The sequence below is a fragment of the Lepisma saccharinum genome, chromosome 30 (assembly GCF_977018435.1).
Source record: "Lepisma saccharinum chromosome 30, izLepSacc3.1, whole genome shotgun sequence".
Taxonomy (NCBI): domain Eukaryota; kingdom Metazoa; phylum Arthropoda; class Insecta; order Zygentoma; family Lepismatidae; genus Lepisma; species Lepisma saccharinum.
In genome coordinates, this window is record NC_139258.1 from 28126341 (window position 1) to 28625186 (window position 498846).

Here is a 498846-nt window from a genome sequence, read left to right on the forward strand (position 1 = left end):
TTTTTCAGCTCATTAGCCACAAAGATGTCAGACATTCACGTTAAGGAACATAGGCCGTATCAAGACTGGAAATTGTTCTGCACAGACTCTTAGAGTTTAAGATGAACTGGTTTAAATTCGCACAAAATTTCTTGCTTGCTTCACAGTGCCACGGAGCTGATGTGGGGAGTTAGTTTGTCCCATTGCCTACTTCTTCAGATGGGTTTTTGCAATAGTCTGCAAGGTTGTAGGGCCAAGTGCTGAAAACAGTACAAGAATCCCGTCCCTCACTCGTGGGAACGCGTCTGGTCTGTTACAATGTCACGTTGCCTTGCCTGCTTGAACCGGTCCAATACGGTTTCGTCTGAAACGCACATATGCTGCTAATTATAGTAAAATGTGATTTGCTTCCGTAATTATTACCTAATACTTCTGGTACCATTGACTTCTTGCGGATGAATTTTTGCCAAATTTGGTGCAAGTAACGGGCATACAACGCGGAGAAATCTATTTGGTTTGGTAAAGAATTGGTGACTCTCTAGGGAACAGTCGTGTTTACCACGGGGTTTTCACGGCCAACTTTGGTCACTTTGTTCCTAATTGAAGAGAGAAAATCGACAGAACAGCCTCAGTGCTATAAATATTTATATTGATTCTGCAAATATGAATAATTATTATAACATAATGGCGTCTTCTGGAATGCTTTAGTAATCAACGTTATAAATTATTATACTTCGGTCTTTCAATTTCTTTTCAGCAGAGAAAGGGGGTTATAACGTGCATCAACGCCCCCTCCCCCCAAACCCCATGACAACCGAGAACGTTACTGTACAAAAAAAATAGTTAACAATATCTATTGTAGCTTTACCTCCATGTATACTATATACCATATAAACAAGTTGACCGGTTTAACGAAAGTCCGGATTAACTTAAATAACCCAAAAGAACAGTAGAAAGTTCATTAAAACTCCGTTTATAGCAACAAAACATGTTTATTATGGTGTATTTAAAGGGCATAGGCCTAAATACACGATACAGTACAGTCAAATGTAAAGCAATACTGTACATACAATTCAGTACGTACATACGCGATACCCATATTATGATTATGTGCGATTGTTGACTTCTAGTCACATTTAAAACCTTGCATTCTGTTTTTCTTTCCGCCTTTTGCCTGTCTATATGCTGAGGTGGTATGTTGCGGTTCAACATACCCGAAATATCTTCAAAACAATCCCAAAATATAATCAAGTAAATTACTTTCAGTTGTTAATTTTCCTCATCCGCCTCGGAAAATGTCCAATTATATATAACACCATTAAGCCTTGTTTCCATGATATGAAAAACTCAATATTCTGACCAAGGCAGAAATTTATTTTATTTTAAAACATAAACTAAACGTAATGTTTCAACCTTCTAGCAAGGTCTTCTTCAACTTCTCTATACTTGGTACAGAGTCTGAAGAAGACCTTGCTAGAAGGTTGAAACGTTACATTTAGTGTATGTTCTAAAATAAAATAAATTTCTGCCTTGGTCAGCCCATTGAGTTTTTTAAATTACTTTGTTCATTTTATATCGCTATGCACACACACATTAATTTCTATTACCCCCAAAACCAATGCCACGGATTAACTACCGAACCACATTAATTTGATATTAATTTGGTAATTTTATTTCGATTTTCTACCATTTCTGGTTAATCGTGAAGATGAGGATGGGTGATGATATGATGAACTTGATAAAGGGACACCCATGCTTCGAACTTGGGACCGCTGGCGTCGTAGCGCGCTATGCTAATCACTCCGCCACTTGAAATCACCTACCCTGCGAATCGAACCCGGTCTCCCAAGTGGAGGTCACGCGCCATAACGACTGGATCATCGCGGCTAAAATAATAAAAATGAATGTATTCGGAAGAAAGTTTCGAGTTTTCCAGTGAAAATCGGACGACAATGGGGTAACACGAAGTGGTACTAACCAAGCAAGCACGTATAAAAATGTATTTGGGGGAGAATGTCCGAACCAAGTGTCTCAAAATAATAATAATAATGTTTACATTAAATTAATTAAAATATTCATATTAACTAATATTATATTTTTATTAGATGATAAAAGGACGGCATAAGGATAGTGATATAACAGCTCGTATTCATTATGTGGCCTTCGTATAGTTAAGGTCTTCAAAATTTGTAAAAGAAACAACTGCCCTGGCAAGGAAATTAATGTTAAATAGATAAAGAATTTGTCATTTATTGAATATCAAAAAATGATGTTAAATCCAGTTGACGAAAAATAAAGTTCCTGGTGATTTTATGCATAATATTATAAATAGTAATAAATCTTGCATAAATCTTCTTTGCTATTGCATAAATCTTCTTTGGTACTGTCATTCAAAGTCGTTTGATCACAATATAATTCTTGCCTTCCACGTCAGGAAGGCGTATAAAGGGTGTGCAGTTAGGGCCCCACACTTTCTTGATCACGGCTGAAGATGGGCGTGATGTGATCAGCACCACGCACCTGGTCGCCTTTACCTCCCAGAGTTTTTACGACGCTGGTTGGGCGCCGGAGCCGCTTGAACAGGTGGAAAAAATCCCGTTTATCCCCCGCCGGGGATCGAACCCGGGTGTCTCTCATGGTAGTCAGACGCCATAACGACTGAGCTCCCGCGGTATAAGAATAGTGAAAAAATAGCACGTATTGATTATCTAGCTTACCTCGTAGTCAGGGTCGGCAAACTTTGTAAAAAGAAAAAAACAACTGCCCTGGCAAGGAAATTGATGTCAAATAGATAGAGAATGGAATATTTATACAAAAAAGAAGGATGACGAAAAGTAAAGTTTATTATAAGCAGTAATAAACCTTGCATAAATCTTCGTCGGTACTGTCATTCAAAGTCGTATGATTCTTGCCTTCCAATAAGTTCGGCGGAAATAAATTACAGTCGATTAAACATATTTTTTTCTCTATTTAATTTTCTTTCACGATTTCATAATTTAATTTAGTTCTTAGTACTTAGTCTTTCGGGGGAGGGGGGGGGCGGACACTCCTCAATGCGTCCATGTAACCAAGTGACCATTTGTGTTCTGTATTCGATCTCGGTGAACGGCCCCTTTCCATACCAAGCTCGGAAACAAAACTACGCACACACCGGAAACTTGATACACGACGCCGGGGTCAGAATGTGAAACCGCATTTCAAAGACCACCTTCAGGAGCAACGAAACGGGTGCAGTAAGGGCAAAGCCCTCGTCCGTTCCAGCTGGGCCCCTTGCCTTACCGAACTTCTTTCCAGCATTCTTCACGTGCTCCAATCAACTCCAAATTTTCTCCCATTTTCCTTTCTAACATCGTTTCTTCGCAAATTCTTTCACATCCTCCTCCTCACTCTACTTATTTCACCTGCAGTGTTGCCAGAGCATACAGTACTGGCCAATTTGTACCTGTTACTATTTCAAAGATTCTGGATCCAAGTGATAGGTTCTACATATACATTTTACATGGCTTTTTATAAACTGGATACAAACTTGTGTACAACGATTTTTTCCATTCATCACTGCTTTCGTTAACACTAGGTGCCTATCCGATGTGTAGTGATAGCGTCGTCGCCTTGTAATCAAGGGGTCCCAGCTTCGATACCCAGTAGAGGCACATAATGTTTCGGATCACATTCTAACCTGTAGGTCCAGTAGTCCTGATTAGCCATTCTGTGCAAAAAGTGGACTTAAAACGTCAAACTCGTTAACACTCAAATTTGGCATTTTTCAATTTCAGTTTTTTAAGAATTATTTTCCTGTAGTTTACGGTTATTACAAGCATAAGAAAATGGCAATAAGATGGCACGAACATGATTTGGACATTATAAATCTAAACCCAAGAACAGGTTTGCCAACTCATATCATCGAAGAGAAGCATTTGATTAAAAAGAGAAGGGTTTTAAAAAGATTAACGGGAAACACAGAGTTGAATGTCTGGGAAGCCTCGTTCATTGCAGAAGAACACTGGAATAAATTAAATAATGAAAATGGTAACATAGATCCAGTGTGGAGTTTTCTTTTTCACAAATGGAGTAAGCCACCATCTTTAAAATTTAATGTAACAGAAAACATCAAGAGACTTTGTGAAAACAATGATGAATTTGAATTACCTGATGATATTTGGGATTCATAATTTAAAAAATTCTAAAATAAAAATAAAATAGACTGCTTTTTTCACAGTTAAGTTGCTATATTACAACAATGTAACATTGACAACATCCATTATATAACAGATTCTTTTTGTTTAAAAATTACTAACCATTGTTATAACTGTATCTTTAGTCAAAATGAAAATAAATGTCTGATGAAAGGAGCGTGTGTTCTCCTGAAACGTCACAAAGAAAAAACTGTTTTCTTATGCTTGTAATAACCGTAAACTACAGGAAAATAATTCTATCATGCAAGCAATGCGTACATACAAGAAAAACAGTTTTTTAAGTTCTCCCTCTACTTCATCTGCTTACTTACTGCATGTTTATATGTACAGCGTGGCCCAAAAAAAGGTAACCGAACACAAACAACGGTTCTACATTTCGGTCACCTTTTTTGGCCCACCCTGTACAATTTATTTGTATTATTTAGAATGAAAATTTGAGTATGGAAACTGGGTCGGATTCAAAATGTCGCCGACTCTCCCACTATTCTCTCTGACAGGGTGTTTCATTTCATTTACTTTATTTGTTGAGATTGCAACCTATAAAGCTAATGCAGTGGGAAGTACTGTGGGATTTTATGTAAGAGTATAATACGAGTTTGACACGTTGCTTGGTTATTTTACCATCACTGAAATGCAATCAGTAATTTGTGCTCACTCTGTATGTACAGTCATCGGCAATAAAAATGGGGCACCTAGATCCTGAAATGCTCTCTTCCCTGCAAGGAGGTGTTGTGTGTGTTGCCTAACTCTAGGGCGATAAGTAGATTTTAATAGCAATGAAGACTTCTACCACCGCAGAAGGGTTAGGCAACACACATGACGCCTTGCAGGAAAGCGAGTATTTCAGGATATAGGTGTCGCATTTTTTTGCCCGTGACCGTACAATAAAATTTAAGTGTATATGATTTCAGCAACATGCTATTTCTTTACTTTTGCAAGTGTGCCAAACGCAGGCAATTTTTTGGATGTTCAGATCCAAGGTGTTAAACTACATAATTTACTCAATTTGTGAGTGACTTGCGCGAACCAGATTCCTTGGTAACACCTTACGGCTACCATCAGTAATTGCAAACGGCAAAACTCTTGAAACTCCTACTCCGATCCTCATGTAGTATTATGGAGTTAGAGTAGCAGAATGTTTTCCCCCTAGGGAGACAGAAAACAAGAGGAGACAGGTTGGGTTGAGTTGGTGCACAGTAAGGCTAATCAGGACTGGGCCTACAGTTTAAAGTGGGATTCGAACCACTATGTGCATCAAACGGGTATCGAACCTGGGGCCCCTTGATTACAAGGCGACGACGCTACCACTACGCCATCGAGGAGGCCTTAAGAGAATGTGAATTCGTGCACAAATAACATAATGATAATCTTCGGAACACATATTGGCTCGTAACAGTTGTTGTGCCACGCAGTTTAACTTTTCACTAAATATTATTATTTATTGCAAGGTAACAGATAAGCAGAGGAAAGAAATGTCGAATGATGTAGAAAGGTACCTAACACTTCCGTCACTCTTGTCATCAGTGTCGCTTGAGGATTCCACCAATTTGTGCGGCCTGTCATGCCGCTACGGTGTGAAATGTTGCTGTTGATTGGCTCGTTCCCAAGCGACATATACTCATCACAGCGGATATCCGTACACGATATGCAACGCGTCAAGTTGTTGTGCGATTATAATTGCATAACTCTAAGGATAAGAGTCCAGTTTCTATGAATGAAACCCAACTTACTTCTGCTCGTGAGCGTCTCAGGACATATGATCCTGAGATCCGTTCCCGTCTTCAGGATTATAGCCTTCACTGCGGCCTCTCTTCAAATTCCAGTTTTAGCACGTTAATAGAAGAAGCCTTGGTATTAAGTCTGCGCATCACTACCGAAGGTTATGGACATTTACCTGGCGCATCAATAATAATACACAATTCATCACATTGCATCGTGAATGCATGCAACAACAACTTGAAATTAACCCCTGTTAGGAAATTATCCGCCTACTCCTGTTTCTTTGATTACCCTCACTAGCTTCTTAGGTTTCCTTCAGTGTCAAAAGGAGTAATATATCCTCCAAAAACATAATTCGCAGTCAGTTTCACCATATAATCGCATCTCTGGCGTAAATTGACTGGCAACACTGATCGTTCCAATCCGGTTATCTTCTTTCGGCCAAACGAGTTGATCTTGAAATTCCCAACAATTATAGAGGGGATAATTACTGAAGGCAGCGACCTTGACATGAGTCACTATAAAGAAGATTCACATGCAAGGATTTTAAAAAAAAAAACACTGAAAAACCATATTTTTTTCTTGTTCAGCTGATGCAAACATTTTGCTGCATACAACTCACTTTCTGTTGCTTTTTTTCTACTCCCTTTCTTTTCTTAGCTGCTAATTATCTCCCATTATTTTGCTCGTGGAATGTCCGTTGTGGCTCCTGGGCATAGCTCTACTCCTACAGCCGGTGTGTTGGTTTTTTCTACAACAATTAACAAAAAGCAGGCTTCAGAAATACTGGGAGAAACTGCAATGACAGTTCGAGGCCATTTTTTTTCCCCAAGTACAGAAATCAAAATGGGAAACCTATGAAATCTAATATTTTCTGAAATGGCTGGATTGCCTTCGCAATGAAGCTAATGATTACAATGCGTCGACCGAGTCTCTTCAGATCGAACCCAAGTTACCTTCATTGGATTTTATCGAGCAGTGACGGGCTGGGAGTAAAACCAGTTGCGATTTCCATATGGGTTTTGTAAATGCACAAACCGGTGTACATCAGAATATTACGTTTTCATTTTTACTCATTTCTTTACCATTATGAGCAGAAGCTCTCCTCACTATATCTATGTAATATTTTGTGGATAATGTTTTTCCATAGACAATCTCTGTTATGTAAGATCTGCATTATTATGTAGCACAGATTCTACCACTTGAACCAAAATACTCATGGTACGCATCTTGTTCTGTTTTGGTCCATTCGCTAAATATATGTCACAATTATATAAGAAAAGAAGGCCAGAGAATTCATAGGGAGACTTCAGATCGAAGCGACACGCGACACATGTCACGAGCCAATCAAGAGCGGCATTGCAAGCCGCACAAATCTGCATTCCATTGGTGAAATCGCATGTCGCTTGTTTCTTCGATGTGAAATCTCCCTTATACTTCCGACCTAACATTGACAATTTTCACTCTCGCGATGAAAACGAACAAATACAGAAAATTTAATCGAAAGGTTGCACGCTGCCACTTAGTGGATAGATTGAAACTCTGGAAAATTAAAAACCTGAATTTCTCGAAAACTGGGGGTGATGGAAAGAAACTAAAAGCTGTTCCAGAATCAGCTACCAAGGGACTATAATAAAACACACTAAGATCAAGAACATCGACTGGTGCTATCAAAATATGTGCATTGCAACAGTACATAGCCAGAAAGTCCGTCAGTTGAACACGGTAGAACAAAAGTTAGCCGAAACCGGACCCAATGTGATCATAATGCATGCATCCCTACTACACGCTTGTAACAGCTTCACAATAAAAAAAAGTGTAAAAAAGAACTGATATGAAAATTGAAAAATTCACAACAAAATAAACTTCCCAACGAAACCATGTGCGTTCATCGCATGAATTTCTTATGATGTAGATGTGCGAGGTGAGCCTTTAACTAATCGTCCCCACTTTCGTGTTTTCTTCTTAAAGACTTTGGTAATCAGGAAGGGAAAATAAGCAAGGTAGGCGTAAGATGGAATCCTTTCAGGCAGGTGAAGTCCCTTTCATCAGAAGGATGAAAAATGAACAGTGCATCCACAAGAATAGGGTTGTTGTTGGAATCCCTGCACGATTTCTCGTGTTTCAACACCGGATCACAGAGTACGTGGCTGCAATGTGATGCTGCTACCAGAGGGAAATTATCATAATCCACCATTACCAGATACGCCGTGAGCAAAGAGCCATACGTGGTATGCGGTTACCTTCAAGGGGCAGTGCGCGTATTAATATGCATGGGACAAGCACAATGTACGCAACGGGTGTATTGTGAACTTGATGATCGAGTTGACGAACCTATATATGATTCAGGTTGTAATACCTCAAGTTTCGTTACTTTCAATATGTCATAAGATCTAATATTCGAAAATCAGGTAGCGAAACTGAGATTCGAGAAGCAGGTAACGAATCCTGGATTAAATAACAAAGTAAGGAAAACTGGAATCAATAATCAAATAACGGATAATTAGATTCAAGGACGGCGTAAAGAATCCTGGATTCCAGAACCGAGTAACGAATCCTGAATACGAGAACCGAGTAACGAATCCTGGATACGAGAACCGAGTGACTAATTCTGAATTCGAGAACCGAGTAATGAAACCTGGATACGAGAACCGAGTAACGAATCCTGGATACGAGAACCGAGTAACGAATCCTGGATACGAGAACCGAGTAACGAATCCTGGATACGAGATCCGAGTAACGAATCCTGGATACGAGAACCGAGTAACGAATCCTGAATACCAGAACCGAGTGACTAATTCTGGATTCGAGAACCGAGTAACGAAACCTGGATTCGAGAACCGAGTAACGAATCCTGAATACGAGAATCGAGTAACGAATCCTGGATACGAGAACCGAGTAACGAATCCTGGATACGAGAACCGAGTAACGAAACCTGGATTCGAGAACCGAGTAACGAATCATGGATTCGAGAACCGAGTAACGAATCCTGGATTCGAGAACCGAGTAACGAATCCTGGATTCGAGAACCGAGTAACGAATCCTGGATTCGAAAACCGAGTAACGAATCCTGGATACGAGAACCGAGTAAGGAATCCTGGATTCGAGGGCCGAGTAACGAATCCCGCATTCGAGAACAGAGTAGCAAATCCTGGATTTGGGAACAAAGTAACAAGTATCAGGAACTGAGTAACTGCATTCGAATTTCATTTGATTCAAATTCGGCCGTTACTCTATAACAGTTTCACATCGTTCGAGTAGTACACAGGAGAGAGTTAAGCCCAATACACTTGACTAGTTTTCTAACCTTGATGCCTTACTGTCGGTGTTCAGAGTACTCTGCCACGAAAGGCGGAGATAAAATTTAATAACCTCCCAAATAATTAAGAGGTACAGATTATTTATCCCCTAACAATCCTAGGTGAGCGATCATATGCTAAATTTTTTAAGGTAGTTGATTAGGTACACATGTTCAGAATGCTATCTTTTAATAACTGCTAAACGGGTAATTGACTTTTTACACATATTAAAAAATCCGTTGTAATTAGACAAGAAGTTAAATTAACCTGTCGATTCGGGGGAGATGCTTTCATATCGTGGCTGAAAATAATCAATATCTGGACAGGGTAGGATTAGACCCGCAGGCTTAGTAAATAATCCAGCTGTTACCCAAGATGGTCAGGTCACGACATGGCGACCGTGTTATTATTAATTGCATATCATGCACTTGGTTGTCAATCCGAGAACAAAGTCTGTAATGGAGTCCCACTGGGTACTTCCTCCAGATTGATCAGCCTCCCCGCATCGCCTATCTCTTAATGATCGATCAACACCAGCGCTGATTGCATGGGGAGGTCACTGATCGCATTTCGGTAATTAAAATTTGGATTCAAGACGTTCCTTCCAAGGTGAAACAAAGGCAAGTCTTTGCTCTGTACAATGCTGATCATCACATGCTAAAGTAGTGTTATGTTGTGCTGCGACTACAAACGACTGCGTCAATGGTAGCAAATGAACCTGGAAGATCACAACATATCTTGCATGAGAGGGGAAGGGTACGATGCCAGGGAATGCTACCTGTTAGCACTCACGAAAAATTATCATCATTATTAGTAACACCAAGGACGTAGTTAGGCTGATGTGTCTGTAGTGTACAAATTTATTGATTGACTGAGTTTGTGTTTTAAGTCCACTTTATGCATAGTAAGGCTAATCGGGACTGGACCTACAATTTAAAGTGGGATCCGAACCACTAATATGTGCCTCCATCGGGTATCGAACCCGGGATCCCTTGATTACAAGGCGACGACGCTACCACAACGCTATCGGGAAGGCAGTGCACACATTTATGTACTAGTATGTGACATATTAAGTTCTATTAATATACGTATGAACAACAATAGGGTGTTTCAGTGATAAACAAGATATAACATGACCAGTGAAGTGTGAAACTAAGTTAAATCTTTATGAGTTTCGAATTTTTTAAGTCCAATTTATGCGCAGATAGGGTAATCCGAGCTGGACCTACAGTTTAAAGTGAGATCGGAACCACTGTGTATGGAACCCGGGACTCCTCGATTACAAGAAGACGATGTTACCACTATGCTATCGGCGAGGACACGGTCAATCTTTATGGAATAAAAAAATGTACGTTGATTATTTTCTCGATTATTTGCAAGAGGCACATTGTGACGATAATATTGTTAGTCTATAGTTCTACAAGTACAATAGTTGAGAAAAGATGAAACCGATTGTATTCTACAGTATATGCAGTTTCTAAATATATAATTTGGAGGATTTTATAATAATAAAGTAAATATTCCTCTAAGTCACGGAACATTTTTGAGGGCCACGTAGAAATTACGTAAGGACCAGACACGGTCCCATCTTTATCACAACGTTTTCGCCCATGCCCTGAATCAACATTCATTCCCGAACTGCGCTTGAAGCTTGGTGAGAATTTCAGACGGAAAAATACTTTATTTTGCCAAAAAATTAATGATTGTGAGCTGCGTAACACTAGGCACTCCTCTCTCACAGCCATCTATTTGTGAGTGAGTACGCGAAAACTGACCCCAGGTAAGATTTTTGTGATGCATTGGACATCGCAAAGTAAAATAAGCCAAAACAAACAGTTGCATCGGTAATAGCTTTAAAACAGTGAGAGTGCTTTTCTGAAGGCACAACAAAACAGGTGCACAAAATTTGTCACTTGCTTATCACACACTACATTACACCTAGACCATAGTGCAAATTGCTTGCATGAGCGTATGGTGTGCCCTGGTTGTGGACATATTCCACAGGTTACCGCTCGTCTGGGGATGGACACGAGAAGAATCCGAAGGTAAAGGTTGATCTACCGTGTAGACTCTAGGTGCTGGTGGATGAAAATCTTGTGCAACTGTCGGCTTGCAGCACAGCGTTTACTGTACAAGCATAACACCGAGGATAAGAACTGTCTAATTCTAATCGACTCATCATCGTGTGTAGCTCGCATCGGTTCGCTCATCGTCCACAGATAGCAGTATGATGTTATGTTCACCCGTACCTAACAAACAGAGCAGAAGAAAACACGCAACAAACGAAGCCTTAACTTTTTAATAGATTTTTGTCCCCTTCAGGTTTATTTTCGCGTGATTACTCACATGTATGGTTCATTTACGTTGTATCTACCTTTTGGGGTCATCGCTACGATGACGGTAAATAATGAACAGATGATATTGATGACGGGAAAAACACACACGTTAACATTCATATCTAGGCAAGGGCTCGAACCTGGGACGCTCGTCTCTGTCTCATTGTTGGCTGTCTGATTATGAATGTTTCAACAGTTCGGAACCCGATTGATTGACTGACTGAGTTGGTGTTTTAAGTCCATTTTATGCACAGTAAGGCTAATCGGGACTGGACCTACAGTTTAAAGTGGGGTCCGAACCACTGTGTGCCTCCACCGGGTATCGGTCCGATCAATAGTATACTTACTTACTTATTCCGATCCTCGTCTACCGATTAGTGTCGAGGTTTTGCAGAGAGCCCGCCATCTGTCACGATCTTCTGCCAACTTCCTTCCTTCACTCCACGAGATGTTCCTCCTGCTCAGGATATCCTTCATTCCCTCATTCCATGTCCTACGTGGTCTTCAGATACAGTTACAGTTTTCAGTTTCCAATTTCCTACGCGAATTTTCTCATCTTTGGTTTTATTTCTTTCAAAACATCATCCATCAGAATGATAAACAAGTATGGGGATAAAATATCCCCTTGTCTTACTCCTGTTGTTGTTATGAATTCTTCTGATCTGTTATTGCCAGTTCTGACATAGCATCTATTTGTTTTGTAGAAACTTTGTATTGCTTCTACTAATTTTTTGTTTACATTGTTTTTCTTTATGGTTTTCCATAGCTCTTGCCATGGCACCCTATCGAAAGCCTTTTCCAAGTCTATAAAGCATAGGTATAATTCTCTATTGTATTCTATAACTTTCTCTATTATTTGCCTTACTGTAAATATGTGATCTTGGACACCTCTACCTGGTCTGAATCCACTTTGTCTCTCCTCTAATTTATCCTCTATTTCTTGTTTTAGTCTAGTTTTCAAAATTCTTGAATAGACTTTGCCAGGCACACTGAGTAGTGAAATACCTCTGTGATTTCCGCATTCCCTGTTATCTCCTTTCTTATATATTGGTATTAGTATTGATACTTCCCAATCCTTCACTATCTTCTTTTCCTTCCATGCCACATTTATTATTCTGAGCAACAGATCTTCTCCTTCCTTTCCCATATACTTGATCATTTCTGGTGCAATGCCATCATGACCAGCTGCCCGTGTAATTACTTCTTGTTCTACTGGTACATCTAGGATATCTGGTTCTTGAGGCCTTCTCCCCTCCTCCTCCCACTCTTCATTTGGTACGTTTCTTCTTTCATCTTCACTTAATTTTTGGAAGTAGTTTTTCCATCTTTTCATTATTTCTTCAGAATTTGTTAATATTTTCTTATTTTCATCATATATAAATTTTAAAAGGCAATCTTTTTGTTTCCTCGTGTTCTTCAAAACTTTGTAAAAAAGTCAAATGTCAAGTTTATTACAATTTACAAGTTAATGGTTTATTAACCTCCTCGCACCTGAGGAGCAAAGTAATGAGTAATTTTTATGATTTCGCAAATGTAAGGCAATTTCAGTCCCAAGCGACACGGGGATTCCACACCGAAGCGGCAAGCAACAAACGACACGGGTGCCTTTAGTCTAAAGCAAAATATTCACTGTGCATGCATGAACAGCACACCAAGACAACACGATGCACGGTATTGATGAAAGGACCCAGTCGGAGCGACACGTACGGCTTGTATGGCATCAGCCTCAAATCTCCCTAACAGTTATTAAGAAAAATAGTCCTGGGTCATTCCATTCTCACGGGTGGGACACGCGGATTACATTTTTGATATTAAAGTAACTATTCTACTGATAGTTAAGCAACATTTTTCTTACAGTTTCTGTGCAATGGAATATGAAATTTAACACTGTTGAGTAAACATAACTACCCTTAAAATACTTTCCAAGATATGTAGCTATAAGTGAACAATTTTGTGTCACTGGTGGGACAGACGAAACACTGCCTCTTCACTTAAGTTTATTTTAATTTCTGTTAATTGTCAAATGATGAAAAATAAATTATTTAAGACAAAGAGAGAAGGTAATTGACCTTTGTGCATATATTCTAGTGGAGTTGAGGGGGAACTGTAACAGTTAAAGGAGAAATTAATTCTTTTTTGGTGTCACGGGTGGGACACAATAGCAAACGCAACTAAATCAAAAAGTTAAAATAAACGAATAATACATAACTTAATTATGTATAATACTTGAATTTTTATCCAACAGACAATTTTAGATTGTTCACTCACAATACAGTAAAACTTCTTAATAATGGACAGGACTGGGGGAAAATAAATGTCAGTTATTAAGAAGTGTCTGTTATTCAGAAAAAAGTGTAGGATGTTACACAATAGGATAAGCATATTACAATACGTACTTTACAAACATAATGTTTTTATTTTCCTACATTCAAGTAACAAAATACTGTACTATATACGGTGAATTTAAATTTACTAAAGTAACCCTACATAAATTACAAATTTCAAAAACGAAAACACAGTACACGTAGTGTAATCCTTTGTTAAATTACTGCATTCAAAATACTGTCTACTGTCTGCACTTTTAAAAAGAAATACGTTCAGTGTAACATGAAACAATGCGCGCTAAATCGAAAGACTGGCCATTGGTGTGTCGATTTCCAGGAATTGCGACAGTTTTCTTTCAGGCTGTCCGTTATTAAGAAGTTTTATTTGCGTTGGGGAGGTAGTTTTCAGTGTCCGCGCCCGTTATTGAGAAATATTATTTCCACTAAACCCCATGTATTTCTGCCGGGGAATTTTAAAATGTCCGTAATTTAGAGGTGTCCGCTATTCAGAGGTGTCAGTTAGAAGTTTTACTGTATGTGATAAAAGTTACAACATCGCATTTCATTTTAAAAAATTGAGGTTCAGGGGCACTTTCACTGGAATGCCCTCCTGTATGGAATAGAAAACCTTTTGATTCGGTCCCCTGCCCCCAAAGTTAGGTCCCAAATTAAGGGTAGTTCCAAAGTGGGCGTAGATTATTGCAGATCCCGTCATATTTAACCTGATGCTTAAAACAACTCAATGGCTTCACATAAACCAAAGCAATGGCTTCTTCACCCCCCGACAACATGACCTTCCCTCAGCAGGCAATGCTGGTGGGTTTTCTATCTTAAAAGCTGGCAGTTTCACGATCTCTTCAAGAAGCCTTTCATTTGCCAATCAATCGAAAGCGCAGAGAAAACGGTGGAACAAAAACCTTGCCCAGGGGGCGATGACCAATGGGACAAGGTTTCTTGCAGCATCCGCTGCGGTGGCCAGTATTCGCGGTGCCCAAGTCAGTCACGACATCCACGCGGAATTATCTGGTGCGTGCCTCCGACGGATGGTCTCCACGGAATCCAATTCAGAAGTCCTGATGCATTGCTCTCGGTGAAAAGCCTGCCGAAACTTGAAGGTTCGTTACCCTGGACACAAGAGGCTGATTGAAGTCTTTCCTTTCCTGACAGGGACATCAATAACAGACCCATTTGCACGCGGTTGGTGTTTTTTCCGCACGGCAACGCCGCGAAATGCACAAGAAACAATTAAATTGAGGCGGTTCGGAATCTTTTTACAGGATGAGGTCAGTCATACTTGCCACCCTGGAGAGAACCGGAGAGATAGGTACTGCTGCGGCAGACTGTAACTATTACACGTTGCGACGTTATGTCATGGTCACACTCACAAGTAAAGGGTCACTTACGGTGAAATAAGTTGCCCGGTAATGCATATATTTTTGGAAAGTACTCATCTTAACTAAAGTACAGGTGAAGTATTAGGGGCAATGAGTCGGAGGTTAAGGAGATAAGAGGTCTCAAAGTTAACATGGGAGTCTATGGGAAGACCCTCAAATCCGTCGCTAACTGACGCTAAAGCGCCTTGTACACAATCAAATAAATCATGCACAAGTCTTTGAATTGGACGCTTAAAAGGAAATGACGTCAGAGGTAACGTCATTTTTTCTCATTGAATCCAAGGTTCGGTCAAAGAATTTATATTTAGGATTGGTTCTAATTATCACAATCCAAGTCTGACTGTCTATCAATCAGAGCACATGCTATTGAAATCGATTATCGAAAAGCGACGTCTAGGTCACGAATGCTGGTGTAACGACGGCCGCGTGAGTAATGTATCACTTCACATTTTTAAAAGACGATAACTATTCAACCGAGAGGAATAATAATGTTTCGTATTAAATGGCTTTAGGAACAAAATAATTGCGCTGATTAAATACAGAGCATTCCCTGACATTTGCTACGAAACTCGGCGGCAAGCGGCCGGGCGTCAGCGCTTGTCTTTCCCAGTGAACGGGGTCCGCGACAGTCGCACGCTACAGTCTGTTTTTTTCGCTCTCCCTGCTTTCGCTCTCTTTCCCTTTCTGTTGACGTTGCGGACTGACGCCAGTATAATCCTCCCTCGAAAGTTGTGTTGTGTGGTGTCCGTGTGTTGAAGATTGAAGATTGTGGCTTAATATGGCACCACAAAAGTTTACATTACAACAAAGGATTTATCTTGTCGAGTCTTACTTTGGAAATAGGAATTGTGGAGAAGTGCGACGACGTTTTGCAACGAAATTTCCTGGTGTTCCCGTTCCACATAGGACCACTATATTAAACCTCGTAAAAAAGTTTAAAAGTAACAAGGTCAGTTCTGAATAAAAGTGGAAAGAAAAATGGAGAAACCTAAAAAATAAAGTACACAAAGACAATCCGCACACCATCAGTGACTTAAAAGAGAGTATTGTACGAGAAATCGGGAGAATTACAGTAAACGAACTTGCACGTGTAAATTTCCTTCGGAGATGCCAGGAATGTGTTGCAGCAGCGGGACATCATTTTCAACACCTTCTGTAGTCAAGGTTAGTACACAATATGAAAATTGTAATTTTAATAGCCGACTCTAGCGACTGTCGCGGACCCCGTTCACCGGGAAAGACAAGTGCTGACGCCGGGCCGCTTGCCACCGAGTCTCGTAGCGAATGTCAGGGAATGCTTTGTACATTCTTTATAGCGTTTACTGTACACGTATGGAAGAATATTTTAGTTTCTTCAATTGTAAACACCGTGCACTCATCACAGATGGTGTAACTCGATGTGCCTTTTGTACTGTATGTATTATACATTATAATCGCAAAAGCTAACCGAAATGTTCCATGAAATGCCTTCATTTTCGTAAAACTTACGTACCATCAGCTATAAGATTATTTGAAGCATTTACTTATCATTTATGCATGCAAAAATGTTAAAGAAAATGCTTCCGTCTAAAGCGGACTCGAGAAAATACATCAACATCACACTTCTGTTGAGTTTCGTCTTCCTTTAGAAATAAAAAAAAATCCTCTGTTACGGATAATCGCTGGTCTATTTATTGCTATCCATGCCGTACCGTACACACTGCCACGTTTTGGTCAATCAAATATGAACTTGTCCAAGTTTATTTGATCGTGTACAGCAGCAATTTCAGACCATTCAAGATTTCTAGTAGGAACGCTGTTCAACGACTTTCAATTACATTCAATTCAACGACTTGTACATGATTAATTTGATCGTGTACAAGGCGTTTAAAGCACTAGTGTTTCACTGGTGTTTCTAAATAAGAAAGTTGTCTGGTTTTCTCCGACTTCAGACATTGTTAAAATTACTGAAATCATATTCTAAACAAAGTAATATATAAAAATAGTGTTCAAATATTTCAATTAGAAGGAGTTAATGTGCACTATTCTATGTGGCACGAATGGGAGAGGAAAGAAGAGTTCACACGATTCTTGTTGGGAAAAATGATGGTAAGAGATCTGTAGGAAGGCCAAGACGAAGATGGAGAAATAACGTTGAGATGGACCTAAAGGAAATCGGTAATGATGGAAAAGATTGGATTCATCTTGCCCAGGATAAGGACAGATGGAAGGCTTGTGTTGTTACAGCCATAAACCTTCGGGTTTAAGAAGGCTAGAGAGTTAGTTAGTTATCACTATTAGCTTATTATTCATTGTAGCGTCAAAATTCAATGACATGCAATGACTCGCACCAACCTAGGGTCTACACTTAAGAAATTTACTCTGGAGGATACAAAATAGGTGGTATATAAATGGACTTGTAATTGTCATGTCCATTCCAAAGTTCTAATACCGCTTCAATGATTTTATATGCTAATTTGAATATCTATTTTGGCTCAAACATTAAAATTGTAGTTCTCGATAGCACAAGAATAATTAACTCAAGAATATATGACTTCAATTGCCTAATTTTCATTTAGGTATATTTAATACGTGCGACTACTAGACATATATTAAAAAATAAGACTCCTTCTTTTTAATCGCATTTGGAAATGTTCTCCTGAGTCGCTAGTGAAGTCCCAGAGTAGCTTAATGGTTCGCTCTGGCGACTTCGATGAGAGTGGTCATTGACGGCGCCAAAGAAAAATTTATGGAAAAGCAGAAAGGGGGGGGGGGGTATTTTCTGAGTATACAGCTAAACAACATACTGTATTTGTATTTTTAGTTGTCACTTTTCTGCCACTTTTGAATAATCGCGACGATGAGGATGAGTCATAATTAACATGATTTTTAAAACAACAAAACGGGACATTTCCCCTATTTCCCAAAGGAAAAACGGGACGGCAAAATGTACCCATTTTAACATAAAAACGGTTTCGTCATAAAGTTTGAAATAACTTATGAAATATAGAGAGATGCATTAAGCACTGTACTCCAACCAAGAAGTCCTTTAGAATTAGAAGTTCATATTTTGCCGATCAATGGATCTTTTTCACTGCATCTCTTTTCAAATAACATTTGGTAAAAATGTACACACGTGCGATTCAACTTCACCTTATTAATCAACACAGCTTTCAAAGGTTGTACTGAAAGAGTGTTCTTGTCATTTGTCTACAAATAATTAATGTTCGAAAACATTTGTTCAGTGGGGTTCAGGTGAACAGAGAAGAAATTTCAATATTAAGAAAATTGGAATATGACACACTGTTGACGTTGAAATTTGAAATAATTCCTATCAAACAATGCCATAATTCATCATAATAGTAGAGAAAGTGTATTGTTGCAGTAATTCCATTCCGTTAAGTCATTGTCACATAACAAGGGACATTTAGGCGTCCTGTTTTACGTTCCAAAAAAATCGGGACAGACTCAAACACTATCCCGGCTAATACGGGACGGTCACCTTAAGCCCCTATCACACGGAACTGGATTCCTAGTAGGAATGCCCTAGTTGGCGCTGAACTAACTTTCTAGGTAGCAATCATGGCCGCCTGGCTGACTGCTTGACTGGTTTGGAGGAATAGGACATGTTCTAATTGCTACTTGCTTTCCTCGACTGGATTCTGTGGAACAGCCAATCAGAGCAAAGTTTCGCCATGTGAAGATAATCTGTGAGTGTGCAAAGGAGCGCTTTTGTCTGTGGTTTCAGAGTATTACTCCAGCAATGTATAACATATACAGCATAAAAGGCGCGTTGAGTTACACCATCTATGCTGAGTGCACGGTGTTTACATTTGAAACAAATAAAATATTCTTCCATATGTGTACAGTAAATGTTGTAAAGTATGTATTTAAGCAGCGCCATTGTTTTGTACCTAATAACGTTTTATACGAAACGTTATTCCTCTCGGTTGAATAGTTATCGGCTTTTAAAAATGTGAAGTGATACATTGTTTACATCTCACGCGGGCGCCATTACAAATTCCCTCGTATGGGAACAAAAGTCTATCGACAAGTACGCTGATAAGTATCGTGTGAGGCGAAACTAGCAAATTGGTAGCCAGTTCAGCGCCAACTAGGGCATACCTACTGGAAATCCAGTTCCGTGTGATGCGGGCTTTACATTACAATGATTATTATTTTCCTTACTTTCTCACTCCCGTATCTCTTATCTTTCCTCGCATCTTTTATTCCCTTTGCTCTCTCTCATTCTCTACCACTTATTCACATCTTTGCTTCAACCTCTCCTATAAAACGTTTCTTTCTTAGACACGTTCTTTTCTTATGACACGAAAGCAAGACATCAGAACTTCTCAATTTTGACCCCCTCCACCTTTCTTCTGTGGACTCCCATAAGGGTGATCCCCCCCCCACGAAAGAAGGTCGTTAATCCGCCACTGCAGACTGCAAAATACTAATTAGAATACGGCCTTGAGATGGTCGAGCGAGAATTAAACCCGATCCCGCGGCAATTCTTGAGCACATGCAAATTAGCAGATCTTAACTGTGGTCACGCTTCGAATGGCGGACGGGATCGCTTTTGCAACTTTCCATTGTGCGGATAATTTGCGGATCTTGATTTTTTATTAGTGTTTTTCTCCGTCTAAGATCCGCGAACGTGCTTTTTCATTGTCTTACAAGGACAGTTGAGCGCTGTAAAGCGATAATATGCAAAAATTTGAAACGTAAATTTCGGTTACCTGAATACCGGGTACAGAGATGTAATGGCTGGTGTTATTTGAACTTGAATTCAGGCAGGTGTGCATACGCGACAGGAAAGTTTTTTGGAAATATTGCATGAACTACAGTTTCGGATCAAATTGTACGTTTTTAATAAAATCGGAGGGCATGTTTTCACCAGGGTTAATGGTCCAGGAACCCATAAATTCTAATGGGATTATTGGGTTCAGCAACAGGACCGGAACAGTTTTTCTCGCACAATTTAAATTCGGTCCAAGTTGCGTAGTTTCATTTCAATACGGAACTTGGACCGTATTTAAACTGATCCGGAAAAAAGATTCCTGGACCGTATTTAAATTCATCCGGAAAATGGTTCCTGGACCGTATTTAAATTCATCCGGAAAAAAGGTTCCTGGACCGTATTTAAATTCATCCGGAAAAAGGTTCCTGGACCGAATTTAAATTCATCCGGAAAAAAAGGTTCCTGGACCGTATTTAAATTCATCCGGAAAAAAAGGTTCCTGGACCGTATTTAAATTCATCCGGAAAAAAGGTTCCTGGACCGTATTTAAATTCATCCGGAAAAAAGGTTCCTGGACCGTATTTAAATTAATCCGGAAAAAAAGGTTCCTGGACCGTATTTAAATTCATCCGGAAAATTGTTCCTGGACCGTATTTAAATTCAACCGGAAAAAAAGGTTCCTGGACCGTATTTAAATTCATCCGGAAAAAAGGTTCCTGGACCGTATTTAAATTCAACCGGAAAAAAAAGGTTCCTGGACCGTATTTAAATTCATCCGGAAAAAAGGTTCCTGGACCGTATTTAAATTCATCCGGAAAAAAGGTTCCTGGACCGTATTTAAATTCATCCGGAAAAAAAGGTTCCTGGACCGTATTTAAATTCATCCGGAAAAAAAGGTTCCTGGACCGTATTTAAATTCATCCGGAAAAAAAGGTTCCTGGACCGTATTTAAATTCATCCGGAAAAAAAGGTTCCTGGACCGTATTTAAATTCATCCGGAAAATGGTTCCTGGACCAAATTGAAATACTTTACAGATAAAAAGGTTCGGTACGGTATGGAACCCATTTACGGCTCCCGATTATCTCTCCTGGACCGGAATTGGATTTATTTAAAATTCCTGGACCTCTAACAGCCCTGGTTTGTAAACTTACAGGGCTCCCTCATTTATCACAACAGATTCCGTTACTTTTCAAGGGGATTGTAGAAGAAATTTCTAGACCTTTCTCTAAGAGAGCTTTAACACCGAAGCGAAAGCGGGTGTTCACGACAGTCGTAACACGGCCTATAAAGAAGCGTTTACTGCGCATGCGCAAACAGACCGAAGTGACGCGATCCACGGTTTTGAGAAAACAGCCCACTCGAGCGATACACAAGTAGCAAACGACACCTGCAGCTTGTGTCGCCTCGGTCCTGATATTTTCAGATTTAACAGTCCAGTGACGTGCGACAGGATAAGGGTCTAACCGAAGCGACATGGGCCGCTTCAGTCTATAAACAAGCATTCACCAGGCATGCGCGAATGGGTCGAAGGGACACCATGAACGCCATTGAGAAAACGTGCCAGTCTGAACGACACGCAAGCGGCAAGTTGCCACTAATGAAAAACAAACGGAAGTTATTTGATTTGATAACATCTGCACGCCGGGAAAGCACCTGTGCAGGGTGCTGGTACTAAATATTTTGGAACTTGAGACGAGACCAAAACCCTCCCTAATCTCGCCTCAACAACATTCGTACATACACCTGCGTACCCATGGGCGTCGCCAGAAATTTTTGCAGGGGGTGGGGGCAAATAGTAAAAAAATAATAAGTATTATTACCAGCGTTATAAATGTTATCATACAGTAATAAATATTATAAACCAACAAAAATTATTTTATTCGAAATAATTATTATTATTATATAAATGAGGAGACTCGATCCACCAAACGAGTGAATACCAACACAACTATTTTCCATTATTTATTTTGCATATTATGCAGTTAGTATCTTAAATGCATTTTGATATTAACTTAGATGTAGTAGCTGTCCAGGAAGTTAGGTGGCCAGGAGAAGGGAATTGTAAAACTAAAAATTATACTTTTTTCTATGGTGGTACTGAAAATCATAATTTTGGAACAGGCTTTTTCATAAATAATAGAATTATCTCGGCTCTTAAAACAGTAGAATTTATTAATGATAGGATATCATATGCAGTTTTACAGGGTAGGTGGTGTAAAATTATTTTAATAAACATCCATGCACCAACGGAAGATAAAGATGACAATACTAAAGATGATTTTTATGCAGAGTTAGAACAGGTCTTTGATAAATTTTCTCAGTATGATACGAAAATTCTGTTAGGTGACTGTAATGCACAGATTGGCAAAGAAGAGACATTTAAACCCACGATTGGTAAAGAAAGTCTTCATGAATTAAGTAATGATAATGGTATAAGATTGATTACTTTTGCAACCTCAAAGAATTTAATTGTGAAAAGTACCACTTTTAAACATAAAGATATCCATAAATATACCTGGTCTTCTCCAGATGGTAAAACTCATAATCAGATAGATCATATTCTCATTGATAAGAGAAGGCATACTAGTATAATTGACGTACGTACACATAGAGGTGCTGACTGTGCCAGTGACCATTATTTAGTAATTGCTAAATTAAGAGAAAGACTCGCAGTGATAAATCATAAGCAACAAAATCTAAAAGTTATAAAATTTGATACAGGAAAGTTTACTGATGAAAGAATTAAGAAAGATTACCAAATTAAACTGTCAAATAGATTTGATGTTTTGCAGGATTTAAATGATGATGAAAATATAAATGAAACAGACGTAAATAAGAATTGGGAGCACATACGTAATGCAATAGAATCAGCAGCTAATGAAAGTATAGGATACCATAAACCAAGAAAAAGTAAGCCATGGTTTGATAATGAATGTCATAATCTAATAGAAATAAGAAATCAGGCTAGACTTAGGTGTTATTTTCCTGTAGTTTACGGTTATTACAAGCATAAGAAAACAGTTTTTTCTTTGTGACGTTTCAGGAGAACACACGCTCCTTTCATCAGACATTTATTTTCATTTTGACTAAAGATACAGTTATAACAATGGTTAGTAATTTTTAAACAAAAAGAATCCGTTATATAATGGATGTTGTCAATGTTACATTGTTGTAATATAGCAACTTAACTGTGAAAAAAGCAGTCTATTTTATTTTTATTTTAGAATTTTTTAAATTATGAATCCCAAATATCATCAGGTAATTCAAATTCATCATTGTTTTCACAAAGTCTCTTGATGTTTTCTGTTACATTAAATTTTAAAGATGGTGGCTTACTCCATTTGTGAAAAAGAAAACTCCACACTGGATCTATGTTACCATTTTCATTATTTAATTTATTCCAGTGTTCTTCTGCAATGAACGAGGCTTCCCAGACATTTAACTCTGTGTTTCCCGTTAATCTTTTTAAAACCCTTCTCTTTTTAATCAAATGCTTCTCTTCGATGATATGAGTTGACAAACCTGTTCTTGGGTTTAGATTTATAATGTCCAAATCATGTTCGTGCCATCTTATTGCCATTTTCCTTGCTGTTTGTCCCACATAATCTTTTGAACATGAACAACTTATATTATATATTCCTGTGGTTTCCACATCTGGTAGCGAGTTTCTCATTTTGAATTCATTAAATGTACATTCCAAACTTCTTGGTGCTTTAAAAACAATTTTGAAATTAAAACTTTTAAAAATTTTTGCAATTTTATGTGAGAATCCCTTGTGGAATGGAATGCACACAAATTTCTTTTCAACAGATTTTTCATCTTTGTCTGTATTTCTCTTTTCCTTTAGTTTTCTTGCAACTTGTTTTTTGATTTGGTTTATTCTGTTAGTGTGAAAGCTATTTTCTTTTGCTATATTAAAGAGCCTTTCTTCTTCATTTTTGATATCCTCATTATTAGAACATAGTCTTTGTGCTCTCAGGAAAAAATTTAAAAATATGTTATCCATTGTTATACGCGAATGTTCTGATTTGGCATGGATGTATTTTTCCCCCGCTAATTTTTTTCTATGGACTGATGTTTGAATTGTTGAGTCAGTTGTCTTAATTTGCAGATCAAGGAAAGAAATTACATTGTTATTCATGGGTTCGCAAGTGAATTTTATGCGACGATGTGATTCATTTAACGATTTAAATACGTCCATGATGGTGTTCTCATTTTTAGCAATAATTAGCACATCATCTACATATCTGATGTAGAGTTTGATATCCGCACCTATATTTGATGGCAAAATCTATCAGCAAAATAATGGTCTATCAATGGGAAACCCAGTATCCGGAATCATCTCCAGCATTTTCCTTCATTACATAGAATCTCCAATTGTTAATGCGATAGGTGCGGATATCAAACTCTACATCAGATATGTAGATGATGTGCTAATTATTGCTAAAAATGAGAACACCATCATGGACGTATTTAAATCGTTAAATGAATCACATCGTCGCATAAAATTCACTTGCGAACCCATGAATAACAATGTAATTTCTTTCCTTGATCTGCAAATTAAGACAACTGACTCAACAATTCAAACATCAGTCCATAGAAAAAAAAATTAACGGGGGAAAAATACATCCATGCCAAATCAGAACATTCGCGTATAACAATGGATAACATATTTTTAAATTTTTTCCTGAGAGCACAAAGACTACGTTCTAATAATGAGGATATCAAAAATGAAGAAGAAAGGCTCTTTAATATAGCAAAAGAAAATGGCTTTCACACTAACAGAATAAACCAAATCAAAAAACAAGTTGCAAGAAAACTAAAGGAAAAGAGAAATACAGACAAAGATGAAAAATCTGTTGAAAAGAAATTTGTGTGCATTCCATTCCACAAGGGATTCTCACATAAAATTGCAAAAATTTTTAAAAGTTTTAATTTCAAAATTGTTTTTAAAGCACCAAGAAGTTTGGAATGTACATTTAATGAATTCAAAATGAGAAACTCGCTACCAGATGTGGAAACCACAGGAATATATAATATAAGTTGTTCATGTTCAAAAGATTATGTGGGACAAACAGCAAGGAAAATGGCAATAAGATGGCACGAACATGATTTGGACATTATAAATCTAAACCCAAGAACAGGTTTGTCAACTCATATCATCGAAGAGAAGCATTTGATTAAAAAGAGAAGGGTTTTAAAAAGATTAACGGGAAACACAGAGTTAAATGTCTGGGAAGCCTCGTTCATTGCAGAAGAACACTGGAATAAATTAAATAATGAAAATGGTAACATAGATCCAGTGTGGAGTTTTCTTTTTCACAAATGGAGTAAGCCACCATCTTTAAAATTTAATGTAACAGAAAACATCAAGAGACTTTGTGAAAACAATGATGAATTTGAATTACCTGATGATATTTGGGATTCATAATTTAAAAAATTCTAAAATAAAAATAAAATAGACTGCTTTTTTCACAGTTAAGTTGCTATATTACAACAATGTAACATTGACAACATCCATTATATAACGGATTCTTTTTGTTTAAAAATTACTAACCATTGTTATAACTGTATCTTTAGTCAAAATGAAAATAAATGTCTGATGAAAGGAGCGTGTGTTCTCCTGAAACGTCACAAAGAAAAAACTGTTTTCTTATGCTTGTAATAACCGTAAACTACAGGAAAATAATTCTATCATGCAAGCAATGCGTACATACAAGAAAAACTATTAGACTTAGGTGGTTAAATATAACTGATGATACAAATCTAAACAATTATAATAGAATAAAGTGAGAAGTTAACCGTACGTTTAGAAGTAAAAAAAGAGATTACTTGAAAAGCAAAATTAACGAAATTGAAACAAACAGCAAAAATAAAAATATCAGAGATTTATATAAAGGTGTAAATGAGTTTAGAAAAGGGTGGCAACCTAAAGTAAACTTGATAAAAGATAAAGACGGTGATTTTCTATTTGACCCAAGCGATATTCTAAATAGATGGAAGAACTACTTTAATGACCTTTTAAATGTCCATGTAGGAGATAAATCAGAAGTAAATGAAGTACACACAGCAGAACCTTTAGTTCCAGAACCTAACTTGACTGAAGTTAAAGATGCTATTAAAAGGCTAAAGAATAACAAAGCACCTGGCATTGTTTTAATACCAGCTGAGTTAATTAAATATGGTGGAAATTCATTAATATGTCAAATTCATAAATTAATTTGTTTAATATGGAATAACGAAGAAATCCCTCAACAGTGGAAAGAATCTATAATTGTTCCTGTGTTTAAAAAAGGTGATAAAATGAACTGCAATAATTACCGTGGAATTTCTCTACTTTCAACAACATATAAAATATTATCTAACATTCTTTTAACAAGACTAACCCCATATGCTAATGAAATTATAGGTGATTATCAATGTGGATTTAAACGTAACAGATCAACTACAGATCAAATTTTTCACATCAGACAGACACTTGGAAAAAAGTGGGAATATAATCAAAATGTCCATCAGCTATTCATTGATTTTAAAAAAAAGCATATGATTCGGTCAAAAGAGATAAATTATATAATATATTAGTCGAGTTTGGAATACCTAAGAAGCTTGTTAGTATGATAAAAATATGCACCAGTGAAACAGAAAGTAAAATTCGTGTGGGTATTAATGTATCTGACAAATTTACAATTCATGATGGGTTAAAACAAGGAGATGCATTATCTCCATTGCTCTTTAATTTTGCCTTAGAATATGCTGTTAGGAAGGTAAAAGAAACTAAAGAAGGACTAAAATTAAATGGTGTGACTCAGTTGTTAGCATATGCAGATGATGTAGACTTACTGGGGGATGATGTGAATACAATTAAGAATAATGCTAAATTATTTTTCAAAACTGCTAAAGAGATAGGTTTGGAATTTAACAAAGAGAAAACTAAATATATGCTTACAGGCCGAAACCAAGTTTTAGGTAATAATCAAAATCTAATTATTGATAACAACTCGTTTGAACCAGTTTCCAAATTCAAATATTTAAGAGTAATATTAACAAATGAAAATTATATTAAAGAGGAAATAAAAAGTAGGCTTAATTCAGGAAATGCATGTTACTTCTCTCTTCATAAACTTTTGTCTTCTCCTTTAATATCTAAGAAACTAAAAGTTAAAATATACAAAACCGTAATTTTGCCTGTAGTATTATATGGATGTGAAACTTGGTCCCTTACATTGAAAGAGGAACATAAATTGAGAGTATTTGAAAATAAGATCCTTAGGAAAATATTTGGACCTAAAAGGGATGAGGAGACAGGTGAGTGGAGAAGGTTACATAATTTAGAACTACATAATTTGTATTCATGTCCAGATATTATTAGAATAATTAAATCAAGAAGACTTAGGTGGGCAGGCCATGTGGCACGAATGGGAGAGGAAAGAGGAGTTTACAGGATTCTTGTTGGGAAACCTGATGGTAAAAGACCTGTAGGAAGGCCAAGACGAAGATGGAGGGACAACGTTGAGATGGACCTAAGGGAAATCGGTAGGGATGGAAAAGAGTATATAGAACTTGCTCAAGATAGGGACAGATGCAAGGCCTGTGTTGCTGTAGCCATGAACCTTCGGGTATAAGAAGGCTAGGGAGTTAGTTAGTTAGTTATTAACTTTTGCACGTCTCGTTCAAGAAAAGGCTTTAAATGTTAGGGGGGGATTTTTTTTTCATAAAGTTTGTTGTGTGACCTCTCACCTACAACTGTAATTATTAGAATTTTGAAAACTGTGGAACCATTTGTTCTTTGGGTGAAATGGTAGAATATAACTGTGTTCCTGTATTTTTCGCTCAATGTTTTCGATCTTACTTTGATTATTCTGTTCGAATACTAACTAAATGAACTTCACTTCTGTTCTTAACAATAAGAGTAACAAACTTTCGGCTTTCTTGTATCTTTAAATGAACGATGTCAATTTCCAATACAGGTGTAGGAAAATGACGCTCCCTTACGAGGAGGAACGAACCCCTTCAGTATAAATGTCATGACGAAAACCATTTTTCCAAGGTGTGTGGGGCCTCCCCGATGGCGTGCTGGTTACATTGCAGCCTTGTAATCAATGGATTCCGGGTTCGATGCCTGGAGCAGGCCCACAGAGGATCTGATTCCACTTTAAACTCTGGATTCAATCGCGATTAGCTTAGCTGTGCATAAAGCGGGCTTGAAACTCCAACTCCAAATCTCCCATGGATATGGCAATTGTAACATAACTAAAATTATTGTTTTTATTCAATTTTATATCAACGGCCTGGCCGTCCCATAAAAATGTTTGACAACGTCCCATCCGTGACCTCCATTGAAGGTGATACCCTTGCACGACAATATCGAACCCCTTCTCGGATCACTTTGACTAAACTCATTCTGTAGAAAGAACGAAAATAGCAAAGTAAAACAATACCATGCATTGTTTCCAGATAGGCACGTAGAAACATGGGAGAAATGTTTCTCTACTCTTGTTCAACGGAAGGCATGCTCATCTGACGACTACCTCTGTAACAAGGGAACGAAAACGGAAACAAAAAAATGTCTAAAGCCTTCCTTCCTACTTTACACTGTCCGCTGCTAATCCATTCTCACAGTTGATCCAGAGAACAGGATTTCCAGTGACTGGGTTCCTCGGATGTTCAATTCCAAGATAAGCCCATCTTATTTGTAAAGTTACAATTCGCAAGGTCGTTCTAGTGCACAATGGGCTTGTTGTGTTTTTACGCTGCATAAACAAGCACTGGAAGCCGGCGCGATATCACAAAGGAGTCCAATGTATTTTAGCGCCTTGCTAGGATGATGTTCAAACACGTTTTCAGTATTACGAGGGTTGCTGGAAAAGTTTCTCCAAACTACCATCAACAGTGGCGTTAGTGTTCCGCTATTATAAAAATCGAAAGAATATACTTCTTTTATGTACAAATTATCTTGATTGTTTAAGCCTATTCGTTTATTTTTCACAGCAGTTTGAAGTAGTAGTTTCGTGTGAGAAATGAAAATTTCTCGTGAACACATTCGGGCAATGATTTTTTATGATTTCAAATGTAATTTAACACCGAAACAATGCATCGAGCGACTTTATTTGGCTTTTGGGGATCCACCATCCAATAGGACTGTGTACAATTGGTTTTCTGAATTCCAGCGTGGTCGCACATTTCTCAGTGATGAATTTCGTGAAGGTCGTCCATCCACGTCTGTTGTTGCCAGTAATGTTGATGCTGTGCGTAAAAATATTTAGAGATATCGGTATGTGACATACCGTGAGATTCAGGCATCCTTGAACATTGACATGAAAGCAATACATACGATTTTGCATGGTCATCTGAACGTACGGAAACTTTCAAGCCGTTGGATCTCACACAACTTGACCTAAGCTCAAAAACAGGCTCGTGTACATCGCTGTAAAAAATTCTCAAAAAATTCAACCTAGGCAAGTCAAATTTGGTGTACTACATCGTTACAGGGTACGAAACTTGGATCTATTCATACGAACCTGAAACTAAACAGCAATACACTGAGTGTTTCAAAGTGAGCCGAAACCAACAAAAGTTGTTCGATCGAGGTGTGCTGCCAAGCAATTGATTGCTTGTTTCTTCGGTTATACAGGACATGTGGCAACAATGCTTTAGAAGATCGAAGGACTGTAAATGGTGAGTGGTATATAACAATTTGTGTGACAGAGGCCATCAATGAATTGCGTAAAACAAACCCAAATCGTCGCATTATCCTAACGCCAGTTCTACGCCAGTTCCCACTCAGCACACCAAACTGTTGATGTTTTGTCCAGTAAAAATGTCGAATTAATAACTCATTGTCCGTACTCACCTGATTTATCACCTAATGACTTCTTTTTGTTCCCACACACGAAAAATAAGGTGCGTGGTGAGCGATTTGTGTCGCCTGAAGAAGCTGTTGACGCATTCCGAACAGCGGTTTCTGAGGTATCAGCTTCAGAGTGGAAAAAATGCTTTCAAAATTGGTTTGAGCGTATGCAAAAGTGTATCGTTCGTAAGTGTGAATACTTTGAAAAACAATAAAGCCATTCCCAGAATTGCACATGTCTTTTTTCATATTGATTGCAGAAACCTTTTCCAGCAGTCCTCGTATTAGCACTCACAGCTGTAGTTGAGGGTATACGACGGTGTACCGTATCCCCTCTGGTTAACCTTACTCACTAGCAGGGGTGCCCATCCCCCCACCCCCAGGGCTGAGGACGCATCCCCCCAAAAGTTGTTCACCAGAATCTCCCCCAAAAGAAATATTCATCACAACCCACACAAACATAAAAATCAATAACAAATCAATCAAACGAAACTATTCCCCCTATTTTTGTGTGAAGATATATATATATAATTGGTAGCTAAACTATAACATTTTGTCCCCCCCCCAAAAAAAATCTCATGACGCTGTGGGCACCCCTACTCACCAACCTTTACTTTCTACTTTCATTCTATTTATATTTATTTATGTAATTTGGCTTTTACTCCAGTATCAAAAATGCCACCAGTTTAAGTCTCAGAAAAAGATGAAGATGTGATTGTAAAAAAACCTTGCCGCAAACGCCAACGTTTGTACAAAACGTTCACGACAAGCTACAGAAGAATACTTTGTTGCATAATGTAAATAGTGCCGTGTTCAAAGTTTCCAAATGTTTTATTTTTAGTGTTCTTAGAAGTATTTTTAAAGTTATAAACAGCATACAAACTAACAATTCACAAAAGCAATATCAACAAGAAAAGAAAATACAATAACATGTTGTACTGTATCCCTTACGTTCAAATGCAATCATTCAAATATGCGTTTTGTATTATTAAAATATGCCTCATTTTGTCAGTTATGGGAATGCCTTATGCCTTAACGTTTCGTGAACCTTAGTGTATATTCTCTGAAAATCTTGGGACTACACCACCGTTGGCACTATACTCCCTTTACGGGTGTCACTCTGTCGCTAATAAAAGTAATTCGTCGCCCCAGTGGCAGAGCACGATAAATGGTCGAGTTTGGATCTCACCGCCGAAGGTCACGGTTTGAGTCCTGAAGCAAGTATGGGTGTTATGTCTGAGTGTCACTGCATTTCATCTATTTATTATTCACCAAAGTGGAAAAAAGGGATTTGAAATACGCACGCAAATGAGTTTACAACAAATTCAAACTACAGGCCGAAGAACATGGAACAGTGGTTCGGATCCCACTTTAAACTGAAGGTCCAGTCCCGAATAACCTACCTGGGCATAAAGTGGACTTAAAACAAACAATTGGCAACTGTAGGCAAGAAAATTTGAAAACGCACCTAAAGATAAATATTTCTGAAACATAATATTCACAAGAAGTTTTAAAACACACACAATACCCGTATTTTTCTCGACTGACTGCTTTATTTTACGTCCCTTTTCTGCTATTTTTTGCTAATTACGACGATGAGAAGAAAGGTAATGAAATGAATCAGGGGACAAGCACAAAGAAAGACGCAGAACACAAACCCTACAGAGGATTGTATGTTTACGTCCAGGTGTCCAAGCCTCATTGACCTGCATTTTTTGCGTTTCCAGGATGTAAGAAATATCGACATTCGAGTCCCTAGTAAACCACCGCATAAACTTCTTTTCTCTAATAATGCGTGTCCATTTCACACAGAACATAATCCGAAGAGTTGCTTGTAAGTCTCATGGTCTGTCACTAGTACCAGCATAAAGTGTCATTTTCACATTATTGAGCCAGACGGTTACTAAATTGAGTACCCATGTTACAGTTCCAGATAATGCATAATCAACTGAAATGCGAGTAGACTGTGGGAGTATCACATGGGACACCTCGGGTTCGATTCTCACAATGAGAATATCTAAACACTAATCACAATGATGAGGATAAGTGATGACTAGATTACATTAATGAATAGACACTAACAAACAACACCCATGCCCAGGACTCGAACCCAAATCTTTAGCTAGATGATATAAATTCGATCAATTACCGCGCTTGGCAACCAAGGTGTCGAATTGGCTTTATGAGCAACAGAATGGCACGGAGAAAAGAAGTATAGTGCTAAAAATGCTGGAAACTTGTATGAATGTCATCAGCAAGGGATATCATACCAGCTTCCAGTGCTTCTTCATACACTGTAAAAACACAACATGCCCATTGTGAAAGAAAATGACCTTGCTAATTGTAACTTTACAATTGTCTCAAAGTTAAAAACAACAGTAACAAAATAACAAGACTTTGTAAAAATATCCTCCGACCTAATTTTCAAACCTCAAATTTGTAAAATTATTGGCAGCTTTGTTACTTATCTTTCCGTCAGCTCAGGAATTTACACTTCCCTCATCTTGTCGTTGTCAAATGACACTTGTAATCACCAGGTGTGGAAATCAATACTTACTATTTCACCTTAATGTAAGGTATATTTTTGAAAACACACACTTAACAGCAATCAAATAAACTTGAAACTACATATTACAATTATTTCAACATTTTTTCTGCCACTATTAACCCGCTGCTATCGTCATTTGAGCTTGTTGATAAATATCTCAGTTTGTTAAATGTTGCCAGGTCCTGGTACTTCAAGAGTCGTTTATCTGTCCATCTGGCACTAGTTGTCTATGACGTCATAAATATTTGCCAAATTAAAAAGCGAACAAACACATCATTTCAACTGCATAACAAAGAATCACAACGTAATGTCCCAGGTCATTTATATGGCCTTCTTCCACACAACAAAGACAATGAACACAACACTTGTGTGGAGGAAATTTTATTTAACAGTTGAAACAATTTCCAGTTTCCACCTTTTCAACTTTAGTGGAAATTAGTTTGAAATTCTGGAGAGGGCCATCCTCCTAGATCTCTAGTATTTGAACCTAAACTATGGGGTTTTGAATTTCTCCAGGAGGAAGTATTTGGATCCAGATTACTTCTCATATCTGTCGGTGGATCATCGGTCTGCACTGCACACTCTTTTACGCAATTGGTTCGGCGATTTCCTCTCCAGTCGTCTTTATAAGGCGCAGTTCGGTTTCTGTACCAGTTATTTCTTGTTGGTCTTCGATCTCTCCAGTTGGTTGAATTTTCACTATGGAAGACACGGTTAGGATTTTGGAAGTTCTGAACTTCGTTCTTGTCTGGAGAAGGTCTGACAAAACTAGTGTACCTAAGGTTCAGAGAACCCTGGCGCTTATTTTCCCATCTAGGCGGCTCATTCCTGCAACTATCTTGCATTTCGGATGCTTCATATCTGCTTAAGAAGCTTGCTAACTGATCTATATTAGCTGGATTTCTGGTCAAAACCAGTTGCCTTATCCGGTGGGGGTAGTGGACTTATTATCATGTGCAAAACTTCTGACTGGTTTACCTCTTCAGTCAGATTACAGTAACTGGCATAAATCTTCCAATATTCTTCCAGATTTAGGCCAGAACCCTTTCTGTACCGTCGGTTTCTCAGTCTGCATTTCTCTCTGCTTGGCTTCTGAAGATGGTAACACCTTTAGGCGATACTCCATAGGCATCCGCATCAAGTCCATATATGTTATAATGCCTTCAGTTTCTGCTGAACCTGAATTAATTTCACCACTGAATTTTGCAAGCGAATTAACATCAGCCATTCTAGAATAGCAACTGTAACTATCATTATCAACAGGTTCGTACATCTAGTCTAAAAATTTTACATCCCTTCGGTTTAGTTTTCTTTTTTCCACTTTCGAGTATCGGACCCTTTAGCATGTGAGCATTCTTTAGAGGATGTAGAGCTATCTTCAGTTAAATTCGTATTACCATGTAATACTACCTTTTCTTTCTTCCTAATCCCGTTATCTCTACCTTCTATTCCTTTCTTTCATTTTCTCTCTCCTCTTTGTCCTTAGCTCTTTCCTGTTGCCTTTCTTCTTTATCTCTCTCTCTCTTTCTAATTGTCGCTCATCTTTATCTTTTTTCCTTTGTTCTATATCCAAATCCAATGCTCTAAGAGCTGCCATAATCTGCTCTTCCCTTTCTTCTTCCTTCCTTTCATGTTCTGGAAGTTTTCCTAAGACCATTTCCTTCTTTCCTTTCATCTATTTCCTGACTTAGCTTATCTCGCTGATCATTTAATTGTTGGATAATTTCTCCCCACCTTTTATCAAGTTCCTCTTTATCTGCTTTTCAGCCCTTATCTATTATTCTGCTTAAGTCATCCTTGTTGAATTTACAATTTGAAATTAATTCTTCTTTATCGAGCTCCCTACTCTCTTCTACAATATTTATTTTTTGACAAATTTCTGATAATTTACGGTCTTGATCTTCTTTATCTGCCATTTTCTCTTCCCTATCTTTCCTCCTTCCATCCTCAATTATTCTTAGTAAATCTTCCTTATCTTTTTCTTTTTTGCTTGTAATTTCCTATCTCTCTTACTTTCTTCTCTTTGTTAATCTATTTCCCTTTTCCTTTCTCCCCTTTGTTCTTCTATTTCTCTAATCCCTTCTTCTCTTTGCGCTTCCAATAGCCGTAACACATCCATCAAAGTAATCTCCTTTCCTGCAGTGTTTGGTATATCCTTATGATTGCATTTCTTACACTTCAACTCTTCTGCTGAATAAGACTCCTTCAGCTGAAGAAACTCTGCGCACTTCAAATGGAACTCCATTGAGCACTCGTAACACTGCGCAACCCATTCCTCCATTCTGCTAACATCTTGGCAGCACATCAAATGGGCCATCTTATGCTTCTTGCTGTCACTCCTCAACCTCTTCTGCATTCCCAGCAACTTATCTTCTATTCTTTAGTAGTCTACATCGAGGAAACTGTGTTAAGCTTGGGCTACCTTAAGAAGGGCTATTATCACTACACTTTACAACGTAAGCCGAAACCGAATCACATCAACAAAAAATGCACGCGACAGTTTCTGAATTTTCAGTCCTACGAAACCGAATCACATAATCTGAAGCTACACGCAAAGTCTCCGAAGCTTCAGCAGTCAGAAACTAAATCACGTAAGCTGAAACTGCACGCGAATCAAGAATATTTTTCACTAACCTGGTGATCGAAATTAATTTTCTCTCCATGCTACCACTTTGGTCGCCAATAAATTCCTGTTACGTACCTTTCAGTCAGCTCAGGAATTTGCCCTTCGCTCATCTTGTCGTTGTCAAAAGACTCTTGTAATCACCAGGTGTGGAAATCAATACTTACTATTTCACCTTAACAGCAATCAAATAAACTTGAAACTACATATTACAATTATTTCAACATTTTTTCTGCCACTATTAACCCGCTGCTATCGTCATTTGAGATTGTTGATAAATCTCTCAGTTTGTTAAATGTTGCCAGGTCCTGGTACTTCAAGAGTAGTTTATCTGTCCATCTGGCACAAGTTGTCTATGACACCATAAATATTTGCCAAATTAAAAAGCGAACAAACACAACATTTCAACTAAATAACAAAGAATCACAATGTAATGTCCAGGTCATTACAGCTTCTTTATAAAATCATATAACAATTAGTTGGTAATAGTTTTTCTTGTATGTACGCATTGCTTGCATGATAGAATTATTTTCCTGTAGTTTACGGTTATTACAAGCATAAGAAAACAGTTTTTTCTTTGTGACGTTTCAGGAGAACACACGCTCCTTTCATCAGACATTTATTTTCATTTTGACTAAAGATACAGTTATAACAATGGATAGTAATTTTTAAACAAAAAGAATCTGTTATATAATGGATGTTGTCAATGTTACATTGTTGTAATATAGCAACTTAACTGTGAAAAAAGCAGTCTATTTTATTTTTATTTTAGAATTATTTTTTTTTTTTTAATTATGAATCCCAAATATCATCAGGTAATTCAAATTCATCATTGTTTTCACAAAGTCTCTTGATGTTTTCTGTTACATTAAATTTTAAAGATGGTGGCTTACTCCATTTGTGAAAAAGAAAACTCCACACTGGATCTATGTTACCATTTTCACACTAACAGAATAAACCAAATCAAAAAACAAGTTGCAAGAAAACTAAAGGAAAAGAGAAATACAGACAAAGATGAAAAATCTGTTGAAAAGAAATTTGTGTGCATTCCATTCCACAAGGGATTCTCACATAAAATTGCAAAAATTTTTAAAAGTTTTAATTTCAAAATTGTTTTTAAATCACCAAGAAGTTTGGAATGTACATTTAATGAATTCAAAATGAGAAACTCGCTACCAGATGTGGAAACCACAGGAATATATAATATAAGTTGTTCATGTTCAAAAGATTATGTGGGACAAACAGCAAGGAAAATGGCAATAAGATGGCATGAACATGATTTGGACATTATAAATCTAAACCCAAGAACAGGTTTGTCAACTCATATCATCGAAGAGAAGCATTTGATTAAAAAGAGAAGGGTTTTAAAAAGATTAACGGGAAACACAGAGTTGAATGTCTGGGAAGCCTCGTTCATTGCAGAAGAACACTGGAATAAATTAAATAATGAAAATGGTAACATAGATCCAGTGTGGAGTTTTCTTTTTCACAAATGGAGTAAGCCACCATCTTTAAAATTTAATGTAACAGAAAACATCAAGAGACTTTGTGAAAACAATGATGAATTTGAATTACCTGATGATATTTGGGATTCATAATTTAAAAAATTCTAAAATAAAAATAAAATAGACTGCTTTTTTCACAGTTAAGTTGCTATATTACAACAATGTAACATTGACAACATCCATTATATAACAGATTCTTTTTGTTTAAAAATTACTAACCATTGTTATAACTGTATCTTTAGTCAAAATGAAAATAAATGTCTGATGAAAGGAGCGTGTGTTCTCCTGAAACGTCACAAAGAAAAAACTGTTTTCTTATGCTTGTAATAACCGTAAACTACAGGAAAATAATTAGTTGGTAGTCTCCATTAACAGATTAACCATTGCCATCCCTTGTACAGTCACGGACACTGCCGGCTTGTAACGATTCAATTGAAAGTCAATGTATTCGTTACAAGCCGGCAGTGTCCGTGACTGTACATTCCATACTGCATTAAACCCGTAAGGACATGTGTATGGGTGAAATTACCCATCCAATTTTGAAATATATTTTTTGATCGCTTCTGATGAATGTCTGGGACCACCCTTCTCAGTACCTTTCCAGTGAATTTTTTAGTGTCTAGACCTTGAATCGGCTGTTTGTTAGTTAGTTCCACTTGTAGAAACACTGCCTGGGCATATTTTACATAATGCGTGCCTACATGTTTGTTTGGTATTTCAACATACTCTACTTTCTTATTTTTATCAATTGTGTGATTCAATGCAAATGTTCAAAATTAATAAAATTATATTAATTCAATGCTTTAAAACAATTATAATTTGGACTTGGGAAGCAATTTTGGTTGTGAGATTCTTTACCCAACACCGCCCTTATATCCTAGCGGGGATCATGCATCATCCTGCTGGGTTAAAAACCAAGTCAGGTTTCAAGTAAGGAAATCTGAACTAATTCTTATAACGCACTTACTAACAACTATGAGTGACACAAATGCAATAGTCGATCTCTGTGGTGAAGTTGTTAGCATCCTATGATACCAACAGTCCACAGTTTGAATGCCGTCCAGGGCATGGACATTCTTTGTGAGTGTTCCTTCATCAATGTCATCATATCACTCATCCTCATAGTAGCAATTAGCCAAAATTGGCAGAAAAGCGATGCTAAATATCAAAAATACAAATATCAATGCAGCAACTTTTCTTCCTGGACAAATTTTCAAACCAGCCTAGATTTTCCATCAGAATGCTTAGCAAGGTATTGTTCTACAGACGATCCGGTACGATGCCGAGCATTATCATGTAACAAACTATTGGCCAGAATCACAGAGGTCCTTTCTAACACTCTTCATCCTGTTTCTGAGTCGACTAAGCACTTCTTTATAATACCACTGATTGATTTTTTGGTTTTCAGGGACAAATTCATGGTGGATCAGTCCTTGGGAATCAAAAAATGCGATCAGCAGCACCTTTGTCTTCGATTTTGACATCCGTGCTTTTTTCTTTACGGATGAGAACTGTCCTTTCCACTGCACACTCTGTCTTTTTGATAATGCTGCATCACCATAACAGTTGGGCTGAAAAGTTCGTAGGCTGACTCATAGATGGCGTTACTAGAATTAAATCCATGTGATTTTTACTTAGTACTAACCTTCAAAAGATACGTGTATAAATTTCACAACTGCCGGATAATTAGTTGGTGAGATATAGCATTGTGAGTGAAGCAGCTTTTGTTATTGTGAAAAAATGGATAAAAACAGAATTTCATGTGTTATTAAAGCATTGCTTTTTGGCGAAAAAAAAATACTGTTGAAGCCAAGGCTTGGCTTGATAAACATTATTCGGACTCTGCACCAGGAAAATCAACCGTTGAGAAGTGGTTTGCTAAATTTAAACGAGGCGAAATGAGCATCGAAGACGATGCACGCAGTGGACGCCCCAAAGAGGCTGTTACCGACGAAAACATCATAATAATTTTAACTCTTTCGCTGCGGTCGTCGCATTTATGCACAGCATGCCAGGTGCCTTGCTCCACGGAAGTCGCATTATTGCGAGTTCATACTTCCACTCGCTGCGGGTGTCGCATTTCCGCAGTACGTTGCTTTTAGTAGCCTTCAGACATATGTTGATACTATTTGGAACTATTTGAACTTGTAGTTTTGTTTATATCCGTATGATGTCGCTAATTACGCCTCCGTTTAGAATATGAGCATTGAGTGCTCTGACATGTCAGTTTCAAATGCATGTTCGAATGTAAACAACATGGCTTCGTCAAGTCGTCAACACTTGTCTGATAATGATGTTACTCAACTGTTGAATCAGAAGGTGAATTAAATTGTGATGATAATAGCGACAGTTTTTATGAGACTTCAAGTGGTGACAGTGATTGTGTAGTGTCTGATGAAGAATTTGTACCGCCGTCCGTAACATCATAGAGCAGAGTGCAAAGCAGCATTGATCTAGGTGCGGGAAGTTCGACACAGGCAAGTGCTAAGTTACTTGGTGACAGTACAGTAATTAGTACACCATTTTCTTGTTTTATCAAATATTTCCCCCGCTCAGTATTTGAACACACAGCAGAACAAACTGAACTTTTCGCCACCCAGTATCTTGATACTACTTACGAATTTCCACACCGCTCCACCACTCTGCGTCATCACATGTTTTGAGAAATACCATACCATCAGGGACTACAGAATGGTTTGCCAGTGCAAGGAATGACTTTTGTAATTTCTCTATAACATATTTTGCAATGTAATTTTTTTTAAATTATTCTTTCTAAATTTTTTTTTCAAAATTTCAAAATTTTTATAATAAAATAACTTTTATTTTGTCAAAAAAAATATTTTTTACTATGTTAGCCTACGAACTTTTCAGCCCAACTGTTACACTGCCCGTATCATCTGCAATGTTTCGGTAAACGGTTTACCCAATTTGTAACAAAACTTTATGCTGTAACGTTATTCCATCTTGGTGCATGTATTTTGTACGCTGCCTGCACATGACCTGCATCTGACGCACGCTTGTCCCGATACAGACTGCCTGTAACAGGTTGAAACGTGCACTGGCGGGAAGTTTAGATATAGCTCTTTGCAGTGTTGCCAGAATACGGTACCTTTTTATTTGGTTTGGTTCTTTTATTTTTTGACAGTTTGGTTTCTTTATGGGTGGACTTTGTATTATGTAAAACAAAATTAAAGTTAATAAGACATAAAATATGATAAAACTTTATCAGTCATCATGATTCTCATGCAATAATATCAAGTCATAGTTGGACTCAATTTTATGATGAAACTCTATCTTTTAATGAATTCTTCTCTGATGAAGAACTAAGTTTCGTTTGAAAGTTCAGACCAAGAAAATAGGTACATGTTGCAACTTAGTCAACTTATGAATAATTTATAAATCTAAAAGAAAAATGTTTCATTAAAAATTATAGCTTTCTTCTGACTAAATAACATGACACAATGTCTCGCAAAGATAATGTAATCTCAGAACGAAAAAATAAAAAATGATCACACTACCTATCTTTTAAAATATGATTAATAATAAGTGATTGAACAAAATAGTGTAACTTTTAACATACACTAGAGACAATACACATTCAGTTTTGTATTTGTGTTTTGTACTGCATTCAATATGTGTACCAGTAGCACAACCACAGGGGGGCATTGCCCTCCCACCCCCCAACCTTCGATGGAAGTTAATTCTAGGGGGTCAAACGTAGACGGCCAAGGGCACCTGTAGGGGGAGCACAGAGGAGCAATTACCACTTTCGATTTAAAATTTTATGCAAATAAAAATACATTTCGTAAAATTTTCTTGCTCGCTTCGCTCCCAATACCTTCTTTTCTGTCTCGTCAAGTTCAGAACCGTAGGTAGGGGGCAGTGGGAGTCGGCCATGGGCACCAAATGATCTAAATGAAAAAAAAAAGTTGTGAAAAAAGAGAATGCCATGGCATCCAGTGAAATTATTGGCACCCTATTAAATCAATATTGCTTTCAATTGCAAAAGTTAGATCTAAAAATGTTCTTGCTCGCTTCGCTCGCAATCTTGATTCTTTTATGTAATGTATTGTATATATGTATTGAATTAACTTAGAATATGTATACAATTTACTGTTAGCATGTTGCATATGTGTTTCCTTGTTTTATGTCACTCCATGTTGCATATGTGTAAAACATATCTTGTACATGAAAGTTATACATGTTTTATGTACAAAAAGAATTATCTTCAGAATGCATTTATCATTCATTTTCTGCCATTCAAGAATATAGTTTGTGTGCTTGTTTTCCATTATTATCTAATGTGAAATTGACGGTGTTGAAAAAATATTTCAAATCGTTTGTTCCAAACAAATGCTTTAGCACAGAGTTCTAACCCCCTTTTTGCGTAATTTATCAGGATAATAACGTCATTGATACTACTACTACTACCAGTAGTAGAAATAATAATAATAATGAAATTATTAATGTTTCTGTAATTATTATTATTATTATTATTGGTACGTTTATCCTGGTACTTGCCCCCCCCCCCAGACAAAAATTCGTGGTTGCGCCTCTCCACACAACCAAAATTAAATGGTTTAATAATTTATTACAATTCTTGCAGTTCTACTCAACAACTTGAATAGATGTAAATGATGAATATACTGTTGTTTTTACCTATATAAAGATTCGGATTTCTTTGGTAAGATATTTCTGTAAGTTAGAGGTAATGTATTTGTATCTTTGCTTATTTTATTTTGAATTTCTTCCACTTTTGTCTAATCATGAAATTGATAAAGGTAGACACACAGAACTCTTATGGCCAAACTGGGTCTCAAACACGGGAAATTCAGTGGCGAGATCAAACGTTAATCACTTTATGTACGTGCCCACCGAGCCAGCTAAGTTAATATCATTAAGATGTTGTAATCACTATTGGAAAATGGGAACAGAGGTAACAAGCTGAATCATGCATCCTTTTAATCATGCAACACATGATTAAACTCATCCTAAAATGTGATAGATTCAATAAATTTATCACTTTAGGATAAACATTTCTTCCATGCTAGATATACATCAGCCTGTGTGCAAACTCACACAAACAAGATATACGAGCCCTCCAATTTGAGTAGAGAATACCTTTCTGCATATCAAATATTACAATTACTTATATATCACAATATATGGATTCGAAAAATCAATTCACTTCAAAAACTGGGAACAATTAGTCCTACATACAACTTTTCATTATTAAAAATTTATTTTAACTATAGATATCTCATACAAAATTATCAAAGATGTTAAAATTACTTCAGTTTCTGGCTACCTCGTGCAATTTTATTGTAACCATTGCATCATTTTAGCAATAATTTTGTTGTTGTTGTTGTTCAACATATTCAAAAGATTCAAAAAGGTACAAATAATACTTTTCAACTTCAAGAGTTTAAAAGGCAGTTGTTAAATTCTTGGATATGATTGCTTAATACTTGTTTAATGTATGCATGTTACAGACAATGTCCATAAAAAAATAGTATATTTAAATACACTTTCACACAAATATAGAATATTAACATTTCATTTCAATGTATAAATAAAATTACAAATATGTTCCTGTAGCTATTCAGCAATATGTTTATTTCTCTAGAAAAAAATCATATAAAATTACCGAGATCAAAATTCAGAATTTACTCTTTTATTTTATGCTTGCATCTACAGGTCACAAAGTTTATCCTGGTACAGATTTCACCAGTAAGTCGCTTGTCATCTGTTGTTGACAAACATATGTTTTGTGCAGACATGGTGACAAACTATGCTGTTGCAGATTGATTCGAAAGGCAAAAAATATCAATGAGTTTAGATAAATTATTTTTTCCTTTGCCAAATGAAAAAAAAAATACCTGCTGTGTTGGTTGGCTTCCCCTACCCTCTGCTGAAAACGTGACAACCAAGTGTTCAAATTCCCTTTGTAAAGGGAACAGCGAACGCTGGCAGAGACAAAGCACTTGGTTTCTCCAGCACTCCTCTTAGTGGATGAAAGCAAACACATGATGGCTACTAGGGTTTTCAAGCTGATAACGGACCAGCTAGTGGTGTGAACTGTATCACAATAAATCTTATGGCCTATATATAAACACACTAGGATTAAAAAAAAGTAATTTACTCAATGTACGTGAATACAAAGATTAATCAATAGTAAACTGCTTACAACATTTGTCAGAAAAAAATAATTCAAGTTGGAGTTCTTTACATAATAAAAATAAAATAAAATTTCTTGATGGTATTACTAATACTATTTAATTCTTATTTTACATATAACATGCACTGTACATCATCTCTTCTAATTTAAGGTTGTTACAAGCGAGTAAACAGTTATTTGATGTAATGTTTCAGAATACATGTTCCCTTTATTAGATCAATATTATATCCGTTAACACTCATCCTCATCCTTGCGATTAGCCAAAAGTGGCAGAAATGCAAAGTAAAATAAACTAAATCAATCAATCAATCTGTAAGACTGATCAAATGACAAATGTCTCATGAAGCAAGCATTTGTTCTAAAATGTTACATCAAAACAACATGTTACTAGTACTATTCAGCATATGATACATAACAATTATACTTATTTTAAAATGTGGAAATTGAGAGAAAAACATGCAGAGATTCACTACTTAGTTTCACATTTCAGAACCATCTTTATAATTTACAAATCATGCACCTGCTTTCAAGTTTGGTATCATTATGTGCTATTGACTTCAAAATCATTACCAATTTTTTTGTGCCATTTGAGGTGGTACAGTTTTATTTTCTACTGAGATGACCAATTAGGTTTCAAAATAGAAGACTTATCAAAGATGATGTGTATGCAATACTGCATGCAAGAAAATTATTGTATAATTCACAATGTAAAATGTTCAACATGAAAATTTGATGTAGTCAACTACATGCCTTGTAATCGCAAACTGAATCATCTGTCAGAATGATCTGTGGTCAACCACAATTCTTGAGATGTTTAAAAATATTTTATTGCTATTAACATATGTGTATAAGTTTTTTCCAGCTGACAACTTACTAAAAAATTGTGTAAAATATTGTGGCTTTTTGCAGAATACAAGAAAATTGTAAAAGACTTGTAATAATGTGAACGTATGAACAACCATGGCATCATCTTGAAAAAATGTACACACATTTGCTGCATAAAATCAGGAATTTCTGTAAACTTGGGGGACACTCTCCTGGTTCCGTAAGGCTGGTGATTCAGAGGATCTCTGGGATGTACCTTAGTTGTTACTCTTCGGAGCAGATTTTGTTGCAAAGTGGGTATTTTAACACCAGAAGCTGTAAGGTGTTCATAACATCAAAACTTCATACTCTTCCATGTTCACCTCTTTACTTTACGCACAATGTACTTCAGCATGAAATTTGAAATGGAATCCATCCATTTCCTGGTAGTCACTGGTACGGAGTTCCTCTTCAGATCACTCATGTCACCTAAAACAAATTACAACATGTAACCATTTGCCATTCCCAAATTCAAAGGGAATGATCACAAAATGAACATAGCAACATATTCCATGCTTAGTTACTTAACCCTTAAACTACGGCTTGTTCAATAATGTAACCATAGGTATTTCCATTAACTATGGCTTGTTCCTTAATGCCGTAATGAAACAAACAGCTTTTTTCCTAGTATGTGACTTATAGGACATACTGTGATTCGGATAATGGTCGGAGTTGTGCACGAGCCTTGAGGTATGTAATTAGCAATTAGTAAAGTTTAATTTCATTCTTGCTATATTGGGGGGGGGGGCAATTTCCTGAAGAAATAATGTGATTTCTTGTCTTTTTTTCCATTAATTTTGACAGCATTGTTCTTTTCTCAATTCTGGTTTTTAGAAATACACTTCACCAAGGGAAAGCAATAATTGAAAAAATTTTCCCACTGTATTGGAAAATATATCAGGCAATACGCAGGTACCGTTTTATACCTTCATGTCCTGCGTTGCCCGCATGGGGGTCCAATGAATTTCAAATTTAATGAAAAAAAAGCTTTATCTTTCTTCTTCTAACAGATTATGGAAAATTTGTTTATTCTACCGCAGGCTTACAGCACAATGTGTACTAAACAAAATGAGGGACAATTTGTAACGCTAGCATTCTTAGTTCCAGAGATATACAATTTTATTTAAAAGCATGCGGAAGTTTAAATTTCCTGCTGAAAACACATCCATAGTTTGCAGGTTTACCGGCAAGCATACTCCATTGTTTAAGGGTTAACCTAAAATATTCTCAAAACATGTGTAACAAATTTAAAATGAATATCTTCATAACACACTTTTTTACTAATGTGGTTGCTGAAACTAAAAAAAATGGCTACAACTATCATTTCTATTATATCTGAAAGTACATATTACTTACTTAAATAACCTAAAAAATATGGGCTGTTCAAAAAAAAAAGACTTACCATCACAGAAGTGACATATTCCATACAGCATATTTCAATAAAGAGGAACAAGGTTTGTAGAAAGCACTGTTTTGTGATTTCATTTTCATATCTAAAGCAGCATCCATCAATCACACAAATACAAAAAAACTTTGCATTCGTAAGTCATTCATTGCATGTACTAAATTACAAAATGTCATGTGCAGAAGTAGCTTTTCCAAATTTTGCATTAAAAAAATAAAACTGCCAATTTTCGACATGCATTAAAGATTATGCAAATGAGGTTACTCATTCTCCTTGAAAATTCTTTCATTACAAACCTATCTGCACACCATATGCACAAAATTAAAAATCACACCAAAAAAGAATATATGTAATATATAATCTCAGTAACACTTTAATATTATTGTGATTTGTATGCAAAACAGAGTAACAATTTTGCTGTTCTGGCTGTTCTCACATATCACATTTGCTTTGTTTATTGTAATGTTGGAAATCTCTTTTTGAACAGTCCTTACAGAAATATGATTGTATATACATCAAATTAAGATAATATATTTCACAGACCTCGAAAAAATACATTTTTAAAAAATAATACAAAGAACTGACTTCAAAAATAATTTCAATATAACAGACAAGTATAGTAATTTCTAAAATGTTGACAATCACAGTTGATAATTATTAGAGATAAAATACAGATTTTACTCAACTTTCCATTTTTAATTTTTTCCTTTTTTAATGTGATTTATTGGAGGAGGATCTGGTGACGGACCCAAAATGTCAGTTTAGAAAGATCTTATATGCCACCCATAAGTAAAATATGCATTTTTCTCCAATAAGACAACTATGGATTTAAAAAAATATATTTTACATTTTGGTTACACTACTTGGAGACTAGGATTATAAAAATTAAATTTTCAGTTTTATAACTTTGATGATGAGTAGCATACCAACATACCTTGAAATGTGAGAAGACATCTCCAGTAGAAAAAGACATATTATTATTATTATTAGAATGTGAGAGACTCTGGTTCAATCCCCTGTGGGGGAGAACCTGGATTATTTCCACCTGATCAAGCAGCTCCGGCACCCACCCAGCATTGCATAAAGTGGGTACCTGGATCAAACTCTGGTGAAGGAGGCCAGGGGCACGGTTGTGATCATAACACACCCACGTTCAGCTATGATCAAGAAAGTGTGGGGACTAATTCCACATCCCCTATATGCCTTCATAGCATGGTGCAAAAGTACAGGGGAGAACTTTACTTTTATTCTTATTATTAAAATCAGAATGGGCAGTGTTGGAGAACTGAAGACAAAAATCAGAGAAGAAATTGCGAGCATAACTCCTGGATTGCTGGTGCGCACCTTGCAAAACATCTGAAGCCATCTGGCACAATGCATTGCTAATGTGGGTGCACATTTGCAGGACACTATTTCCCACACATAGTGTAGGTAATGTACATGAATCCAAATGTACAAATTATGTGTTGCAATATTAAAATAAAAGTTAAATTTACTATGAAAGTGTGTGTTATTTTAAAAGTAGGTAGTTGAAAATGCTACACCCTATATAATGCAAGAAAATGTACATCGGGGTTCCACTGTATTTCTTATCCAACAGTATGCACCAAGACAGGTTCTCTCACCCTCCAAAGCATTCTCATGGACACTTATTAGGGTAATGATTGTGCATGAACGGATGCGGAATTTAAATTTGAATTTGTGAATTCGAATTTAAAATTTTGGGTGTGTCACCACTTGGGCTATTTTGCACCCGTCACATTATACAGGGTCCAGTCCCTTACCATAACTAAAATAGCATAATTGCAATGTCGTGTTACTAAAATATTGATAGGTAGGTATGAATGGATGCATACATACACAGGATAAAGAAAAAGATGTACCTACACCTTATTTCCCACACCGTGGCCGTGCAGTCTAAGGTGTCAGGCTACGGGATGCATTGCTTCAAGTTTTCTGGGGGAAAGCATAGCAACTTATCTCACGAGATTTCAGCCAGTGTATGGGACCAGCGGCCACCCAGTATTGTGAGGAAATTGGGGAGCTATAGATGTGTAGTGTAAACCTGTCATGGAAAACCTACAACTGGGGGTTCATCATGCTGTCCACACATCACTCCGTTAACAGGTTGGATGATCACCCACCTCTGCTGATGCATGTGGGAGTGAGGGTGGCAGTCAGCAGGCATGCCTTGGCCTTCAAGGGGTGTTACACCACGAGTTGTTATTTATTTCTACAACCTTTAAACTTCCAATGAATACCAGTTTTACATTTTCTAAAATAATTCCACCACCTCCACACTAAGCATTTATGTTTTGTATTCCTGATGAAGTCCAGTAACATTAGTGAAACATTGGAATAATCATTTGACGTGCCAAGGTGAGTGCATGTCTTTCGACAGAACTAATATCTTTATGACAATAAGAGAAGGTTTCCATAATTGAGAGTTCTAAAAAATTACAATTCGCATAACAGGAAGCAGAAAAGAAAACAGCCCTCAAACTGCATTGTTATTTTTAAGCATTTATAGGAAACAACATACTCAACAAACATTTCCATAATTTAGCTTTGTCAATACAATAATAGTTATTATTATGTTAGGATAAAATTAATGTTTTAACAGAACAAAAAAAAAAAATAACCTTCCACTGGAAGTAATCATGTGTACCCCAAAATGCAATAATGAAACCAAAAATTAACGAACTGCAGTAATGAACAATAGAAATTTGGGATGGGACTGATTAATCGGTACTCTATCGGTATCTGCCAATATAGGCATATCGGTGTATCGTTTATCGGTAAAATTCCCGATTATTTTACCGATCCGATATATCAATTATTATCTGATAATTTAGTGCAAAATTCTGCGTTTTGTTGTAATTTCTAATCGATAATATCCATGCCCTACTTTCTGAAAAAGTAAATGACTAAATATGCAACTTCTTTTGCACTGCAGTCACCTTGAAACACACATTTCTTAAAGAGGTCAGTGAACCTTTCAGGTTTTTCAAGGACCATTTCTAATTTTATATCGGATCGGTAGAATATCGGTTATCGGTATCGGTAAATTTTATATCGGTACTTTATCGGTATCGGCCAAAATTTCATATCGGCCCATCCCTATTAGAAATATTAATATTGACTTTACTGATCATTTTTAAAAAAAACTAACAAGTTAGAGACCAGGAAAGAAAAACTGACTTCTACTAACCATTTTTCACTTCTGTGTTCATGTGAAATTTACATTGAATTCTTAGTGCTAATAATTCTCAGTATTAAAGGTAGCACATACAGTTTACACACACAAATACAAACTTAAAAAGCACTGCATCAACAAGACCATTGATACAAAAGTGACAATCAATGAACACAACTTACAAACTTCATTCTCCTCCTACGTTTTGCACTAAACTGAACATGTACAAATATCCACACATAATAACAAAATGACAATTTCTAACACCCTTGTCTTTAAACTCGTAACCCCTTGTTTCGCAGGAAGCAATGCAAGGATAGATCCTGCAGGCCAGGAAAATGCATAATTCCTGCAGATTATTGGTTAGTCACTTAGCTTGCAATTGGTAACATACAGCAACAGAAGAAATCACACATTTTCTGACATCTATACAACAATTTATATACCAAAATAATATAAGAATCCGTACTTAATACACAAATATATTTTATGCAGAAAGGTACCTCCAAATATACATCTCAGTTTGTACGTAAATCAATAATTCTATCCAATGCTTACAACCTAATTTGTTTGGTAAAACGTATGTTACTGAGAACATATAGTTACATATATTCAATATAAGGCATGAATGTCAGATAAATCTGGACCGTGTATATCTTCACATTGCTCTTATCACATGTGAAAAAAAAACAACTTTAAGTCATATACATCAAGCATTATCTGCCTCATCAATACAATGGGACATGTGCAGTGAATATAAACATCTACAGAAAAAGCTACTCCTTCAATACACATGAATCTGTTATGATGATTTTGGTCTATATTGGCCTATGAACATACAGAGCGGTACATATTTAGGGTTACCAGATGTCAGATTTTCCCGGACATGTCCTACATTTTAGTTTTATGTCTGGCATCTGGGAGGAATTTGAAAAATATCATAAATGTCCTACATTTTGAGCATCACATAATATTAATTACGAAAATACGTGTATCATTTGAACAAAGAAATCATGCAAGTTACTCCCAAATTTATTTTGATCCAGTAATTGCCCGAAAGGAAAATAAAAGTTTGTCCTGCTAGAACAAAAATGGAAAAAATGAATGAACAAAGTTTTGGGGCCGCATTCTGATGATGTCACTGTTCAGTGCCTGAGCGGAAATTCTTGCTTTGGGGTTTATACTGATGGAACAAGGTGTTTCCAATTCCTATTCAATGAATTGTTAAGCAGGGGGGAGGACACTAGCCCCCTCCCCAATCCAGATTTACTATTTTTTTAACCTCCTGCCGCCTGTAGAACAGATATATAAAGAGTAGTATTTTTTTTATTTCTCAAATGTAACAATTATATAGGAAAATAGTTCTGGATGCTTTTTTAGGGGATGGTTATCTGTGCATACAGTTGAGACTTAAAATAACATCTCAAATTTTATGAGGTGTAAATTTTCAGATTCTGCCTCCCAAAGTTAGGCTCCAAGTTTGATCCTGCCCCCAAAAAGTTAGCCCCCAAATTCCATTTGCCCCCGCCCCCCCTCAAGTTTGGCCCAAGTTCGATTCTGCCCCCCCCCCCAAAGTTAGGCCCAAAATTATGCCCATGCATCAGCAAAACAGACTCAAGAGAGAGATTTTTTTTAAATAAAAGTATGTAAAAAGTTTGGTACTGGTTCAGTATAGTGTCAAAAGTTTTACTGTTTAGTCTCTCATAAATACATTTTTACTAAACCTGAAAGTTTTATAAAAATTTACTCCTCTGAGAAGTACTAGTTAAAACATGGGTTAAAAAGAGAGGTATTGGCAGTAGCGGCTGCTGTCTATTTGCACAGTCGCACGTGCACACCCAAATAAATATGTAATGCCATTAATTTTTATTATGTTTATTCATTAAATGTCATTTCTTCAAAACATCAAATGTTCCCAGGCCACATCACCTTCCATTTACTTCCTTACTTCAGTGTGTCTTGAGTTTCTCCCTCGTTCACATTCGTAACTGTTGAACCATCTCCTGGTGCTGTTTTCAGCAGCGAGTAGAGAAAACAGTAAGGTTCTTATGGCTTGGATCAGTGGGCTTTCGGACTTACTTCCCACAAAAAATTGGTGGGGGTGACAACACACTATTAACGACCTCCTGAAAATTATTACGAAATCGCTTTGCCTGATATTTGCTGATGATGTAAAAATATTTAGAAAATTTGTTCTGACGAAGACAGCCTTGACTTGCAGGCAGACGTAAATATATTTTACTACAGAGAGCAAAAATAACAGACTTTTATTTAATCTTGATAAATGTCAGGTAATGTCTATAACAAACGCTCAAACAATAAGAAACTTCCAGTATCAGATGGGAGGAAAACAATAACAAGTGTCACTAAATTCATGGATCTTGGTGTCACATATGACGAAAACCTATGTCTTAAAGAGCATATCCATCATGTCGTTAATCAAGCGTATAAGAAATTAGGATTCATAAAAAGATGTGCGGAAGATCTGGAAAGTACATCAATATTAATAACTTTGTATGTCTCCCTAGTACGTTCACTCGTAGAATATGCATCGGTAATATGACAACCCTTGGACAAAAAACATATGAGGGAAACAGAAATGATTCAGTCCAAATTCTTGAGGTACATAAAGTACAAAGAAGACAAAGTGTACCCTAAATTCACTCCGTACACTGAGCTTGTATCGCAGTTTAACATTGAAAAAATTGAAGAAAGGTTTAATCTTAATTTGATGAGCACACTATATAAAATTGTAAACAACAAAATAGACTATGGGTTTATTAGCTGCATTACAATATCGTGTACCTCACATGAGAACCAGACCGAAACGTGGGTTTCATGTACCAAATTCTAGAACAAACTTTGCAAAGATATCTCTGATGTGAAAAATGGGTAAAACTTATAATGAAGTGGTAGCAAATGATCCAAACGTTGATATAAACAGTCTGGCACTTCAATCATTCAGAAGAGCCTTACTGGGTCAGTGGAGAAAGGAGTGAGGGGTTCATCTGAATAGTAATTAGTGAAACAATTTATCTTATGCACAAATATATGTAATGAACAAGTATAATGCACAAATATATGTAATGCACAAAATGTGTTTATAATGTATTTATTTAATGTATGTATGTATATAATGCATCATTGGCATACTACTGCATCATTTCTTTAATAAATAAATAAACACTTCTTCTGAGCGCAAGGCTGAGGTGCACACCCATAGATCCAGACCACCAGCCGCCACTGGGTATTGGTTAGAATTGATTGCAAATTTGAAAATTTTCCATTTAAGAATTCATTATGAAATCGTATTTTCTTAAAGCTGAAAAGTGTTAATTTTAAATTACTTTCTAACATGTTCAAGAAATGTGTATTGTTTATTCCAAATGTTTTGTGTCCTAGGACTTAAAGTCCTACATTTTGGAACATTATGTCCTACATTTCCCTTATGACGATCTGGTAACCCTATACATATTGTATCTACCAATTTGAAATGGCAACTCTCCCAGAATGCACATGTGTGGCATAGCTACATCTATGGAGAGTTGGAAGTCAGGTAATTAGTATACAATGGGGCGTTGGCCAGTGCAGACGCGGCCTTCGAGCAAGCAGGCACCAGGCACTGCGGTGGAACAATGAAGATTGCTATGCACCTGTTCCAGAGACACACAGTATTCTGAGGTGGGTTAGACAGTGGAGAGTCACGGGTGATGTTGAGGTGCACATCATGAAAGCCTTCCTGTATCGCCTGGAACAGTGCATCCAAGCAGAAGGAGAACATTTAAATGACATTATTTTCAAGGTGCACTGATGTCTGTATTGTCCATATTATGTCTATGTGTATATAAAATCACTACGAGCACTATCAGACCCGGCTATGATAATCATTTATCAGAATGAGTATCCCATCCAATTCTTGTGGGAATATTTCAAATAAATCGCTGGCAGTGATATTTTATGTCGATACTCAACATTGAAACCGAATTAAATTCAACCCTCGAAACATTAAGGGAACTGGCTGAGAATGTTGTTTTACCATCCAGCGAAGAGGGGCCCCATGCCACATCTTCACCTCACAGCAGTTGTGTGGTGACACACAGACAGGCCAGACTATTACAATCAGGTACCACCAGCGATAGCATGGTACAAATGATGTTGGGCGTAATGGCTCAAAAGACATTTGTACACCCTCCTCTCCTTGAGAGTATCAATTTCAGGGTACGTCAGGGGAAGATGTGTCCAAATTTGAAGAGAGGTTTGAGTGTGTCACAATACTTAAAGAGTGGAACAAAGAAAGTAAAAGGCTTATGTTCCCAGTTTTATTAAGTGGGATGACATTGCATTGGTACGAAGCGTTCACTCAGTTAGCAAGAAATAGGCACATCAACTATGATAATTTGAAAATGCAGCTAGTTGAAGAGTTCATTGGATCTCTTAATCAGTTCCAAATAGAGAATAGATATAGGTTACATTAGGAAGATGAGCCTGCTTCCTCATCTCTGAGTGGCAAGCAAACTCTTACTTTTAAATTAGACCTCGCAATGAGGATTAACAATTAGTTCAAATTAATTTATTCTGGACTACTAGCAGATCATATTAGAGATATATATAAGAAACAGTACAACTCGGTGCACAAGTTACTAAAAGATTTAATAGAATCTGAAGAGGTAAAATTTCTGATGGACCAAAGATCAGTGCAAGAAATTTAGCATAATGCACAAAATGAAATAAGGATTAGAGCATATTTAAAGCCCCTCGTAGCTTGTGTTTCTAAAATTGACAAGTGAAAGAAAATCAGTATTTTCTCACATTTGGTGTTTATGCCAATATGCCTGATACAAAATAGTATAAAATCAACTTACAAATTGTGCTTATGTCCCTATGTCAGATAAGCGACAATATAAAGTCTCAAGTGCAGACATTTTCTCAAACTTAGATATGTGGAAACTGACAAGTAATAGAATATGAAAAGTCTATAGAAATAATAGAAAATAGCTGAAGAACATCTCCCACTGAATTCAAACTAGTACCATAATATTTGGACAAGTATAATGTAATTAAATTAGTGTGTGTGAATGGCTCCGTAATATTTTTTGCCATGGATAAGTGTCCTTACCCCATCCCTATTCCTGCCAAAACAACAGTGTGTGCCATGGCTGACAGTCGAAAGCGTTGCCACATCTTTTCCCTCCTCTCCCCGGTCAGCAGTCAGCCTACCTTTGAGTATGGTCACCGCATTGCCCAGCAGCATGTATAGGAGGGAGGGATTACGGAATGAAGGTTAGACTGAATCTTTCGCAACCCTCAAAAAATCGCTCAAGGAAACAGGGGAAGAACAGCCACCTCTGTCACCCTCCCCTTGCATTGTTTTAGGAAAGGGGAGTGGCAAGAAGCTTGGAAACTCTAAACCAGCCTTTCTTTGTCTGTGTGTAACACACCAAGTTTTATGTTGTGGTTTTCTCTCCGATGGGAGAAACAGAAGACGTTTAAAAAGGTTGAGAACTATACTGTTGACTGCTGTCTAAAATGTTGCACACACCTGTAACTGCAATTAATTATAGAATTTCTTTCTGTGCATGTGACTTAATGCAATGATCAGATACCCACACACTGAAACCAGTATACCATTGGTAGATCTTCTGTCTGCCAGGACTTCTCATACTAGAAAATACTGATAAATGGTTTGGGTATCAGCTCAGCACTACAAATAATAATAATAATAATAAATCTTACCCTAACTCGCTGGTCCTCCACAGTCCACACTCGGCTCGCAAAGTCATTTGATGCTCCCAAGATCATGGTCCCCATTGAATCGAAATCCACAGACATTACTCCTGCGTTACTTCCCACGAGCATTCCCTTACTTTCGTAAGTGCCTAAGGGAAAATTAAAAGGACATTTATTTTTCCTCTTACCGAAGAAAATTATTTAATGCATTAAAACTTCTTACTTCTAGGAGACCTATAATGCTAGAACATAAAACTTAGGTCTCATGCTAAGATAATTCTTATAATAAATACTACATACATACATTAAGTCTACCACATATTTATACAGTGTGTTCCGTTCAAACCTAATGTGTGTCATGGCATGTATCAAGCACAGACTGCAATTAATTGAAAGTTTTGCCTAAAATTTACACACTGCGCATGCATGCAATTTTTGCAAAATGGTACAACCAAACAGAAGACATGTGTGGTAGAATACGTGAAAACAATGTCTGTTATTGCAGTTCAACACAATTTTCAAGGATAGCTTGGGGTTAATCCACCTGACTCCTTTAAGCATTGGGATACAAAATTCCTGGAGGGAAGTTGTCCTTGACATTACTGACTGACTGACTGACATTACAAACAATTAAAATACAAGGTGCATTAAAAAATAAGAGCCAATTATTTACAAAAAGTGACTGGCAACATTGATCGGTTCTCCCCTGCGCAGTAACATCAACTGGTCCGTTGGCGACCCAACAATAATATCTTCTCTAGTCAGCTGTTAGTTACTTGTGAGTTACAATATGTTAAAATAGCTGCAGTATTATACAATCACACCAGATGAGAAATACTGTCTGTGATTCGATTTCTTAACACCAAAGGTGATAATGCAGCCAAAATTCGCCGAGAATTGTGTGAAGTGTATGGTGCGAGTGTAACGAGTGAAAGAAAAGTACAGTAATGGTGTTGTACATTCACACCCACCAAAGGCAAAAATGTTCAAGCAAACTACATCTGCACAAAAAGTTATGACAGTTGCTTTCTGGAAGAAACAAGGTGTACTTTGGTGAATTTCATGAATACTGAAAAAACATCGTAGGCGTAGTGTGAAACACTATCAGATCAAGACATGCCATACAAAATCAACGACATGCAACGCTGCAGTCAGGAACTGTTTTTATCCATGAAAACACTAAACCATGCACTGTTGCCCTCACTCTAGACAATTCAGAGATTCGGAGGGGAACTTTTTGATCACTCCCCTTACAGTCTGGACCTTGGACGTGGTGACTATCACCTCTTCCTAGACCTCAAAAAGTGAACAATTTGAAGAAACTGAGGTGTTGAAAACGGAAGTGTTGCATTGGCTGAACTCCCTGCCGGTGAACTTCCACGGAGAGAGAGTATGAAAATTCTTATTCGACGGTACCAAAAGTGCTTGGAAAATAATGGTGACTTTAAAAATGAAGTAGATATGTACAATTTTGTAACCACTAATACAGTGTTGCTACAGTTCTTTTCTTATTTCTCTTGTAGTCTATAGTTATTACAAGCACAAAAACAGTTTTTCGTTGTAATAACCATAGACTATAAGAGAAATAATTCTCCAATGCAAGCAATACGTACAAACAAGAAAAACGTATTTTGTTGTTTTATAATAATGAATTGGCCCTTTCATTTGAAATGCGCCTTGTATTTCTTAGTACCTCTGCAGCTTCCAAAAGTGTACAGGTCAAAATAGAACAAAATGTGGCAAAAAAACAAAAGAAAACGGGAATGTTGTCATTAACATACAGTGGAACCTTGATTTTGTGTGTCTCAGGGAACTGGTGTGAAAAAACTTAAAATGCAGATAAAATGTAAAATCTGGAAAAATTTAGAGCATTTTGCTCTATTGGGGCCATGAAGATTGAATGTATAATGCACGAAAATATAAAACGGGGAGACGTAAAATCAGGGTTCCACTGTATTTCGTACGGCATTTTGTAGGTTTGGTGCATATTACTCACAATCCCAGAATATAAAAAGACGTTAAAAACTGTACTTACGTATGCAAGTACGTTGTTCCTATTTTTCTTTCTTTAGAACTACGTTTCGGAGAGTAACTATCCCCTTCTTCAGGTTCGTATGAAAAAAGTAGGTATTTAGCATAGTACCACGTCGAAATGTAATAAAAGGATTGTGGACAAGGTTTGTTGTGGATACATTTAAGATATTATATCCCCACCCCAGACGTATATAAAAAGCTCGTCGTTCACGAAAAACGAAATGTAATAAAAGGATTATGGACAAGGGTTGGTGTGGATACATTTAAGATATTATAGCCCTGCCCCAGACGTATATAAAAAACTCGTTGTTCACTAAAAAGTTTTTAGTGTCTAAAAAGTTTTTAGTGAACGACAAGCTTTTTATATACATCTGGGGCGAGGATATAATATCTTAAATGTATCCACACCAACCCTTGTCCACAATCCTTTTATTACATTTCGATGTGGTACTATGCTAAATACCTAGTTTTTTCATACGAACCTAAAGAAGGGGATAGTTAGTCTCCGAAATGTAGTTCATACGTAACTACAGTTTTTAACGTTAATTTTTTAACGTCTTTTTATATTCTGTATTTCCTACTTTAGATACAAAAGTAAAGTTATGGATATCTCTGTAACAATCTCAGACAGGAACTTTTGTTTATGAATTATATTAAGTTTTGGGCAACTGTTTGTCTAGTTGATAGGGTGTCTGATTGGCCATGCAGGAGACTCAGGGTCCCTGCATGGCATTCCTGGGGTGGGTGATCTAAGATTAGAATGTTTTTGTGATGCAGCTTTGTGCATCACCCAGCCTCTAATAAATTACCTGACAGGTAAAGGTAGCCAGAGCATAGTGCTGATCACATCACCTCCTAAAATGACCACGTTCCCCTATGTGCCATGCCATCAAGCCATGATGCAATGTGCACAGGGCACTTTACCTTATCTTACATAATCCCACATGAACACTTTTCAATTCTTTCCGTTTTGGTTATTTTATGTTGTTTCTCAACCACCAGGCTGCAGGCCAGTAACATCAATTATACCGGACCACAAGCGTTTCTCCTGAAGTTCACCACTTGCAGGCCGAGCTGTTTAGTTTGGGTTCCACTGTGATAACAGGACATGCTTTAGTGAGAGTGACAGTGATGGATCAAACGATCTACCCAAGGTGAATGTTGCTTCTAGTCTCCAAATTTGGAGGCTGACAGATGGACACCACGGTCAATATAGTTTGAGTAGCAATTTTCATTAACAAATATTCTGATTAATTTGAATTTTCTAGTGTCTGAAATGGAACATGCCAATGAATACCAGCACTTACCAAATTAATTTAATCATAATCTAGTCATTGTCGACTAATTGAAACCAAATTTTACATTTGTCAACAAGCGTAGATGTTATTGAATTGCTGTCTATGATTATGGCATAATTTATTTATTAAAATTAAATTTCAAGGATACATATTAATTGCCGTACAAAGTTTTTAAAAAATTAGAAATCTATTTAAGACTAAAATTATTAGGATCGGGACATTGATTTCTAAAAAAATGAATTTACCAGGCTGCAGGCTCACAAAGGTTGAGGACGACTAGTTGATATTTTATGTTATGGGTGAAGGGACAAACTAAATGATATATCCATGACTTAGCCAAGGTTTGAACCTGGCATCTAAGGCTTCCTACCACATTACATTGATTATTCTGACAAAGAGGCTAATATGGCAGCTTTACAACACACAATTGATTGATAGATTTATTTTACTTCTGTTATCTGCCACTTTTGGCTAAACGCAAGGATGAGAATAAATGATAAGACAAGTTGGATCAAGGGACATCACAAACAAGTGTGGATAACACAACACAAGCACCATAGAAAATACTGGCTGTGAATCCAAAGACGAGAGTCTCGTTTGTCTGCAAAATGCAGTGTAGAGTGTACTATGTGGAAGAGAAGTTGACATTTTGATGTTTCGAGAACGAATCACCCCTTACATCCCTTTAGAACACACGAAATAACTAAATAAAATTTTCACCTTTACTAATATCCCAGAGTTTCACTTTCCTATCAGCACCACCTGTGGCCATTAGCCTGCCTACAGGACTCCATTTAACTGCATTAACTTCACCCTCATGAGCATCCTGTAAATAAACATTTCATATTATGTAATAAATTTATAATAAGATTTTATCATAATTACAATTTCTAATAATTAGGACTCAACCAATACTGATAAATCAGTATCAAACACCTGTAATACTTTTGCAAAGTTTGGTCATTCCACAGAGTGCACAAAATGCTATTTGGTATTTTTGTAGAGTTCAAATATCATGAAAATTATGCAAAATATGCAATTTGAGATTTGTATTTTGTAGCTATGTGAAAATTATTTTATTACTGCAACAAAAAATTTTAAATGGAAGATTAATGCAGCTTCCAGACTGAAGTGGCAAGTGACATGTGTCACTGGAAATGAACCCTTAGAGATAAATGCAACCTTTCGTATGAGAGTGATATGACATGCTACACGTATTACTTGGATGCAAGCACAGTCGATGCTTCTTTAAGATCAGAGGAGCCCGTGTCACTTCAGTGAGAAACCCCTATGTCCTGTGTTGCTTTGTAACTTTGGTCTCAAAGCTGTTCAAGATGTTTTATCTTATCCAAATAATATATACTTGTCCCAGGAGTCTGTGGAACAAGAAAATGAATACAAGTCTTGTGCACAAGAGACTCGACAGGCCTTGACCAATGAATGCAAGAGGGGGAGGGGAGTTGCTTCAAAGGGACAACGTGACTGTAGCTACCAGCCATTTGCAGCAGCATGCACTGCTTTGCTTTACCCGCTTGCATTCTCTCCCTCTCTACTGTTATGCATGGCCTTGCTCCACAGACACTTGGGAACAGACTGTAGATATCTCTAGAGGAGTCCATGTAGTTTCCCTGCATGAAGCAAACTGAACCTCTGTAGCGACAGAAAAACAAGAGTTGAGGGGAGCAGCTTACAAGACTTAGAGGGAAGGTTAGTTAATTGTAAAAACTGCAGAAAAAATGCCTATCGCATATATGTATAAATATAACATGTAACTTAGTGAAAAATTCCACTATTTTGATATTACAGTGGAAACTCGATTCTACGTTTTTCAGGGAAGGTGAAAGAACGCAAAATGCGGGAAAATGTAAAATCCGGGAAAATTTTATAGCATTTTGCTGTATTCGGAATGCAAAGATTGAATGCATAATGTAGGAAAATGTATGTGGGTTGTTCAGTAAGTTTTGCCTCCTGGTCTATAACTTTTTCTTTTGAGTGAGGGTAGTTTATGATTTTATATTTAAATAAAAATTTGGATGTTTTCTGTTTGAGCTAGTGTGTCTGACGTTGGAGCAGTAGCTTGAAAGATGTCGGACTACATGGACGTACGGTTCAAGCAGCGTGCTGGGATTGAATTTCTGGCTGCGTAAGATGTTCCACATATTGAAATCCACTGTCGGATGCATACGGTATGTGGGGACCCAAGCATTCACGTTTGCATGGTCAGGAGATGAGTTCAGACTGCACACATGAACAACCCGGCCATGGCCACTTTGAAAGACAAGCACTGCAGTGAATGTCCTGTCTTTGAATTCAATCGACGAGAGATGGTGGCGTGTGTTGACAAACGGTTTCGTGGTAAACACTGCATTAAGCAGAGGGTGATCTTAGATATTCTGTGCATGTCACTTGGAATAGTGAATCACATCATCAGGGATGGCCTTGGGTTAAAAAAAAATTGTTCCAAGTTGGTTCTTCTTCAGCTGACAAACGATAGCCAATCTCATTTTTCTCTGATGGAATGCATAAACTAGTACACCAATGGCGTAAGTGTATCAACGCTGGTGGGGACTACATCAAAAAGTGATGTTACCATTTAACCTTTTCAGTCCCAAGGCCATTTTCACAAGTAAGCCTCTCTGTCCCGAGCCAATTTTGAGCAAAATGCAGAGTTTCAATTAAATGAGTGTAGATCGGAGACTAATTGCCCTAGAGAGATGAGTGATATACCGTTGTACGCGGAATGAACCAGAGATTCAGACTATATGAAATTTATGCAAATTCGGCATATATGTGGTGGGGGAGGGGGCTGGTGGGGGAGGGGGCTAACTCTCAAAATTCCAAAACTTCGTAAAAAAAATTGTTCCCCCACCCCCCCCCCCCAAAAAAAAAGTACATGACAGTGTCGACATGCACATGGAAATGATCGCTGACATATAAGGAACACAAAAATATTTCCATTATCATATGACCAATGTAACTTGAGTTGTACCCCCAAAAGGAATGGCCGGCATGCCACTGATTCAAGCTTCAAAATGCAGCGGTACCTTGAAATGACTTTAGCTCAGAGACTATTTACCCTGGAGATATGAACGATATACCGTTGTATGCAGAATGAATCACAGATTCAGACGATATATAATTTATGCACATTCGGCATATATATGGAGGGGGAAAAGGGGGAAATCCCCGGAAAATAGTTTTTTTTTAAAAAAAATGCACTTGGGCACAAAACGACACCTACGCACAACATTCACGGACGAAAAGCTAGAACGCAGTGAAAAATGAGCACCGATTCTTGCAGCTGCTTCAAATTCTATTTTTAGATAATGCAGGGTAACCCCTGTCGCAACTTGTGGACAATTGTGCTAAAAAAACAAAGGTTTCCTTCAGCGCGCTTCGAAATTCCATTCTCACAACGCAGATTCAACAACCAGTCTTCCCCCTCCCCCACTCCCTGCTTGCACCCTCACGGAAAACTTTCATTTTGACATCAGATACTGATAAACAAGCTTCCTTCGAATGCAGTTCACAGGCGGGAGTGAAAAGCATTGCTTTAGAACAACAAAGCCAGTCTTCCTTTAAATGTCTGATGAAAGGAGCGTGTGTTCTCCTGAAACGTCACAAAGAAAAAACTGTTTTCTTATGCTTGTAATAACCGTAAACTACAGGAAAATAATCAGTCTTCCTTTGTCGGCAAAAATTTGACCTTGAAAAGAAACTCAAAAGAGAAGTCCCTTTTCCCGCCTTTTCACCTCCATTTTCATGAAGAAAAAAAAAAGGTGCAAGAAACATTTCTGTTAAATAGATGTGTTAGGAACAATATATAAAAAAAATCGAAATTCTAGCCAAAACTAGAAAAGTTATAACTTAAAAACTACGACCGTGACACAGCATCTCGATTGAGACGCTTGGGACCGTGAGGCTTACTTTTGGGTATCTCGATCGAGATGCTTGGGACTGAAAAGGTTAAGAGAGAACATTCCAAACTTTCATTTGACTGCAAAATCATCCAACTTCCCTCACTCAATAAAAAGTTATAGCACAGGAGGCAAAACTTATTGAACAACCTACGTAAAAATCAGGGTTCTACTATAATTGTAATGCTAATGGGACACTTTTGAAAAATAACAATTGCTTTGTATCTGGCTAATTGGCATAAACACCAAAAGTAAGAACATATTGATTTTCAAAATTTAACCCAAGCATTGACCATTGTAGATAGACATATCATAGCTGACAGTTTCTAAAATTCACAGATGAAATAACTGTCTAGATACAAAGTATCTTCTCCTAAGGAAATATCTATAAACATCTCTTAGTTACACAGAGATCCCAGTCAATTCATAAAGACAAATATGAGGAGTGTCTGTTAAGTGCTTCTTCTCAACCACCTCACACTTGTCTTTCGTCATGCTTACACCTTCACATGGCAGAACCTTATTGCCATCTAGTGGGTTGCAATTACATTACAATACTACATGCACGACACTTGCAATTTTACATCAACTCAATAGAATATCAGTTGTAAGTAAATTGTATATCAGTACTCATCAGTATCAATAAAAAAATCATATTGGAGACAATCCCAAAGCAGAAGGCATATCTCTAGTTAAACCGTACACTCTATTAGTGTTGGTTTCCTAATTAAGAATATATTAAATACCCATAACAGCAGTACAATGTAAATTTTACTTGGAAAGTGCATGCTTACAAACTTTATGAGGGCCTTTGTAGGTAACACTGTTGTCAAATACATCATGACCCCATCTTTTGCAAGTCTATCGGGTGATAAGGGTTTTGTATCTTTAGCAGCTTCTTCCAGTTCCTTTTGCACTATAGCTTGCTTTCTTCTGCAAAGGAAGAACAAAATAAAATAACTATTCTGTTTTATTACATATGAGCAGCTCAGGAGTAACCCACACTAAGTTCAAAATTGAGTTAACATTGGATTCAGTTGCTGTACAATAGTGAATGTGCAGTTCTTTCAGTAGCAGCTTGTAGCCAGAAACATACAGGGATACCTGGGTAATGCATAAGCCACAATGTAAGGGATGAACTTTCAACTGCATTTTTCTCAGTTTCAAACTTTTATGGGTTATCAAGTTATCCCACACATACATGGTCAATGTCAGATTGTTTTTTCTTGTTTTGTTTTTTTGTAGGGGAAGTGGTCATTGACATAAAAATTGAGCAATAGAAAAATAATAACTAATAATAATGCATTTCATTGCCATCGAGCCAGCTTGCGTGGCAGAGTGGTTAGCAGGCCCACTTGAAAAAAACCATTTAAAAACCCAATGGGTTTCTTCATTAACTTTGATATTTCAATGATTTCTGAAATGAAGGAATGTCATAGAGGTGTATACTAATGAAGATTGCATTTTAGATTCTTAGAATGAAATCACAACTGTCATTATAACTAGAGATTAATTTTGCTATCTAAAATGCACAACACTTGTAATATTGATATGAAGTAGAACGAAATATCAGAGCTCAGTACACCAATACAAACGTTTCATCTTTATTAAGAAATTGCATAGGCATATATTAAGATCTGACTTCAGTTCTGAAGTCAGTTTCTCTGTAACTACTATCATTGAGGTGCTAGCGTGAATTGTTAAATGAAGAAAGCTACGCAAATGAAAATATGTTGCTTTCAGTCGCCATATCAAATATATTCTAATCAATAAAAGTCACTGAACTCAGATCTGAAGTCAGTTTCTTTCAATCTACTATTGAGGAATACTATGTATACTATCTATAATATCACTATTTTATTATGCTTGTGACTGAAGATAATAGTACACACCTGTAACTGATCTCTTGATGCTTCTGACAAAAGTTGTAATGTATCCATTATTGATAAAACATCTGCTAATATCAATTCAAACATACAAACTTGCTATCCACAGAGGTAACCAGGAAAGCATAAGAGAATAAAGGATAAAAATAAACATTACTATGGTTTAGTAGTTTGTTGTAAAGTTCTAGTTCCAATAACGTATTGGCGTACGGATGTGACGACCTAATCGCCCAGTGACTTGTTCACTGCAGTTAGTCAACCAACAGAGTGAAATGGTCAACATTTTGCTCTATTGGGATTTATAGAGCTGTCCTGTCATGGCTCTATGAGCGTCCCATAATCGGCAGAAGTGGGGTATGGTTGGTGGACTACAATGGGATCCTCCCAGCTAGATCCGAGGGATCCGCTGACCAATGACAGGTGCGGCCCTCCATTCATATTGGGGGTTAGGCGTAGAGCTGACAACTCTGCACTGTAAAAAGACATGTCAAGAAACAGCAATATAAGGCCATGGATGTTCCCAAGGTAAAATATTCCGGAGGTAAAATAGTTCCCCATTCGGATCTCCAGGTGGGGACTACTTTGGGAGGTCCCTGGACTAAGGATAAGATCCACTTTAGGAATAAGGATATTAAACTAGGCACCTGGAATGTTCTGAGCCTTTACCGGCCTGGGGCATTTCAGTGCACAGTTAATGAGATAGTAAAGTATAAATTAGATGTAGTACTGTCCAGGAGAAGGGAATTGTAAAACTAAAAATTATACTTTTTTCTATGGTGGTACTGAAAATCATAATTTTGGAACAGGCTTTTTCATAAATAATAGAATTATCTTGGCTCTCAAAACAGAAGAATTTATTAATGATAGGATATCATATGCAGTTTTACAGGGTAGGTGGTGTAAAATTATTTTAATAAACATACATGCTCCAACGGAAGATAAAGATGATAATACTAAAGATGATTTTTATGCAAAGTTAGAACAGGTCTTTGATAAATTTTCTCAGTATGATATGAAAATTCTGTTAGGTGACTCTTCTTTGCACAGATTGGCAAACAAGAGACATTTAAACCCACAAGTGGTAAAGAAAGTCTTCATAATGGTATAAGATTGATTACTTTTGCAACCTCAAAGAATTTAATTGTGAAAAGTACCACTTTTAAACATAAAGATATCCATAAATATACCTGGTCTTCTCCAGATGGTAAAACTCATAATCAGATAGAACATATTCTCATTGATAAGAGAAGGCACACTAGTATAATTGACGTTCGTACACATAGAGGTGCTGACTGTGCCAGTGACCATTATTTAGTAATTGCTAAATTAAGAGAAAGACTCTCAGTGATAAATCATAAGCAACAAAATCTAAAAGTTATAAAATTTAATACAGGAAAATTTGCTGATGAAAGAATTAAGAAAGATTACCAAATTAAACTGTCAAATAGATTTGATGTTTTGCAGGATTTAAATGATGATGAAAATATAAATGAAACAGATTTAAATAAGAATTGGGAGCACATACGTAATGCAATAGAATCAGCAGCTAAAGAAAGTATAGGATACCATAAACCAAGAAAAAGTAAGCCATGGTTTGATAATGAATGTCATAATCTAATAGAAATAAGAAATCAGGCTAGACTTAGGTGGTTAAATAACTCTGATGATACAAATCTAAACAATTATAATAGAATAAAGCGAGAAGTTAACCGCATGTTTGGTGGAAATTCGTTAATATGTCAAATTCATAAATTAATTTGTTTAATATGGAATAAAGAAGAAATACCTCAACAGTGGAAAGTATCCATAATTGTTCCTGTGTTTAAAAAAGGTGATAAAATGAACTGCAATAATTACCGTGGAATTTCTCTACTCTCAACAACATATAAAATATTATCTAACATTATTTTAACAAGACTAACCCCATATGCTAATGAAATTATAGGTGATTATCAATGTGGATTTAAACGTAACAAATCAACTACAGATCACATTTTTCACATCAGACAGACACTTGAAAAAAAGTGGGAAAATAATCAAAATGTCCATCAGCTATTCATTGATTTCAAAAAAAGCATATGATTCGGTCAAAAGAGATAAATTATATAATATATTAGTAGAGTTTGGAATACCTAAGAAGCTTGTTAGTATGATAAAAGTATGCACCAGTGAAACAGAAAGTAAAATTCGTGTGGGTATTAATGTGTGTGACAAATTTACAATTCATGATGGGTTAAAAAAAGGAGATGCATTATTTCCATTGCTCTTTAATTTTGCCTTAGAATATGCTGTTAGGAAGGTAAAAGAAACTAACGAAGGACTAAAATTATGACTCAGTTGTTAGCATATGCAGATGATGTAGACTTATTAGGGGATGATATAAATACAATTAAGAATAATGCTAAAATATTTTTCAAAGCAACTAAAGAGATAGGTTTGGAAGTTAACAAAGAGAAAACTAAATATATGCTTACAGGCAGAAACCAAGTGTTAGGTAATAATCAAAATCTAATTATTGATAACAACTAGTTTGAACCAGTTTCCAAATTCAAATACTTAGGAGTAATATTAACAAATGAAAATTATATTAAAGAGGAAATAAAAAGTAGGCTTAATTCAGGAAATGCATGTTACTTCTCTCTTCATAAACTTTTGTCTTCTCGTTTAATATCTAAGAAACTAAAAGTTAAAATATACAAAACAGTAATATTGCCTGTAGTATTATATGGGTGTGAAACTTGGTCCCTTACATTGAAAGAGGAACACAAATTGAGAGTATTTGAAAATAAGATCCTTAGGAAAATATTTCGACCTAAAAGGGATAAGGAGACAGGTGAGTGGAGAAGGTTACATAATTTAGAACTACATAATTTGTATTCATGTCCAGATATTATTAGAATAATTAAATCAAGAAGACTTAGGTGGGCAGGTCATGTGGCACGAATGGGAGAGGAAAGAGGAGTTCACAGGATTCTTGTTGGGAAACCTGATGGTAAGAGACTTGTAGGAAGGCCAAGACAAAGATGGAGGGACAAGTTGAGATGGACCTAAAGGAAATCGGTAGAGATGGAAAAGAGTATATAGATCTTGCTCAAGATAGGGACAGATGGAAGGCCTGTGTTGCTGCAGCCATGAACCTTCGGGTTTAAGAAGGCTAGAGAGTTAGTTAGTAGTTTGTTGTGGTCTGGTAGTTGTTGTGCCAGGCAGAGAAGTGTAGGTTGAGCGGCAATTACAAATGTGAATTATTACATGTATTCACATTTTATTTATAAAAGCTCGACAAAACCCAATCAAACCTGATTAAACCCACCTCCCTATTTTTTCAAACCCTGGTGATTAGCACATCGGGCTACGATGCCAGGGATCTCAGGTTCAGAATCCTGGCCTGGGCATTCTTTGTGAGTGTTCCTTCATCAATTTCATCATTTCATGTCTCATCCTCATCTTTCCAATTAGCAAAAAGTGGCAGAAAAGCAAAGTAAAATAAATCCATTAATTGTCATTGGGAGACTTTTAGTACCAGATACAGCAGATGGATGAATCCAACACAACAGTTTTTTCCTTCAACTTCTTTTCATATAGTTAATATTACTGAAATGATTGATATTGTTATTAAATTCTGCATGCCTAGTTCAATGAAGAAAATTCGGAAGTTAGTTATAAAAGTTGCACTTGACATCTCTCGCATAAAAATCTCATTTTTGAAATTTTGAAAACTCCCAGAGCCATTATTCTTTGAATAAAGTGGTAGAATATGACAATATGAAGCTTCAACCTGGATAATGAATTGTTACAGTACTATGTTGGAATACTAACTTCATTCACCACCGAAAGTGATGATTGGCACTATGTTACAATACAGTGGTGGAAATTAGTATAAAGGCACTTTAATTTTTTGGAAAAGAAAGTTATTCATTTACATGAATGTTTCTACCGTATTCGTGACGTGTATTGCATACAATTCTTAGGAATAAAATATCACACTAATTGTGTCAGTGTGTAGGTGGCAGCACTGCATAAGAACCAACAACACACTGTCAGGGTAGAAATTACTATAAAGGCAAAACACTGCTGCTGGCGCAGCAGCTGTGCTTTGTGTGCTGTTTCGACTTAGGTAGTGTGCATGCAAAGTGTCTTGTCAGGTGACCAGAAAGCAAGAATTAATGCTTATAAGTAGATGGAATTTCTCAATTGTTAAATCGCTGCTTACAAGGAGCTCCAATCGTCTAATTGCTAATAAATTAGGGCATTCGAGTTGTGTTATTGACAATTTTGTCAAACTAGGGACACAATATGGACACAACGGAAAATATGGTTGTACAAAAAAGCTGTCAAAGTCCACGAAATTATTGATTTTGCAAAAGTAAAAGACAATAACATGTTTTCCTCTCAAATCTTAGCTGATATGCAGTTACATGTCACTGCCAGGTGAGAGCAACAAATTCTGGCAGGAGACCATAACGTTGCATTCAAGAAACGACTCAGAAAACCACCTCTAAGTGATGCCCATAAGAAGACTGGAATTGCACGAAGAACACATGTCTTGGGCCTCAGAACGAAGTAATTTTCGGTGACAGAAAGAAGTTTAATTTGGATGTGCCAGATTGCTTTCAGTGTTACTGGCACGATCTCCGTAAAGAAGACAGAGTTCGGATGAGTAGAAATTTTGGTGGGGCAAGCATTATGATTTCGGCAGTGTTCTGTGCTAAAGGTACGTCAAAAATAGCATGATTGCACACCAGGATGAATTCGGATGCCTACTTGGAGATGCTCAAGGCTAACTTGTTTCGTATGTACGAAGAATTTGGTGACAAATCTACGTTTTCAACAAGATAACACTGCCATTCATATGTTCGCCAAGTCAAGACATTGGTTTCGGGAGAAAGGAATAACAGTTCTGCATTGGCTGGCGAGAAGTCCAGATTTAAACCCCACTTAGAATCTATGGGGGATCCTAGAGAGGTGTGTGCATCCCAATGGACGGCACTTAAAGACAGTGGCCGAGCTGAAAAATGTGATTCGGTCAGAGTGAGCAGCAATCTCAGAGGAAGACAATTCATGCCTAAAAGAATTTTCGAGGTTATTAAGAACAATGATAGTTCCACTAAATACTCGAACTTTGTTTTGCAACGTTTTCTGATTGTTTTTAGTTTATTTTGTAAAAATACAAAGGTGCCTTTATAATGCGATCCGCGCAAGAGACAAAAGACAAAGACATAAAGACAGACGATGGATTCGGGAGTCGAATGGCTTCGTCTACGCGGCTGGTCCAGGGATACGTGCCTCCAGGTTACGTTGCCGAACAATAGGATAGGCTAACCTAACCTACTCACCCACTTTGGGCTTGATTGAACCTATGAAACTACTCTGCTGTGCAACCTGGACGCACCCATCCCCATGCAGCTCTATGCTGTCCTCCAGTGACCATTAACATGGAGGATGTCCCCAGTAGACCAGCATCCATTCCGAGGAATGATTGCTGGTGTATCATAGGGACTTTCAGCCTAGTTATTCCGGAGCGAGAGGTACGCTTCCCGGACTTACCCGCCCAAATATGAATTGATAAATCAAGATGTTGGAAAGACACATTTAATATTCGGGGTACTAATACATTTAACTATATACAAGCACTGCACAAACTTATAAGATTGTTTTTACAATTGGAACCAACAAAATGGGTAATAAAAACACTGTACTTACATATTCTGCATTCACCTTACCACACCTGGGCCTTGTTGCACACTTGTCACTCCAACTATAAATGGGGAGATTTTTTGTGGGTCTGCACTAAAAATATAGCGGTATCTTAAGACATATGGGTATTGTCTTGCAAATGAACGGTTTCAGGGAGCTATATCACAAAGGATGTGCCGATTAATTATGGATGTCTTTGGATACAAAGCATCATGGTTTCCTGGAGGCTCATTGTCCTCACCATGTGCTTTTGAGAATTTCAGAATTTTCATGGATATTGGTTCCATGCACTTTAAGACACTTCCAGTGCTGTAATTCGTTCATATTATACCCTACAGGACTATTCCTAAGCCCTTATTGGATATTTCACACACTGGTGACTCCATTGTCCTCTCTCCACTGGCCTACTCTGGCCCAAAACTTGGAGCGATGTTAACTGTACCAACTGTTAGCAAGAAGTGAGATCAAGATGGCTTCCTCACATGTTAAAAGCTATCACAGACTCATTGTCTGGTAGCCACGCCCATGAGGCCATCTGATTGGTCCACAGCACCTTGGGTTACTTGCCTTCATCAAGTACCTTGAGAAGCCCAATAGATGGCAGTCTAGTCAGGGCTAGTTCCACTGACTCTCACCAGATGGCTCTGGTGCTGTGAGACCGATTGTCTTTTGTCCAAAAACATCGATTTTTTGATGTTTTTGTGGTTTGTTTGCACATATAAGTGTGACTTGGAGTTATTTTCAGGGAAAGCAAGTTAATTTGTGCTTGCACAAATATTATCCTGAAAATATCTGTATTAATAAAAAATTTGCATGAAAAGTAACATGTGCTCTCTGAATTCTCCTATCAACAAAAGGTTGTTTCTTTGATAACCAATGAATTTTGGTCTGGGGCTTATTAATTACTTAATATTTTGATGTTTTATCATACTTTTACTAATTAGGCCTAATTTCTGTTAATCTTAACATATCTGGGAATGTCTATTCCTATTAATTTTACCTGAATTGAATTGGCCTTGTACTTTGGTTGGAGTGGAGTGCTGCCTGTATGTATTGGGGATGTATACCCAACCTTTGGTTGGTTATACATATCCCGGGCCCTCGGGAAAAGAAAAAGGATACGTGAAGCGGATCATTTTTCTTTACCCTATACTACACTATACCCAAATACATACACAAAATATTTATATACACACTGAATTGTTATGACCACGCTGGTCCGAAAAGAACATATACATGAAAGAAAATAAATTTGCAATTATTCTTGCCCGTCACTTGGATCTATGTTTGAGATATTGTTCTGTCCGATATATCGAACGATTTCCTAGACGGTATATACATGGTTAATATAACACACTTAAAAGTTTTCAATAAATGATTTTAGTCATTCATGTTATATCTGCTTATTGCCGCACTGAATACAGTTTTTGTATTCGAACTGCTTAGTAGTTTTTAGGTACGTATCTAATGTCTCTGCCCCTCATTCACTTGAGGGTGCAGTACCTTCAAAAAATGTTCAGCATACACCTTGGTATGTTGTCCACATTTGGTCACCTCACAATTGTTCTTCAATATCTCCTTAGGTGGAGATAGCTGTCGCCTGGCTTTGTGCACTTTGCGTGGCCATCAAATGTTTTTGTTGCTCGCTTGGCGGAACAATGCTTCGACCTGGCTGTCCATTGGGATTGTGTACAATCTGTGGAATGCACTCCTTGTGTGAAGTCTGTATGATTGTCATGGTGGTTCGTTTCTGGATGTCAATGTTCGATTACGAACCCCTGACACACTCCTTGCTTCCCCATGTTACTGGAACGCTGAAAAGATTGTCTCTAGTTCCTGGTATAATATGCTTGGGGGTCTGCTGCTGCCTATGACACCATGCACTTTTGTGTGTTTGCTCCGGGGTTTTGTGGTGACACTGAGGGGGAGTTGGAGTGATGTACTCACTGGCCCCACTTCACACGCAGGCTTTGACCTTACCCTTGTTGGTTTTTGGGTTGTTCCTTATAAACAACCCTATATGTTTGGGGGTGCTCGCATATTTCTATTACTGCTAACCCTGGTTTGGTCGAACCTAACCCATCGGTAGTGCAAATACCCAATGATTGCTAAACAATATTTTGCTTGATTGGTAGTGAGTGATCTAGCATAGATTTGTACTCATAGGGAAATAAATCTCTATATGATGGTTGGACTCACTTTTGTGTCCCACAAAGAAATGGTCTTGGTAGACAATAATGAAATTACCCTCTATACCACGATGAAATTGCCTTGGCATATAATACTGACATAATACTTTTGTATACAACAATGAAAATGACTTTTATACTCAATGATAAAATAATCTTTTGTACATAATAATGAAATACTCCTGTATACAACACTGAAATTGACTTTTGCATACAATGATAAAATAATCCCTCACATGATCTTGACAAAGAAATTTCTACCCTATGTACAAATGGGTGAATGTCACAGACCAGACAGAACCTCATCCACAAAACCTCTGACCTTTAACATATATTAATACTAGTGTTCGAAAAATGTGTAGCTTTTTCTCCTCATCTTGTACCTGTTGTACACTCCTATCCGTGCGTCTTACCCTGGATGCGCTAGAGGGATACCAATACCTCTTATGCGACTAATACTATAGCGCAGGAGCCGTACCGTCGCGTACTTCTCTCCTAGGTCCTACTGATATCGGGTTTAGGAAGAAACGTAGAGCTGACGAGCAGACATCTACAGTTTCCATGGGGAAGTATCACAAGGGTACGAGGGTGGAGCCATTTGTGCGCAGTTACTTGTCTTACCAACAGACTAAGCAAGTCGTAGGGAAACGGCTGCACCCCGTCGGGATTGAGGCTGAGTCCTCGTTAAATTCAGAGGCCCCTTGGCTTGAATTAACTTCTTTGAGGTACTCTCGATGCTAACACTGGATGTAGTAGTCTGAGCTTCTCAATGTAATGACTATACACCTTATAGCTACACCTCCACAACTTCATGTTATTGACATGTTGGTTGGGTAGGCTCTTACCGCTAACACAATGAACAAGATTAAATATGTTATCTGTCACCTGATCACTACAAACTAATGGACCGAAGAAGGTGTGGAACAATTTGTGGGTCTGTCCCTCTAGAGCTTTGCTTTGGAGATGGGATTTAAGAAAAACTAAATCATACACTTTGATCACAGTCCTGTTTTGCTGTGACTCATTTACCTTATTGTTGGCCTTGTTTCGCCTTTCGGCCGTCCGGGATACAGCCATGAACAATTGCTGATCCCATTCGGTTTGTTCACCTGTGGGAATATGGAAGTGTTCCATAACGGGATTCCTGAGTGAATTGTTTGGCCCTAACTGGGGACCATTGTCTACTATGATTCTTTGGGGAAGTGAAAAATGTACAAAACATATATCAATGAGTTTCCTCACTATTAAATTCCATGCTTACTAACCGAGTAGGAATTGTTACACCCTGGCCACCATCACCCCCAGCGAGAGTAGCACAGGCTAGTTTCCCGAGGGTTGCTCATAGGGCAGAATGGCATTCATCTCGCTCTGTTGAGATTCCATTTGTTTACCCATGGGTGTGTGACCTGGTTTGGTGAACCATTTTACCTCATCGAGTGCATTGAGTATGGCATCCATACCTCGTGGGCTGAAGTGAACCAGGTCGGGTCTCATGTTTTGACCGTAACCCATGGTTTCTTCGAACAGCGACATGTTCATTTCTTGGCCCCTGTGCACAAATTTCGACGAGGAATCCAGAACCCTTACATTGCTATTATCATCAAGGGATAATATTTTTGCAATTAGTGAGTCATACATGGCCCAGAACCTGTGTCGGTTCTCATTGGCTAACCTGGGAACTGGTGGAGGAGTCAGAACAATGACCTTCTGAGCACCTTTCCTCTTTAGGGTGTAAATGATATCCTGGAGGTTCCGGAACACCTGGTTGATGTCCTTCCCTCGGAGCATATCATTTGTGGATACCATTAATAACACATTTTTATGTACACACTTTTTCCCTTCTCAAAGCACTGAGCAACTGCGCTGAGGTTTGTCCAGATATGCAAAGTCCGATGTGGTAATTACCATCACTGTCTCTTTGGACAGGATACCCGAATTTTCTTTGCGCAAGGCGTGACAACATGGAGTCGCCCACTGCCTGATACTGATTTATCAGTGGAGTGTGCTTGCATGAATCTGAACATTGTGGGACAGGTTTAGGTTTGGCATCGCCCTTCCCCACGTCAGGACGTTGCCTACCTAGTTTCCCTGGTTGTGCACATTTGGATGCACCTCAGCGAGGTGCTCGGAAGACCCGTGTGAGCTGGCGGAACTCTTACGTTGGGACGTTCCACCCTTTCTCCGGTCTACCTTGGTTCTGTTTGGGTACTCCTTAGGCCGGGAGCCCCTCGCAGATTTGCACATGTGAGCGTCCTCCTTTTTGGATGAACCGCTCGCTTCACCCTGACCACGACTCACATAGGTCCGGTTAATGCGAGTCGTAGTTTTCCCGTAATTGGGTCGTGCTGGCCTTGCAACTTCCCTCTCAGGATATTGTGGCACTTGCACACTCTCATACCGAAGTATGGAGTTGGCCACCTCCTGAAGAGAGACGAAGGGAGCCAGGATTAACTGGTCCTTCAAGCTGCGCGGCAGCTGTTGCACAACGTGGGTGAAAACCTGGTTGTCGGCGATTTCTGGCAACGCAAGCCTAATCATTTTGACTTGTCGCCAGAAATATTTGTGCACTGATCTGTGCTGGGATGGGTTATACCTTTCGTTGAGAGCCTTCGCAAGGGAAGAAGCTCTCCACCCATCCCCTTGGAAATATGAGAGGAACTGCCTTTTGAAATCTGAGTAGGACTTGAACTTCCGTTCGTTCCTCTCGTACCACTGCCCTGCCTCGTCCCGTAGACAGAACGAGATTATTTGGAGGGCATCCGCCAAATCTACCTCCAGGAGAGTGAGATCTCTCTCAAACTCCTGCACAAAATCTGAGGCCAGCCTGTTCCCCTGCCCGTTAAAGGTTGGGAGCTGTTTGAGATCAGCAAACCTAACCCTAGGTTTGCTCTTGTTCCTCCTCCGGTTCTTCCTCTTCCTCTGGCTGCGGACTTCGGCATCCGAGCTTTCGGAGTTGGATTCCGGGGAGTTACCAAGTGGGTGGTACTTGTTAGGGGGAGACACATAGCCACTACTCTGGTCAGAGCTTTCGTGACCCTTAGGTCTTCGTTTGGCTTTGTGCAAGGCATGGTACACAGACACATTCCGTGCAGGTGAGACGGGCATGGTGGCTGACGTAAGTGGAAGGGCGGACTGAGTTATTCGTCTCTCCATCCCTTCCAGGCAAGCAAGAATCCTCATCAGGCTTGCTTCGTCAGACCTTTGTTCTGCTGGCAGCTGCTCCTCACCAACCCTTTGTTGTGAGGAGGTGCGCTGCTCAGTGACTTGGCCCTCGGAAATGCATACATGCGAGCTGCGGCCTTCCGCCTGACAGTTCGGCATTTCCTTCCTCACTTGCTCGAGAACCCTGTTCTCGATTGTGACCATGTGGTCACTGCAAGTGAGCTCTCTGCATATGTTTTCTAGGGCATCTAACCTCCCTAGAATCTGAGCTGTGGTGGTCTGATTGTCACCGCCTTGCACTTCGCCAACGAGTTCCCTCAGTTCCGAAATTTGGCCTGACACATGTGTAAAATCCCTACCTAATTTTAACTCTAGGTCATTACATTGGATCTCTATTTGGCTAATCCTATTGGTGTTGGTCGCTACTTGCTTGGTTAACAATTCTGAGGTCTTCGTGGTGGCATTGTGGATGGAGTCCAGTCTGGCCTGGAATTCCGTCCTTACGGCTTCAAGTTTCCTATTTACTTCGGCCGATGCCTTGGCAAATTCCCTACCCTGAGCATCAAGTTTCTGACCCTGTGCCTCAAGTTTCTGACTAACATTTTCAGAGGCTTTCGCTTGCTCCTGGAGCATTGCTACAATGAGGTCAAGTTGGGGGTTATTCATGGTACTTGCACTACCGCTGGGTGGGAACCCACGACCTGCTGGCCGTTCCAACGACCTTGATCTGGTATTCATATTTGGGGAGTGCCGGTATTGAGTCTCATAATCTTGCGATCCGCGCAAGAGACAAAAGACAAAGACATAAAGACAGACGATGGATTCGGGAGTCGAATGGCTTCGTCTACGCGGCTGGTCCAGGGATACGTGCCTCCAGGTTACGTTGCCGAACAATAGGATAGGCTAACCTAACCTACTCACCCACTTTGGGCTTGATTGAACCTATGAAACTACTCTGCTGTGCAACCTGGACGCACCCATCCCCATGCAGCTCTATGCTGTCCTCCAGTGACCATTAACATGGAGGATGTCCCCAGTAGACCAGCATCCATTCCGAGGAATGATTGCTGGTGTATCATAGGGACTTTCAGCCTAGTTATTCCGGAGCGAGAGGTACGCTTCCCGGACTTACCCGCCCAAATATGAATTGATAAATCAAGATGTTGGAAAGACACATTTAATATTCGGGGTACTAATACATTTAACTATATACAAGCACTGCACAAACTTATAAGATTGTTTTTACAATTGGAACCAACAAAATGGGTAATAAAAACACTGTACTTACATATTCTGCATTCACCTTACCACACCTGGGCCTTGTTGCACACTTGTCACTCCAACTATAAATGGGGAGATTTTTTGTGGGTCTGCACTAAAAATATAGCGGTATCTTAAGACATATGGGTATTGTCTTGCAAATGAACGGTTTCAGGGAGCTATATCACAAAGGATGTGCCGATTAATTATGGATGTCTTTGGATACAAAGCATCATGGTTTCCTGGAGGCTCATTGTCCTCACCATGTGCTTTTGAGAATTTCAGAATTTTCATGGATATTGGTTCCATGCACTTTAAGACACTTCCAGTGCTGTAATTCGTTCATATTATACCCTACAGGACTATTCCTAAGCCCTTATTGGATATTTCACACACTGGTGACTCCATTGTCCTCTCTCCACTGGCCTACTCTGGCCCAAAACTTGGAGCGATGTTAACTGTACCAACTGTTAGCAAGAAGTGAAATCAAGATGGCTTCCTCACATGTTAAAAGCTATCTCAGACTCATTGTCTGGTAGCCACGCCCATGAGGCCATCTGATTGGTCCACAGCACCTTGGGTTACTTGCCTTCATCAAGTACCTTGAGAAGCCCAATAGATGGCAGTCTAGTCAGGGCTAGTTCCACTGACTCTCACCAGATGGCTCTGGTGCTGTGAGACCGATTGTCTTTTGTCCAAAAACATCGATTTTTTGATGTTTTTGTGGTTTGTTTGCACATATAAGTGTGACTTGGAGTTATTTTCAGGGAAAGCAAGTTAATTTGTGCTTGCACAAATATTATCCTGAAAATATCTGTATTAATAAAAAATTTGCATGAAAAGTAACATGTGCTCTCTGAATTCTCCTATCAACAAAAGGTTGTTTCTTTGATAACCAATGAATTTTGGTCTGGGGCTTATTAATTACTTAATATTTTGATGTTTTATCATACTTTTACTAATTAGGCCTAATTTCTGTTAATCTTAACATATCTGGGAATGTCTATTCCTATTAATTTTACCTGAATTGAATTGGCCTTGTACTTTGGTTGGAGTGGAGTGCTGCCTGTATGTATTGGGGATGTATACCCAACCTTTGGTTGGTTATAATAACAATTTTCCACACCTAGGAGAGTGTTTTTCAGTTTTCATGTGGTGTTCCCATGAAGAATTTTAAAAATTGATTTGATATGATTCGTCTGTAAATTGTACCAAATGTCTACCAAAGATAAGGTAGATATATGCATAGGAAACAATAAATAATGTTTTTCCCAGAACACACTAGTGCCTTTATACTAATTTCCCTCACTTGTAGGTTGGAGATCTCCTCCAACTTGCAGTTTTTTCCTTGATATTCGGTGGCCACTGAATAGCACTTTGTGTGGAATTTGATTTGGTAGGAAAGTAGTGCACCAATTATATATATGCCATTCTGAGTGTATTTGTCACGCTAGAGTTTCCGATGCTTGTTTAAAACACGAAGAAAGATAATCATCTTATGTGAAATTATCTTTTTCTTGCAGGTCTGGGTAATCAAAGCCCATTCTGCAACTACTCTCATTCCATGAGAGATATGGTATTTCAAAATTTCTTTTTCCCTTTTGGCTTGTAATTTAATAATTTTAAATGCTATCTGGCCTCCTCAGGACATGTTGATTCCACTTTAACTAATACTTTTTAATTTCGTCCACCATTGCTTCGACCTTCCAGTTATTTCAGATTTCTTCACTTCTAATTATGTCTTCTAAGTTCACTTTACTTAAAGACTGGAAAAATCTTGTTTGTGAACAATTTATTCTAGTTTAAGTACGTTGACGATGACTACAACATTTGCTAAAATATAGAAAGGCAGGTTTTGAAATTATGTTGCAGCATCTAATTTGAATCTCTATTCTAATTTGTTCTCCAAAATTTATTTTCAAAATTCCATTTAATATATTATTAGAGGCACATATTTTTGGTAAATAAGAAAGCAAAATTTCGGTACATAAACAGAGTCGATTTCGGGTTCAAAAGCGGTAAATAAAATAAAATTTCGGTGTTATAGCGGTGAATAATCACATCAAAAGTGCTATATAAAATGACATTTCGGTTTTAAAATTGTGAATATAATCCTAAATTTGATTTAAAAACTGCACTTACTACACAAAATAAACTTACCCCTTCTAATAGCACATTTATGTAGTTACCAGAGTATTAAGTTTATTCCTGTGTAAAGCGGTCCATTTTTGCTTCTCAAATATTTACAGCAGAATTAATCAATTTTCCGTGAATTGCATAACTCACCGGATACTTCAGACTTCAGAAAGTGTCGCGTCCGTATATAAACAGCAAATTTGGTGTTTAAGAGTATATTTCGCATTTTGCAGTTCATTTCGCATTATTTCGTGACAAAACTGGGTAGAAAAATGCACCTCACACCTTTCAGAAACATGAAAAATGAACATAACAGCATGTTATTTCATATTTCATGTTCTCGTCAAAAATGAAATTTGCATGCCTCTATCTATTATATTTTATTAATTTTTTCTGAACATATTTTTGCTGTTCGAACTGTGAAATATGGCTTCGCAAATATATAAAGTCTGTTACCTGTTCAATTATTTTATTGTTTATCTCTATTTTTACTCCAGGAAGTCTTCTACTATTTATTGCCACTGACTTTGTTCTATCCTCTGAAATTTTCATGTTCTAATTTGTAAGAACTCTTTGAAGTTTTAAAACAGACCTTTGTAGATCATGTTCACTTAATGCCATCAATATTTGGTCATCTGCAAATATTACTATTTATCTATATGCTGGTAACCTGTTATGGGAACATTTTTTACAAACTCGAGAAATGAGAAACCGGATGGATATATGTGAAATTATGAATACTTTAAAGCAAAAAACTGATCCACTGATATGGGATAATTCCAATTAGAAACTTATTTTAAAATTTATAAACATTTTGTACTACTTTACAGTGTCAGCTCTGCCCTGCTAGAAACTATTTCAATTCTTTCAGATTCCCTGAGGATGAACCAATTACAGATGCAGAGTTCCTTAACTTTTTCACCAGCAAGGAATTGGTTTGATTTGATTTGAATTTAAAATTTTGGGTGCGTCAGCACTAAGGCTATTTTGCATCCGTCACATTATATGGGGTTCAGCCCCTTATCATTACACATAACAACTCTAACGTTGCATAACTAAAATCATAAAATATTAAAATCTTCTGACTTTCGTTAAAAGCTGAGGCTGTAAAGGAGCACGAATAAGGACAAAACACAGGATAACACAAACAAAATTATACTGGCCATGGAGCCAGTCGCCAGAGGCTCGTTAGTCTGCAGTCCAGGGTGCACTACGTGGAAGTGGAATTGGTAAACATTCATCTAGATATAAGGTAAAACTTTCTCAGAAGAAACTTACTTTACAAAATTTTCATTCTCTTCATTCATCTGATCTGCATGCGTTGCTTTAATCCTAATCAACCGTTCCACCAGCTCTCTATTCTCATCCTGAAAACACAAGAAATACATCACATACATATTGTTCTTAATTACATTAATTATGCAGTGGGCACATTTGAATAAAAAGTACCTTACTTCCCCATCTCAAATTGCTTCACCAAATCTTTGCACTCAGTTTTACTGCTAATATCAACTGAATACCGTATTTACTCATGTATAATGCGCACTTTTTCCCAAAATTTTTGCCCCCCAAAACTGTGGTGTGTATTATGCACAGATTAATTTGGACAGCCAACGTGAAACCATACAGGGTCATTCCATGATTTTGTGACACTTGCAACATATAACCGTATCATGTTATATATCGTTGTAAAGCTTGTATTCTGTAGTTTCTGAAAATGGCAACAGTATTCCATTCAAGATGGCAACACTAATGTTGTATACGATTGAAATAAGCTCATCACAAAATGAAGGAACGTTCTGATCTTTACTTTGGATGAAAGAAATGATAAGGAAAAAGGAAGTAATTAAAATGTATTACAAAATTATTATCACAATTCTTCACTTTGTAATGTAATGTTCTGCCACACCAAGAAAAGCTGCGCAGTTTTAGCGGAATTCACATTGGATGCGTATCAGCGGTATTTGTTGGGTGAGAAATAATAGAAAATAACTTCCTGAGCACAGCAAATCCATGAAGTAATTTTGATCTCGCTTTCTACTATTGCAGAATAAATAAGGTGGTTCAAGAGTGAAAGCTTTGCGATTCTAAACACACTGGAGGGAGAGGGGGGAAGTGGCATGGGTTGGAGACTTACTCTTTACACAAGAGGATATTCTCCTCTTGGTCCACATAGCAACAGGTGACTCATGAAGTCATTCACTTTTGATGGGCATAGTTACAGCTTTACGACCTACAACTAAGAAAGCCATTTCTTGAACCTATCCAGGTACTGCACATTATATGCAATATATAATAGTTTGTCACTTTTCCCTATAAAAAAAAACTGCCCATTATACACGCGTAAATACGGTAATACATATAGATTTATGTATGTTTGACAGCAAGCAACACTAAATTATTGCAACTTTTATACAATGAAATGTATTTTAGCTATATTTGTGCAATGAATGCAAAGAATCTACACTATATGAGATCTGATGAATTAAAAAATGTCATTATCATTATGCAAACATTATTCAAAAAAGTACACAGTTCTACTCACCTAATAAAAAACTCTCACATTTCTCCAAAATATAAAAAAAATATCTTCTCCCTTTATTAGAATAAATACACATTTAAAAAGTGACTCCACTCACAATTATGAAGATAATTATTAATTTCTTATGATTCTTTCTCACCTGTGTTTGCCTTAATTTCATTTCTAATGAAGCAAATGCTAACTGCAGAGCTTGATGTTCATCTTTGAGCATCTGATTAACATTTTCTAGCTCTTTCATCTTCGCTTGGTGAGTTTGAAGTTCTGTGGTAAGCCCAATAATTTTCGAACTTGCTTCTGTAAGTCTGAAAATTTCAACACGATTATTAAATTTGTGCATAATCAAATCTCAAGATAATGTCGGTCTTATATTACTTTTGCAAATGATTCCAACTATGACGTTTAACAGATCCTGTTATGTAATTATTTTACAGAAATGCAGTGTAATTATTCAGCACAACAAAAATAGAAATGCTAAAATAATTCCATTTCTGCATTACAAAAATGATCTCACGAGATTTAACGCTATTAATTCTTTAAAATCAAGTAGTAATAAAGATAATGAGCATTGCAATATATTAAAGCTACAAACCGACATATCTTAGGTTTTACTTAGATAATAATTTAATTTAATAAAATGATAACGTGAGACAACCTATGAAGCAGTTTCTGTTTAATCAAGTTACTTTTATCCTTTTTCTTTCCGCTATTAACTTGCTTACCTTTTTTCTTATATGATTTTATTGGGGAACCCTGAAGAAGGATCTTGGGATGGACCCCAAACATTGGTTACAGAAAGAATCTTATGAGTCAAACATAAGTAAAAACTGTGTGGTTATGCGAACATTTAAGAATTTACTTGAACTCATTAGATATACTTCAATGCAGACTGAAATTAGAGTTTTTGAGACATTCACCTCACTTCAGTGTCTCTATTATAAATAAAGGTAAATTATTAACTTTGCGAAGATTCCTTACTGGCAATTCAAACTGCATCATTCATCGATACCCACTTGCACATTTGAGCTTCACTACCTCAACAGATGAGCATAAAGTTGACAATCATTTTGGAGAGCTTTTGGACATCAGTACATTTAAAAACTGTTATTGAAGGTTTAATACAGCATTACTATTACAATATGATGAATAAGAATTTTCAGAATCCCATGTATTCCTTATGGAAAATTAACTTGAACATCCAGTTATGGCTAGTCAAATGGAAGTTTCGACTTTTCTGCTGACGAAATGCATCTTCAAACTGCCCTCTTCCCATTGATATATTTTTCTATTCCATCGGAAGTTTGATATTCCCAAGAGAACAAATCAAATAATACTCCCATAAGCCCAATGCATTTCTCCTTGCCTCATATTGCCATCCTGGCAGTGTTGCCAAACCTAATGTGCGTAAAAGCTAAATTTCACCTTAAATGGAGTTAAAACTGACTTTCAAGGAGCTAGATTTACGAAGTGCTTCCTAGAGTAATGTTAGTTGTCAAAGGGATGTCTAAATTTATGACAATTTACTCTTAGTTTTCACCATCTAGATCCGGCAGCATCACCCGAAAATAAAGGATTCCTTGATAACAATATTATGACAATTTCATATCAACACAGCGCTATAAAAAAAATAGTTGGGGATATAAGAGAGGGTGGAGTGATGCAGCAAATATAACAATATCTCGTCACGTGCAAAATGTATAATCATGGCAAGTTGGTCTATGTGGGCCGGAACCAGTGATGGCATCATAGTGGGGCACGGGGCAGGTGCCCCAGTTCACAGCCAAACGAGTGCACGAAAGAGCCAGATCTGGCTCCAAGAGAGCTAAGTTGGGCACTGCCACGGGGGCTGGGGGGGAAGCCCAATGGAGACTGTTCCGCATGCCCTTAAGTGTTGTAGTACTCATTGTTCCACATAAGGCACATGGGTCGATTACCTGTAAAAAAAGGTAAAGTGCTCCCCTGTGCATAGCACCATGCCATGATGGCATACAGGGGGTGTGGGGGTAACGCCCCCCCTTTCTTGATCCGGTTGTGAGTGGGGGTGATGTGATCATCATCACGCCCCTGACTGCCTTTACCCCCCAGGGTTTCCCCCACGAGGAATATCTACTACTACTACATGAAATGCAAAGATAAAATTTTCTAATAAATCAACAACCAATATATTGTGAATGTGTCAATGTTTCTGATTATAACACATTAAGCATACTGTAACATCACATGGATAGGTGTTATAGCACTAACTGCTCAAAATGACCACATATGGCCTGCACAAGTGCCCTAAGTCTCTGTGGGCACTCATCAATTGCATTATGCCCTGTATCAAGAGGGAAATATGCCACTGCCTTCACAAGAGAGCACTTGCAAGCCATGTCTTAAAGCACAGACCACAATTTGTAGTCCATAGGTTTGAGGTTTGGACTACCAGATGGCCAATTTGATGGGGAAATGAAGACAGGCACATTCGTCTCAAGCTTTATGAGCTGGTCCAGAATTCTTCTGAAAGCTCTACTCCTGACCATGAAAGGGAGTGTTGATGAGGTCCTTGACCCTTGTCTCCTGGTACACTCTCGCTGCTGTTTTACCCCTTTCTTGTAGAACGGAACTCAGTGGCACCATCATAATTCATTACCCTGTCACACCATAATTTGTTGCTGTTAGTTTTGTATTAGCAACTAGTAAAAATATATTATTTGTTTTATGAAAGAAAATACAGAAATCTACTTACGAATTCATATATATTACACTATATCCCATAATACATAATTAGAACAGTAACAGTGATAATGAAATGCCTTTCTTCTTATCAAAGATTTTTATCATTAACACAACTTAATTGTGAATGTTATAAAAAGATGACAATTGAGGCAGGATACTTCCTGTGTAACTTGTGACAAATCCTGCCATTTTGCAGGTTGAAACCCACCCCAGTAAACAATTTTTGATTGGTGAACGGAATTCGCCAGTGTTTATTTTCTGCATAATGCTCCAGGAGGTGCTTTGTATGAGCAACCTGTACCTCATTTGTACGCTTTCAGTCCTAAGTCACTTTGTAACACATGAGACTTGAAAGAAGTTCAATGCAAGGGCCATTACTGACTGTTTCCACATAGGATTTCTGCGCATATGGAGCACCACTGATTTATTGATTTGGTGTTTTAAGTCCACTTTATGCACAGTAAGGCTAAATCGGAAGTGGACCTACAGTTAAAATTGGGATCCCAACTGCTATTTGCATCCACCGGGTATCGAACCTGGGACCCCTTGATTACAAGGCGACCACTGTGCCATCAGGGAGGTTTGGGCCACCACTGATTTCACCAGTTGCACAGTGATCCTCCCTGGGCCTGCCATTCACTGTCTGTGTCAAAGAAACACAGTATGGTACATGAATAGGGATACTATATTACATGAGTGAAAATCCAGGGAAACTTGTTGGGGAGCAGAAGTAGGGGGGAGGGGGCTGGGCCAGATACAGACAAATTATGGATGGACAGTCCCATCATAATTTTTACACTTCTTAATAAACAGAAATTCACTTTGAAATCTATCATTACACTTGCACTTCATTTTCAGTGCCATAATTAACTAACCTGCTATCTCACAATGTCGAAACTTTACTTGAGGACTGAACCCGAGCATTGAATGCTTACAGTACAATGTAAGAGAATCAACTGAAATTAAGAACTGCAAACAGAAGGAAATAAAAATAGCAGTGTTACTAATTGTGTTTATGTAGTGCATTGAGTGGTGCCATCACGAAGTCAAAGATATTTGCAGCACATTCTTCTAACACAATAACTATTGTATTATTGAGAGGGATTGGCGACTGTTATATTATTTGTAAAAATAATCATTTTAAAATTACATCCACACATTTAAATAGAAAAAATGTTCATGAAAGTATAGTCTTAATTTCTGCCTTTCCAGCAAATTCCAGGACTTTTTCGTGTTCTGAACTTTTACGGAACACCGGGACAAATGATACCATTCCAGGACTGTCCCAGAAAATTCAGGACATATATCAACCCTATACGTTCGAAGCTTCTAGGGGGATCTTCAAAATTTTGGCCAGTACGGAAACTAATTCTATCTCTTCTGTTGCTCAACTAGAAATGACTCACATGCTCATTCAAAAAAAATGTTGACTTTTAACACCAGGAGAGGATCCACCTTCCAAACTTGTGACAGTATTTATGGTGAGATTGGGTATATTACAACATAATAATGTTCAATCGATAACTTACTTAGCTTCCATAACAGCTAGCTTCTTCTCCTTCTCCTGAAGTTGGTGGTTTAAATCTACCAACTGTTGAGCATTTTCTCCCTTTCTACGATGAAGTTCCGTCAACTCTTCCTGCAGATGAAACAGCTTCTGCTCCAATGTCTGCAAAAATTATGTAATTCTTCAATTTCAATACACTGAGAAATTCCAGGAGAACAGTATCACTAGCCCCAGACATTAATATTTAAAACAACAGCATATAAACAGGATTATTCAAGAAATTCAACACACATATAATTTCATTTCAGCCAAAATAATATATGTTAATTATTGCCTGAACATTATCACTTCAAATTGAAGCAATGTTTTTTTGAGGGGACAACACTATTATGGGGAGAAATGTGCTTTTACCCACTATTACAACAGCTCAAACCCATCGCGCGCAGCAGACGAAATGGCTACACTAGCACCCCTAGCAGTAGTCGAGGAAACAACAACAGGAACCGGAAGTCAACCGAAGAGTAAAGCATCGAGTTCCCAAGTGGATGGTGGCTAGGCCACCGAAATTAATAGAACATTTACAAGTAAGTTTCACGGATATATCTTTATTAACTCGCTTACGTCTTATATTATCACATAGTACCTGAAAGACTTCACTTAAGAACAATTAATCACACAAATATATCATCCCGAAATAATTGCATTGTGTATTATTATTTTATTAACTAACTAACTCTCTAAGCCTTCTTAAACCCGAAGGTTCATGGCTGCAGCAACACAGGCCTTCCATCTGTCCCTATCCTGAGCAACATCTACACTGGTCAAAACAATTAGGGGAGCAAGCAAGAAATCCCAAAACCAAAGGTGGTAAGTCAAAAGTAGCAATGTATTTTGATTAGGAGAGTGTGTCCTCAACCAGTACAATACATGTCTATTGAGTCATTAGCACAACAGAGTTCTAGGAGTGATTTCTGCAAGGTACTGAACAAAATCAGGAGAACAGCACGGTGATAAGACAACAGAAATGGACAGATACGCAACAGATCCATACCTCTAATAAGGCGTGTGGTCGCCATGAACTGCTATGACAGCTGCACATCTGTTTTGCATGGAACCAATAAGGTTATCAACGACAGCCTGCGGGATATTCACCCATTCCTCCAGAAGGGCCATTTCCAAATGTTGCAGAGTTGTAGGCGGCGCTGGCCGAGCAGCAATGCGTCTTCCAAGTGTGTCCCACACATGTTCAATGGGATTCAAGTCCGGGGAGGATGCTGGCCATACCATTCGTTCGATACCCTCATCCCGTAGCATGGCGTCAACCAGACGTGCTCGGTGAGGTCGGGCATTATCGTCCACAAAAATGAAACGATTACCAATATCTGCAGCCATTGGGACAACATGAGGCCCCGTACCGTAAGGCTGTCAAAGTACCGTTCCGGATAATATGCAGGGGGGTACGTCAACCAACACTGATCCCTCCCCATACCATTAAGCCACCGCCACCATACCGAGACACTTCGCGCACATGTGCGGGATAATTGCGAGTCCCACGTTCCCTCCAGATGAGAATGCGTCGATTATCTGACTGGAGACTGAAACGCGACTCCTCCGAGAAGAGAACTGAACTCCACTCTCCATGTCCACACTCACGATGTTCCACAGCCCACTGTCTGCGGGCCCTATGGTGTTGGGCATTCAGAGGGACACACACCATTGGTCTTCTTGCATAAAGACCCCTTTCCTGCAGGCAATTTCGTACAGTTTGGCCCGAGACTCTTCGTCCTGTTGTCAAAACAAGGCCGCATTGCAAGTCAGTTGCAGTTTGCTGCCTATTCCTGTGAGCCGACAATGCTAAGTACCGGTCTTCCCTAACTGTTCTTGACCATGGGCGACCTTGCCCAGGCCTCCTTCGCACTGTACCTGTCTGTTGAAATCGTGTCCACAACCTGGAAATGACACTGTGTGACACACCAAGGGCTGCAGCCACCTCACGTTGTGTTTGCCTTGCTTCCATCCTCCCAATGGCTCTCCATACGCTAGATTCCTCTAAATCGTGTTGTTCTGCCATCGCTCATATTCAACACTACACAACTGAATCCCAGCTGCACTTACGGTCTGCCAGCACCAAACAACCGGTGTTCCCAAGTGACCTCGTGATTGCTCCTCATATCACAAATTCTGCCACGTGCCTTATGGTGTCACTAGAGAGCTCTTCATGCTGATGATTCATCACAGATGAATTGTACTGGTTGAGGACACACTCAATTCATCAACATACATTGCTACTTTTGACTTTCCAACTTTGGTTTTGGGATTTCTTGCTTGCTCCCCTAATTGTTTTGACCAGTGTATATACTCTTTTCCATTTCTACCGATTTCCTTTAGGTTCATCTCAACATTATCTCTTCATCTTCATCTTGGTCATCCCACTGGTCTCTTACCATCAGGTTTCCCAACAAGAATCCTGTAAACTATTCTTTCCTCTCCCATTCGTGCCACATGGCCTGCCCACCTAAGTCGTCTTGATTTAATCATTCTAATAATATCTGGACATGAATACAAATTGTGTACTTCTAAATTATGTAACCTTCTCCACTCTCCTGTCTCCTCATCCCTTTCAGGCCCAAATATTTTCCTAAGGATCTTATTTTCAAATACTCTCAATTTATGTACCTATTATTTATTCACAATTGTTACTTTAGTGGGATTAAAAGATAGTAACCTAAGTAACATTTTAGTGATGATGTAATCATTAGTTACTAGTATTAGGGAACATAATCATACAATTTTAAATGTTACCATTGAAAACCCTATAACATTACATGGTGGTACAGCGAAAGTATGAACTACATCAGTCTAAAAACTTGACAACCCCTTGCTCTAGTGGATTACTTCAGAAACCCATAACGAATTGGCAGAGAATAATTCCATATTCAAACTACCGTGGAATTCCTTTTGAAAAAAAATTGAAAACTTACCAGTCTGAAATAAAATAAAACCAGTACTTGATATTTTCATCAATTGACATTGCAACAATAATGAATAGGGTGTGGATTTTTGCCTACTTGCCTTTTTTATTCCTTTGTAGTAAAATAAAGGCTTTAAAGTTTAAAGTTCATTTCATGGTATTTCTAGTCTGAAAACACATTTTTATACCTATAAATGCCTATTTTGAGAGTTGTAAACACCTATTTGGCTTAACTGTGCCTAAACATGCCTATACTGCATTTTTGCCTACTTCGCCTTTTTAATGCACCTTTGGCCATCTCTACATTGAAGAACTGACTGAAATCTGGAATTCGTCAGATTTGATGGTCTCAAGGGATGTTCAATGCCTATTCTAATTATTTTTTTAAATTTTAGGGTGCCTTTCAAATGCCTGTTTTAGTTAGTGCCTTTTCTAATTTTATAGCACCTTTTGATTTTGATTATTTTTGGTGCCTACTTGAGAGGTTTTTAGTGCCTATAAAACCACATCCTAATAATGAAAAATGGAAAAGTTTATGTACATTTAATTTGTCAAATGTTCTTAGATGCAAAATCAGATGCATGGACCCTAATTGAGTGATTGAGTTGGCATTTCAAGTCTACTTTATGCACAGTAAGGCTAATCGGGACTGGGCCTACAGTTTAAAGTGGGATCCGAACCACTATGTGCCTCCACCGTGGGTATTGAACCCAGGACTCCTTGATTACAAGGCGACGATGCTACCACTGTGCCAGCTTGGAGGCTGGCATGGATCATAATAACACATACACACACACACACAAAAGCTTAAACATTTGGAAATGTAACTGCTTTCACTAACCTGCACCAATTCATTAGGTTTTCCATCAGATGAACCGGTCTTGCACTGAAGTTCAACATTTTCATGCTTCAACTTTTCATTCTGTACAGAAAGTTGCAAGTTCTCTGCACGCAATGAATTTGTGCTCTCAAACAATCTATTATCTGAAAAAAAAGACAACAATAATACATTTTGTGAATTTTGATTACTATATGCAAAATATACACGTTCTGTGGTATAACCGTTACATTTTCTTTACATTTGTAAACATTGAAGGATTGTTGTTGGTATCTTTGACGCCTATATTTTCACCAGAAAGTGGAGAATCGTGCATAGTTTATGAACAGGGAACAGATTTACATGTAGTAAAAATGTGTTAAATATGTAAATACATATTTAGTCAATTTAAACCAAAATATGGACTTAAAATTGTAAAAATTTACAGTTTTCATAATATAAGACACTACACGAGCTACATAAAATACAGTATGCTTCAATTGACACTAATGGTAAAACAACACAAAATGTGTTTTCATTTTCGGCTCCCAAAATATTGAATAACAAAGTTTTGTTGTAAGTGTTCGAACATGAATTTCCTTCTGTTGCCTAGGATGGATTTATATTGACTAAAACTGCATTCAATATCACAAGTAATAATAACTTGTGGCTCTACAACCCTTTAAAGGCCTCGTCCTATCTCCCGACTGCCAGTTTCCCTCCCACAATCCTAGAGGTGTGGAGATCTTCAACCGGTAATAGGGTGATGTGGGGTTAGCACATCAAACCCCCAGCTGTTATAGGAGATATCCATGACCTGGTTACACTACTCACTCATAGCTCTCCAATTTCCTCACGATGGTGGGTTGTCACCGGTCCTATACACAGGCCGAAAACCCCAAGACTGAACCCATGCCGTCCCACAGTCGGACCCCAAAGCACAGCACCTTAGACCGCAGGGTCCACGAAGGAGGACCAAGAAGTAATGGGAATGCATTTCAAATTTGTCAGTTATTCGCATGAAATTTACCGAACTCTTTCGATCACACGGGGACATGTAGTTATTGCGCTAATATGGAGTATATGTTGAGAAATGTACTGACATATGGAAATAATATGTAAAATATGAGCCAAAACCTAATATATGTACAAATATGGAAAATAAAAACTGAATATTTCAAGTCTACATGCCATGATACAACAAGATAATACAAAATATAACATCTTTCAGCTCCACACACAAATATGTATTTACATATAAATCCATTCCCTGTTTGTAGAGATTATGTTGTGTATGAAAATTTTCTGTTGTTCTTACATCGCAGAGATACGTTATACTGTATGCATGATCACAACAGTGTAAGTAGTGTGTTACTTGCCACATTTCATCCTGCAACCACCAAATACAAAATGCATATCAGTTGATCAATACAATTTCCTTCAGAATATTGCATTTAGTGGTGTTAATAATTTTAGGTTGTTATGTTGGGAGTGCTAGATGTGGAGACATTAATAACCCACAGCGTGACAGCCCTTGAGAGCCCTGGCTTACCTACCGACTGCTGGTCTCCCTCCCACACTGTTTCTCCGTCACCTGTTATAGCGTGGAGATCTTAGACCAGTATTGGGGTGTCGGGTAGTCAGCCTGACGAACCCCCAGCCATTGTAGGTCTTCTCGACCGGGTTACCGCTCACTCATTCGGAGCTCCCCAATTTCCTCACGATGGTGGGTTGCCACCGGCCCTATACGTAGGCCGAATAAATTCCGACCAGAGCCGGATTCGAACCTACGCCATCCTGCAGCGAACGATCTCAAGACGAGTGAACGCCTTAACCCGCTCGGCTACGGAGGAGGACTATGTGGAGACATTAACATTTGAATATGTTTCTTCATATTTTGAGTATGCACACAACCAGCTTTTAAAATAACAATGAAAGCAGCCCAAGATAGTCAAAGGTTTTACTTACATGAGCCATGCTTAGGATTTAATTTTGGTTTCCGTGGCCTGAAACAAATTTTATGTTACCAGAATGCATCAATTACAAGAAATTCCATGTAATTCTCAGGACATTTTTGTCTTAACCAAAATTCACAAAATGGCATAGTGGAAACAGACAATTGCAATCCTGAATTGGTGGCTAAGAATGTTGAAACATTGTTTCACAATCTCACCACCAGGGGTACACTGAGAGTCTCTTCATGGTAACTAATTGCATGACAAAGCTTCAAATTCACGAATTGTAATGTAGTCACCATAAGTGTCTATGCAAATTCTTGTGTCTAAATCAGTATTTTGATTGTTAGAGTTAGCAGGATCCAAGATGGAAAAGGTGGACAAAATGTATGTTTATGGAGATAATATATAACATTGTGGCATACCGAGTGTAGGGACTTTGAGAGTCATGACATTTTCACGAATTATATAATTTGCTACATTAGTGGGGGATTCTAGAATTATGTGTGTGACATTCCACACACAAAATATAAGGGTCTAGAGAGACTGGATTAAAATATTCATAATGAACTGATTTCATAGAATTATGAAGTACTTTGTGGTGTCTGCAAATGAATGGAAAAAACTTGAGTATGGTGACAGCCTGAATACATGAAAAACATTAATGAAAATGTGTTAAATACGGAGAAACTAGTACTCACTTTTATCCGTGAAGATGTTTTTTCTTCTTTTTCAATTAATTTCAGTGGCCACTGCCACCATCCTCGTTGGAACTTGCTGCACTGTTGCTTGGCATGCGTCTTTTGTTCGTAGTTTTCTGGCTGCCGTTAGGTGCGCTGTGCATCTTGGTGTGTTGTCTGCTATTTCCGGGTGATAACTGCTGCAGTAGGGGAATCCAAGTGGTGCGCTTGCCTGCTATCGATGTTTAGTTCGTGCGGGATGTGCATTATGGCGTGCGTTTCCTTGATTTTGGTGTCTATGAGCGTGTGGGCAGTGTGTTTGACTCGAACCTTTTGAATTTTATGGCTATTGTATTTGATATGTTTAGCAAGACCAGTAGTGGGTTGGGCTTTTTTCGCATCTGCTAGGTGCTGTTGGATTCTTTCATTGACAGATCTGATGGACCTGCCGATGTAATGAGCCTTGCATTCACACTCTGCATCGTATACACCTGGGTTGTCAAGGGTGGGAGAGGAAGTACCGTTTGTGCTTGTTCATTTTATCAGTTATTTTGGAATTGGGTTTGTGCGCTACTTTTGCCAAATGGGAGAAGGGCTTTGGCTATGCGGTTGGAAGTGGTGGGATGGTAGGGGAATGCAAACCATTTATATTGGTCGCTGGGGGTTGATTGTGGCTGGGTTGTTGTGGATGGTTAGGTTTCCGCTTTACTGCACCAAGTGGAAAGTTGTGATTCAGTGTAGCCATGTTTCAGGGCTATTTCAGTGATGGTGGCTATCTCCTCTCGTAGATCCTCTTCTTTGCCACAGTAGGAGAAGGCTCTTCGATAAAAGTTTAGCCACACATTGGCTTTTTGCTTAGGGGGATGGCTAGAGACAGCATGTATGTACTGGTTGCCTGCATCCGGTTTTCTGTAGACGGTGGTTGTGAATTTGTCAAGTGCATGGCTGATGGTGATGTCCAGGAAGTTGATCGCCCGGAAATAGCAGACACACCAAGATGCAGAGTGCACCTAACAGCAGCCAGAGAACTACGAACAAAAGACACACGCAAAGCAACAGTGCAGCAAGTTCCAACAAGGATGGTAGCAGTGGCCACTAAAATTAATCGAAAAAGAAGAAAAAACAGCTTCGCGGATGAAAGTGAGTACTAGTTTCTCCGTATTTATATACTACCGCGTCTCTCTTTTCCCAATTATGAAAATGTGTTGTGTGCATGATGCTTTAAAATGTAGCAAAATTTGACTTCATTGGTCTGTGAAGCACATAAGCTACAGATACATATAATTTTTGTTGGTGAAATATGTAAATTATATGCATTCACAAACATTTAATGCAATTAAAAATATTAAAAATTTTCAGATTAATTCATTTTGTTACACACATGGAGTAGGACCACTTTTCATGGAACATCCAAGTACAAGTATTTAACAGCATAAATCGAAAATTAAAAGAAAACTAATAATCTTCGTGATTTCAGTAGTAGAAAGTAAGAAGCAGAAACAACTGTTTTATGATATTTCATTTTACGTCAGAGGTAGAGGGGGCAGAATGGGAAATCTGACAAACAATAGGTGATCTGGGAAGTGACAGCAAGTGTGTAACAGAACAAATGCTACATGCATGAAAAATTGACCAGGTGTTTATGATTCTTGTTGGCCATATTGAAGTGGTGATTTAAAAATGAAGTTTCCTTTTGGTCAATTAATTTCTTGAGTGTATGTATGTTGGTGCATGTATGAAACTGTTTATTAATTTTGAAAGATCATATTGGGTTGGTGCGAATGAAATGTCCGCTTTGACGTCTGGTGGGAAACTCACCTCAACAACACAACACAGGGATTGACTGAGGTCACATGGCTAACGTCATAAACTCTGTATACGTCCAGCAAACCGGCTGGAGCACCCAGACAGTCAGGAGGCAGTGTATTGCTGAACAGGGTCGTCTGAAAGTGCACCATGGAGAACACACAATTGCGAGTGATTTGTCTTTACGAATTCAAACTGGGACATTCTGCTCAGCAAGCTGCCAAAAACACTAACAGTGCATTTGGGCCAGGAATGATAAATGAACGCACCATTCGCCGCTGGTTTGTCAAATTTCGTTCCTGTGACACAGCATTGCAAAATGAACCCAGTGGCCATCGACCAACATCATGTTCGGATGAGCTCCTCAGGAGCCCCTTGGAAGCGGACCCTCAGAAAAGTGTTCGTGCCATTGCAGACGAGTTAGGCATACACCATACCACTGTCGTTTGGCGGCTCCGTGTGATCAGTAAAGTGAAAAAGTTGGACTCATGGGTACCACATGATTTGACACCGGTCAACAAGACTCGCCATCTGGAGGTGTGCAGTTCTCTGAGTGTAAGGAATAACTGGGATGGTTTCCTGCATCGGATTTTCACTTCAGATGAAAAATGGATCTGCTATGACAATCATAAACGATCAGGACAATGGTTGGATCGTGATCAACGTCCAGGGCGGTTTCTGAAATCACCTCTCCACCCACGGAAGGTGTTGTTGCTGGTATGGTGGGCTATGGTGGGTGTGATCCATCATGTCTTTCTCAGGCAAGGTGAAACCATCAATGCAAATTGTAACAGTGCTGAACTCCATGAAATACACCACAAGCATCCAGCAATGGTCCACAGACAGAGGTGTCCTCGTGTTGCACGACAATACTCGTCCACATGTAGCACAAAGGACGGTGCAGGCTCTCCATGAGTTGCAATATGAAACCCTTCCTCATCCAGCATATTCTCCCGACCTCTCTTCCAATGACTACCATCACTTCCAGCATCTCGACTACTTCCTGACAGGGAAGATCTTCGCTGATGATCGGGCGGTGCAACATGCCGTTGATGAGATCTTTGCGTCGCAGACTCCAGACTTCTTCCGCCATAGAATCCAATTGTTGGCTGAGCGATGACAAAAGTGTGTGGCTGCAGATGGCGACTATTTTGATTAACCAGGTATTGTAGTTTTGATTTTTTTGGCCTTTGGCAATGACGCACCTGGGCCGGACATTTCATTCGCACCAACCCAATACCTTCATACAGTTTTGTTGGTGGTTAGGATGGTGTGATCTTGCCAATCCAACGTGAAATATGAATCAAATTTGGAAGGCAAGTACGGTTTTATGCAGGTGTTATATGCATTAGCCCCGTCTAGTTCGCTGCACTTTTTGACTCTCTTTGCACTGAAGTGTCTAGTTGGTTGCAAGGTGCAACACCGGGTTGTCTAGTTCGTTGATTTGTCACGTGGTGTATGCTAACTAATCAAATGACCGTTTAAAGCAGCAAACAGGCATTTGTTGAATCTTCTCAACTTGAACACCGCTTTCCATCTAGTTGGTTGAACGTAATTACCTTGCACCACCTTGACATTGGATACATCTGCACTGCACAGTGTCAAAAAGTGCAGCCAACTAGACAGGGCTACTTTTATGGTATTCTTTACATCGTGATAATTTGCAATGTGTGTGGCTGCTGTACAATCTCAAAGAATCTTCACAAGAAAACATTTGAAGTTTTGTGTATCATTCAGTGTGTGTGTTTGCACTATGCATATATTCCTATATATTTTTCATTAAATCTCAATACACATGCAAAAAGTGACAATATTACTGTATTCCAAAAAAAGGAGTAGTAGTTTACAATTTTATGCTTCTAGAAGATATATCTGACTCTGGTCACTTTCAAGGTTTGCTTTAAATTAACTTTGAGCTCAGATGGACTACTTGGTACTAGATCTAGCATCTGCCTTGACAGAGAACCGAACCCTGATTACAAAGGCATTGCGTTATTGTAAGCGAGTTCCGTGAGAAACTAAGAGGCTACCTAGTCCGGAATATCTTTTGGATGTTGCCTATTATGGTAAGTAACATTATTTTACAAATTATGGTCATTTTTAAGGAAGTAGGCAAAATGCAGAAGGACTACATTTAGCATATAATGGGCCTGATTTGAAATTCACATGAGTTTAACACGTTAAATGAATTATGGGAGCAAATTTACAATACCATACCCCTCCCCGATTTTTGTAATATTCGGCATACTCACTAATTGAGGCCTCCTAATCACGAATTTGAAGTTAAAATTTGGGGGTCACGTGTAGAAATTGCAAAATGTGATCGCAACCGACAATGCACAATTGCTCATTATTTATCGCAAGATTTTGCGTTTCAAATACTTAAGGAACGAAATATATAGCCTATATTCCTGACATTACTACGACCCCAAATTTTAACTATGCCTAACCTAACCTTACTGTGCATGGTTTGTGGGGCTACGCGTGCATGGTTCGTGGGGCTACCAGTGTATGCTAATTATGTACGAATGCCACCATAATATTAATATTTACCCAACCGAAACTCACTAAAGAATGGCTACCAAAGCAAAAGTTACAAAAAATGGACATAACTTCCTCCCTTCAAAGACACACATGAACAACTGAATGCTCCCTACAAACTTCCTCCACACTCCACCAAAAGACCTGTAGAACATTAACAATCTTTTCATTCTTCTCTTCCGCCATTTTTACACGACCTGTGCTCTCCAAGTATGAAAGCAACAGTGTGGCAACGCTGTAGACAGCGTAACTGATTGAGAACGTCAATTTATCATATCAACAAACATGGTTCCAATGCTTGTATACATACGGAGAATGATTGCGAAAATTGTGAAGCTTATTTTAAAACTTCTACACGTTAATGAACAATTTATACACGTCACCCCCAGATGTAACCTCAGATAATTCATCGGGAATACGTATTTCGTGAGTATAAGAACTACGATAGAAAATACAGAAGGGTCCAGTATTGTAAATTCAGAGCAAATTGAGAATATCAGAAGTCCCAGCGTCGAATAACATGGGTACCTGGGGGAAACCCTGGGGGGTAAAGGCGGTCAGGGGCGTGATGCTGATCACATCACCCCCACTCACGACCGGATCAAGAAAGTGTGGGGCGTTACCCCCACACCCCCTATACGCCTTCATGGCGTGGTGCTAAGCACAGGGGAACACTTTACCTTTACCTTTATCGGTAAATATGCGATATCGCCCGGACGATTTCTTCAAATTTACAGGAGAAAGTACTTACTGAAATGAGTTTCTTTATCATTCTGGACGTTTTTGGAGGTATTTTCTTTCACGGAAAGTAAAAACTTCGTAGTTTAATGCTGCCGAACAAGAAAAAATCACTTTTTACGTAAGAAATTGGCATTGCCTGCCACATTATGCCGTTGTTTCCATTGTGTGCGTGCAGATGGCGAGAGCGTTGAAAGTCACGCGATCTCTGCAGTGTTTCCAAACGTGCTTTCTTTTTACGAAAATTTCTATTTTTAACTATGTTCGCCGCACTTTCTTTTTTCGAGTGCTAATGGAACCTAACCTAACCTTGTGTGAATGGTTTGTGGGGGCTAGCCGTGGATGGTTTTTGGGGCTAACGTGCATGGTTTGTGGAGGTAAACATGAAAAAAAAATCGAAATAGTACGTAATTTTCCGTCACGAAGGTTTGAAACACTGCTTGCGCACTGAAAATCAACAAAACACATTACGAGTGCACGCCATATTGTCTATTACAGAAGCGCAACAAGTAAGACAAATAATCAATCGTAATATGAAAAGTTGACAGTATTTTATGGAAGAAGGCATAACTTCACCTTAAAGAATGTTATGCAAGGCAAAATAGGTAAGTACCAGTGGTAAAATTAAGAAAATAAATGAGTGAAAGGTGCCCGGGCGTTATCGCATATTTACCGAAGTATCTTCAATTGCTTTCAAATTGAGCATACCCACTATTTTTGGCCTCGTAATCACAAATCTGCAGTTAAAATTTGGCGGTCACGTGTAGAAATTGCAAAATAAGTCGGAAAAAGCGGGTCCATGAACGGAGTACACACCCTTGATTTATGAGAAAAACTATTTCTTGCAATGATTAGCATTTCAAAACTATGTTTCCGATCACCCTTAATTTTAACTATGCTTCCGTAACCTAACCAATTTCTAACATGCCTTTAACAGGGACTCTATAGAGAAAGCCGGGTAGGCGGAGCGGAGGCAGGGCCGCGGAAGGGGACAGTAGGTCAATCACCCCAGGGGCGGAGTCCGGAATCGGTGGGAAACTTGGACTCAAAAATTTCAAACGAAAATAATTTGTTTGTTTAAATTTCCCACAGATTCCGGGACGAAAAACGTGAATACACCTTAAAGAATGTTCCGCGAAGCAGATAGATAAGTACAAATGTCAAAAATTGACAAAACGAAGAAGTTATAGGTGTCAGGGGAATATCAGATTTTTACCGTATTTTCTTTCATCGTGAAATCTATTTGACTGGGAAATCATGTATTTTTCAAGAGAAATATCTCACCGATGCACAATTGCCATTGCTTTCCCTACGTGAACCGGATGCTGCATACGTTTGATGACGTAAGCCCCTGTCAGTGTTTCCGACCCCTTTTTTTAACTATGCTTGCCTAACCTAACCAAACCTAACCTTATCAGAATGGTTTGTGTGGCTATCCGTCAGCTACCCGTGCATAATGTACAATTTGCACACGTGACGAACACGATAGTAGGTATTTTTCGGTGAAGAAGGTTAGAAACACTGCATACCCACTACGGTAGTCAAGTTCTGCCCGCCATATCGTGTCTTAAGGAAGCGAAAAAAATAATAACAAAAATTACTCTCTATGTGAAAAATTGTGTTTGTTTTCATGTAAAAAGCATAATGGCACCTTGAACTATGTTCCGCAATACACAGTTGGTAAGTACGAACAATGCGAAACACAAAATATCCGATTTTAATGTGTCTCCGATTTATGAAACTGGTACCTTCATTCACATCCACATCTCCAAAACAGCATAAATGGATTTAGGAATGTTGACAAACGTTTTCGAAGTTGACTCACTCTCTTTACAGCATTTCTTTTTTTTTTATTTTTTATTGTCCTTCAGCAAAGGTTCGTGAAACCAGCGAACGATATTTCTAATTCAGTGATATCATACTTAGTAGTGTTATACTGTCTTAGAGAAGTTGATTTTAAATAGCTTCTGTATTATGCAATAGCGTAATTATTACAACTACCCCATTTAAACTTCTCATCATTGGCAGACGACATAATGTCGTCTATTACAAAAATAATATAATATATAACATACAAAAACGTAGCTGAAGGCAAGTGTTGAAAACTACATCAAACTTGATACCCGATTCTTGTCTTCTACATAATATTCACTGTCTCGGTTTCACTAGTTTTACCATCACCGTGCTCTACATCAAGCAGACCATCTGTTTTGTTTGTTAGTTTATATAGTCAAATGCACCTTGCTCCCACTGACATACTAAGGATATTTGTTTTCTAAGATTTTTTTGTGACACACACTTCGATTAAATGTGCAAACTGTTACTTACGAAATATTATTAGATCCTGAAAGCCATGAGTTTGCGTCCTATTCCTATTTTGTAATTGTGACAGAATGTTTTTCCTCCAGTTCAAATCACCACTGCAATCCCTGAACGCTGCCATGTTGAATTACCACCAATCAATGAAACAGTAGAAACACGTTCCGCGATATTTTGCAAAGTTGGCAGTATCTACTCCATCCAACAGTTGTGCTGCAACTTCTTTATAAATCTCATGTCAGTCAACAGGCAAATTTCATCGCTAACTTTAACTTAGTTCTAAATTGAATTGTGCAATGTATGGTAGAGAAATATATTAGCCACCATTCGATTCTATTTTATTATTGGCTTCACATGAATCTGTGCCTGAACCAATTTACATCAAGGCTCCGATCCTGAAACGTTGATGCCAATCACTCGGGAAGAATGGACATTTCCACTCAATTTTTTTTACAACAATTTTAAAAACTACACCCTGGAAAAATGACCCCTGCAAGTTCTCGCGTTTCTCTGCGTCCAGTTTAAGGCAGAAACGAGACTTCCAAAGTTGGGAGGCTAGCGTTGCGCTGAAAACACGCCGCCGCCATGTTACTACGTCACTCCTTAGGGAGAGCTCGTTTGTCGTCTGCTTTGAGCGTCCAGTTCCGGATGGGTAGCCCACGGTGAGCGAACACGTGCAGCAGTTTTACAAATCTGTACAGATTTAATTAATGGAAGGATGAGCGATAGGAGAAAGGAAACCTATGCTTTGTAATGATCATTCTTCTATGAAATATCTGTGCTGCTCACGTGCAAGATGAATGAAAGGGTTCAGCTGCGTGTGTGTTCTCAGGCCATGCGAAAAATTGGTTTCTGACCAGAAACTCAAAAATATATTTTAAACTTATATTTATCGATATTTACCGTAACCTATGTAGTGCAAAATAGGAATTTTCACATTCTTCACTTTATTTATAAAGCCTATTTAACTTTCTTTTCCATAAAGCAATTTCAGTTTGTGTTCCATTTCTGTTGCGCAAATTATGATCAAACATTGGACGTATTTAAGGGGGATTCAACGGGTCCAACCCCTCTCTTTTTTTGGTTCACTAAAATTACCAGTTTCCTTGTTCTATCCGCTTGTTCATAAAAAATTCCTTCGGACTTATTTCATTCTCTTAAATTTGAGACGTATAGGATGGGATACGGATGTGAAGGAAATTTCGTAATTCCACTCACCAGATGGGACTGCAGACCAATATCTGCAATTTCCTGATAGTTTCGGAATTTCTGCGATAAGAAACTGCATTGAGACTGTCAAATCAGTTATTTTCCCCCCTCGAATCATATTAAAGAAATTTGGTTCTTAAAAACGTAGTAACACAAGATGAACAGAAAAGTATCAATACTTCGTGACTACAAACACACAACTTTGTCGGGTCCAACATCCCCTCCCCCCATGCTCCCCAACAAGCTTCCGGCCAGCAGTGTCCTGGATTTTCACTTAGGAAATAAAGCAACCCTAATCATACCAAAAGTTGATCCATACCTCCCCCCCCCCCTTGAACTATATATACGACCATGTGTATAACAATATCCCATACTGAAATGGTACGATATAATTATTTTGAATTTTGTACTGCGAAAAAAGCCGCCTCATCTCGTTACCCCGAACGCATTAATTGGTTGGTTCCAAACTTCACCACTAAGGATCCTATCGAGACGAGACATGGCAGCCTTAGTCTCGTTCTCGTTGAGAGTTGTAAATGTCTGTCTCGTGTTTATTTGTAAATGTCTCATTGACAGTCTCGTCTCAATTTATAAACATCCGTCTCGGTTTGGGAGGGCAATTCTCGTTCTCGTCTCAAGTCTAGAAAAATGAATTAACAACGTATGCAGAGGCTTATCATTACAAATACAAAGAAAACATTTCTTAATATTTTTTTTATTATTATTATTATTATTTGACTCCTCGTTTCGACGGTACAGCCCTCGAAAACTAAATATTATCCTGCTTATATATGCAAACCAAACTGCAGATTCAGAATTACCAGGAATGAACTGGCGTTGTAATTATTATACACAAAATTCATGATTTATCTGAGGAAGTCGCATGTTCCAGGTTTGACTCTCGACCTGGGCATGACTGTTTCCTTGTGAGTGACATTTCATTGAACTGGAAATTGTTACATGGGAGGATGTTTGCTCGTGACTTTGGGGACAGCTAGGGGGATGCTTCTATTGTTAATGTTAGTGTTGCTCACGAGACGAGGCACGTTCCGTCTCGTCTCATAAAAGGAGATGGGACAAGTGAATGTTTTCGAAATGAGATGAGACAGAAGAAAAAGTTCGTCTCTTATCGTGGCAGGTTGGGTGATACTTAGATTGTGCAGTTGGTGGTAGTGTGTGTGTGTGTGTGTGTGTGTGAGGGGGTGTACTCCTGCACCCCGACTTCGAATACAGCTTGTAGTTATTCATCTTCATTGTAGCGATTAGCCAAAAGTGGGAAGAAATGTGATGTTAGAGATGATAATTAATAAATAAATTATAATAAATTAACCATGCGTTCTCATCGTTGCGGTTAAACAAAGTGAACGGAAAAGCGACGTAAAAGTAGGCTAAATACAAAAATTTGCAATATATATATATTAACTGAAGAAAACTGTCATTTACTGCAGGAAATTGAAAAACTCACCGTACCTTTTTATACCGTATCCCCTCTTATATTGCAGAAATTGGCGTGTAAACAAGTGTGTTCTAAAAGCATTCTCTTAAAATTTGTGAAGAAAATATTATGACGAAAATAACTGTAATTCCAGAAAAGGCATTCCTATAATATTAAGTTCTTGCCAGTCAGAACTAACCTATGTATTCGCAATGAGCAAGGCTGTTCACGTGTTCAGCCATTGACTGTTACAAGGTTTGCTTTGTCACGCTAATGGGAAAACCCTCTACCGAGTGGCTGAATTATAGTAAATACTACTATACTGCTAGGCATAATTCATCTCCAAGAAATGGAGCACAGATTTTTGCACTGGAAGTTGTAAGACACTTATTTTACACAGTAGCAAGTGAATTTTCTGTCGCTTCCGCGGCTCATGCTAAGTTGTCGGGACGAGCAGAAGCCCCGCCTGCACGCATTTCTAAGTGATGACGTCAGAGGACCTCCTGTCTGTGGAGAGGACGTTTTCAAATCCGTGACGTAGTAGATGAATTTCAGCGGTGTTTGAAGGCGTGTTTCTCGAGAACCAGAACAAATATCGCCGAGATATTTTGCACATCTCATGTTTGTGTCATTATCTGTTAAATGAATGGATTTAAAACGTTTTTCATGTCAAAGTGGAAATGTCCATTCCAAATTTACGCAATGTCATGAAATGACGAAGTCAAATATGTCCTGTCCGGAACACTTTTTTTTTTTTTCATTTTTCCCAACTCCAAAATTTCCGCCTCGGACAGTCCCAATAGCAATGATTTCCAGGAATTTTACATTACGTGATGGAATCTTCAACTGAACTGCTGTACCACTTCTCAACTTCAAAGTTTGCGCTACTTAAGCACACATTCAGTTTACTTATTCACACTACGGGGCCTACCAAGTAGCGGAAATAAGTGTGAAATGGAATAGGGTCCTCCGGTGAAAGGGAGGGAATAAAAACAGTGCCAGCTGGAACCCGGAACAACCGCAGGTGAGATTCGTTTTTGAGTTATTTCCTCGTTGGTATCCTGTTTACAGAAATTGAAGTAGGTAATGATTACAAGAAATAAGGGGATATCGTAAAATTAAATGTGATATTTAAATTATACCTGTTGCTGTACGTTTCAGTGAAGATGTAGGTCTGTCTATATGTACTGCAAGTGCAACGAGCATTTTCTACGGTTAGACTGAAGTCAATTCTAATGTAACGTGAGATTAATATCATATCTGGTACGCAAACCACTCATTCGCCTACAAGTATATTAAATGCACTTGAAGTCAATTCTAATGTAACGTGAGATTACTATCATATCTGGTACGCAACACCACTCATTCGCCTGCAAGTATATTAAATGCACTAAAAGTGTAATTTGAAAAAATGAGTAATTGCAAACATCCAAAAATTCAATAGCTATTTTTGTAAAGATGCCTACGTTTTCTGTCCACCATCATGGATCCCATTAAAAGGGAATGAAAGTCGAAAATTTCATATTCCACACAGTCATATATTTGTCCATCACCACCATAAATTTCTCACAAAGGCCCAGTATATGGCCATTTTACCCATGAAATGGCCTTCATGTCCCCTTAAAACAACTATATTCCCCCGCCCCGCAAAATGGAAAATTCTGGATAACCCTCGTGGTATCAGAGTGATTTGTATGAATTATAACGTCTGATAATGTCAAGTGACACTGCAAGAAATACCTTTTTCCTTCACCATGAAATAAAAAATCGGAGCGAATTTACAATATACAGAAAGTCTCCAATTTTGTTAATTTTCGGTATACTAACTAATTTTGACCTCCTAATCACGAATCTGTTGAAAGAAACCGGGGGTCACGTCTGAAAATTTGAAAAAAAGCCGATTGAATTTTTTATATATATAGGTGTATATGCGTAGTTTTACGAACAAAAATGTAATATCCTGTCATTGTGTCCAACCACGCCGTTGTTTTACAAGAAAATGATTTATGATGTTCAATTCTAGTACGATCCCTATTTATTCAATGAATGTAGGGGTGAAATGAGTGCTAATGGAACCTAACCTAACAGGCCTAACCTAACCTCGTGTGAATGGTTCGTGGGGCTACCCGTGGATGGTTTTTGGGGCTAACGTCAATGGTTTGTGGGGCTACCCGTGGATGGTTTTTGGGGCTAACGTCAATGGTTTGTGGGGCTATCCGTGGATGGTTTTTGGTGCTAACGAACAATTTTTCATCAAAATGTACAATTTCCAGACGTGACCCCCGGTTTTTTACAACAGATTAGTGATTAGGAGGCCAAAATTAGTTAGTATACCGAAAATTAACGAAATTTGAGACTTTCTCTATATTGTACATTCTAGCCTAAAAAATCTTGTCATCACTTGTGTGACATTGAAATGGAACAGTGGTGTATCAATTTACAAATTTCTGGTATATCCTTGTCGATGGGGGTATATATAGCTCACATGGGGAAGTTCAACTTTTGGTTCAATTTGGGTTCCTATATTTTATAAGTGAAAATTCCTGACACTACTGACTGGTAGCTTGTTAGGGTGTGGGAGGGGCGTGGACCTGATAAAGTTGTATGAAAGTGTTAAGTATCCCCGAAACGCCTGAAATTCCTTTATTTTCTTCTTTTTCACATGGTACTTACGTATTCTGCTTTCTTAAGGATTCTTGAAGGTGCCATTTCATTTTTTTCATGGAAATAATCTATATTTTCAACGTATGAAGTATGTTTTGTTCGTTTCTTTTTACCTTCAGTAAACTCATTGACGCTAAATGGCGGTCACAGTTTCACTACCGTAGTCGGCATGCAGTATTTCCACCCCACTCCACCAAAAAATACCTACGTAGCCCCCACAAACCATTGATGCATAGCCCCACGAACCATTCATACATAGCCCCACGAACCATTTCCGGTAAGGTTAGGTTAGGTAGGGTCACGTATAGGTTACAATAATTAAAAATTGGTTTTGAAAATAATATGCGTTGCTCCACACACCATTCTCGCATAGCGCCATGAACCATTGACACAAAGCCCCACGAACCATTGACACATAGCCCCACAAACCATTTGCGGAAACATGCCTTCTTCAGTTACAAAAAGACGTGTTTGGAAACACTGACCGGGATTGACTGGGATTACATCATCACACACTGGCTACATCCACCTGGAAGTAAATGGATGCAAGAGCTTTCGTTCATCGGTCACACATTTATATCGAAAAATAGATGATTTACCTGCAACATTGAATGAACAATGCGAGAAAACACTTCCCCGAACTTCCACAATTCTAAAGAAACTGCATTCGGTAAGTAATTTCTCCTGTAAATTTGAAGAAATGCGTTTTTAAAATGGATATTTAAACTTTACCGTTGTATGTATGTACAACATAATTGTCACGTACATCCCACATTGTGTGGGAACTTTATTTGAAAGCTGCGGGCTGAACAGATAGGAACCCAAGCACTGATTCTATAGTAAGCAGGTTACTATATAATGGAAGAGAATCGTAACTGAAATTCAGCACTGCTGGCACCATCGTGAAATCAAAGATGTTTGCAGTACCGTCTGTACCGGGAGTGGTTCAATGTAGAGTTAGATTATTTTGTAAAATGAGCATTTTAAAATTACGTACACGCATTTAAATATAAAAAAAGTTCAGGAAAGTATATTCTTAGTCATTTCTTCTTTCCCACCCATTTCCAGGACATTTGTGCATCCTGAAGAAATTATTCAAAACACCGGGACAAATGATACTATTCCGGGATTGTCCCTGAAAATTCGGGACTTATAGCGTTCCTAGGTATGTCAAAATCCACTCTGCCATCGCATGAAAGGTCACACATTTATTAAATTAAGTCTATCTACGAACTTCTAACATTTCTGCATAAAATGAGCGGAAAATGCTTTTGAAAAAGCTAATCCCAACTTCTCTTTAAAAAAGAATTACAATGTTAGAATTAGTCTTTTACTCCTTGCTACAAAATTGAAAATAACATCATCGGTGTTATTTTAATATTCGTATGTATGTACACTTAACATTGCAGGGTCCATTAGCTGAGGATCTTTCGTTGAATTGCAAGGACATTATTTCAACCTCCTTAATGTTAAACACATCCTCTCGAGTGTTGAAGAAGAAACTGACAGTGTAGCCAAGATCACCAACAATTTGTTCATATTTGAGTACAAGAGCTGGTCACAATTTTCTACTGCCTACAATGCAGACCCTGGACATGTCTTTTCAATTCTGGTAAAATTCTGATCTCCGGGAAATTTATTTCTTCAATTTTACAGGAGAAAGTACTTACGGAACTGAGTTTCTGTAGACTTTTGAAAGGTCGTGGAAGTGTTTTCTCCCTTCGTTCAATTTATTCGGCCAGTAAATCATGTATTTTTCGACATTCATGTGTCTCCGATGCACAAAAGCTCTTGCCTCCATTACCTTCGACTACGTGAACCAGATGTTCTGTGTGTTTGATGATGTAACCCCGGTCAGTGTTTCCAACCATGCCGTTGTTTTGCAAGAAGATGACAATTTTAACTATGTTTGCTTTACCTAACCTAACCTTGCCTTGCCATGCATCGTTTGTGGGGCTATTTATGAATGATTTGTGGGGCTATTCGGATGGTTTGGGCTATCCATAAATGGTGTGTGGGACTACGCGTGCATGGTTCGTGGGGCTATCTGTGCATGGTTCATGGGGTTTTCGAACCTGGAAAAAAATACAAAATCAGTAACCCGAAAGTAGGTATTTTTTGGTGAAGAAGGTTGGAAACACTGCATACCCACTGATAATAGACAACGTTAGTCAAGATTGTGTGTAATGCAAGCGAAAAAGGAAGGAACAATAATTACTCGATATGTGGAAAATTGAATCTATATTCGTGAAAAAAGCAAAATCCCACCTTAAAGAATCCTTAGCAATGCAGAATAGGTAAGTACGAATGTGAAAAATAACAAAATAAACAAATTTGAGACATTTCCGGGAGATCAGAATTTTAAACTGTTGGCCACATTTTTCATTCCGATTTGAAAATGTAAAAAATATCAACAAGGGCATCCAACATTTTGACACACTGTTCCAATGAATGAGAAATAGGCATTTCATATTGGAATAAGTTGTTGCAATTTTTCAATGTGTTGACTTTGTTCAGAGAAACTTGGGTTCATTTCTACTAGAAAATGGTCCAAAAATCGACAAAAGTAAAGTTTCTACTATTAATGTATACAATTTCATAAGTCACCCTACTGAGTATTGATACTTTTCTGTCCATCCTGTGTCAAACAACTTGAGTACATTGTAGAACTTTCCTAGCTGTCTTGCATGACATTTTTTACAACCAAATTACTTTGAGAAGATTGATTGATTTACAGAAATAATTTGCATTATTTTACTTCACTTTTTGTGCCACTTTCGGCTAATTTCCGAACATCGGCATGAGTGATGACATGATGAAATTGATGAATGGACACCCCCAAACACCCATGCCCATTTCCAGGTTTCAAACCCAGGACCCTGCTATTTGAGAAGACTTGAGGGGGAAAAAAATTATAACTGATTTGACAGTCTCAATATCGCAGAAATTCCACAGAAATGTGCAATAGCCAGGGTTAAAATATGTGCTGAACAATGTACAAAAATTGTTTTTGGACGCTTCTCTGAAATTATCTATCTATCTTAACCCCTTAATTGTATCACCCATTACATCAGCACCATCATATTCTTCACCAACAACTATTTTTTTTTTCTAAATCCACACCCACTCAACCCAGAGAGAGTAGAAGTACTAATAGCTGAAGCTAACCCAGATGCAGTTACAATCTCCAATAGGGACAAGTTTCCCATTCCGATTTAGTTTGGAAAATGGTTTATCGACTTTCGGGATTATCAAACAGTTGGGAAATTTCAAATTATCAAAAAATTAGAACCTGAGGAATACTTAAATTATAATGTTCAGGCTATAAGTTCACAAGCAGCTGCTCCAAGCAGAAATTACATGTGGCATTATAGAATTTGTGAAATGTCAGGAGTTTTCTGAGTATTTTCCAGAGAAATTCCGAAACTATCAGGAAATTGCAGACATTTGCTTTGCAGTCCTATCTGGTGTGTAGAATTAATTTTTTTCCCATCCCTACTTCGTTCTATACGCTTCTAATTTACGAGAACAAAATAAGTCTGAAGAATTTTTTACGAACTAGTCTCTGTGCATAGAACAGGTAATCTGGTAATTTTGCTGAACCAAAGGGGGGGGGGGGGTTGGACCTGTTAAACCCTCCCCTTGAATATATCCATGTCCTTGTCATTACTTATGACATATTTTTAGTTATGACCCTGAAGCTTCTGACAATTACATATTGCCTTTAATGAACCCAAGTTCCGATCTAAACATTGTACATGCACACTTTTGTTGTCTTGGATATGACTGCTGCTACTACTACATCATGTGACATGAGGTATGAAGGCATTTTATGTCCGTAAATGCTTTCCTTGTTAGGTAGTTCAAGTTTGAGACTCAGCCTTATAATTAACCCCCTAAATGCTCCAAACAGATGATCACCAGGCATACCTGGTTTCAAACAAAAAACTAACTTGGAACCGTTCATGAAAATTCATGCCTGAAAAAAACCAAAACGACTTCTCACTGGGAAGTGCAGATGCCCACATAAGCTACTTTCCATATCATAAATTCTCTGGCAAATAATACTTAAAGAGGCTGGTTAGTATCTCAAACTTCTGCAATCATTTGTTGTATTCTAAGACATTTCCTAATACTCCTACAAAACTTACAAAAATAATTAAATGGTTCCGATTGTTTTATGATTTTTCCTAGCAGGAACACTAATTATCATCGAATTTGGCAGTCATTGTCATGCAGAATTTGAACCTTCCTTAAAGTAATGAACACTGTTTGAATTTCAAAAAGAAGAGAAAAAAGAAAAGAAAGGTATTTATGTTTAAAAAACAACTTAAAAATTACCTTACGCAAGCATGCGCGATTCCCATGGACAATGTATTTTCCGATGACAAGTGACTGTAAGTATCGTAGACTAGTGGGAATTAATGTAGAAGTAAATCGGAACTTTAGGAGAATGCATTTAGTGACTTTATTTTAATGCTAAGAGAACCAAACCTGGTCTGCCTAACCTAACTACAAAAGCATATACCTACTGATCAAAATCTTAAGTAATTGCCAAAACTGTGCAGTATGTGTTAACAGAAGTAAATCAAAAACAAAACCATGTTAAAATTGCATTTGTATCATGATGAAATCTCAATCCCAATGAATTTCACAGGACTAGAGTACTGCCTGTTGATGATGATAATTACTACTAATACGTACTAATATCTGTAACTTCAGAAACTTGCTTTACACAAAGCTACTTTGAAGATAACACTTTTGGATTTATGTTTACTTTGCAGTTACTTTGTTTTTATATGTGATTTATTCCAAATTTTATTTTTTGTGCTGTAATGCAGTTTGAAAAAAGTGTATCAGAAAGTGAACTGATCTGAAATTTTGGCTCAAGTTCCTTTTGTGTTATTGCAATTTCATCATGCTATGAATGCAATTTTTACATGGTTTGATTTCGATATACGTCTGTTAACACATACTGCGGGGTTTTAGCGATTACTTAAGATTTTGTTCAATATATGCTTTCATGGTTAGGTTTGGTTCTCTTAGCATTAAAATAAGGTCCCTAAATGCATTCTACTAAGGTTCTGATTTACTTCTACATTCATTCCCATGCTTCTACGATATTTACTGTTGCTTGTTGACGAAGAATATATTTTCCATGGGAAGTGCGCATGCTTGCGTAAGGTAATTTTAAAGTTGTTTTTTTCAATATAAATAACTTTTTTCGAGTCCAAACAGCACTCATTACTTTAAGGAAGGTTCAAAATTCGTGTGACAATGATTTCCAAAATTCTACTATAATTAGTCTTTGTGCTAGGACAAATCATGAAACAATCGGAACCGTTACGAAATTTTTGCCAATCCTGATGTAGAATTTACTGATACTGATAAGGTATATTCTACTGATATCATATGAAATTGCAAATGTTCCTTGAAAAACATGAATGGTTTATTCACTCCTTAATTAATGTACGTACATAACTAATTGATTGCCCGACCCTGTGGCCGAGTGGTTAGCACATCGCGCTGCGACGCCAAGGGTCCCGGGTTCGAATCCCGGTCGGGCTTGGTTGTTTGTGAATGTCCATTCATCAATTTCATCACTCATCCCCATCTTCGCAAATTAGCCAAGAGGCACAAAACGCGAAGTAAAATAAACTAAATCAAATCAAATAACTAATTGATTGCACTAGGTTTTACTTTTGAGAAACAAACTGTGTATTTAAATATTAACTTTGCAAAATGATGACATATGTGATAGGTTTGTGTGAAGTGCATGGATATACAGGTCAATATTAGTAGACAGAAATAAAAATCAGACGTTGAACAAAGAACATATTTAATTGAAAACTGGACGTATGCCTGAAACATTCACACATTGCATCATGACACAGAAAGCTAGTAAGAGAATATATCTGTCTATGGTTTTTTCTTCTTCTTACTGTGAAGGCCAAGCCTAGTAGCCATACACATATACCTCGGCTGTATCATCCCTTAGGGTGCCCCAATAATAAAAACTCAGGTGTGTTGCTAGCCGTAGCAGTGTGATGGACAGCAGTTCCTTGTAGATCCTCTTGGTGACGTGTGCCAGCAGTTGGTCCTGGGTATTCAGTTCTCTCTGTGGTAGGTTCTGGTACTGTCCCACCGTGGTTGGTTGAATTTCCATCTCTGAAAAATCGAAGTTGCCATCGTCTTCAACGTTGCATGAGACCTCTTCAACCACATGTGACTCCATCTTCTAGCATGATCTCTTAGAGGATACCGTAAAGAGATGATAATTATGTATAAAAAAGAAAGGAAGGTTAATCATTGAAAATCAGGAAGAGAAAAGTTAGTAATATAAAAGATGTCATTACTCCCAGATGGTTAGCAAGCAGTGCAATCCGGAAATATTCATTTTGAATATTTTGAAATAAACATTTTGAATAGTTAACACTAAGTAGGTTTGCTTGCCTTCATGTACAGGCACAAATCATGAACATGATTAAGAAAAACAGTTACAACTTACATGAATGGTAACTTCTGTAACCTGCTTTTTTGGAACAAATATATTCAAAATTATTCATTTCTACAGCCTGCAAATTCTCGAATTATGTACCATGCTATTAAGAAAATTATAAAATAAATTAAATTTCAGTATTATTCAATACTTTCTTTGTCAAACCTGGATGTCGAGTTTCAACAGACAGTAGGTACACTTAAGGTGCTAGTCATAACTTTCTTTGGACCTAATTTTCTTGAAGAAAATAGGTGATTATTATTTTTATGCTCCATTTTCATACCTGTAATGACACAAAATACATTTCAAGCAGCTGAACCACTGCTCTTAACATTCACAAATGTAACTTTGTGACATAAATCTTTAATTAGAATAAAAAACTTGATCAGAAAAATATATAGTACAAATCTGCTACCGCAGATTGAAGTTTGGCATTGTTTTTTGGAACTATACGTCATAATACCAGATATACACTACTATTGTAAGCATTTAATTCAAATAAACTATTAGTTTGAACATTCTTAATTTATAAGAAGACTGACTTGCATGTAAACTATCAGACATGCAAGTTATTTACCTGTTTTATTAAAGGAAAGTGCTAGAAAGTTGTTCTCCGATGAATGATGAGTTGTCTGCTTGTAAGATGGAATTATTAGGTATTATACAATCAATATAATACTAGTGCATTGTACTGTACTTACCAGAATACTTCCTTCCCTGTGTGAAGCCCTTTGCATTGACCTGCAAGAAAGAAGAAACTTGTAATAAACAGAATAAACTTAAAGATGGCAAAATATCTCGTTCCAATTCAAATACTCACCATAATTCCAGCCAGAGCTTGAAGATAGGTGCAGTGGTAGAAATTAACCTGAAATGAGAGAGCAAACTTTAATAAACAGGATAATGTTAAAGGTGGCAACATGTCTGTCTGAGAATAAGATATTGCAACACTGCCAACCCCCAGATGAACTATCCCGGTGTTCATCTAGAGATCGGCTACTATCTCCCTTCCCACCATCCTTTATAGCAGACCCCGCTCTCAAGGTGAGCACCGGAAATCATCCAGATGTTAACAGGTCACCTGTCTTTTTGACGGACAGACACCCTGAAATAGAAACAACAAAATATTAAACATACTCACCAAAATTCCACCCAGAACTGGAAGATAGGAGCTGTGGTATAAATGAACCTGAAAAGAGAAAACAGACTTTAGTATAGAGAATAAATTGATAGATGCCAACATGTCTGTCTGAGAAGAAGATATTGCAACACTGCCAACCCCAGATGAACTATCCCGGTGTTCATCTAGAGATCGGCTACTATCTCCCTTCCCACCATCCCTTATAGCAGACCCCGCTCTCAAGGTGAGCACCGGAAATCATCCAGATGTTAACAGGTCACCTGTCTTTTTGACGGACAGACACCCTGAAATAGAAACAACAAAATATTAAACATACTCACCAAAATTCCACCCAGAACTGGAAGATAGGAGCTGTGGTATAAATGAACCTGAAAAGAGAAAACAGACTTTAGTATAGAGAATAAATTGATAGATGGCAACATGTCTGTCTGAGAAGAAGATATTGCAACACTGCCAACCCCCAGATGAACTATCCCGGTGTTCATCTAGAGATCGGCTACTATCTCCCTTCCCACCATCCCTTATAGCAGACCCCGCTCTCAAGGTGAGCACCGGAAATCATCCAGATGTTAACAGGTCACCTGTCTTTTTGACGGACAGACACCCTGAAATAGAAACAACAAAATATTAAACATACTCACCAAAATTCCACCCAGAACTGGAAGATAGGAGCTGTGGTATAAATGAACCTGAAAAGAGAAAACAGACTTTAGTATAGAGAATAAATTGATAGATGGCAACATGTCTGTCTGAGAAGAAGATATTGCAACACTGCCAACCCCCAGATGAACTATCCCGGTGTTCATCTAGAGATCGGCTACTCTCCTCCCTCCCACCAACCCTTTTAATAGGCCCCGCTCTCAAGGTGAGCGCCGGAAATCATCCAGATGTTAACAGGTCACCTGTCTTTTTGTCGGACAGACACACTGAAATAAAAACAACAAAATATTAAACATACTCACCAAAATTCCACCCAGAACTGGAAGATAGGAGCTGTATAAATGAACCTGAAAAGAGAGAACAGACTTTAGTAAACAGAAAAATCTTAAAGATGGCAATGTGTCTGTATGAGAGGAAGATATTGCAACACTGCCAACCCCCAGATGAACTATCCCGGTGTTCATCTAGAGATCGGCTACTATCCCCCTTCCCACCAGTCCTTATAGTAATTAGAAATTGCACTTCTCCAATCAGAACAGCCAATTTTATCTGATTGCAATGTGACAAACCCAGCTTGTAACATAACTTATAGAAATAAATTTGTAACTCTACAAATATGTATAGAAAATAGTACTTAAGATTATACAAAAATTGAAATATTGACTGTGTTAGATATTGTCATGTAATATTTCAGTTCTTTTTCAACCTTTTCAAATTGCCTTTTCTAACTTCTGATTATATTCATAAGTTCTGTTCGCTGTAGAATAAAAATTCTGTTTATGTATATTTTATTTATATCTTACTTTTGCCAACTTTAAGCCATGTTGCTCATGATAGATTACATAATATCAATATGTGTTGTACAGATATGTTTATTTATTGTTCCTTGATTTGCATATTGTTATATTGTAGGTTCTATGGGCAATATTTTTGTAGATGATGCAACAGAAGAAGTAACAGAAAACAAAACTGAACAAGATCTTAACGGTATCCACACGTCTGACCTAGAATTTCAGAAATACACTAAAATGCTGGAACCAATCGAAGGTTAGTTCACTATTTTATTTACATATTTCTTTGGTTTTAGGGCTGAGTTTATACTGCTTTGAACGGATATCAATACTTATGTTGATCCTCTTACCATTTCTCAATACTGATATTATTCTTGAAGATTGTAACAATTAAATATTGTTCCATGTATTAATTAATATTAACCCAGGATTAGTCACGACACACCCTTGCTTGTAAGACATATTTCATCCCATTTTGATTTTTCAAAATTTATTTTTTGTACTAAGACTTGAAGCTTTCCTGGCGACGAATGATGAATAGATTCTCTTGGTCGATAGCTCAAGAGAATCTATTCAACTTGTGATGATCTGTTTATTATATCCCTTCTTCTTTATTACATTTTTGTTTTATAATTCAAACAAGTGTTCTCAGGTTACCAGCCAGGTTATATCAGCTTTAGCTTCCCTGATTCCCTAATGATGAGAGCAATGTACGAGGCATATTCGTAAAGTAAGTACCGTTTGCAAATATTGCCGCTGTAGCGATGCAGTCGCGACCGTGTGAGTTCTCGCTGACATCCTTCATCCGGTAGTTAGCCACAGGCACGCGTGGGAGCAGGTCATGCTTTTTCTTCATAGTTTTCTGAAGGTTTGAAATGTTCAAGAAAATCAATCGGCCCGCCGACTGTGAAGTCCGGTCTGTGATTTGTTTTCTCAATGCAAGAATGGTTGAATTCTTGCGTAGAGGACAGACCAACAACAAAGATGCCTGCTGTGACACATTAATCCGGCTGCATCGTGCAATTCAAAACAAAAGACGCGGAATGCTTAGAGAAGGCATTGTGTTGCTTCATGACAATGCTCATCCGCATACTGCCCAACAAACTCAAAATGTCATCATGTCATTCGGCTGGGAACAATTTGTTCATCCGCCAACAGCCCTGACTTGGCACCAAGTGACTACCATCTCTTTCTTCATCTGAAGAAGTTTCTTGCTGGTCAGCATTTCGACGAGGATCATGACGTCAAAGCAGCAGTGCATGCATGGCTTTCGTCACAGGCGGGAACATTCTATGATGATGGGATACAAAAACTAGTCCCACGCTATGACAAATGCTTGAACAATGGTGGAAACTATGTAGAAAAGTAGTTTAAGGTCTGTAGAATGCAATGCAAATAAAAAAGGTAAAACTATTTTACTTTATTTTTTACACCCTTTCGGTACTTACTTACTGCTCGAAATTGAAAGCTAACTCCAATTTAACCTGGCTGGTAAGCCAAGAACACTTGTTCGAATCACGTCGCCATTAAAGCTACAATTCCTATTTTTGTTTTAAAATGTTTATTTGTTTTCAAGCAGCGTAATAAATTGTTGAAGTGAAAAGCTCTAAGCCCCAACAAAAATCTCATAGCTGCTCTGAGGAACTCTGAGACAGTTCCATCTGTGCTCCACAAATCTGATATGATATAAAATCACTTGGACACTTTTGTATTTTCTATTATCACGGCAAAAACATATAGGTACAAAAACTCACTTGAAACAGTGTAGACTTGACTAAATAATGCACAAATCTAAATAAGAAAAAGATGTAAGAATGTCAGGGTAAGCTCTGTGCTCACTCTGACAACACCCATTCCACAGCAATGGTCTCTTTCATACTGCTGTTTACATCATTATCTTTAGAATGTGATCACAATGTAAAAGTCAGCTAGAGAGCACCACAGGCCAATACTTTAAATACTGTTAAAATGGCACTTAATTGAAATTGAAAGTGAGGTTGCTCTCACCAGTGACCGATCGCAGGTTAATGTGTAGGTATTCCACTGCAATTATGTGCATCAATTTACCAGTTTTACTCTAAAACATTCAAGAATTAAATCAGAATATCAAAATGTCATTTAATGAAAAGAATCCATTTTTTCACAGTCGTACAAAGTCTAAGAGGGGGGGATCGAAGATAGGCTGTGTGAAGCCTGATATTCGAAGTTATTTGGCTGCGAGAGGTGTATCGTAAGAGGGTGTATAACTCTGAAAAGCTACGTCTACACTTAACCAAGCAAGGGGGCTAGCCCCGTGAAATAAGAACACTCACGATTAACTTTAAACACTATAATTGACTGGTCTGGCAAGGGTGTGAGAGAATGAAAGACAAGGATAGAGGAACGTTCGTTACCTGTAGATCTGGAAGTGACGATCGACACTCTGGTTCGTTGATGAAACTCTGATGAACTCTCCTGAAATAAAACTCATTTCCGATAGCATACTACTCCTCGCTGTAACTCCTTTTGTAACGTTTGGTAACAACTAATCACGCCATAACTTACTTAGTTCAACAACTTGTATAATTCCGATGCGCTAACTGTGCACGCGATAGATTTCAGATACCGACTGGGGAGAGAAATATTCTCCCGAGCTATTTAAACGAAATTCGAACTTCGGCCGTTGAGAGACCGCGTCTCTCAATAACGGTGCTTTCAGCGTAAGGCTGTGTTTGCAGTATCTTCCTGCAATTCCGGAAGAATTCGTATCAGCGGTTTTTTACATCCGCTGAAGATCGCAGGTGGCATTTGCTTGAAAGAAGCTCTTTCCAGCTTCTTTCATACTCGGGCCCTTTTTATGAAATGATTAGGCTATCGGACTATGGCACCCGGGGTCCCGGATTCGAGTCATGCCTTGGGCATGATACGCAGTATTCACAGAATTTTTCCTAATTTTCAGGATGTTTAGACTGTGAAAGTGTAGTGATAGGCATTTTTCTGGACTCTGAAATAGCGAAACTCCTTAAAAGTATCTGCGAGTATTGATGAATAAATACCAACTTATACCAAATCCACTGATACAGCCAATATTGATACCTCGGCATCGATATCAGCTCAGTCCTACTTTCTCTGTGTTGTATAGTTTAACATTATTCATGTTCATCATCTGTCAAAGTCATCTTCTGTGATAACAATATAGTTGAAATGGAGCATGGCAAAGTCAAGCCAGGGTAGTGAGGTACAACAACTTTGAAAAGCACTGTTTCAGGGCAAAGTTACGATTTGAGAAGAAAATATTAATCACTTCCATGAGCACATCCTTTTTTTTTCTAGGCATGATGGTGCAGCTCCCGGCTGCAAAAATTTGAACCTTTCCAGTGTCTGGTGAATGTTTCCTTATTTTTTTGTTACATTATGACACTTAAATTGTTACCTTGAACCTTTGTAACATGGTGGCGGATGAACTAAATTTGACAACTCTGTGTCCAACTATGGGTCTTCTTTGGATGTTTAGGTGAAAGGATTTTTATAAAATCACATAAGTTAACGGAGCTAGTCTTCATTTCATGCTAAGTTTAGAACATCCACTCTTTATTGAATTTCCTCATTTCTAATTGAGTGCAAAGACATCATTGTTGTGAGTGGATTGCTGCATTAATTTGAAACGTGGTTGTTGAGCTAAAAGAAATCATTGCCTAGGGAGTGGATCTTGTTGAGCTTGGAATGGAAGAGAGAAATAGGTGCAAGTGGAATTTTGCCACCACATGTAAAGTACTGTGGCTAGCATATGAACTTTTTTTAAAATTAAAATCATTCAAGGAAAGCTGGCTTTTTTTACCATAATTAATTTGTTGTAATTATATAAATATATAAAAATGTATGTTATGTACCAGAAACATAAGTAGAGCATTACAATTAACGATAATTAGTTAGGTACAAATTGTTTGCAAAAAAATTTCGAGCAGAAAGTAACTTACGGTTACACTTCAAGCAACACCTTTACCGACCTCCATGGTAAAATGGTTAGCACAGTGCAGTACAATGCCAGATGTCCCGGGTTTGAATCCCAGGCTGGGCATGGGTGTTCTTTTGTGAGTGTCCATTCATTCATTTCATCATCTGATCACTCATCCTCATATTTTTGATTAGCCAAAAGTGGCAGAAAAGATTACGTAAACTGCTTCCGAGTTTAATTTTAGCACATACTATAATGACATGAGACATTATCTATGCATTATCATTATGTTTATTACTATTTTCAGTGAAAACAAAGCATGCATTACCATCTCCTGTGAGAACGCAAGGTGATGGAATGGAAAACATAGATGAAAAGACTGAACCTCAGGTGACTTCACCACCCGTTGCCAAAATTAGTCACACAACCCTCGGAGATACTCTACTCTATAGACCTCAGAAATCAGCGAGCTTCTCTAAACCACCTCCTGTTATCACGGGAAAAATTGTTAATTTAGTGCCAAAAACCGTCAGCCATCCTAGAAAGGATAAGATTGTTCTTGGAAGCCTTAAGGGGAAGGAGCCGAAGTTCGTTCCGTACGAGCCATACAAGGCTGCCGTCAACCCGATCATTCCTCCTGAGAGGAAGAACAAATCAAGGGAGAAAAAGTGTTCCATTAAGTCTGATGTTCCATTGCTTATAGCCTGTGCTGTACCAGTAGAAACTGCTAAGGAGGCAATTGTGTCGAGTAATGGTGGAATGGATGAGACATCTGTTAGTGTGTGTGAGTGGGAGAAGGAGCGTAAGTTGCTGGATGATGAAATCAAGCAACTGAAAGAAGAAAATTCTCAGTTGGAGAGTCAATTGAAATTTCAGGCTCAGGTGAGTAGATATCCATTATATTTACATTAATTTGCAAAGCTGACTTTTATTATATCATTAACACTAAAGGTTTGCATACTTCTTGATTCAGTTCTGTACGAGGATCAGACCAAAAGTAATGACCAACAATTTTTTCTAAATTATCATGTTATATTATTGAAAAACCAAGTATATATATCTTGAATTCATTTTTCAGGTTACGTGCGACTTACTCACTTGATAAACAATAAATAAAATAAAATACTTGTTATTTTTACTTACGTTCAGTGAGTATGTGTTGAGTAATTGACAACGTTTCAGGGACCACTGTCCCCTTCTTCAGGTCGGTTTATCGGCTTCACGGTTGCCCACGAAGCTTCGTCAATAGCAATAGGCAAGGATTAGGTTTACATGGATAGGATAAAATATTGGGATTCCATTACAACTGATCGTACTTTTTTTAAAAAAAAACACTATGTAAAATTTTCCCCTATTAAAATCCCACTGTTACACTTATTAAAAAAGAATCCCTACGGCACTTTTACTGATCACATGTTAACAGTCAATGTCTTCCTTGCATTCGCAAGTGACTGCTTCTAACCACACATTCACACACATTATTAGCATTATACCAACTAGGACGATGTTTACCAACAATGAAGTCAGTGGCGGCTTGTAATCACCAGAGCTAGGAATTTTAGGTGCAAAAATTTGTCAATAAAGGTGCAAAAAAGGTGCTAAAATAGGTGCTAATTTTCAGATGTAAAATTTATTGTGAGCAGTGCATACATATATGATTCAACTTGTCTGGATAAACACAGAGTATTCTCTGGTTTTAAATCGTTTAATATAACTAAGCAAAGAAAATTCTCTGATACATTAGAAAGCGACATGAAGGAAAACACGCTTCTTCTTACTTGCTTAGAATTAGTCATCTAGAAAACTGTTAAAATAGATTACATTCAAAATGTCTATGTTGTTCTGAGTCAGGCTACATCTGCGGTCACTAAGCAGACACTTGTAAGTTGAAAAAGAACGTTCAACGTCAACAGACACAAGTGGTGCGTATTTTGTTTTCAACCGGTAATCCACATCCTTGTTGGTTGCGACTTCTTGAACATCAGGGTTTTTGGCTACACTTTGTTCTAACTTCTCTTTCCCGACCCCTTGCAGCTCTCGTTGCACATTCATCAAAACAGCCCACTGTGCTTCCTTTTCAGGACACTGCTCCTCCAGTTTTGTGATTGCAGTAGTAAGGAAAGAGAAGCCATGTACAATATAGAGTTCATCTTGCAATTCCTGTTTAAGTGCAAGTTTTTTGGCTTTTTCTACAGCTGAGGAATCACTAGGCAAAGCATCTAAAAATTTCGATATTGTATGGAAATGATTGCAAATAAACACTGCAGCTTTTAACCATGTACCCCATCTAGTGAGGATGGGAGAGGGTGGTAGTGGAAGTTTCATAATATCTATGTACTTCTGTATTCTAGAAGGAGCCATTTTCAGTATTTTCTTAATGCTAGAAACAAATTCGTTCACATATGTATATTCATCTTTAAGAGCTTCACAAACTTGATGCAAAGCATGAACAATGCAGGTCACATGTTTTAAGTTAGGATACATATTCTTCAGATTAGAGAATGCAGCTAACATGTAAGATGCTTGGTCTGTAAGAACTAACCACACACTATCATATTTTACGCCCTCCGCCCACAATACAAAACATGCATCATTGAAACTTTGCATTACACTTGCATCATCTGTTTTGCCAAGAAAATAAGTTTTTAAAAGCATGGGTTTCACTTGATGTGCATTGAGAGGTGCTACTAAAATATTCAAAACGTACCTGTTTTGCCTATCTGTGGTTTCATCTAGTATGAAATAGACTGGCCTGATCTGCGAGATTGTAGCTTCATAAAGATGTTGAAGGTAAGATTTCCTTAAGGTGCTCTCATCTGGAACTGACTTCCCAGTATATTTTTGCAAATATGATTTCATGACAGGATTGTTAAGTTTCGAAAGAGGTATTCCACACGCTATAAATGTCCTTGCTGTCTCACTGAAAAATTCACTTGTATTTCTGGAACTCGAAGATGCAAGCGCCTCACCAATAAATTGCTGTCGCTTCCCACCTTTACCATCTCGTAGTTCTTTATTCCTGACGTGCTTCTCACTTTGTAGATGCTGCACAACCCGACTGCGTTGGTGTTTGTCATCAACACCAATAGAAATATCACACACATCACACCTCAGAACAGGATCCATCACTCTCAATGCCGTCACCGCTAAACTGTTTAACAATGTCCTGCAGTTTCACAACATTTACTTTATGTTTTGGCATGGTGAACAAGCAAATCCAATGCATCGATCACAGACTGCAGTTACTTTGCTCGCTGAGATGGGAGAAGGAAACTAAAACAAAACAGCTTTCCTACAACAATTCGTAAACAATACAGCATAGGACAAAATGAGCACAACTTCTAGCAATTGTAACGCATCATTGTTGGCACTGTTTAAAGTCCACGTGCTTACTACATTAACGTCCAATAACTGAAGAAAGCCAATTCATTGTTGTGCAGTAAACAAGAATCGCGTGCCAAGAAGCCGTGCCTCAAATGTGGGTGGGGTTAAAGAGCGCGCGAGTTGTATTTAAAAAAAATGATAAAGATGCAAAAAGGGCAAAAAGGTGCAAAAGGTTCTGAGATTGTGAAAAAGCTGCAAAAGGTTCTGAGATTGTGAAAAAGGTGGAAAAGGTTCTGAGATTGTGAAAAAGGTGCAACCGAAACACCATGAGTAGAGTTCAATACGTGCTTATCTTGGGGATGGGTCACTTTTTTACCTATTTTCATACAAAAAAATTTAAGGTGCAGCACCTAAAATTCCTAGCTCTAGTAATCACACATTTGCGATTATCTCGAAAATGGCTCGTTTGCAGATCCATGTTTACCGAGACTTTTTGCTTCTATTATTGTGTACTTTCACCTGTGTCAGTTTGCGCTATTACTTTTGAGACACCCTGTATATTACTTTATGTTTAAAATACTGTAAATTAATTATAATATTCAGTGATATAGCTTTTTCGTCAAAAATTTGTTCATATATGCCGGCATATATGGTAACTTAAAAATATATATTCTATTAAATTATAAACTTTAAGCAGTGTGGACGTCCCCATTCTTCAAAGGTTCAGACCTACTCTAAACTGTAGGTCCAGATCTGATTATGCTAAGCTAACCTAACTTAACACAAAATTTCATTGACCTCCATGGTGGAGTGCTAAGTGTAACATGCTACAAAGCCAGAGACCCCAGGTTCGAGCCCTGATCAAGTCAAGGATGTATCATAGTATCATAGGGTATGTCCCATCATCCATTTCATTTCCTCATCATTCATCCTCATCATCATGATTAACCAAAGTGGCAGAAAAGCAATGTTAAAAAAATAGAAATATTAACTTTTTTCCCTCTTTTTATTTCTAGGTAAATGGAGAACTCAAAAACTTATTAGTTGCTGCAGTTGGAGAAGACTTAGAAACTCGAGTGCATATTTTGACAGAAGATAAGCTTCAGCTAGCAAGGGCTCTTCTGAATTCAGCCCAGCGTCTGTCAACACATCAGGAGCAGACTGAGTGGCTAGCTGGACAGTGTGAAGTGTGGAGAAGCAAATTCCTTGCAAGCAGGTATAATAAACAGCAAGTTTATAATCCAACCAATATGACTAAATAAATTAGATATGTGACAGTTTTAACAATACTCTGAGCACATTAAACAGTCATCTTTTGATCTTGCCACTTATTTACCCAGTTAACAGTCCTGGCATGTAAAGTGATGCAAAATACCTTGTTTATGCATGTATAATTCCCTTGTGCATATAATGCGCACTGTGGGTTATGATGGGGAAGAGCGACAAACAATTGTGTTGTATATAATGTGCAGCACAATTCAGATTCAAGAAATGGCTTTCTTAGTTGTAGGTCGTAAAGCTGTTGCTAATGCTGATCAAGAGCAAATGACATCATAACTATTCAATGAGTCACCTTGATCTTGTGGACCAAGAGGAGAATATAGTCTTGTCTATACAATGAATCACCAACCCATGCCTCTCCCTCCACTGTGTTTAGCATCCCAAAACTTTCACTTCTTGAACCACATTGTTTATTCACTAGTAGAAGAAAGCAAGATCAAATTACGTTATGGATTTTCAGAGCTCAGGAAGTTATTTTCTATTATTTCTTGCCTGACAAATACTGCTGATACGCATCCCGTGTGACGGGAGGTGGATCTGGCTCAAAATGCCTTCGTCACTTCATTTCTCGTGAAATTCTAGCCTGATTTGATATATCACATCACCCCATTTCCTTTGAATTTTTTGCGTTGAATTCAATATGGCGGTCAATAATATGCCGGACCTGCGCTTGACACACACGGCTAGGGATCTCCCTGTGCCTAACCTATTTCTTTCATGACCAATTATACCCAGGATAACTCCTTTACATTTTGTAGGGGGTGTTAAGGGACATTTAACTCGTCATAGTTCATATAATGGGGCTTTTATCAGTCACATAGTTAAACATAATATTTTTTATATTCTGATCCCATTGCAGTCTCGGAAAGGCCACATGACAAAATTATATTTTTATCCAAAGGTAGGCTAGTTATCTATCACTGGATAGCTTGTTCAATTCCCTGTACAATAAGCTTTATTTGATCTTTCTACGTGAAATAGGGGCGGAGTTACAGCACATTTAGTACAGCTAAGCGGGCTCAAAAGTGTCAATTTATGCAAACTTTGACCTTGAATAATTTAACAATTACAAGACAAACTAGACTAAAAATTTCCATAGTTACTAAGTTCCATGCATAGTTTCAACTCCCCAAATTTCATGAAAATCGGTGATGGTCAAGTTGGGGGCTGTGTTGATTTCACATGGAATGACTCCATGGGAAATGGTCATTTCACTTTCATAGTGTCTTTTTAAAAATTAATAGTACTAAAGAAATCCAACCTGGTAATTTGTATTTCCCTGTTGATATATACGAGGGCAATTTTTTTTTCAACCTTTGATGGTACTGCCAGGAGGCCCATGATGTGTGAGGTAGCGGTGCATCCCGCAGAGTGATTGGCGTTCCCCCTGCTACTACCACCACCACTGCCAAGGCCAACGCTTCAGTTGAAGCTGAGCGATGGGCACGTAGAGATGTCTGCTACAATCGACTCTCCCGCCAAGTGCTAGGTGCGTAGTGTGATACAATTTCTACAGGCAGAGGGGCACAATGCAGCGCAAATTCACCATCGAATGAGCTGTCTTCGGGCATTGTCTTGCTTCATGAGAATGCCCAGCCATATGTTGGTGCATCAACCCAAGACCTTCTTCAACGAATCCACTTGGAAGTGTTTGATCTCCCTCCCTACAATCCAGACCAGGTGCCGAGTGACTTCCCACCTTTTCCCGCTGATGATTAAGTGTTTGGGAGGATGGTGCTTCCCAACTAATGCGGAGCTTCAGCAAGCCTGGCTCAACAGACAGGCGGCACCTTTCTTTGCAGAGTGTATTGGAAAGCTGGTGCATCGGTACGATAAATGTCTAAATCTTCTTGGTGATTATGCTATTCACTGTGGTTATAATTTCATGCCCTATCGGAAGTTGAGAAAAATATCCGTCATACATGTTATACACAGTGGTATAGTGAAAACATGTGTGGTTTCATGTTGGATGTCTGAATTATTCCATTCATAATACATACCACAGTTTTTGGGAGCAAACATTTTGGATACATGAGTAAATATGGTAACACAAAATGCAAAATTCATATCAAACTATTGGCTTATTGATTACATTACTAATATATTTATCTACAAGTAACCTAATTTATTGCAATATTTTGCCATTTTATCATAATTTTTGAGGATATAAATATAATATTTATTTGGCCTAGGTTTGCCAATGTCTAAATATACAGTTCCGTTTTGAAAGACAAAACCCACTGCGGTCACCTGTTTATATACATTAATTAAGAATGTTGATAAACCATTTGCATTGTATATCAGATCAGTAAATTTTATAACAGTACTTTACTGATGTTGGCCCAAAATTTCATATCGGTTCATTCCTACGATTCAAACTGCAGGTTTGATATATCTTATTCCAGAAAATCAAGAATAGGAGATGTGTTTCAGAAGGCAATACAGGTTTGATCTGTCTGATTACCTTGCTCTTATCTTTCAGGCATTTAATAATTTACATAATTTATGGTTGCATAATTAAATAAATAGGTTAATGAATTATTCATAACATTGAACAGAAAGTGTGAGAGATTTCTCTAAAATTGAATACATACAGTGGAACCTTGATTTTACGTTTTTCTGGGGATCGAGCTGGAAAACCTTAAAATGCGGGGAAATGTAAAATCGAGGAAAATTTTATGACACTTTGCTATGTTGGAACCATCAAGATTAGATATTTATAATGTTGGAAAATGTAAAATCTGGGAAAGTAAAATTGGGGTTCCACTGTATATACTTTTTCGTGTTCTGGAGATGTTACAGCTTGTTTTTCAACAAAGGGATATACTGTAATCTTTTGTTAAGATGCTTTTTTGGCTTAAAAATATATTGATTAATGGCTGTTGTCTCTCGCTCTCTCTCCTAGCCTGATGGTAGAAGAACTAGCACGATGGAAAGCAGCTCTCTCACAGAAAGCAACTGATTTACAAGAAACCATGAAGCGCTTACTAGAGGAGCGAGTAAAAGTACGAGAAACACTTCTGCATGCATACAGGTAAATTATCAAATGCTCTAATTATTATTATAATTGTTGTTGTACTACTAGTAATAGTGGTGGTTGTGGTGGTGGTGGTGGTGAACTACAATTGACAAGTTTAAAAGTTATTTCAATACAGTAGTAAAAATTGTCTGTTTTTAAATAGCTAGTGAGGGGAGACTAAGGTCATCATACGAAAATATTAAATTTACATTTGTGCCAACTTGTTTTTTTTTCCCCTCTTTTTTAATGAACCTACACTTCATTGTGTTAAACTTTTGGCTCTTTCTTTATTGTGCTCTTCAGGATGTTTCTGTCAACAGTGTTTAAAGTCTGGGAGATAACAAATAATTCTTTCAATGTTAGTGACAGTGGTTCTTGATTAGCATGCAGTGTTAACTGGACATTATCCGTTGTGTAGTGTTTATTGTATTATTCTAACACTAAATTTCAAGATAACACATCGTCCCTCATCTTCAGGGGAACAATTTATTTTTTATGGTGCTGGGGATCAACCTACAACAGGCTGTGATTTTACTACAAATCCTACACACTAACCAACTATTACACTGCACCCCCCAGAATGGTGTACTAGGGGCATTCAACGATAAGTGGTCCTACGCCATGCAAATATCAAAATGAATTAATATGGAAATTATTATTGTTTTTTAATTGCATTAAGGTTTGTGAATGCATATAATTTACACATTTCACCAACAAAAGTTACTAGCATCTGCAGCCTACATGCTTCACACACAAATGAAGTCAAAATTTGCTACATTTTTAAAGTGTCACACGTAACGCACTTTTCGTTAATGCTTTTCACGCATTCAGGCTATGTCATCATACTCAATATTTTTTTCATTTGTTAGCAGGTGCCTCGAAACACTTCATAATTCTATGAAATCGGTTAATTATGAATATTTTAATCCAATCTCATTTCTAGAACCTTAAATTTTGTGTGTAAAATGTCACACACGTAATGCTGGAATGCCCCACTAATATTTGCTCTGCTTATTCTACTATTTGTATTTTGTGAGGAGAGGGGGCCATATTTGTTTGAATTCTACATTGAGATGACTTGTAGGGTTTTGGGCCATTGCTATGATGGCTGCATTTTTGATTTTTCTTGGATTCCAATTATGTTCTTTGTGTAAAAATGTTATATTGTTGCATTTAATTTTATGTGATTCATTCCATTCATATTCACCTATTTCACCTTTTGCGTGTCTGCTAGTTGTGTTCATGTATCCTCTTCTCTATAGTACATCCTGATTCTCCTATGTAAGCTCACCCACATTCACATCCAAGTGTTTTCTTGCTGTTGAGTTATGTCCTAAGTTGTAATTTGTAACCATATCTTCTTATCTTTTCTGATAACCCAGAGAGGTATGTCTATTTGGCTGTGGATGGCACAGTTGGTGGATATCCGTTGAGTTTCATTGTATCTATGATGTATTTTTGTTCTTGTTTTTGTCTGAGTGTTGCTGGATTGTTTTACCGTAGCATTCTCTTAACCTGCGTCATTGTCACATTATTAACACGTTCACGCCCAGCTCTGAGAGGGACATTTAAACGACCAGTCGAGGCATTTTCTGAATCCAAACTTACCTAAAAATGTGACCACAATCTTAAATTTTCGAGTTTTTCAAATTGGCACCCCAGAGGCTGTTGGGCCCCCTGGAGCCCTCAGTAATTTGCCAGCCCAGATATGCTGTCTCTGGTAGTGCAACGCACCTATCCCCAAAGTCACATGGTGCACCCCTTTTCCTTCGCCAATCAACACGGGGGAGAAAATGCCAGCAGTGAAACGACCTTAGTCGTTTGCGGGCAAATTCAAGCACATACTTTAAAACGACCATGGTTATTTATGGGCGGGAATGTAGTATTAAACTAGACAACAATGTCCAAGCCAATCCTCAAGATTTGAATAAAGCATACCCACAAAATAATTTCCACTTTGAGTATTGTCAGTCCCTTACTGTAAAAATATGTTCAAAATTTTGTTTGCAAAATCTATTTTATTTGTTCCATGCAACTGACATATTCAATGTAGGAACTAGAGAATTAAGGGGAAGGGAAGAATATTTGGATAATGTTGACCAAAAAAGTCACCTGGCAGCAAAATTTTACTGCAGTATCACAGTAGCAGAATAAATGATTATAAATTGTATAATACTGTGGGATTCATTAATCAGCTGATATATTCATGTTAATATATCATTTTGTTGGTAAATTTGGCAATAATTTGATTGATTCTGTATTTCTAAAAATTGCTTCTAATTAAGTGAAAAATCTGTCATTTTGTTATTGTTTATTAATATAACTTCATATTGTAAAGTAAATGTATAAATACGCAGTTTCTTTTCTTATTTGAATCTATTATTGTGGTGTGATTACATGTAATTAAGGAAGTTAATGAAATATTCATGGATTGTTTGCAATTCTTCTAGTGGTTATCAGAAAAAGTAAATTTTATATTTGTATTTTATCAATATCAGGAGAAAATTTCTTATTGGTCCATCCCTGGTTTTGAATTGTTCATCTTATGTATCAATGTGATTTCTTGGTGGGTTACAATCTCAATATAGTCCCTGTGAAAATTATCAGTTTTTAAAAATTCTGTATGGTAATAAGTGAATACGTAAAGTAGATATTCTGAAACCTCTTTGCTATTTTAAACATATTGCTTGATACAAATTCATTCGTTACATATGATAGGCAAAAACTTGCTTTGTTTACAGGAACCTGAAGGTACTCTGTGACAATTTTGATCCTGTATCCGGCCACAGCACAAGGAAATGTGATCTTCCAAGCACTAATATGATAGATTTGGCAGCGGGAAATTTGAAACTCAGCGAATCATTGCAGTTACACTTGTTAGGTTCACAAAACAACATGAAGAAGAAAGAAGTTGACGTCACAGGATTAGACATGCAAACTTGTGCTGAGAAAATGGCAGAACAGGTAAATCATTTCATGAAAGATTACTGAAGAGATCATAAAAGCTTTATTTATACGTCATCTCTTGAAAATGAACACCCCAAGTCAAATGATGCGGAAATTTATGCACATATCTACCTTGAAGATTTTAATTTGGCCTCGTGCCAACCTTCATGGCAGAGTGGTTAGCCCAGCATGCTACGAAGCTGGGTTTGAGTCCCAGGCCTGGCCATGGGTTTTCTTGGTGAGTGTATTTTCACCAATTTCATCACATCATCCTTATCTTCGCAATTAGCCCAAAGTGGCAAAAGTGCAAAGTAAAATAGACCAAATTAATCAATCAACAAAACCATTTAAAATACATTTTCTTTATGCAGTCATGAAACAAAATTTCTATAATTCTCAGTTCCTGAAAATGGCAGAGATTGGCCGATACCACTTCGAACTTCTACTGATGTCAATACTCGTGCTACTACCCTTCGATAACTGATGCTTAAAAATTGGAACATTTTAAAGTTTTTCAGAATGTCTATAATATTAATATACAAGTGTGATAAAAACTATACCAGTTTTTTTTTTAATTATTAAAGGAATAACATACGATATAATCCAAATATTGGAATGGACCAGATTAATGGTGGCCGCGGTGGCTCAGTCGGTAACGCGTCTGACTACCATGCTAAAGGTCCCGGGTTCGATCCCCGGCCGGTTCAAATCCGGGAACTTTTCTAACGGTGGAAGCGGCCCCGGTGCCCACCCAGCGTCGAATAACATGGGTACCTGGGGGAAACCCTGGGGGGTAAAGGCAGTCAGGGGCGTGATGCTGATCACATCACCCCCACTCACGACCGGATCAAGAAAGTGTGGGGCGTTACCCCCACACCCCCTATACGCCTTCATGGCGTGGTGCTATGCACAGGGGAACACTTTACCTTTTTACCTTTTTTACCAGATTAATGGGTATTCTGTGGGTATTGGCCAATATAGGCATGTTGGTTAATTGTTTTATTAGTAAAATTATTCATAATTTTACTGATCTGACATATATCTATAAATAACCTGTAGTTTAGTGTAAAATTCTACTATCTTGTTACTGTTTTTATGAATATAAATGTATAATTCACATGCTCTGGTTTTTGTAGATTAAATGAACCTTAGTTGAAATTTGTCCCAGATATGGGACGAAAAAGTAAGTGCCTTGTCGTAATTTGGTGCAGATATGCACCATGCAGCTTTAGATACAATTATCGAGGGTTTGCCACACTTATATTTGTATATTGAGGTGGGAACACTGTCAGTCCTTTCCGGAACATATTTTGCAATCGTGTTTTCCAAACTTCCCCCTTCCAACATGCCCATGTCACGTGTTGGAGTCCTGAGTTGACAGAGAAGCAATAAATGCTTGGTATTTATGACGCTGTTTTCGTTCAAGCTTAGATGCTGTGACTCACCAGAGAGAAGGCACACGGTCATCTTTGTTCTTGAATTTTTGGAACTTGCATGCAACAGGAGGTCCTGCTAAAGTGGGTGGGGGTGGAAGGGGGGTTAGATTTCTGTCATAACCGTAAACTACAGGAAAATAATTCTATCATGCAAGCAATGCGTACATACAAGAAAAACTAGATTTCTGTCACCTCTATCTATAAATAGAATGCAGATGGAAGCTAGGAAGAAGCATGGACAAAAGAAAGCCGGATGAAAAGGCTTCTCCCTGCACTTTTAGGAGAGGCCTTACCAGAAACTGTCTGAGCAGTGAATGTGGAAGACTGTGTTTTGTATTTTTCTCATTTTGTGCTTCCTGGGCTGTATTGAACTTGTTCGTAAAAAAACAGAGTTGTAGATTTTGGCTCATTATTGAAATTGTATTGCACCCACAAACATGAAACAAGTTTCATTCTTTGGGAAAGGTCCATTCATTGAAAAAAAAGGCAAAAGTTCAGGTTTTCTTACCAAAATAGCAGGGGAGAGGGGGGCAAACTCCACATTTTTATGTTTTTTCATTGACATTCGTGGGATTCGGCCCCCGCCCATGACCCCCCCCCCTTGCGGTTGGGGCTTCCAAATTTTACATGGTTGCATGCGCTGATGTTCTAGCTGCAAAACCAAAGTTATCCAAAGTAGTTTGTTCCCATAGTGTCCGAGTGATAACGATTTTATGAGTAATATGCAAATTGGCTATTTTTTGTAAAAAAGAGAAAAAGAAAAAAAGATTTACATTTTGGCTCATTCAAATTGTATTGCACCCACAAACATGAAACAAGTTTCATTCTGTTGTGAAAGGTCCATTCATTGAAAAAAAGGCAAAAGTTCGGGTTTTCTTACCAAAATATCATGGGAAGAGGGGGTAAACTCAACATTTTTATGTTTTTTTTTCATTGACATTCAGGGGATGCGACCCTTCCCCCCATTCCCTTGCGGTTGGTGCTTCCAAAGTTATCCGAAGTAGATTGGTCCCATAGTGCCAGAGTTATTACGATTTTTCTCCATTAAGTATACAAATTTAAATTTCGTGCTAAAAAGACTCGGCAACATTGGGCTTACTTTTGTCAGACCCGCGCGGCATACTAAAGGTTAAGCAATTTAATTTCCAAAGGCAAAACCTGCTACATATGAGCCGGTCAGAAAGACAGTGGTGTAAGTCAAAAAAAATGAGAAACTGACTTACGCACAGGTTTGTGTTCCTGAGCGGTTCGGCAATTCAGTGTGATAGCAATGGAAGTCATGAATACGTTTACTGGCCGCTAGGAGCAGCGCGAACGTTTCACACGGAACAGAACTGGTGAGTGGGTGAGAATGACATTGGTGTAAGTCAGTGGGTAGCGGATGGTTGTACTTTATGGCCTGTGCATAGTTCCATTCTACTGCTAATTTAGAGCGGAATATCAGCAAGAGAAAGAAGAACACTGATAAACATCAGGTAAACTGGCTGAAAATGCAGTGGATCAGGGTTGGAAAAGAGCGTCCACATAGTCTTAAGTACAAGGAATCACTTCAAGACATTGTGGATTTCTTTACATTAGACATCACCCCAACTGGACGGAAAGGACGCCCTGTGTTGTTGCAAAACATACAGAGGACAATGTTGTACTCGGACAGCCAGCCAATTTCCTTGAAAAAGAAACAGGATATGATGGATCTCTTGCCGTTCAAACCACCCATCCATCATGCATTTTTCAACAATTTAAATACTACGACTGTGGAAGACAACTTGGGTCCCTTACCTTACATCCAAGAAATGCCAAACGAGGGGGAAATGGACGAAGAGTAGTGTTTCATCAGGGACAACTTAACATTGACTTGCATTTGTGTTATATTCCTCCCCTATGTTCTTTACATTGTCAACATGTACTTGACGAAGAAAACATAAATTTCTTTGTTACTATGGAAATGTTGGTTCTTGCTGACTCGTACACACCTTTTCTCATCAATCCTCTGGTTGTTACCCGGTGTTGCAGGCACGTCCGTTGTTCTAAAACGTAACACCTTTCATCATACCCAATCACAGTTTCGGATGACACTGGTGTAAGTCAATGAACGGCTATTTTAAACAACTCATCATGAATTTTGACATCATCCACTGGCATCATATACAATCTGGTACTATTTTCAAGCATTTTTGAGCATTTACACTACTACATCTGCGGCATTGATTTTTTTATCACTGTTTGCACAAAGGCATTATCTCTGCACAATCCCTTGCTGACTTACACCACTGTCATTCTGACCGGCTCATATATTAATTGAGTATGTGAATGAACCATGTATGTTCTTCATGGCACATTAGCAATTTTATATCGAAACAGTAGAATATCATTATCAGTAAATTTCGTATCGACATTTGTAAAACTTTCATATCAGTCCAGCCCTAATTGTCATTTAATTATGAAACCTACTTTTTCCACATGTTGGTGCAAAAACTTGTGTAAATTATGCATTTTGCATGATTTTTTGGATATACAAACTGCAATGCAATGTTTTTGCAGACTTGGGAGATACCTAGACCATAGAAATATATCGGCCACTATTGGTTTAAACCGATTCTTTACAGAACCAAGACCTGACCCTCATTTCTATTCTAGTGCATGTTGTGATTGAGGTGTAAATTGTATCAATTCATCACGTCGATTTCTATCATTACAATGAATCAAGTGACATAATAGTACTAAAGTAATATTTACTTATTCTGTTCTGCAGCTCCTTAAGAACCACAACAATTTGTTGTCTGGCCTTCCTGATATTGCATGCAGTGCTGTAATGGGAGCAGCCGTTGCGGTGGGTGGTCAACTGTTTAGGCATGGAGGAACGCCAGTCTCGTGTTGCGCTCATTGTAGCGGTGAAATGAAACTTGTTTAAGTATTTGTATCCATTTCTTATTCATCGTTGTGCATGGGTTGTGACTGTAAAATAATAACGAATGTGAGTGGAAAAGTAATGTTTACAAAATATAAGTAGACAGTCAAGTTTGAGATGGTAAACGAAACTTAAATCTTTTTCACTTGTTACATAAGTATATATATATTAATTCAGTTTTGTTTGAGAAAAATAAAGTTTATTCTCCCAGCAATTTTGGTGCCTACTGCCACTGTTGAGAAATACTGTTTGTTTTTGGGCTTAGTCTATTGATTTTTGTAGAAATATTTCCAATATTATTATTACTATTTTCATTAATTTATACATTTTATTTGTTCACAAGTTTTCACAGATTAGTAATTTAAAGAAAAGAATGAGAAAGCAATTATTATGTTTTCAGGTTAACATTTTTGTCTTCCAGTGTAAAAAAAATGGTCCAATGTTAATTATGTCTCCATCATAGAAAATTATCTGTGTGCATAATACAAGTGAAAGATGGAAATATCAGTATGTATTTTGAAATTATCATATTCTTCACAGTATGGGATTGATATCCAACAACAGGTGCCTCACGAGTTAACCAGCACATGCTAAGTTGATATTTCACATCAGGTAGTGGTTGCAATAGTTGACTTAAGAAAGCTTGTAAAGTTCATTCTTTTTTTAGAATCCAATTTTATCCTATGTGAATAACAGTATTGGTCAGTGCTCACAAGTCACAACTATTTTCACTAAACTTGTATAGAGTGGACCATACTTGGTTTTATACCTGAACAGTACTGTTAATAAACCTGGAAATTTCATAATGTTAATTTTGACAATTATTTTCCTGTAGTTTACGGTTATTACAAGCATAAGAAAACAGTTTTTTCTTTGTGACGTTTCAGGAGAACACACGCTCCTTTCATCAGACATTTATTTTCATTTTGACTAAAGATACAGTTATAACAATGGTTAGTAATTTTTAAACAAAAAGAATCCGTTATATCTTTAGTCAAAATGAAAATAAATGTCTGATGAAAGGAGCGTGTGTTCTCCTGAAACGTCACAAAGAAAAACTGTTTTCTTATGCTTGTAATAACCGTAAACTACAGGAAAATAATTCTATCATGCAAGCAATGCGTACATACAAGAAAAACTATAATTTTGACAATCATAGTGTTTTTTTCCTTCAGTTTTCTGAATTTGTTTGTGGTCCTTGATCAGTTTCACATAATAAACATTAATTATTGTGATCACGATCAGCTCAAAGACATTGAGAAAAATTAGAAAAACTCATGTTATTCAGAATGATGCAAAACAAAGATTGTCAGTAATATAATTTTATTAACAACATTCTACAACCAATATTATCATCTGAAGACAATTACACTAACTATAATAAATGTCTAAAATACCTTCCAAAATGTAAAATGCACATGCATTATTTTCTCTATTCTCAATGACACATTGTTTTCTTAATAAAAGATGATGATGAATGCATAAAGTTGTTTGGTAGGGGTATATGTACAATGGTGTATGCTGATGGCATAGTGGTAACATTGTTGCCTTGTAATCAAGGCACATATTGGTTTGGATGATGTGCTTCAAGTGGACTTGAAGTAAACAATTAAGTTCATTTTAAAAACCTGGACTCTCTCTCAATACCATAGTATTCAAATGGAAAAAAAAAAATATGCTGGAGTATTGATGTGACATGATTACGAATAGCCTATGTATCCTATAAATAATTTTGAAAATGTATCATTGAAAGATAAACAGTAAGGAAAGGATTTCCATTATTTTGTGCTTATTTAATGCTCTATTGTAATTTCTGAAAGGGATGACAGAAACCTACTTGTCTTCCATCATTTGAAACTTATCCTCATACAGAAGCCAAGTAAATTGTGTTGTAAACAGTTCATTAACTATGTCACTCATTTTAGTTCACTACACACAATGCAGCATGTAATATCATTCACAAAAATATATTTGTTACTCGCCGACAAAATTCCATCTGCATTTGCTACTAGGACTGAACCAGTACTCATACCAATACTAATACTTTTATAGATTCCTACAGATACTAATACTTGAGAATTGTAACACTTATAAATCATTTAGAAAAAGAGTAAAACCTCGTTAATCCAGACTAATGGGGGGAATAAGTTGACCGCTTTAACGAAAGTCCGGATTAACTGAAATAACCTAAAAGAACAGTAGAAAGTGCATTAAAGCTCCGTTTATAGCAACAAAACACGTTTATTGTGGTGTATTTAAAGGGCATTAGACCTAAATACACTATACAGTTCAGTACAAAGTCTGCGGAAAACAGAAGGGCAGTGGTTGACTGCCTTTTGTTTGGGAAGTTCTCTTGTTGACTTCTAGCCACATTTGAAACCTTGTATATATATTTTTTTAAACCACCTGTCCGGATTAAGCGAAGTCCGACGTATCAGGGTTGGGAGGTTTTACTGTATACGCATCAATTTATCAGAGCTTTCCTTCAAAATATTCCACAATTTACAGAATATTAAAATAACTTTTATGTAACAGTTTTTCCTCACAATATTGGTGCCAAATAAATGGAAACTTCGAATTTTCCCGTAATTCCCAGGATAATTAGACTCCACAAAAGTGTCATGGCATTTTTGCAAACCCTGCGAAAGACCAAAAATGCTAGAAAAGTATCAGCCAGTATCAGTAAACAAGATCCAACCGATACTTCCCAATACCAACTGGTACCACCAATACGTCTACATCAGTATTGGCTCAACCCTACTTGCTACACTACACTACTAACCTGAACGTCAAACTAATTCTCTTGTAACCAACCCTTGTGGTGAAGTGGTTAGCACATTGTACCACGATGCAGGGTAACCAGATTGAAATCCCAGCCTGGGAATGAATGTTTGTGAGTGTCCATTCATTAATTTCGACATATAACCACTCATCCCGTCTTCGCAAATTAGCCAAAAGTGGCACAAAAGCGAAGTAAAATAAGGCAAATCAATTAATTCTCTTGTAAGGTTACCTGATGTGATTTCGGCTCCAAAAGGAGGGATCATGGCTCTTTTTAGCCACAGTCACAAACCATCACCACCAGTCAACATTTTCTCCCCCCAAGGGCACATCAAAAATTTATTGTCACCATGGTAACACGCCTTCTCTCAATGAGGGCCAACACCTTTTTCTACTCATCTGCAAATGTTCATTATACTCCTGACCATATGTCAAACAATTCCCTCTTTTTCATGCACTTACACAACTGCGACAATTCAATTTGGCAACAAAAGGATTGTAGTTTGATATACTGTTAAGCTTTGACAAAGTATGTAGATAAACATTTTTATATTTTCCCCTTTCTTTACTCTCGTAATTTTTGGCTCCTAAATTCCTTGTTCCTTGGTAAATTCCATGTTGGAAACAACACTGTTTTCAAAGAAAGATGCAGACTAGCCATAGGTGCAGGGTGTCTAAAAATTCATGCAACCATGATGTACAAGAACCTAACCTTTCTATCTTTTTATACGATAAATTTGAAATATTTTATTTCATTTGGGTACTGATTGAATAGTGTAGCCATATTTCTTCGGGCACACACTGTACTGCCCTCTGACACGATCAATGTTGCAATTTTTTAAAAATCATAATTAACATCATACATCATCTGTAATGCATAAATGTGTAAAAAATTATCGTTCTTTTATTTATTCGATAAATACCTACACAGACCATCGATACACATCAAAATTTTGTGCAAGCGACTCCACAGCTGTCTTTTTCTTCGTACAAAAAACTTTTTTGCAGCTTAATAACTTTTTCTGCGTGCTGAATGTTCATGTATAGCATGACTACCTTGTTTAATATTTAAAAAATACCCACACAGAGTTATTACACACAAGTTTCATGTGTCTATCGCTTTTTGTACAAAAAGTTACATACATTTAAAGTCTCGCTTGGGTGACTTTTTGGACACACTATATAGCCATAAATGAAGCATCTGAAATGATGGCAGGGAGGGGGGAGGACACCTTCTTGATGAAGCATGGTAGATAGGTTGCCAACTCAGAATAAATCAGGTTTCCAACTCCTGAAGGACCATCGTCTTCAGTCTTCACATATAGTCTAGCTAGGCCAGAATGCATGCTCCTGATGTACAGTCACGTACATTTTTGATTGATTCCCAAATAGCCCAATTGTGTATAAGGTGAACTAAAAAAATAGTAATGAAGTGTTCCATAGTCATGTCTTATATTAATTGATTACTGCATGTGTATATTTACATTAGAAGTAAAAACTACCATAAGTAATTTATACTTGTATCATGTGATATAACCTAGTTGCAATTATAAAAGTCTGTAATACATATTTTACCTTAGACGTATCATCTTTGTATGCACATTGATTCAAATGTTTTCTGACACAGTGCAAATGTTGAACTGAAAGTATTCAGACTGGTAGTGTGACGTTTTGGTCAAGGTCTTCAACAGAAAAATAATTTTCATATGTGTATGTATATATTATAAAATATACAGTTTTCTCTTGTTGCAAAGCAAGTGGTAATATGGTATTCTCATGTACATATATTGGTATTATACTTTTAGTGTTTATTATATAATTATAATTTCAGATGCTTTTTTCTTTGTATGCAATTTATTAACTTCTTTGTTAGCTTATGTTTTTTGCATTAGAAGCAATACGGTATTTTTTCCCATATAGTCGTCTTCCAATTTAGCCATTTTCTGTGTATTGTAAATAAACTGGCCTACTGCTTAAGAATAGAGTGTATGTGAGTATGGAATCTTAAAATGTAGATAGTACTATATAATTGAGAAAAGTATGTACCCGTCTTTGGGGTTCTCTGTAAGCATTCTAAATGGCAGTGTAAGTCAAATTTAGGTTGGTACAGCATAACTCATATCACATGTGAACAGTTTCATAGAGGTAATGTTCACTGTTTTGGTACATACCGTATCTTCCTCAGCCTTTCACTACATCATGTGACTTTAGGTTAAAACATGACAAAAGGTAGATTATTAAAATATTTGTTCAACCTCTGCAATGAGCTTTAACTGTGCCAGTTTCATGAGATGTTGGAGATTGGTGAACCTAGCACACATGAAACAAATATGTCCATTTTTACAAACTGCAAAAGCTTAAATGCATCATGTACATGCAAAACCCACACTTGCATACATACAAGTATGTTCATAAGTATATCTTTTACCTTACTTTCAACTTTCCTGGCTTCGTCTTCTATTGGTAAACTTTCATTTAGTATTTTCTAAAAACTGTGGTTCCTGTGCTAATTTTCTAAAATGTTTCAATGCAAGGCAACCACAATCTCGTAGCATGATTCAATTACAGGATATTGAACTTAAATGTGGGACAAAATATACTCTACAACTAATCAGCTATGTTTTTGTGAAAAACAGTGCAAAGAAATACATTGTATAAATTAGTTATTTTCTTGCAACTTTATCATAGCATTAGACCTTGTTTCTTCACTTGTACAGATGAGTAACCTGTTAAGAAGGGGCCGTACATCTAATGGTTTCTAACACCTATGTTAATTCATGTTTCTTACATGAGGATCATGCTCCTGAATACTGTAATGTGAGACTCTATGTAGCTCAGGTAATTTGAAATACTATATCCTGTTTATATTGTTACCTTTCATAAATATATTTTTATATTAAAAATTTCTTTGTACGTTTACTTTTTATCACTACTACACATGCAGGTATTTTGCAAGATTTCCATGGATTTCATAGATAATAGGAATATCCATATGTTTTTGATGCATAAAAAAATATTCACACGTTCCTTCATTGTAGGTAACAACCTTAATGCCTTGCAGAAACTTAATCTTTAGAGTGCAGGGCACCTGTACAGCTCACCGCTCAGGAGATGATCCCCAACGGAAGTGTAGTGACGTAGTGACAGGCGACTCCACTATTAGGGTTAGGGGAGTGCACCCTGTAACCGATGTAGCGATACAAGTCGTTTAGGGTTACCAGACACCCTGTTTTACCTGGACTAATCCTCTTTTCGAGTCCTAAAAATGGTCTGGCCAGATTTTTAGGAAAATTTGGAAATGTTCTCTTTTCTGGGATAAAGACAACTGCTTAACTTCAAAATTAGTAACAAAATATTGTTTAATAATAATTGTTAATATTATTTCAGTCTTCAATTTCGAAGTAAAGAAATACGACACTCTCAGTTGAAAGCACAAAGAAAAAATGTTGGACTTTTGCATCACTTCTGTTGTCGCCGCTCGTTGCGTAAGGTTTTGATTTCAAAGCATTTGTGATATCTACCGTGGCTTATGGTGATCAGCAAGTTTCTAACAATAGGTAAGAATATGCGTGCGATACACTACGGCTTATTTAAGTGTCATGACATCAGAATTCAGAAATAAACAATAGTTTTTAACTGCTGTTCTCTTAGTTGTTACATGTCAGTGGAGAAGTGAAGTTTTATGAATCAGTGATCTGAACCATGCCGAAACGCAAATGTGATTTTAGTAACGATTTACCTTACAAAAACAGTTTCCTGACTTTAGGCCTGGAAGAAACAACTCCAAGGCAGAATGTAAATTTATGTTATTATTTTACAGTAAGAGACCGAGTTTCACAACCGTATAATATTGTGGGCATAGTGAATAAATATTAGAATATTCAGACATATGCATATAATGAGGCATATTATTAGTTTTACAGAAACGGTGTGAAATTATTTTACAGGGGTGGGTGATCTATAAGCTCACCAATACCGTATATTCTTTTCAAAATTCTTTGAAATGCAGTCTAAATAATGCATAGGATAAGCAATACGAAAGTATTCTGGCCACTGAAAGAAAAGCAGCAAACCAAAAAGAAGCAAATCAACTCCCACGCACTTCGAAAAGGATACTAGACTGCAGCGGAAGGCTTTCTGCTACCCCTAAAATCTGCAAATGGACTGCTTCTTCCCTTCACCCCATCTCCCCTCGTTTGGGGATCTTCTCGTGAGCAGTGAGCTATACACATACAAAGAGCCATGGTGGTTTAGTCAGTAGAGGCATCTGACTGCCATTCAGGAGACCTGGGTTCAATTCCTAGGGTGGGTGATCTAAGGTTGGACTTTTTTTTCTGGCTTTATCCTCGCATAAAGTGGCTCTGAGCTGACCCAGCCTCAAATGGATACCTGGGAGCAATCCAGGGGGGTAAAGGCAGCCAGAGCATGGGGCTGATCACATCACCTCCAAAATCGCTAAGAACAAGAATATGTAGGGCCCTACTCCCTTAATCCCTATAGTCCGTCCCAGCTAACTGTGGAGCAGGCAAACGAAAGCAAGTCTCTGCGTAAGTAGTGACGTGGGACGGCTCCACGTGAGAAGAACTGAATGCATGGAGTGGGGGAAAGCGACTGAAGTTACCAGCCTGCACATCAGCATCTACTGCTTCGCTCTGGCCAACAGATTCCCCTAGCTTCACTGACGCTATGCGCAGCCTTGCTCCACAGTTAGCTGGGACAGGGTATAAATGTGCATTCATGGCACAGTGCAATATGCATGGGGAACTGTACGTTACACATGCAAGAATAGTTCTTATGAATTTGTTACACAATTTATATTAATATGCAATTGTGCTGTTAATAGAACAGTTCACAAATTATTTTTCTTCTTATTCAAAGAAGGCATACAATAATAGAAAAAAAGAAGAGTATTACAAAATAATATCAAGGTAAGAAATGTTTATATTTAAGACTCAAAAGAATATTAAATGTTATTTTTAATCTAGTGATAAGTGCTTTCCTTTGATAACAAAAATTAAAATTTACAAATTCTGCAGGGTATTAGGTACACAATGCCAAAATTTAATTTTTGGTAAAGAAATTATTGAATCTAAGTATGACTTGCATGCAGATAATACTTTCATTCTTCAGAAACAAATTTTTTTGGTTGGGCCTATGCACGCAAGCGCACAGAGACATGCAGGGAATGTTTGGAAACATTTAGAATGTGGAAGAAAGGTCTTGAGTTCAAATTCAGAGTACAGTAAGAATGCTTATGAGTTTCCTCATTACTACCATGAGTTCATTAGCAATTTTTATTGTCGCATCGCAATTCAAGTTCAAAGAACAGAAAAATGACATGAAATGGCAAGAATGTAAAATAGTATAGCAAGAAAACGGATAAAGAGGTTTTGTGTAATTTGCCCCTTGTACATTTTTCACTACTTTGTTACAGTACACCAACCCTCCCCACTCTCACCACATATATAATGGGTTTTTCACTCGGGGTGGACCCCTGTATTTCGGTTATAAACTCTGACACTAATAAAGATATTGCAACAAAATTTGGAGTGGACTTATCTCTGTTCATGCGAAGTTGGGTGGCATCATAAGAAGTGCTGGAAATGGCCACCATTGGCGTTCAGGCAGCAAAACATCTCGTGAGCTGGAGTAGCAACGGCGCCGATGGAATTATCCATTTGTTATTTCCAGCAGGATGGAGCAACATCGCACGCAAGCATGACCGAAATCCAATCTTTTTTTCGCCAACACAACATAATTTCCAGGGGACTTTAGCCACCGTGCTCGCCGGATCTTATGCTGCCCGATTATTTTTTTTGGGTGGGGGACATTTGAAGTCTCAGGTTTACACCAACAAACCGCAAATCATAGAGGCCTTGAAAGCAAACAACAGTGTAGCCATCCCAGCAGTGACACCTGACATACTGAGACGGACTTTCCACAACATGAACACCACCTGGACGCCAATGGTGGCCATTTCCAACACTTGTTATGTCACCCGACTTCGCATGAATGGAGGTAAGTCCACTCCAAATTCCGTTGCAATATATTTATTAGTGTCTGAGGTATGACCGAAATACAGAGTTCCGCCCCGAGTGAAACACCCTGTACATATCTCAGATTGTTAGGCTTATCAAAATGTATTGATCAGCTCTCTTACTTGTGGGCAAGAGATTAGTGTATTTAGAGATAATAGTACTAAAATGAAAAATATATTTTTTTTTTTTTACGTTACATTCATTACTGGAGAAAAGTGAACTGATGGCAGTAACTCATCTGCACAGAAAATACTTTACCATTACATAAATAATAATGCTTGAAGCCATATGCTATTACACATAATATAATGCATAAAATTTGTGGTGTAAATCATGGAATCATGGAAGAATTACCCCCCCCCCCCCATTCCCTGAGTTTCTTGGGCATAATGAAAGGGAATTGCGGGAAACGAGTCTATCACTCTAGGCAACAGACTGGGGTACCCAAAACAATGAGCTTTCAACCATTGCAATGGTTGGAGTGTTTCAGACCAGTGTCCAGGGGAGTAAAGGCAGAAATCTTCCCTTCCCTTTCCACGGTAGCCTCTACCTGAAACTGGTTTGGTCCTTGAAAAACCAGCTGGAGTAGTTCCTTCAGTCTGCCTAGCGATCGGGGTGAGAAGCACGTTAAAAAAAGTTATGCATATGAACTGTGGCTTCGAAAAGACAATAAATATTGAGATTTGAAAATAATTAGATGCGTGAGATCATTGATCTATCACTGCTAGACTAGATACTCCTCAGCGCAACTCGCTGATCGTAATTAAAATTATATGGTTATATTATTTTTAGGTTGCCATTCATTTTTCAGGGGGACGATTCAACCCCTCCTTGTCAACTCTTCCAGACATTCTTGTCAAGGGCGTATCCAGGCGGATTGTCCATGAGGTCTGGACCCCCCCTTTTTTTTTAATACTATGGTAGATTCAGCATACTTCCCGAGACACTTTATGTAGCAGGTATAGAACAATTCTCTTTGTTTGCACGGTTTGTGGATTCTGAACATAACATCCACTAAAAGTTTTCAAGCTTCAAACTTGGTAGTGATATGTCAGCTGAAAATCTGACTTTAGTGCTTCCTCCCAAGTCGCAGTTCCAACAGCCAACCTCCCCCACTCATCTGGGAGTTTATTTATGTTTGGTTGGCGACTGTTCTTTCAAAAAATTTAATTTTTAACAGCCAAAAACGACCGCTGATTTTTCTTCAACATTCGAGATACGAATGGAATAAAGTGTTGCATAAATAGTTGCTACACAAAGAATATAAGAACCTAATATTTAAAAAAAAAATAAAATGCATTTACACTAATTACTGAATTTTTGTTCGATTGTACTCGCACACATTCACACGTACATATTTGTAGGACATGTTATTACCCAATTAATTAGTGCATTAACATATTATAATAAAAAAGAGAACTGTTGTTCTGGCACAGGGGCAAGGTAACAAGTTCAACCAAATACGAGGCATATTCGTAAAGTAAGCACCGTTTGCAAATATTGCCAATGTAGCGCTGCAGTCGCGCCCATGAGTTCTCACTGACATCCTTCATCCATTAGTAAGCCACAGGCAGTTGTGGGAGCAGGTCTTACTTTTTCTTCATAGGTTTATGAAGGTTTGAAATGTTCAAGAAAATCAATCAGCCCGCCGACTGAAGTCTGGTCTGTGATTCGTTTTCTCAATGTAAGAAACGTGAAACCGGTAGACATCCACCCTAAACTGTGACAGGTCTTTATTTTTTATGTTTAAAGAAGGTCGTGAGAGAATTCAAGATGAGCCAAGGAGCAGTCGGCAATCTGTTGTGACCGAGGATTTGGTGCGTGCGGTCCACACGGAAATTCGTGAAAACAGACGCTTCACAAAATCGTCGCTTTCCATGGATTTTCCACAAATTTCAAGAAAACAGTACTCTATGAAATTGTGACATCGTCTGGAATCGAAAATTGTGGTCAGCGTTTCGAAGAGGATGATGACGTCGAAGCTGGAGTGCATGGATGGCTTTCATCACAGGCAGGAACATTCTATGAGGATGGGATACAAAAACTAGTTCCAAGCTATGACAAATGCTTGAAAAATGGTGGAAACTACATAGAAAAGTAGTTTAAGGTCTGTAGAGTGCAATGCAAATAAAAAAAGGTACAAAACTACTTTACTTTATTTCTTACACCCTTTCGGTACTTACTTTCCGAATACACCTCTTATTTCAAACTGGTTCTGAAAAGTGTCAACATACATTTAATTCTGAAATTGCCATTCCAAGTATAACAAAACACACATTAAAACAAGATAACCATCCTCCTACCATTATAGAGGGGGGGCATTGACCTGGTGGGGATGTGCACCCCTGGCTGGACGCCCTTCAAATTTTATTTATTTATTATATATTACCCTGGTTGTTGTGTCTGATGGTGTGTGTGTGTATGCAGTGATAAATGCATTATGTGAAGAAAAAAATAAATTCAGTGACAGGGCTGTTGCTGGTATTACATTATTTCCATGGCATACTATCTCTTTAGAATCATCTCTGACAGTAAAATTGTCATTGGAAAGTATGAAGCTCATGGGCGTCCGGAAGGGGGGGCAGGGGGGGGCCGTGGCCCCCCCCTGGAAAATGAAAGTCAACCAAAAAATATGTATTTCACACATATAATTTCATTTTAGCCACAATAATTTGTGTTAATTATTGCATGAACACCATAAATTCATATTTAAGCAATGTTTTTTAGGGAACAACACTATTTTGGGGGAAATTTTGCCTTCGTTTGCCCCCCCTGGAAAAAAATACCTTCCTTGCCCCTCCCTGGAAAAAATCCTGCGGACGTCCATGATGAAGCTGTTCATGGAATTGCATACATTCAGGTCAGAAAATTCCAATTTTCAATGGCTTGCAGCAGCAAAACAAATATTCAATAAGCAACAGCTACTAAGAAAAGTTGTTCGTCTTGATGTGCTCTACACACTTTGAATTGGTTGATGTTGTACGGTAACACCTTATCATATGTATTCATGTTGAAGACATTTCAAATTGCAGTAAAATAAATTCCGATTGACAAGATATCTTAAACTGAATACGTGAGAGAAAGGAGGAACAGATTCCACAGACTGTAATTTTTGGGAAATCAACAAAATAGTTATGGGGCTCAAAATAGTTTATTAATTAAAAGCTTTCTATTGTGAAATTATAATACAAAGCTCTGCCAATAATTCTAAAGCAATACTTTTTGTAAATTGTTCATATGTGAATAGACACAGTTATAAAAACATCGTGTACGTAGCAAGCAATAAGTGCAGTTTTTAAATATTACAGCACAGTTATTAGTTGATATAACATTACTATGAATGCAAGATAAGTGTTCTGACCAAAAAAATGTTTACATTAACAATTCTTGATAATAAATTTTAAGTAACACAACATTTTCTTCAAGTAGGGGTGAACCTGCAAAATGAACATTACTTTGAACAGTGTTCTCTGTACAGCACTGCTAGTCACTATCAGAATATTCTTCATATCGTCGTTGCCTTGTAATCAAGAAGTCCCGTGTTTGATTCCCGGTGGAGGCACATAGTGGTTTGGATTCCACTTTAAACAGTAGGTCCAGTCCCGATTAGACTTACTGTGCATAAAGTGGACTTCAAACACCAACTCAATCAATCAAATTTCACCATCATTTTGGAGGATCTTGTTAAGTTAATTTTTCTCACATATTGATTTTTTTCGGACATTTTTGTTGAACGAACCAGTTCTTCTATTCCACTGTGTTAGGGTTCTGTAATCTACAGTGTTGGAAGTGAAACTTCCTAGCTGCGAATTTCCTTGTTCAAGTTTGGGATCAACTTGAAGACAATGCAGTAGGTGGAGGAGGATGCTTATACAAATTATCTTAGTTGTGGGGATGCTTTTCTTAGCTGAGGGAATTGCATCCCTCCACCCCCACACACACTTCGAGCACTGATGTTCTATTAATAAAACGGTTCTTGTTTCATGTAAAAGTCTTTATCTTTAAGAAATATATGTTCAGTAGTCCATCAAAAAGAAATGGCATCGTTGAAATTATGAATAATAATATTGAGGTCTACTAACACCAAAATTAAACACCGTGTCCATGTGGCAACAACCTTTTTTGGAGCCCAGTCCTTACAATCGGCATTTTATTGAGTGATAAATTTTCAGTGAATAGAGTCCCATTGCCACTTTATTATCTATCTCTCAAAATTGGAGTCCGCTGCTATTTCTTCGTAGCAGATTGCAATTGACTTTGTGATGTTAGGTCAACACCGACAATCTAGAGGTCAAGTTCACGTCCCATAACTTAAGTGATAAGTTTGCTTGAAAATATTATAAAAATTAGTATCATAAGGCAAACATGAGCGACTCTTACGTTGAATCTTGGCCAGGTGCAGCCAGATGATGGCCTTGGGAGTCGAAGGTGCATCCACCTCAAAGTCTAAAGGAGAAGTGTATACTGTCCTTTAAACAATTCACCCAAACAGTATGTTTTTAATCGAATTGTCTAAATTGTTGTTTTAAGACCACTTTATGCACAGATAGGCTAATCGGGACTGCACCTACAGTTTAAAGTGGAATCCGAACCACTATGTGCTTCCACCGGCTTTTGAAGCTGGTACCCCTCGGTTACAAGTCAACGATGTTACAACTACGCCAACGGGGGAGCCCAGTATTTTTTTTTAATATCTGTATATTATATCTAACCTTTTTCTTTCCCAAGCAAAACTACAAAGAAGGACCACGAACAAAATATTTGGCTGTGTGAAGCTTCTGCCCTACAAAAGAGAGTCCTGGTTCTGCCACTGAGTTGAAATAAGAGAACATATTTCTAATTTCTTCATCCAGTTATTCTCAGAGATTCAGACCATCCTGATTTAGTTTCGAGAAGCTACTACACTGATATATAAGTCGATTAAAAATTAAAAGACAGGGTATTTTTTCTTGTACGGCTGGGGGGTGGGGGAGGGTTAGCTGACTATTGTAGTGTGTTGCATAGGCATACACAGGCACACTGATTAGGGGGGGGGAGCCTTGATGAAAGTTCAGTCGGAAAAGAAAAACTTCATTTTATCTCAGTTTTAGTTTCATTGCATTGATGGGGGGTGGTATGCACATATATAATGCAGCAATATAGAGGTACCATAACGAATGAATAAATTGTCACTGAAATTTGCCGCTCTCCTTTTCCTCCAAACAATTGTGTTCATGCATTTGAGACAAAACTGTTTAGCAGAAAGAGTCTGAAGTACGCGTACTTAGTAGTCATAACTGGGCTAGGATTTTCAAATAGGATTAGCATTTTTTTTATTTTTTTTTTTTTGGTAAGGGTGATGTGTTCCCTAAATATATAGAAATTCATATTGTGAAGAAAATAATTAAATTAAGGTGTTTTATAAGGGCATATTTGGCCATTTCTGCATGATAAGAGCATATTTTGATTGATTTTTGGTCATATTCAGCTTATTTCCGCTTTTCAAGAAATATACAGTCATTTTCGAAGTGGATTCGTTCTTACTCCCATTTTCACTCCAGGTTTTTTTTGTTCTTTTTGGACTGAAGCAAAATCTTTTTTATTTTTATTCAGGGACGTCGTTAGAGGGGGCGGGGGGACTGGCCCCGGCAAACGTCCACGTGGCCCATGGAAACTGTTCTGTATTTGCTGGAAATTTTACATTGATGACAAATATTGCAAAATAATTCTTCAGTAAATTTTGCTTGCAGTTTGAAACACTTCTTCAATTTTCAGTAGCACGAATCCCAAGCAAGGCATTTCTTTGTTATTTCCCTATTTCTTGCTTGTTGAACACAAACAGATGTATTGGCAGAGGATGCAGTTAATGGTTTTATTGTTCCGCCCCGGTCAGGGAAGTTGGAGAGCTATTGAAAATACACTTTTCCTCCCTGCTGCACACCAGATCCAGAATTCCCCCCAAACCCGCACTTTCTCTCCATCTGGCCCTGCACTGGTACCATGGGCCGAAAGGACGACACAAACAGGAAGATTCAGCTGCAGGTGGGTAGAACTTTCTGGGTTTATTATTTTATGGTTCAGAAAAGATATCTCCCATGCGTTTCAAATTCCAAGAACAGAATTATATTGCTTGTCCATTTTTCGGCGCGAGAATGAATGACAGCGGTTCTTCTCACATGCACTCGACCCTCCTGCTAATGACCTGCCCTGCAAAGGAGGGAAATGCCACTTTCTGAAAATTCGGAGAAACATCGAAGCGTTCGGTTCATCTGTTGATTTGGTGGGCTGTCAGATAGTTTGAAGCTTTGTTTGAAGTAGGTTTTGTGGTCCAAGCGGTGGTTAACTTCTGTAAAAGCGAGAAGATAGAATCACGAACTGTTTGTGATCTCGTTTTCGTACATCGCGAGTGAAATGTCGAATGTGAAGCTGCCAGATTGTCTTCCTCTGGAAACAATGGATCAGGATCGACTGATCGACCAAATGTCCAATATACTGATGTTCTAAAAGAGAGTCTGGCTACCACACAAGATCCTGGGTTCGACTCCCAAGGTGGTTGATCTCATGTATAATGAAGAATAAACCACGTTTCAATTAAGGAAGAAAACTAGGTATGTAGCATTTTTTTACAGCCGTCTGCATGCTCTATAAGTATTATGTTTCAAAATTTGTATACCTTTCTGACTTTCTGTGATTTTTCTTCATTTAGCCTCCACCTGCAAATGCGGAATCTGTTGCTGCTTCGGTGGCAAGGTTGACTAGACATCCAATTATAATTAATCCCTAGTCATACAGCGAATAATAGTTGTACAATATAATCATTATTTATGGAGAAGCAAATTACTTATCAAGCACTTTCCGTTTCTACTTGTTGTGCAGTAGTTAACAATGTGCACTACGATGCCAGCGGTTCTGGGTTCGAATCCCGGACTGGGCTTCCGTGTTGTTTGTGATTTTCCTCTCATCAATTTCACATCACTCATTGTCATCTTCATCTTCACGATTAGCCAAAAAGGGTCAGAAAAGCGATGTAAAATAACCAAATCAATCATTTAGATATTCGTATAGTACGACGCTTTTGTACCTCTTGGGTTAAATGCGACGATGAGGATGAATGATGAGCCGAAGGAATGGCGATGGGACAGACATGATACAACCATACCTGTCCAAGGTCCGAACCTTGGACCTCTGGTTTCGTAGCGTGTTATACTCAGTGGAATTATTAGTAAGAAAAACTTTAAAAGTAGGGTGAAAAGAAGCAAAATTGTATGATGCATAAAAAGCCATGTTTAGGTTTTCTAAAGCCTTACAATTATCGAGTTCGTGTTTTAAGTCCACTTTATACACAGTAAGGCTAATCGGGAATGGACCTACAGTTTAAAATGGGATCCGAACCACTATGTGCCTCCACCGGATATCGAACCCGGGATCCCATGATTACAAGGCGGCGACGATACAACTGCGTCATCGAGGAGGCCCATAAAAACTTACAATTAGTCAGTAAAATGAATATTGAAGGACAAGGCCTGCGAAGAGTTCTTTCATTCGTTTGGGCGTGGTCATCACTTCGAGTCCCATCTAGTTTTGAGAGCAGAATTTGCTCCCATATCGCTTTCAAGTATTTCCCAAATTGTCCTCACGATATTCGGACAGCACAGAAATTTTGGAACTAATACAAGCAACCACGTATCCAGTTAAGGGGCTCGTAGCCTCAGTCCTTTCCAGAAATCCTACAAATATCTGATTTTAATAATGTTTAGTAGTAATTAAATTTACTTCATTAACAGGATTAAATGTCTTGTATATGGTAAGTTGCAATATACCGAGAAATTCATCTTCAGCGCATTTACCTCTCCCCAACATCTTCGCCTTTAGATGGCGGCTGCCGATAAGGGATAAGCCCCTTCCGAAACAATTCTGGTTACCGGCCTGACCACCAGCGATCGAACCTTAAACCATTCGATTGATCGATAGATTGAACTGGTGTTTTACGTCCACTTTATGCACAGAAAGGCTAATCGGGACTTGACCTACAGTTTAAAGTGGTATCCGAACTACTATGTGCCTCCATCGGAAATCGAACCCGGGAACCCTTGCTGAACCTGTCGAACCAAAGACGAGAGCGTAATCATTTGAGCGTGTGGAACTTTTTTTTATCCAGTGCCATCATATAATTCAGTTTTTCACACACAAATAAGATTAATTTCAAGAAATTAGACGTCCGCATAAAATTTCTTATCGTCATTATTCTCCAAGTGAACAATCAGATGCCATAGAAGACTCGGGCCCGCCCTATAGAATAGTGCTTAACGCAGTCGCCTTGAACTAAGAGATACTGGATTCGATTCCAGTACAAACTGTATACATGAGATGCCTAGCTTGAACTCATTAAGCACACATTTCATATTTGCACTGTTGTCAATACTTGTAAACCTGGTTCCAGCACTTTATATCTAAAAGGGTTTTATCTTCTCAATTTTCTTCGGGCAAATTTACAAATCTAAAGATTAATAACATTGTTCTAGGTGTATCAGCCATTAAGTTAATGAGTTCATTTTGCATTTAGTTTCCAGAATAATGGCTGTGGATTTCGCGATTCTATATCCGTAGACTGTTGGGGGCTACAGAAGAAAATGATGTTCCTTTCCAATTTATTGATTGATTGAGTTGATGTTTTTAAGTCCACTTTATGCACAGTAAGGCTAATCGGGACTGGTCCACTATGAGCATCCACCGGGTATCGAACCTGGAACCCCTTGATTACAAGGCGACGATGCTACCATGCACCATCGGGGAGGCCCTTGTTCCTTTCCAAGGCTATATTTTACACACACACACACACATACATACATACATACATACATACATACATACATACATATATATATATATATATATATACAGAGGCGAAGATATAGTACAAGCAATGCAAGCACTGCTTGCATAATTCGAATATCATTTAATGTACTTAATGTTCTAACCGTATTTAGTTTCCATCGCACTCGATTTCGCGAAAAAATGCGGCCGCAAACTCCCCCAGCAGCTCTGTAGCAAGCACCAGCCTCAATGCTTGCAGCCGTTCTGCGGGAAAATAAGGCCTCCGAAGGAGTCACATGGCGAAGCGTGAAATTGTGGTGGAACCCGTCCACAAAGCTTCTACAAAAAGCTGTGCTTTCCGAGCTTGCGTGATTCCCGAAAATAGCCGAGTTCAACCGAAAGCAGAAGGATTCATCTATGGGTACGTTGCCAGCAAACACTAGTAACGAATATTTGTCTTCATGAACACGTAAACAAGATCGCAAATATAATAATAATTGTTAGTCATAAAATAACTAAAAGAAGTTATTATCACTGTTCTAAATTCCATATATATCATATTATATTACAAATTATTTTAGATTTCGCGAAATGTAAAACGCGTAAAAAAAGTTGACATTGGGAGTTGGGGCAGTGGAATTTCTGCACCCCCGTGAAGAGTTTTCTCAGGGAGGGAGGGAAGATTGGACGGACCTTGGTCCTGCACCCTGCTTCCTGGTCGGTCCAGCTCAAATTACGCCAGAAGTGTTCACCGCTACCAGTGTTTGCAACTGCCAAATTATTTACGCAGTAATTCAAGTGAGCTCTTTTACAAATTTTACAATCAATAAATTGACTGCTTTTGAATAAAACTTGGGGTGAAAATAAAGCTATCTGAGAAAGAACTATATACTGATATTTGTACATGGCATAGAAGTAAATCGTATACATTCTGCATATTATGAGCACAAGAATATGTTTTAATGATTGATTGATTGATTTGTTGTTTCAAGTCCACTTTATGCACAGTAAGGCTAATCGGGACTGGACCTACAGTTTAAAATGGGATCTGAAACACTTGTGCCTCCACCGGGTATCGAACCCGGAACCCCTTGATTACAAGGCGACGACACTACCACTGCGCCATCGGGGAGGCCCGAATATGTTTTAAGTTCTATTATTATGACGCAAGTGGTGTTCCCAGGGTCTTTTTACGGTCCCCATTTTGTCATCTTTTCCTTCCTTTGACGTTTTTTCTTAGATATACTGGGCCAAAAGGGGGTTATGTCTACCATCCACCCCCCCCCCCCTTCGCCCCGGGCACGCCATTGAATGACACTTTATTACTTAAATATTAATGTACATACTCGTTCTGCTGAAATGATTCTGATTCCTCCGTGTAATTTTTATCTCCAAACTGATATATCTTTCCTTTGTGACGGATAAAATTAAGGAAATAGGTTGGTATCACTTTCTGTTGTTTCAGAGAATTTCAAAGTGTTTTGTGTGGATGCTTGCATTTGCAGTTGTGGAAAGCGCGTGGGATAGTGTGAGTGTTTGTTGCTTCGTGTTTTGTGCTGTGAATTTATCGGAATGAACGCGTATTTAGGAACGGTTGATGTGAAGTGCGGGTGTATTATTGAGCAATTGAAAATTGCTTCGTTTAGCTCGAGAGAGATAAGTGTTAAAATGAAAATCGTGGAAGGGGGTCGACCAACACCAAAAGTTTGAAATTTATTGTGGTGAGTACATCGTCTATGTATGTGTTTCTTTGCTTTGAAATGAATTTTTTATTGTTTGTGTTTAACTTTTTATTTAGTGTTTAAGTTACTCCAATGCGGTTTTAAGGGTGCCCAAAAATACTAAATTACATCATGCAGCGTAAAATAAACAAATGATTCCCATTTTTTTTATCTAAATCGGTTTGGTCACCGTTTGACCATATTAAATAATAATGAACAAATAAAGGTACTAATAAGTAAGTAAGAAATTCCGTCTCCCTTTAGTCGTATGCGGAAAGTTCGCATATGCAAAACGTTTAATATCATATGAATAACGTTACCTGGATTTTTTTTAAAAAGTAAATGTGACGTTTGCGGATCATATGGTTTATTTTTAGTACAGTCACTTTATTACGATATTTTGACAAATCCAGCGACTGGGTAAATGAGGCTATAAACCTTGAATCTTTCCCCTCGGCATGTCGTTGTACTACATGTTTTGTTGTACTGAAACATTGCTTGCCTCCTTCGTAAGACTACGCTTCGCTACTGTATATATATATATATATATATATATATATATATATATATATATAATGTATGTATACACTATAATCCTATATGGTGTATAAATAGTTTGTTAATTTATAATAGTTATGATAGAAAAAATCTTACGTTTTGGCCCCCCCAAACTAATCAACCTAGCTACGTCCATATTTTTATTTGAAAATTTAGAGAAAGTATTCATTGTGAACTGCAACTCAGGGCCCATAAAGTGAACTAAAAGTAGTAGTGAAAATATTTCAGCATATGTTAGATATTGATGTTTGAAACAGTTGTTATAAGGGCATATTTTTCAAATTATAGAGCATATTTTGTAAAATTTTAGGTCATAAGAGCATATTTTATTTGGCATATTTTTGTGAGTTTTAGGTCATAAAAATCCTAGCCCTAGTTATAACTTTTCTCTCTAGTAATTTACAATACATTACAGGAAACAATAAAATTGCGAGCAAAGCGAGGAAGAACATTTTTAGATCCAATTTTTTGCAAGCGAAAACAAAATTGATTTAATATGGAACAAAAAATGTAATGGGGCGCCATGGCATTCTCTTTTGGATTTTATTTTCATTTAGATTGTTCGGCGCCCAGAGCCAACAAAATTGTACGTCGTAATGTATTTTAATTTGTACAAAATTTGATGTCGATGAGAGCAATTGCCCCTCTGTGTCCCCCTTCAGGTGCTCTTGGCCGTCTGGAAGAAATAATGCAAGAAAGGCGTGAAAACTAATACCATCTTGAGTATCCTCTTGTCCTGGTACTCTTAGATTCCACTAGTCTTGCTTTCTTTTACCGCAATGTTTGCCCCCCTTGACCCCTAGAATTGATTTCCTTCCAAGGTTGGGGAAGGGCAGTGCCCAATTGTCCTCCTGTGGTTGCACCACTGCACCCCCTCCCGCTGCAGTTACTTTGAACTTTAATCGGTTGAAAATACTTGATTTTCTTTTAGAGTATAATATCGTTTAATGACGGGGATAAGATTCCTATACACTAAATTTCTAGGTGAAAGTATAATAATGTAGGGACATGGACGTCTGGAAAGGGGAGGGGCAAGGATGGCCACACCTCACCCTTAGAAATCGATTTGATTTGATTTAGTTTATTTTACTTCGCGTTTTGTGCCTCTTGGCTAATTTGCGAAGATGGGGATGAGTGATGAAATGATGAAATTTATGAATGGACATTCACAAACAACCAAGCCCGACCGGGATTCGAACCCGGGACCCTTAGAAATCGAATGTCAACATATAATATAATTTGATTTCATAGCAATATACGTTAATGCTATAATTTCAAATTCAGGTGGTGTTTTTTGAGGGGGCAACACTTTTACCTGGGTAATATACCCCACGCAAAAATACCATGCTTGCCCCTTCGTGGAAAAAATCTGCGGACGTCCATGATTATAGGGCGGGCAATTGCCCCCCCCCCCTCCTTGCGCACGCCTATGGTGCGTTCCACTCTGGCATCATCTCGATATTTTTTTGCTAAGGGGGTCACAGTATTTACTTGCAGGGGGCACCAGAGAACTGCGCTACACCATTGCAAATGACAGGTGCAGTCTGCAAGTCTGCTCCACATTCAGGATTACGTGTAGGAGGGCAGCGCTCAAGAACTGGTTTTTCTCCCTGTTGCCAAGTTTGTGGTGTTTTTACCTTCGGAGCCAGTAGAGAGCGCTTTGCACACGATTTTGACTCATTCGAGTGGCGAAATGTGGCAACGTCATCCACGAAGTTCCGTTCTTTCACGACAACATTGACTGAAATACCTGAGCGAGCATGAACCTCACACCTGTAGGGAAACAGCAGAAGAGGTATCAACAAGTGAATATCACGCGCTGTACTGCCTACCTCAAGCGTGTGTGCAGTTGATGTACGACCCAAGGCAACAGAAAAGGGTCTTCGGCTCGAGACGAGTTACTTTTGAGGTACAAATTTTTGTTTCTTCTTGTTGATATTTGTGCAGTGGATCCATCTTTAGTTCTATTCTATTTAGATATTATGAGGTGATGGTATTATATCTTTAATTGAGTTGTGCGTGAAGCATTTTATAAATATTTGATTTAACAGTAAACTTTGTTGCTGTTATTGTAATGATACAATGGCTTCTAATAGATAGGTTTAACACTTTAAATATATCTAAAAGCCCGAACGCTGGTTACAATAAAGTAGGCTTAAGAAATTCCCTTTTCCTCCCACATATTTTATGTTGCCGTGTGCAAAGGCGCCAACTTAAATTAATTTGGGGGGGGAGGGGACAAGATTGGCATAAACATATTTTATACAGGGTGACTGGTAATTAGATGTATTCCCTGAAAGGGGTTAAAGTAGAGACAATTTGCAATAAATTTGACCGTATGATACCCCGTCCGAAAATTAGTAGTTTTCGATATAATTGAATTTCTATTGTTTTTTTTAAAAAATGACAATTTTCCACATAAAAAGATGAATTGAGAAAAAACTGCTCATTGTATGGAACTTTTTTCAGCGTTTTCTGATAGCTAACAAATAAGTGGTTCGTTGAAAAAAAGTTTCTTCCAAATAACAATCACATGTAAGTAACGGGTGGGTCTAAACTTACAAGTGATGATAAAAAAAATGCACTCTTAGTTTACTTGGCAACGTATTAATAACAAAAACGGTGTGACACGAAGCGTACAAATTACTTTAATTACTTCCTTGTGTCATCTGCTATCCAACAAGGTGCAAATGTTGCTAACATTCACATTTGTGTACAAGAAATAATACTTCATTCATCTTCATGTGAATGAAATCAATGAACAATACAATTAAAGAACATTACATGTCTTGCTCAAAGTGGGCACCTCCGTTACGAATGCAGGCACGCAGGTTTTTACGGACATTTGGTCTCTTAACTCGTGATGTGATGGTGTCCTTGATGTGTTGACCAGCTGTTAAGATCCTCTCCCTGAGCTCTTCTTGCGAGTTTACCCGTGTCTTGTCATGTGGCTCCAAATGTAAAAGTCGCAAGGAATACATGTAATTACCAGTCACCCTGTATATGTAAATATATATAAAAAATCTGCCCTTCTAAATTCCATACCAGCTAACTGTAGACCAAGCGAACGAGAAGAAGTCTCTGCGCAAGTAGTGACGCGAGACGGCTCCACCAATGAACAGTGAGAGAAACGGGATTGTGTAATGGGCGACGGGAGTTTCCCGATTTCCTCGAGGAAATCTGTCAGCGTTGCAAACTTTTGAAAAGGATAATACCAAACGCACATGGAGAACGGACCGTATTTTTGTCTCCAGGTCCGTACGATTGGTTGAAGAATTTCTTAGGGATAAAACTACAAGAGCAAATTTTGACAAGCCGTGCATTTAGCGTCCATACATGTACGGTCAGGACCGTACGGTTGGCAACGCTGCGCTTTCACTACTCGATTTTCCTCCTCCTCCTCTGCCGCTATGCGCGGCCCTGCTCTACCGTTAGCTGGCACAGGGTATAGGTGAACTTTGGGGGTCAGAATGAACCCTGCCACGCTGCAGTTGGCACATATGGCCGTGACGTGAGTCATGGTGACCGAGTACTCTTCCAAGTTCGTGCACTGGTGTGCGCATTGTCATTTTACGTAGTTTATGACTGTCCATGGGCGTCCGCATTATTTTACCAGAAGTAGGGGGCAAGAAAGGAAGGCATCCATCCCCCCCACCCTCTAATCACTGATTTGTGTTCCTGCAATGATCTGTACCAATCTTGCTTGTAAATATCAGTCACGTTACTTCGACTGAAATGAAATTATATGTGGTGAAATATGTAATTTAAGGGTGACATCCAATTTCCACGGGGAATGGCCCCCCTTGCCCCCCTTTGGACGCACTTGCGAGTATCCCTTCAACAATTTCATCTAGTGGTGTGAGGAACAGAATTTTATTGGTCGGGACGGGAATTTTTTTTTAAATCCCGACATTCGGGACGGGAAATGTTCGAAATTTCCCGAAGCTCTGAAAATCTCGAATTCTACACGTCATTTTCCCTTTAAATGATTGTTTTTGCATTTCTGCAATGAAAGCTAACAATTTCCGATAACTTCCAGAAATTTACAATGCAGAAAACGTCGGAAATTAACGAGTTTAAAATGGCCATTCGGTATTTCCCGACTGCTCGGGATCTCGAAAAGTCAGGAAGTCATCTCGAAGTCGGGAAATTTTTTTCCCGATCCCGGTCCCAACTTTTCTGGGTCCCGCACACCCCTAATTTCATCCAATCATCATCTTCCTCATCGTTGTGATGATTTGAAAGTGGCAGAAAGGCGACTTAAAGGAAAATACAATCGGTATTTTAAATGTATTTTAAAGTGTTAAATCTAATGGAGTCAATTAATTTGTCATAAAAATAACAAAAGGGCATATTTGTTAGGGAGAATTCACACTGAAACGTCAAGCGACATGCGACACATGCCGCTTGAGAACGAACCAATCGACAGTAACTTCTCGCACCGTAGCGGCATGGCAGGCCACAGAAGTCTGCGTTCGATTGGTGGAATTCTCAAGCAACACGTGTCGCCTGTCGGTTCGGTGTGAATCCTCCCTTAAAAGTCTGCCTTTCTTTAAGAAAAAAAAACACCATTTTGTACAATTATAATTTTAATAGTTTTCTAATTTTCTTTACAAATATTCGACTTCTGAAGCACAGTTATCACTTTCCCACTTTCAAATTTTAATACTTAGGCCTAGACAGTGGCGGCAAGGGGTCACTTGCCACAAAATTTTCGCCACTTTGCCCCCGCAGTATGCTAAACCTTATATACAAAGGGAAATATACTGTCTTTGCCCCCCGATTTTGAAACCAAATCGCCGCCACTGGGCCTAGAAGTATTCATGAATAAAAACAATATATATATATATATATATATATATATATATATTATGGAACACTTATTCTCGAAGTGAGGAATCTTTTTTTTTCCTATGTTGTGAAGAAATTGTAAAACGTAAAGCCTGGGCACCATTATATGGCAAGGTGAATAGCTGCAGAAGAATTGATAAGACATACATAAGACGCCGTACATACAAAACCGTTAGTGTTCTTGTGCGATGTACACCCAACGGCAAAATAATCAGTAGGCGAATTGTCCATCACCATTTTCATTCGGTCTGAATTGCACAACATGATGATAATGAATTGAAATAATGACGTCAATAAGCAGAGGGCAATGCCTGTTTCGCACCAACATAATTTCATTCCTTAAAACAACACAGGATGTAGAATAAAAAGTAATGAAAATAACTGGACAGTTTGCCTACTATTATCTTTGCCGTTGACTGTACATTTGAAATTAATTTTGCACATGGGCGTAGCTTGAGGCCTAGCTTGGGGGAGGGGGGTCAGAATGTAGAGTCGAAAAGTTTTCCATCTCATAAAAATAACATCCAGGAATATTTGCTAAATCACAAATATCACTCTTTATTACTTTACTTCTCGAGTCTCAGGAGATTAACAAATGTATTCTTAATTTGTAAATTTTAACAGACCTGAAGAGTTTAGGAGGGAAGCGCCCCAACCAAGTTAAGCCTGTGATTTTTCAAGTATCAAGAAACAAGAATTAATGAAAATCACTTTCAAGTGTTTTTTTTTAATCGAAATTGTATAAATTATCTATTAATATGTGGAAAAAAAATGTCCCCCAATTCTCAGCACCACACTCCGGCCGACTTTACTCCCCAGGGGTGTCCTTAGGTACCCATTGATTTGAGGCTGGGTGAGCCCAAGAACCGCTTTATGAGGGGAAAAGGACGGAAAGATTCCAACCTTGGATCACCACTCAAGGAATCGAACCTGGGTCTCCCGCGTGGCAGACACCCTACCGATTACCGACTAGTGGACCGCGGCTCTTGAATTGGTGCAGTGCAAATCAGGGTGCGAAATCCCGGGGGAACGGGGGGAATTCCCTCCTCCAAACTTTTCCGGGGGGAGAGTTTTTTTTAACAACGAACATAAACAATTAGTTTGGGTTTCGAATATACTTAACTGGAATAATATCGATAACATACAAAAAGAACGGACAACAAAGAGCCTCATATTTTAAGACACTGAATCCAGCAATCCCCAGAACACAGAAATTAGACCGACTTATTTCTTCTTCATTTCTCATCGCCTTTCGTTAGCAACAACTAAGTATATAAATATATTAGTAAAACACGTAATAGCACTTATATGTGAATTGTATACAGGAAACTATTATCTTCTTATTATGTCTATAATTTTTGTCCCTCCTCTCTTACGCAAATCATTGTTCATAGCATCAGTATACATCAAAATCTTCAATTTGCAATTACATTTTGAATGAAAGACAGTCGATATAATATATTGTGTATTTTATAATATAATTTGATTATTTAATAAACACATATTTAATGACATTATATATATATATATATATATATATATATATAGTGTATGTGTGTGTGTCTGTCTGTCTGCTCCTTCCCCCCACCAATCTGCAGTGATTTCGCACCCTGGCAAATGCATGATGTGGCTGTGTCGCCGCATAAATATCCCCGATTGTTCACATCTGGATTGTCTCACTGTTATTACCAACAAAACATTTTACAATAATTAAGCTTATTGTCGTTTGATTTCAGAAATTCAAACGTACCGCGGGAAGGCGGACTGATGACTGAGTTATTCTTGTCGGCCTAGCCTTTGTCTATACATTAGCCGCTTTCAACGAACCAAGAACTTTCTTTAATTAATGCTCTTTGTTCACACACAAAAAAATAATCATTGAACATTGTTGCAGCCGAGATACAAAACAACTTTTTTGCTCTTTAAAATCATAGTTGCCCGTATATATTATTTTCAAGAATTCGTGTTTATTTTCAAGGCATTCACTCTTAAAGACGCGTGTTTGGAATGCTGTGCTTTTCTCCATGCTGCATGGGAATAATAATTCAAATTATATTATTATTATTATTATTATTAATAATAATAATATTATTATTTACTTTACCTTTTATTATTATTATTAGTAGTAGTAGTACTGTCGCAGGTCCTTGGCAGTGATAAATTGGTCATTTTTATTTTATCCACAGCATTTTTCATAATATTTTAAAAGCTCAAGGGGGGGGTTAATTCCGTAAAACCCCCCTGCGAACGCCACTGCATCCACCTGCTCATGTTCCGTCGTCTCCTCGCGGGCTGCGGAGCTCCATGCAGGTTCTTCGCTCTGAATCCCGGCTTTCAGTCCGGAGGCGGTCATTGTCCTGTGCACTGTCGTCCATGCCTGACCGACATAACTTCTCCAGCCGCAGGGAAAATTATTCAGTCATCCCAAGGGTCACTCCAAGGTCCTTGTCAGGAGCCTCGTCCCCAGAAGAGTTTCAGGTAAACGGTTCCCCAAGAAGTTCCCTTGAATCCCTTCCTCGTTCGTCTGGCTGGGAGTGCCGTCGCCCTTTCTGGCGAAGCGACTCTTTGCAGCGTTGCCAACCTACCGATAAGAAAAAGTGCTGCTTAAACTCTTTAATTGATTGATTGAATTGCTTTATTTTACTTCGCTTTTTGTGCCACTTTTGGCTAATTTGCGAAGATGGGGATGAGTGATGATTTGTTGAAATTAATGAATGGACACTCACAAACCTCCATACCCAGGCTGGGATTCGAACCCAGGGCCCCTGGCGTCGAAGCGGGATGTGATAACCACTCCGCCACGGGGGCCGCTTAAACTCTTTAACACTGCAGTGGTCGCGCGGATCACAATAGAGATCCACTCGTATATTTTCGCGTGCTAATGCAGTTTGGCAACACTTGATCTTGGTTTCCAGTGTACCTACCTGAAACTATGTTCGTACAGCCGTAATTAGAAATGTATCTATTGTTCACTTGTTATTAGAGCTCATATTTCATTGGAGCACAATAGTGATCCGTGCGAAGGACTGTTTTCGGATACGTAGTATTTCTACATAAGTGCGCGTTTCTAATATATGTTATAAATTTAAGTAGGGGATGTGTCCAGACCACCAAAAACTTATTTGTGATACTGATATTTTTAGGAAAGAAAATAATAAAAGTAAATTTCTGAGATATGTATTTTATTTGGATTCATCACATCCAAATGCAATGCAATAGATTTAGAATTTCCTCCCTCCTGTAATGCGTTGAGTGAAATAACATATTTTTTTGTTAAGTGAACCAAAACACTTAAAGGACAGTCTCGCTATAAAGCCAGATAAATGGGTAGCTATAAACGATAATATTCTATGACGAGTTTTTCCATGCCACCACTACAGTGTTAAATTACGCTAAATGCGACTAAATTGTGCTAGGTTCTATTACAATTATAGCTATAATTATTATTAATTTATTATTATTATTTTCGGATGACTGTAGTGTTAAGTTCCATTTATGCATGTAATTTTGAGTGTTTGGAAAGTAACTAGTACAAGTAACAGTTACCTTTTTCAGGAGATGTAACAGTAACAGAGTTACTTTTTCCAATATAAGTACCGTTTCAAGTTGCTTTACGACAGACGTGTCAAACTAGCGGCACACAGAATCCCTTACTGTGGCCCACCTTGTACAGTCACGGACACTTCTGGATTGTAACACTCCCATTGACTTTCGATGGTATAGTTACAACACAGAAGTGTCCGTGACTGTGCCTACAGTCACCTGCAATAAAAATGGGACACCTGGAACCTGAAATACTGCTGCTTCCCTCCAAGGCGTTATGTGTGTTGCCTAGTTCTATGGCGGTGGCAGAACTTGTCATTGAAAATTTGCTAACACTGTTAAGAGTTGTTTCCATGTTAATAAAACATTACAATGCTGACCAAGGCAAAATTTATTGTGTTAAAAATATACACTAAAACGTAACGTTTCCACCCTTTAACAGGGTCTTCTTCAGACGAAGAATTTATTTTTATCAATTTATTGTGAATCTTCGTGTGAAGAAGATCCTGTTAGAGGGTGGAAACGTTACGTTTAGTGTATATTTTTAACACAATAAATTTTCCCTTTGTCAGCATTGTAATGTTTTATGAAAATTTGCTATTAAAATTTACTCATCGCCGTAGAGTTAGGCAACTCACGTAACGCCTTGCAGGGATCTAGGTCAGTGTTGTCACAATTTCCCTCTGCAAGGGGCAAAATTTCCCTTTTTCAACTATTTTTTCCCTTCAACTAAGAAATTATGTTTAATTATAATAATAATTAATAGCTAGTATTTTAATTGGTCCATATTCGTATTAACAAATAAATGTTAAACAATCCTGAAATCTTACGTAATCAGCCCAGGTCCATAAAGGCTTAAACTCAATGGAGTGGAAATAAGATGTGACAGAAAAAAAAAAAAAAAAAAAAGGTGAATGTGGAGGTTTTATTCAGTCCGATGTCTTCAAATTTCCATGAAATTTTCGCATTTTTAATCGAAATTCCCTTTTCCGTTTTGGCTTAAAATTTGGTTAGAATTTCCCTTTAGAAAGGGAAATTTCCCTTCATGTGGCAACACTGATCTAGGTGTCTCATTTTTATTCCCGGTCACTGTACATTTCATGTATTCAGGACTATACACATCCCGCTTTTCCTTTTGTCATGAAACAAGCCTCGACTCATCCGAACTTCACACAGATTGACCTATCTCCCACAAACAGGTATATTCTTGCATTCCACTAAGGAATAAGCTGATTGACAGGTTAGTCCTGAAGTGTAAAAATATCTTGGTGACTGGGGAAGCGAAGCATGCATATTTCTCTCGCCAATGCATTTGATTGTGAAAGATTTGCCTAGAGGAAAGTGAGCTTCTGGTCAGGCCCGTAGCCGGAATTTTATTGCGGAGGCCGAGGGGGTTCATCTATCATGAGTAACCTCAATCCAAAGGTGAAAAAGTGGAGGGGGATAGAAGCCCTGAAAATGAATTTCTCAGTATATTAAACTTATCATATAAGATGTTTAATTCTGCTAAGGAGGTAATATTAATTACCACGTTATTTAAATCAAGATATTTGTAGGATTTCGGGGGGGCCTCAGCCCCCTTAGCCTTCCGCACCGGCTACGTGCCTGTTTTTGGTTAAGTTTCAGACAACCATTTCGGTGTCTAAGCTTTGTGGAAAACATTATAAAAGAGGAATGTAGAATTTTTCAAGTGAAATGGGAGATTGGCTATCTTTGTTGTGAAGTGAATAATTAGTAAAATGTGTTGAAATTTTGTGCCCTGATAAAGTTAATTCATTCAGAAACATTTCTTTGTCACGAGGAACTCTTGCTGACTTTCTTGGTGGAGTGGTTAGCACAGTGCACTATGACGCAAGGTGTTCTGGGTTCAAATCCCACTCTGCGTATTGGCATTCTTTGCGAATGTCCCTTCATCAATTTCATCATATCATCACTGATTCTCATCATTGTGATTAGCCAAAAGTCGCAAAAAAGCGACACTAAATACGAAAAAAATCAAAAATAGTTGAAGATGACTTCTAGCAGGCGATATTAAAGAACAATATACAGGCAAAAATTGTTGCATTAATATATATATATATATATATATATATATATATATATATATATATATATACTTGTTTTGGTAATAGAAAATTAAGCATAGTTTGTATTTGTATTTTGCATTACAGTTGTGCCATGTAAGCCATTTTCTGTGTTAACTGTTTGTTTCATGAAAATTGTCATTTTTCACAGCCATAAGTCCATGTTCAATTACATATTTTGATTAAAATAACTACTAGCATATCTAACAATTGCTTTAGTGTCTCTTCTTATATAAAGTAGCATGCTTTTTATTCTATCTAGGTTGTTCAATCCTGAGGTGAACTGAAAAGCAGAAAGTTTTGTGTCCACTGAAAGAAAACATGGGAAGTTACGAAAGCAGGCCAAAGTAAATATTATAATATTAATTATATATTATAATTATTATTTGCTGACGAACAGCAACATTTGTTCTCAAATTGCTATGGCATATTGTGAAATCTGAACAAAACTAATCCGTGTTAGAATTGAAGTAAATATGAAATGAGGGCGGAAGTCAGAAATTTCTTTTATATATTTGATACCTTTTAAAGAAACAGCTTGCTTAATGAAAATTGCCATTTTTCACAATTGTAAGTTCATATTTTGATTCAAATAAGTAAATATATATTTACATATATAACACTTCTTAGGTGATGATCAGGGAGTGTAGTTGATAATTATGTTCAAGAAACCTTTACAAACAAAGTTGGGTTGGGTACTCAAAAAAGTCATTCCTGTCAGTTACTGTTGCTTTGCTTGACAATCTGTTTACACAAGATCACATCTATTCTCTGCACTGCATTTTCCTCTGCAAGTTTAAAACCACATTAGAGCATGTTTTCAATCTGAGAAATAAAGCAACAACCGTTACAATTACTCATCGGTAATGTATTACTTAAGTGCTTTACTTGCCTACTCTGTTTATAAGAATAATAACGAGTTGGGCTTTCAGTTGTTTAATAGTTCCCTGGTAATGCCTCCAGTTGTTAATTCTGTTCATAATTTATAATTTCAGTATTACACCTGTCCTTGCCATAGACTGTGAAATGATTGGCATTTCTGATGGAACAGTGTTCAATTCGGAAACAGACGGTCTTGCAAGAGTTTCAATTGTCAATCAGGAAGGAGCATGTATATATAATGAATATATTAAGCCCACTCGTGCTGTGATTGATTACAGAGAATGGATAACTGGAATTACGAAAGAACATCTCCAAAATGGTAAGAAATATTTTCTTATTTTTCTCTCAAATATTAATTCTATTACACATAATATTAATGTTCTTTTAGTTCACATGTATTTAGGCCTATGTAAAATTCTCTGAGCAATACTACCATGTGCGAAAACTAGGTGATTTATATTAAACGTTTGGCTGTTACGATTTTTGCTAAGGTAAAAAAGGGGGTCTTTCCTAGCTTGCTTTTAGCTTTTATGTGATACCATCCCGCAATCTGTATGCGTTTCACAATCTTTGGAGGTAACTTGAATGTAAACTATCAAAAAAACAATGTATATGGCTTTCAATCCTGGAAATAAACCCAATTTTGATAATATAAACTTACAAATAGGTGATAATCAAATCAATTATGAAAATCCAGTTAAATTTTTAGGTTTAGTTATTGATGACAAATTAAGATGGACATATCATATTGACCATGTATGTGGAAAAGTAGGGAAAACTTACATCTCCTAAAACTCCTAACACAATATCATGTGTCTGAAATAAACACAAATCTATACTATGGACTTGTATATCCATACCTAGAATATTGCATAATACCATGGGGAGGAGCTGCGCAGGAATACACTCAAAGATTGCTTACTCTACAGAAAAGAGCAATATGGTATATGTTAACAATACCAATTAGAAACTCATGTAGAGAATTATTTAGAGAAAATAAAATTATGACCATATATTCCCTATATATTTACAAAGTAATTGAATATGTACTAAAACACAGTAAATTAAATAAGAATTTGACCGTCCATCAGCACAACACACGTCAAAAAGAGAACTTCTACATGCAAGCACACAGACTTGTTCTATCAGACAAATCACCTCATGTTGCAGGAATAAAATACCATAACAAACTTCCCACACACATCAAACAAATTACAGAAACTCACAAGAAACTGAAAGCAATTAAACAGCATTTAACAGATATACCTCTACAGGGGCGCCAACTTGTCAAAATTATTGGGGGGGCTCTGATCACTGAAATAAATGAATGAATGACTCACTCCCTCCCTTTTTTAAAAAATAAAAATTACGTCTTAGTATAGCAGTTTTTAAGCAGCTATTATATTCCATTATTATATTATTATATTGCAAATGAAATGTAACATGAAAAACGTTTAGAAAATATTTCTAAGTCTCTTTATGTCTTTTGTATCTGTTCATTTGTTTTTTTAGATAACCATTAACATTTTTATTGAGAAGTATGTATTTACATTAAGAGACCAACCTAATAGTTTTATGCCGGCCTCGGTAGCCGAGCGTGTTGGGTGTGTTTAAATGTCCTCAACTTTAGTGTTGACGTACCCATAAAATAACGAATATTTACAATATTTAACAGTTTTATTTAATTATTTACATAAATGTTAACACAAATCGCAGGAAAATAGTTTCTCTCTTTTGTTCTTTCTACAATATTTTATTTTTTAAATTTAATTTTGCAATAATAAAAAAAATAGCATGTACACTAAGATATAAAGTGACATACACAACAAAAACATATGAACATGATTTAAAAATAAAGCAAGAGTTGCTCTACGCAGTGGGTTATTTTTTTATGAACTCATTAACGAGCGGTCTCAGGTCCAAATTATCAAACACAGTTTGATGTATTGGAGTACCGCTAAGCTGCTTAGTCTCTTCTGCCTCATTGTAGATCTTAAATATGTCTTTAGGTGGTGAATAGCATTTAATGACCTTTCGGCTGTGGTTGTCGTCATTGGCATAGTGCGGAGGACCATTATGAATGTGGCAACTTCAGGCAGAAGCTCCTGGAGGGTGCTGTCTTCCAAAAGAAACTTCCTTATGTCACGCATGGCAGTTAGAAGCACTCTTCTGTTTGGCGATATCACCAAGCATGGACATGTGTAAGGAGAGTCTATCGACATCCAAATCTTGGCGAAAGAATTCTCGCGTTTGCTGAAAGTTTGTTGTGCAACTGTTCACAGTTGAGATGCATTCTTTCTCTACAGCTGCTATTTTTTGTAGTCCTGTAGATTCATGTTCTTGTTTAACACATTCGGGTCTGGCCTCATAATACAGCATTGTTACCTCTGGTCTGCAGTTTTTGGTTGTTTTTCAAAAAATCATAGAAACAATATTTTTAATTTGTTTTTATTTACCACGTATTTCTTAAATCTACAAAACTTCCTCTTTTCAATGAACAAAAATTTGTTAAATTTTGTTTTCATTTTCACACGTTTTTTAATATTTTTTTCAGCAATGTTTTGTGAAGGAGAAAAAAGTACAACATTGTAACAAATGTTTATATAGAGATATTTTACGTTCGTAATCTGGAAATTTCAATAATTAACTACATAAACTATCAATACATCTTTTGAATCTTGCATAATAATACTTCTTATGTGCACATAACAAAAAATAATTACAAATTACAAGTAATTATCTTTTGTATGTAAAAGTGGCTGCAGGACAGGACCAGACGATGTATCAGTTGGTTCTGCGTCATCTGTAAAAAATAAACAAATAAATAAATAAACTAAATAAATTAAATAAATTTTCATTTCACATACACTATACAAAATAATAAATGGAAAAACTAAAAATACATCAGTGCATGTAGGAGAATCAAGCAAGAGGCAAGATGAATAGACCCCAAAAAATTACCTCTTCTCACTTCATTCATAAAATACTAGAGTTTGCAACACTGTTTATATTGTCGACAATAATTATTACGAATATAACCTACCTTCCAAATCTTTAAATTCATCTGCATCTTCAAAATCGTAGCTAACTTCAAACTCTGGGGCGGAATCCTCTATGCAGTCTGGATCTAATGACGCCATTCTAAACAATGCACAGTACATCAATCCGACAACAGTCACAGGTGCAAGATAAAAATAGCACATGAGTCACCTTGCGGTTGGAATTTCAACAGAGGGACTTGAATGAACACGCGCATGAGACGAAGTACGTGCATAGCCCGTCGTTCAATCGGCAAAGCGATTTCATACCACAGGATGGGCTATGCCCGTCGTTCGTCCACATTGACTTTAAGTGCACTGCGGACTATGCCCGTAGTGAGACCCCAATGTGTTAACACATGATTTTGCTGTGTCACACACGTCAGTGTATATTGATTTATAATACTATTTTGAAGTGTAGAACTTGTGATGTTTGGCAGCATCAGGATTTTCAAGTCTCTTAGGGACGTGACGTTGCCGGGGCAATTCTGGCTCATCAACGAGGCTCGGTTTGCCCTCTGTGCATTTCAGCCAGAACTGCTCAAAACACATTCGCTTTTCTTGAAAGATGTCAGTCAAGTATTTTAGTTTTGATTCCACTTCTGTAGCACCAATGCGTGGAGACTGAATATTGCAGTTTACCTCTTCTATTGGACCTATCACATGGCAGTAGAGGGAGAGAAAGAAAAATGTCTTGAAGTGAAGCATTGCCTCCAGGTATCCAGCACATTTTGATGCTGCGTCAGTAGAATCTTCTTCAGAAAATTTAGAAGGTTTTCATAGTTCTTTAAGATCTGTTGCACTCAACGTCCACTGACGAGGACAAAGTAGTCGTAGTCCACTGTGGCCAGCCTTCTCATTCACATCAATAATATTCCTAAATATTTGCATTCTTTTAGGAAATTCCCAAACAGTCTTTAACAAGTTGTTGGCTAAATTCATTATGTCCCTGATTAATATATGTATAATAGTAAATAATAATTATATACTTAGTATATAGTAATAAGTCATGTGTTTTGCTGTATCCAGTCATAGCCCCCCCCCCCCCAAAGTTGATGGTCTAGAACATTTCTAATGTGCGTTTAAAGTTAAGTTCATGTGGCACAATTCAGAGTAAACTTTACAAGAAAAAAAAATTAAAACATTAGATCCTCTTAAGCAAAATTATTCGGGGGGCTCTTCCCCCACATCATTAACATTGGGGGGGCTCGAGCCACGGAGTCGGCGCCTATGCCTCTATATAATCTCAATGAATTTCAATAGTTAAACTGGATTAGTAAATTGAAGCATTTAAATCTTTTGATGTCTCCTATATTTGGATTTTCTCTTTTACAAGTTTAGTATGTGACACTTATAACTGTTTATGTTTAACCCATATAATTTATTTGTATTTTTGTGTTTGCATTTTGTTCTTTTCATTGTAATCCTATTCCATTTGTAATATTTAGTATTGTATGACGTTTTCCACACCCATGGATATGGGTCTACGGAAATAAAGAATTTATTATTATTATTATTATAAGTTACCGAAGTGACACAGCCAGAAATCGCATTCACCAAAAAATGCTCTTTAATGAAAATTCTAGAAAAGCATTCGCTGCACATGCACGACCAACAGACCAAGGCAACACGGTGAACACTATTGAGAAAACGGTCCAGTGCACGTGACATGCAAGCGACAAGTTACACCTGCAGCTTGCCTTTTCCATTCTCTACAAAAGGTTTACTTTATTCCTAAAGTTCTCTTTCGAAGTGACATGTATTGCTTGTGGCTTGCCACTTCTTGCTTGTCACTTCGATCTGAATGTCCTAACTGGGTGATACGCTACACCTGTTGCCTTCAGTTACTTAAATGAATGAATGAATGAATAATATTAATAATAAAGGTCGCCCAACGCAGTTAGAAGTAGCATTTGCTTTATTAGAAATAAGTGTAACTGGTTACTATTTAAAATTAGTAACGATAATTCAATTACTTTTTCAAGTACATAACAATTAACTCATCGAAGGACCTTTTCTTCAGCTAAATCTTTGCAATATCTTAAACCAAATGTTCGCCTGAAGTAATGAGTAACTTCATGATTATTAAAACTGCAGCAAAAAATATCTTTAATCAACAAAATCGTCACTAGCTCAACACAAAATGTGCTTATTTTAGAACATATGAAAGACAAAAGCATGTATAGTAATAGTAGACCTAAAGCCTGACATTTTCTTGCTTCTTGGTTTTTCAAAATAAATATATAAAACAGTAATCTTTACTTTCAAGTTTACTTTATTTGAATTGCTCTTTACTTTAATGTTTAAAAATATATGAAGTTTTTTTTTTATAATTTCATGAACATCTATGTTTATATGTAGTTGGTCATCAGCAGGAAAAGAAACAAATAGCCTGCTCGCAAATCATGCACAAAATAATTAAAGTTACTTTTGGGTTACAGTAACTGTAACACATTTACTTTTAAAAATAACTTCCAAGCTCCGACATTGTTCACCTCCAACATATAACAGTGCTCTTCTTTATATTCTTACCCATGTATGTTTGTATTTTGATACATTTCCCTGTTCTTCAATTTTTGCAGGAAGATCTTTTGAAGAAGTTCGAAATGAGGTACGTGATATATTAAACAATGCAATACTTGTAGGACACGATATGGAAAAGGACCTCAGGGCCTTAAATCTTCATCATCCTGAAGATAAGAAGAGGGATACATCTAGGTACTTGTGTATTTATATTCTTTGTACGTGTTTTTACCACTAATTTAATGCATTGATAGCAGGCGCAGTTGGCCCCCTATAGCGCACAGGATCAGTGAACCCCCAGTAATATACGATAATCACCTTGGGAATGAACAATAAACAATGTCTTTACATTTTCACATTATTTTGCTAAAAATTCTATACAATAAGTCATGTATTTGTGTCCGTAATACGGCGAACTCTTTTGCTGAGAAGAAGAAACCGCGACTCGGCCGCCCTGATACAGACCCTCAGTTGAACCCCCACAGGACAGCTCTTGCCATTGTGAAAGCTTCGTGCGATAGCAGAAGCTTGAGTAGGGTATAGGACAAAATACATGGAACAGGATATTGCAGAACCTATGTCTCCACCCAACGGTCATGCGCAGTTCGTTCTCTCGCAGAAGCCGTGGGACAAGGCTCTGTTCTCGCTGCTTCCTCCCTTCCAGTGTTGCTGTGTGCGGTTCAAGTTTGAAGCGCACACATTACATATTCAATCTTCTCTTGTATCATTTTTGCACCGAACTTCTTGGAATAAATGCAAGATTGTGGCAGAGATGGATGAGTGGAAACAAATAAAAGCTGGAATTAGATGCAATTAATTAAAATAAAGGATACTACCAAAATAGCTCGTGCATGCATTCAGAGGTTTTTCCTTAAAGGTGGAAACACTTCAGGTTCAAGAAAGAGAAAGAATTGCGCGAAGACGTGACTTGCTATCGCTCGGTGTCAATCATCTCAAGTTTGTTAGTTTTTGAAGTGCTTGGATACTTGTTGGAAAGTATTAAGTGATGCTGCGAATGAGTGAAGCGAGGGATGGACTTTACCTAGGTTATGTCATTTGATGCAGTGTAGGCGTTGCTGTCCATGCAGGTAAGAAATGACCGATAGAAATGCACATAATTAACGTAAACAAACTTCCTTGTCCACTGAAAAAAAGTGTGTGCTGGTCGACCAGACCCAAATTTGAACAAACCTGTCGTGTATCAATGAAAGGGTCTCAGGTTCGATTTCTAGTATGCGCATGCCATTAGTTGCCATTTCCATTTAATAAATGTAGGACCAGTTCTGATTAGTCGGCATGGACATCTGGAAGGCAAAGGGTCTGTTCTCGCTGCTTCCTCCCTTCCAGTGTTGCTGTGTGCGGTTCAAGTTTCCCCCCATGAAAATTGAATGCAAACCAAAAATTATATATTACACACATATAATTTAATTTCAGTCACAGTAAGTTTTGGTAATTATTATAAAAGCGTTGCAGTAACTTCAGACTGAAGGAGTGTTTTTTGCTCCTCCTGGGGAAAAAAATATATTACTTGCCCCTACTTGAGGACGTCCATGATATTCCAACAAAACTCAACTTTTTTCATAAAGGCACAATATATTGTAGTTTCAGACCTAAATTTATTCGCACATCCCTAATACAAAACCTTATACTCCCAGATAAAAAGAATTCTGGACAAATCTTTTAAGCCCTCCCCCATCCTTTTGTTAGGCGAAGGAAGTATATTTTGCGGAAACTGAATATATGTCACATCACTTCAGTGAACCCCCGGGTAAATAATGCACGAGCAGCGCCTGATTGATAGTGAAATCAGGGAATTAATTTGTAAGTGGTGGTGGGGCAACCTAACAGATGTGTAGAAACTTGTTTGATCAAAATACTTATATTAGGACTGTAGTTGATGGAATACACCGTATACCCTCTGGTTAACCTTACTCGTTAGCATATACCTTCTATTTTTGTTTTGTTTATATTTCTTTATCTAATATTGCCACCACTACAGTGAACTTATTACGGTCAAATACTTATGATTTCACATGGTTGGAAACATAATATTGAGAAGGTTCACCAGTTGATCAGTTTCAGCCTCAGAAATATGTGAAGATATGGCTAAAAATATTCTCAAATTATAGTAATGCAAGAGTTTGTGCAAAACATTCTAATGACAAGTGTGGTGACATATCAAAATTGGCACTTTAGAGTTTTTTCAAGTAAACAGATAGAAACAGCTCCAGAAAAAGACTACTGCTCGAAGTATTTTCCAAAGTTTTTCATTTTTAGTTTGATTAATTTTCTTTATTTTACTTCGCTTTTTGTGCAACATTTGGCTAAGATGCAAAGATGGGGATGATGTGATGAATTGACACTCTCAAACATCCATGCCCAGGCCAGGATTTGAACCCGGGACCCCTGGCGTTGTGCCAACCACTCTGCCATGGGGGCCAGCTTTCATTTTGAGTATTGTTAGCAGTATTATGAAAGTTTCGTTGAAAATTTTTCCTTAAATGGAAGTTAGGCTGTATATTTAAGACACTATTTGATAAGAAGACATGATGTACACTGTTGTATTAATGTAAAGGTTGTGTTTGTCCTTTTTTTCTGAGACTATGCTTCTAACTAGGTCCCTTACATTTAAAAAATGTAGATTTTTCTTTTTAGTATACGAGGTAAGATCACCTTATCTACAACTCATACCTTAAAGTTAAAAAAAGGGGGTGCAAGGAGCCCCTTGAGAAAAGTTAAAAGTGCAAGTTGTAAAAAGGGACCTACACAAGACAAATACAGCATTAAACAAAATGTAAGGATAGTTTAAAAACTTCCTCAGAGACAGTGGAAAAGTCCCGCTCTTCTCAACAAGCTAAGCTCATTTGATAATACACTGTCATCATCTTCCAACATGGTGGTGAACAGTTGGGAAGTTTAAAAGACTGTCTGAGTAAAGTAAAAACGGCATATTCTGTAAGAAAATGCAGAACACTTAAAATGACATTACAAACATGGCACATTGGAGGATCCAGTCCTTGCAGCAAATGACTATGTGTGAGATGGCTGTGTCCAATTCGAAGTAGAGTTAAAATTACCTATTCTCGATGGGAGGGATGGAACGACGACCAGTGGTGTGCTTGATAGTGTGAAGCATGTCCCCGACTGGCAGAAGGTGGATTATAACATGGCCATCTGCTTCGGCAGGCTTGGCAACAGCATTTGTTGCTTCATTCTCCTTTATGCCCACATGACTAGGGACCCAATATGTCCCACCGAAGTGAATTTCAGTTTTGGCAGATAAGAAAACAAACCATCAAAGAATGCTCTGCACAATGGGATGCCTGGTCGTCAGTGATTCCAGACTTTTGAGCACACTGTTAGTATCTGTGCATACAAGAACTCTTTGAAAAGCATGAATGTCAGCAAACCCCAGGACCTTTAGGACCAGTAGTGCCCATCCCCCCCAAGGCCCATGATGCGCCCCCCCCAAAAAGGTACAATATCCCCCCCCCCATTTATGCCGAATTAATTACTCAAATTATTTTTGTCAGACAAAATTTGCTGAAAAATATAATACCAGAGGTGCAACCACGATTTTTTTTCTGGGGGAGGCAAGTATCAATATAAACGTACCAATAATAATAATAATAATAATGACATTATTATTAATATTATTACTAGTGGTAGTAGTTATTATCTTCATAAATTACACAAGAAGGGGGTAGAAGTCAGTGCTAAAGCATTTGTTTGGAACAAACGACTTGAAATATTTTTTCAACACCCTCAATTTCACAATTAGCTAATAATGGAAATCAAGCACACGAACTGTATTTTTGAATGGCAGAAAATGAATGATAAATGCATTCTGAAGATACATGTGTAACTTTCATGTACAACGTATGTTTTACACATATGCAACATAAAATAGGAAAATATACATGCAAGAAGCTAACACTAAATTGTGTACGTATTCAAAGCTTATTCAATACAAATATACATAATACAACACATATTATTTAAATAGATCACATAGCAGAAGACAAGCAGATTGCGAGCGAGTGAGCAAGAAAATTTTTAGATCCAATTTTTGCAATTGAAAACAATATTGATTTAATAGGGCACAAATAATTTCACTGGATGCCATGGCATTCTCTCTTTTACAACTTTTTTTTCTAGATCATTCGGTGCCCATGGCCGTCTCCCACCACCCATAGCTACATCTCTGAACTTGACGAAAAAGAGAAAAGCAGATAATGCGAGCGAAGCAAGCAAGAAAATTTTACAAAATGTATTTTTATTTGCATAAAATTTGAAATCGAAGAGGGTAATTGCTCCTCTGTGCCCCCTGCAGATGCCTTTGGCCATCAATGTTTGCCCTCCCTTGCCCCCCTAGAATTGACTTCCATCAAAGGTTGGAAGGACAATGACCCCCTGTCCCTCCCCACCCCCCCCTCATGGTTGCGTCTCTATATAATATTATATAATACAGACATATTTAAGCAATATATGTTTACTTTTGATACTTTAGGATCACTGCCATTGTTAGTCAACTTTATTCTGCACAGTGTGTCTGCTCGACTAACCTTGTATTAATGCGAATACCACGCCCACCCTCCATCCAAACCGATTCTAAAGGCATAAGAGGTGGTGTTTCATTTCAACCCTATCGCCGCGATCGCCCACAGGTAGGTAGAAAAAACTATACATAATGACCAAAATTAAAAATCAATAACAAGTCAATCAAACGATACAATCCCTCCCATTTTTGTGTGAAGATATATAGAATTGGTATAAAATTTTGTCCCCGCCCAAAAAAAAATCCCATGACACAGCCGCATCATGAAACCCCCCCTGTGGGCACCCCTGTTTAGGACTACATAATGTTTTACCATGTATATTGAACACACAGAATGTAAAGCATAGTTGTAACTTTCAGAGTCCAGAGTGCATTCAACTGATTTGATAGATTTGGACCCATTCATATTTTGTCTTTGAGTGTTGCTTAGACTTTTAATCAACATTTTATTTGATCACTAAATTACAAATTAAAACATTTGATCTAAATCGCAAAGTACAGGTAGTTTATTCATATTGTGCCAAGCCAATTAATGTAAATTATATCTAGTACTATGAATCTTGTGTATGACTGTAGCATATGTTAGCATGAATTATGTTAATTTTCTCTATAATATTTGTGTGTTTAGATACAAACGATTCTTGTATGATAATGGACAGAAAAGAAGATTGAGAGATCTTGCAAGCGAAGAACTGGGAATGACAATTCAAGAAGAAAAACATGATTCTGTAAGTAGTAATGCTTTTATAGTGCTTGCATTGTTGCTGTAATATTTATAGATACATTGTGGTGGAGCTCCTGGGAAATACTTAGGTCAAGTACACTGTCTCCTCCATAGCAAGGAAAGGTACAATGCATACACACACTTCTGTCTAGTAAAAACTTAGTTTCATTTATTGAATTTGGGATTCTCTTGTGAAAATTATATATTCTTTGGATGAAATTTTGAACAATGAAAGCATGAACTTTACACCTGTCTTCTTCATTTCACATACAAATTTCAGATCAAACTCATTTTCTTGTTTCAGTTATTCTGCTATAATTAACTGAAATTATTAATCATTTAATCGACTATCATAGACAGAAACTTTTTGCTATCTTTCTAGTCATGCGAACAGTCTCAATCTCTATGGAGTGGAAGGGTGGTTTGATCAATCCTACCCCTTTCTCTATGAGCGTTTGAGTAAGTGTATAAACTCTATTTTATGGTTCAGTTGAAACTACTATGTCTACATTTCTAGTAGTTACCATGAAATTTGCTATATTCTACCGTTAAACATTTTAAAATTTAAATTTGTATATTTTATCATGCATAATGATAAATAGTGATTATAAGTTACAGTTGAGTCCACTTAAAACAGAAAAAATAAAATTACATTTATTAGAGAATCTGTGTAACGGGCGATAGTAGCTACTTTATAAATGCTCAAAGGCTGTAGGATGGGAAATTGATGATCTTTAAACTGTCATTTCTCCAGTATTACATTACTTGGATAAAGTAACAGTAACAGTAAGTCGTTTCTTTTGGAAGAAAGCTAAAGGAACTTGTAACAGAGTACTTTTTTAGTAATCCATAATTACGATGATCATACCAGATAAGACTGCATTTCCTGACTTCCCAACTACCTAGGTAAGTGATGATAACGAAAAACCTTACGTTTTACTGATTTTTTACTGTTGTGTGCTGCAAACAGAAGTAAAAAGACTAATGATATAAGTTCTATCTCTTCTCTTATTCAAACTCATTTTGTTGCTTTTGTAAGGGGTGAACCTATATGAAGTCACACAAATATCAACCTCTTCCTCAAAACTGTGAGTGATATTGGTTTCATTGAAGAAGAAGGGCGGCATGTCGACGCTCTCCCAGCAGAAGTGCAAGTGCACAAGAAGTGGTGAATAAAAAATCCCGGCGATGTGAACAAGTTTTCCAGTAATAATATTAAGGACAGTGGAGAAGAGGTAAAATTGGACGGTGACTCTGCTGAGGAAATCTGTAAGGATTCTGTAAGCAAGGAACCATCAGTTGGAAGATCAAGTGCAGTAAATGTGAACATCTCCAGTGAAGTGCTCCTACCCAAGGGAAGCACATGTTCACCAAAAGAAAGCAAAAGTGAATGCAAAGATAATGAAAAAGAAATTGTGGAAAGAAGTCCTTCAAAAACTTCAGGTAAAGAACATTCAGAAGAAGGCATAATCAACGCCCACTCCGAGCAAGACATCTCATGTACACACGTGGCTTCACAGGTATGTGATCAAACTATTGATAACAATATCCGTATCTCAAATCGGAAAAAGTGCATCCCAAACAAACTGAAAGATGATTTTTTTATGGTAAAAACAAGTGACTCATCCAAGCAAGAATCTGCAATAATCAGGTAAAAGGCTAACGTAAATAAAAACAAGAAAGGAAAAGACCATAATACAAATACAATAACAAATCTAAATATTCTTCACTTAAATATACAAGGGCTCGAAGGGAAAGAAATTGATTTAGAGATGATAATTCAAGATTCAAATCAGGCAGACATAATATGTATCACCAAGCATTGCCTCCAAAGTGATAAATGCAAACATATAAACTTGCCAGGGTACAATCTAGTAAAGAGCTACTCCAGAGAAAAATACAAACGTGGTGGTACATGTATTTTTACCAAGTCAAACATAAAGGTAAATCAATTACAAATTAATATTAAAAATGTAGAAAAAGATTTTGAATTTTCAACAGCAACGATAAAAGAAATGCAACTAATCATAATATGTATATATAGAACACCGGATGGTGATTTTGAAGTATTTCCAAACAATCTCAATTCCCTGCTTAAACACATATTTTCTTTAAAATCCAAAATAGTGGTCTGTGGTGACATAAACGTTGATTTCTTAAAAGACTCCACCCAGAAAACAAGACTAAAACATCTAATATGTAGCTATGGCTTGACACCTCATGTTGACTTTCCTACAAGAACTACCAAAACCACACAGTCCATGATAGACCAAATTATGTCAAATTATAACCTAAATAAAACAGCATGTAAAAGAATTGACATTTACTTCTCAGACCATGATGCTCAGCTACTCACAATAGACACAAGCTGCAATAAAAATACAAAATATACCAACACTGCAGAAATGCGTGATTATAACCCAAACAATGCACTATGTTTGAAACGTAAATTATCAAACGAGAAATGGACAGAAATCCATGAAGCCAACAGCACAAATGAAAAATATAACAACTTTATTAATATTATTAAATCTCTATATGAAGAATCCTTTCCTGAAACACGTAGAAAACTTAAAAATAAAGAAAACAAAAGCTGGATTACAAATGGAATTACTATCTCAAGCAAAAAAATGAAATCACTTCACAGAGAAAGCAAAACCAATAACACTCCCACCTTCTGGAACAACTATGCAACATACAAAAACATTTACAGAAAAGTTCTAAAATTTGCAAAAAAACAGCAGTATGACAAAGAGATAAACACACAACAAATAAAACAAAAACAATGTGGAATATAATAAAGAAAGAAACCAACTCTGCACCAAAGAACCACCAAAACATAAGCCTAAAGCTAAGACAAAATAACATTCACAACCCCCAAAAAATCTCAAATGTTTTTAATAATCACTTCATAGAAAGTGTTAGAAACTTATACCCACAAAACCTCACCCTCGAAAACAAATCATCATCACTGACAATCAACCAGAACCCAAAAACATTTTTTATGGAACCAACAGATGATTCAGAAATTAATCAAATTATCGGGAAACTAAAAAACAAAAAGACAGCAGGACTTGATGAAATAACAAACCACATTATAAAAGCATGCCATTTGCAAAGTGTGGAACCCCTTGTACATATTATAAACCACTCCTTTTCAAGTAGAATTTTTCCAGAAGAACTAAAAACAGCCAAAATAATACCAATCTAAAAAAAAAGGTGAAAAAAATGATGTAAAAAATTACAGGCCAATTGCACTACTGTCAGTGTTCTCTAAAATAATCGAGCATGCAGTTGAGAAACGACTAAGGAATTTTTGTAACACATGCCAAATTATAACACCAACCCAACATGGTTTTCTAAGAGACAAAAGTACAACTACAGCGCTTCATGAATTCACAGAAAATATACTTCTCCACATGGAAAGGAAACTACGAAACACAACAATTTTCTGTGACTTAAGTAAAGCTTTTGATACCATAGACCATGATATACTCTTTAAAAAACTAGAAAGATATGGGATTAGAGGAATTCCTCTTAGTTCCTTTAAATCTTACATGACAAACAGAAAGCAAATTGTAGAAATATCATATGAAGATAACTATGGCAACATTACCAGGCACATTTCGAATACCAATACAAATAATCTTGGTGTGCCCCAAGGAAGTGTACTAGATCCCCAGTTGTTTCTGCTATATATAAATGATCTCCCATCTGCTGTGCCTGCATCAACTACACTACTCTACGCAGATGACACCTCCCTAAGTATTGTAGATTGTAAAATGAACTCTCTTCAGCAAAATTCAAACAAAATTAAATGGATGGTGCAAGGAAAACAGACTAATACTAAATCCAACAAAAACTAGCAACATGGCTTTCCACATGACACAACAGAAAAACAAAGATTGCCCGACACTCGAAATAGACTCAAAAATCAGACAGTCAAAATGAAAATAAATGTTTGATGAAAGGAGCGTGTGTTCTCCTGAAACGTCACAAAGAAAAAACTGTTTTCTTATGCTTGTAATAACCATAAACTACAGGGAAATAATATATCCAGGACTGTATTTTGCACACTGGTGTCTGGACTAAGAGCGTCAGTACAGCTCGCCGCTCACGAGAAGATCCCCAAATGAGAGGAGAGGACGTGTGGAGGGACAGGGGAAGACCGGTCTATTTGCAGATTTTAGGGGTAGCAGGAAGTCTTCCATCGTTGTCGTTGTGGAAGGGCTTGTACGTGGGTGTTTAATTGCGATTTTGGGGGAATTTTTCATGGTTTTCATGGTGTTTTAAGAGATATGGCAAGAGTAAGGAGGAAAAGTGCTACTGTGCATAGTGAAGTGCGTGAGATTGTCAACAAAGTTATTGATTTCTGCGATCGTGAACCTGAAGAGCAACATGTGCTGCTAATTACACAGAGCACCAAGCGTGCATCTGCAGCAACAGGTTTGTCGGAGCCGACAATCAAGAGTACAACCCACTTGAACGGAATGTCGGTCACCTATGAGAAAACTCGTTCCCTCTGAAATGATTTGGAAAAGGCCACCTCACCGTAATGTGACTCTCGATGATTTTGACATGAATGTAATCAGGAATTCAATTCATTTTGAATTATGAATTTGTTTATTTCTCATTGGTTGCTGTTTTGTTTTTCAGTGTACAGAATAATTTTGTATTGCCTATACTGCACATTATTTAGCCGTGTTGTGTCGGAAACGTTTGAATAAAAGAAATGATCAATAATGTCGATATGAAACAATCAGCCAAACATAGAAGTAATGTTTACCATTGTTGACATTTGTAGCTTTGCACATTGTAAGTGCAAATAAATGTTATCTGCTTTCGCAATTCTTTTTTTTTTCTTTGCCATTTTCTTCGAACGCCAGTACTGTAACAGCCAATTCCGTCGTTAAAAATAACATAAACATTGTAGTTAGTACAATCAGCAGGCTCTTTATTTAAAAAGAAAAAAAGTAATCAGTGTACCCATGGAATCAACACCAGATTGACGATGATCATACTTTGACCGCTAATGTAGATAATCCCTGAGTGTGTGCGGACAGTGATTTGAGCATTGCTTGAGCGTAGATGTGAATCAGGCCTTACAGCGAGACCACTGTGCTTGTTTCTGACCCAGGGTGCACTCCCCCAACCCTAATAGTGGAGTCGCCTGCCGCTACGTCACTTGACTTCTGGCAGGGATCTTCTCCTGAGCGGTGAGCTGTACAATCCTCTGTGGGACTTGTATTTCTATTGTCCTTTTATCAACTTTTCACCACTCATCCTCATCTTTGTAATTAGTCAAAGGTGGTAGAAAAGTGAAGTAACATAAAGCAAAGGAATCAATCAATCAATTTTGCTTTTCTAGGTTGAAGATGCAGCAGCTGCTATGATGTTATATCTGAAGTATAAATCAGAATGGGAAGCAAACTTGTGGCATTAGAATAATGCAATTATTCAGAAATGTCAACATGAGCAGATGAAGAAAGAAGAGCAAGAATGTGTAAAATTAAAAAAATTAAAATAAACCACTTAACTGAAAATAGTTAATACTTATTTACAGTTTCCAAATTAAAGAAAATGTTGAAAAATGGTTTCTGAACCTTTTGTAGTTGCACTTCATTGCATTAACAATGCATGTGTAATATTTTGATTATGTGAAAAAATTAATTCTTCTCATTAATTTTATCTAATGTTACATTAAGGGGAATTCCATAGTCACAGTCATAACAGTTTGAAATTTCGATCTTGTGTATCTACAAACACATAATGTAAGATCTGATTTTACTTTACATAATCATAATCTTTATTCATCCTTTAACCAATTTTTTCATGGGTATGGATTTCGTCCAGATACATGAAAATATAAGGTGTGGTATACAAGCAATTACATAAGTATAAGAACAAAAGATTTTTACATGTTGCACATATGTGATAAAAAAAAATTAAAGAAATGTACATTAAATTCACAACATTAAAAACAATGATAAGCATTTATACCTGTATAATATATATACTGTACATATAAAGTACATGCATTACTTCTTTTTTTTAAAAAAATAGAAGTTACATTGTTCCTTGGTATTATTACATTTCTTTGTCCAGTTGATATTTTACCCAGTCTAATTTATAATTCATTAGTGTCATACAGAGCTCTGTCTGTAAGGTATTTTTTGATTAGATGCAATTCTTTCTTTAAGGGAGTGATATTTTTTAGCCAAGGGGGAAGGTTGTTGTGGAATTTTATACCTGCAGAATGTGGTGATCTGTCTGTCAGAGTTAATCTGTTAGTCTGGATATGGAAGTTTTGTCTTTGTCTTGTATTATGTCCATGAATTTCTTCATTTCTTAATTCTGTCTTGTCATTAAGTACATAGATAATAGATTTATAAACATAGAGTGGGTATACAGTTATAATTTTGTTCTCACGAAAGGCAATTCTGCATGTGGATCTGGATGGAATTTTGCATATAGTCTAACAGACCTTTTCTGGAGTGTGAACCCTCTTTTTGTATGTCCATGAGCTGCCCCTCCCCAAGCTGTAATACAGTATTCTAAGTGAGGATAAATAAGACCATAATACAGGTTCATATGGATTTCATTAATATTATATTGTGAAAGGATTTTCAATAGCTAAAGATTTTTTGTGAGTTTATCAGAGATATAGTCAATATGACATGCCCAATTTAATTTATCATCGATGATCAATCCTAGGAATTTTACATGGTTAGCATACTCTATTTCATTTTCATCTAAGTAAACCATCAAGTTATCAAAGTTCTTCTTGTTGCCAGGGTTCAAAATCATGAAATTTGTTTTTTGATGGTTTACATTTAGGCTATTAGTGTTCAAGTACTGGGTTATTTGATTGAGATGTAAGTCTGAATTTCTAATTGTTCTTTTGTTTTTGCCCTACATATTATGTTAGTGTCATCTGCATAGGTGATAGTTTGAGTCATGTTGTTCATCAGAATGTCATTGCCGTAGAGGATGAATAATAATGGACTAAATATAGATCCTTGAGGGACACCTATCTTGGACGATTTGTAGCTGGAGTAGAAGGTCTTGATAGATGAATTATCTACATGCTCAATTTGAGTGCATTGTATCCGATCAGAGAGAAATGATTTAATTAAGTTATATGTGCCACCTCAGATACCTAAACTATACAGTTTATACAAAAGTGTGTTGTGGTTGAAAGAGTCAAATGCTTTGGACAGATGTAGAAATACCGTGCTTGGAATTTCATTGTCCTCCAAGGCTTCGGTAATTATGTTCATAAACTGTACAATTGCAGAATTCGTCGATTTGTCTTTTTGAAAACCATGCTGATATTCATTTATAATATTAAATTTGGAGCAAAAATCATGGATTTTATTGGAGATTATTTTTTCGAGAATTTTGGAGAAGGGTGAAGTAATTGCTATTGATCTGTAATTTAAGGGGTCTGTTTTAGGCCCCTATTTGTATATTGGTTTCATGACGCTCTTTTTTAAGATCTTTGGGAATATACCATTTCTTAAAGATGTATTTATAGCAAATTGTAGAGGCAGGAGTAGACAGTGTGTACATTTTTTTATTAGATGGTTAGACCAACCATCAATATCACATGATTTCTTGTTAGTAGTTATGTGTATCTTGTAGTGTTATATTTTGGAGATTTAGAATGACAATGGATAATGTCCAATTAACATTGCATGCTAGAAATTATTCCTTGTATCAGTTTTGAGCAACCTGCTTTGTTTTGTGAAGGCCTGTTAGTACTACTGGTGTAGTTGTGACGTCATCGCCATGTAATCATATGTCCTGGGTTCGATAGCCTAGGTGGAGGCACATGGTAGTTTGGGTTCTAGTTATAGACAGGTTCAGTCCCGATTAGCCTATCTGTGCGTAAATTGTACTCTAAACAAAACTTCTCCCACATACATTCAAGCAAGTCGGATTACAGGTGAAGAATTCAAATTATTTATTCTTTCTCATCATTCTTTTTTTGCAAAATGTTTTAGATTACTCGATCAATCTGTTCTTATGGAGATTATTTGATTTGATTTTGTTACTTAGTATCGCTTTTTTGCCACTTTTTTTATTGGCTAATCACAATGATGAGGATAAGGGATATGATAAATAAATGAAGGGACACTCAACAAGGAACATCTATGTCCAGTTTGGGATTCGAACCTGGTACACTCGACATTGTAGTGTGCTGTGCTACCACTGAGGCCGACAATAGGGAATATTGTATTTAGTATCAGATTAAAAAATATGAATCCTTGAGTTTGGACTCTGATTAAAAATTAACAAATAGACCTACATAAAAACAAGCTACATCAAAATTTAGCTTATTCAATTCTGCATTATGCTATGGTAACCACCCTTTTTTTGAGTATGCCTTCGATTTTTTTATCATTGTGAGAACAAAAATGAATACAGTTTTTTTTTGGCTGTTTTCCAAACGACCGTTCTCTTTGAAATTTAAATAGAGTGCAGGTAGAAAGGCTTTAAATACAATTCTTAATTTTCAGATTTTTTAAATCGATCAAATAAACGTTCTTATCAATATCGTGAAACAGATACGATATTAGTCTTGTTTTAAAGCTCTTTGGAGCTGTTTTTAAAACCCATTGGAATTTACCATTTCACACTGCAAAATCGATTGTATGCATATTTTTATTCAACGGAGTAAGGATGTGTTGAACGTGGCAAATTTCATTATTGGACCAAATTTTTTTTTATTTATAGATCTTCAAAAAGAGCGACACAAGAAATCTGGCATTTTTTGTTCACACGATGATAAGAAAATCAAAGGCATACTCGAAAAAAAATGGGTTACCATAGCTTAACGCAGAATTGAATACGCTAAATTTTGATGTAACTCGTTTTTATGTAAATCCACTGGTTATAGCTTTAATTAGAGACGAAAGTAAGGTATCCATAATTTTTAATTTGATATTAGTAAGGACCTTGATGTGACTGGTTGGTTTTCTAAATGATGTGTGTTAATTTTTTGTTTATAGCATTGATGTGAAATAATAAATAGAAGTTGATGTTCCATGAATGGATCTGTCTTTGAAAATCTTTTTAAAATACAGATGGACATTGAGCTGTTTATCTTATCTCATCTTGAAAACCGCTATTATATTCTGAATTCTTAACTACCTAGGTATAATCTGCAGATAATCTGGACAGGATGTACAGCTCAAAGTGGACAAAGTTTCTCAAGTGCACTGTATGCACAGATATGCTAATTGGAACTTGACCTACAGCTTAAAGTGGGATCTGAACTATCGTGCAATGGGCCTCCACATGCTATTGAATTCGAAAACCCTTGTTCCATCTGTTTAGAATTTATTACAGAGCATTCAAGTTGATCTTTGTTCACTCTGTTGTCTAGACATCTCTAATAGAATATAGACTTATGTAGCCATGAAACTGTCTCAAATTTCTAGTGGAAACAAACCAAACAAACATTCACTTTGATGCTCCTGGAATTTTTAAGAAGATGCAATTTTTACTAATTTGGAATATCATAGTGTTTTTTTTTCTAACAGGAGCGATTTAAAAAAAAAGTCTACCGATTGATTGATTTGGTTCATTTTACTTCGCTTTTCTGCCACTTTTTTTGGCTAATCGTGATGATGAGGATGAGTGATATGATATGATGAAATTGATGAAGGAAAGTACATTTTGTAGCCTTTGTCACATGAGCCCCTGGCGGTTATCTTATTCTTATATTTTCTGCTACTTTTGGTAATCATGATAATAAGGATAAATGATGATTAAACTTAACTGATGAAGAGGCACTCAAAAAGTAACATACATATCCATTCCAGGACTCGAACCAATAAGCTTTCAAATGTGTTCGGCTACCAAGTCTGGAAGTTTACTCTATCCTTCCACACTTGCTGATTTTTGCTACTTATTCTCTTTCCAAACAGAGACTAATGAGAACATATACATACTTGTTAAGCTTCTTTATGTACTCTAGCTACAAATCTTACCACTGTATGTACACCACATGGACACAGGATCACAAACTTACACCAATGAGTGTATTATATAATTTATTTTTGAATTATTTGTTTTTGTAATGGCTGCAGAATAATTTATACAGTTATGGAAAAGACTTTTCGTATTAGAATGCATACAAACAGCCTACGTTCATATTTTGTGTTGAAAACATAATATAAAGACCAGTATTTCTGGTAAACCAACTTTTTTCATGTGCTGCTACCTCTGTTTTGGGTGCAAGGCCCCACGTTATGAGTGCCACTCAATCCTACTCTCTTTCGTGTTTAGTCTACTACTTAGGAGCACAGTTTCTGTATACCACGGCTAATCTCGAGGGTCAACTACTGGCAATATTAACGAATCGTTTTATCTGTGTAACATTCTAGGATATAATGAGGATATAAATACGCGGATTCAATTTTTCGGTTGATCTGTACAAAGAATCGGTTAATGAGATTTCAGAGGTAAGTGTGACAATTCATACAGTCGATTGGTGATCAGATCAGTCAGCGTCATCTGGTTGCTTTATAAGATATATATTGATTCGAAAATGATGACTTTGACGACAGCAGAACTTCCGGGGCCTCAGTTTAGTGCTAGTTTGGTTCGAGGGCCGAAGAGATCAAGGCCTCTCTCTCTCTCTCTCTCTAAAGTGAATATTTCAGCAGTACCGGAATTGGAGTGGTTTATTAAAACAGAAATAAGCTGCATAGATCAACTGAAAATCAAAGTTTTGAGTAATGATTTAGTTTTGCCAGAACTAAATTTCATATATGCAGTCAGAGAATTTCATGGTATAAAAAAATACTTTTGTTTAAGCCTACTGGGTTCGAAACGCATTCAAACACTTAACTACCATAAAGAGACAGCAGAAAATTTTATGAATGTCCAGAAGAGAAAGCAAGAAGATGTTTCATATGTAGACATTTTAGGCGGAAATTGCAGGCTCTACCAGGACCCAAATCAGGGCTCTACCAACTGAGCCACCTAGCCATCCTTGACTTCAACCGATTATTCGTTAAAATGTCTACATAGTACATGTCCTGTGTATATCAAATTTCAAATTATAAGGTTTTGCCTGTATAGTGAACAAGCACAGAAAATATAGGAGAGAGAAGAAAACTGAGGAGCATTCCCACCGGTTGAGATTTTTTCTTCTTCTGTGGTCAACAAGAGCTACTACTTCGAGGTGACAATGACAGTGGCCTAATAAGGGAGATTTCACACCGTGTTGCCTGAAGATTAGGTTTGTGCGGCCTTTTGTGTCGCTACGGTGTGAAACGTTGCTGTTGATGGGCCCATTCCAATCGACATGTATCGCGTGTCCCTTCAGTCTGAAGACTGAAACCTTCCTAAGTCTTGAAAATCCAAGTCACAAGGATGGAAAATTAGGGCCTTGTTAAGTTTAGGCATGAAGGCAGGCAGACGACAGCACCCTAAAGGATCATATCCAAACCTGCAGGAAGAACGCATCTTACTTCAATCTCTAATCTGGAATGATAAAAACTTCTGGTGAGTTGATTTTAAAAAAATGTGTCCGAGATAAAGAGAGGCGTGTCCAGGATTTTTGGAAGGTAGAGGGGTTACGCATACTATTTTTGGTGGTCAGTCCTGATTTTGCCATTTTTTTCCTGTCTTTGACGCTCCTCTTTTTCTTTTTTTTTTTTTAAAAAGGAATACTAGGTCAAATGGAGTGATGACCTCACCAACCCTCCCTTGGGCAGGTCACTGGAGATAAATGAGTAAGCATTTGATCATACTGGGAGGCGAAACATTAGATGTGTTGGGAATGGAAGGATTTTCACTGTGTATTAATTGTTTCGTGATCCACCTGTATTCGAGAAGACTTCCTTTGTTTCGTGGCGATATATGACAAGACAGCGGAAGCTGTGACAGGCATTTTTGAACACTTGTGAATGCCAAGGCCTGAATCTGAATAATTTGGTGGGTTTCGGCTTTTATAAGAGCTGCAAACATGGAAGGACAAAACACGTTAGTGGTGTTCAGGCTCGAATCAGAGAGAAATATTCGAGAGCTGTCTGCGTCCAGTTCGCAGCCGACAATTTGAATGGAATTTGAGTGGATTGTCCATCCCGTCAGTGACGTGCAGTGACGTCGACACTTGGGGTAGCAGTCAGTGGCGTCCTCAAGGGGGGGAGGTTGGTGTGGGTCACACCCCTCCCCCCCTTTAGGGCCTAGTATTCCTAAAAAAAGAATGTCAATAACAGGAAAAGATTGCAAAATGATGAATGATTATTAAAGAAAAGTACACGTAACTGCCACCCACATTCGAAAATAAAAAAAACGATTTGATTTGACTACTAAGCCAGAGATCCTGGGTTCGAATATCGGCTTGGCCATGGGTATTCTTTGTGTGTGTCCTTTCATCAATTTTATCGTACCATCTTCGTGATTAGCCAAAAGTGGTGGAAAGGCAGGTGCGGCGCGTGCCTTTTCAGTCAGGCAGGGCACATTTTTCTTTTGAGTGGGGAGGGGGGTAGTTTACCTCTATATTCCTCTTTAAGGTTTTTGAGGGGAGTTCCTTGATATGGAGTAAGTAAATTGTTTGAACAATTTGGAATAAAATTAACATTCTGATCAAGATATCTCTGCAAAGAGCATTAAATACTCACTACGTAGAAATACGAAAAATCAGCAACACATGGAATAAATTACATGAATAAAAAAAACTCGAATACTGACATCGGAACTCTATACGCTTGCAGTAACTAAACTTTGGGTAGATACTGGAATGATTAGGAAAATGTTGCACTGCAGTTTCTCTTCCATTGTCAATGAATTGAAAGGCGTAGATATTAAAGTTTCTACATGATTCAATGTCATATTCACCAAGTATCCACTAATATCAACAGTGACGTGCACTGAGGAGTAGCTAGTCTAGCAGAGATAGATCAATCAATCTCAAATCTCTAATTATTTTCAAATCACAATATTTATTGTTTTGTTAAAGCTACAGCTCATATGCAACACTGTTTTTCACGCGCTTCTTATCCCTCGGTGCGTTCAGCGGCTAAGCTCGCTCTTTCTCCGCCTCACAGTTCCCGGTAGAAACGGGTTTTCGAAGGGAAAGGGAAGATTTCTGCTTCTACCTCCCTTGCCCCCTCGCGCCAGCTCCAATGGTTGAAAGCCTGTGCTTTCAGGTCCTCCAGTCTATCTCCTATAGGACAGATAGGGAATTGGTTTCCCTTCGCTTCCTTTGTAAATCGTCTAAAGAACTAAGGGGAAATTTTTCTGCAGTACTTCTGTTCTCTATATTTACACTACTTTTTACACGTTGTACAATATGTATGCATAATATAGGATGTAGGCTACTTTTATTATTTATGCAATTGGAACGTCTTATGTGCAGACAAAAATGTTATGTTTTTTTAAAAAATATGGAATATATAATGATTAAATAACAAATATTCGCTCACGCTCTTTCTTGCTCTCGTTTTAGTAGTGTGTTATTTAAATATACTAATCTCTTGGCCTCCAATAAAAAAAATGGATAAGCTAAGCAATCATAAATATGGATGTATTTATTTGGGCAAGTGAACGCGCGTTCTAATTTTGTTGTTGGTTTGGTTTATTTTACTTCGCTTTTCTGCCACATTTGGTTATCGCAAAAATGAGGATGAGTGATGATATGATGAAACTGATGAAGGGACCTCACAAAGAACAATTCAGGCCGGGATTCGTGACGAGCGTGCATTCTTGTTCTTATGTGTTGTACTCTGCCTGCAGTAAATAATGAAAAAAATAGAAATGAAAAATGTATCCCAGAACTCAAAAAGCCAAATGAATATCATTGAAGAAAGTAGAAAAAAGGTTTGTTTAAAGGTGTGTTTTGTTACCCATCGCTCTTTCTAGCTGTATAGATTTAATCGCAATAAGTATCTAAGAACTTGGAAAGTCGTAAGGGACAATCATAAACAGAGAATTCTAGGCTCCTGATTTCATAGTGCTCTGCAGATGCACTGGGAGGAAATTATTTGTATTTTCTTCTCTCTTCCATCGCTTTGCCTAATTTCTGCCATGACGATGAACGTTGATTAAATTAAACGGGTGAAGATTGGTTGCAAAGAAACACTCATGAAAAGGCCAGGGCTCGAGCCCGGATCCTTCAGTAACAAGATCGTGAAATGGGGAAATTAGGGAAATCAAGCAATGCAAAATTTTAATCATACATATATATAAAGATGGTATTTCAAAAATTCAATTGTTTGTTGTCGGCCGACCTCCGTGGGGGAGTGCAAGTGGTCCCGGATCTGTACCTGATGGAGGTATATTGTTGACTTGTAGGTAAAAATTAGAAGGTGTACTTGAAACGAAACATTACGGAGACAGGATGTTCTCGTCGGTTTGGAATGCAGACCTTACAAATTCCGTTACTTGCCTCGTCCGTGGAAAGGTACCAGCCTGACAGACGGATATGAATCGACAGGTATTGGAATTTGTATAGCAAAGCAACCGAACCGATCTGAGAAGATCGGAAGGGAATTTCGGGATCAGTATTGGATTTGGTTTTGGTGTGTGTACATCGAGGAAGACAGCGCAGGTATGTACCTGGAGGACGGAGGCGCCTCTCCGAACATAGAATGGTCTGAGCCTTGTTACTAAACCTCTCGCTAGTACCTTTTCTTACTTACACCCCGGTAATAAAATAATGAAATAAGGGAAGGAGGAAGCATGGTAGAGGTACGGGCCTTTTTTTTGTAACTTTTAGTTGTAGGTGCGAGTTCCTTATAGGAAATATGTGCTTCAAAACGCGGGTTAGGAATGCTAAGGAAAAATGAACACGAATTCGACTTATCTTTAACGAGGATTCAACAGCTGGCGGAACAAACGGTTCCGATTTCACCGTCTCGTCCAGTCACCAGAGCAAGGTCGCGATACATACAGCAATTTTCCACTAACACTGCACATTCCACGGACTGTGTTGCCATTATTCCTTCCACCGTTGTCAACAATACTGAAGTCATGGCATTAAACATACCAAATTTTATTCAACCGGAAAAGTTTTCAGGGGCAAAACCCTTAGAAGTTGATCAATTTTTCACAACTTTTGAAAATATGGCGGATGCATTAACTTGGACCCCTGCAAAAAGAAAAGATTTCTTGCCTTTATTTTTCACTGGAATCGCTTTAGATTTAATAACGGGAATAAAATCTCAACCAGATTATGCAAATAAGGAGTATCAAACGCTCAAAACAGAAATTACCAACACTTTTAGGGACATTGGTCAACCTCTCCTGGTTGAAGATTTCTTAAAGGAACAAGTCCAACAAATTCAGGAAACCCCGCAAGCTTACATCTTGCATAAGCATGCCTTGATTCAGAAATATCTCCCCCAAGCATCCGTGGATCAGGTAATTTATTACATTGTGAGGGGACTACATACCCAGTACCTTCAGGTAGCTTCCGACAAGAATTTTAATTCGGTGAATGAACTTCTACGGTTCATCAACAACTTGCAAAGAAAACAAACCCTTTTGGAAGAGCAAGCGTACAGAGAAGCTAGGGAATTAGCGGCGCTTAAATACACTCAAGGTCTAGTTGCATCAACAAATCAGATAGGATTGCAAAACATAGTAACCCAACCTCCCATAAAAGAACCTCAAACTAGCTCAAATAATCAACAGGAAATAAACAGTCAACTGCAAACAGAAAAAAACTTTGTAACACAAGATCAATTAAAAGATTTGGAAATTAAAATGAATGAACTCCAAATTAATCATTTTCAGAATAGTGCACAAACGTTCAGAAATAGATCACAGCCTACTAGAACTAATAATAGATTTCCTGCACGCCAAAGATATAACGGTAGGAATAGTTCACATTCCCAAAGAAGTAACAATTATTATAGATCAAATAATTCAAACAATGGTTACCAACGTGGGAACAGTGGACGTTCAAATTACCGTAGAGGAGGTTATAGGCCATTCCAGAGACAACACCCTCAACAAGCTAAGAGATGGCAACCCTGTCAAAACTGTTGCCCTCAACGTGAACAAAATACAGCCCAGCAATATAATCAACAAGTATATTACAATCAGACAGGTTCATCGGAACAACAATCACCTAATGCCTCTTTAAACTATTGAAACCCTATGAACGTGGGAACGGTCGTCAGGGGAAAAGTTCACATAATTAAACAGAATAATCTTAGTTTTCTAGAAGCAACAGTAAATAGGAAACCTTGTAAAGTACTTGTAGACATAGGTGCAAATTGTAGTATAATAAATGACAACTTGGTTCCAACAAATGCAAAAAGAATAAACATAAATTCAACCATAGCAGGAATAAGTGGAAATTCCATAACTGTCAGACAAATTGCCTTCATACGATTCCAAATCGGTGGGAAATTTTACTGTCATCCGTTCAGAATAGCTAATACAAAATTCCAGTATGCAATTTTGGGCATAGATTTTTTAAATCTACATAAAGCAAACATATCGTTAGGAGATAAAACGATCTCATTGCAGAGATTAGGGTATTCACCAAAATGGCAATTTTCCAGTGACGAAAACAAAGTACACACCATTCCTGATCAAATATTTCAAATGTTAGATTTAAATCAAAGTTCAACATTTGTAGCACAACATAAAATAACATTAAAACCGAAATCCTCAACTTATGTAAAAGTACGGCTAGAAAACATCCAGATTGGGACTAAATATAACACATTTGAACCGAATAAAGAATTGTTGGACTCATTAGATATTCTAGCACCTTATGCATTGATTAATGAAGAAGAACCCCACATTTTGCTAACAAACACAAAAAATCATCCTTTAGTAATACAGAAAAACACTCCAATTGGTTCAGCAGGAAGTAACCAAATAATTTCTGAAATTTATGACACGAACGTCAATGCGAATGCAAATAGTGGTCATAAAGTACATCATTCATTCGAGCAAGGTGACGAAAATTTAGACCAGGAAACTTTAAAACGACTCACTAAACATAGGAAATTTTATGACGTTAAACAAATTGATATAAATCCCGAACTAACAGAGGACCAAAAGCTCAAAATTCAAAATTTAATTTACAATTATGCGGATATCATGTATTGGAATCCTGAGTGCTTTTCTAAAACAAACACAATGGAAGCACACATAGATGTTGCTGAATGTGTTCCTCCATTTGCTAGGCAAATTCCCATACCCATAAATTTAAGGGAAAAAATGAAATAACAAGACTTCAAGAACAACAGATCATTGAACCTTGTGAAAACTCACCATTTCGTCATCGCATATTCTTAGTTAAGAAACCAAATGGAACCTACAGACTAGTTTCAGACTTTTCAGAAATTAATAAAGTAATATACAATGTTTCATATCCCACTCCAGATTGCAATGACATTTTAGCACGTCTTGCGGGCAAATTTTTTTACACTACATTGGACATGGCTCAAGCTTATTTTCAAATTCCAATATCAGAAGAATCACGTCCAGTTACGAGCTTCGCAATTCCAGGTTGTGGTTCATTCCGTTATAAATGCTTACCTATGGGCATGAAGACATCCAGTAGTTTTATGAATAGACTAATGGACATAGTATTTAGTGGTCTTCCGGACAATCAAGTAGCCACCTATTTAGATGATTTGTGCATAGCTACTTCCACTTTTGAAGAGAATTTCTCCCTAATTCAACAAATATTTGATAGGATTAGGAAAGCAAACATGACGGTTGGAATAAAGAAATGTAAGTTCGCATTTTCAGAAACCATCGTTTTGGGACATATTCTTTCTGCGAAAGGGATGAAAATTTCCGACAAAATCATTAATTCAATCAAGAATTTTCCAACACCTAATAAGAAACACGTGAAGAGCTTCTTAGCACTTTGTTCTTACATTAGAAAATATGTGTCCGGATTCTCATTTTTAGCGGATAACATATATAAACTTTTGAAAAAGAACGTTCCGTTCACGTGGACAGAGCAGCACCAGAAAGAGTTCGATGAACTAAAGGATAAAATTCTCAGTTCTCCCGTTCTCAAACCGTATTCTCAAAACAAGAAGACCTACCTCATCACCGATGCGTCTACAGTTGGCCTCGCAGCCAGCATTTGGAAAGATTCGGAAGACGGAAGCTCACGCCACCCAGTTGCCTTCGCGAGCCGCAGATTAACCGACACAGAGAAGAAGAAATCGATATTTGAACTAGAATTTCTCGCAGTGGTCTATGGAGTAAAAGCGTTTAGATATTATTTGCTAAACAGCCATTTTACTTTAATAACTGATAATCACTCCATATCATATTTACGACAAGCATCAAATTTGACAGGTCCATTGGCACGAAGAGCTCTGGAACTACAACAGTTTTCCTTCGATGTGAAACATGTCAAGTCATCAGAAAATGCCCTTGTAGACACTTTAAGCCGCAATCCAGCAGAGGAGGCTCCTGCCGACAGTGAAGACAACCCTGAACTAATTTTCCACCTAGAGGACGAAAACTTCAGCATTCGACAACATCAAGAAGAAGATCCATTATTCCGCCCTATCATTAAAGTCATCAACAACGATCCGATGCAAGATCCAGGAGTAGTACGAGCAGCACAGTATTACGTCATCAAAGACAACAAACTGTACAGACGTCATCGATACAACAAGACAGAGGAACTTCTCTTGTGCATTCCACACAAATTAAAAGATGAAATTTTCGAGAAGATTCATTGCAGTGAATACAATGCAGCTCACGCTTCACCATCTTCCACGTATGAAAATTTCAGGAAAAGATTTTACTTCCCAGGATTAAAACGATGGGTGTACATGAAATCAAAAAGTTGCCTCGAATGCCAGATGTCGAAGAGAGATTTTGGACCAAAGAAGCTCACCCTTCAGACGTTCGAACCGATCGCCACCCCAGCCAGGAAGTGGGTCATCGACACGTGCGGTCCACTGCAGGCCACAGCCAACCACGGACATCGCTACGTTCTCATCTGCGTAGATCAAGCGACCAGGTACATGGTAACGACATCTATACCTTCAGTTGACGCCGAAACTATTGCCAATGCATTAATGGAACAGATCATTTTGCGATTTGGTGTGCCAGACAACATCACGCTTGATCGTGCACCAGCGCACACTTCAAAAATCATGGAACAATTGAGTCAAATATTGAACGTCAGACTCAGATTCGCAAACACAGATTTCCACGAAACAGTTGGACTCGCCGAAAGACATATTCAGAAATTAAAGCAAAGGCTGAGACCGTATGTAATGAAAAAATGTGCACAGTGGTATCTGTATCTCTCGGCCATAACGTTTGCGATAAATTCAGAAGTACACACAGGAACAAGATATTCTCCACATTACCTTATGTACGGTTACGAACCAAAGAATGCGATGGATTCATTGCTAGGAATAGATCCAAATTCATTGCAGCACTCGAACAAGGAACGCCTACAATATAGTGGTTCGGATCCCACATTAAACTATAGGTCTAGTCTCGATTAGCCTTTCTGTGTATAAAATGGACTTAAAACGTAAAATCAACCAACCGTGGGGGAGTGGTTACCACAACGTGCTACAACACCAGGAGTTCCGGGTTCGAACCCCTACCTGGACATGGGTGTTCTTTGTGTTTGTCCCTTCATTAATTTTGTCGTATCATCTTCGCCATTAACCAAATGTGTCAAAAAAGCTAATCAAATCAAATCATTCATTGATTGATTTTTTGATTTGGTTTATTTTACTTTGCTCTCCGCCATATTTGGCTAATCGCGAAGACGATACGATAAAATTGATGAAGGGACACACAAAGATCACCCATTGCCAAGCCGAGATTCAAACCCGGCATCTCTGGCTCAGTAGTCAAATCAAATGGTTTTTGATTTTCGAAAGTGTGTGGAAGTTATGTGTACAATTTTTTGTAGTCATTCCTAACTTTGCAATTTTTCCTGTATTTGACGTTCTTCTTTTAGTTATACTGGGCTCAAAAAGGGGGGGGGGATTATGATCCTTTGGGCACGCCACTCACTGCTACCCCAAGTGTCGACATCACCGCACGTCACTGAATATCAATGACTTAGTAGGAAGATAATGCAGCGTTAAGTTCAGTTACAACACTTTACATCGGCCATGTACCCCCAAAAAGTTCGTTTATACTTACGAAGATATTCTGCATGTCAAGTTGCTGGAACACAGACAAAATTACGCAAATAAATAAACACGTACAGTAACTATAAAATTGCGAAAAACTAATTATTTCATAAGCGACCAATACGCACAGACGGAACGCAACACAAACTCACACACTCACTCAAATCCAAATCCGTATTACAATTGGAAGAAAGGAGGATCTTTTTTAAAATACGAGGGACTAGTTTGTGCAATAAAAAGTGTTGTCAACTTTTCAGGTCGCTGGAACAAGCGCGAAGAAAAGCATTCGAGGGATTTTTTTCTATCTTATTGCTGCAGGCTGGAAGAACGAATGAACTGCCTGCCAAGCGTTGGAAACACTGAACGGTGAACGAGGCAAACATGAATGGACAGGGCACCTCGTTCACTGCCCAGAGACGGCTACGAATTTTGCGCTTTTCCATTGTGTGGGGACCGTCCCTTGCCTATGCTGTAAATGTTTGGATCAGTCAGTGATGTCACGTCTCCGGGCAGAGCCGAGTTTGGACTCTCTCCAACAGGTCGGAGAAATATATTAACCTCGCACAGGGTGCATACTCTGTAAGTCTGGTTGCAGCAACGTAGGGGTTGAGGGGAAAAAACAAAAAAAATATTTACGCATATATACCGATCGTCTCTTCAGATGAACGTTTTATGTTAAAATTGTTGTGGGGCAGTGCCCTAGTTGCCCTTTATGTAGCATCGCCACTGCGGAAAGGCGAAGTAAAATAAACCAAATCGAGCAATCAATCGTCGGGATCCCAGGTTACGATTTCGGCCTGGCCATAGGTGTTCTCTATGAGTGTCCCTTCATCAATTTCATCATATCATCACTCATCCTCATTTTCGCGATAACCAAATGTGGCAGAAAAGCGAAGTAAAATAATCAAACCAACAACAATATGAACGTGCATTCTCTTGCCCAAATAAATACATCCGTATTTGACTGTTAGAGACCAAGAGTAGTATATTTAAATAAAACACTACTAAAACAAGAGTGAGAGAGAGCCCGAGCACATATTTGTAATTTAATCATTATATATTCCATATTTGTAAAAAAAAAAAAGAAAAGAAAAAGAAAGAAAGAAAGCATAACATTATTGTCTGCACATAACACGTTCCCATTTCATAAATAATAAAACTACATCCCATATTATACATACATATTGTACAACGTGCAAAAGGTTGTGTACAGAGAACATAAGTAGTACTGCAGAAAATTTTACCCTGAGTTCTGTAGAGGATTTACAAAAAAAATCTATGAGAAACCAATCACCTCTGTCCTGTAGGAGACTGGGGGACCTGAAAGCCTGGGCTTTCAACCATTGCAGCGGGGGGCGAGGGAACAAGGGAGGTAGAGGTAGAAATCTACCTTTTTCCTTCGGCCGGCCGTTTCTACCTGCAAACTGGTCAGGCGGAGAAAGAGCGAGCTAGGGTATCCAGCCAGCTTTACCCGCGTATCGCACCGATGGACGAGAAGCGCGGCGAAAAGAAAGTGTTGCATATGAACTGTGGCTTTAACAAGACAATAAATATTGTGATTTGAATATAATTCGAGATGCGAGATTGATTGATCTATCTCTGCTAGACTAGCTACTCCTCAGTGCACATCACTGCATCCCGTGCATGTGTAACAGCTTCGTAAAACCACTCAAAGACACCATAGATGTTTTTATGCCTGATGAGAAGAAATGGACAAACACACATACTGAGATAGTTCCGGCACACAATGTTAATGCATGGAAACAGAGGAGTCGAGTGGTAAAAAATGTTCCGATTTCACGTTCTGATTCTGTGGCCGAGTGGTTAGCACATCGCGCTGCGACGCCAAGAGTCCCGGGTTCGAATCCCGGTCGGGCTTGGTTGTTTGTGAATGTCCATTCATCAATTTCATCATTTCATCACTCATCCCCATCTTCGCAAATTAGCCAAGAGGCACAAAACGCGAAGTAAAATAAACTAAATCAAATCAAAATCAAATCAAATCACGTTCTGATTAAAATGAGAGCCTTACAGTGGCGACGATTTAAGGGATAGTTGCTCCCCATTTTTTTATTTTCTTGCCTCAACATTATGGCCTCTTAATGTTAAGCCTTGTCTACCAAGAGAAAGTAAACTTTCCTTGCAACGCCCTCCACACCCCCCACCCCTCGTTTAGGAACCCAATTGCCACCACTGGTCTTGAACATACAATTGTGAGGTTCTTACTATACCCCTTAAAAAAATGGTGTTGAGCCCCCCCCCCCCCGAAAGGAATTCCTGGATACGTGCCTGTACGTGTCACATGTACAAAAAGAATAATGTTCGTCATGCATATTCTGTCTTTCAAAAATATCGTTTGTGTGCTTGTTTTCCATTATTAGCTAATATGAAACTGAACGTGTTGGAAAAATATTTCAAATCATTTGTTCATACACAAATGCTTTAGCACCAGCTTCTACACCTTTTTGCATGATTTACGACGATAATAATGTATTTTAATGCTACTACCACTACCACCACTATATTATTATTATTATTAGCACGTTTGTCCTGGTACTTGACCTCCATCTCCAGATAAAAACTTGTGGTTTCGCCTCTGCTCACAAAGAACACTCATGGTCAGGCTCGCACCTGGACCCCTGGATTCGTAGTGTCTCACGTAATCATCCTACAATGGAGGTCGGCTAGTGAAAGATGTAGGACAGCTTACTGGCTCAAACTAATATCAAACACGATGCAAATTTGATAGTGTTTCACATTTATTATTTCGGTTAAAAAGCGATAAAATTTGTAGTTTGATACGGGTTACATTAAGCATCTTATGGAGCGTATATATCAATTTCAAATCTTATAAATCATTTATCTATGCAAACACATCAAATATGATAAGCAACATATGTGTGTGTTATGATATCCATTTTATAAATGAGAAGTTAAATTTTAACCCTGACTGTTTGCGTGATATCGTTTCCATAACATGTTATATATATATATATATATATTGTTCTCAGAATTTTAAATGTCAGTATTTATAAATAAGATTTGCAACTGCGAAGCTATCAATGAGATTCGTACATTAAGGACAGCAGATACCATATTTCGATTGCTTGTAACATCGAAAGAAGGGCCTCCCCCATGGCGCAGTGGTAGCGTCGTCGCCTTGTAATCAAGGGGTCCCGGGTTCGATACCCGATGGAGGCACAAGTGGTTCGGATCCCACTTTAAACTGTAGGTCCAGTCCCGATTAGCCTTACTGTGCATAAAGTGGACTTAAAACAACAACTCAAACTCAAACCAAACATCGAAAGAAGAATTAGACGAACAAATAGGGACTGAGAAAAGTTGTTATCCTTGATGTCCTGTCTGGCACAATCTAATTCTTTGACAAATAATTATGTCAACTCTTCTGTTATGGAGTGGATTCTCCTAATTTTATTCACATATCTTAAGCCATTCTGTGACTGGCAGAAATCAGTATCAGCATGAAAAAAAACCTGATATTTCGGTTTGTACGCTTCTGCTCAAAACATGGTGGCGATAAGCGGCCCAGAGACCTCGTGCCGCGGAAATGGGGTAAGGCGAAGGAGGCCCCTTATATCGTTCGGTTTCGTACCATAGTCATTAAGGAAGGAGGAAGCCATTTTGGAGGAGGGGCAAGTGCCCCTCTGTACCCTGCTATATCTGCCAATGTAACACAATATATTAAAAATTTGCCCCCTCCAGGATTGACTTCGCCCCCCCTACTAAAAATTCCTGTCTACGAGCCTGGCTGACAGGCGCGTGGCAGCAGACTCGGCCACTCAATTTTTTTTACAACAATTTTAAAAACTACACCCTGCAAGTTCTCGCGTTTCTCTGCGTCCAGTTTAAGGCAGAAACGAGACTTCCAAAGTTGCGAGGCTAGCGTTGCGCTGAAAACACGCCGCCGCCATGTCGCCATGTTACTACGTCACTCCTTAGGGAGAGCTCGTTTATCGTCTGCTTCGAGCGTCCGGGTAGCCCACGGTGAGCGAAAACGTGCAGCACTTTTACTAATCTGTACCGATTTAAATAATGGAAGAAGGAGCGATAGGAGAAAGGAAAGCTATGCTTTCTAATGATCATTCTTCTATGAAATATCCCTGTTGCTCACGTGCAAAATAAATGAAAGGGTTCAGCTGCGTGTGTGTTCTCAGGCCATGCGAAAAATATTGCTTATAAAATTGGTTGCTGACCAGACACTCAAAAATATTTTTTAAACTTATATTTATGGATATTTACCGTAACCTATGTAGTGCAAAATATGAATTTTCACATTCTTCACTTTATTTATAAAGCCTATTTAACTTTCTTTTCCATAATGCAATTTCAGTTTGTGTTCCATTTCTGTTGCCCAAATTATGATCAAATATTTTTGTGCAGATAAGAGAAAATACACTGAGAAGATTACATTAGTTGCACAGTATATATCTATACTTATATTCCTTTTCCGGAATGTCTGGAGTAGCGACACGCAGAGGGGAAAGCTTGTGGGCGGGGCCAGACTAGGTGGGGAAGGGGGCAGAATGCAGAATTCCCCTAGTAGGCTTATGAGCTGTCATGTTTCCTACAGAACTACTGAACCAGTCGAGTCGCCCCCTCCGTGCGTTCATTGGACGAGGCACACAGCTGCAACATGCGCCCAGGACGCGTTCGCGTTCTCTTACTCCAGACATTCCGGAAAAGGAATATAGTTTATGTATAATTATTACAAGGAAATAATGTGTATAACCATGGGTGTATATAAGGGGCATTCAACGGGTCCGACCTCCCTCTTTTTTTGGTTCACTAAAATTACCAGTTTCCTTGTTCTATCCGCTTGTTCATAAAAAAATTCCTTCGGACTTATTTCATTCTCTTAAATTAGAGACGTATAGGACGGGATACGGATGGGAAGGAAATTTCGTAATTCCACACACCAGATGGGACTGCAGACCAATATCTGCAATTTCCTGATAGTTTCGGAATTTCTGCGATAAGAAACTGCATTGAGACTGTCAAATCAGTTATTTCTTCCCTCTCGAATCATATTTTAAAAAATTGGTTCTTAAAAACGTAGTGACACAAGATGAACAGAAAAGTATCAATACTAATAAGTAGTGCGACTACATACACACAACTTTGTTGGGTCCAGCACCCCTCCCGCCCCCCCCCTGCTCCCCAACAAGCTTCCGGCCAGCAGTGTCCTGGATTTTCACTTACGAAATAAAGCAACCCTAATCATACCAAAAGTTGATCCATCCCTCCCCCCCGTGAACTATATATACGCCCATGCGTATAACAATATCCCATACTGAAATGGTACGATATAATAATTTTGTACTGCGAAAAAAGCCGCCTCATCTCGTTACCCCGAACGCATTAATTGGTTGGTTCACAACTTCACCACTAAGGATGCTATTGAGACGAGACATGGCAGCCTTGGTCTCGTTCTCGTTGAGAGTTGTAAATGTCTGTCTCGTGTTTATTTGTAAATGTCTCATTGACAGTCTCGTCTCAATTTATAAACATCCGTCTCGGTTTTGGAGTGCAATTCTCGTTCTCGTCTCAAGTCTAGAAAAATATAGAATTAACAACGTATGCAAAGCCTTATCATTATAAATACAAAAAAAAAACTTTCTTAATATTTTTTTTTGTCTCCTCGTTTCGACGGTACAGCTCTCGAAAACTAAATATTATCCTGCTTATATATGCAAACCAAACTGCAGATTCAGAATAACCAGGAATGAACTGGCGTTGAAATTATTATACACAAAATTCATGATTTGATTGATTGAGTGATTTAGTTTATTTTACTTCGCGTTTTGTGCCTCTTGGCTAATTTGCGAAGATGGGGATGAGTGATGAAATTGATGAATGGACATTCACAAACAACCAAGCCCGACCGGGATTCGAACCCGGGACCCTTGTCGTCACAGCGCAAAAAATTCATGATTTATCTGAGGATGTTCCAAGTTTGACTCGACCTGGGCATGACTGTTTCCTTGTGAGTGACATTTCATTGAACTGGAAATTGTTACATGGGAGGATGTGTGCTCGAGACTTTGGGGACATTTAGGGGGATGCTGCTATTGTTAATGTTAGTGTTGTTCACAAGACGAGGCATGTTCCGTCTCGTCTCATAAAAGGAGATGGGATAAGTGAATGATTTCGAAATGAGATGGGACAAGAAAAATTTCCTATCTTATCGTGGCAGGTTGGGTGATACTTAGATTGTGCAGTTGGTGGTAGTGTGTGTGTGTGGGGGGGGGGGTGTACTCCTGCACTTCGACTTCGAATACTGCTTGTAGTTATGCATTTTCATTGTAGCGATTAGCCAAAAGTGGGAAGAAATGTGATGTTAGAGATGATACATAATAAATTAACCATGCGTTCTCATCGTTGCGGTTAAACAAAGTGAACGGAAAAGCGACGTAAAAGTAGGCTAAATACAAAAATTTGCAATATATATTAACTGAAGAAAATTGTCATTTACTGCAGGAAATTTAAAAACTTACCGTACCTTTTTATACCATATCACCTCTTATATTGCAGAAATTGGCATGTAAACCAGTGTGTTCTAAAAGTATTATCTTAAAATTTGTGAAGAAAATATTATGACGAAAATAATTGTAATTCCAGAAAAGGCATTCCTATAACATTAAGTTCTTGCCAGTCAGAACTAACCTATGTATTCGCAATGAACAAGGCTGTTCACGTGTTCAGTCATTGACTGTTACAAGGTTTGCTTTGTCACCCTAATGGGAAAACCCTCTACCTAGGGTGACCAGATGCATACATTAAAAAAGGAGGACAGACATGGTGAAAAAGGAGGACAAATCACAAAAAAAGAGGACACCACAAAAAATGCAAAGATATTTGTCATTAATCTTAATTTAATCACTATAAAAATCTTACCTACAGTTTGCTTACACATACTTATCAGATGATCTGATTTTTTCCAACAACTTTGGAGTTTTTAAAAGATAATCGTAGAAGTCAATACAAGAATATTCTTTGAAATTGTATCGAATCATGATAAGCCCCTTTACAGAATCTACACTCAACCTGTTCCTTTCATCTGTCCATCGTGTCGATATTAGTGAGAAAATTCTCTCCACATTTGCATTACGTCCGGGTATCGAAAAGAAATATTCTGCCATCTTTAGAAGTTCAGAATGGCAGTCGGAAGACTTGCTTGACTGGAAATACGTGGTCCATTTCTCGTTACAGCTCATATTTTGTAATTCAGGATTACCACTAACAAACTGCTTCAAGTTACAAAATTGGTCAAAACATTTAACATCGTCAACGTGAATTGCTTTGGACCCTAAGTATTTCATACATTCTTCAACATCACTGTTCTTCAGATTTGTTAAATTCATCCACTTAAAACACTGAAACTCATCAAAACTTTGTGACCACTTTTGTATGTATTCAACACAAGACTCATACAGCAACGTAGCATCCTTCATGAATTGTTCTACCTCTTTAACAAACCCATCTTTTTCAGCACTTTCAATAATTTCTCTTACCTTTAAACAAAGAAAGCTACCTTCTAATCTATTCGTCAACACCTGACAAACATAACTAAGAATGTCTGTAATCTCAAGCACAGAATTTTGCTCTTTTTCCAATTCTTGGATTTTAGAATGGAATATGCCCATTAGGGTGCCAAGGAAATGCATGGTAAAAAATAAATATATATTTTTTGTGAGTCTTACCCCCTAAATTTTTTCCTTTTGACCTAAAAATAAGATAAATGCCTTTTTCTTCAAAATTTTTTAATATTTACAGGTCCCTCAAAAGCATTGAACTTTATAATTATTACCAGAAAAAGTGCTGTAAATGAAATTTGACGAAAAGAGGGAACTGCTTGCGATTTTTTAAATATAGTTCAAAAGTTTCTATATGATACAGTTCAATAATTAAAATATCCAATTTTATGTTTTTAATAAATTATCAAAGTTTCTCTTCTCTGAAATGGCAGCACAGTGCTTTCAAAATGGCTACCGTCCACAATCACGTTTTTGTTTTAGGTTTTATTTCCAATGATTTGATAATTTTAGAAGATAAAGCACCAAGACATTTTAGAAGATAAACATTTTAAAAGATAAAGAGTATGAAGACTTTTTTGAAGATGAGGACATTTTAGAAGATAAAGAGTATAAAGACTTTTTAGAAGATAAGGACATTTTAGAAGGTAAAGACAATAGAAATGAACAAATCTTACACAATTTTTTGTTTTATTTAAACAATATTTGTAAAGGATATTGATAAAGTTACCTTTGTTTTATGTTCGATCATAACTAATTAACTACGCAATATGTATATTTGGATAAGTTACTTTTGAAATGAATTATGAAAGAAAACTAACCCTAAAAAAATATCACTTATTTAGTGAATGAGAGAATATTTAAAATTTTTGAACACGTTTTGAATTTATAATCAGGATCTATATTTTTAACATATTTATACGCTGTTACAAATTATAAATGCAATAATTAGGTGCGTTTTTGCTTTCAGGTAGATAGCTGCCATGACTTCACAAATTGGAAAAGACCGTGGAATTTGGTTGATTGGTGGCACTATAGATTTAATTACAGGATGCAAATTGCCATCAAATAGACAAATTTTAGCAAGATTCTTTCATTCTCGCACAAATGAAAAGCAGACCATTCAAGAAAGTGCTAGGAGGACAACGATGGAGCTTCTAGAATTGTGGGAAAAGGCGAGAATACCTACTCGTCAAGAATACAATATCATTGTGAAAATTAAAAATTTATATGGACAATGGCAAACATTACAGAAAAATGCCAGTCGAAAAAGTGATACACAGAAACATAAAGAAGAAGCATTTACAGAAGCTTTGGATGATTTGTTTGATGTTGCCCATGCTGATGCCATGAGTCTCATAAAGATCAAGGAAGACAAAATGTTCTTGGAAGCACAGCGAGAAAAAGGAAGGAGGGGAAGTATGGGGCCGGTTGACATAAAGTTAGCCAGACAGGAAGAACGGCGTCATAAGCAAGAATCTTTACAAGATTTAAGAAAGCGCAAAGAAGAGCAGAGAAAGAAGGAGTTGGTGACAACTGATGTTGAAGTGCTTAGTGGCAGCAGTGAGACTGAAAACGATAGTTCATCAGATGATATGGTACCAGTTTTTAGTGCTTCAGCTGAAGATGTCTCACATTCTAAAAAGCAACGCGTGACTAATTTCTTTACTCCAGAGCTGGGCGCTGCTCTGGATCGTACAAAGGTAAGCGACAGAAATGCTACCTATATTTTGGCTGCTGCTGCAAAATCTCTTAGGTCACAATCCTGCTGAACTAACTTTAAATAAAGAATCCTGTAGACAGTTTCGAAGACGAAACAGAGAGAACATTGCTACTCAAATCAAAAAGACTTTCTCACCAGACACACTATTGACTGTTCACTGGGATACCAAGCTATTACCCTCTTTGGAAATTCCTCAGTGTGGGGGTTCTGCTAAATCTGTAGACAGAATTGCAGTGCTTGTCTCTGGATGTGGTTTAATGAAATTGCTAGCTGTCCCATCATTACAAAATGGTACTGGTGAAGCGCAGGCATTCGCAGTGTATAACGCACTAAGAGATTGGAACTTGACTGATTCTGTTTGTAGTATGTCATTCGATACTACTGCAAGTAATACAGGGAGCAAAAGTGGCGCATGTGTATTGCTTGAGCAGAAGATGAATAAAAAATTGTTATCTTTGGCATGCAGACATCATATTCATGAACTTATCATTGCAAGAGTATTTGAAACATTATTTGAGACCGGTGGAGGTCCGCAAATAAAACTGTTTCAGAGATTTTCATCGGTGTGGAACATTATCAATGTAGAGGCCTATGAAAGCAGTATTAGTGATATAGAGCTAACTGTAAAATTGAATCCGATTAAAGATGACATTTTGACTTTTTTGAAAAACCAGTTGCACATACATCAACCCAGAGACGATTACAAAGAATTGTTGAATTTAGCAATTCTTTTCCTAGGCGACCTATCTAGTGCTGCTAATATTAATGCGCCAGGTGCCTACCATCGTGCAAGATGGATGGCAAAACTCATTTATTGTTTTAAGATCTACCTGTTTCGCTCACAATTTCACCTTACAACCCGTGAACTTTCCCAACTTCGGCAGTTTAATCTGTTCGTTGTGTCCATATATTTGAAGGTGTGGTTTACTTGTCCTTGTGCAGCTTCTGCTCCACAACAAGATCTGGAACTGTTGCAAAAATTAGTTGAATACCGGATTACAAATAAAGCTGTAGCTAATGCAGCACTGAAAAGTTTCCTGCATCAACTTTGGTATTTAAGCGAACACCTAGTAGGTTTGGCATTCTTTGATGATAATGTGTCAGTGGAGAACAAAATTCTGATGGTCAGTGCTCTTTCACGAGATGAAAAAAACGAACCTGCTAAGAGAATCAACCTTGACATTGACAATTGTGACATTTCTTCAAAGCGATTATCTGATTTCGTTACTGTTAACACAATACATATTTTTGTTGCACTTGATATATCGCAGGACTTTCTTCGAGAGCATCCATCCAAGTGGACATCACTTAATAGCTATTTGGTTGCTCAAGTCAGAGTTAAATCACTTAAGGTGGTGAATGACGCTGCAGAGCGTGGAATTTCACTAATTCAGGAATTCAATCCTATACTAACAAATCAGGAGGAACAGAAACAATTTCTACTGCAGGTTGTGGAAAAGCACCGGCGTGAATTTCCCGAACCTAAGAAGTCGAAACTCGTAGAAAGTGTAACTGCAACAAGTTCCATTGAACATTGAGTTGATGGCTACAAAAAGTTTTGTAATTCACTTACTGACTCTTTACAGTACTTTTTGCTTCAGAAATACTACATTTATGGCTATTAATAACTAGTTTTCACACGTTTTTGTCATGTAAATAAATTTCCCTAAAATTAGTTAATGTAATAAATTTCAAATGCTTTGAGGAAGTGGTAAATATAATTTTTATGTCCTAATATTTTTGGTAGATAATTACTATGCCAAAAGGAACATTTTTGAGGGGTAAGACTTTAAAATTTTTAAACTTCGTTTTTCCTTGGCACCCTAATGCCCATAATTGAATGTAAATGCAACAAATAAGCTTTACTTAACCTGTTTTCAAATAACTGAATTAAAATTTTAGGTGGCTTAGGTTGTGACAAGAAATACGATTTTAATGCCGTGAACATTTCCAGCACTCTTTCATTGGCAGGGAAAAGTGACAACCACCTTGTTTTGGAATGGGACAGCAATTGCTTGTAATTAATATCGACAAACTCGCAGAAAGACTTTAGCTCCTCTGTTCTAACAGTATAAATTGAAAAATAATTGTCCATTTTCAAGATTATACACTCTATGTCTATTGATAAATTATCAGCTCCGTGCTGTACAGCATTGTGTAAAATATGAGCTGGACAACCCACACCTAATAGATTCTCCTTTAGTGATTTCTTTAGGTTGCTGTAAATATTCTTCCCTTCTCTTCGATTGACTCCTCCAAAATTAGTATTTGTATTGTCCCCTGCAAAAGCTACACACTTATCTGACAAACCTAGATTTTCTAATGTTTCCTTAACGTAACTTGTTATGGTTTCAGCTTTCTCGTTTGGAGTTGTCTTTAGTTCAATTACTTTTGTTTTGATGCCACCCACTTTGTAATTGTAGTACTGTATTAGAATAGGAAACATTTTCATACGCCCACGGTTACTTCCATCAGTTGATACTCCAAAACAAGAAATTCCCTTCAAACACTGAATAGTTACATCTAAGGAATGTGGAGCAATAACATTATTTATAATACACTGAGTTTTTGTTCTTCCTGTCGATACTTTCTTTGCAATATCTGAATCACTGTATATAACTTGATTTAATTTTGGTGTACAATCCATAGATCTGTAGCTAAAATGGTGCCTAACTGTATGAAATGCTAGACCTCCCTCGGCTGCAAGTACACGATGAGCTAGCTGAAGTAGACTCTTGTTGAAGAAATATCTTTTCCAGTGGAGTTGATGAACTGGAACACTGAAGGCTTTTCTTGTGTTTATGGGATGCAATATGATGTTCCAAATCTTGACTACCTGTAACAAAATATTTTAATATTAGGGCTCGGAAGTTGTTGACCTAAAAAATGTAAAAAAAAAAAGACCACCCCTTGACAATGAAAGCTTGAATTTTCACAAATTACAAGAGTAGTTGAATAATTTGATAAAATCAGTTTCATGGTTTAAACTATGAAAGCAAAGGAAAAAAAGCAGTTAAGTGCTAATGTAATTTTCTATAATTTTACTTCAAGGTTATTTTAAATACTCCACAAGTCATTCACCTCCATTCAGAATGGGCCTTGCATGACAGTAGTCAGTCAGAACCTGAAAATACAGTTTTGCTTCGTGAGCAATTGTGCTGATCACGGACCACTTAATTTCGGTTATTTTTCAATTTGTACGCGTGACCGCCAAATTTTAACTGCAGATTCGTGATTAGGAGAGCAAAAGTAGTGAGTATGTCGAATTTGAAACAAATTGGAGAAACTCCCGGTATTGTAAAATCGCTTCACAATCATGGCCTAAAAATAATAGTGCCCTCTTGAATTGACCATATTTATGATTAATGGCATACTTGCTAATAAGATGACCATGTGTGGTAATTTGGTTCTAGTTAGATATAGCGAAAACACATTTAACTCGTTTATTTTCAAATTAATTTCATTTGTACTTACCTCATATGCATAGTGAAACATTTTTCAACTTGGGATTACTTTTTTTTCAAATCTTGATTCACGCTGTCTATCGTCAGCTGATATGCAGTGTTACCAAACTTATGAACCGATAATTGCCGCACAAACTATTCACAAAGGTTTTTTAAGCGAAAATTGATCCACAAACCATTCACGGAAGGTTAGGTTAGGCAAACATAGAAAATTGAATTGAAAAAAAAAAAACCTTGCACGTTATCTTGTAAAACTACTGCGTGGTTGCTACACTGACAGGGGGTTACATAATCAAAGGCACAGAACATTTGATTCACGTATTCCACGGTAATGGTGGCACAAGCTATCGTGCAACGGAGATACATGAATGTCGAAAATTACATTATTTACCGGCCAAATAAATTGCAGGAATGGAAAAAACACTATTCCCAGCTTCCAAAAGTGCCCAGAAACTCAATTCCATAAGTACTTTCCTGTCTTTTCTCCTGTAAATTTCAAGAAATGTATTTTCGCTATATCTAACTGTTACCGGTAATTTATGTAAGGTATGCCAGCAAATGCATTTAAAATTCTTGAAACAACTGGGAGAAAAAAATTATACTAAAAATGCAACAAAAACAGGAATAATACTGCAAAAATGGACTAAAAACCAAAAGGGCAGAAAATGCAAAATAAAAACAATATTTTCTGGTTCTGACTGATGTGAAACAGACTAGTTTCATGTTTAGTATTCTCTTCAACGCCCAGAAAAAAGATGATTTGTCAATACCCTGACCCTATTTATGTAGGGTGACCAGATCCTTACCAGCAAAAAACAGTACACACACATACCATGACAAACTTTCTTCAAAAAAGGAAAGTCATAAAGGACAAAAGTTTTAAAAATAATTATTATTTTATTTGATGAATCCCCAAAGTATATGAGTGGCATAAAACAAAAATGAAAACTAAATGTATTTAAAATTTGACATATTAAACAAACTACAGTTACACTTTAAGTCTTTAAAACAATTCCAATAACTTCAAATTAACAAATATTTCATAATCAAATGTACCAATATTTAAGTATCATCCTTAATGGTTCTGTACTTTTGCTTCGAGTGAATAGCATGTAATAACTTTGTATTTTCCATAACCATATCATGGAATTCACTACAGGTACAACTGAAATTATATTTAGTTATTATTAGGTGTTTCAGAGTTTCAGTTTTCAATTGAGATTTCTCAGCAGTCCATATGTTATTCATTAATGAGAAAACTCTCTCAGTGGGTGCATTTGTGGCTGGAAGGCACGAACTGAACTCTACAATATCAAATATCTGATAAAAGGAAATACATTTTTCCTGAGAATATTTGAATATCTCAACCCATCTTAAATCTACTCTCGTTTGAGCAGTGTTCCATGCTTTCAATTTTTCAAGAGTAGCATATGCTCTTACATTTCAAATTTCATCAAAGAGATAAGAATCATTAAGTTGCTTTCCTGACCATTTGTTGAAAAATTGTACGCTATTTTGCACCCTGTCCCATTCGATCATCGAATCCAGTTTTACCCAATCCAACACAGTCATTTCAGAAAAGGGAGAGGACCACTGTTTAATGTATTCAATACAAGTTGAATTCCTCCAGACTTTTCAGTTTCGACTGCACTATAAGAGGCAAAAAAAAAGGCAGTTATATCTGCCAACTAATTTTTGTTTAAGTTCTGCAATCAATGCAGAACCTTCCATTATAGAAACATATTGACCCTCTAGAAAGTGAACAAAGTCATTAAAAAGTGCTGCATTGGAATGGGTAAAGTAAAGCCATATTTCAGATAGGGGGTCCTCAAAGAACATTTTAATGATTGTGGGACACTTGTCCTGTGATGGAAGGTATGATTTCAATGCTAGATAGAGTTTAAGTATGCGCTCTACGGCTGGCAACAAAGAGAGCCACCTAGTTTTGCTATAAGAAGCTTTGAGAACTCTATCTCCACGAAGTCACAAAATTCACGTAAAGCATGTTCACGTATTGTATATATGTAAAAATATGAGTATATTTTGTGCACCACACTTTCTATGCAAATCGGTAAACAGTCCATCGTAGTTTGTACACAATTATTCACTATATGTGCAGAACAACCTACACCTACAATTGGTTTGTTTAAGCATTCCTGAACAATACTGTAAACATTTTTTTACCTTTAGTTGCTGCTCCTCCAAAGTTGCAGTTGGTGTTGTCAGCACATAATCAAACAACTTTAGTTTCAATGTTGTATTCATTTAATGTCTTCAGGATATACGAGGACACAATATCGGACGTTTCACCACACTGATCTTGAAAATCCAGAACTTTAACGTGCACTCCGCTCAAAGGAAGGAAGTAGCGCACCAACAATGGAAACAATTTCGTAGCTTTATGGTTCGACGAATCTGCGTAAACTGTAATGTAATTTACCTGATCCAACTCTTTCTGAAACTCTGCAATTGCATAGGGGTTTATCACATTTGTCACGATCGCTTCACATTTTGTTCTTGCACAAGCATATTGTGGTTCGAAGCACTTCTTAACAAGTTTCGAACTACAGTCTGTAGAACGAAACGATTGATTATGTTGCACTGTATGAAATGCAAAACACGCTTCTGCTGCTGCCAATTTTTGTTCTGCAGGCCTAAAATTCTTGTTTCGAAAAAATGTAGAAAGAGTAGCACTAGATGCAGCAGCAGCGTCGGCAGATTTGTGTTTTGCCGTTTGCAGATGTCGTGTTATTTCAGACCTTTCACTGTTTGCAATTGAAAACTCACCTGAACATTTTTCACAGTGACTCCGACCACAACAGAAAAGTATGTACTGCATAAACTGTTGACATGGAAAAAACGAAAGAAAATATAAATAGAAAATAAATATTTGGACTTCGGAAACCGAAGTAGAAATAAGGACATTTCGCAGGACATATGTGAAAGAAAGGACATATCTTAATTTTATACATGGCTTCGCATTCTGCAGGACAGCCCATAAAAAAAAAGGACTGTACTGCGAAAATCAGTACGGATGGTCACCCTATATTTATGATAGCTACTTAATGAAGTACTATGTAATGAATAGTGTTATGATTAATAATAATTGCAATTTCGTTCCATAACTATTTTTTTAGCATTAAAAGTGGCATTCGATCGATTTCGATCCTTTTTGCAATATGAAATGTGTCTCAGTGTATGAAAACAACAAACAACAGATATAGGCTATTTCATCCTAAAGTACTTCCACCATTTATTCTTAAAATTTGGCTGTATGCACACACTATAGAAAAAAACCCAAAAAAAAAAACCTTGCAAATGATTTATCACACCTAACACTCCAAACCCAACAATCTACAATTATAAACACTACTAAATCTCAAACAATCTAAAATTGTAAACACTACTAAATCTAGCCCTTGTAACGATAATTTTAAATTTTGGTTTCGTTTTCAGTACGTCGTGTTTAATTTGCTTTATTTGATAATCCATTTTGGTAAAAATTTACTATCCTTCGGACACCTCTAATTTTTTCGTTTAGTCAATTTTTGACATTCCTACTTACGTATCTGCTTCGCGGAACATTCCTGAAGGTGTATTAACGTTGTTTTGATGAAATTAATTGCAATTTTTCACATTACCAGAACGTCTTTCTGGTAGGTGTTTTCCCTTGCCTGAGACACAATATCGCGAGTACACCTTCCTACATAATTGCGCGTCCGGCTTCTCTTTTGCCAAATTTTTGACATTCAAACTTACGTATCTGCTTCGCGGAACATTCCTGAACGTGTATTGACGTTGGTTTGATGAAAGTAAGAGCAATTTTTCACCTTACGACTACTTCTTCCTCCTACCTTTCCGTTTGCCTCACACACAACATGGCGCGCACACCTTCGTAAATAATAACGCTTAGGAATGACGCATCGGCCTTGTTTTTTCTCGATTTTCAATTGTTATGCAGTGTTTCAACCTTCGGAACCCAAGAAAAGCCCGTCGACAAACTTAATCAGATCTATTTCTTTCTAACTTTATTTTTCGCGTTCTGACACCAAATTTTAACTATGTATCCCAACCTAATCAACTAACTTATCCACGCACCAATGGTTCGTGGGGCTACCTTTTTCACTATTGAAACCTTTGCGTGGCCTACTAACCTATCCATGCGCCAATGGTTCGTGGGGCTAGCGCCAATGGTTCGTGGGGCTATCTTTTTCACTATTGAAACCTTTGCGTGGCCTACTAACCTATCCACGCGCCAATGGTTCGTGGGGCTAGCGCCAATGGTTCGTGGGGCTAGCACCAATGGTTCGTGGGGCTAGCGCCAATGGTTCGTGGGGCTATCTTTTTAACTATTGAAACCTTTGCGTGGCCTACTAACCTATCCACGCGCCAATGGTTTGTGGGGCTAGCGCCAATGGTTCGTGGGGCTATCTTTTTCACTATTGAAACCTTTGCGTGGCCTACTAACCTATCCACGCGCCAATGGTTCGTGGGGCTATCTTTTTAACTATTGAAACCTTTGCGTGGCCTACTAACCTATCCATGCGCCAATGGTTTGTGGGGCTATCTTTTTAACTATTGAAACCTTTGCGTGGCCTACTAACCTATCCATGCGCCAATGGTTTGTGGGGCTAGCGCCAATGGTTCGTGGGGCTATCTTTTTAACTATTGAAACCTTTGTGTGGCCCTACTAACCTATCCACGCGCCAATGGTTCGTGGGGCTAGCGCCAATGGTTTGTCCACACCCGGCACAAACTTTACAACACACCTACCACACGTCATTCTCCAAACCCTCGATCCACAGTTCTAACTCTCGTCGCAAACGCAGGGAGTTAGAAACACTGGATACCAACAAAACACAATCACAACACGTCATGATAGTCACAACGGTGTATGAAGGTGATGGTGTATGAAGGTGTACGAACTTCATGGTATACGCAGATGTACGCACCAAACGCTATCTCCGTCGGAATTTTCAATGAACAACATGAATTTCAGCTATGAAGCATTGCAACATCACACAAAACACCTTCCCGATGTTCGACAATGCTACAGGAACTTATTATGGTAAGTAGTCTCTTCTGTACAAATAAATAAATGTGTCCGAAGGATAGTAAACTAGTACCCTACGTATTTATCTACTTGAATTATTATTACATGTACCTACCTTTGTTTGCTACTGAGACGTAAGTTCCAGCAGTGCATATCTTACATTCAGCTTCATATTTGTTTATTCCTTCCTTAAAAGCAGGATATTTTCTTCCGAGATCGTTAGTGAATTTACACTTTCGCTTCGGCATTTCATGAAAAGAAAATTCTCACCACATTTTTCTGTATCGCTCGTATGACCCACGTGTATCACAGATAAAACTTGCGGCGAATGAAAAACTGCACTCGTAAACAAGGTTCATGCACAGACTAAATGCACACATGCTATATGCGCACAGATTCGAAATAGGCTATATACGTTTCCGCTTGCATGTGGGACGCATCCAGTATCTACGCGTTCAGTGGGCAAAGCAACGAGGAGTTGGAATCTGATGACTGATTCGTATAAAGTGTTCGTGGTTCGGATCGCAGATGATCAGTGAGCATTGCTCGAATACTTAACACGCCAAGTGAGGTTTTTGGACGTAAAATAACAAGTGGTGATCGTTATGCGTGGAACAATTTCATGAGCAGTATATTGACAATGGTCCAAAAAGGAGGACTTTTCCGATTTTTCAGAAATCCGCCCGGACGCCGGACAGACACCGAAAAAGGAGGACATGTCCGGATAAAAGAGGACGTCTGGTCACCCTACCTCTACCGAGTGGCTGAATTATAGTAAATACTACTATACTGCTAGGGCATAATTCATCTCCAAGAAATGCAGCACAGATTTTTGCACTGGAAGTTGTAAGATATTTGTTTTACACGGTAACACAGGCCCGTAGCTAGAGGGGGGGCAGGGGGGGCAACTGCCCCCCCTGAGAGCATGTTTTGCCCCCCCCTGTGAAAAATACAGAACACATTCCTACCTGGAATTCTCACTAATCTCTACAATTATATCCTGTATTACTCTAGCAACACGAAGGTGTGTCGGATTCCGTATAATGTCGTATCAGGATTGGGGGGGGGATTCCCTTCCAGATTCAGATTTCGGAAAATGATTTCGCAATTTTCAGTATCTAGAACAGTTGTGACACTTTGAGTAGTCTCGTATTAAAAGTGTATAATGTATTTGGATGTTGTTTTTTTTCTCGAATGTGTTGCTAGAAGTTTGAACTGCATAATTTCATAATTTTTTGTTTCCCAAGTCTATCTTTTGGTAATAGCGTGAGAGAGGGAGTGGATATTTGATTTTTGTTACTTAGCATTGCTTTTCTGCCACATCCAGCTAATCGTGGAGATGAGTGATGACGTGAAATTGATGAAGAGACACTCACAAACAGTGCTGCAACCACAAGGGGGCAGGGGCATTGTCGTCCCCCCCCCCAATCTTGGAGGGAAGTTCAATCTAGGGGGCAAACATTGAAGTAAAGAAACATGACTAGCAGAATCTAAGAATAACAGGACAAATGGATACTCAAGATGGAATAAGTTTTCAAGTGTTTCTTGCATTTTTCTTCCAAACGGCTAAGGGCATTTACAGGGGGCACAGAGTGGCAATTGCCCCCCCCCCCCGATTTCAAATTTTATACAAATAAAAGTACATTTCGTAAAATTTTCTTGCTCGCTTCGCTCCCAAGCATGATATCTACTATTCTTATAGTCCGTAGTGCAGAGCCGCAGCTAGGGGTCAGCGGGAGTCAACCTTGGGCCAAAACGATCTAAATGAGAAAAAAAAAAGTTAAAGAGATTCCCATGGCGCCCAGTGAAATTATTTGCGCCCAATTAAATCAATATTGTTTTCACTTTGCAAATATTTGGATCTAAAGATTTTCCTGCTTGCTTGGATCCCAAAATGATTATTTTCTGTAATACATTGTAAATTACCTGAGAGAGAAGTAAGGCCAGATATATACTTCAGATTGTTGTCGCACATTTGAGAGACAATTTGGCGGATGAATTGATCATGTAATGTATTTAAATAATATATATATATATATATATATATATATATATATATTAAAGAAACTTTGAATACGTACACAATTTAGAGTTAACATGTTGCATAAGTATTTTCTTATTTTATGTCGCTCCATGTTGCATATGTGTAAAAAATATGTTGTACATGAAAGTTATACGTGTCATATGTGCAAAAAGAATAATGTTCGTCATGCATATTCTGTCTTTCAAAAATACAGTTTGTGTGCTTGTTTTCCATTATTAGTTAATATTTCAAATTATTTGTTCAAACACAAATGCTTTAGCATCGACTTGTACCCCCTTTTGCATGATTTACGACAATAATAACGTCCTTTTAATGTTACTATTGTTACTACCACTACCACCACTATATTACTATTATTATAATTGGCATGTTTGTCCTGGTACTTGACCCCTCTCCATATAAAGATTTGTGGTTTCGCCTCTGCTCACAAAGAACATTCATGCCCAGGCTCTAACCTGGAACCCCTGGCTTCGTAGTGTGTTATAAACCATCCCACCATGGAGGTCGGCTAGTGGAAGATGTAGGACAGCTTACTGGCTCAAATTATTATCAAACACGATGAAAATGTGATAGTGTTTCATATTTATTATTTCAGTTAGAAAGCGATAAAATTTGTAGTGTGTGTGAGACGGGTTACACTAAGCATCTTATGAAATATAAATGTGAATTTCAAATCTCATGAATCATTTCTCTATGCAAACGCATTAAATATGATAAGCAACATAGGTGTGTGTCATGATATCCATTTTATAAAGGGAAAGTTAAGTTTTAACCCTGACTGTTTGCATGATATCGTTTCCATAGCATGTTATATATACTGCTCTCAAGAATTTTAAACGGCATTAAAAATAAATTACATTTGCAACTGCGAAGCTTACAATGGGATTACATACATTAAGGTCATAAGATGCCATATTTCGATTGCTTGTAACATCGAAAGAAGAATTAGACGAGTAAATAGTCATTGATAAAAGTTGCCTTCCTTGATGACCTGTACACACTGAAAATTTTCGATGTTATCAGGCGGCACCCTATGAATATAGGTTCAAGAAAATGACAAGTATAAAAAAGCTGCAGTGAAATAAATACGATTGAAAATCTCTCAAATTATTTTATTTATTTTCGTATATTTATAATATTACATTGAGTCTGTAGCAGACGTTGTCTGTTAAAGTACCTCAGGCACAACCTAATTTTTTGACAAATAATTATGTCAACTCTTCTGCTATGGAGTGGATTCTCCTAATTTTGTTCATATATATTAAGCCATTCTGTGACTGGCAGAAATCAGTATCAGCATAAAAAACCCTGATATTTTGGGTTTGTACGCTTCTGCTCAAAAAGTGGTGGCGATAAGTGGCCCAGAGACCTCGCTTTTTCGGAAATGGGGGAAGGCGAAGGAGGCCCCTTAGATTATTTGGTTTCGTACCATAGTCATTAAGGAAGGTATTTTTTTATAACGTAAAGAGGATACAACATTTCCCTCTATAAAACTTGATATGAAATATGAATGATGACACTGTAATCCAAGAAGTCATTGATCAATCAAAGGATTCTTATTTGTTTGTCGGGTGTCAAACACATGTATTTCAATGACACGATATTTTGCAAAATGGTTAACGTAACAAGTAGGCAAACATTGTCTGTAGTGATGCAAGTCTCTCCCCTTTGAAGCAAATAGGAGCCATGTTTTAGCAATTAGGCCTACAAAAAATTATACAAATTTTTACACAATTCATCGAAGTGTAGATAACATGTAACCATTATTATTTAATTAATTCGATTTTTCTTGCATAACACAACATAATGGTGGTGTTGGATTCTCGTTAGATTCCTTTGTGTGTAAAAATATTGCATACTGGAAATTAGAGTACATTATGAAGCACAATTTATAAAGGACTTCCTTAATCAGTTCTGCAGAGAAGCCCAAAGTTACATATTAATCGTCTATTAACATTATTGACATGTAAATATAAAGTAGATAAAATCCCAATTAGCCTATATATGTTAAACTTCATCTTTGTATTCTTTGTTAGTCCGAAAGGTCATTATCGAAATATTGGTATTTGATGTTGCTTGAACTTTTTTTGTTCGTTGGATTTTCAAGATATCATCCCTTTCCTGTTACCATAGAATAGTTAGAACCTAACCTAACCTAACCTAACTAGTCTATGCTGTTACTTATCACTTTTGGAGGAGGGGGGCAAGCGACCCTCTGTACCCTGCTATATCTGCCAATGCAACACAATATATTAGAAATTTGCCCCCTCTAGGATTGACTTTGCCCCCCCTAGTAAGAAATCCTGGCTACGGGCCTGCGGTAACAAGTGAATTTTCTGTCGCTTCCGCGGCTCATGCTAAGTAGATGGGACGAGGAGAAGCCCCGCCTGCACGCATTTCTAAGTGATGACGTCAGAGGACCTCCTGTCTGTGGAGAGGACGTTTTCAAATCCGTGACGTAGTAGGTGAATTTCAGCGGTGCTTCAAGGCGTGTTTCTCGAGAACCGAAACAAATATCGCCGAGATATTTTGCACATCTCATGTTTGTGTCATTATCTGTAAAATGAATGGATTTAAAACGTTTTTCACGTCAAAGTGGAAATGTCCATTCCCGACGAAGCCGAGAAATTTTTGGGACGGGAAATGTTCGAAATTTCCCGAAGCTCTGAAAATCTAGAATTCTACACGTCATTTTCAACTTAAGTGATTATTTGGTAAGAATTAACAAATTTTTAAAATGACCATTCGGTATTTCCCGAAGTCGTGATCGGGACGGGAATTTTTTTTTCCCGATCCCGGTCCCGACTTTTCGGGATCCCGCACACCCTTATCTCTAACACATACTGGGGAGACGGGTCAATCAGGATCCTCCATTCTCACCCCGAAGGAGCAGCCAGAATATGATATTTTTGTTTTCACACGGCAATTTTATGATATCTTTACTTTTAAAAACCAGCCATTTATTTAAGTACTCATTGGTTTCGTAGCTTGCAACCCTGATGATTTCTGTTTCCGGCGTACTTAAGCTTCCAGTGTCCTAACATCATCGTCTGCTGTTTCTGTCAAAAATCGAAAAATTTTACTTCTACTGCGAAAAATATACTTGAAAGGTGTGTCCTTTTCTTTCTTTATGTTGTGTAATTTTCTTGGTAATAAGTTATTAATCCTTTAAGATTTCTCTCCTTGTTGTATCTGCATTTCAGCTCTACTCCTGTATTTACAGTCAATGCTTCAACTGGTATAAGTAAACATTATAAATGAATGATATAAATTATCGTATGCATAGAGAAATAAAGAAAAACCTTTCTTTTTCAGGAAAAAATATTAAGGTGAATTATTTCCAAACATATTGCTAAATTTTATCGAAAAGTTTATTAAAAATACGTGACTAGTATTTATGAAAGCGAACGAATTCCTATCTAAGTCTGTTCTCTAAAAACAACTCGTAAATGGGCATATAAGTCAAACAGAGATTATACAAATTCCGAAAACATTAGAGTTGATTTGCCCCCCCCCCCCCCATGTTCATCTTGTTATAGGACGATAGTCACGAATATTTTCTGTTTTTCATATTCCCGAAAATGCATAGCATTCTCAGGATGTCAGAAAGGCCTATGTTCCATTTATGTAATTGGGATATCATTTTAAACATGAATTTATGCATGAATCAACTCTTTACATATATGTGCACATATTCAACGAACGGGCTCAAGTTCCGAATTAATTCTGGTACACATGCATTTCTTACATAATTCGATTTCGGGGCCGTTGACCCATTGTACCCCCTCGAGAATTATGTTCAATTTTTTTTATATCGACATATTTCGATGTTTTATGTAATATGAAATTGGTTTCTGCCTGCGGAAATCACAAATAAGATGTTTGATCCCAAAATATGGCCTTCCTAAGTAAAAACCTTTCATTTTGTATTACTTTTTCTGCTTTTTATTAGTAAAAGAACATTTGTATGTACATTCAAATAGCGAAAGACCACGTCGAAAATAAAGAGCGAATTTACAATACCGGACCCCTCCCCGATTTTTGTAATATTTCGCATACTCACTAATTGAGGCCCCCTTATCACGAATTTGAAGTTAAAATTTGTGGGTCACGTGTAGAAATTGCAAAATAGTGAAATTGAGTGGTCCGCGATGATTATTTACCGGAAAATGTTGTGTTTCCAATACTTAAAGAACGAAATATACATTCCTGATATTATTATGACCCCAAATTTTAACTATGCTTGCCTTGCCTAACCTAACCTTACTGTGAATGGTTCATGTGGCTATCTGTCAATGGTGTGTGTGTGCTACCCGTGCATGGTTTTACAACCCCAAATTTTAACTGTTTGCCTAACCTAACCATACCGAGAATGGTCAGTGGGGCTATCCGTGAATAGTTTTGCGCTAATTTTGAAAACAAACCAATAAAAAAAAATATTTTCGTAGCACTGTAATGGCAAACGTTCATCATCGAAGATGCCATTTTCGTATCCTGCAATTTTACGATCCATGCACTGTTGCCAAACTTACCTGTAATCAAATCAGTCCACATTCCACATGTTCTTCTACATCATGATTGTCACTGTCGTCTTCTTTGTCATTTTCGATGCATTTCCATGCCCTCCAAGTATGAAATCAACAGTGTGTCAACGCTGTAGACAGCATAACTAATTGTGAACGTCAATTGTTCATATCAACAAATATGGCTCCCATACTTGTATACGGAGAATCATTGTGAGAATTGAAAAGCTTATTTTACAACTTCTACACGTTAATGAACAATTTCTTCACCTCACCCCAACATGTTAACCTGAGATAAATAATCGCGACTAATTATTTCGTATAGCTTGAAATAAACTCTTTTATCACCATAAACCAACTGGCACAGTACCTGACTTCACACGGATTAATAATAAACAACAATAGAACAAAATGTATGATATTCAATACAATCCGAAACATGCATTTTGAGTCACAAACACTATGCATAGACAATGTGCTCATAGAAACTGTATCTTCAGTAAAGTTTTTGGGAATAACACTAGATCAAAAATTAACGTGGGAAGAACAAATTAACATCTGCAGTAAACTATCATTGAATCTATACCTGCTAAAACAAATGGCTCAATATAATTTAACAGAAATTAACAAATGCATATATTATGGTCTAATTTACCCCTATGTTGAATATGGCATACTAGTGTGGGGTGGATCATCTTATAATAATACTGTCAGAATACTGAGACTTCAAAAGAGAACACTTAGAAAAATGTACAAACTAGGCTATAGGGAATCTTGCAAAGAGTTATTCAGGGAGAAACAAGTAATGACAATATACACCCTATACATCTATAAGGTTATAACATTTGTTCTAAATACTAGAAACATGACTAAAAATAACCAAATACACAACCACAATACAAGAAGGAAAGATAACTATTACAGAACCAACACAGACTAAATATCTGAAAACAATCACCAATGAATGCTGGAAAAATATTCTACAAACTGCTGCCTAATAACATAAAACTGATATCTCCAAAAAATAAGCAAAAACAAACAATAAAAGAAAAATATTTGGCATAGAGAGCTCTCTACAGTCTCACAGAATTCATGGAACAAGAAACATGCTCAATGTGTATACACTTGACAAGCAAACCTCATGATAGTTGAACTAAACAGCCATATATATATATATATATATATAAAAATCAAATAAGGTAAAAGGAAACACTCACCGGACAGTAGGAAAATTCAAAATTTTCGCTAATTTATAGCATCATCGGTGTGAGAAGAAACAGAAGACGGAACCGGAAGTTGGGGTCCTGCAGAGTTGCCAGGTCCCCATTGAAGAAGAAGCGGTGCGTAGAACGAAAAAAACACTGTTTCGTCACCAGGCTCGTCGTAAACTGTGAGTGTGTAGGATGAGTTGGGGGGGAGGGTGGGTTAGGGTTGGGCATTACTGGGTAGCCTTGTTCAGGCCAGGTGGAGTGGTTGCACTCATGGCCGATATATAGGCCCTCTCCCATCTTTTGCGAACAGAGGTGTTGGCTGGTTGGGGTAGGAGGTGGATGATCGCTACCCGGAAGCAGTCGTTGAAACTGATGTTGTGGTGGTTGGTGTGGACGGCGACAGTGAAGTCCAGGTTGTGGGTGGAGGAGCGGTGGTTATTGATGTGGAGGATGAGGGCTGTTGATGTTTCCCCCAGGTAAAAATCACCACAGATGTTGCAGGTGAGGATGTAGATAAGGTTTGAGGCATGGCAGGTCCCTTTGGGATGGAGGGTAAATTTGCCAGTGGCCGTGTGCACCTGGAGGGTGTGAGAAGTGATGAGGATGGGACAGGTCTTGCACCTGGGTCGGTTGCATTTATGGGCAGGGGGGTGTTGGATGTGTGGTGAAGGAGTGTTGTGGACCAGGATGTTTTGGAGGTTAGGGGGGCGTTTGAAAACCACCCTGGGTTTGTCGGGAAATATGTTTTTGGTTTCGGGATCACTGTGGAGGATTGGGAGAAGAGAGTGCAGTGTGTGCCTGATTTTGTTGAGGTGGGGATGATATTGGGTGATGAGTGCAGGTGGGTTGGTGGCAGCAGGTTTCTTGGTGGTACTGGTATGTGAGGCAGCTCGTGATATTTGCTTGGTGACCAGGATGGAGGGATATCCACGGTTAACCAGGGCCTGGTGTAGGCGGAGGTTATAATTCTGGCGGGAGGTGGGTGAAGTGTTCAGGCGCTGTCCCCTGAGGGCCAGAGAGAATGGAATTGCTTTTTTGGTGTGGAACGGGTGGGAGCTGGAGAAGTGTAGGTATTGCATGTGGTTGGTGGGTTTTATGTGGATGGAGGTAGTCAGGTGTCCTCCCTCGATGTGCACGTCCACATCCAGGAAGGTGATCTGGTTGGGGGAGTGTGTCCAGGTGAATTTTAGGGAACGGAAGTGGTTAAGTTGGTCCAGGAAGGCTGACAAGGATGGTTCTCCATGTGTCCAGAGCATGAAGATGTCGTCGATGAAGCGGAGCCAGAGGAGGGGTTGGAGGGGTTGGGTAGCCAAAAACTCTTGCTCAAGTTGGCCCATGAAGAGGTTTGCATAGGATGGGGCCATTCTGGTACCCATGGCTGTACCTCGGATCTGTAGGAAATTTTGGTTTTCGAAGGTGAAGTTGTTACAAGTGAGGACAAGGTGGGCTAGGTGGGTCAGGAAGTTGGTGCTGGGGTTGTGAGGTTTGGGTCTGCTATTGAGATAGAATTCTATGGAGCGGAGGCCATGGGAGTGAGGTATGTTGGTGTAGAGGGAAGTGGCATCAATGGTGGCAAGGATGGTATTTGGGGGCAATGGCGGGAGGGTGCTGATTTTCTGGAGGAAGTGGTTGGTGTCACGGAGGTAGGAGGGCAGAGCTTTCACAAGAGGCTGGAGATGGGAGTCAACAAAGGCTGAGATTCGTTCTGTAGGTGAGTTATAGCTGGACACAATGGGTCTGCCAGGGTTGCCAGGTTTGTTGCCTTGTCCTCACTTGTAACAACTTCACCTTCGAAAACCAAATTTCCTACAGATCCGAGGTACAGCCATGGGTACCAGAATGGCCCCATCCTATGCAAACCTCTTCATGGGCCAACTTGAGCAAGAGTTTTTGGCTACCCAACCCCTCCAACCCCTCCTCTGGCTCCGCTTCATCGACGACATCTTCATGCTCTGGACACATGGAGAACCATCCTTGTCAGCCTTCCTGGACCAACTTAACCACTTCCGTTCCCTAAAATTCACCTGGACACACTCCCCCAACCAGATCACCTTCCTGGATGTGGACGTGCACATCGAGGGAGGACACCTGACTACCTCCATCCACATAAAACCCACCAACCACATGCAATACCTACACTTCTCCAGCTCCCACCCGTTCCACACCAAAAAAGCAATTCCATTCTCTCTGGCCCTCAGGGGACAGCGCCTGAACACTTCACCCACCTCCCGCCAGAATTATAACCTCCGCCTACACCAGGCCCTGGTTAACCGTGGATATCCCTCCATCCTGGTCACCAAGCAAATATCACGAGCTGCCTCATACCAGTACCACCAAGAAACCTGCTGCCACCAACCCACCTGCACTCATCACCCAATATCATCCCCACCTCAACAAAATCAGGCACACACTGCACTCTCTTCTCCCAATCCTCCACAGTGATCCCGAAACCAAAAACATATTTCCCGACAAACCCAGGGTGGTTTTCAAACGCCCCCCTAACCTCCAAAACATCCTGGTCCACAACACTCCTTCACCACACATCCAACACCCCCCTGCCCATAAATGCAACCGACCCAGGTGCAAGACCTGTCCCATCCTCATCACTTCTCACACCCTCCAGGTGCACACGGCCACTGGCAAATTTACCCTCCATCCCAAAGGGACCTGCCATGCCTCAAACCTTATCTACATCCTCACCTGCAACATCTGTGGTGATTTTTACCTGGGGGAAACATCAACGGCCCTCAACCTCCGCATCAATAACCACCGCTCCTCCACCCACAACCTTGACTTCACTGTCGCCGTCCACACCAACCACCACAACATCAGTTTCAACGACTGCTTCCGGGTAGCGATCATCCACCTCCTACCCCAACCAGCCAACACCTCTGTTCGCAAAAGATGGGAGAGGGCCTATATATCGGCCATGAGTGCAACCACTCCACCTGGCCTGAACAAGGCCACCCAGTAATGCCCAACCCTCACCCACCCTCCCGCCCTCCCTCCCAACTCATCCTACACACTCACAGTTTACGACGAGCCTGGTGACGAAACAGTGTTTTTTTCGTTCTACGCACCGCTTCTTCTTCAATGGGGACCTGGCAACTCTCCAGGACCCCAACTTCCGGTTCCGTCTTCTGTTTCTTCTCACACCGATGATGCTATAAATTAGCGAAAATTTTGAATTTTCCTACTGTCCGGTGAGTGTTTCCTTTTACCTTATTTGATTTTTACTTAGCCCTTTTGGCCCTCCTTGCTTTTATCCATTATATATATATATATATATATATATATAAAAATAAGAAACCTTATTCTTATTTTGATACTATGCTAATGTGTTTTTTTTTTTTATTATTATTTTTTTTTTTGTACTGTGATGAAGTGTATTTTTCAATTTTTACTTTGGTGTAGTGATGTAATGTACTATAGCCTGACAAGTGAAGTCCTGATATGTGCAAATTGCTGCGGAGCACTTCCTATTACATCATCCTCCCTACCACTCTTCTACGTACTAGTCTGGCCTTGAGAGTACAAGTGGTGCCAACTCAGCAAAATTAAGCTAAAACAAATATGACAAACGATTTTTACTGTGTAGATTGACGATGCCGGCTCATCAGTTTATCAGTGGTTCATTTGATTTAATCCAGTCTTTGATCATAAACTGTAGTATTGCGCACGCGCGTTAAGGTTTATAATGAAGAGAAACTACTGGGTGGATGACTTCATTTTCTGAATGCGACATCGAGCAGTGGCCTGGTTTTTTTTAAAGCCGAGTGGGGTGGGGGTTCTTTTGTTTATCGTACAACAATCGCTACGAGAAGGCAATCTGGTAACATGCTTGCCTGTGTTCTTTTTTAAAGCATTGAAATGTTCTTGCTCTTTACTCTTGGCTGCATATTTTTGAAATGCAAAAATAAGATGATGGTGGGTCCAACGAAATCCACAATCTGCTCTGGAAAGCCCCTTAGAGGACAGGCCAGATAAATTGTATACAATGTTGCAACATATTTGCGAAATCAGGAGTTACATAAACTTAAGTATAATGTTGTCAAGTCCACAAGCGCAGCCATGGGAATATCTAAATGGATGGTTTCTCAAGTTTTAAAATAATTGATTGGATTGATTTGTTCTTTTAAGAAAGTGGGATCCGAACCACTATGTGCCTCCACCAGGAATCAAACCCGGGACCACTTGATTACAAGGCGAGGATGCTACCACAGCGCCACCGGGGAGGCCAAGTTTTAAAAGAAGGAAAAGAGTTGTTGGCAAAAGGTGAGCTGAATTTCTGTACTCCGACATGTAGAAAACAGCCCAGGAAAAAGTGAATACAAATTTCGTTGAAAATCCTCAGACCATTCCGCTCCCTACAGGTTGCAACACTGCGAACCAATGTCGCTGCGAAGAATGGAGTGGAGAAATGGTGTGAGATACTTAACAGCTATTTGCAGTGTCTTGTTTTTAAACTTGTCAAGTTATACACAATGTTTGCACACCGAAGATGAGTTTAGTTTAACGGATTAGCCTCATCTGGTTTATAAAAACATCTAATACTCTCGTGATTAGTCCTGTGGCAATACTCACAGGGTGGTCTATCCGCATAGTCGTGATTAGCCGTATTTCTGTACTGTCCTCGTGAATTAGATCTTTGGTTTCCCCGAGATTGACCTCTATTGTTTCAACGATATTGTCCTCATTTATTAGCCCTGTAGGTATTTCATCTTTATATCTTTATATTTACTGAGTTATTAGAGGTACGTGCAAATTCTAGAATATTTGTGCAAAAGTCAAATACAGAGCTGGGAATTTGTCTCTCTTTCGTAGAGAGAGATAAACTCTGTACTTGATTCGTAATCTCTTCTACTGGATTAAGTTTCTCTGTCACTGTTTGTGGCTCCACGCTGTGGGGATTCAAGGAACTAACTGGGTGACAATGTATGTTATTCGCTTGAGGTGGTGCGTGTGAACACTGATTACATTGTGGAACGGGAAGGTGTGGACTTTGAGTGACTTGAGGAATGTGCTGGACTTGTATTTGTGGGGTGGGAGAATAGGTATTGCTGTGCATCGGGAATGAGTAGCTAGGAACGGAGGAAAGAGGGTTCACTGACTGAGTGTATCTTGCTTGCGCTAGCACATTCTCTATTTCTCTCTGTTCTTCAACTAAACGAGACTGAATTAATGCTTCTTGCCGTTCAAAGTTCTGTAAATGGGAAATCAAATCTTCTGGTTTCAAAAATGTGTTGTTAGTTAAGCATCGAATAAATTTTGAACGCAATCCAGTTATGATATATGATATAATCTGTTCTTCGGAGGCCCCAGGGAAGTACTGTAATACTAGAGATTTCTTGGCTATTACATAGGCATGAATGGGCTCAGTCAGTAGCTGTTTTCTTGCTAATACTATCTGTACTGGCTGACTGGGCAAATAAGCTCCCTTCAATAAAGTACTGAGTTCGTCCTTGATCTGAACGTATGTCAAGTCATTAAAGGTTGGTCTGGTCTTAATGTCCTGAAAGTGGGTCAAGGCTATGTCTGTCAGAAAGAGGGGTAACATTTCTTTCTTTGTAGGGTCATTCCAGTTACTCGGGATTGCAATCGCCTCAAATTTATAGAAAAATTGCTCGATCTCTTGAGGATTTTGCCCACTAAAGGGGTGAGGATACAACGCTTGAGGTATACTGGCCATTGCTGTGGCTGAATCGGAAGGTCTGTTACTGGGAGTACTGGTTATGGGTGCTTTACGTATTCTTTTGGGTGTTGCAATTTCTTGTAAAAATTGGGGATATTCTATTTGTGCTGCTCGTGAACGAGATACACGGGGTGAGAATACAGAGGGGACTTGAGGGTTGGGCTCATTAGAAGTGGATGTTAATTCTAGTATTCGGTCTAGTTCTTCATGCAGTTCTAATTGTGATCTATTCATACGTTATTCTTATGTGAGAAAAAAACAAGTGGGGGGAAGGGGTAAGTTCGCTGCAAGTATGCATTTACGTCAGGATAAAAAAGAAAAAAACACTGTCATTAAACAAATTCAAATAGTTTTTTGTGGCATTATGTAATTGAACTTCACGATTGGAACGTAATGAAAATGTTCAACTGATAAGGTTAATTAACACAAAAAAAAATCTGGGGACTGGAAAAAACTCTAAAATTTAGGAATGTTTTGCACGGGAGTGTACAAAATGGTTTGAAAAAGACAAAGCATCTCCATTACGAATTGTTAGTTGAGGGATTATTCTTGACTAAAACAGATACAAAGTTGTGTAGGGAGACTGTTAGTTGGGGAAGGATTAGAATTTATAGGTAATTTGTACTGGAGTGTAGAAAATTACGAGAGAGCCAAAAACATCTCCACCTTGAAGTGTGAGATGTGGGAATAGAATGTAACGTAAAATACTTAATATCTCAACAGCGGTGTGGCGGGAGGGTCTAAAAGCCAAAGGAAAATATTAATGACAGTTTCTTGCATCATTAGTATGCAGTGTTCCGCAACTCCACCATGAAATGTGACTCAGTTGAATCTTGGGAATCGAGAGTCACCGGGATGTAGCAAATTATAAAGCGAGAGGTTTATGGTTCATAACTAATTCAAAAGGGACCCCCTCCCCCCCCCCTTTAATGAAGGAAAAGATGAATTATAGATGAGTGAGAATGCTCTCTCCACACTATCATACCTGCCCGAAGTTCTTGTAGAGTCTTGTCCTAAACGAAGATGTATGTTGTGTCCATATCGTGTCAGTGTCCGAACTTCGACTCTGACCAACTTGTCCTCCGTTATCCCACGCTGAGTGTATCGAAGTAGATTCAGAGTAAAACTGTAAGCGAATGAGAGCGATGTCCTTCCGGACTTCGCATTTATACTCATGCCGGACTAGAGGTTGTTACTCCTCCAGTCCTCTATCGGCGAGGCTACTTCCGTAACCTCCCGTATGACTTCAGTATTGAAGCAATATGAAATGCAGCGCATTCCTGGGATAACTCGGAGGCAATCGATGAAGGACGCAGGTTAATGAACAGTGGAAGAGAGCATTAAACGAGCCTCTTCTTGAACTTCACTCATTATACTTCATCAATATATATCTACCCTACCTACCTAATTGTTACCAATAATATTAATGGAATCCAATAAGGTGGAAATAGAACTAAGTCGAATGACATTATTATGATTAGGTTTAGAATGAAAATTAAATTGAAAGTGAGACTTGAATTAAAAATGAAAATTAAAGTGGTAAATGCAACAAGAATTATAATGATTTTGATTTTATTTATTTAACCCAAATAGTGACGTGGTGGCTCAGTCGGTAACGCGTCTGACTACCATGCTAAAGGTCCCGGATTCGATCCCCGGCCGGTTCAAATCCGGGAATTTTTCTAACGATGGAAGCGACCCCGGTGCCCACCCAGCGTCGAATAACATGGGTACCTGGGGGAAACCCTGGGGGGGTAAAGGCAGTCAGGGGCGTGATGCTGATCACATCACCCCCACTCACGACCGGATCAAGAAAGTGTGGGGCGTTACCCCCACACCCCCTATACGCCTTCATGGCGTGGTGCTATGCACAGGGGAGCACTTTACCTTTTTATTTAACCCAAATTCGTAGATTTCATTTATTCTAGTTTTGTGTTTTTATTTAAAAATTTCATAACCTGATCTGATTCAGTCCTCCCGGGGAACCACTGGTATCCAGTGGTATGCTAGTCTGTCAGGGTGTACTGTCAGTTCGATATTTCTTCATTTACAATTTCTGATTTTCAAGAGTTAAGCAATAAACTGACTACTTTGGAAGTGAGAATATTGTAGGTATTATAGTTATTAATTATGCCTGTTTTATATATTAAGTCCCAGGAGACCCGAATCATGACATATTTGTTGTATTATTGGTTAGTATCCAATTTCTCCATTGCAGTAGTTGTTTTTTCTTCTATTTCTCTCCTGGAGTTGTTTGCTGTTACGATTATTAGGTCATCCGCATAGGCTGTTGCTTTATGGATTTCATGTAACGTACCTAAAATGTTTAGGCAAGACTTGATGTTGACGTTCCATAAATGTGGACCCAGGACTGAACCCTGAGGGCATCCTTTCGTTAATATTTTGAAAATTTCTAGGTCCGGCAAGTTTATGGTTGCCTTTCTATTTTCAAAATACTTTTCCAGAATTCTGTATAAAGTGCCCAGACAATCCAGCTCTCTGAGAGTGGCAAAGAGGTGGGGCTACCACAAGTTGTCAAATGCTCCCGAAACATCTTCTCTGGTGGCTACTATGTATTTATCGGTGCTATTTTTTTATTGACTCTAATAGACTATGCATCGCGTCTTCGGTGGATCTCCCCTTTGTAAAGCCATACTGATTTCCGGTTCTGTTTTTAAGGGCTAAGAATTAAAGTAACCTTTTGGTAATCATTTTTCTAGGATTTTGCCCAAGACATATATTAGGCAAATTGGGCAGTACGATTTTATTAATGTCTCGTCACGGTGGATTTCTTTTTGTATAATTATGACAGTTGATTCCTTCCAGATGTTGGGAAAAGTTTTTTTTTGCAAGGCAGAGGTTAGAAAGGGAAGTTTGGAATTTTACTATTTTTTGCATAGCTAGTTGTAATATTTCAGCGGGAATATTGTTGGGTCCTGGCGATTTCTTCTTTTTAAGTAATTTTATCTGTATTGCAACTTTCTCCTCTGTAAAAGGTAAAATGGGCATAGTATTGTATTCTTTCTGGTTTTTATCCCTGGTGTTTTTATGGAATTCGTTATCTGTTTCCTCCATGTCGTCCGGAAGGAGTTCCTGTAACAGGAGTTTGGCCGTTTCTTGTAAGTTCTTCGTGTGTCTTCCATCTTCTCTTTTAAGCGTAGAGAAGCTTTTCCCTAGCTTTATTTTTCCTGCCGCTATCCTTAAATTCAGACTCTTTATTTTCTAATAGTTTTCTCCCTAACAGGTTCGTTAAAATCACCGTCTGTGACTCGGAAAATGGCTCGTTTTCTTTCTTGGGCCATGAGAACACTGTTCACAAAAATACTACGAAAGAAACAAGAACAAACTCTTCACCAATGTACACAACTCGAACCATGTGGTATTACGGACCGGGGCGATTCCAATGTTACCCATACTACCCACTCTCACAGACCTCGTATCCTCAAAAAAAAAAAAACTACTGTGCCGATCGGTACTCAATAAGCCATTGATACGGTTTCGCTCGTTCAGAGGTAAACTTAGTGGTGGAAAGGTACTGGGAATTTCAGGGTGGAGAGCACAACAGTGTTGCCACACGGGCCCAGTGGAATTTTCAGTGGGTCTGTCAGACCAATGGTTCGGGTTAAGGGTTAAGTGCCTAGTAACCAAAGTAGCAGAATGAAAGGCCAGAACTAGAACACAAAAATGTTAAATCAACTGACCTACTCCTGCTCTTTTTTTTTAGTACCATACAAGAAAGGAAGATGTACTTAATTCTGTGTTAATTGCACGTGGTCTCTAGTTTCGGTTGTGTGGTGTTACAGGGTTTCTACTCACCGAGAATTCCAGGAATTATGCATGAATTATTGGCTTCAGGAATTATGCATGAATTTTCCTCCGTAGACGTCCAAAAATGCAACTTTTATTAATCCAAATATGTACCATTGAATTTATACATATTTATAAATGCCCTGAGGCAATTTTTACACAGTTTAGATATTATTTGTATCAAGGAAGGAAATGAGAGCTGCATGTGAAATAAAACAGAATTCAATCCGTTTACCTTGTTAGTGCCCTTTACAGACCAATCTATTGGACGGACGGAATATTATTGCATGATTATAGGTAAATTTGAGTTTTGAAATTCTTGTAGAATTAACCATTTGTCGTAGATTAGCATGTCCCGCTGCATTTTGGACTTGTGTTTCTACGTAGATGTATTTCAAGCCTGAATTTTGTAAATGGCAAATGTAAACTCTGCAGCATAAATTAAATATTTAATTGAATTGAATGAGAATTTTTTCATAGAATTGGAATCACACAGATCCTTTATATTGTTAATATATTTATGTGTGTTGGGGGTGAGGCAGCAATACGTAAGGTCAAAATAGAGAAAACATCTGCCTGTACCCTTGAATTTGTGGAAAGTTCGCCTTGAAAAGCAGAAATTATACTTGAATTTTATCATGGACCTAGAGTGTCCACCCTTTGTTAACATCACCGTTTATCAATGACTGTTTTGTCAACACACTCCCTCTGTCTAGCTGAGTTCCTGACCTTCACCTTTTACACCACGATTTTGTTTTCAGTGTTAATCAGATCTTTGCGCCACTAGAAAGGTCATCTCCTGGTCTCTGAATTTGTGTGTGACTAACAGCATACCTAGTTTTTACTGAAAACCCGTTCTGCTGTTCCATGTGTGACTAACGAAGAGTGCTTTTTTTTGTTCATTTGTGTGTTTGTGATTTCTATGAAACTGTAGTATTTGTGCAATAATTAAACAATTTGTGTAATAAGATGGACATAATGCAAGAAGAGCAGATAAGGCATAGCTATGCCTTGACATTTCGAGGGAAAGTGACTTAATAGATGGATAGTTTGATTCAGATGGCCTTTGAAACCTATCTGCATGACATTTGTAAGAGTGCCATGAAAAATGATAAAGATTTTCAATCACCAGTTATTTTATTTGCTAAAGAAACTTATTTTTCCAATTGCCTCTCCGTCATCTCATTGTAATCAACAGGTCCTGGGTTTGATGCCTGGTGGAGGCACATAGTGGATTTACTCACTTTATAGGGTGTAGGTCCAGTCCCGATTAACCTATCTGTGCATAATGTGTGCATAAAATAAAAATTCAAAAGACTCATTTTTCCAATGTTATTTGTCGAACAAGATTTAAATTCTCATTATGTCAAACATTACTTATTTTGTCCTGTGTATTTATTTTATTAACTCAAATGTACATTCATAGTTTTGTAGAATATCAGTTGTTTGAGGGTTTTGCGTTTTAGACCTTTAATTGAACATATTTTAAGAACCTGGTCTCTGACACCTTCAATGTAATTTTTCTCACGTGGCCCAAGGAGGATTAATACAGTCTAAATTTATAAAAAATAATGTATCACTTTTGCATTCCCACATACCTTGAAAGATGAAATATTTTGTTACAGTAACCTACATCACACTCCTATGTTTGGCATAGTGGTTGGTGCTGTGAAATCAGGAATTCTGATTTTGGAATCATGAATAAAGCATTCTTTGTGGTTGTTCTCTCATGCATTTCATGTATGTGATAATGGTAGATTGATTGATTGATTTGTTTTATTTTACTTTGCTTTTTGTGCCACTTTTGGCTAATTTGCGAAGATGGAGATGAGTGTTGACATGATGGAATTGATGAATGGACAATCACAAACATCCATGCCGAGGCTATAATTCAAACCCAGGGCCCCTGTTGTCATAGCACAATGTGCTAACCACTCCACCATGGGGGCCAGCATGATAATGGTAGACTCTGAAACTCCATGGTGTAACAGTCCTATGAGGAGCCCAGGCATACCAAGTGGCTTTCATTGGGTGATGATGCATTAAGTCCCATCATCACTGTAGTCTGGCTTTTGTGACCAGAGTCTATGATTACTTTCCGGTAGCTTTCCAGATGATAGGTGAACACCAAAATTTTGGAACTCCCATCAAGTATTGAACCTGGGACCCCTCACACTAAAGGTGAGAGTGCTAACAGTTCAGCTACACAGGAATCAAGTGAGTGCCTTCTTTATTTTCCTGCACTAAAGAATGAACTTCAGGAAACCCACTTTTCGCCTCCAGTTGTGGGAGTTTCAAGGGAGGGAAAGAGGTGTTACTGCAGGCCTGATTTTTGTCCAGTCACACATCAAACCTTTTGCTGTCAACATGGACCCTTCACTCGCATTTCAGGGAGAGGCAGGGAATCGGAGACTCATTCGCTTGCTACATGGCAGCAAACATTAGGCTTTGCTGTGCTTGACCTTGTTGAGGGTGCCACCTGTTTTGAAAGTAACTCGAGAAGAAAAATCTGGCAATGCTGACTATCATGAGAATTTCCCTTCACCATGGCAACTAGACCAAGCTGATTGGTTCAGCGGTTTATATGACCCTCCCTGGCTTTCAACAAAAAAAAACAGAAATAGAATTTTGAATTTTATTCTTTTGTGAACAGGCTTTAGTTGTAAATTTCATCACACACTTGGTTAATCAGGTCAGGTTTAGTCTTGTTAGCAATTATAATTACACTCCTACATGTGTACGTAACTGTGTTAGGCCAGTTTTACACCCATTTCTGGTCTTGTAAACACTTATCTTATCCTTATGCAAGTTGTGAAATTCGTTCTACAATCAGAACTTGGATCTTTGTCACAAAATTGAATTAAACAGAGAATTATTATCTAGATTTAGTGACAGATATTGACTTTTCATAATGTTTACTACCAATACTGATCACCAATGTTAATGCTACTAAAGATATTTAACGACAAAATGCTCCATGTTGTTTATTGATCTTCTTAATTAACCAGGCACGTGTAACGCATTTGATTTAGAAAAGGAAATTGTGCAGACATTAACAAATGAAGGTAAATGAATTTACACATTTATGATCATTAAAAAATAACAAAATGCAGAGTTTTGCCCTAAATTACAGACTATTTATTGATTTATGAAATTTGTAATTGAATTTATGATCTTTAGCTTCTTGGTTGTTTTCCTCTACTAACATACTAAAATAGCAGTTGGCACCTTGTGAAATGGTTATTTTAAATATCAACCTGCAATCAGTATTTCTGTTGTAACCAGATTAATGGTAATTACTATTTATTTTAACAATAGTTAGGTAGATGTATCCAGAAATGCAAGGTTTCATCAATAATTTTCAGTGTAACTTTTGATCTTAAGAAGCTTCTCGCACAATGCGCAGCAGTCATTCTTCTGATGCTTTAACAAAAAGTATAGAGAGAGCATGATAGTTCCAAGCATTAAACCCCATCTCAGAATCATCATTGGGTGATCTAGTTGATGGTGGAAGGGGAAACTGGAGAAACATTGGGATGAATCATCTACGCTTGCCACATTCATTGCCAGGTTTCCTTGAAAATGTCTCAACGATGGGCCAGTGTTAGCAGAACAGCAGTCATGTAGAGAGTTTGCTCCTTGCGAACCTCCAGCTTCTGCCAGCAAACTTTCTCCTCGATGATGACTCCAAAAGAGAGTGAAAACTCTAAACTAATTATTTTCCTGTAGTTTACGGTTATTACAAGCATAAGAAAACAGTTTTTTCTTTGTGACGTTTCAGGAGAACACACGCTCCTTTCATCAGACATTTATTTTCATTTTGACTAAAGATACAGTTATAACAATGGTTAGTAATTTTTAAACAAAAAGAATCCGTTATATAATGGATGTTGTCAATGTTACATTGTTGTAATATAGCAACTTAACTGTGAAAAAAGCAGTCTATTTTATTTTTATTTTAGAATTTTTTAAATTATGAATCCCAAATATCATCAGGTAATTCAAATTCATCATTGTTTTCACAAAGTCTCTTGATGTTTTCTGTTACATTAAATTTTAAAGGTGGTGGCTTACTCCATTTGTGAAAAAGAAAACTCCACACTGGATCTATGTTACCATTTTCATTATTTAATTTATTCCAGTGTTCTTCTGCAATGAACGAGGCTTCCCAGACATTCAACTCTGTGTTTCCCGTTAATCTTTTTAAAACCCTTCTCTTTTTAATCAAATGCTTCTCTTCGATGATATGAGTTGACAAACCTGTTCTTGGGTTTAGATTTATAATGTCCAAATCATGTTCGTGCCATGTTCTCCTGAAACGTCACAAAGAAAAAACTGTTTTCTTATGCTTGTAATAACCGTAAACTACAGGAAAATAATTCTATCATGCAAGCAATGCGTACATACAAGAAAAACTATTACTCTAAACTAATTGTATCATGCTCTTTCTGTATTTTGTTAACTGAGGAGAATGATAAATTCGTATCTCAATATATGTTATTATATGTTCCTTCAGGGTTCCTTGATGTGGCTATTGTTTTTTGTATGTGTTAATGAATATAAAGTCTACTATTTTCAGTCCCTGCTTTACTAATATTTCATCATGAACTAAGCACTGAATGGGCTGGCATGAATTTGTAACTCCATGTGTTAATGTGTTGTGTGTTTTCCAATAGATGTCACTACCAGTCCCCTTCATGTTAGGTGTTCAGCGCTATAACAACAGAGCGTATTTAAGGTGAGTATAATGCGATATTTCCAAAAAAAAAAAAAAAAAAATCTTCAAAATCATAAATAACTTTCATAATTCTTTCCACAAATCCTCGTGGCCATGTAACAACAATCTTATTTTCATTTTCATGATTTTGCCTTGTAATTTGAAATTGTATCTGAATTTTTTGTGCCTGCACTTTGCACAGATTGAAACTAGGGCAATAGAGCTTTTGGCAGGAGAGGGGCTGCATTAATTTACTACTTTGCAAAAAAGTTTTGTAGATTCTTTTCTTAAAGATTTCTTAATGAAATTTCCATTAGATATTAAACTTGGTTACTTTTGTTTAAAGTTTTTTCAAAATATTTTTAATGGTATTAATAATAGAAAATATGTGCAATATGACTGTTGTACACTTTAGACAGTACTGTTCGGTTTCATAAAAAAAATTCAGGCGAATTACACAAATTTTCCTAATAACTTTCAGTTCAGATTTGAAAATTATATTATAATCTCAAGTTGAAGTTCTGTCGTAGCTAACATTAAAAAATAACACAGTTGTTATGTGGTCCGAGAAGTAACATAATATCCCTCTTCCACAATAGATACTTCCATTCATCTTCTTTACTTTTGCACAAAATGAGAAAGAAATAAGGTGGGAATCACACCTCATGTGATTGCGATGAAGTAATAAATTGTATTTTGGTTAATATTTCTTGCAATGATCAATAAAGGTAGAGTGCTCTTTCTTATGGTTGCGAAAATTGAGTAAATGTTATCACCAGACTCATGGAAATTCTTTCCCAAAATGGTCATGTTGAACCGGCTCACCTTGCTTGTATAAAAAAAAAAAAGTAAAGTGTTCCCCTGTGCATAGCACCATGCCATGAAGGCGTATAGGGGGTGTGGGAGTAACGCCCCACACTTTCTTGATCCGGTCGTGAGTGGGGTGATGTGATCAGCATCACGCCCCTGACCGCCTTTACCCCCCAGGGTTTCCCCCAGGTACCCATGTTATTCGACGCTGGGTGGGCGCCGGGGCCGCTTCCACCTTGTATGTCAATTTGATTTTTTAGTTTTAAGTTCACCAGAAGAAAGGCGGTTTCTATGTTAAAAAACAGTGGTATGTGCACTACTAATACTAAGAAATTATTTGCCCAATGAAGAAATGATAAAATAAATTGTGACTGGAAAGCTATAAAAATATTAATTTTGAGAAAATAATATTCTTTACGAACGTAACCACCTCTACATAATGTAATATAGAACTATCACAAGCACATCAAAACTTTTGTAGCCCCATTAATTTGTGATTAATACCATTATTTTCTTGCTCAAATCTCAGTTGTGAAAAATTCAAATTATTCCTGAAGCAAAGAAAATTTTGCAATGGATATAAGGAGTGTCATGTTATTACTATAATTAAAATTAAAATTCTATTAGAAATCACTGACACTGAGTGAAACCCCTCTTCTGAAATAGAAAGTTCCCATTGTAATCCATTCTTCAGGAAATGATTTTTTTGATTTTTGGGATCTTAAACAGTTGTGAGATTGTGAATAGCTATGTATTAAATGTTCTTAATTCTAAAGTTCTGCATTTTATGTATCAGAATTTTTTTGTAGATTGCAGGTTTAATTTCAAAACTGCAAGAACAATGATCAGGGAGAAACAATGTAGAAAATCTCATCTTAAGAAATTTCGCAACTTAGTTGGGAAATGGCATCCTGATATAAAAATGTTTGTTCCACATACACCTGGTCATAAGTAGACCTCGGATATTTAGGTTCTAAAAAGTGTGCTTTTGGGTTCCTAAAATAGGCTCTAAAAATACGAAAATAGGTTCTAAAAATCCAAAAATTTGGCTCGAAAGACCTTAAATCAGGCTCGAAAAATCCCGAAATAGATTGCAAAAAGACTTAATTTGGTTAAAAATTCCTGAAAAATACTGATTAGATACAATCGTTAAAAACAAAATTTCACAAGAACCGTAATAACCAAATATTAATTTTCTAAATAAATTTTCATTTCTTTATATAATTTTCAAAATTATCTACAAATTATATAATACTGCACTTGTGCTGTTATAGAAAGTTTCTTTTTAGTATGAAAAATGAATTACGTATGTATAATTTGCTGCACAATATCAGGGTGGCTACTCACTTAGAATTCCTTGAATTCCGGGAAGTATTCATGAATTATTTGCTCTGGAAATTATTCATAAATTTTGGCAAGACATGAAAAAAGGTACAACCGGATGTTTTCTCTAGTCACATTTATTCTCCATAGACATGAAAAATTGCAACTTTTATTAATCCATATCCCATTATACATGGCCTGAAGAAAGTTTATATCAGTTTAGCTTTTATTTTATTTTATTTTTTAGGAAGAAAAAGAAAGCTACATGGAAAATAAAACAAAATTTTCTCAATCCATTAACTTTGTTAGTGACTTTTGCAGAACAATCTAACTGACAGACGGAAGATTATTACAAAATAATATATCTTGAAGTTGATCAGGTAAATTTTTTGGTACATTGGAATCATACAAACTCTTTACATTGTTAATATTTTTGTGTGTGGAAGGGAGGGTGAGAGTCGGTAATATGTAAGGTTGGAATAGAGAAAACATCTGCTTGTATCCTTGAAATTTTGGAAAGTTCGCCTTGAAACCAGGAATTATACTTGAATTTTTTCATGGTCCTATTGACCATCATGAATCCTTTTGCGTTCTCCACACTCAAACTCCACCTCTTGTAAGTGAGGATCATTTCATGTGCTGAAAATTATCTTTCAACAAAAACATAGTCACTAGTGCGATTGTAATCAAGGGGTTCCAGGTTCGATACCCTGTGGAGGCACATAGTGGTTTGGATCCCACTTTAAACTGTAGGTCCAGTCCCGATTAGCTTTACTGTGCATAAAGTGGACTTAAAACACCAAATAAAACAATCAATTAAAGTAAATTTGAATGCTGAAACATTACTTCGCAAGGCGTGAATGCCAAAAATGACCAAACTGACACTAGAGTGAGCAAGGCTGCACAGATCAGAAGTTTGCACTTGGGACTGTGCAGGCAGTAGAGACAATTGGGTGCCAAAAGTTAGAATTGGGAGGATGGGGGACAAGAAGTTTACTTTATCTTAGTAGGCAAGGCTTAGCATTAAAAGTCCATAGTGCGGGAGTAAAAAGGAGGGGGGAACTGTCCCCTTTCGCCACCACTATGTGCAGGTAACAGTGCGTCAGATATTTTGTTTTGTTTAGAGCTTTTGTATACATCATATACTTAGAGGGAGGGAAATCGTCAGGAAACATGTTTCAAACATGCCAGTCATGGAATTATTTTGCCACAAAACCTAGTAAATATCTATGTGAGATATAAAAATCCTGTAAAACCTTAAAAAAATATAAAAACCTAAAAAAAAGGTTTATTTTAGGCACAGAAACATAAAATAGGTTTTAACAAGCAAAATAGGTTATTTTAGGCACTATAAAACTTCGTCAGTTGTTTCATTCTTTAATGAAACTCTGATATAACTTGTTATTTCTTATTTACCTGCAAAGAAAAAATAGGTTAAAAAAATAAAATCCGAAGTCTAGTGATAAGTCACAATATTATATATTATTAGCTGTGCTGCACTGTATGTCTGTACCTACACCACAATCTATATTAATGATAATAATAACTAGGACTAAGCCATTACACCTACTGATGATACCCGTACCAATTCCTACTGGTACCGATCGTCCAATGTTGTTCAGAATATTCATTAATATTCTAAGTATTCTAAGTATTCCATTGCAATTACCCAAGTAACCAAAAGTGGTTGGGCCAGCCATACTGAAAATGATTGGCCCACGGTTGGCCCAACATAAAAACATACCGTTGGGCAATGGTAATTTTGACTGTGGTTCCGTTTGCCTAACACGTGGTTTTTACGTTGGGCCAATGTATGGTTTTATGTTGGCCCAACGTATGGTTTAACTCTGGCCCAACATACTGAAAACTAAAGAATGGATAGGTTTGTGTTCTGATATGTACATAATTTATTGTGAGGTCAAATATAAACAATAGTACAATTTATTTATGAAAATTAAAAAAATAACACAGCACTTTCTCAGTTACATGGTGTCATTGTTTTCAAGGCACCATACCTTCAAGTCATAGCACAAAACCTTCTATAGTTTACTTAGTTTTCCACCTTTCATGGAATTTATTCTGCACATAACATTGCTTAACCACCTTCACAATAATACCTGTAAGAATGTTCTTGTTCTGCTACATCAAAAGAGACAAACAATAATCAAGTTCCAACACATCTTTCATCCATGGCAGCTAACAAAGGACTGGTGAGTGACTGCAAGTTAAAAATAGCTTCTACTTTCATTAAAAATATATTATATTTCCAGTATGTGTTGTGACTGAAATATTCGAAAAGAAACACTGTTACATGTCACTTATTTTACACTCTAGAATTTTCAGCATTCTCCTGAAAGTTGTCTTAGCATTAAAAAGTTGTTTATAAAACTGATTTCGACTCACTTTTCCATGGCTGGGCAAACGTTAGCAACCACCATTGACCCAACATAAAACCCATGTCAATTTGGCAACCAACATAAAGGCAATCTTTCCCACATGAAAACTGACATTGGCCCAACGGTTGTGGTTACTTGGGTGTAAGTATCAATTTATATCAGTGTTTTCTTCAAAATATTCAAAATATTAAAATAGCTGTCATTTAATCACCACATCCATTTTTCATACAGTACTGGTGCAAAATAAATGAAAACTTTGAATTTTGAATAATTTACTGGATATTTACAGTCTGTGGTCTGTGGAGCAGCATTTTTGTGCACTTTACAAAATCGCCTTACACTGGGAAAATATCAGCCAGAATAGAGGAATAAATTCCAAGCAATACTTTCCAATACAACTGGTGTTGATAATAATGAAAGAGAACAAAGATTTTGACCTAAATGCCTATTTTGTTTCTGCAAACAGATTTGTAAGTTTTCAGTACAGAAGTTTGTTTCAGGGTACAACTGGTAGCATGGTGTGAATTTTGTTTATTAAGGCTGAGCTGATATTGATGCAGATGTATCGATATCTGCCAATACCAGTGATAGGAACAAAATAGGTATTTAGGTCAAAATCTTTGTTCTACTTATCACTCATTATTTATCATTGTTCTACACATTGCTACATTTGTTATGAGGGGAAAATTATATTGGTTTGAAATTTTAAGATGGTTAGAATCACATGGTGCAAAATGCAGTTCCCACTTTATTTCTGCTGTGTGAATGTTTGCAGATGTTTTCTGTGGCCGCAGTATGTTATTTAATTGTACTGTGTATGTTTATATTTTCATAATGTTTATCAGTTGGTTAACATGCGCCTCTGTGTAATAGTTGTTCGCTTTGCTTAATGTGTATTGCAAAAGAGATATTGCTGATCTAACCTTTTCAGGAAGTTATTAGTTCTGTTTTAAAGGAAAACAAATTAAGCACTACCAAATTCCAAACACAATCTCTTATTTTTACTTTATGAAAGATTGATTGCCAGCAATAAACAAAAAGCTTTAGTGTTTTATGAAAATTTTTAATATATTAAAATAATATATAGTTTTTGCTTGGAATTTTGTAGTGGTTAATTTCAGTTTTAAAAAAACTGAAGTTTTTGGTTATGCATTAACAAAAACAGCAATTGGTTACAGTTCTATATAACAATACAAATCCATCCTTGACTCAATTTAATTATTGAATTGTGTTATATATATATAGTTGCAAATATTGCAAGAAATGTTTGCTATATATTTACAGTATAACCAGTGGCGAAGCCTCATAAGAGGGCCTACCCTAATATATTTGGCCATTACGGATTATTTTATTACTTATAATTTCATTAAACGACGCCTTCCACAAATTTCTATCAGTGCCAGAGGCTCTATCGTCACATGTCAAGCCACTTCTCAGAGGGCCTCAGCTGGTCCCATAACATTCTATGTGATTCATGCGGGAAAGTATAATTTCAGGGGCACGTTCGCCCGAAATGGACACGGTGAGTCCGGCCTCACGCAGTGATGCCAACCCTAGCATAATTGTGCTAAATGTAGTACAATTTGAACTTTGTTGGCACCTAGCACCCTGTGTTTGGGATAATGGTAAAATATAGCATCATCTATAAACATGCGCCCCTGGGAGACAGATAAATTGAATTCAGAGGAATATATTTTGAAAAAATAAATTTAGAAAAATTCGCAGATCTTATTTGTTTCAAACAAAAGGTAGCATGCCAATCCAGCCACATCTGGTCCACCTTCTTCTTTTCATTTTTTCTTTATCTTTCCTTACTTGGCTCACGAGGAACATTGTTCAACAACGCATGTTCACATCACAACTGCCCCCAAAATAGATGCATAAAATTAACTTAAGACCTAAGTCATGTGAGCACAATTTAGTTGCATTTAGCAAAATTGAAGAGTTTAATCAGCACACTTTTCCTGATTGGGAGGTTGGCAACGCTGGACACACGGTACAAACTGGGCTTCACATCAGTTTCTTGTCCAGCGCTGGGTGTCCAACAAGGGGAACGGGAAGGTGAGGGTAGAATGGCAAAGACAACTTGTTCCGAGGGCGAAAAAATGTTTCTATCCCATTGTTCTGTGTTTTTGTTGGTTTCTCGATTTACTCCTGTTGCGTTGTTGTTTTTTGTTATATTTTATCTTGTTTTTTTCTTTTCGTTAATTTATTTTTTTATTCTTTGATTAATTTTTTACTTTGCTTTTTGTGCCACTTTGTGCAAGAAATATCCATGCCCAGGCCGAGATTCGAACCCAGGACCCCTGGTATCGTAGCACGATGTGCTAACCACTCTGCCATTGGGGTCGGATTTCATTGTTGTGAGCGTGAAGTGAGCAAGGGGAATAATGACTTGTATTACTTTGGAATGCTACATAAACAAGCATAATAGCCTATTACCGGGCATAGGAAGAAAGATGGGGCATCGGAACATTGAGGACTCCCACTTGAATGACATCTAAAGCATCAATTTACAATAAAATCAAGAAATACGATTTACGAGTTAGCACAAATCAAGAGTTACTATTCAGGTACATTGATAAATGCAAGAATATGTTGTTACATTTTCAAAAATAACTTTAAAGGTTATATTTTTTATATTTTAGAAAAGTCGCACCCATAACAACATGAACTCACACGTGGCCTTCCCAATGGTGCAGTGGTAGCATCATCGCCTTGTAATTAAGGGGTCCTGGGTTCCATACCCGGTGGAGACACATGGCACAGTGGTTCGAATCCCACTTTAAACTGTAGGTCCAGTCCCGATTAGCCTTACTGTGCATAAAGTGGACTTAAAACACCAACTCAAACCAAATGAACTCACGCCTGTACCTACCCTTCCAGCAACTCCACGCTTTGCCACTGAGTATAACATGCATTATGCACATATGGTCCAACAGCTTAAATTCAATTCTGTGTGACTTTCTATGTCATGCAGGGTGTTTTAAAAGTCCTGCAGGATTCTATAAACTTATAACTTTTAAAGAAACAGGTTTATTGCAACGAAATATTGTGTTACACAGATGAAACTTAAAATTAATGTTTGATGTAGTTTGTTCATCGCCAGATCTCCAGCTGGGCACTATTCACATCCAAGACACAAGGAATGTCTGTAACATGTTCAGGTAGCTGGCGTCATTCACCATGTCCTCCTTAAAGAAGAATGGACCAGTGAGGTGGTCCCTGGAAATTATGCACTACCTGGAAACTATGACCTTGGGGCTATCCTGCTTGTGTGTCTCAAACTCCTATGGATTCTCAACCCCCCCAAATTCGGCAATTGTGTCAATTCACTTTTCTCGAAACAAGAAATGTGACTCCATCCGAGAAAAGAATGCGAGACTGAAGGGCATCACCATTTAATCGGGTTAACATTACTTCACAAAATTCCTTCCTCATGTCACAGTCCTCTTCTATCAGATGTGCACAAATCTCAACTTGTAGGGTCTGGCATGATATACTGTGTAATGCAGACCTCGCCACTCCAAGGATCTTTGTTTAAGAGATTTCATTGGACTTCGTTGAATGCTCTCCTGCACTGCATCCAACAACATAGTCACTCGTTCTTGGCCTCCCACTAAGTGGCAAATCTGCTACGCTTCCTGTAGCCTTAAACTTTTTGTACCATCTGTAGATACTTGTCTCTGCTGGTGGTGTATTCCACATGTTGTTTGGAACCTTCTCCATACCAAAACACAAGATTTTAACTCGGCAAGCCATAACACACACTGAGCTTTTTCCTGCATTGATGCCATCTTGGAATCACATGATCACCTGCCACACGTCATTCAGCAGTGTGAGCAGAACAAAAATTTTAAATTTTCCTCTGAGTAAGAAAACAATATTTCGTTGTAATAAACCTATTACTTTAAAGTTATAGCGTTTTAGAATCCTGCTGAACTTTTAAAACATGCTGTATATCCAATGTCAGTTTGCAAATACATTGTCTCTTTCTCAGGCATCTGTGCAAAATAATTAGTTTTGCTGTAACTTTCTGAACAATTAACCATAAGTTGCGCTGAAAATAACCTGAGATTTGCAAGAAACGTGAGATATTTCATAGCTTCAAATTACAGAAATATTTTATTGGCTGTATAAGTGTGTATTACACTTGGGTGTTATTGGACAATCATAAATATTTTATTTTGAGATGTTAGTTGTATAAGTGAGGTGGCTTTTAAATTTCAGCCATTTGAAGACCTAAATAATTTGCATAAGAAGTAAAGTATTAAAAATGTATTTGATTAGCATGAACTAAAATTTATTTCAGAATTACGTTAATTAAAATTTCTATCAGAATTGATATTATGGAAGATTAGTTACTCAATGAACAACACTAATACTAATATTTTCAGACCATTGCTGCATTTGAAATATGCTCAAACAGTGAATAATAAAAATAAAATTAATTTCCGAATAATTTAATGAACTACTGAAGCTCTCATAAAGCTGCACCAAACGTTTTACAGCTTAGATTTATTGAGAGAATTAAGTTTCAACCAATTGAGTGTGAAATTTCATCTTGGGTTTATTAAAGTTGTTTGTTATGTCAACACATGCTCATTGTACACTTCGCAACATCTTATTTGACCGCCCCGAAAGAATTCTAAGTCCCGAAATCGTAAACTTAGCAACATTGCACTTCGGCTCCAGGTGAGAGTAGCCAACTTTGAGTAGGTCCTTCCACTAGACGAAAGCGCTGCGGTGAGAGGTTTTCAATTTAACACTTTCCGTGAACTTAGAAACTATAAACCGCTATTATAATACACAATCAAACAGAAATAATAAATTGGAAAAAGAACCTTGAGGGATATTTACGATTCTGCGTGCTCGACTTGAAATTTGGGGGGTTTGAAACACTGAATAGAGTTTTTCTCCACCTGGAGGAAATTGCCATCAAGTTTGTCCAGAAAGAAGCAAATTTGTGAGTAGTTTATGCAACATTTTATTTACAATACCTTGCATAATATCGAACAGTTCTCAAAAACATATATTTTACACGACTTGTCGAGAAAATGTGCTTGAAACACAGGAAGGTGGGAGTCTTCATAAACGTCAACATGTTCTTAAGGGTGCAACGTCATTCAGTTAAAGTAGAGTAGTTGGTTAGGCGCTGCTATCCTTATTTTTCGTCAAGCGTGAAAGGTCGCGGGTTCAAATCCCACCCTCTCCTCTTTCTTTTTTTTTCTTTTTTTTTTTTTGTTTGCTGAACAGAATATTTAAAAAATGAATCTGATGCATACTTGAGGGACGTCCCTTCTGCGCATATTTTCCCTTAGAAGTTGGAGATTTCCAGGATTTAAAGTTAAAACTTTTCTTTTTAGTTATTGTTCATATGTTGTGTTAACACACACATCATGATTAATTCACAAATCACATATATGTATTCAGGATGCAAAATGTAATGTTATTTAAGTTATGTATTGTTTGTTCTTCACTGACACCTAAAATATTGATTATTTGATTTCGATATACTAAAAAAAGATATACAGTTATGTTGAATAGTGATCTAGTGCATTACTGTAACGAAGGGGAGTGTTTAATGAGTTCAAATTGCTAAGATTGGTAATTTTATGTCCGTTCCTTCATAATGACTGTTGTCAATCCCCTCACCACCATCTTACCATGCGTCTAAAACGAATAGTAAATCGCTAATTAACATAAGTAAATTGTTATTGCGACGAAGGCCGATTCGATAAGAAACTACTAATAAGTATTTATATAGTGAGTGACAAACAAAAAAAAATCAAAACCTCATAATGATCGTTAATTCCTAACTGCTTTGTATCTAAAATGTTTGTCTTCTTTGAACAGAAAGTACGAGTATCAGATATAACAAACTTTCCGCACTAACTTTGCAATATTTTGAAACCACCATTACAGGTTTAGCTCTATGTAACTTGATTTTGCGCATTCCACGTGGCATGTGACTTCCTCCTACCATCAAAATAACTTCCTCCAACTATTTCCTTTCCTCTCGTGAAATACAGAGACCAATGTTAACTTCTTAGCACGGTGGATAAACTTTACATCCAACGATAAACTCCTGAAAAAATCCTGCCTAGGTGGAGAATCGAACCTACGACCTCCCTCGTGAAAATCAAGCACGCTACCTCTTCTACAGATAGCTCATGTTAAAATTTGCTACCAGTTTGAAGAAACCAATTCACACATAATGTCATATCTATAATTTCCTCATGGCAATTTTCATGAGGAAACGAATTCAGATAAAATCGAGAAACGCTGTAAGGGAAAAATCATGAACATGTCTATCTGCGTTTTGTCATATTTTGTAAATTGTGTAAAAAATCCGTGTTTTGAACAAGCAATCATTTAGTTACGAAGTATTTTGTTGTTTGTGTAAAGTAGGAACAGGAGAGCGAAAAGGAGTCATTTGAACCAGACCCCGTTTGACAAGAAACTTCAGCTTTTTTCCAAAGACTGTATGAAAAGAGAGAGGAAAGGGATATTCAACGTGTGAAATTAAAACAATGGAAACCTTGAAAGATAATACTAACGAACTTCAAACTATGAAAAACATATTTTCGTGGTGGAAAACTCCAAGTCATTTTCGAAATATGAACTTGATTTTTTTCTGTATTATAAAGTGGAGGTATGGAACGATACGATCCCTCAGCAAGAAAATTTTAAGTAAGCTACTTCCAACTTTCTCAATGGTCATAATTACTAATTAGGATCCGGAAGTTGATGAAAAATCAACTTTTTTTCTGACCCTTAAAAACAATGCTAAACCTGATATCATGTCCGCTTCCCTTCAGTTAGAGCCGGAAAACACATTCTATTTTACATGTTTTTTTTTCATTTTTCGGCCTTTTTTGGCTTTTAGTTTATTTGTCAGTATTTTTAAAAGTTTTTGTTGCATTTTTACTTATTTTTGAGGTTTATTTTTCTCCTCCCCTGTTGTTTCGTGCATTTTAAATGCATTTACTAGTAAAACCTACACATTTAGATTTCTTGACGTGGTCCTTTTAGCAAATTCACCATGAATCGAAAATACGGTCAATGGAAAGCATAATATTATTCTTAACTGAAATGTTTGCAATAGATTAAAATACTTTGTGTGACGATCTACTTTGAGGTTCTTTTTCTGGACACTATTATCGCTTTAATCTGTAGTTTTAAAGTAAAATTAGTCACAATATTAAATGCAATTACACTCTGGTGTACGCGAAGCAGAACTGTATTTTCGGATGCTAGCCGACTACAGTATCATAGAAGGCCCACTCTGAAAGGAGCTGAATTGATTGATTTGGTGTTTTAAGTCAACTTTATGCATAGTAAGGCTAATCGGTACTGGACCTACAGTTTAAAGTGGGATCCGAACCGAGTGCATAAAATAACGTGAACCGTGTGGTGTAGGGGTATCGTTTGCTTATGGAATGGAAGGTCATGGGTTCAAACCTACTTCCTTGCAAAAATCTTTTTCGGGAAGTAAACGGCTTTGGACGAGAGTGCTTATCTACGTTTCTTGGATATTTCCGTTGATATTTATGTGATTTATGTCCAGCATTTCCGGATGCAGAAAGTTGACATGTAAGTTCTTAATATGTGTTAACTTATAACAGCTGAATGAAAGGAAAAGTGTTTCCTAAAATCCTGCCAATCACTGAAAGATTAAAAACATTAGTAGAAGCATTACTTGAGGCATGCACAGTGGCGACGATTATGGAGTGTGGAGGGGCAGATGACCCCGCACTATGCTTAACATTATCTACCAAGGGAAAGAAACTGTCCTTGCCCTCCCCCCACCTTGCCCCATCAGTTTTGAAACCCAATCGCCGCCACTGAGCATGCATCGCATAAATATTTACAGTAATATCATATAATATTATATTACGTTATTAGAACACTTCGTACTCGGCAAATAAAAAGGAAAAAATAATAAGGAAAGGGTGGGATTTGAACCTACGATGTTTCGATCTTGACGAAAACAGTAAAAAAACGAAGGTGCTATTATCTAACCAACTACTCCAGGAGATTGATAACAGAAAGCTCAGTAAAGCACGTTAATCTCAGTTGAAGCAACATTGTGCCGGAGTTTTGAACCATTTTTCGCCAAGAACCAAGGAAAAGACACACTTTGCAGAATCGTTTGGTGTTGTGCAAGGTATCTTTACTAAACATTTCGCATAAAATCATCATAAATTTGCCTTCTTGCATTCAAATGTGACCGCAATTCTTTCCAGGTGGATGAGAACCTGTTCAGTGTTTCACAATGCACATAAATTTCCCTATTTATAAATTTAGAACGAAGAATCTTGAAATATTTTCAACATTCGTATTTCTACTTAACATTTTTTTGTCTACTCATATATTTTATTACTGCTTTAGGGTATCTCTACTTTATGAAATGTGAGAGAATGAAAAAAAATCATAAGAGCGTTTTCATTCAGGAAGAAGAAATGTCGAAAAGTTGGCTACTCTTAGTTGGCTCTGAAGCACTATGCTGCCAAATTTACGAATTCCGGACTTTGAAATTTTTCAGGGTGGTAAAATAAGATGTTGTGAAGTGTACCAGATTTGATCAGCTTATATTGTGTACCATTTTATTTCCTAGTTTATCTTCAGGTCTTCGTTCATCTTTTCACTACCGTGATAAAGCTGCCACACTTTTATTGCTTGTCTTCTTTCAGTTTATTGAATCTTCTCATGAAGAACCATTTACCTCTACAAAAGATTTTTTGCTCCTGTACTGTAGAGTTATTCAGAGTTGCACTTTTTAGATTTGAGAGCACTTGCACTAAAAATAGGAAAGCATTCAACATTGCCCGAATTTCAGGCTTACAGAAAAAATAAGCTGCTGGACATTGAATAAAGAACTGCCATATTTCTGTTGAGTTCTTAAACAAATATGTTTTCCATTTTCTTGTCATAAGCTTTATTATTGTTTACCAGTACCTTTTACATTGTGTATTTTGGACCCCACATCCAAAGAAATCACTACTATACAAAGTGAAACACGAAAGTTATTTTTTCGAAGTAAACTTTGAGAGAAGTTATCATATCTGTTGATGTGAAGGCAAAGTTGCTCAGTTGCTAGATAAATATGTTGCAATCCTTAGTTTGCATTTTTGTGAAATAATAATTCTTTCTCGTCATCAGTACTTCCTAGTGTCATAAAAGCAAAATAATTTATAGTTACAAATTCGATCAGTACATAATATTACAAGGGTTGGTCGGAAAAAAAAAATACCAGTAGGTACTTATTAGACAAATACAAACTGACTCATGTGAAAGGATATTTCACACATAGAACTTGGGGTTCTGTTGTCGGAGCCAAGCTCTAACTTTGTGCTGCGCAACATCATCCTCGTGAAACTGGCATCCTCTAAGATGCTTCTTCAAAAGAGCAAAGAGATGGTAATCGCTTGGAGCAAGGTCCGGTGTTTATGGTGGATGTTGGAGCACATGCCATTCAAAACGCACCAGGACGTCACGTGTGTTGTGAGCCATGTGTTTAGTCGTGTTGTCATGAAGCAGAATGACTCCTCTGGTGAAAATTTCACAAAGTCTGCCAATTCACAATGGATTTCCGCCGGTGACACTGGCTTCACACAGAGAAACCGAATCATAGATCACCCCTTATCACGTGTCCAGCTCTCCAAGTGAGTCACAATCTTAAAGTGCCTCTGCACGTTCAACGACAGCACACACACACCCTGTTTCAGGATTGCCAACCATGATAATGAACACTCACTGGTGTATGCCTGCAGTAGGGGATTTGTAAAGAGAGAGAGAGAACATGTTAATAAACCTTGTATTCTTACTTTACGATCATCCCTCGTGAAATAAATCACTTGAGTTGTGATAAACTGGTGTACTTGTTTTGCCAAATTACATTGGCATTCCAAATATTCCCTTCACTTCTTGTTTATCTATGATACATTGCATTCTCTTCTGAATCTTCTCGTTTCTTGTTTGTAATATATTGTGGAAGTGACATACAATTTTGATAAACAATTCTTCATCACCTAAACCTGCCGTGACTCTTCATTTTGTTTCATTTGGAGGAAAAACTATAAATCTTTTGCACACATGTGTGTGAAAAATATGTATGGTGTAAAAGTAGGACCTTCATTGTCTCCATTGTTCTACAGAAGTATTGAAATATTATGTTTAATTCGTACCTAATTTACAAATTTTTAAACTTTCCACTGAAATTGGATGTGGTTTTAAAATTGAATACACATTTTAAAAGAAATTCTAATGTATTAAATAATTTGCACATTGCCAGCATTGAAAATCTTGAAATTTCAGCTTCCTGTTGTATATTATGTTTTTGGTATATCTTATTCTTGTGTCGATAATTTTGAAGTATTTCTTTCTTCAGTAATTGGATTGTAGTATTTTCTCGAATGCATTATGTTAACTTTGCATTATATTTGTTTAATACAAACAGGCGAGAGAGAGAAACAAATACACAAAACTCCATGGTGCAGTAGCCCTCTGGGCCTGCCAAGTGGCTTTTCAATAGGAGTCCCGTTTTCACTGTTTTCTGGCTTTCAAGACTGGAATCCACTACTTCTTTTCAGGTAGCTCCCTAAGTGTCCGCAAGATGCTGGATCAACACCAAACTTTTGGCAACTCCCACCGGGAATCAAACCCAGGTCCACTCTCACCACAGGGGAGAGTGCTAACTATTTGGCTACATGGGAGCACATAAGTCTGTAGCATAGTGCTTAGCACAATTTGCTATGATGCCAGCAGTCCTGGGTTTCTTCCTTCTTATTTTCTGCATCAAATATTTAACCGTCCTTTAGGTGTGTGGAGTACCAGTGTCCCCCATCGATGTTCATTGCGAGATTGCAACACTGTGAACTATAGAAGGAAACCTACGGAAGATGCCCGCCTCCACCCTCATACATTTGAGGGTGAACTATACTGCACATGGGTTCTTTTGTGTAGCTGAACGTTCTTCCTTTATCTTTTTTCTGAGTTCAGCTGTGATGTTCTGTTGCACATCTAAGCCACATAATATTATAACGTTAATGTCAGTCACATGCTTGGGGGACTAAATATGTAACAAGAAAAATATCGAAGGGTAGAAGCATAGTTCCAGACAAATGTAAAGAAACTCTAACCATGTCTTCTTCACAATCTGGAAGATGCATGTGGCTACTACATGCCTCTTTGATGTTTTCAAAGCACATGTGCATGGTCTCTTTAAGTTTGTCCAGAACTTTTAAGTACAGTATTCGAGAAAATACATTTTACTAATCTGTAGATTCTACTTTCCCTTTGCATCACTGTGCATGTGTAACTGTTCATTATTTTATTTCTTGTTTCTTCCTCCTCAACAGTTTTAAGTGTATAAATGTGGAACAAGAAAAAATATGTATTTATAATTGTGCTCACTGTAGTTCTGCTGATGCATGATGTATTAATGTTTGATACCTAATGTTTATGCAGTTGCCAGTCTATTCATGTTAGTTCATGGTATTATGTTTACCACTTTCAATCTAATGCACCTTGTGCACTATTAAAAGTTCCACTTATAGAAAAATATAAAACATCTTTAAACTTTGTTTATTCTCATTTAGTGGTTCATTCTTCTCGTTTGATAATTTTGCAATTTCTAGGATAGATTCTATCTGAACTATTTCATGCACTCTTATATGTATATCTGAAGGAGTAATTTCTCCCCTCACTATATCTTTTTCTGCCATTTTTATGTTTATTGTGCTTGTTCTATTCTTGATAAATAAAACTTTGCTGTAACTTGCACTTTAAATTATAAAAGTTAAAATAATAGTTTTCAACTTTCTGAAACCCAGGTACTGAAGGGAATATGGAATAACGTACATGGAATAATAAGTTGTTGTGTTATCTGCAGTTGTTGGACACGATGTAGAGGCCGGAGTTTGTGCTGATGTGGGTAATGTTGTGCATTTTGTTGTGATTTGTATTTTTTTGGTGTCATAAGAGAGTTAATGTGAAGTGTGGATTTTCATGTGAAGGAGTGATATACTGCAGCCAGACTCCTTTACTTCATACAGATTAAACAAAATCTTGCTGAGGGAGCTTTCAGACTGAAGTGACTTTTGTAACTTGGGAACGAATGTTCAGAAATAAACACAACCAAAATTACCGGAATGACATGACAAGCTACACATGCCACTTGTCACTTCGGTGTGAAACCCACATGCCACTTGTTGCTTTCATCTGAAAGTTCCCTAAATTCAAAGCTGGAATTTATTGAGAAATGTTTTTGTAGGAGAGAATGGGATAAACATGAAAATTCATAAATATGGATTTTAAAAGAATAACATTTTCAATTAATTTAATAGAATAAAACATTAACTTAGGTATAAAACATTAACTTAGGTTTTCTAGTACTTGTGAGTCTGTTTGTAATAATGTGTTTATATTTTATGAAAGGTATTTTTTCTTAATATAAGTGACAGATTCCAATATTACTAACAGGAGATTCATAGCATTCTTTGGATATCTAAACATAACATTTAATATAAATATTATTTAAATATTTATTATACATAATTAGCATAAAGTATGTTTATTACTTTATCTATTCCATTTGTTATCAATTCAGAAAAAGATCCTCAAATGCCACCATGAAGAAGATTTAACTATGTCATTGATTATAATTTTTATTTGATGTCATGCATATTTTCGCATTTCACTAATGAAACAAAATCAAAGTTTTTGGATGCATCAGCACATATGACCTTTTGGACCTTTAAATGTATGCGAGGAAAATTCCTTTTATCTAAATGCCATGTGAGAGTAAAATGAGTTTGTTTCTGCATATCATATCAAAACACATTGTGTGTGTGCGCCCGCGCATGCGCCCCACACACACACACACACAAACACTTAAATGGTAAAACAATTCATATCAAACTGGAAAATTAAAAATGTAACCTTTTACATAATTGTCTTTTGATAATACAGGCAGATAAAAAGTTGCCAGAAAAACATATCTATCTCCAGCATAGGGTCTTACAAAATACCTTAGTGAAAAATTGAATAAGCTCTTTAAAAAATGCATTAAATATAAAACAATCACTATTTGCCTCAGTTTTAAAATAGATACAGGTATGCATTGAAATCAATGGAGATCAAAGTAATAAATATTAATTTGTATTTTTGTGTTTGTAACTATACTCTCTCATGTTTAAAGTATGTCCACATATTGATAATTATCTTTTAAATTTTATCTTTACATATTTAACATTGAAAACTTCCTGCCCTCCAAAAATTGTTCGACTTTATTTGGTACAGTGGATCTGTAGCTAGCACATGATTGATTCATCATATTTCTGCATGTATAGTTGCTGTCAAAACTTTGCACATTGCTTCCTCATATTAAAGACAACTTAGCCCAATACGCAAATTATTGGTGTTTAATGAATTGCAATTGAAGCACATAACTACCATCAGTTTTAAATGTTTTAATTATGTGATTTGATTTAATTATTAAGTTAACAACTTGCATGTAATTGAGTTCACTGAACACGTTTATATATGCACCGCTTCGTCTCGTGTTTCATATTTCCATATTATGACATTTCTGTAATTCACACAGACTTCTGTCCATAAAGTAATGTTCATTTACTGTAGGCTCAAATTGCATAACTTTATATACATATGTATAAAAAAGAACATTTTCTAACTCATACTCCAACGATGACACGCATGTTTAAATTTGAATTGAATCATGATTTTTATTATGAGAAATTATTGAAAATATAATAGTTTTCAGCTAATTAATAGTTTTTCTGACTCTTTAAGGGCTATTTTCAACATGAATGAAACTACTAGCAGTATGCTAAGTGTTGACAGGTTTGTTGTCGATATCACATAGGATCTGTTCAACTTACGTGTACATTTTGATTTTGTCTTGTTTAAGTAATATATATCAAGTGTAATTTTAATTCTCTTTCCATTTAGCAATGTGAACACTGTAGTCACCATGATGTTGGGACGAAAGCAAAGCCTGAAAGGTGAACCAGTTTTGGCTGACTATGGACCGGAAGAGTCATTAAACGAGAGTGCTGACATAGAGTGGGTTAATAAGGTATGCGTCTACTCATTGCAAGTTAAAATTATGGGAAAATGCTTAAGATAGTAATTTTTATGTGCTAAAAAGTAATTAATTTTTAAAAATTGAAAACATTTTTTTTGACCCTACCTGAAAAAATTCCTGCAAACATACATGACATGTGATATACGAGGGCCATTTTTCTTGTAAACAGTGTTGGTATACGCTTGTCAGTTGTCACTGGGACAAAAGACGATCAGGTCTTGTTTAGTCTTGTACTACGTATTGTGTGTAGGTGTTTGGTGCTGAAGAGTACTGTTGTGTGGTAGTTAGAAGACGTTAAAGTGAAGTGTGTGTATAATACTGCCCTGAACAATGTTCACGCGTGAAGAACAACGAATATTCATCAAATTTCAGGTTGCATGTAGAAGGAATGCACAACATATTCATAAGGGCTTACGTATGGCATGTGTTACAGTGAATGCAGACTATTACATCAGTTACCTTCATGATCATTTGTGCCCTGCTCTTAGGCACAAAAGACCACATCTCCTGCAATCAGGAGCCATCATTCTCCACGATAACGCAATATGTCATACAGCACAAGTGGTGCAGAACGTACTACAACAATGGGGTTACTCTCCTGATTGATTTGTTTCCCAAGATGAAGGAATCGCTGAGGGGGAAACTCTTTCCAGACGTCCCGAGCATCATTTCGACCACAGAGCGGTCTTTGCGCTCACTGGCACGAACGGGAGATATCAATGGCATCCAATGACTGACAGATGTTTGGAAACGTGTTCATGCAGCAGCAGGAGATTACATTGAAGGATTGTAAATGATTCCAGGTATGTATCTTCTTTCATGTCTCTTTCTCATGCATGTTGCCACTACAAGAAAAATGGCCCTCGTATTTTTAATTTAAATTAAAAAGAGAGGTACAACTTATTACATAAAATGAATTATATTAAATTAAATTATAATTAGCCCCTCTGTTTTCTTTCTTGCAGCTATGGGTTCGACGCTTCATGAGGTTTTGTGCTTTGTTGAGCTTAGTATCTGTCAGTCTCAACACTCCAAAAACATTTGAGAAGTATCCGAGCTTACAATATGTCACATTTTGCTGTGACCTAGTCATCACTTTTCTTTTTACTGCAGAGATGATAGCAAAGATGCATATTCGTGGTATCCTGAAGGCAAGCATTAGTTGTGCTTTGTAGTTTTGTTTTTAGCTCTTAAGAAAGTCAAATTACAGTGTAATTGCTATTTGTTTTACTGTGTGAGCAAAAGTGCTAGGTTTGAATTCTAGCCTGCTCATGTGAGTATCCCTTCATCAGTTTTATCTCATCATTCACATCACTTGCATTTAGTCAAAAGTGTCAGAAAAATGATGGGGGGGAAAAAAGTGTACCATGAATGTGGTCAATTTACAAAGATTTATTTTTTTGTAATTTTTATGTTTCAAGGACCAGTGGTTGCATCCTTTTAATCTGCTTGTCTTAGCAATATTAATAAAACTGTTACTGAAAGTTGTTTAATATTAATTTAAACTGTTACAGGGAATATGGGAACTCATAAATGATAACCAGGATTTATGCTTCCAAGATTAATTGCCAATGACTTATGTATGGTAATAATTACAATCAGCTATTTCTCCCCAGTTAACTTATAGTTACTACTACAAACGACCTAATAAACTTTTCATTTGTGGTACTCCATCCTTCTTCCAGTCCACTTTTCTTTTTATCATACCATGAATGTTAGAAAATCATAAACTTTGGCCAGAATATTACCAAGTTTATAAAGGGTTAATGATGTGACAAAGCAGGTAATTTACTGTACTCTGTGGTAACATTTGAAAAAATTCTGAGTGAGAACACTGTCATGGTAAGGATTAATAAAGTGATACAAAGGTCAATGGCTCATTGTATTTCATTTTAAATTTTACTAAATGTGTTTTGTAGGGCTGAGTCAATACCACGGTTGGAATTTAATCACTCCAATACCAGCTGATGCTTTCCCAGAGTCAGAATGTCTTGTTGTGAAGTCTGCAAAAATATCACGTGACTCTTTCACTGAGTGAAATATTTTAGAAATTATGCAAACTGCTTAATTTATTTTTTTATTATTTTAGCAACAGGATTGTGGAGAGAAGTGGAGTTGGTGATTAAATGATTATCTCCAACTCTGGTAGATTTTTATGTTATGGTTTGCCAACCTCTGTAGCAGAGTGGTTAGCACAGCACTGGGTTTGTTTCCCAGTCTGGGCATGGGTGTTCTTTGTGAGTGTCCTTCATCAATTTCACCATATCATCACTCATCCTGATCTTTGTGATTAGCCAAAAGTGGCAGAAAATCAACGTGCATGAAATAAATCAATCAATCAAATTATGATATAGTTCCAAAAGAAAACTTATACAGTAAAAGCTGCATATCCCGGAACCTCTATAAGAAGGAAACCTGTAAATACGGAAAGAAAAGGCCCCAGAATGGACTGATTTTATACCTGAAAATGACCTGCTTAGGGCGGAAACCTCCTTAACGCGGAAACGGAACACCATTTAAAGACCAACGAGATGTTTTTATTCTCAGTAAGACAAACATTTCTTCCTTTATTTTTTTCGCTCGCAAGAAAACAATGCAATACTGTAAGTGGAACACGCCTCTGTTGCCACTCGCTTATCGGTAACATTGTCGATATGACAGAATGTGCTGCAATAGTCATAGCTGTTACGATTCCGTTTCTTTCTTTCATCTCTTGCCCTCTTTCTCCACCTTTCTTTGTCTATTTCTCCTCTGTTCTTTCATCATCTTTCTATTTTTCTTGTTATCTCTCTTTGTTTCTTTCTTTTTTCTTCACTTTTATCTCAGTCTTTCTTCACCTCTGTTATTCCATCTTTCAATCTTTCTCTTTCCCTCTATGCACATCATGCTACGACGCCAGGGGTCCCGGGTTCGAAAAGATACACAAGTACGTACTGTACGTTCTTACAATACTGTAAAAAGTGTACCAACATGTTGTGTAGTTACATAATTGTAATCTCTGCTATGCTTATTGCAACTGTATCGCATTTTTATTCATGTACGTACATGCATTAGTACTCTACATTATAAGTAATGCACAATGTAAATCTGTCTTTCCATTATTTCCTGCAGCGCTCTATACTGTATTTAAAGTCAACCCTGTATAAGAAGGAAAACTGTTAAGACGGAAAATTTTGCTTGGAACCATCATGTACCAGGATAGACAGGTTTTACTGTATCTTAAAATACTTCGAATTATTACAATTTTCAAGTATCTCTATTGATAACCTCTGCATTTAATTACCTGTATCAGGAATTAAGAGTTTGTCGTTCTGTGGGAAGAAAATGTAAGAAATGTCAGGCAGATCCAAGTGGTTACAGTGCATTGCTAACAAGCTGGCAGAGCTATTTACCACAAAATATACACATGCAGATTTATTTCAAGTTGAATAGGTAAGTGTCTCGGCAGTGGCCCCAGTATGAAGTCAAAGTGGTATTATTTCATCTCTAGTGTTTTGCAAAAATGCCTGTTCTTGGTATGAAGTTTTTCATGCTTGTCAAGTTTTCCGTTGCATGTTACTCTTTCCAATAACTATTGATTAATTAATGAGCTGTAATTTTCTTATAACTGTTTTGATTTTAGAGTTCTACATTATACTTTTTGTGTGATAAGATGCAATCTGTTTTTACAGGGAGAAGTGCCGTATCTGAAAGATCACTGGTGCCAGTTTGATGCCAGCATGGTGTTTTTCCTGTGGGTCTCTGTTATCCTTCAGATGTTTGAAATGTTGAAGATGGTCGAAGAGTCATCCCCTTTGCCCATCATGAGAGCTCCGAGACCTTTAATAATGATTCGCTTTATTCGAGTTTTCCTCAAATTTTCCATGCCAAAATCTCGAATTAATCAAATTTTCAAGTAAGTGTGATTTCAGTCAATTAGAAATGAGAGAATATACAGGGTGTTCATAAAGTACCGGTACCATTACAAAAAAACAGCTCGGAAATTACATGCAATGGAACAATGCTGTTGATTGCAAAATTAGCTACAACTCTCCACGTTTATATGCCATACACCTCAATGTGCGCCCCTCTAGATGCTCTCAGAACATCAAGGCGATAATTCACTTCTGCCCATACACACCCCAGCATATCACCAGTAACAGTTAGGATATACTCCGTTATTCTTCTTCGAAGAGTAGCAACATCTGGAACAGGAGTACGGTAAACACAATCTTTGACATACCCCCAGAAAAAGAAATCCAAGGGTGTGATATCAGGACAGCATGGTGGCCAGGGAATAGGTCCATCATGGCCTATCCACCTGCCAGGGAAATGCGTATCCAGAAGACCTCGAACATCCTTTGACCAATGAGGTTGTTGAAAAATTATGGTTGGCTGGAATTCCTCCAACTGAGGAAGAAGGTACTGTTCAAGCATGTTGTAGTAATGTTTTTTGAAATGGTACCTTGACTTAATGAACACCCTGTACTAGGGTCAGTCAAATCTAAATCGGAATTTTGCTCTAACTTTTTATTACATGAAAATATTGCAAAAATACAAATGGGTCATTTTTCTGTATATGTTGTACTACAATCAACACACTTTTGCCACCGGATTGATTTTTTAATACTAGTGTCATTGAATGTCAGTGGTTGGTGCTGAAGCCAATTACATTCATTGCTCTTGAAATGTTGACCTCCCAATGCCCCCTTAAGTGGTCCAATCAAATGATAATTACAGGATGAGAGATCAGGAGTATAGGGAGGATGATTCCATGCAGTCCAGTGCATTTGGACTGTTTTTTTCTTGAGTTAAAGCTGCGGTATTAGGTCTTGCATTATCTTGCAGAAAAATGACACTAGGGATGGGGATGCTCCGTCTTTTGCACTTGTAGGCTGCCTTAACTTTGTCCAAAGGCATACAATAATAATCAGCATTCACTGTCATTCACAGATATGCGTCAATATTGTTTAATCAGCTTAAATGTGGTCTGCACGCATACACTTGGGTTTCAATGACGTTTCAGTACCAAACCGTTCTTCTAATCTTCGAAAAATTTCTTGTCTCTGGCCTTGTTGTTTCTTACGGCACTTTTGCAAACCCAAATTTCTAATTAGGAAGAACTCCTTGGATCAGAAAATTTCATATTATTTATGCATAAAAATGAAAATGTTGTTTACCATTTCCATGGAAACAAATCAAATTTCTTGACCTGTAAGATTTTTACAATAACTTATTGTTTAACATTTTCTTAGTAACAATTCACAGGATAATTTCAGTTAAAAAAAGTAACTTCTTGCACCATGTGCTGGAACAATCATGGTGAAATCTGACTTGCCATGTAGCCAGAAAATTAAAAGGTACAGCAGTTCCCAGCTTTCAAAGCTTTCTCAGAGTCATCATCAGGAAGGAGAACATGCAGATTGAGAGAGGAAGGAAGCATCTGCTTGATATTTGACTGATTCTACTGCTAGGTGTTCACAATCGCCCAGCGTGTGCTGCCATCCAGTGGTCTATCCACACCAGAAATTCTTGTGCTGCCAGTTAATCTGTCCCATCTCTTGAGTACAACTGTTAATATATGATTGAGTAAACATCGGTTTTCCCCCAATAGCATAGTGTCACCTTGTATGTCTGTCTTTTGTGTTTTGGATCTCAACCAGCGTTATTTGTAACAGTTGAAATAGAAGTAGAAACATAATGTAAATACAGACTCATCCTAAAAATTCAAGGTAGTTAGCGTTGCAGATGATCTAATAGAGCTTGCTTGCTTGTAGTCCCAGAAAATGTAGACTTCAGAAACAAGCAGTGATGGAATTTTGTAAATGTACTACTCAAATGATCTCATGAATGTGCGAATTACTCACAATAGCAATATAACACGTCTTTGAAAAATATTCAAAAAACACAAAAAATGGTACTTACGTTTTATGAGTATGTTATTTGCAAAACGACGTTTCAAGAATCTACTGTTCTCTTCTTCAGGTCCAAAACTTCGACTACAAAATTATCATCAAATGATCGTTTCTTATGATCATAAGTGCATTCATAATATTAATAAGTGTACATATTTTGTGCTTTATTCTTGGTGATTCATTTTTACCTTTTCCTTTTTTCAGGCGTTCCAGTCAACAAATATACAATGTTACATTATTTTTCTTATTCTTCATGTCATTATATGGCTTGCTTGGCGTTCAGTTTTTCGGGGAACTTAAAAATCATTGTGTTTTGAATGAGACAGGTCCTGCAGAGTAAGTGTTTACTGTTTTTTATTTGGTGTATCTATTGGATACATTACAGATCCCTTCTTTCTGTTGATGAGGACGTTGTATTGTATTTCAGTTTGATTATAATTATTTGACACAGCTTTTCCACCTTTTTGGGTGTAAGGGGTGGCCCTTCCATGTAGTACACCCAATTGTCAACCTCACTTCCATGTAGTACACCCAAATGTCAACCTCACTTCCACATAGGACACCCTGGACTGCATTTTGCAGACTAACGAGGCTCTGGCATCCGGACCTACGGCCAGTATAATCTTCTGTAGGGCTGTGTGTGTTTTGTCCTTATATGTGCTGAGTGCCCCTTTACAGCCTCAGCTTTTAACCCAGGTAAGAATATTTTAGTCCTCAGACACACATCTATTTTAGTTATGGTAAGAGGCTGAGGCTCGTATAATGTGACGCATGCAAAATGGCCTTAGTGCTGACTACGGATGAACGTTATCGGAAATTATCATCACGAGACGATGCAAATTATATTTTTTCCGTATAATGATATTGGTGATATATCTTCTTCATGATATATATCGTCAAATATTGTGATGATATATCCGACACAATATACCTATATCACAGAATATCATGACAATATATCGCCGACACAATATATATTGCCAATTATCGTGACAATATATCGCAAACACAATATATATTGCTAAATATCATGATGATATATCGCCAACACGATATATATGGCACATGTAACTTTGGTGTGAAATCTACCATAGGCTACCAGAGGGTAAGAGACCACTGGTGTTGACTGGTGCAAGTGTATAGTTGAGCTGCCAGTTTTAAAATGACAAATGGCATTTTGAAACTTCCTCAATTAACATTGCAGCCTTGCGGATGTTTTGTCAATAATAGCTGCTGTAAACAAGGTAAAGTGCTCCCCTGTGCTTAGCACCACACCATGAAGGCGTATAGGGGGTGTGGGGGTAACGCCCCACACTTTCTTGATCCGGTCGTGAGTGGGGTAGATGTGATCAGCATCACGCCCCTGACTGCCTTTAACCCCCCCCCCCAGGGTTTCCCCCAGATATCCATGTCATTCGATGCTGGGTGGGTGCCGGGGCCGCTTCCAACGTTTGAAAAGTTCCTGGATTTGAACCGGAAGGGGATTCAACTCGGGACCTTTAGCATGGCAGTCAGACACGTTACCGACTGAGCCACCATGGCCACTTAATAATAGCTGCTGTATACAATCTATTCTATAATGATAGACAGATTTCTGATGTTTTCACATGACTTGCTCTCATGGTTTGATAGCTTACAAACAGTATTCACATAGGCGCATTCGAATTTTGCAAGTATGTGTTTTTGATACCAAGAAAATAGTACTCACTTTTTACGTGAAACTGTTTTATTTGTAGTTGTATTAATTTCAGTGGTCAATGCCACCATCCTCATTGGAACTTGTTGCGCTGTTGCTTGGCATGCTTCTATTGTTCTTAGTTTCCTGGCACCGTTAAGTGTGCTGTTGTCAACCGTCTGTCTGTGTCCGTGTCGTCTGCTATTCCCCAGCGTTAACTATTGTAGTAGATCCAAGTGTGGTGTGCCTGTCTGCTTTCGATGTTTAGCTCATGCAGGAAGTGCATTATGGTTTGCATTTCCTTGATTTTGGTGTCTATGAGAGACTGCGCTGTGTACTTGACATGTACCTTTTGGATTTTATGGCTATTGTATTTGATGTGCTTAGCAAGACCAGTAGCGGGTTGAGCTTTTTTGCATTAGATAGGTAGTGTGGGATTCTTTCATTGATGGATCTGATGGACCCATTACTGGTCTTGCTAAGTACATCAAATACAATAGCCATAAAATCCAGAAGATACGTGTCAAGCACACAGCGCACTCTCTCATAGACACCAAAATCAAGGAAACTCAAACCATACTGCACTTCCTGCATGAGCTAAACATCGAAAGCGGACAGGCACACCACACTTGGATTCCCCTACTACAATAGTTAACGCCGGGGAATAGCAGACAACACGGACGCAGATGGACAGTTGACAACAGGGAACTAAGAACAATAGAAGCATGCCAAGCAACAGTGCAACAAGTTCCAACGAGGATGGTGGCAGTGGCCACTAAAATTAATAGAACTACAAATAAAACAGTTTCACGGAAAAAGCGAGTACTATTTTCTTGGTATTTATCTACTACCACGTCTCATTTATTATACAGTATGTGTTTTGATTTAAAACATACATTGAGAAAAGTACAAGTATTTATTTGGATTATAACACCATTAAGCCTTGTTTCCATGATAATCAAAAACTCAATATGCTGATGAAGGCAGAATTTATTTTATTATAAAACATCAAACTAAACATTACGTTTCAACCTTGTATTTGGTACAGAGTCTGAAGAAGACCTTGCTAGAAGGTTGAAACGTAATGTTTAGTTTTATGTTTTATAATAAAATAAATTCTGCCTTGGTCAGCATATTGAGTTTTTGTTTATTTGGATGTGTTTTTCACTTTACCAGTCATGACTTCTATTGCTTGTATTCGTTATTCCTGACTAATGAGTTGTAAATTTTGTTTCAGCCGTATAACAATTAATAATCTTGCTATCCCTGATACATTTTGCTCAATCGAGTCTGATTCGGGTTACCAGTGTCCCCCTAGAATGAGATGCCTAAAACTTGATTTGCCGAGATACAACATGGGATTCAATGGTTTTGATGAATTTGGTAAGTGTCAGTTCATGACGAAATATATGAACTTTTGAAAAGTAAAATCTCCTGGGATAGGAGGTGCATATTTGCCTTAGTTTCATTCAGTCTTTTATGAGGAAATTAGAAACTGAACAATGGTACAACTAGAGATTGGCATTGTACAGTGGGGAGTAAATTGCTGTTACGGACTTTTTGAAAATCATACTGAATTTCCTTAAACGTATGCCCTACTGTGAAAAACAACCTTGCAAGGTTAATATGTACCGGGCATGCCTGTCAAACAGGAATATAAATTATCTAGATTTTTAGAGTGTTCTCTAGTGTTTCCATAATGATGCAATTTTCTCGTGACTGTACAATGCTTGCTTGTAGTTTCAGCCTTGTAATGTGTACTCGGTAATCTCTACACTAGTGCCAAATCTGTTCCCTTGAAAAATATGTAAACTGCATACTTCCCCGTGTTTCAAACATGCATCACTAGAACCACTGCTTTCAAACCAAAGATACAGTCACGGACACTTCTGAGTTGTAACAACTCTATTGATTTTCAATAGGATCATTACAACCCAGAATTGTCCATGACTGTTCAAATATGGTGGTCAATCAGTACTATTGTACATCTGTGAACTTTTTCTTACGAATAATCTGGGTTACAATACAGTGATTTATATTGTTAAGGGTATCAGGGACGTCGGAACCGAGGGGGCGTGGACTTGCCCCCCTACTCATCATCAAGGAGGGGTGGGCAAAATAGTATCCCCCCCCCCCCGGTCGCAGGCTAAAAATGAGACTATATTTTTCCAACTTGTGTTTCGTTTTGTTAAAATTGGAATAAATATTTTTGCACTAGTTAAATGAACGTGGACTCAAGTTTCGATACCAGTAAGAAGTACGTGACAGAAAGATCCATGTGCAGATAAGAATCGCAGCCACATCTCCGCAAATAGTTGGAATTATCCCCTTAGAAATTTGCCGCTTCGATTTTACGGACAGATGGGGTCGATGTGAAACAATAAACCCCACATACTTCGATGGGAAGGGGGCAGAGAGGAGCCTCATTTTGGGCCTCCCCCATGGCGCAGTGGTAGCGTCATTGCCTTGTAATCGAGGGGTCCCGGGTTCGATACCCGGTGGAGGCACAAGTGGTTCGGATCCCACTTTAAACTGTAGGTCCAGTCCCGATTAGCCTTACTGTGCATAAAGTGGACTTAAAACAGCAACTCAAACCAAGGAGCCTCATTTTAAATCTCTTCTTTCCATCTGCAACTATCTTCCATGGATGCAAGGGCTCCGAACCAGGGAGGCAGGTGGATCTTGAGCCTTCTAGATAAAAAGGTGAAGGTGGGAAGAAATTCGAGATGAATGCGAGACGACGTGGTGGTCTAGTGGGTAGGGCATGCAACTGCCACGCAGGGACTCGGGTTTGATTTCTGTGGTGGGTGATCTAAGGTCGAAATATTTCCGGCCTTATCCCCGCAAAAAGTGGCTCCTGGGCTCACCCAGCCTAAAATGAATGGGTACCTGGGGGCAACCCTGGGGGTAAATGCAGCCAGAGCATGCTGCTGATCACATCACCTTCAAAATATCCGAGATCGAAAAAGTGTGGGGCCCTACCCCCACATCCCTTAATGTGCCTACATGGCACTGTGCTATTAGCACGGGTTAAAAAACAAAATCACATGTGAACATAAGAATGAATGGCGTTACCTCTCTCTGAGGTCTAAAATTAAGCCATCAGCCCTGAACAAGACATTTAAAACAAACAGTAAACTTTTAATAAATCTAAATGGCCAAGAAATGAAAATTCCTCCCTTGGTTGTTTCGCCTCTTCACACAAGTGCTATCAGTATTGCTTGATGTTAAGAAGCCACAGAGGACGGGCAAGATTGTCTTTTCGCTCCCTCTCTCCCCAGTCACACCCTAAAAAATGAGACTACATGTATTTCAACTTATCTTGGTTGTGAAGAATATTTGGAAAAATAGTTTTGCACTAGATTTGTGAACGTGCACTCAAGAAGCAGTTAGGTCTCTGCAAATCAAGTATCCCCCTAGGAATTCGCTGCTTCTGTTACCAGTTTTGCTTTGAAGCCTGCCAGGTTTTGTACCTACAAGTGCACTTGCATATAACAATGCACCGGGGAGGGGCACAGAGGACAGCTTAACTTTAAATCTTCTGGTGCACTTTCCGAACACGAGCTTTCCTTAGAGACCCCTTGCTGTCAAAAAGTTCATCGGCCATGAGAAAAGGTGCACCTTGTAAGTTCTTGGAAATTCAAGCCTAGGCTAATATCCCCTTCCCTTTCCAAATTTAGACTTGGTCAGAGTAGAATAACTGCAGAAGGCATGTTTCGGCATTTACTCTGCAAATTGTAGTGATGAGTTTGAATTTCCTTCCACACCAAGTGATATAACTGTGCATATATAGTTTATATACATTTAAATCATTTGCAGAAAGTAGACCGACTGCAAGATCGCGCATCAGTGCACTGCAATTAGTCGCCTGATATAGAATCAAGAGATTGGTAAGTTTTACTTCTCTCATTACGTTTTCTTTACTAATTTATATTTTCTGTGTGAAAGGACATAAAAAGACGAGACTAGAGACACAAGTATCGTTCCGATACACCATCAGTTCTCTGTCCTTTCGGGCTTTAACGCTGCAAACTTTGGAATGTATGAACCACCTCCTCTCGGGGGAAGGGAGGAACTTTTATTTCTTGGTCATTTAGATTTATTAAAAGTTTACCGTTTTATTTTTAACGTCATGTTTAGGTGGCTTAGTTTTAGACCTCAGAGAGAGGTAACACCATTCATTCTTATGTACACGGGGGATTTATTTTTATGTTGGGAGGTTAGTTTTAGGTGGCAAGATCGAGGCATGATCGATATCTTAGACTTCTCGGGGTTGGAAGGTAGTTGGGTGGGGAGGATCGCCTTCAGTCTTAAGTTCTTCTCTCAAATCTGAAACATCTAAGACGGTGCCGGGCCATTGATCTGAAAAGACATGTAAAGCCCAGACTGATTTAATTCAAACGCAATACCAAGTACCTAGCTGCTACGATAATTACAGATCAAAATAACTAATTTTAAAGAAGTAGCGTGGCGACTTGCCCATATTTGACACCTTGGCCCTCTCCAAACATACATTATAGTTGAAAGCCTTCGTTGCAAAACTTAGCCTAAAAATACTCTAAAATTAGTGATAGTTTCATTTCTTAATCTTAATCTCTGAATAGCAGTCTTGGATTTGAAAATATCTGAAAATATCAGTTAAAGGTGAAAGAATCGTTTTGTTACGCTATTTTAGAATCGGAAATATTTTATATGTTCAAATATGAAAAATATAGCACTTGCCAATAATAAAAGATACCATATTGCTCCAATCTCATTGACTGCCTTCGCGATCAGCCAAAAATGGTAGAAAAGTGAAGTAAAATCTATAATTAAATTATTTCCTTTTAACTCCTTCATTCATGTAATTCTTCTTTAGTATGCGACGTTTTTGTTAAAATTATACTAAAATTTATAAAATGATGAAATGGTAAATGAGAAGACGGCCACGGGCAACTTTCTTTTTAACACATCGATCAGAAAGCTTCAGAAACATGGATTTCCTTAAGTAGTGCATTTTTAGTTATGTTACTAATCATTAAAGGAATTCCTCAATACCATCATGTTTAACTGCATGCGAAGATCGAGTACCAGGCAGGGGTGGAAATTTGCTGTAATTATCGTAAGACCTAAAATTCCAGTTTTCAAGTATAAAGTTCCGTTTAATGGAATTATAAGTAATAAAATATTCCGTAATAGAGGTCTCTGGGCCTTTTATTATCTCTTATGAGGCTTCAGCACTGTGGATATTCATATATTCAATAAGTATATTTATTTTTATATATATATATGGGGATGAGATTGTAAGAAAACTGGTTGATAGATTTGAAAACCTGTCCCCCCCTCACTCCAAAATAAGTTCCGACATCCCTGAAGGGTATGTAACTATTGTTAGTAATATTATATGATACTGGATTTCTGCTCTGTATCAGTATGGTTATTAATGGGGGTAAATGTTACATCGATATTTTTTTGGTATCTAAAAATTTCATGTAAATTCTCCATTATATTAAAATGTGCTTTATTTATTTCAATATATATATATATTCATACACTGTTCATAGAGTCCAGAACATTACAATTGTGCTTATAGTCTTTTATTTATAAAATATGCTGTTTAAATAAACTATGTGTTCAGATAAGTGGAGTGAATGTATGTATTTTAATGGAGTGTTACACTACTCAAGTAGTAAATTTTATGAGAAATTATATTTCATGATCACAGTAATATGGTGGACATACCTGTACAGTCCTGAGGTTCATTTAAAATTCCAACCAGTTATTCATCATCCAAATACAACCAGCTTGATGGCCGGGTAAGTGGTCACCTTTAAGTCTTGCCACTAAAGTTCTCAGGTTCGAGTCCCTGCTTGGCAATGTCTCTTCATCAGTTTCATACAATAATCACTTAACCTCATCATTTAGCCAAAACTGGCAGAAAAGTGACATAATATAACACAAAAACAACCATCCAAATACCCAAGTAAAATGGACTATTCCTTTCAAAACATATACCAGGGCATTTAGAATGATTTTAGTGTGTTTTGCAGCTCACCAAAATTAATTATAAATATTATTTAAATATTAAGTAAGAGTTTCCAACACAAGGATTTGGTTTTGAAACTAATTTCTTGTGTTTTTTCTTTCAGCTACCAGTGTGTTTACTGTCTACCAAGCAGCATCCCAAGAAGGATGGGTGTTCATTATGTACCGAGCCATTGATAGTCTTCCTGGGTGGAGGGCTGCTTTCTATTTCAGTACTATGATATTTTTCCTAGCCTGGCTAGTCAAGAATGTTTTCATTGCTGTTATTACAGAAACGTTTAATGAAATTAGGGTGCAGTTCTACCAGATGTGGGGTGTACGTGGACATATAACGAGCCGTTCGACATCACAGGTATGTAAAAACTAATGGCATTCTAGCATCTACTCTTTTCCTTTTGTTTAATAGAAAAGAGTTTCATTTTTGACTTTCAATTAAATATTTCATAAATGTTCACAAATACTGCATAAAGAACCTAAACATTTACATGTTTACTTTATATTTGTACTTTTGTTTTGTTGTTTAACATTGCTCTCTGCCATGGGCATTGGGAGGGGGGTCGAACAGGTTGGTGGACCCCCCCCCCCATGGAAATTGACTTTTTTCATTTAAAGATACAAGAAAGCCGAAAGTTTGTTACTCTTATTGTTAAGAACAGAAATAAAGTTCATTATGTTTGTATTCGAACAGAATAATGAAAGTAAAAATGCATTGGATCGAAAACATTGAGTGAAAAATACAGGAGTAAGGTTATATTGCACCATTTCATCCAAAGAACAAATGGTTCCACAGTTTTCAAAATTCTAATAATTACAGTTGTAGGTGAAAGGTCACACAACAAACTTTATGAAAAAGAAAATTCCCCTAACATTTAAAGCCTTTCTTGAACGAGACGTGCAGTTAATATCAAAATTCACTTCAAATACTAACTGCATAAAATGCAATAGAAATAATGGAAAATAGTTGTGCTGGTATTCACTCATTTAGTTTATTGAGTCTCTCCATTTACATAATAATAATAATTATTATTCCGAATAAAATTTATTTTCGTTAGTTTATAATATGTATTTGTATTATTATATAATAACATTTATAACCGTGGTAATAATACTTATTATTTTTATACTATTGAACTTTTATCATTTGCCTGACCCCCCCTGCAAAAATTTCTGGCGACGCCCATGCTCTGTCACTTTTGGCTAATCATGACAATGAGTTTGAGTAATTCTCTGATAATGCTAGTGACAATGTTCTATATTAGCAAGCAATATTAATTGTAAATATCCATTGTCCATTGTATAGTTTAAAGTACTAGACAATAGATATTGTCCAATTAATATTGCATGCTGATTAGGATGAGTGATGATAAATGAAATTGATGAAGAGGGCACTCGCAAAGAATACCCATGCTCAGGTCAGGAATTAAACCTGGAAACTTAGTTGGGTAGATTGAAAGTCAACCACTTAATATGTTTGATCACCAAGCCAGCATATTTACTTCATAAAACCACCATGTATAAAATATGTATTTATATTCATGCCAGTAATCACAAAATGGCAGGATTGTGCAGGAGGTTATGGACTATGATCTGGAAACAAATATTGGTAATTTTACCAATAAATGAATACACTAATACACCTACAGTATATTGGCAAATAAGGTACCACTTAATCATTCCCATTCCTGTTACATATAAAAGACAGTGTAAGTAAAACTCGAAGAAAGAAAGAAAAACAGGAGAGGAAAAAGACAAAGAAAAATCAAACCATCTGGTACCCTGCCCATGGACGTCCGCAGGATTTTTTCCAGGGAGGGGCAAGCAAGGTAATTTTTTCCAGGAGGGCAAAGGAGGCATATTTTCCCCATAATAGTGATTCACCCTCAAAAAACGCTGCTTTAGTCTGAAATTATCATGTTCCTTCAACACCCTTATAATAATTAACATAAATTACTGTGACTGAAATGAAATAATGTATGAAATATATACTTTTTAAGTGGACCTTCATTTTCCAGGGGGGTGCAGCCCCCCTTGCCCCTCCTTCCGGATGTCTATGACCCTGCCTAACATCAGATTTAACATCCCTGATAAAATTACTACTACTAAATATGTGCCAGAAATACCATTAAAAGTTAATGTAATAATCACTTTTATTATTTATTTATACTTCTTTGTATTTCAGATATTGACTGGCAATGATTCAGGCTGGAAGTTAGTGACTGTAGATGAAAACAAGCATGGAGGTCTGGCTCCAAAGTTTTGCCATCAGATACTTCGGTCAGCATCGTTTAGGCTTTTAGTAATGGCTGTTATTCTTGCTAATGGGGTAGTTACAGCTACAATGCATTTTAAGCATGATGGTAGACCACGAGAAGTGTTTTCTGAAAAATATTATTATATTGAGGTATGTAACAAATGCACTACATTTAAAGTGATTTGTTATTTTTTCTTAATCTTTTGATTGTGTGGAAGAACTATCACCTATCAAAGCTTTTTGGGGGTTTCACTAGTTGTTTGTAACAGTAAAAATAAGTTTTTAGATATGAAGATAAGCCTTAAGATAATGCATTCTGGGACGCTCCATGTGATGGGAAGGCCAATTTGAACAATAACTTGGAGACTTGGATTGGTTGTAGTAAAAATTACAATAGGAGGAAACGTCAGTTCATAGGGCACAAGGAGTTACGAAACAGCTGGTAATGCTAGTAGTTTTGAAAGATGACAATATGTGGTAGTACATCGATAAGTATGCTAGATTAGGGTTAGCACTGGCCTGAAATCATAGAAAATCAGGGAAATCAACCTGTGACTAGAAGTCTTGGAAAGTCAGGAAATTTGATAATACACCCTAAAACCAGGCCCGTAGCTAGAGTTGATCTCCAGGGGGCTCACAGGTCAAGGGGCTTTGTAAACCAATTCCATTTTTAAAAACTTAACAGTATTAAATGGAGGTAAATTATGTGTGGGGGGAGGGGTCATTACGTTACATAAAATTTATAAATATCACACAAATGCTACATTTTTCTACATCTCTTAAAATATCTCTTCAAGTGTTAATTTACTGGTACTGAAATCATCCCTTACACACTCCATACTGCTTTAGATGATACAGATATATATATCACACAGTACATTCCACCCCCGGCTGAAGCAATTAACTCCCCTTCCCAAAACTTGGGAGCTTTTGACCTTTGATGCAGATGTGAAAGAAATTTGCATGATGACAGTCACAGATCTCTGTATAAAATGGAGGCCACAACAGGGGCAACGAAAGTACAGATAAAGAAGCTCCCACATGAAAGAACTTGCAAAGTCTAGATAATCTTCTAAATACTTGCAGCTACTTAGACTTCAGCTCATAAACAAGATGAGCGAATGTAATAGCTGCTGTTCATGTTCTGTGGATATATCCTTAAAGTTGTGAGCTGTCTAAATTTCACTCTTCACTGCAAACAAATTATACAAAATAGTTTTACCTAATGTCAAGGGGGCCGATGACAGTGCCAGGGGGCGCTGATGACAGTTCCAGGGGTGCTTTAGGCCCTCTGGCCCCTGCCTGGCTAAAACCTGTCAGGGAAAATCAAGTGTCAGGATTTAGCAATGAAAATAATGTCCATTTTTATCTTAAGCCTGTTTGATAAAGATATTCAACATAAAATATTTTATAGATTTTTTTTGTTCATTTATTGTAAACAGTGTTGTGTTAACTTGATTCTCCTGAATAGCATGTGCAGTTGAACCCTTAAAACTTATTTATTAGTCTGTTAAAGTGCCACAGGATGATTTAGAAGTTAATTTTAAAATTACCTGGATAATTGGTAAATTTTAAAGAATTTGTATTGCCAAAATAATAAGTTGACCAATGACAAGCTACTTGGCATATCTTGATCTTCAACAGACTTCAGCTAATTTAGATTGGTGAGAATTATATTGAGAAATAAGGGGATATATATTTCACTAAAAAAAACTATACTTTTTTTCTTTGGAGTGACTAAAACTATTACTCAGTGTGTCGACATAATTTCACATGTGTCTTTTTCAAGAGTTACATGAGTTTGAGTTTCATTTTGTTAAGTCCACTTTAGCTGGCCCCCGTGGTGGAGTGGTAAGCACATCGTGCTACGACACCAGGGGTCCTGGGTTTGAATCCCAGCCTGGACATGGATGTTTGTGAGTGTCCATTCATCAATTTCATCATATCATCACTCATCCTGATATTTGCAAATTAGCCAAAAGTGGCACAAAAAGTGAAGTAAAATAAAGCAAATCAATCAATCATGAAGACCACTTTATGCACAGATAGGCTAATTGGGACTGGACCTATGTTTAAAACAGGATACAAACCACTAATTGCTTCCTGCAGGTATCAAACCCTGACTACCTGATTTCTAGGCCATCAAGGAGAATTCAAGAGTTACATAAGCAATGAAGTGCAAATAATCATCAACAAAGGCATAACAATGAAATAATAACAGTTACATTTTCAAGTTGCCAGTTAACCATAAATGTCCAGATGCTTTTTACATTGTTGCTTTTGAATTTACTTCACATTTCAATTACTGACAACTAGAATCACCTATTCTACCTTCCATTTTATTTTAGGGATGGAAGTGATGTATATTAAGCTTTTTTAACTATTTTTCTTTTAATGTATATATCATTTTTTTCAACTATTCCTCAAAGTGGCGATACATCAAGCCTCAACAATGTTTCTTTTTCAGTCGCCTTTGAATTTTTAAAACTTTTATGTTTTTGATTGTGTGTCCTTCATCTAGTACTGTGACTACAGACATTCTGCAAACATTTTAGGGTATGTATCAATTGTAGCAAATTTTTATAGTTATATTTGACATTTTTACTGACTTCCCTTTGCATATAGAAATATATTCTAATTGAATGATGCAGTTGAAATTTGTACAGAAATTATTTTCAAACTTAGTGAGTAGAGTATAGTATATTGTCTGCATGTAGTCTGAGAAGATTTTTAAAGACTAATTGGAATTTATTTAATTGCAATAACAGTCTTTCTCTGCAATTTCTTTTCAGATTGGTTTTACTATATTTTTGGATATGGAAGCCTTATTTAAGATTTGGTGTTTGGGTTTTAGAGGATATTTCAAACACTCCATTCATAAATTTGAGCTTTTGCTTGCAGTTGGAACTACATTACATATTCTTCCACAGCTGTATCTGTCTGGATTTACATATTTTCAGGTTAGTTTTATGGTGTTTTTATATGCATGCATGTATGTATGTGCATTAAGAAAGATAAAGGTAAACCTTCCTCTCCCATATTATTGAGCGGGCCTCCCCCATGGCGCAGTGGTAGCGTCATTGCCTTGTAATCAAGGGGTCCCGGGTTCGATAACCGGTGGAGGCACAAGTGGTTCGGATCCCACTTTAAACTGTAGGTCCAGTCCCGATTAGCCTTACTGTGCATAAAGTGGACTTAAAAACACCAATTCAACATTCAACACCATATTATTGAGTGAGCTCCAGAGCTATCTTGTGTAGGGATATGGTCTGAGAAATTCCCACCTAAGATCGTTCACCCCTACATTGAGCCAGTGTCTCCTGGATGCCCTTCCGACTGGACCGCCATGACTACACCTTGCACTTAGGTGTTGTGAGTTTTCAGACATGTTTGATAGCATGAAGTACACATGTTCTGTAGAATGGGATGTTAAGGAAGGTGTACACATGCTTAAAAGCATAAACAAACTATCTCAACAACAATTTGGGCCTCCCCGATGGCATATAGGTAACGTGTCGCCTTGTAATCAAGGGGTTCCAGGTTCAACACCCAGTTGAGGCACATTGCACATTGGTTCGAATCCCACTTTAAACTGTAGGTCATCCTGATTAGTCTATCTGTGCATAAAGTGGACTTAAAACAACAACTCAAATCAACGACAATTTATGTGGAAATCCTTATTTATCATGGTATAACACAGTCAAACTTAAAAACCCATCTCCCTCAGCCATAAATTTCAACAAACAAGACCTTACCAATACTGTAAGACCACGACGACATTTTCGGCAGACACAGTGAGTATCGCCAGTGGAACCTCAACCGCGTCCCCTTCTCCATCTCTCGACCAGCCTTGGTGATGATTCCGAGATGGAATCGAAAGCTTGGACAAACTCTTAAAGTGTCTTTTATCATGATGTCTGTGTGTTTTGTGTTATTTTTAACAAGTTTATAATATGTTGTTGAAAGTTTATGATTATTAAATTTACGTTTGTTTTAGGTGTTACGGATTGTACGGCTCATAAAAGCTTCACCAATGTTAGAAGATTTTGTTTATAAAATATTTGGTCCAGGAAAGAAGCTGGGGAGCCTTATCATTTTCACCATGTGCTTGTTGATTATATCCTCCAGTATTTCCATGCAATTATTCTGCTTTATGGAAAACTTTACGAAGTTTGAAAGTTTCCCAGAGGTTAGTATTAACTTGGTTTAATAATTGTGTTTTACGGTAGTTGATTTCAATAGATTAGTAGTGCTTTACTCTCTGTTACTTTTTTGTTCAGATTTTGTCACTATTAATTGTCGATAACACTTAGCCATGTTTTTTTGACTAGTGCCTGAACCAAGTTTACATTCTCTTATCCTCAAGTAACTAAATACAGGGGAATCTCTACTTTAGATTTTTCAGGACCAAGGTGAGAAACTTGCAACATAAAATGCAGGAGAACTTCATAACATTTTGCTCTGTTGGGATTGAATGTATTATTTTAGAACATGTAAAATCTGAGAACTTATACTCTGGATGATGAAGACAATGATGATGTAATTGTTGTAGTGGTATTAAACATTTTGTATGATTACAGTATTAACACATTAATAATTACAGTAGTTACATGTTGCTGCATGTGTCATGATAAATAAAAAAGAAGATTACATGTTGCTGCATGTGTCATGATGAATAAAACAAGATAAACACACCTATAGTGGTAAAATAGTAAATTGAATCGGATATGTTAACATATCAAAAGTACAACCATTAATCTGAACATAATGACAATACTTTGAACATTTTCATTCAAATTTTAAAGCCGTTCACGACTTTGATGTCCTGTGTCTACATTTAACACACAGCTTCATATTTAATATACATTTTTGACCTTCCCGATGGCGTAGTGGTAACGTCGTTGCCTTGTAATCAAGGAGTCCCGGGTTCGATACCTGGTGGAGGCACATGGCACAGTGGTTCGGATCCCACTTTAAACTGTAGGTCCAGTCCCGATTAGCCTTTCTGTGCATAAAGTGGACTGAAAACAACAATTCAATTAATATAAATTTTTAATAAATCTACATTTTAACTGTATTTATAACTACTTTCAGTCTTGCAGTTTCTTCAGTTCCCTATTCCACATGTTTTATTCAGTATTAAAAAAGGGCTAGTTTTGGGTAAGTTTCATCTTAAGAAACTTTCTTATTTGAAAAGACACCTTCACAAAATTTTTATATAGTGTTAAGCGTCAAGAGGTCTCACTGTGGTGCAAATTTTATTTTTCTCTGACCGGGGGAAACCCTTGGGGATAAAGGTGGTCAGGGGCGTGATGCTGATCACATCACCCCCACTCATGACCGAATCAAGAAAGTGTGGGGCATTACCCCCACACCCCCTATACTTTACCTTTTTTTACCTTTACCCACCTGGGTTACAGACCATTAAACTTTTTTTTTTTTAATTTTCAACTTAGTGGAGCTTACATAATATGGTTAAGGTGTGTTATCCCCTTCATGGTATTTTGTGCCTCAAAAGTGAGAAATTATGAAAACCATTTCCATCAGATTCATTGTACTTCGTTTTAAATCTGAGGGGACATTTGTATTATCTGATAAATTGTTGTACATTAATAATAATATATCAGACACTTATCAAGATATATTGGCAGTGTCTAATTATGTACATGAATTTGTATTGTTCTCTTCTATTCCAATGTGTTTCTATGTTCTGTGATGTTGATTTGCATTTATTTTTTGTACATGCAGGCATTCATGTCTATGTTCCAAATTCTGACACAGGAGGCATGGGTGGAGGTCATGGATGAAACAATGCACAGAACTCCAGAAGCAATTGCACCAATTGTTGCAGTGTATTTTATCTTGTATCATCTCTTTGTTACACTTGTAAGTACTTCTAACAGACTATGCATGGATTTTCGATTTTATGTTTTTCGGGTGACCAAGACAAGATACTTTTTTTTATCATTTTTAGAACCATAATGATTTTGTGTATAATGTGGGAAAATATAATATCTGGTAACTTAAAATCAGGGGTTTCATTGCATGCAAGATTTGAAGTTCTTTTAATTTTGCACCAGTTTTGTGTGACAAACTGGGTTTTGTAATTACAATAATTACATAAGATTTATTTTAATATCCTGATGTAATTCTTGAATTCCTAAAACAAAACACTTGGATAATTGATGTTTATATTTGGAGTGAGATACTTACGGACTAATAGTATTCAATGTTTATTGAACTTTAAATTTTAGAATTTTTCAAACTGGAGGATTGGTGGAAATCAGCAATAATATTGGCATTGGTGTTAGTTCATAGTGGTATTGGCTCAGCCTGAAATGAGTCAACAAAAGTAATTTTTCACAAAAAAAAATGAATTAATTAATATATATTTGTCCTCCTCCGTGCCGTGCGGTCGAAGGTGCTGTGCTTTGGGGTGTTCTAGTCCACCTGGGTTCAGTCTGGTTTTTTGGCCTGTGTATAGGATCGGTGGCAACCCACCATCGTGAGGAAATTGGGGAGCTACGAGTGAGTAGCGTAATCCGGTCTCTGAAATCTCCTATAACGGCTGAGGGTTCGATGTGCTGACCCCACGTCACCCCATAACCAGTTGAAGATCTCCACACCTCTAAGTAGGATTGTGGGAGGAGATAGGCCGAGGCCCTTACGGGCTGTAGAGCCACTCGGGAGATAGGCCGAGGCACTTACGGGCTGTAGAGCCACGGGTTATTAAGAAGATTGATTGATTAAGTCCACTTTATGCACAGTAAGGTTAATCGGGACTGGACCTACAGTTTAAAGTGGAATCCGAACCACTATGTGCCTCGGTTATTAAAAAGAGAATACAACCATGTTGTGCTATGAATTTAAATTTCTCAGCCTTCTACTTGTGAATTTTTATTTTCTTGGACCATTTCATTACTATTTAGTTTCATTCAAGACTTAATCAGTGGTTGTTTTGATGGGTGCCATGTACTCACTGTACTGAATCCCTTCACTGCTGTTTTCAGGCTATCTAGACCAGAGTCCAGTATGATTTATTTTCAAGTAGCTCCCCACTTGTCCTCATAATATTGGGTCTGCATCAAAATTGGAAACCTTGTGTCCTGGTGGGAATCTCCTGGTTAATCTGCTTAAAAGTGTTGTTTTTGAGTGATTCTGATGACCCAGTTACTGACCGGGAACTAGATAATAACTTACTACAAGAATCAAGCATTGTGAATTCCATATCTGACGAGGAATTTTCAAAATCTGACATGACCAATGTTCAGTGTACACAATGAATTATTTCTTAGTTACGACAACAAGTTTATTTATCCATAAATGAAATATCCATGTAAATAAAATACAGTGTTTATTACATATTTTTCACCTAACACATATCACCCTTGAATATAAATCTTATCACTAGGATATATCTTTTGATTAGAATTAGTAATTACATACAGCCCAAGTTAACTTGTGATAAAAATGAAACGTTTTTTGACTTCTATTCTGTATATTTTGACCGATTTATGAAGAGATACTTGGAATGTACGATGGTGAGTCAAATGAAATCCTTAAAAGTGCTGTAAAAATATATGTATCAGTGGAAGTGAAACAAATGGTTATCATTTTTCTACATAATCCACTCCACGTTGAGTGCAAGTTTCCCATCGTTTACAAAGTGCTTCTATGCTCCAGAAAGAGAAAGTATTTTGGTTTTCTGCATAACCACGTATGCACCATCTCATCATCAGAACGGAACTTCTGTCCTCTTAGGGCCTCTTTAAGTGGTCCAAACAAGTGGTAACCACTTGGGGCAAAATCTGGGGAGTAAGGAGGATGTAGCAGGCACTCAAAATGCAAGTCCTTAAGTGTCGCAACAGTCATTCGAGCAGTATGTGGCTTATCATTGTCATGCTGCAAAATGACACCTGACGACAGCAGTCCACGTCGCTTTGACCTTATTGCAGGTTTCAGATGGTTCTTCATGAGATCACAATATGAAGCACTAGTTACTGTGTGTCCCCTAGGCATGTAGTGCTCCAGAATAACGCCGTGTTGGTCCCAGAAAATGGTCAGCATGACCTTACCGGCAGATGCTTGGCCTGGGCAAGGAGCATCTGCAACAGATGTCACACCACTTCTGAATTTCCTACTCCACTCATATACCTGTTGCTGTGACACACAAGCTTCAGCATACTGCATCTTCATTCTACGATGAATATCCAGAGGATTAATACCCTCACTCATCAAAAATCTGATCATAGAATGCTGTTCTTCCTTGGTACATGTTGTTAGTGTAGTGGCCATCTTGAAACTGCTCCTTCAACGACAACTGGTCACCAACACTCTTCTACCACCTATTGGAGAGAAAGTAAAGTACGAGCAACAGCACCACCAAATCTCATCACAAAAGCATAAATATTAAACATTTTATGACACTTTTAAGGTTTTCATTTGACATTAATCTAGATTAAAGTAATTAAAATCGATAATGAAAAAATATGAATTTTTCTCCAGGAAAACTTAATTTAATTTAGTTCTTAGCTGTTAATGAGCTTGATATGGGTTGTTATATATATGGGGTTTCAATGTTCCACAGTGGGAATAGAGGTGTCTACCTTACAGGATATGTTTTTGTTTGGTATATTCTAGATCAAAATAGGAACGTTCATTTTTTCATTAGCAGACAAACTATGTTGCAGTGAAGATCAAAATATTATATAAAGTTTCTTTTCAAGACTTGTGCTAGTCCAGTTAACCAGGTGTCTGGCTGCCATATAGGATAGCTGGAGGTAAGTTATTTCAGATGGGAATGCCCAATGTCCCTTTAGGCAGACAATGTCCCTTTAGTTCTAAAGTGGCTCTGATGCTCACTCAATGTTTACATTGGAGTAAAGGCAGCCACAGCATGGTGCTGATCCCATCATCTGCATTATGACTGAGATTGGCAATGTGCAGTGCATTACCTCCACATCCCCATGTGCTTTCATGGCATCGAACAGGGAATAACTTGAACTTTCTTACCTTTACGAAGTTTCTTTTTAGCAAGTGTTTCAATAATTCCAAAACAATGCTAAATTTCTCTTGACAGGCCATTCAGTTACACAGGTACCCTCTTTTCTTTTACATCCTAATCAGTTTCACCCACTTACTTTTCCTGTGGTTAAGGACACATCATTGTCATCAAACACAGTAATTGCAAAGTGGAATTTCCTAATAATAGGTCATATTTATGCAATTACTAAATTTGATGTTACTTTTGCTCATATTACTGAAAATGTTTTTCTCTAAGAAAAAATTCCAATATGCTGACCAAGGCAGAAATTAATTTTATTATAAAACATAAACTAAACGTAATGTTTCAACCTTCTAGCAAGGTCTTCTTCAGACTCTGCACCAAGTACAAATGTAACAAGGTACAAAACAGGATGATATATATACATAAAAAGTACTCCCCTCCAGACTATTAGACAGACTGAAAGACAGGTTGAAACAACATAGGGATGAAATGTTTTACTTAAGAGACTTAAGAGAGAGAGAGAGAAACAGGACATGACATAGAGTGGGATGAGGCTAAGCAGATTGGAAGGGAGAAGAGAATTCTAGTAAGAAAATTGAAGGAGTCCAAGGAAATAGAGAAGAAAGGTGAAGAAGACACAATGAACTGGAATGGGGGACTGAAGATAAGCAAAGAATGGAAGAAGGTGTTAGAAAGAGTGGAAAGGACAAGAGATAAAGATGAGAGAAGAAGGAAGAAGAATGAAGGAAAAAGAGCATGAGCTAAAGAGTCCAACCACATTCCAGATGGAAGAAAATGTTTAGCCTTTCAGGTGAAAGTATGGTTGACAAGGGAAAGCCACCTGCTAGAATGTTCCAGAACAACTTTCTAATAGTCTGGAGGGGAGTAATTTTTGTGTATATATATCGTCCTGTTGTGTACCTTGTTACATTTGTACTTGGTGCAGAGTCTTAAGAAGACCTTGCTAGAAGGTTGAAACGTTACGTTTAGTTTATGTTTTATAATAAAATTAATTTCTGCCTTGGTCAGCAAATTGGGATTTTTTCATATCATGGAAACAAGGCTTAATGGTGTTATTTTCTCTAAGGCAGTGGTTCTCAACCTTCGTGAGCCTGCCACCCAGTAAATTTGTTTTTTAAAAGTTTATGCCCCAATTCCAACAATTTTACTCGTAAATTGCTTTCTAGTTTTTTTAACTTTATACGTTAATTAATATGCATGCTTGAAATTCAATATTAATAAATAAATTATAGCATAATCATAGAGAGTATTTGAATTAGTTGACAGCCACTGGGTCTAATGGAATCTTTTAGTTTTCTCTGGCCAATATGATTCAAGTAATTTGGTAAGTGCTGATTTTCCATTTGCCTGTTCCATTTCAGACACCGAAAAATTCCAATTAATCAGAATATTTTCACTTCAATATATCTGTTAATGTGGATTGGTGCGCAAACTAAATTGACCGCAATGCCCATCCATCAACCTCCAAATTTGGATACATAAGCAAATATCCCCCAATTAGATTGATTGCTAACTGCCACTGTCACGAAACATTTTCTGTTATCGCAGTGGAAACCCTATCAAAAGGCCATCGTTCCAGGTGGTTGCCAGATCAGGCAAGTCACAAACCTGAGGAGAACCTATTGCAACCTGCTACAATCAACGCCAGTGTCCGGTACCTGGTTGAGAAACATTTCTCTAAAGTATCCAAAGATACTTAGCTCAGATACCACAATTGAAGTTTCATTAAATATGTATTATCTTTTGCAATAGCCTGTGGATTATAATTCTTCTTCCAATTTTACTTGCAGATAGTGCTGAGTTTGTTTGTAGCTGTGATCTTAGACAACTTGGAATTAGATGAAGATATAAAGAAACTGAAGCAGCTAAAGTTCCGTGAACAAAGCGCTGAAATAAAAGAAACTCTACCTTTTCGCCTTCGTATATTTGAAAAATTTCCTGACAGTCCACAGATGGCATCCTTGCATAAAGTACCGTCAGATTATAATTTACCAAAAGTAAGTACAAAATTTTGTGTTTACATGAAAACTTATATATTACAAGCTGTTTTCACCAGGTTTTAGTATGTTGTATAGGTGTCTATATTTGTACTAGGGTCATTCAAGGTTGACCAAGACTTTTATTTCTAGGAAAATATTGGAAAGTCCTACAAGCACCAAAGTAGGCCAGTTTTTCAAAGTATTCCCCTTGAGAATCCAGGCACAGACAATATTCCTGGTCTTTTCTTGCAAATGGTATTACATATGGCACCCTTCATGAAGGTTTTTATTTCCTAAAAAAAATCCACATGAATCATACATTACATGTCTAAGTCGGATGAACGATCCATGCAGTTCATTCGTCACCACCAACTATCGTTCTTTGCCAAACTGTTGACATCATTCATACACTTTCACCTGTACATCTTTTGTTCTCCATATATGCTTGCAATCTTCTCAAAATGTTATTTTACTCCGCTGTCTCACAGATACAGGCACGCTACTGTGCATGCACCAACTACATCAGGACGAACATGCATGACTCACGAAGGATGCAAGAACATTCTTTGGAAGTTTCATTGCTCCCCAGCTATTCACCACTTCTTTGTGCACAAATGTCACAGTCAATGTTGAATGACCTTTGTACATGCATGTGTCCGATTATGTCAGTGATGTTATATTACTTCCTATCATTCTAATTATAAACTTATTGCAGTATTCATAATGGAGTGTAAAAAAACATATATGAAGGATTAAAAAACTGTTAATTTCACAGGATCACTGACTCCATTGCCATAGGCTACTTGAATGCAGGTGGTATTGTGTCCTTGTAGAATTCAGAATTGTGTACCAGTGGTTCTATAGCCAACTAGCTGATTACCCAGCGTTGCCAAGGTATTTATTTATCCCAATCTTCTATTAGACAGGAAAATAATGAATTCTAACTATAGTGCAAAATGAACTTGGAGTTGAACGGCATTCGGAGTGTCACTATTCATCTTAGCGACCTCGTATACTATGGATTCCACACTAATATCGGTCGTTTTACATGTCACGCCCTTTCCACCCCCACCCCTAGGGGTGCCAGGGGTGTCTTGGAGTTGAACGGCATTGGGAGTGTCAATATTCATCTTAGCGACCACGTAAACTATGGATTCCACACTAATATCAGTCATTTTCGCAACACAAAGTCATATCAGCCTGAATGTTAGACAACCCAAGAAACAGTATTGTTGTGCGGGATTGCATAGAGTCACGGATGTCTGTTTGTGCAGAATTTAATATCTGTCATTTTGGATTATTTTTACATGTCACCCCTTCCCACCCCACCCCTAGGGTTGCCAGGGGTGTCTTACCCCAAAAATATTATTTCCAGATTGCAAAATATACATGTACCAAGTTTGGTTGAAATTGCTCTAGGTGTTTGAGAGTTATGCCAGAACAAATATGTATACACACCCACACACATACATCCATTTTTATATATATAGACACAAGTGGTTTGGATTCCACTTTAAACTGTAGGTCCAGTCCCGATTAGCCTTACTGTGCATAAAGTGGACTTAAAACACCAACTCAACAACATTATATATATATAGATTGTGAACTCTATAAGGATTTGATACTACCAGCATTTGAGAATAATTCGCCATATAGATAACGGAACTTAAAACATTCAACATGAGCAACAAGAGTCTCTCCTTTAAATATCATTGCAGCATGCTTTTAAATTCTAAGAAAAACAAATTGGACAAGATCACTTCTGTCTATACAGTTTATATATGTAGTTTTATCTCTATGTGTTTGTAAGATATACTTCTTCCATATGCTTATGCAGATGCATGATGGAAAAATTCCTACTTAGATCACCCACTTGCAGAATCAAGCTTTAGCCGCCTTGATTCTTAGTAAGAAGAATGTATAAAGGATTGGACTGACATAATTTTTGTCGATACTAATAAAGTACCAACACAATGTTAATTGATATCGGTAACTGACATTCTATCGATCCAATATTAAATTGCTTGTGTTCGAACGTGCATGATTCATTAAGGGAATGTTCACATTAAAGTGATAAGCAACAAGTTGGAAACAAACCTACAGAAATAAATGCAATCGTTCGTACAGAAGTGATCTGACAAACTGTATGTATCACTTGCCGCTTGTGTGTCACTCAGACTGGCCTCTTTCCTCAATAGTGTGCACCATGTCATCTTGGTCTATTGGTTGTGTCTGCACAGTAAATGCATTTTACAGACTGACGTTCCTACTGTGGTGCATTTAGTTTGTGGTTGTATTGCATTTAGTTTGTGGTTGTGTTAATGGTCCTTCACCTCCGAAATTAATGTATCCAACCTGGTGATGAAACAGAAACTACATATTCATATGGATTAAATGTTTATATTCATAAAATAATAACCACCAATTAATCATTGGTGTTTCTGTAAATCAAGAAGTTAATTAGTGGGCGAATCAGTTGCTCAAGTGAAAACCCAGAGTCACGTAAATTTCCAATGTGTGCTGGTGATATTTAAACGAAAGGTCCTGGTTAGGTTTAGGTGACAAACTTTACCTCTTCCAAGTTTCCACGTAGATCCTCAGTCAACGTTGTCTGGATCTATCAATAAGCAAAAACCCAGTAGGCAGGACAAGGAGTTTGAAACATGTGAGAGGAAAGCCGATATGTCTCCTCTTACTGTCCAAAGTTTGTCCTTTACATAACTAGAGACTGTTAATCTGTTGCCATGGCAGTCCATTAATAATCGAAGTTTGTTGATTCATTGCTCCAGCTATAATTCGGAAATTTGGAGTTTCAGCTTTCTATAATTTGTAAGTAAGAATCCCATCTAGTTCTTCATAAAATATTATTTTCTTTGGTTTTTCAATTGCTGACCATAATGGAAAAGAAAGAAATTAATTTCGCTAATGGTTCCGATTGTTTTATGATTTCTCCTAGCACAAAGACTATTATCGTAGAATTTTGGAAATCATTGTCACACGAAATGTGAACCTTCCTTAAAGTAATGAGCACTGTTTGGACTCGGAAAAAGGTTATTTATGTTGAAAAAACAACTTGGAAATTACCTTACACACTCCTCATGGACAAGATATTCTCAGTCAACAACCGACAGTAAATATTGTAGAAGCGTGGGAATGAATGTAGAAGTAAATCTGAACGTTAGTAGAATGCATTTAGGAACTTTATTTTAATGCTAAGGGAACCAAACCTAACCTGCCTAACCTAACCACGAAAGCATATATTGAACAAAACCTTAAGTAATCGCTAAAACTCCACAGTATGTGTTAACAGACGTACATCAAAATTGAACCACTTAAAATTTGCATTTGTAGCATGATGAAATCACAATAAAACAAAAGGAACTTGGGCCTTAATTTCATTGTTTTAGTCTCAAAAATCATCATCAGTGGAAAGCAGCCATCGGTATCTGTCTAACATATGACAGGGAAGTGTAACAATTCCATAGGTGGGCCTTTTTTACATAGGATAGGAAAGTGACCTCTGTAGAGGGAGCACCTGTCAATGTAAAGTTAAGATTCATGTAGGTCACATGTTTACAATTTGAATATTATATTTACTTATATATAACTTCAGTGTACATTTTAGAGCATGGAAACACACTTCTGTAAGTAGTAAAATATTTTAATCTGCATTTCAGGTTAGAGAAAGCTTTATGCGCCATTTTGTTTATGAGCAAACTGAAGAAGATGAGACTGAGGGAGTGAAAAAGATTAATGAAGTATTTGATAGCAAAATTGTATACAAGAAGAAAAGACCTGTCAAAACTCTGAACCCAACTCCAAAATTAAGGAACATGAGTATAGATTTGAGAAAAGCTACAATTAGTTACATCATTAAGTGAGTAACTGAAAATTATTTTGATTTTTCATGTGAAATGTTTATTGTTTTCAGGAATAATAATCCTCTTTTCAGCAATGGCAATATGTCCGGTACTCCATTGAACCACTACTGGTGCTTGAATTGTTCAGAGTAAATTTAAGCATTAGAATACAATACAATTAGAGTAGCCTGACAAAGCTACCAGACAGGCACTGAAATCAATCACAAACAAAAACTGCACGGAAGAATGAACCGTAAGTTGATTAGAATGAATTAAAATAGAAGTTTAACATTGTAAGTATGTTATGTCAAAATAAACATAAAGCCTAAAAACTATTAGTTTAGCTGGGAAAAATTTGTGTAGTTTAATTCTGTAACTAGAAAAATATTGTTATGATCTTGTAGACTTGCATAACATTTAGGCATTTGAAGAAATTTGTATAATACTAAAAGGTTATATGGGAATTTTTATATTCTCTGATATTGTCATAATCAGTGCTCGAAAAATCTTCTTCAGAGCTAGGCGCTAGCTCTGAATATCGTCTCCAGGAAACAACCTACTAGCAATTGTTCATACTACGGTGTTTCAAAAGTCGCGCAACCCAAACTTTGGAAATGTATATCTTGAAAACCGTAAGAGATATTTACACCGGTTTCCCTGCATTATAAAGCCATTTGAGATATTTCACAAATGCTAAAAAAATATCAGTTTAGCCACACAGAAAATTAGATAAATAAATAACTGGCAAAAGACAGTGTTAAAATTTTTCCAGAAATGCATTTTTGAGTGAGAAAAATATGTAAGAAATTATCAAAGGGTCATAATTGGATGTCTGATGCCATGTCAATCTGTCATTTGTGACCAATATTGATCATGTGCAGCATTTGATAGATTTTTGACTGGCGATTTATGGGTTGTGTGGTGACATTTTTGGGACATATCCTCCATAAATGGCAACACTAGCAGGTCAAAATTTTGTCAACAGACGCATGCAACATGTGCTTAAATATTGGCCATACTACATGACACGGGTTAGGTGGTAGAACAGCCTCAGGCTGAACCTCGCCCACGGAAATAAAGGATGAAGAATCTTCAAAATTTTGTACATAATACAGCAAACGATCACAGATACCAGGCTGAAAATTTTAGTCGCCATGGCGACCTGGTAACCTTGATTTTTCGAGTCCTGGTCATAATCACAGTTGAAAGATCGTAAGGTATTTACCTGCATGTAATTCACTAATGGAAGTCTGTCTGTTAACGATAATTTTCTTGTTGTACATAAATTAAAAATTAAATATATCATGGATGTGCAAGATTCAAACCACGAGTATAAAAATCGAGATATTTATGACTGTGGGTTCAGTCTAATTAAGTTACTTTCTTAGTTTTCAAAACACATCATATTTTCCATCTCAGTTTTATGGGCTTAAGGTGGTTCCTGAACAGGGTCAAGTCTAGTAGGTACCTAAAGAAGAAGTATTCCCTCCATCTCTCCACCTGCTAGAGTTCCGAATGATATGCATGTGGTTCTACTAAAGGTACATACATCTATGAATAAGTGCCATTTAGCTAACAGGTGCTTGGATTAAGGTAGTTTCTTAGTGGGACCAGGTCCATATAAGTACCCACACAACTGTACTTGGTTGAACTTCATGTACTAGTTGTCCCAACAGGCTCAATTATTGTGAATATTTTGCTTTCCGCATATTTTGTACTCCAGTTACGTCGTAACCAAATACTAAAGAAAATAACCTGTTGGAAATGGGCTTCTGTGTTTGAGTTTTCTCCAGCCCTGCCTTGAAAAGGCATCACTGCAGGCCATCCATAGTCATCATTCTCCCGGAAGCAGGAGCCACAGATATGTAACCAATTATGTAACAAGGAGCGTAACAAGATATTATTAACTGTTCGTATCAGATTTAACAATGTCTCTCTTTTTCCTAAGTGATTCAAATAATCAACGGCTTCTTCTTGGAGACTCAGCAATGATACCTGTACCAGGGAAAAGCACCATTAAGCCACAAGGAACCATCAGCAGTGCTAAACAATTAAGGCTGGATCAGAAGAAGTGAGTTTCAGTTCTCTACTACAGAGATCAAACCTTATAGAGTATTAGCTATGCATGGTTTAAACACCATACGAAGTATGGTTTCATTACAATTTGTATGATTTGTGAATAAGTTGTGTTTAAGTGCACTATTTTGTTATTAGTTTTATGAAAGTATAGGCATAATTCATGCACCTCAGTTTTATAAAGTGAGCTTCCACACAGTTGAATGGTTTGCAATCTTGCCTTTGGTGCAAGTTGTCCAGAGTTCAGTCTCTGGTGAAAACTTCAAAAATGTTGATGTTAACGTTACTGGCTATGGGCATAAAATTTGCCAGTAACTGATAGTGTACTACTTCAATATGAAATGACTCTCTTGCTGATATTTGTCGTGCTTTATTGTGTGATTATGTTTCGTGTAAAATATTGCAACATGTTTAAATTTAATTGCAGGTCAATTCGAAGAAGTGTAAGAAGCGGCTCAATTAAACTGAAACAAACATATGAACATCTGATGGAAAATGGAGATATTGGTGCTATGAACAGGGTCAGTTCGTCTCGCAGGCCTCAAGATCTTGATATAAAATTGCTGCAGGCAAAAAGGCAACAGGCTGAAATGAGGAGGTTGGTAATATAATTTCTCAGAAAATAACATTATATTTATGTAGTATGATTGCTACATACAGATCAAAATAATGAAGTTAGGGCATAGTTTATACCTGGTGCCAACATAATTTATGATAAATAACTCATATGTAGCATTTTTGAAAACCAGTTCTGCTTTACATTTAACCACATACGGAAATGTCTGACGTTTTTGTAGTCAGTCTACATTAATTTACAGCATAATGAGAACATTTATAACACTTTTTTTTGTTGATAAGTGTACATGCACACCTTACGCGAAGGAAATGGTGTATAAATTGTGAACTTGGATTATTTTCTTCTCCACAGAAACCAGCGGGAAGAGGATCTGAGAGAAAATCACCCTTTCTTTGACACACCTTTGTTTTCTGTTCCAAGGGAGAGCAGCTTCAGAAAGTTATGCCAACTGATAGTATATGCACGGTATGATGCCAGATTAAAAGATCCACTGACTGGAAAAGAGAGGAAAGTCCAGTATAAAAGACTGCAGTAAGTTATGCAAAATATATGTTTTGTACTGTCCTATTGTTCACAGTGTATGCAATGACATATTTACATGACAGTCTCAACACTATTAAAATTGATTAATAGGTCAGCTCAGTTGTTACCAAACTTTTTCATTTCAAGGCACCCTTATTGTTTCAAGATTTTTCCATGGCATCCACGTCAGAATGTAGGCCTATCTAACACTTGAAATGCTCGGTTAGTGTGGTTAGGTAGCTTGCCTTAAGTTAGAAAATAAACCCATATTTCAAATTCAGAAATATTTTATATGTAAAAGTACTAAAACCGTGTGTAGATTAAAAAGTATGTGTCATTTCAGTGAAAATATTTGAACATTTTGCGGTGCCAGCCATAGTGCTCCAGGGTGCCATGGTGCACACTTTAGAAACCACTAGGTTACCTGTTAATTAGTATTTAGTGATTTAATGAAAAGGGTGCGATTCTTTCTAGATGATATATTTAATAACCTAAAGCCTTTGTCTCCCAGAATTTAACCCTTCGCTCACCCTAGGATACAGTGGCGTCTCGTCCCTTGGGGCTTCCGGGGCTTAGCCCCTAAAGAAAAACGGACGTATTCACGTAATTATCAATCACCATAATTCATAACTATCACACAGTCCTTTAAAAGGAGATTTTTACCCACGTAAATTCATCGTCTGTTGCAATGGATACGACAACGCTCCTAGCGGCATTGATGTCAATTATCGCTTTCCGGGGCACGTCGCAAAGGAAGGCGTGGCCTACACCCACCTACGCTACAGTGAAGGTCACATGCTAGCAGAGAGAGGAGGGGAGAGTGCAATGGATTTGAGTGCTGATTCGGGGCTAGCTCCGTTGCGTCACGTTCGATCTTGCGTGTTGTTCTGTAGTGTTTTGGTGGCTTTCATTCGCTATGTTTGAGTGAGTTTGGCAGGGTTGATGTTCGAACAAAAATTGATGAAGGACATAGGCTGTCAATTACAAGACACAATGAATTTGTCCGGAAAAATAGGCATATATTAAATAGAATTATCAATTGCTTAAAATTCTGTGGTCGACATGAACTTGCTCTACGAGGACATAATGAAAGAGAACAATCTTTAAACAGAGGCATCTTCCCAGATTTATTATCCCTTCATAGAAGAGGGAAAACTAAAGAGGGAAGTTCGTGTTCTTTATTGTAGTGAAGAGTTGAAAAACAAACTCTATCAGTAGATTGCATTCATTTTTTATTTAAAATTATTTAGAGGATACCTTTTCAGAAACAGTAAAAATGACAAACATAGTTTTAATAACTCCAGTGGCAACAGCTGAATCTGAACGATGTTTCAGCACATTGAAGTGTATTGAAACCTGCTTAAGAAATGCAATGGGGCAAGACAGACCAAATGTCTTGGCACTTGCTTACAATAGAGATAGAATACATTTCAAACATAGAGGGCTTCAACGAAAAAGTAATAACAAAATTTGCTGCGCAGAAGAACAGGAGTCAGCGTTCATAGAAAGGTACGTTTCACAACAATACCTGTTTCTTAAGTCCAGTTTTGTAGTTTAGAAGAAGATAAATACCCATTTTTTTGTAATTCATGTAATTTGTCATTACATTTTAAATTCTTTCAAAAAAGTAAGTCCAGTTTTGTAGTCTAGAAGAAAAAAATACCTATTTTTTGTAATTCATGTGAATTGTCATTACTATATTTTAAATTCTTTAAAAAATAAGCCCCGGCCAGATTTGAGGCCACGAGATGCCACTGCTAGGATATAATTGCAAGTTTTCAGGCCCAGATAATGATTCACTTACTAATTTTGTGTAGCTGTCATTTTGTAATGTGTCTGTCCAGATGATACCATTGTGGCATTGTTCACAGTCTGTGCAGACATGTCATTTTCATGACAGTGCATGTTTTGGGAGCACCACACACTTGTATAGCAACCATGTAACCATTTTCTGCGAACATATTTTATTTCCATGCTCACTGAATTTGTGTTTTGATTCTTTGGTAATTATTTTATTTGATTCCATTCAATTATTACTGCTACTATTTCTGTCTAAATGAACTTGAAATCTGATACTTGTCACGAATAAAGAACAACAGATCCGAACATGGCTTTCTGAACTAGGTGATGAGAAATGAGAAGACCTGGGTAGAATCTTTGATTCTCAGGGACAAGAGATAATGTTGTTGAGGAGTCATTGAAAAGTGATCGTGGCAGCAATGCGGATCAATCTCATTATGAGTGTGAACATAAAGTACTTGTCCTTTCTCCTCAATATATTGTGCAGGAAAATCTGCGAAGTATAATATACATCCCTCTTGTTCGATCCCAGGCCGGTTCAAGTCCGGGAACTTTTCAACGTTGGAAGCAGCCCGGCACCCACCCAGCATCGAATGACATGACTACCTGGGGGAAACCCTGGTGGGTAAAGGTGGTCAGGGGCGTGATGCTGATCACATCACCCCCACTCACGACCGGATCAAGAAAGTGTGAGGCATTACCCCCACACCCCCTATACACCTTCATGGCATGGTGCTAAGCACAGGGGAGCACTTTACTTTTCTTCACTTTTTTACTTGTCAACAAGTTATTATGGAGTGTATTACTAATGTTAAGCAATTAGTTAACATCAAATGTAAATTCAAAACAATGATTAAAAAAAATTGTTTTACTTGATAATTTTTGTCTCATATTAGGTAATTAGTAATATTGCATTACAAGAATATCATTTTGTTACTATATAATAAATAAGATAACTTTTAACTTATAAATTATATGCAATTAATACTTATAAACTATCTTTAATGTGATGAATGTAAAAAGATATTAAAAAAACATGAAATTCAAATGTGAGTGACACACTCACACGTATACCAACCTCATTACTCTGGAACATGTGTACCAATGAAGGGTTAATCTTTTCAGATTGTCCACTCAACCACAGACATTGCAGAAGTAATAACGTTTACAAATTTCTTCTTGTTATTTTATTATTAATAGTTTTGTGTATTGTTTCAATCATTACATTCTTTATCTTGAATTTGCTGACAGCAAAAGTTTATGTAATTAGATTTAATTCAGTACAGTATGCAGTGTGCTTAATTATTTTTTTTTTCATTTAAAATATATCTTTGTGTGTCATTAATACTTTGTAATTCTCCTATCTTTTAGCAATTTCTTAGGTCTTGCGACTTACTTAGACTGGGTAATGATCTTTGTGACAACCCTGTCTTGTATATCCATGATGTTCGAAACTCCATTCTACAGAGTGATGGAAACCACAGCCCTACAAATAGCTGAATACGGTTTTGTTGTATTTATGAGTCTTGAGCTTGCTCTTAAAATATTGGCAGATGGTCTGTTTTTCACTCCAAAGGCATACATCAAGGATGTTGCTGCCGTTTTGGATGTTTTTATATACGTGGTAAGTTTTATTCTTTTGTTTGTTCAAAGGTTTTTTATATGTCGTATTTAGTTTCTTTTTCAAGCTTTTTATTACATTGAGAAATGCCCAGATCCACCAAATTTAGTTCGTTGATTGCTTGAGATGAGAATAATGCACCTAAGATGACCACCGTAGCTACTTCTGTTCCACTACAGGGTGTAACATGTATTGAATCTGGCTTTTGCCAGCTATACTGTTTGCCATGTTAGGTGCCATTTTGTACTAACTCTCTGGTTCATTGTCTTTGCTCATAGATCTTACATCTGTCCCTATCCTGGACAACATCAATCCACTCTTGACCGTTCTTACCAGGTATTGGTATTGTCATTTCATCCTCGTCTTGGCCTTCCTACAGGTCTCTTACCATTAGGTTCCGAAAACTCTTGAGTTGATCCGGTTTGATTCCTGGAGTGGCTGATCTATGGTCACAATTCTCCGACCTTCTGCCTGCATAAACAACCAGCTCTGAGGTTCACTAAACCTATAATAAATAATGGTTTACCTAGGAGTAAAGGTAGCTGGAGCATGGTGTTGATTCCATCATTGCATGGCTAAGATCGTGAATGTATAAGACCCTACCTCCACATTCCGTCGTCGCCTTGTAATCAAGGGGTCCCGGGTTCGATACCCGGTGGAGGCACATAGTGGTTCAGATTCCACTTTAAACTCTAGGTCAAGTCCCGATTAGCCTTACTGTGCACAAAGTGGACTTAAAACATCAACTCAAGCCAAACCAAAAACGTACCGCCACATCCCTCTAGGTACCCTCATAGGATGGTGCAATGAGCGTAGAGAACTTTCCCTTTTCCAGGTCAGTCAGAATGATGTCACGTGTCTCTCTTTTTTTCTTTCATCTTTCCATCCTTTATTTCTTCCTTTCTTGTCTCCTGCAGTGATCAAGTAGGAGGCATGGGGTAGTGAGTTCTTGGGTGTCCCATCGATTAGCAATGTTTCTTTATTCTTCATTAGTGTAGTTTTAACCATTTTTTGGTCAGTATAATTCAAACTCAGTATCAGCACAATAGGTAGTAGCTATGGTGCTATATTGGAAAGGAAATTTCAATTTACATATGCTGATGAATTGTGTTTATATTCAAACAATAATAAATACCTTTATAATTATTATATTGATAAAAATAAAAGAAAACTAGAAACAACAAAAAGTACAAGAGCATTTATAACATATCAATGCTACACATAAGAAGAAAATATATCTTTGTTATCTCCTTCCAGGATAAAGCAAGTCCTTGTATCCACAATTCTGAGCTTCAGTTTTCAAGATTCATCATCTGATCAAACCACATCCAAACGTAGAACATATAACTGTCACTCTATGCAACCTTCCTCCAAGCACTTATTTGAGGAAGTGTAACATTTACAAGCCTGCCCGTTAAGGAAGATGAAAACAGATACTTATTCACTGCTTCCAATTCAACATGGCATCCATTATACATATCAGTGTCATTGCACAACTTTCGAATCTTTATCAGATTATATCATGATCAAAGTTCATTCAAGTCATAAAAGGCTTCTATATAACTTAAGCATCCAAGTTATTATCACATTGCCAAGTTTAATGCTTTAAAAGCAACAATTATTGTACAAATATATCCCCATTCCATAATGCCAAATTTGTACTTATCTTTGTTCCATCTTGAGCCTCTACCAAGTCCTAGACAACTAGTATCAGAGCAACTAGTTCAAGCCAGATCTTTTAGTATGTGCAATCTTCAATTGTTTTTGTTTTATATTTTTGTCCATAAGTGCTTAACAACTTGAATGTTTGTGTTGTAAATGTACATATTTGCTCTGTTACAGCTATTTTACTATGTATATTACAATATACTTATCTAATGATTACAATAACCATTTTTTGAATGTTGATACAAAATACCAAGTATGACATCATATTATACATTGAACAATTTTAAAGAGTTGACCTTTGTATATAAACCTTGAAGCCAATGCAAATGTACACAATTTCAATAAATTTAATTATAAATTTGAATGTATCATATCTTTCTTGTCTGAAAGAACACATATGATTGAAGATATTTGTTTTTCATATTGCCAGTCAAAAATAACTGTTATGACTAAATTATTATAAATATTGCACAAATGTGGAACTTTGAACTTAGCCTAACCTTTTTCACATGTTGTTATGACAATGTATTATTTATATTGTCATACTGGCGCTCAACAAGGGACGAACCCACAACAACAGATCTGAGCACTACTGAGACTTTTAACATATAATAATTAATTTAATGCCTCTATATTTACAAACTGTTTTCATGTTTAGCATTATAATCAACTGAGTATAACTGAATATTTGTTTTCCAACAATAGAACAAGAACATGTTCATCATGAACCAATACAGTGCAACTACACATAGTGAGTTTTTAGTACATAATAATGTTGAAAAACAAACAAAAAAAATCAAGTTGTACATACCAACAATTATCTAATGAAGTTCCATATGAACCATTTTTACATAAAACAATGTAGCTACATAACATTTTTGTTTATTATGAACCAATGAAGCACCATTAAGAACTTCATTCTTAATCTGAGAGCATAATTTCTATATTAATCTTTATTTAGCCAAAAATATATTAATTATAATTTTCTATATGTAGAGTAAGTTACCTATGATCCAACTAAGTTTCCCATTGGGTATTCATCCATTTGTCTAGTAACATCAGCTAACAAGACAAGAATCTAAGTCCCTGCATCAAAAGCAAACATCCTCAGATTTACAGAGTGTCAAAACTAAGATTTCTTACATCACAAATCAATTCATGCAAGAAATGTATAAGTTATGATGTGCGCACAAAAATTATAAATCTCAAATAACTGTTGTTCCTGAACTCACAGCGTCACGGCACGAATTTTCTATTCTGCCCTTTGTGAACACATTTTGGAGCCATAATGCATTCTAGCATTTTAAAGGAACCTACTACTTGACTTAAGTTTAGATCAAAACGTCTTTGCTTCTTGTCAAGTTTATTTCTATTTGAGCCTACAATTCAACTCTTGGAATCTCAGAGCTCTATAAAATGTTTTTACGCCACAGCTAAATCTTAGCATTAAAATCTATTATGGACATGCTATCACATTATATTATACATTTTTTGCACCCAAAATACACATAACAAAGAATATTTGTTATATTGAATTTTTCCACCGTTAATCTCAACTAAGGATCAAGATATATGAATGAGGACCAATGTCAGATTACGAAGATCAACTTAAGGCAAACTCTACAGATGAATACTTCATACCTGAACTAATGTTTCAGGCTCAAGGAAAGAAGCACGAAAAATGAGAAAATTTTTACATTGACATCTGATTAAAGAAAAATTGTGCATAAAGTACTGTGACTAACTGTACCACCCTTAAGCAACAGTGTAAGAGAAGAACTCAACCAACCAACCCTCATGGGTATGGTTGTGAAACAAAGCAGTATCTTTTGTCCTTCAAACCAACAAAATAAACAACATGTTATCAGTTAAGATATCATTATCATGTTTTGTAATGATGAAGAAAATATTACATTATACATTTATGAAGTATGAACATAAATATTGGATATATAATCTCAGATGTATAACACTGTCAAACATCTACATGTGCGTATTAAAAAGAATTTACAACCATGAATCAATTTTTGATTATCAGAATTGCTTTGAGTTTGCAATTGAGAAAATACTATCTGAAATTGTCAAATAATTAATCAATCTGTGTCTACTCTTAATATAGATCACACTTATAGAGAATGACATCACACTGACACTACCTTGTGAAAGCTCATTATTATAATATCTTCAAGTGCAAAGATATTATATGATCATGTCAAAGTCCTTTAATATGCTGTCAAAATAAATCACAAATTAACGTTGTTATTCATTTAGAATAAAACAACTAAAATATACCTCATACCAACAAAATTTCATCCTAGTCTGTGTAAATATTTTATCAATCCGAGCAAGTGCATTGATAAAATAACATATCTCTGAGGCTTAATTGACTAAAACCTTTTTAACGTAGTCATGTGTGATTTCAGAAGTCATCAAAAATACATCTAACATAGTTTTAATCCAAAACATGGTAAGAATGGTTATCTCAAAAGATACTTGATACTTACGATCATTATAAATATAAGACACGTGGCTCAGAGTAATCACTTATTTAATTAAGTACATTTATATTATAACATAAATGGAACATTACATTCCCTGAAAAAACTAGTATAACTGGTCTTAATATGTATCTTTCCTTCATAAATTTATACCCCTAAGATGTGGAAGTAGTCGACCTTCAATCATCATATATAGCAGCATCATCGTGTGACTTAGCTTGATAAGTGTATTTGAAATCATAAATACCTAACCTATCAACACTACACGATTACTGTTGGAAGAATCCAAACTTGATAAAGCACCAGAGATAAATATGCATCATAAAAAGAAATATATATATTCATATAATAAATATTTCTACATTAAGTGTCACAATAGGACTTACTATGGCCTGTACGTGAACACTTCACAATGCTTTCATGCAACTGTGGCATGGAATTATGAGTGACGAGCTTGGATCATCTAGTGGATGTCTCTGCTACATGTCAACTTCATAAAATATACGAGGAAACAATTCATCTTCAGGAATTATTGACTTAACAATTCCCTAATAGCAAATAAAATAATTCTCGTATATAAGCATTTTAAATGCACTTACATTCTTGGTACACTACCACTACTTAACTAACATCTTGGGTAACATCTTTCACCAGCTATTCAAGTTTGTTACATAGATGAACTATTATTAAAGTGTTTTAAAATTTGCTTTTGTTGTGCATAATAATGCCAAGTTTCCCACAAACATCCGGAGTTATATTTAAGTATAATAAACTTAAATATAGTGATCATGCAACTAAATTGTGCATAAAATAAATCACAAACTTTTACTTCAAAATATTATATTGTATTTTTGTCCATCAAAATGAACAGTAGTACTGTGGTCAAATATACCTCCCTAGACCAACAGTCTAGAAGATACTCCCAACCAACCACCCTTGTAAGTTGATGTGTTAAGCAGTTACTACCTCTATATAAGATATAGCAGCTAAAGAAACGTCAAATTGTTCTTGTTTATTTTGAACAAGAAATTTCTGCACCAGATCAGCATGTGAGCTATTGATATTCTGCAAATGTTGCAACCAGAATTTCCTCTTACCAAGTGAACACCTCCATAACTTTACGTGTTCAATGGCCACATTTTCAATAAAATCACCATTCATGCAAAACAAAATTGAAATACGAGAATCCCCAAAATTTTTTATACATAAGTAAGGACCCTCAAACAGAAAACAATATTTTCTTATAGGATTATCATCCATGTCTCTCTGTCTACATTTGACAAAAACAAGATCACCAGGTGAGATTGATATTTTATTCACTTCCTTTTTGTTCAATTTATCTAACCTTTTTGTTCTAGCAGTGTGGCTCTTAATTTGAGACATGATTAGTTTTTTGTTCCATGGTATGATATCACCTTGAGAACAAAATGCATCACCCAAATTAAAATTTGGCTCTTTGTTTAGTCTCAACTCTATAGGAGCAAATCCTGTATGTGAGGAAATAGCATTATTTAGCCAATGCAAAGCCAAGCTAACATGCTGTGGCCATCGTGAGTGGTTGTCTATGCACAACACCCTCATGACACGATTAAGTTCAGCATGATAACGCTCCACCATATTGGATGAAGGGTGATATGGAGGAGTAAACACAAGTTTAATACCATACTCCTTCATCTTTGTATTAAATATGTGTGAACGAAATTGCGGTCCATTATCAGAAATTATTTTTTCCGGTATGCCGAGATGCACAAAATAAATTTCACATAATTTTTTCAATACAGAAACAGCATTGCTGTTAGGTATAGGATAAGCAATCAAGTATCTGGAAGCTGCGTCCAAAATAGTGAAAAGGAAACGTTCACGTTTAGGACCCATGGTAAAAGGACCTTGTAAATCAATAAATAAAATCTTACCAGGTTCATCAGTTAAGTGTATTTTGGCTAAATGTTTAGCGGGGTGCCTGTTTGGTTTTGTACGAACACAAATATCACAATCTGTGACATATTGTTGTACGTCTTTTCTCATGCCTTTCCATTGAAAGTGACGAAATATTTGAGAAAGAGTACGACTTGCACCAAAATGGCCTGCTAAGTCATGAAATTTGTGCAAGACCAAACCAACTAGAGAAACAGGAATACAAATCCTAAGTTTTTGTGTGTTGTGAAAATCCTTGACACACAATATATTATCCCTAAGTACGTACTGCTTACTCCAAGTCCTACCTCTTGGATTAACAGTATCAATTGAGGGATGTACTAAATATTCTCTTATTTCCATTAATTCTGCATCATTCTCTTGTGCTTTAATTAAACTCTTAATGTCTGTGATTGGTTTTAAAACATCTTTAAACTCCAATGAGTTAATTTGATACATCAGATCATCCTGCAAAGGAAAAGTTCTGCTAAGAAGATCTGCGAAAATATTCTCGGATCCCTTGCAGTACTGTATATCAAAGGAATACTGCTGTAATTGCACAAACCATCGGGTTAAGCGTGCATTCCAAGTATGTGCAGTTTCTAGCCAGGTAAGTGCTTTGTGGTCTGTCACCACAACGAAATGTCTACCTTTAAGCAGTGAACTAAATTTATCTATTGTATATAATATGGCTAAAACTTCCATTTCTGTGGATGTGTATGACTTCTCATAGTTTCGAAGTAACCTGCTTACAAAACCAAGAGGTTTGAAATCACCATCAATTACCTGAAAGCAATATCCAGCCACACCTATCATCGAGGCATCAGTTTGTACATAAAATGTGTGTGTAAAATTAGGGAAGGCTAAAAGCACATGCTCACTAATTTTATCTTTCAGAGTGTGAAAGGCTATTGAAGCTTTCTCAGTCCACTGCCATTTAGTTTTGGTTTTTAGCAAGTCATACATTGGCTGTGCAATAATTGCATAATTTTTTATATATTTACTGATCCAATTAAAGCAACCTAGAATTTTCTGTAGTTGCTTCAAAGAATTAGGAATAGGTAAAGCCATAATTGATTGCACATACTTAGGATCCTTCTTATATCCTAAAGAAGTGATAATGTGTCCTAAAAATTTAATTTCGGACCTACAAAATTCACATTTTTCCAGTTTTAATGTCATGCCCGCTTGCTTTAACTTCTGCAGTACTGTATTAACATGTTGTAGATGTGATGCAAAATCTTTAGATTTAATAATGACATCATCTACATAAACTACCACAAATTCTCTGCAGTCAGCCAACACACGATTAAGTGCATCAACAAAAACAGCTGTTCCATTAACGGAACCAAAAACTACTCTTTTGAAGTGGTAAAGTACACCTTCAAACATAAAGGCAGTAAATTTTCTGCTTTCATGATGCAAATTTATTTGCCAAAAAGCATTCAAAAGGTCTACTGATGTAAAATATTTGCAATCCTGAAATTCTACCAACAATTCCTGTATTTTAATAGGGTGCACCTGAATTAATTTTACATGGCGATTGATTCCTTTTAGATCCACGCATAATCGGATACCTCCACCAGGTTTTGGAACAACCAAAAGTGGAGAAAGATATTCGGAATCTGAAAGCTCAATGACATCCCATTCAAGCATGGTTTTTATTTGCTCTCGAACTTTATCCCTATAAGCATATGGTATGGGATAGTTTCTTCCTACTATGGGTTCATTGGTATCTAATACCATTTTGTGTACATAATTTTTGCACAAACCTGGTCTATTAGAAAATATGTCTTCAAATTCTACTAAAAGCTGAGTAAACATAAATTTCTGTTCATTTGTCAGAGAATCTGCCTTATTCACATATTCACTGAATTTGTTCTTAGTATGGATTGGCTGTATTTCTAAGTTTTGACTTAAGTCTACTTGAGCACAATCAAAATAACACAACTCTTCATGATCACTCACTATTGGAATGAATCGTGCAAAAATTGGATTTTGTGTAGAACCACAAATCAAAGTTTTATTCATAAAATCTAAAGATGCCCTCATAGCATATAATATATCTAAACCTAAAATTACACTGACCTGTAGATTTTGCACAACTATAAACTGTACATAAATTTGTAAACTTTCGATGTTTATGTGTAATTTCACCATACCTAAAATTTTAGATTTCTTGTTCCCGGCAAAATCGACCAATTTTATGTTCGTGGCAGGTAAAAGTTTAGGTTTAGTAGCCTTTATATTTATATCTTTCCACACTTGAAGTGAAAGTAAACTGATTTCAGCTCCACTATCACAAAGGGCTATGTATGTTTTATCACAAATTTTAACACTAATTTTTGCTGTGTTGTGCTTTTTAATTAAAGCATTTTGAGGTATCGGAATTTCCTTTCCTTGGTCACAATTGTTATATTGAAATTCTTGTTCCCAATCACCAATATTCACTTCACAAATGGCAGGATTTATATTAAGACCTTCGATACCCACCTTAGAACAAAGGTCAACATCTAGTTTTTTCTCCAAAAAGAATCACTATTGTCAGTAGGACAATATTCTATAATATCTGGATTTAAATCCTTACTTGCACTTATATTGCTGATATTATGCACTGTAGCTTGTACACTTAAATCAGGAGATGTCCTATCAACTTGGGTTTGTTGCAAGCTACACACACCCATACTAGACAAAAACTGTCTAACTTTATCCATGCCAGCTTTATTCCAATGTACCATATCTATATTATTTCTGGATGGATGACCAAAATATTTCTGATATAAGGATTCGTCAATGTGACCACTTTCCAAGAAAAACAAAGGTGAAACATTATATACTTTTACATTATAATCATTATGTAAGGACATTAGATATAAATTAAAACTGTTCCAGGTCTGCCAAATAGGTTCATTAGAAGATGCCATGTATCTTGGGAGAGGTGGTAAGCATAATATTGAAATTTTAAAACACTTGTTTTTTAATAGACTCATTAGTCGTGTAAAGGATGACTTCATTTGCTCAATGGACCTTTTCCGCATCAAGTCATTAGTGCCAATCATTAATAATACCTTATCTGAAATTCCAGATGCATTTTCAATGCGTTGTCTCAGGTCATCTATGGTTTGTCCTGAGACACACAAGCCAATGCATCTAGCACCAGAGGAATTTTTCTCCCATCTATATCCTAATATGTTTTGAGCAAACCTAACTAACATACTGTCTCCCAACAATTGTACATCATCTAATCTAGGAATATTAACACTAGACTTATTATTGTTGTTTTTATTAACCTTATATTGGCTTGACTTATTATTATCAGCATATCTGGATGGAGGATTTCGTACCTGATTTATGCCCATGGTACCTCCTACATCATGAGCAATCAACAGTTTTCCTGTTGTACTGTGTTATGCATCCTTGTATCAGATGATTGTTTATCACGCTGCTGTTGAACTCGATTACCAACATCAGAAGATGATTGTTTGTTATTATTTTTATTAAAAGTCCTAGAATTTCTATAGGATTTACTAGAATACCTATCCTTATTTCTATTTTGATCATTAGCACATGAAACATTTGCTACTCTAGCCTTATTCTTTGGATTATAATTATTTCTGTTCATGTCATTGAACCGTGCAGGATTATTTCTTAAAGATTGAAAATTTTCAATTACTTGCAACGTTTGGTGCAATGTACATACATTATTAATCACCATGTGTTCACTAATCCTGTGTGGTAATAATGAGGCTAATTGTGCTATCAAATGAGGTTCTTCAGCATGAGGCTGAGTAGACTTCAAAATTTTGTAGTTCTTATTCGCATATTGTAACAGGCTTACATTACTCTCTTTTGTAAAAGGAGAATTCAAAGTTTGAGTCAACTTTACTGATTTCCAGCGGTCATTCTGATAATGTGCCAAAAAAGCCTTTTTAAATTCAGAATAAGTGGTAAACTGATTCTTTACTTCTAAGTACCAAGTTCTAGCACAATCAGTTAGAAGTTTTGGTATGTACTTCAAGAATTGACTTTCTTTGATGTCATAAATATCTAGGTTTTCCTCTACTTTTTCTAAGAATTCCGATGGTGCAAACTCTAAAGATATCCCATCAAAATGAGGGAAATGCCTCAAGTCCTGTGGTTTAATGAGAACTTTAATTTGACTCTTATTACAATTAGTCAATGGAACATCTACTGAATGACTAACATTATTCATATGACCAGCATCATGTTGTGCATATGAAATTTTGTCATCAACATTATTATTAGCAACTGATTTGTTCTTCCTCAATTTTCGACGCTTAGATGCTAATCTTGTATTTCGGTATGGACCACTAAGCATACTTACTCTATCATGATCTGAATCTGTACTATTATACATCTCAGATTCAGTATTCACTCCTATATTATGTCTAACAAGACTACTTTTTAGTGATCCATGACAAACTTCATCTTTATTCCCAACTGTATGTTGTCTCCGATTTACAGTGTGAGAACTCATTCGAGGTGTAAAGTCACTCTGTGCTTTAGCTGTATTTTTAACTGCTATTATATCATGAGTTGATAATGGTGTTAATGCATTATTAACTACACTCATGATATTGGTTTCTATTTGTAGAAGTGCATTCTTAACACCTAATTCCAAAGAAGAGTTGATATTGTCTTTATTATTTACATCATGCAACTTATGCCTTGTACTAATATCCACTGACTTATCACTATCAACATCACTCCTAATTGCATCATTCTCTGGAACGCGAGTGATAATAATATGCCTTGCACTGCTAGACATAACTTCTTTATCAACCTCATCATGTTGTATGCCAATAGATTTGACATCAACCTGTGGTTCAGTTGAATTAGCATACTTGGTTTCACTTCGTAACTTAATTAGATCATTACTTAATGTACCAAGTGATACACTACACTGAGCACAAACCTCAAGACATTGATCCAGTTGAGAAGTAAACTGTTTGGATAGATTACTAACTGTATCGTCTAATTTTTTATCCATATCCGCAGCAAGATAAACTAGCTCATCATTCATCCTTTGATCCAGTAATTTAACTTTCTTTTCTAACTTTTCTGTTCTATCTAAGCATTCCTTACGGAACTGTGAAATATCTACCTTAATTTCTCTAAGTTCCTTACTTTGAGCTTTACTGGCTTCAATGCTTTCTTTCATCTGACTCTGCACAGCAGAGATACCGTCTTTCATTTCTGCCTGCTGCGATTTGAGCATCATCACAATGTCAGCCAATGTGATCTCCTTCTCCATAATGTTAGGTATTGAAACTAATATGAGAAACAAGAATATTCACAACTCAATAACTTATTCTTTCCTATCCAATAATTGTACCATTTGAGTCCTCATAATCTAAGTTTAACCATTTTTTGGTCAGTATAATTCAAACTCAGTATCAGCACAATAGGTAGTAGCTATGGTGCTATATTGGAAAGGAAATTTCAATTTACATATGCTGATGAATTGTGTTTATATTCAAACAATAATAAATACCTTTATAATTATTATATTGATAAAAATAAAAGAAAACTAGAAACAACAAAAAGTACAAGAGCATTTATAACATATCAATGCTACACATAAGAAGAAAATATATCTTTGTTATCTCCTTCCAGGATAAAGCAAGTCCTTGTATCCACAATTCTGAGCTTCAGTTTTCAAGATTCATCATCTGATCAAACCACATCCAAACGTAGAACATATAACTGTCACTCTATGCAACCTTCCTCCAAGCACTTATTTGAGGAAGTGTAACATTTACAAGCCTGCCCGTTAAGGAAGATGAAAACAGATACTTATTCACTGCTTCCAATTCAACATGGCATCCATTATACATATCAGTGTCATTGCACAACTTTCGAATCTTTATCAGATTATATCATGATCAAAGTTCATTCAAGTCATAAAAGGCTTCTATATAACTTAAGCATCCAAGTTATTATCACATTGCCAAGTTTAATGCTTTAAAAGCAACAATTATTGTACAAATATATCCCCATTCCATAATGCCAAATTTGTACTTATCTTTGTTCCATCTTGAGCCTCTACCAAGTCCTAGACAACTAGTATCAGAGCAACTAGTTCAAGCCAGATCTTTTAGTATGTGCAATCTTCAATTGTTTTTGTTTTATATTTTTGTCCATAAGTGCTTAACAACTTGAATGTTTGTGTTGTAAATGTACATATTTGCTCTGTTACAGCTATTTTACTATGTATATTACAATATACTTATCTAATGATTACAATAACCATTTTTTGAATGTTGATACAAAATACCAAGTATGACATCATATTATACATTGAACAATTTTAAAGAGTTGACCTTTGTATATAAACCTTGAAGCCAATGCAAATGTACACAATTTCAATAAATTTAATTATAAATTTGAATGTATCATATCTTTCTTGTCTGAAAGAACACATATGATTGAAGATATTTGTTTTTCATATTGCCAGTCAAAAATAACTGTTATGACTAAATTATTATAAATATTGCACAAATGTGGAACTTTGAACTTAGCCTAACCTTTTTCACATGTTGTTATGACAATGTATTATTTATATTGTCATATAGTGTTGAGTAGAATAGATTGAATATGCCATAGTTTGCATGGTAACAGTCACATTTCAAACAGAATAGTTTTGTCATAAACTTGCATCTGTAGCATTGTCTTATTGAATGTCCAGTTTCTGTCAACACTATTGTACTAATTTATTTTACATTGTATTGTTGCTGCATAATTAGAATTGGAGAAAAATAATGACACACGATTTGCCTTTAAACTTCAAGCAATTCTTAAAAATGCAATTTAACTTTTCATGTTGCAGATTTAGTATTTATTCATTTTTTTTCTGCCTTAATTTCAGGTGAGTTTAGTGTTCCTGTGCTGGATGCCTAAGAATGTTACCCCAAATTCAGGAGCACAGCTTCTTATGATTTTACGTTGTGTGAGACCTCTTAGGATATTTACTTTGGTGCCTCATATGAGGAAAGTGGTTTATGAATTGTGTCGAGGCTTTAAGGAAATATTACTGGTAAGTGGGAACTTGATCTCATGGATTATCATTTTTGCAATTGAGCTACAAGTCGGATCAATTCCAATTCTCTGTAGTAGGATTAGGCATGGACTAGTATGAACTTGTAGCTAATATTAAAAAAAAAATTATATGAAATTTACCAATACAGATAATCTATATACTTGTGATTCTATATTAATTAGTAAACTTGCCATGAAGGACCTGAATAGTTCATTCACCTCCATAAACTTGTTATGGGAGTCTGATGGATGTGGTAAACGCAGTTTACGTAATACCTACATGAAGTTTTGTGTTTCAGTGTTGCATTTACATAGTTTTTTCCGATTAATTTCGAAGGCTCACTGCCTTCATTCACTAAGGTTACGGCATCTGGACAGTTTTCCCTTGGTGAATTAAGGCAGTGAGCCTTCGAAATTAATCGGAAATATATATCCAATTGTGCAATGTAACTAATTGTTATTGGAGGTTTTTCTCCCTGAGCTAGTGAATGTAACTTCCGAAGGGTATCTCTCTTGGGATTTGTACAAAGTGGGTCACATGGCTTTGTGGCCAAGCATGTTAACTTGTTGACTTTCAATCTTGCCACTGTTTTCGCTAAATTAGTTGGAACCCCTAATTTATGTAATGTATAAAGTAACTTGTTCAGAAATAGAGATTTTTGTTTATAATTCGCTCTTGTACTCTTCATTCCAGGTATCCATATTATTGATAGTTCTAATGTTTGTATTTGCAAGTTATGGAGTTCAGTTATTTGGAGGCAAACTTGCAAGATGCAATGACGCAATGATTGAAAATAGAGATGATTGTATAGGGGTATTCATGAGAAAAGTGTTTGTTACTAAAATGAAACTTGACCCTGGACAGAATGAGACCTATCCATTCATGCTTGTTCCTCGAGTCTGGTAATTATTTTATTTATTACTAATAGCATGTAAACAATTGTGCAAATAGATATAAACAATTTTACATTTACTTGTTGGGCTGAGCTGATACCGATGCCAGTACTGTTATAGATTCCCACCAATACCAGTTCTTGAACAATGTGGCAGTTAAAAATTGTATTCAGAATATTTCTGCTATTATATAAGTACTCCATTTCAATTATATAACATCAGTTGACCTGAGTTTTGCTTTAAGATAGTCAAAGATTTACACAAGAGGTGATCAGAATATAAATAGCTATCCTATGATTTTGAAATTCACTTTTGCCACATGAGATCAAAAGGTAATGAATTTTGCATTATTTTCCGCTGGAATCAGTGACTGATATTGAACTGATATTTTCTGATATCAGCTGATACTGATACATCAATATCAGCTTAGTCCTGTTGTAATTTTAATTACTAATATACGTATTTAATGTGTAGTATAATAATGAACGTTAACCTCACTCAACATCTGATAATATTCATGTGTGTCAATTTACTGCTAGTTATATATTATTATTATACATGTGGCATATTCGAACCTAAGACCCTGACTTCATTACTTACTATATCCTACATGCTCTGCAACAGAGGTGACCAAATTGGTGTGTAAATTTTCCTATGAATCAGCACAAATAGGTGCTTTGACTTTCAGACACCTATAACAGAATCCACATAGTTTTTATTAATTTGTTTCCCTATTATTTTTTTTAATTAAAACTTCTATGTATCAAAAATTTTATTTACTGTATGTGTATTATCTTGTATTCTTTGTATTATGTTTGAGTATAATAGTCTCACAACACTTGTTGAGCAATGTCCACTGTTTTTGGAAAATCTGAGATTTCATGTGGTTATAATTTTGTGACTACCATGAGCTGTCATCTTAACTTCAAAATAAAATATGATGCTGTCATCCACTTTCGAGCTTGTATCTTCAGGGAAAAATAGAAGAAGAAAGAAAAAGATCTTCAATGAATGACTGCTTTGTAATCTAAAACTAATTCATTGCAGATGCAAAACTTCTTGATATGGGCCAGCATGAAATTGCTGATGCTAATAACCGATATTCTACTGATGCAATGTAAATTTAAGTTACAGTTTGAATGTTTCTTTTGATCTATGTCCAAAAGTGACTTTGTTGAAGTAAATGAGGTGGAATTTGCATTCTGAAATTTGAGTTATCAATGTTGTAATAATGGGCAAAATATCTTTCCACACAGTAGCAGCAATGTTTTGGTGGTGACCATATGTATTTACTTATTTTTCATTCATGGAGAATACCTCATTGTTTTAAAAATGCATACCATTTATGCATGGTGAAGTGTGTGACATGTGTGTTAGGGTGGCAGACATGCAAACAATAAACTTTAAATGAAGAAGTCGAAATCATCAAAATTTAGAGATATTTTGCAAAATTGCATGTGCATTAGAAATGAACTTGCATTATATATATACATTAGGGTGGTCAATTTCTTATGGGTAAAAAAAAGTTTTAGCACATACTTTCCACAAGCTTGTTTTTGTTCCTTTATCAAAAAGAAGCGTGTATGCCAAAAAGTAGCCCATCCGAAGGATATTTAGAGGTCACTAGGATTTGTTAGTAAAATAAACTAAGAAATCACCAAGTGGGGGACCAGATGTGAATTTTTTTCAACATTTCCAGAAACAATGGTCAGGTTTTGACAAAATGAATTTTACTACAAGATGTGACAACTTGTTTAATACTGAGAACCTCCTTAAACTTCATCATGAAATGCATAACTACTACACCGATGCTATGAAAATGCAACAGCCTAGAGACTACCCCGAACTGCTAAGCCTGTGTCAGATATTTCTCAGAAAGCCAGATACAACTGAAGTTAAGTTTCGTGTGCCAGGTGCATTTCATCAAGCTCCTTGGATGGTGAAGGCAATCTATTGCCTTAAAATTTACAAGTTCCAGGAACAGTTCATTCATACCACAGCAGAGAAAAACGGTGTCACAGAAGTATGCCTATTTGTAAGTCTCGTCTATGGTCGTTACTGGAACGAAGCTCCTATAGCTGCAAGAGCCCCCTTGAATGACGCCAATCTCCTTGAACAGATTAAAGATTACCCTAATCATAAGATTGGAAGTGCTGCATCAGCAGCATTTCGGCACCACCTCTAGTATTTTTCTGAACATATAGTTGCACTTTCTTTTTTTGATTTGCGACTTAGTGATGAGTGTAAAATGGAAATAGTGAAAAATCTGCAGGGACCATCGAAAGTAAAAGCTTTGCACAGACTTGACGGAAAAACTTTCAATCATCAGCATCCACTCCAGTCTTTTATTACAGAGCGCTCAACTGTTCTTTTCAATTTGTTACTCAATGATGGACGGGAAAAGGTGGCATCATTTTTTTAAAGGATCCTACAGAGTGGCCTACAGATGCAGTTTATATTGAAATGCAAGAACAAGTTAGTCAACTAAAGGTTGTTAACGATTGTGCAGAGCGTTGAATTGCTCTCATTCAAAAATTCAACTCTAGTGTTCAAAGGATGAGAAACAAAAACAATAGCTCCTCCAGCTGATTGATCTACGTAGAAAACAAATTCCTGTTGCTTGGAAATATAATGTGATGACAATGACTTTGGAGATTAAAACCCACTGAACAATGCAGAATATACACAATTTCAGTTTCATTGATTTAGTTTATTTTACTTCACGTTTTGTGCATCTTGGCTAATTTGTGAAGATGGGGATAAGTGATGAAATTGATGAATAGATATTCACAAACAACCAAGCCCGAGCAGGATTCGAACCAGGGACCCTTGACATCGCAGCACGATGTGCTAATCACTTGGCCACAGGGTCCTGCTCAGTTCATAGATTTTGATTTGTTTTCCTCTCTTTCATACATTAACACCAAGAACAGCTTTTTTCTTACTTTTCATCTTGCTCCTAAAAGTGATCAATCCTAGTGACCCCTATATATTCTTCAATTTGATAGAAATTTTACAGAGGGGTAACTCAAACGGGCAAACCTTGTGAAGAACCAAAATTCCAAACCTAAAAAAAAGGACCACCCTAATATACATACAACTAAAATAAAAGAAACAATTCCAATATATATAAAAAGTAAAAGAGGAGAGAGAGGAAACACTCACCGGACACAGAAAAAAATTCAAATTTACATACCATCACGAAAATTTGAATTTTTTTCTGTGTCCGGTGAGTGTTTCCTCTCTCCTCTTTCATTTTTTATTTAGCCCTTGTGGCCCTCCTTCCTTATATATATATATATATATATATATATATATATAAATCAAATAAGGTAAAAGGAAACACTCACCGGACAGTAGGAAAATTCAAAATTTTCGCTAATTTATAGCATCATCGGTGTGAGAAGAAACAGAAGACGGAACCGGAATGATGCTACGAAGTTAGCGAAAATTTTGAATTTTTCTACTGTCCGGTGAGTGTTTCCTTTTACCTTATTTGATTTTTATATATTTATTTGTTAAACTTAGAAGAAATTCAAAGTACTTAAATACATAAAACATTTTGATTCACAAATAGAGTTTTTGTAGCATTGTAAGTTTATTTCCGAATAGTGGACACCTCTGAATAATGGATATTTTTTAAGTTCACCCTTAGTGTCCGTTATAGAGAAGTTCTACTGTATTGCAAAAGGTAGTAATTTCGGGAGTGTCATGTTCATCCAGGTAGATCCACTCAGCTATATATTTATGCAAAGTTCTTCCCCCAGGGCAAATCCTCGCCGTTTCAACTTTGATAACATTGGTGATGCCATGCTGGCATTATTTGAAGTACTTTCATTTAAAGGGTGGTTAGATGTTCGTGATGTGTTGATAAAGAGAACAGGACCAGTAAGTTACAAAGCATGTTGTGGATGTCATGTATTCATGTTACTTTGTTGTTTTATAGTGGGCAGAGTGCAAAGCATGCCATTGTGTCTGTGCTTTGAATGGCGTTCTTACCTCTTGATGCCATTTTGTGTCTTTCTATTTTTATTTATGCTGTGTTTTTAGATGCAGGAACTTTCTGAAGATATTTACAAGTATTTCTCACTTATATTGCAAAGATTTATAAAAATTGGAAAGAAGAACTCAGAGATGTTAATGTAATTTGGCGTAGTTTATTAATTGGGATATAATTTTCACTAAGTGAATACATATGTAACCTTTAATACAATATGTTTGTATAGTGCATGTAACAAACATTATATGTAAACAAAATCCACATAATGGACATGGAAAATCTCATTGGGAATGAAATGCCATTGACATAGGCAAAGACTGAAGTCAGTAGTAGTGAAAACAAGTTATACATTTATACGGAAGTTCTGGTTTTGTACATATCTTCACTTGATCCATTCGTACCTTACTAGGTATTGATGTATGTTCTACACTCTTCCTGGACTTGTGCAGACGTGAATCATTTACTTTAAGGAAATGACTTGCTGATTGGAGAATATCTTTGCAAGTGATACTAGGTGTACCTTTGGCTACCCTTATGTACCTTTTCTGAGTTTTACAAAGAAACTCGCTTTCGTGCTTACATTTCCAGAGATCTCACACTCAGTGCTATGATGTTAAAAGAGGATTCTCTTGTAGAATGAAGTAGCAAAAGGTGACTATTGTATACTTTAGCACATGACAACTGCAACTTGATGTCATTGAAGGGTCCAAATTTCAGAGTGATTCACATTCTGTATTCCAGTGGAATTTCTTTTGTAATAGTTGAAACAGGATCTACCAATGAAAACATAGTGTTAGTAAGTCAGAAAGTAAGTCCGGAAATATTAACTGTATTTAAAAGATTTAAGATACATTAATTTCCCTTTTATTGAAACAATTAATGAACAGATTCATTAGGACATATAAACAATTCACGAGTTCAAAACATTTTATCCTCTCATTTACAATTCAAACTGTGGATTCAAAACCTTAGGATATGGAGTCAGGATTTGATGTGATTTTAAATATAGTGTCAAAAGTATGTAAAGGTTGAAAAGTGAGTATCTCAAGACTCATGGCATAACAGAAATGGGTCTCCATTAACCAAGGTGTAATTCAATTATATGAATTTAGAAGGAAATGCATGTGCCTTAGCTAATTAAATGTAATCAATTGAAAACCCAAATCATTCACACTCCAAGAACTCACCATTCATATGTTGAAGATAAATACCGTGCGTCCATTTCGATCTGCAGCCGAGAGATCGGGAGAAGCGTGGCGGGCGGCGCTGGCGGAGATGCCGACATTTGCGGCCTGTAATGCTCGCTTATTTTTACGGACATATCCAGACATTTATATAAATATTGCAAAACGAGCACTAACCTGTGTTATAAGAGTATGGTTTTAATTTTAGTAGCTTAGTGGCTGTATGTGCTGATGATTTTGACACTCCCATCTCCTGTGAAACACGGCGTAGAGGTTTGTTTGGATAACTTTCTAACGCTGCCCCAATTTCATCGAGTTCATCGAGGAAGCTCACGAAAACCATTGACTTTTAATGGTTTCGTCGGCAGCGTAATCTTGATACAGTGTTGCACATTCGAAACCTCCAAACGATCCCCATCGACACAAAACTCTTTCAAGGATATAAACTTAAGCAGGACGTTGCTGGTCAAAACTATGATTAAAATGTTTTATTATCTGTGACTCTTATCGTCACTTCTAAAGCGTATTTTTTTGTGTATATAATTGCAGAACTTGGATGAATTACAGATGATGAATTATAACCCAGGTTAGTGCTCGTTTTGCAATATTTATATAAATGTCTGGATATGTCCGTAAAAATAAGCGAGCATTACAGGCCGCAAATGTCGGCATCTCCGCCAGCGCCGCCCGCCACGCTTCTCCCGATCTCTCGGCTGCAGATCGAAATGGACGCACGGTATATGTAGCATAACTATGTTTCAGCATGTTTGCTCCCTCAAGACTACGCATGTTATTTCCCTCCATTAGGCCCCAACCGTGTCAGCCAATCAAATTGAGGCACGGTGTCATTCAGTATTACCAGAACAATATGTAGCAGAAATCTTAAATTACAATTGTAGTATATGATTTATTGTTCTTTGTGTGATTGAAAGTTGCTTCAATGCATTGAAAATTTACCTACTGCTTGTGTAGTATTTGTATAATATTTAAGTTTCCAAAATGTGAAGGTGCATTTTCATATCATCTGTGTTGTAATCTGTGATATGTTGTAAATATATTTAGCTTCCATGTATAACCTGGCTTCAGAGGAAGTTGTATTTTTTTGTAGTTTTACTAATGTATCATTTTAGTGCTTGTTTTTGTAGATATTCTGGACGAAAATATGTCACTTTGGAACAGTGGTCCCTTCAGTGAATAATACACTAAACATTAGTGATAAGAAATTGTAAGGTACTGATAGGGAAGTGATACAAAATTAACCAATAACAATTAACTGATATTCTACCAATCTGGAAATGTTCCATCTGACTGCATTGGGTTTTCAATGAATTCCTTAACCACTGTTCTTTGTTTTTTATGTACCAGTGTTTCAGAGACTTGTTGCCTGTCTATCTTCAGGGCAGTGTATGTGGTCCCTGAACACAAGCTTTACCGCATCACCGCTCGTTGCAATACACTACCCTGAAGACCAATACAGACTGAGTCTATGAAACATTTGTATGTACAAAACCAATTACAGTGGTTCAATTCCCAAGCAATTCATCATGAACCAACAAGCACTGTTCAGTTACAAACCATAACATGTTTGCCTGTTTCGACATTTACTTCACAAAATCAGGGTATACGAATCATATCTATGTATTCATAAAAATCATGACACAAGGGCATAATTTTGCACTAAGGCATAGGCTGTTTATAGAAGTATCAGATCACTACAATTAACAACAATATTAGGGATACACAAGTATGTTTATATCAGCCATTACTGGTAGAGTACCATTTAACCTATCCTAATAGTATTAAAAATATAAACTATAATGTGTTATAGATTCTTTGTTTGTGATTTTCTTTGTACGCACTTAATTAGAAGGCTGTATTTATAATTTTCTCTATTTATCTTTTCAAGGTTCATGCTATTTATATCCACATATACATATTCTTAGGGTGCATGATTGGGCTGACTTTATTTGTTGGAGTGGTGATTGCAAATTACTCGGAAAACAGGGGCACTGCATTGTTGACAGTGGATCAGCGAAGGTGGTAAGTTAAGGGTCAATAAGAAATAAATGTAATGAGAGATTGTGTATTCAGTGAGCAAATGTTTGTTTTATGTCCATGTTATGCTGATATAGGCTAAGTACAACTGGATCTACAGTTTAAAGTTAGATCTAAACCACTATGCAATGTGTCTCCATCAGGAATCAAACCCACGTCTCCTTGAGGTGAACTTTTAGCAGGTTCATAAATTCGCCTGTCAGTAGAAGTTGTGCCCAGAATTTTGTGTAATTTTGTCGAACTGACCAAAGTTAAAAACAGGCAATATGTTTTATGTAGTTCTAAGTAGTGCAGATGTGTGGGATTTTTTTTTAAAGAATTGTCACTATTGTATGAGGATAATGTTTTTATTTTCATCCAAAACTCTTTTGTGGGGAGATAATAAATCAATCAGTTCGTTTTTGGTGGGGATTCTTGAATTCACTAATTAAGAAAAACATCATATTCAGAAACCATAAAGTTTCTGACCAAGGCAGTGTATTAAGATTAAAAACACTGTACATGTAATGTTTCTACCCTCCATCAGTGTCTTCCTTAGATAAAGAGCTAAACTAAAAATCATATTCAGATGTTAAAGTGCCTTTTGATTACGATTGAGGTTGGGGATAGGTTGGGGAGATGCTTGTATGTACCAACATGGAGACAATGCAGTAGGTGGGGGATGCCTATGCAAATTATGTTAGCTAGAGGATGCTTTATGAATTTCTCAACTGAGTGAAAGCATCACCCATATTCTTTCTCACTTCGGCACTGTACACCGTGCATACAGATATTCACAGTATTACACAAAAATCTGTAGTTGATTTCGTTTGTTTTTTATTTTATTTTTTTCAGTCTGCACAAAGTTCAGATAGCTAATTGGAACTCGACCTTCAGTTTAAAGTGGGTCAGAACCACTGTGCAGGTGCCTCCATTGGAGATTATGTCCAGAACTCCTTGATTGCAAAGCAACACTAGAATGCCATCTGGAGCCCAATCCATAGTATAACATAAATACGAAATACTAAATTTCAGGCTGTTATTAGCTATATTGGATCTGATATGCCTAAATTGTCTAATACAGCTAGATTACCAATTAATTTGTCAAACCTGTACATTCTACAGGGTGTCTGCCAGTCAAGAAAGTCATCAAAGTCAAGAAAAAGTAAAGAAATCAACGGGTAGGTCAAGAAAGTCAAGAAATTATAAACATATTACAATGGTGCATTTTACTCACTATCAACTCAAATAAAAATATATAAATGACTTACGTGAGTGAATAGGAATGTTTCAGAACAACGTTTCGGAAGTCTGTACTACTTCCTTCATCAGGTAACAGAATAAAAAACTTTAGGTGCCAAACATGGTACCGCGTTGTCAAATCGTAAGTTGAGGATTCAGGTTGAGGATTAAAAAGGTAAAAAAAAACTTACGGTGACAGCATAAAAACTCTGATGGAAATCTTCGTTGCTTAAAAATTCCCTATGTTAAAAACAACAACTAAAACAAATAAAAATCGAAGACCTATTACAGTTTTTTACCCTTCTGAAATGTTCTGAAACATTCCTACTCACATAAGTTATTTATATATTTTTACAAGAAATTATACTTGTGGTGAAGAATTTTTGCTATCGCAATGATTGATTGAATGATTTAGTGTATTTACTCGCTTTTCTTCCACTTTTGGCTATTCGCAAAGATGAGGAGGATTGGGACGACGCAACACTAGTCCCACAGAGGATTGTGCTGGCTATGAGCTCAGATGCCAGAGCCTCGCTAATCTCAAACTGCAAAATGATGAAAATTTCAGCAGTGGACCCAGTGATAGCTGCTTTGCTTTATTATTTTCCAAGTCCACACCTATCATATACAAGCTTTCCCTGACAGTTATTTATGAATATTGGAAAATCTAAAATTGTATTGAGTTATGGCTAAGATTTGTTCAGCTTTGTTTCTTAAGAATTACATTCTTGTATGTGTGAAGTTTTGTGAAAATATTAAGTAAGGTCGCTATTCCCCACCCAGGATGGAGTCTGAAGCATTAATTCATACATGCATTACTAATACTGTAGCTACAGCAAGGCTAATTCTCTTGGTAAAGTACAGCTTTAGTTTTCATCTTAACCAGCCTTTTGGTAGAGGTTCTTCATTAAATAGAAAATATGTTCTTAGTAGTTAATTTCCAACTTTATCTAAGTAGGGGTCGATTAAATAAAGGCTAAGGAAAACAAAGAAAAAGTCAAGAATTTTGGATTTTCTGTTTTGGTAGACACCCTGTTTTACGAAATTGATATGTTTCTAAATAGCTCGTAAGTTTATGTAACATGTAGAAATTGCATATTTATGATATTTCTATCATTGATGTTCTGTTACAAAGGGCTGAGCCAATACCACTTTCTTACTGATTTTCTTACCAATTTCCAGTGATACATATACTTGAAAATTGTAGCAATTCAATGTAGTTCAGCCTCTCGGATGGCGCAGTGGTAGCGTTGTCGCCTTGTAATCAAGGGATCCTGGGTTTGATTCCCAGTAGAGGCACATAGTGGTTCAGATCCCACTTTAAACTGTAGGTCCAGTCCCGATTAGCCTTACTGTGCATAAAGTGGACTTAAAACACCAAATCAATCCAAAATCAATGTAGTTCAGAATATTTATAAATTTTGATATGTAAAATTTATATTGGAACTTTATCATAGCAATTTACCAAGTTTTGCTTCAAAATATAATACTTGCACATGAGCTAACCATTGAATCACAAAATCAATTTCTTCCCACAATGTTGTAAAATTGATGAAAATTGTGCATAATCTCCAGGATATTTAGACTGAAAAGTATCAACTGGTATAAGTAATTTGGTTCCAACCGATCTTACTGGTATCATTCAATACCTACACATCAGTATGGTGTGAGCTCAGCCCTATTACAAAGGAAAATCATAATAGCGATGAGTATTATATTCTGTGTTGGGTGAAAATGTAGATTGACCAAGACTCAAACCATGGTCTATGGAATGCTAGTGTTGTACTGCTGAACGAGCAACATAAATAAAACAGTCGAGTGCAAACTGTGGTGCAGCAAGTTTAGGTAGAAGGTGTGTAAATGTAAGAGACTTGCTTGTTGTAATCAAAATAAGGCAATAACAAAAAACAAAAAAAAACATAAGTCTTATAGTTGTGTTAATGTCTGTCAATTTATGTTCTTGTTGATTTTTGTATGTCGCTGATCTCTAGCTACATTTCTTTATTGCAGGTGTGATTTGAAAAAGAGATTAAAAATAGCACAGCCTTTACATTTGCCACCTCGTCCAGATGGGAGGAAATTTAGGGCTTTTATTTATGATATTACACAGAATATCTACTTCAAGAGGTTTATAGCATGCATGGTGCTTATAAATAGCAGTTTGCTGTGTGTTTCAGTAAGTACTGATACTACTTTTTGCTAGATAACTTGCACCAAAGATAGAAATATTAAGAAGAAGGTTCAAAATTAGATCACAAAGTTTTTTAAGTATAAATTAAGAATTGTTACAAAATTTACCAATACTGATAACAAGTATTCTGTTGATCCAATATTTAAGTGACAAGTGTTGTGCTAAAAGTTGATACTAATATTTCATTGAGTTTGCAGGAATTGAGGGAAGGGGAACAAAATTTGTCTCCCCCCCCCCCTAACTCAGTGTCTAAAAGTTTGTGTTTAGTCCACTTAATGGTCAGATAGGCTAATCAGGACAGAACTTAAAGTGCGATCAGAACTACTCTGCAAAGGTTCCTCCACTGGGATCAAACCCAGGACACCTTGATGATAAAGTGTTAGTGCTAGCCACTACAATATCAGGAAACCCATATCCAGCTTTTAAATTATTAAAATTAAATGTAATGTTCCTCATGCATATAGCATCATACCATGAAGGCACATTTAGGGGATGTGGCTGTAGGGCTCCACACATTCTTGATCTTGCCCATTTTGGAGGTGATGTGATCAGCACCACACACTGGCTGCCTTTAACCCCCAGGGGTGCTCCCAGGTACCCACTGATTTGAGGTTGGGTGAGCCCTGGAGCCACTTTATGCCACCCCAAAAAATTTAACCTGGGTCTCCCACATGGCAGTCAGACACCCTACTGCCTTGACCACCATGCCTCCCTCTTAAATTATTATCTGCACTAAATATTTGAGAAATACAAATTTTATGTATTGTTGATTTATTTAACCCAATCAGTTTTCTTGAAATTTGCTGTCAGGAGAGTTTTTGTTATTTTAAATAAATACATGCAATGTTCTTCTCTCAATCATAATAATAATAATTCACTATTAATCATAATATGTAATTGACTAGCATTTTCTGCTATCATGCTGGATACTTGTATAGTCACAGACCCTTCTGGATTATGACAAATTGAAAGTAAATTGGTTTGTTACAAACCAGAAGTGTCCATGACTGTACAATGTATTGAGTGATTGGTGAGATATATTGCTTTCTTCATTATTTGTATTATAAATTCTGCTTCAAATTAATAATTGAAATTCATTATTTATTTATAGTGGCGAAAAGAAGAGACCCACACACCCCCTTTGGCTACTGTCAGCACAATTCTGACACTTGTTTTTGTAGTGGAAGTAGTAATGAAGAATATAGCATTTACACCAAGAGGATATTGGCAATCAAGGCGAAATAGATACGATCTTCTTGTCACTGTTTTTGGAGTTGTGTGGATTGTCATAAATTCAACTGTCACGGTATGTATTGTCTCATCCTCACTAACCTTTCACAATACAAACCTAGATGTGAAAATATACATTGGTGTGATAATTACAAACTGTTCTCACTCATTTAAATTAGTAAACACATCATACAAAATTCAAACACTAGTGTCGAAACTTGTTTGTTGGGTTGTATAGAGAAAGTCTTCAAGTTTACAACCTCCACTTTCCGTTTGTCTTCGTGATGTCAGCATCACGTGAGCACCCTTGACGTAAGTCGAGCAGTATGGCTGCTAGCCAGGTGGAGAAGGCTTTTTCCGTGACTGAATTTGCAAAAACAAATTCTGTTGCTATTGTACAGTGTCGTTTTAGAACACTGTTTGGTAAACAACCACCAACAAGGCAGTCAATCTACGATTGGAGCAAGAAAGACATTTAAGGAAACTAGTTGTCTGTGCAAGGGGAAAAGTCCTGGGAGAGGAGAACCGGACTATCGCATTGATATCTGTCGTGTTACAAAAGGGTCACACATAGAACACTTGTAACGTACCAGTGTAAATTTCAGGACATTCTCTACAAACCTACTAAGTATATCAGCCCTATTATTAAAACCCTTCTTTCTGTAAAACTTTGAAAGTGTATATTTCTTTTAGGGTAACCCTGTATAATAATTCCATGTGTCTTTTGTGAAAAATTACTTTATTTCACCTTTTAATTGTGATAACACACATCACCATTACTGCTGTTACTTGACATTCAGTCAATGAGACTGTTTAAAATTTATTGAGTGTCAACCATCAACCCTCTGCGAATGATGTCCATGAGTCCCAGAAATTGATAGGCTAATAAAGTAATTTGTCACAAAAGGCACACAGAATTATTATATATTTATGTTAGCACTTGAAGTGGGGATTGTTAGGTAGGAGAGTGTTTGCTCAAATCATGGGGGAGGGGGATGCTTTGTATAAATTTTCCTGGCTGCATCCCCTTCATTTAAAGTTCTGATTTGTGTAAGAAGAAAATAAATTTTAAATTTCTTCCATACGTAGTGATTCCAAATTTGTGCAGCACTAACTTTGATCATTAATAACTTAGATTTTTTCTTTATTAAAAAATTTAAATATTCTACATTGCTGGAGGTCGGCGTAAATAATGAGGACAGAAAGAGAAAGAGGTGTGCATACGAAAAGTAATGATGTGTGTAAAATGGAAAGGTACTAGTTTAAGATCATGTAATCTAGGTTGGAAACACTTGACAGTTCAGAAATGTGTTTGCTGGTGTGAGCAATATGTTTATATTATTATCAAAAGTGTTCTCTCTTCAAGCACAGCTATATGATACCTCTTGTGTTTATCATGTACCATAATTTTTCTTGTATGTGGTGGTGGTGATGATTTATAAGCATTCCTTCAACTTTTACAAAACTTTGGAATTCTCACATTGTACATGTACAATAAGAATACATCTATAAAACTACAGGCATAATATAAAACAAATACATGCTCAATGTTATTCACTTGAGACAAATTGGCTAAAAATTTGGTTTCTATATTTAGTGTTCGCTTCATCTGTTATGATACTAAAGTGTAAATCACCAACCAATAAACAAACGGTCTCACCGATTCGATGTATCACTCCACGTCAGTTGATTCATGACCGCAATCATCTGCTGTTACACTGATAGTTCGCCGCACCTATTCATTTTATATAAGAGCCTCTGAATGTGAGAACCCGCTCTCAAAACAGACGAATATGCAGCCGCATACATTGTTACTCCCCCGGTCATTCTCTCTTTCATAACCCTTAAAACTGCAGACACTGACACACCACTGCACTGGGATACTAACTTAACCACTTCATTTACTGGTTTCTCAGGATACCACTGACAGAACGTTACATAAATATTGAGTAGAATCTGTTTCTCACCCCTTTTCAAAGGCTGTCCTTACTGGTGTTTTGAAAACGAACACGGAGACTTTCCCACACGCATAGAACTCGGCATGTTATTTTTCTAAGGATAAGTCAGGCAATATTACTAAGTTGCACTACTTCCTTGCTGTTCACATGATTATTTTTAGAAAATAACCAATGTTATAAAATATCATTATGTACACAAATCTCTAAGCTCATTGAAAGTTACAATGCATATTACTACAAAATATTTACACTTATCTTGCCTTGCCATGTTACCAAGTTATTTTACGAAGTGCACTATATTTGGCGGAACAAAAATCGTTATTAGAATGCTTGTCAAAGTTTCCAACCGCAATAAATTTACGAACTTTTTGTCTTGTTTTGATCATCATCAATATATTTATTGGACTTACAGCAATGCATATGGCTGTTTATGCCCATTATATATTTTATTTACATAAAATCTACAAACAAATTTCAAATGCACTCCTATCTGTATCATCCTTAGAAATATACATTACCATGTTATATCATTTTATCTAAAAAAAATGCAAGTAAAATATATTCAATTCGCATGCAAGAAAAAAAGCCAAATTTATGGGGAATGATTACTGGTGCAAAGAGTTAACCATAAAGGTGAAGCAATAAGTAAAAAAAAAGAGAGCATTGGGTTTAAAGTGAGATGTCATTTGCGGCAGCGTATCCCATACTACAAATTGGCCATTGTTTACCTTACGTAATGAATCCTGTAACAACGCTGGATTTTCGTATGGATTATTTTACTTCTGTGAGTTTGCAATGCTTTCTGCATGCAGGTGGTTTTGTTTACAGAAGGTCTCAGGGTTTGTGATTTGAACCTTATGTACACATATATTGCTTTCATTGTAGAATTATTTATCTTATAGTTCATGACTATTACAAGCATAAAAACACCATTTTAGTTGTAATGTTTTGGGAGAACACACGCTCCCGTCATCTGATGAAAAATAATCGTGTACCATGTCAGCATATGATAGAAAATTAAATGTTTCAAGTATTTTCTCCTTTAACATAATTTACAATTTCACCCGTTTCTTTCATACCTGTAGTTGTGTATATTTGTACATGCTAACATCACAATTGCATTCAGATAATTCTTGATTTCTCTTGTATTATTTCAGAGTGACTTGTCATATTGCATCGGATTTATGGTGGTTATATTACGATTTTTCACAATAACTGGCAAGCATGCAACTTTGAAAATGCTGATGCTCACAGTGGGAGTGTCAGTTTACAAGAGTTTCTTCATTATATTTGGGATGTTTCTGCTTGTATTTTTCTATGCCCTGGCAGGAACTTTGTTATTTGGTACAGTTAAATATGGAGAGGCTATTGGAAGGTTAGTGTAACTCTTGTTTTAAAGTTGTATGTTTTGAATTATTTTCACATAGAAATTTACTACAATCAACAATCAGTAATTGTGATTGTTGTGAGTGAATAGCAACTTATATGGAGTGTTCAATTGACAGCTTGTTTTAGGTAATTTGATGTAACATTTACAAAAATTAAGAGGGTCAAAAACTTTACCATATGCTCAAAGAAAAACATTTATTGTATCTTCTAATAATACACAGTACTAGAACTCTTTGTAAACTCTTGTCCAGTGTTTCATAAATATCAGGTTTGTATCTTCAGGGACAAGAAGAATTCACATGGCAGATAATGAGAACTTTTCAGAAGTGTTTTGATGCTTATGTTATTGGAAAATACAATCTATAAAATTCAAAATGTTGGTAGAGAGATTTTTAAACTTGGTCCAAAATCATTATAGTATTTCTGATATAATAGTATAAACAAGTAATTAAAGATGGGACTATTAATTGGTTTGGTCTGTCTGTGTGTTTTTACATTTTCTGATAATTTTACGGAGCTAATATTTCTTCTTCACATCAGTGGATGCTGAAGGAAAAGCTAAACAAATTTCTATTAGGAAACTAAGGCAAAATCTCTATTTTTGTGGAGTCTCATTAATATTTTCTATAAAACATTTTTTCTTCTTCACAGGAGAGCCAATTTCGAATCCCCAGTCACTGGAGTAGCCATGCTCTTCCGCATTGTTACTGGGGAGGATTGGAACAAAATAATGCATGATTGCATGGTCCAGCCTCCATTCTGTACTCCAGCAGACAATTACTGGGAAACTGATTGTGGAAATTTTACAGCATCCTTAATTTATTTTTGTTCATTCTATGTTATCATCACGTACATTGTACTTAACCTGCTTGTAGGTGAGTGAGTAATTTTGTTGCTTGTTTTTAAGTAAGTAGTTATTGAAAGAAAATTAGTGATTTTAAGTAGTTATTGAAACAGTGAGGGCTGTTTCAAGTTAATATTTATTGAGACTAGGTGAGTGTTAATCACAAGTACTGAAAAATTCTGAAACATGTATGTCCTTGTATGTTTCTGATTTACATTGCTTTGCTGACACATTTTACTAATTGCAGCATCGAGGATAAAAATATTATTACTTGAAATTAGAGCTGAGCTGGTATTGATGGCAATGTATCAGTCGATACCAGTGGTATTGATGTAGGAAAGCATCGGTATGGATGGATGCATGCATGGATGGATGGGTAGATGCATGCATCTATGGATGGATGCATGTATGTATGTATAGATGCATGTATGTATGGATGGATGGATGGATGGATGCATGTATGTATGTATAGATGGATGCATGAATGGGTGAATTCATGGATGAATGGATTCATGCATGTATACATGTACGTGTTGGATGCATGAATAGATGGGTAGATGTATGGATGGAGGGATGAATGCTTGGATGGTGGATGGATGCATGGATTGGTGGATGCATGTATGCGTGCACGTATGTATGTATGAATGGATGGATGCATGCATGCATTAATGGATGTGTGCATGTATGTATGCAAGTATGGATGGATGTGTGCATGTATGTATGCAAGTATGGATGGATGTATGTATGTACAACCTTGGTGACAATGAAGTTCGACCAGAAAGGAATACGTGATTAAATGCACAGAGGCATAGGCGGTGGAATGGGTAACCCACAGAAGTGACGCATGTGTGTAAGAGGAGGCGTGTGAGCAGGCAAGAATCGTGATCCAAGCATGTTGCACCCAAGGTCACGTAAAGAACGAAAACGGGGAACTATATGCGTGACATTGAACTTCGACCAGGCACCAGACCCATACGGAAAATTCCAGATAGTGGCGCATTCGACGGAAGCAGGACGTCACGGACACGATAAGGGAGTCCGCCGTATATATGCGTGTGCTGTGCACCCAGGAACCGCAGTGCATCATCACCATGGCCAGGGGCAAACCTATTGACAACACCGTGAGGAGAAGAGTGGTGGAGTTTCAACGGGATGGACTCAGTGAACGGGAAATAGGGCGCCAACTGAACTTACCCAAGTCAACCATCCACTGCATCATCAAACACCACCAAAATATGGGTACTACAGAGCCAGGTAAGGCCCCCGGTCGAAAACGCCTGCTGAGCGTGCGTGACCTACGGATATTTAGGCGCTATATCCAGACCAACAATCATGTTTCTGTGGACGAATTACGACTGTGGACTCGAGAACGCTTTCACATTGAAGTGTCAACCAGAACCATTCGCCGTTACCTACTGCGATGTGGTTACCGAGTGTACAAGGCGAAACGTAAACCCTTCCTTTCCATGTTGAACGAAGGCAATCGACTACGGTGGGCATGAATGTACCGGGGATGGGCATTTCGGCAGTGGAACAGGGTTTTGTGGACGGACGAATCCATTTTCAATGTTGTGTACGGGAAAATACAGAAAACAGTCATTTGTCGGAAGGAGGAACAGAATGAAGCAAAATGTTATGCACGTTGGGTACAGAAACCTGTGTCAGTGATGGTATGGGGATGCATGACAGCATCTGGGGTTGGCCCACTACACGTCTGTGAGGGCATTGTGAATGCACACGCCTATACACGCATACTAGAGCGGCATCTTCCCACAGTGCGAAGGCACCTGTTCCACAGGCGGCGTCTCATCTTTCAACACGACAATGCCAGGCCTCATACAGCGCGGCTGACAAGAGAATGGTTGACTCGCCATCACGTGCGAACTCTGCCATGGCCACCATCGAGTCCCGACCTCTCGCCCATTGAGAATGTGTGGCGTGTTCTTAAGCGACTTGTGCAACAGAAGGGACCCACGACAGTGGCTGCTCTTATCGCCTGCCTGCAGGAGGAATGGCACCGCATCGATGTTGAATACCTTGAACGACTCGTCCGCAGCATGCCCCGACGCATTGCCACAGTTATTCGCCGACGGGGCGGCATCACACCATGGTAAACAGGATCCCCTCTAACAGTGGTCGAACTTCAATGTCACGTGTAGATGGACGAAAATGTTTTATTTTGTGTGGACACCATACATTGCTGCGTTGCAGCGGAAATTTATGTTTTCCTTTGTTCCATGTAGCATGCTGAATAAAATATGTTCAGCATATGCATGTTTTCTCCTTCTTTCACAACGCACTCCTATATTTGTGACTGGTCGAACTTCATTGTCACTAAGGTTGTATGTATGTAAGTATGGATGGATGTATGTGTAAGTGTGGATGGATGTGTTCATGTATGTATGTAAGGATGGATGGATGTGTGCATGTATTTATGTAAGTATGGATGGATGTGTTCATGTATGTATGTAAGTATGGATGGATGTGTTCATGTATGTGTGTAAGGATGGATGGATGTGTGCATGTATGTATGTAAGTATGATGGATGTGTTCATGTATGTATGTAAGTATGGATGGATGTGTTCATGTATGTGTGTAAGTATGGATGGATGTGTGCATGTATGTATGTAAGTATGATGGATGTGTTCATGTATGTATGTAAGTATGGATGGATGTGTTCATGTATGTATGTAAGTATGGATGGATGTGTTCATGTATGTATGTAAGTATGGATGGATGTGTTCATGTATGTGTGTAAGTATGGATGGATGTGTTCATGTATGTAAGTATGGTTGGATGTGTGCATGTATGTATGTATGGATGGATGGATCTATAGTTGGAAGGATGGATGCATGCATGCCAGCCAACCATGATTGTGTCAGGTCTAAGTGCAGAAAGAGCTTAGGACTCAAATCATCTTTGCTGTTCCACAACTTTGGCCAAGGGCAGGCCACACAAGTTTGACCTCACATTGCAGACCATTAAGCTACATCCCTTGCTGACTCTACCAATCCCTCATTTCGATATCGAGTCAAACATCAATAATGTTACGTATATTTTTTCATTCCAGCCATCATCATGGAAAACTTTTCATTGTTCTATTCTAATGAAGAAGATGCCTTACTTTCTTATGCTGACATCAGAAATTTTCAGAATACATGGAATGTAGTTGATAGCAATCAACGTGGCGTGATACCTATAAAGAGGGTAGGTGCTTTTGGTTATAAATGCAAGTTTATTTGTATTTTTGTTATTTAGTATTGCTTTCCAGCTAATCTTTTGCAAAGATTTGTTGATCTTGATTATGTGGATGAGTGATGATTAGATGAAATTGATTAAGCGACGCTGACAAAAGATTCTATTTGAACCTGGGAAATTTGGTGGTGAGATCAAAAGTTGACTGCTTTAATTGATGGGCCACCTGAGCAGATTAATGGTGATAAATGAGTTGATAGCAATGAACTCATGTGAATATTTATGCTCACTTTGCACCTGGTCTTTACACAAAATACATTTTTGCTTAAACAAAAAGAGATGTGAAAATAGTGACTCGACCATTAATCAAACCTGACCCTTTGGTATTCTGTGCCAATGCTATGTCATTGAGCTGTGAAGCCAACATCTTGCCTCCTCAAAATTTCCACAACTTTGGACTCTGTGAGCCTTTTTTTAATGTTTTGTTTATAAACGGATTGCTGCCTTGAGTCAAGCCTATCGAGCAGTTAACTCATATTCTCACCTCTGCAGTTACCAGATTCAAATAAGTTCATCTAATCATCATTCAATTTCTTTCTTTTCGTTTGGGTTATTTTACATCACTTCTTCAACTATTGAGTTACAGTTAGTAACCTAAATTTTTTGCATCTGATAATGCCAAAAAACGTTTGTCAGAAAGTGATGACAAGTGGATAAAAGGATATGTAAAGACATTTTTGTCTAGTAAGTCATTAAATAATGTGAATTTTATGCAATTTTGCATTTCTCTCACGAATTTCATCACTTTTTACAAGTATATGACAATAAATACCATGAAAATTAGTACATGCTGCCTGTTTTAGGGCTTTCTAGATTGTAGTGTTGTACTGCTTCTCTTCTGGTAGTTTTCAAATTATCCTCAAAATACAGGGTGATCACTGAAATTCTGGAACTTACAAGGGATCAAACTGGACATGGCTTACACCAAAGTTGAGAATGCTAATCATGTGGGTGCATGGGCATTATAATGTGGTTGAAAAGTTGATGCAAACGTTTTAAGTCATGTAACTGTCCTTTTTGTATCATTTTGATGTTTCGTGTTGCTTTTTTATTATTATTATTGGATCAAATAATGTGAAAAGTGACAAAAATAAAACTAATTTTGAAAAAAAATTAATGTGAAAAATTCAGGTCGCTAGTTTTAAGCTAAGAGGCATAACTCTGTCGCATTCCTGCCACAATAGCAGACAATGTGAGTTCATACATCCATGCCTTAACCAGGTTTGAATCTGCAACCTCTGGCTTTGCAGTATGCTCTACAGACCACTTCACCACAGTACTCATTGTCATTATTGCGATTAGCCAAAAAATGTCAAAATGCGACCCTAATAAGATAATAGTGAGAGGTCATGTCATAAACTACTTTTCCAGGGACATTTATGCAAAATTCCTACCTGTGAGTACTCACTCCAGGAATCGTGAACCCTGGTCTCTCACATAACAATGAGATTCCTTAGTGACTGGACTAATTCAGTTGTTAGCACACAAGAAAATGTATTATTGTATGATTACTTTCAGGAAAATTGTATAACTTTTGTTATTTGCATTCTAGGTGAACTTCATCCTTCGGTTACTGAAAGGCAGGTTGGAAGTTGATCCTCAAAAAGACAGACTACTTTTTAAGCATATGTGCTATGAGCTGGAGAGGCTTCACAATGGAGAGGATGTTACTTTCCATGATGTATTAAAGTAAGTATACTTTGGTATTCCTTTTTCTTAATGCACAACTTTAGTACATAGATTTTTTTGTCCATTCGCTAAAAGTTACTACAGTACAAAACTACAAGGTATGTAGAAATGTAAATAAGAAATGCAGGATTGACTAGTACTTGAACCTGGGACTCGGGATACCATACCAACTGAGCTACTTGGTATTTTGTATCAGTGTTTGTATTTTTATGTTACCATTCTCCACACGAAAAGGCCGGACCCTGTGGCCGAGTGGTTACCACATCGTGCTGCGACGCCAAGGGTCCCGGGTTCGAATCCCGCTGGGGCTTGGTTGTTTGTGAATGTCCATTCATCAATTTCATCATTTCATCACTCATTCCCATCTTCGCAAATTAGCCAAGATACACAAAATGCGAAGTAAAATAAACTAAATCAATCAATCAATCCACACCAAAGGAAATTGTATCCTTGACTTTTGGAAAACGTGAGTTGAAAATCCCAGAATCCTCCATGAATTTAATTTTCTGAGTTAGAGTACTCATTTAGTAAACCTAAACATTTTTCTTTTTTCCTGGTGTGTCTAAAATGTTTGAAAATTCGGTCTTGTTCTGGACTCTTTGCCTGGCCCACTTATTAAATTTGTAGCTGCATTGCAAGGTGGCTGAGCCACAGACATGGATGTTTCTTTGAGTGTGTGTCCATTTGTCAGTTTCATTTAGCCATCATTAATGGTAATAGTTCATAGTGATCCCGTTCCAAAACTTTGAGGTTATGGGACACGCTTGGGTTCGAGTTTCCTGGGGGGAAGCTAATAACTTTTCTCTTGAGATTTCAGCCTGTGTATGGGACTGGTGGCCACCCACCATCGTGAGGAAATTGAGGAGCTACGAATGAGTAGCGTAACTCTGGCATGGAAACCTACAACAATGACTGGGGGTTTGTAGTGCTGACCACACATCACCCCATAACTGGTTGGATGATATCCCACCTCAGATGAGTGAGGAAAATTAGGTGGGAGTGAGGCCAGCAGTCAATAGGTAGGCCTGGCCCCTCAATGGGCTATTGCGCCACAGGTTCATGGGCATCCGGAAGGGGGGGGGGGGGCTGTGGCCCCCCCCTGAAAAATGAAAGTCAATCAAAAATTATGTATTTCACACATATAATTTCATTTTAGCAACAATAATGTGTGTTAATTATTACATGATCACCATAAATTCAAATTTAAGCAATGTTTTTTTAGGGAACAGCACTATTTTTGGAGAAAATGTGCCTTGTTTGCCCCCCTGGAAAAAAATACCTTCCTTGCCCCTCCCTGGAAAAAATCCTGTGGACGTCCATGCACAGGTTATTAATTATTATTATATAAACCAATGTAAAATTTACATAATAAAAGATTATATTCTGAACTACTTTGAATTGTTAAAATTTTCAAGTGTGGTTATAGGTATCAGTGTGCTTTGGCAGGGATATCGGTTTTGGTTCAGCGCTAGTATGAAAACTTTTGATTAAAAGGATATTCAAAACTTTAAGATAATTTGTTCTTATTCACCACATGCTCCTTTCAGAGATGATTTATGTGCTCAATTTCTAATTCCTTTGTCTTTCCACTCAGCATGTTGTCATACAGGTCAGTCGACATTCGGAAAGCCTTGCAGTTAGAAGAACTCTTGGCACGTGAGGAATTTGAATACATCATTGAAGAGGAGGTAGCAAAGCAGACCATACGGACATGGCTGGAAGGCTGTCTCCGGAGAATTAGAGCTGTAAGTATTCCATGTGAATGTGTTGAAGGGGACAGAGAGATATGCAAAAGAGGAAGATTTACATATAAATTGGTTCTTGTACTAATTGGTACCATCAGGGTTGCTGTGCGTCTGGGAAACCTGAAAAACAGGGAAATGTCAGGGAATTTTGCAGATCGTCTGGAATTTACGTGCATTTTGGTGTCTGAACGAGAAAAAGGGGCAAATGAACAAGCGGTTCATTTTTACTTCTGGATTCAGTTCTTGTGATTCCACTCCCACAATAGATTCAGTTCAGAAACTTGTTCCTTTCATTCTTATGATTCTCAATCTTGTGCAAAATTATTGTTCCTTCAAATTTCAGTAATAAATTTTCACTTTTATACTAGATTTTAGAAATAATATCAAAGTAAAACTTGTAGTCCAGATATCTGATTGATAACTAAAGTACATTGACAATTTGATCATAAATATCAGAAAGATTAGTGAAGAAGAGGTTATCATCTATTATTTTACAGATCTTAGGCTTGTTGGCATTTCCTATAGAATTTCTATGTGCAACAAAATTTTCTCCAGATGCTATAAATGTAAACAAAAAGCAGCATTTTGTACTGCACTATAAATCCGCTAGAAAGTTAAACATTTTGTATGGATTATGAAGATTATGTTGTTTATAAGCTTTTTCTGTTCTTTTTAGATCCTGGAGATGTCTTATGGGGAAGTAATATATTTCTCTTACCTTAACCTGAAGGCTATACGCAACTGATTATAGCCCCTGATACATTTTATGTAATTTTACGTTATTCTCCGAATTTTTATTTTCGTGCATATAAAATAAAATTTACTTCAGAAAAAGTTGTGAAAATTAATATTCATAATAATTAATGAATCTATATATTTAATTGAAAAACAGGTTCAAAAGCAAAAATCATGATGATTAACATGTCTGGAAAATTTTCATTTTTGGACTGGAAAACCTGGAAATGTCAGGGAATTTCATAATCAAAAAATCGTAGCAACCCTGGCTATGCGCACCAATTTTTAATTTTGTTTTTATTTTGCGTAATGAAATCCCAGGAAAAATCAGAGAAATTGACTTGTGATCAAAAGTTTGGGACAAAATCAGAGAATTATTAGTGCACAATCTTAGTTGAACATAATTTTACTACTATGTACTTTATCACTAGATTTTTGGAAGAACACCTCTTCTCTTCAGGTGAACAAATATGTTTTTATAAGCTTGAACCTATGATGCATCTGCGATTTACCAAAAACTCAGTGCACTAACCAACTTTGCATTGGTACAATATTGGTTATCAGTAGGAATGTTGAATTTTTTCCTGTGCGTGAACACTCAAAATGTTAAAAAAAAAATGTGAACTATTTATTTATTTATTTATTGAAGTAGCTTATCACTTGTCAGGAGTTTGTGTATGTTATTCTCATTTAACACTAAGTTCTTTCACCACTGATCTTAGGTCAGTTTTAAGTTATCATAAATTTGTTGAAAGTTTACTATTGGTCTATCCTAAATTAAATGTACATCTGCATGGTTGACTTACCAATTTGTAATAAAACCAATGTAGGGACTAACTATAATTTTTTTACACTAATTCCAGTGTATACTATTTTTCAGAAACAGCAGAATAGTTTGCTAGCTGGCTTGAGAGCAACCAATGAAGCTGCAATGCAAGATTCCCAAGATGACAAAGCAAAGGATGTGATAGCTGATCGCGATATGGAGGAAATAAAGGTAAGATGGAATCTATATAATTACATATTACAATTAACTGTGTTCTAATTGTATCTAATGTCCCTGAATTATTGAAAGAGAATCTGCCAGTGGCTGTGATGTGATCAGCACCCCACTCCAACCACCTTGGTTTCCTATTAATTGTGGGCTGCCCAGAGCCTCTCACAAAAATTCCCACCTGAGATCCCCAAACCCAAGAATTGAACCTGAGTCTCCCATGTGGCAGACAAATTGTCTCTGTGTTCAGTGATTGCTTTGGAGCTGATTGGACACCTAGAGGAAGTAGAAAATAACTTTTTTCTAGTTTGGAAACAAAAGGTGTCTTTAATAATAAAAAGTACTGTATGAATTATTTTATTACATAATTTATGCAAATCAAAGAACTTGTCACATAACCAAATGATTTAAGACCACTCTAAATTAGTTACGATTGTAACAAGCATAGAAACATTATTTTTTCTTGTGACGTTTCAGGAGAACACACACTCCCTTCATCAGACATTTATTTTTAGTTTGATTAAAGATACAGTTCTAATAATGGTTATGAATGTCTGATGAAGGGAGCGTGTGTTCTCCTGAAATGTTTACCGTAGACCTCAAGAGAAATAATCCTACAATGCAAGCAATGCGTACATACAAGAAAAATCACTCTATAATTGTTTGTATTCAAATAAAATTATGCGAAGCATTATATATAGTACTCATTGTAAATATAATGTGAGATAAGAATACATGAAAACTGTTCGTTACTAGTAGTTGAAATAGTATGTACAACAACAATAATTTTTGCCAAAAGTCTAAATACAGTAGAGCAACGATTATCTGAAACAATTCGGGACTGGGGGTGTTTAGATAATTGATTTTTTCGGATAATCGATCATTCTTCACTGGATGGTCCTTTTTCAGCACGGTCGTCGTCGCTAGGTTCTTCCTCTTTAGTCGCCATTGCAAACGGTATAACAACTACAGCATGATCTGTCACAAGTGAAGGCTCAGACGCCACTGACGATGTGAGGTTGGTCACGTCCGTTGGTTGGCAGAGAGGGGGAAAGCGCTGCAGCGTCACAGCACTAGCAGCCGCTAGCGGAACTACATTTGAATTTGCTGACCGAACACTTTCGGATAATCGATGCTCTACTGTAAAACAGTTAATTCCATTGTAAATACCATTTTACTGATATCTGTTTTTCTTGTGTATTGTCTTACCACAGAGCATGCATAAAATCTCATGAACTTTTTTCTTCAAAATTGACCTATCCACACTTTTGTTCTAGAGAATGCGAGACTTCATTGCAGAACATGATTACATAGAGGTTTGTGGGATATTGTGGATGCATTTGTGGCAGTGTGAAGATATTCGCTCATTGTTCCCCAAGTATTTATTTTAATACTGCTATTGATTTGGCTCTTATGACTTTATCAGGTGTCAGCATTGGTGAGGTCAGCTCTTTTCTGTTGGTAGATTTTCTTTTCTGTTGGTAGATTTGTGGCATTGACAGTCAGATGTTTCTCCTCCACCTTCCTCTCATGCACCCATCCACCAAGTCTGCTTCTTTAGATATAACATATGTGCAAATCTTTTGAACGAGACCAGGTTAAAAATATGGATACAAGTACAGTCAACTCTCGATTCAACGACCTTTCACAGTTCCCGGGAAAAGGGTCATTATTTCGAAGGGGTCGTTATTGGAATTTGCACCAATTTTCGAAGAATCTTGACACCAGTCAGACTGGTGCCAGCAAAAGTCGGGAGATAATCGGGCAGAATGAATGTTGGATTTTATACGGGTTTACTGGAGCATTGTCTGTTACAAGATTAACTGGTAAGATTAGATCTCTCGGGAGAAACAACACAACCTCTCTAGGTACCAGACAAAAAAAATAAAGGCAGGGCTGTAATTTTCATTCTGGTTCGGCTGTGTAAAATACATCATAAAAAAAAAGTCACTTTTCTTTGCTTCAACCAACTTCATTCACCCTCCTTCCCCATTCACATTCAAGGGAGCAGTCCAAACTCCTTCCTTGACTTGCATTGTAATCCAGCGTGAAAAAGAAAATGCGCAACTTGCGATCTATTTTCACCCAAAGCGTATTGTAGGACAGGTCATTAAACAACCTGGCAGTTGATAATCATTCGGGTTTGGCCCGATTAGCCCATCAGCATAAAATGAACTGAAAACAAGCTTTATGAAACTGCGCATTTTCACATATCAAAATGGTAGATCGTTATTAATCGACGATTTAATGTTGGATTTAGGAGTATTCTTGATGTTAAACACCCACCCCTCCAAACGTTTTCCCCTTGAATAATGTCTTTTTAATCAGTCTCAGCCACCATTCCTACATTGAACACACTTTTTTTTTCCTCCACATGAATGGTTCTGAAGAAAGGTAAATTAAATTTACAGTTGTGCTTATCAGAAGGCGCAGAACATGAAGTTATTTTAACTCTTGTTTTGCTTTCTGGAGATCGAATTTCGTTATCGTCAAATCAAAACAGCTTTGCGAGATTCAAAACAATAACTTTTTTCTTCGCCTGGATGAGTCATCGCTGTTATCTGCAAGCAAGAGCTTAGCAGAAGCTAGACAAAACACTGGCGCCAGCTGCATCGTAAAAACAAAGAGACCGGCTGGAAGTTCGAGCAACAGGTGGCCGAAGAGAAAAGTCCCAGCATTTTAAAGATAATGCAACTGTCGAAGACGGAACTTTTAACAGCAGTGTAAAGAAGAAAGAAATGACCCTTGCTTTACGTTTTACCACGCAACAGACAATATTACGGGCAATATTTCCTATGCAGACAACAGCATTAAAAAAAATATATAATAAATAAATTTAAAAAAACAACTGAATTCTGCAATTATCAACATTGCCGTGCACACCAGTGGCGGAGAATGAGCTGGGGAAAGGGGGGGGTCCCTTTTTGTTTTACTTGTTCTATGGTTTTTGTTCGTTTTCAAGAATATATCCAGAACTGGTTGCCCCATTTTAGACGTCAAAGGAAAGGAAGAGGGATGGGTCCTTTTCCACCCTCGCCTGTAATCAGCCCGCATCAGCAAGAAAATCGTGGCTGAAACAATCTGCACCCCCCCTCCCCTACGTTTCCTGACAGGAAAAGAGGGAGAAGTCAGTAAGCCAACGGAACACTTTTTTAGCAGATAATACGACATCGACACAATTAGGAAAACATATAAAGTGGGAAATGGGAGTTATGATGCACATAAGATCGAAGTAAACTTTTGTGGAAACCTGGATGACAACGCATTAAGCGGGTTGACGATCTTTAGTTCACCTATGTGGTTTTGATTATCTCTAACAGTTTCGCTTTTTTATGAAGTGTTGCAGGGAACAAAGAACACATTTTGAATGAAAGCGGTTACCGGAAGTTGTCGGAAGTTGTCGGCTACAAGGCCGAGAGTTGCTCACTCACGGGAACCTGCTGAACTGGACAGATGGGCCAGACTTACAGGTGCCACACATCTGTATTTTCGAACATTCCTGCGATCTTATCTCTCAAGGTGGTGTATTTATTGATGAAAGAGCTTGACCTGCCATACACATTGGCAAAGATTGCAAGTCCAGCAGTCATTTCGGGCTGCTCCCACCCTTCCCGGCGAGTTTTCAGCAGCTCTTAGGACAAGGAAACAAAAGGTCGATTTAAAATAACATCCAAGCACATTCGATCTTCTCTTCTCGCATATCCAAGAGAAAGCATGGCAAAACAAGCCTGGCGCGTTTGGTAGCGGCCGTCGGGTGCGGGGTAACATTGGTGCACTTGAGGGAGGGGAGGGCAGAGGTCAAGTGCTATTCGATATCACTCAAGCATGGTGTGGTGGTGCCTATTTTTAGTTCAGACCCAATTGTGAGCGGTAGAGCGCTCGTGAAGGAAATGAGTTGGGAAAAAAACAACGCATTTTTCGGCCGATTTCCTTCAATTTTTCAACTTTTTTTTTTCAAACTTTTCTATCTTTTTCTAAATTTTTCACGGTTCCCGGGAAAAGGGTCGTTACTTCGAGAGGGTCGTTATACCCGGGGTCGTAGAATCGAGAGTTGACTGTATTATGGATCTGTGTTCAAAACTGAATCCTGGATACAACATCCAAATCTAAATCATGATTCCAATATCCAAATCTTGAATTGCATATCTGATATCAGATCTTGAATCGTGGATCTAGCATCTAAATCCTAAAATCTAGATCCAATATCTAAATCTTGAATCGTATATCCAAATCCCAAATTGCAGATTTGATATCCAAATCTTCAGTTGTGGATCTAAGGGAAATTTCACACGAAAGTGACAAGTGTGTCGCTTGAGGATTTCACCAATCAAATGCAGGCTTGTGTGACCTGTCATGCTGCTACGGTGTGAAACATTGCTGTTGATTGGCCTGTTCCCAAGCAACATGTGTCACTTGTCGCTTCAGTGTGAAATCTTCCTAACAATTAAATCTTTAAATCTAGATCCAATATCTAAATCCTGTATTGTTGATCTGAAATCCAAGTCTTCAATCCTGAATTTATCCTAATGCCAACTCTTGTATCCAGTATCTGATTCTGGATTATCCATATCCATTCGGATCTGATTTCTAAATCTTCATATATCTATCTGCCTATCCCCAGTGTGTATTCACATAAGGACCTCCTTGATGGCATAGTGGTAATGTCGTTTCCTTGTAATCAAGGAGTCCCGGGTTCGATTCCTGATGGAGGCACATTGCGCAGGGTTCAGATCCCACTCTAAACTGTAGGTCCAGTCTCGATTAGTCTTTCTATGCATAAAGTGGACTTAGGACTTATGACAACAATTCAAAAATGTAATCACATAAGGCGTATGCAGGTGGCATTGTGCATCATGAACCCATCACTTCTGTTTGTTGTATATCTGTTGCCATATAATGAAATGTGAATTTAATTCTTGAGATTTAACTATTACAGGAACCAGATGGACCACGACTTCGTAAGAAGCCTATTACCATTCCACATTCGGACAGTGGTGAAAGTGCTCCTGGACGAAAATTTCTGGCTCCGACTTTGTCTGATCCTGCTGCTAGGGTAGATAAAGAAAGGCCAGGAGCCAAGAAGAGAAACAGCAGAACTCAAGGTCAGCATTTTCCCCCTATGTCTATATTTAGCTAAAATTGACAGTAGGAATAATTACACCTGCTTGTAATTGAAGATCTTAGAAAGAGTAAGCTATTTTTGAGAACTTAGTCTTTAGGCTAACTTAAGATGGAATGTGGTAGTATAAGTTGCTTTATAGTTTTAACAAAGTTTCTACTCTTGCATGTTTTATTAGTAAAATACTTCATATTATGCATAAAATTTGATATTAGCTGCCATAATAGAATAAACAATTTGAAATATATCACATCTGATATGTAACATCTATGATGTGTATTATATTAACCTTGTAAAACCTCATTGTAAGAAAATCAAACAAACAAACCTTTTGCTTCTTTTAGGTATAACCTTGTTTCTTAATTTTAAAAGCTAATAAAACTTAAGTACCAATACAGTAGATATATAAAATTTAATGATAACTGATATTGTACTAACCTGACATAAAATGATAAATATTTCTCGAAGAACATGAACCTCCTTCATTGGTAACAAAGTGATTGCATCGGGCTTTGCCTTTCAAGAAAAACTGTGTATTCAGAAATTTGTTTACAAAACTATGACAATGACATATGAATTATATTATTATATTCATTAGAATAGAGATGCACTGATATGAAATTTTAGCTGATACCAATAAAATACTGATATGAAATTTACTGATACTGATAACCTTCTATCTATTTGATATAGAATTCAAAGTGTTCATTGAAGAATGTGAATGGTTCATTGACCTCCTTAATATATGTACATTACAAGAAGACTGCCATCATAAGCTGAATATTTAGATATTTACTTTTTAAAAAGTAGGGAATGGAGATTATATGTTTATATCCATAAAAATGATAATAAAATGCCAAAATATTACACCAAATTTAAAATAAAACATTTATAGATACATTGGATTGGTAAAATCATCAGTATTGATAATTTTTCCGATACAGCTATATTCTTAACAAGAAGTAACAAAGAGGCATAATTTTGCACCAAATTACTGTTTATATATATAGATGTAGTGATTTTACTAATTAACTGATACCTGGATATGCCTATATCAGCTATTACTTATTTTTTTGATTGAATTTGACTATTTCTGATTAATTTATCCAATCCTTATTGATATTGATGTATTGGAACCATTCAGTGAAGTTACTCTAAAGAAAGGACTGTAATATCAAAATTCTAAACATTGTTTTTGGGAGTGTAATTTTATGCTGATTTTTATTTTAGCAATAGAGTAATGTGTTATTTTATTATCTGTGTCTAATAGGTGCAAAGAACAACTTACCTCATGTCACGGAAGGTGCAGAGCCAAGTCCATTTCTGAGAGACATTACAGTTAAAGCTGTTATGCCAAAAGTATCAAACGTCCTGCTGGAAGTGAAGGACTGGTGGCACGAACAGCTTGGCTATGATAGTGGCTCCAGTGAGGATGATTGATTGAGTTTCGAAAGTTCCACATGCGTGTGACAGTATAATTAACATAAGCTGGTCTTAGGCTGATATCACACCAAACTGACAAGTGACATGTGTTGTATGTTGCTTGAAGATGAAGTAATCAAGTGCAGGCTTATGCAGTGTATCGCACCACCATGATGTGAAAGGTTGCAATTCTTTGGTTTGTTCTCACGCAAGATTTGGTGTGAAATTGGCCTTATAGATGAAAGTGAGTATACAGTAATTTATTTATATTATTAGAAATAATCTATAACTTGATTTTCCTACCACTATGTTAGTAGTTGGAAATATGATGATAGTATAGTTTCATATTTGTTATTGATTGTTATGAATAATTTATGCCTGACACATAATGAACGTAAAGTAAATTAAATGTGACTGAAAACAAAATAAAGGAAAATATATATATATGTTAGTGTAAAAGTAATATTGTCAGTACTTTTTCACATATTTTAAGGCCAATATTTAAACAGAATTAATTATAAAAAGGTCCCACACCATGGCCGTTCAGTCTAAGGTGCAAGCTTTAGGCTCTGGCTATGGGACGTGCACAGGTTCCAGTCTTCTGGGGTTCATCGTGCTGACCACACATCACCCCATAACTGGTTGAATGGAGTGAGGCCGGCAGTCGGTAGGTAGGCACTGGCCCTCACATGGTGTTATACCGTGGGTTATTTTTAGGGCTGAGCCGATGCCGATGTATCGGTATCCAAAAGTATCGGTTGGAATTAATCTACCAATACCAGCAGATACTTTTCCAGCATATTGGTCTTTCACGGGGTCCTAAAAATGCTGCGCGACACTTTCACGGACTCTAATTATCTTGGAAATCATGCCAAATTAAACTTTCTTTTTATTTTACACAAATTATGAAAGAAAAAGTGCATTTTTGTTACATAACATCCATTTTTAGTATTCTGATGAAATTCTTGAACATTCTAAAGCAAATTTATTGGTAAATTCATGTATATAGTTGGAGAAGATTTTTTATGCATCAATTTTGATCAATATTTTGAACAAAGTTTAATTATTGCAATTTTGAAGTATCGGTGGGAATCGATGAGAGTATCGGTTCAAAGTGGTATCGGCTCAGCCCTAGTTATTTTTTATAATTATAACAAGAGTAAGGAATAACATGAATAATGTGTCCAAAGTGATTGACAATCTTACTTTTTACAATAAAAATATTGGCATGAGCTGTATTTGATACTTCATGTTTTCCATGCATTAGGCTAAAAAGGATAAGTGTATGGAATAGAATAATGTGAATGTGCCATCCTTGTTCCTTGAGTGATTTTTGTTATTTTTGTTTGTTGAAACTATTTCAGACCACATTGAATATTTACTAATTTCCTTCTATGAAGTAATAGATTTTTTGATGCTTTTAATTTTTATCAACATATACATACCATATTTTCATTAACGTTTTCCCAGTTTTGACACTAAAAATGCAAAAGTTTGATAAGACTTGTTTTGAGGTCACTTTATGCTGATAGACTAATCTGAACTACAGATACAGTTTAAAGTTGGACTCGAACCATTCTACATGCTACATGTGAATTGACAGAGTATGTGGATATCATACCCATTCAGATGTCTCATTTAATAGCTTCATTGAACCTGATAGGCAGCAACTATAATTAGTCACCCTGCTCCTTTCAAGGTAATTAATCTGCCACAGATTTTCACTACATGTCTTCCTTTTTTCTCTCGTGCAGTTGTTTCTTACCTGCATTTGAGTTCGAACCCTTCCCCTCTTGTGATTCCTGCCTTTTATATATTTTTATTTATGGGCCACTGAAAAGTATAAAATCGGGTTGCCACTGAATATGCTTTATCTTCATATTGAAAATATTTTTTAAAAAATGTGTATAATAATTACTATGATAAACAGTGCATGCCCAAGGGGGAAGGGAGTTGGTGCAGATCCTCCCCCCCCCCCTTTTGGCCCAATATTTCTGAAGAGAATGTCAAAGGCAGGAAAAGATGGCATAATGGCTTGCTATTTAAAAAAGTATACATAATGACCCCTCCTTTTTTCCGAAAATCCTGATTACGCCGCTGTTGAAGGAGAGCTGTCTTCATTTTCCTAGTTTATATTCCTGTCTGTAAAATTCAGGAAACTGAAGTGAAGTCAAGCTAAGAAATTTGCCATTCATTTGCATTTGTGTTTGCTGAATCCTGTAATGTGTTCTAATTTATGTGCGTTAGCTACTGAACTGTCAAGGAAAATATATATTTGTGAATTAATAAGGAAGTAACATACAACTAAACAGTGTGCATTTAAAAATATGTTGCCAGAATAAGCATTTGTAACATAGAGTTTATAGTAAATGAGAAAGTATTTTTCTAACCATTAAAATTTTGTTTTGTTGTTTAATGTTGTTACTGAATAGTGACCTTTTTCAAAATGAAAGAAAAACAATCTTGTAATAATAAAAGTTATAATGAAATTTCCCATGCTTTTACTTTTGTATACACGCAAGTTTGTAATTTGTAATAAACTGCACTATCCCCAATGCATGCACGGTGTTATTTTGAATTGGGAATTTGGCCTCTGGTGGAAGGGATTGAATGTCAATCCCATGTCATAGGTCTCAAATTTTTTTATTAAACAACTTAACTTGTTGAAACATTATTTGGATTTGCCCACAGTTTTGAAGTGGACGTAAAAAAAAACTGTTGAATGGTTTCATCAAGTCTCGACTCTGTAACACAGTTATTTTCAAAACAGAACAAAACACAAAAATCTTCTGTTATCACATGGGAACCCCCCTCTCTCTGTATATATATTAGGGATGGGACCGATTAATCGGTATTCTATCGGTATAGGCCAATATAAGCATATCGGTTTATCGGTAAAATTACCGATTATTTTACCGATCCGACATATCTATAAATATCTGATAGTTTAGTGCAAAATTCTGCCATTTTTGTTGTAATTTTTATGGATAATCTTCATGCCCTACTTTTTTAAAAAATAAATGTCTAAATATGCAATTTCTCTTGCACTGCAGTCACTTTGAAACACACATTTTTTAAGGAGGTCAATGAACCTTTCAGGTACTTCTAGGACCATTTCTAATTTTATATCAGATCGGTAGAATATCGGTTATCGGTAAATTTTATATCTGTACTTTATCGGTATCGACCAAAATTTCATATCATCCCATCCCTAATATATATATATACAGGGAGGTTATTTCAGTCGTTCACCGCCAGAGTGACGGCCGTTCCGCGGACTCTTCATGCAACAGGTCCCGGCAAATTGCGTTCAGGAAGTCCGTAACAGAAACCGCTTGTTTTGTAATGTTTCCACTTTTCACAATTACAGTTACAATTACAATTGAAATAAGCACGTACCTTGTCGCACGGATGCAGGAAAAGGTGTCCTCCCAAATACAAATATTTCCGGCACCTTATTTCTGACATCTAATCTTAGATTAGACATCGTTACTTTATCGTCAGTTGTCAGAAAGGGAAGACAGCATCCCGGCGCATAAAGCAAACCGAAAGCGTAAAATGATATTTAAAAGTAATAATAATGATGATCACTAACCTCCTGTGTTATAAGAGATGTTGAAAATGACTTCCTTCAACAGCAATACAACACGTTTCTTAGGTTCAAGAGATCCTGTCTATCGTAATCCCTGACCACTTTCTGCAAGAATTCGTTTTCACGTAATTATCGTACATAAAAACTCTATGTTCAAGACTATATTTGTTTAACGACATAAGTAATGAATGAATAACAATTAACACACAATAAAGCACTGGCCATGAGTAGCACATTACAATAACACAGTATAAGCAACACGCGTACTGTTGAACGCAAACAGAATTGAACATGAACGAACACTGACGTCTGGTAGCCGACAGTGTTGCTAACCATTTTTCGGCAATGTCCCTACAGACGTAGTCAAAATGTCCCTACAACTGACCAAATGTCCCTACGCCAAGTAAAGTGACTAAAAAAAAACACCTCATGAGCATGCAAACAGAAGATAAAATATACACATTTACTTACCAAATCTTTCTGCTCGGTGCTTCCACAATTAATGAAGGAGCGAATTTACAATACAGGACCTCTCCCCGATTTTTTGTAATATTTCGCATACTCACTAATTGAGGCCTCCTAATCACGAATTTGAAGTTAAAATTTGGGGGGTCACGTGTAGAAATTGCAAAATAAGTGACATTGAGTGGTCCGCGATCGGCACGATTGCTTATTATTTACCGGAAGATTTTGTGTTTCCAATACTTAAAAAACGAAATATACATTCCTGATATTACTACGACCCCAAATTTTAACTATGTTTGCCTATCCTAACCTAACCTAACCGTACCTGAATGGTTCGTGGGGCTATCCGTCAATGGTTTGTTGGGCTACCCGTGCATGTTTTTTTCGAGCCCAAATTTTAACTATGTTTGCCTAACCTAACTTAACCTAAACTTACCGAGAATGGTCAGTGGGGCTATTCCTGAATGGTTTTGCGGTAATTGTGATTACGAACCGATAAAAAATATTATTTTCGTAGCACTTTAACGGCAAACGTTCATCATCGAAGACGCCATTTTCGTATCCTGCAATTTTATGATTGATGTACTGTTGCCAAATTTACCTGTAATCAAATCAGTTCTTCTACATCGTGATTGTCGCTGTCACATGTAAGCACGTTCTTTGGGCAATATACTGAAATCCATAAGTTTATTAATTAGCCCACAGCCATCCTCCTGCACACTCCACCTAACAATCTGTACAACATTAACAACTTTTTTACTGTTCTCTTCCGCCATTCTTACACGATCCATGCTCTCCAAGTATGAAATCAACAGTGTGGCAACGCTGTAGACAGCGTAACTAATTTTAATTTGTTCATATCAACAAATATGGCTACCATACTTGTATACGGAGAATCATTGCGAGAATTGAAAAGCTTATTTTACAACTTCTACACGTTAATGAACATTTTTTCCCCCTCACCCCAACATGTTAACTTGAGATAAATAATCACGAATAATTATTTCGTGAGTATAAGACGTAGCATAGAAATTACAGAAGGGTCCGGTATTGTAAATTCTTGCCTTAATGAATAATAGGGGTGTGCTGGACAGAATTTTTTGGGTCGGGACGGGATCGGGACGGTAATTTTTTTAAATCCCGACATTCGGGACTGAAAAATTTGCAATTTCCCGACCAAGTCGGAAAATTTTCTGGACGGGAAATGTTCGAAATTTCCCGAAGCACTGGAAATCTCGAATTTTACAAGTCATTTTCACTTTAAGTGATTGTTTTTGCATTTCTAGAATAAAAACTTACAACTTTCGATAAGTTCCAGAAACTTACAAGGCAGAAAACGTCGAGAATTAACGACTTTTTAAAGTAAAGAATCCAGCACACCCCTAATGAATAACGTTGAGTCGTTTACTGTTGATTATGTTATTTGAAGTCATACATGCTGCTGCTGTGAAGAGATAGATGTTGGTTGGTGATGCTGTATTTCCTGCATTCTTTAACAATTTTGGTCCCATTTTATTTCCCTTTTTTGTTTTTGTATCACTTAACATTGAAAATATTCTTTCCGTTTCCGCGTTAGAATGCGGCAATGTTAGCACTATTTTCGCGAGAGTGGAAATGTTTTCAAAAAGGAACTTGCCTTGAAAGTTTTTGGTAACCGATAACATGTTCCAAAATTCTGATGGAGATCTGTTAGTTAGTTCTTTTTTCTCCTCCTCACTAAAGTATCCAGATAAACTAATTCATAAAATGTAATTTACCAAGATTGAAAAAAGTACCTACGTTTTCCCTCATTTGGCAAAATCTGTCCCTACGTTCCTACGCGGGCGAAATTTAGTGAAAAGTCCCTATGCGTAGGGACATGTCCCTACGGTTGGCATCACTGCCGACACGTGCAGTATGAAGCGCCCTCTCGCGGCTGACAACTCACCCAACCCCCGATAAGCTGCAGGCGCTGTCGCGACAACTGAGAATAAAGTAGCGATGACTAATCTAAGATTAGATGTCAGATAGAAATAAGGTGCCAGAAATATTTGTATTTGGGAGGACACCTTTTCCTGCATCCGTGCGACAAGGTACGTGCTTATTTCAATTGTAATTGTAACTGTAATTGTGAAAAGTGGAAACATTACAAAACAAGCAGTTTCTGTTACGGACTTCCTGAACGCAATTTGCCGGGACCTGTTGCATGAAGAGTCCGCGGAACGGCCGTCACTCTGGCGGTGAACGACTGAAATAACCTCCCTGTATATGTGTGTGTGTGTATGTATGTATTTATATACACAATTTATTTTATGTAAATAAAGTTTGTAGGCTGTGAGTGCAGCCACTCACACCCCGCCTGCTTCCACTCTTCATCTTACTTGAGACTTGGCTCCCACTCGGAAGACATGAAAATCACAAGGGGCAAGGTCTGGTGAATTTGGTGGGGACACTCAAAGCAGATTTTGGATTGTTATAACTTTTGAATGGGCAATATGGAGTTGAGCATGGTCTTGTCTGGACTTGAATACAGGTACTCAAGTACTCTGCAAGATGTGAGTGGTTCTGAGCATATATTTACACAGAGGTTGTTTCTCCTCTGGGTATGTAGTGTTCCAAAATGACTTCTGAGTCATCCCAAAAGAGCGTCAGCATAAGCTTTCTTGTGGATGGTTGTGTACAGAATATTTTCGGTTTTGGCAAGGAGCTATTGTGCCATTCCTTGCTTGCTTTCAGTTGGTGGTAGTGGACCAAGGTTTCATCTCCAGTGACAATTTCTGCTAGGGAGCTATCACATTCAGCTGCGGAGAGCTGCACAAGTTCCTCGCAAGCATCAACATGTCGATCTTCCAAGTCTGCAGTCAGCTGGTGTGGCACCCACTTCATGAAACTGCAGAACACCATGGACAATATAGCATGATAATCATTGACTCATTTGACATGTCCAATACCGCAGATATAAATGTGATTTATGGATGAAATTAATTTTATCAATACAGGCAGATACATGATCCACTGTTAAATGCTGATTTTCCTTCTTTACGACTTCAGCCCCTGCAATGGCCTTTGGCATCACTACTTGATGTGCCTGCCTGACCTGGTCAAGGTGTGTGTGTCGCAGAAATAACAGTGTTTAGAAACTTCCTAGTCCATTCGTACACTTGGTGCAGTGACAGTCGTACACTTTCATTCTTTGTTATATTTTGATGATTTTGATCCCGTCACTACTCAAAAATGTATAACTGAACACTGTTCCTCCTTGGTGCATCTTCCAATCAAAACCTCCATCTTTACACTACTGCCATGCCACCATGTCACATTCCATTATCATACTGTCACCTGTCAGCCACTCTTCAAACCGTATCACTGTTACCAAGTTACAGGACAATTCCAAGCATTGTTTGGAATTTTTTGTGCACTTTTAAGGTTTTATTTTGACTCTCGCTTGTACCACCCCTCATATTATCCTCTTGCTTGAAGATAACTCTGCTCAAAGGTCTTAATCCAAAGTATTTCAAAGTTGTTCTTGAAGGTTCACATAACCACTTTTTGTACATGCAAAATAATCTAACAGTTATTTTTTTGTGTTTTTTGTATATAACAGTTGGGCTGAAAAGTTCGTAGGCTAACATAGTAAAAAATATTTTTTTGACAAAATTCGATTTTATTATTCAATATAGTTGCCTTCGAGGGTGATACAACGATTATAGCGGTCATACAATTTTTCGATGCCATTTTTATAGTACGATTTCTCTTTAGCCTCAAAATAGGCCTCAGTTTCGGCGATTACCTCTTCATCAGTGCTAAATTTCTTTCCAGCGAGCATTCTTTTAAGGTCTGCAAACAGGAAAAAGTCACTGGGGGCCAGATCTGGAGAATATGGTGGATGGGGAAGCAATTTTATTACGGTTGAATATCGCTAAACATTGCTCCGAATCATCAAAACGTTGTTGCTTTTGATCGATTGTGAGCACGCGCGGCACCCATTTTGCACACAGCTTTCGCATGTTCAAATATTCATGCACAATATGTCCAACACGTTCCGTTGATATTTTTAAAGTCTCTGCTATCTCGATCAACTTCACTTTACGATCATTTAAAATTATTTTGTGGACTTTTTTGATGTTTTCGTCGGTAACAGCCTCTTTGGGGCGTCCACTGCATGCATCGTCTTCGATGCTCATTTCGCCTCGTTTAAATTTAGCAAACCACTTCTCAACGGTTGATTTTCCTGGTGCAGAGTCCGAATAATGTTTATCAAGCCAAGCCTTGGCTTCAACAGTATTTTTTTTCGCCAAAAAGCAATGCTTTATTAACACACAAAATTCTTTTTTTATCCATTTTTTCACAATAACAAAAGCTGCTTCACTCACAATGCTATATCTCACGAACTAATTATCCGGCAGCTGTGCATGTATCTTTTGAAGGTTAGTACTAAGTAAAAATCACATGGATTTAATTCTAGTAACGCCATCTATGAGTCAGCCTACGAACTTTTCAGCCCAACTGTTATACCTTAGTGTAGCTTGTGAAAGTTCTGGGAAACCAGAACAAAACGTCGCAGATAAAATCAATAAAAACCATTAAAAATAACTGTTAGATTATTTTGCAAGTATTTCAAAGAAAAGAGATTCCATTGTTACATCCATAGGAGAAAACAGAGAAAGCAGCAAAGTTAAGAATGTGACAAACTAACACAGGTTAATTAAGACCACTAAAATGGAATGAGTCTCGGTTGATCTACATGTTCAGTCAAGTTTCTATGCACAATTCTTACCTGACATGTTCTGTCCGCAGTCATAACTAGACTAACTCAAAATATGTATCAACGACCGCAAAAGGGTCAAATTTGTTGCAAATTCCCATTCACGGTCTATTTATTATTGTACAAGAAATTGTACTTGCCGAACACTAAATGATACGATTAAGTAATGATTGAAATACGTATATTTAACAAATATCCATTTTATTAAACAATTCGACAACATTGTTTTACTCATTTTTATGAATGTATTTAGCCAAAAATGGCAAAAATGTTCTGTAAAATACAGGGTGGTACATGAAAAAGCACCACCGCCTCCACTCCGACAGTTGTTATTTGCATGCACATTCAAATAAGTCCCAAGAAATCAACAAGAAAATTGGCACAGCAGGTTTGTATTAGCAGACCAACATGGTAATGCATACTGAAATAACTGCATGTGGAGGCTTACCATGTAACAGCTGTGCAGCAATGGAAATAAAGGTAAACATTTGGCTTACTGTCAGTGGTTTCTAACAGCAATTGCAGCCAGACTTTTGAGACCTTTGTTCTTTATGAGGTATGAAGCATGGTTCCATTTGTCATGACACACTGATTTGCAAAACACACTTAACAATGCGAGACATTTTTCTGTGGAGTCATTTAAAGAGTTGTGTGTATGAGACAAATCCGTGGACTCAAATAATGAACTAATGTTGAACATTAATGTTATGTAGAGAATCAATTCCATGACTTTACAGTGTGTGCACAACATGCCGAGACGGGCAGACATATACTGATGAACAAGGGGAGATCAATTTCAGCATCATCTGTGAAGGTGAGTGCCAAACATGATCATTTTCCTCTTCAGAATGTAATGGGAGTTGTCTCGGTGGAGGCAGGCTACTTTTTTGTGTCACGCTGTGTATATTTATTTATTTATTTCCAGTTTCAGATACAGCACTTTTAAGGCCATTTTACACTGAAAACTCTAACGAATAACAAGAACAAGACAAGGTGGTTTAAGGTAAAAACTAGAAAGGTTAAATATAAACATAAAGCATAAACAAGGAAACAAAGATTTACATATTCATTTTTAGGGAAGATCGGAAAATACTTTCAGGGGCAAAAATGTCTGTTTGTGGGTAGTTTATTGTAGAACTGGGGTAGCCTGTGGAATAGAGCGTGCTGTATAAGGAAAACCCTAGCGGTGGAGGTGTGGAACAATTCAGTGTTTCGGGTCGATCGAGAGGAAACTCTGAAGTTGAATTCTGGAAGCAGAAATTCAGATCTTAATTTTCCATTGATGATTTTATAGAAAAATTTCATATCGGTCATATCACGTCGGGTCTGCAGTAACTGGATGTTCAAAGTAGTCAGGATGTCAGATTTCTGAAGATGCCGCAGAGAAGGAATTCTATGACGAACAATGGCGGTAAAGAAGCTGAGGACGGAATCCATACTGGAAAGATTTGTATTGGAAGCCATGGCCCAGACTGGAGAGCAGTATTCAAGAATCGGAGAAATGAATGATTTGAAAAACAGGCTAAGAGAAGTTGGAGTATCAATTTCAGTGAATCTGTAGAGGAGGCCTAAGAGGCGCATTGCACTTTTATTTGTAGCTGCGATGTGTTCCTTAAAGTTCAGTTTTTCATCTATGATAACACCTAGATCTTTTTGAGTCGCAATTGTTGTAATATAATTGTTTTCAAGAACAAAATGAGAATGTATTTTGTTCTTTTTTAAAGAGACTGTGAGGGAGGAACATTTCTGCAGGTTAAGTTGTAGATTCCACTGCTTACACCATGTGACAAGTTCGGAAAGAACATTCTGGGGAATCACAGCATCTTGCGTGGTTGAGATTTCTTTGAAAAGTTTACAGTCGTCAGCAAACATGAGTATATTGACAGGAAATGAGGAAAGTCTTTGAGGGAGATCGTCCATGTATAGGATGAACAAGAGAGGGCCCAAGACGCTCCCTTGTGGCACCCCAGACAAGACAGGAAGAAAATCAGAAGAGATGCCTGAAAGAGTGACACGCTGTGTATGTGAGTGTAGATAATCCTGGATTAAGGAGAGAAATATGCCATGTATGTTAAATCTAGTTCATAATTTGTGAATAAGAAGAGCATGGTTTATTTTGTCAAAGGCTTTTGAAATATCCAAGTATATCACATCTAGCTGGGAATTTTTGGAAATAGCTCTAGTGGCATGTCAAAGGAGAACTGAAAGATTAGTCAAGCAAGAGCTACCAGGAAGAAAACTGTGTTGGACAGTACTGATATGCGGAGATGTAAATCTGAATAATCTCTCCTTAATGATTTTTTCACAGATTATAGACATAGAGGTGACAGGAGTGATATTGGTCTGTATGATGTAGCACTATTTTTATCTCCAGATTTGTGAATGGGTACAACGTTGGCTTTCTTGAACATCCGAGGAAACACGCCTTCAGAGAAGCACCTATTTAGCAAGAGAGAGGATGAGCCAAGAAGTCAGCAGTGTTACGGAGGAAAATTGTGGGAATTTCATCTGGTCCTAAAGAGCGGTGTATGGGTAACGAGGCAAGGAGAGATTTAACTTCTTGAGAAGAGGTTTTGATAGTGGATAAAGAGTGTGAACAGATCGACTGCATGTCGGGGAGCGAGTTGGTTGTAGCATGCGAGGTGAAGTTTTCGTGAAAGAAACTGTTAAATAAGTGCACTCTTTTATTTCCACAGGCTGTTTCCTATTTGTACTTGATTTCCATGGGGATGCGTGATTTTTGCTTTCTTGAATTTAGCAATGTAAAGAATTGGATTGGTAAGGCACTGTGCTGTTACGTTGTCTACGTAGTCCTTGTATTTCTTCCTAAGTAAATACTTGGAGTGACGTCTGATGCTACAGGTTTGTTGTGTATGCACATTGGGGCTATGTTTCCACAGATTCCAGGCTTCCTTTTTGTTTTTTAACACCAGGAGTACTTCATTGTCAAACCACGCTGGATATTTTGTAGATTTCGGTTTCCTGGTCGGCAAAAAGTCGTTAATCACGGCATGAAGTACGTCCACAAACATCTCCACTGATTTGTTGACGTCATCATCCTGCACCAGACACCAAGGGTAGAAATGAAGAGCTCGTCGAATGTCCTCCCAGGGTGCATTCCGCCACAGGCGATAAGGCTGCTCTTGCGGTTGAGACTTTCTCTTCTCCACGGGGGGTAGGTACACAAGGACATCTAGCGAGTCGTGGTCCGATGGTAATGTTTTTTCCGGGGTTATTTCTGGATCAGGCAGTGTTGCCAGGACATAGTCTAAGTTGCTATCACCGCGTGTCTTATGCATGTTGAATTGCTTCAGACCAATACCATTCACGAATGTGTCCATGAACCATTGGTCAGTCGGGCAGTTTGCAGTACCAGACGTGGGAGTGTTCCAATCGATTGAAAGGTTCAAGTCGCCAAAAAGCATTACGTCACCACACATTAAGGTTGCCAAGACTGAATCCCTGCAGGCTTCCAGAATTTGCATGGGAGAGTTTCTGTTCGGTCGATAATACGAGCCAATTAAAATTTTCCTACCTTTTTCCATGTTAAGTTCAACCCACACGATTTCACAATCACGGTTCAGATCATTTCGAATTTTGCTTTTCCACTTCAGATTTGCGCACACCATGACACACCCTCCCCTTCCAACAGACCGATCCTTTCGGAAAATATTGAAGTGACTCGCAAAAGGCAGTTCATTGTCTGGAACAGTATCGTTCAGCCAGGTCTTCGTAAAAACCAAGCAATCATAGTTCAACAGCTCCGTCAGATGAATAGTGCAGTCTGTGAGTGTATTTTTTATGCTTTGAGCATTTTGGTAGTAAACTGAGAGGGAGGTAGCGTTCTGTTGGATGGACCCGGGATTCAGATGGACGTCACCACACAGGAGCGCGAGGCACAGGAAGTGACAGTAGCTGGCGAGGGTTGTTGACTTACCTCGAGGGTGCAGGTCCCGTTGTACCGGCAGCCGAGGCATGGCTGCAGAGAGCTCGGGAACGATTTGAATGGCTGGAACAAAGTAACTTCTGTAACCAAGTATCCAGTTGGTGATTACAGGATCCCTAGCCCACAATGACGAGGCAGGGTGTAACTTCACAGTCTCATGACGTTGTTTTTCTTGTATGTACGCATTGCCTGCATGATAGAATTATTTTCCTGTAGTTTACGGTTATTGCAAGCATAAGAAAACAGTTTTTTCTTTGTGACGTTTCAGGAGAACACACGCTCCTTTCATCAGACATTTATTTTCATTTTGACTAAAGATACAGTTATAACAATGGTTAGTAATTTTTAAACAAAAAGAATCTGTTATATAATGGATGTTGTCAATGTTACATTGTTGTAATATAGCAACTTAACTGTGAAAAAAGCAGTCTATTTTTTTTTTTTTTTTAAATTATGAATCCCAAATATCATCAGGTAATTCAAATTCATCATTGTTTTCACAAAGTCTCTTGATGTTTTCTGTTACATTAAATTTTAAAGATGGTGGCTTACTCCATTTGTGAAAAAGAAAACTCCACACTGGATCTATGTTACCATTTTCATTATTTAATTTATTCCAGTGTTCTTCTGCAATGAACGAGGCTTCCCAGACATTCAACTCTGTGTTTCCCGTTAATCTTTTTAAAACCCTTCTCTTTTTAATCAAATGCTTCTCTTCGATGATATGTGTTGACAAACCTGTTCTTGGGTTTAGATTTATAATGTCCAAATCGTGTTCGTGCCATCTTATTGCCATTTTCCTTGCTGTTTGTCCCACATAATTTTTTGAACATGAACAACTTATATTATATATTCCTGTGCTTTCCACATCTGGTAGAGAGTTTCTCATTTTGAATTCATTAAATGTACATTCCAAACTTCTTGGTGATTTAAAAACAATTTTGAAATTAAAACTTCTAAAAATTTTTGCAATTTTATGTGAGAATCCCTTGTGGAATGGAATGCACACAAATTTCTTTTCAACAGATTTTTCATCTTTGTTGCAAGTTGCAAGTTGCAAGAAAACTAAAAAATTGTTTAAAAATTACTAACCATTGTTATAACTGTATCTTTAGTCAAAATGAAAATAAATGTCTGATGAAAGGAGCGTGTGTTCTCCTGAAACGTCACAAAGAAAAAACTGTTTTCTTATGCTTGCAATAACCGTAAACTACAGGAAAATAATTCTCATGACGTTGAAATACACAAATTTGCACAAAACACTACAAGAACACAGGCTAAACTTGAGGAGCGAAGAAACGTACTCCTTCTACCATCCGCCATCTTGATCATATTAGGGATGGGACGATATGAAATTTTGGCAGATACCAATAAAGTACCGATATAAAATTTACCGATAACCGATATTCTACCGATCCGATATAAAATTAGAAATGGTCCTGGAAGAACCTGAAAGGTTCATTGACCCCCTTAAAAAATGTGCGTTTCAAAGTGACTGCAGTGCAAGAGAAATTGCATATTTAGACATTTACTTTTTAAAAAAGTAGGACATGGGAGATTATCCATAAAAATTACAACAAAAATGGCAGAATTTTGCACTAAACTATCAGATATTTAGCGATATATCGGATCGGTAAAATAACCGGTAATTTTAACGATATGCCTATATCGGCCGATACCGATAAGTACCGTAATCGGTCCCACCCCTAGTATATATATTTTTCATGAACATAAAAAACAACATATTTTTGTAACAAATTCATTGACCAACTGCTAAGGTTTTTAATACATTACAAATTCTATTAATGGTATTATCTATGTTTTTTATAAGTGAAAAACAAGGTTTATATCTTTCATACTCTCTCCAACTGACTGGGATACAGCTTGCCGTTCACTTTTACTTGTCTCCCTGCACACCAAAATACCTTATTTGTAAGTTGTTAATTTCAACAATTTTGGCTGATATACCAACCTACTTATGTAGCAGAATTACATCAAAATGCTGAACACAGCACAACACTTACGACACACATAGAGTAAATAACCTGATTTGTGCATTGCTTAATGGGAAACGTTCTCCACTCTACCTCTCCCCTCCATGCATGAGTAAGGTGTACAGGAAATGTGACAGCACAGGTTATTTTTGTTGGTGATCCCACTTTAAATTTCAGTTTTGACGACTAGATTTGATGCATCACAAGCCATGTGGCACCCGAGTGTCACATTCCAGTTTCAAACACTAATCGGGACTTTTTGCACAAGAATCTGGCATGTAAGCAAAGCATTTTACATTAAATTGAATAAAACTTCCCAAGTTTTTTATGAACACAAATATATTTTTCTAAGCAGAAAATGTTTGTTATAAAAATGCATAACAATGATCGATTAAACACTAATTTGGTGGTACAAAAATTGTTACAAAAAACCAAAGCAAGTAATTTGCAAGTGCAGGTCGAGAAAAGAAGAAACATATTTTACCATATTTTGCAAATTATGTCAAACATTCAACCATTGTATCTAGGTTTCCCTGGTGCATAATAAAAATTCATGGTGTTCTAGCTGAATAAGGAACATGAATGTAATCTTGACTAGAGTTTCAATGATTTGTGCTGGTCTACGCCAGACTTCCTTTGGTAACTTTTGTTCTAGACTAATATGCAATGGTACAGTTAGACAAAGCACAATCACTTAAACAAATTTTTCACAAAAAAAAGTAATGTTGCTCTTAACATTCATTCCTTTGAATCAGCTGAAATGCATTGGTTTTACACTTCAAGGTTATTTCCTGCACACAAATTTGTTGCATCGTCTATTCACCTTTGGTATGCTGTTAACATGCAATTAAAAATAATATAAAACAATGTATATTTCTAAAAAATACAAAAAAACTAAATTAATGCATTGCTTTTAGCAGGTCAGAAAAAAGTATTACTTGAAATAAATAAAGTCATGGAAGTACCTGGCTCCTCAGAACCATTTACATTTATATTGCCTTTATTGCAATAGATTCTTATGTGGTCTTTTTTATATTTACATATCTACAAAATTAACATATTCCTCCATTTCAATTTTTCAAATGAGATTTTTCGATATAGTCCTGAACATATTTACATATATACCATGTGAACCCTTGTTACTTAGTCATTTACCCTTGTCGAAATTAAGGGGCACTGGAATTCTGGCCTGTGCCAGCAGTCATTTTCAAAAAACTGCTATTATAATGTAATTCTTTTTAAATAAATTACATGTTTAGAATTCCTTCTACAGCATCTAAGTAAAATTCGGTATAATTTTCTTTCATTCTTGTTTATTGTGATAATTTCAACACACCACATGCCTTTTTCTATCAAATACTTAAACGACAACAAAAGCAAACCACACGAATGTTACATTAGATGTTCTAGAAGGTCTAAGAAGATGAGGTTTTTGAAAAGGGGTGCAATTTTCGAAAATGACTTTTCTGGTGTAGGTAAAGGGTCCAGTGTAGCTTAAATACCATGCTTCATCAATATTTGCATTGTTTGTTTTATGATTGCTTAAGTAATAACTGAATAAAGGTAAAAATTCCAAACATATTGTAAACCCACTTTTTGTAACTAAATCTAAATTCTTAAAAGTCTCTTACATCCTTCTCTTGCCCCCAAAATTTTCACTAGCACATTTTCGCCACATGATGGAAAACAATAGTTTGAGCTACAAGAAAAATTTATATTTGTAGTAAAAAGTTTTGGGAAGAAAAACACATTTGTAGCTTATCGAGCATAAATTCTCACTGATAGAATAAATTTTTTTAAAAAAATTATGCATACTAACTTGGAAGGAGGCCAGTTTCAATATCCCAAAATGAATATTTCAGTAAATCTCACTTTAAACTGTAAGCCCATCCAGTCGTAATTACCTATCACGTAAGTGGATTTTAAAGCGGGGAGGGGGGGGGGGGGTAAAAGTTCTGAATTATAAACCATACATTACAATGTTGTGTCACTGATGAATCAATTAATAAAGAACACTAATACTAAACTTAGTTTCAAAATTAATGTGGCTTCATGTAGATGTTAGTGGGTAATATGATAATTTGATAAACACAATGCACAGAATTTAGCTGCAGTTATTTTAAGGGAACTGATTTTGAAATATAGATAGAATTCAATTTGTTTACATGAAATCAAGTAATTTGCTATTCCTCATATACTTTTAAACCTATATATTAGGGATGTGCCGATATGAAATTTTGGCCGATACCAATATAAAATTTACCGATACCGATAACTGATATAAAATTAGAAATTGTCCTTGAAGAACCTGAAAGGTTCATTGACGACCTTAATAAATGTGTCTTTCGAGGTGACTGCAGTGCAAAAGAAGTTGAATATTTAGACATTTACTTTTTAGAAAGTAGGGTATGGAGATTATCCACAAAAATTATAACAAAATGGCAGAATTTTGCATTAAATTATGAGATATTTATCAATATATCGGATTGGTAAAATAATCGGTAACTTTACCGATATGTCTATATTGGCCGATAACGATAGAGTACCGATTAATCGGTCCCATCCCTACTATATATTGTTCGTATACTGGGAAACGAATTTAGAATATGTTTCCCTTCTAAATTCACAATGATTAATGTATTAATTCTTATGTCATTAGAATAGCTGCCCTCAACATATTTGCTATGAAAAATCTGCTGCATGAATCTGAATATTGCCTTTTCATCACTCTAATAATTAGAATTAAATCAGCAATAAACATGCTATTACAAAATGTATACACATAAATATTCTGGCATATAAGTCTGTCAAAATGACCAAATACAACAAGGAAGTGATTGATTAAGACAAACTATACATAATATCTTCGATTCAAAGTATATACATGGTTAAAATTCACTTGCACAAATGTGATAAAACATACAATGGAACCTCCATTTTACAATTGTCTTTCTCACAATAAGACCGTTTTACTCAGGTGTTCGAAAAAACTTAAAATGCAAATTATGTAGTGGTCATTATGAAGAAAAATTCTGGGAAGCAAAGAAGAAAACAGTACAAGTGAGAAAAAATTTACAAAATACATTCAAAACATTACAAAATAAAATGTGTCACAGGTCGATAAATTCTTACAATACAAAGGGAACACATGGTTAATATGTATTTGACATGCAATGCTGCTTCTTCAGATGCATATGCACCTAACAAGCACAGAACATAAAGCATAAAGTATCTTATTAAACTGGTTGGTGCTTCATGTAGATCAATTTCTACCCACACATTCATACACAGTATATCTACATATCATCATTATAGAATATGTTAATACTCTCTTATAAAATAATGACTTGTAAGAAATCTGTACTATAAAGATAAATATATTTATATATATGTATATATATCATAAACTGGACACACACACATGCTACCTGTACACTTGTTATGATTGAGCGTTTCGTATGAACTCGTCATGTATTTTAAGAGGAGTAACTTAGCTGATGTTTTACAAAAGAATACAATTCTCACGGGAATCCACTTTGCCTACCACTACAAGATGCTAATCGAATACCAGTACATTTCATTTATCTATGTATATAACTACATATTTTTACGACAAATCATACAAAAGTTAATAATAAAAAGTGGATCGAGTATTTGGTTGCAAATGTTGAAGAAAATAAATTATTGTACCACGTTTTTAACAGTAGGAAAAGTTTTTTTTGATTGGATACAAAAGCAAATTTCAATACTTGTGAGGTAGCCTTTCATTATTTTTTTCCCAATTTGGCTATTTTTTCATGCACTGTACAACCCTTGTCAGTAAAAAAGACTACAAAGGGAAGAAACACTTAGTACATATCAATCTCCTTCACAAACCTGATGAAATGTCACGTGAGGTGAATGAGAGAGATTGCATCTTTCTCAAAGTGGCAACTGCGTGTGACAAGTAACACCCATGAAAGATATATTGTCATGGCTTTTTCCTTTCAGTTAGTTCATGCACTCTACATTAAAGCACACTTCCTCTGGCGTCGTTTTTGGGGTTCTGGCCGAAGTACTGCTCGCACTGCTTCATCAAATACCTACATAGAGAAGAAAAAAGGAGAAATAGCTAAGGATTACAGAAAGAAGTTTATAGATTTTGAACCACTAAGATTAATTAAATATGCTGTTGGAATTTGCACTGTGACCGTGTAGTCTAAGGTGTCAGACTTTGGGTTCCAGGAGACACATGGGATCGAGTCTCCTGGGTTGCATGTAAAAACTTTTCTCCTGAGAATTCGGCCTGTGTAGACTGATGGCTACCACCATCATGAGGAAATTTGACAGCTACGAACAAGTAGCGTATTCCGGTCACGGAAACCTGCAACAACAACTGTGGGTTTGTCGTGCGAACCACACGTTGCCCCGTAACTGGTCAGATGATCTCCCACCTCGGCAGTTAGAAGTGAGGCTGGCGGTCAATAGATAGGCTCTCATGGGCTGTTGCACTGTGGGTTATTATTGTTATTATATTGTATGATCTAACAGTGAGTTGTGTACACATGAAAAAAATCAGTCTGCTCCAAGAACATGCTCTGCCATGCCATTTATTTGGTATTTGCAGGTATCTGTAAGCCAACTGGCATCATTATTAGCTCAGTTGTGGGTATTTAAAATCAATTTTTAAAATTATAAAAATCACATATTAAAAAAATATATGATAACAGCACAACACAATACTGTATTGAGCACCGTCAAAATAAATTAACACACACTCCTGTCTAGAGAAAGTGGCACTCTCACAACAGATAAAAAAAAAAGAAAGATATGTGGAATTCCATCTGCAGGGGAGGAACTGCTCATGCAAGTTTCCAGACCTTCATGAAACTAGGGCGGAACCAATACCACTGGTATCTGTATTGGTTGGAATATATTTACAGATACTATTCCAATATTTTGGTTTTTCATGGGTTTACAAAAGCACCACAATATTTTTGCAGAGTAATTATCAAAGTTCTTATTCATTTTGCACCAATTTTGCATGAAATCTGGATTTTGTGATTACATGTATTTTAATATTCTGATATAATTCTTAAATAATTTGAAGCAAAACTTTTGGTAAATTGATGTTAGATTGATTTAGTTTCACTTTCGGTACATCGGGAAGATGAGGATGAATGGTGATGAAATGAGACAGACGAAAGGATGATCACACACATGTATGGGCAACACAACACATGTCCTATAGAGGAATATACTGGCAGCAAGTCCAGGTGTAGAGTCTCACTAGACTGCAAAATGCAGTCCAGTGAAAGGGAGGTCGACATTTGGGTGTCTATAGAAAGGGGTATTCCTTACACCCCTGGTAAATTGATACATACAATCGGAGTGGAACTTGCATACTAAGTATGTATGAGGGGCATCCCAAAAGTAAGTTTACAAGGCCTATTTGTCAATAATCATATTTTATTTGGACGATGAACCAATGCACATGGTATGGTACATGCAACACTTTATTTTTCAACATTGTCACATTAACGATTAAGGCAATTGTTTAATCGTGGGACGAGTTTGTCGATGCCACATTCGTAAAATATGGTGTCCTGCCTGTCCAGCCAGCGTTGCACCGATTTCTTGAAGGAAGGAGCAACGATGAATGCAGCTGTATACGGTGTAACATTGGAGCTGCCATTCGACGTAAACGTCCTGGACTCCTGTCACAAAGTATGCTACTCCTGCACACTGCCAATGCCACTCAAGAACTGTTGTGACATTTTCAGTGGTTGTGTGTGCAACATCCACCATACAGCCCTGATCTAGTGCCCAGTGATTATCATCTCTTCCCGGCCTTGAAAGAACATCTTGGAGGACACAGATTCCAAAGTGACAAAGATGTGAAAACAGTAGTGCAACGCTGCCTGAACAGGCATGACACCACATTTTACGAACGTGGCATCGACAAACTCATCCCACAATTAAACAAATGCCTAATAGTAATGGTGACTATGTTGAAAAATAAAGTGTTGCACATACCACATCGTCCAAATAAAATATGATTATTGACAAATAGGTCTTGTAAACTTACTTTTGGGATGCCCCTTGTATATATAATATTAAAATATTAATCAACATTTTAAACAACTTTTCATTATTACAATTTTCAAGGAAAGGTATCTGTGGGAATCGGCAGGACACACAGGTTTAAAGTAGTATCGGCTTAGCAATACATAAAACTGTCGCATGTAGACCCAAATCCTGATGAATATTCGATGGAATTACACCTTAATAATTATTCCCACACTTGTATAGTACCTGCAATAGGGAAGAAAGGAAAATAGAGCCACAAGTATAGCAATAAAGAACTATGGTTATGTGGACATTTATGGAAATAGAAAATATTATGCAAACAATGTTGTACACCTTCATAATCTCAGTTGCTCGCCTACCTGTTTTAAACCTCGTTGTGTAAGAGCAGAACATTCCATATATTTTACAGCACGGATTTTATTGGCTAGCTTCTGCCCCTGTTCTCGTTTTATTGGTGAAAGACCCTGTTCTGCTAGTAATCCCAATGTCTCCTTATCATCTCTAAGATCTATTTTCGTCCCTGAAATTAGAGGAAACGAAAATTATCAAATATTAATTTATTATGTATCAATACATACAAGATACAGTCATCAATTTGTACAAAAAGCCTCACTGAGAGACTATGCATGAAGAAGCATCCAAAATTTCCCCATGAATTGGAAATACTATTCTTTCCACAAAATGTAGGCAGAAGTTAAATTTTTGAATACCAAGTCTATGTTAATCTAAAATTTAATTCTAATTCCTTCCTGGGTTCAACACCATTTAAAAAATTGAAATGTTGAATATGAAAATTATAAATCAATTCTGCATACAATCCAGACTGAAACGTATGTTGCTGATGGAATGTATAGGTCTGTTGTTTTAGGTATATTCTTCTCAGAACTTGTTGATCAAGGCCTACATTGTTCTTATAAATAATACATGCATTTATTCCGGCAACATTTAGCAATCCAAAAAAAAAAAAAAAGTCAATGGGCAGCTTTTACTTTTCCTAGATACAGAATATGTACCACACAATTTGTCAACCACGTCAATGCCACCTTTGTTATGATTGTAGTCAGTTATGATGACAGGTTTCTGCTCTGGACCGGTTTCCTTATCTATTTCGTTATCGTGATGCATTGTTGAACCCAATAGTATGACCTTTCCCGGCTTAGGCATATAGGAAACAATTGTCATGTCATTTGTAAATGCAAATAAACTTGTGTGTCTTTTTCTCTCTTTAGTGTTGGTCAGTTCTAAAGGCAATTCTCGTTTATTTCAACGTAAAGTCCCAGTGCAAGTTAAGTTGTAATTATTTTTTAGATCCTTCATCAAAGGAATGCTCATGAACCAGTTATCTAGAAATATGTTTCTTCCAGTACCTGTCACAGGAGTAATTAGTCTTTTGACAACATCCGCTGCGGAATTAGATACTTGATATGGCCCATTAGGCTGCTGGCCGGCATACACCTCCATATTGCAGGTGTAGAAACAACGAGTGTCTGCTAATCCAAATATCTTGATTCCGTATTTAGCGGGTTTACTTTTGATGTATTGCCTGAAGGGGCATTTTCCACGGAAAGGTTCATTTTTTCGTCCACAGTCATGTACTCTGAAGGCGAAAACCAATTTTTGAAATTACTAATTATAATTTCAAATATATCCCTTATTGGGGCTTATCAACAGATTTCCTAGCCGCTTTCGTATTTATATTATCGAATCTAAGGGACCTTAATAAAAAGTGAAATCGATTTATTCCCATTACTATAGGAAAAAATTCTATGCCTTCTCCATAACTCTTTACAGTTTAGATGATTAGCTCTCATGGCACCAACGAAATACAGAAGTCCAAACAAAGCACTAATTTCTTCCCTGTTTGTTCGATTAGCATCTCGATCTCAAGCATAGTTGTGTTTATATACAAATTTGTGCAAGTTACAATGCTATCTATTATGATTTCGTCTATCATACACAACCACGCATCAAGTGGGGTTTTGGCTTCTTTAGCAGCGACTTTTACAGTAGGAAGATGTGTCCTTACAATATTATGAGCTCTTGTCCTTGTGTTATGTGGTGGTGGTTGTTTCTTCCATACGGTAGTTTTATCTTTCCCTATATAAGTGTTGAGTCTGTGAGCCAATGGTAGTTCGCTGTCACTGTTACTTTCTTCACTTTTACCACTGTCACAGTCTTGTTCAGTTTCTGTATCATGTTCACTTTCGTGTAAACTGTCTTGTTCTGCATCACTATCTTTGCCGACAATTGATTCATTATCACTTCCACACTCATCCAACATGGACAGAATCCTCGCTTCTTCGCTACCTAAATTATCCATTTTTGGAGTTTTTTTTCAATATGCAACTTAAAACACCACCTAAACTACAGTTCGTAAAAAAAATAACAATTAGCTAAAACAAATAACAAAAACTAAAAAAGTAGCGTTTTGGAAATGTGTAACGTAAGCACACACGTGGGGTGTAAAACACCCCTGGCCGAGTTTGATGATGTTCACCGAGTGACAGCGGCACGCAAACTGGTTGACCTTGAGTCAATGACTAGAAGGGGAAACAACGGAAAGGTACCCGGAAGGTCGCCAACAGAAACAAAACACTTTTAAACGTAGTAAAGAAGAGAGACTGTCTGGGGTGGATTCCACCCCGGCGCGTGTGCATCAGAGTTAAGAAATAAATAATCAGTTACTTGGTGGACAAGAGCATTAAGTGAAGTTCAATAACCAAAATACAAAATGCAAATACAGAAATACATAACCAGCTTAAAAAAAACATGTTGAAACAGAACCTGCAATTAGATATCTGGAACTCACCTACTAATATCATTGGTGCATCTGGACAATGGTGTTTAATTTCAGGATACCACTTAGATGTAACATTTTCAAAAGATGAAGGACTGATCACACTGAAGCAAATTAGGAAGACGTCAGTCTGAAATAACAAAATTTGTGTTTAATTGTGTGTGTCACGATACTCTCACACTGATTTTAACATGTGAACATATTCTACAGTGCAATTAAAAAAAATGTAACGTTGTTTTTAAACATTATGGATTCGAAACAGGTTGGTTGAAGCAAGGATTAAAAAAGTAAATGGACTGTCTAAATCACAGATTTATCACATAAAAAAGAAAAACATGGATGATAACATACAAATAACGACGTCCTTCTTTCTAAATATCACATTGGCTTACAACTAATTTTGATTAATAATTTCAATTCATTTCCATACTCTTCTTATGCATTACGCAAAAGAATATCTACATTTACACTTAAAATTGTACAATGAGCAAACAATAATTTCCATATTACCAGAATATTCTTAATAAAAAGTTTCAGGGGTGGAAATAGACTGATTAAATTACAGATAATTGATAAACTAGCACAATCAATCTAAAACTGGAATTTTTATTTTCAGAAATTATTAGTTGGTATCCAATATCCCCAATCACAACATGCCTTCTTATTGAACACAAAACTAATGTTTTTATGGAGACAGGATATGTTTTATACTAAAAATAAAAAAAATTAAGCAAGGGTAGCTTTGTAATATAATATTTACTATTTCAAAACTTACAGAAAGCCAACGCTCAAAAACACTTTCATGACTTGGCAACTTTCTCAGTACTGTCACAACAGTTCTCAGTAGGTTGGGTAAACAATAAAAACTGTCATTTTTCACTGAATTACAAAAATATATCATCTTACTGTATTCCCAAATTCAAACTGTAGTCATGAGCTACTGACCATTTTTCACCTCTGAAGTTTGAATTCATTACTGTGGACATAACAGATATATACGTATATATAAAGTACTGACCTGTGGATAGGATAGTGGGCGTAATCTATCATAATCTTCTTGTCCTGCTGTATCCCACAACCCTAAACTAACTGGAATTCCATCAACCACCATTGGTGCCGAGTAATTGTCAAAACTGAAACAACATGATCATTAATAGACTATTAAAATGGAACTAAGTTAAATATCACCAATGAAATAAACATGGACAAAGTTGGATCAACAATCATTTTCACCATGTATATGAAAATAGTACATAGGGTGTTTTTAAAAAAATTGGCATTTTTGTTTCCTGTGGAAATTTTCCCTCATTTAAGTCATTTGTTTATAAAACTACACTGACTTGTGGAATGGATTGCAACATGGTTATGGTATTTCATAAAAGTAGTTATTATGCGGTCCCTGTTAAGTCACCTGAAAAGCAAGGTGATTGCAAGTCTGCCACAGATCACCAAAGAGCTCAAAAATAACATCCATGGAAATCAGCACCATTTGTAGAGAGATTCTGGAACATATTATGATTGATATTCTCAGGATGTTTAAATATGTACGTCCTCAAGGTGTTTGGTGACATGTTGGACATAATATTGAAAACATAAGGTGAATAGTAAAACATTCAATAAGTTGAATGAATAGCAATGTGTAGGGTTTGCAACTATTGCATCTGCAACATATCTAATTAAAACAGGTTCCTATTTTGTTGCATTTAAAAATGTATTTTTATTTAAACACCCTTTATAGAGAATACTGATACTCATATATTACATCAATATTGAACTTATCCAAATTATTGTAAACAGACCTGTTAAATTGCATGCAGATTATTTGGCTTGAATTTACTTCAGAATTAAAACTGGATGAATATGAGACACTTATCCATGGTTGAAGATTCAATTTCTTATAACATGACTTTCTCTAAATCACATAAACTGTACTAATGCACGTGATAAGCAACATATGGGGGTTCATAGCATAGTGGTAATCCTTTCACCATGATATCAAGGTAGCCAGGTTCGATCTCCAGTGGAGGCACATACTGGTTCAGATTACAATTTAAACTGTAGGTCCAGTCTCGATTAACTTATCTCTTTGCACCCACAAAAAAAATGCATACACCAGCACATACAATCATTGAAAATATGACTTACACAGTTGGAACATATTCTCCTGGGAAACTGTCAGTTGTGTAGGATATCAACATACAAGTCTTCCCTACTGTTCCATCTCCAACAACAACACATTTTATAGGTCTCCCTGAAGACATACTGGGTCTATATCACAAAAGGGGGACACCTGAAAATATAAATTTTGTCAACATTCAAAAACAGACAACCCAACTACTACCACAAAATTGGGTAATGGAAACAAATTGCTGCAAAATAATCTTACACTTTACATTTTCTTAGTGTAAAACCTCTACTCCCTTGTCCAAATTAATTTTAAAGCATTGTGTAACAAAATGGAACAATAGACCCTGTACAAAAAATATATAAAGCGTTTTCTTTTTCTCTCTTTAACCCATTAGTGCCCAGTGCCCACATTTGTTGGCGCCTGTTGGCAGTTATTGATCATGCCCACAAACTATGTAAATAAAAATTGATCATGAAATTGTTGGTATTATCAGTTACGAGTTGGCAACAGTGATCTGCAGTAGTGTTATCAAATTGAAGGTTGCATTCGTTTTGGCGCGAGCTATTGTTGAAGTACGTTGTAGTTGATAAGTCTACGAGCATGGCGAGTTCCAGAAGGTAAGTTATTTTCTCATTGTTTTTAAACAGGTCTACCTATTATTTGTTAGGGTCATTTTAAACTACTATGATCTATGTTTATTATTATAAAGTAAAAGGTTCTTTGAACTTCATAGCATAGTAGCAGTAAGGGTTTAATTTTTACTGCCCACTTTTGTTGGCACTGGGCACAAGAGGGTGGGTGAACTTCTACAGCAGTTTTCGTAGCAATTTTTTTTTTAACATTGAGCCGTAGACCTATATTTCACATGAATTGTAGTTTACACAAAAAACATTGGTTGCAAAAGGAACATAGAATATTTACAACTTCGCATTTATAAATTATATACCAAAACGATTGAAGTTTATGAGTTTTCTTCATTGCGGAAACGGATTTCCTTTGTATATGTTTTGTTATATAGCCGTCGGATTTTTTCTAAATGGAAGGGCATAAAAGGTAGGCTTGGAAATACTGTCATTTAATGCCTCCTTGCCGTTCGCTCTTTTCAAGTTGAATGAAATTTTGTTTATATCTAATGGTATCAGATAAATACAAGCATTTATTTTTCTTTCCAGGGTAAATGTTGAAGAAATCGCAGCTCTTCTTGAAGATTTGATTTGATTTAGTTTATTTTACTTCGCGTTTTGTGCCTCTTGGCTAATTTGCGAAAATGGGGATGAGTGATGAACTGATGAAATTGATGAATGGACATTCACAAACAACCAAGCCCGACCGGGATTCGAACCTGGGACCCTCTCTTCTTGAAGAGGACGACGTACTTCATGCGGATGTGTATATTCAACCACCTGAAAATGCATTGGCCAGCGATGACGATAGCGTTTCTGAAGAAGATTTTGATATCACACATTTATCTGGTAATCAGCTTCGAGGTGGAACCATACTGGGGGGGCTCAACAGGTAATACTATTCCTGAACTTGGAGTAGGTGGTTCTGTTGTTACGAAACTGGTCAACAAAATGCCACCTGATACTACATATTGCCTGTACATGGACAATTTCTTTACGTCCCTCAGATTGTTTGACTCCTTACTTCAAAAAGGGCATAATGCAGTTGGTACAATCGAGTAAATCGAGTTGAAAAGGCGCCTCTCATTAATTCCAAAGTGTTCAAGAAGGAAATCCGTGGTTCGTATAACCAGGTCACGGGCACAAAATCTGCAATAACTTTGGTGCAATACAATGACAACAACGTTGTAACTGTAGCATCGACGAGCTGTGGTGTGCATCCATTGGGGATAAGTAAAATATGGTGTCGAGCAGAAAAGAAGCATATTTTTATAGATCAGCCAGCTTGCATTGCGAGGTACAACACTTACATGGGTGGAATAGACCAAATGGATCAGAACATATCTACTTACCGCATCACAATTCGAAACCGAAAATGGTATTGGCAACTCATTGCTTATTTTTTAAATGTTACAATGAATAATGCTTGGCAGCTGTAGAGATTAACACCCATTGGGCACCAGCAGGGTCTAGATCTTCTCGCATTCACCCGCTTTGTGGTTCAGAATTATTTGTCTAGGTACACACAAGAGCGTCCAAGGCAGTCACGAGTATCCACAACTGGGAAGATACGATTTGACGATAATATTCGACTAGATGGTGCTCTTCACATCTTAGAAACCAACAAAACGCAAATACGATGTGGAGAGTGCAAGAAGAATACTTGGAAAAAGTGCAGAAAGTGCAACGTGGGATGTCACATTAAATGTTTCGAACGGTTTCACAGTCAAAAATAAACTTTTGAAAAATAGAAGAGATACTTTTCTAAATCCAGAAATTTGCATTATAAATTTATTTGAAGCTCATTTAGACGAAATATTTTGGGAGTAATTTACTAAGAAAAAAAATCTACCATTATATATACAAGGAGATATTATGTAAATTCTAGTATACTTCAGTGCATAAAATGTTGAACAGAGCAACTGTACTTTCATAAATTTAGAACCTTTGCATTATAAATTACTTTAAAGCTCTTGTAGAAGAGTGAATTATTATAATTGCTCTATCATAATAAATATCAGGAGATCCATTAGTGCCCAGTGCCCCCATTTGTGGGCAAGTAAACACCCCACCCATTAGTGCCCAGTGCCCACATTTGTGGGCCCCCCTCCACTCTTTAAAAAGTAATGATATCATATCGAAACTAAAGTTAAGCATAATATCTGACCCTCAATAGCCTTATATTCAAGTATAAAACAGATATCTGAAAAAAATATATTCTGGGCACTAATGGGTTAAGAAACTTCTGAGCAAAGTTACCGGACTTGGCAAACGTATATTTTGATCGACTAGGTCAGGTTGGTATTCTATGGAAAAAAATATTCCTAAAAACTTCTATTTGGTTGGAGTACATATTAACAAAATGGTGCAGTATGTATTAACACAAACTACAAAATGCACATAGATACGAGAAACCGCGAGCTTTGCTGTTCATAAATTAAATAAATGTTTTCTCAGCATACATCATGGTAAATGGGTGGATCGTTGACACACTCACACAAAAGTGTATAACATATATGACCTTCACATGCTGGATTGAAATATATAGAACGCGAAGTTAATTGTTTCAAAATACATTAAATACAGAAGCAATTTGCACTTTTGTGGATTACGAGAGCTTTTTAAAAGAATTATCAATATCTTCATTGACTACTTAACACATAGAGACCACAGCTTACTTCAAATAACACCCAATGATTTCATGAATTAATTGCGCATGCAAACGTCAAGAAAAATACCAACCTCAGCTCGAATACTAATATTTAATAACTATCAACCCAAAATTTAATGTGGTACAATTATATCTATAAATATATAGAACACCGTCATTCAGTCATGGCATCAGAAAGTAGCGACTCGACGACGACGACTCGTCTCGACTAGGATTTGTCAATTGGAAAAATTCTTCAAGTTCTTCTTTTCGGAAATCAATTTCTCCCTGGTGGGTGGGGAAATAAAAAATAATTCAAATGAAAATAAAATAAAATGAACCTACTTTGAAACAAATCAGTATGTTTGTTAATCTTGTCACTTGGAAAATTAAAATTGGATATAAATGATGAAAGATGGAAGGGGGGATTCGCCGATCTATGATGCTGGCAATATTGTTAAGATTTCTATATACCCATATATACCATACAATTCTGGTTGAACTTGGTTTCTATCCCCTGTCTGAGGCGCCATTTCTGCCTAACCTACTCCTACTCGCATATTTATTTTCCGTGTGAAAAATTATTTCTCCCTATTTTAGGCTCACAGGTAATTTATGCAAGTCAGATTTAGTTTTCAAAGTACTACTTTTACCACATGGTGTAACGAAGGATTGGACTTGATAAAAACATAGGATCTAGTTTTCATACCCTTTTCAGATATGTTCTGCAGAAATGCCCAGTCGATAGTCTCTGGACCAACGTTCGTTGTCGTTTCCTGCTTTTTGAGGTGCGTTAAATATAATCGTGTAATAATTTAATTTAGGGTGTATTTGTTTTCCTAAATAGAGTGTATATTCCAATGGTTGTGTAAATAAAACTGAACAAATGTATGAAATGCATGATATTAAGTGATGAAAATGTGATAAATAAACTATAGTAGTCAAGAATTTTTTTGTGTTCTCCAAAAGTTTATCAAGATGGTGAGTAGCGTTCGATTGCATACATTTGTATTATCATTTATCACAGAAGACATTTCACGTAGTTCATAAATTATATACGTATTAAAACTAAAAGAGCAAGCGAGGATTCTTGTTTTGTCATAGGCACGTGGTAGCTTCTTCATTGATCTAAGTTACACTTGCTTCACACAAATCTCGAATTTATAAGATTCGGTACCAGTTTCATAGATCGGAGACGCATTAAAATCGGATATTTTGTGTTTCGCTTGATTCGTACTTACCAATTGTGTATTGCGGAACATACTTCAAGGTACCATTATGCTTTTTACATGAAAACATACGCAATTTTTCACATTCTGAGTTTTTTTTTTCTTCGCTTCCGGAACACACAATATGGCTGGCACATCTTGACTCACGTTGTGGTATGCAGTGTTTCAACCTTCACCGAAAAATACCTACTATCATGTTCGTCACCGGTGGAAATTATACATTATGCACGGGTAGCTGACAGATAGCTCCACGAACCATTTCTGATAAGATTAGGTTTAATTACGTTAGGCAAGCATAGTAAAAAAAAGGGGGGGTTTGAAACACTGACAGGGACTTGCGTCATCAAAGGTACGCAGCATCCAGTTGTCGTAGGGCAAGCAAATGAAAGCAATGGCAATTGTGCGTTGGTCAAATATATTCCACGATGAAAGAAAATAACTCGACGAATGTTGTAAACCTTTGAGAAACTCATTTCCGTAAGTAGTTTCTTGTGTAAAATTGAAGAAATGTGTCTCCGATCTATGAAACTGGTACATAAGATTGTACTAAACGTTAATGTAATGTAGAATCTTTACATGCAAGATCGTCACAATCATATTTCTACAATAAAACAGCACACATTTATTCAATGTTCATTCCTACAAGTTTCTTTGGATCTCTGTAGGTGTGTGCGGGACAGAATTCTTTTGGTCGGGACAGGAAATATTCGAAATTTCCTGAAGCTCTGAAAATCTCGAATGCTACACGTCATTTTCAACTTAAGTGATTGTTTTTGCATTTCTGGAATAAAAACAAACAATTTCCGATAAGTTCCAGACACTTACAATGCAGAAAACGTCGAGAATGAACAACTTTTTAAAATGACCATTGGGTATTTCCCGACTGCTCGGGATCCGGAAAAGTCTGGAAGTCATTTCCCAAACTCTGGATCAGGACGAGAATTTTTTTTCCCAGTCCCGACTTTTCGGGATCCTGCACACCCCTAGATCTCTGTATCAAAGGTCGCAAACGTTTCTTGTCAATTTGAACAAACACAAACAGATCTTGACACCACCTCAGGGCCTCCCGGGTGGTGAAAGGGTCCGTAGACAGGCACATCCAGCTTCTAACGCGTCATGAAAATAGGTTGATAAGAGCCTAAAACTGACAGCCTAACATAAGAACGTGGGGATGTAATGGGGGACCTTCTGGTAGAGCACCCAAAAGTAAACATTACTTCCTCGTACTACATCCCAGGAACTGCTTCTTGCAGATCGACGAGGCTCTGGTGCCTGGATAATCCATTGTCGGGTTGTCTTGTTCTGTGTTTGTGTCCTTGGTGCTTAGTGCCCCTTTACAGCATCAGCTTTTAGTAGATAAAGGTATATTTGTCCTGTGACACTATAGTTTTAGTTCTTTTTGGTAACAGTCTCATATGGGCACAACACATTTCTTCAATTTTACAGAAGAATCTACTTACGGAAATGAGTTTCTGTGGCATCTTCAAAGTTCATGAAGGTATTTTCTTTGGTACTAGTTTACTATCCTTCGGACACACATTTATTTTTACAGAAGAAACTACTTACGGTAATAAGTTCCTGTAGCATTGTCAAACATCGGGAAGGTGTTTTGTGTGATGTGGGAATGTTTCAGAGCTGAAATTGATGTTCGTTGAAAATTAATTCTTCGAAGGAGATAGCATTTGGCGCGTACATCTTCGTACACCATCACGTTCGTACACCTTCGTACACCATCACCTTCGTACACCGTCGTGACTATCATGACGCGTCGTGATTGTGTTTTGTTGGTATGTAGTGTTTTGAACTGTCTGCGTTTGCGACGAGAGTTAGAACGGTGAAACGAGAGTTAGAAGAATGACGTGTGCTGGATGCGTGATAAAGTTTGAACCGGGTGTGGAGGATCCCGTGGAGTTTCTGATTGAACACGGGGTTTCGTACATAGCCCCATTAACCATTTCCGGTAAGGTTAGGTTAGGTAGGGCCACGCATAGGTTACAATAGTTAAAAATTGGTTTCGATTACTATCCTTCGGACAGATTTCGTGCATAGCCCCACGAACCATTTCCGGTAAGGTTAGGTTAGGTAGGGCCACGCATAGGTTACAATAGTTGAAAATTGGTTTCGATTACTATCCTTCGGACAGATTTCGTACATAGCCCCACGAACCATTGACGCTAACCCCACGAACCATTGGCGCTAGCCCCACGAACCATTGGCGCTAGCCCCACGAACCATTGGCGCTTGCCCCACGAACCATTGACGCTAGCCCCACGAACCATTGGCGCTAGCCCCACGAACCATTGGTGCTAGCACCACGAACCATTGGCGCTAGCCCCACGAACCATTGATGCTAGCCCCACGAACCATTGACGCTAGCTCCACGAACCATTGGCGCTAGTCCCACGAACCATTGGCGCGTGGTTAGGTTAGTTCAGTTAGGTTAGGAAACATAGTTAAAATTTGGTGTTGTGGTAGTATCAGGAATATATATATATTTGGTTGTGAAACAAAAAAATTCGCGAAAATCGACAGTTTCCATTCCGAAAACTAATGCCTTATTTTAGCTTATTTTGCAATTTCTAGATGTTTCCCACTTATTCCAGGAGGGATAGCCCCAAAACCGATTCAAAGAACGCGAAAAAAAAATGAAAAAGAAATAGATGTGATGAACTTGGTTCACGGGCATTTCTTGGGTTCGAAAGGTTGAAACACTGCATAACAATTGAAAATCGAGGAAAGACAAGCCCGACAGGTTATTATGTAGGAAGGTGTGCGCACCATATTGTGTGTGAGGCAAGCGGAGAGGCTAGGAGAAAGAAGTACTGGTAAAGTGAAAAATTGCTTTTACTTTCATCAAAACAACGTCAATACACCTTCAGGAATGTTCCGCGAAGGAGATACGTAAGTACGAATGTCAAAAATTTGACAAAAGACAAGCACGACGCGCGATTATGTAGGAAGGTGTACTCGCGATATTGTGTCTCAGGGAAGCGAAATGGCCTACCAGAAAGACGTACTGGTAATGTGAAAAATTGCTCTTACTTTCATCAAAACAACGTTGATACACCTTCAGGAATGTTCCACGAAGCAGATACGTAAGTACGAATGTCAAAAATTGACGAAACGAAAAAATTAGAAGTGTCCGAAGGATAGTAAATTTTTACCATTATTTTTGTGAAAAAAGCATAATTCCACCTTGAAGAATCTTTCGCAATGCATAATACGTAAGTACGAATGTTAGAAATAAATGAGTGAGACGTGTTGTGCCTGTATGGAACTGGTACCTTCCCTTTTAAGTAATGAATTGTTTTCAAAATTGTGTGAGAATGTTTTTAACAGATCTGTTTTTGGTACCATTAACCTTCTGTACCCCCCTAGAGAAAGTGAAATATTTTGCATGGTATATGAAGATTTTGTTGTTTATGAATGTTTCTGTTGATTTTAGCTCACGGAAATGTGTTATTGTGAAGTTTAGTATGTCTGTTACCTTAGCGTGTAATTTTACCGTGAAGAAGAACAACCCGAAGGCTTGGTGCAAGTTAATCTGGCACCCACAACGACATTCGACAATAGCAACTACACTATGTTGCCAAAAGTAAACATTACTTCCTCGTACTACATCCCAGGAACTGCTTCTTGCAGATCGACGAGGCTCTGGTGCCTGGATAATCCATTGTCGGGTTGTCTTGTTCTGTGTTTGTGTCCTTGGTGCTTAGTGCCCCTTTACAGCATCAGCTTTTAGTAGATAAAGGTATATTTGTCCTGTGACACTATAGTTTTAGTTCTTTTTGGTAACAGTCTCATATGGGCACAACACATTTCTTCAATTTTACAGAAGAATCTACTTACGGAAATGAGTTTCTGTGGCATCTTCAAAGTTCATGAAGGTATTTTCTTTGGTACTAGTTTACTATCCTTCGGACACACATTTATTTTTACAGAAGAAACTACTTACGGTAATAAGTTCCTGTAGCATTGTCAAACATCGGGAAGGTGTTTTGTGTGATGTGGGAATGTTTCAGAGCTGAAATTGATGTTCGTTGAAAATTAATTCTTCGAAGGAGATAGCATTTGGCGCGTACATCTTCGTACACCATCACGTTCGTACACCTTCGTACACCATCACCTTCGTACACCGTCGTGACTATCATGACGCGTCGTGATTGTGTTTTGTTGGTATGTAGTGTTTTGAACTGTCTGCGTTTGCGACGAGAGTTAGAACGGTGAAACGAGAGTTAGAAGAATGACGTGTGCTGGATGCGTGATAAAGTTTGTACCGGGTGTGGAGGATCCCGTGGAGTTTCTGATTGAACACGGGGTTTCGTACATAGCCCCATTAACCATTTCCGGTAAGGTTAGGTTAGGTAGGGCCACGCATAGGTTACAATAGTTAAAAATTGGTTTCGATTACTATCCTTCGGACAGATTTCGTGCATAGCCCCACGAACCATTTCCGGTAAGGTTAGGTTAGGTAGGGCCACGCATAGGTTACAATAGTTGAAAATTGGTTTCGATTACTATCCTTCGGACAGATTTCGTACATAGCCCCACGAACCATTGACGCTAACCCCACGAACCATTGGCGCTAGCCCCACGAACCATTGGCGCTAGCCCCACGAACCATTGACGCTAGCCCCACGAACCATTGGCGCTAGCCCCACGAACCATTGGCGCTAGCACCACGAACCATTGGCGCTAGCCCCACGAACCATTGATGCTAGCCCCACGAACCATTGACGCTAGCTCCACGAACCATTGGCGCTAGTCCCACGAACCATTGGCGCGTGGTTAGGTTAGTTCAGTTAGGTTAGGAAACATAGTTAAAATTTGGTGTTGTGGTAGTATCAGGAATATATATATATTTGGTTGTGAAACAAAAAAATTCGCGAAAATCGACAGTTTCCATTCCGAAAACTAATGCCTTATTTTAGCTTATTTTGCAATTTCTAGATGTTTCCCACTTATTCCAGGAGGGATAGCCCCAAAACCGATTCAAAGAACGCGAAAAAAAAAATGAAAAAGAAATAGATGTGATGAACTTGGTTCACGGGCATTTCTTGGGTTCGAAAGGTTGAAACACTGCATAACAATTGAAAATCGAGGAAAGACAAGCCCGACAGGTTATTATGTAGGAAGGTGTGCGCACCATATTGTGTGTGAGGCAAGCGGAGAGGCTAGGAGAAAGAAGTACTGGTAAAGTGAAAAATTGCTTTTACTTTCATCAAAACAACGTCAATACACCTTCAGGAATGTTCCGCGAAGGAGATACGTAAGTACGAATGTCAAAAATTTGACAAAAGACAAGCACGACGCGCGATTATGTAGGAAGGTGTACTCGCGATATTGTGTCTCAGGGAAGCGAAATGGCCTACCAGAAAGACGTACTGGTAATGTGAAAAATTGCTCTTACTTTCATCAAAACAACGTTGATACACCTTCAGGAATGTTCCACGAAGCAGATACGTAAGTACGAATGTCAAAAATTGACGAAACGAAAAAATTAGAAGTGTCCGAAGGATAGTAAATTTTTACCATTATTTTTGTGAAAAAAGCATAATTCCACCTTGAAGAATCTTTCGCAATGCATAATACGTAAGTACGAATGTTAGAAATAAATGAGTGAGACGTGTTGTGCCTGTATGGAACTGGTACCTTCCCTTTTAAGTAATGAATTGTTTTCAAAATTGTGTGAGAATGTTTTTAACAGATCTGTTTTTGGTACCATTAACCTTCTGTACCCCCCTAGAGAAAGTGAAATATTTTGCATGGTATATGAAGATTTTGTTGTTTATGAATGTTTCTGTTGATTTTAGCTCACGGAAATGTGTTATTGTGAAGTTTAGTATGTCTGTTACCTTAGCGTGTAATTTTACCGTGAAGAAGAACAACCCGAAGGCTCGGTGCAAGTTAATCTGGCACCCACAACGACATTCGACAATAGCAACTACACTATGTTGCCATTCGTCACCGGACACCCCTCAAAAAGTGCTCGAGATCGTCTGTTCATGTCATACAACCTATAAAATGCGTTGCCGGTTGAGAATACACTCATACCAGGTACAGCAGTCAATATGGACAGAGGACTCGAAGTGAGTGAGGCAGAAAGAGGGATGATCATTGGAGCCCACAGGTTTGGGCATTCAACCCGTGAGATTTCCAACAAATTTCAGATACTCCAGTCGACAGTGAGTGATGTTATCATGAAGTGGAAGCGAGAGGGGGGGTCATGACATGCCGACTCACACACAGTAAACCGAAAAATATTAACAGATCGTGACCGTCGATGCTTGAAACGTGTGGTGAAGTCAAACCGGAAGGCGTCGTTACAGATGGTGGCACAGGAGTTTTGATCGGCTTCCAGTAGTGCTGCAAGTGATCGTAGTGTCCACCGGGAGATCATCGCACTTGGTTTTCTTGGTCGTGCAGCAGTTCACAAGCTGCATATCACAGCCTGCAATTCAACCCGTCGGTTACAGTGGTGCAAGGAACGCCACCATTGGACTCTCGAACAATGGAAATCCATCCTGTGGAGTGATGAATCGCGCTACCAGATGTGGCGGTCCAATGGACGTGTGTGGGTGGCGTACTCTGTTTACAGGACTGTATGGTACCCACAGTGAAATTCGGCGTAGGTGGCATCATGGTGTGGTCCTGCTTTTCATGTTATGGTCTTGGTCCTCTTGTTTTATTCGGGGAAACATGAATGCTTACTATGCAATATGCATAGATGTGTCCTGTTATTGATTCATTTATTACCAGATGTGCATTTATGAACTGGATTCCGGGTACGATTGAGCTGGAGTACCACTTTCCTGTTCTTTTAATCTTCCGTCCCAATATCCAGCACATATGACTATGATTTTGGTGTCTTCACATGAAATGTTATGACCATCATTGATGCTGTGTTCTACTAATGTTGACTTTTCTGGCTGGAACAGTCCGATGTAGCTTTGGTGTCCATTTCATCACTTTTCTATGGTGTGTCCTGTTTGTCCAGTATAAGTCGTCCCATGTTTACATGGATTATCATATCTGGAGTAGAGTAGAGCCTTGGTCTTGAGTGGGGGTCTGTCACCATGCCTGGCGAGAATTCTGCTCAATTGGCCAACCTCCGTGGCAGAGTGAAATGATGCTAGGGGTCCTGGGTTCGAATCCCAACCTGGGCATGGGTGTTCATTGTGAGTGTCACTTCATCGATTTGGTCACTCATTTTTATCTTCATTATTAACGAAAAGCGGCAGAAAAGTGAAGTATAGTAAACCAAATCAATCCTGCTCAATTTACTGGATGTATGTTTAATAAATGATACAACAGCTGTAACGAACAGAGGAACCGAGAATCAGTTTTTTGCAACGTGCCACCACTCGTAACTCCAGGATATGGAGTCACGAATTTGACAAAACACTGCTTCTTGTCCGGCTAGACAGTTGGAAGCATCAGTTCTCACCCAGGGATCGGGATTCGGAAGATCCTCAAACTTCCAGGGAGGTAATCACCGAATTCCAACATGTGACAGCAAATAAAAATTCAAGTACTTCATAATTAAAATGTCCAAAAATCTTTAATCACGAATCGCACGTGGACATGCTGATTCGCACAAGTTAAAAGTATAATTTGTTGGATCCTGCTCACTCGTAGGCAGTGATAAGCAACTTATTTATCACGACAGAATTCGCGCACCACCTTCACCGTTAATAGCAAGACCTCAACTGTTTAACCTCTGGCACGTGGCACAGGTTCTTTCTTACAATGCTACCAATTCATATCATATAAAAACTACACAGAAGAACAAATAATTTATATATCAGATTAAGACTAGTTAGCGATAGTAAGCTTAGGTTGTGGTTGGCAACAATTGAGAATGCCAACGTGGAACTTTTGACGTCCCCATATACACGAAGCGTCATTCTTCACTCCTAAAATAAATTGCCAATAGAAGAGCGGTATATTATTGAAAGCAGAATTGTTATGCTTTCATGTTACAATATTAAACTTTGTAGAAATAACGAAACAATTTTATAAAGTAATTCACATTTGCCCTTGCACATAAAATGATTAAATAAAGATTTAGTTTACAGATTTATAACGAAGACGAAATTACTTTGATCTTGTCTATGGTTGTGAAATAACGGTATTAGGAAGAAATGTATTTAATATGTGCTTAAACAACAACATTTGCGTGAAAGATAGATATAATCCTAGCCATCTTGGATTTGACAAATAATGAAAACGTTGCATAGGATAATTATTAGCCTATAAAATCTAATGTATGTTGCAAAAATACGTGAATAATATAACAACATAATATAAAACACAACTATGTACATGAATTATGAAAACAAACAAGTACAAATAATTTAATGCAAGTTATTGCCTTGAAAGTATACGAATAAGATATATTCCAATATACGAGAGCAATTCGGCTAACATGGCGGTCATTACATTTTATAAGGACCTTGTTTCCATGTGTAACTGGTGTGGGTTTATAGATAATCATCCTTCTTCTGACTGTTTATGATGTAATCTTTGTATGTTAGAGAATGTTTATTATTGGGAGTAATTTATTTGTAATTGCTTTCTTTCAGATGCAGTTTATGCTGCTTTTTAGTCGTCAAGGCAAACTACGCCTTCAGAAATGGTATGTTGCTCACCCAGACAAGCTGAAAAAGAAAATAACAAGAGAGCTAATAACAACTATATTAGCAAGGAAACCTAAAATGTCTAGTTTTCTGGAATGGAAAGATGTTAAAGTGGTTTATAAGAGGTTAGTATAAATATATTGTTGATTTGCCATTATTGAATTCAGTATATTGTCAAATAGGTGGCCGCGGTGGCTCAGTCGGTAACGCGTCTGACTACCATGCTCAAGGTCCCGGGTTCGATCCCCGGCCGGTTCAAATCCGGGAACTTTTCTAACGGTGGAAGCGGCCCCGGCGCCTACCCAGCGTCGAATAACATGGGTACCTGGGGGAAACCCTGGGGGGTAAAGACGGTCAGGGGCGTGATGCTGATCACATCATCCCCACTCACGACCGGATCAAGAAAGTGTGGGGCGTTACCCCCACACCCCCTATACGCCTTCATGGCGTGGTGCTATGCACAGGGGAACACTTTACCTTTACCTTTAGTATATTGTCAAATAGCCAGTGTAGAGTCTTGAGTCAGCAGTATCTAATGTGTGTTCAAATGCTCATGCTCACAAGTGCATGCTTTTGTTATTAACAATTGTTGCTTATAGAATGAGTAGGAATGCTGCTTAACCTTTAAAGAAATGGAAAAAGCTTTGGGTAACAGTAGTATAAGCTGGAGACACATTAAACTCGTTTATTTTCAAATAAAAATCATTGCTACTTACCTCATATGCATACCGGAACATTTTTCAAGCTGGGGATCACTTTCTTTTCCATGAAAAAAGCGTTATTTTTAACATTATAATCATTTATTGGTCGTTGCTAATTCGGCGGGCAAATCTTGACTCACGTTGTCTGTCGTCAGCTGATGTGCAGTGTTTCCAAACTTATAAACTTATAAACCGATAAATGCCGCACTAACTATTCACAAAAGGTTTTTAAGCGAAAATTGAGACTAGACTCTACTTGACGTCCTTATCTGCATGGTGATTGCTTCTTTACGTTCGCGATCGTGGTGCGGCACCCGGCATCTCTTCGGGTAAGTACCTTTTTCTTTTTACACTTTCTGTTCACGATAGCCCCACTATCCATTCACGGGGTCGAGGTATGCCTATGAGGTTAGGTTCCATTAGCACTAATTTCACCCCTAAATATGTGCTTCATCATCTAAAAAAGTTCCTCAGTACGTTCAATTACGCATATCCGGACAACATCGGTTTTTCTCGATTCACTCCTTCAGGAAATTTTTCCTCGCTTTGGGATTTACGTTGTTGAATTCCTTATAAAATAAGCTTTCCAACGATATATGACACGTATTCCTTAGGAAAAGGACGTAAACTAGAGTCTTAACTTAAATTGGAAAATAAAAACGCTCACACGTCATCTTGTAAAACTACCGCGTGGTTGCTACACTGACAGGGGGGTTACATGATCGAACGCACAGTACATTTGATTCACGTAGTCGACGGTAATGGCGGCACGAGCTATTGTACAACGGAGATGCATGAATGACGAAAAATACCTTACTTACAGGCCAAATAAGTTGCACGATTCGAAAAAACAATTTCCCCGGCTTCAGAAAGTCCTCAAGAATGCAATTCCGTAAGTACTTTCTCGTCTTTTCTCCTGTAAATTTTAAGAAATCCGTCTCCGGCTTATACTATCGTTACCAAGCTTTGACCTTCTTCACCTTCAGTAAAAATCAGACAGAATAATATTTTTTATAATTGTTAGTTTGCAAGTAAATTAATATATGAAGCACCTAGAACTCAACAATTTTTTTTTGGCCTTACAGCTTTACAGGTGGCTGTTTATGCCCAGCATACAAAGCACCTAGAATAAAAAGCTTCACTATCTGCCATATCCATAACCACAATTTTTCACTATTTTCATTTCCACTATTGTTTGGTAGGAATGATAATTATCATTACAGTTGATATAATATGCTCATTATTTAGTTAATAAACCTACTTGTAAACATGGAGACATTTTTTTTATCCTTTCTTATATTACACCCAACTCCTTATTTTTTGGATCAGAATCCTCCATATCCAAGTTTATATTTTCCTGCAGTTTGCTTGTTTGTAAATCAAAACTCATGAAATACTGCAATTAGAAGAATTAAAACTGCTGTGAATTAAAAGTCAAATTAATGTTTCTTACGTATTTGATACTTTATGAACATTATTTTATTACCGTTAAATAATTTAGATAATTTAAATTTATTCTTCAATAGTTGCTGAGTCTTTATGCATTTTATTTCAGATATGCCAGTTTGTATTTTTGTTGTGCAATTGAACAAGATGATAATGAACTTTTGACATTGGAGATCATCCATCGCTATGTAGAGCTTTTGGATAAATACTTTGGAAGTGTAAGTAATTACTATATTAAACTTAAGCTAACGAGCCAAATATCTTAAATGCTTTGATTAGTTAGTTTCAAGAAAAAAATATTTTTATGTAGAGAGCGAATACAAACTTAATCTGTTCAAATCAAAGATGGGGAAATTTATAATGGCTCTAAAGCAAGCAGTGATGGAATTAACTCTAGATTAAAATTCCATTGAAAAAGAACAAGAATATTGACTATTTACAGCAGATAAATCTGTTGTCTAAAAATGTGTACAAGTAGTTTATACGCTGTGTTTCAAAATTACTCCCTCTGTCCCATAATTATTGCCCGGTACATCTTTGTTTGCTGTCTAATAATAATTGCCCGATATTCAAACTTTGACATTGGTGTATACAGAAGAAGAACATGAAACAAGGGAATGAGTCGTACAACTTTACTACTCAAGGATCAGTACAAATTGTGCTTTCCATCTGCCTCTTCGTCTGTCATTCCTGTACTACCATTTTGGCATACCGGACAATAATTATGGGACAGAGGGAGTATTTGAACGATTTCAACTTGTTATATTTGATTCATAAATGGTGAAAATAATATGCAATTTCACACACATGTAATGTAGCCGTCCAAGTTTTAAGTGTCAATGGTTATCACGAAGTTTACTCTCAAATGCTCAATGTAAGCACCCTTCGTTGCACTGCACACGTCAATATGGTAATTGTTAGCTGCATGCCCAATCCATTGATGTGATGTGACAATCTGCTTTTAAGGAACCCCCATACATTATTATTGTTTTAAATTGCATTAAAGTTTGTGAATACATATTATTTGTATATTTCACCAACAAAAATTATTAGCATTTCTAGCCTATATGCTTCACACATGTAACATTTTTTGCTAATGCTTTTCATGCATTCAGGGTATGTCATCATGCTGAAACTTCCTTTATTTGTTAGCAGACACCACAAAGTACTTCATAATTCTTTGTTAGCAGACACCACAAAGTACTTCATAATTCTTTGTTAGCAGACACCACAAAGTACTTCATAATTCTATGAAATGAGTTCATTATGAATATTTTAATCCAATCACTTGTATAGAACCTTACATTTCATGTGTGAAAGCCATACATCTAATATAGGCATGTATGGAATGATTTGAATGATAAAAACACGTTCCATGAGTAATACAACGTAATCACCGATCAAACATGCCATGAAATACACTTGAACATATTCTTAAGTTGTTTTATTTTTCTTGTGGAATGGTCAGGCTGACCAGTTATAAAATTGCTGCTGTAACTGGCAAAACATTCTTGAACATGTTGATTACGTGGCTTATGCCACAGCTGACACAGCAGTGCAGACATTATTTATCATCACGTTGGAGCCCAATACCACTTACACCCTAATGTATGGGGTTCCTTAACAGGAGATTGTCACATCAAATCCATGGTTTGATTTTTGATTTGATTTATTTTATTTTACTTCGCGTCTTGTGCCTCTTACCTAATTTGCGAAGATGGGGGTGAAATAATGAAATTGATGAATGGACATTCACAAACAACCATGCCCGAGCGGGATTCGAACCCGGGACCCTTGGCATCGCAGTGCGATGTGCTAACCACTCAGCCACAGGGTCCGGCACATCACATCAATGGATTGGGCATGCAGCTAACAATTACCATATTGACGTGTGCAGTGCAACGAAGAGTGCTCACATTGAGCATTTGAGAGTTAACTTCGTGATAACCATTGACACTTAAAACTTGGACGGTTACATTACATGTGTGTGAAATTGCATATTATTTTCACCATTTATGAATCAAATGTAACAAGTTGAAATCGTTCAAATCATTTTTAAACACAGTGTATAAACTACTTGTACACATTTTTATACAATAGATTTATCTGCTGTAAACAGTCAATATTCTTGTTGATGTTGAAGTCTTCATATTATTTTATTTTATAATATTTGGACTACAAATAACATGGAAATACCTAAAATTTATCACTTTTAATGGTAAGCAAATTGAAAAATGTATGAGGGGAAGTCATTAAATAACAGGAATATTATTCTAAACTTCATGGAGATTTATATTTATGCACAATGAAAATTTGAGTTTCGGCACTCAAAAAGGTTTATTAGCAATACGCTCTAAAGGTGTCGTGACAATTGAGCAGTATGCACCTGCACAGTAGCTCGTACAGCATGCCCGCTCCACTGTTGACTTGCACCGTAGAAGAGCTAGGAAGTGTTATTCTTTTTTGTGGTCTGAGGGTGAAATCTTCTGAAATCCATAGGTTTGCACACGGGTGGGCAAGAGGGGCAGTAGTTCCCTCTAATACTCTTGCTTCCTAGAGGAATCTTGTCACCGTTATTAAACAATATTATGCTCTTTACATAATTAAGTATTTTCAGCCCGACGAAAGTACCAAGCAACTATATAAGATTCACTATTTCTTATGTAATTGAACTATACAACTTCGTTCTCTAGCAAATTTCTTGATATACCGTATAATTGAATCAGAATTTTTGGTTGTCCGAATCATATATATTATTAAGATATTTGTGTGTGGATGTTGAGAGGCGATAATACGTAAGGTTGAAATACAGAAAACATCTGCTTGAATTTTTGGAAAGTTCGCCTTGAAAACCGGGAATTACACCCTGGTCCATGCGATATCAACTAGATGATATATCATCACAATATTTTGGCAATATATATCGTCATGATCAGAGTTAGGATTTTTAGGGGAAAATTGCATTGGGAAAAAGGAAGGGAAAAGGTGCTAAAATAAGACCCAAAAAGGGGCAAAAAAGGTGCTGATAATTATACTACTTATTAAAACTTTCCCTCCTATTTTATTAGTCTAAGCTATTCACTCGAAGCTGTGTACACATCACAGACATAGGTTGTGTTACAGTTATTCACCAGAGTCGGGGAAAAACACAAAGCTGTTGTACCTTACAACATTAAGCATTTCTAAATTTTTAAAAGTTAGTTTGTTTCTTTTCGGAGATAAAATATCTTTATATAAGCTGAAGCTTCTCTCTACACCCACAGTAACAAGTGGGGCAAACTTAGTATTCACTTGGAATGGCAACTCTGTGGAAGTGGCAAATTCCACAACATCCAGATTCTTGTCAAGACTAGCCTCAAGTTTGTCTCTGGCAAAACCATCTAACTGCCCCCTCACCGTAGTAAAGATATCCCATTGTTTTTCCTTTTCGATGCCTTGTTCTTCTAAGCTTTTGATGGCTGTAAACAGGTACTTGTAGGAATGTACACAAAATAGTTATTTCTGCAAATCATCTATCTCGTCTGGGAGGAGAAGTTGCTGTGCTTTGGAAATTGCACCGCGTTGGTTGAATCCAGGGAAAGCACAAACTCCTTAATTTTTTCAAAATTTCACAGAAATGCAGCACATTCAATCCATGATCCCCAGCGAGTAATAATGGGGAAATGTGTCAGGAGCAGGCAGGTAGTTTCTCTGTAGGCAAGAATGTAACTTGGGGCCTTAAGGAGTATTTTCTTCAGATCAGATATGAACTCATTTACAATGTTATATTCGTTCCTAATAGATTCAGAAACCCTATGAAGGGCATGAGCCAAACAGGTTACATGCTCTAACTTAGGGAACAACGTCTTTAATTGGTTAAATGCCGAAAGCATGTAGGGAGCCTGGTCAGTAACTACAACAACAACTTTTTCAAACTGAATTCCACCTGGCCACAGTTTTTGACAGAAATCCATACTGTACTGGCCTTGGTTTTCTGCAACTCATACATGTTTAGTAACATGGGCTTAACTTCCTGACCTGTCAGAGGAAAAACCAAAATGTTCAAAACATATCGTTGCATTGAGTCTGTCATCTCATCCAGAATGACACCTATATTGCAATCTGACACTTTTACCTTAATTTTACGAACTGTTTCTTCATACACAGGTTCAATATAGTTTTTATTAATGAACTCTCATCGGGCACTGACAACCGTGTGTACTTTTCAAGGAACCCCTTGAAGGCCGGACGGTTCACCTTGTTGAGTGGAATCCCCGCCTGTGTAAAAGATGCACACAAGTCAACATTAAATTCCTTTAAATTTTGGTTCTTGGAAGAACACTGCTCAAATGCATTGCGTAAGAGAGGCTGCCGAGATTTACTTCCTTGCAGATTCTTGTTCTTTTGATGCTTAGAGCTGGAAATATGTTGCTGGATGCTATCTCTCTGGTGTTTTTCATCTAATGTGATTCCCATATCACAAACCGTGCATCGAATAACAGTTCCATCACTTTCTATGAACTCATGCTTAAATTGTTGAGCCAGACTGAGAAATCGGGTTCTGGGCACTTTCAGCATTTTAAAGTACATGTACTAACAGGATCTAACAGAGTGAAAAAGCAGGTAAGGAACTTACACCCACAAACAATATCTGTCCACTGCGCACACATGAAACGTGAAACCCACCACTTCAGAAACACATTGTTGCTTCATTGCTTCCAAGACCAAACTGCGTTTCCTTCTATCTTAAAAAAAAATAACGGCGATCTGGTGCATATCAGTAGCGGTCTTTCCATTGTCGATTTCAAATAGGCAACAATCAAGCACAGTTTAAATACATTCAATTTCAGTGAACAATGTGAAAACATCTTAAAGAGAAAAGTGTCGCAAAAAGAGAAAACAAAAATTCAATGATTTGCCGAGGAAATATATTTAACAACACCAGTAAAAGGACACAAAAAGGATGAGGCGACAGGTGAGTGTAGAAGGTTACATAATTTAGAACTACATAATTTGTACTCATGTCCAGATATTATTAGAATAATTAAATCAAGAAGACTTAGGTGGGCAGGACATGTGGCACGAATGGGAGAGGAAAGACGAGTTTACAGGATTCTTGTTGGGAAACCAGATGGTAAGAGACCTGTAGGAAGGCCAAGACGAAGATGGAGGGACAACGTTGAGATGGACCTAAAGGAAATCGGTAGGGATGGAAAAGAGTATATAGAACTTGCTCAAGATAGGAACAGATGGAAGGCCTGTGTTGCTGCAGCCATGAACCTTCGGGTTTAAGAAGGCTAGAGAGTTAGTTAGTTAGTTAGTAAAAGGACACAAAAAGGAGAGGAAAAACGATTAAGAACACGAAAAAGGGGGAAAATAGATAAATGTCACAGAAAAGGGAGGGAAGGGGAAAGGTTATCAAAAAAGGGGGAAAAAAGGTGCTGAAAAATTAGCTCCATTCTCACATTCAGGCAACATTTCACACACTGAGTCCTTCCAGAGAAGTCTCACTTTCACTACGAAAAAAAGGTGTGCACCTAAAAATCCTAACTCTAGTCATGATATTTGGTGAGATATGTGATCATGATATTTTAGTGATATATATTATGTCAGCGACATAGCATCACAATATTTGGCGATATGTATTGTGTAGACAATACCTCACCAATATAACAATATATCACAATATCAAATGTCTGATATCGTCCATCCCAAGTACCGGTTTGTTTTTGTCACCATTAATACATAATTGTTACACTTATTTCGTTATTGTTTATTATCAATTGCCCCTTGCTTTTGAAATGCACATCATATTTTGTTTTTTATTCAGCAGAGAAAAACTTTCATAGACATGCATGTGTAATGTACACTTCTATTTCAGGTTTGTGAACTGGATATAATATTTAACTTTGAAAAGGCATACTTTATACTCGATGAGCTTCTTCTGGGTGGAGAGATTCAAGAGACCAGTAAAAAGAACGTCCTTAAAGCCATAGCAGCTCAGGATTTGTTACAAGAGGTTAGTTACGGTGAAAACAGCCTTGAACTCTGATATTTGAACTTTTGTAGTTACTTATGCTTGCTAGTGTTTTTAGCAGGTGCGCTGTTGTTATTTTTAAGCTGCATTTGCTTTTTCTTCTTGCATTTGTTGAATGAATTGCACGTAGCTCCTTTTTATTATTTTTTTTAAGTATGATGACAGAGATCTGAAATTTTGTTGGCGTTTCATTCCGATAAAGTGTTCGTTTATGCTAGATACTCTGAAGAACATATCATTCCTGAGAAAGTGGGGGATAAAGCACAGAAGAAATTACAGCACATAACGAATACTGCAAAAGGAGAATTTGTGTTTTTGTGGCCTTGCATTAACTTCATCAGGAAGGGAACAGTAACGTTGGAGTAGCGATGTTATCAAACTGATTTCTGCTGTATAAACATTGGTCAATATTGGGTTGATAAAAAATTCAATATTGAAACTGATTCTGATATTCAATTTGTATACTTTCTAAAGTTCCGTTATCGAGAATATGTCTTCATAATTTTGTAAATTTGATTATTAGAGTTATTATTTATTTATTAGTAGAGGCATATATTTTTCGTAAATGACAAAGTAAAATTTTGGTACAAAACCTGAGTCAATTTCGAGTTCAAAAGCAGTAAATGAAACAAAATGTTACAGCGGTGAAAAAGCTGTATATAAAATGACATTTTAGTTTTAAAAATGTGAATATAATCCAAAATTTGATTTAAAAACTGCACTTACTAAACAAAATAAGCATATCCCTTCCAATAGCACATTTATGTAACTACCAGAGTATTAAGTTTATTCCTGTATAAAGGGGCCCATTCTTGCTTCTCAAATATTTACAGCAGAATTAATCATTTTTCCATGAATTGCATAACTTACAGGATCATTCTGATATCAGAAAGTATCACGTCAACAAATAAACTCAAAATTTTGTGTTTAATAGTCTATTTCACATTTTGCAGTTCATTTCGCATGATTTCGTGACAAACAGGGTAGGTAAATGCACCTTACAGTTTTCAGAAACATGAAAAATTAGCATTACAATGTGTTATTTCACACTTCGTTTTTTCGTCAAAAACTAAATATGCATGCCTCTAATTATTACATTACAACTGTGATTTTATGGTCCTGGATTTTACAATTTCTACATTATTATTTCTTGGTCCCAATAGAGCATACTTTTACAAAAAATTCCCCATATTTTACGTTTTCCCACATTTTAAGTTTTTTCACCTTGGTTTACTGAAAAATGTAAAATTAAGGTTCAAGTCAATTTTAATTTTTTTGTACTAAAAATTAAGATAATGCCAAAGACGATTCTTAACTTGCTTACACTGCATAGAACCATAATATTCAGTTCTTTTTTAAAAATAAAACCCATTTCCATCATCTTGTTATAAACTTTGATTAGAGACTGAAATGAACCATTCATATTCTTCAAGGAATTTCAAGAAACTTTTGTTTATATTTCATTGATAGAATATTGTGAACTTTTATAGCTGTGCTTTATGAATATCAACAGAAATTTTATATTGGGTCATCCCTACTACATACCTATACATTTTTTTTACCTACTTTTGATGGAATTAAATTGTGAATTAATTTATTTTTCCACTTCTGTTCTTATTATTACACATTAACTGGTTGATTCACAATTCGCCACCATAGACTCGTAGTCTATGACCATACCTGAGAATATTCTTCATCTAATTATAATTAACCTTTCATCCTCATGATTGAAATTGGCCGAATTTGTAGAAAGTCTGGCAAATAAATATAATTTGGCTCTCAGAACATTCTGACCAACCAACACTTTTTTCTTTCACGCTTTAGTTCCATGTTCTCATCTAGTTTCAATTACAACACATAAAACTGAGAATTACTCTTAACTTCAGAGTACAATTTCTTGGTTGGGGCACAAAACTTTTGTGTTTCTGATCCTGCTTAAAGTGTTTCGAACTGTGTAACTGTTAGCATTGTTGCGAGTAGCTTCAGATTTGACCACCCGTGGAAACTTCCAGATGTTGATGTTGGTCCAGCATCATGTGTACAGTTAGAGATATCTTGAAAGAAATGGTAGTGGATTTTGATCCAGACAGCCAGATAACAAGAGCACTGGGATTTGATGCACTGACAAAGCATCATCCAATAAAAAGCTTTTACCATCTTAGTGCCCTTGTGTCACGAGAAGTCCAGTCTTAGTATCAAATTGAAACTTTTATTTTTCAGAGAATTGTTCTTTTTTCCCAATTCCATTATTAATTTCAGGTGATTATGCCTCGATTTTATCAAATAAATCTTGTTCTGATTGTAATTCATTTTATCTTCAGAAGTGTCCATGTGTGTTTTATCAAGTCCTCATGTACATATCTAACCTCAAATCTGTTAACATTTTGCACTTTTACAACTTTCATTATGTGCTAGCATTATTTTTGTGCTTTATCCTCCCTTTTTTTGTCATAGGTAAGATTACTTTTCATACCATTTCCCATTGAGATTGCAGTAAATTGCATGGTTGGATTTTTTCTATGTTAATGTTGAAAGTATGTGTCTAGTCTGAAGAGTTTTTTTTTTTTTTTTAACTAACTAGGTTGCAAATATTAGACATACGAGCTATATAGCACAATGCATGATAATGGGAATATTTGGGCATTCAGACATGTTCGATAGCACATAGGAAAATATGTGTAACAATTTTTAAATGGTTTGTGTATTTACAGAATTTGTTTCGGTGTTGCTATTAATGCTTGTATGGGCTTCACAGTCAGCTTTCGTTTTTGTGCATAAATATATATGATATTTAATAGTATGTGGGGTATGTCTGTTTAATGTTATATTGAATCGTGCATCATTATATTGAATTGTGTTTATATAAGTATGTGTATGTGAAAAATAATTGCAAATTTTTTACGCACTTTTGCACTGTAATTTGTCACTCACAGTCATTGTCGAAACAATTATTGTATTCTAATAGGCATGCATGTTTATTGTACAAAACGTACATAGTATTTATACATATATTTTTAAAATGTATGCTCTGTGTCCCTTTTATGGATTCGAGGTGAGTCAACTTACACTTCGACGGAGTTCTTAAAATGTTGCAATGATTTGAATGTGATGGATTCACACTAACTATTTGTTGTTGTTAGCATGTTGTGTTTGAAATGTGCCAAATTGTTTGGTACATAGTTTTCCTTAACATATCAGTATTATAGCTTGTTTGTAATGAATTTTAAGTCATGGGAATAAACTGTTTTGTTGATCTCAAAAATTTGAATAATGTGTACCTGTTCCTTAATTGTCTCTTAAATCATGGGGGATTAAATCTTCCAATTTTGGCTATTGTAAATTTTTTTTATCTAAATCCAAAGTATCTATGATTGATATATGTATTTTACTTCATTTTTCTGCCACCTTTGGCTAATCGCGATGATGAGAGTGAGCGATGATGTGAAATTGATGAAGGGACACTCACAAAGAACACCCATGCTTAGACTGGGACTTGAACCCAGGACCCCTGGCATCATAATGGACTGTGCTAACCACGAAGCCGGCAAGAATGATGTAAACATCAGAATTATTAAGAAGAAAACTAGTCATTGAATTGAATGAAAGACATGTCTATGGCCTGAAATATTGTATAGTCAAGTCATGACCCCAATGCTGAAGGTTTCGAGTTGAAGTCCTGGCCAGAACATAAGTGTTTAGTTGTGTTTGTTCTTTCAGCGACTTAACCCTTTTGTCTTTGCTGTGATTTACCAAAGACATTAAATAACTACATACAAACAAGCAAAGAATTTTAGACTCCTCTCATAGCATGGTGGTTATGTTAATATTATCTCTAGGTTAAGAAATTAAGATAAAATCACAACATGTACCTTATTTTGTCCTCCAAATTTTCAGATTGACCTGAATACTTCTTAAGGTATGGACAAAAAGAATGAGTCACGGAAAGGTTAAAATAGTTTAAAATGTAGGAGAATTTGATGTAATGATCATGTCACTGAAGCAACCAGCCATTTCTTTTAGCTGCATGTAGAGCCAAGATATCTGCGCTTGTAAAAATACAGGATTTCTAGTTATTTAATCAGATACAAATATAAGCAGAATTCAGTACCTTAGATTTATTACAGTTGGGATCAGAGGCACCAACTTAAAATAAATTTTGGGGGGGAGCAACGTTGGCATAAACAATATTTTATCTTTTCCTCTGCGTGAAATTTGAGGGCACAGAAAGTGCCTTGCCCCTTCCCCTAATTAGTAGCATGTAATTTAGCGTAATATTATGTATTTCTGTTTGTAAATTCATATGCTCTATGCTCACTTTGTATAAGTATGTAGTTTGTTTATTCATAGCTAAACCCATAGCAATCACCAGGGCCTCTCCAGTGGTGTAGTAGTTACGTCATCGTCTTGTAATCAAGGGGTCTTGGGTTTGATACCCGGTGGAGGCACTTAGTGATTTGGATCACACATTAAACTGTAGGTCCAGTCCCGATTAGCCTATCTGTGTATAAAGTGGACTTAAAACAACAAATCAATCAATCAACCATAGCAGTCACCATGTTTGATGCATTATTTACAGAGGTAAAATAAATACTGAATGTTTTTCAAGAAACATTTGCAACTTTCTATCAGTACTTTATCAATATCAGTAAGAATTTCATATTAGTCCATCTCTAGTCCTTGGTTTGATTTTTTATTTTAATCCAAGAAACCTCTCTTTGCCCTTAAAGTGCACCTAAAGCAAATGGTTTACTTTGGGAAGGTGATGTGAAATAAATCTAGGATAACAAAAACTATACCTTTAAACATATTCATTAATATGAGAAATTTATACTCTGGAACCCTGATTTTGTGTTCCTGCATTATACATTCAATCAACATGGTCCCAATAGAACAAAATGTTTTAAAATTTTCGTTGGTTTACATTTAAGTTTTTCAGCTTGGTCCCTGAAAAACATAAAACTGAGATTTTGGTATTTTTCCATGTTTTCTCGTCATACATTGCATGTACAGTAGAGAAGTTTTCACCTGTTTTGAACTTGGAATCACAGAATACATATAAACAAAATGATACCTATTATACAATCCACTTAGGCTGATAGTTGCATGTAGTCAGTTTTAACTGCATTTCTGTGTCAACTAATGTGTTTGGTCAGGCACAAAATTGGTTTGGATTGGTACATTCTCAAGTGTCATGTTTCAGTTCACTGTGAAAGTCCCTCAGATTCAATACATGTGGATTTCTGACTGGATCATCCTTTATATAATCTAAACTCCAAGGAAAATTTTCACACTCGGTCACTATGTGGCTAAAATGCTTTACTTCACTTGGTAACTAAAATAACAATGTGAAGCCTGGCATGAGTGTGAGGAGATCCTTATGAGTGAAAAGTGGGTGTGTTAAGTAAAGACACAGAACAATCATTGGTTGATGAAAAGACTTGCTTTGAGGTAGACACAACCTCAAAGAGAATATTCTCGAGCTATGCAACCACACTCTCTACACTGCAGTGCAGCAAATTGGCTGGAACCTCTATCTCTCTTCTGATATTTCCCTTGAGTTCAACTCATGATGGAACTCTCGTGCTTTACGCCATTTCATTTAGCTAACCCCACAGGAAGTGGTCCGGTGATGTGGATGGCCAATTGATATCACCAAATCTGGAAATGAGGCACCCAGGGATATGTTGTAAAAACATTCTCGGCACTAATCCTGTATGGATAGTGGCACCATATTGTTGCATCCACATTTGTGTCAGACTGAGCTGCCTCATTTCTGGAATGAAGGTGATTAACATGTCATTGCAGCACTCAGCCTTTCTGCTGGAATGACGGAGCTTGCACTATTGAAGAACACTTCCACAACATAAGCAATTTCAACACAATTCATTGGAGCAATTAAATGAAAAATTAATTAATTTTAACTCCAAGCTCAGACTTCCAAATGCACTGTATTTGAAAAATATGAGAATATTCCTACATGCTGAAATTAAAAAATGAAATGTATCCCATCAATATTGCTCACCCTGTACGTCCTAAATCTTGTTTTCTCTGAATATCGACAATGGTTCTTTATTAAAATGCAATGTTAAATACAGAGAAACTAGTACTCACTTTTATCCGCAAAGCTGTTTTTTCTTTTTCAATTGATTTCAGTGGCCACTGCCACCATCCTCGTTGGAACTTGCTGTACTGTTGTTTGGCGTGCATCTTTTGTTTGTAGTTCTCTGGCTGCCGCTAGGTGCGCTGTTGTTAACTGTGCATCTGGGTCTGTGTCGTCAGCTATTTCCGGGCGATAACTGTTGTAGTAGGGGAATCCAAGTGTGACATGCTTGCCCGCTATCGCCCGGAAATAGCAGACCCCACAGACCCAGAAGCAAAGTTAACAACAGCACACCTAGTGGCAGCCAGAGAACTACAAACAAAAGACGCACGCCAAACAATACTACAGCAAGTTCCAACGAGGATGGTGGCAGTGGCCACTGAAATTGATAGAATGAAGAAAAAACAGCTTCGCGGATAAAAGTGAGTACTAGTTTCTCCATATTTATATACTATCACGTGTGTCTTTTCCCAATTATGAATGCAGTGTTAATTGAATATTATCCATTGCCTAGTTTTTACCATTACTTATTCAAACACTATGCTTGAGTAGAACACCACTTCTGTAAACAACTACACACTGTGTGTAAATTGTAGTGGCATGTGGATCATCCTCTTGGAATGCATGAGTAATAATTGGAAGGTTCAGTAATTTACATTAAAGTTCTTTGAAGAGACCGATGGTGCTTGCATACTAGTACAGAATATCTACAGTGTAGCTTTTAAGTTGTTTTTGTAACGTGCCTGTAGATTATGGCTTGCTTACAGAGGATGATATGTACCTTAAATGTTAAAAACCGCCACTTCTTTAGGGAAATTTGCTTTGTTTATTATAAAAGGTGAATATGCTTTCGCTTTATGGTTCACTGATGATATTTTTGTGTGCTAGAATAAAATTAGCATGCAAAACATAATTACATTTTCACTTTAAATTAAAATTATGTATCATGTATGACTATGTTTGTCAATATTTATGTATTATTTTCCTGTAGTTTACGGTTATTACAAGCATAAGAAAACAGTTTTTCATTGTGACGTTTCAGGAGAACACACGCTCCCTTCATCAGACATTTATTTTTTTAACAAAAATAATAATAAATAAAAATAAAACAGACTGCTTTTTTCACAGTTAGGTTGCTATATTACAAAAATGTAACATTGACAACATCCATTATATAACGGATTCTATTTGTTTTAAAAAATGCTAACCATTGTTATAACTGTATCTTTAGTCAAAATGAAAATAAATGTCTGATGGAGGGAGCATGTGTTCTCCTGAAACGTAACAACGAAAAACTGTTTTCTTATGCTTGTAATAACCGTAAACTACAGCAAAATAATTCCACAATGCAAGCATGCGTACATACAAGAAAAACTAATATTTATGTATTCATCATCTGCATTATCCTGGTACAGCCTTGATTATCTGTTGCTTTCAAAGTTGACCATTCCTAATTGTTATTATTCACCCTTTGTGTATTAACTTACTTTGTTATATTTTTGTTTATTACAATTATTGTTTATGTATAAGTTGTTTCTTTGGACTTTGTAATTAGATATGGTGGATCTATGCACTCTACTTTTCTGGTGCTGTGTGGATGGAAATATATATACATTATTCCCAGTGTAATTTAAAAAAAATGGAAGTATGTGTGTTGTACTTGCATTAGGAAGTTTCCTTTTTCTGACTTACAATCAGAAAAGACAGGTGAAGTGAGTTTTAGTTTTAAGTCCACTTTATGCACAGGAAGGCCAATTGGGACTGGGCCAACAGTCTAAAGTGGGATCTGGACCCCTTGGGCTCCCACTAAGTATCCAACCCTGGAGCCCTTGATTACAAGGGGATGACGTTACTGCTACACCATCGGGGATGCCAACAGGTGAAGTGATGGGAAGCAGTATTTACTTGCAAATTATTTCTGCATTGGTGTACACAATCTACATTCCAGAATGAATGGGTGCATGGAGCATGATGTGTAGTTAATGTGAAATCCATCTGGCACACTACATACAGTTTTGTGTAACTTTTGTCTAATGATAGTAATGATGATGATTAGATGAAATTTTTGAAAGGATGCTTACGAAGAACACTCACGTCATGTCGAGGACAGGGCTTGAATGCGGGAACTTTGCTGGTGAGATTGAAAGTCAACTACTGAGCCGGCCAGTTGTTTTCTGGTATTGAATTTTGAACATTCGAAGACATGGTAAAAAAATTTATGGAATATAGTTTTGAGCCAACAATATGTACGTATTTCATCTTCAAAATCATAACTGTTGCATCATTGTGTTGCATTAGTTCCCAGTTGTTCATAAACAATGATGGATAAACTTAAAATATGAGAAAATGTAAAACCTGGGAACATTTTTTAACACATCTTTTACTGTACTTGAAAGTACACTAAAAAAACGATAATGTTTCATTAACATTTTCTTCCTATTGTTGAAACCTATAAATGAAAACTAGATGAACAAGTTAGTCTGTGAGGAGTGTCAGTCTTGAGTGGAAGAGTAGCCAAAATCGTATGAATATTTTATTGGGAATTCAAGCTAAGTGAAGTGGATTTGAGGTATGAGAAGGGGAGAGGAAAAAACAATTAATTTTTTAAGAGTGGCGATGAAATAAATCATCATGGTTATCAAGGTAGTTATGAGAAGAGTCATTGAGTCTGGGGTTGATCTTCAATGACAAAACCAAATTCTGGACAACGTTAATGCTCAAAATGGGCTTTAAGGAAACCTGAATTTCTTTTTCATCCACCCTACAGTACAGTCTTTGTATCTTCTGCTAGACAGTATGTGATTTGTGTCCAGTGAAGGGGATTTCATTAGAGCTGAATAGTCATGGACACTTCTGGATTTTAAAGATACAATTAACTTAATAGAATTGTTACAACCCAGAAGTGTACGTGACTGTACATCCTTTCAGGAATTACTATGAATTAAAATGAACACTGAGGGGGGGAGGGGGACAATTTGATGGAAGGAGAAATTGTTGATCGCACTGTATTATATATTCTGATGTCTTGTTTCCAAAATAATAAATGTGTCCAGTTTAGAAATTTTAACAGGAAATTTGAGCATTAAAAGTGCAGAGGTAAATTTTTGCCACGCGGTACACATTTGGAGATTAAAGTTGCATGTACTGGTTGCATGAGAATTATTGTAGCAGTGCTCTTAACATGAAAGTGGACCACTAAGTATTTAATTCCTGTGCTGAAAGATAAGACTGGAAATATTTTAATGCAAGAAGTAGTCGGCAGGTAAGTAATTTCTTCAGATTGTTTAAAATTATTAAGTGAATTTGATCAAGTGATGCGAGAAGTGCTTGTGCATGAATGTTGCTAATGCTCTCCTGGGATTATATCAGCATGTACCTGTGATTTCAAACCTTGGCTCCAAGTAAAGTGTTTCAAATTGTCAAAACGTTATTGATGTGCAAAACCTTGCAAACTGAAGTTTTGTACATGCAGGTAAGGAATTGCTACATAAAAATTTCCTTTTTTGTGTTTTCTAGTTATTAATTTTACATGAATTTCTTCTTCTTGTGTAAGATATAAGGAGGCTATCACACCGAAAAACCAAGCAATATGGATACATCCAGTCTATAAAAAACTATTTACTGTGTATGCATGACGAGCAGACCAAGGGGACAAGTGGCTTTCTATATCAGTTCAGTATGAAATGTATTTATTTCTGAATGTTAGTTTCCATATGTTACTTGTCACTTTGCTTCCTTAAAGCAGGAAATATGTTTAAACTCTATGCTATGCTACCGTAGCTAAGTGGTTCCTAAACTGTACTCCTTAGGTTTCTTAATGTTCCAAAATAAAAATAACATTTTTTTTTTTTTTGAAGAGATGTGAAAAATAAAAATTGTAATTTACTTCAGAGTAAAGAAATTTCATGTGGACTCTTATGACAAATGTATTGACAAAGGTTTTGATTTGAACATGGTAGCTCCAGAAAGTGTAAGAAGGCTAGAGTTAAATTTATTGAAATCAAGAATTTCTCTTATCAGCCAATATAAGTGTGTCATTTTGCTATTATTTTCATGACTATAATTGTAAATCGTGTACCTTGTCTTAAAATTGTTAAGCGAAGTTTCCATTTGTAATGCAAAACCTTCCTGTAGGAAGGCCAAGACGAAGATGGACCTAAAGGAAATCGGTAGGGATGGAAAAGAGTTTATAGATCTTGCTCAGGATAGGGACAGATGGAAGGCCTGTGTTGCTACAGCCATGAACATTCAGGTTTAAGAATGCTAGTGTGTTAGTTAGTTAGTAATGCAAAACCTACAGCAGTCTCCTGTTTACAAACATTAATTATAAAGAGGTATATGAACCATTCAAGGAACATTCAATTTTATATCAGATCAGTAGAATATCCGTTATCAGTCAATTTTATGTGGCTACTTTATTGGTATGTGCCAAATTCATAGAATATGGAAGACTGAGTAGGGGAAGATTATTAAAATGTATGAATCTTGAATATCCATGATTCTAAGGAAATGTTTCCTAAAATACTGGGTGTATGATGTTAATATGAGTGCAGCAAGATGTATGGTTGAACTCTGAATGCCTGTTTGTTCTGCCATCATTTCAAACCCACATCTTGATAGAAATTTGCGATTACTTGGTTTAGTTTCAAAATCGTTGAACATCATTGCCCATATGTGCGTCTTCATAAATTATCCTTTTGGGCTAAGATTAAGAAATTCAACCAAGTGTCACATTGAGTACCATAGGAAGTGCCTAATGAATGTGAGGTTTCAAAGTATTCTGTTACATGAACGCAATTTCAGAAAACTTTATTCTGCATCCTGCAAAGCGGTGGCAGAAATTGAAATTCCTTGTTGTTGGTCAAAGACAAACATTCAATATTCATATTGGTTGTTAAAAGGGGTGACCTTTCAGAAAACATGCAAATGTCAACCTCTCTTCCATGTAGACAATGGGAACAGCATTCTTAGAGCCAAACTCCCTGCCCACCCCACAGGGGGGATTCGTGATGCACCTGCGTCATGAGAATTTTTTGGGGGGGACAAAATTTTATAGTTTAGCTAAAAATTCTATATATCTTCACACAAAAATGGGGGAGATTGTTTCGTTTGATTGACTTGTTATTGATTTTTAGTTATGGTTATTTTGTACAGTTTTTATACCTGCCTGTGGGTGATTGCGGCAATGGGGTTGAAATGAAACACTACCTCTTATGCCCTTAGAATTGGTTTAGAAAAGAAGTTGGGGACGTTCTGTTCACAGTAATACAAGGTTAGTCAAGCAGACAAACTCTTAAGAATAGGATTCAGTACACCAACAATGGCAGTGCATCTGAGCAGTTTTGTACGTTTTATGTTAGAAACATGGAAATGAGCCGTACTTTTTCTTTCTTTAGTCTTTTAATTTCAACTGCAATGAAAGGTTTTGAATGTGCATGACATTTCATGCCTTTCGATTGTTGGCATCTCGGCCTTTGATAAACAATGTTGTATTTTCTTTGTGGTAGTTCCGAGTCGGCTCGGAAGGACTTCAGTTTTAGTGCCGGATGATTTCAGGCACGATTTGTGTTTGAAATATTTATATTGTGAAAAATACTTAAAGTTAACATGTCTGTATTATATTGTTCCACAAATTTTGTCCGACCAAAATAATTTGGCATAAAGCATAGTGCGGGGAGTGCATCATAGGTCTTGGGGGGGGAGGATGGGCACCCCTGCAGCCAAGTGAAGCTCTGTAGACCCACAGTCAGTATAATCTTCATCTGTGGGGTTTATCTTCTCTGTCAGTGTGTTTTAGTGATTGTGTGTGTATCCATTTATCTAGTTAGCCACAAGTGTCAGAAAAGCAATGGAAAATAAACCAATGTGTCCCAATTCAAGCAAGCACTTATTATGATACTCTTAACTGGAAAAAAATCTGTTGTGAATATTAATGTAGGTATTTGAAATATAATGTATGTGAAATAAAATTGTACTAGTGGATCTGAAGAGGTTGAAAATGTATTAAGGTATTTTAAACATTAAAGAAAGAAAAAAAAGGAGTTTCAGCAAATGTGCTATGAAATTATATGCAAACCTAAACTGACACCCTAATGCAATTTGCTGCCAATCCTGTATTTTTTGTCAAGGAAGAACATCACATGCGCAAACTGTCTCTCTCCCTCCCTCTCCGCCACGTCTGTAAAGAAATTGGCTTGTCATAGGTTCATAGAAAAAGATACTCAAAAGTTAATTCTTACAGTTCCACAATTTTTTAAAATACCACAATTAATTTCACCACATTTCATGTTCATTTCTCAAGCTCCAGGAAAGGTGATATAATCTATTTCATTGTTTAAAGAGACTTTCTTGGACAGGGAGTGTGTTAATTCATATTGATCACACAACCAAACACAATGATGGTGTATGGAACCAGCTATCATACTTTGCAATATTACTGAAGGTTTGAGGTTTTCTGTAATGTAGATATCTTCCTGCTATATGTCGAAGCTACCATTGACAACAAACTTAGATTCCTATTAGATATCTTTGGCATTCTCCTCATAAAAAAACAGTGTATGCATTGGAATGTGTTTAAGGCCATGTTTGCATATTAATTGTATATCTTTTAAGAGTTTTAATTGTAGTTGATTCACTATTTAATGTGAGAAATTAAGGTAAGTGATGCAGAGTGAGTTCACTCCCATAAGTTGACACATTAAATAGAATTTTGCAATCGTGAATTCTAAAAGTTACTTAAATTAGAAGTTTGTGTGTGTGTAATTATTTGTTAATGATACAATATATCCAGCATTCCTAATTTAGGAACATAATTTACTTTGAAAAGAAAGCACTCCATATATCATGCATGGTTTGAATGCATGTATAAGAGCATGTGTGTTAGAATACTAGGGCTGAAACATTAAGCATATAAACCAAATGTAATATAGAGAACAGAAAAGTCAATCATGAGTTACAGCTGACAAGCAGGTAATTTCAGGTAAGTTCTTGTGTATAAGGTTTTACCTTGCATCTATGACAATATTTTTTTTCAGACACCAACTATTATTTCCATTTTATCTGCTTTTATTTTTCCTTATCTTCTTTATTCTTTAGTGTAATTTTGTTTTCTGTGCATTTAAATCATTGATTTGCCGTACAAATCCAGATATACCTAACAGTATGCTTTCGTTTTTAATTAATTAGTTACATTTAAAAATAAATTTAAAATGGATTTGTTTGAACACCAAATTAACATTTCTAACATTGGTCTGCAATAAAATATAGCATGTGAAGGCTTAATTTTCTCCCCACTCTTTTGTAGAATGTAAACTTTACTATGTCTATGTTGTTATGTGATCATTGGCTGTGTTGAAAGTGTGTTCCTTTTGGGTGGGGAAGGGGCTTTATGAGAATTGTGTTTGCGTCACTGTTTTCATCAACATATGTTAAAACAAAAGAAAATGTTGATTGTCTTGTGAATCTTGGCTAATGGTTCCTTTACTCTTTTTTAATGAATAGTGCAAATTTTTTCTTGTGTAATAAAGATAATATTAGAGCTGAACTGATGCAAATACGCTTACTGATTGATTATTAACAATTCAAAATATTTATGAACTTTCCATTGCAACTACATCATAACAATTACCAGAGTTCTGCTTTACAATGGTCATGAGATAATAATTTAATCATAAAATCCATTTTTCCCCACAGTGTTGGGGTAAGAATAACACTAATTATGCATTTTGCATAATTTCTAGGATATTGAGACCTATAAAAGTGCTGTGTTTCATTTTTACAGACTAGCAAGGCACTTGGAATCTGGAAAAGTACTGGCCAGTTTGATTAAATTCCAACCAATTCTTTCCGATACGGTTCAGCCATAGAATATACACACAAACACATGCTCTCTCACTGACACTCCCTTGTAACTTACAAACTGAATGTGAAGTTTTACGAGTAAGCAGGCTTTCCAAAATGCTGCAGAGGGTCAGATGCATTTTGGACTAGATGATATTGTTGCAACATTGATGTTTTTTTGTGAATAGTTCATTAATTTTCAGCAGCACTGTTTTAATTATTTACTGCATACTAAATGGAGGTTTTGAATAAACAGTCATAATGTTTACCTCATATTTTTCAAACCATTAGCATCAGATTGTATATTTTGTTCATGTATGGGATATTTTTGTAACACTGACACATGCACAGGCCACAGGTGCTCATTAACATGTCATTACTTGTGTGGTTACTATTTTCCTTATGTAATCTGTGCGTGTATTCATAATTGATTTTTCGCAAAAGAAATGTTCAACCCTCTAAGTTTATAAACACATTCAGGAATGTACACAGGACACCACAGCGCTGCATAAATTATAACAAGGATGTAAAAATGTTACCGAAGCTCGTGAATTTACAGTCATTATAATTTCCGAGCCTTAACACAGGCCTGGGCAATCTGTTGTATTTGAGGGAGAGTGCTCTCGTATGCACCTGCAGAGTGAGCAGGTGTACTCTAGCATCATGAGAGGCCCTGATGGGAGACAATGAGCGAGGCGAGAGTGTGAAATCTCTCAACCGATTCATGAGTAACAGAGTCTTGTGGGATTGCTATCATGGCAGAAGAAACAGGGGGTAGTTCCATGAAAAGGAGGAGACCTTGTCCTACGGTATTTTTTACCTCTCAATGTAAGCGGTTGCCCCGGATGGGATGGCAAATGCCTTGGCCCCAGGCAGGGAACGTGTTAACGTTTTTAACCCTCCCTAGCAGGGCAGACGAGCGTAATATCACACTGTTATTCAATTGGCTGATCTCTGGACTCATTACCTCACCATCCCAACACTTCAAAATTCACATCTTGGTCTGGATGTGGATATTCTGTTGTGAACGTCCCTTCGTCAGTTTCATTTATTTAATCATTAACCAAAATAGATAGAAGTTCAATGCAAAATAAAGAAAATAGAAATTGTTGCTGTATTCATCAACACTTTAAACTTAATTCTTCAGAATACTTTATTTTGAAATGGCATAGTAGGTAAACCAGTAAAATTGCTGTGGGTGCCTCACTTCCTTATCTCAACCTATTTTTAGTAAAGAGATTAAATTGATATACAGTAGAGTCTCGCTTATCAGACATAAACGGGCAGGCAGAACGTCGGATAAGCGAAAATGTCTGATAATAGGTGTTAAGAAAAAGCCTATTAAACATCAAACTAATGTTATAATTGTACACATTACGAACGTAACACAGTAATCATGTTTTACAACAATACAAAAAAACCCTGGAAAAATGAAGTTACAGTTACAGAATTGTCTGAAGTTAAACACAGTATGTACGTACAGTACTTCAAAAGTTCAGTCCTGTGATGAGTGAAAGAAATTTTTGATCGTAGTCTGCTTTCCTGACGATTGCCGTTTCTTCGCTGCCAAGTCTCGCCAGCTTTGCAGCATCATTATGTAGATTCCTGTAGCTTCTTGTTGCTCAATGTATTTAATTGCAGTTTCTAGAGCCTTAACTCCATCGTTACGTGAAATTCTGTGAGGCTCAATAGTTGGTGCTTCATTTGAATCTTCAATTTCGTTGTCTTCGCAATTGACAAGAGCGACAATTTCTTCATCAGTTATTTCATACTGATCATCATCCTACGATGATTGATAATTTTTTTTTTTTCGGTGGTATGTCGGATAATACGGAATATCGGATAAGTGAAGGTCAGATAATCTACTGTATTACATATGGCAGGGTGTCTACCAGTCTCGCAAACCTGGAAAACTCAAGGAATATTTTTTTTCTGTTACAATCAATGTTTATGTAGTAGGAGACCTAGTACAATAGAAAATCCTAAAAATTTTTGGCAACAGTGGATGATTTCTGTATTTTTATTGAGCATTCGCATTGTTTTCCACTTTTGGCTAGTGATGAAATTCATGACACTCGCAAAGGACACCGAAGTCCAAGCTGGGATTCTCTGTACACAACAACACATCCCAGTTCTCACCGTTTCTACATGGTTCATCTGTGTGGAGCAAATCGTAAGGTAGTATAAAACTCCGTTCGGAGAGAAACTATGTACTGTTTATGCCATCAATTTTTCAATGGAAACAGATCCCTTTGCAGTAGCATTGACAGAGAAAATTCCACATAGAAAACAGAGGCAGCAAGAAACCAGGGCTGGCATGGTAGTTCAGTGTTGAGTAATTGTTTGGTATTTGAGAAAACTGGATTCGACTCATGGCCGGGCACACATTTTTCACTGAAATTTCTACCAAATAAAGGTTACAATTTGGATTGCTTTGAAACCTTTCTTCAAGTTTTCTACAAATCTGTGTGTTATCATTTCCTACGTGTAGCGTCCGTTTTAGACAGATCTTCATGTGCACTGATTGCCCAAATGTTCTGGTCTTGAAAATGTTAGGTTTTTTTAAAAAAAACAAAAGTGTAAACACCTTGGTACCTACTGCGTATCTTTCAAAGTAATAAAAGCTAAAAGATATGATGAAAGCAATTCAATTTTCTTTACACAGACTCAAAAGTGCACCCATTTTTCCTTTTTTTATATAACGTTATTTCATTCAGAGTCAATAGGATTTTGCCTTGAGTTGACATTGTTTTGTTTAAGGTGTTGTAGTAGTAGTACTTGTTTGCTATCTACTCTGAACCCTTTTGTATTTAGATGGCTCTAAGGTGATTATATATTTATAGTGAAGCCCAGAACCTTTACTTGTGACCATTTTGAGCCACCTCCTTCTGGATTTCACCAGGTGATAATACATTAAATAATAAAATATTAATGGGAGATCTTGTATTTTTTTTATTGCCCTACAAATATCAGTCTGTTGTTGTATTTTTCAAGTTATACCCACTAATGTGGATATTTTAGTTCATTAGTTGTAGATAGATATGTAGAAGTGCAACTTTAACATGCTATGGATTACAAAGTTATACAACGGAGACTACTGAACATATTACTTTGCTGTATCATTCAGATGACTGGTGTATGAAATTGTCCTTTGCTCTAAAACAGAACCCTTGATAGTCAAGCTACAAGCAACCGATTTCCAATGTAACATAAAATGTATCTGTTCAGTGTTCAGTTTGGGATGTCCTTGAAGTGTTTTCATTTTTGCACCACAGGCTATTGGATCACGAGGACCCTTTACTTTGGGATATTTATAATTATGCATAGTAGTAGATAATTAAATGTAGGCCTTCTTCACATAGTTTACTTTGCTTTTATATCCCATGTAGTTATCTTCTCATAGTAAAAAACTGTCAGGATATAAACAATACTAACCAATCTCCAAATTGGTTTGAAAACATTGCTTTCATGGCAGACTTGGTGTGCATAATAGCACCTGGGGCCATCCAGATGCAAATGGTATTCAGAGTGGTCATCCACACTCTTTCTTAAGTTGTCTCTAATATCTTCTGACGTAACCTGCCAGGTAGAACCTGTTGTTACCTATCATCAAAGTCGAGGATGAACTTAGGAAGCACAGCACACAATATAATACATCTTACGGTTCAATAATTCACACTACTCCTCCGTAACGTCTGCAGGGTACTGCGCTGTCATTTTATGAGGACACGACAGCACCAGAGTAAATGCTCAGGGAGGCAGATAACAGAGTTGGGAATATTTTTTGGAGGGCCAATCACATTTAAAAAGGGGTTCCCATGTAGCCAAAGTGCTCTCGCCTTTTTTGCAAACAGTCCCAGGTTTGATTCCAAGTGGTTGCCCCCAAAGGTTTGCTGTTGACCCAGTACCGCAAGAACAACTTGTACGTTACTTGAAAATAAGAACTAGCAGGGGCTGGTGATGAAAGCCAGGATGCATCACCAAACGAAAAGCTGCTCTGGCAGACCTTGACCCTTAAAGGCCTATTGCACCCTCTTTACACCTTCACACCACTAAATATCATACAAAAATGCATATTTAGGCAAAAAGGGCATTTATTTTTCTAGTTTTTTGTTTGCTGAAGGTGTTGCCCTTCCTCCCATCCCCATTGTACCGCTGCTGAACTAGAAATCATAGGGCAGCTGTTTAGAAATGTTAAAGTGTCTTTTATTGCATGCAGTGCTTTTTATATTCATCCATATCTTTAATAGTGGGTAAAACAGATAGGATACCTCTTACATTCCAATGTTTTACCTCTCGTATCCTTGCGAGTGTGTGCATCTCTGTTCATGGACATGGCAGAATGAAATGAGGCCCCTATATTTTAATCCCAGTTAAGATATTGACTTTCATGATTGTTGTTTCATCATCATCCATCATCATTGCCAGTACCTAGCAGTATGAATGTTCTACGGAAATTGGACAAAAAGATGGTGGTTTGGCTTTATACAGTATTACCGTGGTGTCTGTGGAAATCACTTCAAAAGATTCATGCATCGTAAATAATTCATGAAGATTTGGCTGGTTGTGACAGAATTTCGTACTTGCAACTTCAAGAATAGAACTTCCTCTAGCCTCATTTGATTAGCATTCACCAGTCATCTGGATGTTGGCGCCCCCAGTAGAGTTCAGTGGTCTTCTTGCAATTTAATCATTTGATCTTGCATGTTTTTTGACATCTTTAATTCTTTGCTGCAAGAGGCATTGTAAAAGTACAAGAAAAATTTTCTCTCCTTTTCAAAGGATGAAGCAGTGGAAGGTGCCCTAAGGGAAATTGGTCTTCTGTAGAAGTCTTCCAGATCCAGTTAGCTGAACGAAATTTTCACGGGAGGAAATTTGAACGAGTTTGAAAGGATGCACAAGTCGATACCAGTGTACATGTGTCTGTAGTGATCATTCGTTTCTTATCTTTTGGAGCAATTTAGAACTTCTGAAAAAAATGTAGTGCAATAACAAATAGTCAGGATGCTCTTAAAGTTCTGAACTATTATATGTCTGATTTTTTCCAGAATATTGGTGACCCATTTCATAAGTCTACAACTTAAGATATATATGTGTGCATTTTATATTAATACATTTGTGCCATGTGAAAACTACGGGTCTGCCTGGGCATTGCATAGTGTGAGAAAGTTATATTAAAACCTTATTTTTACGGTCATGACAATAGAATTTTGTTATATGCCCTCTGCACAAACTGTAATAAAATAATTCTCGTCAAAGTAATGTGCTCTCACCAATGTGTTTATCCAATATGGTCATTACAGTAGGAATCTATTTTCAACACTCTAAAATCAAATTTGAATCCTTGTGATCATTCAAAATTAAAGTTCATTGAAACATTTGGTGGGTTTAGGCAACATACCTTCTTGGTAGCTTTCAGATGCAATCATGCAAGCACTCAGCTACAAATATGATAGTTGTAGTAATTTGAAACAGACTAATTGTATTGTATCTGTTAGTCTTGATTAATATTTTTTTCTTGCTTGAAAACTTGCTGTTTGTAACTGTTTGGTGCAGCCACTAGCAAGCTAATATAGTGTGTGTACATGTGTGTGTGTGGGAGGGTTACATGCATGTGTGTTTGTGCACAATGGAAAAAGCACAGGAATTATAACTTAGCAAATAAATTATTCACGTTCAATTGTTTGTTAGTCTGCCTTTAAATTCGGTAGCTACTTATTACTACTAATTAATAAGAGAAATTAGTGACTTTTTTAAATGAAGGTTTGTTTCCATATTTTTTTTAATATTTTGCTCCACTGCTTGACTTTTGAAAGGGTCATCTGATATTTGCATAGCTCTGTAGATAGAAGTGTTCATGTTCATTATGACTGCTTGCTTCAATGTGAAGTTTTCATAATTCTCTATATTTGTTAATGGCTCCTTGGTTAACACAGTCAGTAGGACAGTATTGAGTTGAATGTCTCTTATTTCATTGGTGTTTGACAGTAGTAATAACGAACTCACTCATTGGAATCTTAGTGGGTTTTTTTAACATTAAAGTTGGACTAATGTTAAAACATACAAATAGGCATAGTAAAGTTTACTACATGCACTATATATATATTTGGAATGCATTGTTAGAAATGTTAAAACAGTGGTGGTGCTTTATGTCAATACAACCGTTTTACATATGTTAAGACAACAGGATTTCCAGCACATTTTCTAAGGATGGAATTTTGTTGTATGTAACTACTATTTATATTGTTGGATTCAACATTCTATTCATACAGTTTTTAAGATACATTATAACACCATGTGGTGCAATGAACATATTAATTGTATCTTCAATAAATAAACAACACTAAAGGCCTTAAAATCTTGTCCTTTGTTTTGTAGACATTACATTTGTATATTCCAGGACTGGAATTATTCATATTCATTTTCGAACTTTAAAATCTGATTTCTTGCATGTTAATCCATATGTTCCTCGCAAATACAAACATGGTATTTGTGAAAGTTTGGACAAGATTTTAAAAGTGGTTTAGTACTGTGTAGTTATTGAAGATGCAATGAATATAATTGTATGTGTAGTTAGACTCTTAATATATTTGTTTAGGAGCACAACATTAATTCAGAACGGATGCATTTCTTTACTCTTGTTTATATTGTGCTACAGTAGTTTGTATATTGTGTGTACAGGTCAATATGTAGTAATAGTTGTATATTTTAATAATACAAATGACTATATTAGAAGTAACAGCTTTCTTTGAGGTTAGATTATCCTATTTTGCTTTTCTGGCAACAGACGGAGGTGCTTTGCCTCATATGTTGTCATTTGGTTGTGATACGAAATATTCCTTCTATATTTCATGTAAAGAAAAATATATCCATGACATTCACAACAGCAATATACAAAATTTATGTATACCTTATATGAAGTAAATATTTTATAATGCCAGTATAAGAACATGTTTATTCTAGTTGAGATTATCATTCCTTGCATGATCGTCTGTTAAAACTTATTACTTCTAGACAATATGTAAACACCACTGGTTCATGAAGACGTTGACACTTAGGGTTCCCACTGACCTGAAAAACCTAAGAAGATCAGGGAATTCCACAAAAATATTCAAACACCTAGAAATGTCTGGGAATGTTAAATGATTATTGAACTTGCAATGAACATGGATTGTTCATATATTTAAAAACACTATGTTTGTAATAAGAAATACTTAAAAATATGTTTTTTTCCTGCAACTAGATCCACAGCTTTCAGGATATACAGCAAGCAGCATTAAAGTAAGGTAATAATTCTACAGAATGATCTGGAAACTTATTTAATATCTCAATAAGTTAGGAAATTTGTTGTAGCAAAATGAGGGGGCCCATACAGAGGCAGACCAAGATATTAATATTCTTATTAACCATCATCCATATTTAAGACATTCATTTTACAAGAACAGCCATATGGTAACAAAATAACAGAATTTTGCACTCAATTACTGACGATTTAGATATATAATGCATCAGTAAAGAATCAGTAATTTTAGTGATACACCATTATCCCTATATTTGCCGATATTTATATATTACTGATAAATCTGTCATCCGTAGGGGCATGCATATTTCGTTTTTGACGAAAAAACGAAATTTGAAAAAACACATTGTAGTGTCAATTTTTCATGTTTTTGAAAGGTGTGAGATGCATTTTGTGACCATGTTTTGTCACGAAATAATGCGAAATGAACTGCAAAAAGCGAAATTAACTCTTAAACACGAAATTTACCATTTATATACCGACGCAACACTTTCTGAAGTCTGAAGTATCCTGTGAGTTATGCAATTCCCGGAAAATTGATTAATTCTGCTGTTAATATTGGAGAAACAAAAATGGACTCCTTTACACAGAAATAAACTTAATACTCTTATAACTACATAAATGTGCTATTAGAAGTGAAATGTTAATTCTGTGGAATAAGTGTAGTTTTAAAATCAAATTTAGGATTATATTCACAATTTTAAAACCAAAATGTCTTTTTATATACCACTTTTCATCCAATTTTTCACCGCTATAACACCGATATTTCATTTTATTTACCGCTTTTGAACCCGAAATTGACTCCGTTCTTGTACCGAAATTTTGCTTTTTTATTTACCAAAAATATGTGCCTCTAGTCATCCGTAATGTACATACTAAAGGAAGAGGTTAAAAAAATAATAAAGCTTTCTCTCTGCACCTTAAACAGTGCCATTGCAGAGACAGAACACTCCTATGTGACATCACCAGTCCATTAACTAAACACAGATTTGACAAAATTCTGGACTGTTAATCAAGCTTATATGCCACTAAAATATCTCTTTGCACAAAGAATTGCTATTCTTAAGTCCATTAAGTGCTCTGTATGACCCCATATGGTTGCAAGTCACCAATAAGCATGGCACCAGTTATATATATAAAAAATATCCCCTTTAATAGTTTCATGTTCCCTTTTTTTCTCCAAAAATAACATTCTGGCAGCCATTAATTAATTTCCATAATTCCTGGGTGGAGCGAACTGGCAATCTAAAACATTTAAATATTGATGCTTTATAATGCAAAATTCTGGTGTAAATATATCTTCCAAGATTCAAGTGATAGGGGGGTTGCATGATTTTATTTACCGCTTTTGAACCCGAAATTGACTCCGTTCTTGTACCGAAATTTTGCTTTTTTATTTACCAAAAATATGTGCCTCTAGTCATCCGTAATGTACATACTAAAGGAAGAGGTTAAAAAAATAATAAAGCTTTCTCTCTGCACCTTAAACAGTGCCATTGCAGAGACAGAACACTCCTATGTGACATCACCAGTCCATTAACTAAACACAGATTTGACAAAATTCTGGACTGTTAATCAAGCTTATATGCCACTAAAATATCTCTTTGCACAAAGAATTGCTATTCTTAAGTCCATTAAGTCATCCGTAATGTACATACTAAAGGAAGAGGTTAAAAAAATAATAAAGCTTTCTCTCTGCACCTTAAACAGTGCCATTGCAGAGACAGAACACTCCTATGTGACATCACCAGTCCATTAACTAAACACAGATTTGACAAAATTCTGGACTGTTAATCAAGCTTATATGCCACTAAAATATCTCTTTGCACAAAGAATTGCTATTCTTAAGTCCATTAAGTGCTCTGTATGACCCCATATGGTTGCAAGTCACCAATAAGCATGGCACCAGTTATATATATAAAAAATATCCCCTTTAATAGTTTCATGTTCCCTTTTTTTCTCCAAAAATAACATTCTGGCAGCCATTAATTAATTTCCATAATTCCTGGGTGGAGCGAACTGGCAATCTAAAACATTTAAATATTGATGCTTTATAATGCAAAATTCTGGTGTAAATATATCTTCCAAGATTCAAGTGATAGGGGGGTTGCATGATTTTATTTACCGCTTTTGAACCCGAAATTGACTCCGTTCTTGTACCGAAATTTTGCTTTTTTATTTACCAAAAATATGTGCCTCTAGTCATCCGTAATGTACATACTAAAGGAAGAGGTTAAAAAAATAATAAAGCTTTCTCTCTGCACCTTAAACAGTGCCATTGCAGAGACAGAACACTCCTATGTGACATCACCAGTCCATTAACTAAACACAGATTTGACAAAATTCTGGACTGTTAATCAAGCTTATATGCCACTAAAATATCTCTTTGCACAAAGAATTGCTATTCTTAAGTCCATTAAGTGCTCTGTATGACCCCATATGGTTGCAAGTCACCAATAAGCATGGCACCAGTTATATATATAAAAAATATCCCCTTTAATAGTTTCATGTTCCCTTTTTTTCTCCAAAAATAACATTCTGGCAGCCATTAATTAATTTCCATAATTCCTGGGTGGAGCGAACTGGCAATCTAAAACATTTAAATATTGATGCTTTATAATGCAAAATTCTGGTGTAAATATATCTTCCAAGATTCAAGTGATAGGGGGGTTGCATGATTTTCAAAACTTTGGAAGAGGAATGCAATATTGAAAAAGGGATTCTGGCATTTAGAACAATAGAAAGGCTGCACACTTAAACCAGGTTATTTTAATTCCAAATCAAATTCATCAGAATTCTGCACCATTGCTTCACAGCAGCTCTAGCTGAATGCTTTATACGATGCTGTTTCAGTTAAGACAGTTGCAGAGAATTTTTTTAACACTGGAAATAAATGCAAGTATATTGGAAATTAAAACCACATGATCTGTATGTAACATGTGTAAGGAGGTGGCAACTCAGAGATTCTTGTTGATCTTCCATTGAAATGTGTTGAGCTAGAGGGAGAATGGGTTTGAAAGGGATGACTCTTTTCAAAGGCACCCAAATGTCGTCCTTCCTTCCACCCTGGACCGCATTTTGCAGAGTTGCGAGGCTTTGGCGTATGGACTCGCAACCAGTATAATCCTCCAAGGGGCTCGTCTTGTCACGTCACCTTCGCAATTAGCCAAAAGTGGCATAAAAGCAAAGAAAAATAAACTAAATCAGTTAATCATAGAGGGAGAATAATAGTAGTATTGTTAGTGTACCTTTATGCTTATTATTAAGCTTGAGTTACATTGCATCTACTGAAATTTTGATAATTTGTGTAATGAAATATGAAAGATGGTAATATGCAGAGTGTTCTACAACATCAGGTTTCCTAGGTTCGAATCATGGCCTGGACATGGGAGTTCTTTGAGTGTGTGTATCAATTTCCTCATATCATCACTCATCCCCATGGTTGCAATTAGCCAAAAATGCCAGAAAAGCGATGCTAAATACAAATACAAAAGATGATAATAAGTTTTGTTTGTTTATAAATATAAACAGTATAAGACCTTGTGAACTAAATACATCAAGAATTGTAAACTGTTTTCCAGAGAATGAAACCAAAATTTCCTAGACTGTTGAAAGTTTTCCACTTCGTCGTCGATTTTGATTTTTCTTTGGAGGGGCAATTGAGACGTCCTTTCCCATTGCACTGACATTTATTGTTATTAATTATCTTTTCTCTTGGACAAATGTTTATTGTTCTTTAATCTTAATTTCTGTAATTTACCTATCACTGATAATGTCAGGATAGTGACTAACCTGCATATACTTATCTTGTAAGGGCTGTTACCATGGCAATTACGAGTGTCTTTGGTCTGGACTAAAAAGTTAGGGCTTGGTTTCATAATTCAATGAAAATAATTTTTTTTACATAAAACCACAAAAGACGATGTTCCACATCTTCAAGCTAAAAGAAGCAAGTAGAAAGTCCTGCCACGTCTTGCAGTGTCACACACACAATAGTTGTTTAAAAGACAAAAATGTGTGATGTCATCCAACTCAAGATCTTCCCATGAAATTCCAAGTATCCCAGCGATATTGTGAGTGCCCCTCGACATTTCATCCATCATTGTAATCTGCCAAAAATGGCAGAAAAGTGACGTAAAATTAGAAAAATATGGATTTCATATTCTCCGCTAGTTTACTGATGTAAAATGTTGTTTATTTTGTGTACTTGTGTGGATAGTAATTCTTTTCTGCCCACTAAGAATGTTGTACTTACATTCTTTCTTCATTCCTCGTAGATATGCTCTTCAGGTACTGTGAAACCTGTGCACTTATTGTGATGTTCTTCCTTCTGTCAGAACATTTCAACATTGTACTAGGGGGAGGAGGGACATCATAGTTAGGCCACAAAGGACTATTAATGTTTCTAGGATATCTCATTCTCACTAACGATGAAAAGGCAAGGGCAAAAGGTAAAAACGCATTGAATATCAGCTCTTGACAGCCTTTTATTTTTGTGATGTTTTGTCCTGATTTTAGTGCTATGTGCTTTTCTCCAAAATTGTGCATCTTCTCACATTTGAAACAACAGTAAAAGTTAGACCTATCTACCTACCCTTCTCCCCTCTCACTCACTCAAGATTTCACCGAGATGATAAAATGTATATTTACAGTCATGGAAAAAGTACTTCCCCTAGAGCCTTAATAGCTGTAGACTTATGGGACAAGTATATCTTTCCACAAATGTGCATACGTATATTGATATATGATCTGTAATGGAAAGGAACATGGTACATATAGTTTACATGTACTTTCTTTGTTTATCATATTAATACCCTATTGCCTCAAATGAAACTGAACCTTTGCTGACGACATGTAGCGTTTCGAAATAAACCATCTTGAAGTAAGATCAGATTCACGAGTTCATCACATGAATGTTAAACTTATTGAAATGTACAATCAGTTACTTTCTTTTCTTTTAGAATTCCTTCTAAGCTAACCTGCCAATCCTTAATCCACCTTTCCTGTTAAACATAATTGCATCCTTTCTTCTGAATATAATATCAACAGTAAGGTAAGTAATATAGCATTCTTTTTAGAAATAAAAATTGTCTGAACATGAGGGTTAACATTATTTAAGACCAGCTATGTACCACATGATAGTCGTATGAGTTGCCAAACATTTATAATAAGCAAGTATAAAAATTGTACTTAATTTGACATGGAAACTATATCATTATATAGTTGTATAATGTTTAAATACATAAAGAGTACTTCATTTCATCCATTGCACCAAACGAGACTTGAGTGCTGCTCAGTGGCAGATCCAGTAGGGGCGAATTTCACTGATAAAATCAACTCTAACACACATTTGCACTGTTTTATTATGAACAATATATCGTACTCAGACAGAAACCAAGCCGACTTCCATTTTCTAGAGATTAGGGTATAGTTTTGCAAAAATAGGGGCCCAGGGCTGGAGTAGATGGTTTTTATTGTATGCCATTATTACAGTTTCACCCATTGACATGGCAAACTGAACTGATTAGGAGTAAAGTGAATAGATAAAAAGAAATAATAACCTATTCTCTCAGAGTCTCGGATTCAATCCCAATTTGAGGCATATTACACAGTGGTTCGGATCCAAACCAACTGTACAAAAATATTCTCAAGTCTGTTACACTTGGTGATTAAAAACAGTCTTTAAAAATATCAGAGATGATGATATATCCAAAAATCTGACAGTTGGGATGGGCTGTCACCCTCCCCAAGGACCCGCCCTTGGCACTGCTACAGATAGAATGAACATTTAATCTTGGCCTCTTTTGATGGCAGCATGCATGTTCTCTCAAAATGACCAGCATGTCTATTTTGTAAAGGACAGGTTAGAGAATAATGAAAAAGATTATCTAAAAGTGGCATTATTGTAGGGTTAAAAGATCTCCTTTGAACACCTTGTAGTAATAAGCTATCTTCAAGCTAAATTTTCTGTCAGTATTACGCTATTTACTCTTTCCCCTATTCAAGGGTTTTAGTGTAAGTAAACTAATCACTCAAGTAGTTACTGGCCCGCAAATACATAAAAAAAATGTTGTTACCCCTGCCCTATGCTGATATATGAATGTAGTTGAAATTGATAAAAAAAATATTTTGTCCAAGCAAGCCCTGTGGCTGAGCATGGTAAGTGCTTTACTTTCAATGTCACCACTAAAATTCTCAAGTTTGAATCCTTGTCTGAGCAAGGGAGTTTTTCGCAAGTGTCCTTTCATCAGTTTCATGTAATCACTCATCCTCATCATCGCGATTGACTAAAAGGTGACAGCAATGTATAACAACAAAAATACAAATATAATAAAATTTCTATCTTCTATGTATAGCAGGGTGTTTCACTCACTCTCGGCCCCTGATTTTCCCGTATAAATATCAAACTATTGGTCATAATGTAATAAAATATGCTACGGATATACCTTGATCTATGAGAGACATGGTGACATCTACCTATCCCTTCCGTGGGCATACGTGTGCATCTGCGTGATTCTGCCATTAAATGCCAATTGTACGGATGTGTGCTTTCAGTCTGAGTTCTTGGCCCTGCTATTGCGATGCTGCTGAGAGTGGTTCGGTTGAAAGTTCGTGCTTACAATTGGTGGTTTGTGATTACAGTACATTAACTGTACTACTTTGTTACAGTACAGTACTGTACTGCAAGTGAAATATCCTGTACGTTGATAGTAGAATCATGTGTGTACTGTTCTATAATTTTTCAGCATGTTTATACATGCTTGTGTGATTCATTATTTTCCTGTAGTTTACGGTTATTGCAAGCATAAGAAAACAGTTTTTTCTTTGTGACGTTTCAGGAGAACACACGCTCCTTTCATCAGACATTTATTTTCATTTTGACTAAAGATACAGTTATAACAATGGTTAGTAATTTTTAAACAAAAAGAATCTGTTATATAATGGATGTTGTCAATGTTACATTGTTGTAATATAGCAACTTAACTGTGAAAAAAGCAGTTTTTTTTTGTTTTTTTTAGTTTTTTTTTTTTTAATTATGAATCCCAAATATCATCAGGTAATTCAAATTCATCATTGTTTTCACAAAGTCTCTTGATGTTTTCTGTTACATTAAATTTTAAAGATGGTGGCTTACTCCATTTGTGAAAAAGAAAACTCCACACTGGATCTATGTTACCATTTTCATTATTTAATTTATTCCAGTGTTCTTCTGCAATGAACGAGGCTTCCCAGACATTCAACTCTGTGTTTCCCGTTAATCTTTTTAAAACCCTTCTCTTTTTAATCAAATGCTTCTCTTCGATGATATGAGTTGACAAACCTGTTCTTGGGTTTAGATTTATAATGTCCAAATCATGTTCGTGCCATCTTATTGCCATTTTCCTTGCTGTTTGTCCCACATAATCTTTTGAACATGAACAACTTATATTATATATTCCTGTGGTTTCCACATCTGGTAGCGAGTTTCTCATTTTGAATTCATTAAATGTACATTCCAAACTTCTTGGTGATTTAAAAACAATTTTGAAATTAAAACTTGCAATAACCGTAAACTACAGGAAAATAATTCTATCATGCAAGCAATGCGTACATACAAGAAAAACTATTGTGTGATTCGTTTTATAAAACTAAGTTCCCATGTCTTCCCTTTTTTAAAAAAATCTTTTGTTGGTTATGTAACTCCTACAATTTGCTAAGCTAATAATATTTCATTTATACTATGTTTGGATTATCTTTCTTTTGTTATAGGAAGAAACTCCACAAGGATTCTTTGAAGATCACGGACTTGGCTAACATGGATTTAATGAAGTGTAAACGTTGAATGAAAGTTATAAGAAAAGACACTGTATGAACATCCAACGTATCATAAATTTCATATTGCTCAGCTTTATTTTGCTATCAACATATTAGAAATGCTGGGTGTAGAATAAGATATTTGAGTTAACAGTATTGAGGCAGGTCAATAAATGTAAAGTATTAATGTCAAACATGTAAGGTTATAGCACAGTGTTAAGTAGTGTAAAATATATGAAGTCAGTGAAAACTATTATTTAAACTTTAAAAACATTGTCTTCCAGGTGTCGTCACTGTGCTACGACCTTGATTTTGTCCAGTTTTTTTTTTAATTGTAAACATTTCACACACAAACATACACAGTTTTTAGTATAGTGTTGTTAGATCACTTGCAACAGTAATTTTATTTTGGTTGTGAACAGAAGTGTTCATGGTAGTTGTTTTTCACACATATATGGAAATTAGGAGACTTTTACAACTCTCTGTACTTAAAGGCTTTAGCTCATGACAGTAGATTAGTGAGCAAAAATTCAAAATATGGGAGTGGTATGGTTTGAAAACGTTTACTGTAGGGTAAGTTTATTGTAAATGTTTTATTTCTTTTGTGGAATTCTTAGTAAGTGTCCACAGTGATTTGTTTATCAGGGATCAGGAGATGTCATGCAAATCAATAGGCATCTTGTTCATTTCAATTTTTATGTTTTTGTAGCTGTCACAATACCTACCATACCTAGCACACACACACACATGTAGGAAACAATCTCATTCAGTGCCCACTTTCACCACAATAAGACATAGGTACTCACATTTTCCGCAAAGCTGGTTTAAGTAATTTCGGTAGCCACTGCCTCGAGGATGGTGGCAATGGCTACCGAAATTAATAGAAAATTACTTAAAACAGCTTCGCGGAAAACATGAGTACCTATATTATCTATTGCCGCGTCTCTCATTCTCATTCCCATAGTATGAATAAGACTTAAATGAAAACAAGATGCTTATTAAGTACGTGCTTTGGTGTGTACGCTTTCAAGTGTTATTTTTTGTGAAACATAACAAAAAACTTCTTACAAAAATGTAATTAATTCTGTGTAACTCGTAAATATAAATCACCTTCACTTTCAGTGACCTGTAGTCATGAATTGTTGCACTGGGTCAGTGAAATTTATTTATAGGAATTTTTGTTGAGAGTTACACGGAATTAAATATATTTGTGTGAGAAGTAATGTTTCACCATTTTTATGTTAAAGGCGATTAGTTAAAAGCAAATCAATCTTGGGGAGACTTCACACTGAAGTGACATTTGCTGTGTATTACTTGTCAGTGTGGTGTGAAATCCCCCTTAATGACAAGAATATTTGTCTTGATTTTATCACTGAAATGTGTATGCTAATTTAAAAGCTTTCAGCACTAAAGCAATTATGAATAGCCTACATTTTTTTTTTATTTCTGATGTTGAGCAAATACTTTATTCGTATTTGAACCTAATATACAGGCAATTAATACTTCCTCTTCAGGAATGCTAGTTCAGAAAACTTTAATTACCTGTTACATATATTACAGAAAATTAATGTTGATTCTCAGCTAGCTGAACGAAATTATAAAAGTGCTACAATAGTATTTATATACTTGCCTATCAGTATTGAAAGTTAAAACTAGAGTTCTTAGATATTATTTTAGGTAGGATAAAATATTTGCCTGTTCATACATAGACATTATACGCTTGCTTTTCATTACATAACTGAAAAAGCTGATGATATAAAAAATATCTCAATTTGAGCCATGATTTTTTGCATAACATTTCAGTAAGTTATAATTATTTGTTGTCTGCTGAATTAATCAGTGTGAAGTTAAAAGAGCTTTGACTTTAGTTATGAAGTGGCTGACTAGTCACATGCAATTTTTTTTTATAATTATGACAATTTATGAAGCCTACGGGTTCTACACTACATTCCATTTTAAGTAGGGTGTATAGTTTTGCAGAAGTTATATTTTTTAGAAAAAAGTATATTGTAGTGATATTTTTGCATGGTTCAGCTTTGCAATGATAAGTTAGAAACAACACACAGAAATAACGGTTTACTGCAGTTTATTAGTGGGCTGCACCTTTTTTTTTTAGAAAAAAAAAAGTATTGTGTATAATTTCTACGTAAAAAGCTGGGCTATGCTTTACTAAGTCAACACACACATACACACAAACTTGGGGGAAACTGATAGGATACTTTTAACTTTGATCATGTCAGAAAAAAGCATCTCTTGTTATGTAATTAATGTTGCTCCTGGTATTTTAATTCAGTTATTATTAAAAATGCATTTATTGTGACTAACAGAACATATTCGACCTTTGTTTTGATTTGCTTTCGTCCTTCTTGTACCAAAGAGTGCATTTATTCACAAATGCTCAATGTGAACTAGCTGTTATTTACTTAAGCCCAATTATGAATGAAGTTATTAATGTTTCTAGTGCAAAGATTATCTATTTCTTGTTCTAAAAATAGATGTTTTTAAGAAATTGTGTTTGTTATATGGGATGTCTCAAGTATTTGCAGATTAAATTATGCTGTAGTAATTGGCAGAAAATAACTACAGTGAATTAAAATTTATCACTTCTGTTTGAATTATTACTGAGCACTTGCAGAATATCAATCTCCACGTAAAGGGAAGGTAGGATTGGATTTTACTGTCAGTGACTCAGTAGTAAGGAACGGGATGGTTTGCTTCCAGTACACCTGCAACAACATTGATTCTCGTGCTTCCTCTTTAATGATTGTGCTCTGTGAAAGGGTCAAAAACTTGGAAATGGTTTTATCATGTTGGGTGTTCTTAATCATTACAATTTCATATTTTGCATGTCCATTAAAAACCAGAAACGGTACGATAAAACTAATCCCGAGCTTTGAAATGCCATCACAGAGGAGGTAAGGGAACCAATGTTGTTACAGGTTTACTGGGAACAAGCCTTCCATGATGGCTGTTTCTTACTACTGAATCTCTCTATAGATGTCACTGATGTCAGTCAGTGTTTACAGAACCTTGTTTCCTCATGTATCACTTTCAACATTCCTGATGCAAGATATTGGCTTATGCTGGAAAACACATTTTTACTTGCAATTTAACTGAATATTATAAACAGCACATTTCTTGATTCTGTAACTGGTGATATTTCATGACATTCTAGTTTGCATCGTCAGGGCCAATTGTTAAAAGATCTTGTAAATAAACATTAGATCAACATGTGGTGCTGTACTCCAATGAATGCTGAAAGAATGGTAGGTGGCAGAACAGCAGCAGGCTGAACCTCACCCTTTAATAAAGAAGAATAATTCAATTATTAATGTAAATTACTAGCGAGAAAGATTTTAGGGGGAAAGAATGATTGACATTTCAAATTTTATTTGTTTTTGGAAAATAAAAAAAATAGTGCCTCGAGTGTGGAGGAACTCTGACTACCATCGTGATTAGCTAAGTGTGTCAGAAAAGCAATGCTAAACAACAATAATATTTGAAATTGCCAATCAAATTGAAAACCGAAATAATTATTTTTGACGCACAGCTGTTCACCTCAATATTGTTATTTTTGTGGTGTACACTCCCGTTCAGATAAAGTGGCACACTTACAAGTATACAACCTTATAAAATGTGCCACTTTATGTGAACAGGAGTGTACACCACAAAAAATAACAATATTGGGGGGAACAGCTGTGCGTCAAGAATAATTATTTCATACACTCCTGTTCACATAAAGTGGCACATTTTATAAGGTTGTATACTTTAAGTGTGCAACTTTATCTGAACGAGAGTGTACATAATAGTATAATTCATTTACAATAATCTACACAGCAAGACGACAAAATAATTTGGCAATTATTCCATCAATATAATTACATATCATATTATTTTGTTTTGACTCATATATTCTAAATGCATTACATTAAAAACAACTGTGTTGTGACTATATTGTATTTCCCAAACACAGTTTAGGTTTCTTCATTTAAACATTGGGTCTAATGAGAAATTTGTTATAAAACCAAGGAATGTGCTTATTATAAAAATCAAATAGTGAATTAAAATATTATTATTGTGTGTAAAATATGACATTACCAGTTTTTAGTACCACATCAGTATAGTTGTAAACTGTTCAGAGCAGCCATCTGCTTATGTTCATTCCAGTATTCTTTCATTATGTGGACCGAACTATATGAATATTAAAATAGGAGTGCTTGAAACTGTTATATCTTACAATTATAAAATTTATTTCATCTTGTGCAAAGTATTAAATTATTAATCGTTTACACATTTTATCAGGAAACTAGTATTTTTAATGTGGACAGCCAATTTCTTACAGTGCTTTGTATGGTAATTGATAGAGAACATATGTAAAATTTCCTTAACCACCTATATACCTCATGATAGTCTATATATAAAGTTAATGTACTTGAAGAGAGAATCTTATCCTGTTCAAGTTTGTTAATTAATGACGTGTTGGCTGTCATGTAACATATCTGTATCATCAATATTTCCTGTTATCGGTGCTTTACATGTAGCAGCATGTGTGATGGAAATTATTGTGCCTTTTAGACAACACTGCTATGTTCCCAAAAGAATGTTAATTGTGAAAGATACATCATTACCCTTTAAACATGGTTATGCTGAAATGTTCTCTTCTCTGATTACTGAGTATTAAAATATTTATATGTTATTTACAGGGTAAGCAGTTATTGTTGCAAAAGTTTTATGTGCAATCATCTTTCATTGTTGTTCATATGCAATCATGTTTCTTTTTATACTTTTAATTATGTAATTAATTGGACTTTTTGTTTTCAAAGAGATAACTTATTGATTATTGGTATTTTGTAGATTATTTCTAGTGTATGAAATTATCAAAATATTGTTTCTTCTAAATGGAAAATAAGACGTAATGCAGCAAGAAATATTTGTTTCATTAGTTACTCAAACTTCCACTTAAAAACAAATTGCACTTTGAGAATTTAAGCTTTAGTCGAAAGTGTGCCATCATATTTGAGGATTTTTTATTTCTTTTTGTGCACTAGCACTTAAGCTATTTGCACCCATCACCTTATATGGGGCCCAGCCCCCTGCCATGACTAAAATCAAGAAAAACTGTACAAGGCTGAAAGTATCGAAGCCAAAACACATTGTAATTTTCTAATCTGCACATATTTTGTGACTAGTTGCTATTTACAAGAGCTAAACTATAACAATATCTGCCTTTTTTCTACAAAACACTCATTTATTTGTATTCAATTTTGTACAAAGTTACTTTATAATTTTGAGGGGTCACTTCTTGGTAATTATCTAAATCAACTGGTGTTATCCGTCAGGTTAATTGGCTGATAACCCGAGATCGAGAACACTTGTTCGAATCACATCACCCTTTATATATAGAAAAGCAAATACAATAAAAAATGAACTTTTTATTCAAATATGTAAATTGCATGGCAGATCTGGCCCTTAAAAAGTTGTTGCACCATGGAGTTGGTTTACGTAAATCGCATTTAAACTACAAAATGTCTCTTATCATCCACACACAGTGAGATCATCTTTTTCAAGATAAGATTATTCACCTGTCTTTTATTAATTTATTTTTTGTTCTCAAACACTAAGCTATTCGTCTCCATATAATTTATACAATTGCAATGGTGCAATAAAATGAAAATATCCTTCTGGAAGACATTATACATTAAAAAACATTTGCAATGTCTTAAAGTACGACTCCAAATCCCTTGTGTAAAAGATGTTAATAAAAACGGAAGTCTATACTTTTGAGATCAATTACAAAACTGGAAAGACATCAATATTGTGATACAGCGTGGAAAAGAACCAACCTTTTGTGTGAGGTATTAGTCCAGAAGAAAGCAATTTATCTTTGCAATGTGTGCTCCAAAACAATCCCATAAGTTTTATATTCATCGTCCCGTTGTCTTCTCTTCTACTTTGAATTATCACTTTCAGTTGATTGATAAGTTTTTATATCACTGTAACTATAATAAATTTTATCATGGTTGTTGACAATACAAGGAATCCTGAAAGCATTGACCTATGTTTTATTAAACATCTGATAAAACTCTTCAAATGTGAGTAAAAGAGAGGGACACAAACTGAAAACTTATGCAAAAATACTGTGGAAACTGCATTTGACACCAAATATGTCAAAACCTTTTCTTTTGTAGTTTCTCATGAAAAAACACTAAATATCACACACAAAATGTTGAGTCACTGAGAATCACTTGATGAACTGCTACTTGAGTCTGTTGACATTACTTCCACATCCTCATTTTCCTTGTTATGTCCACGGGTGTCCATTGGCACTGTTCCTTGGTTAGGCACTGACATATGCATCTCTCCTGATGGATGCCATGAAAATGTTCCTTGTTGTGAGGGCGGTTCTGAAAAATAACATTTTTTTTTTCAAAAATTGAAAGTGAAGCTCATGTTAAGTTAATTATTCACATCCTCTGCATTCCACCCCTAAGAATGAGAAACTTGTAAAGGTTGTTGCCTTCTTGACAACTGCCACTCAGTGTTGCCGGTGTCATCTTTTTGTCTGGCAGAATGTTTAGTAGTCACCGACAGTTCTGGGTTGTAACAATCCCATTGATCGCCAATGAGATCATTGCAACCAAGAAGTGTCTGTGACTACAAAGTAGGCAGTAGTAAGTATTATAATGTACAGGCAGAAAAGAAAGGAAGTCCATAGCTGTGAGAATTGCTCTTAACCAACTGTGTACGAGGTTCTTCCTTCATTGACAGGGACCTAATGCAATCTGTAATCTTTTGTTTCAAATATTTTACATATGAAATTAACATAATAATCACATGAAATTCTATATTGACAACTTTTAGATTATGCATTGCATGCTCCAGTGCAATATAAAATTGACAATTTGATTATGAATATACAGGGTGTTTCAAATTAAATGCTGATAACAAAAATTCATAGCTAATTTTATTTTCATCCCACAGGCAAAGCACATACAGTTGTTGAAAGAGCGTAAGTTGTCTGTTGTCACCTGGTATATTGAGTCAAAGTCAGCAATCGCTGTCCAATGAAAGTTTCAACACGAGTACCAATATGCATGGGCACCAGATCCAATAACAATTATGCAATATGTGAAGCAGTTTAGCGAGACAGGTAATGTGCAAGGTCGAATTGCATGCAACTAATAGTCAGATCACCAGCTTGTGTTGCAAACGTGCATCAAGCTGTCGTCAACAGCCCACAAAAGAAATCCTTATGGCTATTATTAGTTGAGACTGGCATGCCAGTGACAACAGTGTGGCCTATTTTACAACAAGATTTACAAATATATCACTTTGTATCTAAAGATATCTGTTTGACGGTTATGCAGATATAGATAATTGACTCTGATAAGCTTACTTTTAATTTTATCTTCGCAATCGATTTTGCCACACGTCTGGTAACTTCGTCAGGCACAGTACACGCCTGACGAAACCATCCGACGGGTGGCAAAATCGATCACGAAGAAAAATTTGCGTGGAAAAAATTGAAAGTAAGCTGATCAGAATAAAATATATCCCTATAAAGTCCAGGTGCATCAGGAATTGACACACTTTGCAAAAGAAAAACACTTGCTCTTCATAAACCAATTTTCCAAATTGATAGAACAGCAACCCTATTTGCTGGACAACCTTTGGTACATTTAGAAGCTTATTTTCACTTGGCACTTTCTAAAGCAAGAAGTCTTTAAACAAGCACCCCAGACACTAAGCGAACTAGGGCTGACGATGGGACAATGTACTGCAACCGTGAACTGTGAAACTGAATCGAGTTTTTCACATGTGAAGTGTTGGATAGGCATGGTGGATAATTTGAGCATATCAACGATGTTCCTTCAAGAACTGTAGTTGTTTTGCCTGTGGAACGAAAATAAAATTAATTATAATTTTTTGTAATCTGGGAATTTTATTTGAAAGACCCTATATAATGTACACAGATCTAGTGAGAATCATTAATACACTGCTGGCAACACTGCAGCCAGGCTGATGTGTTAAGAGGAGAAAGAATAAGTCCAGGGTGGAGCTAGAGGCGCCTCTTTTGCATGTACAGAAGGGCTAATTAGGACAACCTACAGTTTAAAGTTTGAACCACTATGTGCCTCCACCGGGACCCCTTGATTACAAGGCGATGATCAATATGTTTACGTAAAGATGGTTAAAAACTACAGGGAGGATGTAAAAACTTAAAAATATAAAAATAATGTTATTCTCAAGAAAGTTAAAAACATGATGGGTTGGTCTAGCAGCAATCCCCAAAATTTCTGTTGGCCCAGCACTGTAAGAACAATTGTCAACTTCTTGGAAAAACAAAGCTGCAGACTCCATTCTGGAAAGTTGGATATGCCTATGTATGGGCTAATGAAAAGTCATTTGAAGGGCTCAGGTTTAAAACATGGTAAGTGACATTTTGGTTCATATAGAAAAAAGGTTATTAGAAACTATACTGTAGATAAATTGTTTTCGTGTTGTGTTTACCAATTTCAGAAGGCTTCACTGAGTCCAATGCAAATTGTATGACATGGCAATTTCACTCTAAAATTGAAGGATGGCACATTTTACTTTGTAACTCAATAATTACCAAAATGTCACTGACCATGTTTTACACCCGAGCCCTTCATTTAGCAAGTGTTGATTCTCAAAAGGGTCAATTGTTTCCCAAGGTACATGATATACAGGGTGATGCAAAAGTAGGTTGACAATTTTCCTTCTTATATTTCCCTTGTATTTTACATTGAGTGGTTCCCATGACCCCAGACATTACGCCCATGGATTTACATAATGTCACTGCTGTAATAAATGGCAATACAAAACCTACTTGGCATATGTCAATTGTGAACTATCAACCTATTTTTGGACCACCCTGTATATCCTCGAAAAATAGATTAGGCTTTTACAGTGATCATTAGCTCAATGGTTGTCAGTTCAAAACCCTGGTCACAGGAATTTTCCACATACTTATCTGGTAAATAGGAATGTAAACATGTGTGACTGCAATGAGACACACATAGAAAAAGCAACTCACCTGCCCCAGGAGGGTGGCTTGGTCTATGTAGTCCATCGAGACTAGTCTGCTGCTGAAGAAGTTGCCCATTGATGGGGAGATCACTTAAACGTCCGAGAAACCCCAGCCTCATCTCTATGTCTAGAAAATAACAAGGTCCATCAATAAAATACAGAACTGGTAACGTTAAGTCATGTACACACAACTTTATCCTATATCTTTGAATTCAAAAGGTTCCTCTGTTGTATATTCAGTTCCACAATTATGGTTTCTACCTATTTAAAATTAAACTGGTTTAGTTCCCTATATCATAATTCTTGCATGCTCAAGTTATTAAAAGCATTAAGACTTAACCTGTGCTGTTGTTCTCATTTTGAACAAACTCTGCAGTTAAGGATTCAGTATTTTAAGAAACTTCCATTATTGTGGATATACAGTGCATCCATTTTGATCTTCAGCCGAGAGATCGGGAGAAGCGTGGCGTGCGGCGCTGACGGAGATGCCGACATTTGCGGCCTGTAATACCCGCTTATTTTTATGGACATATGCAGATATTTATATAAATATTGCAAAACGAGCACTAACCTGTGTTATAATTTATCATCTGTAATTCATCCAAGTTCTGCCCTTATATACACAAAAAAATACGCTTTAGAAACAATGTTAAGAGCCACAGATAATAGAACATTTTAATCATAATTTTGACCAGTAACGTCCTGCTTAAGTTTATATCCTTGAAAGAGTTTTGTGGCGATGGGAATCGTTTGGAGGTTTCGAATGTGCAACACTGTATCAAGATTACGCTGCAGACGAAACCGTTAAAAGTGAATGGTTTTCGTGAGCTTCCTTGCAATCCGAAATCTCCGAGCTCGAGTTTTTTTGTTCCTTCGCGACTAGATGAAGACAGAGCTGTGAATATAGTGGCGAGCAATGTAAACCAAGAGCATGTTAATTTCGTACTGTGCGCAAGAGTGTTATTCTTGGTTACTTGCAGTTACTTGTTTGTGTTATTGTAGTGTGTGTGTGTGTTGTGTCAGTGAGACGATTGGAATGCCAGCCGAAAGGTTCACGTTAGAACAAAGAATTCTTATGTATGACACTTACGTGAAAACAGACTCGTGTCGAGACGTGTGTAGGCAATTTGTACAGAAATTCCCAGGCATTTCAACTCCACATAGAGATACGGTTAGACATCTTGTCCTTAAATTACGAGAAACTGGATTGTTAAATTTTAAAACACCTAAGCAAAAACGACGGATTTTAACCGAAGCAAAACTCGATGATATTGGTGCAGCGGTAGAATGTTCTCCAAACAACCCTCTACGCTGTGTTTCATAAGAGGTGGGCGTGTCAAAATCATCGGCACATATAGCCACTAAGCTACTAAAATTAAAACCGTAATCTTATAACACAGGTTAGTGCTCGTTTTGCAATATTTATATAAATGTCAGCATATGTCCATAAAAATAAGCGGGCATTACAGGCCGCAAATGTCGGCATCTCCGTCAGCGCCGCCCTTCACGCTTCTCCCGATCTCTCGGCTGAAGATCGAAATGGACGCACGGTAGTAGGGATATTACCAATATGATTTTTTTCCCATTTGTGTGCAAAACTGATGCATATTGGCAAATATTTCACAAGAAGAGCACGAAAATTGAAATAAACAGGTGACTTGAAAAAACTGCACAATTACAACAGGGTGCACAAATTATGACTTTAATTTACAATAATAACAACAATTATGTATAAATATTATTGATATACGCAACACAGAAAAGGAAACATAATTTTTGCAGTGTTCCAGAAACTACTACTTCACATTATTTGAAATAATAGCAGTGTCAGTGTCAGAAAATATTTATATAAATATTCAAATGATAAAAATTATTAGTCCTGTCAGCAAAAAAGATACTACACCAATTTGATCAATACCTGTAGGATATGGTCGTCTTGGATCACCCTGCTGCCATGTAAGGGGAGCGCAAACTGCATTGGAGGCACTAATGCGATGAGCAAACTTTATTAACTCCTCGGAGGACACAGGCCTTTTGTTGGCTCTTGCAATTGATTGCAGTTTTTGCTTAGCTTGATAAATAGCTGTTGCCTGTGAAGAAAGATAGAAACAAAATTATAAATAAGCACTTCAAGCAAAAACTTAGTAAAAATATCATACCTTATTAAAGAGAATATAACCTCATAAGAATAACTGTGCATAAAAGCTGAATTTGAAAATTAAAAAGAGTTACATGTAAAAAAACAAATAATAATATTGAAATGCTTGAAGCTAAACAAACCTGATAACAAAACAATACATTTCTGCTTAATTTTTTTAAAAATCCATCACTGATATGATCAGTAACTGATCAATATTTTCTACAAATATTCACAAAAATAGTGAATATTCTTGATTTTTACAAAAATGTTCTGCCCTTTGTAATTATTTATACAATGTATACCAATTATAAACTTGAATATTACATACATACACATACATTTATAAGGTTAATCAGCAATTTTGTTATTTAGCACTGTTTTTCTATCACTTTTGCCTAAATTTGACAATGAAGATGAATGATGATTAGAAGAAAGGACACTTACAAAGAAACATACAGACTGGAGCTCAAACCAGGAATGATCAGCAGCAAGACATTGAGCCAATCACTCAACATATTTGGCTACCAAAGTAGCACATCACTGATCAATATCCACTATATATAGAGATTAAACTCCATGGTCCAAGAGCCCCCTAAGGGACAGCGCATTGAGTTCCAGCTAATTCTTCTTGTCAAGTAGCTTCCCAATTGTACTCGTAACACTGGGTCAATGCTGAAATTTTGGGGGCTCCCACATAAATTGTAATTTAGAATCCATCTATTGGTCCATGAACCAATTAGAAATTTACCCCAAATATTCCAGGTTAGCCTTGAATGGTTCAATAACTAGGTGATGGCAGTAGGATTTTAGCTTCAAAAATGGAACTGTGTATTTACGCATCTACTACAATGCAAACATACAACGGCACCCCAATTCATATTTTCAAATAATTCTTCATGGTTCAAATAGTGAAATTTTATAAATTTCTTCCACATTTGAAGTTTTTCATCTTAGTCTCATGAAAAACATAAAATCAAGGTTCCATTGTATGTGCATTAGCTTTTAAAAATAACATAATAAAATGGCAGACTTTGTAGAAATTACAGTTATTGGCAATTTTTCCTTAATTCTTTACACTGCTATGCCTATATTAGCTAATACTGACAGAATAGTTTCTTGTGAAACTACTCATCTTAATTTTAAATGCACTCACGAGAATTTGTTCAGCATCTTTCAGCTGCTGCTGTAGTTGACGGATGATCTGATCTTGTCTTTCAACTTCAGCCTTCAAGGCTTCCATTTTCTGGTCAATTTTTGCCTGTTCAGTTGCAAGCTGAAATTTGGGGGGAAAAATTATTATGGAGTAATTTTAGCTATCCTTTTTAATTATCCTCTATACACAGTTGGGTATAATGGGTGGTTAAAAAAAGGTAATTAATGAATTTCTACCTTTATTGGACCACCCTGTATATCCACATATTATAAAGGTAAAGCTTAATGAAAGAGGTAACTATCTGTACACTAATCAAGTTCAGCGATGAGAAAATACAAAGGTGCACATGCTCATATTGAAATTTTGAAACTTGTATTTCTGCTTGTGCCTACTTAATTTTTGTCATTAGAAAGTGATAATTTATTGTCTAACAAAATAGATAGTTTTAGAAGTTTAGCAAAAAACATTGATAAAACAGCTAATAGTGTTTTAACTGAACTGTACTATTCCACATGTACCAAATTTAACAGATCACGTACACAATGACAGTTTTCTGATTATCTTATCTTTACTTTGATAATTGTTGTTCCCTGTAAACAAGAGTTTTATAGTACATAGAAACTTAAGCAAAATATGCATGCAATTGCTGCCACAGACCTGGTTGAGTGAATTTTTTGCATAAATTTCTACATTCTACATGTTGATGCCATATTATAAGACATGAGAAATAAGAAATGTTCTAAGATAAGGACTGGTGCCTTCATGTTGTTTTATGTAATGACCCTGTCTGGGAGTGTGTATATATCAGATGATGTTTTGTAATTTTCATCATTCTAGTGTGAATATTCGTCTGAAGAAGACCCTGTTAGTTACCTTTTTAGTGTATTATAGATTTTTTAGGTACCAGTTCATTTTATCGGACACACATTAAAATTGGATATTTTGCATTTCGCATGGTTCGTACTTACCAATTGTGTATTGCGGAACATAGTTCAAGGTGCCATTATGCTTTTTACACGATTTGGTTGATTTGGTGTTTTTAAGTCCACTTTATGCACAGTAAAGTGCTTTTCTTCTTAATTGGGACTGGACCTACAGTTTAAAGTGGGATCCGAACCACCATGTGCCTCCAACGGTTATCGATCCCAGAAGCCCTTGATTACAAGGCGACGACGCTACCACTGCGCCATCGGGGAGGCCTGCTTTTTACACGAAAACAAACACAATTTTTCACATAGAGAATAGTTTTTGTTATTCCTTTTTTTTTTGCTTCCCTAACGCACAATATAATGGGCAAAGGTTGACTACACTGTTGTGGGTATGCAGTGTTTCCAACCTTCTTCACCAAAAAATACCTACTATCGTGTTTGTCACGTGTGCAAATTGTACATTATGCAGATGGATAGCCCCACGGACCATGTCCGATAAGGTTTGGTTAGGTTAGGCAAGCATAGTTTAAAAAAAAAAAGAAGAAAAAAAAAGTTGGAAACACTGACAGGACGTTACGTCATCACATCCGGTACGGGAAGCAAATGAAAGCAATGGCAATTGTGCGTCGGTGAGATATTTCTCTTGAAAAATACATGATTTCCTGATCAAACAGATTCCACAATGAAAGAAAATAACTTGACGAACGTTGGAAACCTTAGAGAAACTCATTTCTGTAAGTAGCTTCTTCTGTAAAAATGAGGAATTTTGTCTCCAATATACCGAACTGTTACCATTTTTTATATAATAAATTTTCCCTTGGTCAGTATTTTAATGTTTTACTAAGACTTATGGGAGTGTTTACTGTTAATAATACATGCAAGACATATTAAGACAATTACAAATAACTAATAACTTTTATATTTTTACCTTTAAAGTGTCCTTCAACTCGGTGTCTTTTAAAACAAGCAACTCGGTTAACTGAGACAGATCAGTTGCAGAGAGCTTCTGATGTTTTGGAGCAATGGTGTTCTCTAGAAGTTCCCTAAGAAATATATAACACCATCACAGGAATTAAATTGTTGTCTGTTAGAGTAATAATAATTAAGTTCTAAATGCAAGAATACTCCAAAATAATGAGGGTTAATTAATTATTTCTTTTTTTATTTTGAACATTAAAAGGAAGAGTAAAACTATCAAAGCCGGGAAATGTCTGCAACTCGTTTATTCTGTAATTGTTTACATTCGTACTTAGCTATTCTGCATTGCGAAAGATTGTTTAACAAGGGATTTCGCTTTTTTTTAACTAAATTAGTATTTATTGTCGACATATCGAGTAATTATTGTTCGTTCTCTTCTCGCTTCCTGAACACGCAAAATGGCGGGCAAATATTGACTAGTGTTGTGTTTCAAACGACAAAGCAGTGTTTCAACCTTCTTAACAGAAAAATTCCTGCATAGCCATTCCCGCATATCCCCAAAAACCATTCACGCATAGCCCCAAAAACCATTCGGGATAGTATGACCATCCAAGAATAGCCCCAGAAACCATTCACGATAGCCCCACGCACCATCACGTTAAGGTTAGTTTGCTTTAGGTTGGGCAATATAGTGAAAAAACTGTGTGTTTGGAAACGCTTAGCGGGGATTACGTCATCAGATGCACGTAACATCCGGTTCAAATACATGGATGGAAATGCAAGCAACAGCTTTCATGCATCGGATGGACATTATTATAGAAAAATACATTGAAAAATGCTAGAAAACACTTCTACGACCTTCCGAAATTACACAAACTCAATTCTGTAAGTACTTTCTCCTGTAAATTTGAAAAAAACTATTTCCCGGCTTTGATAGTTATACCAAAGGAAGTAATTTTCACAAGTTTAGTTCTACTAATAGTAGAACTAATAGTTCGGATATACACTGACCAATCTTCAGTTATAGTTCCTTGCATTTGTAGCATCGCCTTCTAAATACAAAAATTTTTGGTTGCATCATTCTAGGTTGAATTTTTTTGAAAAACTACCAGCATGCACAAATAAAATGCTTACAAGTATTATCCACCTTTTCTCTAGACACCAAAATAGCATGAAAAACTCAATATGCTGACCAAGGCAGAAATTTATTTTATTATAAAACAAACTAAACATAACGTATCAACCTTCTAGCAAGGTCTTCTTCAGACTCCGCACCAAGTACAAATGTAACAAGGTACACAACAGGATGATATATATACACAAAAATACTCCCCTCCAGACTATTAGAAAGTAGTTCTGGAACAATCTAGCAGGTGGCTTTCCCTTGTCAACTGTACTTTCACCTGAAAGATAATTTGGTTGGACTCTATATCTCACGCTCTATTTCCTTCATTCTTCTCTCCTCTTTCTCTCTTGTCCTTTCCATTCTTTCTAACAACTTCTTCCATTCTTTGTTTAACTTCAGTCCCCCATTCCAGTTCATTGATTCTTCTTCACCTTTCTTCTCGATTTCCTTGGACTCCTTCAATTTTCTCACTAGTTTTCTCTTCTCCCTTCCTAATAGCTTAGCCTCATCCCACTCTATGTCATGTCATGTTTCTCTCATGTGTTTAAATATCACATTTCTCTCTCTCTTAAGTCGTACATCATCCCTATGTTGTTTCAACTTCTTTTTCATTGCTCCTATGTACACACTCTGACATTATTTACATTTCACTTCGTAGATAATCCCTTCCTCTTCCTCTTCTCGGTTTTCCTTTTTCTTGTTTGCATTCTTCGCTTTTCTTAAGATGCTTCTCCCTTCCTTCCTGTAAGTTTTAATGCCCGCTTTTCTAACAAATGGAAGGAGTCCAAGGAAATAGACAAGAAAGGTGAAGAAGACACAATGAACTAGAATGGGGGACTGAAGTTAAACAAAGAATGGAAGAAGATGTTAGAAAGAGTGGAAAGGGCGAGAGAGAAAGAGGAGAGAATAAAGATGAAGAATGAAGGAAATAGAGCGTGGGATATAGAGTCCAACCACATTCTCTTTCAGGTGAAAGTACAGTTGATAAGGGAAAGCCACCTGCTAGATTGTACCAGAACTACTTTTGGAACGAGTTTACAATACCGGACCACTCTCCAATTTCTATGAAATTTCGAGTACTCACTAATTGTGAACTCCTAATCACAAATCTGCATTGGTGGTCAAGTATGGAAATCGAGAAAAAAACGTAATAAACTATGTTGTCTTAACGTAACATAAACCCTACCATAAGAGCAGTAGCTCCAAGGAAGATGCCATTTTCCCAACATGAAGAAATCAACGCAAGACAAGGTATAGTTCTCTTAGCCAAAATATTAATTTTTCTTTTTATTTATGCTAATGGAACCTAACCTAACCTCGTAGGCATTCCTCGTCTGACGTCAATACACAAGGTAGCAAGATTGTTGTGCGTAAAGGAAGACCATTAACGAATTGCGAAAGAAAGATGGTTCCAAATTGCTGTGTACGGACAATCACCATGGTAAATCGCAAGGTTATTTTACAAGTTCTACACGTAAATGTACAATTTTAACAAGTGACCGCCAAATATGAACTACAAATACGTCATCAGGACACCGAAATTTTATAGAAATTGGAGAGTGGTCTGGTATTGTAAACTCATGCCCTACTTTCTAATAGTCTGGAGGGGAGTATTTTTGTATATATGTATCATCCTGTTGTGGACCTTGTTACATTTGTACTTGGCATAGTCTCTGAAGAAGACCTTGCTAGAAGGTTGAAACGTTACGTTTAGTTTATGTTTTATAATAAAATAAATTTCTGCCTTAGTCAGCATGTTGAGTTTTTCATCATGGAAACAAGGCTTAATAGTGTTATAACCAAAATAGTGTGTAAAATGTAGGGGTGGGAAAAATTGGTAGCTATATTCTAAGCTAAAAACCGTCAATTTGCCTTTTTCCATTAATTCAACATTCCTTCACATGACATTCCTTTTCAAGAAAGGTATAAATGCAGTAAGATATTACCAAAATGTAGCATTTAAAAAATAATACAATATGACAATCTTGCTAAGATTATGTCAAAAGATGAAAATATGTATAAAAGTTATAAACTACGATTCACAGAAATATTCGCATTTCTCTAAAACAAAAATACATACTTAGCGATCAATTCAACATCATCAATCAATGACAGCAATTTTTCCTTCGTACTACAGTTAATTGTTGCCATTTTTCCTGGATTAGTTTGTCAACATCTCATCGCCAGCACTAGTGTGTTTTATACAGCATATATTGATATACCTGTAGCTATCTATGCATGCCTATAGATTGCATCTTCTGCAAATATGCTGTATAAAAAACAATCTTCCGGAGTGCGAATTGAGGCAAGTGTACACACACTGCAAGAAAAACAAAATTCCCCATATTCTGAGAAAAATTCCCTCGATTCAATTTACAACTCTAGAAAATCAGTAGTGTAGAATGTTACAGTGGAAATTTAATAATAAATTTTATTAATTAATAATTATGTTTACTACATCTTTACAAATTTTGGTATTGTTTTGCTTTATTTTCTTGTCAAAATTAAAAACATGTTCCTTTTAGGATCACGGCAACAAGGAAGGAACCACAGATTAGAAGAAAGAACCTTATTTAGGATTAACCATAGTTTGTTTCACTGCAAGAAGAACGACCAATCAGCGTCAAGAGCAACAAACGTATAAGAACTTTGGCGAAAAATGCATTGCCGGAGAGGGAGAGCGAAGGCCGCGTCATAGAATTGCAGAACGTCAAAATGGCGTTGTGTAATGATTCCAAGGCGCCTTTGCGAACCGTTAAACGTGTACAGTTTGGAATATTGAGCCCCGATGAGATTGTAAGTGGCTTTATGAATGTTCGAAATTGTTTTGTGTAAATATATAATGTACATAGGTTCACCAATTTCTTGTTAAAGTGTCAAAGAACGATGTGTAGGGGGCATCCATCTTGGAAGAATTATACATCCGCTTAAAGTGCAAGATTATTCAAGATTGCAGATACTAAACGTGCAATATTATTAAATGATAATGAATATCAAGTCTTAATTTTACATTTAAAGTCGAGCACTTGTTGTTTATCGTGCAATTGGAGATGTTATGAGGATACATGGATAGTGATGAAAAAGAAAACTTACTGTCCTCCTTACAGAGTTGCTCTCGGAGGTATTGCGCATTATTGTATACAACGATACTGGTGCAATATCGTTATTGTCATAAAAAAGCTAATTTTTTACAGTATGAATAACTAGTTCACTGCTTTTAACCCCTTTTTTTTCAGGTATTTTTGTTAAAACCACCAATCTGAGCGACCCACCATGGCCTCGAACTTCTACTGTATTACGAGTTACGTTGTAAATATTGTAAATTAAATAAAATTGATAAAATGAAATTTTATACGGGGTGTCTTATGTAAACAATAAAATAGTAAACTTTTCATTCCACATGAACTTTTCAAAAAAAGTTCCATTTATTACCAATGGACATCAACAAAGATATTATTAAAATTTTAGTATCCGCCAAATGTCTGAAATTCCTTTTTCTTTTTCACATTGGTACTTATGTATTCTGCATTGCTGAAGATTCTTGAAAGTGGCATTTCGTTTTTCACGACAATAATTTTAATTTTCCACATAGTGAGTAATTTTTGTTCATTCGTTTTTGGGTTGTGTTACACACAATATGGCGGGCAAATCTTGACTAGCGTTGTCGATGATCAGTGGGTGTGCAGTGTTTCCAATCCACCGAAAAATACCTACTTTCGTGTTACTGATTTTGTATTTTTTTTTCGGGTTCGAAAACCCCATGAACCATGCACGGCAAGGTTTGGTTAGGAAAGGCAAACATAGTTAAAATTGTGGTAAATTTCTCGTATCGGACAAACGGATTTTATCAAATTTACAGGAGAAATTACTTACCGAATGCAGTTTCTTTAGACTTGTGGAAGTTCGGGGAAGTGTTTTCTCGCATTGTTCATTGAATTTTGCCGGTAAATCATCCATTTTTCGATATAAATGTGTGACCGATGCACGAAAGCTGTTGCATCCATTTACTTCCAGGTGGATGTAGCCTGTGTCTGATGACGTAATCCCGGTCAGTGTTTCCAAACACGTGTATTTGTAACAGAAAAAGGTACGTTTCCGCAAATGGTTTGTGGGGCTATGTGTCAATGGTTCATGGGGCTGTGTGTCAATGGTTCATGGGGCTATGTGTCAATGGTTCGTGGGGCTATGCGTCAATGGTTCGTGGGGCTATGCGAGAATGGTGTGTGGGGCTATGCATATTTTTTTCGAAACCAATTTTTAACTATTGTAACCTATAGTGACCCTACCTAACCTAACCTTACCGGAAATGGTTCGTGGGGCTATGTATGAATGGTTCGTGGGGCTATGCGTCAATGGTTTGTGGGGCTACGTAGGTATTTTTGGGTGCAGTGGGGTGGAAACACTGCATGCCGAGTACGGTAGTGAAACTGTGACCACCATTTTGCGTGTTACCGAAGGCAAAAAGAAACGAAGAAAACTTAATCGATATGTCGCAAATAGAGCTTATTGCCGTGAAATAAGCGAAATGCCACTTTCAACAATGTTTCTCAATGCAGAATACGTAAGTACGAATATTCAAATTAAATGAACTAGCAAATTTCAGCCGTTTGTCCGATACGAGAAATTTACCAAAATGGTTATTTAACATTAGAAAAATTCAGTTGCAAAACCACGTGGTTGGAAACACTGACCGGTTGTTACATCATCAAACGAACGCAACATTTGGTTCGAATAGTAGGAGGACACAAAGGGAACAGCTTTCGTGCATCGGAGAAACATTAATCTTGAAAAATACATGATTTACCGGCAAAATAAGTTAAGCAAGGGGAAAAAACACTTCAGAAACCTTTGTAAGGTCTACTGCAACTCATTTTTGTAAGTACTTTCTCCTGTAAAATTGTTATTGTGAAAAAAGAAAAAGTACGTCTGTTACCTTAATGTGTTACCACACCATGAGGCAGAACAGCCCAAAGGCTTCTTGCAAGTGAATATAGCACCCAACACATTCCACAACAGCAGCTATAATTTTATATTGTTTGATTTAGAACTGGTGGTTATTTTAGACTTGTTCTTTCATTATTTGAGGGTGCATACAAACTATTTTTACTAATAAGAAATGGTGAAAGTGCTTTTTCACTTACGTGGGCCATGCTTTACGATCAAATATATCCATTGTTTGTGTGCGCTGAACCAATTTAGGGGAACATCAAAATCTGTTGATAAAAAAACAAGGGGGTACAGTGGGTCAGTGGCTCCCCATTATTTTACTATTAGGTGGGCCAGGTAGGGCTCTTATCATGAAAGGAAACCACTGGATGCTTCCAACTCCTAATCATGTAGTATCTTTTCTCAAAAACTGAAACCTCTTTGAGGCTCACTTGAAAACCCACCAGTACTCTTTGTCTGAAATGACCGTAAACCAAGATTGTCTTTTCCCAAGAAGCAGAAATGCACGTGTAAAGCTTCTTTTAAAATCATAATTTCTCCAGTAAATAATACTTTGTGAGGTTTTAATTGTGCTCCAAGTTTCAAACTAAGGTAAAAGTTTACTATCGGACACCTATAACTTCTGAGTTTCGTCAAATTTTGACATTCGTACTTACCTATCTGCTTCGCGAAACATTCCGTGAATGTTTTTTGGGGGTATCCATCTCAGAATCGGTGCGAAATTTAAACAAAAAAAAATTCGTTTCAAATATTTGACTCAAATTTCTCAGATTCCGGGCTCCGTCCCTGGGGTAGGTGACCTACCGCCCCCAATCGCTAATGTGGCTCCGGCTCCCCGGCTTTTCTATAGACTTCCTGTTAAAGGCATGTTAGAAATTGGCCGGAATCACCTGCCCCCAAATGAGGCTCAAACTTTTAAATTTGAAGAAATCCGTTCCCAGGATACGGAAAACTTAACTGAATTTCACACAAAACACCTTCCCGATGTTAGACAATACTACAGGAACTTATTACGGTAAGTAGTTACTTCTGTAGAAATGAAGAAATCTGTCCGACGGATAGTAAACAAGTACCCAAACGAACTTTCACAATCGTTTCTTGTATTGATAAAAAAAATCCTAAACATTTGCAATGAAAATATGTTGCTGTTTGGGTTCTCCAAAGGTCAGGATGGTTACAGGGATATGAGATTCAAAAGTGACTAAACATCAAGCAACAAAAAAAAAATATGCAATAGGCTGGAGAGGCCGTTGGTTTAAAGAGGGCAGGAACTCCTTCCAATGTCTATATTAGGAATGATATTTTCATAGATTGTGCCACTTTTACAAATTCATACTTCATTTCAGTGTGCTGAGGTGGTTGTGATGTTGAAAATTTATTCTGAAACGTGAAAATATTGTTTTTCCTGACATATGTCAATGTTGACTCATAGTTTGTTGTTCATCACACTTAGAATAATTTTAATGTTTGAAAGTGGCAAAGTTGACAGTACAGCCCTGACAAATTTTGCTTTTTTATGCCATGCTCAGAAATAGACCTAAATTTTAATGAGTAGGGGATGTAATAAAAAAAAATGAAATCTGACAGCAGGATATTCTCTCATTCCAGCGTCGGATGTCTGTCTCTGAAGGAGGCATCCGCTTTCCTGAAACCATGGAAGGTGGAAGGCCAAAACTTGGGGGACTTATGGATCCTCGACAGGGAGTTATGGACAGGATGTCTCGTTGTCAGACATGTGCAGGTAACTAATATAAACTATTTAACTTGAAATTGATGAGACAGTGTATCGGCTGGAACTAAGAACTGTCTGATACGTGTATCACTGATTATGGAGTTAAATATGTCTGTGCTTTTCTCGAATGTGGTATTAACTTTCTAGAATGTCTGGTTTATGCTCTTATTTGATATTGGTCATAATATGTTGAGGAGTGAATCTCAAAGTAGGCTAGTAGCTTACTCATCAAATTACTTGAAACATGAGTGGCCTATAAATGTCCAGGTCAGTGACAGAATGGAAGTGAAGTCATGCACAGCTAGAAATGCACTTTGCAGGAATAGTACAATTATCCTGGTGCAACAGATTGTATGATTGTGTAATGCTTCGATGTTCAACATTTTAGGCATGTTCCCACTTGATAGTATACTAACTGATCATTCTGCCCTTTTGCTTTTCATCCTTCACCCCCTGAAGCATGACTATTTGGTCAGAATGAAATGATGTTAGCATTGTAAGAGTAATTCAGGAGCCAGCTTTGTTTTTCCAAATCCACTGTATGAAAGCCATGAACCTACAGATAAGCTACAAAATGTGATCGTCAAGCATTAATTAATACAAGTAATTAATTCTTTCACCAAAGTGGCCTTCCTAAAGACGTCTCGACAAGTAACATGAATAACTATGCAGTACATTCTAATATATGGCCATCTCCACCATATTGCTACAGAATTTAAAATTTGACTAGCAGTGCAAAATATTATAATCACATGTTTATTATTCTCATTTAATGATACGCATGATACAGTAAATCGCACAATCATTAAGAAACGCAGACTACTCATTTTTTTTTTTAAAAAAAAAGTAATGAAAATTTCCATAATCCAACTCGAAATATTAGAATTGATTAAAAAAATCTCCAATTGCCAGGTGAACATTTTCATACACCCTGTATTTTTCTGTAGTATGTAATAGAAATCATAATTTTGTATGCATTCAAAAACTTTTACAATGATGTAATATGTCTGAATCCTCTTTTCTACTTTCACCTGTCCAACTTTTGCATTTGTCAATAGGGCACTGATACAGCATTTTCAGCTTAAACTTTACCTTTCTCCACTTAGCACCATCTATTATTTTCATAGACGACTATTACTGCAAATTAGCATTAATGATCTTCACAACATTCAAGCATCTCTGAATTGTCTATTCATAAACATGTATTTTTTAATATATTTTAATTTTTTCCAGAACAAACCCAGAATGAGATAAATAGTGTGTGTTGGCCCTAAACATATTTCAACACGCCACTAACTAAAAACTGAATATTTGTTATAATGTAGAAATGTTACTTCAGTTTTTAAGTGGTTAAAAATCTCAATTTTTTAAAAATTTGTATTTTACAGGTAACATGACTGAATGCCCAGGCCATTTTGGACATATTGAATTAGCTAAACCTGTCTACCACATTGGTTTTATCACAAAGACCATAAAGATTTTACGATGCGTCTGCTTTTATTGCTCTAAGATGTTAGTCAGTCCTGTAAGTATAGTTTGATTAATATCTGCTTTTTTTCTTTAATTTGTAAATCAGTTATTTTCCTGTAGTTTACGGTTATTACAAGCATAAGAAATCAGTTTTTCTTTGTGACAGGTGTGATTCCAGGTGGAGGCACACAGTGGTTTGGATTCCACTTTAAAATGTAGGTTCAGTCCCGATTAGCCTTACTGTGCACAAAGTGAACTTAAAACACCAACTCAATCAATCTTCCTTCTTTTATGCAAAAATGAATGTTTCAGCATGCACAACTATATATTTAAAGAGAGACTTTTAAGATAAATGTGCCAGTTCTGAAACTGAAAAGTAATATTAATATTCTTCCCATGATCTTTGTAAAGTACATTTCAGGATACAATGTAGTCTGTTCATAAACTTGTAATTCTTATATTTTTTTTTCAATTCTTTCCAGAGCAACCCAAAAATCAAGGAAATTGTTATGAAGTCAAAAGGTCAACCCAGAAAGCGATTTGCCTTTGTCTATGATTTATGCAAAGGAAAGAATATTTGTGAAGGTGGAGATGAAATAGACATTCAGAAAGACAATCCGGATGATCCATCCAGTCAGGTAGATACACTTAGTAGTGTTATAGTACAGGGTGGCGACAGACCTGGAAAACCTGGAAAACCGGGAAAAGTCAGGGAATTTGAGGTGTCAAAAAAAGTCAGGGAAATGTCAGGGAATTTTGTCTTCATTGACTTTTTTAATTTTTTTTATTTAAAGATATCGTTATGGAACTCTGCACGGGAACAGAAAATTGTTATAACTCGGGCACTATGGGAGCAATCTACTTCGGATAAGTTTTGTTTTGCAGCTAAAACATAAGCGCATGCAACCGTGTACAATTCAGAACCGAGGAAGGGGGTTTGGGGGGCTCGACCCCTGAATTTCAATAGAAAAAAAAATCTGAAGTTTGCCCCCCTCTTCTCCCACTATTTTGGGGAGAAGGCGCAAACTTTAGTATTCTTTTCAAAGAATGGACATTTATCAAGAGAATGAAACATGTTTCATGTTCGTGGGTGCCATACAAGTTGAATAATAAGCCAAAATGTGATTTTTTTTTAAATGAAAAATATGTAATTTGCATTTTTGGAGGAAAATTGTTATAACTCAGGTACTATGGGAGCAATCTACTTCAGATAAGTTTTGTTTTGCAGCTAAGACATCATAGCATGCAACCGTGTACAATTCAGAACGCCGAACCGAGGAAGGGGGGTTTGGGGGGCGCGACCCCCGAATTTCAATAGAAAAAACAAAAATCTCCCGCTATTTTGGGTATAAGGTGCAAACCTTAGTATTCTCTTCAAAGAATGGACGTTTCCAAAGAGAATGAAACATGTTTCATGTTCTTGGGTGCCATAAGCCAAAATGTGAAACACTGTTTTTTTACTAAAAATAGATAATTTGCATATTGCTCAGAAAATTGTTATAACTCTGGCACTATGGGAGCAATCTACTTCAGATAAGTTTTGGTTTTCAGCTAAAACATCATAGCATGCAACCGTGTACAATTCAGAACGCCGAACTTAGGAAGGGGGGGTTTGGGGGGCGCTACCCCCGAATTTTAATTAAAAACTATAAAAATCTTGAGTTTGCCCCCTCTTCTCCCGCTATTTGGGATGAAGGCGCGAAGTTTAGTATTCTTTTCAAGGAATGGACATTTCTCAAGAGAATGAAACATGTTTCATGTTCTTGACTGCTATACAAGTTGAATAATAAGCCAAAATGTGATTTTTTTTTTTTTACGAAAAATAGGTAATTTGCATTTTTGGAGGAAAATTGTTATAACTCGGGCACTATGGGAGCAATCTTCTTCGGATAAGTTTTGTTTTACAGATAAAACATCAGAGCATGCAACCGTGTACAATTCAGATCGCCGAACGGAGGAAGGGGGTTTTGAGGGCACGACCACCGAATTTCAATGAAAAAAACATAAAAATCGGAGGTTTGCCCCCTCTTCTCCCGCTATTTTAGAGAAAAGGCGCAAACCTTAGTATTCTCTTCAAAGAATGGTCGTTTCCAAAGAGATTGAAACATATTTCATGTTCCTGGGTGTCATACAAATTGAATAATGAGCCAAAATGTGAAACTCTGTTCGGAAATGTGGCATGGATATGTTGCTGAGAGGGGGGAGGTTCGTCATCAATATGAATTTCCCAGGCTTGCTCCAGACCTGTGTCAGAGTTTCCACCCAAACATAAGAGTATGAATGTCCAAAAAGCACCTTCATTTCGTAATCAGCACCATTATACCATATGGTATCATCAGGCCAGTACGACCTTACTCTGATAACATATGGTATCATTGGGGGAGTAAAGGTTAAGCCTCTAAATATTACGTGCAAAATGCATTGAATTATCATTTTTTCTTGTCCATATGGGAGTAGTAAGGGGACTTGTCACGTAGTAAAGCATTTTGTTGGGCAAACTGAAGGAACATGGAAACAAATAGGTTCCATTGATACATACGATTTTTGTTGAATATCGCCACCTGACAAAGTATCTCACTACAACATGCGACAGAAATTGCATGGACTGCAAATATGCTGCTGGAATTTTATTACTCTTCTGGCTCACTTCACCTTATTTAATGTAGCAGTGCTTATGTAGGTCTTCTTTCATCATCCTGACGTATTACTGGTTTTGCACAAGTTAACATTCGTTTACAATGACATTGCACTATTCTTAGATATCAAGAAGAATTCAACCAAACGGGATATATATTGTATACTATCAGGAAAAAGTGAAACATAAACTGCATTGGTGAACGTTATAAAAATTGACGAGCATGCTCCCAACCTCAAATTTACTGTAACACTAGTATTGCATTGAAATTAACGCCACTCTCTGTCCTGTCTGTTTAAACTCGTGAGAGATGGTCATTAATCTCCCACAGGGTAAGGGTAATATCCAATATTATGAAACAAAATACTAATAATAAATACATAAATATTTTAATATCATATTTACTCGATTCATTCAGTCATAAAAGCAAATCACTTTCTTCAAGGATTGACTTTTCTCTACCAGCCCTGCTAAATTTTCACTTTCCATCTACTGATTTATATGAGGGGTGGCCAGAAAGTAATTTCCAATTAGTAGGGACATTGATTTTTCGCAAACACCAAAACCGTGAAAAATGGTAATTGCTGCGAAGTTATGTTTAGGAATGTGCAGTGATGTCAGGACACATTTTTCGCCCCTTCGAAATATCGAAATAATGCGAATTTGGCATAAAATGCGAATTGTTGGCATTTTTAACGATTTTTTTTAAAAGAAATGTCCTAAAAAAATTAAAAATTCCATGAAATCCAACATTCTTGTCTTTTCTAGGCCATGTTTATGTACATAGAACATGGAATAATTCTGATAGACACATTAAATCATGTATTTCCCACAATTTTTTCAACTTCTATCAAAACCATTTGCATCACAGAGCAAAGTGGTAGGGTTCTAACAGGAGATCGAGTGCATATCTACCGTCACATGGGGGCCACATCTTCGTATTTGTCACAGAAGAAATGTTTTGAATTACCAAGCTAAGTGTGCACCATCGGCATTTGTCAAGCGAGTAATAATGGAGCTCAGTCGTTAGGGCATCTGACTAATATGCGAGAGACCCGGGGTCGATCCCCTGCAGGGGAGAACCGGGATGTTTTCCACATATTCAAACTGCTCCGGCGCCAGCATAATATGAAGCTGGTACCTTGAGGAAACTTTGAGGGATAAAGGTAGCCAGGAGTGTGGTGCTGATCACATCACTAGCCACCTTCAGCCGTGATCAAGGTTGTAGCATGTCACTAAATTTTGTATGCCCATGGTATATGTGTCTGACAAACAAAGACTGGAACTATCTCTACCGCAGTGTAGCTGTCAAATTCTTGCCCTGCCAGAAACCTCTTCAGTTAAACCATGAGATGAAAGTCGGTACATTAAAGGGCAGGGCTGTACAGGGAGTGGTCCAAGATCTCTCACCTGAAGTGATGCAAAGGCCCTGTGTTGTGCTGTATGGGGTTGTGCACATTCGATTGGCCTTCCGTGAATTGTCTGCAACATCGTCTGACCATACTATCGTTCACGACGTCCGGTCTGCACACCTCACACAATTGCTGGTGGCTCTGTGCCAAATTCCGAGCGTGCAATGTAGGTTACATCTCAGTCTGTGGGAGACTGTATGAGAGCTGCAATCTTTAACCTAGAACTTTCCTAAAACGGCTGCATTACGACTATTACCATTTACAGCTAAATGCCACTTCTTCCTGCCTGCATGTGTGTGTGTCCCTCTCCGACCACTAGTGCTGCATATAGGCACCATTGGAGCTTTTTTCAGGATGCCCCTCGTATATGAACTTTCAGAAGCTTTTATTATTAGTGTTTTAATGTGTGGTTAGCTAAATCAGGTACCTATACAATGCAATTCTATAAATTCCTTGCGTTAAATTTCTAATACCCACATACCCTTTTCGTCAGCATTAATGGTATAACTGCATGTTGTCAATTTCACAGTACTTCACTTGGATATACTGTACTGAAGCAGAAATCCCATTGATAATGTAAGGAAATATGACACTTTATTTTTTTCGATTCAATTGTTTCACTTATATGAAAGAGTTAAGTTGTTTGCTTTACAGAGAAGAGAGAAGTAGCTTTATGCATTGAAAATTGAGTCCACACTCATGGTTCTTGCAAGCAGAGGCTTCCAAACTTCAGTGGAAATATCAACATATAATACCGAGAATGGATAAGGAGACTGATAAATTATAAATTGTATTTCTTAATCATTCACTCTTCACTCTTATCTCATTTAGTCGTAACTTTAAAAATAATCAAGTATTTTATTTTAAACTTACTGCGTACAACAAAATTCCGTAATCCTTCCCTAGCTTGTGAATTGTAATAATTTTCCAAATTCACTATTTTGCAGTTTGAATTCAAATCATAGAGAATAGAGAAATTAAGTCAATTTCATAGAAGATAATATTGGTACTTGACAAATCCATACCTGGATCTGTATGAGTTTATTATTTCCATTTGCAAAAACATCGCTTTAGTTTAGTTGGTAATTGTCAGGGAAAAATGTAAATTTTGTCCTGGAAAACCTGGAAAAGTCAGGGAATTTCATTTTTGCTTGTTTGTAGCCACCCTGTAGTATATTAGTTGTACTTTTTGTTTCTGTCCATCTGTACCTCCCTGATTCAGGGTGCCTATTTACCGGGAATTATGCGTGAATTCTGCTTGAATTTTTCTCCATAGGCAATGAAAATTTCATCTTTTTAAAAATCCCAATTTCAGTGAATTTTTACGTACATACTGAGGCGAGTTTTTCACAGTTTAGCATTTTTATCAAGGAATCAAAAAATCTCAATGCGTTTGCTTTGTAGTGTCCTTTGCAGAACAAGATAAAATATCTTGAAGTTGATTAGGTAAATTTGAAATTCTTATACAAATAACAATTTTTCGTAGATTACTATATCCCATAACATTTGTGACTTTTCTTCTTAGATGTATTTCTAGTCTGTGTATGTGAAATAGCAAATGTAAACTCCGCACCTTAAATTAAATACATATACCGCTCGATTGAATTGAATTAGAATTTTTGGATACACTAGAATTGCACACACTATTTATATTGTTAATATACGTATTTGTGTGTGGGTGGTAAGACACTAATGCCTAAGTTTGAAATAGAGAAAACACCTGCTTGTACCCTTTCATTTTTGAAAAGTTTGCCTTGAAAACTGGGAATTATACTTGAATTTTATCATGGTCCTATACCCTGTTCCAGCTTAACTGTAGAGCAGGACCATGCATATCAGCAGAGAAGGAGGAGGAAAATCCAGTGGTGAAAGTGCAGCGTTGCCAACAGTATGGTCCTGACAGTGCATGTACGGACATACGGTCTACACCTTAGTATGTACGCTAAATGCACGGCTTGTCAGAATTTGCTCTTGCTGTTTTATCCCTAATATTTCCCTAAGAAATTCGTAAACCAATCGTACGGACCTGGAGACAAAAATACGATCAGTTTGCCATGTATGTTCAGTATTATCCTTTTCAAAAGTTTGCAACGCTTACAGAGAAGGAGGAAATTGGGTAACTCCCGTCGCCCATTACACAATCCCGTTCCTCTCACTGTTCATTGGTGGAGCCATCTCACGTCACTACTTGCGCAGACACTTGTTCTAGTTCGTCTGGTCTACAGTTAGCTGGTATTTTAGTTGTACCTTGTGATGGTACATAGTGACTTGCAATCAAGGGGATCTTGGGTTTGGTTTCTGGGAAAAGCACATTGCTCTGACCGATAAGTGTACTTAAAAGCAAATAAATGACCATATCAAGGAATTAATGTTTCAACAAACAATAAGTTAATTCGAAAACAGACTAGTTGTGAAAGTGGCAATAATGCAGTTCAAATTCAGTTTGAATAACTGAATGGACGGCAATATTTTTTTAAAGCTACGCACACATCTAGTGACCAAATGTTTCATAGCAGGTTTTAGATTTGGTATATATTATTTTCATAGGTCTGTTAATCTGAAGTGGATATCTTATTAGTAAATGCGAGTGGTTCCACACACTATAATATGATCTCAAATGCAATGTATGTGTTGAATTGGCAACTCTTTTCAGCCAAAGCGATCTGGTCATGGAGGCTGCGGTCGTTACCAACCGAGCATCAGGAGAATAGGGTTGGACCTGACTGCCGAGTGGAAACATGTCAATGAAGATTCACAGGAAAAGAAGATCAACTTAAGTGCAGAAAGAGTGTGGGAAATTTTAAAACACATTTCAGGTAAGACCTTTGCTACATCCCTGTTTTTATTTTTATTTGTATAAAGTAGATACAAAATTGCATTCTGGTAACAATATATTTTAATGTAACAAGAATAATTTCACTCTTCCATTACAAAATGTTCTTCCTTCTCATGATTTGATTTGAAGATATGAACACAATATTTGTTAAACAGTGCTAAGTATTCTGGTATATGTTGTTTTATGATACTTTAAAAAAGGAACAATGAATACAATGACATTAACAGGAATGTCTTGCTGTCATTATAGACGAAGAGTGTTTCATCCTTGGAATGGACCCAAAATTCGCACGACCAGATTGGATGATAGTAACGGTTTTACCAGTCCCACCATTACCAGTCAGACCAGCAGTTATTATGTATGGGTCTGCAAGGAATCAGGTATTTGATGTTATCTTTGGTACTACTGTTTTGAAGATATTTTGTTGAGGGCCAAAACCACCCAATTGGCATAGCATTGTGTTATATATGAAGATTGCTTCTCTGTGAAAAAGCAATTTCTTACTGTCATTATTTATACATTGAACGTAATTCTGGACCTTAATTTTTTGTGATCACTACAGTTCTTAGAATATAAAAACATTGTGTTAATAAGTAGAAAAAGCTTCTTTGGTGGACGAGCACGTTAAGTGCCAATTTTTAATCTTGCCACCCAAGTTTCTGTGTTCTGGTGTGTTCCTTCATCAATTTTGTCCTATTTTCACTCATCCTCGTCATTGCAGTTAGCTAAAAGTGACAGAAAAATAATGCTACATCACAAACCTACAAATTAATAATTCCAACTTATATTAAGTGCAAAATAATGCAAATTTGTCTTTTACATGATTTTTCATGTTTATCATAAATTGCCCAAAAATCGAGTATTGGGTAACATTGTCATTAATATTGCAAATTTGTGTTTCTTGCTGTAATATAAACTACATTTTAAGTGGAGCAATACTTCTGACCATCTTTTGTTCATAATCAACCAACTCCATTCAAGTTCCAAGCAGCTATGGGGTAATTACTTAGACATTCTATTAGTCAAGTTCTGTGGTCACTACAGAACACTAAGAAGTGCTATGGATCTTTTGATTTTAATACTGAATATGGCTTCCATGCATTAGATTGAACTATTATATTATGTTGTGAGGATTTCTTTGCTAATTGCATTTTACAAATCTTTTCAGGATGACTTGACACACAAAATGGCAGACATCATAAAGGCCAACAATGAGCTTACGAGGAATGAGCAAGCTGGTGCTGCCGCCCACGTAATTGCAGAAAACATAAAAATGCTTCAGTTCCATGTTGCAACCTTGGTTGATAATGATATGCCTGGAATGCCTAGGTGAGCATAATCAATTTTTAAATTGTGCATTCTTGCTTAAATGAAGCTTACATCATGTCAAATCTTCAGTAGCTGAATTTTTGCCAATATCAATAACAGGTATTCTATCAATCCAACATAAAATTCCATGTTTCATATAGAACATAAATGCTTTTGTAACCAAAGTATTCACCTGGTGTCTCGAATGGGTTTTTGCTTTTTGAAGGGAAACTCAAGGTTTAAACATTTTCTTTATAAAACCAAGAAATATGAGTTTCGTATTCATAAAAATCATAACGAAATGGGATAATATTGCAGTAACAGTTCCCACTTATCTGGAAAAGTTGTAAAAACATTCAGAGCGTTAACTCTGTACAGGACAATAAAAAATGTCTGGAAATTGGATGTTTTTTGCTTGTCAGTATTAGAGATATTTAAACACATTTTATATTTGTAAATTTTACTTTAACATTATTTTGAGAATTCATATTTTTTATTACAAAGTTGAATATGCGTTGAAAATCCTGGAACAGTCAGTGAATTTGGTTTGGCAGCATGCATAGGTGCCTTAACTTCATTACAGGCTAGTTATAGATATATTGAATCGGTACAAACTGATATGCATTGAATACCTTTGAATCTGCCCCAACCATAGTGTATATTATTTAGTTTTTTATATTGCTTTCCAATGGTATGATTTTTTATTTTCATTCTTTCAGGGCAATGCAAAAATCAGGTAAACCTATCAAAGCAATTAAAGGACGATTAAAAGGGAAAGAAGGAAGAATCCGAGGAAATCTTATGGGGAAGCGAGTTGATTTCTCGGCAAGAACTGTAATCACACCAGATCCAAATTTGCGAATTGATCAAGTAGGAGTTCCTCGTTCTGTTGCACAGAACTTAACATTCCCTGAAATTGTCACTCCATTCAATATTGACAAGTAAGTAAAGTGAAAAAAATACGTAGATGGATAAGTTACATATTTTTTTTTCTTTCACGATCTTTGTGGAAACAGTATTTGCACTGTGAGTTTTGAAAATTGCAGCTTGTGATGGTGGGAAAAATGTGACTGGACAGTTTTTAATTTTATATAATGTTCAATGTTTTCGCTGAAACTTCCTACATAGATGTATGTGTGTTTGACAGATATGTTACAATTGAAATATAACGCAACACGTTAAAAGTCTTGCCATATTTTTAAAAAAACAACCTTTCTTTTGCATTGTCTGGGTCTACAGAGAAGTTGACATAAAAAATTACCATATGTCACAAGACATTTCAAAGTGTTATAATATTACATGATGCCGTACCCTGAAATTAATCTGAAACATCCATTCAATTGTGCAACGTGGAAATACAAAATTTTACGTGAGTAATTCTAAACCACGCTTACCGCATCCATCATGAATAATTTAGGAGTTATTTAATGTCATTAAAGGAATGTGATGGGATGAGTAAGTATGACTTGATAACTAGCCTTTATTATTTTAAAACCAAATTTTACAAGTATCGGTATCAGCTCAGCCCTAATATTATTATTTCTTGTATTGAGTAATATTTAAGAATCAAGTCTCATATAAGTCATGGAATTGTAACATTTTCTTAAATTCAATGCTCCTGTATTAGTAGCCATATACTACACCTATGCTGCATGAGACTGTCTCACAGCAAAGCGAAACACTGTAATCCATTAGTGTTGTTGCAGTGTAGGTGTACCAGGCAAAATGTGACATTCAGGTGTCTCTGACCTTGAACTCCATGCATGTGTTGGCTTTCATTTTTTAGATATATCTTTGTATTTATTATTCTGTAAATTTTGTAGTTTAGCCATATGTTTGCCAGTGATTTTTCTAATATTTTAAAAAGTTGACAATTTACATGAACATGTATAGCCCCTTTAGTGCTTGAGCATGTTTACTTCACAAGGCAGGAATTTATCTTGCAGAAAGTGAAAACAGTTGCAGTTCATAAGTATATGCCCAGAAAAGGGTACTTTTTCACAAGTTTCCAAGTGAATGGTGGCAGTGGCCACTGAAATTAATCAATCAGTAAAAATATATTTAAAGCAAGCACCACTTCTACGTATATATGGAAGTAATTGTTTTTTTTCTTTCTTTTTTTTCTTACATATCATTAATAATTCAGTAGTTTTTAATTGTAAAATAATGTTTTGCTCTTTCTTGAACATAATGAGTCTTTTTCTGTCTACAGTAACGTGCATTAAGGTATTACCCACTTAACATTGTTAATGTACTTTCTCCTTGATAGGATGCAAGATCTTGTCAGAAGAGGAAATTCACAGTACCCAGGTGCAAAGTATATTGTACGAGATAACGGTGAGCGTATTGATCTCAGATTTCATCCCAAACCATCAGACTTACACTTGCAGTGTGGATACAAAGTGGAAAGACACATTCGAGATGGGGATTTGGTGATTTTCAACCGGCAACCTACATTGCATAAAATGTCTATGATGGGTCATCGTGTGAAAGTTCTACCATGGTCTACTTTCAGGATGAATCTAAGGTTTGCTCCTAAATTATTTATTAAGAACAATTTTTTTTTTTAAAAGAACTTTGTCCCATTTAGATTGTTTTTATGGAGGCTATAAACTGGTCCTACTGACCTGAAAAACTATTTTAGAAAGTTGTTACGGTATTTTGGACCAATTAGTTTTGTGCATTGTGAACTAATACTGATGCCCAAATATCAACATTGGTGTATTACTGGGAATTGGTTAGAATATTGTCATTGGTATTGGCTCAGATTTAGTAAATACATTTATTAATCTGCTATACAGATGTACAGTAAGAAAAAGTAAATTATTTTTAAAATTAATACCAAAGTAACCAGCTTCAGTTCTTTAAGTCAAGAAATTTTAAGAATGGATGATTCTGTATTGCCTACTCCAGTGCAATGGTGGCCTATGAGATGATATTTACAATAAGTGATGATAAAAACATTTTTTTTTCCAAACATATCCAAGAAATTACCCTTCTGATCAAGTCAGTAGTTGATATGTTTCAATTGTTATCTTAAATGGTCTTTCCCTTCCAGTGTAACATCACCTTACAACGCTGATTTTGATGGTGACGAGATGAACCTCCACGTTCCCCAGTCTATGGAAACGAGAGCAGAAGTTGAGAATATTCATGTGACTCCAAGACAGATCATTACACCACAGTCCAACAAACCTGTCATGGGTATTGTGCAGGACACATTGACAGCTGTGCGTAAGATGACCAAAAGAGATGTTTTTTTAGAAAAGGTAAGTCATTTGAGCAAGATGCAGATTTTTCTTCTTTTTAAGGAGTTTTATTATGGTATCAATAATCACATATTTAGGACATTATTAAACTCATTTATTTCCAAAGTGTTTCTGGGACTTGTGCAAGTACTTATTGGCATTAATTTTTCCTGATTGAGTTGCGTCCATGACAGTGTGCTTTCAGTCCTGACCTCACGATCTTGTCATCAACAGTCCCAGGTTAGAGTCCTGGCTTTATTGTGAACGTTCCGAGTGTTCAAAATTAATCTAATTAATTTTCATTCTCATCGCGGCAATTAGCTGAGAGTAGCAGAAAAGTGATGCAAAATACAATTTCTGATTAAAAATATAAACTGAATTACAAAACTCAATGTATATTTTATTAACTCATATAAAGTATGATTTGTTTATGTTATATACAGGCGACTGAGGTGAATAAATTTAAAAATCAGGATAATTATTTGTAGAAATTAGGGATGGGCCGATATGAAATTTTGGCCGATTCCGATAAAGTACCGATATAAAATTTACCGATACCGATAACCGATATTCTACCGATCCGATATAAAGTTAGAAATGGTCTTTGAAGAACCTGAAATGTTCATTGATCTCCTTAATGAAAGTGTGTTTCGAGGTGACAACAGTGCAAAAGAAGTTGAATATTTAGACAATTACTTTTTAGAAAGTAGGGCATCGAGATTATCCATAAAAATTACAAGAAAATGGCAGGATTTTGCACTAAATTATAAAATATTTATCGATATATCGGATTGGTAAAATAATCGGCAATTTTACCGATATGCCTATATCGGCCGATACCGATAGAGTACCGATTAATCGGTCCCATCCCTAGTAGAAATAAATATATAATGTAGAAGAATGAGGTTCTATGATTTATTATTATTGTGATTATTAATTTTAAGTACAATTTGAATCCTATGCTATTAAAAGCTTTTAGATATTTTGGTGTAAGGTACTTTATAATTGTACTTTTGTTAAAGTATAGTAATGTTTTAAAAAAATGTAATGTTTACTATTCTTCTGTCATCATCATCTAATACGGTACCTAGACAAGATGATGTGTTGGACAACTAAGATTTCATGCTACCAAAACAAAACAATATCATTTGAGGCGCTGAACTGTTGTACCCACACCAATGCCTATACTTTTGCAGATTTCCACTATTACAGGTGCTTGAATATTGCAACAATTACAAGTTGTTCAAAATTAGTGGGTGAATATTCAACTCCAATTATAAGCATAAATTTACCAGTTTTGCTTCAAAATATTCAAGAATTACATCGGAATGTCAAAGTACCTGTTATATAATCACACATTAAGTTGTTCACAGAATATTGGTGTTCATTAAATGAAAAGTTTGGTCATAACTTCCAGGAGAATTAGACTGCGAAAGAACAAAATACCGGAAAAATATCAGCAGGTATCTTTAAATAATATCCAGCTGATACTTTCTGATACTGATACATCAGAATCGGCTCAGCCTTAATTATTAGTGTTAGTAGCAATTTTATCAATGTTACAAATATTAAATAATACAAGAGTTTATTAACATAACTTGTTTTACAGGAACAAATGATGAATCTTCTGATGCATCTGCCCATATGGAATGGGAAGATCCCTCAACCAACCATTCTTAAGCCCAAGCCTATGTGGACAGGTAAATTAGCTTTACATTCATCTAAAAAGAAAACCTCTCACCACATGTTTAGTCATTAAAGGTATTAACTACTATTCTGCTGCAAACAGATTCAATGATGTAGGTTAATAAAAATATAATGTGAAAGTGTAATTAGCCCAAGTTTACTGTAGATTTTTTAAAAACACTACCTGAGATAACCTGGATAATAAAGAAAATGTTACATCAGAAATTAAAAAAATTGCTCATATTTGCCAACAATGAAGTCTTGTTCTGTTTCTTGTTGAATAAAATTGTATGTAGGATGCTAAAATTTACCACTTTTACTATTAGTGATAATAGAACATCATTAGCATAATCACCTGTGATGTATTGAATGTATTTTTTGTTTCTTATTTCAGGAAAACAACTGTTTTCACTTATCATTCCTGGAAATGTAAATGTAATTCGTACTCATTCCACACATCCTGATGAAGAAGATGATGGACCTTACAAGTGGATTTCTCCTGGTGATACAAAGGTATGTTAGTTGATCTAATCTGCAATATGATGTGGATTTCATCCACTGAGTAGTAGTTAATATGGCCGTTCAGTTGGTACAAAGTCTGTAACTCTTGTACAGACAGATCAAGAAAAGCAACATTTTTCACAACGTCCCAGTTATTTCAAGCTCTGAGCCCAAAAACTATTTCTCGTGGCTATTCAAGTTTAAATTTCATAGATTGTTGTCACACTTTTAATCTTCAGCCAATGTAAAGTTTGTTAGATATGATGTTTTCTTTACTATATTAAACTTGAATACCCTCGTGTTTGTTCACTAATAAGTAAAAAAAGACACATTAAAAGTACATACATGTGTTGGTTCTTTCCTTCGAACACCACCTGCAACCAGATCCATAGAATTCCAGAATAAGGATGGGTATGAAGCAAATGAATAATAGTTTAAATACCGGTACTGATAAGCACCTACTGTGAAAGTGCTTTGTAACCACGAATTTTTCCCCAGATGCCCCCTTGACGATGCTGGAGTAATGCCAAAATTGCGACTTTTCACATGTCAAAATCACCAATTTTGAAACTGCACCAAATGCAAAACCGGAGGGAAAATCGAAGTTTTAGCTTGTGATGACCGCTTGTACGAGTTTTCTTTGCATGAAGCATAAATTGATTTCAGGTAGGGATGGGATCGATTAATCTGTACTCTATCGGTATCGGCCGAGATAGGCATATCGGTTTATCAGTAAAATTACTGATTATTTTACCGATCTGATATATCGATAAATATCTGATAGTTTAGTGCAAAATTCTGCCATTTTGTTTTAATTTTTATGGATAATCTCCATGCCCTACTTTTTTAAAAAGTAAATGTCTAAATATGCAATTTCTCTTGCACTGCAGTCACTTTGAAACACACATTTTTTAAGAAGGTCAATGAACCTTTCATGTACTTCAAGGACCATTTCTAATTTTATATCGGATCGGTAGAATATCGATTATCGGTATCGGTAAATTTTATATCGGTACTTTATCGGTATCGGCCAAAATTTCATATCGTCCCATCCCTAATTTCGGGCCATATGTAAAACTTTACCCTGAGGAGGGATCCCTGGAAATAGTCTTTCCAAAAATGGTCATTACGTGGATTTCCTTTATGGCAGCATGGAGTTGTCAACAGAGCTCCAACGTGGGTTGGTGCATGTGAACAAAGTCTGTCCTAGGTTCAGAATCCATGCTGAGATTCGACTTACCCTTAATTGAAACTTCACAATAAATGCGAAAATCGATCAAATTTCGTGGCGCCCATTCATTCTAGCATTACTCAGTGTGTCTGGATTGTACTGGTGGCATCAGTTCGCAATACAAGCGCTTACTTTTTCTTCCAGGTTATGGTTGAACATGGAGAGCTAATTATGGGCATCCTCTGTAAAAAGACCTTGGGATCATCAGGTGGTTCCTTGCTGCATATCTGCATGTTGGAATTAGGCCATGAAGTGTGTGGCAGGTTTTATGGCAACATCCAGACTGTGGTGAACAATTGGCTTCTATTGGAAGGTAATCATTGTTTCTTTAAATGCAAAAGTTTTATTTTGGTAGCAGCAGTAGTAGCAGTTTGTATAGCCAGTTACTCTACAAATTGTGTAACCTACTGAAATTCTTTGAGCCGCACTGGTATGTAGTACATAACAGATAATATAAAAATCAAGGAAACTAAATTCCTCGTTGCAATTAGAAGTGATTGATAGTGCATTGAAACTTACCAGGGTAAAATATTAACTTTACCAGAATGAAGAGCCAAGGTTGTCTAGTCAGTAGGGTATCTGACTGCCATGTGGGAGACCCAGGTTCAATTCCCATGGTGCGTGATCTAAGGTCAAAATTTTTCGAGCCTTGTCCCTGCATAAAGCGGCTGTGGGGCTCACCCAGCCTCAAATCAATGGGGCCTTACCCCACATCCCATAAATGTGCCTTCATAGCATGGTGTTGTATGCAAGGGAAACTTTACCTTATCTTTACCAGAATAATCTTATGCTGTAGTCATGCTATTAACAGATCTTTTGTAAAATATATCTTCTTTAACCCTTAAAGGACGGACCGTGACATATTGTCACAAGGAGCTTTTTCTCATAGTATGTTACCTTATTTTTAACATACTGTAACTTGGATAATGATCGGAGATACATGTTTTGAGCTCTGCATGAGTCTAGAGGTATGTAATTAATAATTAGTAAATATAATATAAAATAGGGATGGGACCGATTAATCGGTACTCTTATCGGTATCGGCCGATATAGGCATATCGGTTTATGGTAAAATTACAGATTACTTTACTGATCCGATATATCGATAAATATCTGATAATTTAGTGCAAAATTCTGCTATTTTGTTGTAATTTTTATGGATAATCTCCATACCCTACTTTCTAAAAAAGTAAGTGTCTAAATATTCAACTTCTTAGGACTGCAGTCACCTCGAAACACACATTTATTAAGGAGGTCAATGAACCTTTCAGGTTCTTCAAGAACAATTTCTAATTTTATATCGGATCGGTACTTTATCGGTATCGGCCAAAATTTCATATCTGCACATCCCTAATATAAAATATAAAATTTCATTTAGAAATAAGTGCGTAATTCTTTCCACATCAATGGCAAACATACCAGGCATTATGCAGGTGCCTTTTAGAGATTCACGTCCTGGCGTGGGGGTCGGATGAATTTCAAATTTCATGTAAAAAAAAGTTACTTTCCCTTTTGTTCTCCTTCTAACTGATTATGGATTTTTTTTTCCCATCAGGATTATAGCCCAAAGTATACTGAACAAAACGAGGTGTCATTTGTACCTCTAACATTCTTAGTCTCGGAAATATAAAATTCCATTTCAAATTTCCCGCTGAAAACACACTCTGCATTAGTGCAAATACCTGGAAAATCAGCCTCGGCATCTAAGGGTTAATGTGAAACTCATGGTGCACCAGGGAAGGGACAGTATCTGCCAGTTTGGGATGTCAGTTTATTAGTAAAATTGTGGATAATTTTACAGATCTGTTATTTCTTTAACATCTTTGACGTTAAAGTTTCTAAATATACAGTTTGTTTTTCTGAGGCAAAACTGTTTTAATTGCTTGGTTACATACATTGATGCAGGTCATCATGGAATATTCCACATTTAAATCAGTTCGTTGTTCAGTTAATTTTATATTGATACATACTAGTATCAGCAAAATTTCACATCAGTTTGGCTAATATTTAGTGGTTACAAGCCTTTGTCCAAAATATTGCAAACACGATGGTATACCTGATCATTTGTACGACAATAGGTCACTCTATTGGTATTGGAGACACCATTGCTGATCCCCAGACCTACATGGAGATCCAGAAAGCTATCAAGAAAGCGAAAGAAGACGTGATAGAAGTTATCCACAAGGCACACAACATGGAACTGGAGCCTACACCCGGTAATACACTGAGGCAGACTTTCGAGAATCAGGTAATATAGATTTCCTGAAATGGCCATTTTAGTGTAGCATCAGTGTGCCAAATGTTCAAAGCAGACTACACTGGATATGAATTATGCCATTTTTATATTCAAATGATTGCCGGACCCTGTGGCTGAGTGGTTAGCACATCCCGGGTTCAAATCCCGCTCGGGCTTGGTTGTTCGTGAACGTCCATTCATCAATTTTATCACTCATTCCCATATTCGCAAATTAGTCAAGAGGCACAAAACTCTAAGTGAAATAAAATAAAACAATCAAATCAATATTCAAATGATTGATTTATTTACCTTAGGAGATAATTTAGTAATTTATGTGCCAAGTTGTGATCCTGTGTTGTAAATGATAGTAAATCACTATAGAATTTGTTGCAAGTTCAGCCAGTATTATTTTCGAAATTCAGTATATTAATAATGATAATAGTTTGTTTACTTGAAGGAATATTTTCCTGACCTAGGTTTATAGCTTGTACACTCATAGTACAAGGAATATTATTTGAAAATCCACTGGCTTCATTGTTCTTACTAACTACTTTACTTGTACAGTTATCTTTATCCAGGTATAGATTTATTTTTGTAAATAAGGGGGAAGAAAATATAATATTCATTGAACTGTTAAAAGTTTATTTTGTTGAAGTTGAGGTGAGGTATTTCAGGTATGTCCCCAAAATTTTCACATTTGACTAAATTAATATTTCTCATTTGCATCAAGAAAAAAAATCATAACTGAAATAATGACTGGTAAAAGGCTTGATTTGTGATGTGTGCATTCTGTACCTTGAAATGGAAATTATTTTCGTAATTAAATTATTTATATCTGCTTCCCAGGTGAACCGTATTCTGAACGATGCTAGAGACAAAACTGGAGGATCTGCCAAGAAATCTCTAACAGAGTACAATAACTTGAAGGCTATGGTGGTGTCTGGTTCTAAAGGTTCCAACATTAACATTTCTCAGGTATGTATTGTTTTTAAGTAAGGCAATTGTGAAATACAAGAATAGCAGTTTTTTCTTCACTTGTTGACAGGCGTCTCTTTTTATATAAGTAGTATGAATATTTTGTCACATAGCATTACTGCATGAGCTCAATTATCTTACGCGTAACTATTTTTCCATTTAGGTTATTGCCTGTGTGGGTCAACAGAACGTTGAAGGAAAGCGAATCCCATTTGGGTTCAGAAAGAGAACCCTTCCACATTTCATTAAAGATGATTATGGTCCAGAATCTAGAGGATTTGTGGAAAATTCATACCTTGCCGGTTTGACACCATCAGAGTTCTTCTTTCACGCTATGGGAGGAAGAGAAGGTCTTATTGATACAGCTGTGAAAACAGCAGAAACAGGTAAGTACTTTTCTTAAAAGGTCCCGTTATCCATACATAGGCAATCTTATGCCAGGTATATTTTCTCAATTTGTAGTTATCTGGGGATTGGTCATAAATAGGCAATGCATATATGGATCATACATGTAAACTTCGTGTATATTTTAGAGCCAACAACGATTACTAAAATTGTATTTAATGTCTGTACATTGGGCGTATTGACTTATTATTAAAGAATTTCCTATTTTTCATCACTACTGTTTATTCTGCACTTCTGTAACAGGCGAGAAACCAATCGCAAGGCTAGAGAATTTCTCTGCATTAACAGTAAGAAATATATATCAGGATGATTTGACATATTTTCTACACCCTGGATACTGTGTGTGTGTGTGTGTGTGTGTGTAAATAAGTAATTTTAATATAAAATTGAGCAGTCACAGAGAACAAAGCATGTTTTTTGACATACCTATCTGTGAGTAGCAACATGAGAAGAAACTGCAGAACACAAACACAACACAACCCTGATAAAAATCTGATGTTTCATCACCTTAAAGTGGTTGAGTTTAAAAGCAAGTGAAGGAGAGATATGCTTTATGTGTGATTCTTTGGTGTTATATGCCAACGTATATTGCAGAAGTTGGTAATTGTTTATTTTAGAACATAAAAACTGTTTACTGTAATGTAACTTTATGCAAATTTGTTTACACAGGTTATATTCAGAGACGTTTGATAAAGGCTATGGAATCTGTAATGGTAAATTACGATGGCACTGTGAGGAATTCTGTGGGACAACTCATCCAGCTTAGGTATGGAGAGGATGGATTGTGTGGAGAGACCGTAGAATTCCAGAGTTTGCCAACCATCAAACTATCGAACAGGCTCTTTGAGAAACGATTCAAGTTTGATCCAACAAATGAAAGGTATGTAAATTATTAGATATATATATTTTTATTTTCTCTTGGTGTAGCTTCACCAATGTTTACAAAATACAAATAAGTGATCATTGTAAGAATTAAATATTCTTCACAATATTTGTACATGAAGTATTCCATTGTACGAAGTTAGCCACCATTTTACTACAAAATTCACTTTTGCCACACATAGTTGGTACACACATTTTGCATAATTTTCAGTATGAAGGTGTCATGTGGCATTTTTCTGTATCCTGGGAAGTACCAGAACTCTGAAATGTATAATCCAGAAATTAAACTAGGCCTGATACTTTGATACCAATACCACTAATATCAACATAAAGCTTACTGTTGAGAGTTTAGTGGAAAATACATAATTCTCATTGAGAGACATTACTAAAATACTGAAAGGATGAGTGAGAATTGACTACCTTCTTCCATTCAATCTCCCAATTGAATATTTAATTTGATTTACAGGTAGTGTAAGAGATCAGAAGGCCTTTTGATATTAAAAATAGGGTACATGGAAGGGTAAAATGTTTTGCAGCAAATAGTAAGTTAATCAAAGACTCTCGCTAGGGGCATGCATATTTCGTTTTTGACGAAAAAACGAAATTTGAAAAAACACATTGTAGTGTTAATTTTTCATGTTTTTGAAAGGTGTGAGGTGCATTTTGTGACCATATTTTGTCACGAAATAATGCGAAATGAACTGCAAAAAGCGAAATTAACTCTTAAACACGAAATTCAGGGTTTATTCACCGCCGTGACACCTTCCGAGGTCTGAATTATCCTGAGAGTTATGCAATTCCCGGAAAATTGATTAATTCTGCTGTTAATATTGGAGAAGCAAAAGTGGACTCCTTTACACAGAAATAAACTTAATACTCTGATGATTACATAAATGTGCTATTAGAAGTGAAATGTTAATTCTGTGGAATAAGTGTAGTTTTTAAATCAAATTTAGGATTATTTTCACAATTTTAAAACCAATATGTCTTTTTATATACCACTTTTCATCCATTTTTTCACCGCTATAACACCGATATTTTATTTTATTTACCGCTTTTGAACCCGAAATTGACTCAGTTTTTGTACCGAAATTTTGCCTTTTTATTTACCAAAAATATGTGCCTCTAACTCTCGCCCATAGAATAACTGTTTTCTTTTGTGTGTTTCAGGTATCTTCGCCGTGTGTTTACAGAAGATGTGCTGAGAGAATTGATGGGTAGTGGAGAAGTCATTTCGGAACTTGAGAAAGAGTGGGAACAGTTGGTTAAAGACCGAGAAGCACTGAGACAGGTAAGGCTTCCTTTGGCATTAACACTTGGCAGAGATTAAGTAAAATATAGTACAGGGATATCTATAAGTAGCCTATAATTAATATCAAATTCTGCCATTTTTCTTATTTTCATAATATATGAATGTATAACTTCTACACTGGCTCTTTGGAGTAGAGGTTTAATAATGAGTTGGAGTGAGGTGGAATACCTGAAATAAGTCACGGAAATGAAATTAGAGCTCAAAATGTTCAAAAACATAGAATTTTTTTCTCGCTTCCTTGCCTGCCAGGTTTGGACATTGAAAACATATATACAATTTTAGTGCATTGAAAACATATATACAATTTTAGTGTGGTTTCAAGTTTTAAGGAAGACCCTGATAGAGGTTTGAAATACCATGTTGTTACTTTTTCCTTCTGCTTCCCTGAAATATAGATTGCCTTGGACAGCACATGTACTATTCTTTTCTGTCATGGAAAGAAAGCTTAGTTGTGTTACCATTAATAAGGATATGAATAATCAATTTATTATTTTCCTGGAACATTTGCAGTTATTTCCCTGTTCTTACAAGCACATGAACACAATTTTTTATATGTTTTGGAAGAACACACTATTACATCAAAAATCGTGTTCAATGCTGCTAAGAAGTTCTAAACTACAAAGGCCATGCAAGCAATACGTACATACAAGAAAAATAAGACATTTGCGATTGTAAATCAGTAGGATATTAGTATCAACAAAGATGTCATGCATCCTAATTTACAATAAATAACTACAAACACACACAATCATGTCTGAAAATGCAATGCAACGCATTGGTTTGTGGAATTTATAAAAGACACTTGTCTATTTTTTTTATTTGCAGATTTTCCCTAGTGGAGAAAACAGTGTTGTATTGCCATGCAATCTTCAGAGAATGATTTGGAATGTTCAGAAGATTTTCCACATCAACAAGAGAGCTCCTACTGATCTGAGTCCTCTCAGAGTGATACAAGGTAAGCTGTATTGATTTTTTTTTTAACATTATACATGCTTCATGAAGTTCACAAATACGACTACGATTTGGGAGGATGGAGGAAGGGTGAGGGAATCATCCCTTGAAGGACGCCAAATTTTCTTCAGTTGCCAGGGAAACTGAGATCTATTGGGGTGCAATCCAGTGTTAATTCACTCTGATAACATATTATAAATTCACAAAGCTGTTTTTCAGAAGTAGGTGGCGACATTTGTCTTGCGAAAATAAAACATTTTGGTGCTCTGAAAATGTAACTAAACGCACAGCCATGAAATTAGGCGGGTGCAGAGTTCGCGCTGTTGCCACATCGGAGCACAACTGTGCGTGCTCGAAGGTTTAAAGGAGTAGAAAATTTCAGAGTCGGTCTTTGTGATCCATGTGGTACAATCTGACCGTCAAGAATGACACAAAAGTGCCCTGGAGACAGGTTGGTCTGAAGCTCGAACTAGTCATGCAGCGTGGTTGATGTTGCCACACAGTGTATGGGATCCAGCGACTTTTGACCTGCTCTCACTTTGTTTTTCCCATATGTGGCACCAGCGCAATTTTGCCCAGCTGCCTATTTTCATGGCCATGTGTATAGATACAAATATGCATTTCACCATACCATATTTTTGACACATACTAAAATTGATTATTGTTCCTTTGTTTGCAGGTGTAAAGGAACTTCTTCGCAAGTGCATCATTGTGGCGGGAGAGGATCACTTGAGCAAGCAAGCCAACGAGAATGCAACACTTTTGTTCCAGTGTCTAGTCAGATCCACACTTTGCACAAAGGTCATATCCGATGACTCAAGGCTGTCATCTGAAGCCTTTGAATGGTTGATTGGTGAAATTGAAGCAAGATTCCAACAGGCACAGGTAAATAACTCCAAATGTTGTTTTGTGTATTGGCTTTTGCTTTTGGCAAAGAGGTCAGAGAAGCAGTTAATATTTTATACTACAGATTTGATCTACATCCTTGTCCAGAAAGTTCTAAGACTCTTGTAATATATCTGCGTTAAGTAAATTTTTTCACTATTCTTGTTCCTGCATATGAGTAACTTGACATTTTAGGACTTGCCTTTGCTATAGATGTTAGTTCACTTGACCTCTACTAGATGGTAGGGTTCTGTGGAAAATATTTGGCAATTTGTACTGCAAGAAGAACATGCAGCCAGTTGTCAAATTTTGTGTGAAACTGAACAAGCCAAAATAAATCTTTGTTAATCATAATCATTGCTTGCCTCCCCATATCCAACAGTCAACAGTTGTAGTCACCCTGAGTGTTGTAATTTTTTTTAGGGCTAAACTCATTGCAATTACCTGGTTACGTACAATAAATGAAGGGCTCGGGTGTAAAGCATAAGAAGTGACAGTTTGGTGATTTCCGAGTTCATTAAGAAAAAATGTTATTAGAAGCTACACTGTAGATAAATTGTGTGTGTGTTGTGTTTACCAATTTCACAAGGCTTCACCAAGTCCAATGCAAATTGTATGACATGGCAATTTCACTCAGAAATTGAAGGATGGCACATTTTTTTTTTTGACTCAAAAATAACCAAAATGTCACTATGTTTTACACCTGAACCCTTTAAATAATGAAGTGAATAATTGCAAATTTTAGCCATTCTATGTCAGTAAACTATTTGTTTGTTGCTGTCTGTAAATTTTATTTCTGTACTTCATTGGAAAGTATAAAAATTTCATATTGAGCCACCTTATGTTTAATATAGAACTATACCCTGTTCCAGCTAACTGCAGAGGAGGAGGAGGAAAATTGAGTGGTGAAAGTACAGTGTTGCCAACTGTACAGTCCTCACCGTACATGTACGGACGTACGGTCAGATCTTAGTCTGTGTGCTAAATGCACGGCTTGTCAAAATTTGGCTTGGCATTTTTATCCCTAATATTTCCCTTGGAAATTCTTAATCCAATCGTATGACCTGGAGACAAAAATATGGTCAGTTTGCCATATGCGTTCGGTATTATCCTTTTCAAAAGTTTGCAACGCTGCATAGCGAAGGAGGAAATTGATGGGTAACTCCCGTTGCCCATTTCACAATCCCATTTTTCTCACTGTTCATTGGTGGAGCTGTCTCGCGTCACTACTTGCGCAGAGACTTGTTTTCATTCGCCTGGTCTACAGTTAGCTGGTACGGAGTTTAATAAAAACCTTGCATGCAGAATTATAAGTACATTTCTGTTAGTTATTACACACTGAAAGAAACCTGTATATATGCGCATTCATAGTTTATTTCTGTAGAAAGTAATGTTGGAACAATGCTTTTTCTTTTAGTGTCAGCCAGGTGAGATGGTGGGTGCCTTGGCTGCACAGTCACTTGGAGAACCAGCCACCCAGATGACACTGAACACTTTCCATTTTGCTGGTGTATCCTCGAAGAACGTAACCCTTGGTGTGCCAAGATTGAAGGTAAGGTTAAAAATAACTATATTATGCTTTTATATTCTAAGAGAGCAGAGAGCTATTACTCTTTGAAGATCTAATAGTTTTACTTATTGATCTGATTAAAGTCTTATGCTAGAAGGAAAAGCATATGAAATAAAACTGCAGTTAAGGGGCTTTAACTCTTAAATTTCATTGTATGTTGAATGTTTTGCATATTGTTACACATCGTAACTCCCTTGCCATCCCTAAACTACAAAAAGGTCTAATATAAAATACTTCAAGTGAAAAGATGTTTCAAAATCTGCAGTCAGATTTTATCTGTTAACCTTGTAATCAGGAGATTCTAGGTTTGATGTCCATTGGAGACACATTGGACAGCAGTCACCATTAGCCTAACAGGTAGATGATCCAGTCACCATTAGCGTAACAGAGCATAAAGTGGACTCAAAATCAATCAAACCAATTTTACCTGACATGCAGATTTTTCTAGTTTCGGCCCTTTATTTGGTAATAAACTTGATGCGAACAGATAATGTCGTATTGTGTAATGTCACATAGTGATGCAACATAGTGTAATAGCCCACAGTTGGTTTCTTTTGGTTAGTGATTATAGAAAGTAGATTCCTTCACCGTGGTACACAGTAGGTACTAAATTAGAAAACATTTGATTTAATATATATGTGCATTTGTAATTATATCCAGTGCCCATGGCGTACATTAACTTTTGATGTTGATAAAAAGATGGAAGATTCTGAGTGAATGTCATTGAATTAGCGTGAGTCGTGGATTAATGAGTACTACAATTACCCTCCCAACTGTCTTACTACAGTTACTAACACAATGTCTACAATAGTTTAACAAATACTATATAACTAAATGATAGTTCTTCATAGAATGGCATGCAGTTGTTTATCAGTAGAGGCATGCATATTTAGTTTTTGACGAAAACACAAAATGTGAAATAACATATTGTAATGTTCATTTTTCATGTTTCTAAAAAGTGTGAGGTGCATTTCCCTAACCTGTTTTGTCACAAAATGATGTGAACTGCAAAATGCAAAATAGACTTTTAAACATGAAATTTACCATTTAGATACCGACGCGACACTTTCTGAAATCTGAAGTATCCTGTGAGTTATGCAATTTACGGAAAATTTATTAATTCTGCTGCAAACATTTGAGAAGCAAAAGTGGACCTCTTTATACAGGAATTATCTTAATATTCTGGTAATGATTTAATGTGCTACTAGAAGGGATATATTTATTTTGTGTAATAGTGCAGTTTTTAAATCAAATTTGGGATTATATTCATATTTTTAAAACCAAAATGTCATTTTATATACTGCCTTTTCACCGCTATAACAGCAAAATTTTATTTTATTTGCCGCTTTTGAACCCGAAATTGACTGTTTTTGTACCGAAATTTTACTTTTTTATTTACCGAAAATATGTGCCTCTATTTATCAGTCTCCATTTTGTGAGCTGTAATTTATATATATTCTTGTGTGATTAATTTTTTAAAATATATTCTTGATATTTTGATTCTGCAAGCGAGCATAATCACCAAGTTTCAAGTGAACCCCTGGATGACTTAAATTTTCATTAACTTTCAATGAGCCATTTTAATGTTTGTAATTTTTTACAATTGCTGAATTGGTCTAACTAGTATGTATATAATGAAACAAATACGTTTCACTCATGCATAATTGTTCTGTTGCAGGAAATCATTAACATCAGTAAGAAACCAAAAGCTCCCTCTCTAACAGTGTTCTTAACTGGTGTAGCAGCAAGAGATGCAGAAAAGGCTAAGAATGTCCTTTGTAGACTTGAACATACCACCTTGAGAAAGGTAAGCAGTGTCTTAATTGCAGTTTCCAGATAGTAAAGTTTCTTTTTCTTTTTCTTTTTGTTAATATTTATTAGTACTCTTGTCAGTAACAACCCATAAAGGCATATCAGTTTATTCGTAAAATTACCAATATTTATACCAATCCAATGTATCTAGAAAATAGCCTGTAATTTATTGCAAAATTGTAATTTTTATAACTTTCACAAACATATAATGCATGTGGCATTGTTTTGTACAGTAAACGTCAAAATACATGTTTTCTGTTTGAATGAAAAGCCACTACACTCAGGTGGTTACATTAATGAGGGAGGTGAACAAGCAATTTGGTGTCTTCATGGAATATTTCCCATTGTATATTAGATTGTTAGAATAATATCATTTTTTGTTAATGGCAAAAATTTCATATTAAGCCATCCTCCCTAAATGTCTATTAGGGATGGTACTTGCTGATGTAGGCTTGTTTGTGTGTAAATAGCATATAATTTAGTGCAGAAATTCTGCCATTTTGTTATTTTTATGAATATTCACATATCCTGGGTTTTTAAAGTAAGTGTCAAAATATATAGTATATCTGGATGTACACAGTAATTAAGGAGGTGAATGATCAATTCAGGTTTGTCATGGAACATTGTGATTTTATGGAGGATCGCTAGTACAGCTGCTCGTGTGCACATGCGGGCTCCTTTTCTTTGGTGTCTAAAATAAAGCAACCAGTTCTGCATACCTTCTTCAAAACGAAACAAAAACCGCAGGATAAGTAAAAGAAAAGTGACCCATCCTTCTCCTACAACAACTCATTATCCGCCAGTGGTGTGCATGGCAATGCAATAATTGCAGAATTCAGGTCCTTCTTTCTTGTTTTAATGCAGCTGTCTGGAAAGGAAATAATATTGCCTATATTATTGTCTGTTGCATGGTAAAGCGTAATGCAAGGATCACTTTTCTTTTTCACACTGCTGATAAAAGTTTGGTCTTTGACCAGTGCATTGTGTTTGACCTCCAGAATACTCCTGAATCTAACTATAAATTGTCGATTAATCTGAAAATACGCAACTTCCGTAAAGCTTGTTTTGAGTTCATTTTATGCTGATGAGCTAAGCGGGACTAAATATACAGTTTAAAAAAGGGATCCAAACCAGAGTGATTATCGAGTGCGGCGCTGTTTAATGTGTCCTAGGATACACATTCGGTGCAAACAGATCGCAAGTTGCGTGTTTCCTTTTTCAGGGTGGATTACAATGCAAGTTGAGGAAGAGTTTTGACCGATCCCTGCAAAGGGGGAGGGCGACGAATATGAAGGTAACTTTTAGACAGCCGAACCAGAACAAAATTGACAGCGCCGTTTTTTTTTTTTTTTTTGTTTTTTTTGCCAGGGAAAGGTTGTGTTCTCTCCCAAGAGAATCTTCTCTTACCAGTTAATCCTGTAACGGACAATGTTCTAGTGAACGCACATAAAATCCAATATTTATTCTGTCGTATTATCTCCCGTCTCTTGCTCATGCCAGTGTGACTGTCAAGATTCTTCAGAGTTTCACTTCTTGCAATAAATGAGATTGTTTTCCTTTCCGTAGGTCTCCATGCAAACAGGTTTCTTATGAACTAAAATTGTAAAAATTTCGTGGAAGAGCAACGGCTTTGCACAATAGAAAGAAAATACCATTTTTTAAAATAAATTTTGCCACAACATTCATCCCGTGCATAACCGTTTGTATAACTAGGCAGGATAAATGGTGTTACCGTCCCCTTCAAATCTTTGTGTCCCCGCAAGCTCCATGTTCTCAATTTGTGTAACATATTTTACACTTTCTTTAAAACTTACAATATTATTATATAGTACATGTAAAGCTTATTTTCTGAGCTACCACCAAGTATAAAACATCTGGGGGGGGGGTAATTTATACTCTACTGTATTTACACCTGAAAAACAGGCGCCATCTTGAAAAGTTTGGATAACTCGAAGTAGTTTAATGCGAAGTTGACATTTTTTGGTCCCTTGAACTTCGTATTAACGAGCTTTTCCTGTATTGAGTTTGTTTTGTGTACGTTCATTAATAAATCCCTTATATGGGGTAATTTTAAAAAATCCTGTGATATTTTTGAGAAGCACTCATACAGTCACGGACACTTATACGTTGTAACAAATTCATTTGAGTCAATGGGATTATTACAACCCAGAAGTGTCTGTGACTGTACAACTATATTCACGTATTGCTAAGTAATATAGCATTGCTTTTATTAATATCCATTCTTGTTTCCATGTAAGGTTTGAATGTATGAATCTTCTCATGACCAGCGGTTATGTTAACGAATACTGTCTGAAATTACAGGTTACAGCAAATACAGCAATTTACTATGATCCTGATCCACAAAACACAGTAATATCTGAAGATCAGGAGTTTGTGAATGTGTACTATGAAATGCCTGACTTCGACCCATCTCGTATATCACCATGGTTGCTCCGTATTGAATTAGATCGTAAAAGGATGACAGGTGAGCTAAATAAGGTTTTGTAGACCTCCCCCACCCGTAATCATCAATGTACATTTTGAGATAAAATATTTGATTTCACTTTCAAGTTCTTCCTCTTTATGTACCTACCATCTGATTATTAACATTCACTGATAATTGTTGAGACTCTTGACGTAATGCTATTCAGACTTGCAACTTGTAAACTGTGCTACTATTTCCTAAAGATCATATACCTTGTAAGTATATATTTTCATATTTTGATATGGATTGGTATATTTAAAGAACACATGTCAACCACACAAAGAGAGATTGACATTTTACAAGAACTTTAAAAAGGGCAGAGCCTGTTGTGTTCATATATCAATAATTTTAACATTCCATTCTTGAGTGTGGCAAATTGCCCATTCTACCATGACATAATAATATGTAGTAACATTGTGGGCTGGTTAACCATTGTTCGTGTGTATGTTAAATAAATCAGTCGAAACAAATTATCACGGAAATATGTAATTCTTTAATGCAAACTAAGGCTGTGTCAGAAATGTACAAAGAGCAGACTTGAGTATGGTCCTGTCAGAATTGACGTCATCTAGTGCAGTTCGAAAGCGCCAATTAAACGAGCAATCGAGACCACAGCGTGGAGTACGTATCGTTACTTGACTCGTTGTTCCTTTGTTTGAAAACACGTAGGTAGAAAGTCAGCAGGTTGTTGCTTGAAGTTGTGTGTATATATAGCTATGACAACATCGTAAAATGGTATGGGATTTCTATGGTGAAAATCAAGTATTTAAAACATGGGAAAACATGTCCTCAGTTTTATCTACTTAACATATTTGGCACTTCAGTTGAAGTGCATTTCGAGTGACTCACTTCCAGTTCACGACTGCAAGACCATTCTCTGAGGATGCTCGCTTCAAGTACAGTATTTGTACCTTTCGGACACTGCATAAGTTTCTTGTACTTTCTTAGGTTGTAAATGAAGTTGTGGTAAATTAATCTTCTCAACACTGATCATATCTTCTTCTTACTTTTAGATAAGAAATTGACCATGGAACACATTGCCGAAAAAATCAATGCTGGATTTGGAGATGATCTTAACTGCATATTCAATGATGATAATGCTGAGAAACTTGTACTACGAATTCGTATTATGAACAGTGATGATAGCAAATTCCAAGATGAAGAGGAGCAAGTAGATAAGATGGAGGATGATATGTTCCTGAGATGTATAGAAGCGAACATGCTCTCTGATATGACTTTACAGGTATGTCACAATATGTAAGCTTGCAACTTAACAATGCAGTGCTTTGTGGTTCTGAATTTTTTTAATGCCTCTGAAAGAGTTACATTTAGAGTCAAAGGCTGTCTTGCCAGCTTTAAGTTCGCAATTTACGTATATAATTATGAATTCATATCCGTGGCAAAATTTATGAACAATGTTTAAGTGACTGATAAACTTCACAGAAGTATTACCCAATATTTTTTTCAAAAAATATGTACATGAAGAATTTATCCGATGAAAAGATTCTGTCGGGCTATTGACGATTTGAGTGGTGGAAAAGATTCCAAGCTTTCGAGAGCTAACGTCACTTATTTTCAGGGTAGAAGAACTTGCCTGGTCGATAGCCTGAGAGAATCTTTTCATCATTCGTCACCAGGAAAGCTTCAAGTCTTACTTCAAGAATTTATCTGTCAAGTAAAAGAGGAAATGCTCACCAGACAGGAAGAATTCAAATTTTCGTGTTAGATGTTTCTAGTAGCAAACATATTTTTTTTTTTTAGCAATAACAGTTCACAGAGAGAATATATATTTTAAAATTAGATGGTGTCAAATTGAGATTCCTTCTTATGTACAAAATTGTAGAGATGTGAAAAGAAAATAATATGGTGTTTGTTTTATCTGAGAAATCAGAAAATTGATTAAATCATGACCCGCTTGATTTATAATGAAGGATATTCAATTGTACGTTTATTTTGATATCTGCGTCAGCTGGTATTTAATCTCTGGTACCATCCAATATGTCTGAATGAGTATCTCATGTGAAACTGAATATTTTAAATCAAAACTCTTGATAGGTTCCTATGTTGTATTGCCATTGGAAGATTTATAGATTAAAATTCGTAAATATTCTGAACTACGAACTTTGAATTAAATGGTATTGGCTCAACCTGCTTTATTCATGTAAGAAAATGGAACAATTGCTCACTTTTGGAGTACCTCTGCCACTAATTGTGAGCACTTGTTCATTAGTTTCAGATTCATGGGAAATGCAATGGGATCTTAATTAAATGATCCTTGGTGCCTAATTAACACATAATACATGTAATGTAAAAGCCAATTAAAGTTTCTTAACATGTTGGTTTAATAGGAAAAGTCAGAATTGTAGTGTTACTTTAGTTAAGTGACAAATTTTGCAAAATAATCGTCATTGTATGCAAATTGCTGTTGTATTGTTACTTGTTTCTTTAACACTTTTCCCCTTACTCTGCAGGGTATAGAAGCTATAAGCAAGGTGTACATGCATTTGCCTCAGCAGGAATCGAAGAAGAGAATTGTTATTACAGAAACCGGAGAGTTTAAAGCTATTGCAGAATGGTTGTTGGAAACTGACGGCACAAGTTTAATGAAAGTTCTTAGTGAAAGAGATGTTGATCCTGTGAGAACATTCTCGAACGATATTTGTGAAATTTTCTCTGTAAGTCAATTGCATTTAATTGTCTGTGGGTTTTAAATTAGACACAATTATTATGTATGGGATTGATTTGAAATTTGATATCTTTAACTCAAGCGTGCATACTAGGGGTGTCAGTCTAGATAAGGTTGTCCAGTTCTGAAGATTCGGGATCTGGTTTTCCATATTTGGCCATGCCTGGTGCATACATGCGCAGCAAAATTCATTAGCACAGTTGAACAGAATTTTTTACAATTTTGCCATTGAAGGTTCAAGACCTAGCCTGACATAGGTGTTCATTTGTGTATGAGGGGTGAATGAGATTAGAAAAAAAATAATTCCATTTCTGACTTTGGAGTTTAATTCATAAAGTTTTCACCAATATAAGTGTGTGAAATGTCTTGGAAATGGTAGATTTCATGATTTTCACAATGTCAGGAAATGGAGCATATTTCCTGTTAAGCAAAAAGTTGTTCCATAGAATGCATGTGTATAGAGTTTGCAAAGGGCACAGAATACAAGTTAATGATTTAATTAAAAACACTAACACAAATGCATAATTATTCTCTCTCTTTTGGGAAAAAATATTTTCTTCACCTTTCAATTTTAGATTTTATAACAGTCCAAGTATAACATAGTCATGCTTCTTCATTTCAGACCAGTTCAATAGATGTTACTTGTATGCATGATAATATTTTGTTGTTAGAAACCTTTATTATTGTTGTCTTGATGGAACTTTTTTTTTAATGAATTGTATTAATTGAACTATCTTCTGTTTCCCAGGTACTTGGCATTGAAGCTGTCCGTAAGAGTGTTGAGAAGGAAATGAATGCTGTGTTGAGTTTCTACGGCTTGTACGTGAACTACAGACATTTGGCTTTGTTGTGTGACGTCATGACTGCCAAGGGTCATCTTATGGCTATCACTCGTCACGGCATTAACAGACAGGACACTGGAGCACTCATGAGGTAGGTGCAAGCGTTTGTGTTTTGCATAGTAAATGAGGTTGATAATATTTTTATCTTGTTTCAATAGATGAACACTGCAACTACACCGAATAATTATAAACAGTAGGGATGAAACTGATAAATTACTGATATAGAATTTACTAAGACTGATAACTGACATTCTTCCAATTAGATATAAAATTGCAAATGGCAAAAATTCACATGTGAGATTGATAATAAAATATTAATAGGTATCATTTAATTGGGAAAACATTTTGGCATGCTTTCAATTCTATTGGGCATAATTAAATAAACGAGAAGTTTATGAAATATAAGCGCTTGCACTAATAATTAGAGGCAATCATTTTTCGTTTTTGACGAAAACACGAAATGTGAAAGAACACATTGTAAAGTAATGTTAATTTTTCATGTTTCTGAAAGGTGAGAGATGCAATTTCCTACCCTGTTTTGTCACGAAATAATGCGAAATGAACTGCAAAATGCGACACTTTCTGAAGTCTCAATTAGCCTTGAGTTATACAATTCACGGAAAATTTATTAATTCTGCTGTAAATATTTGAGAAGGAAAATCTACCCCTTTATACAGGAATATACTTAATATTCTGGTAACGACATAAATGTGCTAATAGAAGGTATATGTTTATTTTGTGTAGTAAGTGCAGTTTTTAAATCAAATTTGGCATTATATTCACATTTTTTCAAACCAAAATGTCCTTTTATAAACCACTTTTGCATCGCTATAACACTGAAATTTTATTTTATTTACAGCTTTTGAACCCGAAATGGACTCAGTTTTTGTACCGAAATGTTGCTTTTTATTTACCAAAAATATGTGCCTCTACTAATAATGCACTTGTTGTTTAATATTAAAGTGGATGCTTTTTCATTAATGTTTTTTTTTTTGAAGACTAACTATAGTGTCTGAAATAAGTATGTGTGTGCCATAGGCACACTGATAATGTAATGTGTAATGACAATAGTAAACTTCATGTTTTGCCATAATATAAAAATAGGCTAAGTAAACGGTGTCCCAACAAGAATGCTGGATTTGAATTGTGCCAATGTTTTGTTGTTGGTTTGGCAACACTGTTCTTTAATATTTAAGTATTGTTGTCTTATTTGAACACTTGTGTTTCCAGTAGGATGAATATTCATGAAAATAAAATATTTTTTTCACATTATTAAATCCAGTGTTGTTCTTACGACACTCATTACCTCCCTGTGACGTGAAGGCACATAGGAAGTGTAGAGGTAAGACCCACCCATTCTCTAGATTGGTCATACTGGAGGTGCACAGTTCCCTCCAGGTACCCATTAATTAGAATCTAGGTGAGCCCCTGAGTAATTTTATGCAAGGACCTTGTTGGAAAAATTCTCACTGGGAATCAAATTCATATTTCACATGTAGCAGTCAAATTTGTATATATATATATATATATATATATATATATATATACACAAGGCCTGTTCAAAAAGGAACCAAACTACTTTTGTAAAGTTTGTGTACCAATTCGTTTAAGAGATCCGACTGCCCGACCCTGTGGCCGAGTGGTTAGCACATCGTGCTGCGACGCCAAGGGTCCCGGGTTCGAATCCCGGTCGGGCTTGGTTGTTTGTGAATGTCCATTCATCTATTTCATCACTCATCCCCATCTTCGCAAATTAGCCAAGAGGCACAAAACGCGAAGTAAAATAAACTAAATCAAATCAAAATCAAAAGAGATCCAACTGGTGGTGCCAAGAAGTGTCCTTAGTTATTAACTAGGCCCACTTTCAAAGCCGTTGCTAACTGTAGTAATGCAGTAGATCGTGTTGAGTGCCAGCCGCAAATTTCAATTACCCTACTATGAAGTAACTCGAAGGAAAGCAGCAAGTATGTGTGAAATTGCAGATAACTTTCAAAGAGACCTACGACATGTTACATGAAGCCTATGGCTAGGAATGGTTCAGTTGAACACATTGTTACGAATGGTACAGACTTTTCAGATCAGGTTGAACCTCCATCGAGAACGACGTATGAGTAGATCCCATGTTAATGTGATGTTGATCATGTTCTTAGACTGGTAGGGGATCTGAGTTTGTGCCGGATGGTTTCACAGCGAATGCAGCATTCTACGTTAACGTCATGCAACGATCACAAGAAAAGGTGCAACGCATTAGGCCACAGATGTGGTACAACAAGTGCTGAAAGGTTCGTCACGAAAATGTGCTCATTCCTCACTCGTCGTTCCGGGAGTTTTTGTCAAAGCAGCAGATACCAGGTCCAAATAGGTGATGAAAATTACCATTTTCTCAATATTGTAAAAGTTTGGTTTCTTTGTGAACAGCCCTTGTGTATATAGATTTGTGTATATATTTCAGAATGTGCCATTGGAATAATAAAGTGACTGGACTGTATTTCTGTAGTTTTGTGATAATTATCCTCTCTCCTTCAGGTGCTCATTTGAAGAAACTGTAGATGTGTTGATGGATGCTGCATCCCACGCAGAAGTAGATCCAATGAGAGGTGTTTCTGAGAACATCATTATGGGCCAACTGGCCCGTATGGGAACTGGTAAGAGCAGCATTTCGTCTTAGCAATATTAGAAAAAATGAAGAGAGCGGAGTATTATCCCTCCACCCCTATTTCAGTACATGATCCAGCTTGCTAGTGTCATACAATTCATTTTTGGTACATGACTGTTACTGAAGTGAATACATTATTTCCTAGTTAGAAATATATTAACGATACAAGAAACTAAAATGTAAGACTATAGAGCTGAGTAGATTCTGATACCTCGGTATGAGTATCAGCCGATACCACTTGTACTGGCAACAGAAAGTATCAGTTGAAATTTTTTCAAGAATATCTGCAGATACTTCTCTGTGGTTAGACTGTTTCGCGTGGTCTACAAGAATGCTGCACAACACTTAAACATAGTCTAAATAACCTGGAAATTATGTAAAATGCATAATTTTAATTACTTTTGCAACAACATTGTGGGGAGAAATTGATTTTATGATTATTCATTATTTTAAAGCAAGACACTGATGGTTTGAATTGTATAGTTTCAAACATCTAGATTGAAAATCTAAATCTGAACTGTTTCAAATTGTTAAATTTTCAAGTATCAGCATGAGAAAGGAGTATCAGCACTGGTACTCAGCTCTAATATTTAGCCATTTACTTTGCAAGGAAAAGAAAGAGATATATGAATTATACTTTTAAACAAAATTATAGAATTTTCCATTTTGTTTGATTTTTTATTGAGATTATTTGGATTTCAGCAATACAAATAAGTCTATTGGCTGATATTGATAGAGGACTGATTAGTTTGTCCTATCCTTACTGAAAATACCAAATATTTATATTTCTTATTTGTAATTGTGATGGATGTTAATTTGATGCTGGTATATTTCAGGTTGTTTTGATCTGTTGCTTGATGCAGAAAAGTGTAAACATGGCATTGAAATCCCAATGAACATTGGAGCTGGTATGATGGGTGCTGGAATGTTCTTCGGTGCTGCTGGTACACCTTCAAGTATGAGCCCGCAAATGACTCCATGGGCACAAGGTTCTACTCCTGCATATGCTAGTGTGTGGTCTCCAGGTAAATACCTTATTTTCACTTTGTATATCATACCACAGTCACAAAGTTATTTTTTTGCACCTAATTACTGAACATAGGTACCTTGCATGAGCATGTCCTTATAGCCTGTTTTTTTCTAAAGAAAAATGTATTTATGAGCTTATAAAATAACCGTAAGTATTTCATGACTCGGATGTGATTAACTTGTCCACTTGCTGTCACCATTCCCAAATGGTTGTTTATTTGTTGTGTGATCGCATAATTATTATTATTTAATAAAAGGATTAAATTTTGAAGTAATGAATGATATTAGACAGATATTGTATGTACAAAAATGACCTGAGTTTGCAATATAGTCAAAATTATGCAAATAAATATTTGAAAATGTGTTCTGTATCAATACTTGTTGACAACTCAAAAGTAATTTTATTGCTAAAATATGAGATTTCTGCATCGTATTTGTGTTGCAATACCAACTGTTGATGAATATTAATGTTAAATTGCATTGATTGTAGGTGTAGGCAGTGGAATGACTCCAGGAGGTCCAGGATTTTCTCCATCAGGCTCCAGTGATGCAAGCGGTCTTTCTCCTGGATATTCACCTGCTTGGTCTCCACAACCAGGCAGCCCTACGTCACCAGGACCTGCCATGAGTCCATACATTCCAAGTCCAGCTCCAGGCATGTCCCCCAGTTATTCACCATCTAGCCCGGCATACGCTCCGGCGAGCCCCAGCATGACACCAGCCAGTCCAAACTACTCCCCCACAAGTCCAAGCTACTCACCGACAAGTCCCAATTATTCACCAACGAGCCCGAGCTATTCTCCAACAAGTCCGAGTTACTCTCCGACAAGCCCTAGCTATTCACCGACAAGTCCGAGTTACTCTCCGACATCGCCAAGTTACTCACCAACCTCTCCAAGTTATTCCCCGACAAGCCCTAGCTATTCACCAACCAGTCCCAGCTATTCACCTACAAGTCCCAGCTACTCTCCGACATCACCAAGTTACTCACCGACCTCTCCAAGTTATTCCCCGACTTCTCCTAGCTACTCCCCAACCAGCCCAAGTTACTCTCCAACTTCCCCATCTTATTCACCAACCTCCCCAAGCTACTCCCCAACATCGCCCAGCTACTCCCCAAGCTCTCCAAATTACACCCCAGCCTCTCCAAGCTACTCCCCAACCAGCCCATCATACTCACCAAGTTCACCACAATATTCCCCTGCGAGTCCTAGCTACTCTCCCAGTAGCCCCAAGTACAGTCCCACCAGCCCAAGCTACTCCCCAACATCCCCATCTTACGCTGGTTCTCCACAGTACACACCAACTTCACCCAAATATTCACCTACTTCTCCAACTTATTCCCCAACTTCACCATCTTATTCACCTAGCAGCCCACAGCATTCACCTACTTCACCAAGGTATTCGCCAACGTCACCCAAGTACAGCCCAACGTCTCCAACGTACAGTCCAAGTAGCCCTCAGTACTCACCGAGCAGTCCACAGTATTCGCCCACAAGTACAAAATATAGTCCAACATCTCCAACGTATACCCCAACTTCTCCAAAGTACAGTCCGACAAGTCCTACGTATTCTCCTGGTGTATCCAGCTATTCACCAACTTCACCAACGTACTCACCTACTTCACCTGGATATGAGTCTGAGTAAGTGCGAGACAACTTTACATATTGGACTTGTACCTAGTGGAGTACGCTTTGAAAGAACATTTGCATTCTGGTGATAACATTTGTGGGATTAATGAGAAATGAAAAATTTTTAAAGTGTAAAAAAAAATTGTTAAAAATGTGTATATATATTAAAAAAAAGTGGCTGTTATACTGGCAAGTGCAGAGTTTTAATATAATTTTGAGAACAAAATTTCATTCTCAATTTTCATTTTGTTTCTATGTATTTATCATTTCGTTGTGTATTATGTCTTAAATAAATGTTTATAAGAAATTTGTGTTTGCATATTTCCCCATCAAATGACCTCATACACATGATAGATCTTTACACTATTTAGAACAAAGCAACTGTTGTCTGGTTGTACTATTGTCAAAAGCAAACTAAAACCCCGTAATTTTTTCCTTGGGTTCATAAATTTAGGGTGTTTGGGGGGAAAAGCACTTATGTCACAAACTGCAATTTTCTCTCGCTTTCATATAAGTTTACGCTGAGTCAATTGAAGTATAATGTTATGTTGGGCATGTGAAAAGATTCTTTAACAGTGATGATCCAACATGTACAATATCATGGCTGTAATGTTTCCTATTAAAATAATGAACATAAAAACTGCATAGAATTTTCAGTGAAAACTGCAGGTTTGGCCATGACTCGAACCTGGGTCTATGGCATACTGTGCCATTTCTCTACCACCGAGCTACAGTATGCCAGAGACCCAGGTTTGAGATCTGGTCGAGCCTGCATCTTCACTTAAAATTCTACGTAGTGTGCGTCAAATCTTCATTAAAAAGAAACTGCCTTCTGTAAATCTTCATTTTTTGACTTTTGCTTTTTCCTCCAAACACCTTAGAAATAATGCAGTATGGTGCATTCTGAACAATGTTTCAGATACTTGCGTATTTATATAAAATTGCAATACATAATGAATTACATATACATGAAATTAAGGAATGCATGCAACAGAGTATTGAATTTGTTGCTGTGCATTACACAGTCTCGCATGAAGGTTGGTTTTTATGAAATGTCTGAAAATTATATTAATTTTGTAATCTAGGACAGTGCAGGTATTTTGTAGGGGCAAGCAAATACCATTACTTGAATAATGTAATTATTTAAAGCAGTTTACGATATTTATGAATTTAATTTGTAAATGTTCATTGGAATTATATGAACTTACCCAGGGTGGATACTCACCTGGAATTCCGAGAATTATGCAGGAATTATTGGCTCCGGGAATTATGTGTGGACTCCGCTTGAATTTTTCTCCGTAGTCGTGAAAAATTACAACTTCTTTTAATCCAAATCCTATTCACATTTTATGCAAATAAAAATTATCGTAAAATTTTCTTGGTCTTATCAAGTTTATAACCATAGCTAGGGGGTGGCTGGAGTTGGCCATGGGTGCCAAACTATCTAAATGAAAAAAATGTTGTAAAATTGATTGATGGATTTGTGGTTTTAAGTCCACTTTTTGCACAGAAAGGCTAATTGGGACTGGACCTACAGTTTAAAGTGGGATCCGAACTACTGTGCCATGTGTTGAAAAAATAATTGAAATCGTTTGTTGGAACACAAATGCTTTTTTGCATAATTTACGAGGATAATAACGTCTTTGATGCTACTACCACTACAAATAATAATAACAACAACAACAACAATGATGATTGTCCCGGCTTGTACATCGATGTTTGTGACTCCATTCATCATATCACTCATCCCCATCTTCGCAAATTAGCCAAACATGTCACAAGAAGCGAAGTAAAATAAAACAAATCAATAATAATAATGTTATAATAATAGCATTATTATTAACGCTATTATTATTAGTAGTAGTATTAGTACATTCATCCTAGCACTTTCTCCCTGCCCGCTCAGACAAAAATTCGTGGTTGCGCCTCTGATTGTAAATAGAAACTCGGCACCTTAAGTTAAATATTTTAATTATATTACGTATACCGTTTAATTGAATTATAATTTTTGGATGTTCGAATCACATAGACCCTTTATATTATGAAGATATTTGTGTGTGGATGTTGAGAGGCGATAATATGTAAGGTTGAAATAGAGAAAACATCTGCTTGAATTTTTGGAAAGTTCGCCTTGAAAACCTGGAATTATGCTTGAATTTTATCATGGTCCTAGAGCAGCCACCCTGTTACCAGTTTTCATACCACTAGTACGGTATCAGCCATACCAATACATTGTTTATATAGCTGAGCTATAGAAATGTGTTGTGCTATGCCTCTTTTTGAAGGAATCTAGAAAAAGGAAAATTATTACATTTACAACAAATTGGTCAAAATAGTATTTTTCTTTGTTTTATTGTTACTTCTAATACATATTTGGTTTTTATACAATATTTTGACTTGTCCTGCGGAGGCGAATAAAGGTTCACATATGTATAGTGGGACAAGAAGGGACAGGTTGTTTAAAATAGCTGCTGCTTGATGTTGCTACCAGGCTGACTTGCCTTGCAACTCAAAATCAGAATTTTTACAATGATGATATGAGTCAATCACTCATCATGCTTGTAAACTTACAACCATGAAGAATTTACGTATTTTAACACAAATGACCGATATGAAATTTTGGCCGATACCGATATAAAATTAGAAATGGTTTTTGAAGACCCTGAAATGTTCATTGATCTCCGTAATAAGTGTGTGGTTTGAGATGATTGCAATGCAAAAGAAGTTGAATATTTAGACATTTACTTTTTCAGAAAGTAGGGCATGAGGATTATCCATAAAAATTGCAACAAAATTGCAGAATTTTGCACTAAATTATAAGATATTTATCGATATATCAGATCAGTAAAATAATCGGTAATTTTACCCATATGCCTATATTGGCTGAAACCGATAGAGTACTGATTAATCGGTCCCACCTCTAACAAATATTATTTTAAAAAAATACTGTGTTTTTTGTAAGTGTTGGTGTCATACGGTTAAGTACAATATGTAACAAAATTAAACTTAGTTTTTTGTGTGTGCAGAAGTAACACCTTACCTCAGTGCTCGGTGTTGATTTATACAACAGATCATAATCACTACACAGTGAATTATTTACACAAATGCCGATGATGAAGTTGCAAATGTTACTGTCAAGAATGTTAGAAGTAGGTAATTGTGTACAGCAACAGATTTCTCTTGACCATTATCTGTTAAGTTTGCCAGTCTGTTACTCTCTGTGGCCATTCCATGTGAATCATCTGAGCAATTATTTTCCAGAAATGTGTCAATGTGTGTGTCAGGATCCTCAGTACAAAAATTGTTTTGCTGGAATGACTGGTAGAAAAACAACTTTGCATCAGCAACCTCATCATCCGAGGATGATTTTAGTGCACAATCACAAAGTATGTAATTGTTGTAAAGTTGCAGCATACCTGTATTTCTACTTCTCAACAGTAAATTTAATGTGGGAAGATGTACTACTAATGCATCTAATTTATTATCATTGAACCAATTTCCTTCCATCAGCATAATAGATGATGCATCATTTGTTTTTGGTGTCAAGAGAAATTGAACCCATTTGAATGCACCTTCCTCAAGTTTGCTGAAATTATTGTGCAATATGGAGACACTTGCAGCAACTACTGTAAACCCTCCTGATCCAACAAACCCAATACTACTGTTGCTCAGTAAAAATGACGTTGCCTCAGATACTTGAAGAGCCAAAAATGTAAGTTGCGGGATGATACAATGTGTCATTGCAACATGTGTTGCAGATATTACTATGGCTTGTGGTTCAATGCGTATGAATGTGCTCTCTGCAAAAACTACTATTGATCCATTGCTAGTAGAAATCTGTATTGCCTTTTCCTTGATATCTTCAAATGTACAGTTCTTGAAAATTGCACGCTTAAGTTTATCATGAATAACAATCGATGATGCAGGAAAATTAGTGATCACCACATTTAAGAACTGAATCTCCTCCTGTTCGTAGAAGCTGTTGGTTGTAACTTTCAGATCCTGAATACTCTTCAGAACTGTCTTGCGCAAGACTGGGCTCTGTATGGATCCATTAAGATGTAGAGTTTGAATGTTTTGAAACATAACTTCTCGAAGTACAGAACTTGCTATATGGTTTGATATGGTTACTTCAGAGCAATCCGTAATCATGAGCTCTGTGGCTGTATCTGGCAGCAGTGAAATTCTGAGAGACTGAAACAGAAAAGGAGGACAATATGAAAGCACAAACTTGTAAGGAAGATAACTAGAACAAAGAAAATTGTATTCTAAAGCACACACTTTAAAGAACAGACTGAGGACTGACTTCTAAGCGGGCCCAAAAACTATAGAAAAATTTGGTTCTGTGTAGATGCCAGTGGCGTATTCTGAATATTGGACCTGGTTTACCGCAGCAATTCGGTTCTGTGTAGATGCCAGTGGCGTATTCTGAATATTGGACCTGGTTTACCGCAGCAATTCTTTTTTATCGTATACAGGTTGCTCTGAAATTCCCCTTACAAACTCCTAGGGCTAGTAGAGGTACTGAGTAGACAATATTTGGAATAGGAACCCATGTCCGGAAACGTACCGTTTCCGTGCTACAACCATGACAATGTGTCGGATGTGCCTGTGCTGGTATTCAACCGGGTAGGTAGAGTGTAACGTAACAGTGTGGTCAAAACGCGATCGCACAAAGTAATTAATTGGAAACGGCTGGGCGGCGATCGCGTATAAAAAGAAACTTTTAATGTCCACACTTCACGTTACAAGTTATGTCTTTCTTGTGTCGTACTTCCTGCACCGTGCTGCGGGAGTTTACGGGCGGCACACACAAGAAGCACGAGACAAAAAAGGCCCTGAAATAAAGAAACTTGTGAATTACGCACACATACGCAATAGTTTCGAAGGGTCCGACAATGGATAGCAATACATGCCTTCTCCACTGTAACCAAGGTTTAATGGTGACGTTCTCCCAACGTAATATCCTTTCTCCTCCCTCAACGTTCACAAAACGTATTTCCTATATAGTTGTCTTTTAACGTTAACTTCAATTTGGGCTTTCAACCAATTTTCTGTTATATGGGTCTTACTGTCTAGAGCGTATAACCAATACAAATTAAATGATCCCCACAATTCAATTAACAAATATATATATATATTCAAGGTTCCAATTTAATACACTTTACGAGTACAGACAATCCCCAAAAAGGCTAGAGTTGGGAGCAATTTTAACAAACAATGTAATATTAACAACAGCCCGCGCGACCTGCGTGCTATTTTAACCTTCTCGCATAAATTTTCATTTCATTTTTAACAAACAGCGAGCAAGCATAAAAATATTAATCAGTTTAACAACAACCTTATTCTTTACTGGATAAGACAATAGAATAATTGGCGTGCACAGATTCGTGTCTCTAAATTACCGTGAAAGTGCAGTTTTGTAAGAATGCTCACTGCTATCTTTATTTAATCAAGGACTGCCTCTCTTTTTACTTAATCAAGAAAATGCCTCTCTTTTTGCTTAATCAAGAAAATGCCTCTCTTTTACTTAATCAAGAAAATGCCTCTCTTTTTTACTTAATCAAGGAAATACCTCTCTTTTACTTAAGCTGCACCTGCTGTGTTTATTTTTTTACCCTGTTTCTTATTGCATCGCTAGTGCTACCAAAATATGGACGGGTAGGCTATTAAACTACGAGATAGTAAATTGGGGCAAAACGGCAGGAATCGCGATTTTCTACTGTCCTTATTATCAAGTACGAACGTGCGTACATTTAACGTCACTGAGACAACTCTTGGACGATCGAGAATGATATGTTTCACTGTCAAGTTTAATACACTGCCTGTGCATATATAAAGTTTAACAAATAGTTCAATTATGCAGCTGGTCACGTTTTGTGTAGGATTTGCGAATACCAGATTATAAAACACGTCCGCAATATTGTACAAGTTCACGCGTGCATACAAGCACCTTCTTTCTTTTGCCCCTTTTATTAACGCGCACTCACCAACATGTGCATTGGTTTCAGACACTTGTCAAAATATTCACCGTGAAAAACGAAAAGGCAAAAAGGGGGGGGGGAAACAACTGGAAGAGAAACTACTGTTTTTCTCGTAGAATTCGTTATTCAAAGTTCCATAAAAGTAAAAGCAAGTAATCGAATTTTAGCAGCGAACGGCGAGATCGCAAGATGTAATCAAATTTCCCATATCACGGTCAAAGAGTTAGTTTTGTACGTACCTCACCACTAATGTTCAATGCACACAAAATGCAACGCCATCCTTCCACAATACTCATTCAACTAGCTTCTCCTTGTTAACGGTTGGTATGGCAGGCTTCACTTCAACAAACTGTGGTGGAGTACTATCTCTTGCCGACGAGGACTAGATGTCGTGCACAAGAACAGGCATGTGCCGTTCGGAGCGGGTCTACGAGGTGGGAGCGAGAGGCGAACACACTGACTGCCCGGTGCAGCGTATTTTACGAGCAAACCAGTGCGGCAGAAGTCATCGTGAGGTAAAACGCCCTCCGATGGCTAAAAAAAAAAAGGAACGTCGCTTTTCTTCACTTTTTTTTTTTGAATGTGTAAGGTTTGTAAATACAAAAGTAAGGCAAACGTTACAAGAGACAGAGGACGAACTGCTGGCACGAGTTATGGTCGCTGCACAAGAGATTGACGAGACACCAGGTGTGATGGAGCGAGTGTACCGGAACATGATTCGTCGGTACAATGTGTGCAACGACGTTGGTGGTCGTCACATCGAGCCACTGTTGTAGTTGAATAGTGCCGTATGCGACACATCCAGTGCAAAAGACAGAAACAAATTGTTGCATTCCACTGTCGACACAGGTGTTGATCAATGAATAGTATGTTTCTTTTTTGTTCCCTTGGCATTGTTACCAAATAAATTTGTTTGTATTATGGACTGACACACACGTCATTCACTTCTGTACGTTACATAACACCTCAATTGACATGGTTGTAATAAATAATTACACTTTAGGTCATCAGGTGATCTTCTGACGTCATGTACTACCTACCCGGCTGCATACCAACACAGGCACATCCGACACATTGTCATGATTGTAGCACGGAAACGGTACGTTTCCAGACATGGGTTCCTATTCCAAATATTGTCTACTCAGTCCCCTCTACTAGCCCTAGGAGTTTGTAAGGGGAATTTCGGAGCACCCTGTATATCAGGTTGATGCTTAAGTTTGTAGTGTTATTTTACCATGGCAAAACTTTTTTGATACTTAATTGAGATGAACAAAAGACAGAATTAATGAATAATATATTTTTCTTCATTGTCTATGACTGTCAACCAATGCTGGGGCAGTTTTTCTATTCCACATCTGAAGAAATCAGCTGATTTAAGGTTAAAAACATTGTCAATCCATGTTTGAAGAGCATTTTCATTACAAATTAAGGAGGATGTTGAATATCCTTCCAACCAAGCTCCTGGATAGCAGCTTTTGTCGTCATAGCGGTGTGTGGGCATGCATTACCATGTTGGAGCAGCACTTGATGCAATTTTCCTGGACTATTTACAGATTTGTGTCGTTTTCACTTAAAGCATGTGGTATCCTGAATCTTACACATGGAATGCAAATGTCATATGATGATTGAATGGTCACATTTGCTAATTCTCAGGTCGACTGACTTGGATGATTTAAACGGTCTTCATTAGATCCCAGTAGTCTAAGTGGAGAATCACTCAAGTCAAAATTGCCCTATTTAAAATGACAAAACCATTTTATTGCCCTTTTTTTCCCGTACATGGCACAAATGTTTCTAGCCTTTGCTCCTCTGATAAACTAGGAAAATAAGAATGTCGTAAGTGTTATTTTTTTCGACTTCATACTTATTGTTCTTCAGTTCACAAAAATAAATGAAGGGATATATTAAAATTAAGTCTAGTTGAGAGTGCAAAAGTAGTATTAACTTCTAAATATCTCGGTCTTATTTGTCTTCTTGCAATGTCCTATTCTATGAGTATTAGCTTAATAGAAGGATTATGGATGTCAAAATAAAATTGAACTTGAAAATTTTGCTAAATATGCTTGTCTTCCTTCAAATCTGCAAAATTCAATGAATGTTGAAAAGCACGACAGTGCCACCCAAATTGACTAACGATAAAAGATAAACTCCTAATACTGCAGTGTTCCCATATCAAACACAAAGGTTACGAACTTGTGCATCAACCAGGGGCGGCTGATCCTTCGGTGGCAACGTTGTGCAACCACCACATATGTTTGGACTTCCAAAGATATTTATTAAACTTATTTGGTAGTAAATAACAGTTATGCAATTTAATCTTAAAGCAAATTTCATAAACCAGTCTTTTAAGTTCATTGTTCTGGAAACATTGTTTGGACGCAACGGCGATACCCAACCCTGGCTGTTGATGCCCTGCGAGGGATAGAAAGGCCGCTCCCTCAAAATTCCGAGAAACATGGAAGTGCTCGGTTCATACACTGACATCCAGTATAGGCTCCCAAGTCCAAAGTAGAACACAGGATATAATCGACTTGGAAATGTGACTGATGCTTCACACTCACATACCGACCGCTGGAAAAAGCGCCTGCTGTTCTCCTAAGCTGAGAAGGCATGACATCTTTGTGGTGGCTAACAATTGGGAATGCAAAATTCGCTAAAACGCCAACTCTGCTGAATGAAATGTGTACAAAAATGTAAACATGGTTAATTGATGGCAGAGCGTATTTTCCATGTTGACAAAAATGCATGTAAAAGTTTGTATGATCATACAATTTCCTTCGTAACTAAATTATGTGGATGACAGTCAGCTGTAGCACTTGTTGTACCAGTTTTAGCGATTTTACGATGAAATTGGCAAACTATTACAGCCGCCTCTATTCCGCTTTTGTTGCCAGATAAGTCAAAAGCAGGCTTTCCCCTCGCAGTTGGGGTTCCTTTATGAAATAGATGAAGGGACGATCACAAACGATTAAGGGCAGCACAAAACACAAGTCCTACATAGGATTATACTGGCCATGGGTTCAGACGCCAGAGCCTCATTAGTCTGCAAAATGCAGTCCAGGGTGTACTACGTGGAAGTGAGGTTGACATTTGGGTGACTTCATACAGGGTCAACTCCTGTTTTCTGTATAGTGGTTCGGTTGGATCCCTCTTTGAAGATACTGCTCCAATTACTTTATCTGACCACACATTAGACCTACAACAAACCCTGGTTTACATTGTTCCTGATGTTAAAATTGATTGATTGAGTTCGTATTTCAAGTCCACTTTATGCACAGAAAGGCTAATCGAGACTGGATCTTCAGATTAAAGTGGAATCCGAACCACTATGTGCCTCCATCGGGTATCGAACCCGGAACCCCTTGATTATAAGGCGGCTACGCTACCACTGCACCATCGGGCAGGCCCTGATGTGAATCAAAGCTATGTTTAATATCTAGAAAAATGTGCACAGTATATTTCCCGTGTTATATCTCTCATATGGTTACAATACAGTGTGTACGTTAATTAATGGTGGGGTTTTAAACAGTCATAGTTTTGGAACAAAGCATGGTAGAGAGACGAACGATACGTCAAAGCAAAGACGTATCGTTCATTAGACTTCGATGTGTGAACCCTTAGCTGCCCTGCAAACGACAAGACGATATTCAGTCTCTTCCCATACACGGCAGAGAACATCCGGCGTGATAGACAAAACAGCTTAAGTGATCCTTGCTTTTAAATGGTCCAGATTTCGAACTTGGCAGGAAAACCCTTGTGTTTTGATATAACCCCACAAGTAGAAACCATTGGTGTAAGATCTGGAGAACGTGAGGGCCAGGCAATCATCCACCTTCCTCGTCCGACCCATCGCTGAGGAAATGTTTCGTTAAGAAAATCCCGGACGATTGTGGAAAAATGTGGAGGAGCACCATCTAACTGGAAAATGGAATTCTCCGGTATTTGGGGCCCTGCATACCCTTGTAACATATCCAGGAAGGTTGTCCCCGTTATTATTTGTTCAGCAAGAAAGAAGAGGCCAATAACTAACTCTGTCTTCACAAATAAAGTGTATGGGAAGAGACTGAATATCATCTTGACGTCTGCAGGGCAGCTGAGGGTTCACACATCGATGTCTACTGAACAGGTAAGAAACTTGGAAGGTTTGTTTCTCTTTGCTTTGACGTATCTTTCATCTCTCTACCATGCTTTGTTCCAAAAGTATGACTGTTTAAAACCCTACCATTATTTTACGGACACACTGTATATTACAGTCTCCTCGCTAATTACAGACTAAATCCGCCAACGTGTGTGTTTGCTTCTCTCTTGTTGTCTCCTTACTGTTCTGTGTTCTGTTTCCCTCTCTTTGGTTTGTTCTCTCTCGCTCTCTCTCTCTGTTCTATTCTCTTCCTCTACTTGTTTTCGCTTTATTCCTCTTTCTGTCGTGTTTCATAATATTTCTCTCTCTCTCTCTTTCTCTCTCTCTCTCTCTCTCTCTGTGTGTGTCTGTGTGTGTGTGTGTGTGTGTGTGTGTTTTCTTTCCGCTTCTCATTATTTAGTCCCATTATCTGCCGTCTCTCTCATTCTGCATGTCTGTTTCTCCTTGCCCCCCCTTTCTCTCAGGGGCGGCGCCAAGGGGGCGCGAGGGGGTGCTTCCGCGCCCCTTAATTTTCTTCCGCACCTCCTTCAGCACCCCCTACGTTAAACTGAAAACACTAACATTAATACGTAATATTATGTCATGTCGTCATATTGAGTACTGAAGTAAGACCGTTATTATTGTATGCAACAGGCAAGCACTGAAAGAGGTGCCGATACTTTTCTGTACTGGCGGCAGCCTCTGTAAAGATCAGCGGCCGTTTTTTTTCTTTCGTCAGCATTGTTGTTATGAATTTTTTCATCTTTGATTTCTTCAAGTGGTCTGTTCGTGGTTTTTGATAATATCCTATAGCTTAATGTGAGTTTTTTTTTTTATTATTGTTGATAAACTGTTTATTTTCCGCCTACTTGTTTTTCCTTACACTGGAGCAAAAATTTCAGCTGCTTTTAAGGTATCACCAGGTCGTGCTCGGGAAGTTATTTAATGCAAGTTATAACCTGAAGGGTAGTTTTCTTCTTAATACGTTCTATGTATTTGTTCCACGTAACATGTCTAGTAAACGTACCATTTCAAGCTTTTTAAAAAAACTGTTAGGAAGAGATCCAATGTTCACGAAGAAATTTTACAGTTCGTTGTTGGGGATGGTGCAGCAGAAGGGATTTTAAAGATGACACAGTTGCTGGCTCTTCGCGTTTTGTCTTGTGGCAGACGGAAGGTATAATGTAAAATACTATGTATTTTGTACCTCCATTGATTACATTGAAAAGGTTCAAAAATGTGTTTTTAAAGGCAGGATGATTTTATTTTGTATTTCACTACATAGTTCAATAAGACTGCAACGTATATCTGAATGTTTACACTGTATGACCACATTCTTGGAGTAGAAGACTTAATACATATCATCATGGACGTCCAGGGGGAGTGCAAGGGGGGCGAAGCATTCCTGGAAAACGAGTGTCAATCTCAAGTTATATATTTCACACATATATTTTAATTTCAGTCAGTAATTTATGTTAATCAGTGGCGGCGATTAGGGATGCAGTTGCCCCCGCTTGTTGCTAATTTTGCCCCCCCCCACTATGCTAAACGTTATCTACCAAGGGAAAGTAAAGTATCCTGCCCCTCCCCCCCACCAGTTTTGAAAGGTTGCATGCGTGTTTCATGTTTTCCTTATTTTCAGAATAGCACCCCCTAAATTTCTTTCCGCACCCCCTCAGCACCCCTAAATCAATAATCCTGGCTGCGCCGCTGCCTTCTCTGTATTCTGTATTTATACATCTCTCTTTCACTCCCTTTCCATGTCATCTCTTCCTTGCTATTTCTTACCCCGTTTCTACATTTGCATATCCGTGTTTACATCTCTGCGGAGATAGATCCTGCCGACAATTACACACACGCGCAAAGACATACATGCGCGTTTTTTATAAACAAACACATAACATCCATGTTTCCCAACGCACCCGCATGCGACGCATTCTACGCACTTCTGTATTGCAACACAGACGCCGAGATCTGTGTTGATTCGAAGAAAGAAATAAAAATATTCGTTGTCATCATCCGTGCAGTGTCACAACAGCGAATCATGTATTTCTTTTCCGGCGGTCAGGTGTTGAGTGTATGTGAGACCGTGAGGCCCCAAGTACTCCACTCCACTTCTGTACTTAATACAGAGTCTGAAGAAGACCTTGCTAGAAGGTTGAAACGTTACGTTTAGTTTATGTTTTTAATAAAATAAATTAATGCCTTGGTCAGCATATTTATTTTTTCGTATTTTTGTTATTCTATGTCGCTTTTCTGCCACTTTTGGTTAATCGCAACCATAATGAGGAAAAGTAATGATCAGATGAAACTGATAAATTCAGTGCGCAGGCCTGGGACTCGAACCCGGGAACTTCGGTGGCGAGCGAGATGGAAAGTCAACCACCGTGCAGGCAAGGAAAAAGGAAAAAAAAAGTTTAACAGAGAAAGAAAGGGAGAACGAAATAGAAAGTGTAAAGAAACAAAGAAGGAATAAACAGGAGAAAAAATGAAAGGCAAACAGAAGAAAGGAAGAGAGAAAATAAAAGAATAAAGTTAAACAGAGAAAGAAGGGAAAACGAGATAGAAAGTGTAAAGAAGTAGAAGGAATAAACAGGAGAAAGAATGAAAGGCAAACAGAATAAAGGAAGAGAGAAAATAAAAGAATAAAGTTAAACAGAGAAAGAAGGGAAAAGGAGATAGAAAGTGTAAAGAAGTAGAAGGAACAAACAGGAGAAAGAATGAAAGGCAAACAGAATAAAGGAAGAGAGGAAATAAAAGAATAAAGTTAAACAGAGAAAGAAGGGAAAAGGAGATAGAAAGTGTAAAGAAGTAGAAGGAATAAACAGGAGAAAGAATGAAAGGCAAACAGAAGAAAGGAAGAGACAAAATAAAAGAATAAAGTTAAACAGAGAAAGAAGGGAAAAGGAGATAGAAAGTGTAAAGAAGCAGAAGGAATAAACCTTAGAAAGAATGAAAGGCAAACAGAAGAAAGGAAGAGAGAAAATAAAAGAATAAAGTTAAACAGAGAAAGAAGGGAAAACGAGATAGAAAGTGTAAAGAAGTAGAAGGAATAAACAGGAGAAAGAATGAAAGGCAAACAGAAGAAAGGAAGAGACAAAATAAAATAATAAAGTTAAACAGAGAAAGAAGGGAAAAGGAGATAGAAAGTGTAAAGAAGCAGAAGGAATAAACCTTAGAAAGAATGAAAGGCAAACAGAAGAAAGGAAGAGAGAAAATAAAAGAATAAAGTTAAACAGAGAAAGAAGGGAAAACGAGATAGAGAGTGTAAAGAAGTAGAAGGAATAAACAGGATAAAAAGAGAATTAGAAAGTGTAAAGAAACAAAGAAGGAATGAACAGAGACTAGAAACTTAGAAAGATGTGATGAACGAGAGGGGGGAGGAAGGTAACAAGGAGAGAGAATGACAGCACCTTAATAACAATGAGCAGAACTAATCTGATAGTATTCGTCCATCTGAAGGAATTCTCTGGCAGAGTGTTTTTTTCCGAAATGAATAAAAATAAGTAAACTATTCACGAAACCTCACAATAATTTATGTTACATTTCATTGGAGGAGTAAGGAGGACGATGACGATAGCACGCCAATTTGACGCAAAAAATAAAACAAATGTTGAAGGATGATTGTCAAAAAGATCATCTAAAATTAAGTCATCGTTTACAACTTCATCTGGACGTCCAAAACTAAACTTCGTGGATTAACCACTCTTCTAGATGAAATACCTGACAAGATTACTCGAAATGGTGTCGTATCGAGTCCCAACTCCGCCGTTCTCTGGCTTTTCGTGCATTGGCTTTTCCAATTGTCATCATATTCCATTACTATAAACAGAATTTATAATTTTCCCACTTTATGCATACATAAATGCGTTGAAAATTCCACATAATTTTATCAATAAATAATTTGTAAGATACTTCTATTTCTATTTAAACTGTAGATCCAGTCCCGATTATCCTATCTGAGCATAAAATGAATGTAAAACAAGTTTTGACATACTTATGAATCGAGACCAAAACGAGAACAAGCACAAACAAGAACGAGAAGAACCTCTTCATACAGGAGACAAGAGGAGAATATGGAAACCTGTGTTTCTGCTGAATTATTGTCGAACATCTATAATCTTATTAAATTGCAAACGCACTAAGTCTGTCCCTCCCTCTGATAAAATCACGTGTCGCGCCCTGTTGTAGTGCCTAGTGAATATCATTGTTCCATTTCAACTAAGAACGATATCGAGATGAGTCAAGTTAATTAATAAAATCGAACTATAAGAAAATTATATAAATCAGGTGAATATGCAAGATGTTCCTGTAGGTTCGATGATTTGCCAGAAGCTTTGTCAAGGGTGCTGTGGGGTTTAGATTTAATCCATTTTGTTGCGATTTTTTCTGCATCAAAGCAATGCTCTGGAGGTCCATTAAGTGAAAGGAAAAGCAAGTTTAAAAGTATCGCAAGTTCTAAATAATTTCTCTGATCAGTTAAGGATAGATTTATAGCACTAAATCCGCTTTCGCATTGAGCTGTAGATACATAAGGTCTTTGAGTGAGGTGGCAATGTGTTAGAGCTGTTTACCCAGCCACTTTGCAAGTAACAGCATCGAAGCAGAACGGGCTGTTTATACACTGAGTCCTTTGGATTTTATTTTATTAACATTCATCCTCTCTTCGCGATTAACCAAAGTTGGCATTAAAGCGAAGAAAAATAATGCAATGAAATATACTTGCGGACGTGGAGCATAGAGCACAGGTCATTCCATTATAAATAACTACACTACTACGTCAAATGGTTTATCAGTCTTTTAAACTTGGACCTCTCACGAGTCGAAAAGCGATACAACAAACACAACAGCTCTCAACAAGAGCTCGAAGAGCATTAAAGGAAAGCTGCCCAACAAGGCACAGTTTTTAGTTTTCGATAGATAGCTAACCACTTCGTGGAATACGCTTTAAAAGTCTGAGAAAATAACGAATATATCTAAAAGAGACTCCATATGGTATGGTACACATCCGCCACAAATTGCTTACGATATTTTTATGGGACTAAAATTAACTGAAATGAACTGGAACTCTGGAAGTATGTTATATTTAATAATACCGTTTACATATCCAGTGAGTCCCTGGTTGGGATTTGTCTTGCATAAGCAGAGGTTGAGATGGCTAAGGACAGAGGGTGGGGAAATTTCTCCCATCCTCCTTCAAAACGCACTCTGCACTAAAATGAACAGATGTGTGCTTGTTCTCGACTTTCATATCACAAACTTCTGATTTTTTGTTCCATTAAATTACAAATGAACCAAAAATTGAATTTTTCATATATATCATATATATATATATATATATATATATATATATATATATATGGATGCATGAGAAATTCAATTTTAGAAATATGTATATGTCGAGGTTGAATTTTGTACTCCCCCCCCAAGTGAAAAACGTTCCTGAGCCACTGATGCTTGCTTTTTGAGACAAGTTGAAGTTAAAAAATTGTAATATATAATTTTTTAATGAATGAGTGAATGCATAGTTATATAAAAAAGATATTTAAGAGTGTGTTTGAACTTTGTGTGTAAAATTTAAATAAAAAAATTATCTTATGTACTTAAAATATATGCTGGGCGTAAACAGCCAGATGTAAAGATGTAAGTTCAATTAAGTCTGTTGTTGATGATGAAGAAGAAGAATTCTGACTGAACAATGAATCTAGTGCTCTGAAGTAATGATCTGCATTCTTCTTAAAGCAAGTAATTTTTAAATACGTCAAGTTTAGTAAAACTGAAATGGTTGTGATGAAAAGAGTTCCATCCTGGCTGGTTGAAGCAACTGCTGAATGCATCGGTACATTCTTACTTGTGCTTGTCGGAGATGGCTCAATAGCTCAACACATCTTAAGTAACGGCACTCACGGACAGTTTCTTTCTGTTAACATTGGTTATGGCATTGCTGCAATGTTAGCTTCCCTTACTGCAGGCGGAGTAACTGGAGGTCAAATTAATCCTGCAGTAACCGTTGGGTTTACTGTTGTAGGGAAGCTTCCCTGGACAAAAATGCTTTATTACGTTGCAGCACAGTACTTGGGAGCATTCATCGCATCTGCAATTGTCCTATTGGTGTATCAAGATGCCTTGTACAATTATGATTCAGGGAAATATGAAGCCTTGGGAAATAATGGTACAGCAGCAATCTGGGCCACATTCCCACAATCGTTCCTTTCTCAGGGTACTGGTGTAGTTGATCAAATTGTTGGAACTTTCGTCCTAGTATTTGCCATGTCTGCAATATACGATTATAACAATATGCTAATTCCCACACCATTTATTCCACTCTATGTTGGCTTGACTATGATTGGTGTTGGTGTTTCCTTTGGATACAACTGTGGTTATGCGATCAACCCAGCTAGGGATTTTGCCCCACGTTTGTTTAGCCTTATCATCTATGGTAAAGAAGTTTTTACGTACAAAAACTGGTGGTGGATACCTATAGTAGGGCCTCACGTGGGGGGAATTTTAGGTGCAATAACTTATACTTTACTTATAGAAATTCATTGGAACGAAGAACAATCAGATGTTGAGAAAAATGAACTTCCCATGGATGTAAATGAACCAGAAAATGTATACGCGGCGCAAGAAAACTTGTAAACCTATATCTTGCAAGTGAAGCAAAATAATCAAATAAAAGTTATCATTTGTATTCCCGCAAAAGTGAGATTATTTTTAATACGGTCTCCAACGTCGACAGGAAAGCCATATACGATTCAAGGAATAGTTCTCTTAAGCAGTTTGCTGCAGTGTTCTTTTAATTACGTGAAGATAATCGAGGCGGCTACACTGTTCAAGTGTGATATTCCTCCGAAAGGTGCAAGACCGTACTTGAAGCGAGAATCCTCCGAGTATGGTCTTGGAGTGCGGTCTTCAAGTCGTGGACTGGAAGTGAAAGTCTTTCGAATTGTACGGTAAATTTCTCGTATCGGACAAACGGCTGAAATTTGCTACTTCATTTAATTTGAATATTCGTACTTACGTATTCTGCATTGAGAAACATTGCTGAAGGTGGCATTTCGCTTATTTCACGGAAATAAGCTCTATTTGTGACATATCGAGGAAGTTTTCTTCGTTTCTTTTTGCCTTCGGTAACACGCAAAATGGCGGTCATAGTTTCACTACCGTACTCGGCATGCAGTGTTTCCACCCCACTGCACCCAAAAATACCTACGTAGCCCCACAAACCATTGACGCATAGCCCCACGAACCATTCATACATAGCCCCACGAACCATTTCCGGTAAGGTTAGGTTAGGTAGGGTCACTATAGGTTACAATAGTGAAAAATTGGTTTCGAAAAAAATATGCGTAGCCCCACACACCATTCTCGCATAGCCCCACGAACCATTGGCACATAGCCCCACAAACCATTGACACATAGCCCCACGAACCATTGACACATAGCCCCACAAACCATTTGCGGAAATGTACCTTCTTCAGTTACAAAAACACGTGTTTGGAAACACTGACCGGGATTACGTCATCAGACACAGGCTACATCCACCTGGAAGTAAATGGATGCAAGAGCTTTCGTGCATCGGTCAGACATTTATATCGAAAAATAGATGATTTACCGGCAAAATTCAATGAACGATGCGAGAAAACACTTCCCCGAACTTTCACAAGTCTAAAGAAACTGCATTCGGTAAATAATTTCTCCTGTAAATTTGAAGAAATCAGTTTGTCCGATACGAGAAATTTACCGAATTGTACTTCAACAGCAGCGCCAAATACAATCAGTAGATAGAACTGAGGACACGTTGTTTACCTCGCGTTTTAAACACTTGTTTATAACCATAGAAATCACAAAGCATTTTCAAATGTTCGTAGCTACACATACATTTCTACACATTAGAATAACTTTAACCAACAACTTGCTGACCCATAACGCATATTTAACCCGTGTTGCTGGCTTTCTATCTCCGCGATTCAAGATAAATGAGCAACGAGTGTTGATATCACGTGACCTAGTCACCAAGCATGTGTGCTGAGAGCTGCGTACTTGCGTGCTTCTGTTCTTGGCGCTTTCGAACTGTACTAAGTGACGTCACTTCCGTCAAAACCACACTTCAAGTATGTACTTTGCACCTTTCGGACAGAGCCGAAGATTAAAGATGCTACTACTACCTTATTATACAGGGCTACTATAAATGATTCGGCTACTATAAATGATTCATTCGATTTCAAAACACTGTATTTTCCAAAGTATTTCACATACAGATATGAATGATTCATGAAAATAACTGTAAACTCACCAAGTTTTCCTCACATTGAATGATAGCTACATGAAAATAACTGTAAACTCACCAAGTTTTCCTCACATTGAATGATACATGAAAATAACTGTAAACTCATCAAGTTTTCCTCACATTCTACAAATGTTCTATGTGCGCCCTTTTGGCCACACGACACACATCCAAGCGGTAGTCGAGTTCCACCCTACATATTGTAAACTGCCGATACCACCGCAAAATGTTCTGTTTACATGGTGGTTCTTTTCTGTACTCTCTTCTGAATGCAAGCTGCACTGCAATAACAGATGAACATCTCACATATTCCAACACACAAAAACTCTTTTCTCGGTTTGGCGTCATTTTGTACAAATTCTGTACACGTGCTGCCAACTGGTGTGTCACGACGATGCAAACTTGGTGAGTTTACAGTTATATTTTCATGTATCATTCATATCTGTATGTACTTTGGAAAATACAGTGTTTTGAAATCGAATGAATCATTTATAGTAGCCCTGTACAACGTGTTAACTAGTTTAGAGACATGCTTAATTTTTAAATGTAGCTTAGCTTCTATCCAAAGGACGGACAAACACACATATTTGTGCGTGGTGGTGGTAGTGGTAAGGTCATTGCCTTGTAATCAAGGGGTCGCGGGTTCGGGGGAGGTCCCACTTTAATAAACTTAAACTGATGGTACCAGTCCCAATTAGCCTATCTGCACATAAAATCGGACTTCAAACAAAAACCCATCGAACCATTAGGTCAACCGCGGGTCATCGGTTTGAGATACCTATTGATGATATTGTAATATTCAAATTCTACTGCGCACAATATTACACATAACGGGCTATCTCCTTTGCTTTTGTTAAGTTCGTGGAAAAATACATTGTCAAGAGTGTAGTCAACGAAACCTTAGGTAAAATGGGCACCACTTCCTGACCACACATGAGTCAATACTTCCTGTCCGACAAAACAACAACGTAAACAGATTGCCAAGGTTAATTTCTCAAGCGTAATATTTACATGGTTATTTATAGATTGGTCATATATTTTGTTTATCGTAATTACAAACTTCACTGGATGCAACTCTGAACTTGTGCAGCGTGGTTGTATACATTCGGGGTATGAAATTCCGTTTTCAAGGGCTCTTAGCGTTGAAACGAGGCGTCAAACCTATTTTGCACGTTGCAGGGGCGATTCTTAATTTTACATTGCCTTTTTTTCAAAACGTCAAGGGTGGAGGGATTGTCATTTACTCTTATGCTGTACTGGAACCCAGATCTTCTGTCGCGTGACCAAGGAAGCACCAAATGAATAAAAGGGGATAACGCAAAGGAGGTGACAGTTATCGCGGTGCCCCTTGAACCTGAACGTAATAGCACACATAAGGGTGGTGGCAATAGTATCTCATGAAATTAATATTGTCATAGGCTAGGCAAAAGTCTTGATGAACATATATATATATATATATATATATGCAGCAACATAGACGCACCATTAACACACGTCAAGTGATCGGTTAGTTCGTATGAACTCTCCAGTCTGATCATTACCAGTGCGTAGTTAGAGATCGGTTAGTTCATTGAACTCTCCAGCCTAATTATTGCCTATTTTTGTGGGAGCAGGAGAAGGTTTATTATCCAGACGCACCATAACGAATAAATCAATTGTTTTTTAAATGTGAGGCGCTCCTTTTTCTCCAAACAATTGTGTTCATGTATTCAAGACAAAACTGTTTAGCAGATAGAGTTAGAAGTACTTCTCTGTCTGGTAATTTACAATGCATTGCAGAAAATAATAAAAGTGCGATCGAAGCGAGCAAGAATATTTTTAGATCCTAATTTTTGCAAACTGAAAAGGATATTGATTTAATATGGCACACAAAATTTCATAGGGCCCATGGGATTCTCTTTTACATTTCTCTTTCCATTTAGATCGTTCGGCGCCCAGGGCCAACTCCCGTCAACCCTTACCTACGGCTCTGAACTTGATAATACTAAAAAAAAAAAAAAAAGCAGATAGTGCGAGCGAAGGGAGCAAGAAAACTTTACGAAATGTATTTTTATTTGCATAAAATTTGATATCGAGTGGGCAATTGCCCCTTTGTGCTCCCCTGCAGGTGTTCTTGGCCGTCTAGAAGAAATAATGCAAGAATAAGAAAGACGTGAAAACTAATTTCATCTTTCTCTCATTTTGTTCTGCTACCCTTACATTCTACTAGTCTTGCTATCTTTTACCTCAATGTTTGCCCCCCTAGAATTGATTTCTGTGCAGGATTGGGGAGGGGCAACGCCCATTGCCCCCTGTGGTTGCGCCACTGCACGCCCTTCCCCCGTCGTTGCTAATAGACTTGAAAATACTTGATTTTCTTTAAGAGTATAATATCGTTTAATAACGGCGATAAGATTCCTCTACAGTAAATTTATAGGTGAAAGTATGATGATGTAGGGACACGGACCTCTGGAAGGGGGCAAGGATGGTCATACCTCCAACCTAATAATACATATATCACACGTATAATTTGTTTTCAGTCATAGTAAGTTACATTAATGCTATCATTTCAAATTCAAGTGGTGTTTTTTGAGGGGGTAACACTATTATCGGCGTAATATGCCCCATGGAAAAATACCTTGCTTGTCCCTCAGTGGAAAGAATCACGCGGGCGTCCATAATTAGGGGGGGGCAATTGCCCCCCCTTGCCCCCCCCGTACGCACGCCTATGAATATTGTTGTCAGTTTTCAAACAAATAGTTCAAATGTGTCTTTCTCTCTTCCCTCGCAAATGAACCTTTTCGATCAGACTCAATTCAAGCTTGTCCTTATTTATAAGAATGATTGATTGATTGAATCAAAATTGTTGGGTGCATCGACACATTGGGCCATTTCACACCCTTCAATGTGTGCGGGGAAATGTCCTCTTACCTAAGATTCTTACTGAAAGCCCTTTGAGAAAAGTTAAAACTGCGAGGTTGTAACGGGTCCTGCACAACACAAACACAACACAGAAGAAACTAAGAAGAAAGTAAAAACTTCTTCACAGACAGTGGAAGAGACCATCTCTTCGTGAAAGCGAAAAACACTTGGTAAAACACTGTTGTCATCGCTCAACATGGATGACAAACAACTGGGAAGATTAAAATTATGCGATGAATAAGGTGCCGAATGATAGGTGTTTGTATGTACGAGGGCGTTTTGAAAATCTGGGGACCCTCTTGGAAGGTACCCAAATGCCAACCTCTCTTCACGTAGTACACTGTGGACTAACGAAGCTCTGGCGTCTGGACTCACAACCAACATAATCCTCTGAGGGGTTCTGTGTTGTGTGCTATCCATTCAGGGCCTTCCAGTTGGCATAGCGGTAACGTCGTTGCCTTGTAATCAAGGGGTTCGATACCTGGTGGAAGCACATAGTGGTTCGGATCCCACTTTACACTGTAGGTTCAGTCCCAATTAGTACCCGACCCTGTGGCCGAGTGGTTAGCACATCGCGCTCCGACGCCAAGGGTCCCGGGTTCGTATCCCGGTCGGGCTTGGTTGTTTGTGAATGTCCATTCATCAATTTCATCATTTCATCACTCATACCATCTTCGCAAATTAGCCAAGAGGCACAAAACGCGAAGTAAAATAAACTAAATCAAATCAAAATCAAATCAAATCAGTCCCAATTAGCCTATTTGTGCATAAAGTGCACTTAAACAAACAAAAACTGAAACTCTTTCATCAAGTTTAACTATAACCATTCATCCTCGTCTTCGCGATTAGCCAAAGGTGGCCGAAAAGCGAAGTAAAATATATCAAATCAATCATTCAATCACAAAATCGGAAACAATGAATAACGGAAATAGATCTACGTGATCAGTCTTGATCAAATTATTACAAGAAATATGTAGTACAGAGGTACAGATAATACTTCGTCGTGCGGTTAGATTTAAAGCATAATTATTACAACTATGTTCTAATAAAGCTACTGTGTTCAATATACCGGGTGTCCCATAAGTCTGGCTCTTGAACCATAGGAGAACAAAACAAGTTCATGGTAGGAACTTATTGTACAACACAGTTCAAGAATGTGTTCAAAGTCCCCACCCTCTTCTTTAGTCACTGTCATGGTTTACCTGTAACAGAAAGAAGGGTAATATGAAAAATACTTATGGTTCAGATTTATGCGACACCCGGTATTATACACCTTATTCTAATTATCGAATAAAACGGGACATTAATAAGGCAAAATAAGCTCATCTAGCTTTTGTCGCAGAATAGTTAGCCTAATACCTGCTATGGACTTCTTACAGTCGGGGAGTTGCTACTTTAACGCGAATGTTAGAAACGGCGGTTAAACAAGTTATTTTCTAACCCTTAGATTAATTGCGATCATGTTAATGAATGATGAATTGATGAAATGGGTGTTATATTTTCGCACGGGTTCTAACTTTCGAACTTTGGGCCCCTGGCTTCCTGGCGTGTCAAGGTGACAACTTGACGTGGAGGCAGGCCAATCGCTGGTGTCTACTCCCTTCTAGACTGGAGTCCTCTACTCCAGCTTTTCATGTACACCCCATGTATTGCCAGCATTGATAATTTGGGGTTCTCACTGGGAAGAAAATTCGAGACCGTTTTGCACGATAGGCAAGAGCTTTTTAGAGACTTTTTTTAAAAATCCAAATTAGTTTCATCAATTTTAAAGTATTCTAAAATGTTTATTAAAAGATATAAATTCATGGACAAACAGAATAATTAACGGTATTACTCGATCCAGTTAATTACTCATAAACTTTTCACATACACACAAATAGCCTTCACCTTGGGCTGCATGACTGAACATATCAATTTGCCTCCAACACTTCAGACTCAAGAAGGTTGCCACGCACCTGTTCCTAAAAGACAGAAGTTTTTGAATGAGTCTTCCCTGACTTAGCTTAGACCACACGATACCTAGCAGTAGCTACTGTACACATAAGACCGCCGTATCACCATATCCTTGCATATCCCTATATTAATTAAGAGAGCTACTAATTCTGTACTTACTTGTGATCCATTGTTCTTGCAGAAACATGTCACCTTCGTGTCCAAGCATGTGCATGCCTCGCAGATGTCATCTTCAACCGAGATGACCAATCTCAACAGCAAGGTGAAGATTACCCAGCAGCTACGAAGACAAACCATAGCGAACTCACTATCTGCTTTCTTAGACTTGCTCTATCTGAAAACGGCATTTCCTGGACGAGATTACGAGGGGCGTGAAGATAGATTTTCTGAAGCAACAAGCTCTTTCCTTCCCTGATAAGAAAACCGCAATATCCTGTTCAGTTGGAGGTTTTTTTGGAGGGAATGGGGTGGATTTGGAAGGACCTGCTGACGGGTCCAGAGATTTTGTTCAGCATTACCTATATTCTACCACTGGCGCACAGCTTTCCTAATAATGCAACATTAGCTGGTTTCTTGAAATTGTAATCAAATTGTTCAACTAACTTTTCCTTCTGTCTGCTGTTGTTTTTTCCTCCTTCGGTACTTTCTGAAGATCGCTCTGAAGGCTTTAAGTGGTTGAATCACTGTTGCTTCAGAAACACCTTCAATACCACATTTCTCTATATGAAATTAAACAAAGTCTCTGGCCTCTCAATAATCATATTAATATTTAAATGTATGCATTGTGCAAGACGCTTCATTATCTTTCGAGCCGGACTCCACGGCCGAGTGGTTAGCATTAGGGATGACCAAACGGATCCGGATCCGAAATCCAAAAGTTCCGGATCCGGATCCGAGAGTTTCGTATCTCAATCCCATTATAATATAACCACACCTAAAAAGGTATTATTATCTTCGATTACAAAGAAATTTTTCATTAGTTAGTCCTATAAGATATTTTTCAAAGTGTTGTTCCTAAAATACTTTGTTACGCATCGGCTAACACACTCGTCCACAAAAATAATCTTACTTCTATAACATAAAATGTCAGAGGTGATTTTCTAAATGCAAATGAAACGAATATGTATTCATTCGAATGCATTGGAAATGGAAACACACATAAATGTGAGACATTCCATTCCAGGATGAAACCTTTAACACATTTAACAAGATAGAAATGTTTATACAAAAATTATACAATTGTTCTACAGTTACAGTTTTAAAAATTAAAATAAAACATCATAATATATGCAGTGTTATATAATTACAAAGTGTAAGACTAACAAGGGAGGTTATCTAAGTGTCCCCCTCCGATTTCCATGAAACTTGGCAGGTGTATAGAGGAGCCCAAAGGAAGAAATATGTGTTTTTTTGTTTCAGCTAAAAAACTGTTTTAGGCGGCAAAACCCCCTCAAATGTCAAGATGAGGACAAATTGAAGTGAGGATCTGACCCCTGTGTCCCCCTCCGATTTCCATGAAACTTGGCAGTTGTATAAAGGGGCCCAAAGGAAGAAATACGTGTTTTTTGTTTCGGCTAAAAAAACTGTTTTAGGGGGCAAACCCCCTGAAATGTCAAAATGAGGACAAATTGAAGTGGGCATTTGATCCCCCCTCCGATTTCCATGAAACTTGGCAGGTGTATAGAGGGACCCAAAGGAAGAAATACGTGTTTTTTGTTTCTGCTAGAAAACAGTTTTAGGGGACAAAACCCGCCTCAAATGTCAAGATGAGGACAAATGGACGTGGGGATCTGGCCCCTGTGTCCCCCTCCGATTTCCATGAAATTTGGCAGGTGTATAGATGGGCCCTACTCCCCCTGTTTCTTCCTATGCCATATTTACGTGGTTTCGAGGTCAGATCCCCATTCAATATGTCCTCATCTTGACATTTGAGGGGGGGGGGGGGGGTTTGCTGACTAAAACAGCTTTTTAACCGAAACAAAAAAAACACGCATTTCTTCCTTTGGGCCCCTCTATACACCTGCCAAGTTTCATGGAAATCGGAGGGGAACACTTAGATAACCTCCCTTGTAAGTGTATTAATTACAAATCGCGCAAGCGCGCACACACACACTATATATATATACACACACGAGGTGTGGCTAGAGAAAAAAACGGACTGTTGCTACAAAATCTTTTATTGGTTATTTTGTACAATATGAACATTATCCCCTTCAAAGTACTTCCCTGCACTATCGACACCGCTCCATACGAATCTTCCATTGCTGGAGACGGTGCTGGAAATCATTTTCCGAAACCATGTTCAAGACCTCCGTCGCTTTTGTTTTCACACATTCTACAGTCTTAAATCTGGTTCCTTTCAGTGCTGATTTGACCTTTGGGAATAAAAAAAAGTCCCACGAAGCGAGATCCGGCGAATAGAGTGGATGTTCTAACACTGGGATCCCATACTTGGCCAATAAAGCTTTGACTGACACTGCCGTGTGGGCAGAAACATTGTCCTGATGAAGAATCCATGACTTGCTTTTCCACAAATCTTTTTTTTTTTTTTCCACAAAGCTTTTCCGTCTTCTTACTCGCCCACGAAGGGTCGTCAGCATCGTAATGAAATATTGTTGGTTGACAGTTTGACCTTCGGGTACACAATTCGAATCAATTCACCGACATTTGCAATGTTTGATTCCGTTTTGACGTGCAAGACTGTCCAGGACGCTTGTCGTTCGCAATCACTTCTCGTCCCTCTCTAAACCTTTGAAACCACTCAAATACTTGAGTGCGTGATAAACACACATCTACGTACACTTCCTTCAACAAACCATAAGTTTCTGTGACGGATTTTCCGAGGTTGATAAGAAACTTCAGTTTGATACGCTGTTCCACTTTCACACTTAATTTCTTTTCCGACGGAGCGCAGATGTACGTTTCACTCCGTCCAGAAAAATTCAGAAGAACTGAGCGCCGCGCACCCTGGGCAATCACACAGCCGATAGGCAAGATATCACGTTATACACCCATGCGCCGCTTATCCTTGACGCGCTTGCCGTTTGTCGACAGCAACATCAATCCGTTTTTTTTTCTAGCCACACCTCGTATATATATATATATGTACGAGGGTCACTATTTATATTTTGAGCCTTGGCAACACTGATTGAAGTTAGGCGCGATTTGACGTTTGCACGGAATCGTCTGGCATTATTGACCATAACGTACTTCAAATGTTTTGTCAATAGCTTCATTTGTGTTGTTTATGTTGCCTTGGAGATTACGCGACAACAATAAAATGGAATTAACTCGTGAACATTTTCGTGCGATGATTTTTTACGATTTTCGACGTGGATTATCAAGACAAGAGTGCATCGATAAACTTACTTCTACATTTGGCGATGAAGCCCCATCCTTTGCCACTGTGAAACGCTGGTATAACGAATTTAATCGTGGCCGCCATTCGCTCACCGACGAGATTCGCGAAGGTCGTCCAACATCAGTTGTTGTTCAAGAAAACATTGATGCTGTGCAAAACCTAATACTGCAAGATCGTCATGTGACATACTGTGAGATTGAGGCAACCATAGGCATTAGTTCCACCAGCATATATGAAATATTACATGATCATTTAGCTGTGCGAAAGGTATGTCCCCCACACAATTTGACAAAAACTCAAAAAGACGCTCGCGTCAATTGGTGCAAACAAATGCTCAATAAATACAATCGTGGTGCTTCAAAAGACGTATATAATATTGTAACAGGTGACGAATCATGGATATATGCATATGAGCCGGAACGTAAACAGCAGTCGACTGTATGGGTGTTTCAAGATGAACCCAATCCAACAAAAGTTGTTCGCGCTCGAAGCACATCGAAACAAATGGTCGCCTGTTTTTTCGGGAAAACTGGTCATGTGGCAACTGTGCCTTTAGAGGAACGTAGAACGGTCAACTCTGAATGGTACACAACAATTTGTTTGCCAGAGGTCTTCGGTCAACAGATCAACTACAGATCAAATTTTTCACATCAGACAGACACTTGAAAAAAAGTGGGAATATAATCAAAATGTCCATCAGCTATTCATTGATTTCAAAAAAGCATATGATTCGGTCAAAAGAGATAAATTATATAATATATTAGTAGAGTTTGGAATACCTAAGAAGCTTGTTAGTATGATAAAAATATGCACCAGTGAAACAGAAAGTAAAATTCGTGTGGGTAATAATATGTCTGACAAATTTATAATTCATGATGGGTTAAAACAAGGAGATGCATTATCTCCATTGCTCTTTAATTTTGCCTTAGAATATGCTGTAAGGAAGGTAAAAGAAACTAAAGAAGGACTAAAATTAAATGGTGTGACTCAGTTGTTAGCATATGCAGATGATGTAGACTTACTGGGGGATGATATAAATACGATTAAGAATAATGCTAAAATATTTTTCAAAACTGCTAGAGAGATAGGTTTGGAAGTTAACAAAGAGAAAACTAAATATATGCTTACAGGCCGAAACCAAGTGTTAGGTAATAATCAAAATCTAATTATTGATAACAACTCGTTTGAACCAGTTTCCAAATTCAAATACT

General features: G+C 36.9%; 9 protein-coding genes and 1 pseudogene across 14 annotated transcripts in view; 6 read left to right on the forward strand and 4 right to left on the reverse strand.

Annotated features, from left to right (window-relative positions):
- Positions 1 to 98195, reverse strand: part of LOC145981997 (autophagy-related protein 16-1-like) — a 731341-nt gene extending 633146 nt beyond the window's left edge. The window contains exons 1-9 of one of the 2 annotated variants that reach the window (XM_083115531.1): positions 98035 to 98184; positions 88011 to 88153; positions 84221 to 84360; positions 80116 to 80278; positions 78713 to 78801; positions 61902 to 62040; positions 57911 to 58016; positions 53865 to 54007; positions 42068 to 43959 (exon numbers count right to left, since the gene is read on the reverse strand). In XM_083115531.1, coding sequence (XP_082971657.1) covers positions 43951 to 43959; positions 53865 to 54007; positions 57911 to 58016; positions 61902 to 62040; positions 78713 to 78801; positions 80116 to 80278; positions 84221 to 84360; positions 88011 to 88153; positions 98035 to 98149 — 1047 coding nt within the window. In that variant the 5' untranslated portion in view covers positions 98150 to 98184 and the 3' untranslated portion in view covers positions 42068 to 43950. Of the gene's footprint in view, positions 1 to 42067; positions 43960 to 53864; positions 54008 to 57910; positions 58017 to 61901; positions 62041 to 78712; positions 78802 to 80115; positions 80279 to 84220; positions 84361 to 88010; positions 88154 to 98034 lie in introns of those variants that run through there. The other variant, XM_083115530.1, reaches the window with a different exon arrangement.
- A 3429-nt stretch (positions 98196 to 101624) lies between these two features.
- LOC145982063 (golgin-45) lies at positions 101625 to 132091 on the forward strand. The gene is made up of 7 exons (XM_083115654.1): positions 101625 to 101693; positions 112546 to 112680; positions 116666 to 117240; positions 120699 to 120898; positions 123869 to 123997; positions 126724 to 126946; positions 131117 to 132091. The coding sequence occupies exons 2-7, from the start codon at positions 112551 to 112553 to the stop codon at positions 131273 to 131275; spliced, it is 1416 nt and encodes a 471-aa protein (XP_082971780.1). The 5' UTR covers positions 101625 to 101693; positions 112546 to 112550; the 3' UTR covers positions 131276 to 132091.
- Positions 132092 to 152856: 20765 nt separating this feature from the next.
- Positions 152857 to 182207, forward strand: LOC145981697 (RNA exonuclease 4-like). Its single transcript, XM_083115095.1, has 6 exons — positions 152857 to 153072; positions 161904 to 161988; positions 162637 to 162842; positions 168144 to 168279; positions 173271 to 173370; positions 178735 to 182207. The coding sequence occupies exons 2-6, from the start codon at positions 161963 to 161965 to the stop codon at positions 178807 to 178809; spliced, it is 543 nt and encodes a 180-aa protein (XP_082971221.1). The 5' UTR covers positions 152857 to 153072; positions 161904 to 161962; the 3' UTR covers positions 178810 to 182207.
- Positions 182208 to 216356: 34149 nt separating this feature from the next.
- Positions 216357 to 336763, forward strand: na (sodium leak channel non-selective protein na). 2 transcript variants are annotated; one of them, XM_083115503.1, is made up of 32 exons: positions 216357 to 216430; positions 233230 to 233291; positions 251774 to 251900; positions 252875 to 253073; positions 255588 to 255804; positions 258008 to 258139; positions 260716 to 260861; positions 265607 to 265854; positions 267682 to 267903; positions 270546 to 270713; positions 271751 to 271942; positions 273502 to 273639; positions 278572 to 278778; positions 282438 to 282637; positions 284569 to 284691; positions 285124 to 285294; positions 285625 to 285804; positions 288967 to 289219; positions 302186 to 302353; positions 303050 to 303258; positions 307017 to 307137; positions 310340 to 310473; positions 313720 to 313885; positions 315012 to 315206; positions 318246 to 318463; positions 319129 to 319352; positions 322392 to 322528; positions 324129 to 324265; positions 325860 to 326010; positions 327626 to 327742; positions 332676 to 332841; positions 334129 to 336763. In XM_083115503.1, the coding sequence occupies exons 2-32, from the start codon at positions 233230 to 233232 to the stop codon at positions 334296 to 334298; spliced, it is 5298 nt and encodes a 1765-aa protein (XP_082971629.1). In that variant the 5' UTR covers positions 216357 to 216430; the 3' UTR covers positions 334299 to 336763. The 2 variants fall into 2 exon arrangements, with proteins under 2 accessions (XP_082971629.1, XP_082971627.1); XM_083115501.1 differs by lacking the exons at positions 216357 to 216430; positions 233230 to 233291; positions 251774 to 251900; positions 252875 to 253073; positions 260716 to 260861 and having other exon boundaries at positions 255679 to 255804.
- A 12598-nt stretch (positions 336764 to 349361) lies between these two features.
- On the reverse strand, positions 349362 to 363505 carry Mtl (Rac family small GTPase Mtl). The gene is made up of 6 exons (XM_083115504.1): positions 363381 to 363505; positions 360033 to 360177; positions 358906 to 359020; positions 357900 to 358017; positions 355450 to 355610; positions 349362 to 353103 (listed from the first exon to the last, which is right to left on the reverse strand). Exons 2-6 carry the CDS (start codon positions 360146 to 360148, stop codon positions 353026 to 353028), a joined length of 588 nt encoding a protein of 195 aa, XP_082971630.1. The 5' UTR covers positions 360149 to 360177; positions 363381 to 363505; the 3' UTR covers positions 349362 to 353025.
- A 504-nt stretch (positions 363506 to 364009) lies between these two features.
- On the forward strand, positions 364010 to 415274 carry AP-1sigma (AP-1 complex subunit sigma-2). Of its 4 annotated transcripts, none has more exons than XM_083115296.1 (5): positions 364010 to 364076; positions 373103 to 373281; positions 375413 to 375521; positions 381164 to 381301; positions 400041 to 402215. In XM_083115296.1, the coding sequence occupies exons 2-5, from the start codon at positions 373103 to 373105 to the stop codon at positions 400083 to 400085; spliced, it is 471 nt and encodes a 156-aa protein (XP_082971422.1). In that variant the 5' UTR covers positions 364010 to 364076; the 3' UTR covers positions 400086 to 402215. The 4 variants fall into 4 exon arrangements, with proteins under 4 accessions (XP_082971422.1, XP_082971421.1, XP_082971423.1 ...); XM_083115295.1 differs by lacking the exons at positions 364010 to 364076; positions 400041 to 402215 and adding exons at positions 364083 to 364269; positions 410308 to 415274; XM_083115297.1 differs by lacking the exons at positions 364010 to 364076; positions 400041 to 402215 and adding exons at positions 364083 to 364269; positions 407520 to 407598.
- A 497-nt stretch (positions 415275 to 415771) lies between these two features.
- On the reverse strand, positions 415772 to 427864 carry MED4 (mediator complex subunit 4). Its single transcript, XM_083115293.1, has 6 exons — positions 427750 to 427864; positions 424554 to 424668; positions 422697 to 422816; positions 421322 to 421493; positions 419411 to 419530; positions 415772 to 416756 (listed from the first exon to the last, which is right to left on the reverse strand). The coding sequence occupies exons 1-6, from the start codon at positions 427818 to 427820 to the stop codon at positions 416584 to 416586; spliced, it is 771 nt and encodes a 256-aa protein (XP_082971419.1). The 5' UTR covers positions 427821 to 427864; the 3' UTR covers positions 415772 to 416583.
- A 464-nt stretch (positions 427865 to 428328) lies between these two features.
- Positions 428329 to 471333, forward strand: Polr2A (RNA polymerase II subunit RpII215). Its single transcript, XM_083115512.1, has 29 exons — positions 428329 to 428465; positions 432225 to 432357; positions 433737 to 433873; positions 434301 to 434456; positions 440519 to 440681; positions 440951 to 441081; positions 441870 to 442030; positions 442729 to 442950; positions 444279 to 444536; positions 445068 to 445278; positions 446867 to 446957; positions 447338 to 447456; positions 448820 to 448988; positions 450754 to 450923; positions 451758 to 451886; positions 452050 to 452272; positions 452961 to 453171; positions 454344 to 454464; positions 455311 to 455440; positions 456116 to 456321; positions 457739 to 457873; positions 459570 to 459698; positions 462026 to 462188; positions 463202 to 463431; positions 464660 to 464863; positions 465623 to 465807; positions 468243 to 468361; positions 469209 to 469397; positions 469892 to 471333. The coding sequence occupies exons 1-29, from the start codon at positions 428385 to 428387 to the stop codon at positions 471046 to 471048; spliced, it is 5733 nt and encodes a 1910-aa protein (XP_082971638.1). The 5' UTR covers positions 428329 to 428384; the 3' UTR covers positions 471049 to 471333.
- A 2676-nt stretch (positions 471334 to 474009) lies between these two features.
- LOC145981798 (uncharacterized) lies at positions 474010 to 494593 on the reverse strand. Its single transcript, XM_083115220.1, has 2 exons — positions 494434 to 494593; positions 474010 to 475226 (listed from the first exon to the last, which is right to left on the reverse strand). The coding sequence occupies exons 1-2, from the start codon at positions 494569 to 494571 to the stop codon at positions 474129 to 474131; spliced, it is 1236 nt and encodes a 411-aa protein (XP_082971346.1). The 5' UTR covers positions 494572 to 494593; the 3' UTR covers positions 474010 to 474128.
- On the forward strand, positions 486813 to 487786 carry LOC145981838 (aquaporin-7 pseudogene; annotated as a pseudogene).
- Positions 494594 to 498846: the final 4253 nt, after the last annotated feature.

Bases quoted from the DNA above. Each gene is read 5' to 3' on its own strand.
- AP-1sigma (XM_083115295.1), top strand. The intron at 373,282-375,412 runs GTTAGTATAAAT...ATTTTATTTCAG, and splicing joins GTTAAAGTGGTTTATAAGAG to ATATGCCAGTTTGTATTTTT. The intron at 375,522-381,163 runs GTAAGTAATTAC...CTTCTATTTCAG, and splicing joins TGGATAAATACTTTGGAAGT to GTTTGTGAACTGGATATAAT.
- LOC145981798 (XM_083115220.1), bottom strand. From the start codon at position 494,571: ATGGTTTGTCTTCGTAGCTGCTGGGTAATCTTCACCTTGCTGTTGAGA. The intron at 475,227-494,433 runs GTAAGTACAGAA...TTTCTGTTTCAG, and splicing joins GCAAGAACAATGGATCACAA to TCTCTCAGAATTTCACTGCT.
- MED4 (XM_083115293.1), bottom strand. From the start codon at position 427,820: ATGGCAACAATTAACTGTAGTACGAAGGAAAAATTGCTGTCATTGATT. The intron at 422,817-424,553 runs GTAAAAATATAA...CCCAAATTTCAG, and splicing joins AGTTGAAGGACACTTTAAAG to CTTGCAACTGAACAGGCAAA. The intron at 416,757-419,410 runs GTGAGTTGCTTT...GTTATTTTTCAG, and splicing joins AAGCCACCCTCCTGGGGCAG to AACCGCCCTCACAACAAGGA.
- LOC145981697 (XM_083115095.1), top strand. From the start codon at position 161,963: ATGGGAAGTTACGAAAGCAGGCCAAA. The intron at 168,280-173,270 runs GTACTTGTGTAT...TTGTGTGTTTAG, and splicing joins AAGAAGAGGGATACATCTAG to ATACAAACGATTCTTGTATG. The intron at 173,371-178,734 runs GTAAGTAGTAAT...TTGCTTTTCTAG, and splicing joins AAGAAGAAAAACATGATTCT to GTTGAAGATGCAGCAGCTGC.
- na (XM_083115503.1), top strand. From the start codon at position 233,230: ATGTCACTACCAGTCCCCTTCATGTTAGGTGTTCAGCGCTATAACAAC. The intron at 284,692-285,123 runs GTGAGTTTCAGT...ATTTAATTGCAG, and splicing joins TTAAGGCTGGATCAGAAGAA to GTCAATTCGAAGAAGTGTAA. The intron at 285,805-288,966 runs GTAAGTTATGCA...CCTATCTTTTAG, and splicing joins GTCCAGTATAAAAGACTGCA to CAATTTCTTAGGTCTTGCGA.
- Mtl (XM_083115504.1), bottom strand. From the start codon at position 360,148: ATGTCTTCAGGGAGACCTATAAAATGTGTTGTTGTTGGAGATGGAACA. The intron at 359,021-360,032 runs GTAAGTCATATT...ATGTTGTTTCAG, and splicing joins GGAGAATATGTTCCAACTGT to TTTTGACAATTACTCGGCAC. The intron at 358,018-358,905 runs GTCAGTACTTTA...TTGTTATTTCAG, and splicing joins GCCCACTATCCTATCCACAG to ACTGACGTCTTCCTAATTTG.
- Polr2A (XM_083115512.1), top strand. From the start codon at position 428,385: ATGGCGTTGTGTAATGATTCCAAGGCGCCTTTGCGAACCGTTAAACGT. The intron at 442,951-444,278 runs GTAAGTAAAGTG...TCTCCTTGATAG, and splicing joins ACTCCATTCAATATTGACAA to GATGCAAGATCTTGTCAGAA. The intron at 452,273-452,960 runs GTAAGTACTTTT...TTGTTTACACAG, and splicing joins TGTGAAAACAGCAGAAACAG to GTTATATTCAGAGACGTTTG.
- LOC145982063 (XM_083115654.1), top strand. From the start codon at position 112,551: ATGGGCAATATTTTTGTAGATGATGCAACAGAAGAAGTAACAGAAAAC. The intron at 112,681-116,665 runs GTTAGTTCACTA...TACTATTTTCAG, and splicing joins AATGCTGGAACCAATCGAAG to TGAAAACAAAGCATGCATTA. The intron at 117,241-120,698 runs GTGAGTAGATAT...TTTTATTTCTAG, and splicing joins AATTGAAATTTCAGGCTCAG to GTAAATGGAGAACTCAAAAA.